The sequence below is a fragment of the Cnephaeus nilssonii genome, assembly GCF_951640355.1.
Source record: "Cnephaeus nilssonii genome assembly, chromosome: 12".
NCBI lineage: Eukaryota > Metazoa > Chordata > Mammalia > Chiroptera > Vespertilionidae > Cnephaeus > Cnephaeus nilssonii.
In genome coordinates, this window is record NC_137083.1 from 19,044,252 (window position 1) to 19,607,996 (window position 563,745).

General features: G+C 37.1%; 1 protein-coding gene across 6 annotated transcripts; it reads left to right on the forward strand.

The window, feature by feature from the left end:
* Nucleotides 1-6,946: 6,946 nt before the first annotated feature.
* Nucleotides 6,947-471,369, forward strand: DGKB (diacylglycerol kinase beta; the record flags this gene model as incomplete). 6 transcript variants are annotated; one of them, XM_079785454.1, is made up of 26 exons in its annotated part: nt 6,947-7,016; nt 51,975-52,051; nt 56,057-56,077; nt 67,653-67,806; nt 76,142-76,282; nt 87,607-87,656; nt 92,155-92,229; nt 96,147-96,266; nt 104,633-104,750; nt 107,156-107,244; nt 107,334-107,450; nt 114,762-114,860; nt 137,566-137,598; nt 140,887-140,919; nt 145,948-146,064; nt 155,972-156,045; nt 158,453-158,527; nt 171,258-171,343; nt 174,207-174,296; nt 175,468-175,628; nt 242,195-242,259; nt 332,617-332,707; nt 341,332-341,527; nt 442,642-442,762; nt 444,016-444,076; nt 471,262-471,369. In XM_079785454.1, 26 exons carry the CDS (start codon nt 6,947-6,949, stop codon nt 471,367-471,369), a joined length of 2,442 nt encoding a protein of 813 aa, XP_079641580.1. The 6 variants fall into 6 exon arrangements, with proteins under 6 accessions (XP_079641580.1, XP_079641578.1, XP_079641577.1 ...); XM_079785452.1 differs by lacking the exon at nt 140,887-140,919; XM_079785451.1 differs by lacking the exons at nt 137,566-137,598; nt 140,887-140,919 and having other exon boundaries at nt 114,762-114,897; nt 145,931-146,064.
* Between the last annotated feature and the right edge of the window lie 92,376 nt (nt 471,370-563,745).

A 563,745-nucleotide genomic window follows, 5' to 3' on the forward strand; every position in this document is an offset into this window, starting at 1 on the left:
AGATCTGACAAAGTCTCAGCCAGTCCAATGGGGAGTTCTGGAGCAAATTTGGATTATTTTGTACCAAAATGTCATGGCTTTTGTACGTTCATTATCTTAAGTCATTGCCCCCGACTGTGACCTTGGTTCAAAAGCTGATTGGATTCTGAAGGCTGTAAGAGGAGACCATGAGCTGTAACTGCAGTGTTTGCTGCTAAATATAAGTTCTTTCTGGAAAACAGAAATTAACGATACAGCTACATAGCTGCCACACGAGGCACATTTATGCCTTCCTGCATCTTCAAATATCATCTATATCAGACAACTCCCAATATCATACCTTTCTCTCTCTTTTTTTAGCCCTTGGCTTGTCTCATTAGCTACTAGTCCTTCCAGTTTAGATGTCTTCTCAGATTTAACACATCCCAAAACAAAAATGTTATTTTTTGTCTTATTCTCAAACGTGGTACTATTTCAGGATTTAGAATTCTCGAAACTCCACCTTCCTGTATTTCTATATTTCTGGATCTATTTTGTTTATTAGATTTCACATATGAGTGAGATCATGTGATATTTGTCTTTCTCTGACTGGCTTATTTTGCTTAGCATCTAGGAGTCATTCTTGGTCATTTCATCCTGCATACCATATATCCTATTTATCTTCAAATCCTGCCTCAAAAATATATCTTGAGTTTGGCCTCTTAACCTTTATTATTACTACCATTTCCCCAATTAAAGTCACTGCCAGCTGTCATCCAATACGGAAACAGCCTCCTCTTGGTCCTCCCACTTTCATTCTTGTCCTCCAATCCATCGATCAGAACAGACTCCTAAAATATAAGTATGGATCATGTTTATCTCCTGCTCAGAATACTTCCATGGCTTCATAACTTACTTACGATAAATTCTTAATACTATGTCCTCTAAGAATCTTCATGATGTAGCTTTTATCTGTTTTTCCAGTTTGATCTTGTGGCACTTTCCCTCTTGCTCACCAGATTCCAGTTACATTTGCCTTCTTTGGAGATCTTATATTTCTAGTTTCTTCTTTTTTCCCCCCCTCTCTCACTTATAAGCTTCTGCTCAGAATGTTTTTCTTCTCACTCTAGTTTACAGCTGTTACTCAACTTTCATCATTTAGTTTAAATAAAACATTCTCTATGGTTTATGCTCTGAATCTCCTAATATATATATATCAGTGTTCCTATTATACTCTCTCATAGGATTCCATTGCCTTTTTTTCCTTCCATATAACTTATCAGAGTTCACAATTGTTTATTTGTGTAGTTGGTTTATTTAATGTAAGATCTGCTTAAACAAGATCTAGGAGCTCAAAGACCATATCTGTTTTATGTATAACTATATCTCCAGCATCTGGCAGAGTGCCTAGCATGCCATTGGGTTTTAATTTAGACTTCTTTTCATGGATAAATGAACAAATAATTATAAATCAAGCGATAGCATCAATATCTCATTTAAGTTTCTCCTACTTTTCTTTCAGAAATTCTATGATTGGTATTTTGGCCTTCATCCTTTTTCACTCCTAAGATTTTTTCATTACTTAACTGTATATGTTGAGGTTCATTACCCTTGAGACTCAGTAAATTTTTTCAGTCCTCAAACTACCCTAAATTAATAGACATAGAGTCTTCAGTGTACCTTAATGTGTATTATCTTTATTCAGTGATTTTCAGCTATAACAGTGCTTACTTTTAATATTTTTTTAAAAAATCTACACTTAATATGACTAACAAACATTTCAACCCACCAGATTTATTTATTTAGACATCGTCTGTGGCTTCTTCACGAGGAGATTGATTTCCTTCCCTAATTATGGTGAATGTGCTTTAGCCAAGGTACAATAGGCCAAACAGCCTTCTCCAACTGCTCCAACATAAGTAGCACATCCAATGATGAGATGAGAATGCCAGAATCAGACTGCTTTCCAACAGTGGATCCTTTCTGCTGTTCATTTATGTGCCTAAAGAAAGCCCCTTTGGGAGCAATGGGGGGGTCTGTGAAGGTACCATAGGGAATCCAAGCTGAACATTGCCATTCTCTTTCTGACATTTACAAAGGGGCAGAGACTGTAGGAAATGCTATCATTGTTCCTGTCTCTTTCTGAGTCATAATGACTAGCTATACCTCTTGATTTAATATTACATATGTAGCATTTCTCTATACACAGACTTCTGATATGCCAGTTCAACTAGTTTAAAAGATTTGTCTGGGAAAACCTTCTCCATCTACCCTACTCATTATCTCTATCTCTGTCTATCTATCTATCTATCTATCTATCTATCTATCTATCTATCTATCTATCTATCATCTATCTATCTATCATCTGCTACATGTTGCATCACATGATGAGAGTTGGAACTCCCAGAATTGTGAGAAGCTAAAGACTTTTACTAGGAGTAGGATGAGAAAGACAGGTTGTATTCTAATCTTGTTGGTCTTAAAAATAAACGAAATTAAAATCCAAAGAGTCCTTTAGGGGTGACTTTTACTGTCTTAAAACCTTTTGTTAAGATGCAAATTGGATTAGATCAATTCAGAGAAGATGTTATTGATACTGAAAATGAAGACCTAAGTTGAAAAGATCATGCTAGAGAAAAGAAAGCTAAGTAATGTTGTTAGATATTGAAAAATATTTTCATATATAAAAAGATAGTTCTGCCTGGCCAGTGTGGGTCAGTGGTTGAGCTTCGACCTATGAACTGAGAGGTCACAGTTCTATTCCCTGTAAGGGCACATGCCTAGGTTTCGGCTTAATTCCCAGTAAGGGGTCTGGGGAGGTGAAGGAGTCAGCTGATTCTCTCTCATCATTGATGGTTCTATCTCTCCCACTCCCTCTCTGAAATCAATAAAAATATATATTTAAAAAATAAAAAATAGGTCTAATGCTCATGTGTAATTTGTTCTTTTTATAAATTGGTTAACTTACATCTTAATTATGGCATTCCTTGGGAATGATGTTTGTTTATATGGCGTTAGTTAGTAATATTTAGCAACAAAAAAAGAAAATACTTACAAACCATGTGAAATAAAGCCTTTTTGTTTGCAGCTATGAAAGTTTTGTATCCCTAAGTACATCTTCTTTTGTTTATGTTCATTTAGTTTAAGAAAAGGGGTGTGGCTTCTAAGGAAAGTGAAACCCATAGGGACTTCTGTCCCTATCCCCCTTTTTTTATGCACCATTTTCTCGTTCTCGATTTCAGAGGCTCCTTCTAACTCTCCTACCCAAATTTTTGTTTATGAAAAAAGCATATGTGAATTTATTCTAGAAATAGTTATTGACCAACTACTATATACCAACTATTTTTCTCAGCTAGCAATGAAGATTACAGACAAAAATCTGCCCTATTGAGACTTATATCTTAGCACACATGAGAGGATGGTGATGCAAAATATAATAAATATATTTAGATGATTATCAAGGGCAAACCAATAAATATTTTTAGTTGCTTTATCCTTTTTGTGGAATTCCATCAGGACTCAAAATCACTCATGCTGCCCATAATTCCTGTATGAGGAGACAAATATTAAATGCTACAAATAAATTAAATATTTGATAATCTTATATTCAAAACAAAAGCATAATGGAAAGATGATATAAATAAGTATTCATTTTTAAATTGACTGACCAGGTGAGACTTTGCTGAGAAACAGCATTCATGTAAAAATCTGAATTATTTAAATAATAAGTCATTTTAAATTTGAGTTTCTTATACTTAATTAACTGAAAAATGTAATAAATTCTAGAGTCTGTGGAAAGCTATAATTAACTAATTAATTATTTAATTAACTTATTGTTGGTGTTTTTTCAGACTTAGTTTATTATGACTGCTCCTGGACTTTAAGGAATAGGCCTTGTCAAGGAACAGAGGGAGCTGAGGCGGGCAGTTAGGAAACTATCACAACAATATAAGTGAGAAAGAAAGTAAATGAAGACATTGACATTTTTCCAAAGTGATCAGCCATCTGGCCTTTTTTATAGTACTTTCATTGTCCCTTACTACCTTCAGGATAAAGCCCATACCTCTTTATTTTACATTAATACCCCTTCAAGAACTAGCCTCTTGCTAGATTCTCTAATAGGTGCATCTGTGTTCAATAAAACTTTATTTACAAAATTGGTTGTTGGCCAAATTTCTGCAGTCAGCTGTTTGCCTTCCCCTGGTCTACTTTACGGAATGTGACCATTCTTACTAAATGGTGTTCTTTCTAAAAGTTACCTCAGTAGTACAATAAACTGCTCATTTTGCTGCCAACATGTCCACATTCCACGTAGGAAGTTGGCAGAAGAGGAAATGGTTAAAAGAGCACTCACCAGCTGTTACATCAAATAGATCCTCACCCAATATCTGCTTACATCTTAGTAGCCACTTCTCCATGCAATGAACCAGAGGAATGTAGTTGTATGAATTGATATATTTTCGTTCAATAAAATGAGGGTTCTGTTACCAAGGAAGCAAGAAAGACTGAATATTGGATGGGCTTCTAGAAGTTTCTGTAATAACTACCAGATTCCCATTAGTTTCCTCATTTGTCAGAATGGGAGAATTAGTGCCTCACAGAGTCAGTTCGTGAAGATTGAGTGATCTAACATGCAAATGCTGTTAGGATTGTGCTGTGTATACTGTAAAAATCTTGATAAAGCTGACATTGTTGACATTAGCATTATTTTTTATCTTTTATGTATTTCAATCTTTGTTGTATTCCTAATGCCTAGAATGTTTTCAAGCATACCAAGGAGCTGAATAAACATTTTGAATAAATAAACGAACAGTCATTATCATCAGTTTTTTGTGTTGTCTGAAGCAGAAACTGTTTTGGCCCATTTAATCACTTAATAAAATAATATCGCTTGCTTCCAGAAGTGACAAGATAGCTGGCGAGTTAGTCTCAGACAGGGACAAGTATCCCATTATTGCTGTAATTATGTAGGTTCAACTATTTTCGCTCTGTCCTTGAGTCATTCCACTCAACATTGAAAGCCCCATGAGGCAAAGTCTAATGTGCCAAATGTGACTGAATCATCTCTCTCTCTCTCTCTGGATGGAGAGAACAGGACAACTTGTTTTATAGTCCCACAAAACTGCATGTAACTAGACAGAAGCAAATAATTAGGATGAAATCAATGTGCAGGATGAAATCAGCAGGAAGAAACTAGGCAGAAGACACAAAGAAATGTCCATCACACGTTTCCATTCCGGTTAGTTCGCATGGCTTCCGCGAAGTCATGCTTGTGATGCAAGAGCACCCTCCGGGAGGAAAAAGAGATCTAGCACTTTGGCTTCTGTGAACACAGCTGTATCTTCATTTCTTTCCAATTAAATAGAAAACTATCACCTTGTAAAACTGAGTGCAGAAACCCTGAACAGATGAGACCTACGAGACCAATTTTCTACGGCAAAGATGCCAGGATATGACAGTGAGGTTCTGGGGTTGATAATGGAAAACAGTAAAGAGATGGAAAAAAAGGCTAGGAACTAAGGCCAAATAAAGGTGCCATGGCTTTAAAGAATGCCATCTGTAAAAATTTTCTTCTAATCATAAAATTGCATCAACTCTCTAAGTAATTGCTTTTAAAGACTTCATTTTCTACAACAACGGTACTGCCAGTCTGGTTGATTGATGAGCAGTTGATTATTGTCTCTGATAAAAAGTTGAAACCACATGGTCTTTCGCTTTGTTTTTATTGATGTAGCACTACATATAGCTCTGTGACAATCTAGGGATTTATTTTTAAGCATGAATCCCAATAGTATCATCTGTCATTATCAAGTCTGTCAGACATTTGGAATTTGCTTTGATTTGGTAAATTTCATTGGGATTAAAATATTTATAAAATTAAAATTATTTTTTTAGTGTTTTTTATTGATTTTAAAGAGAGAGGAAAAGAGAGGGAGAGAAAAACATCTATCAGGTACCTCCTTCTCTCCTACCACCTGGGCATGTGCTTTGACCAGGAATCTAACCAGTGACTTTGTGGTGCATGGGGCTATGCTCAACCAACTGAGCAACACTGGCCAGGGCAAAATTCTTCTATTTTATTGCTAGAAAAAAACTAATTTACATGATTCACCTAAACTGATTTGCATGATTGTGAATATTTGTGCTGCTACTGAGCGCCATTCCAAACCATTGTTGGAAATTTTATACACCAGTAAAGTGTATGTGCAGGGAACTATAGAGCTATGTAGCCTCTTTTAAGAACTTGGGTCTGGAATTTTTTACACTGTTTAGAAATTAAAAAATTTATAAATTCAGATTGATAAAAATTTCATCCTTGTCAACTCTTCAAATGTAGAGTTTATAAAGTTAAGCCAAAAAAACCTTTTCTGAATCTAAGACTTAATTTTTTTTTACATCTTATAGTTTTAATCATACTTATTTCTATGAGGTTGCATTGGGAAATGTATGTAAATGCCATTAAAGAGTAACTGAACCCGGCCGTGGTGGTTGAGCATCGACCTATGAACCAGGAGGTCACAGTTCCATTACTGGTCAGGCCCGGATTTTGGGCTTGATCCCCATGCAGGCAGCTGATCAATTATTCTCTCTCATCATTGATGTTTCCATCTCTCACTCCTCTCCTCTCTGAAATAAAGAAAAATATATTTAAAAAAAAAAGAATGAGTAAGCAATTAAAGATGGAATATTATGCAAAATAGAAAAACTTGAAAATACATTATTTAGGAACTAACAATCCTTAACATTCTATAACTTGTCAGTGTTTTCCTTTGTACAGTATTGCTAATCTCTTGATCTTTCTGTTTCTCTTTTTGCAGTGTTTTAATGCATTATTGAAACGACAAACACACCTACAGTGGTTTCCTGTTGACAGATCCCATATTTTGAAAGCTTGAGGTATTTTATCATGAAACATGCCTGGTGGAAAATTTGAAGCATAGGAATCTGCCAAACACCTGAATAAAGAATTCCTCACCTCATCACCACCATGACCAACCAGGAGAAGTGGGCCCACCTGAGCCCCTCAGAATTTTCTCAACTTCAGAAATATGCTGAGTGTAAGTATTCCTATTGGCAATATCATGTTATTTGGCATTTGTGCTGAAGAAGATATGATCGATTTATAGAAACAGATTACAGATTATAATCAGCATCAGGATACACGTAAGTGTGTCTTTTGTGTTTGCAAGTAGGTCAACTGGAGGCTACCTGTTAAGCATGAGACAAAGGAAAAGGTAAGCTTAAATCAAACATCAACTCTGGAAGAAAAGGAGCTAGGATGCTAGATACAAAGCTAAACTTAGAAACATTCCATCTGTAATAGAAGTAAAGCAAAGGATGTGACAGCCTGGGAGAGTGGAGACTGGCAAGGCTGGAACCAAGAAGAATGACAACAGGAAGAGCAGAAAGACAGTCATAATAAAGTAAAAGGAGAAAAAAAATGGTGCATACTTGAGTCAATAGGACCTGCCTCAGGGATCAGGAGGAAGGGTAAATGCAGGATTCCCCCCCCCTCCCCTATTTTTCAGCCTAATATTTCAAAAAGGACTGGGAGTTTGGAGTCAGAGATACTTTGTGGAGTTGGCTTTAGAGGTTGTAAAAAAAGAGGAGCTGTCAGGACCTTAGGATAACTTGTTTAGTATGTGTAATTATAGAAGAGATGGGCCATGGTAATTTGCTTCATAATGGGGTATTTCTAAATATTAAGTTTATTCATACATACACAAAGATTTTGTTTATAAGAAGTTTGTTTTTACCATAGATTTTCAGGAATATGTCTCTTTTATGAAATGAATCTCAGCTATATGTATGCATAGCAACTGGGTCAAAGTATTGAAGAAAAAAAAGGAAGCAAATAATACTTAGGAGGCACTAAAAGGTTTAGAAGATGATGAGTAGAGAAAAAATAATCCATAGAGAATATAATAAAATTGGTGAGAGTGAAGGAAATAACAAGGTTCTGAGAGAATAAAATGCAAGAAATGGAAAAAAGAATCAATAGCGCATAATAGTAAGAAAGGCACAAACTGATGCAGCTGGTGAGGCAAAAGCAGAGAGGATGTATGGCATGTAGGAGGTAAGTTTCAGGACCAACTTGAATATTATGAAGGAGAGGCAGAGAAAATGGTTAAATACAGAAGAGGGATTTAGAATCTATACTAATAAAAGGGTAATATGCTAATTAGACCAGACATCTTCCAGACATCTTCCGCTTGTCCTTCTGGACAGCGCCACTATGGCAGGGGCTGAGGCAGAAGTGGTTAGGCCAGCAGGAGAGCAGTTAGGGGCATCAGGCTGGCAGGCAAAGGTGGTTAGGGGCAATCAGGCAGGCAGACAGGCAAGCAGTTAGGAGCTAGCAGTCACGGATTGCGAGAGGGATGTCTGACTGCTGGTTAAGGCCCAATACCGCAGGGGTCCTGGATTGGAGAGGGTGCAGGCCAGGTGGAGGGGTATTTCCCCCCCCCCCTCGTGTGCATGAATTTCATGCACTGGGCCTCTAGTAATAAATAAGTGTGATGGTAACAGTGAATAATAACATGTATAAGGTACATATTATAAGTCAGGAGTATTGATAAACACTTCATACATCCTATCTGAAAAGTCCAACCTCACAGGTTTTCTAGAGCTTTCCTGACTTGAGGGTTGTAGTACTCTGGGTGAGGGTGTAAGAGTGCTGCTGGGTATTTGCCAGGAAGTCACAAATCCATAAGAACATGTACATTTTTTAGTCAATAATCTATAATAATAAAAGCATAATATGCTAATTAGACCAGGCAGCTGAATTACCTTCTGGACATCATTCCAGACATCCTTCTGGATGAAACTGTGGAGACAAGGGCCGAGGCAGAGGTGGTTAGGGGCGATCAGGCAGGCAGGTGAGCAGTTAGTGGAGATCAGGCAGGCAGGCAGGTGAGCGGTTAGGAGACAGTGGTCCCTGATTACGAGAGGGACCCACCACCCCCGTGCATGAATTTCGTGCACTGGGCCTCTAGTAATAAAAATAAAACTATCACATGGAAGGGGGCAGTGTCATAAAATGTTGACATCAGTATATGGTCCTCATACTCAAAAACTGTTTCTAGCTGCTGAAAGCACAGTTCATTCATTGATCACATAAAGAAAATTTGTCCAGGATGGCTACATTATTGTTTATATCCTTATACATAATAACTAGTAAATCAACTAAAGTGATTTACCTGTCCTTTCCAATTTCTATATGCTCTTTGCACTATATCAAAAAATCAAGTAAATATAGGGTGTCCCCAAAAATGTATACACACTTTAACAGCTGATAACTCACTTAGTTTTCACTCCTTTTCAGGTTTAACTGATTTTAAATAATGGGTGAAGCCAGACTAAGCTTTGCACAAAGAAAATTTATCGTAAAGTGCTACTAGACCTTTAAAATGGGGATACATAAAATATAAAGTTTATGGTACAAAATTGTGGGATCCCTTGTCACGTCCCGCGTGTTTCAGGGTTCCCGTTCAGGTCCGGTTTCTGGAGAAGGCCGCAATCAAAATGAAAAGAAGCTAGAAAAGAATCAATTTGGGTAAATGGGGGCCAGGCGGGAGCCCACCTCTAGTGGGAGGACTGCCACAGCTCTGGCTTTGCCATCCCTTTTATTGGGGTTCTGAATTACATCCACATCCTTTAGGCAGGAAATTACAACAAAAGACAATCAGCAAAAATTTTACATATGATTAACAGGTGAGAGTTTCTTTAACTACCAATGTCTCAACTAAACAATGAGTGACTAGCTCTGACCATTCAGAGCGATTAAGGTTGACCAAAGCATTCCGGATTCCCTTTTCACATTTAAGTTCCAATGTTTCAACTAAACTATGAGTGAATGGCTCTGACCATTCAGAGCTATTAAGGTTAACCAGCCTTCCGGATTCCCTTTTCACATTTAACTACAAAGTGTCAATGATCGGTTTCCGGCACAAAATAATTCTTGATGTTTTCAATTCCATTGCTTTGTGTTATCAGCAGTGCCTGGACTAGAAAGTTCATCCATTTGAAAACAGGCATTTACAAAAACAATTACTCATTTCTGTAGATTCTTTTAAATTTTGAAAATGAACTGTATATTAATAAACATTTACTTTATAATCATTCACAGTGTGTATGCGTTTTTTGGGGACACCCTGTATTACCACGTGTCTTCCTTAGGGGTAGTATTCTGTTTGATGTTGCAGGAAATGCAAATACAAAGTGATATGGACCCTTCCTTCAAGGAATGCTAACAACTAATGAAGGATTGAAGGCTAAAAACTAATGGACTCTTATTTCTAGGCAGAATATTGTAAGTGCCACAAACCAATCTTGGGGTTCTGTAGGGCTTAAGTGTTCGATTTAAATTGGGGAAAGGGAAATCTTCATGGAAGAAGAAGGGTTTGAGATGAATCTTGAACTATAGGTTTCAGTTAAATGAAGAAGGAAATGATATAAAGGGATATTCAGCATATATTTGAGGATGAGGGATGGTGGCCACATTTAGCCACACCACAGATTAAGGGAGTAAGTGGAATTAAGGTTGGAAAAATGACACAGAATCAAAATGCACACTGCTAAACTCGAGTTGGGCAGTAAGAATTAATTGTGGGGTTTTGAGGATAGGTCATACCAACAATACTGTGCTTCAGAAAGTTTAATCGGGCAACTATGAGAATGGTATGTGGTAATGGAAAGAGACTAGAATCAGGGCAGTAAGCTATTGGAATAGACTAAATAATGTGAATGAATGATGAATGATGACCAGAAAAGTTGAGAGTCAGATGGAAACTAACAGAGGAAGCTTAGGAAATAATAAAATATGAGAACTGAGAGCTAGAGATGGATGGGGGATTTTGGTAACATAATCCCCCAAGTAAAGAAAACAATTAATTTGATTTAGGTTTGTTGAATTTGGCTTGATTACTAAAATACATTTTCCAGTGTCTGGGTACTTACAGGAAAAAGGCTTTATAGGAAGCATTAACATAAAATAGGCAAATTATTGCCATACAGCTAAAATATCATTTATAATGACTACTAATCGGATATCTCAAATATCATTTATAATGACTGTTAATCGGATATCTCAAATTCCATTTGAATTGTTAAGCAGAATTTAATAAAGTCTCAAATATATCACAGGCTGCTACTTTTATTGGCTAGGGAATGTGGAAGTAGATTTAATTATATCATAAGAATGCTTGATTTAGTAATTGACTTTGTCAATGCCTAAGACAAGTAATAAAAATTGTCATAAATATAAAAGTTGTAACATATGGAGACAAAGATTAATGAGCACTCAATAAATTGGTAGTAAGAAGTAACATGGTAAATGTAAGGACATTATTAAAATGGATTGTATGAGAAGATAAATTAATGGGTTAACTGAATGAAACAAATAGTGCTGATTCCATGATTATTAGACTTGCTATTCTTTTTGAAATAACCAAGATAACATGAGAAATGTTAGATTTAATCCTCATGACAGCAATTTTCAATTGGTGTGTCCTGGCAGGCATACTGGCGTGCTGCAAGAATTTTTAAAACATGCAATACCTGATTATTTAGTCAGGGTCCCTGACCTCTTTTCCCTTCGATTGTCAAATTTTTAAAAATGATAACAACCAACATAACAATAGCTGTCTGGTGTGAATGAGTCAAAAGTATACCTATTTTTTTTGTCAGATTGGCAATAAATATATTTTTTGATATGCTACAGAATTTTAGTTATTAGTTTATGTGCACCAAGAGATGGAAAGGGTTGAAGATTGCTGCTCCATGAATTTTCCTATATAATTAAGAAGCAAAGACAATCATGATTAGAATGTGTCCTCATGTCATAAATTTCCATTGTCAAAATATAATAGGACACACACTTATCCTGAATATTAGAATAGTAGTATATTTTCCATGCTATTCAGTGCATGTGATCTGTTTATCAGCAGCATTTAAGAATCAGATTTTTCATGTTGCAATGCAATCCTGGCAAAGTGACATTTCTCCATACTCTATTATATATGTAAAAGTGGTACGTTGGATATGCTTTCTGGATGTTAATTTTTTTTGTACCTTTCAATAAGAAACGGTTTAGATGTATTAGATGATTAAATTAAAAAAAAAACAGGTTATTGATTTCAGTTTTAACTTGCAAAATACTATATGTGGTATATATCAAACAAGTATTTTATATGCTTTTGGGGAATGGGGTTGGGCTGAGGAAATCTAGGTCACATTGAGTAAATTCATGGAACACCTACCCCAGCAAAGCCAAATTATTTAAGTTTAACTTAGACATTTTCTCAAGTTATCTGATTTTGGATTCTCTACAATTGGCACAATATATCCCATCTGGGCTGCTATAACAAAGCACCATAGGCTGGGTGACTTATAAACAACAAAAATTTATATCTCATAGTTCTGGAGGCTGGAAGTTCAAGATCAGGGTGCCAGCATGGTTGGGTGCTAATAAGGACCCTCTTTTGGGTTGCAGAATGTCAACTTCCCTTTGTAACCTTACATGGTGGAAAGAGTAAGAGAGGTGCGGCAAGCTCTCCAGGAACTCTTAAAGGGCACTAACCCAATTAATTCATCCGAACTCTACCCTCATGACCTCTCTATTCCCAATTATCTCCCACAGACCCTTCACATTGAGGGTAGGGTTTTGCCATATTCATTTAACATATAATTAACATAGTCTATTATACCCTGCAACTATAACTGATTTCTCAACTGCTAGGATTTTCTCATGATTAATTGGGATAAATAGAGTGGTCGATATAGGCACATCATTCCTGGTTAGGAAGCTAGCACATCAGACAGCTTGGGTTCAAATCCTGGTCCTACCATAATTTAGATTTCTGACTTTGGGAAAGTTTCTTAACATCTCTGTGTCCCATTTTTCACACCTGTGAAATGGGGGGAAAACAACAAATAATTATCAAGCGTTGTATGTATTAAATTGAAGGCGTTAATATATGCCAACTAATAAGAACATTGCCTGGCAAGTTGTGAATGGTATAGCGTTATTATTTTAATGGAGAGGGAGTGAGTTTGAACACACGGCTGATGATCATGTAGAAAAGTGTCACGTTTTGGAGCATTGAGTCAGTGTCTTATTTTCTGCTACAAGACTAGATTCTTCCCACAAGGTAGAAGCTTCTGGTGCTATTGGCAGCCTCAGCTCTGTGTTGTCCCCACAAATGCTGCAGGCAGCTAATGTGAAGCCCGCTGTGGCTGCCTGCAGCATGCTGAGACCATACTCCTGTTTAGGGCTTCAGGCTGAGTCACTCCATGGGAAAGATTTCCATTGATATGTGGGAGAGGAGTATAATTTTCATCTCCACTCTGTATATAAAGTCATCCAAATTGTAGTTATAAGATAGCTCTCACTCCTGCCATGCAGAGAATTGAGCTTATCACATTATTAGTTTGTCAGCGCTTCCTGCTGTGTTTCATGGCACAGGGAAGGGTAAAGAAACGCCAGACTTCTTCATGGATAACACTGTTTCCTATGTGAAATCTACACGGTACTTTCAAGTGATCCATTATCTGCCCACATATTGTCACGTAGGATATGCTTTTTATTTGCTATATATAAAGCGTGTTGCATAGCCTGTAAATTTTTTTTTTTAAATACTGTGTTATTATGGAGGGAATACTTTCAAACATTCATAAATTTCATACTGTTTATAGCAGCTGGCATTATGTAGAGAGTTGCAAAATTATGATGGACTTGTTCTTTTCAATAAGGACTGATGATGTGCCTAATTTTGGACCTATTGTATATATATATATATTTTTTTCCCCACTGGAGAGAAGCATGCAGCCTGGCTTAGTGGAAAGAGCACAGGCTTTGTGAGCAAACTAATATTTGACAGTGTTGTACAGCAGCCCCGCCTTCTACTTCTTAGTGGTATGACCTTGAAAATGCTACATGAACTGCCTGGGCCTCAGCTTTCTCACTGGGAAGAGTAGATTCCCACCTCAAAGTGTTGTTGTAGGGCTTAATGAGACAATAATCATCTTCATAATAAATCCTGTACTTTTAGCACCATACTGTAAACAATATCCAAGAATTAATTAATTAATTACTCACAATAAACCTTAGAGGGAGGCAAACCTCTTCTAGGCAGGTCACCTGGCCCATTGCCATGGCAAGATAAGTTAGAACAAAGGTCAAAACAGTAGGAATTCATTTATGTTTCTTAATGAACATCAATATATTAAGAAATAGGTTATTAATCATTCTTCCAAATAGTGAAATCTGGGATTTGGGAATCAGGTTCTTACATCTCCATCAGCCGCAGCCATCACTCAAAGGGGTTTTTGCATACAAGGCAAAGCAAAGAAGCAAAGCTGCTAATTATGGTTTTGGCCCCAAAATGTCTTTCTGGTCTCTTGTCCTGGAAGATTGGACTTGATTATGTTTAACCTCAGTGATGCTCTGCCTAAAGTGGAAGCATATTCCTGCATTCTACCCACACTCATTCCTTTGGTGCTTGGAACTTCCCTCGCTCTTCCTTTATGAAAACATGGGAGGGGAAAGAGAGATGAGAAAAAAAAATCATGAAGCAGTTGTAATAAAAAATATGGTAAAGTTCTTTTCCATTTTAAGTAGCCTTATTCTCCCGACAAATTCCACCTTCTAGCATGATGATCTATTGTGTCTTTTGAGAGATGTTTTGTGCTTGATTCATACCAGATGGGATAAGGAGAGTGGAAGGTGAGAGACTTGACCACCTCCCATGTACGTATCTTCAATTTATTGTTAAGCATTTTTAGATCACTTGGTAGCCCTCTTTCTAATTTGTCTTGCAGGGATTAGCTTTTATTGTGACCCTTACCCTGTGATTCATTGGCTCTATTTTGGGAGGCCAAGCCACTTGCTGAAAAGTACTCTCTTTGTACAACTTACAAAAATAAACGGCACAGGGTTATTTGGCAAGGTAGCTGGGAGCACATTATTTGGTCAGATAAAACTGGGTTTGCGTGCTAGTGCTGTGGTGTACACCTTAGTTTCCTCATCTGTGTCCTAGGATGCAATGATGATTAAATGTGAAGACGCAGGTAAAGTGCCCAGGACTCAATATGTTATTGCTATGATGAGGAACATGAATGGTGGTGGCTGAGGTAGTTTAATAGCAAATGAGGACTTTTTCCCCTTTGATTTAGGCCTACCCATTTATACTACTTATTCGAAATGTGTTGCCTTTGCCCTGACACTTGGTCTGAAATTGGAATCTGCGACTCTATTTTAGGTAATATGTGTCTCTCATTTCCGACCCTGATTCTTCTGATTCACACTGATTAACTAAGCAGTTCCTGGCTCTGACCCAGATTTTATTTCTGGAATGTATGTTGGCTGCATAATCTCTTTCACCTCATCTCTGGCTGTGGTTCCCATTTGTTGTACCGCTTCAGACTGAATATCCCATTGGTGGTTTCTCTGGATCCATATGTCTTAAATTTTTCAACATCTAAATCTTACAACAGTAAAATAATAGTTATGAATGTCTAAATTTTCATTTTACAAAGACCCAATTTTCTTTTTATGTTGATCCTCACCCGAGGATATTTTCCCATTGCTTTTTTTAAAAATAAAGAGAATGGAAGGTAGAGAGAGAGACAGAGAGAGAGAAACATCAGTGTCGATTGGTTGCCTCCCACACACACCCAGACTAGGGCCAGGTATTGAGGTTGCAACCGGCTATCAAGGTATGTGCCCTTGACCGGAATCAAACCCAAAATTCTTCAGACTGCAGGCTGGCACTCTATCCACTGAGCCAAACTAGCTAGGGCAAAAGACCTAATTTTCAATGATTTTAGACATCTATTTTTTTCAACTCTTGAAACTTGACAAAAACAAACAAAACAGTTTCATTAAGATTTATGGTCAAACCAACTTTAAGTTAGGACTTCTATGAAGTATTAGTTAAGGTGAGCCAAATTAAGGCTATGGCTGAAACATTCATAAAACCTCAGTGGCTTAACAAAACAGACGCTTATTTCTTAATCATGTTACATTTCCAAATCTGAGTTGGTAAAAAGTTTATTTCACATTGTCCTCGATCAAGTCCCAGTCAAATGGAGCAGTCATCAAACTTTAAAAATTGGCAGATGCTGTGGCAGTGAGAATTGGGTGTTGGCTCTTCAGGCTTCTCCCGGCAATGAATGATATGCTTACATTTCTTTGGCCTTAGCGAGCCACATGACCACATCTAACTTTAATGGAGTGGAGAAATGCATTCCTTCTGTCAGCTCTGTGTCAGGGGAGAAATGAAACATTTGGTGAAAACTACTAATGTGGCCAAAAAACGACTAATGTGGCCAGTATCACACAAGTAAAATATAACCTGTCAGTTACCTTGGAACATTAGGCAAGTCATCACAGCCTCTTTAAGCTTCTGTTTCTTCAGCTATAAAATGAGGAAAAGACTCCCTCCCTGTTTATAAATAATAACTCTTGTTTCCATCACTAATATTGGTGTGATAAGTTATAACAAAAGTTCCCACTATATTCATACATATTACATTATTTTCTTAACTCAGTTATAGGTTAAAGGTTGTTATTCAGTGGATGTTCCCTTAGTTGCCCTTTCTTCCCCCCATTTTAGCTAGAAGTGCCCCCCCCGCACAAGTATGCATACTAAAGGACCTTAATTTTGCTCATTGATAATTACTTTGCTAACAATATTTAGTATATTTTACTCTTAGGTATTGATTGGCCCTGGGTAATATGGAAATGAATATCATAATGCTTTTAATCAAAGAACTTAGTCTAATGAGAGAGACAACAAATAAGGTGGTAAATGATGATAAAGCAATGAAATACATTCTCTGAATATAATATTTGCAAGACTATTTTTTACATTAAGGTATAATTGACATAACATTGTCTTATTTTTAGGTGTCCAACAATTTGATGTTTTGTGAAATGGTTAGCCTAATAAATTTAGTTACTATCCATTACTACATAGTTATTATATACATGTTTTTGTGATAAGAACTTTTATGGTATAATCTCTTAGGGAATTTCAAATATATACTATAGTATTGTTAACTATAGTCACCATGCTGTACTTTACATCCCCAAAACTTATTTATCTTATAACTGAATGATTGTACCTTTCAACCACCTTTATCCATTTCACCCTTCTTCCTATCCCCTCCCCATTGAACTTGGGCAACCACCAATCTGTTCTCTGTGTCTGTAAGATTTTTCTTTTAGATTCTATATTCAGGTGAGATTTTACAATATTTTTCTTTCTCTTAGTCCAGTGGTCGGCAAACTGCGGCTCTGTTGACTAATGAGTTTGCCGACCACTGTCTTAGTCTAATGTATTCAAGGTCTAATCAGGTTTCTACAAATAGCAGGATGTACTTCTTTCCCATGGCTAAATAATATATTATGAATAGGCTAAAAAGAAGGATTTTGTTTTTTCACATAGGAGAGGAAGACATGTTTATTATGGGTCAAATGGGGAAATAACTTGTGATAAAAGATTCTGAGCTTATGGCCAAATACTGATTTTTGTTTGCTTTAATTCAATTGTCTTAAGTTCATCTCTAATGTGTATCTTCTTAGTATATTAGCTTTTAACTTTAGCAAGTCATAAAACCTTCTAAACTTTAATTTTATGTACTGTGTAATTAAGAAAATAATAAGGCCTATCTCACAAGATTGTTGTAAGACTCAAATAAAATAATATGTGTGGAAATGCTTTGTAAACTGCAAACCACCATACAAAAGTTAATTATTGCTTTCATTATTATCCAGCTTTTGCTGCAGACTCGGGGTATTCCATATCTTGCCCATGATACCACCTTTACTCATGAAGGCGAAGATTGGAAGTTCTCATTCCAACCATCTAAAGTGGCCACCATCTAATCTTTCACTCAGATGTATCTTCTCAGTTGATATATGATTCTTGCCTCTTTAATTATTTCTAATTTTTTCCTGGTTCTCCATAAACTCTAACTGATCCTTCTTTAATGAATAAAAACCTCATGGATACTCAGCTATCTTGGGGAGACTGGTGGCTGGCAGAGCTTGGCACTTGGCCTTAATTGCTCCTAGCAAATCTTGTTAGAGTTTCAACTGGCTTTCTTTTCCTAAGGACAAGTAAAGGACACCTCCTTTGTGGTGTCCTTTCTACAAACTTTCTAGTATATCAGAAAATTGCTTCTATTTTAACTTCTCTTATCTACGTGGTCTAGGTCTTATCATCTATATCTTGGCATTTTCTAGCCTAATGGAGATTTGCTTTCTAAACTACTAATAGCACAGAGATACTGCCACTTTTCCAGATTCTCTTCTATAAGAAGGCTTTCTAATCTCATATTTGTATTTTAGAGTTTCATTTTTGTTGTATAACTATGACTTCTTCAATAAATAGTTCCAATTATCTTTCCTTGGAACTTACAAAATATCCTTCATGTGTCTATTTTTCTCCATAAACGATCCCCAACTTTCTTTATAAACATTGTATAATAAATAGGAATAAGTCATTAAATGGCAGGTTTCTTTACCCAGTATTATTTGCATGAAATTTCTCTGAGGGATCACCTTGATAATCACACATGATATAGCTTGGTCCTGTAGAAATAGCATCAGAATAGAAACAGCATTCTCAAAGCTTATGTTCTTTAGCAGGTCTACTGCAGAGTCCAAGATGTCCCCATGTTGTCATGGACTCTCAAAATGCTCTATACCTCTCTACTGTCACTTTAAATGCCAGTGTGGAAGCTTCTTGAACTTTCTATGGTATGTTTGCATTTAGGTGTGGCCATTCCGCAGGTCAAAAATCCTAGGTAATGCTTCTCTAACTGTCCCCATGCAATTTCTCCATATAGTCTTTCAAAGGGTGCCCAAGTACAGTCCATGTTTTACAAAGAATGTAATACTATGAGTTCCTGATCAAAGTCATACCTAGGGTACAGAGAATGGGGCAAAACATTTGTTCATTTTTCCTATGCCCTTTCTTCTCCTGTTTCCCTTTTGTTTGCTTTTTGTAGCTCTTTGCAGTGTCTTGGCTATATCCTGCCTGAGTTCAGCAAGGTCACAGCTGGCAAGACCATTATTTTGGAGTCCTGGGTAGTCAGATTCAGCTATTATTCATGGCTCCATCCCATGAGGGCAAAATGTAGCTCATTGCAGAGCCTGGGTCTATTTTAGAGTATTCAAAGTAGTGGATTTTTAAAGCAAGCCAAATGTTTGCATTCTGATATTTATTATCACTCAGAACATATCTGGGGTGGAAAATATAATATTTAACACTTATAAACAGCTTATGAGTTCATCAGAGGTCAGATTTTTCTAGGTACCTAGGCTTTACCTATATTGACATAGACCGTAAATAGATGCTTTGTATTATGATCTTAACTGACAAGGACTAGGTCTATTTAGTAACTTTAAAAATGGTAACTATAAATAAACTTAAGTAATAACAATATTTTGCTACTAATTTCCTTCTCCAAAATAAATTATTCATCTTCTTCTTTCTCTATTTCTTCTTCTTTTTTTTTTTTTTCTCTTCATCCTACTTCTCTCCAATTTTTCTCCCTCCAGCCCTCTATTTCCTGTATTGTCTGTGAGGGAAAATTTTTCCCCTTCATTCTTTTGGCTAGTCAAATAATTAAAATAACAAAAGTCATTAACAGGGAAAAAATCTAATTCAATACATGCATAGAGGGAATTTGCACAAATATATAAACATACTAAAATCCTTGGTGAATTCAACTGAATACTAGATTACATAATCCAACTGTATTTAACATTATAATTGAAAAAAATTCTAATTTATGAGATAAAACAAAAATCTTCCTAGAAATAGAACTTCATAATGAGAACTTCTAGGCTTTATTTTGTAGGTTTGTGCTTGTTAGAACAGCTGTGGAAGACTCTAACACTTGCATTTGTTATTTCGGAGTTTATACTTATCCCTTCATAAGTGTTACCAGGCCCTAATATTTCGGTCCGTCTGCCTGTGCTAACTTGCCAAAGGATGTGCACCAACAGGAGTTTGCAGTTTAGAAAAAAAAATGTTTAATATTGAATTGCCCAACCAATGTGCAAGAAGCTAGTGATCTAAAGACCTGAGTATCTGATGGTGTGGAGGTTACAGATTATATAGAGCAAAATCACAAGCCACTGTGGGTTAGGGGTTCAGGGTTGTGTTGGGAGTTGATTGGTTGGAGGTGAGGTAAGTCTAATAAATCATATCTTTAAGTCTTGAGGACAGCTCTGAGGTCTGTTCTAGCATCCCTCTGTCTGGTTTCATGGAAAAATTGCCAGGGGATCATTCTACCGTTGGGCTCAGGAGCTGAAATATAATTTAGGTCAAGATGTTATCTTGCACCTGCCAGAGGTCCAGATCTGTGACCATTAGTTAGGTCTGGGGTAATGTCTTCTGCTGCCTTGGGGATTGCTGATTATCCAGGGGCGAGGCTGGGTCTGTGAAGGGTGGAGAGAGGGAGAGGGGTGAGAATATGATTTCTAGATCTAGGATTCAAAGCTAAATTTAATCAAAGTCATAAAGACTCTCGGTTTCATAAGCCACTAGCTCCCTTGTTCATTGCTCTCAAAGACTGCCCCCATTCTGTAGCCCTTCACCTTTTTAATTCTTTACTCCCAAGGGGAGCAGAATTTGCCACTGCAAAATATGCCTTTTGGCATAAGGATCATCTTGAGGCTGGTTATTTTTAAAAAACTGTGCAGACACAGGAGAAACTCTGAAAACAGACTAAAGGTTTCCTTTTGTAGGAAACACATCTTTAAGGAAAATCTCCATGTAAGGATGTCTCCATCTCTGTACCAGAAAGAGGAGGATGACCAAATCTCTAGAATCTCTTAGCAATGGGAAAGGCCCCTAATAAGGACATCTGTGTAATAACCAGACCCTTGTTTACTGTGCGTTTCCTGGTAACCCCCCAGAACTAGGCTGCCCCAATTCCCCCCCCCCCCCGCCAGCATCTTTCCTTTGTCTTTATCTAGAAATGGTATTTAAGGTGGTGGCTTGGTCATTTTGCAGTTACTCAGTTTTCCTGAGCATCTCTTATGTATACAGGAAGTATACCAGATGGGGTGAAAGTAGATTTACAGTTGTGAGTACATGAAACCAATATATTTTTATTGATTTCAGAGAGAAAGGGAGAGAGAGAGAAAGATAGAAACACCAGTAATGAAAGGGAATCATTGTTCTGCTGCCTCCTGCACGGCCCTATGAGGGATTGAGCCCACAACCAAGGCATTGTCCTTGACCAGAATTGAACCCCAGACCTTTCAGTCCATAGGCCGACACTCTATCCATTGAGCCAAACCAGTTGGGGTGAGTTTATTCTTTTTTTAAAAAATTTATTCAGTTGAGATTTTGTTTCTTAAATACCTAACATTTTTTTCCTGTTATTTTAGTGATATTTCAAGAGTGTTCAACTCACCATTTTTTAAAAAGTGAGCCCAAAACCTGGGCATTTGCCCTGACTGGGAATCAAACCAGTGACCTCTTGGTTCATGGGTGGATGCTCAACCACAGAACCATACTGGCTGGGCCAGAGTTTATTTTTGTATTATTTATTAATTATTGTATTATGTTTCATATGAACTATGTTCCATATGAACAACTGTAGTCCTACTTTTGCCCTACCCTGTACATATTACTGACTTTCTGTTTGTTTTTCTGTGATAATCTATTTTTTATTATAGGGAGTCACAGCCAAAAAAACCTAGAAAAGTAGAGGGAAAATAGTTTTTTCTTTTTTACAACTCTTTCTCTCAACCTACAACTGTTTCTTAGAATTACTTATTCTATAAGAAATTGACTAAACATCTCCTCCATATTGTTCCATTTACCTGCCTGGCTTCTGCTCTCAACAATTTGGGAAAGCCATTAACAGTTTTCATGATCAATATTAATTGTTTATTTTATTTGAATTAATTGAATTAGATAACCAATTATTCCTTCCTAAAACACTCATGTCTCTTCTTTGCCGATCCATAATTTCCTCTTTCTTAGCCAATTTCTGGACTATTTGTCCCATCCTCCTTTGTAGATTCTTCTTCTAAAACTGTCCTCTAAATGTTGTCTGGATCCTGGATTATGTTCCCTTCTAAAACCCAACTTTCACTGTTCCAAGGTTTTAAATGCCTTGTATGTAACAATGACTTTCAAATGTATATTTCTAACTCAATCTTCTTCACTTCAGCTCTAAATATGCAGCTGTCTAGTTGACATCTTCAATTGGATGTCACATTGACATTTCACATGTAACAGATTCACATCTGAATTCTTGATTCCCTTCTCCATAAAAATAAAACATAATTCTGTTCCTTCCTTAGGTTATTACATTTTAAATTTGTGATATTACCATTTCATAACTTTGGAAGAAAGGTTAAGACTCAAACTTGATGCTTAACTTTTCCTCACTCTCAACATACTGTCAGCAAGCTAACTCTCCAAAATTATTTCTCCATTTCCTTTAATTTATGCTGCTTCCACCATGAACCCTGTCAACAGTGTTTTTCTCCTGGATTACCAAAGTATCCTTCTTCTTGGTCTTCCTGCACATCCCACTCCCCGCCCGCCCCCCCCCCCCCCACACACACACACACACACTGTTCCTCTTCAATATAGTCTCCACAGATAAGCTGGAGGAAATTTTGGAAAACATAAATGCAACTATGTCACTAACTTGCATAAAACCATGAAATTATATCCAATTGTAAAGTGGGATCCAGATTCCCTACCATTTTTTTCTAAGACATGTGTGTGTAGCCTTTGATGAACTATACTAAATTATCTGGTAGTACTTTCTTTTGCACACTATTTTTAGCCATACTAGTATTATCATATTCTGTTACCTTTTTTTTTGGATATATTTTGTTTTAGATTTTTCCCACAGGAAGCTGCCTTTTCATATTTTTAGATTTCAGTCTAAATGCTAACCCATCTATGAGGCATTTTCTGGTCACTTGAGTTCTTCCTTCCTGATATTATCTACCTCTATCCCCTTTGCATGTCCTGTATCACAATGAACATGGTTTGGATTTATGTCTTTGTTTTTTATTACTTTTATTATCTCTAGTTCCTGAAGGTGTTTACTTTCTTACAGATGCATATTCAACTTGTAAACATAGCATTTAACACAAAATGGGCACTCAGTAAATATGGATCTAATGAATCAATGAAATTTAAGAGAAATTGGGAAAATGGCTCTAGTCTGTTAGAGAAAGAGTCATGGTAGGGTATTCAAAGAGGCTTTGATAGGAAAATAAACTTTTCTAAACTTCAAGATTTCATTCTTTCTACTCATTGGTATGGACTTAGATGTGAAAAGACTTTTTAAAAAGTCTCTAAATAAGTAACTATAGGGCAGAGGTATAAACCTTTCTGGGATCTAGTTGAACAGGTTCACAAGAGAGGATAGATAGCTTAGCATACTTACTATAAATCTTGAGATGTTTCTAAAAAGTCTGGTCTGAGATTATAATTATGGAAGTTGGGTCAAAAAGTATGCAATGAACCTGCTGTAGAACTCCAGTTCTAAGCTGATTTAACTGCAGAGCCAAACTTTACTTCAGATTTTTCCAAATTCTAGTTCTAAGATAAATTTCTGATAATATTTAATTAACTTTGTTATAGTTTCTTGAATTAAACCCAATAGAAAAGTCATATAAAAGAAAGAACACTATTATGCATAGCCTTTCATATACAACACATTTCCAACTATCCATTCAATGACCACCTATAAGTTTATTAAGAACATTTACTTTCTTTTTGTACTTATCTTCGTTAAATTGAAATACTTTGAATTTTCAAAAGCTTATTTAATATAAGATTTTAGTTCATTGGAATCCATAAATGATAAAATAAAACACAATTTTTTGATTATATGTAAAGTTTAAAAACATTTTTTAAATGATTTGAAATGCCCAACCCATGGAAATCTTTGCAAGTGTTAAATTATCAGGCACTATAGAACTCCATTGCCAAGGTTGTGTTTTTTCAGGATTTTAGCACTTACTGAACTAGATTATAGAAGTAGTTAACTGTAAATTGAAATGAAGTATGGCATAAGCAATTTGAAAAGCAATTGAAGTGTCAGGGAGGAAGACTTTTTTCTTTACCCTTTTAGGTTCTTCTTGACTAATCATCAAATTAACATACCAGTAAAACAGATTGACAAGCGATAAAACAAATTTAACTTTGTATGTACAAGGGCTCAGTAAGAATATGGGGTCCACATGCAATCAGGCAATTGGATCTTACATGCCATTCAGAATTAAGAGAAGGATAGGAGTCTGGGACTTTAAAGGGGAGGAAGGTAATTCACATGAAGATGGAAAAACAAGGGTTTGGTAAACCAGTGTTTGCTATGCCATGCATTGACAAGGGTACACAGGACTTAGATCCCCAAACCCTGTTGACTCCCTCCTACCACATCTGGCACATATTCCTTCTAGATATCTCTGGTAGGAGTGCCTTTTCTGGAGCAGGCTCTTTGTGTAAGTTCTTTTAGGCAGGTAAGAGGGATGTTAAAAGCTCATCCTGAATCTTGTTTTTTAGGTATAATCCTCATGCCAAAGATATACTTTAAGGTGACAAAACCCTGCTCACCCACAAAGTACTATCTTCCAGTGTCATATAAAACAAGATTACCTAAAAATTATTATAGTAAAGGAGTAGGGTTTTCTAGATGTAAAATGTAAATAGAAATGGGTTTAGAAGGTTTTTTGTTGTTGATCTAGTCTTTATTGTTTATATAAAAGGTGACCAAGCATGCCTTAAGTATAGAGAATCATTGGATGATTGATGATTGAAGATGACTAGGTAATTTCTACAATGAGCTGGCATTAGGTATTGTATTTAAAGAGTTAAAAAAAAGACACCACACCTTTGGTGTAATGTCTACCTTTCTTTTGTCTACCTTCTCTTTTTTCATGTGTCTCTCTTATGCACAAGATCCCAAAACATAATATGGGGTGAGGAGGAAGGATGTTATAAAGACCTCTTTGTATATTTTGACTTATCTCCAACTTTTCAGAATTTATTACATTTATTGGTTATACCATTCATTTGACTCTTCATTTACTTTTATGACTTAACCTAGTGTGTTTAGTTCATATACTTCTATAACTCTTAAAAGTTATAAAACTCTTATGGCTAAGAACATGGACTTAGAATTAAAATGCCTAGGTTTGAATTTCAACTCTACCAAATTAATGCAACTTGGTGTGTGCAAGTTAGTTCATTTCTGGTCCTCAGTTTTCTCATCTGTAAAATGTGGGTAATTACAGTATATATGTCATAGGAACAAAATGCTAGTAATTGTTATTATGTCCACTTATTGTTACTGGTCAATAATACAATTGATTTATTTAAATGGAATACATATAATTTGAAGTTAGGGCCTCTATGTCCATTTATCCTCAAGTATGATACTTATAGATACTCTGTATGTATTATAAAAATGGAAGACATTGGGGAAAGTAAGTTGAATATGGAAAGTGAATGAATCCTTGGCATCTGGAAATGATGGGGCATAGAAACCAAGGAAAAGAGAAAGGTGGACAGAGTTGTAGCATAAGGGAAAGAGCAAATAGCTTAATGGTTAGATATAATCCGTTCTTTTAATGAATAATTAAATATTTGCTACTTTATATTCATTTTCAAATCGCAGAACTATGCCTATTTTTGTAGTGGGCACTTGTCTGACCTTTTGTCTCTTGCCTTTCTTAAAATACCATCCTCTCTAGTTTTCTCTTTCACTCAAACATTATCTCTAAGACATACATTTTGATCATACAGTAGTCCAAATATCGTTTCAACAAAATTGATGTCATTGACTTTATTCCCTTCTCACTTGCAAAATGGAAACTTCCATTTGATGACTAAAAGTTGGATTTAGAATCTTGATTCATAAAATAATTTGACCAGAGGCATTCGTCTCCCTTAGTTCTTTCCTTTCTCCAAAGAGCCATTGCCTCTGTATCTGTTTCTCTTATGTGAGAGCTAATTTATAATTCCTTCCTTCATGTCCTCTACATAGAGCCTCACCCAGCTTTGTGATATCGGCAAGATGACATGAGGCAGAGGAAAAGAGGAACCTGCAGGAGTCTAATGGGCCGTTTCTCCATGAGGCTGGGAAACATAGCAGGCCACCCTGCCTTCCTATTTATTGCTCTTCCTTTGTGTAGGCAGGTTGGAATTCTCATCATAGCCTGCTGGCTCAAGATTCTAGAACAGCATGCATTGGAGGGGGCAGAATTAAGTGTTTGAATTAATAAAGAATTGAAATCAGACCACCTCTGACTTAGCCATTTTATTTATATTTCTGGAAAATACCTTTCAACGACTTTCAATAGTCCCTTGTAGGAGGATTGTGACAATGGCCTAATTACCCTTGATATTTTTGAAACAAATGTATTTAGTAGTTAAGGGCCCCCCTTCAATGAGCCTACGGAGGTTTAAGGCTCTTAAGAATTCATGTTCTAATCTTCAGGAACATTGGTATTATCACAGTTCCCTAGCTGAAGTCACGATTTGTATATCCATGAGAATACCTGGAGTTTTTCCCAAGTGGTTTCTGAGTTGCTTCCTCTTATATTAGCACATAGTAGAAATTCATAATTAGACTTGGCGGATACATGAGATGCCTACTGATTTTTGTTGTTACCAGAAATGATTCTTGCTATCAGCATCATGCCATAATTTGTGTGCTGCTGCATGCACATGTACATATATATTATTATATTTCACTGGGAAATGATTAAAAATAGACTTTACTTTGCACCATATCATTATTGTCAATATCTATGGCAGGGATATGGGAGTAGACACTAAGTAGACCATTGGTTTTGACAATGCAATCTAAACATTGTGTCATTTGCACTTATTTTAGATGAAAACATACATTTCCTTGGTAAGAAGGAAAAATGTATGTTAATTAAAATGTATAACTGATTCAAATTCTAAAAATGGATAAATTATTGCAGAAACATAGATATTAGCTACCTCAAAAAAGAAAAATAATAAAAAACTCTGCAAATCAAAATCCATGTCTACTCAATTTCTTTTTATTGCTATTTATCCTCTCCTTAATCATTTTTATTGTGGTTAAGCCCTTAGAAGCTTTTATATTTTTATTTCTATTTGGTTGTTTAATTTTTCTTTCGCAATACAATATCTGACAAGATTTTATTCTTTTCAAACTAAAGCCACTTTTTGAACCTGGACTTTTGTAATTTAACTCATATTCTTTATAACTAGACATCTATTATGATTGACAAATTAAATCTTGCAACATTTATTGGATTATGAGATGCATTCTTAGTGGGACAAATAACTTTAAATACCCAAATGGCATTTAGTCACATTTGTGTGTGGCAGATGCAGCCATAAATCAATATCATCAGAAGTGAAGGTCAAGATCCCTGAGAGAGATTATAATCAAATTAATGTGAATTGAAGATGAACTTCTAAGATACTCTTAGCCCTAAGTTATTTCCTGAAATCTCAAAAACTGGAGCTGGCTCTGAACTTTAGCAGGGATTTGAAATGAGGAAGATAAAAAGACAAACATTATCAAAAGGAACATCTTACCCAAAGAAAACTATCAATAATCTGTGAACTTTTAGGTGTTTTGTGTGTCCCATCAGCATCATAGACCATAAGGTCAAACTTCTTACCAGAAGTTCATCCCCGAATGACATTTGTATAAATATGTTGGGAACCTAAAGGAAGTCGTTGGTAATGCCTGCATATGTTCGTTCAGTGTTTTTATTGTTGTTTTGTGTGCTTGTTTGTTTGTTTTTGCTATTTTAGTAAAAGCAATGGCAGAAAATGTAGCTATCTTCCCAAAATAATAATGGATATTTATCCATATGCAAAGCACTGTGCTATGTCCTTTGTTTAAACTGTCCCATTTAATCTTTGCATCACTTATGAGATAGATAGTATCATTTGATATATTTTAGACCAATAAAATCAAGACTTAGAGAGGTGCAGTCAGAAATGGAACTTGCTTGGGTCTGATTCCATAGTCCATGTTCTTTATTCACTTGCTATTCTAACAAGTGGCCATAATTCCTCTGCCTAACAACAACTGGAGACTAAAAACAACAATCAATGATTGTTTCAGTAACCTCCAACTATCAACATGGGTAAGAGCTCACAAAAAAATGGGGGCAAAATGACATTCTGATGAACAATAAATAGGGATGTAAAGATAATTCCTAATATGCACGCAGAGGGACTTTATGGCTATTCGCTCTCTATTTACAATAAAAGTATATTATAACAGCCTGCAACATAGGCCTATGATACTTAAAATCTGCATCAGATAGGCTGCATAAGTTTAACTTGAGATTATATTTTTATTCATTCCCTGATGCCCAATTAATCAGGTGCAGAAGATGGTCTTTCACAATATGTTCTCAACAATTTCCTTCCTTTTCATGATAGTTTGGATCTCCTCACCCCTTTTTGTGCTATCAATCATATAGGGAAACAACTAAGGAGAGGAAGAGGCAGCATGAGCCTGCCTGGTGAGTCGTTCTTTTGGTTGAAGTTCTTCATCCCCAAACACTAACTCCAGGATATTGGGTGTCCAACAGAACCAATCCTTGAGATTAGGATGGCTGGTAGAAGAAAACAAGACATGTCTCTCTCTGTTGGGATCTCAGCTTAGGCAGTGGGCTTGGCAAAGTGTGATACACCTACCTAAGCAAAAGAAAAAGCAATCTTGAGAAATGAGCAGCTGGAAAATGAGTGGCAGACATGGGACACCTACACCTCTTCTTTTGGCATGGCAAGGACATGTGAATTTCCTGTGGTAAAATGGATTCAATGAAAGGTGGCCAGGATTGAGGTATTTCTGCCAGTGATATACCCCAGAGGGAGGCCTGCTGGTTGGGGACCTTGCAGCAAGAACTCAACTAGCTTAAGGTGAGGAAGAGAGGAGGAGCAACAGGCACATTTCCAGTGTCAGAGGAATGTGCGATGAGGCCCTGAATGTAGATTTCATACCTGCACATGAGACTGCTGGCATTCAATGCCTGTCCCATGGTGAATGGTGGCAACCAGCAGCCCTAGTCAGATAGGCAGCTACAATCAAGAGGAAACAAGGAAACAGCAAAGCAACAATCAAGGAAAATAAAACATCCTCTTTCCTAAGTCCTTCATTTTCTGTTTATACCCCTCTGTATTCATTTGTGGTTCATATTTCATTCATAATGTTGTAGTTATAATAATGTATAAAATAGGAAAATAATTAAATATGAAAGAAAATATAATAAATACAAAGATTAGAGAAACTATAAAATACTGTAATTGACATGCCAGAAAAAGAGAGCAGAAGGAATCGATCATAAACAGTAATTATAATTAGAATAAGCCTGTCTGAGCAAAGTAGAGCTAAGTCAACTGACCAAATGGGTTAATTAAATAGAATTAATAAAAAAAACAAACACCTAGAATACTTTCATAATATTTTTAAATTTGAGTGATGAAGAGAACAGGCACTTAAGTAGGTAATCTTTAAAGTTAAGAAAATTTGTTCTAGCCCTGGCTGGTGTGGCTCAATTAGTTGGGCATAGTCCAGTGCACCGAGAGGCCTGCAGTCAGATTCCTGGTCAAGGCACATGCCCATTTGCGGGTTCTATCCCTGTGGGGCATGTGCAGGAGGTAGCGCATCAATGTTTTTTCCCCTTTCCCTTCCTCTCTTTCTAAAAAAAATATAATCAATTAATAAAATTTAAAAAATCAAATTTGTTCTAGTTTCAGAATTTAGCTGTTCAGAACCAATTTTCAGAAGAAAGTGAAGTTCGGTTGGTTAAATATGTAGTAGAAAATGACTCTAAAATGTCAAACCCATCTGCTTTCCCATTAATAAATGAGTATAACAGAGACCAGTACCCAAGCACTTATATAAGATTTTGTGATTTCAAAAATCACTTAGCTTTGTATTAATAAAAAATTCTACTTGAAGAAATTCTTACTGTAGAGAGTAATTTCAGTCACAATAACAGAAATCCTAATTCAAAGTGACTACAGTGCATAACTGTCTATATTTCCCCCCATGTCGTCTCTCTCTCATTGTTTACTTATGTGATAGCTTGATATTCCCCAAAGCAATCCTAGTTGGGGAAAGTTGGGGGAATATGTCTAATGGGTATACTAAAATGATAGTAGTTCCTCTGTTGCCTTTGAAGCAAACATTAAATGCTCCATTATGTACCATTGCTCACCTGCATTTCCCTTCCTTTTCTACTGAGACTTGCTAAAGGAAATAGTTGGAAGTAAGGAATGCAGAATGTTTTAGAAATTTAGACAGTGAAGGTCCTTGGACTAGTTCTGGTTATTAATAAAATCATCATATGCTTCTCAATTCTTTGAACACTAAACATGAATTGAAAAGGTTAGAGAACAGTTGACTTTTGCTGGGAATATCAGTTCTCAAGATTTCATGAGCTTGGTTTATTTATTTTTAGATCATATTTGGTACATCACTGTGTTGATTATTCTCTTTGGTTTGGATCAGGTGTCCTCAGAACCATACTTACCAGAGGGGAAAATTACAATTGAATGTGATTGTGGATTGGGAATGAAAAGGAACTGAAGATAGGGGAAGTACTTACTGATGCTGCAAAATTGCTAAGGTGCAATTTCACCAGGCTAAATTTAACCTGAGCGAGCATACAAGGCATTTTAGTTGTTGAAATCATATTGCTTTAAAAATGAGTTTTTAATACCAAGAATAATTCACATGTGGGAGCTGAGAGAAGAACTAATAGTGTCAAGGATTGAAAGGTTGAAATATGTGACAAGATAAATTCTAAAAAAATGTGAAACTGGGATCATTTATCTGGAACCGAGAGACCTGTAACTAAGACTGTTCTACAGATATTTTTAGTTTTCAGAATTTAGTAAGCTACTATTTCTACTTGTGAAATAATTTAGTTTTAGAGAATGATTACCTTAGAGGAATATAGTAGAATAAAAACTAGGAAATAAGGGGTGGAAAAAAATTTGAAGTGTTCAGAGAGTAAATTTTTTGTTCAATTATAGGAAGCAATACTGTATATACCAGGACAAAAGGGAAATATTTTATTTCACTTTAAAGTGAAAGAATATCCTGCTGCTATTTTAATGGAAATTAAAAATGTGAAACATAAGTGGTCCTGAAATTCAGGATAGTAAATAAAAGTGAAAACCATGACTCAAATAGATATTTATATATGCAGGTTCATAGCAGGATTATTCTAATAGAACGATAATCTCATACATCATAATTTGGTAAAATTTCAACAATGTTTTATAAAAAATATATTAAGACTGTTAAGTGAAGATTTTTAAATATTCAGGGAAATGCATAGAAACTAAAAATAACATTTTGCAAAATCTTTACAAATAGGAAAAGAGAAGCCAAATATATAGTATTAACCCTATTATCATAGAGCTGGCTAGGTTTTAATGGGTCTACCAATTTAAATACTATAGCCCCACATTTATACTTATTGGAGGGGACATTTGCAGAAAAATAATTGCATTTGTAAAATTAATGACAATAGAGAAAGGCAAAAAAGTATTATAGAATTGATTGCTCCTTTAAAATGATTGCAGTGATTGTGGTGGCAGTGACTTTGTAAGTTGAAAATTAAGTCAAGTCTAGAAATGATTAAAATGATCTTAATCATCTTTAATTTGTAATACAATGGCACACTCATGATTTAAAAGGACAATAATTTAGTGGCGAGATCCCAGACTTTGACTGTAATTGTAACATTAGATATAATACACGAATTTCTCATGGAGACAGTTAATATTATAGATATTTTTCATGTAAGATCGGATTATACATACACTTTTTGTAAAAACTGAGATGTCTGTACATCTCTCTGCTTCTTGGCAAGTAGTATGAATCATTTTCCTAAAAACTCTTAAGCACTAGGTACACAAAATATTTGAGTGATTTAAAAAGCATATAATCTTCCCTGATTTCTGAAAGCTGAATATCCTAATGAGGTTCAGAAACCCAGCAGAGAAGGCAAAGTAGGTCAATGGATCTAGGAAACAGAAAGAGGAAATGTAGCATTTGAGCATCACAAGTGAGAGGTGTTGGGAGAAAAGGTATGAATGTTTCCTTGGGTCAGTAGTGATGGAATGCCAGGTCCCAAAAAGGCAAGATGAGGAGAATAATCCCATTCTAAGAGTTTTCTTTTCTGAATTGAAGAAGTTTCATGTCACGTTTTTTATAGAATATATTTCCAATAGCCCTTTGCCAAATGAATCTCATTACTTTTCTTAATACTTGCCATAATATTTATGTAGAATAACTAATGTATCTTTTCCCTCTACGTATTCAAGAAAGCTTTTTTAGCTCTTGTTATCTATGTTTTAACTTTCCTCTTGCCTCTAAAATGTATATTATATCAAGTCTGGTTGGTATGTGCAGTCTTTTTCTTTTTTTTTTTTTTTAAAGAATTTCAATTGGTGATTTTGTATCACATGACTTGATGACTATGTGTATTTTCACAAACCTGCTTTTTTATTTCTCCTTAATTAGAATGTTAGTGCTGCTGCTGAAATAACTTTTTTCTTTAGATTTAATTTGTATATTCTTTTTATTTATTTAATTTGTTTTTAATTAATAGTGAGATGCATAAAAAATAAAACATGAAACATCAACATAGACATAATCACCATTTGTAATACTGCCAGATGTTCATGTTCTATAACACTGAAATTCTGATAGATTTCCATTTTGCAAAATTTGCATCAAAAATAAAAATAAGGTAGGGTACATTTGAATGTCATAAAACTTATTATTGATTATATTCATGATAGGTGAGAACTTGCATTTTGATTGGATGTTGATGTTAATTGAATCCTCCACTTACAAATTCAAAGGCTGATGACTGAACATATTTTCTGTTTTTTAAATTAATTTTTTTCAATTGCAGTTAAATTCATTAAAGTAGCAGGATGCAAAATAAATATCCAGAAACTGGTAGTATTTTTACACACCACTAATGAACTATCAGAAAGGGAATTGAAGAAAACAATCCCATTTACAATTGCATCAAAAAATAACTTGTATCTTCTTAATTGATAAAGAAATTTAGCTTACTGTTGAACTTATGTCTTATAGGATTTCTTTTTGAAAGATCAGTATTATATTCCCATGGGAAAAATTTCTCTAGTGGATTGAATTGAAAGTATTTAACTAGCAAAGGTAAGAAGGGATTAATGCTAATATTGTAGATATTGTGCCTTTTCCTTAAAGCCATTTGCAAAAAAGATGGGGCATAACTGTATTAAACAAACCAAAAGTCTTCTAATGTTATACTTAAAAACTAATTTTATAATTTGCTCAACAGATTTTGTTTGTTTGTTTGTTTGGGTGAGTATTTATCTTTGGCTTGAGTTCACCAGCCTATTTATATTGTAAGTACTAAGATTTCTCAAGCTACCAGTGTTTTTATTTATAGAAACATCAGAATAAAAGGTTGGTTTTGCCCAAAACATATAAAACCCTTCATTTAGTTCTACCTATTCTTGTCCAATTACTTGAGTTGAGACTTTCCTAGTACAAGTCCTTTGGGTGGTTCCAAGAAGTACAATTGAAACACTTTCTATGTGCCAACAACCTTCCATTCATTGCTTTATTTCATTTTCATTACATCTTTTGATACTGATACCATAATTATTGCAAATAATTCAGTAGAAACTCAGAGATGTTAAATAACCTGCAGAGATAAATAGCTAGCGAACAAGAGAACTAATCTTTAAACTCAGGATTGTTTGACCTAGGTTCAAACTTATCCTGTCTGAGGTTTCACCTAATCCTTCTGACGCCATTAGTTGAATGGAACAGTAAATTATTGAGACCCCATGCTAGAAACCTCTCTAGATACCCCTTCTCAACTACTGACCCAACTCTTCTAAATATCCAAGTATGTCCTTAACATTTTCTTTTTAATTATTTTGATTAGGTTAAGTTAAAACCCCAAACAATGGTAATGATCTGTCAAATCTCAGGTCTGTAACAACGAGGGACTCTTCCCATTCGTCTCATTCCTCATCTCTGGTTCTCTATTGGTAATTACTTTTATTAGTTTCTTATTTAACTTTGCAGTGTCTCTTTGCAAATGCAAGCAGAATTTTATATATATATATATATATATGTATATATATATATATGTATGTATGTATATATATATTTTATTAAATAAATATCTCTAAATACATTCTCTTGTACTCTGCGTTTTTACTTAAATTCTGGAACTTATTTCCATAGTAGTATCTAGAAACATTTCTCATTATTTCTTAACAACTATATAGTATTCTTTATTACCTAATGAAATTTCTTCTCTAATAGTCCTTTGCCATTCACTCCCAAAACTAAATTTATTTATTTTATTAATTGGGCAGTCCCCTTCTTTCAGTCTAGGCAGTTATCAAATTTATCTCATATTTACATATATTTATAGAGATAAAGTCATTTAAAATAGATAATTTCAAAGGCATAGCAGGATGATTAAAAGAAACTGGAGTTATTGAGAATCTAGAAGGTTAGTTGATTAGAAAATAGAATTATGTAATGATAGATTTTAGAGAGGAAAAAAAATCCCCAAATATAGGTTGGCCATTAGGATCAAAGAGACCTGGATTTGAAGTTTTCTTTGATACTTACTGGATCCACAAACATGGATAAGTTGTTTAGCATCACTGATCTTCATTTACTTCCTTTATAAAGTGGGGAAATTAACATGTACCTCAGAAGATCATTATTAGGATTAATTATAGGATTAATATAAATATGAAGAGTATGTGGCATAGAGTAGGCACAATAGCTATGTTCCCTTTCTTCTCTATATTGTATTGCTCAAATTAATATTGGAAGAATGTAAGTATTATCCAATTTCCATCTTCTTCACCTAATCTTGTGAATGGATGCCTTAAGATGAAAATGCCTATCTTGGCATTTGTCAATTTGTTTTTCTTTTGGACTATTATATAGTTTCTATCTTCCTGTTGGGTCTCATTCTCTTTCACTGCTAGGCTCCCAATGATTTTATAAGAAGCATTTTAAGTGATCAAGGCCACCCACTGTTTTTAATCAGAGCCGAAGAACTGCATGTAGCTGAAAAAGCATTAGATGGGTCTCTACATGACAAGGCTGAATGCTAATTGGATTTGGGGATTAGAGTGGAGTGAATAAGCCACAGTACTTCCTCATTTCTCATATTTGGTGACTGTTAAGACATTTTGCTGTGGGAAGGCAAAGCAAATGATAGGTCTGAAGCAAGGTAAATGACAGTCCAACTATCAGCCAGGATTCTGTCAAGGCTTCCTGCCTTTGTAATCAAACCTATTCCTTCTTGGAACAGCAATAACAACCCCACCCACCTAGTTGGCTATTTTAAGTAATACGGTATTGAAAACTGTCAGAATATTCTTTAGACAGTTCCAACTGGCAAACTGCCCTCTGATCTGTGATTCATTTTACTGTCCATTTTTTATTGCTTTGGAACATTTGACAAAGGAATTGCCAATAAGAAGACAGATGTGCTCATATTTCATTTCTGTGCTCATATTTCATGTTGTATGTTAAAGCTGAAAATAACTTCTGGTGAACCTTTTAGAAAAGCACATCAAAGACTTAATTTTCAAGAGGCACCAAATAGCTTTACTATTTATTTCAAATATATTTATGAATATTAGCAAAACAACACTGAATATGCTTCCTTAACTGCACTTCTGTTGTCTCTCTTCAGGACTGGCATGCACTTACTCGGCCCCACAGTGTTATTCTGTCACCCTCTTATTCTCATAACCACCCTAGGAAAGGTCTTGTTTTAAAACACACTGTTGGATTTCTTTTACTTATATTAATATTTAAGCTACCTGAGGTGTAAAGTTTTAAAAATCATATACTAGCATAGCATAGCCTAGTATAGCCTAGCCTAGCCTAGTATAGCATAGCATAGCAGTTTAAGGAATATACTAGTAGCAAGTGATATACAGAAATCCTCTAGATTAGTCAGCCCAATTGCTACTTTACTAATTTTCCCATGAGGCTTTGGGAAAATGGGTTCTCACTCAGTCTCTTTAGTTAAAATCACAAGGATAGGATGAGCTACATAGAAGAACACATATGGTAATTAAACGAGATAATGTATGAAGTTATCTGCAAAGTGCTTTAGACACATAGCAAAGCATTATTTTAAATGGTTTAAAATTTTTAATTTGCAATTTTCGTCATACCCAAGAGCCCTTTAGCCTATTTTAAGTCAATTCATTCCTATCTAACCAGCACCTAGCAACCACTGATTTGGTTTTTGTTATTACATAATGTTTTATGTCTTCAAGAATGTCATAAAAATGAAATGAGTAAGTGATTTTTTAAAAAAAGTTTGTTTTGTGGCTGTTTTCTATTTTCTAGCTCCTTTTACTTAGCATACTGCTTTTGAATGCATTGTTGTTGCATGTATCAGAAGTTTGAATTTCTAGACTGTTCAATAGGAGAAGAAAATGAAATAAAAAGCGTAGATATCAGAAATGTCACTATTTGCAGATGACATAATTGTCTATATTAAAAATCTCCAGGAATCTACAAAAATAAAAACCCTCTTTAGCCGAAACCGGTTTGGCTCAGTGGATAGAGCGTCAGCCTGCGGATTGAAGGGTCCCGGGTTTGATTCCGGTTAAGGGCATGTACCTTGGTTGCGAGCACATCCCCAGTGGGGGGTGTGCAGGAGGCAGCTGATCGATGTTTCTCTCTCATCGATGTTTCTAGCTCTCTATCCCTCTCCCTTCCTCTCTGTAAAAAATCAATAAAATATATTAAAAAACACCCTCTTTGAATTATTAATGGAGTATATAATGTTGTCAGGATATATAAATAAGCATCTCAATGTCAATTGCATTTATATCTATTAGCAGTGAACACATGGAAACTGAAATTTAAAACAGTATCACAACATAGAATTAACTTCCTTGCATTCCATGGCCCTTATTTACATCTAAGTTGGCCATATGCCCAGCTATAACATTAATGATAGAAGCAGAATCTCCATTGCAGAGTAGAAATGTACAAGTTAAAGGTGTAGTTAAGAAAAGTTGGAAAAAGGGTAGTGAAGTGAGTGTAGTTAAACAATATTCCCATACTCCATAGAGAACAGATAACTGACACTCTAAAATCAAAGAATCAGTAAATAAAGTTTTTAATGAAATATTTAGTTCTAAAATGTCAATCAGAAGAACTAAAACTAGCAATATAACCAGTATAATTTTTAATATCTATGTGTATGTTGGTGGAAGGTATATATATATAACATTTTTTCTTCTTCTATGTCAGGTAATATATATAGTTATTTTGATGAGAAATAAATGGCTACACACAACAGAAATGGCTAAAATTGTTAATTCTGAGGTTTGTGAAAGACTTTTACTTTTTAAAAATTTTAATTTCCTTTGGTATTGATTGGATATTTTAATAGTTATTTAAACCATATTACTCTTTTTTGTTGTTGTTAGTAATCCTCACCCGAGGATATTTTTTCCATTGATTTATTTTTAGAGAATGTGGAAGAAAGAAAGGAGTTCTTAAGAATAATTACTTATTCTTAAGTAATTATTCTCTGTGAGAGACATCCATTGATTGCCTCACGCACCCACCCGTATGTGCTAGGAATCAAACCCAAGACCCTTTGGTGCGCAGGCCAACGCTCTAACCACTGATCCACACACACCGTTCAGGGCTAACCATATTACTCATAAATGATGATTATAATTGCAGTACTTTCATAATTAAAAATTAAATAATGTTAATAGAGGGCAGCTATTTCTCTTAAAGATGACAAATCTTTCAAAATTTCCCTTTGTTAATTTAAGCATCTGGAATAAAAACAAAACCACGTTTTCTTTTTTCTATTAAGTAACTAATATTTTATTTAAAAGTTACAAAGATGGCCCTAGCCGGCTTGGCTCAGTGGATAGAGCGTCAGCCTCAGGACTGAAGAGTCCCAGGTTCGATTTCGGCCAAGGGCACAAGCCTGGGTTGCGGGCTCAATCCCCAGTCGGGGGCGTGCAGGAAGCAGCCAATCAATGATTCTCTCTCATCATTGATGTTTCTATCTCTTTCTCCTTCTCCCTTACTCTCTGAAATCAATAAAGAAATATATATAGCCGACACCAGTTTGGCTCAGTGGATAGAGCGTCGGCCTACGGACTGAAAGATCCCAGGTTCGATTCTGGTCAAGGGCATGTACCTTGGTTGCGGGCACATCTGTGCAGGAAGCAGCTGATTGATGTTTCTCTCACATCAATGTTTCTGACTCTCTATCTCTCTCCCTTCCTCTCTGTAAAAAGTCAATAAAATATATTTTTTAAAAAAGAAATATATATATATATATTAAAAAACAAAGATGAACTCATATATACATTTAAAATGCAGAGTCATCTGTATATGAATGAAGGGTAAAAGTCAGCTCATTCACCTTTCTTAGCTGAAGGCAAGCAAAGGAAACCAAGGCTCTCTTAGTTGACTGAATATTTTGTGCTTGTGAACGTTGCAGGCGACATCAACTTTTTTCTCCTTACTTTCTAAACACATCAGGCAACTTGAAGAATGGTTCCATCTGCAAAAAGTTATAGAGTTATTCATACTGGAAATGGATTCTTGATTTTTATACAATTCAATGAAATGAGATGTAATTAATAAGCAGCTAGCACACATTTAAAAATAGATTTTAATATGATCTTTATATGACATAAAAATGACAATTTTATGCCAAGTATTTAAGCGAGGTGCTACAGAAAACAACTAAGAGAATAAGTCATGGTTATTAGCTTAATGGAGCTTTCAGGATAGCATAAATAGAAAGTTTTACAACTGGAAAAGGCTGAGAAATTGATCAATTTATTATCTGTATCTACAGATATGAATCCAAGGAACACTTTGGCCCTCTGAATCCTGTGCTCTTTACATTTCAGAGCACATTTCTTCTGCAATCACTTTATCTTGATAATCTTTAAGAGCATGATGTTCAGTAATTATTACAGTGCTAGAAAAACAGAATTTACCAGGAATACCTGTGCCTCCTAATTTATTCATAGGGATATGAAATCTGAATTAGTGTGGCATTTTACTTTGGCATATGATTATTGTGGCTAGACTGTAAGTTGATTTACATTACATTTGAATTATGTTCAGATTCCATACACAATAATAGACACTTCCCACTTACAGGCTGTTATGACAAGCTAAATTGGTTCAAATATGCTAAAGAAAAAATTAGCATGATGTAAAAAAAAACATAAAAATGTATAAAATTTTGAACCCATTTATGCTGCCTTTAGGAGTTTATCCTAATAACAGAATCAAATATGTTCCAAACACACACACACACACACACACACACACACACACAATTATTATACATTTAATATTACTATAAATTTAGCAGTAGTTTAAGTCAAATGTAAGAGACTGGTAAATGAAATTATGGTTCAGCCACACAAGAACACACTATTGGACCAATATTAGTGATTGTAGGATATATCTTTATTAATGTAAAAAGAATTAAAATGTACTAAATGTAAAAGCAGCTTTAAAACGCCATGTAATCTTTAATCCCATTTTTATAATTTTAATCCCAGTTTTGTAAATATGTATTTCTAGACACATATTGAAAATATTCCAGAAGGATATCACTACAGTAATAATAGTAGTCATTTCCAAGTAGAGAAATTATCAATGATTTTATCTTTTTATTGTGTTTTCTGGTTTCCTTTTTAAAATAGGCATTCTTAACTATATAATCATAAAGAATGCAATGATCTTGCCTTTAAATATTAAAATTACATCCCTTAACAGCCCAGGGATACATGCTACTTAACATGATGTCACTGTAGATGGTGTGATCCCAGGCATGTAAAGCAATCTGTGATGGAAAGAAGGCTTGGGAAAGGGAAGAGAGAAATTGGAGAATTCTAAGACAATAACAAATTACTCCTGGAAAATCTCATAAATTTGGATAAATTTAATGTCAATTTTTCTTAGCTGGCCATCTGTCTTTAATTAATTTGGAATTTAATTAAAAATCATGTAATTTGAAGAAGACTATTGCATATGACTATATAGATTTTTTTAATTGAAGAAAAGGGTGATTGATATCCAGTTATAATCTGATTAGGACTCAAATAACATTTGCAAAGGGCCAGTTGTTAAAAAGTCTTCAATCAATAACCTCATTCAGAGTAACATTTAAGCAAAACCTATAACAAAAGGCAGTGATGATAATATATGGTCTTTGATATTTTCATTTACACTGCCTCTTCCCAGATTTTCTGTAATTTCAGATTTTAAGTGGAACAATTTACAGTCATCTATAATTTTACATGTGTTTGAATAATTTGCTTTAGGCAAAGCTCTTGCTAGGTATTAATCAGAAGTTTAATTTCTTGGAATTCTCTTAATTTAAATGGCTTTTCTCCAGACCAGCATTAACTTTGGAGGATAAACTTTCCCCAGTCTTTCTCCGGTCTTTCTATTACAAAACAACCTCCAGGTGATTTCTCCGTGGCTATTAAAACTTTTCTGCCCAATTATTCAGACAGACTTTTAATGCGTACTCCTCCCAGTTCTGTAGGTGAGAGCAAATAACACTAATGCAAGTAAGAGCCAAAAAACAAACAAGGCAGCTGGCTGTCACACATTCCAGTAATTCAAGCCAATTTACAAATGTCACACCATCAGAATAATGAGCTTATTGTCTGTTCCCCCCACCCCCCTTTGCAGTAGACACCACAAAAAAACTTGTGAGGCAATATGTGTTCATAAAAATGTAACTCTCTAATATTAGACATGTTTTTTATCATGATGTTTGACAGGTTGCAATATAAAAAATTTCTCACAGAGGTAGACCGATATAATCATTTCTATTTATGGTTTCTTTCCATTCCTGGTGATCTCATTTTTGTCCACTGCTAAAGCCCTCCCGTAATCCTTTCTAGAACTGGGCGGGGGGGGGGGGGGGGGGGGGAGGATAATTTGATTATATGTTTCTGTGCCCCTCATTGTGGATTACTTTACATTTTAAAAATTGTAAACCTGAGGATGGGACTCCTTGTTCTGAGCAGCTGCAATTGGGGACTGTACTGTTCAGGGTTATTTGGATGCTCTGATCTGCTTGATTAAATTTCATTGCTGTTGTTGTCTTACTCTCATGGTCTCTTGTGTTACTTCCTTTGTTCTTCAGTTACTTTGACTGAATTCACTGCCTATATACATTCTATTTCTGCATAGTAAGTATAGCATATCCATCTCTCTTTATCTGAATCTAGTCCATTATTAAAAACTAGAGGCCTAGCCGAAACCGGTTTGGCTCGGTGGGTAGAGCGTCGGCCTGCGGACTGAAAGGTCCTGGATTCGATTCCGGTCAAGGGCATGTACCTCGGTTGCGGGCACATCCCCAGTAGGGGGTGTGCAGGAGGCAGCTGATCAATGTTTCTGACTTTCTATCCCTCTCCCTTCCTCTCTGTAAAAAATCAATAAAATATATTTAAAAAAAAAACAAAAAACTGGAGGCCTGATGCACGAAGATTCGTACAAGAATGGGCCTTCCTTCCCCTGGCTGCTGGCACCACCTTCGCTTTGGCCGGAGCCTCCTTTCCACCTTCCTACACTGCCCAGAGGCCCAGAGTGCTGGGGTGGTGCAGAATGCCTGTGTCATTGCCATGGTGATGATGCAAGCATCCCGCCCCCCAGCCACTTGGCGCCTGTGTATGCAAATTAACCTGTAATCTTTGTTGGGTTAATTTGCATACTCACACCTGATTGGATGGTGGGCGTCACAACTGTATAGTCAATTTGCATATTTCTCTTTTATTAGTGTAGATGTGTTGAATATTGATTTTTTAAATAGTAAATAATCCTTTAACAGGGAAAATAATAATGCATTTCCAGCCTATGAATACACCCATCCAAATTTTCTCAAGTAATATTAAATACTGAAACACCTATAGAAAACTTAACAGAGACTTTTGCATAATACAAAGCACTAAAGCGCCAATTATTTAATAATTTAACATCTAATTATCTAGCACTTTATGAGCTTATTAGTGCACATGTGTGCAGTACTCAATGATACTGCTGTGTAGAGTATTAGATACAAATTACCTTTCTTTCTAAGCAGAAACTTGAAGTATGAATAATGTTAAATACATAATGAGTAAAAATAACCCTTAAACAAAACAAAAACAAAAAAGAGTCAAGGTAGTTAAAAAAAAAAAAAAAAATATATATATATATATATATATATATATATATATATATATTGATTTCAGAGAGGAAGGGAGAGTGAGAGAGAGCTAGAAACATCAGTGATAAGAGAGAATCATTGATAGGCTGCTTCTTGCATGACCCCTACTGGGGATCAAGCCCGCAACCAGGAGGGAATCAAACCGTGCCCTCCTGGTTCATAGGTCAACACCCAACCATTGAACCATGGTAGTGGCGGGAGCCAAGGTAGTTTTTACAAACAAACCCTTGTAGACTTCCTGATTAAAGTTTAGTGGTGAAAAGAGAGGTAGAAGATTAAGTGAAAGCTGTTACTTGCTGAAGGGGAATGATGAGCCGGAGGGAGCTGGTGAAGGGGTGGGAGAGGCAGGAAGTAATGCCTGTTAGGCTATGTCTAAGTACAAGGCATGTCTGAGTACCAGTGGGCAATTTTCTCCTGTGGGCTTTTCTGACGATGGGAACACATAGCTGTGAACTGTCCACTAATGCCATAGACAATAGTAGGAGACTTGAAACTCAAATTCCACATCTGTTTCCATTCACTTTGTTGGTGGCAATGTAATTGGTGATAGTGTGAGAATATGTGATACTCATATTTATGTCATCATCACATACACTTGCCAAATTATTTTTTTGTGCACGATCTAAAATTTATTTAAAGATTTGAATTAAGTTTTTATGCTTTCTCTTCTTCTAATCCGTAGAAGAATTAAGTTGAGCAAAGTCCTTGCTGTAATTCCTCACTATTTGTATATGAACTGTTCTCCAACTGTTCTCCACTGTCCATAGTAGGAACTCTGACCTCTCTACTAAGAATTATGGGAGTTTGGCAAAAAATGTATAGAGCATTGTCGTTTTTTCAAACTTTAAGGCAGGAGATCTGTTCTGTAGCCCAGTTGATAAATTTGAGTAACTTCTTGCTAGCAGGACCATTTATTTAATTCTTCATCAGAGCAAAGTATTCTACTAAGGTGTAAAAAAAAAATCCTCTTACTCGGAAATGCCAATAGTGTTTTTTTTTTTTTAATATTTGAAAGCAAATTATAGCAAAGTCTGTTGGAAGTTGTAGCAAATATTCCAATGTGATAATGGATAATGCAGATTGTAGGAGGTACCATTTAATAAAAAACACCACCATAGATTTCCCTTTGAGCACTGCATAACAGGGGCATTCATGGGAACTAAGCCCCAACATCCATACCCATAGTGTTTGTTCTCCAGTCTACTTTCTGCCCAATAATTTTTAAAAATATAAAAATTCATTGTCACATTATATAGGTAAAGTTCTCAGTTTAAAGATGCCAATTTTAGTTTAAAGGAAACTTGACCAAAACTTATTACTTACGACTGGGCAATTTGACGTGTCAGAAAAACATTTATTTTATGCACTGCAATGTTGCTTTCTCTCTCCTTTTTTCCCCAGTTTATCTGATAGTGGGATTAGAAATTTTCAAATGCCTCAATCTGAACTTTCTATTCCAAAGGCTCTACAGAAGTGGTTCTCAACCTATGGGGTTGCGACCCCACAGGTTGAGAACCACTAGCAGGGTCGCCAAGACCATCGGAAAACACAATTATTTACATTATGATTCATTAACAAAAGCAACATTACAGTTATGAAGTAGCAACGAAAATAATTTTATGGTTGGGGTCACCACAACATAAGGACCTGTATTAAAGGGTTGCGGCATTAGAAAGGTTGAGAACCACTGATCTAGGGTATCCTTATCATTGAGTCATAGAATGGTGTGGCTGGAAGAGTCCTTAGATATTGTTTCTTCTAATCTCCTCAGTATTAGAGGAAGCAAATGGAGGGGCCTTCTGCTACTATTCATAGAATTTATAATACTATCAATAGTATGACAGGACTATCCTATAGATCATCTAAGAGCCAGGTCAGGAAGCAAATCTCTCAACTACTTCTAATTCCATATACAGCTGTACCCCTTCTTTTCACATTGAAGCTTTTTCAGTCTCCAGAGGCATGGTAAAGATGAGTAGAGCCCTACCCTGTTTGGCTCAGTGAATAGAGCATCAACCCACAGACTAAAGGATCCTGGGTTTGATTCCGGTCAAAGGCATGTACCTCGGTTGCAGTCTCTCTCACACCAATGTTTCTCTGTCTCTCCCTCTCCCTTCCTTTCTCTGTAAAAATCAATGGAAAAATATCCTCGGAGAGGATTAACAACAAAAACAAAAAAGATGAGTAGATACATCAAACCACAAAATAAATATGGCACATTTCCTTGAGTTCTGTTTTGAATTTAAAACTTAGGGGACAATATTTGGGGGTTTTATGTTCTTTAAAGTTCATATATGAGCATATTACATGTAAAAAATATGTATGCCAACAAAATACATAGAATTTTGTTTTCCCATTTTGCCATATATTACGTTTTTTGGTCAATGTACAGAGGTGAGAATTTTATGGTCAATGACTAATAGTAAACTTTGGGTATTTTGTATTGTCTTAAAACAGGATGTTTTACACCATTGTTGTCAGAATGTCTAGTTTCTCATTAGGTGTTTTGCAACCCACATAAGAACTTTAAAAATAAATGAAATGAAGCTTTCATTTGCTGAACTAGTGTGGGTTTAAAATTTTTTAATAAGGTACAGATTCAAAATTATAACTCAGAGTTGCATTTCATTAAATATTTTGATTAAAATGCATTTAATGATTGTGCTTAATTCTATTAGCTATGAAAGTACATTTCCCATAACAAAAAATTAAAATTGATAATTAAAATATATATGCCAGATACTAACCCCAGCAGAAGCACAGAAAGATATTTTATTAGCGCTATTTACCAATAGCAATAAGGTAACCACAAATAGTGAATAGTAGTTAAGCAGCACTCACCAACTCAAAAATCTGAATATTGAGTTAAAAATGGGTTCATTCATTTGGAGATTCCACATGGTACTTGCGAAGAAACTATTTGAACAGTACTGCATGAAATAATCATTTCTTGAAATTATATGTATTTCAAATTCTAGCCTGTCTTTCTGGGGAAATAGAATAAATATAAATTGCTAAAATCTAGTAAATATCCTAAAATTACTTTTAAAAAATAAAAAAATACAGAGGATAAATGAGCAGTCTTAAAGCCAAAGGAACAAGAAAAAATATGTAACTTCAATCATAAAAGTTGGAAAGTGTCATCAAGGCTGAGAAAGTCTCCAGAATTATCTCACTGTGATTTTTCAACCTCTCCAAAATGAATCAAGTGAGTGCCTGCTGGGGATGTTACAGCCTCATCAGACGGCAAGGGAGGAGCAGAGGAGGTGAAGTGGGGACATGGGACTTCCATTATTTCTCCAGAGAAACACCCTTTTTACGCCACTAATAATGAGGGCTCCATATAGAGCTGAACTACTCGGGCTCTCTATTTTTTCAGTCCCTGGACAAGACAGAAGGCAGAAAAGATGGTCAGTAGCCAGAATTAAATACCGGTATGTCCAAGCGTAATTAGCCATTCAACAGAATAGAGAGGAAAAGGAAAAAAAAAAAACAACAACAACAACAGAAGACAATACTCATAGAAGTACTGTTAACTCACGGGAAACACACATAAAAAGCAAACTGAATTAAAAATCTCTCCTTGCCACATCCGTTTGTGGCAGGTACAGAGAAGGTGGGTGTTTGAGCAGAAGGCAAAAAGCTCTAAAAGTCTCAATAGCTGCCAGCAATTGTTCTCTCTCAAGCTGGAGAGGATGACTGGCAGAGCACACAGGCTTCCTGAATAGAGGTAATCATGGGAAACTCAAATGCAACCCCCTAGAAGTCATTAAAGCATCTTCTTGCTTTCTTCCTTCACTTCTCTGCCCTCTCACTCTATCACCCGTGGGTGAAGAAACCATAATCCAGGTTAATTTTAACTTTTTCCGTTGTCCATTCAGCTTTGTTATCTCCTGGAGAATTTTCAACAACACCTCTCAGTACTTTTCCTCAAATCATCCCCTCACGTCTTTTCTCAGCTGAGGGTTTTACTCCTCCTTCACCTACTGAAACAAAAGTCATCACAACAACAGAACCTGATATACACAAACTGGGCATCTACCTCCCTCCAGCATATGGACCCACATAGTACTATTCTGCTTTCCCGTTTAGGTGAACTGCCCATGCCCTCATGCTAAGCCAGGCCTTCTGCTGTGAATCAGATTGCCTTTTTTCTTACCCACTAAAAGTTAACCATTCTGTAGTTATCCCCTGCATCTTTAATTTCCCTTCTCCACTGGATCATTTCTATCAGCATGCTGTTTTCTTTGCTCTTCTCTTAAAAAAAAAATCTTAAGTTCCTTTTTTGCCATCCAGCTACTGCTCAATTTTTTTGCTTCTCTTGGAGCCACTCTTTCAAAATGAGTTGCCTATATTTGCTGCATTCATTTCTCCCATCTTCTTTTTCTCTTAATGCACACTGCTTGGGATTTTGTCTTAACGACTAAATTGAAATGGTTCTAAACAGGGACATGAATGACTTTCTCCTTGCTAAATCCAATGATGAGGTTCTGCTCCTCATCTTACTTGATATGATATGACACTTGGTTTCCATGACACATTGTTTGTGCTGGATTCCTTACTAATTTACTCAATACGCATTCCTTGTCTCCTTGCAGACCCCTCTTCTTTTCCTGACATCTGAACCTCTGAGTGCTCCAGGTCTTAGTCCTTGGCATCTTTTCTAAGATCACTCTCCATGTGATGTCATATAGTTCTGTGTGATATCACATATTTCTATCACACAGTTCTATGATATCACATGTAGAGTGAAGTTATAAATAACACTCAAATTTTGTTCTTTAGCCCAGATCCTCTCCTGATTCTACTCTTATGTATAATTGCTTTCTTCTTATTATTTTATTATTATTATTATTATTATTATTATTATTTCTTCAATATGTTTTTATTTGAGAGAGAGGAAGGGAAAGGAAGAGAGAGAAACATCAATGATGAAACAGAATCAGCTGCCTCCTACACGCCCCCAACTGGGGATTGAGCTGGCAACCTTGGCATGTGCCCTGACCTGGAATTGAACCTTTAACATTGGAATGTTTGGGGTTTTTTTAGGGTGTTTAAAACTCCAGGCTAGATTTTAGTTAGCACATAAACTGCTACAATGCGACTCTTGCTATTTTTAACGACATATTTATATTTCGTTTTCAATCTCTCTCTACTTCTATTGTAATTCTCCCACAAGTAGATATGAACTTCTGTCTCTTGGTGACTAGTTCTCCAAATATCTTATTCAGTAGTGCTGTAGGTGTTTCTTTTCAGCTGCTGACTACAATTTAAGTAGAACATCTGTTATATCACCTGGGGAACTGCATTAATAAGAATATCAATTTTCAGATCTTCTGGATTTCCAAATTACTATTTTTTACACTCATGACATGAAGTCAGGGTAAATAAATTTTTGAATAAAATGTTCTAATTAGCACTTTTCCCAAAATGCCCCTTGAGCAACAACCAAGAATATATACACACAAACACACACGGAGGAAAATGTAGCAGGGAAGAAATTGCTTATTAACTCTCAATTTTTTGTGCATCCTTTTAAGCATCAGAGCAGTGGGGCAGAGACTGGGAAGATATGGAACATCTGTAATAGTAACAACAATAAATGAACTTAGAAAAATAAGGAAAGCATATAAAATAATTATTGGTAGGTAGGTTTCAATCAGAATCTGATACACCTATGATACCAAGAGGAGGGGTTTATGCCTTCATCCAAAAACAACAGGAAACTTGAATGATGATCAGATGTTTGAAGTCATGTTTAGGATGAAACAAATGAACAGGAATTTGTTGGTCACCAGGCACTTTGCAAGACACAGTTGCATGATCCATATCATTATTCTATTTTTAAGTATTAGAAAACTGAGCCACAAAGAAGTTAAAAATATGCCCAAGGACATTGGGCCAAAAATTCTAGAGCCAGGACTCAAATCCAAATCTATCTGGCTTTAAATCTTTCTATTACTCCACGGGGCGTTTGTGATTAATCTGACAAGTGCATGCGGAGAGGCATTCAAATCACAAAGGAAGCTCATTCAAGATGCATCAGACACCTAAAAGGGCATGAGGTAAACTAAATGTGCTTCATTTTTCATGTAGCATTTTTTTTAGGACCCATTAGTTTGATGCTTCTATTTTCTAAACAGTGCCAAATGCACTTATTGATTTATTTTTATCTTAGAATTATGTAAAGGGAATTAAATTTTCTTTGAAAACCATGTTGAAAATTCAGAACATTTTCTAATTGTGAATTCCTAAAATGTACCAATTTCACTCTTCTGCCATTGTGTATTATGAGTCAGCCAAACATGAGAGGATTCACAGGGGAGCAACTCCTGCCCTAGAGCAGGTGCCAGGAAGACAAGCCATAAGAAAATCTATACTATGGGTCCCCATATACATTTCCTAAGTCCCAGCATATAAAAAGGTGTTTCCTGAACAAAACTACTCCCACTCTTAGGCTCTGTACCACTTTAGTACTCAGATGATACTGATGGTAATGGAAAAGACCATCTAAAATGACCCCATTCTCTCTGTTGTGGTTGTCAATATTAAACTACTTCCTGGTAAGACTGATATACTAGCCAAAGGGCAAACATTGGCATCCAGTATTCTTCTATGAGTCCTCTGCCCTATTAGCCAAGCCAAACATCAGTGCCTCTGGAATTAGCCCCGTGTTTCAGAACTGCCTCAAGTTGCGACCCTTCTTTGCTTTCTAGGAGATCAAATATTTGGTGCTGAGCATCTGTACTGATCCTTTGTCCCAAGTATTAAATTAGCTGTTTGAACCTGGCTGCCCTGCACTTCAATTGTCAATCTTCTTGGATGCCAGACCTTTGTTCTCTTGCAGATATGTATTAAGTGTGAATTGATCTCCCAGCTTACAGCTGCCTGGCTGGCTGTTTGCCCGGATTTCTCAGCCTTGCTCAGCCCAGAATCTGTCACTGTGCTCTTGTACTTGAGGCTCCAATATTAGCTGAAATATGACTGAGATTTTATCTTTCACTCACCTATTATCTATCCATCTAGGCGTCATTTCCTTAGTATCTATCTTGTTCCAGAGGGTAGGTCAGATTTAGTCTTGCATCTTTCCTCCTCTCCATTGCACCATTGTTGTTTTAAACAGACATGATTTAGAATTGACAGAGTAAAAAAAGATAGGAATGTATATAGTGATAGCTAATAGGAAGAATCCAGAAAAGCAGCTGAATTACAAAGTAAGTAAATGTGTACTCTCCTGTGAAGGTCGGTAGAACATAGCAGAAAGATTTTCACAGTGTAGGGGAATTTGGAAATCTAAGCAGATATGTAGACAGTTCATATACAGGGTTCTGTTTAAAGGTTATTGGGCCCAGGCAGGTTTTGTGGGACTCCCTGGTGTTCTATACCCAAACCCCCATCTATAGAATATTGATTGGGCAAGTCAAGACCTCGGTCTTGGAGAGATTAGGCTCCAGAAAATTTATTGCAACAGAAATAGAAGAACAAGACAGTGTTCCCATTTCTAAACTATATTGTGAGGTAGGTATTGGATTATGGGTACATTACAGGTGTCAAAATATTAAAAATGGAACTTGAGATTGGAAAAGAAGCAAGGTGAGTTGGTGCTGGTTCATCTGACTATGAATTAGAGCTCTTTAAATTGTCTCAGACCAAGGTCAGACTTGAGCCTTAGTTCATGGAAACAGCAGTCACAGATGTTGGCTCTTAATTTATTATTTTATTCCAGGTAGTTAACTCACTAAGAATATTCCAATGTAAATAACCAATAAAACACTAAAAAATGACATGAATAATTTGAAGAGTTGTTGTCTTCTCTAGGCATTTAAAAATGATTACTGGATGTGTGTGTTTTTTTACTCCTATAGAAATCTGAAAAGCCCATTTTCAGGCAGTACAGGAAGGCCTATGTATAAAAAAAAACAAATTTTTTTCTTCCCCTTTTATTTTATCATGGGGCTAAGGTATGGTTAAAATAAGCATAGTCTCTTGGGATATGTTATCCCAGAATTTATTCATCCGTATTTGTGTATATCTCTGTAGGTATCTACAGAATGGTCTACATCTATAAATAAGAGGAAGTAAAAGGTATTCTGCTAACTTAAGAGTATCCACAAAGAAGAATTTGGGAATCAGCTTCTTGTCTTTTTAATATACAACTTAGTCTCTGAAGTAGTGCAAGTTTCTGCTAAGGTATATGTTGAAACTATAACTGTAATTTGTTGTAGTGTAGGAATAGCTCTGATCAACCCCAATATGTATTATAATTCTATTGCTTCAGCTTTGTAATAAGTCTGAATACAAGTACAAAAATTAAAATGTGCAAATTCTTCCCCAGGGCAACCTATAATCTAGTAAGGAACTTGCTATAATGTATTAACTATGAGCATAGTATTGGAAGTGCTGGCAAAATATATACTGAAAAAAAAATATAGGAAGCTTTATAGGCTTCAAGCACGTGCGCGCGCGCACACACACACACACACACACACACACACACCAGAATATCTCAATAACAAAGAGAAAACAACCCAATTAAAAAATGGTCAAAAGAATTGAACAGACAATTCTTCAAAGAAGATATACAAATGGCCAACAAGTACATGAAAATATATTGTACATCATTTGTCATTAGCAAATTACTAATCAAACACAAATCAAAACCATTATATCCATTAGGGTGGCCATAATAAAAAAAGTAGAAAATAATGTATCCACAAAATTGTTGAGAAATTGAAATCCTCATGCATTGCCAGTAGGAATGTAAAATAATATAGTCCTGTGAAAATTTGTTGGCAGTTCCTCAAAATGTTAAACATTGAGTTAACCATATGACACAGCAATTTTCCTCTTAGGTATATACCCAAGAGAATTGAAACACATTGGCATGGAAATATGTATGCTTGAATGTTCAGTGCAGCACTATTCATAGTAGCCAAATTCTGGAAATAACTCATTTATAGCAGCTAATGAATGGATAAACAAAAAGTGGTATGTCCACAAAATGAAATATATATAAGTATGATTAAAGTCCTAAAATTTATTTTAAAAATTGGAAAAAGTTATTTAAAATACTTGTGGTAATGTATCTAAACTTTGTTTCATAATTTAATTAAAATAAGCTTTAGTGTTGAGCTTTATGTATGTTTAGAAAATTCTCTCTGAAAAGACCTGCAAAATGCTAAAATCTGTAGCTTGATTCTGAATGGATAACCAATAAAACACTAAAAAATGTGCTTAGCTACACATTTTATTTTTATTTTTTATTCACCAGGGTTATTATTTAGTTAATGTAGTAATATGTGAAAAATGCACTGTATAAATTATAAAGTTTAACAAATACCTATGTTTTCTTTTTTTAAAACTAACTTCATTCATTTAGATGTGATATTATCAAGATAAAGGAGAAAACATACTGCCTACTTATGTATTTGCTCATCAATTTATATAATACGTAGGCAGTGATGCCATTCTTGAGTGTTACACTTGGGCAAAACATTCTTTTTTGTTCCTTTGTTTACTTGTGATTTCCTTTTTCAATTAAATAGTCTTTCAGAAATGGTAAAGAACATTTCACATGTTACTTTAAGTTTTAATCTGTTGCTGCTTATATTTTAAGAGGTCTTTGTTTCTGGATTGGGTTTCATAACCACGGTAGGCATGTGTAAACCATGTTTGTGTTTTCTGTTTCTTACAGATTCTACAAAGAAACTAAAAGATGTTCTTGAAGAATTCCATGGTAATGGTGTACTTGCAAAGTATAATCCGGAAGGGGTAAAACTTCTTTTTTCTTTTAGTTTCATTTAAGTGCATGGAGGAGGAATATCTTAATGAATAGTTCTTAAAAATACATATGCTGCATACCATATACCATAACGTAAAAAAAGTGAAATTTATAATGAAATGTACACTGGGAGATACATTAAATGTTGTGCTTTCTTTTTAATACAAAAATATTTTGCAAGTGTAAGTAACATTTTTATCGTCTGTCCATGAAAGATGTAGGTAATCGACAATATAGTTTTTAGGTCCCTTTTCCTGGAAGTCAGGAAACAGTATTAGATAGAAGGGGACAGAAAGGGTGCCTGACTCTCTATGACCTAGACATTTAAACCCCAGATGAGCACTAGTGTAGGGCAGGGGATTACTCTTTTCAGGGAATTATTCCCTTGACTGGAGAAGGATTTTGTGATTGATATAACTAATCTAATACTTTAAAGAGCCAGCGGGGACAAAAAGAGGGGACTCCCTTCCCCCTATGTTGCTTTTACCTATAATCAGTCCCTGAAATTCTTTCCTTATAAAAACTTAATGTCCTGTTGATTGCTTTTGAACACCATGCTTGAATGAATTCCTTTCCCTCCCTAATTAATGGTTAGATAACCTTCCATTTAATGCCAGCTGAGAGGTGTTACATTTTAAATATTTGATCATCAGGACTGTGAATGCTTTTGCAGCTTCATCAAGTCATAGTAGCCTCTATGGCAGTTAAAACACACTCCCCTTTGCAAAGGACCCTTTTGCCTGAATGTGTTATCTAGCCATCTAGATGGATTTATTTTTGCTGATTAAAGTGTGGTTTGTCTTTTGTTATTGTCATTGTAGTTTTGAATGTTTAGCAGAGCAGAGCTCCTGGATGTCTTTCAACATTGTACTTCTCTGGGATTTTTATAGAACTTACATTTTAGTCAAAACCTAATGTCTAAATTCCAACCTTAAAACGTTCATGTTGTTTTATAATTTTCTATTGATTTCTAGTAATTAGCTATTTTCATGCCATATTTTGTGCTGTCTAAATCTTTTAAAACTCTTTAAGAGTTATTTTCTTTTGAAAAAAATAAAGTTGATATTTAGTGCCTACAAAGTATGGGGAAAATTAGGCAATTTAAAGCTATTCCCATTTTCCTATTATCAGAAAAGAAGCAGACATCTGACCTACATTTCCTCACATTTTATTTTCCAAGATGCTATAGAGAGAAAAGTGTTGCAGGTAAATTTGTCGAATTGAAGATCCCAAAGATCAAGAAAGCAAAGTGGGAAAGTTAAACATGTCAGCTTTACTACAAAACTATAAGACCCCAATATGTCATTAATATTGACATTACCAACTATACTTAAAAAACATGCATGTTATCTAATCTATATGCAGCTATGAAACTGCTTTTTATCCCTTAAGATAGCTGCTGGCTCTAAATTCAATTGAAATGTGATGTTCACATAGTAGCTTTTTTACTTCAGTGATTTCTTATTTAAAGGATTCTCAAGACTTAGTCTTACTGATATTATATATTTAATGAGGATTATCAGTCACTGTACACTGGATTTATTGAGGTAATTGCTAGATTCAGTATTAGACACACAAGTGATGTCAGCCTTTTCAATAATGCAACACCTCTCCATGATGCATTGATCTGTTCTTAAAATGTGTTATTAAAATAATGAACATTTGAAAAATAAAAAAGTTAGATCTCATTATGATCCAAAAGTAATTCTAATTTAAGAGTGGAACCACTTTCTAATGTTAATGCTAGTATGCGTTTTCCCTTCAGGAGAAAATTTCTTTTAAGTTTATATGACTTTGAAACACTAATACGTATTTCACAAAAGCCAATAGGAAATAATTAGGAATATTCAATGTTGAATAAAAAATATTTAAGGCCTTAAGGTTCTCTTCAGAACACGACTCAGTCCAGTTTAAAAAAAAGGTCATTCTAACCATATGAAAGAGTTCATGAAGAATGCATACTGTCAGTTCACATATTGCCTAGTCAAGTTGAACTCAGAATTGTTTGGCATAGATGAAACTTAATGGTCAATTATAGAAGAAAAATTATAAAAGTTATTAGTCTGCCATTAGTATAAATAACTAATCTTTTGTTTTCTAAAATGAACATAGTTACATCATCTACATAAAATGTATTTACAAAGAGAGAACTACATAAGTATTTCTAAAATTACTTCTTCCCTTAAAAATAATGCTGTTTATGTTAGAGTTATTATTTTTATTATTGTTCACTTATATTACTGAATTAATAAAAAGCATCATATCTAAAAACTTAATAATCCAATGAAAATATGATCTGTTTAAATCTATTTTAATATAGAAGATATAGTAAGTATAATATATGAATGATTTATTTGTTTTTAATTCCGATCTTTTAAAGATCATTTGATGATCATTCTTTGAAAAAAAATAAACAAAAGAATCATAAAACATAAAATCTAAACAATTGCTTTAAAGATTCTCTAAGCATAAGAAGTTTAAAAGGTTTTGAGACTTCCAAATATGATTATAGAATTTTTAAATAAAGAAACTTGTTTAAAGAAAAGTAAAATTAATTCCCCAGTTAACTAGCTAAGTTTAAGTTCATGACAATAATCATAATTAAAACCTAATTATCTAGAAACTCAATTTAAGACTGGTGCCCTTTACTCTTCACTACATTAATTAGGCTGTAAAACTTGAGAGATCAAAATAAGGGGAAGCAATACCATTTAATGTATGTGAAATAATAGTACATGGAATGGCATTTTGTATGTAATGATTATGGCATATTCTAGGGCACATAATTGTTACGAACTAGGGCCTATTGGTCTCCACATAATTTTATGTGAATAACATAATGTTAAGGGTATGATTACAACTAGTTTGTAGTAGCCATGCAATCTTAGAGAGAGTGTTCACAGTAAAACAGAGTCAGGGTATAAATTATTCAGAATCACCTGGAGGTGTCTTATAAGACACAGCTTTTTGCTAATTCCCTGAGTTCTCCCCTTAGTTTCTGTGTTCTGGGGGTGGGGTTAGAATTTGGCGTTGGGTGCATCCATCTATCTATCTATCTATCTATCTATCATCTATCTATCTATCTATCTATCTATCTATCTATCTATCTATCTATCATCTATCTATCTTTCTATCTATCTAAATTGGGCCTGGATTTCAAATTCCATTCCAAATTGTTCCATTGACATTTAATGGGAAGAGCCCTAGCCAGTTTGGCTCAGTGGATAGAGCATCGGCCTGTGGACTGAAGGGTCCCGGGTTCAATTCCAGTCAAGGGCACATGACCATGTTGTGGGCTCAATCCCTAGTAGGGGACATGCAGGAGGCAGCCAATCAATGATTCTCTCTCATCATTGATGTTTCTCTGTTTCTTTTTCTCTCTCTCTCCCTCTCCCTTTCTCTCTGAAATCAATAAAAATATATTAAAAAATAAAATGATGGGAAGACATGAAGTAGTGGCATATAAATGAAAAGTCATTTATCTTTAAAGACATGGAAAGAGGCTAGGCATGTTATTCTAATAGAAGGAAACATTAAGAGTAGGGAATTAAGTACTCATTAATATATCTTTACACATGCTGTTATTTTCATAATCTTCTCCAGAAGGTTTTAATTAGACTGTATGTGTTATTCATTGTATTTATCGCATGCCAATTGGAACTGCTTGCTTATTACATCAAAGCTTGATCCAGTTAGTGATTCTCAAACTTTCGCTTGCATCAGAATCACCTGGAGGTGTCTTATAAGACACAGATTTATGCCAGTTCCCCCAGCCTCCCCTTAGTTTCTGTGTTCCAGGGGTGGGGTTTAAAAATTGGTATTTCTGTCAGTTTCCCAGTTGACTCTGATGCTGCTGCTTTGAAAGCACATTTGGTGGCCCATGGATCTAGGGTATGTTTTAAGATCAATCTTTTTAAATTATCAGTGGTAATGAAATAATTAATATAAATGATCTTACATTAATACATGTATTCTTTCTTTCCCTGCATGCACAGAAACAAGACATTCTTAACCAAGTAAGACATTTTCTTTTCTATTCAAATCTATCTTTCTTTACTCTGGTATGAGCTATGAATTATGCATCCTTATCACTGAGCTATACTTATATAACCAATAATACTTATAGGATATACAAGTTTACCTATAATACTTAGAATGTTAAATTTACTGATATTTGTTCAAATCAAAGTCATGGAGGGACTGGTACATTAATTATGGAATCTGAAAGTCCTGTGTGTGGGCTTTAATTTTACAACATTTGAATTTAATTTTCTAATCTCATTGAATATAATCAGGCTCTGGTAGAATAATTTATTTATGAAAGCCTTAATTCATTTATTAATGGGAGGTTCAAAATTGTATTTAAATACGATAATGACTTTGCAAATTTGGTCGCTAGTACTGTTAGAATCTAAGAGGGAAATATAACTAAAATATTGAATTTTGCTCTTCTGGGGAAAAGAGTAATCTTCCTGTTACTCTCACCACTCTCTCCAAGTAAAATCCATTTTGAAAACAAGTTTTAGGTCCATAGTTTAGTTGGGTATAGAGAATCACAACACAATTTTTAGGTTCTCTAAATGGATTTTTCTATCACACTAGGAATATATGGTGTTGTCAAACACCAGAATATTGTCTCCTTGGACAGTATTAGATATGTACTGGCAACTTCTTATTCCCAAGGTTCCTTATGGTTTAAATGACACTATAATTTCATCCCAAACATATTACAGTCCAATTGATTACATCAGAATGCTCTTGCCTGACTTAGATAGAGGTCCTACATGTTACGGTCTCCTAGAATAAGGCACCACTGAAATGGCAACTCCTTGACTATGGTGCCTTTTACTAGCCTCTCTCAGAGGACTGCCCTCCCTGAACTCATCCCTGAACTTTGTGGAAACCTACAAGTTCCTCCAAAGACGGGCTCGATGGGCTTTATGGTAGTCAGAGGCAACTCCTCAGAGTAATTGGCTGCTTTCTGAAGCAGGCTTTAGCTATTATGCTGCATTCGTTGAACACCCCAGTCCACAAGCACACCTTTCTGCACAACTTGCACGCCCACTAGAAGCTGCATGAAAACTAGTGTCAGAGTTAGTTCTGCCTCTTATTGGCGTCAGCAGAGTGAGTTTCTCCCCCGACCCGCCTTGCTCAGGCTTTGCTCTGTGTACAGTTACTAAGGCAGATAATTCCAGTTGCAGAATAGAAAGAATAGGAGAAACTCAGGGTAGCCAAAGAGAAATACAGAATGAGGGCATGTGTATTTGTTGCTCTGTATGTGTTCTTTGTCTGTCAGTATCCTCGTGTAGGGTTTTCTCTTTATATTTCCTGTCAGTAGATGATCCTTGGCCCAAGGCTGAGTTATGTTTTCATAGCTCCCTGGGCTTCCCTTATCTTTGCACTTGCTATTGTGCACTATAGTTTTGTTACTATATTTACCCTTTACATTCAGACAAGTAAGTTGCTTCAATCCCTTAATATGTAATCTGGGAATTCAGAACCTACGTTTTGTACTGCTGCTGCCTACTGTAATATTTTAAATGTCTTTAACAAGGATATTGACACGGATACAATCATTAGCAGTGATATAAACACCCTTTTATTGTAAGCTATAACTGTCCTTCCAGAACCAAAACAACCTTTCCCATTAAAGAAAGCATCTGGAAAGTGTAACAGAAATTGTGGTTTTAGGAGTTCAACTGAACTGAGTTCAAATTCCACATCTGCCACATATTAGCAGGTCTTGAACAAGTTATTTAATCTCTCCTAGCTTCAGTGTGTTTACTTATAAAAAGAAGAGTGTCTGCCTTATTGATTTGTTAAAAGGGTTAAATTCTATGTGAGATAATTAGCTTCATGTCTGACATATAGCTGTTCCATTGATATTTAGAGGCAGTGGCTCTTGGTCACATTTTAGTGATCATTTGGATTTCATAAAAAAAGTTCTAGAGTATGTATGAAAGGTGAAAGTAAGAATATTTGAGATACACCCCCAACCAATCCTGTAACATTGATTTTTCTCAGTTTCATTTTTCTCATCTATGAAGTGAAAAAATATAACTTGATGCCTTTCCCCACTCTAATGTCTTTCTACTGTGAGGGAGGAGAGGAATACATGACATGTGATGCGCTTTGCCTTCCAAGCCAGACCACAATCCAGAATGCTGTCCTTGTAGGAGAGCTATTGTGTCTGTTGTGTTTGCTCCATGTACCACAACTGCAGAAATGCCAGGACAGTTAGCAAGGAATGGCAGTAATATGTTAAGGAATGTTTCTGTTTTTCTTTTCTATTGCTATCAACACAATTTCAGTCATCTTCCTCTTCTTATCAAAATTACAACTAGTTTTGAAAACACGCCAACAAATTCAATAATAAAACGCCTGCTAGAGTTCTGTATTAATCTGATTTTAACTATGCACTAGTCATTGTTGAAATATATAGTATCTTTCATTTCAATATGTGAACTTAGATTTTATATCTTGATATTCAGAATATTACGGTAACTTAGAATGAAATTATGCCCAATAATTTGAAAATATATTTACATAAAACTATGAGAATAATTTCTTATATAATATTATAATTAAACAAATTAATTTGAAGAGTTTATTACAGGTTTCTAATAATTGCACTGAGGATCAAATCTCAACATTTATAAAAAATACACTATCTTTTATCCATGGAAACATTTAGATTTTGAGAATGGATCATCTGCTACATTTTGTGCTAAATTGAAAGCTTAACTTAAATTTGACTGCTTCATGTGGCTAGATAATAAAAACCTGATCACAATTAATCTATTTCTCCCTTAAACTTCTATACTAAACATGCAGAAATTTAAAAATAAGTATTTAACATGCTACTAATAGCTTTCAATTGTTTTCTCTAATAATGAGTTATAAAAAAAAGCTTAAATAATTTTGAAAATAAATTAATAACTCTACATATAGTTTTAATAACAGCCTACATAGAAATGCGGAATTTTAGCACACTATGCATATTGTTATTTTGTAATATTTATTAAATAATTTATATAGGAGTTAAAATCCAGTTTAGAGAACAAAAGTGTTACTGGGATTTTCAAGTGATCTTTTTTTTTTGCATTTTTCCACGTAGAAGTACAACAAACACTATAGGTATTTGTCATACCTAAAGTTTATTTTTAGGTTTGTCTATTGTTTTTGTTTGTACATTTTCATCATCACAAATAGCTTTTTTGATTAGAAATAAAAAATATACTAGGGAAAATAAATATAGAGATTTGTGTAGAAAGAAGTCTTCAGGTTTTTAATAGGTAAAGAAAATTAAAATATTTAAGATCATGCTAACATTCCCATTTAGAAAAATACACACAAAAACAATGTGAATAGTAGATTTGAGTAGAAGAGTAGGCCAGATATGAATTATTAAAGCAGTACAATTAAGTGATGAAAACTGGGATAGCAGTAGTGATTATAATGGAGGCTGGAGCAGATTTAGAGCACATTTCTGATATGTGGTAAAAAATAATAGGTTATGCTTAGAATGTCAAAGGATATGAAAAGAGTTATAGTCATCTCAAGATTGTGTAAACAAGTAGATAATAATATCATTACTTTTATTTCTTTATTATTTTGTCTAAAGCTCTTATTTGTATATTTATCTCCCAATTATAGTTGACATACTATATCAGGTGTACAACATAGTGATTAGACATTTATATACCTTATGAAGTAATCATTACTTTTATTTTATATAATTTTCTATTCCGAAATGGTGATGGTTTAGTCAATGCATTTGATAGAGATAAACAAGTGGCAAAGTATCTTATATTATGTGTGAATATTGGAAAATCTGTCCATAAAATTGTCGTTTGGTCAACTATCACACAATGGACTTTGAAGTTAGGAATATTTATGTCCTTGGTACTAATAGTTTTTAGACCTTGGCGATTTATTTAACTTTCTGAGCCTCAGTTATATAGGAGTGATAATAGCATCTACTTACTGGGTGAGGACTAAAGTATAGTATACACATAACAAATTTAGCATAGTTCCTAGAACAGTGACATTTAGATATTGTTTCCATTATATGCAACAGACATTTTAATCAAATGTCTAATATCATCTTCTAATTATGGATAGTGGAGTGTATCCCAGACTATCTTACCTTATAAAACAGTAATATGCAAATTGACCGCACCTTCGCTACACCCAAGCCACGCCCACCAGCCAAAGCCACGCCCACCAGCCAATCAGGGCGAATATGCAAATTACCCAACAAAGATGGCGGCGGGGGCGGGGGCGGAGCGCGGCGGGGCGGGGCGGAGCGCGGCGCGGCGGGGCGGAGCGCGGCGGAGCGCGGCGAGGCGAGGGCGGAGCGTGGCAGGGGCGGAGCGCGGCGGGGCGGGGCGGAGCGCGGCGCGGCCGGCGGGGCCGGCGGAGCGCGGCGGGGGCCGGTGGAGCGCGGTGGAGCGCGGCGCGGCGCGGCGGGGGCGGAGCTCGGCGCGGCGGGGGCGGAGCGCGGCGGGGCCGGCGGGGGCGGAGCGCGGCATGGCGGGGGCGGAGCGCGGCGGAGCGCGGCGCGGCGGGGGCGGAGCGTGGCTGGGGCCATTGAGAGGCACGGATCTGCTGCCACTGAGGGGGGCTACCCTGCTGTTGAGAGGCGCAGGGGGCGCCCCCTGCGCCTCTCAACAGCAGGGTAGCCCCCCTCAGCGGCCGCAGACCATCAAAAGTGGGGGAGCTGGGTGCCTGTCTGCTCCGGCACCAGCGGACAGGCACCCAGATCCACCGCGAAAAGCGAAAGCGTGTATGGGACCCTACACGTGCATGATTCAATCATGCACTGGGCCTCTAGTAAAGATTATAAGGAGAGATGAAGCTCTAAGGAGGAGTTTGGCATGGAACAATAACCTATGAGAGATAAATGTACAGAAAGTGAGAAAAGCATTTGGAACAAAAAGAAGCTAGTGTGATTGCATCCCACATGCATGTATAATATTACGCTAGATGTTGTGTTTGGTCCTTTGGGAGAAACACAAATGGTCAAGATGATCTTTGCTATCAGAGAGGGCAAAACTAATTAATCTATTTTACAGATTGCTGGCAGAATGCTTCAACTCAGGGAATTCTTAAGCCTTTAAAATGATGAGTGGATTTCCTGTCCCCGTTGTAAAACCTCAGTCTCTCTCTCTTACACATTGGCTATTCCCTGGTCTTCAAATTCTTCTCAACTTGATGTTTCTCACACTACTAACCGTGGGAGATTTGGGCCTTGATAGATTAAAAAGAATAGAATCCATGGGATAGCATATATTTGAAATCATTTCAAAGTCTTGATTATTTTATCATTAGTTCTATTGATTTTGTTTTAATCTGCTTCAATATTAAATATAGAGCCATATACTATTACACTTTAAAATAACCATACTTGAGATTTGTTAAGTAAAAGAATATATTCCTGCTGTGAAGCATTTTTTTATATTTACTCTATCTTATAAATTATTTTCCCATCTAAATCAAATTTTTTCCTTGATAGACTGCCTAAAAAGAGACAGTTGAATGAAATTTTGTTATTTTTGCAATTGCAGTGTCCATACCTCAACTATATATATTATGAGGCTCTACAATGTAAAAGACATTATGTTGACCACTATGTGATACAAAGTTGTGTCAGATCTTGTAGTCCAGCAGGAAAGAAGATAAACTTGTAAATGTGCCTGCACACGTATCTGCATTCAGAGCACTCCATCTTGACATTTTCTTTAAAGGTGAATATACAAGTAAGCAATCGTTAAAAACTAACCTTATACATTCATAGTTGTTCAAGAAATTCTTATTGGGATTTAGTTTTTGAGGAGAAAACACCTTTAGAGCGTGTGTGTGTGTGTGTGTGTGTGTGTGTGTGTGTGTGTGTTTGTGTGTGTGTGTGCGCGCGCCCCACTAGCAGGTCACACCGGTCCTACTGACAACCCTGAACAGTAGCTGAGAGTGTCACACTGGGTTAAAATGGGTTCCAACTGAAGCACAGACTTAGTTGAATACAACTTAGTTGGATACAGACCCTTGATTACAAGTTATACAAAAAGCATGATTAAAAGCATTTGGCTCAGTGGATAGAGTGTCTGCCTGTGGACTGAAGGGTCCCAGGTTCGATTCCAGTCAAGGGCATGTACCTTGGTTGCGGGCACATCCCCAGTAGTGGGTGTGCAGGAGGCAGCTGATCGATGTTTCCCTCTCATCGATGTTTCTAACTCTCTATCCCTCTCCCTCTCTCTCTGTAAAAAATCAATAAAGTATATTTAAAAAACAAACAAACAAACATTCTGCTGAAATTTGTCTAATCCATTAGTTGCATTTTGAAATTACCCACTAAAATAACGGAATAGTGTTGTTTGTTATTATTGCTACTTGCAATCCTTTACTAAAAAATGCATTTCTAATTTTCTTTCTACTGAGTCTTAATAATTGTTAGTCTTAGGTAAAGCTACAATTCGTTGATGATGTGCCTCTGAGGTGATAAAAAAAGTTTTCATTTGCCAAAACTAATTTGAAAAAATTCCAGATGTCCACACTTTTCATTCTTTCTTTGTAAAGGAATTTCCTCCATGTCAGTTTCAGAGGACTATTAAGCCGCTCTCTGATATTTCCAGTAATGAATAACTCACTATAGTACAGATAAGCATAAGAAGTGAGACATTTAAAATGCACTTTTTTTTTTCCTGAAAGTATTTTAATATTAAAAATGTGAATTTGAAATCCCGGGAAGTTAGCCATGCTATATGTTAATTTATATATACTTTGGCTCAGTGGCCTTTACATAATTGTTTAAAATTGATTTTTAGAGAAGGAAGGGAGAGGGAGAGAGAGAAAAACATTGATGTGAGAGCAAAACATCGATTGACAGCCTCCTGCACGCCCCCTACAAGGGATCTTGCCAGCAACTTGGGCATGTGCCCTGACCTGGAATTGAACCAGCAACCTTTCTGAACATGGGAATATTCCCAATCCAATTGAACCTCACTGGCCAGGACTACATTCTTTTCATTTATTTAACATAATTAGTTAATTATGTAAAAAATTTTATACCATAATTGATGTTGAAATGGTGAAAGCAAACCTCTGGCTAAGCTAAGTTATTGCCTACCTTGTTTGATTAGAGATCTTTTTCCCAGTAGCTAACATACAGTGGTATACATAGTAGGCATTCAATCAACACATGTTGAAAATGAGTTAAAGAAATAAATGATTCATTTTTATCTTTTAAAGATCATTTATTAATTAACAGGATCATATGACTGTAATAACACTCCTTTGTATCAGACCAAAGTCCATATTCAATTTTCACATTTTCTAGCAAACTTGTATGTACAACTAATTAATAAGTATGTCAGATCATGTGATTTCCTGCTGCAAATGCTCTAGTAACTGTTCCTCTCCTTCTACCTCGAAGCCAGAAGATTGATATGTTTTTTTGTTAATATATTTTTATTGATTTCAGAGAGGAAGGGAGAGAGAAACATTGATTGGATGCCTCCTGCAACCCAGGCATGTGTCCTGCCGAGGAATGGAACCATGATCTTCTGTTTCATAGACCTCTGAGCCATGTTGGCTGTGCATGGTGGTCTGAGATCTTGCTTGATTAGGCTAGTTCACACACCACCAAAGATCATACTTTGTCCTTATCTCCTACTATTCTAGTGCCCCCTCATCCCTTATCCAGTCTCCTGCGCCTCCTCACTGTCCCTACCGAAATTCCTCTAAGCAGGAGCACTTTTATACCTTAGGGCATTTGCACTGCCTGTTTTGTCTATCTGGAATGTTCTTTCTTCAAATATGTGCAAAGCTCTCTCCCTCATCGCCTTTAAATCTTTATTCAAAGAACAACTTCTCATTTTCTGATCATCAGATTTAAAACTGTAAGTACTCCCCTCCCAAATATAGAAACCTTTGTCACCTATATTTTTTTTTAATAGCATACCGAATGCGGTACCATCAGACATGGTACCTTTAGCTGATTTATTTATTTTGTTATCCCATTCATTAGAAGATAAGCCTTTGATGGAAGAATTTTACATATTCCAGTAACATCATTAACCCGACACCTAGAGCAGAACCCAGTGAAAAGTGGGTGCACAGTTAACATTTGCTGAATATGAGAAACACTCCATCCTGAAACTGCCAAGAGAAATTAAAGTGATGAGAGAATGACCACATTTATTTTCATTCACTTTGAATCTGCTTGGATGAGTAGTGGTGTTCTTTCTTTAGTATTAACAGGGATTTAAAAACAAAGGACCCAGATGGTCAGATATAATAATGAAAGGCAGATAGAAATGTGTTTTAAATGCGTGCCAATTTGGCAGCAACATCTGAGCTGCTTCATCAGTCTGCATTCTTTACAGATTCTCTATATCATCTCCCTAAATAGTCTGTGGATGCTCCTTAGGGGAAAAAACAAAAAAGCCATTCAAAATGTTAAACATTCTTTGATGTGTGTGTTTCCGAGCTTACAGCCAATTCAATTACGTGTGTCCCAACTTTTTTTTTTTTTATTAGTGTTTCCATTGATATGCACTTATATGATCTCATTCTATTTAAAGGTCACAGTCTTAAAAAAACAAATTCAATCCTGCTATATGACAGCATTGAAATACACAATACCTAAATTTGGAAAGGTTGTGCTAAATCATAAGATAAAGAAAATGTACAGATTGAAGAGTATCTATCCACATACAGAAATGTTTGACATCTTGGATGACATAAAATTTTAGGAGATATTTGAAAATATTTTACTAATAAAGTAAAAAGAAGATGGGTGAACCAGGAAATACTGAAGCAGCTAATATTGTTTGCTTTGAAGAAGTTTTTGTTTTGCAACATTGGTAGTTGTATGTAATGACAGGAAATGTAAGAGGAAGGAAATTTGCCCCCTCCAACACTGTAAAGATTTTGAAGAAAGAAATTTACATCAGCAGTAAAACTTCAGAAATAAATAGGATGACATCGTCTCATAGAAATCATTTAAGAAATGAGGAAATTTATGTTCCATTATTATGTCTGTAATAGGCTTTTACTTTTTAAAGTAAGATAATCTGTTTTTAAATGCTTGCTTTCTGAAAGCAGTAATTTGCCAACACTATCTGATACGGAATAGTTTTGGTAAAATGTCTAAGATATAAATACTTGCAGGTTTGATGTGGGAAGCTATAGTGAATTTTCCAGTTTTGTTTTTTTTTAACAATAAAGAGGAGGGCAAATTAAGACAATAAAAAAATCCATCTTACTATAAACCAATGCTTCCTTTTATTTTTTTAATTTAATTTTTTACATACTATGTGCCCAGGGTGAATTAAATACCCTTGACATGAATTTATATGGATTTATTACATTTAGGCAACAACCCTGAATGGCTGATTTTATATGCAGAAAATTAAGGCTCATAGCTGTCAGAGAATAAAATTAAGGAGCTATTTTTTGCTTGCTGAGCAAGGCGGAGCTGCAACACTTGAGAAAGTTCAGAACGCTTTCCTAATACCTGAAAAAATAAAAAGACCTAAGAAGCAATGTATTGCTTACTAAGAGAGGTGTCATCCATGGCCCACCATCATCAGAGTTGATGCAGGTAGCCTAACTTCAAATCAACACACTACTGACCACAAAAGGCTTAGGATGCAGAAGGAAGAGCAACTGTAAACATCGTTGCTTCTAACCACCATGCCTAGGGATATGTTCCTCATACAAACTTACTTTAATTTTGAAATAAAATGAACTCTTGGTTTTCCATGGGTCTTCATACACGGTGAGGGTTACCGCTCATCCAGTGGGAAGTGGATTCATTCTCTTTCAATAGGCCTCCTCTCAGAATCCCTGTTAGTAAAAATAGGGGCCCCCACCCAAGAGAATGTATTTATACACAGTGGTCTGGCCATTGGCTTCATCTGTGAATTTTAAAATGTTGGACTCATTCATTATGGCAAATTGCTTTTTAAAAGTCCTTCTGTTACTTGAGCCTGTTCTTATATTTTTATATGATTCATAGTTTTTAGTTATGTGGTCAGTCTACTAGTGGAATTCACACAAATTTGTGGTGGGGGATTTATTAAAAATGGACAAAAATGAAGTCTTTTTCCTGCCACCAATATACATGTCTGAAGTGCCCTTTTGAGAATGAATAAGCAAAATAGACTAAACTAAACTACAAGTTCACATTCATGTCTTAGAACCATTAGTAAACAAAGTGAAGTTTTGGGCTTTTTTTTTCTTTTCTATTGGTTTGAGATTATATTAGGGACAAAAACATACATAGGATATATACTACATTTGCCATGATGTAATCGACAAAAATTTACTTTCTCTAATGATATCCCTGCATGTCACATGCCATGTTCCATTTTAGGTTTATTCAAACGAATATACTAATAAAATTGGTCATTCTCTTTGACCTTACCTTAATATTATTACATAGGAAAAATAGCCTTTTTTTCTAATCAAAATATCAGTTTATGGAATTACTTTTAGTCTCATCTTCCAGGAGTTGGGGTAAAATGATGAGCACCAGTCTGCCAAATTTTATTTTGCCCTATTTTTAGCTTCATTTCAGTTACATTAAACTTGAGTAATGAAAAAAGGCCCTTCCAGGGCTTCCCACGAGGCCTATAGTCCTTGCACTCTCTTGATCTGATAGACATGGCTTGCGTCCAGGTTCTTTGTAGGTCTCCTTGCCTTTCCAAATGGCCAACTGGACAGGACCCAGCACAGCTCCACTGCTCTTCTGTTCCATGTTGGCTACCTCTCTTTCAGAGGAAACATTCCTCCCTGTGCCCGCAGTCACGGGAGTGCTGGCTAAGCCTAATATAGTACCGTTTACTTGCCTTTGCCCTCAATTTCCCAGGCAGGAGTCAGACTTTGGCCCGCTGCCCTCTGCTTGGAGAAAGCCAGCTCTCTGGGTAGCTCCTGTAAAGTTCGCTTATTAATTTGATCATGGAAGGTGGCTTCCATCGCTATTCCCCAAGTGGGCCCAGAGCCTCCCAATGCAGTAATGATTGTGAATGTCTACTTTTTGATAGCCCTGCAGTGAGGAAGGGTGGGCAAGGACCTTGAACTAGGCTACTTTGAAAGTCTGCATAGGGAGTTTTAGAATTTCTCTTTGGAATTTTGTATCTAGCGGTTTTGGTGTTGTGGTGCAATTATAACGGTAACCACTTTTTCTAATTGTTGAAAACAATATTCACCATTAGAGGCATGACTAGGAGATGAGACATTCCTTTGAAGTACTCATGAATCTGCACTGGAACGTTCACTTCAGTGGCCTGATTTAATCATTGCAACAGCTCCGTGGAACTGGGACTATTAATCTTAATTTACAGAGCAGGGAACTAAGATTTAAAGTAGATTTTTAAGGTCATACAGAACCTGTGAATATGTCTGCTGGACAGCTCCCCCTTTTCCTGCTATACTGCTGCAGGTAAGACATATCCACTTAACCCCCATGTTAGCCAGGACTGCCCGACATAGTTCTGAAAGAAGGTCATCTCCATTACTAATAATATTGAACAAAGCATAACATCTTAACACTGGCTGAGTTAAATATATATATTTAATTTTTTTCAGACAATAGATTTTGAAGGTTTCAAGCTATTTATGAAGACATTCCTGGAGGCCGAGCTTCCCGATGAGTTCACAGCACACCTTTTCATGTCATTTAGCAACAGGTTTCCTCATGCCAGCCCCATGGTCAAAAGTAAGCCTGCTCTCCTTTCAGGTGGTAAGTCTAATTCTTTACTTGAAAAATGTATATACAGTCAAAAAAAAAAACAAACATCAAAATAAAACTTGAAGAGAGAAAATCAGTATCAGAGTTCTCTATAACAGAAGAGATGATTTGCTTAAAAATTACCTTCATTGTAGGATTTATACTCTCATACTGATATTGTGCACAATGTTTAAAATGTTTCCAAAATGATAATAACTGACCATTAGAGAAAATATACTTTGTCATTACCCATCTCTTATCACTCAGTGTCGTAACCGTGTATGTCTACGTAGTAATTTTAAGAGAATCTTTTTATCAAATATGGAAAAGTTCTCTTTTAAATGTTTTATACATAAATGAAGTCACAATCCAGTTGTATAGAAAGCATAATATTTAATATAAAATGGTGCAAATTACCAACATACTTTTACATTGTTATATTTGTAATTTCAGAGAAGAGTTGATTTTTCTCTTAGATACTTACTTAAATTTTTGACAACATAGAGATGATTAATTCTTTCATTATGTATAGCTCTTTAAAGATGTCTAATAAATTAATACCATTTGCTAATTACATCCTTCTCCATCCAGTCAGGAAAACCAAAATCTCACTGTGTAACTCTAGAGAATGTGAAGGAGGAAGTCGGTTAAACAGTGTTGAAGGGTTGAAAAAGCAAAGAGGCACACTGAGGTGATGCAGTGGTAGGACCAACGCTGCCCCGAGGTTGGAGTAATCAAATCCCAGGAGCGGGAAGAAAGGCCCCCTGAGCTGGGATGCAGTTTCCACTTCTGTGGAGAGGCTATGGCCTCGCTGGCTCAGGAGCTCAAGGAGGGGCCTGCAGCCCTGGATGTCAGACCCCTGAGGAGCGTCATGATGGTCTGTGCAGGTCTGTAGAGAGAGCTCACTGTGCCTTTCGTGGAGTGGGGATAAGCAGAGTCTAGAGCCCATTGCTATAGGAACCACACGCTGTGCGAGTGACATGCTGGAGCCATCTAACAGGAGGTGCAGGTAGACTAGCCGGAACTGCCCTTCTCTTTCCTGCTTTCTAATCTCTGTAGTGCGCCCTGTGAACCCAACTGGTTTCTCGCTGGCCATGGAGAAATGTGGTCTACTGCTGCTTTTCTCACACTCTTTGATTTCATGTCTCTTTTGGGTCCTTAAAATTATTATTGAGGGCTCCAAAGGACCTGTGTTATGTGGGTGATACCTTTTGCTGTTACCACATTAAAGAGGAGACACTTTAAAAATAACTATGAGTAGCCCATCACATGCTAATAAAAATTACATATTGTGATAAAAAGACTTAAACATATGGAGAAGTAGCATTGTTTTACATTGGTGCATTGCCTTTATCATTTGGCTTCCTAGCAGGGAGCTAAATACCAGTAACCATACTTGCGTCTCTGCTGCCATATCTATCTTATGCAGCCTCTTGGAAATACCACAGTATACTCATGAAAGAATGAGAGTGAAAGCAGCAAATGGTATCTCAGAATCATCATTGAAATTGTTTTGACTTTACAAATCCCCTGAAAGGGGCCCAGGGAATCCCAAGGGAGCCACTGGTCCAGAGAGTTCCAGCCCAAGCACCACAAAGTAGCATATGGACATGTGAGTAAAGAGGAGAAGTTTAATAATTGACACTCAGATAAATAAAAATTAAAGAAAACACTCTAATTAGGAAATAGGTGATTCAGCCATAAAGAAAACTTGGGCAACTCGACAAAGAGTCCACACTATTAAGCCTTATGTTGTGCTGGGTCCCCTTCTGTTAACGAAGTGATATATTTTTCCTGAGCAATTTTGGTCCAAGCTCTGTAAAAACAAGTATACTATACCTTCCATGTGATATATTATGATCCCTTTAAAATATATGAACATTAATCTTTATTCTAACCTTCAACTACCCATCAAATATTTTTAGTCCCTAAAATAATTCCCCTCCTATTACGAGTTGAGAGGACTCACAATGCTGTTTTTCTATGAATCAGTTCATTTGGTCTGTCCTTAAGGTATTGGACCAGAGCTTACAAGTGTTCCAGGTTGAACATTTTAATATGGGATAATTGCTTACTTTGATCTCGAAATTAATACTTCTAATTTCTCCATTTCATGCTTTATATGGATTTCACCTACCTTAGGCACAATACAATAATAATGTTTTCCTTATTTAATTTGTACGAAGCAACACTGTCCTTGGGTTTTGAGAAAGGAGAAGTGGGAACATGTTTAACGTTTTCTGTCTGAGTAACTGTCAGACAGGATAGAGGACATAAATTACTTAGGTCATGTTGCAGAAATTCAAATCTCAAAACCTCTTTTAAATAAAAATATCACGCAATAAGTATTACATAGAAGATGCCAAATTTACAAGGAATAGAAATCAAATCAGGTCTCAAAATGGAAAAAAAAGGAATACTAGCTTGTACTTCATTTGGGGCATCCACATATTCTGTAAGGATCTGCTTGAAAGGAATTGCAAGAGAGACTGTGTACCCCTCATGCAGCAAAAATAAACTAAACGGTGATTCCTTTTCAAAGCTTGGCCTCCCCCTTTTGAAACCTAAGAGTGCAGTGTTCTTTGTGGGATTGTTTTAAGCCCTATATAATTTTCGGACTTTGATATTTTTTTTCTGGGCAGTAAAGAATACCAGATAACCATAAAATTTTCAAGGCCTGGCTATCCTTGAATCTAAAACTGAAAAATAAATGTATTTTCATTTCTAGGACTTTGTTTTGCAATAATATATTATCTACCCAATATGTATTTGTGGTTAAAAACATCACAAATTATTTTTGAGATGAGAGGTGCTGTAATCTATTTTGTGTATGACCTTTTAGAGTTCTCCATATTTTATTACCAGTACTAGAGGCCCGGTGCAAGAAATTCGTGCACGGAGGGGGGGGGCGCCCTCAGCCCAGCCTGTACCCTCTCCAATCTGGGATTTCTCTCACAATCCAGGACTGCTGGCTCCAAACTGCTCGCCTGCCTGCCTTCCTGATTGCCCCTAAATTGCTTCTGCCTGCCAACCTGATCACCCCCTAACCACTCCCATGCCAGCCTGATTGATGTCTAACTGCTCCCCTGCCAGCCTGTTTGCCCCCAACTTCCCTCCTCTGCCGGCCTGGTCACCCCTAACTGCCATCCCCTGCAGGGTTGATTGCCTCCAACTGCCCTCCCTTGCAGGCCGGGTGCCTCCCAACTGCCCTCTCCTGCTGGCCATCTTGTGGTGGCCATCTTGTGTCCACATGGGGGCAGGATCTTTGACTACATGGGGGCAGCCATATTGTGTGTTGGATTGATGGTCAATCTGCATATTACTCTTTTATTAGATAGAAGGATAGAGGCCTAGTGCACAGGTGGGGGCCAGCTGATTTGCCCTGAAGGGTGTCCTGGATCAGGGTGAGGTTCCCTTGGGGCATGGAGCGGCCTGGGTGAGGGGCCTGTGGTGGTTTGCAGGCCAGCCACGCCCCTGGTGACCCAAGCAGAGGCCCTGGTATCTGGAATTTATTTACCTTCTACAATTGAAACTTTGTAGCCTGGAGCGGAGCCAAGCCTCCTGCTCGATCCGTGGCTGCCATTTGGATTTGTTTACCTTCTATAATTAAAACTTTGTATCCTTAAGTGGAGGCCTGGGCCTGCCAGAATGTGTGGAAAGCTTGGCTTCTTCTGTTGCCGGAGAAACCCAAGCCTCTCTTCTGGTAGCCATCTTGGCTGGGGTTAATTTGCATACTTGCCCTGATTGGCTGGTGGGCGTGGCTGGTGGGCGTGGCTGGTGGCGTGGCTTGTGTAGTGGAGTGATGGTTAATTTGTATATTACTCTTTTATTAGAGAGGATACCATCAGGAATATGATAGCTATTGCTGACTATATATCAACTGAACAATAAGGACTTTTCAATGAAAAGAAAAATTGAAAAAGGAAAACAATGTTGTTCTTATTAATGAACAATAATCAAGTATAGAAGATAGGGTAAAAATAAAAAAAATAGTTATTATAGAATGACATATCTTTAACTTAATTGCGAATGGGTATAAAGGTTGTGTGTGCAGTTGTGTTTTATTGAACTTTTAACACCTAATGATTCATCTGGCATTTTGTGTAGTGAGTGATTTATTTTCTTGGGGAACATCTTGTTGCAATGTGACTGCTTTTAATCACCTATTTAAATATAAGATGATTATTTCTACTGTCCCCATGTTGGACTTTTCATTTTTGAAGGCGTTCTTGGTGCACTCACTTTCCAACTTTGTCATAGTCTCTTCTGCTTCATTGTAAATGCCAGGTCTCTCATCCCTCACCTGTTGATTAGTCCAATGACCAGCTTCAGATCTTCATGTCATCCCTAAAATCTATCACTTGAACTATTCTCTTTATGGAATTGTTCAAGCATTTGGACACTTTGTTTTTCTGAAAGTGGCTTCTAAACCCTTAAATAGGAATCAGTATGATGATCTCATATTTCAGTTCCTACAACTTGAACCCTGACAATCACCAGAGAGAAATCTCATAAATTTTCTGATTGTTGCCACTACAGATTCTTACCCTCCTGTATTAACATGGCCTTAACATCTGTTTAGTTTTTAAAAACATCAGTTGTAAAATGGATTTATTCATGATATTTTTTGCTAGATCAATTAGGTTAAAGTTTTCTAAGCTTTTTAATTTTACTCAAATATTTCCCCTCATTCTCAACAGATGACATTTTTTTTATGTCATACAAAAAAAAAAGGCTCAATTATTCTCTACTCAACCCAGAACTATACTATATCCAGAAGATATTTAGGGTTGAGAATAATCTACATTAATAAAAGAGTAAAATGTAAATTGGCCGTACCTTCGCAATGCCCACCAGCCAATCAGGAGTGAGTATGCAAATTAACCCAACAAAGATGGCGGGTTAATTTGCATACACAGGCATGGAGCGGCCTGGGGCAGGGCGGAATGTAGGCGTTCTCTACCGCCTCAGCCGCTCCGGACCTCTGGGCAGCATGGGAAGGCAGAAAGGTGACTCTAGGCCTGAGCGAAGGCGGTGCCAGCAGCCAGGGGAAAGAAGGCCCATTCTTTCATGAATCTTCTTGCATCGGGCCTCTAGTACTAATAATAAAAAGTAAAGGTACTTTTTTCTTTGGTCCCCTCTCATTGTCCATTCCAGGTGGCAAAGGATACTTGATTTGTGCTGTTGAGCTACAATATCAATAGTGGAGTTTAGCCATAAAACCAGAGTATCACAACACCAAGTACTTCTTTTACGTAGAAAAGTAGAAACAATTTCTTTTTGTCCATAAGAAAGTTAATCAAATTAAGAACAGAAAATTGCCCAAAGAAAATGAGGTACTTGAACCTTGGGGAAAATTCTTTTGCTAAATGACTTTAGTGAATGTTCTTGCCAAAAGACACACTTCATTAATTGTGCTGAGAAGAAACTATTAGTCTTATCAGGACTGTCTTGAGGATATTAAAAATTGTGTATGTATTTCTGTGTGTACTTTTTTACCATCGGTGGCTTTATAGGTCTGTTGTGTATAGTAAGCTACTTCAGTTTCCATGATGCTAAAAAGGGCAAAGACCTGAAAAATACAGAGTGTACAGAGTCAAGGCTATGTGACTATGAGGTAGGGAGATTCTTGGCACAAAGCTGGCACTTAAAATGTATTTATACATTTATTAATGTTGATGTACTTTTACTGTTGATAATAATGATTCTATATAGTCTGTATAGCTTACATACCTACATAAAAATGCTGTAGAAATAGAAAAGAATTTATATTAGCTAATTAGCATTTATTAATATTGATCAGTGCATTTCTTATGCTCCTATAGTACCAAATTATTATTAGTAGTAAAAGTATTTATTCACAAATTATTTTACTCCAATAAATCTCCTATTGTGAAACCCTGAAAACCCTTCACATAACCAGAGAAAAACCCCACAACTTCAAGTACCCATTTATGATAAAATTGCTGTCAGTAAAGGAAAAGTTGCCCCATAATTTCCCCTTTAGTTATTAAGTTGTTTTGAATATATTGGACTGGATTATTCAGGTTGCTTCTATTATTCTTTCTGAATGTTTCACATTCTCTAATTGTTTATATTCAGTATTATGAAAGCTGATAATGGAATGCCATGTACCTTCATTTTTTAAGTATAAACAAATGATCATAAGGTGTTCTCAATAAGTGAAATGTATAATAAGTTTGGCATTCTTTCAAATGAATGTCACATGTTCTTTTTATGCTTTCTTGTTTTGTTCTGAGTTTTTGTATAAAAGGTTTAGATCAAGCTGATTAAATCATTTCAGTACCATAAGGGGAAGCTAAGAAGGGAGGATTAGCTCATCAGGCAGGATGAGTTAGGTCATGACTTAGCTGACCATAATTCAAGGACTCCGTTCTCCGAGGCTGGAAGTTATGGTTATGTCAACTGTCAGTGCCAAAATGTCTCTTATACTAGGTTGAAATTGCTTATTCCTGCAGCTGGAGAAGTTTTAGTTAATCAATTAGACATAGTAAGTAAGGTAATATTTTAAAAACTTAATATTGTCTTCAATTATTTGCCTTTTTTGGCTTATAAAATATCTGTGCTTGTTTGCATTAGGTATACAATGATACTTCTGTTAGGGAGTAAAATCAATTTACTAAGTGTACATATATATTTCAGTAACTATAAAGAAGTAGAATTAACGTGGAGCATAGATATGTTTCTGAAATAAGTAAGGCTTTGGTAAAGAAAATGAAGGAAAGATAAAGCAATGTTTTTCAAACTGTGGGTAGGGGGCACATTAGTGGATAATGAATTCAATTTAGAGGGTCTTTGGATAAAATTTTAAGTATGAAATGGAATACGAGAAAAGAGAATAGGATAATACAGAAAGGAAAATATTAGGCTAGTTGTGAAACCTACTAATTAATGAAGTGTGTGTGTGTGTATAAAAGGATCATCCTGGATTAATATGTAATTATTTTCTTCTTACTATTGGTATTGAACCAACAATAGTCTGTAAACCATTCATGTAGAAAAGGAGGATGGATTTGCTACCTATGCAACTCTGGGAAAATAGTTACTGTAAGCTTGTTTCTAATCTGTAAAATGGGAGTTATACAATCAACCTCACATGGTTAATGTGATAATTAAGTGAGATGACACATGGTAAAGCCCTCAGCATGGTTCCTGCCATATATTAATCACCCAATCAATGACACCTTTTATTAGTAATAGCATTGTAGATGATAAAAGTAATTTGTACATTTTAATAATGCGTTAAATTATATGCTGGTTATCTTGAGATGGCTGGAGTAGATGCTAGATATTGAGTCAAAGTCACACATCAAAGGAAATAGAACAGAGAGAGATGTGATTAGTTGGACCTGCACTAAGGGAGGCTGGCTTGTAGAACTATCTTTGGTGGGGATTATTCCTTCTATTCCAATAACTCCTGGTTGACTAGGAACACAGTAGCTCTTTAGCCCATTAGTCATCTCACCCAAACACCTATTATGTTGCCAAATGTACCTCAAAGGATAATTGGGGTTTACCTTTAGGTTTCCTCCCATACATGTGATCTGGTGTCAGCGGCTTCTGTGCAGGATGGAACTAACCATTTATGGGGAAGGAGTTTCAGTTTGATGATCACCAACCAGGTGATCTGCAATCATCATCTATTGTGAACAGGCATTATAGTTCTCCACCGTGGTCTTGGAATAGGCATGGTGGATGGGTTCCAGAAATTAAGTATGGGCCTTTAAAAATCAAACGGCAGTCATGTTATTGCCTCTCTAATGGACTATTTGTCATGTTTATCCAAATTTTTATGTTCCTTTTCTCTCTTATGGGCAGATTCCTCAATGGCAAAAAGGATGCCTTCTTCATAGTGCTGCCAAATATTTGCCATAAACACTTCTATGAATGAATGATTCCTGATTATAATAAATCATATTGTGATAGAACGACATTTTTTTCCTTCAGTTTTTTTTTTAAGCAAACACCCAATTTTATGTATCTTCCCAGCTGATTTATAGCTGTCACTGTCTAAAGCAGAGATCTGGAATAGGAAGTTTTTCCTGGTACTTTCAAATCTCACCCTAGAAAATAGGGTCCTGTCTTTAAAACCCTCCATTAGGCACCTAGTATGGTCCCTATCTCCCCAAATTCCAAGAAACTCCATTGTTTACAGCAGTCACAGAATATGTCTGGAGTTCCAGAGAGAATGGACATCTTATGCGTGGAAATGTATAGCTCTCTACATGCTCTATGCTCTAACTCCATATTTTCCTGGTTGCTTTTTTTTTGTTTCAGAGCACTGTGAATATTTTTAAGGATATAAAGACAAATATTTTTTTTTCAGGCCTGAGAATGAATAAAGGTGCCATCACCCCTCCTCGCGCTTCGCCTGCAAACACGTGTTCCCCAGAAGTAATCCATCTGAAGGACATTGTCTGTTACCTGTCTCTCCTGGAAAGAGGAAGACCTGAGGATAAACTCGAGTGTATGTGTTTCTCCATCAGTTTACTTGTCACAGTTGGGGTAGGGAAAGGGGCTGAATATGGATTAACTACAAATTGCAGAGATGGTGCTTATATAAATTTTTGTTAAATACAGTGATGTTGATGAATAATAAAAGTCCCTTTAATTGAAAATCAAAGTATATTGATAATTGATCAATTTCAGGTTATTTATCAAGTTTCATTTATTGCCGAGTTTTTCTTGATCTTGTTTGTCTATCAAATGACTTTTTTATTATTAATGTTGCTCATTTTGGTAACAAGATGATACTGGAAAGTGTCTACTGCGGTTGTTTTGAAAAAGAAAAGAACACATTTATTTCTAGTATATGAAGAGTTCTTCCTGTTAGGCAGTATGAGGGGTCATTCACAGCAGACAGGCAGCTAGAGCTTTCTCCCTTAGAGATCTTTCTGAAAAGCTTTAGCCCTAACACTTTCTTTGCTAGGAACGAATGATTTCTCAAATGCCAAACAGGAGAGCTTCATTCATGGAAGCTGACTCTGTATATTATTGACAATTAAACAATAGCTACTGTTTATTTCTTCTACAAAGTAGCAGGTAATTCAGATAGAGAATTTCTCTCTAATTGAAAGGAAATAATTGCTCTCTAATAAAATATAGTGTTTGAGCTCTCTCTGGTGGCAAATTCTACTCATTGCAATGCAAGAAAACATTTTTTAAACATTAACTCTAGGCCTAGGCGATCATTTATTTAGGAATCTATTATGTCCCCAAAGCCCTTGCTAAATATAGAGCTGGTGGTTTGTTCAGTAATCTAATTCTCTTGATTATATTGGATATTATTCAAAGGAATTAAACACTTTTGCTACTAAAATGGGAGTGAAGATAATGAATCCTAATTTTGACATTTCCAAAGCCAATGCAATATAGAACATTGTGATGTCTCAGAATTATGATTAAGAAGCACAGTATATGTAATCAAATTTAATAGTAAGTTATTGATGTTATTTCTCTTACTAATATTTAATTTACTATAATATGATTATTTGAGTCACATCTGCTTATGAATAAGCTATATTGCCATTATTCTTTAAATAAATGTTTATTATTCCTAAATGTTTAACATTTGCATTTCAAGATTTATTTGTATTCTTAAGAACTTACAGAAACCTCTCTTCTTCCAAAATAAATATTAATGTTCAGTGGATTTCTATTGAAGTTACAGCCAGAGAAAAAGTTTGCTCAGGTGTTATCAGGACCATGTTAGTGATAATTTTAAAAATACAAAGCCATTTCCCCCCACTTTCGAGACTGAATAAAGGCACCATCATGCCTCCCCAATATGGTCTTTGTGTTGCAGTTTAATTATTTTTAGGTCAACTGGAAGTCTTCGTAAAAAAAGACCAAGGTAGAATTCCTCTGAGCATGCTTTTAAGTTCTCAATTTGAGTCCATGAGTCAACAGTCTTTGTCCACAATTACAGACAGAAGTTGACCCACAAATCATTCAAAAACACTTGACGAATCACGTCAAACCTGACCTTCCACTTACCTCTCTTCAGTGTTATCAACCTCCTTCTCTCTGTTCTTTGTTTGTATTTTCCAGCCCCCTTTAAAGCTTACGCCAGATTTAGTTGTGTTGGCTATTTTTCTTAAACATTTTTTCAGACTCATAGGCAGAGTTGGTATGGCCTGGCACTATTATTGTGATTTTCGCCAGAATCTTCAAAGCTAAAGAATTGCAACCTCAGAAGCACATTAAGGTACACCCATGCGCTAGATCTCCTCTCTGCTTCCCTCTAATTTGGAAGACCTTAACCTGGTCCTTAATCACCTGGAGCCTGCATTTGTGTTTAAAGACCAATGCTTGGCCCTTTCCTACATCAATTAAGTCGGAACTCATTCTTCTCACCCACTGTCTTAGCAATGTGTAGTACCATACATTTTTAACCTTCTAGAATTCAAATTTATAATTTTCTAATAATCACGTATTCTTTTATAGTTAGAGAATTTTGGAGAAAAAATTTCAGGAAGACTTTAGAGAAATGCAATGGTTATTAATTTAATAGATACTTATTCCCCAAATAGTGATGACTTATTAAACACAATGTAAGGTAGAGCAAAGAAAAGAAAACAAATACTTAATATTGACACATAAATAGATATGATGAAGCACCTAAAGTAATTAACTTTTGCAGCTGAATGCTCAAATTTGGATTTTGATTTTCCTAATCCAAACGCACTTGATACTTACTGTCTGTGACCTGGACACATTTTAAAAAACCTCTTTATGCCTCCTTTTTGCAAACTGTAGAATTTGGATCATAATAATGTCTCTCGTGTTTGCTATAAGGATTACATGAACTAATATCGCCCTAGCCAGTGTGGTTTAGTTGGTTGGGCATCGTCTCTAGCACCAAAAGGTTGCCAGTTCCGTTCCCAGTTAAGGCTCATGCCTATGTTTCCAGCTCAGTTCCTTGTAGAGTGTGTGTGCAGGGGGCAGTCTATGGATGTTTCACTCTCACATTGATGTTTCTCTCTCCTTCTTTCTAAAAAAATCAATAATAAAAATCATCTTTAAATGAAAATTGCTCACATAAATTCCTTCACATTTTTTAGTTTACATAATTTTTTGTGAAGTGAAATAAAAGTAAGTTCACAATTTTTTTTTTCCCTAAACTATTTCACTTTCCCCCGAATTTACCTGTGGATTTTTGGCCTCCCATCCCATATAGACTGACCTCATAATCCATGATGTCAATCATTCTTTCATACTTAATTTCTGGCACCCATTATATTTGCTCACATGTTGGGGTGGCAGAGTTATCACATTATCTAAATATGATTCAATTGGATTCACCTCAACTGGTCTCCAGTGTTCCTCTGTTCATCAATTTTTTTTTTTAGTTAAAGGTTACTCTGGGGGCTTTGTTTTTTCAACTACCCGCCTATTTAATCATCTTCCCACATAAAAGGTTTAAATTCTTATAACTTCCTCTCGTGTTACCTGAAATCTGTCATCCTCTTTCTGTTCTGACTTGGGATTTATAAATGTCCTTTTATAGCTCCCTGCTGAACAACGCACAAACCTAAACCTTAACTTGGCATCCATAAACGGATTGGGCTGCACAATTTGACCCCAACCTACCTTGCCAGTCTTGCATTTGGCTTTGACTTGCTCACACATACACAAATGATATCCCAGTCACATGGACTTACTTTTCAGTCATCAGACAAACGCTGAACTTTTCCACCTTTTAATGTGCATTTGTTGGAGTGTTCATTCATTCCCAATGTATATCAGATCTAGGCCTTGCTCATATAATGAGTCCTCTTTCTATTTTCTAATTGGATTTATTGTGCTCTTTGTTTGTGCCCTTGAATTTTGTGGGACTTCCCACCTTAGTACCTACCACTTGCATGTGTGTGTTTGCATGTGTGTGCATGTGTTTCAACAGATAGATGCTCAGAAAATATAGTTTAATGGAATTGTATCTAAGTTAATGGGTGCTTGAGAAAAGTAATGTAAATATTTAAGGCATGAAATAATACTAAATTCATTTGTACTGTAACTTTTGAATACATGGTATTCATTTTTTGGTTAGTGTTTATACATTACTAGAGGCCCAGTGCACAGAATTTGTGCATGAGTAAGGTCCCTAGACCTGGCTGGTGATCAGAATCGATTGGGGCCTTCCAGCTGCTGGCCGGGGTCTTCCCTTCCCCGACTACCGGCTGAGGCTGGGGCCTTCCTTCCTTCTGCATCACCTCCTGGTGGTCAGTGCATGTCACAGCAAGCGATCGAACTCCCAAGGGGACACTTTGCATATTAGCCATATATGCAAAGTGTCCCCTTTGCATATATGGCTAATATGCAAAGTGTCCCCTTGGGAGACTAATTTATATTTAAATTTTAACTCAAATTTAAATATAAATTAGTTAACTAGAATGTAAGTTAGCTTACATTTACTGAAAAGATGTCACTAAAGAGAAACTAATAGAAAAAATACCAGAAATTCGATAAGTGATATGCAGATGATGAAGACTAACTTGCATGTTAGTATGTACTATGTGTATATTAATCTCAGAATCACTGACATTTAACATTGAGGAGACTGTTACGATCTTGTAGCCAACTTTTCGATAGTGTCAATGAAAAAAGCCCAGAGAGACTGGGCATTAATTATACCAACAGTTTATCTAGTTTAACTAAAACTCATGATTTCTAACCTAGATGTAAGTGCTCTTTTTATTCTGGAAAGATTTGTTTCATTGTTTTTATTATTGTTTCTCTTGTGATTACTCCATTACTTCAGATACTCCAAGCAGCTAATTTTTTTCACCTCTTCCCTTAAGGTTTAGAAAGCAGATCTTGAAATATATAAAATGGTAAAAAAAAAAAAAAAAAAAAGTAAGTGAATTAAAGAAATTTAAGTTTAAATCCTTTAAAAAATACATGCTTTCTAATATTTAATAACAAATTCCATGTTTGTATTTTCATATCAATAACAATGTAAAGTACAAAAAGCAGAGTATATTGAAATGATATTCAAGGAAAAACTAGGTTAAAACCTGCTTTCTTTCCTGGAAGAAGGAGAAATCTAGAGCTGAAGAATTGCCCTTATATGGCATAATATGTCTTTGCTCTGATCTTTAAACCAAATTCATATGTGAGCACATAATTGTTTCTATATTAAGTACAATTACATGAGCATAAAAATAGAAAAAAGTGGGTTAAAAAGTAACTTGTAATTTTGTAACAGGTGCCCACCTTTGGAAGCTATCACATTGACAGAATAATTTTAATATTGGGCTTAAACATTTTTGCACCTAAAAACCTATATCCTTATTATGTTAGTTTTAAAAATAAGATATATTTTTTCAATGATTCACTTGAGTCTGGGCCTAAATTTACTTTCAAATATTACAAAGGAATAATCTTATACTATTTGGTGGTAGGTATTAAATTTATCAATATTATTTTAAAAGGTAAAGGTTCTATATGATTATCAAACCAATTTTTATTTTCCATAGTTTTAATAATTGACTTTTCCCTTATCTAATAAGTTTCTCTATTTCTGTATAGCTAATTGATTCCCCAGTCCTTCACCATAAATTTTTGTTTTGGAAGTTGTTCATCTGTTCTTTAATCTTTTCATTGCTAGTTACCGCCTGCTTTATTTTACTTATTCAGTCCTTTGGAACCACTGTTTTTGGATGTTTAAACTCCATGACAGAACTTTGAATTATTATTTTTTCTGTATTTCCCTATTTTCCAACTTCTTTTCTCATGTCTTTCCTTCAACATCTCGGACATCTCCAGCTATGATGACTCTTCCCCCCATTTTTTCTAATATACTTTTAACTTCACAGAGAATCAATTTTGTTCTCAGCATAATTCTTATGTGCTCCTATTCTTATTCTGTGTATTAAAACTTTTCTCTTTTTTATATGTTTTTTTTTGCAAATTATTTTGTTTTGAAAGGGCTCCCTGGTGGTGGTGGGTAGGTAGATGGGTGGTTGAGGTTTGAGTCTGACTCATTGGAGATGAGGACAAGGACTTATGCTCTCTAATCCAATATATAGACTGTCACATAATTTCCCTGCCTTTGGAATAGTACCCCGAACATTAGAATTCCTAAGTACTCAGCATTCCTGTGGTTGGATTGCTTTGGAGCTCAAAGATCCAGTCTTCTGCTGGGACAGAGCTGTCACACCCTCAGATACAAGGTGTAGGGGTTAGTATTTGAGAGTCTAACTTCTTTTCATGAAGATTATCAATTACCTGTCCAACTCATTACCCTCTCTGTGCAAGTCTTTACCTCTTCTGCATTACCAGCTTAATGATTTCTAAGGCACTTTCCATGTATTTCACAGCATCTACAATTTGGTGGTTCTTTTCTCTTCTCGCATTTTTTGTGTGCGCTTGTAGATTTATGCCTCGTTAATCCCTAACTATAGTGGCACAGAAAGCCAAGTTTAACCTGTGTGTTCAATACTTCATATTTTGCATGACTCCACTACAATAAAGAAGACTTATTTCTGAGAATTAAAATCCTAAAATTTTTCTTTCTTATCCAGAAGCAAAGAAAACGTTTATCCTTGATTTTGACCTGGTGAGCTTTAGAGTATATGATACCTGGTGCTCAATATATGTATGCTATTTTCATTATTGCTATTATTATTAACTAAAACCAAAGTTCTCCAACTTCCTTCATGAATTAGAATTCCTAGACTGCATTAACTCCTATTAATGTGTTTAGAAATTAATTATGTAAAACATATTAGGGCTTCTCCTTCAGACAATAGTGAACTAAGTGTTTTCAGACTAAGTTTCCTGTTGGAAACAACTAGAAAATTTGGAGACAACTTTTTATTTATTTATGTTTGATCTGAAACTTTCAGGGAATTATCAAGACAAGTTGTGTTTGTGGGTCAAATTTCTGGGAGAGGGGAGACTGGTTTTTGCCACTGTTTTTAAATTATAAATTTTTACAATGACAACTGAGAGGCTAAGGGGCTGAGTATTTTTGGTAGTCTGGACTTGGGGGAAAAACTTGAATTCCAGATTCTTTTTATCAGGTATATGGTGGTTTCTAATTGTGGCTTAACATTTCATTTTCTTTATGATTGATGATATTGAGCAGTGTGTTATGATTGGCCATTCATACATCTTCCTTTTTGAAATATCTGCTCAATTTTTTGCCTCTTTCTCAATGAGGTTGTAGGTCATTTTATTACTCAGCTTTAGGATTTGTTCATATATTCTGGAAACAAGTTCTTTGTCAGTATATGTGCCCTGAAAACTTTTCAAGTCGGTGGCTGGCTTATTTTCTCATTTTTATTTTTATTTTTTGATGAACAGAGTTCTAATTTTCATAAAGTTTAATTTACCTATTATTTTCATTTGTCATTGATGATTCATGATGGATGATTAAGGTTGTGAAGGTATTTTCTAGAAGCTTTATATTTAGCTTTAATGTTAAAATTAGAGTTCATTGTTTTTAAAGTTTAAGGTTCTTTTGTAAATATACAGATATCTGTCTAGTTGTTCCATTGTCATTTTTTTTAACAAGAAAAAAACACACCTTTTTTTTAAATCTCATTGAACTGTTTTGATATTTTGTTCACCATATGTGTGTGGCTCTATATCTGGACTCTATTTTCTTCCATTATTTAATTTTTTTTCATCACCATTTATCCCCACTATACCCTCTTCCACTGACTCTCCCATTATTTTATTTGTCTCTCCTTTAGCTAGACTTCACTCTCTTGATTATCCTTGGTTTTTAGCAACTCTTAAGTCAGGTAATGTAAGTCTTCCAAATTCATTTTCCCTTTTTAAGGTTGTTTTAGGCGTTCTTAGTCTTTTTTAGTTGATATAAAGTTTAAAATCAGCATGTGAATTCCGGAAACAAAGTTGAAGTTGAACAAAGTTAGAGGATGTTTGTTTGCACATCAAGGCATTTTTAAAAATCTTCAGTAACTAAGACAGTGCGATATTGATGCAATGATAGACAAGTCAATGGAACAAAATAGGGAATCTGGAAATTGATCCAAACATACAGGGATACATTGATTATGACAATGTTGGCACTGCAGAGCAAGTAAAGATTAGATTTCCAGTAAGAGTACTTGCATAATTGAATTTCCATACTCTTCCTTTTTCTACTGCAACATATTACCACCAAAGTTTAATGGTTTAAGACAACAGAATTCAGTTTATTATCTCTCATTTTTGTGTCTGGAAAAAAAGCTTAATTGGGCAGTTCTGACTGTAAATCTCTCATGTAATTGCCACCAGACAGGCTAGAACTGGAACGATGGGAGTCTGGAATATCCTGATAAAATTCCAGCCTTTCTGGAAATGAAATGAATGGAAATTAGCTCAATATCGCTAGTAATCAGGGAAATGGAAATTGAAACCTCAGTGGTATACCACGCACTATACCTTCATCACAATGGCTTAGGTTAGAGTGGCAACACCCGGTGCTGTGAGGATATGGAGCTACCCAAACCCTTATTGACTGCTGTTTAGAATCTAGTTTGGTCAAATCACTTTTGAAATGTTTGGCAATATTACTAAAAGTAAATATTTGCAAATCCTAAGACCCAGGCAAATCTTTTACTGGTTTGTAACCAACTGGAAAATGTTCATCTAAGCACAAGCACCATTTAAAAAAAAATTTCTAGCAGAATTTTTTTGAAATAGCACTAGCCTTACTAGAAATAGCAAACTGGGACAACCTAAATATCTCTTAACCTTTTGCACTCGGATGTCGAGTGTGACTCGACACGGTTAGCATTAGAATAAAGGAATCGAGAAAAAAGCAAGTGAGTGCAAAGGGTTAAGTTTAGAATGAAAAAACTGTGATGCTTTTATACTTTGGATAAACAGGTAGAAAATAAAATGACGGAGTTAATGGTATACACAGCAATGCAGATAAACATCAGTAGCATTATATTCAGTGAGTGATGCTGAAATCAAAAAATGCAAATAAAAGTCCAAGATAGCGGTTAACTTTGTAAAGGGGAGGAGAAATAAAGATGAGGGAGCATGAGAGGATTTCTGCTGTGTTAATAATAATTCTATTCCTTGACTTGAATAATTAGTTACATTGGTGTATTCACTTAGATAATTTATTAAATGTTATATTTATCTATAAGCATAATACTTCAATAATGTGTCTATTTTTAAAATATATTTTTATTGATTTTATAGAGAAGAAGGGGAAAGGATAGAGAGATAGAAACATCAATGAGAGACTCATTGATTGGCTGCTTCTTGCATGCTCCCTTCTGGGGATTTAGCCCCCAACCCCAGAATGTGCCCTGACCAGAAATTGAACCTTGACCTCCTGGTTCATGGGCCAGCAGTCAAACAATGAGCCACAGCAGCTGGGCAATAGTAATGTGTTTATTTTTAAAACCAATTTTTAAGTCATAGTATCACAGAGGGAGCCAGAGAAACAGATTAGTTTTTAATTAAGTTTATCCTATCTAATAAAGGTGGAATATGCAAATAACCGTAACTCCATGACAAAGATGGAGGTGTCCACAGCCAATAATGAGGGAATATGCAAATTGACATGACAAGGCGTGGGGCGGAAGGTGGCTCCAGGCCGGAGCAAAGGCTGAAAGGCGGCTCCGGCCCAGCAAAAGTGGTGCCGGCAGCCAGGGGAAGGAAGGCCTATTTTTGCACAAATCTTTGTGCATCGGGCCTCTAGTGTTTAATAAAGCAAGTTACCGTTTTTTAAATGATACTGAGGAACACACTGTATCATTAGGAGAGGCAGGAAACTAGATTTGGATGCTACTTCTTTAGGAACAATGACCATATGAAGTAGAAACTGGACTGGGGGAAAATCCATTGCTGCCTCTTTGAGCTCAGGCAGTGCACATTTCAATGCCAGCAGCTCTGACCCATCCAGGACCCTCCCTGATGCTCTCTCCTCAGTCTCTGCTATTGTTGCTGCTGACCGCCATCACCAGAATAGATTTTGAGCAGCTCATTTTTCTTGGGTTACTAGCATCTAATTGATCATTTTGGCTTGTGCTTCTGATTGGTAGAGCTTAGGTCATGTGTAAAGTCTACCTTCAAATCAAGCTGGCGAAGAAAAGGTGTCTGGCATTTCAGCTGTGATGGTGCTTTGTAAAATGTGGCTTTCAGAACATAGCAAGAAGTTTCAGATGCTGCTAGAAATGAATGATGGTTACCAACACATTTATCCCATTTGTGTGTATGTCTTTGAGCTCATGTTTCCAACAAGGTTTACCAACAGGCATAGGGTTTCCATATATCTGAACTGTATGAACTAGTTTAGCAGTCATTTGCCAATAGTTTAGCAGAGTTACAAGTGTCTTTCACTTATAAAATATAGTTAGGCTTTTCTAAGTCCAGGACTTGTTCCTGGTAATTAACCCAGTCTCTGAGTGGTGTGTGAAATCTTGCCATTAACAAAGATATTTTTACCAATTTGTGCTGTACTAGAAAATCTTGAAATGCTTAGTAGCCTTGTGGTGATAGGTATTTTTCCCCCTGAATTTTATTCTCACTTATTGAGTATATGAGAGAGAACAATCATCATGGTTTGCACAAATGGCTAAAAGACATTTACGTCTCTTAGCCAGCTTACTATTTTCAATAATTCAATAGGTACACGTTTCTCTTGCATTTTAACATCTTTACAGACTGTTTGCATTTGACCATAAATAGAATATGATTGATTGGCAGCATTTTTTTTCCTTTTAGTGATCTGCAGACGAGTTTGCATCTGATAAATACTCATATCTTAGAATTTGTAAGACATAATAATGATTTTTAAATACAAAGATAAAAATTAGTTACAAATATATGATCAAGGTCATTGTGTAACTATGCTTCCTAGTGATCAGTGTCTTCATTTGATACTATAGACATCAAGATTCTACAGGAAATTATGCAAACCCAACACAAACCTTCACTTCCACTTGTCTATTTTTTCAGCTGTGTCATTTTCTTTGTTTATCTCAATACGGCACCTGCAGTCACTTCCGTGGTCTCCTGGTGGCGTGTGAATTATACAGGGGAATCCTGAGGCCAGTCACGGACTCTGCCATCCTGCTTTCCTGAGTTCACTACCTCGTAGCCAACACACCATCTCTTTACTTGACCAGTTCAAAGAGTTGCTACTCTACAAAACTATATCTCACATTTAAACACAACATTATAGCCATGATAATAATGTATTTTATCTCTTGTCATCCTCCATCAGAAAAATTTTCTGATTTTGCAACATTCCTTCCTTTCCCATATTGCTTGGGGATCAATCAAAATAATGGCTTATATTTGTGTAGTGACCTCTGGGTTTTGATAGGATTTGGGTGCATCATTTCCCAGCACATGTTTGTCTTATGACAGGGTGAGGATTCTTTTTTGCAGAGAGGAAAACAGGGTTTGAGAAGCCCATATAAGTTCACATAATAGTGGATGGTAGATCCCAAATTATAATTGATTTCCAGTCCTCTGAGTCAGTTATATCTTAATATCCAGACTCTGAATGTCTAAATTCCTTCTCTTATTTTTGAGTTTCCATTTAATGATCTTGTAATAAAGAATTTGAACGAACAATGGTATTGTCTAAATATATAACATTGATAGAATTTATATCTGATAGACAGTATTTTTAATTAACTAATTCATTTTCAATTTCAGTTGAGAAATGATCTCACTGACTAATTGCTTTGAATAAGGGAGGGATTTAGTATTCGTTTTCAACAGAAAATAATGTTTTGAAGAATATGCCTTATAATAACATTGATCTTACTTACCTATAATCTTATTTTTTTACATCTCTTTTATTTCTAGTTATGTTCCGCCTCTATGACACGGACGGGAATGGCTTCCTGGACAGCTCGGTAACATTTTTCTTCAAATATTCTGTGAAAATTTTAAAGTATTTGGTTCAGAAAAAATGCAATGAATAAATTTATAGCTATTATCACAGAAGACATGCTTAATATAATTTTCATGCACTTGGACAGTATATTTATCATGTGACATTTTGAAAGAGAGTGGTCTGAAAAAACTGTTGGGATCACAATTTATTGAATAATTTTACTACATAAATGTTGTGCACTGAAAAATTTAAAGAAAGACTAACTTATTTGAATAAAATAAAAGAAAGTTGAGGCCCATTGATTTAGAAAGAAAAAAGTGAGATTTGACACTAGTGAAAATATTGAGAATACAAGTAGAATTTAAAGGAATTATAAAGTCACTTTAATCACTTTATTATTTTCTTTTTATTTTATTTAAAATGTGTTTTTATTGATTTCAGAGAGGGAGAGAGATAGAAACATCAATGATAAGAGAGATCATTGATCAGCTGACTCATGCATGCCCCCTACTGGGGATGGAGCCCACAACCCAGGCTGGGAATGGAGCTGTGACCTCCTGGTTCATAGGTCAATGCTCAAGCAATGAGCTATACTGACCAGGCTATTTTCCAATTTTTTAAAAGTGTTCTTAATCATTTATGCTGTTGAAATAGCTAAATGTATTTATAAATTGCTTTGACCAACTTCCCTTTTTAAAATGTCTCATTCAATTTTAAATGCAACTTGCATACTTTATAGTTTAGATATAGAAAGCAATAGAAGAAAAATACCATCTATGTATGATTTAACTGAAAGAAATAATTAAATGTTTATTTTACACTTAATACATACAAATTATTAATAGTTTCCAAAAGAGAAGTTGGCTCAGTTCTACTGCACAAGTTAGGGACTCATCTGTATATCTATCTCAGGTTCCATCCAATAATATATTTTATATTTGCTAGTAACATATTTCCATATTGCATTATTTCCTGTTCTTTATTGTTGAAAGTATTATAAATGTCCCTAATCCCCATTGACCCCCTCCTCCCACCACGGCCCCTTCCGCCCCCTCCCCTAGCCTTCACCACACTATTGTCTGTGAACATGGGTTATGCAAATATGCATATAAGTTCTTGGGTTAATCTCTTCCTGCCATCTCCTCCCCCCTGACCCCGTGCACCCAGTCCCTCTTTCCCTCTGAGATTCATCAGTCTGTTTCATGCTTCCATGTCTCTGAACCTATTTTGTCCATTTATTTTGTTCATTAGATTCCACAGATAGATGAGAGCATGTGATATTTATCTTTCTCTGACTGGCTTATTTTGTTTAGCACAATATTCTCTAGGTCCCTCCATGGGTGCACAGGCACTTTGAAAAACAAATGATCTACACTAATAAAAGAGAAAGATGCAAATTGACCATACCTTCGTGATGCCCGCCAGCCAATCAGGAGTGAGTATGCAAATTAACCCAACAGAGATGGTGGGTTAATTTGCATATGCAGGACCCGAGCGGCCAGGGGCTGGACGCTTGCATCGTCGCTATGGTGACGACACAGGCATTCCTCACTGCCGCTCTGGGCCTCTGGGTAGCATGGGAAGGCAGAAAGGCGGCTCCGGGCCAGAGTAAAGGCAGAAAGGTGGTTTGGGCCTGAGCGAAGGCAGTGCCAGCAGCCAGGGGAAGGAAGGCCCATTCTTCCACAAATCTTCGTGCATCGGGTCTCTAGTTTGATATAATTAATACCAATTAAAATAGACAATATTTCAGATAATGAGGGTCTCTCATCATCAGGTGTCCTCCCTATGCCAGGGCTCAAACAGTCGTTTTTACACGCAAAGCAGTGAAGTTGGAGACATACTTCTGTAACACTCAGTAGGTCAATGGTACATTAGTTTCTCCTGAGAGCGATAAAGATATACAGTTCCACTCTAGGAAATGAACACAAATCTGAATTGATGTTATAACTGCAGGATATCTTATGTTTAAGTGTCTCTATATTTTCAAATGCTCCTACTGTTATGTGCCTAGTGATGTTCATTTTTCTATTTGGGAATATTAAGCTACATGATACATTTGCTCATTTTCTGGTGGCATTTCACAGCTAGGAGTTTAGATATTTTTTCTAGATATTTCAATATGCTTATTGTAGCACTTCTGACTACACTAATGCAAATTATATTTTTACTGCTGCTCTGTTTTATTTAATGTTTCTTTTTAATTAAATTATAAGAATGTTTCTTCACTAGGCTTTTAGCCATGGGTTGGCAGCTGATTTAAAAATTTAATCAAATACTTTTTTTGATCTCTGCCATTTTTTTTAACATATAGCAAATTACTAGCAACAATTGTGGCTATATTTACAATATTAAACAATGAGTTGGATGTAAATACATTTGTTATGATAAAGATAGTTGTTTTTTTTGTTTCTTTTGTAACTAAAAATCTGGTTTTAATTTCTATGGTTTTCTCCACAACATTTATTGTCCCGGTACATTTCCTTCAATATTAGCATGAAATTGCATCTTCTGATGTCATTTTTCTTAGAAATTTAAAGATGTAGCAGTTTATATATTGAAGGCAAAACAGAGGAAAATTGACACTTTGAAAAATGACCACTGTGTCTAAATAATACTAGTTAATGTTTATTGATCACTTGCAATATTTCAGACAAGATAAATGCATTTTATGTAATAGCATGTTTAATTTTTGTAGCAATTCTATAAACTAGGTAAGATTAGAATTACAACAATAATATTTTTACTGATTAAGAATCTGAGTCAAGTCGAAACCAGTTTGGCTCAGTGGATAGAGCGTCGGCCTTCGTACTGAAAGGTCCCAGGTTCGATTCTGGTCAAGGGCATGTACCTTGGTTGCGGGCACATCCTCAGTAGGGGGTGTGCAGGAGGCAGCTGATCGATGTTTCTCTCTCATCCATGTTTCTAACTCTTTATCCCTCTCCCTTCCTCTCTGTAAAAAATCAATAAAAATATATTAAAAAAAAAAAAAGAATCTGAGTCAAGCCCTAGCTGGTTTTGCTCAGTAGATAGATCATCAGCCTGAGGACCAAAGGGTCCCGGGTTCGATTCTGGTCGAGGGCAAATACCTTGTTTTCAGGCTTCTCCCCAGCCTGGGCCCTGGTTGGGGCTCATGCAAGAGGCAACCAATCCATGTGTTTCTATCACATCGATATTTCTCTCTGTCTTTCCCTCTCTCTTCCACTCTCTCCAAAAAACAATGGAAAAATATCCTCGGTGGAGGATTAAAAAAAACACACACCAAAAAACTGAGTCTAAGAGAGGTTAAGTGACTTAGCTAATGTCACAAACCTACATAATAGTCCACCAAAAATAGTTTCCATTCTTAAAAACATATCCAGCGATTTTAACCATTCCAAACCATTAAGGCATACATAAACAAAAAATATTGTAAGTGAAAGATAGTAACACACACAAAATTCTAGCCTCTAATTACAAGGGATGTGTGTTTTAAATTTTTTTATCTGTAGTAAATAAACACACTTATATTTGTATTGTTTCTGAGGCGACCTTTGTTACATAAATAGCATTTTCATGATTACATCTATTCTGGTGAGAGTATAGCTTTTATCAGAGGGATTCATGGCCCCCCAATGGAAAACCTCTCTACCATATTTCCGTCCTGATTCTATGAATACTAACTGCAACATTAGACCAAAAATTTCAGTAGAATGATCTTTGATTAATATACTTTAAGTATTATTCTTTTATACTTAATAGTTTAAATTGTCAGACTATGTAACACCACTTTTAATTATGTCATTGAATAAATTAAGAATTATTAGCATTATAATGTACCTTTAATCTTTTCTGGAGATGGGAAGAAATTAAAACATTAAACAAATGGGTATAAAATGTTTTAATTTATGTAGCAAAGCCATATGTATTTACTAGCAGTTCTTCAAAGAGTGGACATTTGAGAAGAATAAATGTGAAAATTCAAACTAAAATTCTATCCCCTCATAAAATAAACTCTACACATACTTAGCCTCCCAATCTTGACCCTGAAGACTCTTCTAATAGAGCAAATTATTCTAATAAATGGCTAGAACAGTCAGTATGCATTCTCAGTGTATCAGAATAAAAATAAACCTCTCCATTGCCCTCAGACACTTCCTTCCACACCTGCTTTCAAGCCAAAAGATCAGGTTACTCAGTGATTTAAAAGTCACATCTTGTGGAAATATGCATGCTCCTACTTTCATCAGATTCTCCTGTCCAAAGAGTTTTTCTGTTAATTTTTTTTTTAAGAAACTCTTTCTTTGTATAATTGTGCCCTCTCCTGGTTAAGATTTCTACACAAAGTACAAAATGAGTTTATATTTATGCTCTTGTTTTATGTATAATGAGACCTTTAAAATACTTATGTAGTTAATTATATGACTCTTAGTTTTTGAGGAACAGGTTGAACCAATAATTCCTCTGAGTCAAAGTTAAAGAATTTAGTAAGTCTTTGCATTGACTCCCTTTCTCTTTCTCCCTCTCTCTCTCTGCTCCAGGAACTAGAAAACATCATCAGCCAGATGATGCATGTGGCAGAGTACCTTGAATGGGACGTCACTGAACTTAATCCAGTAGGTATACGAATGATTTAACTGTTGGCTAAATTCTAAAGGTGCCTTTCTCTCTTTTTTTTGGAACCCTAATACATTACTGTCATTTGATTTTTCTTGATCACTCTAAGATATTATTTCTAACTAGAGGCCTGGTGCACGAAATTGTGCATGGGGAGGTCCCTCAGCCTGGCCTGCACCCTCTTGCAATCCGGGACTGCTGGCTCCTAACCCCTCGCCTGCCTGCCTCATTGCCCCTAACCCCTCTGCCTGCCTGCCTCATCGCCCCTAAACACTTACCTGTCTGCCTGATCGCCCCAATCACCTCTGCCTCAGCCCCCGCTACCACAGCTTCATGGAAGGTCATCTGGAAGGACGTCCGGAATGACGGCTGGAAGGTCGTTCGGCTATCTAGTCTAATTAGCATATTACACTTTTATTATTATAGATTAGTAGTCAAAGTGGATCCTGAACAAGGAGAGTATATGTTCTGAACCTCTTAACTTTTTTTCCTTGTGGAAATTAATGTGAATGGTGGTCTTACAGATGTGTAGATAAATAGAAGCTGCTGGCAGACACTGCCACTGTCATGCCATGCCACCAAACAGCTAGAATTGATATGTGGAAATTGGTAAAGTAGTTAAAGAGGATGAAGGTGATTAAGATGATGGCCCTGGCTGGTGTGGCTCAGTTGATAGGCGTCATCCTGTGCACCAGGGGGTAGCTGGTTTGATTCCCAGTCAGGGCACATGCCCGGGTTGCAGGCTCCATCCGCAGTAGGAGGCATACAGGAGGCAGCCTATCGTTGCTTCACTCTCACTTGGATGTTTCTCCCTCTCTCTCTCCTCTCCCTTCCTCTCTCTGTAAAAATCAATTAAAAATATTTTACAAAATTAAAAAAGAAGATGATGATGGTGATAGCTTACTGTGCACAGTGTATTGTACTATCTTTTATATATGTGTTATTTAATGCTTGCAACCCTCTGAAGTAGATACTACTATTTTATTCATTGCACAGATGAAGAAATTGAGATCCCAAAATGTTAGTTACTTGTACAAAGCTCTTCAGTCAGGGCTAGGATTTTAATCAAATCATTTAAAGAAATAGTATCTATCAATGCTTATAGCACATAAAAAACTTATTATTTTTAATAGGTTTATACCAAAGTTACAACATAATTCAAATTTATATTAAAACATACTTAAATAGAAACTGCCTTTAGCCAAAAGTAATATTTTGGGGAGAGTTAATAAGTGTTACTGATTTTTAGTTTATTTTTGAAACCAACTAAGTTAAGCAACATGTACATGATTCAAGCAAATACAAATCAATTGTATTTAAATGACTTATAGTTTATTTGAATCCAAAAGGCCTATTCTTCAAACACTGTTCACGTTTATGCAGGTAATAGCATGCTAATGGCATGAGGATAGGATGTGAGAGCTGTGATGGCATTTCCTTGCTTTGTAAACTCTTGCCAGTAAAGTACACCAAGGTCACGTGCAATGTCATGTACAAAGGAGAGCACCATTCTTGCTGGCACATGGCTTCTCAAGTGTTAACTCAACTGATTTTTTTCTTTTTTGGGGATGTGGAAATGCACATTCTCTGCACAGTGAATTCAGGTGCATAACAATGTAGTTTGTACATGGAAGACGAAAGCTTACGGTAACATGTATCTGATTCTAAGAATTCTGCTTGATTCATCTTAGTACTATTTGCACTGACACCAGGGACTTATACATTCTGTTGTCCTTTTGGTTTTGGTAATCTAACCCAACTTTCCCCATCCCACTTGCCTTAACACCTGTGAACATTATTTATCTATCCGTCAAGCCTCTTGTCCTCACTGGAGTGGTAAAGGGAAGGGGGGTCATTTTCTATCAGTTTTTAAAGCAGAATGGGCTCCACCACTTCCCAACAAAATATTTGTAGAGAGAGGCATGGATTTGAGAACAGGGGGGCCGGGCCAATCTAAGGAAGGAAACAGTTGGTGGCGAGGCACTCTAATTATGATAAATACCTACAGGAAGATATCGTTAATGAAGTATATAGCATTATTTGTCTTTTGTGGCACACCTAGATAACCTGTCATTTCTTTGGCTGGTATAAATAGTAGAAAGTCAAGGTCAAAGGCTTACCTGTGCCTTGTGTTTGCTGTCTCCGGAACTGCCTCATCCGCCCTGATGATTTATCAGCTCTCCCTGTTTTAAAGGTGTGTGCTCTTGCGCACATTGTCAGACCCCTGATAAGTGTGTGTATGTGAATAAAGAAAACTAAACATCTGAGGTCTATGGCAGGTAGTAGGAAAGACTGAGATCTTTGGAAGAAATGGGAAAAAAAAAAACACCCTAACCCCGCTTTTAACATTCCATGTATTAGGTAGAAAATGAAAGCATCAGGCATCTGAATCAAATACTCTGTATTTTAGTTCTCTTCTCATTTATTCATTTCTCCTAGTTCACCAGAGTGCCTTCTAGGGCAGGATATATATACACTGAGTGGCCAGATTATTATGATCTCTGAATGCATATTATGATCTCTGAACGCATATATATTAGAGGCCCTGTGCATGAATTCGTGCATGGGTGGGGTCCGCCCAGCATGGCCAGGGGGAGGGGACATGGGCGGTTGGCCAGCCTGCCTGCTGGTCGAACTCCTGCTCGAGGGGACAATTTGCATATTAGCCTTTTATTATATAGGATACACACTGAGTGGCCAGATTATTATGCGTTCAGAGATCATAATCTGGCCACTCAATATATATATTTTTCCCATTTATTTTTACAGAAACATTGCGGGGGGTCGGGGAACAGAGAGACAGCGAGAAACATTGATGTGAGAGACACATGGATTGGTTGCCTCCTGAATGTGCCCTGGGGATTGAACCTGCAACCCAGGTACATGCCCTTGACAGGGAATCAAGCACAGGCTGCCTCTCTACCCACTGAGCAGCACCAGCCAGAGTAGGGCAGGGCATGGTAACAAGATCTTATGCCATTTGCCAAATTCTGAATAATTTCTGCTGAGTTTCATTTTGAGAATAATGAAATAATTAGTTCACCATCATTTTATTCCAAAAAAAAAGTTTTTTTCCCCCAACACTTGTTAGTTTGTTCTGAAGGAAAAGAATCTGATTTTCACATACTTTCTGAGGGAAGACAACTAAGATGAGAAATACTTTGAGTACGCAGAGCCAGTGGAAATATTCGGTACATATAATTTCTGAAAATATAACACTAATGATGCCTATATTACGCTAAATATATTTGCTAGATGCTCTTTGAAGATACTTATATTAGCATATTTAATCCTTACAACAAACTTTGAATCTAATACTGTTATTACTGCTACACAACCAAGGGTATTACTAACACAGACTGTGGAGAACATTTTGGGACACTTTGTACCAGTCATCTTTAGAAAAAAAATCTAATAAAAAGGGACTTGATTGTTTAACTTCTTGACTCTATTAAGATCTGATAGGCAATTAAATGCAACTTCATTTCCCCACCTGTATCACTTAGCAAAGAATTCTTTCAGCTCTTTGCCATGAAGTTAATTTGTTCAGACATTATCTAGCATATATTTGAATTTAAAAAATAATTGAGAGAAAGCAATTTCATTTTTACTTTTAAATTAAAGATACCTTCTTGTTTTAGCTGTACCATTTGGTGATGACATATTAAAAAGTTGAGCAATTCTTTTTCAAAGTTGATCAGTGAAAGTAGTCAGGTTCTGGAAATCATAACAAAGCCACTATATTCTCAGTAATAGGATTAATATTGTACAACATAATTATAACCTAGATATTTATCTCAACTCTCCACTTAGCTGCTCGTCACAGTTATAACCAGTCCAATGTAGTTTTTTGTTGTATCATCTGAAATGTATTTTTTATTGATTTATTGTAAGGTTTTCCTCTCCTCTGCTTCAGATCCTTCATGAAATGATGGAAGAAATTGACTATGATCATGATGGGACCGTTTCTTTGGAGGAATGGATCCAAGGAGGAATGACCACAATCCCACTCCTTGTGCTCCTAGGCTTGGAAAACGTAAGCATTTTCAGAGAGTGGGTGCCTTGGTGCTAAGTCTTATACATTTTGGTAATGAATTGACCTGGCTATTTTTTAACCACTGAGCATGTAGTAGGTGCCTGGACCTTTCAATAAATATGCCTCAATGCAATTGAACAGCAACTCCTGTGTAGAATACTTGTCATAATGCTTAACTTCTCTCTTTTTCCTTGGTTTAAAGTGTAATCTAGTTTACAAACACTATTGACTATATCATTTTCAAGAAACCCCAAAATTACTGCATTCTGTGGTTCTTCATCCCATACCATATAGCTTCTCTCCTCCCCAGGAAGATAATCTACTTAGTTTATAAATAATACTTGGAGGAGATAATTATATATCAAGGTGGTTAAGAGGATACATGTGCACGTGCACGTGCACAAACACACATACACACACACTTTTTTTCTTACATATGAGCAGATCAGCCAGGTTTTTGTTCCAACCCTGTCAAAAGTTTTCTTATATCAGTGCCTCCAGTGGTAATGAAACACTGGTTTAGGGCCGTGTTTGGCAAACTGCGGCTCGAGAGCCACATGCGGCTCTTTGGCCCCTTGAGTGTGGCTCTTCCACAAAATACCACGGCCTGGGCGAGTCTATTTTGAAGAAGTGGTGTTAGAAGAAGTTTAAGTTTAAAAAATTTGGCTCTCGAAAGAAATTTCAATCGTTGTACTGTTGATAGTTGGCTCTGTTGACTAATGAGTTTGCCGACCACTGGTTTAGGGGAATAAAAATGATCAATAAATATGAACTAAGACTATTGGGAGAAAACAAAAAATTTGACAGAATGTTAACAGTTTAAGTTTTAGTATATAGTTGTCAAATGACTAGTCACGAAGTTCTAATAGTAATGGTTCCCTGGAGGGAATTGTTATAGTTTTAAAGCTAAAGTTTTGCTTATTCTAAACATTGATGAAAATTCTAGTATGAGCGAATGAGAGAAGATGAAGGAATGAGTAAGTCAACCATTTGGTAGTTGGGGGGTTGGATAAGAAAGTGCATAAATGAAGACTAAATCACCTATATTTTAAATACCAAGAAAGATTTTGAAATGATGTTTTTCTTTGAAAACCACTCTTTATAATTTGATTCAGAAATATATGTATTTGTGAAGTTGTGAAGATAGCGTGGTTAAATATAGTCCACAATCTATATGGATTTACCTCAAAATATTTTAAACAAATATACAATACCTCATCAGTTTCTAGTATAGCAGTAAATTTATTTGCAATAAATGTTCATCAGGATACTGGTGATACATAATTTACTTTATAATCATGTTATTAAATTGATACTTTTTATTTTTAGTCAAAAGACCTGTTTTGGGAGCTTAATAGGAAAAAAGCAATTTAGGGTTTCAAAGTTTAAGTAACAAAATGTGCTCAAAGCTGTATTCCCAGTTATGGCCACTGGAGGGCAGGGCTACATTATTTAAAATTTATGTTCAACCACCAAGATTAGATTTTCCCCTGTACTGAACAATTCTAAGAACATCATCCTTTCTCCTCTAGTTTTTTAAAAAAACAATAAGCCAACAACCCTTTAAATTTTTATTTAATAAAAATTCATAAGCCATGTAATTATGATTGCAAAATAGAGCATCTATTTGCTAGGAACTCCTTTTTAATCCCAAGGCATTGTGTTTTTACAAAGCAGGAATGACACAGTAAGGAGGGCTTTTTTTTTTTTTTTTTTTTTTTGTAATTGAGATTTATTTCCTTTTCTGCAGGCAGTTAATGTGTTATGTTATTACCTGTAGAGAATTTGATTCATGCTGTCATTTCCCTCTAGGCCATCCCTCTCCCTCCCCCGCCCCCATACACTTTTGCTTATCAAATTGGAACTCTAGAAGCTTTGGGTTGAACTCAGCCATTTAGTGTGGGGCCAGTCTTGTTATGTTGTCCTAGATATTCGTGTCTGTTGTCAATTATGAGTTCAGGGAGTAGGTTCTAATTGACATTGCGTGTTAAGTCCCACAGTGTATTTGAAAGTGACTGTGATGTACTAGCCAAATTACACAGATAAGAATATTGCCCTGGGAGAGTAATCCTCACTTCTAATATAAGGCAGAGCAGCTGTGATTTTATTGTCATTTATTTTTCTCCATTAACCAACTTTTAAAAGCTACTCTATTTTAAATCATAGCTGTGCCAGAAATGTAGTTTATCAGAACATGTCAGAACAAATGATTGAGAGTAAGAATCATTTCCTTTCTCTTAGAAGAAGTTCCTCAAACTTTATGATATTCCATATGAAGTGGTACAGTCTCTTAGATCTGCTGGGAAATAGAGTTTGCATGGCATACGTGATTCTGATTACAATAAAAATTTATACCTGAGACGTATTCTTTCTCTCAAAAATATCTCAATTTTGAATGAATTAAAAAAACAAACCACTGTATTTTGTAAGAAACTCTGCTCCAGTGTTTGGCAAACTTTATAAAGGGGCAGTTAGTTCATAATTTAGGCTTTGCAGGACTCAACTGTACAGTTCAGAGCAAAAGCAAGCACAGACACTCCATAAATGAAAGAGCATGACTGTGGTTCAGTGAACTCCTTTCAAAAACAGGTTGATGGCCAGTTTTGACCCAAGGGCCATAGTTTGATAACCCCTGATTTATTCTATCACTAATCTGTCATATTACAAACATAAAGATTTTCTTTTCTTTTAAATTTTAAAAATTTATCTTTATTGTTGAAAGTATTATAAATGCCCATCTTTTCCCTCCACCCCTCTCCTCCTTCCTCCCACCCCCTCCCCAGCTCTTCACTTCATTGGTGTCTGTGTCCATGGGTTATGCTTATAGGCATATAAGTTATTTGGTTAATCTCTTTCCACTCCACCGCCCACTTTCCCTCTGAGAATCGTCAGTCTGTCCCATGCGTCTATTCCTCTGGATCTATTTTGTTTGTAAGTTTATTTTGTTCAATACATTCCACATGTGAGTGAGATCATGTGATACTTGTCTTTCTCTGACTGGCTCATTTCGCTTAGCATAATACTCTCCAGGTCCCTCCATGTTGTCTCAAAGATTCGGAGCTCCTTCCTTTTTAAAGCTGCCTACTATTCCATAGTGTAAATGTATCACAGCTTTTTTATCCACTCATCTATGGATGGGCACTTGGGCTGTCTCCAGAGCTTAGCTGTTGTAAATAACACTGCTATGAACATAGGGGTACATATAGTCTTTCTGCTTGGGGTTTCAGGTTTCTTAGGATATATTCCTAGGAGTGGGATCACTGAGTCAAATGGCAGTTCCATTTTTAATTTTTGGAGGAAACTCTACACTGTTTGCCATAGGGGTTGTACCAGTCTGCAAACACAAAGATTTAAAATTTTGTTTTTAGTCACTTAGGAGAAAGAAATCTAGTTCTTTTTATTTATCTCAATTAGAAAACCCCAGCAAGCCATGAGAACTAATGAAGAAAGTGCACAGAAACAGTGATTTGAGACTGATTTGATGATGTTCACTGAGCCTGTCTTCAGGAAGTGTGATATGGAGAGAAGGAGTTGATTGTAACTCCAGTCAGAATTTTAAAACTTTTCCCTGCATTCCCTCTGCTCAGCCCTGATAGAGCTTATCATTTAGTCTAAAACAGAAGTTTCTTTCATATTTCTAGAAAAGTGAAGTAATTTAATAGTGCTTATTATTTAATGAGTTGGAATTAATTTGCAATGTTATTTCTTCTCTATGTTATACCTGCAGTCAGTTGAAATGGTACCTGGCTAGGTGTGGGAATAGGGGCATTTCTGCAGAGACATCGGTGGAATTTCTCCCGGAGGTCTTTTGAAACATGGTATCCTATCTAATAAAAGAGTAATATGCAAATTGACCATACCTCTGCTACACACACAAGCCATGCCCACCAGCCAATCAGGAGTGAGTATGCAAATTAACCCAACCAAGATGGCTGCAGCCACGGAGCGAGCAGGAGGCTTGGGTTTCCCCAGCAATGGAGGAAGCCAAGCTCCCACAGCCCTGGCCTCAGCTCAAGGCTACAAAGTTTCAATTATAGAAATAATCTTAATTATAGAAGATAAATAAATCCCAACAAAAATGGCAGCAACCACGGAGCAGGAGGCTTGAGTTGCCCCTGGCAATGGAGGAAGCCAAGCTCCTGCAGTCCTGGCCTCTGCTCAAGGCTACAAAGTTTCAATTATAGAAGATAAATAAATCCCAGATACCAGGGCCTCCACTTGGGTTGCTGGGGGGCGTGGTCAGCCTGCGAATCACCACATGCCCCTCCCCCAGGCCGCCCCACACCCCAAGGGAATCCCCACCCTGATCAGGGACACCCTTCAGGGCAAACCAGCTGGCCCCCATCCATGCACCAGGCCTCTATCCTCCTATCTAATAAAAGAGTAATATGAAATTGACCATCACTCCAACACACAAGATGGCTGCCCCCATGTGAACACAAGATGGCTGCCTAAACATGGCCAGCAGGGGAGGAAAGTTGGGAGGGACCAGGTCTGCAAGGAAGGGCAGTTGTGGGCGATCAGGCCAGCAGGGGAGGGCAGTTAGGGGTGACTAGGCCAGCAGAGGAGGGAAGTTGGGGGCAACCAGGCCTTCAGGGAAGGGCAGTTTGGGGGGACCCAAGCCTGCAGGGGAGAGCCGTTGGGGGGTACCAGGCCTGAAGGGGAAAGCAGTTAGGGGTGACCAGGCCTGCAGGAAAGGGCAGTTAGGGACAATCAGGCTGGCAGGGGACCAGTTAGGCATCAATCAGGCTGGCAGGGGAGTGGTTAGCGGGTGATCAGGCTGGCAGGCAGAAGCAGTTAGGGGCAATCAGGAAGGCAGGCAGGCGAGCAGTTGAGAGCAAGCAGTCCCAGATTGTGAGAGGGTGCAGGCTGGGCTGAGGAACACCCACCCTCCCCCGTGCACAAATTTCGTGCACCGGGCCTCTAATTATTTATAATAGTCCTAGTATAGTTGAATACTATATGTAAACTTGAATGTATGTATTCAGGGGAAAAAATGAAAACTTTAGACATTACTATTGATAATGAAATACATTTCAAAAGTTGCAAAGGGCATTTTTCCTTTGAAACCTCCGTTTGACTTCTAGGGGATTAAAAAGAGAGGAAGACCTGGTGCTTCTTGTGATCTTGCATCCTTTTCATCGAGCATGTCTCTGTCACAAACACTTCACTGAGCTGCTTCTTTATAAAGTTCAGTATTTTATAAATATTAGAAAGACATTTCTGTAAGAACAAGATTTTTATGAAATAAAGTATGATGAGCCTACAAACATCCTTCTGAACTCTTTTGGCTAAAACATTAGAATGTTACAAAGCTCAACCCAATAACATTGACCATATTTGCTGTTTATATAACACCAGGCTTCTGAGGAGCTAAATTGACTTCACAGGTATTGTATAATGAAAGCCCACACCATGGCCTGGGAGAGGAAAGTGGGTGCTTTCATTTTATTAGAGAGGAAGACAAGAAGGGTGAAATGGCTTAGCCACATTTTCAGTGGAGGCCAGGAATCGAGCCTTCCACATTTCCTCCCCTTTTCTTTCTTATAAAAGTAATTCTTTTCTATGACAATAAATATTTATTTGCAACAGAAGTACTAACAGGAACATGCTCAACTGGCTGATAGAATATAGCAAGGGACAGATTCTTCTCCTCCCCCACCAAGTTTATAATCTTAATAAGACAAACAAGACAAGACATGAAAATACAGAGAGTTGGAGTATAATTTGCACTGCTGAGAAGCAGTTGGCTCCTAGTTTCAATTTCTCCTCTTGAAGTCACATACATATTTCATCTTTTGCATATTTTGGCAATATATCCGGCTAAGAGCTATAAAGCTATTTAATTTGTTTTTTTGGTAAAGCGTTTTATGTCTGGGTAATGGATTTGTACATCACGTGCAGCCTGTAACATGGCTAAGTGTTCTGATTGACAGAACACCCACGCTCAGACTTGTTTATTTTTGATAAGGAAAATGCCAGCTAACTTAGTCCATATGTGCTCTTCAACAGAAGGAGGCTAATTCCCATGTAATGGACAATCATTTAAAAATAAAATGACAAGGATGATAAGAACAGCAATACATATGAAAATTGGATTTTTTCCTTTCTTCTTTTCACTTAAAATGTTTTTTAAACATGAAACCATTAGCTTTATCAATATGTTTTTGAAAAATTAACAACCTCATTACTTAAACTTTTCACATCAGGATGTTTTATTCTTAAAAATATAAACAGTTTGGAAAATATAGCAAAGTTAAACAGTTATAGAAAGCATTCTGTTCCTATGATAAACATACTAGAAATCTTATGACTCAAGCAAACCAGAGCTGGGTCCAGAAATTGCTACAAAGCCCGTTTCATATGTTTTGGAAGAAAATTAAAACACTTATGTTTCCTGAAGCCCCCTCCGTGACAACCTTCTGCATAAGTGCTTTTGTTGAGAGCTTGATTCTTCTTTGTCAGAACCATGAATCAGCATTGTCAAGAGCTGGGAGGGGTCTGAAATTTTAGCCTCCTTGCAAGTTCACCAGTAAGCTTGCCCGTTTCATTCTGGATGCTAACAGAGGACATGAAACTCCTGGGTCAGAGACTAAGGACGTGTTAGCTCACAGCGAAGCAAGCAGGGGCTTCTTGCCTGAGCCAGTCCTCTGGGCCCAAGAAGTGTCAGAAGGGTGACAGAGTCCGGCCCAAGTTAATTCCTGTGTAGACCATCAGAGCTTGGAACCACGTCTTAGGGAAACTAAGTTTTTTTTTATATTGTGCAGGAAATAAACCTGCTTAAACTTTGCTGAGATGGATGAGATGTTAATTTTATTTCAACCCACCCTCTGCTCTGGAGGGACACACAACTCCTTGTTTAAAGCTGTTTGCAAAGATAGTCTGGGAAAAAAAAGACAGTTCTTCTGCTTACAAAATGTACAGAAATTTAAGAGGCCCATGGAGCATCATCTCCCAGGAAGCAGTTCCACTAATGTTTCATATTCTGATGCAAATTTGACATTTCTGGTTCTAATCTGAGATCTAATTATTATGGATCTAATCTGGTTCAACCAATGTGGTGATGTGTCTCTTCACTGGAAATAAGAAAAAGTGGCTAGGAAACATTATTAATATTTTTTAATCAAGAGAAATAAGATGATCTGGACATGCTTATATTATCCCACTGCTAGAGAGTTAGTATGTGCCCCAGCACATAGTAGGTACTCAAAAATTTATTAGGTTAATGTATTTCTTAATATTTATTTACTACAACTTGGCCACTTAATGACCTGTAAAGGTTTTGATATAATACCAATAAATGATATCTAAAATTAGTTGAATTTAATACAGTTTGGTGGATGATACATAAAGACTAGATATTATGAGAAAATAATGTTAACAAAAGTAACGATGTGTAATAACTTTGCTTAGTACATTTAAACTTCTCATAGGAGTTCAGGACATTCATAAGCATCATCATTTCATTTTACTTTAATCTTGAACAGTCCAGATGTGATTAAATACCTATTAAGTGAAGTAGATTTTATGATATTATATAGTGTTTTACTTAGAAGAATAAATAATAATTGCAGTTGTTTTGCTAAAATGTGAATTAATATAAACTTAAGGTTTTATTGTGGCAAATAACTATAGTGATTATTGTAAATAAATACAGTAATACAGTTTTAATATTTTACTACCTTCCTATGAGATTACAATTATTTATATTTTATTTAAAAAAAGAGGAAACAGTGATTATGTAATTTAAGTCTTAAAAAGTTAAATTTAAAAAATTTACTCTTGGAGACATACAAAAATATACTAATATAAACTATAACATGTAGGGAATTCCTTAGAATAGCCTTAGACTAGCACAAATAACTGACCGTTAAGTGTTATTCCTTATCCCATCCTTCAGCCTTCTGACAAGATCTAACCACGGACATAAAATTTGCATATTCCAACTACTAAGCCAGTGTTAACATTTTCTTTCCAAGCTTTCATTTGTGAGGTTCTTTCACTCACTTCTCTTTCTTTATTCATTTATTTGTTTATGGGATTGTACTAAGGAGAAAGTATTCCGAGTCGAGGCAGACACATCCCTCCGTTTGGTAGGTCATCATGACAGTTTGGGACATGCTGTTGAACCGCTGACATTAGACAAAAACGTGTGGGTTGCTATAGCATCCGAGATTTGTTAGCAGGATCTCATTCCACTAGCGCACATGTGGTTTTCTAGACTCAGTGGCGACCTTGGAGAAAGTCAGGGATGAAATAACAGATTGTCTTCGAGTGCTTCAGTCCAGCTCTGAATTTTATTGGCAGTTACATATTCCACTGTTTATTTCATTAAGTGCAATCTGTTTCTCTTACGTCCCGGGCAGAACGTGAAAGATGATGGACAGCATGTGTGGAGACTCAAGCACTTTAACAAACCTGCCTACTGCAACCTCTGCCTGAACATGCTGATCGGGGTGGGCAAGCAGGGCCTCTGCTGCTCCTGTGAGTATGTGGTTCCACCTGGACGTCATCACCTCCAGCGAGGAAGGTGGAGATGCATGGAAGTGTCCCATTTGTAGATGGAGACCTAGGGAACGAGCCTGATCCTTCCTGGAACTATGATTTATACTTCCCTGCGGTGTACTTCTGGATGTTGAGGCCACTCTCCTTTTAACTTCCTTCAGTTTTAGAAAACCCTCACTTAGAAAAAAGCTAAGGACATTTTCCAGTTCATTAGCCATATACTTTCCCCTGTAGTTTAATTTACTCATTGTTTCCATTTCTACTGAGAATGACTATAAAAATTTCCATAAGTTTCTCTTATTTATATCTATTTCAGATCTATCCTTTTCATTTCTTTACCCTCTTTTTTCTTTCTAAGTTAGCCACCTTATTTCCATTGATTTCTCATAATGAGTCAGCTCCTTCAGGTCTTTTTAAAAAGCAGGTAAATTAATTGATTCACTTTGCATTCAAATTAAGAAATCACAAGAAATACAAACTAACCTTACAACGTAGGCACATTATTTTTAATGCTATTGTGAGGAAACTTCCTATGTGATTAATGGTTATTGGAACCCAAAGCCTTGCCAGCTCATGAGTTGTGGGTGTTATTTTCAGTTCAGTACATTTATTTTTTTCAGTTTTAATTGTATTCTATTAAGTGAGTCATGCCCAATAGAATTTTCTAATAGTTTACTTTAAAATTAATTTATAAGTCACTTAAGAGTTTTTAAATCTGCACCATGTATGTCTGAGAAACTTCTACATCCCCTGATGCCTCTGTTAAAACAGAGGGTATGCTGTGTCCTCCTCACCTAAGTGTGAAGTTGTCTTGGTCAGGTGATTTGTCCATCCACACCCTTTTCAGCTATGGAACTGTCAAGTTTATTAAACACATGCCGTTTTTGTGTGTTTATATTAAATCTAATCTCTTACTTGGCTTCCATACAATATGTCATTTTCAGGTATTATTTTTAGCAAGCAGTTTCTTTAATAGTATATTTGAGAATTTGAGACTTTCTCTCAGATGTATTATCTCACATTAAAAAACATGGTCCAGGGCCACGTTTTAGTGTTTTCTTATTTAAGGATTTTAATAAGTTACATGAAATTGTCAGGTGTTGACTCCAGCTTCTAAATGGTGGTTCCATTTGAAAGGCGTGTTTCACTAGAACATTCTCCATGTACAGGGGAAGTACTTTGTTTTAAAGTTCTAGTATTTTTAAGGAAAATTATTTTTCATGGTAGATTTTATTGATGGGAGCATAGGAAACACAATAACTTTCAAATAAGGTGAGAGATGTTAAGGTGAGAATTTTTGCTCACAAATTTTAAGTGATTAGTGTGGCAAATGCAGTACCTTTCATATTATTGTCCATATGGAAGACAAAAAGAGAAGAGAGTGTGCTTTCTTCCTCAGTGTTGCAAATGTGGATAAAATGGAAAAGTTTTCCTATATAAATATTATGTGGATTAGCCTTTTTTTTGTTTTAATTTTATGCAGTGGTTGTTTGTGTCTGTTTTGTTAATAGGGCTACATGGTTGTTTTTATTTAATTTTTATTCCATACATTTGTACATTTAGAACTCTTAGTTGTTCTTTTATTAAAAGAACATCTGTATATAGCCCTAAGTTATTTTCATAACCAAGCCAGGAAATAGTTTGAAGATGTCAATGAAATATATGTCTTGGTTTTATGTCACAATTTACATGTGTACATACACATAGATATGTTTTGATGTGTATTGATGCATATTTGCATATAAATATGCATTTTCTTTGCATTTGTGTATGTGTGTTTATAACATGCTGCCTCACAAAGGCTGTTCCTTCTGGACAAACAATGCCATGAGGATAAACGAGGAGGGATGGACTGTCTCTAAAGGCCTGGCTTGTATGATGAAATCTATTGTCTGGAAATAGACTAATCAGCCATTTAAGGTTCAGATAAATCGATAGATGAAATAGTATAAACTCATGGGCTTTTATTCCCATGACTGCCAGCTGCTCTCATGCCTATACTTCGTAAAATATAGATCTCTTTTTCTAGCAAATGACACCAAGACATTTGGCAGTCATCAATTTGTATTTAATATATATATATATATTTTGTCATCTGGAGGTTATTGTGAAAAATTTGAGGGAGTTCTGATTTCATTAAGCATTTCCTGCTATGCCATGATAGAGGAGTCTTGGTTTTTCACATGCATAATATTTCCTGTGCTAATTGGTCTTTTGTATTCCATGGTCAAAACAGTCCACTTGGACTTTTCCTTGATGTGGCTGATTGGATTGATTAGGGAGCAGTGGATATGAAATGAGATTCTGTTAATGTCATTCTTTCCCTATAAAACGGCAACCAGGACCAGGATGAGCTCTGAATCTGTGTCCATGTTTCTTTGCAGTTTGCAAGTACACAGTGCACGAGCGCTGTGTGGCCAGAGCGCCTCCTTCTTGCATCAAGACCTATGTGAAGTCCAAGAAGAACACTGATGTAAGTGTGTGGCAGGGCTGGCTTCCTGAGGGTGGTCTTTATGGTTAATGGAAGTCTCCTCTTACCATCACATTCTTGTTCTGTTCTAGGTCATGCACCATTATTGGGTTGAAGGCAACTGCCCAACCAAGTGTGATAAGTGCCATAAAACTGTCAAATGTTACCAGGGCCTGACAGGACTGCATTGTGTTTGGTGTCATATCACAGTGAGTAACACTGGACAACACATCCACTCACTAGAATCCACTCACTTTGAAGACTGTATCTCAACGCTCCAAGGGTCTGACCCTGGAAGAGCACCCTGAATACAGACTAAGCATTATTTCATCTGGCTCCCAAAGGGAAAAGGTTTGGAGTCAGATTTGTCCTCATAGAATCCAGAATTTTAGAGCTAGTGACAACCTCAGAAGTTAATACTATCAGACACTTTGCAAATTGTGCTCTGTGGAGCCACAGCCAGGTGTGGGCAATGAGCATGGGATCCTGATTGGATAGAGTTCATCTCCCCTCCCCTCCACAACCCTATTTTGGTAGACTTTTCTGTTTTACATATGTAAATTCATGTTAACCTCATAATCTCTGGATTTGAAAAGGGTAGAAGAGTGAACGGTGTGGTGCAAAGCTTAATTATATAGTAAAGATACTAAGGTCAAGGAAAGCTAAGCAAATTGACCTTGACCACATGACTAAGTAGAGAGGCAACTGGGTTCATATTTAGTTATTGATGCTTCTAAGAACTCACTTATCCCTTCTTTACAACATGCTGTTATGCTGTTCCCTTAGTTCAATCATAAAATGAAAGATAAGAGATGTACAGGTAAATTCATTTATGGTATTGACAATAGAAAAAGAAGAGGCAAATTGGTCTTTCCTGGAAAACTTTAGGACTTCACCTGGTTTACATGATTGTTAAAGCCAACTTCAAATAACTTCTGGAATAAATACAGTTGTTAGATGGTACCGCTAGTGTTTCATCTTTATTTTCTGGAAATTAATTAGAAGGCCATTTTCAAGAATAGCCATTTTTGACAACATAATAAAAAATTATTTATAGGACTGGGTGTATTTTTTTTCCAATTGGTTTTGTTTTGTTTTGTTTCTAGCTAGTGTTTGAGTTCTCTTGTTATAGGACAAATTGTTCTTGCTTTTGTGGGAATGAAACAGGTAGGAGCTCTCAGTTAAGCAAATGAGTTCCTCTGTAGTGTCCTTCTCCCCCTCCACCCCATTTAAATGTTTTATTCTTAAATACACACAGATACACATAGGTTAATGAGACAAACTGTGACTTGCTTTTCAAAAATAAAATTAAATACTTTTTAAAAGTGAACACATTGTTTTCAGATACTAAATTGTATTTACATTTGAAACCTCCTCAATTATGAAAAACAGTTTTATTTTTTGAAGTGTTTAATTATTATAATAGGGTGTCCAACAATGATTTAAATTACACATAAGAATTACTCAAACATGCTGAGTCCTCAGTTTTAAGAAAACCAAGATTTTATTTTTTTAAAAATTATGCATATTAAAAATGGTCATTTTTTTCTTATAACTCTGTGAAATATATAGATTTTATAGGAGCCTGCTCCTCATATTTTTCCTGTATACTGCATCTTTCACTAGTTACTTTTTTCCTAGTTACATTTTCAACAGAAACTGAAACTAGAGAATATCAGAATTTATTTCTTCTTTTTATTTCAAGTTATTTTCTCATTCTTCATAAATTTCAAATGTCTTGTCTTAAGTTTATTCCTTTTCTTTTCCTGAAAAAAAAGTGTTTTAAATGTGTACTCAGCTTGAACACTAAAAATATGCATTGCTACCTCTACTAATAGCAAAGCTTTAGAGCTTTCAGAATTTTTTTTATTTGACGCCTGTCTGCATTTAATCATTATGAAGTATATTATTCACCCTCTCCATTCTATGGGAATCATTCTCTGCAAAGTTCCCATTACTAGTGGTTCCCTACTGATACGGCATTTTGAAATTATTTTCGTTTTTTATTCCATTTTGTTTTTCTCATTTTATTTCTTTTGTGTTAACAGCTTCTTTCATCTATGACTCCAAAATCTACATTTCTAGCTCAATCATTTACCAGTTAGTCATTTATATTTGGTCTTGATCCTGGCCCTAACCTTGCAAGAAATTAGGCCCTTTTTTTTTTTTACAAGATGGAAGAGTTCTACTTCCGAATAAGCTTTACTTTTTAAAAATCTATGGATTTTTATGTTTAAATCAGTTCAGACAACAGGCCCTAACATCTTATTCTTAACTAAAGATCAATGTGTACATGAAGATAATTTTATTTGTTCACTATGGCAGAACACAGTCTAAACCAAGCATGTCAAACTCAAAGGCTAACGCGGGCCAAATAAACAAGGTTTAAATTTGTGTGTACCGCAAAAAAAGACAAAAGCTTCAATTTTCATAGAAACGTAGGTTTATTTTGATAGAGACATGCTGAATGCAAAGGGCTGAAATAAATGAGTAATCGTTAACATAAAATAATAGAACATTTTAATAAAAATTAATATTTTTTCTTGAACATTAACTTATCAGACACTGAATAATTGCACAAATTAATAAGTGTAACGCAAATAAACCTATTTTTTCTTGTTCTCCAAAAGCGAAATATTCCCTGTTGCTTACACCAAATAAATCAGTACAGGACTAATGACGTGGCAATTCAATTGGCTGCTAAAATATTCACTGCTGGTATTAGTGGAGAGAAATGGTGCACCTGTGCGTAAGGGAAATGAATGCAACACAATTATAGTAATCAGTCATTAGCGAACATTGTAGTTCGTTATTAATAATTATGTACAACAGGATATTGTAAAAATTAAGTTATGAATTTTTTATTACAACGTTTCTTACATACTGTTTTATTGGCTGGGCTGCAAAAATATTCATTGTGGGCTGCATGTGGACCACGGGCCGTGAGTTTGACATCCTTGGTCTAAACTATAAATATCTTTATATCTCTCAGTTCACTCAGGAAATAAGCCCACCACGAGCACTGTGGTTTAAGGCAGAATCAGAAAAAATGGCCGTCCTCTTACTAAGTTGTTTCCATCGTGAGGCTTCCGGCTCACCTCAAGCTTATTTGCTGTAAACCTTGGTCTCCAGGGTCCCATGGGTATTTGGGTTGTGAAACAAGAATCACACTAAAAAATAAGAGAGTTCTCATATATTCAGAAAAATATAAAACCTTATCAAAAGTAGCCTCTGAGTACTTTTGGATTTTTTATTTGAAGCAATTATAAGAACTAATTAATATATTGATTTTGTACCACGGTTAAACAGAATAATTTACTAAGACCATTTATATATTTAGTATAATTCATACTTTCTTCTTTAACCACGGTGTGAAAATTTTTAGTGTCAAGTTGATTTGCTCTTGACTGATGCTCACCTACTACTACCGATTGCCTTTAAACAAACTGAATCTTCTTTCTTATGTCTTCATACATCCCAGAAAGTGCTATTCATGTAGCAAAGAGCTAGCAGGAGTTGTGACATTGATGGAATATGGCACCATCGATGTGGAGCTTTAAGAAAGCCTATCTGAATGAAGTCCAGGAGGAATAGATTGCAGAGAGAAACAGAGAATGGAAGTTGACTTCATTTCAGGGTTTTCCAAATGCTATTACTTTCTTTTATATATTACCTTTGGAAATGGCTTGAGTTTTTGAAGTCAGACTGATCAGATTACTAAGATGGTCATTCTCCAACTAATAAGATAGTAGCTGTGTAATCTTGGGCCAGGTATATAAAGGTTTTGGGTCATTTCCTAATTTGTAAAATAGAGTTAATGATATCTATATTGTAGTATTGTTAATAATAATTCAATAAGTATATGTGTTTAGGACAGAACCTCATATATAGTAAGTGCTCAGTAATTGACAATTATTATCATAGTGAAACCTAGGTAAAATATTATGTAGGGTCACAAAACCCAACTCCTGGCTCTCAGAAGACACTGCATGAATATTACTCATGCCATTTCTCTGGAGGGATCTGTCTGTGGTTGCCCAGTCAAAGTTGGTACAGCAGTTCCAGTTCTGAAAACATCCAGAACCATGTGATCCCGATTCTCACCAAATCCTAGATGAAGCTGATAGCAACTATTCTAACTCTATCAGACATGGTATCATCATGCTTCTAGACATTGGAAATAGAGTTAGAAATCTATTTTATTCTTGTCTTTCACCTTTATCTCCTGTAGCAAACCCATCACTGAGACTTGAAATTTTCTCCTTAAAATATCTCTCTCTCTCTCTCAGATTACAGTTTTTGTCTCCATCGTTCACAGCCCAAGTGCAAGCTCTTAGCACCTCTTAACTAGATTAGATCTGAATCTCTTGGCTTATTTCCTTAACAGAAGGTACTTTTCCTATAATGCAGGCTGCTTATCACCTCCAGAATCATTTTCTGAAAATACTAGTTTATTATCATATGCCACCTTCAGCAACCTCTACTAGTTCTTTGATCATAAATGCAACCCTCACCTCCTTTCCTGACCTGCTTTTCAGTTCCTCAAATATCAGACCCTAACCTAAGGCATGTGGCGTATATACTGTTCACTTCTATGGTCCCCTTCGGTAGCTCTGCATATTGGTTGACAGTCCCTTGGGAAGGCCATGCTCCCCCGCTACCTGATATTGTGCTTACTCTAATCCCTTCAGTGTACCCACTTTAAATTTTTTACATCTCAAGAGCATATTAAATTCTATAACTTTCTTGAACATTTCCTTGACATACTATTTCTTTTTTTTTTTCTGAATACTGTCTGTACTTTTAATCCACACCAAAAGGAAAGGCTGAGATGCTCTCCAGTGGTTATATGTCTGCATGCTGACATTATCTACACTGCTGGACTACCATCTGATCCAGCTCGGGTCCAATATACACGTTATTTCCCTAATCACCCAAAGTTCTTGATGGAATGCTTAATTTAGAGGAGGCCCTCTCTAAGTTAAATGTAATGACTGATAATGCTACTCTTCTTACTGTTAATGTGTACTGTACATATATAACTTAAATTCAGATTTTAAAGCAATCTTGCAATATACAAATATACTTCAGCTATGCAAGTAAGTTGAGACAAATTTTTAAAGATATAAACCCATTTTAACACCTCCTTTAAGTACGTACCTCTGATTTCTTGATGTTACTCTATTTTGCCATCTTGTAGTTTTAAAGATAGGCTCTTTGAACTGAATTCTATCTTCAGCAAATCTAGCCAGTTAAGGAAATGAAAACAGAAAAATCCTGTTATAACAGGTCATGTGTGGTCAATGCCGGCAAGATGTTCAAAGGGCCCTGCCCCTCTGTCCTTCAGAGTCACTGGAAACTGCAGCCAAGATGAAAAATCAGTACTCTCTCACCGTGTGCACACAATAAATTTTATCTTGGATCCTGCTATCTATAAGAGCTTCTTAGAGTCTGCATTCTCAGTGTTAGAGAGGTTGTGCAGGTTCAGAAAGCGAAAGCTTTTTCTCTGGGAAACCCTGGTACTTAAGAGCCTGAAGACACATTGTCTGTCCTTGGTTTGGGTTCAGTTTTCACACTGATGGGCATGCTTGTTTCCTAGGACTACCATACCAAAATACTCCAAAATGCATGAGGTAGCCTCATTCTCTCATTGTTCTGGAGGCTAGAAATCCAATATCAGATGTCAGCTGGACCATGCTCCCTCTGAAGGCTGTAGGGTAGGACTCTTCCTTGTCTCTCTCTTCCTGGTTGTGGTGGTTGATGGCAATCCTTGTTATTCCTCAGTTTGCAGCTTCATCACCAAATCCCGAACTCTGTTGTCCCATGGCCTTCTTCCCTCCATGGCTGTCTCTCTGTGTCCAGATTTCTCTTTTTCCACAAGGATACCAGTCATTGGATTAGAGCTCAAACGAATCCAGTGTAACTTCATCTGAACTTGAACGCATTCATAGGTACCAGGAATGAGGATTTCAACATATCTAATCTGGGGGATCTAATTCAACCCATAACACTTGGTAATCCATTATCTCTAAATCCCAAATTCCAGGGCCATGATTTAGTCTAAGAAAACTGACTAAGTACAGTAAGTTAATAATACATTTAAGCCAGTCACTAATTTTATTTTGAAGAAAATATGCATTTTCCAAATCAGTGTTCATTTAATTAGCCCTGTTTTTTTCCTGTGGCTTCAACTGCTTCTTTATCTTCAACATCTCTTGCCTCTTGACAAAGATCAGCAGTTCCTGATTAGATTAGACCACTTTTTTTTATAAGGAGTTAACATGCTGCTGACAAGCAGAGCTGCTAATTATGGATGGATGTGTAAAGGTACTTTTATTTCAGATAATGCAGCCAGATGTGCTTGGCTACAGTACAAGTAGCCTTAACTCCAAGGCAGGGAGTTAGTATAGAAGACTTTTTAGGTTGAGGGACATAGAACTACCCGTTCCGTAGAGTTCTGTCATCACCCACAGTAAGTCAGCACTCTTTATACTCCTATCCTGGGTTGCTAAGTAACTGTTACAGAGGTAAGTTTATTGTGAAATTTAATTTAACCGTGACTTAAAAAGGGGAGCTTTTGATTCAAAACAGCAATAAGATGTACATCGTTTCTTTTTTGTTTGTTTTGAATAAGACATGTTATTTATTTTTAAGTCTTTTTTAACATATATAATTTTTAAATTATAATATTTCACATTAAATTGATATGGAATGGGACAGGAGAAGTCCCTAGATGCATTTAAATAAACAACTGTTACTTTAGCAAATCTGTACGATTCCAATAAAACCTACTGCCTCAATTTTTTAGCATAATCATTATTTAATGTACTATGTTATAACATTTCAATTTAAACGTATGACCAACATTGATTCAAGTATCTGTTTAGGTTTATATATGTTGAAAACTAAGTACCACATTGTATGATTATGCACTAGATTAATGTAGAGCTGATAAATACAGTATAAAGGTACATTTTTATAATGATAATCATCTTCTTATATTTATATCCTGCTCCTACTGAGATGAATCTCTGGTTACATTTACATATTGAATTACAAAGTTAAAACTAATGATGGGATCAATTATGCCCCATACTGAGCAGTGCACTTTCGAATGACTTTGAGAAAACAGGAGGGTCAAAAAAAAAAAAAAAAAGCATCCACAGTGCACAGTGGTTGCAAGATTATGCTAAGGAAGAACTTCAATGGACAATAATGTGTGTTTGTCAAAGAAATTGGGCTTTTTTTGGTATAAAACCTAAAGCACATTTTTAATATAAGCATTTCTGAGAATTAGGAAATATATTGGCTGTGTCATGAAAGTTGCTGCATGGTTTATTTAAGGTAGATATATATAAGGGCAAATGTAATATGCATCTGTTTATGATCCTGCTTGTTTGTTCTTATAATTCTTTTAATGTACCTATAAAGCATTTACTGTTTCTGAGTTGAAATATAATCTGACCTATGTTTGCTGTTGTCCTGCAAAATGTGAGCGTGTCCTCTCTCTCCTTTCCCAGCTGCATAATAAATGCGCTTCTCATCTAAAACCTGAATGTGACTGCGGACCTTTGAAGGACCATATTCTACCACCCACAACAATCTGTCCCGTGGTTCTGGTGAGTTTCCCTTCTCATCATGTTGCTCTAACTTGGGGTTCCTATGACTGACTCGGAGACCTTACCACTAAACGCTTCCAGAGCTAATTGTCCTTTGATCAAGGCAGAACTGTATGGATATAAAACACTTCATTGCTTCAGTGAAGATACCTTTCCCCACTGTATTTCCTTTCTCCTTCATGGCGCAGTAAACATTTTAGTGAGGTGTGTCTAACTGAAGCTGACTCAGCTTTTAACACTGAGTCATGCTGTACTTACCAGAAATTGTATAGGCAGAACTCCTCTACATTTTACATGGTTTATAGATCCAGCTTCCCAGAATAATGAATTTATTCTTAAGGACAATTTTGCTGGGGATGCACATTATATATCTGCAATGTGGAGGTCTCTCATCTGGGTCAGAGGCTACCTCGCATGAGGACACAGACATTGAAGAAAGCTGTGCATTGCCATTAGGAGTATTTTATTTTTTTATTGGTGGACAATACATTGAACTACCAGAAAAGTAACTACTTCATGCATTAAATTTGCAAGTGAAAAATGGATAAGGAAGACAAGGTAACTCTGGAAAGAACAAGCCTTCATAGAAAGAGAAGCAAATAGTCAATGATAATGTTCATAATACATTTCAAAATCCAAATTGTTTCTGAAGCGAAACAGTTATTTTACAAAACAAATTATTTTATATCCATATGCAGTTTTCATTTTCAAAAACCACATGAAAATTAAGTAGCTGCAACTTCAGTTGGATATAATAAAAATACAACTAAGAAACGTTAGACAAATACTTTTCTAAAGGTCAACTTAGAAATTAATCAAATTACTCAATTTGCACCCACTTATGATTCATTTTATAATTATCTCTAAAATACTGGTTGTATTTTAAATGGCCTTTAAAAAAATTACTAAAAACTCTTCATTTTCTCAAACTGCAAATATAAAGCAAAGGAAAATACCTCCACATTGCTGAGACTAGCAATAACTAATTCTAACTTTCCTTTCTTCATGTAAAATTTATTAGACATCCTGTAGTAAAAAAAGATTAATTAAAATTAATGAGAGCCGTGTAAAAATAGTTTTTATTTTAGATGAATGTAGGTGTTGTTTGCATACTTTTATAGTATTTTCTTAAAGAGAAAGGACTTGTAGAGTTTTTATATATTTTTGCTCTTTAAAAAAAGTGGAGTAATTTCACTAGTTTAGATGCATCTTGGTCTCAGAATTTAACTCGGAGAACTAATATATTATGTCTTCCTGTCATCCAGCTGCCTTTGTGAGTTCTATTGTGTGAGCCAGAGCAGGACTACTTCTTTGGCCCACGTAACACCAACTCCTGGTCACATAAAGTCAAACATGAGATAGATTCTTTCTGTTGCTCTGTCCTTTCTTTCTTTGAGAGAATTGAAGGTGAAGAACGTGTGTCATGTGAATATTCTTCTATCCATCTTGCAAACCCTTTTATTGCTGTTTGTTCACTTGATTCTGAAGATTTAGTTTTAGGCACTGAATCTTACTGCAGTTTTAATCATGATATGTACCTCATTATTTGCTGTTTTATCATTTTCTTGGCACTCTCTTCGCTGAAGTATTAGGCACTATTGACCATCTCATCCTTCAACTTCTACCTTTCACTGACTTTCACTTATACAACACTCCCCTGCTCCTTCTTCTGTTTCTCTGGATGCTTCATTTTAGTATCTTTTCAGGCTTTCATGACTCCAACCTGCCCTATATTGATGCATTTCTGTGCTCTGCCCTTGCATGTCACAAGCTTTCTACCCTTAACTTCTTCCCAGTGGGATCCTATTTATTTAATTTGTTTCATTGCCCACTTAATTTAGTTCATCCTCCTTTTCTGAATCTCAAACCTGCAACCTATAGGGCCCATGATGTTTTATGTGCCCAATGTATTATTTTTATTTAACATACTTGAAATAACTTATTTACTAAGCATATGTACTATACCACCTATTATACCAAACATTTATTTATTCATTCAACATGTATTTATTGAGTGTCTATTATGTGCCAAAAATATAGATAGAGGGAAATAGTAAAAGGTTAAATGAAGTATTTACCTTAATACAATTTTCATTCCAGTGGGGTGAAATTGGAAATAAACAATGCAATAAGTACATTATTTAGTACCTAGTTATATTAAAATACTGGTTGCATTTTAAATGTAAAGAAGAAAATTAAAGCAGGAGAAGGGGAGAAGGAAATGCTGGGGCTATGATTAAAAAAGGTGGTCAAGAAAGAGTTCAGAAAGGAGACAGCTGAGTGAAGAGTTGAGGAATATGAGGGGGTCTCCCATGTGACTCTGTGGGGAGAGAACTTCAGAGACAGAGAGCTCTCCAAGGAAGGACTTGGAAAGACACAGAGGTAAGAGAAACCTGAGATATCTGAAGGGCATCAGGGAGACTGGGGCCTGAGTGAGCAGGGGAAAAAATAGTAGAAGAGAAGGTCAAAGATGTCTTAAGATTTTCATCTTCTGTAGAGCAGTTTAGGACATGGTAAGATCATTGGTATTTACTCAAAATAAAGTTGGAAGCTATTAGAAGTTTTTGAGTTACATTAAAACGAATAACATACCTCTCTGTTGAGGAGGCAACAATGGAAAAAATGTATGACATTACAGTTTTCTCGGAGAGATAGGAACTGGGTCATGGCTGAGAGCAAATATGGTATAAGAGATGAAAAGTTTCAGAACTGGGAAGAAGGTACACAACATTCACCTAGGAAAATGGGAGCTTGATGTATCAAGGAAATATAACTGGTTGAGGGGAAGTAACTTGTTAATGATTATAAATTTAGAACAACATCAGTAAGCTTGGCTGAGTATATTTATGGTCATATTCAGTCACATGTCTCCATCCACATTCCAGTTCCAGGAGTAGAATAGGCATAGTGCAGCCTTAGAGAGACAGTGTTTCGTCAAATCTAATAAAAGGAGAGTGTAGTCGGGGAGTTGAGTGTATGCATGAGAGTGATTATAAGGACTGACCAAGAAATATAAGCTGGGAGATGAGGGAATGAGAGAAGAAGAGTGAGGTACAGTAATGGATATTAGGAATAATATATTGTGGACTACAGTTGAATCAAAGATTATTGTAATCAAGGTTGTTGGTGTCAGGTTATGAGAGTGGGTGAGGTAGCAATTGACATTATGAAGGTGTTATAGCTATCGGTAATGTTATATATGAATTAATTTAATCCTCACAGTGACATCATAAGATTAATCTTATGACTATTCTCATTTTACATATGAGGAAACTGAGACACAGAGGTTAAGTGAATTTCCCGTGTCACATGGCTATGCAGTAGCAATTCGGGATTGGAACCCAGGAAGTGCCACTCCAGAACTTGTGCACTGAGCTAATCATTCCCACCCTTTCTCTAAATTCCTAAAGGGACTTTCTTCTATTTGTCTCATCTCTGTGAATAGAACCTTAAAACCCCTACTTTCCCAAGCCAGAAACCTAAGGCTCATCATTAATGCTGCCTCATCTTGAATATCAAATTCATCATTAGGTGGCCCATATTAATGTTCTTAATCCTTTTCTTTCCTTCAGCCCAACCGTGACTCCTGAAAGGTCACCCTCACAAATTGCTCCCCAGGATTGTCCTAGTAGCATGCTTCCTAATTGCCTCCTTTCCATGGATTCTTCATTCTGCTTCCTGTACCCACTTTCAAAAATGCAACAAAATATTTTCCTGCTTAACTCTATTAATCTAAACATTTTCAGTGATTCCTTGTTTGAAATCCAAACTCTCCAGAATGGTAAACAAGGCTCGAACTAGAGCAAGCCACCCAATCCTCACATATAAGCTTATATACTAGATATCAAGAATAATTTGAACTACTTGTAATTCTCTAAGTATACCTCCTCTATAAAGCCTTTGGGATTTTGTACATGTTAATTAATCAGCCTACACTTTGCTTTAAAATTTCCCCACCTGATAAAGTAGAAATAAAAGTTTTCTTTCCTATCCTATATAATAAAGAGGTAATATGCAAATTGACTGTCACAAGATGGCGGCATTCACAGCAGGGACAGGGTTGGCTGCTCTGCACGCCTGCCTCCAGAGTGCCCTCAGCCCTGCCGGTGGCCTCGGGTCTTCCTGTACCCCCCACTGACTGACAGCTCGCCCAGGCTCCTCCAACGAGCTGCCCATCCCTCTCTTCCTCCCTCCCCCAAAGCTGAAGCCTGACTGTGGTGTCCAACAAATTGGAAATTATAACTCATGTCATTGAGAGTGTCTGCCATTCCTCAGCCAGGGCCAGCCGCTCCATGTGCCTGCCGCTGGAGTCCCCTCAGTCCCAACGGGGGTCTCGGGTCCTCCTGCACCCCCACTGACTGAGGCTCAGGCAAGCACGGCTGACCAAGGCGCAGGTAAGCCTCGGATGGCTGCTGATCAGCTGCCCAGGGCTGGCCCGAGGCTCAGGTAACCTGGGCCGGCTGAGGCTTGCGCTGCCAGCAGTGGCAGCAGCAGAGGTGTGATGAGGGCACCGCCTTGCCCTAATTGGCTGGCTAGCCTCCTGACCCTGAGGGCTCCCGGACTGTGAGAGGGCGAGGCTGGGCTGAGGGACCCCCCCTCCAGTGCATGAATTTTCATGTACCAGGTCTCTAGTCATGGAATAATTACATTGTCTATTAAACCCATTAACAGTTTAAATACTAATAAATTAGACAAATTAATAAAGTTGTTCTGTCCACAAAATTGCTTAATGTGCTCTTAACTGATGGCCTCTGAGGCTTTTCAATTTATAAACTCATTAATATTCCAGGAATGATTCATACCCCATCACTGCTGTAATTTGTAATCTTTTATTTAATGAACATTATTAGTACTCACAAATAATATAACTTGTTTTTTTATTTTTTAATAACAATTTCTTTCTTAAAAATTATTAGTTTGTCATGCTAATGTTTTCTAAGAAAAGCAGGTGAGGTTCAGACTCAGTTATTGCAAAGTGGCAATAAATATCATATCTGTTACATTCTAGAAAATATAAAATGAAGACTTAAGCTATCAAGTTTTGTTGAGGTGTTTTTGTTTTTGTTTTTTGTTTTTGCTTTGCTTTGACTCTGTGGTCAGGAATTGGTTGTTGAATGAGTGATATAAACTCACTATATACCCCTAATGCATAATTGAGGCATCTTAATGATATACTACCAGGTCAAGTAGTCTTGTGATATTTTAGGACATCTTTTCAGGTTTCAGGACACCATATTTTCAACATTTCTGTAACACCCTTCTCAGCCTTTCATTTTATCCCTATTACTTGTTATTAACTTTAGGTTAGTAATTCCATTGATGTGCATTCTCCTGTTAGGGAAATTATATAGGTAAGCATCTTTTCTGCACTGATGACATGCTTTTATAAGCATGCACTACAAATGGCTTCCACAGACAATTGCTCTTGATGGTGCCTATTGCCATAAAAATGGACTAAAACCAGCTACTCTGAAATTAAAATAAAAATGTAATCATCAGGGATTCCATACATCAGACATAACCACTGTTCTCTGGGGTTGCAGTTGGCATCTAGCATATTTTGAGGATACTATCATAAAACTACATTGCTTAAAATTTATGTAGTGTAGGAATTTTATCAAGATTTTTATGACTTTTTTATGTGTGCAGGTACTTATAATGCTTTCTTTGAAAAAAATTTCAGCAAAATTGATTACAACCACAGTTGGCTTACTGCGATGTGAAAGCGCACTCAGCACTGTTTACAAAGGTAGATTTCTTGAAGGTCTTCCCTCATCCCTCCTCCAAACAAATAAAAAGGGATTTCAATGTATTCGGTTAGGTTCTTAATAAGCCGCCTAATTTGTATAAAAGGCCATTAATCCTTACCAACTGATTACCAAAACAGACGTTCTTTGTTTCATGGAAATCATTAAAAAGGGCATTCTTCATTCTTTTTCTGGATCACAATCAGAAACCTCTGTTGTCTAAACCCAATCAAAGATCAATACCAAAACCTGCAATAATTCCATTGGGAACATGGCCTGACTAGCATGCCATCCACTCACTCTTTATGTTCTAAATTTTACCCCAACACAAGACAGATTTGGCTCAATTTGTGTTGGTCCCTTACAGATTTGCTTTCATTAAATTTGTACTCACCTTTATGTTATTAACCTAAATTAAAAGGTGTTTTTTTTAATCTCATGAAACATTCTATTGACAAAGAAGGATATATTGTTGGAGATCCTTCAATTACCTAATAAATCCCTGTTGGCTGTGTATCATGGTTTATTATCTTTTGGACCTATGAGTCTTATTACTGTCACATTTTATCCTCTATCTGTAGAAAGCATAGAGTTAAATTTATACCCACAGTAGACTATGGTGTTGGTATAAATATTATATACTTCTATGTATTAATCTATAACTTTATTACTATCCTATCCATAAATCTTCCTTTACTATAATGGTCTCGTTTAGTAATGTAAAATTATTTTTGATAGCCTCTAAATTTGTTAGGTCACAAAAATCAGTGAATAGGCTAGATAAAATCCCCTTGATTCTTAGACTTCTATAGAATGATGGTTTTATCTAATATCCTTGCCAAGTTATATATATTTTATGATCAGGCAAACTAAGGAGTATAGACATTTTTATAATGATCCTTCAGTTTGAAGAAAGCAGTCAGTTTCTTGTGTCTCTATTAAGAAAAGAGGATTTGAGATGTCTCATGATGAATAGCATTTTAAACTTTATATTTGAATAGTAACATGAACCAGATTATCATAAATGTCTTTTTGTTTGTTGTTTTCTTAATCCTCACCCAAGGATATTTTTTCCATTTATTTATAGAGAGACTGAAAGGGAGTGATGCAGGGACAGGAAGAGGGAAGGAGAGATAGAGAAACATCCATGTGAGAGAGTCACATTTATTGGTTGCCTCTTGCACACATCCCAACAGGGTCAGGGATCAAACCTGTAACTCAGGTACATACCCTTGACCAGGAGTCGAACCCAGGACACTTCAGTTCACAGGCCAGTGCTCTAATCACTTAGACACACCATCCAGGGTTAAATATAATTTTTATTATATTTACCTTATTGATTAATTTAGTTTTCTCTAGACATAAAAGGATTAGTGTACATTATTATTTAAAGCCTAAGTTCTTATTCTTTAAATAAGATGTTAATTACTTATTTTAAATTTTTTTCAATTACAGTTGACATTCAATATTATATTAGATTTATGTGTACTGTATAGTAGTTAGACATTTATATAACTTATGTAATGACCACCCCGGTAAATCTAGGATCCACCTCATACCATACAAAATTATCACAATATTCCCTATGCTGTACTTTAAGGGGTTAATTACTTAGTCATTTTTATAATTACTGTTAAGTATTTTTATTATAACTAAAAGTTATAAATACAATATAAAATGAGAAAACATTTAAAAATCTGTAACCAGTTATATAAGAATGATTATTTATATATAAATAGAACAACTGTTAAAGTTTTCCTCTTGATTTTTAGGTGTACATTTTTGACATTTTTGTAATTAAACTTAATATATCATGTGACTTCCTATCTTTACACTTAAACGTATATCATTGAATATTTATTTCTGTATACTACAGAACATCACAATTATTGGCTGCTTATTGTCTCATGTGAAAATATCATAATTTAGTTGAAATAGTATATCTAGCATGCTTCAATTATTTATTTTGTTATTATAAATAACATTTTGTGAACATCTTTATGAAGAGTGGCTACTCCTGGTTACTCTCTAATTAATATTGCAAAGCATCATTTTTCCTAAACTGTATTATTTTGTTCTACAGGTGAATCAGATGTCAGTTTAGTTCTTCCAGTACTGTAAACACATTTTCAAATCAGGAACATAGTGAATGGATTGCTTTCTAAAACCAAAAATTCATTTTAGAAAAAACTTTAAACATTTAAAAAATAACTTTAGGTAATTGTTTTATCTTACTTTTAAACATATAATATTAGAATATATAGTAAAAGTAATATTCATTGACAGGAAGTGATATGACATAAAACAAAGAATATGTTTATCATCATGTCCTTTGTACAGATAGTGGTGTGCATTTCCTAGAATATTTTCTTCTGTTATAATATCCTATTTTACTTAAAATTAATCTTTAAGATTGCCAACAAGATAAACAACAAAGCCCATTAGCTCAGACAAAGGAAAACAAAACTATTTGGAAAATATACATCTTAAACATATTCTTTAGATTTGATTCAAGTGGTTCCAGTTCTACTTCTCTTTTTCCTTCATTGTGACTGTAAACTTGGCCAAGTTGTGGTGTTGCTGAAGCAGCAGTCTCCGTATCTCTATGTATAACACCTTCAGAGAACCATATGTCTATATTCTCTTTTTCCCATCTTGCTTGCACTTCCACGATGATAAGAATTCTCCAGAAGTATGCATTGTAGTTATGGTGGTTGGGTCTTAAATAGCATAGAGTTTGTTAAATCTTTCCTTAGAACTTGTGTTTCACCAAGGCATTGCAACTCAGCAATGTGTAGTGTGTGTTTCTTTCTAATAGTCCAAGTATTGTGGGTTCTTTCTGTTTGGCCACTTATCTCTAAACAGCAACAAGTGACTAATTCAAAACAAAACATCATCCAGTGAAAGGAGTGAAGGAGATATTTGAATTCCCTGTGCTTCTGAGATTTGGATTTTGGATTGTCTGTAACCTTATTTCCTCTCCTAGTTACATATTTAGAAGTGTCAAGTCTGAGGGGAAGGTGTGAACAGTTGGATAAGGAGGAGACTTGCTGCACTGAACTTTAGTTTTCATTAACACCCTTTCAGCTGCTTCCCCATTCCTTGCCATTTACCTCTTTAACCTTTAACCACAGTTACTGAAGTCATCAATTTTCTTGAGATTCTTTATGTAATGTACCATGGGTTTGTGCCTTTGCAATTTTCTTTTTTGTCTAAAGAGTGGGACACAGCACATTGGCAGTGCTCAATAAATGTTTCATCAATGTCATTTCTTAATATTCATTTAATTAATATTCATTATAGATCAATTCATAATTGTCATCATAGTAATGTAGGCAAAAAGGAATGTCATTTTTTTATATTTTGGAAATCTAACTGAGACTCAATTTCATGGCATTGTTCATAAAGGATAGCAGCTTTTAAGTATTTTTCTTTTTAATGTGTAAAATTAAATTCTGTATGTTCCTTTTTTTCCCCAATCGTTTTTTGCTTTAAATTCTAATAAGGAACACCTTAAGCACTGGAGAGCTTTAATGTTTATAAAATGTGTAAACTAATTTTGGTTGCACACAGCATTCATGCACATATAGTTTAAAGGGGCATAGTATAAGAAATGGGAAAAGGACCCATCCACACTAAGTGTTGATTCTATCTTACGTTGTGAGACGAACCATTTATGTTGCTTTGTTTTAGTTAGATTCCTTTTATTGGTTTCTGAAGAACCCATCTTTATGTGCACCTATTATGTAGAATGCATATACTAATAAACAATCTATTCTAGAGAAAAAGTTAATCTATTATGGCTAATTCTATTTGTTTTTACCTAAATGAATATGGTAGATTTGTATTTTTAGGACTAAAATATTATTTTTAGTTAATTTTATAAAATATTCCTATACAGTTCTATGATATTATATGCCTAAAATATAGTTGTATTTAGAGCAAGTTATAATATATTTTAGGGAAACCAACTTTTACCTCTTTGGTTTTGTCCTGATTTATAGAATACCAGAAACCAAAAGCTGATATGACATAATGGGAAGTTAAATTACTTTAAAATCTCATGAAAATCTAAAATCTGTAGCCAAAGAATGACTATTGCCTTAAGAAGGACTAAAATATTCAAAATGTAAAATTGGTGACATAGATTCAAACAAAACAAAGAATATAATGTGTCTGATTCAAAAGTGAGGATATGGGTTTATGTTTTAATGAATTTAATTATCCTACAACTTATTACCAATAGTATTCAAGGCAGTTTATGTAAATATGCAGTAAGCCGTAATAGAAAACATACTGTTTTGCCAAAATTAAGTTAGACTTAGAAATTCATGTCACAGTAATCTACAAAGTTGATAGAGGTAGTTTGCAAATTTGTCCCTGAGTTTCTTAGAAGTCTTAGAAAAAGGAGGAAATAGAGGCATAAAAATAAACCATTCACTTAGAGAAAACACTTCTATTGTTACTGTTGTAATTGAGATCAGAGATTAATTTCTTCCATGTGAAATTGTGTTGGTAGGGAACTACACCTCAACAATAATGCTGAAATCGATGCCGTAGTGTTTGTTTCCTTTGGTTTTGCCTTTTGGCAACAACTATCAATGCAGACTGATGGCTTTTGGCCAAAGTGCATATTAGTATAAATAAGTCTGCCTGCTGCCAAAGTAAAATAGTAATAATTTTGCAACAAGACAAGAAATAAGCATAGTAGTTAAAAGTTAGGGGGGAGAGGGGGCGTCATGAATGAAGATTTATTGCATTGAGCAGAGGCAAAGGTTACTAGCAATTGTTTTACATAATCAAGAAATCTAAGGAAAGCATCTATTTGATAATATACTGACTTAAAAGGGAAAAACCAAAGGTCAAAAAAGATGTAGAAAAAAAAATAAATGCCTATGAGAAACTAAAATATCTCAGTATCTGCATAGGGGAAAAAAATCTACATTGAGGACAACTGAATCAGTAATTTTCAGGAGAGGATGAAGAAAATCCATAGTACAAAAAAGAATCAGATCAAAGTGGAAAGAGATCATACTATCCCTAAACAAAAATTAAAACTAAGTTATGAGGTCTACTTATACTGAAGAAAATCAAATTTAAGTTCAAAGAACGTACATTTCTTCAAATTTACAAATGACTTAATGTAATTTCCATGCAATATTTTTTGCTTGACACCATGATTCCAGTTTTCCAGGAAGAATAAATGTTACACAAATACATTATAATTCTGAGATAGAAAAGTAATAAGGAAAGACCTGTTTTAACAAATCTCAAGCATATGTTTATTCAAGTTACAGTGATCAAAATAATGCAATAGTGTCTCTAGAAGATATACAGAATTGATAGAAGGTCTACAGTTACCATATTAAACTCTATGTAATAATGTATATGATAAAGGATGCGTATCAAATCTGGCAGGGAATGGTAGGGATCATTGGTGTTGAGATTACTGTATAATCAGATGGAAACTAAAGTAATATAACTTCTACTTTATACCGATTCCAAAACAAATCATTCATGGGTTAAAGGTTTAATTTTTGCCTTGTAGAAGGCCCCTTTACCTTTTCCTGAAAAGGGAAAGATAAAATGTTGACAGATTTGAAAAATCAAAATTTATTTAAAAAATTGTAAATATCAAAACTTATAAATCCAGGTAAACATAGGCATAATAAAGAAAACCATTTTGTAAATTTAATACAAAAAATAAAAATTATTTTAAAATGTAAACCTTATAATCAAGAAATGCAAATTAAAATAATGAGATACACTTTTTCTATCCTTTTTAGAAAATATTTTTATTTTATTTTATTTATTTTTATTTTTATTTTTTAAATATATTTTATTGATTTTTTTTTTTTTTTACAGAGAGGAAGAGAGAGGGATAGAGAGTTAGAAACATCGATGAGAGAGAAACATCGATCAGCTGCCTCCTGTACACCCCCTACTGGGGATGTGCCCGCAACCAAGGTACATGCCCTTGACCGGAATCAAACCTGGGACCCTTGAGTCCGCAGGCCGACGCTCTATCCACTGAGCCAAACCGGTTTCGGCAGAAAATATTTTTAAATGATAATACTCAATGTTGTCAAAGATATGAAAAATTGGCCATTCTCATTAAATATTGGTTAGATTAAATTGCCACAAACTGGCATAAAAGCTCCCAAATACTTGAATCTATTTATGCCCTCTATAGGAAGATCAGCGTTAGGGCAGTCAAATATCCAGATCTAATTGCATTTCAGTGGAAATCAATGATTTATATCATTTCCATCTTTTAACTTAAATTTTAAGTGCAATAGAAATTTGAATCTTTTCATCACTAGATATTTAAGGATAAATTTCACCTTGCAAAGGTAACATGTGGTTTTAATGAAATGGTGGTGGTGATTATAAAATATTCATATACATGCTTCCTCTGTTTTACTAGATATAACTTGTCTATTCTCAATTTCACCTGGAACCAAAGCAACATAGATTCACATATATCTTTTGGCCCATACCTCCGAGATATTGCAGGTTTGGTCCCAGACCTCTGCAATAAAGCGAGTTACTGGTATACCTCCGAGTTATTGTGGTCTCGGTTCCTTATTATTGTAATAAAGCAAGTATCATAATAAAGTAAGGCACATTTTTTTTTTTTTTTTGCTGGTGGAGGGTCTTATCTTTCATTTGTGAAAAAACATAACACCTGTGAAGCACAATTAAGCAAAGCACAATAAATTGAGGTCTGCCTATACATCAACTTCATGTATACAGTATAAGCAATGATTTTTGATTCATTTTGTCTGTTCCTTAGTTACACCTACGTGTCCCCTTCATGTGGAATAGGATGGTTTAGTTCTGTTGAGACCTCCATGCCTACCCCTTGCTATCCAATTTGATGGTAAAATTTATCATTTCCAATTTGCTTGCTAATATTTATGGGAGCTTTAATCAATTCAGCTTATTTGTCAAAGAAAACCCAAATCCTGGAGGAATACAGTATACCACCTAGTGTTCTATTCATTATTACATTGATTTCATCCCAACCACAAAAAAATTTTTCAAATATTTTTATTTGGTTACCCCTTCACCAATATCCTTGAGTCTTCTACTGCCTATATTTCTCTTAATTTCTTTCCTTCTAGCATTTTCTGCTTCTTCAGAACTCATTTTCGTCCTTTCATGGCATTTATCATGACCTGTGATAATGCACTATTGACATGCTGACTTACAATGGAAAAACTCAAACACGCTGTGATCTAACATGCTTATATTTGGTAGAACTCATGATTCGCGTGCATCACTTGAACTTCTCATTTTCTATCCTTAGTTGTGTGTCTGCCCGAGAACCCATACCAGAGAAAGAGCTGTTTGTTCTCCGGTGTAATGCTATTTTCTATATTTGTATATGGATGTGATCTTTATCTGCCTGTTAATGTTATGCTCTCTGTATGGGATCTCATTCAGTTCTGTGACTACAACGACCACTTTGAAATATGTCCATTCTGTATGTTCTCCCTCGCCTCTCTAAATCCAAATATTCCGCTTCATGTGGTCAGTTTCCCCTCAGTTGTCCCAGGGAAGCCTCTGGTCCGTATAGGAGACATCGTTTCTTGTGCAACTGTTCCCTATGCTCGGTCGACAGCACCATCATCACTCCTGACACTCACACTAAAATGATTTAATCTTTATCTCTAGTATCTAATTCAATTTGACACGGAGTAGATGCTCAGCAATGTTTGCTGAATTAATGAATAACATTCAGTCAGCTCTTTTGAATGCCATCCGTTATCACTTTTTCCTGTGTTGAAAAGAAATACATCAGACAGTAACAAAAATAAAAATTACAGTGAACAAGTGACAGAAGCTTATTTTTAAAAATCATCAATATCCTATGATAATTGAATTTTATTGTTATAAGCTAATAAACTTCAGATTAAAGTAGATGATGATGAGGTAGCATTAGTGGATGTCCAGTTAGCATTGTGCTTAGTTTCTGGAGGGGCACTTGAAGTATTTTGTAGTCATTACTAAAATTTAAAAAACTAGTGATGGTTACAGTGTTGTAGTTATATAAAATATCCAATAGATGGTACTGTGAAATGCCTAATATTGCAAATAAAGTAGTAGAGAGCTGACAGGGAACGTTTCAGAATTCTGAGTAGGATCAAGGAATTTCCCTCTGGTTATCAAATTAAATTTAAATTTTATTTCTTAAAGTATAGCTTAAACGATACAGCAGTCCATGGAAAAATATCAAATTAACTCCTAGTGTAGTTCAGAACGTGAACATCAGTGTTTAGTTTTAAATGGAACTTTAACATTGTTCATATTCTATTAGTAGGAGTTTATTGCAGGGTTTGTTTTTTCTTGTGTGGTGATTACACTTAGTTTATATGGTACTTTAGTTAATGTTACTTGAGTCACAGCATTTTTAGTAAGCACCTGTAGCTGCTCATCTTTGTTACAAAATTCTACTGAAGCATTTATGCTAAAAATTAAGCCAACCTGTGTGAGATCATCTCCCTTATTACTTAGCAAGAGTGGGTCCATTATTTATTTCACTTTTTGGTTTCTACCAAGAGCAGTCCAATATCTGAATGAAAGTTTATACCATTCTGTAAATATAACACATATTCCAAACATATAAAAATATATTATGGAGTAAAAAATTTATTTTAAAAAAAGCAACAGTTTAAAAATTGGTTAGTTTGCTCTTAAATAGCATATTAAAAATTGCAATTTATACATGGCCTCATTTATCTTGGTGCTTACTTGAAATTTCCATGATAAAGTGGTACATGGATATTTGTAAGATTAATGTCAAATTGTAATTACCAGAAATAAGTTTTATAAAACCTATATACAAAGCTAAAATTGTCTAAGGAATTATCTGATACTGTTATGTCTGAAAATGTCTGAGTATCTTATTTGAAATATTTCATACACCTTTTTAAGTTTTTCTACTATTTATGATATTCTTAAAAATGCTGAGTATTCCTTTGTATTAGAGTTATTTATTGATTTAATATATAAATTTTATTGCATATGACAATATTGCAGGCACTAGAGAAACCAAGATAAATAGTTTTAAGGAAGAATGTTGCTGTATGAATCAGCAGCTTCTTGTGGGATATACATCGTATGTCCCTCAACTTCTTTCTACATTTATTATTCTTCCATGTTTTATATAATATGAATGTGTGGTATACTATTAATCCTCTTAAAAGAATATATTATTAGGTACATATTAATGTCTGCTTAAAGAAAATATGCTATTGAAATAACTTGAGCTACCTTAAGTCATTGAGACTTTTCTTTATTTAAAAAACAACAACAACAAAAATGATTAGTGCTTTGGTAAGTCTAGGCTTTTCAGACCATTATCTCCTGACTCATAGCAGAACACATATGTCAGATTTGCAATAGGAAGGTGTGGGATGAACAAGTAATTCCCTGGGTGCTTTGAGTTAAAAATGGTTTCTGCCCACCACTGTGTGATGATAACACTCTTTTGGATTCATCAGGAAATAACGGGGCCTCTAAAATCCTCTGCAGATTCTTTACATTTTGCATGCATTGTGTAGTATGTTCCTTTAAAACACAGTGACACACAATAATTCATTCACCCAGATTTTCAAGTATATTGGATGTGCATCATATTATATGGTCAAATTCCTACACGGGTCAAATGGGTTTAAATATAAACTGTGCATGGAGATCTCAAGTGATAGTCTCTTAATAAACATCAGATACTTTTTATTGCTGCCCTCCTTTATTTCAGTAACATATTAATTAATTCACACTGATTGAATAAATGTACATTGAGACTTGTTTCCTAATGAGGGCGCATTTAGAGGAAAGGTTTTGCATCATTCTGATATCCTGTGGGTAATTATATTCTAATTATATGGTCAGGGGAAAAGAGTCTATAACACAGTCCTGATATTGTTTGTTGGACCCAATTAATTACATGCACATAATGAAAGTTCATGAAAAGGTTGACTGGCGGTGACAGCAAAATTTTAAGTCAATTGAATCTTAGCCTAATGTGAGTACGGAATTGGACTTTAACCTGGTTAGAAAGTGCTTTGGTGTGAGATCAGTGGATATTGAGAGGGGCAAAGGATGAAAACAAATTTCACTTTCACTTATTTTTTTTTTTTTTAATTTAAGGTCTTTTCCAAGATTGATGAAAATGAAAATTTAGCAGCCTAATGATTTAATTCTAAATATTAATATCAACATTATTTCATTACCTACAGTGATTTTGGAAAGCAGCAGCACACTAAGGATACGACAATACATTTCTGGAATGGGTTCATGTACTTCTTGAGCGCTAGAATAGCCCTAACAGGAAGTATTATTGATTAATTTTATGAAATTAAAATTCAGGAGGTATTAATCTATTACACTAGGTTCTTTTTTTGGGTGATTTAAAAAAAAATTCAAACCACTGACTGCACTCAAACATTCACAAACACATTCAAATGTACATATGCATAACTCATACATAGACATCTATTAATAATCTCTTTGTAAACTATGAGTGCTAAAGACTAATTAAAAAATAAATAAGCCAGAAAGCATGTACATTTCACTTTGAAATGTGCTTTGAAGATGTTTGAATCTGATATTTAAGAAATTTGCTATACATCAAACATAAAACTGAAGCCATGTTCTAAACATCAGCTCCACCCTTCCCTTGCTCAATGCCATCGTTTTCTTTGCTCAGATTTTGGAAAGAGTCTTCAGGATTGAGAACAATGGAGGATTTTCTATTCCTTCTTTTCTCCGAAGCCTCCCTTCTCCCTTCTTCTCCATTGCTTTCTCCCTTCTATCTCTTCTCTCCCCTCCTGCATCATCCCTTCTTCCACTCTATTCTAATCACCTTAGCACAGATAGTTCATTTGAAAATATAAATCTGTTAGTTTCCATCTCCTCCTTAGCAATAAAAAATCGTTCCAGATGAAGAAAGTGCAATCAGTGTTTTCTGGCTGAGCTCTAAGCAGGAAGTGAAACGAAGGGGATCATTTTGGTTCTAAAGTTAGTAAGTTACCATTTTATTAAGAATTTAAATTTTCTAGACATCCCTTTAATCCTAAGGTTGGTATAGTTATGATACTCACTGTACATGCGAGGAAAGTGAAGTTTAGAGAGATTAAGAAATTTACCTAAAGTCACACAACATGCAAGTGGCTGAAGCAATAATCTGCTTTACCCCAAATCCCATGTTCTAAACCTATTTCTAATGTTTATGCCGCCATCCCCAACAATTGGGTAAAATACATTTAGGGGATCTAGACCATATTTCAAAAAAGAATGGAAAGAAAAACAATGGAGTAAAAGTGGATTAGAATAGAAGTGAAGAGAGAGGAGAATAGAATATATCAGAGAGTGGGGCATACCGGGTAAGTCTTCTTTGTGAGATTATTTACAACTGGGTGAATATACAAACACTCCTATCGTGGATCAGAGCTACAAAAAAAATATAAGAAGCCTTTTTCAACCATCTTGGCTTCTGATGATGTTAGGATAACATTTCTAATGGCTTAATTCCACTAGCTATTCAGTAGGTAAAACTATCAATAGTAACATTAGAGAGGATTTCAGTTATTCTGGCTGATTGTTTTTACATGTAGAAATCTATGTTTGAGATAATTTAAATATCTCTATAAAAATACAGTTTTAGACCTAACCGGTTTGGCTCAGTGGATAGAGTGTTGGCCTGTGGACTGAAGGGTCCCAGGTTCGATTCCAGTCAAGGGCATGTACCTTGGTTGCGGTCACATCCCCAGGAGGGGTGTGCAGGAGGCAGCTGATCGATGTTTCTCTCTCATCGATGTTTCTCTCTATCCCTCTCCCTTCCTCTCTGTAAAAAAAAAATAAAATAAAATCAATAAAATATATTTTTAAAAAATACAGTTTTAACATTTTCACTGAGAACATTTGCTGTCCCTAAAGTTTGCAAATGCCCATCGCTTTCCCTGAAGGCTCTGTGTGCTTCCTTCTGGACACATCCGTGCACATGTCCTGATGGAGCTCCTCGGGAGGGAGCCTCGCTCTCCCTTCTCTTCCACGTCTCCTGACCCCAACTCTGCAAATACGCATAAATCACCACATTCACAGAAGTAAGAATAGAATATTTTCCTGAGCGACTACAAGGGTAGTCAAGCCATCTCAGGCAAAAATCTTTTTACCATTAAATTTAAGCTGGTGCAAGCTTAAAAACTGGGCTCAAGTGAGATGTGCTTAGGCAAGGGCCCCTGGATAAGATTATAACATGTGTATTTTCTAAAATATTTAATTTTTGCTAGTTATGCTTGATTAGATATGTCAAAGTGCCACTGGAAAAGGAAAACATTTTATAATTTTTCTAATTGAGCTATATGCCATACACTGAAATAGTCATTGATTAAAGATGTTAATAAAGACAGTGACAGTGGTATTAAAATTGTTTTGCTTTCACTTGTTTATAAAATTTGTGTTGTGTGCATATGTGTGAGTGTACACACTTAAGGACTTGCAAAATCAGAAAAGGTTAAACAAACTATGAAGCTGGGATGTGGAAGTAAAATTCATAGAAATAAAAAACGTGTTTGGTTTCTATATCTCGCATTGTCATTGGTACATTTTATTATCATCTGTGAGAAAAGAACAGGTTGGCCCGAGGCTGAGGCAGTACACCATTGTAGGAAGGTGTTTGTTCTTTCCCCGAACCTGTTATTCTCCCTGTCTCTCTCTTCTTTGATGCCAGAGGTATCTGATTGTATGTAAGGAAAACAAACTATTGAAAAGTTTTTTTCAGCCTATTTAATTTACCACTGTACTGAGGTTATTCTGTTCAATTAATCCATATTGATATCAAGCTAATTCTTTCAGGCATAACAGAGAGACATTGTGGTTACTACATGCTTTGCTGTGTTCTCTACCTTTTTAAATTATTTACTTTCCAGATCACTTAAAAAATAGAGGCATGGGAATACAAATGAAATGATGGCACTGTTCAGGAGGGATCCTCACTAACAGACGTAAACATTTTTATTGTTATTGAACCTGCTGTTGTTTGAATTAAATACCATTAAAGCCTGGGACAAAAAAGCACTCTATTTAGATTCTGTCACTAACTTTATTTTCTTAGGTTAGTCATCTAATCTTTCTGATTCTCAGTTTCCTATTCTGGGAAATAGAGTAAATATCAGTTTAGTGGAAGAATTAAATAAAATAAAAAACCTGAAAGCAAATTTTTTAAAAATAGGAACATTCTTATATAGGTATGAGATATAATCCTGTTAATTTTACTTTAGTCTTGAAATAACTGATGACCCTTTTAATGTGAGTACTATTCTCTTATTATATTTTTAACTAAGTCAAAGCTTAATAATCTCTCCACCAAAGATTTTTCTTTGTCCTGTGACAATTTGGATTAAATTGTCAATTTAAAATGATTACATTTTAGAAAATATGAAGACAAGAGATATCTCAATACTTTAGAATAATAGGATTTTTAAAAATTCTTGGATATTAGGTTGAACTTAACAAGTGCCCTGAAGGCAAATGCATCTTTTAAACTAATTATCTGTACTGTGTATTCTATTTAACATTAAAATGATACTGATTAAATAAAATCAATCACATTCCTCTCTAGTCACACCTCACATTGATTAAATACAAACATACAGTTCCTGTATTAATTCTGATTAAAAATATATTACATTTAGAATTATACACTCATGATAATTTTTAAAAAACTAAAACATTTACTCTGCTCATCCTTGATATTTAAAAATCATATACAGAAGAATAAAAATGAAGTAATATAATATCTGAATTAGTTTTCTAACAAGTTGCTTCTTTTTCATTTACCTAGATATCATGGTTTTCTTATTATAACTCAGGGAGAAGAGAGTGGTGGGTGTGTTAATTTAATATATACCCATTGCTCATATATCTTAACTACTGGCCCGGTGCACAAAATTCATGCACAATATAAGGGAATTAATTAGAGAAAATATTTTAATATTACTATTTTCCCTTTCTCTATAACAGAAGTATCAGAGATGAAAGGAAATTAGTAAAATGTATATGAACACAGGCAGCTTCATGTCCCAGACCAGGGACGCAGGCAGGCAGTGTCACATCAGCGCTGGGCGGGGATGCATACAGGCAGCATGACGTCAGCGCTGGGCAGGCCTGCGTGTGCCTCGGCCGGTGGCCGCCTCCGCCGGGGCCGACCCCGGGCCAGGCAGTGCTGTGGGCCTGTGAGCGCCTCCACGGGTGGCCGCCTCCACCTGGGGCCGCCCCAGTCCGGGCCGAGCAGAGGCCCTCCTGGTGAAGGCAGTCCCTGCCCACCTGCTCCTGCCGTGCATGCCTCCTGCTGAGCTGTCGTGACATTAACGGCATGCCGGCTAATTTGCATATTCCTCTGTTATTATATAGGATTATAAGTGAGCTCAAATGGAGTTTCTTCACCCTTATTCTTGGAGTGCATTGCTAGTGTTGCTGTCAGACAGCGTCTGAGTGTTGCTAAAGAAACTTCTCAAAGCTGGTTGCTTTCTGTGTGACTTATTTTTGACTTCTAGCCCAGCTGAACCCTCAGTTTTGCTTGATCCTGTTACTCATCCTTAGCCAACTGCTTTCCCATTCCCAGAGAAGTAGTGACAAACTCTTTACTATTTCACTACTTTCTTCATCTCTCTCTCTCTCTCTCTCTCTCTCTCTCTCTCTCTCTCTCTCTTTCTAACAGCCTCATTTGCTCTCAGTAGATAACCCACATTCCCACTGCTCTGAGAAGGAAGAAGCCTGCTAACATGAATATCTATATGTAAATTACCAATTCTCTACACAAGTGCTAGGAAAGTGGCAACTAGGGTGCAATTTCATCCCATGGTGTATTTTGGGAGGGTGGTGATGCCTTAAAATGAGTTTTTTATTATCCAACATGGCATAGTCTTTGCTTTATCTTTAAAATGTCTTTCATAGTTTTTGGGGGGGAGGATTAGTGGTAGAGGTGGGTGGGAGGGTCTATTTGATACTCTTGCATTGCGCTTGGTTGTTATTCTGACAACCATAATCTTTTCCCTTGGCTTTTCCTTGCCTTGTTCTGTGCAGACATATGTATATTTAATATAAACTCTTCCCAAGGTGGCATGCATCTGTGACATGCCCTGAAGGTCATTTGATGGGTGTCTTAGTTTGGTTGCTTGAGAGTGTCCAGGGCTCTTCCTGGTCCATGGCATCGGATAGGTAAGGATTCACAGGCTAAGGCAATTAATATGGATTTGAAGGACAACAGACATTTATATATTGTAATAGAGATTGGAGTATGCATTCATGTCTTAAAAGTGTTTATTCAGATCTAAGCTTCAACCAAACGCTGAGAAAGGAGAGTAGCAGGCTGACAAGTTGAAACTAGTACAAATATTTTCCCCACCACCCATCGCCCGATGTGCATGTAGATGGACTTGGACTCATTAAGTCAAGAATATTACTCAAATCAAAAAGCTTTCAACGAAAGTTCTTTCAGTCCTTTTGAGAAATAACAACAGTCACTTCCACAGGGTTCTCTTGTTAATGGAATAGTTAAACCAAGTTTATCCTCCAGTTTATCCTTTTTTGTGTTCCTGGACACCTTAATTTTCTCTAGGATGGTCCTAGACCCTTTCGCCTTCTGTTCCACTTTGGGGTGCATTGGATTCTTCTAATCCATCCCTATACTGAGCAGCTCTGTAAGGCCTCATTTACATCAGAAACACCTATTTATTCTTTTGGTTCTTGCTGTGTCTCTGAAGTTCTATCTGGTAAGAGTATCAACTAATAACTGTGTGCTAAGATTTTTCAGACCTATTTTGGGGCTCTATTCAAAGTCCTCCTCACATAGCTTGTTGGTCCTGAGGAAGAAAATAGAATATACTCCCCACTCCCTCTTTTTTAGGGACACTTGGCTTTTAAAAAAATATATATTTTTTTATTGATTTCAGAGAGCGAGGGAGAGAGAGAGAGAATAGAAACATTTATGATGAGAAAGAATCTATCAGCTGCCTCCCTTACGCCCCACACTGGGTGGGGATTGAGCCAGCAACCTGGGCTTATGTCCTGACGGGGAATCAAACCATGACCTTCTGGTTCATAGACTGATGCTCAACTACTGAGTCATCCCAGCCAGGCAGAATGCCTAGCTTCTAATCCAACTCTCTTCCTCTCCCACCCTCACCACACACACTATTGGAAACCTTTATCTCATATTATGAGTGTCTATTCTTCCAATTTTGCTCTAAGTCCCACAGGACACAGACTTTTGGAATTCAATAACCATTGATCTGTTTCTTGCCAGAAGCAAACCTTTGCATTGTGATTCAGAAAAGGGATGGTGGTCATTGAAGGTACACTCTCATGAAAACTAGCTTCAGTGTATTCAACCTCATTAAAAAAATTACTCTCAAGTAAAATCTTGCTTATTTGATTGATTATACTTTTGTTTTTACTGATTAATATTTTTTCTTATTTCCAGAGAATCACAAAATCAAAACATCAGCATAAACTATATCTACATAGAAAAGACACTGAGTATTTTAGGAAGGAATGAGAATTGGAGTGGGAAATGGAAAAGGGGGCTGGGTAAACAGGCAACTTCAAAAATTGGTTGGGATTGTTTATAAAGGATAATGGAACCTGGAGACGAGTTCTCATTAAAAAATACATCAGTGTTGTTGCAGAGAAGTTGGAGAAGCTGGCCAATGATGTTGATCCGTCTACTTTGAGAGGATGAAATTCTATTTGGGACAAGTGATTCTACAAGCTGACTCTATTAGAGTATTCCTCATTTTGTGAAAATATATTTATTTAGTGAATGAATGTAAATTACGATAACAAACGTATTTCATGTTTATTAATGTTTTTCCACAGGAGAATAGTGGTATAAGAACCTCCATTGATATTTGTTTCCAGTTTTAATATGAATTTCTCTTTTTCAACAGAATCTGCCCACTTCAGGAGTTTCAGTCCCTGAGGTGCGTAAGCAAAAAAGGTTTTCACACTTGCAATTAGAGGTCTTTTTTACATCTTGTATTGTTAAAAAGAGCAATGTGGCTTGTGTCAGGGACCTATTAATATGAATGTGTATATTTTATTTTTTTTCTATCCTCAGGGATCTTTAGATTTTCATGATGGGATAGGCTTGAAGCATTTTCAATCTACATTTGTGACAAACATTAGATAAGCAAGTAGTTATGTGAAACAAAGTAGAGTATACCGAGAAAAAGAAAGGTCATGTTGCAAAGAATGTTGACCAAGGTATAAAAGTAGCATTATTCTTATTTGTCCAGTTAAAATGTAAATACCTTGCAGAAAACCTAATGCAAGTCCTCCGAGCCATTAAAATACCATTTCCAATGATAGCGTGTTGAGAAACTTGTTCATTTACAGTGCCCATCCCTTTATTTTTTAAATTATTTTATTTCATTTCATTTTTTTCACCACCATTAATCCCCTCAATGCCTTCTTCTCCCTGCCCCCTCCACTATGCTGCTGTCTCTGTCTTTGAGTTCTCTCTCTTATTTTTATTTTTTTTTTGCGGGGGATGGGTTAGGGTAGAGGGATTGATCAAAAGAAAAAAAAAGAAAAAAGAAGTGCCCCTCCCTTTAAAACAGTACACCTGCATGAATTATTTAGCATGTGACATCGCATTGAAAGTCATGCTAATAAAATATAGTCACAGAATAAATGACTTGTTTTGAAAATAAGTGCAGGCATTGCCACATTTATTTTCAGTGAAGTGCTAGCTTTGCCTTTGCATTAATGAAGCAAAGTTGCCACGTGTTCTGTGACAAAATCCTATTCAATTCTTACTTATCGCTAAAGGATATGCTTCAATGGTATTGTTTCCATACAATTACAATTTCCATCCACCTCTTAGGAAAATATTAGTTATAGCATATGCGTATAACATATTAGAGTATGGATTTATTTAGAAAATAACATAATTGTACAAAAAATGTAATAACCTCTCTCTACTCCTCCCTAAAAAGTGTAAATGTTCTCATTGAGACTTTAAAAAAATTCATTTTCTAACTAGAGATATCACTTGAAAATATACTTGGAGATATGCTTGAAATATGTTTCTGATCTACAAGAAATATTAAACTGCTTTAAGTTAAGTTAGTTGGTACCATTATGATAATTATTATTAAAGAGATATGTTAAACTACATACTCAAGTAGCAAAGGTATTAGAAAAATTTATCTTTCAGTCTAATTATTTAAGCATAAAATAATTAATTTTATCTGTTCAAGTCCTAGAGTTTGCTTTTGCCCCTATCATAGCCTATCAAGTGAACATAGGCACTGTATTTAAAGTTTTTTATTTATATTTGTAAATTTCCAAAGCCTCTCATTCAACCATATAATGTATATCATATAGTTTTTATAAATAAACCAGAATTGCTGTTTTCATAATAAGTTTTTAAAAAATTTGTTTTCTGCTATAAAGTTTTTTAAAAATCTTTACACATGGCTTTCTTTTTTCTTTTAACATATTTTGAGAGAGAGAGAGAGACTCTAATGTTGTACTATCATCATCAGGAACAATTGCTTATTGGTTAACTGAAAATGTGTTTAAAGTTTATACAGGAAGATATATACATACCTTTAACATTTTACTTACAATATGTAAATAAATTTTCATTGGCTACACTTTTGACAAGCTATGAGGGCATAGTCACTGTTTGGAAAATGGCGTGGTTTTTCTTGCATTTATCACAGTCTTCACACCCGTAAGTTTTAATTATCAATTAAAATTTGTATTAAATTTATTGGGGTGACATTAGTTAATAAAATTATACAGGTTTCAGGTGTACAATTCTATATACATCATCTGTATATTGTGTTGTGTGTTTATCACTCTAAGTCAAGTCTCCTTCCATCACCATTCATCCCCCCTTTACCCATTTCTATCTCCTTGTCCCCGCTCTCCCTCTAGCCATCACCATACTATTGTCTGTGTCATGAGTCTTTCTTTTCCAAAGTAAAACAAAAGCATTCCTATTTTTAAAGATTTTCATATATTAATGAAAGCAATTGTTTTCAATTTCTTTCACTTGTTTTAGAGTATAACAAAAAGTCAAGGATATTTGTGAATCACTTTGTAAAGGGGAAAAAAAGCCTTAATTTTGATTAGTAATTCTCTAAGCTTTTACAGTCATTGTGTCCAAACACAACTTGACTAATACACACACATGTACACACACACACACACACACACACACACACACACACACCCTCATGTTAGTTTGTCTTTTCAGAGCATACAAGTTATTTTTCATAGAACAACTCATTTTATATGCACAGTTCAATGGCTGGAGTGATAATTAAGTTACACAGTTACAATGACAAGATACATCTACTTGGAACTGGCATAAGCAGATTGGTTAATACACAGAAATTACATGTTGACCATTTAACTCAACTGATAGAAAGAGATGATGAATGTGCAGAGAGAAGAGATCTGGCCCCTTGCTTTAACCTTTGGCTTACTGTGGCTTCAATTAGTATAGTTTACAAAGGGAATGAGCGTGAGTGAACTTGAGGCACACACTTAGTTTTATAATGGCACTACCATTTGCCAGTAAGCAGCCCAAAATAAGTGATTTTGGCATCGGCCTTCACAGCACCCATTTTTAACTATTACGACCCAAGCCACATACCTGTTTTAAACTTACTGATGACATATAACACTACGTTTTATATTTGAAAAATGACTGCCATGTATTGACTGCCAATTTTGTGCCAGCACTTCACATTTTCTCAGTTTATCATCACTTGAAACTTTTCATTTTATAGGTGTGTTAAGTGGTGAGTTAGAGAAAGTAAATAACTTGCCCAAGGATTCAGAGCCTTTGCCATTTTTGAAATGAAATCGTTTCTCTGGGCAGAGACATGTTCAAATCCCACAGAAGGGTCACAATAATCAAAGGTACCGCTTGGCCGCTGTCAGTAAGTTGAAGATCATAACCCTTGAAAGTCCCAGTGACATGGTGACACTTGTGTTTCAGGGAGATTTTTATATTATGACTACCCAAGTGTCCCCGTGGGTTAACATTCTAGAGTTTCTGGGAAATCCTTGCGGCCCAGCTCTAGTGGCCGAATGGGCGGAGTCTCCATTCAGTCCAGTGGTGCAACAGCAGAGAAAGGAAGTTGCAGGATTCCTTTGAAGGTGGCTGTTGGCAGCCAAGCGGCCCCTCCCCTGCTCTGTGGCTTTGTAGCCATCGAGGTGCTTTGCTGCTGCCTGTCTCTCATGCTGAGATTGGACAAAGAGAAGAAAACCCTGTGCTCCAGGTAATCATCATGTGCTGCTTGCAGTTTGTGAATGATCGATCCCAGCAGGCTAAGGATTGTGGTAAACATCCCTTTTGTGAAAGCAGTTTTCGGCCATGAACAAATACGAAAAACATCTGAGAATCAGCATGATACAGAAAAAGATTTCTTTAGAGCACATATTTAAAGTGGGGTCTTTTTCTTTTTTTTAAATCTCATTTGTTTCATTGTTCTGTGTTTTCTGTGAATGGTCTTTGCAGCTTTTCTTCTGCGTGCATTATGGTGATTATTCTTTGGAGTTCTAATACAATAAATCCCCCAGTTACGATCTCTTGTGCTACTCGTAGAGTCCAAGGATCACAAAACATTGAATTCTGCATTTACAACGTCTACATAGCAAACACAAAGGGTTGATATTTGAAAATGCTGAAATATCAATAGCTGTGTTTTATATATAGTTATACGTTCTATATTCCTTTATATTTTTGGGGGGGTTAGAGTGGCTCTTTTCCGTGTTTGAATAATTTCTATTGATCACAGCAATAATTTTCCAACTCTTTTTATATCTGGGATAATTTATCTGGCACAACAAAATATGTCTTCATTATAACAAATTTATTTTGTTATTTAGGGCCCCAAAAACGGAAAACAAAATCCTGAAGGTGAAGTGATGAGCTCTGCCCCCAATTATCAGACAGCTATTTTATTCTGAATAGTGATGCACAATAATGTCCGTGAGTTCTTCCTGACAGTTTTTAATAACTACAACATTGGGAGTAACTCAGATATCCCAATGGAGCTCTGTTAGCCAGGGTTAATTAACCCTCAAAACAGACCAGTGAGATGTTTGTGGACAGCAGATTTTGAAACATGCCCCCTGCTTCCTGTCCCTCATATAAAACAGGACAGAAGTAAATATTTTCTCAGTGGAAATATGAAAAGTATCCAACTACCCTCCTGTTAGTTTATGCTGCTTAAATAAAATATACCGAATATCTCAGAGAGAGTTCTACAAAATTTGGAAATAAACATAAAACAAATGAGTATAATAAAAAGAAAGCCCTGGGGAAAATTAAATGGTTCTGAGTCTCTTCTGTTGTAAAATTTTCAACCTGATTAATTCCACAAATTCAATGCAGTAAGCATTTTTCCCCAAACAAAGAAACCACTTGGTCTTCTGAGTATGTATGTGTGTAAAAAATGTTTACCACTTTTGTATTGTCTAGTTGATACACTGAGGATTTTTAAACTTGTTATATACCTCTTTCTTGTAATTGTAGATCGCAAAAATTACATTTTATCAATTGAACATTTAATTTGGGGTTTTTTAAATTTGTTCATATACATTGTGGGGACAAAAGTAGGTTTACAGTTGTGAGTATCCGAAACAGAGTTTATTCTTGTATTATTTATTACTAGAGGCCTGGTGCATGAAATCTGTACATGGTGGGTGTGTGTTCCTCAGCCCGGCCTGCACTGTCTCCAATCCAGGATCCCTCGGGGGATGTCTGACTGCTGGTTTAGGCCCGATTGCCCCCAACTGCCCTCCCCTGCTGGCCTGATTGCCCCCAGCTGCCCTCCCTCCCCTGCAGGCCTGGTCACCCCCAACTGCCCTCCCTCCCCTGCAGGCCAGGTTGCCTCCAACTGCCCTCCCCTGCAGGCCCGGTCGTCCCCAACTGCCTTCCCCTGCAGGCCTGGTTGCTCCCAAATGCTCTCCCCTGCTGGCCTGGTCACCCCCAACTGCCCTCCTCTACAGGCCTGGTCGCCCCTAACTGCCCTCCCCTGCTGGCCTGATCGCCCACAACTGCCCTCCCCTGCCGGCCCGGTCACCCCTGACTGTCCTCCCCTGCAGGCCTGGTCGCCCCCAACTGCCCTTCCCTTCAGGCCTGGTTGCCCCCAACTGCCCTCCCCTGCAGGTCTGGTCACCCCTAACTGCCCACCCCTGCCGGCCATCTTGTGCAGCCATGTTGTGACCACATGGGGGCAGCCATCTTGTGCAAGAGCATGATGGTCGATTTGCATATTACCTCTTCATTATATAGAATTGCATTTTTTCTATGCAAACAACAATAAACCTGCTTTTGCCCCACCCTGTATTTTATAATTGTTACAATAAAACATCTGTTTAGTCTTAGTCACAGTTTACTCAGAGGGATGATGCCCTGGAGGGACATCAAGCCATTTAATCAACTGCTATGTGCTAGTTGGAGAAATTTCCTTAACTCTATGTATAGCCAAGGATAAAATAATACTAATAAATGGTATGATAGCTCTTTACAGACATACATGTCTTAACTTTCCAGAACTACATATATAAATAGAAAGGTCACAAATATCTACTTCCAATGAGATGAACCAACTCAAATTATATTTAATTCCCATAACCTAAGTACATGAGAAATTTAATGTTAATTAAATTATGGGAAAATGTAAGTTATAAAGGTATGCTAGAATATAAGATACTTAAATATATCTTTCACATTATAGATATTTATATAATATTTGTTATCACGTTTTATTAACCTGTATGTAAGAACCGGGGAAGAAGCTATTCCCATACTTACTCATAGTATTCCATTTTTGAACTTTTAACACAACCTGTAGATTTTCAAATATAAACATTGAGCTTAACTTATCTAAACTGACACTAATGTAACTATTGCATATATACTAGTATGTGTGTGTGCGCATATAGACACACATTTGTAAATATAACAAACACTTTGCATAATGGTAATATTGATGAGTGCTAAAGGCAGAACCACACTCGTTTTACATTATTCATAATACAGGCACAGTATTAGGACATTGTACATTTTCTATTAATTCTTACACACTCTGAAAAATAAAGTTCTCTAAGGTTGCATAATATTTAAGCAGCAGAAATGAGATTTACCTCAGGCTTTTTTAGTCCAATCCTCATCCTATAATTAACTCTTTCTATGCATTATACTCTTAACTATTTATAGACAAAATTGTAATTTGTAATCTTATAAAGCATGATCAATCTTTTAAAATGTCAATATTTTTGCCAGAAATTATGCTTATATATAAGTACATCATTTTCCAAAGAATTTGAATTTCAGGAATCTTATTGTAGCATACATTTTTAGCCACACAAAAATATATGTGTCTTTGTACCATGAAATTGCAAAGTAAATGATCTTTTCTGATTAGCATTTATTTTGATTCAAAAATTTTTCTAAGTCATCTGTCCCTGGTATATTTGAAAAGTTTTACCTTTAAGTCCACTTTAAGTTCAGTTACAGAACTGAAATAGTACTCTAAAAAATAAATACAGAAATAAGGAAATATATATCTGAATAAGTGATAAGAAAGTGGCATTCAATCATTTAGGCACACATGGAAAACATTATTAATTGATCAGGACAATTTTTTTTTTTTTTTTTACTGAGCTTAGACATGGCTGAAGAATCTTTCTCAATATCGTGCTTAAAGCACTTAATTTATTTTTGTTTTGACATTAAAATTCATGTATTTCTCCATTTACCCTGATTTTGGGCAGGTACTGATCTAGGCTCTATTGTAGAAAAGTGAAACACACAAAGTCCTTTCTCTCAGAAACTTTTATTAAGTAGAGGAAGACCAGCATTAAATGTATGAAATTGATAACATTTCAGGTTGTATTAAATGACACACACAAGGAGGCTAAAGGGAATAAGAACCATGTCTGATATTTGACCAGAAACCCGAAGTAATTGAGGAGCAAGTTCAACAAATTCACAAATAAGAGCTTTCCAGTTCTGTGCAAAGTGATTGCAAGAGCCCTGAATTAAGAGCATGATCTTGTGATCAAGGCACACTGAAGTGAGTGTAGCTGAGTAGAAGGGATGAGTGTGGCTGTTGTATAGAGAACTGATTGTATGGAGGCAAAGCTGAAATCAAATTGATCCATTTGGTTATGGTTACAATAGGCAAATAGCATAATGATGGCTTAACTCCTATAATGATGGAGGTGGTGACTTATTGTCTAGTTTGGAATTTATTTTGGGGGGGGCGCTAGACAGAAAATTTTAAAAATATATACTTTTGGACCCTTTGGGGATTGATATGGATTTTAGACACCCATGTGGACAGATAGAAAGGGCATTTGTGTGTAGGAGTTAAGGTTCAAGAAAGAAATCTGAACAGGAAAAAACAAATTTGGAAGTCTTCATGACAGAATTGAAATAGAAAGCCTTGGATTAAATGAAGCTAACCTAGGGAGTGAGTATAGATGAGGTTAAGTGTTAAGGACAGCCAAGCTGAAGGCGGAACCAGCAAAAGAGACTATGAGGGCACGGTGGGTGAAGTAAGAAGAAAGCTAAGAGAGAGATGACCTGGAAGCCCAGTGAGACAAGCTTTCAATAGGAAAGATGGTTAGTTCTGTCCATTGCTGCTTAAAGGTTGAGAAGATGAAGATTGATAAACAGGTGTGGCGATGAGAAGGTCATTTATAATTTCGCTATAAGCTGATTTGTAAATGATAGCATTTATTGGGATGAGTTGAAGAGAGAATAAGAGGAGAGGAAATAGAAAGAGGAACAGATAACTACAACACACTTTTTTATTATGGTGAACAAGGAGATTTGCTGGGATGGAATGTGATTTTTAAGTTTTATGCCATTCTTGATAGTAACGTCCTAGTAGCTTAAAAGTCTGTCATGAATTCATTTTCAATATTGCCTTTATTTATAAGCATTCTGTTTAGAGCTTATTACTGAATATTTAATTCATAATCCTATATTATGTACATCTTTATCATTGTTTATGAAAAAATTAGCCTTCATGTTTCTGAATAACTATTGATAGAGTCATAAGTGGGCCCATAGATATAATACAATTTGGTTTTCTTTCACATCCTTTCTTTAACTGATATTTTGATCATGCATCTCTCATATACCAGTATATTGAACCACTTGAAAGTAACTGCTTTTGTATTAGTCACTAGTAATTTGGGCCCAAATTTGTAGCCATGAAAAGCTGTATGTTGCCCCTTCTAGTAAAATGATTCAACATATTTTTTAAATAGATTCGTTGTTATTACAGGAAAGACAAGCAACAGTGAAAAAGGAAAAGGGTGGTTCCCAGCAGCCAAACAAAGCGACTGACAAGAACAAAATGCAAAGAGCCAACTCAGTCACTGTGGATGGACAAGGCCTGCAGGTATGATTTTTAAAGCATACATTTTAGTAGCTTTCATATTGGTTACTACTGTGCCCTTAGGGGGCATATGTTAAGGTGTCAGCGCATTTACTTAATGTGCAGAATAGCTCAGAAGATGTCTTCAGAAAAATCTTTATTCGTTTATCAACACATCAGTTTTATAGTTGATTAACAGAGTGACATTCTGGTCAGATTAATCATTTATGATGTTATGTCCATTTAAGTATGTTTCACACTCGGCTAAGCATGTCTCAACAGGAAAGGAAAATATACATTGTTTTTTAAACAGTTTATGCTAGGCACTATAGTAATATTTTATGTGTATTAAGTGAATTTGCTTTATAACATATGAGATAAATCATATGATAAATATTATAATTATTTACTACATTTGAAATGAGCACATTGGTGTTCAGAAGTAAAATTATATTCAGGGCCTCACAGTTAGTCATTGGTAAAGCTAAGTTTTGAATGAGGGTCATCTGAATTTATTATGTGTTTTACCTCTAAGGTACCCCATCTCATAGGCTACGACATCTTAACAGGTATATAAATGCTAAATTCCTGCCCACCTTTTTTTTCCATTTACTTTTGCAGATTTAAAAATAAAAATCATACATGTACTGGAATGATAACTTTTTTCCTCTCAGTTTCCTAAGATTTGAATAATCAGACCATACTTTACCCAGACTTTAAACTAAAATTAAATGTGTGTGCAGTGTTTTAGAAGCTTTACACTGACATGTCAGTATAAGTTGCGTTTTTTATTCAAAAATAACTATAAATATTCAATCATATTCCAACTAAATAAATCACATTAAAAACAATAGGTAATTAACATTTTGTGTCGATGAGTTTCATCCCACTAGCCAGACAATAACTTTTCACACTTTCTGTGGCATATAAAAATATCAGGGACAGTTGTCAATAAGCAAAGTATAGAATCAACCCTTACAAAACAGTGGCAAATAAATATAACTTAATGCAATCATCATTATAATATTTTGAATTTAAAAATATTAGTTCATAATTAGGTAAATAGACTGTTTCACATCAGTAGAATGGAGTAAAATATGATACACATAGGTATTAACAGAATTTTGGGGATAACATTTAAAAAGGTAAAATCCTAAAATTTTGGATAACAATTTCATGCAAAATAGTAAAATAATTAATTTTCATGTGGTAATCAATTTTAAAATAAAATGTTTGTTTATTTATCAGAAAAGGTAAATAGAGGTACAAGAAAATTACTTCTTGTGAGTTTTAAAAAATTATATCATTAAAAATATTGAGTTGCTTCCCAGTTTGCATATAACTCAGTGACAGAAGAGATCTACACTGCTTAAAGAAGACTATTAATCATAGTTAAGCACATTCATCTTACTTCTTCCCAGCTAACCAGCATAATGATCAGGATTATTATTTCTAATTAGAGGAAGTAATAGATCATGTATAACCTTAGGATGAGTCTCATTAATTAACCCGAGTCCTAGGGGACTTCAAATAGAGGTGGTTAGGCACTCTGTCTTTGTCATCACCCACACCATAAGTTTACTTTTAGTGCACATGATCAAGTTTAAGGGAAACTGCAACTTCTTAGCATGCAGGAGCTGTGAAGATACAGATGACTATCCCCATGTGAACCAATAAGTAGAAAACCAGAACAATTGTTTAAAGTGTATTAAACAAAAGTTACCTTGTCCCTAATTATTCTTTGAGAAAACTTTTCAAATAAAAGGATCACTTGAAGATCAAAAAAGTGTTTGTAATATTCTTACCACAAGACAAAGAGGGGTACTTTATACTGAAATACCTAAAAGTAAACCAGTGTTGTCCCCACCACAACTGCTTCTCCCTCTCCCTACTCTTTCTTATTTGCAGTATCTCCTTTTTATAACCAGCACAAGACTAAACTGCACACCTATGCACCATACACAACAATATGGTGTATGTATAAAAATTAATTCCCTTTCTTTGGTATGTGTGTGTGTGTGTGTGTGTGTGTGTGTGTGTGTGTGTGTATGTGTGTGTGTGTGTGTGTATTGTGTTTTTCCCACTTAGGGCTCAAGCCTGTTGATTCTTTTATAATTAGTTCTTCATTGTCACTTTAACTCCCTCACTATGTCCGGAATAATTTGAGTATTACAACAACTTTTAAAGTGAGTCTCTGTCTCCATACATATAATGTACTAGTTTATAAGTGATATGGGACAATGGAGAGAAAAAAGGTAAGAAGTGCCAGGACAGAGGGTTAGAGTTGTCTATAATTTTATGTAGGATGGCTAGATTAGAAGTGATACTTCAGGGATACCTCAAAAATGATTGACTCGTGCAATTGAAAAGATGGAGAAGATCTCCGTGAATAAGGTTTGGAGAGAAATTTCTGATGCTGTTAGACATCTAAATGAAGATGTCAAGTAGGCAGACAGATATGTGAATCTACAATTTAGGAGAGAAGACAGATATGAATTTGGAAATGAAAGGCATTTTGATGGAACTTAAAGCCATCATTTAAAATGAGGTCTCTAAGGGAGCAGTGGTTGACCTGGGATTTCAAATCAGCCTGATCCTAAAGCCACGTTCTTTAATATTTACTGTATGAAATTGCCTCTCTATGTGTGTGAATAAGATTTCCTCTGATTGGCTCTATTCTCTATAGAGAATAATCTAGTATGAAATGTTTCCTTGTGAAATGCCTTTCACACCTAATTTATAATTATACTTCAAGATTTTAAGTACCACACGTGCTATAAAATATTCCTTGAATACTTTTTCCTGTTATTAATATTTTCAAGATTATTTTGCATTACCCAATCCTATCTTTTCTTAAAAACTGTTTAGAGAAGCATCAGGTTCTGTAGAGATGCCTCAAGTCCAGTGGTAGGTGATGTGAGTTCAGGGCAGTTTTTTTTACACTTTAGACAGAGTAACTCACCTTTCATATGTTTTATATAATCTTCCATTTAAAATTATTTCAAGTGCTCTATAAATATTTACTTACAAGACCAAATAGTTTTAGGATAACCACTTTTTAATATATTCATATTTTTGTCTTCACCCTCTCATTCTACCAAAATCTTTAACAAAACAAATGTGATATTTTAGGATGGCAATAAATCAGTTTTCAAAATAACTGAGTTGTACATTTTATTTCAGAATTATTGAGCAAAAAAGAGAAAACACTCATGGACATAGAGAGTTTGTAGTAGAATTATGCTCCTGAAACCTGTATAATTTTGTTAACCAGTATCTCCCCAATATATTCAATTCAAAGAAAAAAAGTTAAACACATTAAACATAATTTTTGAAAGGAAAAATTGTTCGAATATAAAAATTAACTTTTTTTCATGTTAAAGCGTATATAAGATGTAGTTAGTTCTAAAAAGAATTGGTAAAGTTGAATATAAACTTGACATATTAGTGTTGTCTGATCCTGATTCCATTCAAGTTTCACTAGTTGTCTCAGTAATGGCTTTTATAACAAAAGAAGCTAGTCTAGAATCATGTTATTGTCTTGATTTTGAAGTTGTGTTATATTTATGTAAGAAAATGTTCTTGTTTGTTGGCAATCCTAAAGTAAGCAAAAGTGATGAAAAATCATTTTGGCAACATACTCTGTAATTGTTCATGAAAAAATGTTTCTACAGTGTTTGCATATTTTCTGTAAATTTGGAATTGTTTCAAAATATCCTACCTTATAATAGACAAATATGCAAATTGACCGCACCTTCGCTATGCCCAAACCACGCCCACAACCAAGCCATGCCCACCAACCAATCAGGACGAGTATGCAAATTACCCCAACAAAGATGGTGGCTAATTTGCATATCAAGACAGTGTAGAAAGAAGCCAAGAGATGCTGAAGGGAGCAAAGCTGTGGAGAAGCAAGCAAGCCGGGGGGGGGGGAGGAGAAGGGTGGAGCGGAGGCGGGGCCGGGGGAGAAGGAAGGAGAACGGGGTGGGCTGGCGGAGAAGGCGGGCCGGGGGACAAGGGAGGAGCGGAGGCCGGCGGGGTAGAGTGCAGCAGGAAACCCTATTGCAGGATTTTTCCTGCAACGGGAACGCTAGTAAAACATAAAAAGATTATTGTAAGATATTTCCATAAAACATAATTTATAGAAATCAGATATACTCACTTTCAGAAACTAAGAAAACTGTATTTCTTTAGTCTATTTAAATTCCTTTAAGTGTATAAGATTTGCATCACAATACAAATGAGCTCCCTTAGACTGAATTCTGAATTCTAGAAGTTAGTTCTTACCTGATTTAGACAGCTGTGGAAAACAAGATCTGGAATCCTATATAATAAAAGGCTAATATGCAAATCGACTGAGCAGTGGAATGACCAATCGCTATGACATGCACTGACCACCAGGGGGCAGACACTCAACGCAGGAGCTGCCCCATGGTGGTCAGTGCGCTCCCATGGGGGGACCGCCGCTCAGTCAGAAGCTGGGCTCACAGCTGGCAAGCGCAGCAGTGGTGGAGGGATCCTCTCCCGCCTCTGCAGCAGCACTAAGGACCCCTCAGACTGTGTGAGGGTACAGACTGGGCTGAGGGACTCCCTCCCCCCACCCCCTGCCAGTGCACAAATGTCATGCACCAGGCCTCTAATAAAATATATTGATTACACTAATTGAAATATCACATCTAATAATACCTACATTTCCCCATATCTAAGACTATTAAGTTACATTACAAAAGGATTAACTGAAAAATGCCAACATTTAATAATGAGAAAATAAAATAATGAGAATAAGATAACATGAAATATAGAGGGTTATTCATACACTCTGAAATCAAGTTTCTGTTGTTATTCACTCAGGGACTAGAAATAATTACAAATTTGATGAAGGATAAAGTTTCTCAGCCTGGTTCCATCTGTATGCAGGTCTTTTCCCCTTCGGATCTTGTTTTTTCATATCAATTACAGTTAGGTACTGCAGAATTTAACAGGGGAGGGAAAAGGAAGGAATAAACAAAATATAACAAAGGTTCAGACAAAATGATATTTTTCTCTCTATCATGTAAATGAAGTCCAGAAGTAGGACCTTTAGAAGCAGGGCTAATAAGGCAGCTCCACGTTTTCATCAGGTCTCCTTCTATCAATTCCAACCTCCTATGATGTCTTCAAGGTCACCTCATTATCAGTGATGGCTGCTGGTCCTTATGATAGCAAATTCTATGCTGGCATCCTGAGAAAGGTGACTAGAAGCTCTCACTCTTCCTTTTTAAAGCGCCTATATTGAGTTTCCATAGGACACTTTTGTACTAGTCATCTCGGGCTGCTATAACAAAATGCCAGAGACTGGGTGGCTTAAACAACAGACATTTATTTCTCACAGTTCTAGAGGCTGAAAAGTTAAAGGTCAAGGTGCTGGCAAGAAGCTGGAAAGTTAAAGGTCAAGGTGCTGGCATGTACATTCTGAGGCCTCTTCTCTTGGCTTATAGATCACAGCTGTGATTAGAGGGGGCAACCTTACAAAATTACCCTTTGCCCATCATTTTTTCATCAGGGATGAAGAGGTATATGAGAATTAAATAGCAATAGCAGGTACTCTACTACTAAGATACTGATTCTTATTTCAGGACTAGGGGCCCAGTGCACGAATTCATGCACCTTGAAAGGAACTGTGGGCTGTGAGGCTGTGGTAGGCACAGGGGCAGGTGTAGGCCCATCCTTCAAGCCCCCACCTGGCCTCTCCAGCCACGGCCCCCGGTCCCCTGTCCCCTGTCTGCTGGCAGCCCTGCTTCCACCGCCACTGCTCCCATGCTCTGACAGGGCCGGCCCCACTCACACCCGCTGATGACATGATGTGATTGGGGCTGGTGCCAGCAGCGGGTGTGTGCAGCGGCTACTGCCCCGATCGACCCTCAGGAGCAGGGGGAGGTGGAGAAGCCCTCAGCGGCGATTGGGGCCGGCAGCCACCGCTCACACCTGCTGACAGCGCCAAGCTATTGGATCCGGCGCCAGGCATTGGAAGTGGGTGCGAGCAGGGCCGACGCTGGCAGTGGGTGCAAGCGGCCTCTCTGGTGCTGGCAGTGGGTGTGAGCGAGGTCGGTGCTGGCAGCAGGTGCGAGCACCGGGAGGGACCATGGCACGCAGGAGCAAAGAATTTTCACTAACCACCAGAGGCTTGCCCCAATGACAGCGACCGGTGCCCTGCCTTGGTCTGGCACCCCTGCTCACCTGCTCCACCATCATGCCATGGCCGACGCTTGCCATGTTCTGTACACACCCCCGATGGTCAGCGCACGTCATAGCAACTGGTTGTTCGGTTGTTCGGTTCTGGTTGTCGCACCTTTCGGTTTATTTTCATATTAGCCTTTTATTATATAGGATTATTAATGAGCACAGTAGTTTATTTTTAACTTGTCAGAATTGAAAATGGCTCTACAATACTGTAGCTCTTTGGCTCTACAACCTAAGAACTCTGCTTTTGGTCTACTGGTACCTAACTTCACTCTGCTGGATTGGCGCTTTTTTATTGTCACAAAGTTTATAGAATTTAAAGCTTTCTGAATGAGCATTGAGAGAAATGCCATATCTGCCTGGAACCTTGACATTTCTAGTATCACACCATTAAATGATCCCTTAACACCAGTCTTAATGGTGCTGATATTTAATCACCTATCACTTCTTAAATACAGGTTACATTAGATCGGGTGTTTTATCTGCTAACATTATTATCAAAAGGGGACTATTCCACAGTGCCTGAGAACTTACAAATAAATATCTTAAGTTTGTGATGTTTTATCTTAATATAGTTTTATTTTGAAACCTAATTTCTTACAAGGGGATATATGAGGAAAGATTGTTATTGGTTTTATTATTCCTATATTTCCATTTTGGGTATTTGACTGTTGTATCTTGTTGAGTAGCATCATTCTTCCAAATCTTTTCTTTATCTAAATTATGAACTACTTGATCTACTTATCCATTTATCCACTCATAAAAATGAGATCAGTAATTTTTGTATTTTGAGGTTATCTACATATTGTGATTTATTCTAGTGGGATACTTATTTGATAAATAATAATGATTTACATATTTCATTTACATATTTCAATAAATAAACATTTTTGAAAGGTTTTCTAAAACATGTTTTCAAATACATTCCAAATATTCAACCCAGTGTGAATTTAATATCCTATATAATAAAACTCTAATATGCAAATCAACATAATAGCGGAACAACTGGTCACTATGACATGCACTGACCACCAGGGTGCAGACACTTAACGCAGGAGCTGCCCCCTGGTGGTTATTGCTCTCCCCCAGGGGGAGCCCTGCTCAGCCAGAAGCCAGGCTCACTGCTGGTGAGTGCAGGGGCGGTGGTAGGAGCCTCTCTCACCACCTCTGCAGCAGGGCTAAGAACATTTTTGGGGATGTCCGCCTGCCAGTTTAGGCTCAAGGGGTCCAGGACTGTGAGAGGGCGCAGACTGTGCTAAGGCCTCGCCCTCCCCCGCCTCCCCCCGGGGCAGGAATGTCGTGCACCAGGCCTCTAGTAGTCACATATAATGGTAGCTGAATGTGGAGTTTGTGGAGGATCACCCCAATGTGTATTTGGGTTTAGATGTAATGATTTGCTCAAAATTTGTTTCTTTACCTTGAGATTCTCACTTCCACTTAAAAATAAGGAGTGAGAATTCAGATTAAATGCAGAAATCAACTAAACCCCACATCTACTAGCATGCTACTTTGCCTGTGAAATGTTTAGGAGTGGTATCTGATTTTATAACAGGAGGAGAAATAAAGGTGTGTTCAGTTTTTCTTCATTTTGGCTTTTAGTTGGGGAAGAAAAGTATGTGTTACATTCTAGTAGCACCATGGCTTGACCTGCAGGCACTTCTATACGTTAATTGAATGAGCGCATTTACTAGTGGCTCAGGGAGACACACTGGAAAGTTACTGCAGATCCAGCTCATTCATCTCATCTTCCTACTGAATTAGAAACAAATCAGGAACAAAATCCCTTGTCCTCTTTTCAAAGGAAAATAAAACAGAAATCGAATAAATTGTAATGAAAACTAGTTTGATAACAGTAGAACAATTATGAATATCTTACACAACCTTCTCATACAGCTTATGTGAAGATTTTAACATTTTTACCTTGCCCGTGGTCATTAGAAAAAAAACCTCATTTCACTTACGAATGGGAGAGAAATGTGTTGGCAGAATTTTTCATCTTAGATTGTTTAATCCAACAGGAAGGAAGGACATGACATGGTTGTTTTTGTCATATTAAATGTTTAACCTTTTGCACTCGGATGTCGAGTGTGACTCGACACGGTTAGCATCAGTAGCAGCTCGTATGTCGAATTGTATTGAATGTATCAATAATTTGAAATATAAAAAAATCCAAATAAATAAGTTTGTATGAAAAGAAACTCCAGTTTTTTATTCTACTGCCGCGCTTTGTAAAATCTGGGGTATTTAAAAAATTAAATCCCGAGTAGAATAAAGGAATCGAGAAAAAAGCAAGCGAGTGCAAAGGGTTAAGGATACTTTCTAGGGTAGAAATAAAAACAAATTACACTTTGTATCTATTTTGAAAATGTAAATGATCTAAAATGTTCATCTTAATATTGAGAGGATTCCATTAGTTGTAAATGTTTATTATTAAAATGCTGTTTTGTCAAACTGTATTTAAATGGGACTTAGATTGGTAGGGGTAAAATATTTTTAATATTTTACTTCTTAACACTGAATTCATGTAAAATACAAGAGTTCTCCTTTACCATAGTATCAGCAATAATGTAACCCCCCACCAATAAAGTGCTATCACCTTACCTGTGTAAATTTCTCTTCGTGGGATATGTCACTACTAAATATGTTTGTCTGTCTGTTTATACTGTCTGTTTCTCCACTAGAACATAAAATCCAGTAGGACAGGCCCTTTTTCTGTTCCACCGAGAAATGAGAAGTGAAGGAAGCAGTGCAGGGCATACCGTAGGGACTCGGCCAATTTAATGGACTTCAGATTACCAAATAGTCCAGAATACCTGGACCTGTAGTCTCTAAGCAGGCAAACAATGCTCTGTGGAAACATTATGTGAAATGGAACTTTTAAACTGATAGGTGCCTCAAACCATCTTATTCACAAATGGCTGGGAAGATGGATTCCACACATGCCACAAAGTGCAGGTCTTCCATAAAACTATATACAATATGATTATTTTTTTATTCTAATACTAGAGGCCCAGTGCATGGATTCATGCACCAGTGGGGTCCCTCTGTCCTGGCCAGTGCCCTCTCACAATCCAGGACTGCCGTTTCGGCCTGATCCCTGCAGGCCAGGCCGAGGGATCCGTGCACCAGGCCTCTAGTATACATGTAAGATCTTTGGTCAATCTCTTCCCACCCTCCCCTCCCGCCTTCCCTCTGAGATTCACCAGTGTGTTCCATGTTTCCATGAATGTGAGTTGAGCATCTGCCCCCTGGTGGTCTGTGCGTATCATAGCTACCGGTTGAACGGTTGGCCAGTTGCTTAGGCTTTTATATATATATATATATATATATATATATATATATATATATATATATATATATATATATATATTTCCCCCAGTATACTCTACTGTATTCTGGCTGGTTTACTCACTGTCCCACAAATGGCACCTTTTGTTTTCATCTCATAGTTATTCACACTTATTCCCTTCTCAAAGATGCCTTTCTCTCTGTCTTATACCTACCCAGCTAGATCCTACTACTCTATGTGGAGTGAGCATTCCTGTTGATATGTATATATCAAAAACACAGTGATTAACTGAATAACGAAATAGATCCGTGTATCTAGGTATCCACATTTAAGAATGAAAGAGCCACATTTTTGAATTTGCTAATTGGTATTCCATGACGTAGAACTAACAGTAATTTGTCTATATAAAAACTTTTCTCCTAGATCACTCCTGTTCCTGGCACTCATCCACTTTTAGTTTTTGTAAACCCCAAAAGTGGTGGGAAGCAAGGAGAACGGTATGTTTTTTTTCAAGTCATATTTCTATGTCATATCTATGTAAATAGATTAATTGAAATTGTGGTGTACAGTATTTAAAAACATTATTTCTCATGGTTTACTAATTTTGATGTGAAACAAGTAATGCTAGAATCTATCTGTAGTATATTGGTATGACCTCTCCTTATTTTTACAATTGGAATTTTAAAATAATAATATCCTTTTATACACATTTTTATCATAGCCCAGATATCTGAATTTTCTCTACCATACCTATCACTCCTAGCCCTTGACAGTCAACAGGTGAATTCAGTAAGCCATTACCCAGTACTGAGGAGCACAGTTGATATCCAGCTTCTAGGCAAAGATTATAAAGATTTCCTGTGTGTGCATTTAGTAGAACATGATGCCACATTTCCCAAAGAAACACATACATTTAATATAAGTAAGGATGAGCTGCATTTTCAGGTATTTCAATAGTTGGGCTAACAATACAAAAATGTCATTTTTAATGGAATTAATGATTAATTCATAATATTTAATAAAAATTTGAAAATCACCTCATCGGGGAATAAATCTTATATCCTTCTAAAGAGTATAGGTATAGCCCTAACTGGTTTGGTTCAGTGGATAGAGCATTGGCCTGCGGACTCAAGGGTCCCAGGTTCAATTCCAGTCAAGGGCATGTACCTTGGTTGCGGGCACATCCCCAGTAGGGTGTGTGCAGGAGGCAGCTGATCGATGTTTCTAGCTCTCTCTCCCTCTCCCTTCCTCTCTATAAAAAATCAATGAAATATATTTTAAAAAAATAAAGAGTATAGGTATAAACAAATATGTGGTTGTATCTGCCTTAATAATTTCTATAAGTTTTTACTACTCTCAACCAAATAAGGAGTAATAAGATTAAAAACACTAACACAAACATCATGACAATAAAACAGAAATTACCTTTGAGGTTACCAAATAATGAAGTTCAAGTATTTCCATGAACCAAAATTTGTAAAGCAATTTCTTTCCTACTATTTAACTTCCAGCTGTATTTCAATGAAATGAAGAATATTCTTCACTTTTCAATCAACAAGATTTTATTTCTGTTTAGAAGTTTTTTCCTTTTATCAATATTCAGATTCATTTCAATGCCACATGATAAATGCTGAAATGAAAATGTTTCTACTAAAGGTGCTAGGAAAGTTCAGAGGTGAAATGACTATTTCTTAAAACTGAGAAGTCTTTCTAGAAGAACTAGCTTTTGAATTGGGTTTGATATGAGTAAATATTCGCCAGTGAAAGAAGAAAGATTTGTGAAATGGCGTTGGCATTTTTTAAGGAACCATGAGATAGTCAGTGAGGTTAAAATTTAAGGGGGAGGAGGGACAAAATGAGACATAAACTATTCCAAATGTAATAAAACATTTTATATTGTGAATAAATCCACTCTAACCTTTCATCTTGGAAATAACATAACTGTACTTAAATAGCAATATAGAAGTGGGCTAGCGAGGCATGACTTTTACAGAACAGGTGAAAGAGCGTGAAAGCCAGAGTTAAAGCATGAGATGGCTTAGCCCAGTCTGATAGACTAGAGGCCCAATGCATGAAATTCGTGCAAGAGTAGGCCTTCCTTCCGCCCCCCCCCCCCCCCCCCCCCCCCGCTGCCAGCACAGGCTTCCCTGTGGCACCCGGGATCAGGGCCAGTTAGGCTAGAGGGAGGGGCCACAGGCGATTGGCCAGCGGGGCCCACCCCCGATTGGGGTGGGGTGCTGATCTGGGGTCAGAAGCCAGGGGAGGGGCTGTGGAAGGTTGGCTGGCCAGCCCTGCCCCCTTTTGGGGTAGGGGGGGTTATCAGGGGTGGGGGCGACTGGGGGGAGGAGCTGTGGGCTGATCAGAGTGGTGGGGGCCCATTGGGGGCAGGGCCGGCCAGGGGTAGGGGCTACAGGAGGTTGGCCGGCTTGCCTTACCCCTTATTGGGGTGGGGAGTGCGATCAGGGGTGGGGCCAGCCAGGGGTAAAGGCCGAGGGGGGTGGTGGCCAGCCGCCCCACCCCCCCATCAGGGTGGGTGAGGCTGATCAGAGGCGGGGCCAGCTGGGGAGTGGGGCCATGGGAAGTTGGCCAGCCAGCCCCACCCCTCGATCAGGCTGGTTCGCTGGCTGCAGTTGGGCGTCACAGCAACTGCTTGTTCCGGCTGTTCTGGCATTCAGGTTGCTGGCTTTTTATATATATAGATTGCTTTATAATGACTACTTAGCTTCTTTTCCTAAAGGAACCACTAGTTTCTATTAAGCTTTGATAGTTTTAATAGTATTAATACAAAATTTATCAAGTGTATATAATTATAACCATATATATAAATATAATATAGAGAGGTGCTATTTATTTAAAATGTTGATGTACCACTAATTTTTTTCTTTCATATTTTCATCTGTATAGAATTTACAGAAAATTCCAATATCTACTAAATCCTCGTCAGGTTTACAGTCTTTCTGGAAATGGACCAATGCCAGGGTAAGTTCAAGGATAATGTCATAACCATTGACTTATTTAATAAATTAATTAAATAAGCCTTCCATACCTAAAAATAATGTTATTTGAATACAGCAGCTAGATCAGTATATCAAAAATGACAACCACATAAAATATCAATTACATAAGAGAAAGCAATGCAGCTGCTGTTTTTCAAAATAGCCTGCTTCAAACATATTTTCTTCCCTTCTAAATATTGTGAGGTAATATTAATACTAATGCTAATAATAATAATTTCACATACAAATGCATACACTCACACTAGGGTGCTTCAACTTCTAAACCATCTGTTTGAAAAACTATTCCCCTTGTAAAATACAGCATATAAATCTAAAGAGTAAAGAAAAGGCTAATTAACAAAGAAGCAAAATCATAATATGATTTTATTAACTGAGTACTTTCAAAATCGAATGAGTATCATCTCTTTTTAGATACTTTGTTGTTAATAGGTAAGATATAGTAACATAAAATCATTTTTACAGCAGAAATCATATACTTTTGATGTCACAAATATGCACTGAAATAAATTGTCCTTAATTTGGCCTCGTTAACTAATTAGTCATCTTCTTCCACTGACCTGTTTTCTCTCCTGCACCAGGAGAGCAAACATTAGACCAGATGAGTGGAGAGAAGCTCTGTATAACCTTACACAAGCTTCTTTTTTACAAACAGTATGATTAAAATACGCCTCCGAGGTTCTTCCCACAAACTAGAAATCAAATATTGAAATTGCACTATTTTAAGTGCTCAGAATAAAATGTATACTAATGTTTCTATGTTAACTAAATATCAGTGCAATGCAGTTATTAGCACACATCCCCATAATTACATTTATCTCTTTCTTGCACTCCCTGCTCCTGTCCAGGGCCCCTTTTCAAATGCCAGAGCAGTGAACTGTGGAAAGTACTTGCTTTAAAGGCAGCGTCACCACAAGCATTTAGTTCAGAACAATGCCATTGTCAAGTCCAGACTCCAGAGCCTAAGGATCATGATCAGATTATTGGGTAGGCGAGCCACACACAGGAAGTCCTTATCTAGATAACGACAAACACAAGTAAAGTCTTGATATTAACAATTATAAGCTCAGGCAGGATGGCTATTTTTCTACTTTATTAATAGTCTCTGAACTTAAAAGAAGTAGGTCTTATTCTGCAGAATTAAGAAATTGTGCAAACAAAAATTTAGTCATTCCAAGATCTCTGTCCCTCCACCTAGACTGCAGACATCCAGGATTTGCCCTGTGTTTCATAGTTGAATGCGATGCCTACAGACTCTGCTAATCACGAGCCTTATAACTTAAACTCTCCATGTCTTTATTATCTTTGTTGTAAGAGAAAAATAGTAGCTGCTTTATGGGATAGTTCTGAAGTTAAATTGGATGATGCCTATAAAATGTGATTATCATAATATGTCCTCAATTCATGTTATTTATTATCAATACTACTTATAGGAATTAATTAATTAATGACATGACCACTTTTTTAAGTATATGCATGTATATATTGATTTCTGAGAGGGAGGTAGAGATAGAAACATCAATAATGAGAGTGAATTATTGATCAGTTGCCTCCTACAGGCCCCCTACTGTGGATTGAGCCCACATCCCATGGATGTGCCCTGACTGGGAATTGAACCGTGACCTCCTGGTTTATAGGTTAAACACTGAGCAATACCGGCCTGGCAACATGACCACTTTTTAGCTCTATGTAAATATATTGCCACAACATTGCTTTTAGCTTTGATTTCTCATTTTATATTTTCCTTACTCTAAATATATACTACAGGTTGCCTTTCACTCTTTTAATTTTAGGCATCCTATTATCCTCCACTTTATTTTAATACTAGAGCCCGATGTAAGAAATTCATGCAAAAGTAGGCCTTCCTTTCCCCCGGCTGCCAGCATTGGCTTCCCCCTGGCACCCGGGACCCAGACTTCCCTCCGACACCTGGGACCTGGGCTTCCCTCTGGCCGCTGGCAGGCAACTGGGACCGGCTTCCCTCACAGCTCTGGCTTTGTGCAGAAGGTTGTCTGGAAGGACATCCGGAAGGATGTCTGGTCTAGTTAACATATTATGTTTTTATTATTATAGAATTATTATAGATTGAAAAAATTAAGGTAATATGTGTACTTATAAAAATCCATACTACAATAAATATTATTTAGAAAGTAACCTAGAGGCACTACCACTCCTTAGGAATTACCACTGTGAATTGTTTGTATGTATACTCACAGAACATTTTCGTAAAATGTAATGTATGTATGTAATATAGTCACATATAATATATTCATATATAATACATTCATATTACACATATATGTTGTAAAGATATATTTTTATATTATTTAAAATAGTTCTTCTTTTTAAATATTTTTATTATTTTCAGAAAGGAAGAGAGAGAGAGAAACATCAGTGATGAGAGAGAATCATTGATCAGCTGCCCCTGCACACTCCTTCACCAGGGATGAAGCCCACAACCTAGACATGTGCCTTGACCAGGAATCAAACCATGACCTCCTGATTCATAGGTTAATGCTCAATCACTGAGCCCCGGGTGGAATAGTTCTTTTATTATATTCAAAAGCTTATGATAAATATCAGTTACATTATTTTTAAAAGCTATACAATATTCTATAGTTTTGTTAGGCATTCTATTATTATTTTTAAGTATATTCTTTTTTTTATATTTTATTGATTTTTTACAGAGAGGAAGGGAAAGAGATAGTTAGAAACATCGATGAGAGAGAATCATCGATCAGCTGCCTCCTGCACGCCCCCTACTGGGGATGTGCCCACAACCAACGTATGTGCCCTTGACCGGAATCGAACCTGGGACCTTTCAGTCTGCAGGCTGACGCTCTATCCACTGAGCCAAACCAGCTTCGGCTAAGTATATTCTTGATTTCAGTGAGAAAGGGAGAGGGAGAGAGACATAGAAACACCAATGATGAAAGAGAATCAGCAATCGACTGCCTCCATTACTGGGAATCGAGTTGCAACTGGTACATTGTGCATGTGCCCCCACCAGGAATCGAACCATGATCTCCTGGTTCATAGGTCTACACACAACCATTGAGCCATGCCGACTAGGCTAAGCATTGTATTATTGGTAAACATTTAGAATGCCTATACTTTTAAATTACTGTAAACTGTGTTAAGTTAATATCTATCAAATTAGGTATGTTTTTTAAAAACCATATTCAAATATATTCATTGAATAGATTGATATAGGTAGAATTGTTCGTTTGACAATATTTTCATTTTTAATTATATAAATGTTCTGCCAAAGTGCTATACAAAAAGTATGTACTAAATTACAGTCCTAGCAACAATGTATAATGCTGATTTTCCACAACCTCCTTTAAATTGGCTATCTTTAGCAATTTCTATCTTTGTCCAATGTGACAGGCAGTTCAATGAAAATGAGCCAAAATAGGTAAACTGATAGTAGATGATTATTTCAGTATCCTTTAAGAATGATGATGTAGTAACCTATTCCTATAATTTAACTAGAAAGAATAATTGTTTACAGTGTAGTCCACACTAAAATAGAATATTTATGCAACAACTAAGTAAAATGGGTAAAGATAGCTTAACAATACCAGCAAGGGTAATATATTCAGCGTATATTTATTCAAATGACTACCAGATGCCCCTAACAAGTTTTAGCATTCTCAAAGCACATTGAGCAAAAGAGACTCTTTCTGCCCTCCTGTGTTTTGTTTTAGTAGAGGAAGGAAAATGAAACTAATAAAATATATATTATGTCAGTAGAGAAGGTGAACTTAGTGGGCACTGGCAGTGAGTATTCTGTGTTATTTTTTTAATAGGCCAAGCAGGGAAGAACTCCCTGAGTATAGACATGACAAAAAATATTAGATATAATATTTATGTGGGGGAGTTAGGGAAATGGAGGAGTAGCAAATATATATACTACTTCAATAAAGGAAAATATAATTACATTAGTAATACAGAGTAGGGCAAAAGTAGGTTTATAGTTGTTCATATGGAAAATAATATAATACAAAAATAAACTGTTTCATGTACTCACAACCGTAAACCTACTTTTGCCCCATCCTGTAGTCTGTGAATAGTACAATGTAATTTATTTGCATATACATTTTGTTTATGTCTTAAAACAGTCAAATGAAGGAGATGTTAATTTCATTTTAAAGCTAAAAACATGCTCAGAATGATTAAATAATTCTCCAAGGCTATTATTTAATGAATTAAAAACTAAGGAATGAATGAATCTAGAGAAAACAGCATGGGTTGAGTGGATTAAGAGGGTGAGATAGAGAGGTCAATTTTTCAATCCATTTAGCAATCAATTTACGGAGAGTAAGCTGGTCTGACAGTCACATGGGGTTTATGTTTGGGGTAGGATGCTGCTGAAGAACCAATGATGACAATTTTTAAAGAAAACAAGAATGAATAAGAGATGACACATCATCATGGAATAGAAGAACAATGGTGAGTCAAATGGACAGTTAGGCTTTCACCAGAAACAATGAGCTCTATAGTAAACTTTTCAGTCACTGGCATATTTTGAAGAGCTTTTGTAGGTTCAATGAAAAAAATATTTGAAAACTTAGGAGTTAGACAAATTGATGTAGAAATATAACTGGTTTAGGAAGAATTAGAAAATATGATTTTTCCCCCAGTAATTATTAACGGAGACTGATAAATTCATACTGAAATTTAACTTGCAAAAACTGATTTAGGAAAATTAGAAACAAAATTTTGTTCAATAATTATTAAAGAAATTAAGACAATTACATAAGATCTTTCTATTTAAAAAAATAAAAAAGGAAATCAAAGACTCACCAGAATAGTCTATATACAAGTGCTACTTATTTTACGGAACTTTCAAAATTCTACAAATGCTTCCAAAAGTAGAAAATGAAGGCATACGGTGCAATTTAGTTCATGAGGTATAATTTTGATAAAAATTAGAGATGGTATCAAGGACAAAAATAGTCTATTGTATTCATAAAATTATATGCAAATTTCTAAACAAATTATCAAACCAGTTCTAATTCCCTGTAAAATTATTAATAAACAATACCCAATTTAGTACATGAAAAAATAATGAGAATGCAGAAATATATAATTTTACTGATTAAATGGGATCATCCTTATCAATACTTCAAAATATGCAGAAAAAATTCACACTAATTTATAATAAAAGTTACAATAGCAAGAATAGAAGAAAGCTTTATTAACCTTATAAAATGAGTCATTCAGAGATGAAAAAGAAAATTCCTACAGCAAATATCACCCTAAACAGGGAAACCCTGGAAGTATCCCATTTAAATTCAGGAACAAGATATGGTGGTTACCTGTGAATATACCAATTCAACAATATATTGGTGCTCCAGACAGCATAATACAAGGATAGAAATAAAAATTATAAGAATTAGAGATCACTAATGGGACCATTGTTATTAGCATATGAAACTTGTTTACATAGAAATCCAAATGAATTTATAAACAAAGTATAGGCAATATACAAAACAGGAGTAATGTGTCTGTTTAAAAGATTAATATATAAAAGTCAAATATATTTGTATACACCAGCAACAAAAACATTAAAATTAATTTTAAAATACCATCTTGATACTTAGGCTGTTTCCAAATCTTAGCTCCTGTAAATTGCATTGCTATAAACATAGAGGTGTATATATTCTTTCTGATGGGTGTTTCTGAATTCTTGGGATATATTCCTAGAAGTGGGATAACTGGGTCAAATGGTAGTTCTGTTTTTAATTTTTTGAGGAAACTCCAAATTGTTTTCCTCGGAGGCTACACTAGTTTGCATTCCCTTTTCTCCACATCCTCGCCAACACTGGTTGTTTATTGATTTGTTGATAATAGCCATTCAGCAGATGAATGGATTAAAAAGCTGTGGTACATCTATACAATAGAATACTATCTATACTAATAAAAGGGTAATATGCTAATTAGATTAGATAGATGGACCTCCTTCTGGACATCCTACTGGACAAAGCTATGGTGGCAGGGGCTGAGGCAGAGGTGGTTAGGGGCAATCAGGCAGGCAGGGAAGAGCAGTTAGGGACAGTCAGGACAGCAGGGGAGAGCAGTTAGGGGCATCAGACAGGCAGGCAGAGGCAGTTAGGGGCAATCAGTCAGGCAGGCTGAGGTGGCCAGGGGCAATCAGGTCGGCAGAAGAGAGCAGTTAGGGCCAATCAGGCCGCAGGGAAGCAGTTAAAGGCATCAGGCAGGCAGGCAGAGGGGTTAGCATAATGCTCTCTAGGTCCATTTTTGCTGTTGCAGAGTAAATAACACCTAATAGTAAAAGTTCTTTCTATTAGGTGTTATTTATGCATGAGGTCAACCAAAGAACTCATGCATATATGTATAACCCATAGTCACAGTCAATAGGGTGGTGAAGGCTTGGGGGGGGGGGTGAGGGGACCTGGAGAGGGCAATGTGGGAAAAAGGGACATATGTAATACTTTCAACAATAAAGATTTATTTAAAAATATCATCATGAATTTTAAAACAACCAAGAATAAATCTAATAAAATATATGCAAGAGTTATTAGCAGAAAATTAAAACCTTTATTGAAAGTTATTAAAGAATATCTAAATAAATTGAACAACTCTATATTCATGGATAAGTGAATTTATATTATACAGGTCTTATTTCTCCCAAAATTGATCTATAGGCTTAATGTAAATTACAATAAAAATTATGATTAAAATTTTTATTTTATTTTAATGGATATGTTAACTTTAAAATGCATATAGAAATGCAGAGAAGGAATAATATCTTAGATTCTTCATGGTATGTGAGATATAGATATACTATAAAGCTATAGTAATTACAAGATTGTGTTACTAGTACAGTGAAGAATAATTGCATGAATAAAATAGAATATACAGTCCAAAGAGAAGTATGCTCATATACATAAATTTGACTTTAGACGGAGTTTGCCTGGTAGAAAGTTGAATTATCCACTAGCAAAAAGATGGATTAAAATTTGTACACAACAGCAATAAAGGAAGGAAGAAAGAGAAGAAAATTGTGAATAAGAGAGCAGAGGGTAGGGATAGAGGATAAAAGTATCCCTACCTGACACTACTACAATAGAATTTTATAAATTTTACAATATAATCCTCTCTAATAAAAGGGTAATATGCAAATTAACAATCACTCCGCTACACAAGCCACACCCACTAACCAAGCCACGCCCACCAGCCAATCAGGGCGAGTATGCAAATTAACCCAAGCCAAGATGGCTACTATTGGGTTTCCCCGGCAACAGAAGAAGCCAAGCTTTCCACACACTCTGGCGGGCCCAGGCCTCCACTCAAGGATACAAAGTTTCAATTATAGAAGGTAAACAAATCCATGGATCCAGCAGGAGGCTTGGCTCCGCTCCAGGCTACAAAGTTTCAATTGTAGAAGGTAAATAAATTCCAGATACAAGGGCCTCTGCTTGGGTTGCCAGGGGCATGGCCAGCCTGCAAACCACCACAGGCCCCTTGCCCAGGGAACCCCACCCTGATCCAGGACACCCTCAGGGCAAACCAGCTGGCCCCCACCCGTGCACCAGGCCTCTATCCTATCTAATAAAAGAGTAATATGCAGATTGACCATCAATCCAACACACAATATGGCTGCCCCCATGTGGTCAAAGATCCTGCCCCCATGTGGACACAAGATGGCCACCACAAGATGGCCAGCAGGGGAGGGCAGTTGGGAGGCACCAGGCCTTCAAGGGAGGGCAGTTGGAGGCAATCAACCCTGCAGGGGATGGCAGTTAGGGGTGACCAGGCTGGCAGAGGAGGGAAGTTGGGGGCAAACAGGCTGGCAGTGGGGCAGTTAAGCATCAACTAGGCTGGCAGTGGAGTGGTTAGGGGGTGATCAGGCTGGCAGGCAGAAGCGGTTAGGGGAAATCAGGAAGGCAGGCAGGTGATCAGTTGGGAGCCAGCAGTCCTGGATTGTGAGAGGGATGTCTGACTGCCCGTTTAAACGGGCAGTCAGACATCCCTCGAGGGGTCCCAGATTGGAGAGGGTGCAGGCTGGGCTGAGGGACACACCCCCCTCCGTGCACGAATTTCGTGCACTGGGCTTCTAGTATTTTATATAACAATGCAATATAATATATAAACTATTATACAGTTTTACGTGGTGGTGTGAGACAGGGATTATGGATATCATTGTATATATATCAATATGTGATAATAGACTGTAATTCCTTTCTCATACCACCACATAAAAGTCAAACATATTCCCAGCCAGTGTTGCTCAGTGGTTAAGTGTCGACCTATAAACCAGGAGGTCATGGTTCAATTCCATATCTAGCTTGCAGGTTCCATTCCCAGTAGGGAGCCTGCAGGAGGTAGCCCATCAGTGACTATCTCTCATCATTGATGTTTCTATCTCTCTCTTCTTCCTTCCTCTCTGAAATCAATAAAACTATATTAAAAAAAAAGTCAAACGAAAATTTTAATAGTATATGTGAATTTTCTTCTGACCATTGAGTCAGTAGTTTTCTTACACACAAAACAGACTAAAGTGCTAGCCACTTACTAAAGGTTGATACATTGGAATACATTAAAACTAAATCTTCTAAAATACTAAAGCAAAACAAATCTTTCAACTTTTAGAAGATATTTCCAAAAATTGGATCAAAATTAATAACAAAAGAATTTTTATAGATCAACAAGTGAAAATAGTAGAGAAAAGAGACAAACAATATGAGCAGGAATTTTACAAAGGAGGAGACATAGGGAATTGGGAAGTATCTTCTATTATAATAAAAGCATAACATGCTAATTAGCCTGGACAGCCGAATGACCTTCCGAACATCATTCCAAATGGTAGTTAGGGGTGATCAGGCAGGCAGGTGAGTGGTTAGGGGTGATTAGGCAGACAGGCAGAGTAGTTAGGGGCGATCAGGGAGGCAGGCAGGTGAGTAGTTAGGAGCCAGCGGTCCCAGATTGGGAGAGGAATGTCCGCCTGCCGGTTTAGGCCTGATCCTGGTATTGGGCCTAAACCAACAGTCAGACATCCCTTGACAGGTCCTGGATTGCAAGAGGGTACCAGCCAGGCTGAGTTCCACCACCCCTCCCCTCCCCTGTACATAAATTTCAGGCACCGGTCCTCTAGTAATATTATAAATGTTAGAGAATATAGGCTCTGTCTAATCTTTATGCTGCTAATGAACATATTCACTGGTACAACTTATTTTTGGAAACAAAAGTTGCATATATGTTAATTCTATTTGAAAGTAGCCACAGCCCATGACCAGTAGAAGGCATGTCCAATAATGCAGTTTTTATAATAATATAAAACTAACCACTTTTCAGAAAGCATATTCCAGAAATTGCATTTATCAGTAGAAATCAAATAATTTGAACTGCATGTGGAGAGATTTTCCACCTAATTAAATTTTATTAACAATGCTTAGTAGCTAAATCATAATGCAAACAATATGTTGTTTATGGCATGCGCATGATAACCCATACTTATGAATAGTGCTCATGTTTGTGAATGAGAAGGTGGGGTGCTATAGGAAATGAGCATAGAGCTATATGTAAATTATCAAAAATGTTCCACTCTTGGGGTGGGCAATTGGTGCTTATCCTCTCTAATAAAATGGTAATATGCAAATTAACCATCACTCCGCTACATAAGCCACGCCCACCAGCCAAGCCACGCCCACCAGCCAATCAGGGGGGGTATGCAAATTAACCCCAATCCAAGATGGCTACAGCCACAGAGAACAAGGTTTCCTAGGTAACAGAGGAAACCAAGCTTTCCGCCTGCCCTGGCCAGGCCTAAGCCTCCACTCAAGCTACAAAGTTTCAATTATAGAAGGTACACAAATTCAAACAAATGGCAGTAGAATGGAGCTTGAGAGAGCAGGCCAGGGTTGCCAGCGGCAACAGGGGAAGCAAAGCTTTCCGCACACCCTGGCCAGGCTCACCACCCGCTTAAGGCTACAAAGTTTCAATTGTAGAAGGTGAATTAACTGCCACAGAAATGGCTGCCGCCCCAGAAATGGCTGCCACCCCAGGCTACAAAGTTTCAACTGTAGAAGGAAAATAAATTCCAGATACCAGGGCCTCCCCTTGGGTTGCCAGGCGGTATGACCGGCCTGCAAACCACCACAGGCCCCTCGCTCAGGCCACCCCACACCCCAAGGGAACCCCCATCCTGATCCGGGACACCCTTCAGGGCAAACCAGCTGGCCCCCACCCCTGTACCAGGCCTCTATCCTATCTAATAAAAGAGTAATATACAGATTGATCATCACTGCAACACACAATACAGCTGCCCCCATGTGGTCAAAGATCCTGCCCCCATGTGGACACAAGATGGCCACCACAAGATGGCCAGCAGGAGAGGGCAGTTGGGAGGCACCCGGCCTGCAAGGGAGGGCAGTTGAGAGGGACCAGGCTTGCAAGGGAGGGCAGTTGGAGGTGATCAACCCTGCAGGAGAGGGCAGTTATGGGAGACCAGGCTGGCAGAGGAGGGAAGTTGGGGGCAAACAGGCTGGCAGTTAAGCATCAACCAGGCTGGCAGCGGAGTGGTTAGGGGGTGATCAGGCTGGCAGGCAGAAGCGGTTAGGGGCAATCAGGAAGGCAGGCAGGCAAGCAGTTGGGAGCCAGCAATCCTGGATTGTGAGAGGGCAGTCGGACATCCCTCCAGGAGTCCCAGATTGGAGAGGGTACAGGCTGGGCTGAAGGACAACCCCCCAACGTGCACGAATTTCATGCACCGGGCTTCTAGTATTATAATATAGGTATTTATATTATACATAATATAGGTGTTTATATTACACATAATACATATTATGTAATACAAGCAAACAAATTGGTCATAGACTGGAAGAAAATACTGCAACATATCTAACACAAGGTAAATATTCACAGTATAATAATAAGAAATACATGAAAATTTTATGTTCTAAATATTCATGGTTCTTATCAAATATTTAATTTTTATACATTTCTTTTTATGCATTATTTATATTACTGTAACAAAATGTTTTTATTGATGATAATTTAAGTGAAAATATTCCTCATAGTATGTAGAGTTTATAAGATAATGGATGAGAACCCAATGGAAAAGGGGCAAGACTTTGAAGATGAAGTTCACTGAAGAAGTCACATCTATTAAACCTACAAAAATATACTCAACCCATTATAAAGAGGGATGTGTGATTTTACAGTCTTTAGCATGATCCTCTCTTTTGCTATTATTAAAGAAATGTCACAAACTTGTTTATATGCCATGCTTCCTAGTTACAAGAAATGGACACTTACATCTATAATGGGAGCCATTTAGAGGGTCATATGAACTTTTCCTTTCTAGAAGAATAGCCTTCAAAACATTCACATTTTCATATAAATGTGCTTAAAAATAATGTTAGCTATAATACCTACTTTTTTTGTGACAGTGAAACACTAGAAAGAGGTAGTTTAAAAGAACATAAAGATGCTTTAAGTCATGGAATGTACTACCTACATAATATATTCTCTTATTATTAATCATGAGGCAACACTGTGTACTGACACAGAAAGATGTTTTGGAATTTTCTAAGTAAAAAAAAATGCACACAAATAAATTAACAAGACATATAGCATAATCCCATTTGTGTTAAAATGTGCATATAATTTATATGTGCATTTATATATAAGTAAATGTACATAAAATATTCTATTCTATTCTATTCTATTCTATTCTATTCTATTCTATTCTTACCAGTGGTTATCTCTGGGACAAGGGAAGTACAGAGATACATTCCAAATATTTATGTCCTGTTTCAATTCTCTTATTGCAGTAAAATGGCATATATGATTAAATAACTGGCTGCATTACTTGCCTTAATTAATTCCCCAAAAGCAGGTTGCATTAATGGCATGCTTCATGCAGTACCAGCAGAAGCAGTGGGCATTTATTTCAGCTGACCCAGCAATTAGGCTTGAGTGTTTCTGGAAGCCAAACATGGTGGGCCAGGTCAATATCATCCAAAGAATATATATGCATTCATATAAAAATATGCATAGCCCAAAGACACAGGCAATAATGTGGTGAATGCTTACAATGGGGGAGGATGGAGGGTGGCAAAAGGTGTGTGTGGGGGGGAGTGGAATGGGAGACATCTGTTAAAGAGTAAAAAATAAATAAATAAAAGGAGAAGCTTGCCTCCTATTTGCAGATTGTAAGTCAGAAGGAAACAGTGAAATAGTTGGCTAGAACCTCAAAAGCAGCCTGTTCAGTTTCTCCCAGTAATGGAGAACACAGAATCCTCTCAAAGACATACTCACTGGCAAAATAGTCACATTTATATAATTGTTCAAGAGAATTTTTGGTTCATAAGTATTATGGCATGAAATACTGTAGTATATGTCACTTTGGATTATGTAAACTGCAGATCACATCTGGGAGGTTTCTTAATAAAAACTGTCATTTCTAATTTTTTAACCTTTAGAGTTAACCAAAAAAGAATATATATTATAGAATCTAGCATATATAATTAAAATATATTTAAATTAAGACCTGTTAATACTTCTAGAATTGTATTCTAGATAATTTAATATTTTTTTCAATAAAATCATTGAGATTTTACAGTTTTCAAGAAATAAAAATACGTTTATTAGATGAAATTTTAAGAATACAAAAGTCCTACTTTTAAATATCAATCATGTGCAATGACATGCTTATCTTTCAGGTTGAACTTTTTCCGTGATGTTTCTGACTTCAGAGTGTTGGCCTGTGGTGGAGATGGAACTGTGGGGTGGATTTTGGACTGCATAGGTAATGAAGACCCATATTTAACGTGGCTGGGGTGAGAGTGGTAACCTTAAATTCTGTGTATTTTATTAATGCATTGATATGTTTGGATGCTGCTGAGATATAATTGACCATGTTGCATACTATTTACTGGTTTAATTTATTATACTATATTATAAAATTTTAATTGACAGAATAACTTACAAGTATATGGAAATACTCCCTTTCTAATCCATTTCTCGTGGAATTGACTAAACCTTCAGAGTTATTTTTAAAATGAGGTTCCAGTCGTTCCTTTGTCCTAGGCAGGGAGCCAAAGGGGATTTTAGCATTTGTGATCAAGTTTATGTCAAATAGATGTACTCATTTAGTGTAAGCATGAAAACTCAATACCTTACCCACTGTACACATTCCTCATCAATCATCAATATATATATATAAAGCCCTAATATGCAAATATTCCTCATCAATCATCAATATATATATATAAAGCCCTAATATGCAAATAGACCGAATGGATGAACAACCAAACAATTGGTTGCTATGACGTGCGCTGACCACCAGAGAGCATGCAGAACATGGCGGGCATTGGCCATGGAGTGATGGTGGAGCAGGTGAGCTGGGGGGCCAGACCAGGGTGGGGCACCAGTTGCTGTCATCAGGGCGAGTCTCTGGTGGTTAATGAAAATTCTTTGCTCCCATGCTGCGGTCCCGCTCGGTGCTCCCACCTACTGCAGATGCCTGCCTCACTTGCACCCACTGCTGGTGCCCAGCACCAGCCCCCGGCACCAGCCCCGATCATTCGGTGCCGTCAGCAGGTGCGAGTGGTGGCTGCCAGCCTGGATTGCCCCTCAAGGCTTCTCCAACTCCCCCTACTCCTGAGGGGCGATCAGGGCTGGCAGCCGCCTCTTGCACCCACTGCTGGTGATGGCCCCATTCGTACATGCAGCCAGGGGGACTCTATGGCTCGAAGAAGTTAAAGCATTGAGCAAAGTCTTTTAACTGTAAACTGACAACTGGGATTAGAACCCACACTTCAAATTTATTTTATACTAGAGGCCCGATGCACGAAATTCATGCAAGGGCCTTGACCCCGTCCCCCGCCTGCCGCTGCCGGGGACCTCGGCCTTGGCCTCCGCACACTGCGGCTTTGTCCAGAACGTTTGGAAGGATGTTCGGTCTAATTAGCATATTATGCTTTTATTATTATAGATTGCATCCCTCTTCAAATTTTAAAAGCTTGATTTTTATAAGCAAACAAATCAGATACATGATTGAGAAAAACTTGCTATATTCAGAAAAAATATGTATTTTGGATAGATGGTCAGCTGTCAGAACTGATTACTGCTCAGTAAAATAGATCATGAACTGGCCTTTATGGGAAGATAAATTTAATACAAATATTCACTTGTTATTTCTCATTTCAGTTACTGCATGGCCAATTCTTTTTTAAAAAATAGGTCCTTTCACAAAAAAAGGAAAGAATTGATTCAAATAAATGTAACTATATGTATGAATAGAATATTCTACCTTTTTATACATGTGGAAATACTTAAATTAAAAATGAATACAAGTTGTCAGTACACATTTGGTAAGCATCTAACAATTTTAATCTAGTAACAATGTAAAAAAAGCAGTAACTAGTATTAACATGTCATATTTAAAGAGAAAGCCAGGATTCAACAATTGTAAAAATTAAAGAGGTGCTCAAATAGTTTTTGAGAACTTGTAAGAATTTTAGAGTGAAAAGAGTAGGATATTTTTGGTTTGTTTTAACCCTCAAAATCTAAGCTTTAGCTATAAACTGTGGTACATCCCTAAATAATGTATTTCCTGCTGACTTGGAGTGGCTGAGAAGAGAGAAAAAGTAAAGTAATATGTGATTGTGAGATTCATTCAAAGCATATGATGATTCAGACAAATACATATGGACTTTCACTGGCAGAGATCTCAGGGTTTATGAAGCTCCTATGTTGTTTACTCTGGCACAAAGCAGCCCCCTGGGTGGGCACCACACGGGCATTGTTTGCACTTTACTAGCTTTTAGAATTCAATGTTTTCAAAATATTTTATGCGTTAAAGTAAAATGTACCTTGAATTGATGTTGCAAAAAGACTTTATATAGAAACCTATCCCTCTACTCTGGTGGCACCCCGTATGTATATGCCTACACTATATATGCATACCTGAGATTTTTTTTATTTTTAAGATTGAAGCCTTTTATTCAATACTATTTCACATTTGTTTTCAGTGTCCAGCATAGTGGTTACACATTCATATAATTTATGAAGTGATCACCTCAGTAAGTCTAGTACCCTCCTGGCACAATACACAGATGTTACAATATTATTGACTATATTTCCTAAGCTGTATTTTACATCCCCGAGTTTATTTATAACTACCAATTTGTACTTTTTAATCACTTAACCTTTTCCACCTCGTTCCCCAACCTCCTCCTATCTGGCGACCATCAGTTTGTTCTCTGTATCTGAGTCTGTTTCTGTTTAATTTGTTTATTTACTTTGTTCTTTATATTCCATATGTAAGTGAAATCATATGGCATTTGTTTTTAACTTATTTCAATGGAGTTAAACTCAACTTAAACCACAATTTTTGACTGGATTAGGATATTTACAAAGCTTTCCTCATGCATGAGACTTGAAAATTCCTGTCACTTGGTGAATAATGTTATTTTTGTGAGTTTTATAAATTGCTACAAATTCATAGAGATTAATCATAATTTATGACTGTATAAATCTATAAAATATAACTTTCTCTGCTTATAAGTACCTAGTGAAATGCTTTCATTTCATGCCAACCTATCTTTTTTACTGTTGTTCTATCTATGATCAAAACTTTAATTTGTTTTGCTTTTTCCATTCCACAGAAAAGGCTAATGTAGTCAAGCATCCCCCAGTTGCCATTCTGCCCCTTGGGACCGGTAATGATCTAGCAAGATGCCTGCGATGGGGAGGAGGTAAAACAGCTTTAACAACAATGAAAATCTTAGTAAAATAGAAATCGAGTACAGAACACACCCCCTTCCATATCCAGCATTTCTTTATTGCATGACAACTGCCATGTGATTTTACCAAATATAATTGCCGTCGATATATAGTATATGATTTTGAACAATAGTCTGGGGTAGAAAAACAAATAGTGGCCCGAGAGTTAGACTGTAAGTGTGGGGCTTTAGTGTGATACTATTTATAGACTTCAGTGGGCATGTAAACTTCCTGACCTCTGTGGTATAGGGGTTTCTAATGTAAGAAACAAGATAGGCATGAATTAACTCTAAAGTAATATTCAGATTTTTAATTTCTGAGTTGTGTGCTAAAGGGACAAACTAAGAAAAACATCTAAAGGCTAATGAATGACTTGTCCAGGAATGAACATATATTTTGAAACCCACTTTACAGCAGGCAGTGTGTTCTGTACTGGGATACAGGGTCAAGAATAGAAAATAAAGGCTGTATTCAAAAGGGTCTTAAATTCTAGTGGCACATCATGTCCTATGAAAACAGATAACCAGCATAATGAAAGGACTCATCCCCGCAATGACAAGATGACATAGGGAGAGTTGTAATGGAGGGATAATGACAGAACCATATAGACCTGGGAATGGACCTTTTAGGCAAAGGAACATTAAGTTCAAAGGACCAGAGAGGTAGGAAGCCACTTGACATATTTAAGGAACTCTAAGTGAAATAATATGTGTGGAACAGTGTGAATAAAGGGAGAATACTTCAAGGTGAAGTCTTAAAATGTTTTCAAGTGTCATTAATAGGCTATAATTAACTGATGATACCAAAGTAAACCAGATTTTGCTAAAGCAGCAAGAATTGAATACTAAGTTTAGCATCATAAACTCAGAGATGTTTGAAAAGTGTCTACTAAGACAGCATGAATCAGAAACCCATGGGGATCTTGTTAAAAATATAGTGACCTATACTCACCCCAAATATGCTGAATAGAAATCTCTGGGGATGGGACCTACGCAGATGGTTTTCTTTTTAAACAAACTCCCTAAGTTACTAATTTGCAACAAAATTTGAGAAGAATTGTATTTAGCTTAAGAACGAATCACACTCAAATGCATAAATATAGCTTTTGAATTTTTTCCCTCAATATAATGTTTTTTTAAATAGGTTATGAAGGTGAAAATCTGATGAAAATCCTAAAAGACATTGAAAACAGCACAGAAATCATGTTAGACAGGTGGATGTTTGAGGTCATACCTAATGACAAAGATGAAAAAGGAGACCCAGTGCCTTACAGTATCATCAATAACTACTTTTCCATTGGTGTGGTAAGTTTTCCACTAAATGCGATTTTTTACCAATCCTGGATAATCTCTGTCTGTAAACCTTACATTATGAAGATTTACTGATTATAAATAATTTATTTTATCTTAGTGTCAGCAAAACACCTCTTCTAATGGGTAATAATAAAGATTATGAATTTATTTAGAGTATCAGCAATAGATAAATGTTTCATGTGCTAAAGGAAAGAAACTATTATTTTGTAATTGGTTTAACCATTTGTGTTACTAAAGTGTAGGTTAGAATGGTTTATGATAAGGGTTTAGTTATAAGTTTTAGAGTAATTTAGTGAAAATATGAAAACAATTCATCAAATTGCATCCTATTTTCAGGTCTGCATTATAATACCATAACCTACTATAGACATTATGTTTCATTTATGGTTAGGTCTGAAATCTAAAAAAAAAATGTTTCTACTATTGTCAAGTGTTTAATAAGTCAAAAGATTAACTTTTTTATTTAATTACTTGAAAACCCTAGACTGAAAGTAAAATGTCATTTGGAATTTGAGTTATTAAAATTTTAATTCTTAAGGAATGTAACAGTGATTTCAAATCATTATGAATTCTAAAATGTATATTGTCTACAGCATTCCATTTCATTCAATATGTTATGCAATATTATCTTATGACATAGGCATGTGCATGAACACGTGTACACACATACACACTCCACTAGTAGACTATACAGAGCATTGCTTGAGTCTATGGAATTAAGAGTAAAGCCATTTGGGTAAGAGTTCTTTAGCAAATATATATATATATATATATATAATATTTTTATAGATTTCAAATATATATATATCCTACATAATAAAAAGGCAATATGCAAATTGCATCACTCCGCTACGCCCACGATTGGGCCAGCTGGAGGCACGGGGGGCGGGACTCAGGGTGGCCGATTGGCTGGCGGTAGGAGCGGGGGGCGGGGACTCGAGTCCCCGCCCCCCGCTCCTACCGCCAGCCTAAACAGCCAGGCCAACCCTGTGGAAGGACCCATGCAGCCGGCGGAAGATGCTGGTGGCGGAACTCGGGGTGGCCAATTGCGTGGCTGCCTGCACCAGTTTTCCGCCAGCAGCAGTTTTCCACTGGCCACCCGCCATCAGGGCGGGGCGCGGCGGAGCGGGGCGGGGCGGGGCGCGGCGGGGTGGAGCAAGGCGGGGCGGAGCAAGGCGGGGCGGAGCAAGGCGGGGCCGAGCAAGGCGGGGCGGAGCAAGGCGGGGCGGAGCAAGGCGGGGCAGTGGCGCACGGGTGCAGGTGTGGTGGCCCCAAGGCTGCGGCAGCGGCAGTGCACGCGGCTGAAGTGGCCGCTTGCAGGATTGAATCCTGCAAATGGGCTACTAGTATATATATAATATTTTTATAGATTTCAGAGAAGAAGGGAGAGTAAGAGATAGAAACATCAAAGATGAAAGAGAATCCCCTACTGGGGATCCAGCCAGCAACCTGGGCATGTGATCTGACCAGGATTTGAACCGAGACCTCGGTTGATACTTAACCACTGAGCAACACCAGCCAGGGCTTTAGCAAATATTTATATTCTGTGTATCATTCATTTATCTGTATCATAATGGGTTTTTTTCTCTCAGTTATAAATAATGATTATATATTTAAAAGCCTCAAATGATGATTAATAAAGGCTAAATATACAATCATTACTAATATCAGAAATGATTCTTAATACTTGTGAGGAAAATGTAATGCATCTTGATCCATAAAAGTCCTTCTACTTATATTTGATATTAATATAAAATTATTTTAACAGCTTTATATTTGATATCAATATTAACTTTTTTTAGCTTTTAAAAGTAATAAGGTTTACTGACTTTAAGTAAACTGTTTAATTATTTTAATAAGTCTATCAATTTTTAGAGCATTTTTATCATTAAAACAAGAATCTTTATGCTTATTTGCAGTAAATTCTGGTTCCTTTCCCTAGCTCCAAGCAGTAATCATTCTTTCTGCCTCTAAGATTTGCCTTACATGGATATTTTATATAGAAGAAATTATACAATACAGTCTTTTGCATCTGGCATCTTTCATGTCACGTTTTTGAGGTTTGCCAATATGAACTGCATGAATACTGTTTTCCTTTTTATTGCTGGGCAGTATCCCACTGTATGGATATTTCACATATGGCTTATACATTTACCAGTTGATGAACATGTAAAGTGTTTCCAGTCTTTGTATATTATGAATAATGCCATTCTTTTGAGTCCTTTTAGTGAATTTTTCGTTTTAGCTATAGTACTTTTGAACTCCAGAATTTCCATTTGATTATCCCTTTATAATTTTTATATCTTCAGGAAATATTTTATATTTGAAGTCATCTTTGTGGTGTTTTCATTGGTGTTTTTTTTTTTAATGTGGTTTACTTTAGTCCTTATGACATGTTTATAATAGCTGTTTTGAAGTCTTTGTCTGGTAAGCCCAATATATGAACACTATTAGAGAATTGGATAACATTTTGGCCCCATCAGTGACATTGTTTTTTTTCCAAGGTACATGTCACACTGCTATTCCTCTGCATGTCTGACAGGTTTTGCTGGAAACTAGATTTTATTTTAGATAAGATATTGTGCAACTGTGGAATTGGATCCTTCCATAGAGGTTCTAGTTGTTCCTGTGTTTCTTTAGTGACGTGCCTGCACTAATTATGTAGCAACTTTCTTCCTGTGGTGGATGGATAGGGATGCCTCCGTGTTTTGTGTGTTTTTATTATTGTTGTTTAATTTTGGTTTTTATTTTAATTCTGGCTTCCTAAAAATCACTCCTGTGTCAGCTGATTAACCAGAGTTTATGCTGGAAAATGTAGAGCCAGTAAGTGTTTATCCCTTTGCCATTGGATCTGTGTGTTCATTGGGAAGCACATAAAATCTTCAGGCACTTAATCATTTGATTCAGCTTTTAATATCCCCTGGCCCTTCTTTTGTCTCTTCTGTTAATATACAACGTCTCTCATTTAGCCAAATAAATGTCAATAACAAGGGCCCTCTTTGGTCCTTCATGAACATGAATGCAGCTACACCTGCATATGGTCTTTCAGACAGCCAGGGATTTGCGGAAATTTATCAAGGCCCATTAGGGCTGTCTCATTCTAAGATCTCCTGCTGAATTTCTGGCTAGTTGGCTGGTTAGTTGCTTGCCCTAATCAGTTTTTCAAACATAGCTGAGCTCTGACACTGGTCTTCTTGTTCATTTGATACAGAAATCTTTACTGTTCTAGATCACTCTTTGGGCCATGGAATTTTTCTTGCTTGCACTCCAAATTAAGTGAGCTTCACTGAGTAATTTGCTATATGCCTTTGGTTAATTTAGGAACTTCTGTTGTGGTGCTCAAAAGAGGATAATTTCTCCACCGCCACAAGAGATATTTGGCAATATTTGGACACACATTTGATTGTCATACTGAGAGGGGATTGCTTCGACAATTAATGGATAGAAACTGGGGGAGCTGCTATATAATCCGGGTTCATAGGAAAAGTCCCAAAAATACACAAGAGAGAATGTTACAGCTCAAAATGTCAAAAGTGCTGAGGTTAAGATTCTCTGACATCAATAAAGAGAAAAATTACAGTCCCTACAGTCCCCCAGAGTTGAGTCAGCTGGCTGCAGATGCTCGCCCACTCAGGAAGACACGTACGGGGCATGCACTGGGAGCCGGCCCTGGTGTGGGAGCGGGGTGAGGCACTCAAATCATTGGGGTCCTCTTGGGTCAGTTGAGGCAGAGTCCTAGTTGAGGCATGCCAAGCAGCTTGTGGATGGGCCTCCTGATGGACTCTGTGGAGGGGTCTGTGCAATGCACCTCCCTTCAGTGAGTTGCAGGCCTTTAGGGCTGAGCGTTCCGGCCTCTCCGACTAGCTCCCAGTCTCTCCTAACCCTTCAGCTGTATGAGCCCCACCTGCAGCATTCTGGCCAAGGCTAGAAATAGCCGCCTCTTAGGCAAGTCCTGCAAGGTTTGGGAAAGTGATCGCTCACTCAGGATACTCTCACCCTCTTAGGTTGCAGAAATGTCTGGCTGAGGGGGTCTCTCTGGGCACTGAGCTGTGCCACTTTGGGGAAGGGGTGCCCCATGCAAAGTGGAAGTGCTCTCTTACTCTCTTCAATGCATCTATGCTCAGATATTTTTTGTTGCTCCAGCCATATGTTGGGACTTCTCTACTGGACTCCGACTACCACAAAGGTACTCTCCTGGGTGAGTGGCTGTCAGAAGTCATGTCGTGTGGATGGGGATTAGGGCTGAAAACTCCTGTTTCATCATCTTGCTGACATCACTTTCCAAGAATATTTTTGATGGAAATAAATACACAGGCAATAAGTTTGAAGATATAACCACAGCCATGGAAAATATTTAAATAATTAAATATGTATGCCACTTGCATCTTTATGCCAATAAGCTTTATCATGTAGATGAAATGGAATATTTTTTTGTTTCAATATAAAATTTGCTCAAGAGAAAGGAGTAGCCGATCTAAGCTAGCAGTTCTCAAACGTAAGCCTGTATCACAATCACCTGAGGGCTTGTTCCAGTGCAGATTCATGATTCTCATCCCCAGGCTTTCTATTTCCATCATCTGAGGTGGGATCCAGCAATTTCATGTTCTAAAGAGCTCCCAGGTGATCCCAATATTGCTTTTCCGGGTCCACAGTTTTAGAACCACTGTTCTAAGCATATAACAAAAGAGAAAAAGTAAAATTGTGGTAAAAGAACTACTAAAACAGTTGCCATTTCAAATGATCTTTCTCAGCACAAGTAATTCTTATATTTACAAAAAAAAAAATCCCAGACTATAAATTAAATTGCAAAGTCCCATTCACTTTTTATCGCCAGTAAACCTCAATATGAATGCCTCATAAACATAACCTAAAAAAGAAAATACTCACGTGAATATAAATGAACTGCTGCAAACAATAAAATTAGCAAATGAGTTAAAATAATATATTTAAGTACTAAAACCTACTGACCAAGTAGAGTTTACTTCAAGAACATCAAAATGGGGCAATGTTAGCATAATTGTTTAATTTAAATGAAAACCAGGTTTTCTGTTTTTATGATTAAAATATGATAAACATATATACACCACTTAAAAAATCATTAGTTAATATCAGAATAATACTGGCATATGAGAGATATTCCAAATAAAATGAGGAATAATACAGCGATTTTTATGTCACCAACTTCAGTTAATACTTTTACAAAGTGAGGTAATTAAAAAAAGTTTAATAAGCCATATAAATATTGAAAAGATATATGATTACTATTTGAATGTGATATGATCACATATAAGGTAAACATGACATCAACTAAAAATAAAACTTAAGTCAACCTGCAGTGCCAAATATTAGATAGACATCCTACCAGGTGTTCACTTAGTGGCTGTCTGGGTTTTCAGATTGACTGTCACTGCATTGCTTGAGCCCAAGTAACCCTTATCCTATCTAATAAAAGAGTAATATGCAAATTGACCATCACTCCAACACACAAGATGGCTGCCCCCATGTGGTCAAAGATGGCTGCCCAAATGTGGACACAAGATGACCGCTACAAGATGGCCAGCAGGGGAGGGCAGTTGGGGGGGGACCAGTCCTGCAAGGGAGGGCAGTTGGGGGCAATCAAGCCTGCAGGGAGGGCACTTAGGAGTGACCAGGCTGGCAGAGAAGGGAAGTTGGGGGCAACCGGGCCTGCAGGGAAGGGCAGTTGGGGGGGACCCAGGCCTGCATGGGAGAGCATTTGGGGGGGGAACCAGGCCAGCAGGGGAGGGCAGTTGGGGGGGACCAGGCCTGCAGGGGAGGGCAGTTAGGAGTGACCCGGCTGGCAGGGGAGGGCAGTTAGGGTCAATCAGGCTGGCAGGGGAACAGTTAGCCATCAATCAGGCTAGCAGGGGAGTGGTTAGGGGTGATCAGGCTGGCAGGCAGAAGTGGCTAGGGGCAATCAGGAAGGCAGGCAGGTGATAAGTTGGGAGCCAGCAGTCCCGGATTGTGAAAGGGATGTCCGACTGCCCGTTTAGGCCCGATCTAAGATCGGGCCTAAATGGGCAATCAGACATCCCTGGAGGCGTCCTAGATTGGAGAGGGTGCCGGCGGGGCTGAGGTACACCACCCCCTGCTCCCCATTCACAAATTTCGTGCACTGGGCCTCTAGTTTTACTTAATAATGGCCCCAAAGTAAAACAGTAGTGATGAAGTCATAACAGTATATATGTATAGAAAAAACATAGTGTGTGGGTGTAGAGTTTGGTATTATACATGGTTTCAAGCATCCACTGGGGTTCTTGGAACATGTCCCTCATGGATAAGGGGGGACTACTGTACTGTGAAAGTGACTATTCATGTTGCATAGAGTCTTTATTTCACTGCTGGATGAGAAATCTTTTTTTCCCTACATTATTTGATATATTTTGCATAATGAATTCAGCTGTGCTGAGCTGCCTGTAAAAGACCATGGTATATCTTCTATTTCATATGTTGTTTTTTCCATTTGCTTCTTAAAACTCCACGTTCTCTTCAGCTGTCTCCCCTTTGGGGATTAGACTTTCTGTATTCTAAAGGTCTCAAGGCCCTCAGTATTATTTTCCAGATTTCTGGATTTGTTGATAGTAGTGACTTCCCAAATCCATAACAATACTGATCCTACCTGGTCATGTTTTTGTCCTAGTGGCTTTGAGCTAGAGAGTCAGTATCTGGATAAAATGCTGATTGGAAGCGCATACATTTGGGGACTCTACTAGAATCTATACTCCATGACAGCTCCCTGTTCAAAAGCATTCACTTTTTCTAACAGCACAGACAGGATGAGTGTTTACATACTCAATATGAAATGGTGTAGTTCAAATTAATGGCAGCTGCTCACACACAAGGAAAAATTATTGAAGTCCCTATAAACATTATTTTTTCCTTTCCTGTGACATATTCATGGCAGCAACATGTGCCATATTACAATCATGAGTGTATTGCATGCAATATCAGGGAGGGAGGACTGTTGCTATCCAGAGATATTCCTAGTGGAGGATTCAATTGAGCAGGTTCAGCAAAATATTCCTTTTATGGGCTATTTCCTAGGATTTATAAATGACAATGTTGACTAACGTCTCTTAACTTTTTCTTATGGTTTATGCTGTAGTTACATTAGTATAAAATTCCAAAATACTGAGTTATTAAGGTCATTTGATGCCCTCATGCTGATTAGTATTTTAGCTACAAAGGAGTGGCTTGTTAGTTGATTCCACAAATGCTTATTGTGTGCCTCCTCTAATTCCTGGTATAAGCATTATAGTAGATACAAAGATGACCACTGTGCCAAAAAGAAATGTGAATTCCAATATAGAGGAGGTAAAACATTACCACATGCATCTTCTCTTGAATGTAGTTGGAAGAGGTACAAATAAGTAATGATTCAGGGAATTAATTTATTTCCTTTTAAACTGTTAGCATATTTATCTTGTTATTGTAAAGTTGTTACAACAAGTTATTGTAAAGCATGTTATTGTAAAGAGTATGTAGCCCTATAAAAATAGATATAATGGATTTTTAGGTCATATGTCAGCAACTACCTTAGTGTTCTATAATTAGGCATTAGAGTATAAAAACAAAATACACAAACATCTATATTACCTTTCAATTTCATTTGTGGAAAAAAAAATTTAAAACTCTTTTTGAGGCAGATTGCAGTAACAATAATAGTATGACTTAGTGTTTCAAGCATAAAAAATGTTAAAATAATGAAAGATTTAAGCAAACCCATTTCTCACTAAGTCGAACAGTTATCCTTACAGCTGAGAATATGCATAATTATGCATAATTAACACCTATGAATTATCTTCTCCACCCCCTAGATCTTTGAGGCCCAATCTGAAAATCCCATGGATTAGATTCATGGAAATGCTCCCACCAACATGAATTATATTTGGCTTGCTGACATCGAAAGATATTCAGCCACAGAATAGTGCTCATGTAAGACCATCTTAGCCCAATTCTCTTTTCTCTCTATAGAGTATTGATTTTGTAGCAGCTGTTAATCATCCCAGTAAGTTCCAATTTGGACACTCTTCAACACAGAAGTCAGCACTGTGAGCAGAAACAAGTAAGGCAATAAGAATTTCAAAGGCTTCTGGAAAGGTCCTCCAGTTTTTGTAGAACATATCCAGAAACAAATTAGCATCACACGCTGTGTAAAAAGCGAAAGCCAATATGAAAATGAAAACCTTATTCACATGAGTACTTCTGAAATTGGACATAAGTCTTTGCTCACTGTAGAATTACTCTCCAAGTCTGGAAGAAATCTGACAAAGACAAGTGGACTTTTAGTGCACCATATATATTACCGCGCAAATGTCCTATCAAATAGATATTTGCATGGTTATGATTTAATAGCCTTCAGCCTTAGTCAGTCACTAAGAGCCTCTTATTCCACCAGTGTAGGAAAAATATGACTACTTAATTCTCATAACCATAAATTTCAAGTTGAGTAGTTACCAATAAGAATTCCTTCAGTCATCAGCCTTTTCTTACATATTCTTCTATGCCTTTACTGAAAATGCAAAGGAGATATCTTTTTTTTTAAGTTTATCTTTATTGTTGAAAGTCCTACAATTGTCCCTTTTGGATACCAGACTGATTAAGAATATAGAGGACCCCCCTGCCCCCGTCCCCTCGACCTTGAAGTAAACAAAATTGGACTCTCAACATGATCAAAATCTCATTTTCTTTGGTTTAATTACCTCATCTAACTATTTATTATAAATATGATATAATTTTAAATTATCACCGTTTTTTACTTAAGTGTATTTTGGCCAAATTCTATTGGTCTAAAGGCAATTCTGTTGTTACATTGACAACAATACTTTTTATGTGATTCTAAATGAGGGTCTGTGATTATATATTTGAGGAACTACAGCAGTTAATCACATGAAAACTATAATTTTCATCATAGAAAGACATTGTTTTAAAATGTATTTTTTTCTTACTTTATGACAAGAAGAAATTTCTAGTGACATTAATGCTGTACAGGTATAAAATGTTGGAAAGTCAACTTTATATTTTTTGTTGGAGGATACTCTTTCATAGGACATTTGCTCCTGAAATGGTTATCTCAAGAAAGATTTACATAATTTGAGTAAATGGTCAATCACAAAAAGACCACTAATCTCATATACTTGACAATTATCACAAATCAGTTTATTTTACTTACAAAATTTTATTAGAAATTTAATTCAAGTCATTTTCTTACAATTATATAGTATTTCTCTTTTATTAACTAAGTCACATTATACTCTTGAAAAATGAGTAAAATATTTTGTACTGAATGGTGAAAAATATATTCATTAAGCACCAAATAGAACTGAAAATTTTCAAAATATACCCAACATATAAAAACAAATGATGAATATTATAATTTTATTTCAGTGCCAAAACTGAAACCCCAACTAGAACAGTGTATCAGAAGGCTAAAACAAAATTTTGTTTATATTTTATTAGTAAGATTGCAAAAATTGCTCTTTCACTAAGCAACTGATTGCTATATTTTTAATTGTTTTTTTCTCAGCCAGATAAATGTTTAGTCTTTAAGAAATATTCAAACTTAAATATTTTTACAAGTTATTTTCCTGCACTTTCTTCATCACCCAAGAAACAATGCGTTTTGACTATTGACAAACAGTTCTATTCTCTAAAGAAGAGAAAAGGCTGTGAATCATGATATTTAAAATAAGTCTACAAAATACTTGGGGAAAGAAGAAAATGTATAAAACATCAATTATAATAAAGGAAATCTTTACTCCTAGGTAATTTAGAAGTCTAAAACAATTATTTTTGTTGCCACCACTTCATCCAATACCAGAACCAATACAAATTGGTTCTGCTATCTATTTACTCTCTCCCATACCACTTTTTTAAAAGTTTAAATTATTTATTGTTTAAACTATTACATATGTCTCCTTTTCCACCTATAGACCTCTCCCTGGCCGTTTCCACCCCCCACCGCATGCCCTCAGCCCCCTACTGTCTGTGACCATGGGTTATGCCCATATGCATGCATACAAGTCCTTTGGTTAATCTCTTACCCCTCCCCGCACCCTCCCACCACCCCTTCCTTTATCAGTTTATGTTGTTCATTATATTCCATAAATGAGTGAGATCATGTCACACGTATCTTTCTCCAACTGGCTTATTTTGCTTAGCATAATGCTTTCCAGGTCCATCCATAATGTTTCAAATGGTAAGAGTTCCTTCCTTTTTATAGCAGCGTAGTATTCCATTGTGTAGATGCAATTTTTAATCCACTCTTCTGCTGATGGGCATTTAGGCTGTTTCCAAATCTTAGCTATGGTGAATTGTGCTGCTATGAACATAGGGGTGCATATATCCTTTCTGATTGGTGTTTCTAGTTTCTGGGGATATATTCCTAGAAGTGGGATCACTGGGTCAAATGGAAGTTCCATTTTTAGTTTTTTGAGGAAACTCCATACTGTCTTCCATAGTGGCTGCACCAGTCTGCATTTCCACCAGCAGTGCACAGGGGTTCCTTTTTCTCCGCATCCTCGCTCGCACTTCTCTTTTTTCTTTTTTTGGGGGGTGTGTATTTATTTATTTATTTTAATTTCTTTATTGATTAAGGTATCACATATTTGTCCTCATCCCCCCATTCCTATCCCAAACCCCTCCTCACGTATGCCCCCACCCCCCTGTTGTCCGTGACCACTGGTTAGGCTTATATGCATGCATACAAGTCCTTTGGTTGATCTCTCCCCCTTACCCCCACCCTTGCCTACCTTCCCTCTGAGATTTGACAGTCTGATCGATGCTTCCCTGTCTCCAGGTCTGTTTTTGTTTATCAGTTTATGTTGTTCATTATTTCCCCTAGATGAGTGAGATCATGTGATACTATAAATACACTTATAAGAACTGAATATGAGACAAGCAATAATGGTTATGCTGAGAGGCAAATGAATCAGTCTGTAGTGAGTTTCTTTCTGGGCCAACGGTTCTTTTGAGTCCCAATTTCAATGTCAAACAGTTCCTTATGTGTACATACCATTTGTTGATTTGTTGATGATAGCCATTCTGACAGGTGTGAGATGGTACCTCATTGTCATTTTGATTTGCATCTCTCGGATGATTAGTGACTTTGAGCATGTTTTCATATGTCTCTTGGCCTTCTGTATGTCCTCTTTAGCAAAGTGTCTATTTAGGTCCTTTGCCTATTTTTTTTTATTGGATTGCTTATCTTCCTTTTGTCAAGTTGTATGAGTTCCCTGTAAATGTTGGAGATTAAACCCTTTTCGTAGATTACATTGGCAAATGTGTTCTCCCATGCAGGGGGCTCTCTTGTTGTTTTGTTGATGGTTTCTTTTGCTGTGTAGAAGCTTTTATAAAACTTTTCTGGCTATTTTCAACTTTGATGTCCAAACTTACAAGTCTAGCAGCAATATCTTTCTCAGTATTTTCTGCACTTAACCTTCACATGCTTCTTTTTTCCTTGAAATTCTTTTCTTACTTTCTTGGGCCACCTGAACCCCATACTCTCTCGAGTCTGATACTTCTCAGATTGTGTTTCGGGATCTGTGTCCGCTTTCATGGCCTCTAAGTTCCTCTGCCCTTTGATCACTGATGATCATCTGAATGGTGTTTCTGTTTTGCTCTTTTCTCTCCACATCTACCAGGGTTGTTTCATTTCTTCTCATGGGTTCAATTATTTCCTATGCAGATGACAGCATTTTCTATTTCACACATCCAGATTTCTTCTTGGATTTTCATAAACCAGTACAACTAACCAATGAATTCTGTTGATTCTCTCTCTCTCTAAATATTGTTCTAGCCCCTAACTAGTTTAGACTCTCACTACCTCTTATTGTCACTGTTACACTGTCTCCCCATTGCTCTCTTTGTTGCTCAGACCAATGCCCCATCTAGCCCACCATGCCTCTAGTGGCTACTATTGCACACAGATGAATTACACTCTCCTGATCTTGTACTGCTCCTATCTCCTCTTCAGCCTCTATTCCATTTTGGGAAGTGCCTGTAGTTTCCAAAATGTTTTTTGTTGATTCTGTTGGCTTTGCTGATGCCATCAACTCTGTCTGGATGGAACTGACCACCTTTGTCCCCCTCTTTTAATATCCCCTAGTATCCCCACACTTTCCTCATTTTCAATCAATTAGATGAGCTCCTGACTATATTTAGGTCATCATGTCAAGCCCTTGTTACATCAACATGTCTTTCCTGAGCTACCAGATTGGGTTTTCCACTCCTTTTCCACACATCTTTAGTTAACATTAATCACATTCCCATGTTGTTTTTTAGTCATCTGTTTCTTTTTCTTCTCATGGAATCTGAGCTCTTTGAGATCAGGAATGTAAGTTATTCAAGTATTCTTACTCTTTGCACATACATTAGCACACAGCAGTTCTGTGTCGATATTAAATGATCCGTTAGCTATGAATGAATACATGCTCCACTCTATTCCAAGCTACAGAACTCTTTGTTTCTTTATCTTGCTCATATTTAAGGACATTCTCATTGTTAGAGGAAAGCAAATAGTATAAAATCCCCATCATAATTTAAACAAATCTGTACATGTAGTTCAGTACATTATTCTTTTGAGTACTTCTTACAATTTTAGTTTATGGGATTGTTAAAAATCTGCCCAACGTGCACAAAGGAATTCATAACATGCAGCACATTTTCTATACATGTATTTCAAAGCTTGGGATCCTCTAAAAATGCTATACAATAAAGGAGAGAGGCTTTTGTCTGATTTGAATGATTTTAACAGAATTTTGATTTCCTTACAGTCATTTAATTTTGGGGACATGAACTTTCCTAATGTTCCATAGCTAATTTAATCTTACCTGGGCTTAGCTGTCATGCACTCTTAATGACTAAACTTGTAAAATGTATCACAGCTAAGGAATTTTTTTAGCATTAAAAAAAAAAAAAGCCCTATACTTTTGCTAAGAGCTATAACACTGCAAGTGACAGTGATAAATGAGAGTGTATTCCTGAAGATGTAATTAATCTGCAATGGGGTCAGAACAGCTCCTTAGGTAAATGAAACTGAATTAGCTGTGTAGTCTGTAATTAACTTACCACCATATTAGTCCAAGTGTAATATGATCATTATATATGTAAGGTATTATTTTCTCCGTAGGAAAGTTGTAATTTGCTAAGTAATGATTAACAATTCATGTTAATATTTTAGTCATATTATCATAATATAATTGTCATACATTTTATTGTATTACCCTCCACGTTTCTGTTTGAAAGGCAGAAGTGAATGTGTATTCTTTACAGTGAATGTACAGAAATGAATAACTGAATATAAAGTTTCATTTTATTGTGATTAGATTAGTTCTTGCTGGCACTGGTTGCAGCAGGTTTATTTTCAATCGCTATGATTGTGGAGGTGTATATAATAAATATTAATGCAAACCATTCAACCAACATTGAGTGTCTGTTAGTAAGAAAAACTGAAAGAAATACAACAAGGGATTTTTTTACCTTTCAAACGCATCACCAGATCATTCCATATTGAACACTGAATCTGTAATAAGTTCAGACATTCAGTGATCAATATAGATATTAGTTAACCAGTAAAGAGCTTATTATATGCTAACTCTGGTGCTTTTCTATAAGATTCAAGAGTATTTTAGGAAATCAAATGAGACTCAGCACAGAAATAAAATGTGCTTTGTTTAGAACTGTCTGGAATTCACCTGGCCAAAACCCCACATTGTATTCCAGTCAGCAACATGGTTCCGATACCTACATCTGCAATTCCTTTTACTCTAAAATAGTTTAATTCTATATATTCAATGGGAGACACTGACCCTTCATTTTTCACCCTGAGCCCTCTTTTGCAATTGAAAAGAATTTCTCTGTGCCACACACATTAGTCTAACTCTTTCTCAGCGCATCTTAATCTTTCAGAGGTTCCAGCAAAGAGAATGAAGGCCATAACTTGAATCGCATCCTTGCCCTGAGGCAGTTTAATAAATGGAAAGTTTTTAAGAGTAGGTATAACTTCACTTTTGTTCCTTACAAAAGTGGAGTTTTTAATCTACATTTGTTCTCTTCAGCTATCGGTTTTATCTTGTACCGTATGGGATGAAGAGACGCTTCCTCTTCCAGTCCTAATGAATTCTCTCTCTATTCTTTTATTCCTTATCACAAAGTCTCTAGTTCTTTTCTGTGCTCACCTCTTCCTTGTAATACCACCATTGGCAGCCAGCGCACATTGCTTACATTTAAAATCTATGTTCTCCTAAAGCTTAAGACATTTAAGCACGTGATCCACTTGTTTCGCCATGGTAAGCCATGGCCTATTAACTTCGGTCCTATTACTTCTGATAAGAGTTTCTTCACTGTGCACCATCTTGGGCCTAACTGCTAAGCCAATGTCCTATGTTTTCTTGTTGTTTTTTTAAATAATAACAACACTGTCCTAATCGGTTTGGCTCAGTGGATAGAGCCTCGACCTGTGGACTCAAGGGTCCCAGGTTCGATTCCCGTCAAGGGCATGTACCTTGGTTCACTGGCACATCCCCAATAGGGGGTGTGCAGGAGGCAGCTGATCGATGTTTCTCTCTCATCAGTGTTTCTAACTGTCTCTCCCTCTCCCTTCCTCTCTGCAGAAAATCAATAAAATATATTAAAAAAATAAATAATAACATTTTCTGGAATGTATCAACTTCTGTTACAGTGTGATAAAAAACACCACAAGTCTCTTTAGAAACAGTTTTATGTTTCATTCAAGCTCTGTGTCCAGCATGTGTTGCCAGGATTCTCTGATCCATGTCATCCTCATTCATAGAACCAGTTGGATGTTATTTTCTCGACTTGGAAAGTTGATGGCTGCTTTGGCAGCAGAAAAGAGATAGAGTGACTCACCCACTGACTCTTCAAGGCATTGGACTGATAGTGACATATATCAATTTGTTTCACTTTTTTTTTCTTTAATAAAGCAAATCATATGGCCAGTCCTAATTTCTGTCAGTCCCAGAAAGTGGAGAATTGAAATATAGTGGAAAATAGCCCTAATGACTATCTTAGCCTTGAGCATAGAGAAAAGTAGAAAAAGTAAACATTTTTTTTTTAATCTGACAGATAAAACTTTTAGCAGTAGCTTCAGGTGGAAATGATGGTTTTAGAAAGGATGAAATAGTAGCATGTATAAAGGAAATGGGAGAATTTTCAAAAGCCGAGTTAAAAAAAATATTTTGGCATTGACATGAAGAAGCATCTGACTGTAGAAATACAAGTGGGAGTGAATGAGAGGGAAAATTGACATTTGGTAGCAAGCCTAGAAACAGAGAAAGAGAAAGAACTGACTTATAGGGGGAAAACAGTGTGATGGGCCTGAAAAGCAAAAGTGAATTTCTGTAAAAGAAAACAACACTACTAAGGAATTTAACACCCTGTACTAGAAGCATTTTCCTGTCAAAAAACAGAATGTGAAGTTTTAATCACTATTCAGGCTCCAGTATTTTTGACTATCCATATAATCGATATAATAAATATGCCTGTTTTAATTTATATACTCTTTGAAATATAATAACCTGAATTCTTTTCCTTTAGACACCAAATTTTGACAAACATGTTAGTAATGTTAGCGACCCATGAGAATAAACATGTTATTGACATTTATATATACAAAAATGAGTGAATCTCTAAATATGTTAACATTTTTAAATTCCTGTTATTCAGGTTTTCCATTATTTTAATGATTCTGTATTTTAGAATTATTCATTTTGTTCTATATGGTAAACTAGCATTCCCGTTGCAGGAAAAATCCTGCAATAGGATTTCCTGCTGCACTCTACCCCGCCTCCGCTCCTCCCTTGTCGCCCGCCCCGCCTTCTCGGCCAGCCCGCCTGCTTTTCCCTTCGCCCCTGGCCCCGCCTCCGCTCCTCCCTTGTCCCCCGCCCCGCCTTCTCAGCCAGCCTTCTTGCTTTTCCCTTCTCCTCCCCCAGGCTTGCTTGCTTCTCCAAAGCTTTGCTCCCTTCTGCAGCTCTTGGGTTCTTTGACACTGTCTTGATATGCAAATTAGCCACCATCTTTGTTGGGGTAATTTGCATACTCGTCCTGATTGGTTGGTGGGCATGGCTTGGCTGTTGGGCGTGGCTTGGTGTAGCGAAGGTGCGGTCAATTTGCATATTTGTGTATTATTAGATTAGATACCTTCAAGTGTGATGAAATCCACTGCTATTCTATCAAACATTTACAAATTAAAAAAAAATCATAGAAAAGTTTCCAGCTTTATTAAGATACAATTGACATATAAGACTATAAGTTTAAGGTGTACAAAGTACACCTTAATTTGATACACTTTGATACACCTTGATTTGATACTCTATATATTGCAAAAAATAATCACCATAGCATTAGCTAATACCTGCATATGTCATATAATTACTATTTATTGTGGTGATATAATTTGAGATCTACACTTTTAGCAACTTTCAAGTATATAATGCACATTAACTATAAACACTATGCGCCATATTAGATCCCAATTTATTTGTCTTATCACTGGAAGTTTGCTCTCTTTGACAAATGTCTCCCCATTTTTCACACCAGCCCCTTGTAATGACTATTCTAGTCTCTGTTTATATAAGTTGAGTACTTTTAGATTCGACATATAAGTGATCCTTTATAATAAAAGCCTAGTATGCTAAGTGTCCGATTGTCTGGTCATCCATTCAACCAATCAAAGCATAATATGCTAATGATATGCTAAGGCCACTCAACTGCTCGCTATGATGTGCAATGACCACCAGGGGGCAGTTGACCAGTCGACCAGTTGCTATGACATGCATTAGGGGGTAGATGCTCTGACCAGTAGGTTAGATTGCTGCTGGGGTCCAGCTGATCGGGGCTGAGTTAGATGGGCCAGACATGCCCTGGAGCACTCCCACAGTCCCTCCCTTGCTGGCCAACCTCCTGCGTCCTTCCCGGGCTCTGATTGTGCACCAGTGGGGTCCCTCGGCCTGGCCTGCACTCACTCACAATCTGGGACCCCTCGGGGATGTTGGAGAGCTGGTTTTGGCCCAATCTGCAGGCCAAGCTGAAGGACCCCACTGGTGCACGAATTCGTGCACTGGGCCTCTAGTATCATATAATATTTTGTCTTTCTTTTACTTGTTTCAGTTAGCATTATACTATCAAGGTCCATCCATGTTGTTATAGACAGCAGGGTGTCCTTATTTCTCATGGCTTAGTAATATCCCTTGGTATACATACATACTGTATCTTCTTTATCCACTCATCCACAGATGAATATTTAGGTTGTTTCATATCTTACCTTTTAAAGCTGCAATGAATGTGGGACTGCAGATATCTCTTCAATAAGCAGATTTTGAATATATACTCAAAAGTGAGATTGCTTAATCCTATAGTAGTTCTTATTTTTAATTTCTTTAGGAATCTCCTTTTTATTTTCCATAGTGTCTGGAATATAAATAAAACAATTTATATTCCACCACCTAAACATTTACAAAGACAAAATCATTATATTGTGTAATTTTTATATGACTTTAGTCCATTAGTATTCTCCGTGATTGCATCTAATTCAGTTTTAAGGAAATAACTAGTGAGAAATCTTTCTTTTATTATAACCTGCCCTATTGCAAGGCTTTCTTCTGATGTTCTGCTGAAACTCCCTAAACATGTGTGATTTTTACATACATGATGATGTGTTATAACTGTAACTAAAAGAACAGTTTAATTTTTTTGGAGATAATTTGAAATGTTTTTATTAAAGACTGGATTATAGATAAGTAAAAATATATCCCAAAAGCAGTATAATATATTTATAATACACAAAAAGGCTTTAGTTAATATATTTATCTTTATCAAAATAAAATTATTTTTAATGCACATGATATCCTATAATTTAAAATTTTCCTTTCTGTTCTTTTGAAATCCCTGATGAATATGCAGAGGTCCAGAAAGAATTTGTGGTTCTTCCTCTCATATTTTTATAATAAATGAGTACCTTTTGAGCTAGCAGTGTCTTGAATTTAAATTCATGGCCATGCAATGAGCTATTATTTATTGAGAGTCTACTATGTGTGAGAGCTACTTTGTTCTGGCTGCTTTAAAAATATTATTTCATCTTATTATGTCCACATCAGTGTGACTGGTCATTACTATCCTTGTCTCATTCCACTGATGAGAAACTGAGGTTCATGGGGGTTAATTTTCCATGTTCATTTAACTCAGGGGTCCTCAAACTTTTTAAACAGGGGACCAGTTCACTGTCCCTCAGACCATTGGAGGGCCAGACTATAGTTTAAAAAAAAACTATGAACAAATTCCTATGCAAACTGCACATATCTTATTTTGAAGTAAAAAAACAAAACGGCAAAAACACCCGCATGTGGCCTGCGGGTCGTAGTTTGAGGATGCCTGATAACTGATGATGGGGAGGGTGCTATCAAAATGCAGGTTTTTGTTTTTTTCATACTTTGAGTTGGTCATCCAACTGCATTATAATTAGTTATAACATTATAAATATATTTTACATACTCTACCATTGATAAAATGGAAATTTGTCCAGCTTTGTGTATTTAGGAATTATTTGAATTTCTCACATTTTTAAGACAATAAGACATGACATAGATTAGTAATGTGTTTCAGCCCATAGTGTGAAACTGTACCAATAACTTTATATCTCAAAATTCATAAATAGTCCCAATGGATTTATTCACTTTTTGAACAGTCATTTAGCAAATTCAGCTATAAACACAACTCTCTAGGGTCTCCATAAACGTAGATTTGGGAGCAGTATGGCAGTAGAGATAAGGTATTTTCTTTGTGCACTAAAGTACCCGGAAGTCCTCTTGCCACAATGATCATTGAGCTGGTATTTCGCTGTGAGAAGGGAGGCATGGTTAACGTGGTTAACATCTTTGGAAGATATTCCCATGCAGAATATTTCAACAGAGAACCCTCACATTGTGTACTTGGTCCACTGGCAGGCAGGAATGTTGTATCCACATTTGAATGTCTAGATCATTTGCCTCTTCAAGGGAGAGGCAGCTACAAGTTGGTTCAGATGACCAGGCAAAATAGTGGAAAGGGGAATGCAAGATTGGTAAAATTATACAGAAAATATTTTTCTCCAGCATCACTTAAGCACAGGAACTAAATAGGAAAACAATGTATGCAAGTGTTTTCTGGATAAGAAAGGATGAAGAATGATGTGAACAAAGTTATGAAATGGAGAATCCAGGTAGGACAAACTATGTTGGAGAAGAGTGAGCACTGTGGCTCCACAGAGGTTCTTGTCTGGGAGAAGCAGATGATCCTGAGAGAGTTTGAGAACACCAGTTTGAAAAGTTTAAACTTAAGAAGTTTGGAGGTTAAGATGTAGTCTTCAAGGAACCATTGGAAGATTTTGGAAAAACAGTTGATCCTTTGAAAGGAATGGTGTTTTAGTAAGAATAATCTGACTGCAGCCAAGAAAAGGTATTTAAAAATGGAGGCAGGAGGTTGATAACAGCCTCAAAAGGTAGCACAGTTCCAGGGAATAAGATAGATGTAATGGAATAGGGTAGGATTGTTAGGAGGGTAATATTAGAAATTGAAATTTGCTAAGGACAGAACAATTAAGATAATTTGGTAATAGATTTGTGCTGAGGTTGACATGTCTACTCAAAAGGTTACGACTTCAGAAAATTTCTCTGACTTAACTGATGTCAAGTTGGAAATTGTGACTTACTGATGTCAAATTGGAAATTGAGGTCTGCAAGACAGAAGAGAGGGTATGGTGATGAAAATCGAGAGTAGGTTGATGCTGATGTAATTGCTAGGAAAACCCTTGAGAACGTAAAGAAAGTAGTCTATGACTGAGTTAGAGAATAAGTCATTTACGATCTTTGGGGAATTTGAAAATGTTTAGATTACATTGCTTCTGTCCAGCTCTCTACAAATATCAGCTTATTGTTTCTTAAAAAGCCTCTAAAACACAAATAATTACTTTAAATGTGTTATTCTGTACATGTATTTGTGGGGGCATCTCTGTGATATTTTATCTTTTTTACTTGTTTATCCTCTGTGGGGTCAGTTCATTCCTGCATTTGTCATGGCTAACAAGTGGCAGGATATATTGCTGATAGTACTGCTTTTCCATTTGAGCTCTAACACATTGCCAGATCTTTTCATCCAGGTTAGTAGCGATTTGGCGTCCTCACAGGTGAAGTGGCAGTATAACTCACCTACGTTTGTGAATGATTTTCATTTTTATAGTTACCATCATAGTATTACAGCTGACATTCATTCATTGAGCTGTTCTCTGCTCCCAGGAGTGAAGGAATCTCACAGGCCTTTGAACAGGACATCACTTTTCATATGAGAGTGTCAGGGAAAATTTCCTTCGTAAAAAAGGGAATAACACTTTAAATACAGTATTTCTCAAATTGTAAACCATCAGTCACTGGTGGATCTTTATAGTTTGTCAAATGTCAACAAACTGTCTGGTGACTTTAGATGAAACTACAATGAAGTAGTTTTGTTCCCATATATTGCACAAATTGAAAAATAAGATTAATTGCTATTTTCATAGATACTCTATGATACTATTAATAATCCTTGTCTTTTAAAGGTTCTATCTATGCTATAAAGACAATGTTTATCATTTGTCTCAAAACATGTACAGAAACAGGCTAAATTCCCTCTCAATATGTTCTAATTTTTCCATTTATTGCTTGTGTGTTTTAAATATGCATTAGGTATTGTTAATATCATGTTGAATTTTATCCACAATTTATTAGAAGTGAACCAAAGCCTTGAAATAAACCATTAGAATGTGAACAGAATGATAAAATCATGAACTTGTAACCCAATTTGTGAATCATGCTATACGTGCAGAAGGTTAAACTATATATTCTCAGAGTAGTGGATAAATAAGTATGATGGCTTTGTTCAAGCAGGAGAAACCAAATGATATGATAGGAATTATGAAGATAACAATCTTTTAAAATTAGATTTTATTGGATTGATGATTTTTTTTACCTTACCCTAGAGCTTTTTAGGTTAGATATCTCTGCCAATTTGGGGCATGAACTTTTGCTTAATTTTCAAAGGAAGTACAACAACCTCTCTGGTAAGCCAATTGAGTTATTTCAGAACTGTGCTGTTAATAAAATTGATTACTGTTATTTTTGCCAAGGGCAAGGAAGAGAGCAGCACTTCAAAGGCAACATTAAAGTTACATTTTCATAGTAAATATGTCTCACGGTCTCTGAGAATGTTATAACAACTACAAAGTTATAATAACTATTATACCCCCAAAATGATCTATGAGAATATTCCTTTATCAAATGACTAGAGGCCCAGTGCATGAAAATTCGTGCACTTGGGGGGGTTCCCTCAGCCTGGCCTCTGCCCTCTCGCGCAGTTCAGGAGCCCTCAGAGGATGTCTGACTGAGGGCTTAGGCCCGCTCCCCGCTGAGCGGGCTTAGTCTGGCCTCCCTCTGCAGGAGGCGACCAGGCGGGCCAATCAGGGGATGGCGCCTACTGGTGAGCAGCCAGCCCTGCCCCCCCCCCTCGTCTGCTGCCACTGCTGCTGGTGGCCTCCCTCTGCGGGAGGCGACAGGGTGGGAGGTGACTGGGTGGGCTGATAGGGGATGGCGCTGCCTGGTGAGTGTCTGGCCCTGCCCCCCATTGCCCCTTCGCCACCGCCCCCTGATCGCCGTCCCCTCCCTCTGCCAACTGGCACGCGCCATGGCTGGCCTGGTGCCTCCTGCTCGCCAGCCCCACCCCCACCAACCAGGAGTTCCACCATTCAGTTGATTTGCATATTACACTTTTATTATATAGGATACTGTTGATTCTGGCGTAATATCATTAGCTTACACCTTGGGGGAGCAAATACAAGGTCTGTGCATGCTAACAACTCTATCACTTAAGTAAAATCACTGATGTGATATATGTCCACAAATGGGTGGTCCGTAAATGAGGAAAACAGGCTTAAGCTTTTGCTCAGCTTATCACATAAAAAGTCCTGCTATAGGAGATGGTCAAAATTATTTTGCAATTTATTATGAAGAATTAAAAAGGCATATTGAAATCAGTAAAGAAATAGCCCGAATATTACACCCGGAAGTGGTTACCCCTGAAAGACTATCAACATACTATGACTATTTGGTTAATGTGTCTAACTAAATTAAGTATTGAAACAAATCAATCATATGAAGGTGAGCAAAGGACATGTACTAAATATAAACCTTCTTAATGTGCTGCTTGAGGAGCTGGATAGTAACTCTAGGATTATGTTTGGTTTTTTTTTTTTTTTTTTACTAAATTACTATGGCTGTCAAGAAAAATATGCATTGCATGAGTATTTGAAATGAAACATTTAAAAATTCTTGCAGAGAAAAGTTGTAAGTAACTTGCTGAAGGTTCATGTCTTAGCAATCTTTTTAAACCTGTTTTAGGATACAGAATTTACATACCAGAGAATTTTTCCATTATAAGGATACCATTCAATGATATTTAGTAAATTTATAAATTATGCAACCATTGTGTGGGGAAGCACGGGATTTGGTTGGAATGTCTGTCAGGAGGATTCTCTGAAAGGTGGGGGGCCTTGCTGAAGGCGGCAGCCCCTACCTTGACTTTTCCAAACAAGTCCGATACCCCGGGGTGTTTTGCTAGAATCTCTATGTTTAGTCTTTAAAGACCCGACCTGGTAGAAGCATATACTTCCTCAAGGATGCTTACCCTGCTGATCGTATCTAGAGGTTAATTTTAGTTCCAGCAGTCGTTCCAATAAAAGTCTAAGGAGGCAGGTGAACAGGGCTACTTGGCAGCCATAGCCAAGAAGTGCCTTATCCTCTCTTTCACAGAAACGTGTGTTAGAGTTATCATTCATCCGTCGCCCAGGGTCTGCTGGTCAGCCCCGGCACCATTGCACTAGAACAGTTTTAAAATATGTCTGTCACCTCAAAAGTTCCCTCATGCTCTTTACAGTCAGTCCCTGCCCCTACTTCCAACATCAGGCAGTCACCAAATCTCTTTCCCATCCTTTTCATTTCCTTGCCTAATGGCCCTCGCTAGTTACCAGGGAGCAGGTGTACTTTCCTTGTTCACAGTCTTAGGGAAAAAGCATTTAGTCTTTCAGGGACAAGCCTTTCTATGTATTTGCCCATATCGACATGTAGAGATAATTGCAAAACATTTGTGACAATATTTAGTAATGTGATTAAACAGACTAGAATCACTTTCTTTTTTTATTCCATATTGTGTAACAGCTTTTTATATATTTTGCTTTGGATTTAGATAATTTATACTATATATTTTCTTAAGTTACTATATAGAGAAAACAACCCAGATAAAATGAACTAAGAAACTTGGTTTGTACCCATTTGTGAAATGTTCTGCTCACTTCTTTATTTTATGAGAAATGTCATCCTATGCAAGAGCAATGAATTAGTATGGGGAAAGGAAGACAAAGGCGAGATTTAGTCTAATGGTAAATTACATAAATGATTCATGGTGAGATTGTTAAGAAGTCATTTTGAATCACCTTGCTATATCTTGTATGAACGAATATTTATCCTTAAGAACTTAATATAATGGATATCTTGATCTCATCTATGTTTCCTTGGAGCACCCAATATTGTATGCTAAACTCACTTAAAGTATCTTTTCATGTTTTATATATGCCATCTACTTTTCAACTTCCACCCCTCTGTAAAGGAATTCAAATTGTAGGCTATATTAGCTGAGAAGTGATCAATGGAGGAAGCAACTTGAGATGAGTTATTGTATATACCAAATGGCAAGCAATGTTAATTACTTACTAACTCCTTTCCTTGGGTTGACCAAAGGCATTATTCAACCCATGATCTTTGTTTATTACCTCCAATTTTTTATGCTTCATATAAACAGTGTATAGTAATTTATCTTAAAAATAAGAATGTAAAGGTTCACTTTTGGAAAAGCACTTGTAAATAAATTTTAGTTACTATGATAAAAAATATAGGCTTAATAAAATGGCATTTCTGTCTTAGAAGGAATATGGACATTTTTTATATAAGGTAGAAACCTTTAAAGAGATCTCAATCAAAGGAAATAGTTCAGTAATGATACATGAATTAGTCAATGCTGATCAAATAAATCTACTCCAGTCCATTTTGGATTTCACTTTATGAGTAGCTGCTCAGGTCAAAAGATTAACAAGTTCATAAGTGACTACTAATAGCGTTTCACTTGACTATGCATTTGTATCTAGCTAATTGTACAAGACAATATTTGAAAGTAATTCAGATTGCAATTTATTGTTGTGTAGAATTCCTTGGAGAAGGAACATAGCAGGCAAGACAATATAAATCAATGCTTAGTCAAAATAAATCAGGCAAAATACTTAAAGGTATACTGTGCTTCATGGAACTGGAAGAAAGTAGACAAACACTAAAACTGACTACATTAAGATTATGTTGAAAAATATAACAAAGATTTTGAAAGTAACCAAATTCAACTATGATAGTTTTATAATTTCTTTATGTGCTGTCAAATCACCCTTTTCCCATAGGTAAGGAATGTTTTTGCTCAAGGTTATCTTTCCGGGAGAATGATAATATTAACATTTCAGAGCTCCATGCCAACATTACATATAAACTCTTACTATAATTATTTTGTGATGGGATCAATATTATCTTTATTTCAGTGCTCATATTATTGGTGTTTTCACTCATGCTACCAGAGGAGAAATAGTTATTTAAATAGACTTCACAGATTATTAATTTTCAGCACCACTGATCAACAAAATAGTTGATCTTGACCTTTTATAACAAACATGTATAAACCATATTTCCTCCATTTTCTCCTGGTTCCCATCCTCACCAATCTAGAATTTCTGTATTTGTTTCTACACTCTCACTATATCAGATAAATTTTTAGGGGAGAATATTTAATTATTCCCTTTTCAAACTTACAGTAGTAGAAGCTTTGAAAATAATTTAAGTAAATGTCTTTAGTGTGTTTCAGTATCATTGTAGTTATCCAGATAGTTCTCATGCCACCTAGTAATTTCAGGAGAAAGATGGTGAGGTTGTGTGAATGACTCCAACTTGGTATGCACTAGTTAGCAATGAAGGTAAGCTATACTCTTGGTCTGGATTCAGCCACTAAATTCTAATGCAGTTGATCAATTTCTGAACTCCACCTCTTTGGACTTTTTAGTATTAATTCTATTTCTCAGTTACTCTGCCTCAGTTATTCACCCTATCACAGTTTTTTAAGAAGTATGCAGGGAAAATTACACAAGAATATGAAGAGATACAGTAGCACTTATGTGTTTTATAGGTGAACCATAGCAAATGGTGATTACATGTCTTGCAAAATACATGTCCTCATTAATTATTTTTGAATGAGTTGTATAATATTTTGGTTAATGTATTCAGGCTCTATTAATATAACATATTGATGATTTTTTTCCTATTATCCCTTTATAAAATGTGTATTACAATATACCACTCTGCAATTACTGTTCAGGAGAATCACAATACAAATACAATTTCTACCTTATACTTCATAATTATCCTCCAAGTTACCATGTAGTTCAGTGACTAATCACCATGTATCTTGTAAGCCTGCCGTTTAAAAGACAGAAATAATCAGATAATTAGCCTTTGATTACATAGTACTCACCCTGTTCTTAAATGTACTTAAATGGCCAGTAATTACCATGTAATTACAGAGCAATTATCATGGTGCATTCACACCACCATATGTAAGACACTGTCAGTGATTCCATCCCCTATGTTTAAGGATTTCTGACTCAGGCACAGAAAGGTCACTGCAGGCTGGATTGGGGAAAATCTGTGTGAGAGGAGAGCGTTTTGTAAAGGTGAGAGCAATGCAGTGAGAGGCCTGGCACAGGGAAGTGGTGGTGACTGCTTTGGATGATGGTTGGCATGGCTAATACAAAATATGTACAGAAAGCGAAAATGCAGAGTTTATACTGATTTTTTGAAGTTCATCAAGGCAAGTCATTTTCACCAACATATTTCTTTTCACTTTACCCAAAGTTGCTTTTCTCTTTCTCTCTCTCTCTCTCTTTTTTTTTGGCTAATAAGAAACCATTTTAAATTACATAGTGCAAGGTTCACAAACTAAAAATTTCCATCTCACTTCCACATAGCAAGAAGTTTTAAGTGCCAGCACCTGGCATCTCAGCAAAAGATCATACTTAGCACATTTTCTTTTTATTGAGTTGCTGCATGGCAGGAATTGATAATTTTCCGCTGAGAGTTTAAAGAAATGCTTCTTTAAAAATAGTTCTACATGGTTGTATTTTCCTACCAAAGTATGTAATTCATTTAATTCTATAATTTCTTATTTTTCACGTGTTTATTTTCATCACAATCAAATTTTATTAAAAGCAGCTAGCATTATCTGTGTTAACAGGGAAATTACATATCTTAACAATGAAATGTATAACACCTTATGGTAATATTGTCCTACACTTTCTTTGACACTTAAAATGATTTAGAAACATATAAAAGAATATAAGGAAAAATTTGGAGTTGAAATTGATTTTAACTTTAATTCTCTCAGTACCTTCTTTTGTGCCAAAATTTGCATAGTCACTAGTCCATTAGCAATTTACCTGTTTACTTTTCTAATTTTTAAATTTCGGCTTATCTGTGATGGAGATGCTAAAAGATAAGATAGCCACAAAACAGCAGAAAAAATTCCCTCCATTTAAGCCTTCAAGTATTTATTCAGGTTTTATTCTATTCCCAATGCTTTTCTGTATACACTGGGTGATGCAAAGCAAATGAGCTTCCTATGTTGAGATGAAATAAATCAACCCAGCAATCAATGCTAAGATATGCTAGCAAGTTCAAGGTAGTTCAAGACCATCTTGCCACATAAAAGCTGAGAACATTTAGAACAAGATAAAGGTCCTTGAAAACGAAATAAATGAATTAAATACAGGGCAGAGCAAAAGTAAGTTTACAGTTGTGAGTATGCGAATCTGTTTATTGAACAACTGTAACTATGTTTGCCTCACTTTGTGTATCATTACTGATAGGCTTTGTAAGTACGTAAGAGTAAGGTCTATAGCTCTTTAAGCAACCATACTTAACTTTATCCTATGATCTAAAAATAAAAGGAGGTTGGGAAAAATAGGTAAACTGTTAATTAAGTAAAAAATAGTATTTACTCAGAGGGCGTGTTTGTGTGCATTTACATCTGCCCAATTTTGGTTCACATGTATGAAGGTTTAAAATTTGTTCTTTTTTATGATGAATTAGTCCACATGAAAAAAGTTCAAAGCACTTGGATGAAAAATACATTGCTTACCATCCTACCATTTGCCTGAACTTTATTAGCAACTTGAGTCTTCAAACAGCAGCTCATTGTGGTACTCTTGAAAATCCTCACATTCATCACACATTACTTGATATCATTCAGTTTAGAAATGTTTTTAATTTAAAAGCTATTCCTTATAACAATGCTTCCCTCAAGTTTCTAATTTCTTTTTGTTTGACTCTTCCCATTGTTTGAGTTATAATCCTTTGGGAGTGATTTGGAAGTCAAAAGCAAAACTCACTTTACAGCTCTGGTTCACAAAAGGGGTACGTCTGGTAAATATCCTACAATTCACAGTACAGTCTTCCACCAAATTGCCCATCCCAAATTCCATAGTAATGAGTTTGGAAAACCCTACTTTAAAGGAATGAGCATACATTGACTTTAATAGTTTATAAGAAAATCATATGGAATTTTAGCAGAATGTTTGTTTTGCCTCAAATTTATTTAAAACGTACACAAATGAACCAAAAACTTATACAAGTAATTGTGTGTGAAAATAATCTATCTATCTATATAGAAGTCTAAGCAACTGAACGACCGGTTGACCAGTTGCTGTGATGTGCACTGACCACCAGGGGGCCGAAGCTCAATGCAGGAGCTGCCCCTGGTGGTCTGTGTGCTCCCACAGCCAACCTCCCATGGCCAGCCAACCTCCTGCAGTCCCTCCCCCCGGCCAGCCAGCCCCCCCAGCCCCTGAGTGGCCCCGATTGCCGGCCAGGCCAAGGGACCCCACCTATTCATGAATTCGTGCACCAGGCCTCTAGTATTACATGAGACATAAAATTAAAATTTAGGCTGCCTAACATTTTGGGGAGTGGATACATAATTTTCAGCATATATAAAAATCCACATTAGGTCATTATTTTTAATGACAACACTTTTAATATTTTCCCATTTTAATACTATTTTTCTTCAAATATTGTTCCTTTATTTCATAACTTAACTGTGGGCCTAATTGTTGTGATGCTATTAATACAGGTTAATGAGCCCTAGAAAATATGTTGAGATAGTAGTTAGATTATTAAGTAATAAAAAACACTAAAATATTTTTCTATTATACATATAATAACAATTTTACTCTGCCTACTAATTATTTCTTTTGAATTGTCAGTTTCTCTACATCCATAACAGCAGTTGGATCTTTACATCTTGCCTACTACCAGCAATGTTATGACTCTAATTTAAAGGTCACTAGACCAAGTCACTTCGTGACCTACCAAGGACATGTACCCAATCATTAGCTAAATGAGAGAGGATTCCTTGTTGGGCAGAATGATTTTTCCTCTGCTGCTTAATGGAGACAACTTGATAACACTTTTCAGGACATAGTATAAATGTAGCAAAAGAGTATAATTTCCAGAACACTCTTTCTTGTTTCCAAAAGAGTCTAACTTGTACCATTCAGAATGTCTTCTTTTTCATCTGGGACTATGGTCACATAGGCACCTTAGAGCTACCCTGGAGCAAATGAAGATGAACTTTGGATTATACATAAATAAGTTTTTAACTGGAATGGGAGAATGTTACCAAGATCAGGGCTACAGATGCACAGGAGGGGAAATACTTACCTATTTGTCTTAGAAATGGTTGTTCTATTTGTATTCGTGGCAGAGCCACCAAGCCAGACCTTATAATTAAAAATAACTTAGTAATACAAAATAGCAATAGTAAAGAAATTAACGTTTTACTATGGAAACCTTCAACCATACCATGAAATGGAGAGAAGGGTATAATGAAGGCGATTTAATTATCAAGCAGCTTGAATAATTATCAACATCTTGCCAATATTCATTTTACCAATAAATATTAAAGTATGTATCTCTAACTGCTAAATGCTTTTTATTTATTACCTAGAGGCCCTGAGCACGAATTTGTGCATGGGTGGGGTCCCTCAGCTTGCTGGTGATCGGGGCAGCTGACTGGGGAGAGGGACCGCATGAAGTTGGCTGGCCACAAGAGGTTGGCTGTGGGAGCGCACTGACCACCAGGGTGCAGCTCTTGTGTTGAGCGTCTGCCCCCTGGTGGTCAGTGCACATCATAGTGACCGGTTGACCAGTCTTTCAGTTGCTTAGGTTTTTATATATATAGATACAGCAACCATGCTTTCATCATATCAACAAAATTAACAACAATTCATTAATATTTTCACAATTTCAATAAGATACAGCACATTTAAATTCATTTAGAGTTTAATAGCCCTAGATAGTTTGGCTCAGTTGATAGAGCATCGGCCTGTGGAATGAAGGGTCCCAGGTTTGAATCTGATCAAGGTCACATGCCTCAGTTGCAGGCTACTCCCCAGCCTGGCCCTGGTAGGGGTGTGTGCAGGAGGCAAGCAATGAATGTGTCTCTCTCACATCCATATTTCTCTCAGTCTTTCTCTCTCTCTTTTGCTCTCTCTAAAAAAAAAATCAGTGGAAAAATATCCTCGGGTCAGGATTAAAAAAATAATAAATAAAATAGAGTTTCATAAATGAACTAGAAGCTCGGTGCACGAAATTCGTGCACAGCGGGGGGTTGTCCCTCAGCCCAGCCTGTACCCTCTCTAATCTGGGACTCCTGGAGGGATGTCCGACTGCCCGTTTAGGCCCGATCCCACTGGGATCGGGCCTAAACGGGCAGTCGGACATCCCTCTCACAATCCAGGACTGCTGGCTCCCAACTGCTTGCCTGCCTGCCTTCCTGATTGCCCCTAACCGCTTCTGCCTGCCAGCCTGATCACCCCCTAACCACTCTGCTGCCAGCCTGATTGATGCCTAACTGCCCCTCTGCCAGCCTGTTTGCCCCCAACTTCCCTCCTCTGCCAGCCTGGTCACCCCTAACTGCCCTCTCCTGCAGGGTTGATCACCTCCAACTGCCCTCCCTTGTAAGCCTGGTCCCTCTCAACTGCCCTCCCTTGCAAGCCTGGTCCCTCTCAACTGCCCTCCCTTGCAGGCTGGGTGCCTCCCAACTGCCCTCTCCTGCTGGCCATCTTGTAGTGGCCATCTTGTGTCCACATGGGGGCAGGATCTTTGACCACATGGGGGCAGCTATATTGTGTGTTGCAGTGATGACCAATCTGTATATTACTCTTTTATTAGATAGGATAGAGGCCTGGTACAGGGGTGGGGGCCAGCTGGTTTGCCCTGAAGGGTGTCCCGGATGAGGGTGGGGTTCCCTTGGGGTGTGGAGCGGCCTGAGCGAGGGGCCTGTGGTGGTTTGCAGGCCGGCCACGCCCCCTGGCAACCCAAGGGGAGGCCCTGGTATCTGGAATTTATTTTCCTTCTACAATTGAAACTTTGTAGCCTGGAGCAGAGCCAAGCCTGCTGCTCCCTCCGGGCGGCAGTCATCTCTGTGGCAGTAATTCACCTTCTACAATTGAAACTTTGTAGCCTTAAGCGGGTGAGCCTGGCCAGGGTGTGCGGGAAGCTTTGCTTCCCCTGTTGCCGCCAGCAACCCTGGCCTGCTCTCTCAAGCTCCATTCTGCCGCCATTTGTTTGAATTTGTTTACCTTCTATAATTGAAACTTTGTAGCTTGAGTGGAGGCTTAGGCCTGTAATGGCTATGGAAAGCTTGGCTTCCTCTGTTACCTAGGAAACCTTGCTCACTGTGGCTGTAGCCATCTTCAATTGGGGTTAATTTGCATACTCGCCCTGATTGGCTGGTGGGTGTGGCTTGGCTGGTGGGTGTGGCCTATGTAGCGGAGTGATGGTTAATTTGCATATTACCATTTTATTAGAGAGGATTCTTTTGAAAAAAGTAGGTAGGGTTTGGGGATACCATAAGTGACAAGGGATAGATAGTTCAGTAGCCTGGCTCAGATCTGAGGAAAGAGTGTTGCTTTTTCTACTCCTGCTTCCTGAATTCAATAAAGACTGGGAGCAACAACTTAAACTCAGAGAAAGGAACTATAACCAATTCACTGGCAATAAATGCTATTTTCCAGGAACATTTAATTTTTTGTAGTTTAAATTTAAACTGTTACAGTAACTTCTCAGAAACTTTTAGAATATGAAATATTACTTATGTTTTGGATATATAACACAATAAATATAAAATACAGAATTTATTTGATAGTTTATCAGCTCTCATTAAATTGATATTAAACAAACATATCTAAAGTAGCCATTTAAGGAGGTACAGAACAAGCATTTTAGTTTCTATGCCTGCATGCCTCCATCCAGAACTGGGGAAAACAGAAAGATAAGTGGTTAAATACTTATCATTATCACATACTTTAATAAAATAGTATGTCATTTACTTATTACAGCAACACAGTATAGAATATATTGGAGTCCTCATTAATAAGATGAGGAATCTAAAACAGAGAGAGGCTCAGTCACACAGCTAACAAGTAGTGGAACTGGGATTCCAACACTGAAGTGTCTTAACTCCAAAACTTAAGCACTTCCTATTACAATTCAACAGCAATTTGCTATCTTATGCTGTACTTATTTGCATAGATTTTTGTACGTAACAATTGTATGTGAATGTCTGTATTAGAAAAAGAAGCAATAAATAACAAGTTGCTTTTTCCTTAATCCTCAGCTGAGGACTTGCTTAGAAAGAAGAATGGGAAGAGAGAAAAAGAGAACATCAATTAGTTACCTGTCATATGCACTCCCACTGGGGATTGACCCCAAAACCCAGGCATGTGCCCTGATGGGGAATCGAACCAGCAACCTCTCAGTACACAGGAAGACATTCAAGCAACTCAACCACATTGGCTGGCAAATTAACTTTTAACCAGAAATAGAACAGCAAACTAAATTCAAAGCAAACAGAAGGAATCAAATCATAAATATTAGAACATAAATCAATGAAATAGAAAAGTAATAGAGAAAATCAACCAAGGATTTGTTCTTTGATAAGATGAAAATATGCTTAGACATAATAGTGAATGCATGACCCATAAATTAAAAATTGATAAATCGGACTCCAATAACATTTAAAATATCTACCATTTAGAAGATGTCATTAGGAAATGAAAAAATAAGCTAGAGTGGAGAAAAAAATCTGCAAATCATATATCTGGTAAATGACTTTTTTTAGATTATATAAAGAATTCTTAATAAAGAATACTAAGAAACAGCTGAATTTTAAAAATAGACAAATGACTGGAACCAAAATTTCACCAAAGAAAATACTTGTAAAATGTTAATAAAAACATGAAGAACACAACATTATTAATCATTGGGGAGGTGTAAATTAAAATTATGAGATAGCACCATGTTCCTACTAGGAATGCTATAATCACAAGCCAGATAATACTAAGTGATGGAGAGGATGTAAAAAACCTAGAAACCTCATTAATTTCTGGGAGGTAAAGTGAAATAGTCACTTTAGATAACATTTTGGTAGTTTCTTAAAAAGCTAATTCCACACCTAGAAATATACTCAAGAGAAATAAAAAATTTGTGTGCATGCAAATATTTGTATGTATATTATACTTCGGTAATGTTTAAAAAGCTAATAGAGGCTCATAATTTGTTCCTTTTCATGAAAAGACCCCGTATGTAGGTCATTGGAGCACAAGCAGCAGCATTACCTGGGAATCTGGTGGAAATGCAAATTCTCAGACCTCACCCCAGATCTACTGTATCAGAAATGCTGGGCCCAGCCAGCTTGGCATGGCTCAGTGGTTGAGTTCAACCTATGAATCAGGAGGTCACAGTTCGATTCCTGGCCAGGGCACATGCCTGGGTTGCGGGCTTGATCCCCAATGTGGAGCATGCAGGAGGCAGCTGATCAATAACTCTCTCTCATCATTGATGTTTCTATCTTGCTCTCCCTCTCCCTCTCCCTACCTCTCTGAAATCAATAAAAAATATTTTTTTTAAAAAGGAAAGAAATACTGGGCAAGTAGTTCAAAATAGCAATCTGTATTTTAATGAGTACTTCTAGTGGATTCTGGTACATGCTAAGATTTGTGAGCCAAACACCTTCAAATGTCTATAGTGGCATGGTTTTCATTTTAAGCAAAAGCTCATTTCTATTAAGTTCCCACAAGCCAAATACTTAAAAATATTTTTAAATCACAAATAGGCAAATATATAAATAGAAGTGTTACATATAAAATTCTAAAGTTCACATTTGTCTTGAAAAATCACAAAATGAGATAATATTCTTCTTGTCTTCTTTACGTGGCTGTACTGAGCTGGAGCAGCCTGAGGGTGACCCTGAGGAGACCATGGGCTCTTCAGTGTGCCTTTGTCCCACATAGATTTCTTCATTCATCTCACTGTCTTATAGGGTCCTCTGGATCTGATTTGCTTACTCTTTTTAAAAATTTTTATCTTTATTGTTAAAAGTATTACAGATGCCCCTCTTTTTCCCTCATTAACCTCTCCCTCCCCCCTCCCCCCCCCCCCCGCCCAGGCCTTCACAATATTGTCTGCCCATGAGTTATGCATATATGCATATAAGTTCTTTGTTTTATCTCTCCCCACCCTCCTACCCACCCACCCCTGCCTTCCCTCTGAGATTCTGAGATTCATCAGTCTTTTCCTTGCTTATATGTCTCTGGATCTATTTTATTCATCAGTTTATTCTAAGCAAAATAAGCCAGTCAGAAAAAGACAAGCAACACATGATCTCACTCATATGTGGAATCTAATGATTTGCTTATTCTTGATCTCCAATGTAACCCCAAACTATTTGAATGCAAATTGCAGGTTTTGGAAAGTACATTGAATTCTTCAAGTATGCAAGAAAGTATTTTAAAAATAGTATTATATAACAGTTCTGTGAAAGAGTGTGCACAGTTTGATTTTCTAGCCATATTTTAATTAGTTCAATGACTTTGTTCAAGTTATGTATTTATTTTTAATTTACTTTTCTTTTTCATGTGCTTGCAATTCCAACAATAGTTTAATCATTCCTGGAGTGATAGATTATCATGCTTACTTGTGTTGTGAAACAATTGTTTTCTTTTTATAAAAAATCTTAACTTGTCTGCTAGCAATTTGGAATGAGTAGTCTTACATCTCTGTAGTAAAAGTGTCATTTATTTAAAATCCAAGTAGCTTTAGGAAAAATTGCCAAGGGGATTCAAGTAATTTAGTGATAATGTTTTTATTTCTAGAATAGAAGGCATAGGGTTGAATATATTGGCCATATTGTAGCAATGCTGTGTGAATACTTTGGTATTAGACACTTGAAATGGGAAATTTATTGATTTATTTTCCTCTTTTTGATTCATTCAGTTTTGGATGAAAAGTTTAAATTCTTTTTAAACCAGTTGCTGTGCAAGTTAATAGTTAATGAAAAGATAGTTTAATACATTTTAATTATTAAACATGTTAGATTGTTTGAATCAATTTCTGATTTGTTCATGCTTATGGGGGGAAAGTATTTAGACTGTCTGTCAGGAACACCCAAGAAACAATCCATCTCACAACAAACAACTGCTTTCCTTACTCTGGGACCTTGAACATTGCCATCACTGATTACACTCTTTTTCTGACAAATAATCACAGAATCTGCTCTGATCAGTTTACCAAAGATCTTGAGCAATGTTTCTGCAATTGCTAATGGAATAGAAATAATAAAACCATACATTTATGTCACGATAAGTGTTTGCAATTTTACTTTTATTTCGTTTTAATATGTGTTAACTTACTTTTCTAATGCTCCAAACATGAGAATTGTTAGATAGCAAGTATTCATTATTGAGGGAATGTCCCAGTGCTGACTGGGGAATCATGAAGTCACTAACCACAGGATATTTATCTTTAAAATGGAAAATTAACAGTACCTTTCTTGTAAAGTTTGGTAAAAATTGAGACCATTAATTTCTTTTCTATATTTGATAGAGGGTAAGATTAAAAATACATGTTAGATTATATCTGTGATTCTGATGAGCATCTGCTTGACTAATAACAGAAATATTTAATAACTTGTTTGTTTTATAATTAGATTACCAATCCATAATATATTTTATATTCACATAATTAAATAAATATTAAGTTATAATCAGATGTTATGGAGTGCAAATAATAGTTGGAAGTACCTACATTTTTTTTAAATAAGTGCAGTGTTCTACTTGGATGTAGCTTTTAAGAAAATTAAGTTAATACTCTGCTTTTTAAAATTTACTCTAGGTGGGAATATGGCCCTCATATATGTTTTCATTTGTTGGTTGTGAACTAAAATTTTAAAATTTTGAAATACAACTTTTATTCATTTCTTTGTACATGAAGAGGCAATTACCTGCATTATAATTAAGAAAATTGAAATTTGCTCTAGCCAGTTTGGCTCAGTGGATGGTCGACCTGTGGACTGAAGGATCCCAGGTTTGATTCTGGTCAAGGACACATACCCATGTTTCGGGCTCAATCCCCAGTAAGGGACATGCAGGAGGCAGCCAATCAATGATTCTTTCTCATTATTGATGTTTCTATCTCTCTCTCCCTCTACCTTCCTCTCTGAAATCAAGAAAATTGAAGTTTGACTTATTATTTACATTATAACTTAGAAAGTTATAGAAAGAATTTCATTGGCCAGAACTGTGAGAGCCTTGTATTTTAAACAGTACTGCAAATATAATTAGTTCTCCAGTTAATTAGTATAGATTTCATTGGCATTTTATGCATGTTTAACATTTATCATATGTCTCGTGGATTTAAAAATTTTAATTTGCATTGAAAAGAAAGAGAACTTTAAAAAGAGATTCAGATTACTTTTCTTGTAATTAACTGCCTAGAAATATCTGAAGACCAAAAGCAACATTAGTAAATTTAGGTACAAAATAGCAGGTGGAACATTTTAACCACTAGCAACCAGAATAACATATTATCTACATGGAACATTTTTATATTTTGAAAACCATCCAAATGCTCATCATTTTAATTTCATTCTAGCACCCTTTCACTTAATAAAACATCATGCTAGGTCCTTGGAGTATATAAAGACAAGTAACAAATAGTTCTACCTGTAAATAGTCCTTGGAGTATATAAAGACAAGTAACAAATAGTTCTACCTGTAAATCATGTACTGTCTAGTAAAATATACAGCTTACTCTTGAACAATCCAAAGGTTAGGGGAGGCAAACCCTCCTGTGCATTAAAAAATCCATGTGTAACTTTTGACTCCTGAAAAATGTAACTACCAATAGCCCACTGTTGTCTAGAAGCCTTACTGATAACGTAGACAGTTGAGTAACAACTTTTGTATGTTATATGTATTAGATACTGTGTTCTTACAATAAAGTAAGCCGGAGAAAGCAAAGTGTTATTAAGAAAATCATTAGCAAGAGAAAATAAATTTACATTGTTTATGGGGAAAAATCTGCGTATAAGTGGACCTACCCAATTCAAACCCATGTTATTCAAGGGTCACCATTATTTAAATTGTATTTCGATATAAAATTTTGAAAACACTGAACATAAAAAATTGGCCTTCAGTCATAGTGCTTAAACGTCAGTATATGCAATGAAAAATATTATTTTAATAAAATTATTATTTGCATAATATAAATATAAGTAGTAATTAACTGAGTCTTGATAGCTCCCAGAATTGGACCAAGTTTGACTGTCTTTAAGTCAAATGAATAAACTCTCAAATATCCTCCCCTCATTGTGTTAACATATCTAATTCAGTTAAAATTTTTTGGTAAGAAAGTGGTAATTACACAACAAGTTTGCATTTGATAAAAACAGAACAAGCTGTTGACATAAATATAATTGCTTTAAATAGACACAACCATATATTATGTCCCATATGGATTTTTTTAAATAAAACTTTTTAGTTTTATTTTTAATTATATGTAATACCCCCAAATGTGGTCAAACCTACTTAATACATGTAGAAGATAGAATAATAAAGTATGGATTCTGTCTTAATCACTTTGCCCTATTAAATATTAAAGGGCTATTATTAATAATAGCACTTTTATAATGGATGTCATTTTCTACCTTGAATGAAAACCCCATCTCTTTTCATGTATTCATTGCTGAAGTGATATAGTCTTTTAAATTCTGAATCTTGTACCAAAGAAATTTTCTTTTGACTACATGTCATTTCTTCTTTGTATCTACCCTGGTTCTTGAATTGTAGTAAATGCTCAACAATTACTTGGTGAATGAATAAATTACCACATGATTGAATGAAGGAGGGAATGGAAAAGAGAATATGTGAATTGCCACAAAGCAGAATTTCTTTGTTTAGTTCAAATAAGTTGTTTCAGGTTTCGGTGTGTGAACTTTTGCTGTCAGGGAAATTTTGTATTGTGGTGTTTCAAAACTGATGATGTTATAATTTAGTTCTACAGTATATTAATAGATATCTTCTTAATTATATTTGGTAGGGAAAAAACGATGAAACTGAGTTTTTATGTTAATTATATATTAAGAGAACCATATTGTTCTATACTAGCTTCTTTGTTTTGGGAATGGCTTGAAGCCAGCCACTAATACCTAAGCTATCTTCTATATGAATAGTTTAAGGCAAATTAAAAATAAAAGGTAGTTTTCGGGATGAGATTTTAGAAAGAACTTTCAAGCTAGCCAAGGCAAATCTAATCCTATCTCATGTTCAAGTTAAACTGTAAGAGTTAGCCTATTTTTTAAAACATTTTAGTATCTTTCAAGGAAAACAGTTATGATAGAGAAAACTTTACTCTCTGAGTAGTCTTTGAGTATATGTCACTTATTAAAATCCTCCTTGGTATCAAAGCCAAACATTGTAAGAAAATGGGGATAAAATGGACTTCTGAAACACCAGTTTCTGTGACTATGTTTGATGTTCTGCAAACATGAGTATGTTGTTCAGGAAGTACTCATTCAGCCTTCAGTAAATGAAATGCACATATGGACTTTAAGTAAATTAAGGAAATGTAACAGAATTTAAATACCCACTTATAATGGGCTAGTTATTTTCTCCATGCTAGATTGAAATCCCAAGTTTTCATATCAGTAATTCTATAATAAATGCTGCCTTGAAAAATGGCATGTGATATTGCTACTCACATCTTAAACTGTAAAAGTTATGTAAATGAACTAGTTCAACTCTGTGAAGTGGCAGAAGCTCAGATAATAACAATAACTCTGGATTTGGGGCCAGGAGACCTAGGTTAAATGTATGACTCACTAAGTCACTTTGAACATATTAAATAGATTATCTAGGTCCCAAATTTACCCTCTAAATATTTTCATCCTTGAAAAGTTTACGGTCAACTTCTCTAATAAATACTCTTTCTAAAACCAATTTAATAGGAATTGTCCTTAGTCAAACTTATGAGTACGGTAAAAGATTCTGTGGCATCTTTCCCAATAGATCCACAGGGCATTTGCTGCAGTAATTCCACCTCATACTTCCCAGTAATTCAAGATCTACTTGTTCTTCTATCCCTAATAAAATGCTTTCCTTTTAATAGGAACCTTCAGGAGCTATAATAGTTTAATCTAATTAAGTGGCAATGATTTAAGACATTTTAGGCAAACTGACAAAATAGCAGGTAAGGGGTTCTTTAAGTGGATGTTCCATTTAAAGATGCTCACTTCTGTCTGGCTGGCTTGGCTCAATGGTTGAGCATGGACCGATGAACCAGAAGGTCATAGTTTGATTCCTGGTAAGGGCACATGTCAGGGTTGCAGGCTCTATCCCCAGTAGGGGGGCAGACAAGAGGCTATCGATGAATAATTCTCTCCAATCATTGATGTTTCTATCTCTCTCTTCCTCTTCCTTCCTCTTCCTGAAATCAATAAAAAATATTTAAAAAAAATAAAATGAAAATCCTCAAATCTTGTACTGACCATTTTATGTGCTCACTGGTCTAATCCTGATACTAAATTTTATTAGTTTATAAAACAATATATTTTTTATCACACAAGCAGAAGAGTCAAAGATGAATATTTAATAGAGCCACAATTTCAAGCCTAGTGTACAAAACAACCTTTGATCCTAGTGCATACTTTATTGACATTTGTCTTCTATTTTTATCGTACAGTATATATGAATAAACCCAAGAAACACTTTTCTCCTTTATTCATAACTATTTTATTAGAAATAATTTTTAATGTGCTGCCTGGTTTTCTTTTGAAGAGTCACTTAGGTAAAGACTAAAAAAAGGAGACATATGTACTACTATTTGTAATACCTTAAATAATAAAATATATTTAAAAAAGACTAAAAACTGAACACCAGGTTTTGTAGAATCATTACATTGTAGTTATTCTCAACAGCCAAAGGTGGCTTTAAGTTGTTGTTTTTTTAATTAATCTGTCAGTGCTAGATTATTGTTGACAAATCTGTGTATCTGTAAGTATGTACTATAAGCTTAGGATGGACAAGTGTTTGGACCTCCATGTCTGGGAACTCTGCCATCAATACCCACAGTTGATTCACATGTTTTTCTTGGCTCTTTCCCTCATGCCATCTGTGTGTTTGGCATTATGCCTGCTTGCAAGTTGGTCAGACCTGTGCCAACATAATGGAATGTCGATGGATGGAACATAGGATGCTGCAAAATGTAGCCTTTTAAAGAGGAAACCTGCTTCAGGGGGACACCACATTGGTTGAGCGTAAGACCTTCTGTGGATACCTGAGGAGAAAGGGTGAACAAAGACATGGAATCCACAAGACACTCCCAAATGGCAAGAAAAACAAGAATGCTGTGAAGCCTCTGCAAAGTACAAAATGAAAACATCCTCACATACCAAACAGCTTGACATACTTAACATTAAATCATACGTGGATTACTCGACAAAATTTTGATTAGTGAGAGACCAAGGTTTTTACATGGCATATTTAATATTTCAGGAGCATTCCTGTTAGTATGCTCCAGGGAGTTAAGTAGTTCACTAAAGTTGCAATATTCCTTGGAGAAAATATCAGAGCTTACATGCTACTCTTAAATTTTGAGGGCCAGGGGATGCTTAAGTTAAACTTTAAGAGTAAGCCTATTTCTTAGCATTTTAATATCTTTCAAGAAAAGTGGAATTATGATTTGTAGTTGTTATGAAAAGCACTGAAAAATATCTTGATCTTAATTTTTTTATGTCCGTGAGTGAGATTTACACAGTTGTTGAATTAAGCACACTAGGCTAGGTTATGCTGCAACAACAAACAAGCCTCCAGATCTGTATGGCTTAACACAGTAGAAGTTACATCTTGTCCATGGGTCAGACAGATGTCTTTAAAGTAACCCAGGCACCAGGCACTTGCAGCTAGTAACTCTGCCATATGGTAAGTAAAGTGTCACCTTAGCATCATCCAGCCTATAGGTGGAATGAGAAAGAGAGAAACGAAATGTATATATTGGACACATAACTGGTCATGGCTAGAAGAGACACCTATTCCTCCTATCTCCTATACCTCCGCTTCCCATCTAATGACCAGAGCTAGTCAGTGGTCCACCTGCTGGGAAACAGAGCATTGAACAGAGTGTCAGGGAGCAGCAACGGCCTCTGCTGTAGAAGAGAAAGTCCACAGTAAACTCTCTTGTCTTGTATGGAAAATTCAAGGGAGTATTGGTATCCTGTTTACCAACGGATAGAGTCTTGGATTGCCAGGGACCCTAGGGACTCTAGGTATGATCACCTCAGAAGTATGTATATGGCTTTCTAATTCTGGGTCCCGGGACCTGCACCACGTACAGTGCACCTTCATTTTGTGAATGGATAAATGAATGAATGAATGAATGAAAACAAATCTCCGATTTTACTTATCAGGTCAAAAGAGATTAAATGACTCTCAAAAATTCCCAGAGTTAGCTTAGATCTTCTGACTCTTGGTGCAGTTCTGTGCAATTTTAGGGTATACTGTCCACCTTTATTTTGTATAAATGATTTGAAGCTAAATAATTCAATTATTCCATTTAAGAAGTTGAAATAATGATTAGGAAGTAGTTTTTGACTGTAGGAGTGTACCATTTTGCCTCCCCCAAAAATGTCCTTTATGCGAAATTCTGGACTTGCTCTGAGCATGCTCTCTGGAGTAAGAACAAGATCTTTCATGTGGGTGAGTTTACATTTATTGGTTTGTAGGAGGCATGGAATTTTGTTCTTTTCTAATAAGAAGATTCTGCCAAAAGCTTTATTCTGAGTTACCAGGAAATGTGGTTAGTCATAGTGTTGTACACACTGTGAGCTAGAGAATATACATTTGATAATGCCATCAGTTCTGCTTTGTAGCACTTACACTTGAAAATATTAGGACAGACCTACAGAAATCTCTGGGCATATCTAATAGGGAAAAAATATTGCTCTGTCTTTAGAATCTACAATAAAGAAACCTGGAAATTAAATATATACACTGAAGATCAAGAGAGAGAGGACAGAGAATTTACACAAGGACATTGTGAAGAAGCAAATAACCTGGGTATTTGAGAGTCATTCACATTTATTCTGCCACTTTCTACTTCTGTATCTTGAGGAAAGTCTGCTAAAGTGTGTGTGTATGTGTGTGTGTGTGTGTTGTTGTTGTTGTTGTTTTGTTTTTTTCCTAGAGGAGAAAGAGTCTACTTTCATCCAAGTCTAAGGCAAATAATTATACACACATACGGTTAGGAGGCAATTTTATATTGATTTTTGGAGGCAAAATTGGATAACATGGACTAAACATTTTTAAGATCTTCACAAGGCAGCAAACTTGGGACAAGTAGAAAGTAGTTTTTGAGATGAGGGAAGATTTGGATGAGTTTGGGAACTATGGCTAGGTGATATTGAAACAAAATTTAAAAAATTAATTAGCCCTAGCTGGTTTGGCTCGGTGGATAGAGTGTCAGCCTGTGGACTGAAGGGTCCCAGGTTCGATTTCAGTCAAGGACACATGCCTGGATTGCGAGCTTGATCCCCAGTGCGGGGTATGCAGGAGGCAGCCAATCAGTGATTCTCTCTCATCATTGATTTTTCTATCTCTCCCTCTCCCTTCCTCTCTGAAATCAATGAAAAGATATTTTAAAAAAATTAATTACATGAAATGAGTAGGATATGAATGCAAGAAAATGGGGCATTTTGTCTGAGCTCTATGCCTTAACTGCATGCAGCATGGCGTAGAGGAAGAGCAATGGAGCAGCTGTACCATAACGTGAAAGTTCTGACCTCTAGCGAGTAACGTGTTGATTTTACTCTGTTATCATGAGGGATTGGAAAAGTTTTAACATGTCAGTGTTGATGATAAAATTAACTGATCACACTTTACCCAATTTGTTAGGTTGAGAGAAATAATTTAGTTTGCAGTGACATATTTGTTTTGAGGAGTCAGATCTTAAAAATGATCCACTAAATACCTACAAGTAAGAATCTGCAACGTAAAAATTAATCTCAAATCAACTGCACATTTTTGTGGGAATCGTGTCTTTTTCTATTTGATTTAAAGAAAAACAGCAGCCTGGCCGGTGTGTTCAGTGGTTGAGTGTCAGCCTCTGAACCAGGCAGTTTGATGCCAGGTCAGGGCACATGCCTGGGTTGCAGGCTTGATCCCCAGTGTTGGGCGTGCAGGAAGCAGTCAATTAGTGATTCTCTCTCATCATTGATGTTTACATCTCTCTCTCCCTCTTCCCTCCTCTCTGAAATCAATAAGAATATATTTTTTTTAAAAAAGAAAAAATATTTTTTGGTACATTTTTTGGTTTTATATACTGCAACTTATTAATGTATGTGATTATTTGCTTTAGAACATTCACTCACTTTAAAAACAGTAAATGGAAGAGTGTTTAAAATTTTGCAGTGCATTAGTAATCACACATCTCAAATAGATGAATGATGGACTGTGAATCACAAGGAAAAGCTATTGGGGGGAGGGGGGGAAGGCAACAAGTTCATTTCTAGATGCCTCTTAGCTGTAAACCTCTAGCACTCTTCATTTGTCAATACTGAACTTTAATGAGTCCGGATAAGAAGCTAGTCAATGGATATCCATTTAGCAAGTGATAATCTGAACTCCAGCTGATTGTCCTAGCAGCTGTGTGACTTCATTACCATTAGAAAGGCATGCAGCCAAGCCAGCTGGTACCCAAACAGGCTACTCAATACACAGAGCATATCTATTTGTTGGTTTACACATCAGAATTACACAAGGCTCCATGAAAAGTTTGGAGTATAAAATAGAATCTGCATAAAGATTTAATTTAAAGGGCTTCTCATCACTATGCCAACTACAGCTAGTTTGTTGTGTTTCTACTATGATATAGTATATTATGGTTGTTTTCGGTTCTTCCATAAATGCAGCCTACATACAAAATTTGCATTTAGATACCAAACATAACTGCACATCATAATTTCCCAGTTAAGAAAACATCTTTTTGGTTGTGTTTGTTTTAGTGCTTACAACAGTGCATTTTCATGTTTTTAAGGCAGCTTTAATAGAAAACAGTTTCCAGAACTTAAGAGCTAGTTTACCTTCCATCTGTCCTCTCCTTTTATCCCCAGAGCCTGTGGAGGTCAGGCCTGTGTTGACTCACCTCTGCACTTTTATAAAGGTTTCTACCTGGACTTGGCCCTCTAGTCTCTCACCACCATGTATTACTAGTAGAAAATTGTCTTGAATCTCATCCTTGTTGCATAAAGTAATATTTTATAGTATAGTTTCTCGCCATCTGCACCAGAAGCCACTGGAATACAGATTTTTGCCCTATTCCAGACCCGCTGAATAACTGCGTTCATCTTAATACTAACCCTTGAAAACCACTTTCACATAACAAGACCATTGGGCAGCTTTACCATCAGGTTGTAATCTAATTTTTGCCTTGAGTGTATCCCCAATCTGATAAAACGATTAACACTTTTATTTACATGAAGATGAGTCAAGCCTGATAGTGGGCTCAGTTGGTTGAGCATCGTCCCATGAACCAGGAGGTCATGACGGTTTGATTCCCAGTCAGGGCGCATGCCTGGGTTGCAGGCTTGATCCCCAGTAGGTGGTGTGTAGGAGGAGGCTGATTGATGATTTTCTCTCATCAATATTTCTGTCTTTCTCTGAAATCTATAAAAATATATTTTTAAAAAAGATGAGTCAAATATAGTTTATGATATAAATTTGAAACTGTGAAAATTCAGATTATGTACGTCATCCATGCAGTGTTATAGGAGAGAGAAAGCAGTTAAAAACCACAGTCTCACCCTGACTGGTTTGGCTCAGTGGATAGAGCGTCGGCCTGCGGACTGAAGGGTCCCAGCTTCGATTACAGTCAAGGGCATGTACCTTGGCTGCGGGCACATCCCCAGTTAGGGGGTGTGCAGGAGGCAGCTGATCAATGTTTCTCCCTCATCCGTGTTTCTAACTCTCTATTTCTCTTCCTTCCTCTCTGTAAAAAATCAATAAAATATATTAAAAACAACAACAACAAAATCAAACAAAAACACCACAATCTCCTTTTCAGGACAGTGTAATAAATAAGGGTTGATCAGTTACTGAAGAAGATAGTCACACAAATATGGAGTGAATTTTGGGAAAGAATTTTAAGAAGCTTGTCTTACCAAACATGTCGCTTTATAAGAACAATTAATATTAGGTAGCCTCAACAGTAGGTCTTATATAGATGTTGAAGTACATAAGTTTTGTTTTTTGAGAAATTGAGTAATAAAAAAGGTAGAGGTACAGGCATGCAGATGTTTCTAAAGCAAGGACTCACAACTACACACAGAGTGGGTAAAATTAGGTTTACAGTTGTGAGTACATGAAACAGTTTATTCTTGTATTATTATTTATTATTTATTATATTATTTTCCATACAACAACTGTAAACCTCCCTTTGTCCCACCTTGTATAGTCACTTACATAAATTAGGTCCTGGAGAGGCATAGTCACAGGAGGGGAAAAAGACAAAAACATAATTACTGGAGTGAAAGTAAAAAAGACAAAGAAGGGCAGAGCGAAGCTTTTCAAATGTTTTTTATAAGTAAAATGATTCTTGAAGGGAAGATTGGAAAGAATTCAAGCTGAGGGTTGTACTCTTAGGTGAAGGAGAAAGAAACTCTGAGAGAATACTGTGTGAGGTTTTTCAAAGATGGTAGGAATTGTGCTGAGTTTTTTTTTGTTTTGTTTTGTTTTGTTTAATGTTTTTTTTTATTGAGGTATTATATGTGTACATATCTTACCATTACCCCCCCCACCCCACACCCACACTTGCCCTCACCCCCCAGAGTTTTGCGTCCATTGTTTATGCTTATATGCATGCATACAAGTCCTTCGTTTGATTTCTTATCTCCCCCCCCCCCCGCCTAACTTTCCCCCTGTAATTTGAAAGTCTGTTTTTTGCTTTACTGTCTCTGTATCTATCTTTTTGTTCATCAGTTTATAATGTTCTTTATTATCCATAAATGAGTGAGATCATGTGGTATTTTTCTTTCATTGACTGGCTTATTTCACTTAGTATAATATTCTCCAATTCCATCCAGGTTGCTGCAAATGATGAGAATTCCTTCTTTTTTATGGCAGCATAGTATTCCATTGTGTAGATGTACCACAGTTTTCTGATCCAGTCATCTGCTAATGGGCACCTAGGCTGTTTCCAAATCTTAGCTATGGTGAATTGTGCTGCTATGAACATATGGGTGCATATATCCTTTCTGATTGGTGTTTCTAGTTTCTTCAGATATATTCCCAGGAGTGGGATTACTGGGTCAAATGGGAGTTCCATTTTCAGTTTTTTGAGGAAACTCCATACTGTTCTCCACAGTGGCTGCACCAGTCTGCATTCCCACCAGCAGTGCACGAGGGTTCCTTTTTCTCCGCATCCTTGCCAACACTTGTTGTTTGTTGATTTGTTGATGATAGCCATTCTGACAGGTGTGAGATGGTACCTCATTGTTGTTTTGATTTGCATCTCTCGGATAATAAGTGACTTTGAGCATGTTTTCATGTGTCTCTTGGCCTTTCTTCTGTCTTCTTTGAAAATATTCTGTTTAGGTCCGTTGCCCATTTTTTTATTGGATCATTTATCTTCCTTTTATTAAGTTGCATAAGCTGCCTGTAGATGATGGAGATTAAACCTTTATCAGTGCTAGCATTTGCAAATATGTTCTCCCATGCAGTGGGCTTTCTTGTTGTTTTGTTGATGGTTTCTTTTGCTGTAAAAAACTTTTTATTTTGATGTAGTCCCATTTGTTAATTTTCTCTTTAGCTTCCATTGCCCTAGGGGCAGTGTCAGTGAAGAAGTTCTTTTGGCATATGTCTGAGATTTTGTTGCCTGTGGATTCCTCTAGTATTTTTATGGTTTCCCGTCTTATGTTTAAGTCCTGTATCCATTTTGAGTTTATTTTTGTGTATGGTGTAAGTTGGTGATCTAGTTTCATTTTTTTGCATGTGTGTGTCCAATTTTCCCAACACCATTTATTGAAGAGACTGTCTTGATGTATGTGCTGAGTTTTGAATGGTTAGTGCAAATGGCAAGAGGGATTTTGCTGTTGGGATTCACTATGATGGGACATTTTAACTGGAATTATAAAACCCAGATAACCTAAATCTAATTTGTCAATTTAATATCAAAATTTGTGATCCTTACAATTCTGTCAACTCTATTTAAGGCCCCATTTTTTATAAATTACATTTTAGTACCAGAAAAATAACTATTATCAAAAGTATTTGAGAATTAAAAATGAATACTGAAATGAGAGTATAGGTGTGTTTGGCTTACTTAAGAGTTATCTATTTGCCCTGGCCAGATAGCTCAATTGGTTAGGGCACATACACAAATCAACCAATGAATGCAGAAGGAAGTAGAACAACAAATGAGTGTTTCTTTTTCTCTCCCCTCCTCTCTCTCTAAAATCAATCAATAAATATATATTGTTCATAAAAAAAGAGTTATCTATTGCTGTATAACAAAGTACTTCAAAATGTAATGACTTAAAACAACCGTTTTATTTTGCTCACGGTTTTGAAGGGCAGGAATTTGGAAAGTGATCAGTGGGTGATTTATCTCTGATTCAGTGACATTAGCTCTGGCAGCTGGGCCTGAAGGATCTAATTCCAAAATAGTTTCTTCACCCACATGTCTGGTACCTTAGTTCTACTTATCTTTTTTTTTTTTTCTCTCCAGGATGGGAAAGAAGCTCTCTCTATTCTCACAGCATGAAGGACTCAAATTAGTTGGGTTTCTTACATGGAGGCTGGGTCCCCCCAAAGCAAACATTTCAAATGCAAGCTTTCTAGGAGACCCAGGTGGAATTTTCCAGGCCTTGAATGTCATTTTCATTGCAGTCTTTTAGATTCAAGGAGATTGAAACACAGTGTCTTCCCCTGGGGTATGGCATGCATAATCAGATAAGGATAGTGTTTTTGACAGCCACTGTTGAGACAGCCTACAACATCCAAACTCTTGCTCCTCTCCCAGATTTATGGCCATCCCATATGCAAAATATCTTCACAATCTCTCAAGAGTCCCAACAGTCTTATCCCATTATGGCATCAGCTCAAAGTGCAGAACCTTATTTCAGTCAGGTCCAGGTATACCTAGTAGATGAGGTTTGTAAGTGTACTTCCTCAGGTACAGCTCCTTGAGCATGATTCATCTTGAGATAGAGACCTGAAAACTAAAGAGACAAGTCACCTGCCTCCCATGTACACACCAAACATAAATTGGCAAAGGATAACAGCAATAGACACTCCCTTTCAAAAAGCTGAGAAATCCAAAATACATAGCGGTCAGTGCTTCAGAGCAATTCTGAAATCCAGCAGAGCAGATATTGCCAGTTCCTTGTCTAGAGCTACCCAGTTCCTCTATCTGGAGATGATTCTCTGAGTTCTTAGTTCTGCTTATTGAATCCCTATTTACTTTCCAGGAAAAGAAAGATAGTGCATGTTTTCTGTTAAGCAGTTTTCTCAGCCTCCTACCTTCCCACAGTAGGCTGGGGCTTCAACATCTTTTCATTTTGAATTGTTTCTGTCCTTTTCAGCCCAACTAGAAGAGTTTCTTTAAAAACTGTGTGTGCTTGCTATGTGCCAAATTACAAATCCACTTAATTGGACAAAAGCCATCCCTATATATCTCTTTGGATAGACTTTTCTCTAACTTGGGTTGCCTTAGAAGCTGATGTGGGAATGTCCTTAAGATAGTTAAATACTCTATTAACTGAAAGAGTCTATAAAACATATACTTAAGAGCCTTCGAAGCCCTACTAGGTGGGATGTTAAGTATTTTTGAGTTTTTAATAAAGAATATTAGTTACAACCTCGTGGTCTTAAGCCATTGGTAGTGCCTGGATTTTATCTTCTCCGTGAAGTAAGTTCTTGAGAATTTTTTGATAGGATGGACTGAGGATGAGAAACAGTTTTATTTTCAAGCACATCAAGTCCTGGCTCATTAATATTCTCTCTAAGTTTTGCTTAAAAACTTAAGTTCCTTCCTTATTTCTCTCTGTCTCTCATTTTTTTATGAGTAGCTAAAAGATATAAGTGATACTTTTCAACATTTTGCCTAGAAATTTTTGAAAAATGTAGAATGGTATCATGAGTTCATTAGGTACCATTTATATCTTTCATGTAACAAGACGGAACAATGTAGTCCCCAAAACAACTCTTCCAGTCACCATGCTTACAATATCACCTTGTAGCTTAAGTTTAGGAGTAGTATATATCATTTATACTTTATTTTTATTATTGTTAATAATGATAGTGAAATTAAAAGGGTGGAAGTGAGATTTTACAAAGTGTAAAATGCATTACAAATGCAATTAGAGTTATTATTTATACTTTTATTATTTCAATTTAGGAAGGTTTTGATATCAACAGGAAAGCAAGGAACTTTTAGTAATGTTCATTATTTTATCCCAAGTCCTGACTTCAGTACCAAACATATATTATGGATTTAATGATACATTAATTAATAGAAAAAATGAGCACATTTTAAGTGCAGAGAAAGATCAAATAATTTCACTTGAAAGACTGGTCAATAAAAATATGAAAAAATTTTGAACATTTTTTTAATCCTCACCCGAGGATATTTTTTCATTGATTTTTAGGGAGAGTGAAAGAAAGAGGTAAAGTCAGAGAGAAATATCAATGTAAGAGAAACACATCACTTGATTGCCTCCTGCATGAACCCTGACCCAGGCCCGGGCCAGGGAGGAACCTGCAACCAAGGTACATGCCCTTGACCAGAATCAAACCCTGGATCCTTCAGTCCGCAGGCCAACACTCTGTCCACTGAGCCAAACTGGCAAGGGCTTTACGGACATTTTTATTTAAAAAAGGAAGCTTAAAGTAAATGATAATCTAGGTCAATAAAATTATGAAGGGCAAAGATGTTAGTTAAATTAAAAACAAGAATAAGGTTCACTGTTTGATTCCTAGAAATTTATATTGACTTACAGCAAATAAAAACTCAGGAATACTTAAGAATATTTTTATGGAGCACATACACTTGGAGAACAGACAGATGCATGAAATATTCAAAATCCACAACAAATTTATGAATAATACCTCCACAAGGGTAAGCTGTTGAGTTATACTCTTGATTCAACTTTCTAACCTTTGAGGTTAACCTTGGGAGAAGAAATTGTCCTCTTCTCATTGTCACTGCCAGAGAGAAAATTCTTGGGTGAGCCATGGGTCTGACTGCCTTTAAGCTTTTTGTTTTCAGTATGTGGAAAAATATATAAATATTCTATCCTATATCTTACTACACTAGGCCAACTGCTGCCATTCACTTTCCAGAGGCATTTCTTTATTGCTTGGTATTAAAGTTATATTAAGTGGTGTAAAGGGCATACATCAAGAATCAAGAGATACAGCTCTGCCCCCACTCATTAACTCATTACAAATCATTCCATATATAGTGTTTCTCTCATTTGCTTGCTTGTAAAAGGACTTTTCAAACAAGATGATCTATGAGAGTCTAAATCTATCATTTGATGATTACGTTTGTCTATCCCTAATTCGGGGATGGCTTCTTTTTCACTGTTGGTATTCAAAAAGACTTTGAATCACAAGATAGAAGAGTCACACCAAAATGGGTCCTTTGGAAGTGATATTGATAGTCAAAAATAATTATTTCTATATAGATTATGGTATATAATCTTTCAAATGTGCAAAACATACTGAAAAATGAAACCATATATATTTTTCAATGAAATAAAAACTAGTAAGTCTCTGCCTCAAACAACTTCTATAGGCCATCCCAGAATAAAGTAAGTTATAATTCTGCTCAAAAACCAGTAATATAACAGCACATAAGTTTAAGCATAAATATATTGAGGCATTATTTGCTACATGTTACCATTTCAGAAATCTGTGCAAAAGCTTTTTATTTATGTATTAATAATGTAAGCTCTTTTTACAATGAGGCCTATCTAAGAAATTCCATTTTCCTCCCTCTGTTCAAGAACTTGGGATGAGTACTCCAGTGTCAATCAGATCAAATTAAAACCTTTATCCCCATGTTTAAACACAATGTCTTTTCTTCCTCTTCTAGCTCCATTTCTAAGTGAGCCCTCCCTTTTCCTAGCAATTATTATTTATTATTTATTTCCCACATGGGAACAATTAGTAAATGTAAGGTAAGTAAACTAGCATATTACTGTATGAAGTAATTAGCAGTTCTGACGTTTTCATACTGTTTTAATGAATATTTTCTCATTGTACAGTCCGAATTAGTTGAGTCCTATTTGTACTTTCTGGCAAAAAGCTGACAAGTGCTTATGAATAAATTCTAAGTCTCACTGACAGAATAGTACACATTTTGAGCAAAAAGAGCAACAAAATTGGTGATTCCCTTAGAATACTTTCTATAGACCTATATTTATATGATTTATCTTAAAATAAGAAGAATGCCTGCATTTTCATTTGGAAGACTGTTTGACTCCTGGTCGAACATTTAGACAAGATACTTAAGTCTGAATCTCTGGACTTGAATAGCCTAAAAAAGTCCTTTTTTTTTTTAACTCCATGTCTTATTATTTATGCTGTTTCTTTTAAATTTGTATTGCTATGAGTTTATAATACTGTGTGTTAATTAAGTTGGTTATACTGTATCCTTAGGGGAGCAATTTTTGAAAACGGAGCATTTAAGTTTGTGAATATTTTTTAATGAGATTTAAATTAAGCAAGGTAAGCATCTTTAACAAAAGTGATTAAGGAGAATATGTAAGATGGCGAATTTGCTTCACTAAGGCAATGTTTATTTGCTTTAAATGATATTTTTAACAAATTAAGGTGGAGGGGATATAAATTACATACCTTTTGAAATGGGACATAGTCCTAAACTGGATTTAAACCATTCAGAGAGAATAAATCATGATCACTTCCTCATATATTTTAAAAGTATAAGAATGTAATCCATGCAAGTGGGATATAAAAATCTAAACTAAGTAAATACATATTAAATGTATGGTTTTATTAATAAATTTAAGTGCACAACAAAACTCTTATTGTGAGTTTCAGTAGTATTAGGATATCTGTTGTCCTTACTTAAGTGACACCGGGTGGTAGATGGCATTTCTTTCCGTGTTGGTGATATTGTATATATAAGATACCCAGCCATCTCTTGTAGCAGAGAGAGGCAATTGAACTGGATTTGAATATAAGCTGAAACCATACATTGGTTTTGCAGTATTGTACACCTCAGTTTGCTCAACTATATATAGAGCAATATCCAGTCTTCAGTTACTGTAAGTTACTGTTCTTCCAGGTAATCCAGCCAAGTTTCAATTCTTGACTACTAGCACCTGGTCATTTGACCGGATGTGTATTGAGGACTATGACACATTCATTACCTGCCCTATTTGAAGAACCCAGTAGCGTAAATTTGACAATGGAAGACATTCACTGTGCTGTGGAGAATGGAGTGCAGAATTTGGTGTCGTTTTCCCACAAGTATAATGCAGTGTCAGTATGGAGGGCTTGTGTTGAAAACTAAACATGCTCACTCTTCTTACCACTCTCTCACCTTATACATCTACAACTTGAAGTACCCTGACACATTTTTTAAAGATATATTCCTATTAGGTATATTGATTTTTTTGATATCTTACCAAAAAATGGGACTGCATAATTACCAACATAATTTTAGTAGTAATTAACTTACTATAATATCTTAAGGATAATCTCTTTTCTGTTTTCTGCAAAGATATTGCTTCTGCTGTTTTCAAGAACTTCAGAGTATGGTTCCTGATTCTTTATCACTGATGCATCCCCAGTAAGCTTCAAAGAAAATAAGACAGGGCAGAAGAGATTTATAAATATTACTAGAGGCCTGGTGTACAAAATTTGTGCACTGGGGGGTGGGGGGTGTCCCTTAGCTCAGCCTGCATCCTCTCCAATCTGGGACTCCTCAAGGGATGTCTCTCTCACAATCCAGGACTGCTAGCTCCCAACCGCTTGCCTGCTGCCAGCCTGATCACCCCCTAACCACTCCCCTGCCAGCCTGGTTGCCCCTAACTGCTCTCCCCAGCTGGCCTGGTCCCCCACCCCCAACTGTCCTCCCCTGTAGGCCTGGTCCTTTCCAACTGCCCTCCCCTGCCTGCCTGGTCACCCCTAACTGCCTTCCCCTGCCGGCTCATTGCCCATAGCTGCTCTCCCCTGCTGGCCTGGTTCCCCCCAACTGCCCTCCCCTGCAGGCCTGGTCCCCCCCCAACTGCCCTCCCCCACAGGCCTGGTTCCCCACAACTGCCCTCCCCTGCAAGCCTGGTCCCCACAACTGCCCTCCCCTGCAGGCCTCTTCCCCTGCAACTGCCCTCCCCTGCAGGCCTGGGTCCCTCCCAACTGTCCTCCCCTGCAGGCCTGGTTCCTCCCAACTGCCCTCCCCTGCTGGCCTGATTACCCACAACTGCCCTCCCCTGCTGGCCATCTTGTGTCCACATGGGGGTGGCCATCTTGTGTGTTGGAGTGATGGTCAATTTGCATATTACTCTTTTATTAGATAGGATGATTTTCCTAAGCACAGAACTAAGATTTAATTTTGCCAGCTTGGAACCCAACACAATGTTTGACACATAGTAGGTTCTCAATAAATATTTATTCAAGAAATGACTGAAGCCCAGCTGGCATGGTTCAGTGGTTAAGTGATGACCTGTGAACCAAGAGGTCACAGTTCAAGTCCTGGTCAAGGCACATACCCGGGTTGTGGACTCGTTCTCCAGTGTAGGGCATGCAGGAGGCAGCTGATCAATTATTCTTTCTCATCATTGATGTTTCTATCTCTCTCTCCCTCTCCCTTTTTGAAATCAATAAACAATATTAAAAAAATGACTTCGAAAGCTAGTTTGATAAAAAGTGGTCATTTTGAACAAAGCATTGTAATACATACCACTGCTCTATTCCTTTTTTGTTTTGTTTTGTTTTTTTGGCTCAAATTGCTCTGATCAGAGTAAAAGAATCTGAAAAGTCTCTATGTTTGCAAAGAAATAGCCACTTGTAATTAAGAAACCAATTCCCATCCATCTTACTGTCTTATCACCTTTTATATTTTTAACATGTCACTGAGGTTTATCTTTAAAACTCCAAGAGCAAATTGCTTCAGGCAGTGACTATAAGTTTGACCATATGGACATTATTCTGCAATCTACATTTGAAATTGAAAACCAAATCTCATGCTCATGTTTGATAAAACATGGACTATTTATTTCTTAAAGGTTAGGGGGAAATTCCTGCCTCGATAAAATTTTTAAAGTGCAAGTCAGTAGGTTAAATATTAATTTGAATGTCTACAATAATGGGGACCTCTGCTATTTAAGGAAGTCATTATTCCAATGTGTAGTCAACAAGCATATTGATTAGCATTAATTTACTACAAAAAGTCTCCAATCATTTTCAACATAAGTTTTTCCTCTTTAACAGTAGCCTGAAACTTGCCTTTTTTCTCTTTTTGTCAACTTAGCAACAAATTTTCAATTAATCATTTGCTGATTGCAGTGAATGGTCTGTCAATAATATGCAACTTACATTGCTAAAAGGGTTATACTGAGCTTTAGTGTTTTCTTTTTGTCTCGGGAATGCTTTATTTCCTTGAACAGATTTTGAATAGTTGTTTTAAGGTACTGTATGCCAGCTTTAAAGAGACACTACAGGCTGCTCCTAGGGTATTAATCAAGATATGCCCTAACTTTCTTTTGGCATTGTAATATTTGGACATCTGTTCTGACTCCTTATATGTGAAATAAAACTCATACCAGATAGTAGAATAAATGAAGGGTTTCATTATCTTAAATGTCATAACATTTGTTTGAATTATCAAGCATAGATTTTAAATGCTGAAATTGTCATCTTGGTTTTGTTTCATCTATTTTGCTGTCCTTTCAAACCACTTTAGCCTGAAAAAAAAATTCTTTCTTTTCTATTGCATTAATAATTTAAAGGAAATAATTTACAATTTTATGCAATAACAGTGAAATTGTTGTGCATGAGCTATATAGTCTGGTAATTTCTAAAAGTATAAATATTTTACTGAGAGAAACATACCCTTTTAAAGCACAAAAGGTTTCTTATTATAATGGCAGTGTATTTAGTGACAAATGGTGCAGTTTTTAAAAGCCATTTGTTGACCATTATTATAGCTCTCTTTGTATAAAGGTATTATAGATTCTTAGGTATTCGCTTATTAAATTCTTTTCCATTGTGTGTATCAGGAAGGATTTGTCTCTGATTGTATGGTGTCACTAATTAGTGACAACTACTTTTAAAGACTCATGCATCAATCTGAGATATAAAAAAATATATATATTTGGTCTTTTCATTTAAGTGACAAAAATAAATAACTTGATTGTGATAGAAATCAGTAATACTTTCAAATCTGACTTAAAGGACCCCTTAACACCTTTGCCTTTCTCAAGAGCTTTTTTTTTTTTTTTTAAACCAGTAGGATAGCTTTGTCATGAAGCCATATCACCCACATCCACTAGGCTTGCAAACACTGGTAGCACTACATAGTGATTTAGTGTCTGTATTTTCATTTCACATGAGAGCGAAAGAGTGGCATATAATTTGACATACATAAAATGATTTAACTAAACCATGGAAGCAAAGTAGTACTTTACAAATGTATAATTTTGAATATCATGGGCGCTTTCATCCTTTTATTCACTTTGCATATTTGATGTCAGACAGTCAGTGATGTTTTGCCTAGCAAAACATTTCAATCCAAGGTGGTACATAATATTTTATTTGTGAGAATAATTTATAGTGCTTGCAATTCGTAAGTGAAAACCACTTTTAATAAATGTCACTTATTTGAAAAGAGATATGACCTAAAGTTTAGATTAAATTTATACTCTTGGATTTGCAAAACTGAGTACTTTTTAAAAAAGCTTTTTTGGGTAGTGGGCTCCTCAAAACAAAACAAAAAAAAATCCATTAAAAGTATTAAATATAGATCATCTAAAGCTGTTGATACATTAGAGTTAGACATCTAAAATTTGGTCATTTTAGCCCAGCCAGGATGGCTCCATGGTTGAGCATTAACTTTTGAACCAGGAGGTGATGGTTCAATTCCCAGTCAGGGCATAAGTCTTGGTTGTGGCCATGCAGGAGGCAGCTTATCAATGATTCTCTATCATCATTCATTCATGTTTCTATCTCTCTCTCCTTCTCCCTTTCTCTCTGAAATCAATAAAAACATATTTTTAAAAAATAAATAAAATTTGGTCATTTTATAAAACTCTAACTAAATGAATATATTACATCTTTATATATAAAATCCTAATATGCTAAGTGTCTGATCTGTTGACCTATGGTCAACTGCTTGACCAATTGCTATGATGTGCACTGACCACCAGGGGGAAGACACTCTGATTGGTAGGTTAGCTTGCTGCTGTGGTCTGGCTGATTAGGACTGGGTGAGACGGGCCAGACACACCCTGGAGCCCTCCTGCGGTCCCTCCCCGGCTGGCTGGCCCCCATTGGCCCCAATCGGGACTGGGCAAGACAGCCCCAATTGGCCCTGATCACCAGCCAGGCCAAGGGACCCCACCCATGCATTAATTCATGCACCGGGCCTCTAGTTAATATATGAAATGGTAAATGAGCTAAAACTCTAAATTAATGTAATAGAAAAATATACTTTTTAAAGGAAAACTTCCATAAGACAACACACTTTAGTTATACAGCTGCTCTAAGCAAAGGGACTTTATAATTTTACTTGAAGAACATTTTCCTACATTTTAAATCTTCACAGCCCTTAAAAGCTTTAAACCAATCTGTTGGTGCCAAAATAATATGGAATTTTTGAGCAGCTATGTACCGATAATAGGTCTTACATTGGATTTGGCATTTGATTAAGATCACAGTTCTCTTTAATTGCTCTGATGTGTACATAGCCATGAAATGTATTTATGTGATGATTATTTTTTCTCTTCTTAGAGTGAATAGTAATAATTTTATATGGGAGAATTTTTTTTATGGTAAGTACTAAATCCTAGAAGACATTATACTATTCGTACCCTTGGATTAACAAGAGTTACTGTCTCTTTTTTTAAGGCTTCAAATAGCAATGGGAACATGAAACTCCATTTTTGACCCATAATTTTTTTAAATAAACATTATTGAAAATTTATATTTTCCTAATCATAGAACCTTTTTGCTAAAAACATTTATATAAAACTCTTTTATCAGAAATAGCAACACAGGCAAATATGTCTCTATAAGAGTGTGCATTGATTAACATTCAAAATAGATGTATTGACAATGGTTCATTCTACTAGTATATAACATTGAATAGTTTAACCTTTTGCAGAATTTGTCTGTGGTTATTATTATTCATTGCAACAAACAAACAGTATAATTAAAATATTTTTATTATTTCAACTCTTCAAGTTTAGCTATTTTATTTCAAGATATCATAAATATGTAATATGATTATGATTTTTCTTACTATTGAATGTGAAATATCAAAATGACTTAAATTTCTTGACATGTTACTTTTTGAGGTGACACATATCTTAATTGTACAGGTTCAATGATGACATGAGTTATTCAAAACAGTTTTGTGTTTGTGAAATTACTTTATAATGGCACTAGTGGCCTGGTGCACGAAATTCATGCACTGGGTGTCGGGGGGTGTTCCCTCAGCCCAGCCTGCCCCCTCTCACAGACTGGGAGCTCTAGGGGATGTCTAACTGACGGCTTAGGCCGGCTCCCCATGGGGACCGGGCCTAAGCTGCAGTCTGGCCTCCCTCTGTGCGAGGCGATGAGGCTGATCAGGGAAAGTCGCCAGCCCCATCACCCTGCTGCTGCAGCCACTGCCAACCACCACAGCCGCCAAGGTGTTTTCATCAACACAAATTCCAGTCCCTTCATCATGAAAAAATGACAACTTTCTTTAGGCATTTTCAAGATGTGTCTTTCATAGGATATGACATTTCTTTCTTTTTTTTTTACCCTCACCTGAGGATATGTTTCCATTGATTTTTAGAGAGTGTGGAAGAGAGAGGAAGAGACAGAGAAAAACATCAGTGTGAGAGGGACGCTTTGATTGGTTGCCTTCTGCATGAGCCCTGACCTGGGCCCCGGTCAGGGAGGAGCCTGCAACCTACGTACATTCCCTTGATCAGAATCGAACCCAGACCCTGCAGTCGGTAGGCCGAGGCTCTATCCACTAAACCAAACCGGTAGGGCAGGATATGACATTTCTTAGCCCCTCAGCAGTGGACCTTCATTTTTTTCCTCCAGGAGTGTGGTGGAGAAACCCTAGATCACCTTCTTGGATTCTTGTAACCCAAGTTACCAAGAACACTGCAAGTGGCGGCGTACAGGAGGCTTAGCCAATGAGCGGTCAAAAAAGGTGTTTACACTTGAACTGGTTTGGCTCAGTGGATAGAGCGTCGGCCTGCAGACTGAAGGGTCCCAGGTTTGATTCCTGTTAAGGGCATGTACCTTGGTTCAGGGCACATGCAGGAGGCAGCTAATCGATGTGTGCAGGAAGCAGCTAATCAATGTTTCTTTCTCATCGATGTGCAGGAGGGGAGTGTGCAGGAGGCAGCTAATCGATGTTTCTCTCTCATTGATGTTTCCAACTGTCTATCCCTCTCCCCTCTTCTCTGTAAAAAAATCTATAAAATATATTTTTTTTAAAAAGAAAAGAAAAGGTGTTTCCTCTGCAGCTCATGTGCAGAGGACCCCCTGTGTTGTGTCCACTGGTAATGGGGCTTGTCCCCGCCACCTGGGGGGGAAAGCCCCTGAGGCCAGCAGCCTGTCCTGCATTGTGGGCGCCGGGCCTGGGGGTGTGCGGAAACCCTGGGCTGCACGCACGGTTGCTGCGGGGTCTCCGCACACCCCCGAGGCCAGAAGCCAGCCCCGTATTGTGGGCGCTGGGCTATGGGGCATGCGACTCGGGCTGCGCAGTGGCCACTACCACCAGGGGCACACCCCCCAGACCAGCAACCCTCGTTGTGAGCACCGGGCTGGGGGACATGGACCCGTGCTGCCACTTGGTGCCGGCACACGCACAAGCGGCCACAGGGTGGGAACATCCACTTGGTGCCTGCGCCTGTAGGCCTGGAGTGGCCGAGGGTGTTCTGGGTCCCCCGCGGACCTACAGGCTAGAAGCAGCCTGGGTCCCGAGGATGTTTCCTGGAGCCAGGTGGCTCGGCGCCTGTGTATGCAAATTAACCCGCCATCTTTGTTGGGTTAATTTGCATATTCACTCCTGATTGGCTGGTGAGCGTAGCAGAGGTATGGTCAATTCACATGTTTCTCTTTTATTATATAGGATAGGAGATTAAAATATTTGTTAATTAGAAGCAGATGAATTGTGGGCATAGAAATATATCAAGTAGATCTAAATATTTGCAAATATCTGAATAGAGTCCTATAGATAAATAGGTTTTGAATGGTATGTGGTCAGAGATGGAAGGGCTTAATAGCTAAGCTCAAATTTGGAACTTGGATGGCACCAGTAATTATTGCATTTAAATGAGTAATGGTACTTAGGATGGATTATATTATTGTGTTGTATTATTATAAGGAAAACCATTTGGTGCACCCCTGTAGTAGTTTAGGTGAGATGTGATCAATTCTGGACTAAGGCAAGGACAATAGAAATGGAAAACAAGTAGATTGACAGAACTGGTTATTGACTATATGTAGGAAAAAAGGGAAAAATCAAAAATAACATGAATTCTGAACCCGAGGAGTTAGGATGCAAAAAACAGTTTTGAAGAAGAGGATCCCCTGATGCAAAAAACAGTTTTGAGAAGAGGATTCACTTTGGGGGAAAAGATGATGTTGAATTTGAATTTTCATCATATCGCATTCATGGCAATATAAAACTTGGGTTTGGAAGCATCAAACTGAATATGAAGAGAGCAGTCAGGCTGCAGATATTGAATTAGATTTTATCAGAAGAGTTTAAAACTTTAAAAGAGAATGTAACCAGCCCTGGCCTATGTGGCTCAGTTTGTTGAGCATCATCCTGTGCACCTAAGGGTCGAAGGATCCATTCTTGATCATGGCACATGCCAAGGTTTTGGGCTGAATCCCCAGTTGGGGATATGTGGGAGGCGGCTGGTTTCACTACCATCTGTCTCTCTCTCTTTCTCTCTCTCTCTTCCTCTCTCAAATCATTTTCTTTTAAAGGGAGAGTGTAAGCAAAGATAGGGCAAATTTAAGACTGAGTTTGGAGAAAATGATGGGCAATGCTGAATGTTCAGGGATGAAGAGAACAATCCTGTGAAAGGCTTTGTTGTTTAGTGATTTGGTGTCATTTTGTCATGCTGTAAACATTTTTTATATTTTAAAATATGTTTTTATTGACTTTTTTAGAGAGAGAGGAAGGGAGAGATAGATAGAAATATCCATGAGAGAGAAGTATCAACATCTATTGGCTTCCTCCTGCATGTCCCCTCCTGGGGATTGAGCCTGTAACCCAGGCATGTGCCCTGGCTAGGAATCGAACCAGTGACCTCTTGGTTCCTACATCGATGTTCAACTGCTTGAGCCACACCAGCTGGGTTCATGCTGTGTAATTATTAATAACTTTGATCTCTCATCAAAACTGTCAATGAGCCGAAACCGGTTTGGCTCAGTGGATAGAGCGTCGACCTGCGGACTGAAAGGTCCCGGGTTCGATTCCGGTCAAGGGCATGTACCTTGGTTGCGGGCACATCCCCAGTAGGGGGTGTGCAGGAGGCAGCTAATCAATGTTTCTCTCCCATTGATGTTTCTCACTCTCTATCCCTCTCCCTTCCTCTCTGTAAAAAATCAATAAAATATATATTTTTTTAAAAAACTGTCAATGAAATAGGCCCCAATATCACTCAACAAAGGTCTTTAAAGAAATATATGGCATTTTTTTAAATACTTTAAAAAATTGCTGGAAAGATAAGGAAAATCCAGGGATAAAACCAACAATTGTATCAAATTTTCATGAATGAAATTAAGGAAGAAAAACTAGAAAGTGTTTGTGTGTTTTTTTAAACTTATATGCAACTTGCTAGTGAAGAATGTTTTTCACTGTTATGTTTAAAAGATAATACATGTAAGTATTTTAAAAATCTCATAGCTTATAAAATCAGAAATCAGACACTTATAATAAATTTCCAGAGAAAAGTTTTACATTAGCATATCCAAGTATGATGAAAAGTAAATAATCATCACTGATATTGAATGGCCTCTATATTGCAGGTATTAGTTTGACTTATTTATGAAACTATTTACTTACTTATTTCTTACCATAACCTCAAACAGGGGGAACAGTTTTTGTAGGATCCTACTGCTAGCCAGTGACAGAGAAAGGATTCTAATAAGGACTATTTTATTCCATATTGCTAGTTTGTTCGATATTTTTCCCTATGAAAAATTAACTGGTTGTTTATTTAATCTATATCAAGTAAAATAAAAACTAACATTGGAAATACCAAAATGAAAATTACTCATCATCATACATAAAAATTATATAAATTTGTTCATATATTTAATTTAAAATTTGTTTCTAAATATTGATCATTGTTGGCTATTTTGAAAGGGAAGATAAGTTCTGGAAAGAAATTACTTTGTTCATATTATAGCAACATATCATATAAGTTTTTATTTGAGATTCTAATATTCTTCTTAATATTTTCTGGTTAACACAGTGTCCCCTAAAATTCTCTTTAACCATCCATCTATTCCATGATTGGCTTACTTATTTGAAAGTTATTGACACATAACATGACATAATTATAATCACATAAGTTCATGGATTCCATAAATAATTTTAAGGAGGTTTTTAGCCATTCAGCCTTTCAAAGACTTAGTCAATAACTGTAGTCAACTGACATATTTTACCATATTATTTGAGAGCAGCTATTATTCTTTGTGTATGTGTGTTTCTACTTTTTAAAAAATATATTTTTCATTGATTTCAGAGAGGAAGAGAGAGGAAGAGGTAGAGAGAGCTAGAAATGCCAATGATGAGAACAAATCATTGATTGGCTGCCTCCTGCAAGCCCCACACTGGAGATAGAGCCCACAACCTCAGCATGTGCCATGACCTTCTAGTTCATAGGTCAACGCTCAACCATTGAGCCATGCCAATCAGGCTGTGTATACTTTTCATAAATAATCTTTGAGTCAAAGGCAAGGCTCCTTAGGAAATGTTAAAGGACTAAAACTCAACTTCTTATTATAGAGACTATGTTTAAGAAACCATCAAATGTGCTATTTTTTAAAAATCTGAATGTGGTAACAGTTGTGTCCATTTAATCTTTGTGTGCACTTTTTAAAACTAGATTTTAAATTTCAACAACTTTAGGCAAAAAGCTTCACTGTGACCAAAGAAGACTTTGTCATCTCTGCTGAACTTCCTATTCATTTTTCTATTGCAGCAGGAGGCACAATATCAATCCACTTACCCAAACCAACACACCAGCAAGTCATTTCTGATCCATTCCTTTCCTATTAGCACTCAATCAGTGCCCAATCAATCATTAAGGCCAGTGTTTATCTGTTAACTACTTCATGAATAACTACCTTCTTCTCCATAAATACATACTACTACTGGTCTAATTCAGCAGTTATTTTATGTTTCTTCAATATTGAGCCCACCAAATAAATCATCGATACAGTATCCAAGTGACTGCTCCAAAATCAAATATGATGCCCTGTTTAAACCATTTCCATGATTTCTTATTTTTAGAATCTAGTATCACCTCCCTAACATGATTACAGGCCTTTTCTTTCCATTGTGTAGAGTTAGAAAAAAAAGGTGTATGAGAGCAGAATCTCAAGGAAGACCGTTACTGAAGAGACAGGTAGAGGAGGAGTAGCTAGCCAAGTAAAGTGAGATAGACTGAACTAGAAAGTAGGAGGAAAACAAGGAATTGTTCTGATTCAAGTCAAGGTGAGAGAACATTGGGAAAGAGGGAGAAAGGAGAAAAGGAATGAAGGAAAGAAGGAAGAAAGGAAAAGAAATTGGGTAAAAATTGCCAAGAGGTCAAGGATATAATTTATAATAGAGTGATGAGTTACACTACACACTGCATTGCGATAGTAGTGGAGGCAAAGTTAGAAATCATAGTCAATAATTTTAAGTAGTGAAGTAGAAAGGCCCACTGCAGTGTGTGAGGAAGACAAAGGAAGTGAAATTAGACATTCTAGTTAGGATCTTAAAGAAGTCTGGGTGAAAGGTAGAAAGTGCCAGAATTTGCAGGCACAGCAGGTTAAGGGATTTTTATTTACATTATTAATACCTAAGCAATTTCAATGTCAAGAATAAAGAGCCCATAGAGAGGGAGAGGATTAAGTACAGAAGAAGAAGGATATAAATTCTTGATGAATTGTGGTTCCTAAGAGATTGAGAAGGGATAAGATCCCAAGCACAGGTCCAGGGAATTGTTTTAGGATGGAGGAAGGACTTCTATTATAACAGAAGAGATGGTATGTTTAGAAACAGTAACATGTTTGTTTGATGACAGCAGTATGTTGGAAAGTTCCTTTGGTTAGTTTCGTGTGTGTGTGTGTGTGTGTGTGTGTGTGTGTGTGTGTGTGTGTGTATGTGTATGTGTGTGTGTGTGTGTCTAGCATATGAGGCCACCTACATATGTGTGAAAAGAGTGAGAATATCTAATATGCCCCATGATTGGTCAACTAAAATAGAGGGCTTGAGTTCACTACAGATTAATAAATGAAAATTATTGTCTTAATTTATATACAGGCAGAAAACCTAAATAGATCACAGAAAATACTATTGCCATATGTCATTTATTTTCCCTCTTTGATAAAAGACATAAGGAATTATACTATAATAAACTGCTATCTCTACATCTATGTCACCTCTGAACCTGTACCAAACTATTTTAATTATTCTAGTTTCATAACACATTTTCATATCTTGTTGAGCTGGAGACACCTTCCTTAATTATTTTACTCTTTTTAAAGATTTTGATGGTTATTTAGAAGTTTAATATTTTTAGATAAAATCAATATCATTTTTATCTTGTGTTTTTTTTAATATCATTTTTTATTCAACTTGCTTTCAGTAGCTGACCAAATCTTTTGGTATTTGGATTAGATATGACTTAATACATAAATTTTGGAAGTATTGGAATATTTTTAATAGCATGTCCTATCTTTTAAAAAGATGTATTTTCCTACTTAATTATGTTTTCTCATATGGTTCTTAGTAGGATCTAAAGTTCCATCACATTAGGAACACTATTCCATTTGCCATACAGAATAATCTCCAAATATCTTCACTACAATACTATAAACTGGTACCAGTATTCCCTTGTAAAGATAACAATGTTGTGACTCACAGTTTGCTCAAAGTCACTAGTCTTGGAAGTGAACTCTGTCTGAATTCATAGTTTGTTCACTTTAGGGTGTATAAGAGATGCTAATTTAATTTGTTTCCTAAAAATTGCAGTACATAGAGCCAGAATGAGCAAAATTTATATAAAAGAAAGCAACAACACTATTTTAGCTTTTTCTTATTTATTCTCTTTTTAAAAAATCCAAAATATGGCTGCTGGATTAGTTTACAGCGTTTGGCAGTTCTCTCTCAAGCCTCCTGGGATTATGCCAAAGGGACAGGCCCCCATGAGAATTTGGTCTGAATTCTTATCCAAATGAACACCTGCTGTCATTGTTCATTATCCATTCTGGAGTCAGCAATGCCAGCTCTCTTTTTGTGGTGGAACCCATTCAATACAAGGAAAAGGCATGCCAGTGTTCCTCAGTAGTCTTTCATTATCCCTCTATTTACTGCATGATCCATTGCCTAAGTATGTTGGAGGTAGAGCTAACATTAAGTTTATCTTGGCTATTTAATAGTCTGTTTTTAGGAGTTTCCTCAGTTATAGTCCAGTCTACTTAAATGGTCTTCTTTTGATACTCTTCCCCCCACCCCACCCTCCATCCCTGTTTATCTTCCTTTGAAAAGGAAGAGATTTGTTGTTGCAAAAATATATGCTTATAAAGCAAATTGTACTATACAATCTATTTTTAAAAGTCTGAGTTGGTTCTCTAAATTTGCAGAAACAAATAATTCAAACAGAAGTAAATTCAATGATGGTCTCCCTATGGATAACCAATATTGATCATTCATTCTTGGTACTTGATTCATATTCCTTTGCTTTTGTTTTATTGTTCTGCTGGATGTATCCTTTTAATTATGAGGTATTCTAAATTGATTTTTGGAACAGATTAGTGTTAAAGTCAAAATAAATGATTTAAAAAATTAATTAATGATTATGCTGCATCATATATCATAAATAGCCAAGCCAATATTTTTTCTATAATTTCTTACTATTGGACCAAGAAAAGTGAACTATCTTGATATTCCTGTTTCATAGCAAACCAGGAAGGTGACCATGTATACATAACGAAGTTGTATCTTAGAATATCAAAAATTAGAGGGTTATTTTGGTAACTTTCATTTGTACTCATCCATACCTTTGTATTCTTTTCACTTGTGGATTAAGTCAATTACTCAACTTTTAGGGGCTAAAGTGTACATAAAAAATTACATTTCTGTCAAGCTCTGTCTTGCAGGGAAAAGCAATGCTCTGCCATCTGCAGCGGGCATTGGTCCCTCTCTTGTTGTGCCTCATGCTTTGTTATGCATGAATAAGCACATTAGCCTTTTCATTTCATTCATTAGACTTTTAGTCCTTGATTAGTGTTTTCAGAATTCTCTCAAATACATAACTTCTTTATTTCCTTTGTGTTTGGTTTTTCTTTTTTATCTCCACTGTGAAACAGAATTAACAGTTAATCACAACAATAGCCCCGTTTCTATTGAGATGACTGGTAAATATATTAGTTTCTCATTGAAGTGATTAATCATGTGTATGAAGAATGGGAAAATATCTCCTTTGGAATAAGAGGGACTACTGTTAAAAGTCAGCAAGCATGGTTTGTACTTGAAAAGCTTGAATCACAGTAATCCACCAATCTCCCACACTCAGTGCAATTCTGTCTCATAGAAACTCTTGATTTTAAAAAATTTAAAAAAATAAACTCTGAATGGATTTCCTAAAAAGAAGAAACATCTACTTATTAGAATTCAGAATTCATGAATTTGGGGTCTTAGAGCCTAGTTACACTTGTCACCAATTCTCCAAAAAGAAAATTTTCTATTTGTTGTTTTTTCTTGAGCAAGATAAGATATATATGTCAAAAAGTTGCGTGTGGAACAAACAACTAATAATGACACATCCAAAACACTCTTAGCAAACTTTGAAGTCATGTAGTATATTTACCTTGACTAGATAGGCATCCTCATACTATCTCTTTGCCATAATTACTTTCAAAGGACTAAGAGCTTTTCTACCTCATCATTTCTCCACTTAGGCCATCCTTCCGGCTCTGGAATAACAGTATTTTCAACTAATTTTTAACATTTATGTTCATACGCTCTATCTTAAACATACTTTGAGCATGAGGCCAAAGCCAGTTATTAAAGGGGATATATAAATGAAATAGAAATCAATTCCTAGAAGTAAATATGACAAGTGACCAATGGTGAAATGGTGCCATAAATCATCAGTCTTGCACAGAAATGTGAATTACATATTTTTGCCTATTTTCACAACATCTTCTTGACAATGATATTAGTAAGAAGCAGTTAATTTAAAAATGTTACTCATGCCCTAGCCAGATTGGCTCAATGGATAGAGCATTGGCCCACAGACTGAAGAGTCCTAGGTTCGATTCCAGTCAAGGGCCGGGTGCACGCAGGAAGCAACCAAACCATGTGTCTCTGTCACATTGATGTTTCTCTCTCTGTATCTCTCCCGCTCCCTTCCACTATCTCTAAAAATCAATGGAAAAAATCCTCTGGTGAGGATTAACAAACAAAAAATCCAAAACAAAATATTATTCATTAACTTTTTTATCTTTATTTCCATAAGACAATAGGATCCTAAAATGTCCTGCTTTTCTTTTCTGTTTCTCTCCTTAGGATGCTTCCATTGCACACAGATTCCACATCATGAGAGAAAAACACCCAGAGAAATTCAACAGTAGGTAAGATACAAATGATAAAATTATAGTTATGGTTGCTGTTAATAAATTGTGTCATAAAATAGATCCCCATATGGTGTAAAATATTTCACATATAATAACTGAATAAGGCTTGGTGTGTAAATGAATTCAAACTTTCCCCTTAGGTTTTAATGTGGTTATAATGGAAAATGCAACGTGTTCATCTGTAGTCCATTGTCACATGCTAAAAAGAAAGATTTTGAGTATAAGGTGAAAATAATATTTTATTAAGATATACTGAAGTCTTTACATCGCTAATAGGAAGATTTGATCCTCCAAAATCCCAAAACATGGGCCTCTAATTTGATAATGCTGAGTAACTATATATTACATAAATATCATGGTGGGACTCTAATCCTTATATTATGTGTCCAATATTGGCCTCAACTAAGTGGAAAGTGAACCAGAGAAATATCAATGCTAATGAAGTACTTTACTATTCTTTTTTAAATCTTTATTGTTGAAATTATGTCCCCTATTTTCCCCCATTTACCCTTTCCAGTCCATGCCCTCCTGCAACCCCAGGCCTTTAAAAACTTTTCCATCAAGGAGAAAAGCTTTGATGACCAAAATTCGTGTTGCCACTATATAACATGTGACATTTTCCTCTCCAAAATGTAGACATTGACACTTTTTCTGATATTCAAGGACATAGGGAAAGCTTTGGCTTTGCATCTTCCCATTACTAGAAGGAAATATGGCTATCTCTACTCTCCCAGAAAAATGGGGCAGCGGGAGTGAATTATCTTTTGCTTCAGTTATACCCATTTGTACTGTTCATTTCATGAAGTTACAAATTCATAATCAGAACCACATATATTAATGTTCAGAGCCAAGGACTCTTTGGTCTCTGTATTTGGTTTGGTTGATACTGTGTCATGAATTTTAGAGACTACTTATTAGACAACTGCCTCTGAAAATCCTTCTATTTATTTTAATAATGTCACCAGTATATTGACATAATTTTCTTACATGTAGGTTCATAAAAATATCGTTAAAATGTCAAAATTAGTTTAAATTTTTTTATCTCTAGACTTCAGTATATTACTGTATATGAAAACCATCATAGTAATTAGTTTCATGATTAGTGAGATCCTTTCTGATTTTTTGTTAAATTTATCTATTTAAATGTTTTAGCAAAACATATAGAAACTTATTTCCGCCCTGGATGCTGGGGCTCAGTTGGTTAGAGCATTGTGCTGTATACCAAAATTTGCGGGTACTATTCATGGTCAGGGCACATGCCTAGGTTTTGGCTTCCATTCATGGTTAGGGTGTATGGGGAAGGCAGCCAATCGATGTTTCACTCTCACATCAATATTTCTCTCTCTCTCTCTTTCTCTCTCTATCAAATCAATAAAAGCATGTCCTCAGGTGAGGATTTTTTTAAAAAAAGCAACAACTTATTTCTAATAGCTATTTTATGTTTTGCCTTGAGTTCTTTCTTACACTACAAATCATAAATTATGGTTTGCTTTTTCTCTCCTAGCTCAGATAGCTATAAGTTTTGTTTCTAAGAAAATGTAAAAAGTACATATGTATGCATTTTTACATATTGTCTTTAGAAGGATTAACAGAAAACGTTTAAAGTAGTTGGGTGGAGATTGAAATTTTATTCTATGTTTTTGTGTACTGTTTAAATTTGTGCCATGCATATTATAAATTTAAGTAGAAAGTAATCTAATTACACATTTATACCTATAAGATTCATTTCTAGAACATTTTTATTTTATAAGATTTAATTTTATTTCACAAAATAGATGAAAATATAGTAGATTTTAGCATTTAATAATAAACCTTGAATATCCTCAAATTGAACGTATTTATTAATGTACATAAAACCATATAATCAAATCGACTTGCCTATGCTTATCCAATGCCATCCTATAAAGTGTTCATGTGTCAATATTCATACATTAAAATAGGTTTCAAGCAAAATAAATGATGTTTGGAAAATGCAGCATGCAGTGTACATCTTTAGGATTTTCACAATTTAATAGCCTATTAACAGCTTTAAGGAATACACATGGGAATAAAAGTTTAATGATGTTTAAGGCATTTTTGCATAAAACTTATTCAGCAGAGATAGAGACAAAAACAGAGAGATATGGGGGAGGGAGGAGGGCGAAAGTAGAATTAAAAGTATGGAGATGTGTATCAATATATTTATGTGATACCTAAAAATTTGACAGCAAATATATAAGAATGCCAATATTTATGATCTTTCCTCATGTCAGAGGCTAATGAATTTTGTTCCCTATAGTAATTTTCATTCTTCTTAATGATAAAAACATATTATTCACATGTGTCCACTTAATTTTTTATTATCAACTAGAGGCCCAGTGCATGATTGAATCATGCACGTGTAGGGTCCCCTACACGCTTTTGCTTTTGATCACGGGGAGCTGGGTGCCTGTCTGCTGGTGCACCAGGCCTTTCAGAAGCCTCCAGCGCAGCGGAGGCTTCTGAAAGGCCTGGTGTCTGAGCGGAAAGGCATCCAGCTGCCACGCTTTTGCTTTTGATCGCGGGGAGCTGGGTGCCTGTCTGCTGGTGTCTGAGTGGACAGGCATCCAGCTGCCACGCTTTCACTTTCGATCGCTGGTGCACCAGGCCTTTCAGAAGCCTCCAGCGTGGCGGAGGCTTCTGAAAGGCCTGGTGCTTGAGCAGAAAGGCATCCAGCTGCCACACTTTTGCTTTTGATCGCGGGGAGCGGGGTGCCTGAGCGGACAGGCACCCAGTTCCCACGCTTTTGATGGTCCGTGGCCGCTGAGGGGGGCTACCCTGCTGCTGAGAGGCGCAGGGGGTGGGACTCCCACCCCCTGCGCCTCTCAACTGCCGCTGAGGGGGGCTGCTGCGGACACCTGGCTACCCTGCCGTTGAGAGGCGCAGCTGGGTGTCCGCCCAGGTCCCCTCAGCGGCCGCGGATCTGGCCTCGATCTGGCCGTTGAGAGTCTCAGGGGGCGGGAGTCCCGCCCCCCTCAGTGGCAGCGGATCCGTGCCTCTCAATGGCCGGATAGGCCACCCCGAGTCCCGCCCCCCATCCTCCCACCACCCAATCATGGGCGTAGTGGAGTGATGGTAATTTACATTTTACTCTATTATTAGATAGGATTGCAATACTACTTTATGACATTTCTCACTGCCCAATATGTGGTTAGATGTCATTTCCAACCATATATTTGTACACTCTTATGTGCTTATAAAATGTAAATCTACATCTTTTTGCAACTTATTTGTAAATTTGACATACGGGCACATCTTGCTTATATAATTTAAAGGGAATATTTCTTTTGGAACACTAGTAACATAGAAAATGCCTTCTAGCTTGATGTAGGTCACATGTGTCTGTCTAATGTGTGTTCAAAGAATGCCAGGTAAATAGTAGGTGATCAATGTACTATTGGCTAACAATATTTTAAAATTACAATCAGCTCTAAAATTACATATATTTCCAAGTTAGTTAGGCATATGCCTTTTGATCTACACTTTTGTAGCTTGTCTTCACTTCGAATTAGAAGCATTAGGTAATTCCTAAACTGCCATGCATCATATTTTGGATATGAAAATTTCCTAAATTTCTACGATGAAGGCATGCCAGATATAGTACAGAGCAGTTTCTTTCTTACAAGGACAGACTTTCAGATTTCAACATTGAGACAGGTTCAGCCATAGCACTCTTTTATATTTTCAGGAATTTGCAAATGGACTTTTTTAAGTAGTACTCCTAATAATGGTGTTTCAGATCAGATCTCTTGTTACAATAAATCATATGCCATTAATATTATCCTCTAGCATGCTCACCTTGAAATTCATTTATATTTCAAAGAACATGATGTTTCTAACATTATCTTAAGGAAATTAATTACCAAAATATATAGTTCTGCTCTCTATGCTTCTTATGACAGAAATGGAAAGAACTGGGAAAGATAATGATTTTTCCGGTGCTTAAGAGAGTGCTGGTCGAGAGGTTTATATCGTATTCTTTTAAAAATTTCTATGTAAATCTACGGTATCGTTAAAAGGAAGTATGCTGTGTAACTTCCTAGACTTTAAGATACTCTTCAATCAAACTGAATTTAAATAAATGTTTACATTCTCTTAGACTCAAAACAAAATAATCATTAAAGAATTTATGCGTCTATTTAAAGCCATTTAGTACATAATATTGGTATTTAAATTATTTATATAATTTGACTATTACTACGTACCATTATATTTACATTATTATAATTCACATACATTACATCTCTCCTGGTTCTATTTAGCAGTTTAATTCCTGCTTTTGATAAATATATTCACAATTATGTACCCATTAAAATATGTATCCATTAAAATGATAAGTATAAAGGCTTATAATATTTTTGGGGAAATGCAAAACTTTTATTTCATAAGTAAAACATGCCACCTTGAAAAAGACTGACAAGTAATACACAAAATGGAACAAGCTATAGAAAAAGTATTGGTGGTCTAACAAAAAAGTTTTAATATTGTGGTCATAGCTTGTTTTCAAGGAACCAGTTCAAATTCTTTTTAAATTAAATTTATTGGGGTGACATTGGTTACTAGGATCATACAGATTTCAGGTGTGGACTTCTATGTTACAAGATCTGTGTATTGCACTGTGTGCCCACCACCCAAAGTCAAATCATCTTCTGTCACAATATATTAGGCTCCCTTCACCCTCCCCCTCCACCCCCTTCCCTCTGGCAGCCACCACACTGCTGTTTGTGTTCACGAGTTTTAATTTTCTATCCCACATACGAGTGAAATCATATGGTTCTTAGCTTGTTCTGCCTGATTTATTTCACTTAGCATAACATTCTCAAGGTCCATCCATATCGTCACAAATGGTAGTATTTCATCCTTTCTTATGTCTGAGTAGTATTCCATCGTGTGGATGTACCACTTCTTTATTCAATCCTCTATCAAATTCTTAATAACATTTGCCAGTAAACACTGATGGCCTGCATTACTCCACAAAGACGCTATTTCATTAATTCCACACTCTTTATTTTAAAATAGATGGTCTCTAACTCCCTGAATGAGACAAGATTTGTTTTCTTAGCCCCACTGCCACCCACCCCCACCCTGGTTCAGAGGTATGTACTTCCCTTCTGTACTAATTTCTGCTTTTTATTAAGAAGTACACAACTAGCCCTGGCCGGTTTGGCTCAGTAGATAGAGTGTTGGCCTGTGGACTCAAAGGTTCTGGGTTCCATTCTGGTCAAGGGCACATGCCCGGGTTGCGGACTTGGTCCCCAGTAGGGGGCGTGCAGGAGGCAGTCAATCAATGATTCCTTTTCATCATTTATGTTTCTCTCTCGCTCTTCCTTTCCCTTCCTCTCTGAAATCAATAAAAATATATTTAAAACAAAAGAAATACACAACTGAAAAACTGAAATACCTGTGTAAATTTAAGTGAGGCAATGCAACTCAATCAACATAGTGGTTTGGTGTCAGATATGTCAGAGGGTGTTGCCTCCCAAATAGGTAAAGAGAAGAAATAAAACTGACTAACATAGTAGACTGATCATTTGATAGTATTATATTAATAAGCCCTGATTTTTAAAAGAACCAATGCTTCCCAAATTACCCAAGGAATAAATAGCATACATGAATTTAGAAAGCGTGATATGCTTGCTTTAAAATTGTACTGATTCTGTGAATGATTCTTGATTTTCTGACAGTAGGCCGTGTGAGATCATGGAATGGGGCTCTTTCTGGGATTTTAGTATCTACATAGCACATGGAGCATATTTAACACTCAATGTATATTTGCTAAGTTTATCTCCTAAATTATTTATTATTGAGTGATTTGTCTTCTAATCAAGGTCCTAACATTTGGGTAAAATATTGATTATCTGCTATTCTTTTGGTTGACTATTTATTCTATAGACATTTAATAAGAGCCCCTTTTATATAATGGGCAACTAGCTAGAATAGAATCTTTGGAAACCTAAGGCATATGAAGAAAATTAATGTAAGCTTAGATAGTAATGGGTTCTGTAGAAAAATATAAACTAGAAGAAAAGGCTATGTTGAGGAAGTACATAGTGAAGGACATTTTATGGGCTCCCAAGTTAAAGTGACCATTGAGCTCTTAAAGATGTATGTTGGAGCTCTTAAAGATGTATGCTGAAGTAAGGATTGCTTTTATATTCTCTGAGTTAGCTGAAGAAGAAACTTTTATTTCTAGTTTCTGTTGGCAAGATACTTATTTTATTAGTATCATTCTATTTCTATGCAAATCTTCTCAATACTATTTTCCTCCTTGCTTTTGCCTTTCTATTCCTAGGATTTGTGTTTTTGCTTTACATGAATTTGCCTGTGTTTTATGCAAAGACTTTATACACACAAGTACACACACACACACACACACACACATGCACACACTCACTTCCTAGGATAGCAAATTAAGAAGCAAGATTTATGAGGTAACAATAGTTAATTCAGAGATTTCCACAGAATCACAACCGAAGAATCCAAGATAGAGGATTTTTCCATGGGGAAGAGTAAGAAACTGTAACAAAACAGTTTAAGGGGGGGAAAAAAGAACACTGCTACTTTTTACTACAGATTCTATGCCTACATGAAGACTTTCAGGAAATATTTGAGAGCAAATACATATGTATAATATCTATTATGTTACATATAAATTCATATAATTTTAACTAATTCATATAAAGAATCAACTTTAAAGGAAAAACCAGAGGTACACTTAGCCAGCAGTAAGAACTACTGTTTCCCAAAGCCCTCTCCCTAATTTACCAAGCATTTTCTGTTAACATTGAAGCTCTTGTTTCCTTTGTGTTCAAGCCTCTCCCTTGAGCAGCATTAGTCTCTCTCACTATAACAAGAACCAGTTGTGTTCTGGGGACTGAAGGGATCCACTAAACTAATTAGACAATGGACAGCTGACTTTGGGGAATGAGTCTGTGACATTGATCAATGTCAATGACAAACATTTTTTTCCCCTTTGATGTTCTGAGATAATCTATAGGCTAGAATTTGGAATCGATTAGCTTTTGGTTGTTATGTTTTTTTAGGATAAAGTTAGTGCCAGATAAGGTAGTTAATTTGATATGAAGTTTAAATACCCAATTTATCATAGCCAGATGCTTTAGACTTCACACTGTCAGTAATATAATAAACGTGTTTTTTGTTCTTCTAGAATAAAATCAATTGATTCTTGGTAGAAATTATCCCTGGGAATAATTTTGAGGACCCTGTTAATACCTCTTCTTTATAGGACATATCAAGTACCAATTTAGTCTATCTTGAATTTTTTCCAAAGGGGTTAATCACATCATTATAAGGTAATTTTACCTGGAAGTAATCCCCTGGCTTGGCTAATGGGAACTAATTAGATGCTCTCCATTGTTTCTTGCTCCACCCAAGCATTAGTTGCTAATGCCTTTCCTTTTGGAATACATGTTCTTTTAAGGCTATGTTGAGCATTCTTTTCTTACTGAGCATAAGTAATTCTAAAATATTAACCTTGAGTGGCTGATTTGCTTTTTTTTTTTTTAAGAACGGGTTTCCTCACAAATATTTTTCTTTAAAGAGAAAAAGTGGTATTCTCTCATAAGTAACATTTTTAAGATTGTATTTTATGTTTCTCCAGGTGCAGTGTTTTCACAACATAGAAAATTTGACTTAAGCAACCCTCATCCTCTCTATATGTATGCTAATACAAACCAGCTCTAAAATATGAAGAAAATATTTCCTTATTAGGTAAAGATTCTGAGGAGAGTTAGAAATTATAAAAATCTTGATTTATGTGAAATTTTTATTCTAATTTCTCAGAAATCTTCCCTTGCCACTTAAGGTTTAGATAGATAGATAGATAGATAGATAGATAGATAGATAGATAGATAATAGATAGATAAATAAATGCCAGAAATGCTATAACTTTATGGCTTTTAAAAAATATATTTTATTGATTTTTTTACAGAGAGGGAGAGGGATAGAGAGTTAGAAACATCTATGAGAGAGAAACATCAATCAGCTGCCTCCTGCACACTACCTACTGGGGATGTGCCCGCAACTGAGGTGCATGCCCTTGACTGGAATCGAACCTAGGACCCTTTAGTCCACAGGCCAATGCTCTATCCACTGAGCCAAACCTGTTAGGGCACTTTATGGCCTTTTTAAAATATTTTATTTGGTAAGCACTTATAAAACATCAAAATTTGCTAAGATTTGCCAAGATATCCCAGTTATAAACTTTTAGTCATCAAAAGGATAAGGGTTCAATTTCCTCCCCTTTCCAGGAACATTGTCCTCATATTGTCTAAAATGTCACTAACAGTGTCCTCCTGTTCCTTCAGTTCCAAAGCAAATGTCACATATTTTCTAGATTTTGGTATAACAGCACTCCATTCTGCATATCAAAATCTCTTCTGTATGCTATTACTACACAGCAAACTACTCGAAAGTGTTGCAGTATAGAACAGCCATTTTATTATGTGCATAGCTTCTGTGGGCCAGTGATTCAAACAGGGCAAAGCAGGATGGCTAGTCACTGCTTTCTCATGTCTGGGCCTTCAACTGGGAAGATTCAGTGGTCGGGAGAGATTTGACAGCTAAGGGAAGGACTCAGCTGGAGGCATGGTTACTCTCATGTCTGCTGTCTGATGCTGGTTGTTGGTTGAGACCTTCCTTGGAGCACTGTATTGGTCAAGATTCATTAGAGAAACTGAACCAGTTAGGTTCACATTGGAAAGGGTCATCTACTTTACTGAGTCCACCAAGTCAAATGCTGATATCATCCAAAAACACGCTCAAAGACATACCCAGAAATAATGTTAGTCTGAGCACCCTGTAGCTACTCTAGTTGACACATAAACCTAACCATCACAAGCAAGTGCCGGCGATTTCTCCATGTGGCCTGGGCTTTATCACTGTGGTGGCCTAGGATTACCAGACTTCTGACATGATGGCTGAGTCCTCCAAACGAGAGAACCCCAAGAAAACAGAAAGTATTTGGCCTTTTCTTGACTTAGTTGTGGTAGTGCCTGGTTTCATGTTCACTGTGCTTTTTGTGATGGAAGTGCTCAGAAGCTCTCTCAGATTCAAATGCAGAGGACATAGACAGCACTTTTCAAATGGAGGATTTCCAACAATGAATAATACCAAGTTTAAAGGGGATGATATGACAACATACAATTTTAAGAATGGCTACTATTTACTTAGGAACGACTCTTCCAAGCCATTAAGTTGTTTTTAATCACACGATGTGTGTGTTTATTTTTCATCTTCAAAGTACATCTACTCTGTAAGTATTGCTATTTTCATGGTATTGAGGTGGATCCCATCCATCTATCATTTCATGGTAGCAGAACCAAAGCTCATTCTTTTAAGTCACGTGTGTGTGTGTGTGTGTGTGTGTGTGTGTGTAGTCAGAAATAAGCCATGCCTTTAAAATATCTCCTTGTTTCTCTACGTCCTGCCCCTCTATTTTTATTCATAATCATTTTTAATTTTTTTTTAAATTTAAGTATAGTTGGCATCTGATAATAGTTAAATTAGTTTCAGGTGTATAATACAGTGATTTGACATTTTTATACCTTACAATATGTTCTAACCCTATTTAATCATCAGTCATGCTTACAATGTCCTCATATTACAAGAATACTCACATAGCGTTTATTCAGTAAAGAATTAAATATTTATATATTTTTATTAGTTTTACTAAAATAAAATAAAAAACCTTCCACAACTTTAACACAAATGCCCTTAACATCATTTCATATTTTCATTCCATTATTTTTAATGTGTGACACAAGAAATATTTATTACCCGTCTATCATATGAAAGTGCTTGGAAAAGAAGTAAAGTTAATAATTAAATATCCTCCCTGCCCTTGAAACGCCTGCAGGTGAGTGGGAAAGACAAACCAAAATTAAATGTGGTGAAGTCTATCACTGAAGTTAAGTGCAAAATTGAGTGCAAAGTGCTGCCAGGAGGATGTGTCTATATTTGACTGAGTTAAGGAGGAGAGAAGACATCCCCTACAAAGGTATACTTCTCATACCCTTGTCCACTGCTCACAGCCTCATCCCCCAAATGTATTCTCATACTCATGTCCACTGCTCACAGCGTCGTCCTCCAATGATATTCCTCTCATACCCTTGTCCACTGCTCACTGCTTCATCCCCCCAAAATATTCTTCTCCTACCCATGTCCAGTGTTCATATTTACTAGCCAGGAAATATTTTTATTGTTGAGAGTAGAAGGCAAGTTTGATAACCATACCAGCCTCTCAGAGTTTGTGGCTTATTTGGGAAAAGATACATGCAAATATACAGTTCTGTGAAATGAATGCAGGAATCAAAGTATCATACATCTGAGTGAAAATGAGAAAATTATTCTTCTGTGGTGGTGATGGAGTAGTGGTGTTTGGAAGGCTTTGTAGAAAACATATTTGGACATGGTTCTATTTGAATAGGGGCTTTAATATGATGTGCTGGAGTAAAGTAACATAAAACTTATTGTGCTGTGATGGGGAGGATAAAAAGTTCCAGATAGATAGATAAAAGTTTGAAATGTAAGATTCAAGGGGATTGGTTCATTTTACTCAGATCCCAAAGAACTTGGTAGTCCTATTGGAAGCTTGGACTTTATCCTTAAGGTATTATGAAACAATTATAGGGCTTTAAACAGAGACATAAGACTAAGGAAATTGATTTTTAGAAGAAAAAATTGGTTTACGGTTACCAAACTTGGTGACTGATATGGGTCTGAATATGGATGTGAAGGAAATAGTGAGTGAATGTGTGAATGAAGGCAGGACGGTGACGGTACTAACCAAGAGGTTTATGTAGGAAGAAGAGGTGGTGGGTATTAATTGGTTCTTTGCTTGTTGAATGTGAGGTATCTGGGGGATGTCCAGGTCAATTTCACAGACAATAAATTATTTACTGGCCTGGAATTAGGTGGGATGTCTTGGATGGAGATGAGGAATCATTACAATAAAGACGCCATTCTTGCTCCATCATCTTTTAGCTGGTAAAATCCAAAGTCATGAAAACTGAGTCATTTGACTGCATTTGATTATTTGAACTATGCTTGATATAGTAAATTGCAGTTATGACTTGAGGAGACTGACTTAAAATAGCTGGTGAATTATATTTTTAGAATTATACTAACGTGTAATTATTAATTACTAGTTTTGTCAGTCATTTACTTAAATTATTTTATTTATTTAAGCTATTTTGTCAGAAACATTTATTTATAATTTAGGCATAACTAAATTAAATTGTTTCGTTTTTAGGATAAGCAAATTAAAAGTATAACGTTATCATTATTCTCACAGAAAATCTCATGTTGTTGAATGCCTAGAATTCAGTTTAAAATCCAGATTCTTATATAAAAAAAGAAAGGAGCCAGGGCATGCATCCTTCTAACCAAAGCTTAAAAAAATTCTCTTAAGTACTGTACTATAAAAAAAAAAAAAAAAAGAAGAAGAAGAAAATAAAATAAAATAAGAATCCAGCCAGCAGAGGGCGCTGGCCCTCATTCACTCAGTCATTGCAGCAAACTTTATGAACAAGAAACAGTCCTTTCTTAATAAGCTCACTGGCAAAGTAATATTTTTGCTGAGTGCTGTGTTAAAGCCAAACTTAGATATTTATACCAGTAGTCCGTCCTTCTCTTGTGGAAGCATGCATCTCTTTTAGTGAAGTATAATTTGACTTGTATTTAAATGCCAGCCGGCAGACTTGAGAATCTGTTATAAAATATCAAAATCTGTCAATCTGTGGTAGAGGTCAAAGGCCATCTGTGTACCTTGGTCCTGCTAATTTGATTACATTTAATGAACAGGACCAGTTTTAAACTGATGAGCAAGGGACTTCACTTCAGTCAAACTAAAAGTCAAAGTGTTGATACTCTTTCTTAATTATAGCATTACTAGCTAAATAAATGCCAAAATTTCTTAAACAATTTTCTAATTGGAACTGAGGGCATTCCAAAAAGAAATTCTTATTTTAAAAAACGTTAGATAATTAAATTTAGGAACAGCATTATTTCAGTTTAATACATAGATTATTTTATTTATGAGTTTTTTCCCACATACCTCTTTGGTTTAGAAATATTTAATGGTATTACAAAAATATAATTTTATATGCAAGTAATACTATGTTTCTTTTAAAAGCATTCTAGCAAATCTTATATTTTACAATATTTTTACAAATTTTCTTGTATTCTTCTGTAGATAAGCAAATAAGGAAAACCTTGATTTTTAAAGCACATTTAAGCTCCTCAATGTTTAGAAATTATTGGCAACTGCATATTTTAGGTAGTTTTTTTTAATAATGCAATCTCTTTTACATACTCTTCACTAGTATACCAGGATTTCTTGTTACTATAACATACAACATACTTTTTTTAAAGCTTGTGTTCAATGAAATATATGCTATATCTGTGTAGTGTCTGAAATCTGTTTACATTTAAAAGATGATCTGAAACATATTTACTTCTTATGTTTTACGGAGAAGTTAATGCTGCCCTTCCTACTTTATGATCCAGCACAGTGAAAGTGTAGTAAACAGCTTAAAAACCTGTGGGAAGTTCATTTTAATGGGTCATAGTGTGAGAGGGCCCCGTCTCTTTTCTTCATTCTATGAAGCTTATAACAACCTTGTTTGCCAAGATGATTATTTAATAAAGTGACAAACTGCCCCACTGATGGGATACATTAATTTTGCCTCTAAAGTTGCCCCTTGTTGTCCATAAGAAGGTGATAATTAGGTTTCAGATTAGAACAAAATAATCATGTCACTTATGTAGATACTTAAAATAAATGTAATCCCTTATATAAAATTGGAACAATTAAAAGTTGTAAAATATTTTTCTCTGTGAACTTTTAGGCAAATACAGCTAATATATGATGTTAATTTTTAGCTAGCATGCCTCTCTGGAAAGTTACCAATTGGAAAAATAATATAAGAAGTGATTAACTTTTCAAGTAAAGCAATGGTATTAGGCTTTGTAGAACATCTACCTAATAAAATAGAACTCATTCATATCCTGATTTAATTTTTCTTCTGTACAATTTAATCTTTAAAAAGTCACATAGAATCATTTTGTGCATGTATATTAATGCTCTCAATTTCAAATGTTGTTGAGAGCTCGAATTATTAGATACTACAAGTGATTATATTTCAATTTTAGCATTACACAGAAATTAACTAGATAGCACATCTTAAGTGCTTAAATACTATATGATGTTTGAATTTTCAACAGTGAAAACACAATTTATTAAAACAAGACACTAAGAGACTTTAATACTCTTTCCCTGCCTTGGAGTTGATGGTAGCACGTTGTCTTAAAGTTCTAGAGCCCAATCCTCTCTAGCTTTAAATAACCAGAGGTAATTTCCTCTTCTCAAAGTTTGCAGAGTATTAAACACTTCCCTGAATCTATTTCCTGAACCAAGCTGGAGAGTGTTCAGTGCACATTCATTTAAAATACCTTTATGTTCGGACTCAATTACTTTTAATAGAGTGGAGAATGTTTGGTGTAGCTTTGAGTGCACAGCATGAAAGGGTGGGTTTTAGTTAGAAAACATAAAATTTGTTCCTGTGGATAGGTAATCTCTAGAGAAATATAGAAACCAGAAAACCTTATTGAAGACCATTAAATGTACTGCGAATGTCATGTACTTTTTTTTACACATGTTAAACACAGAGTTATGACATAAATGAAGTAATGGTAGGACACGGGCAAAATTTAAAAAAAAGATTTTTGTTGATTATATGCAAAAATGCTACATCAGTTTTTATTCATTCTGCAGTTATTTCTTTGAGGAGCTTTTATACAGCTGTGAAAACCTAGAGAGTTTTGTAGAAAACACTTTTGACAAATGTTCATAATTTCATACCAGTAAAATGCATTTTAATGTCATTCAGAATGTTCCACTTAAATAATAAAACTCACATTAACATTATTTTTGTGGTTTTTAAGTTCACTATCAGATGATGCAAGCAAGTTTTCCTGGTGCTTATTAAGAAACTAGACGCCCGGTGCACAAATTTTGTGTACTAGAGGGGGGGCATCCCTCAGCTTGGCCTGTGCCCTCTTGCAGTCCGGGACCCCTCAGGGGATGTCCGCCTGCTAGCTTAGGCCTGATCCCCCTGGGGATAGGACCTAAGCCAGCACGTAGGCATCCCTCTCCCAGTTCGGGGCTCTCGCAGTCCGGGACCCCTCGTTCCTTTCCGCCTGCCTGCAGCAGAGGCAGGAGAGGCTCCTGCCACCACCGCTGCACTCATCAGCCAGGAGCCCGGCTTCTGGCCAAGTGGCGCTCTCCCTGTGGAAGCACCCTGACCACCAGGGGGCAGCTCCTGCATTGAGCATCTGCCCCCTGGTGGTCAGTTCACATCATAGCGACCGTTCTGCTGTTCGGTCTATTTGCATATTAGGGTTTTATTATATAGGATATTGAAAATTCTAAGTAGAATTTATATTTTTAAATTATTGCTCAGTGTTTAGAGTATCTGCCTGAGCATTGAAAGTTCATGGGTTCCATTCCCATTCAAGGTCATGTACCTGGGTTGCAGATTAGACCTTTGGCCCCAATCAGGGCATGTGTGGGAGGCAACCAATGTATGTGTCTCTCTCACATCGATGTATCTCTCTCTATCTCTTTCACTCTCTCCCTCCCTATTCCTTTCTCAGTTCCACTCTCTGAAAAATCAATGCAAAAATATCCTCAGGTGAGGATTAGCAACAACAAAATACACTGATGATTGGAAGTTTGGACCTGATATTGAGGTCTGTAGATAACCCAGACGTGAGAAATGTCATGATGTCATATAAAATGAACGAACCTTCCTTTCTGTCTATGACATAATTCTAATTCTGCTTCTGCTTTTTACCAGCTCTGAAATCTTGGGTAAATTATTTAGAATTTAGGATTCTTCATGGCATTAACTGTGACAACAGACTAGCAAGTCCTTATTCTCAGGATTGTTATCAGGTTGAGTTCAATTGAATGATGCCCATAATGTAGCTAATGTAATACCATTTCATTTCCTGCATCCCCATCAGAATTTACTATTAAAACTATCATCTGACTCAAGTGCATGAGGAATATTGATGTCATAATGTGGGGATCCAATAATTATATGGAATTTAGGAAGGCAGGTCAAAAATATTAGTAAGTGATTGTGGAAAATGCACTTGGAAGTTTTTTAATAATTTACTATTTAAGAGGCAATATGCATCTAATAACTGCATATGTAATAGAAAAATTGTGTTATAGAGTAAAAAGAGTACAGACTTTGGATTAAAAAGCCATATGATAGCCTGGCTGGTGTGGCTTAGTGGTTAAGCGTCAACCTATGAACCAGAAGTTCATGGTTCAATTCCAGGTCAGGGCAAATGCCTGGGTTGCAGGCTTGATCCCCAGTCTGGGGTGTGCAGGAGACAGCCAATCAATGATTCTCTCTCATCATTGATGTTTCAATCTCCCTCTCCCTTTCTCTCTGAGATGAATAAATACATATATATTTAAAAGCCATCTTATCTAATAAAAGAGTAATATGCAAATTGACCATCACTCCAACACACAAGATGGCTGCCCCCATGTGGTCAAAGATGACTGCCCCCATGTGGACATAAGATGGCCCACCACAAGATGGCCAGCAGGGGAGGGCAGTTGGGAGGGACCAGGCCTGCAAGGGAGGACAGTTGGGGGCAATCAAGCCTGCAGGGATGGACAGTTAGGCATGACCAGGCCAGCAGAGGAGGGCAGTTGGGGGTGACCAGGCCTGCAGGGAAGGGCAGTTGGGGAGGACCCAGGCCTTCAGGGGAGAGCAGTTGGGGGGACCAGGCCTGCAGGGGAGGGCAGTTAGGGGCAAACAGGCTGTTAGGGGAGCAGTTAAGCATCAATCAGGCTGGCAGGGCAGTGGTTAGGGGGTGATCAGGCTGGCAGGCAGAAGCAGTTAGGGGCAATCAGGAAGGTAGGCAGGTGAGCAGTTGGGAGCCAGCAGTCCTGGATGGTGAGAGGGATGTCTGACTGCCCGTTTAGGCCCGATCCCAGTAGGATCGGGCCTAAACGGGCAGTCGGACATCCATAGAGGGGTCCCATATTGGAGAAGGTGCAGGCTGGGCTGAGGGACACATACCCCTGTGCATAAATTTCATGCACCGGGCCTCTAGTATTATATATAATTGCTTTTGTGGAAATGACCTCTTCTGTAAATTGAAATGATTTGGGTAAGACAACTCACAAGGTTATTGTGGCTATCAAGTGCAATAATATTTTGTAAAAACACAGAATACAGAAAAATTGGTTCAAAATGGTTTTCCAGTCAAAGTTGTGGTCCTGAAGAAAATACAGGCTTGATAGAGACTCACAGGGATGCCATAGAATTAAGTGGTCTCTTTAAAAGGGAGAGCATTTTCACATTATACTCACCTCCCAACAGGCAGAGCAAGATATGCATGCTTCCCAGTGTTACATAACAATATAGGCCGCGGCACGGAAAACTATGGCACACATGGCAATTCCAGCCCTCTGCCTGCAAGTTTTGTTGGAACCCAGCCAAGTTCAATGGTTTTCCTGCTGTCTATGGCTGCCTTTTAACCACAAGGGCAGAGTGGAATTGTGAGCTAGCCCATGTGATCTGCTTTGCCTAAAGTATTTACTATCTGACCTTTACAGAAAAAGTTTACCTCTCCTCCCCCACAACAGATGGAAAAACTGGAACTATGAGAAAGAGTGTTCAAAAAAGTGTGGATAGATTTGAGAGCACATGAAATGGTGGAAACCTCGGATTCTGAAATAGAAGGTCCTATGCAAGAGAGACACTTGAAAAATACAGAGGATGAGGAATTTAAGTGAACTCCTAATCTTCATAATGTGTGAATTTTAAGCAATTGTGGAGAAACAGATTCTCCGCAAAATGTAGTTCGTTCTAGTTCAGTGGTCAGCAAACTCATTAGTCAACAGAGCCAAATATCAACAGTACAACAATTGAAAGTTCTTTTGAGAGCCAAATTTTTTAAACTTAAACTTCTTCTAATGCCACTTCTTCAAAATAGACTCGCCCAGGCCATGGTATTTTGTGGAAGAGCCACACTCAAGGGGCCAAAGAGCTGCATGTGGCTCGCGAGTCGTGGTTTGCCGACCACTGTTCTAGTTCAAATCCATATGCGCTGCTCAGAGAGTGAACTAAGACATTACGTGAAATAGAGACTTTGGAGTAGACTGTAATAAATCTATGTCAGCTTTCCTTATCTGTTTGGTGGGACAAGCAAGACCTAGCAGAGCCATATTATGTGATCTTTGAAATGGCTAGAGTGGTGACAAGCACACATTCTGGAACCTTACAGCCTAAATCCAATTCCAGGCTCTTTTGCTTACCAACTGGGTGACCCTCGGCCAGCAGATTGATCCCCTCCGTTCCTGAGTTTCCTCCTCTGTCAAAAAGCACAGCAATAGTTCCTACCCTATAGAGTTAATACACGTAAAACTCAACGTGGCCTGAGTAGTAATCACTCTATGTGTAAACCCTTGCCACTACCATTTCCATGCACATGCATAGATTAGCTATTTCATTTAGATATACTGTCAATGTTTTTCAATGCATAGTGTGAATTCGGTCAGTCTCATTTAATCCCCCCCCCTTTTTTGTCCTTTTACGGCACTGATTTAAATTTACCTTCATGTAAATATATCTGTTTAGACTAATGGAATCTTATCTGATAATTTCAGGCAAGAAATTGTGTTATAAAATGACTTGCAAACAATAGTTATCCAAATGTAAGATGCTATATTTGGGGCCTTGACAGATGAAATGAAACGTTAGTGCTTTCATATGAGAGGACAAACTTTGAATTCTAAGGTCATAGGTTTTTTGCTTAATTTCAAAATAAATATTGTTTTAAAATATATAGTTGAATAGTTTGGAACCATATGAGAATAAATTTGTTAACAGTTCATAGGTAATTACCTTGTTGTTTTTGTGTTCTAAGATTTTTTGCCCTCATTGTTATTGTTTAAATAATAAAATACACGTGCACAGTGACTTACAGTTTAAAATTTGCTTTCGTATGCATTTCTGTATTTTATTTGATCTTGAGATGTTTAAGCACAGAGATGTATGCCATGCGTGCTCTTTTATTTTTGGCAGGAAATATTGCAAGCATATTGATGGTGATAATTAATATTTTCTAAACAGTCGAAAAACAGGTGTACCTTTCCAAATAAATCCAAAATAAAATTTCAAAACAAACTTGTTCAGTGACTACAAAAAGCATTCAAAAAATAAAGTAGGAATTGTCTTGAAAGGTTTTAGATTAAGAATATTGTTAGAAATAGTATCATAGTATTATATTTTTAAAGATAAGAATCTTCCTTTATTCATCTTTGTATCTTCGTTGTTTATCGAGCGCCTACCAAACAGTAGGGCATTTTATATACTTTAAAGTATATATATTTTCAACTAATTTTGTTCTTTTTAATGGCGATCTTTCTGTTTGTATCTAGAAGTTTGTGGGATAGGGTTTAATGGTAAGGGTAGCTAAGTTAATCTTCCATTATTCTCTAAAAGTTACTAGTCTTGGCAATAACCACCTTACTACTAACTGGCAAAAGAATGCCTTTCTCTAATTTCTCTGGTTGATCTCATCTTGCTTTGAGTCACCCTTCTCCCTGATGTAAGAAGCACTTGGTTTTATCAAAATACTTCCCTTTTCTGAGTCAAAACTTTTTCTCTTTCATGTAACTACCCGGTTTTCCCTCCCCTGTCTTTCTCTAGGCACTGGCTTTTTCCTTCCTTTCCCCCTTCACAGAGCAATTTTGGGCATAAAGGGCATGTTACATGTCCTGTGAACACAGAGAAGACTCTGTCTCTGCTGTCCATTAGGCAACACCTGTCTCTATCAAGTGTAGCAGGAGGCCGGAGGTCACGGGGCATCTTCCGCTGGTATCCACCACTTCCGGCATGTGCCCGATCCCTGGTTTTGAGGAATGTGGAGAGTGTAATTACCTACATTCTCAATGTCCCACACTCCCCGTCTACTTTTCCTCAACCCGTGCCTCCTCCGATTTCATCGTCTTAGCACTTGTGATTCCACATTGTGGAGAGAATCTCATCATCTTAAGGTTCCTTTTATTTCACCAAAATAAAATCTATGTGACGCTGCCACATCCGCCTGACTGAACACCATGCTGCTTCAGCCATTGCTGCTCCGCTGCCCCCATGCCAGGTAGGGCGCGGAATTGTGAAAACACCCTTGTTCTTCCCAGTCACCGGTAGGCTACTCCTGGGCTTCTTCGTTTGCCTTGCCCTACGTGGATATTTTACTTTTGCACTCAAAGGGGCTGACCTAAAGAATAAGGGGCCAACACATGTCTAACCTCTTGTCTTTTTATTTCCAACATGTTGGTCCTCATCTTGCCACCCACCAACTGCAGGGCCATGCCCTTTCGATTTGACATAAAGCCCCCACTGCACGTCAGCACCTTAGTCTTCTGGTACCTGCCACTGGATCTGTAAATCCCTGCTGTGGAAATAAAGAACGGCCTTTGTCTTTCAGCAAGGCCTGACTTTAGCAAGAGTTAAAAATGTGTGTCTTCAGCTTATTACCCGGATAAAGCCATCCTAAAGAAGCTATGCATGTTGTTGGCAAAATTAGCACAGGAGTCAGAAGCATTCAGGATTTCAGTATTAACCAGCATACCAATGCATGGATTTAATATTTCAAAAAATAGTTTCTGTTATATCTATTTTACATAATGATACAATGTGTTCTTGTCATATTTTTGTGTTTTTTTTTTACTCCCTGGAACAGTTTGTCAAAAATATCACAAGATCCGAATTAGTTGTTGTCATCTATAAAATAATCTATAATGAACTTTAAAAATCACAACTCCGCTAATTTAAAAGCAATTCACTCCATTGTTTACTTTGCACACTATAGTAAGTTCATACACTATCCAATTAGATAGTTTCATTGAACATTCTCCCATGTGAGTTTGGCACAAAACCCAAATCAGAATAACTAACTGGGTTGGCTAAACATTTTGATCCAAGAGTCACGCGCAAATTAAATGTTAATCCTCTAACTCTTTTGAAGCTGGTATTTCCCTAATCTGTCATGAAAGAAAAGCTTGCAAGAATATGTTGTTACCTTAAGGGAATGCCAATGTTTGAGGAGAGGTCAAATGCCACTAGAAGATATCTTGTCTTATGGTTTTTTTAATGGTAAAATGTGTCAGCAAGGCTCAAGAAAGTGGATGTAGATATTACAGGCAATTGAAAGTAGTAGGTGGTTATTGTAGCTGGAACGCCTCCCGGAGCAGATGGTTTTTTAGGAGTTTTTGAAGGAGAAGAGCAAGGTGGCCTGCCTGGCGTATATTAATTGAGTGCCTGTTCCAAGTGTAGGGGGTGGTTGGAAGAATGTGTGATGTCTTGAGTGGGCGAATGATACAAACAGTCATAACTTCAAAATAACCTGGAATTTATATCCCAGAAAGCTTACAGACGATTCACAAAGACACAATTTCGTCGGTAAGGAATCAGTAAAATGCAAAGTTATACAAATAGAAAGTTAACACCATGCAAAATAGAACTTAGCCAACATGGTTCATATTTTCACTTTTAACACTTTGCTATTGCTCGTAAACAAAAAATAATAATTTCCTAATTAGGAGAAATCATACTAAAGCTACCTTTGAATCTGTGTTTTGCAAGAAGTGATTTTGTTAAGCACTTGAAGATATTATTAGCCTCTAATATTTTCTATATATATATATTTGGCAGGCATAGATTCTGTGAGAAATGACATGGTTTAACTTATTATGTGATCATTATATTCAGTTTTTAATTCATAAGGACTCCTGAATCTATCCCCATCCATCCATTTCTTAGAGCTATAAATAACATTACCTCATGCTCACACTGATGATAATTCTCCTAATTGAATTCCTTTCTCAGTCTTCCCAATTCTTTAAGTACATCTATATGTTGCTTTTGGATTTATTTTTCTTAAAAATTAATTTTGTTAATTCACTTTATAGTGTCATGTGTAAGATCACAGAATCAGGAAACAGACTTCCCACCTTTGAATACCAGTCCTGCCACTTTCTAGTTGTGACCTTGGGCAACTTATCTTCTAAGTTGCTTAGCTCTCCAAATATAAAATACTTGGAAAATAAAATTACCTAGGTTAGGAGAAATCATACTATTATGTTAGTAACCTGTGATGAAAATTCGCTATTATTTCCAAAATATTTTCAACAATACTGTGTACATTGCAGATATACTATAGTGTTTGATAAAGGTCATGATCATGCTGCAAAAACTTGACATCTCCTCATTGCATAACAGAAAGGTCAGAATTCTTGGTCAGGCATTCAAGGTCTTCTCCACCATCTGCCTCCCACTTTCAAGTTTTACCCAACCTTGTTTCCAGAGGCAAGCATTCTACTCAGTCAGTATTCCATCTCTTTTGTCCTTTCTTGCCTTCATCTTTTAACCTCTTGCTTTCCTCAAACGAGGATGCTGATCAACATTTCACTACCACACTCATCTCCACTGCCAAGTTATATATTCGATCATGCGCAACTCCTTTAATTCCACCTTCCGCACAATCTTTTCTTTTTTTCACCCTCCTCCTACATACCTTCCCTTTTAAATTCCTACAACACTAATAGCCTAAGCCACTTGCATAACAACATTATGTTTTTAAAAGTCTGTAACCTTCATAAAATATCTCCAACTAAATTGCTCAATTCTTAGAAAGTATGTTACCAGCAGTCCACATATGTCTTTGCACACAAAAGGAGCTTAATAAGTATATGGTTCATGAGCAGATAAGTGAGTGCATGCATAAACTGGTGTGTTCAACAAAGGGATTTATTTAAAGATATTGAAGGGTCTAGAGTTCTTGACATTTCATTGTCACTCTGTCAGGTTTTAGGTAAGTTTCACGTTAGCCAAGAGCCCTCTAAAAATCAGATAAATAGTCTATAATTCTGAACGGAAGCATAGACTTGATGCTTCCCGAGATGGCCAAAATTAAAGATATGTTCTACTATGCATAGGAGCTTATAAACAGCTGATGAGTTGTAATTGCCCAATAACCAGTGGTTGTGCTATGACAAAGATGGCTGGCTGTGGAGCTAGCCATTGTGTGGTTAATTAGCATAGGTCTCTTGGTATATGAAAGAAGGGTTCTCCATTGTTCAAGTCTGAGATCTGGACGGGTTGGTAGTTGTACCTTTCGTACCCAGTGACTGAAAAGATATAAAATGATACAAAGTAACATAAATATACCAGTGCTTTAAAATAAGATAATTTTATGGTCTATTTGAGAAAACAATGCCTTTAAAACTTATCATGGTATGTAAATACAAAATAATATTTTGTTGTCTTCCTACCTATGTGAATTTATAGACCCATCGCAATATATTGATTACCCTATTCAGGATCCACATTTTGGAAGGCATTGGAATAGAGCATGACATTAATGAGGTCACATTTATGAGCTGGTTTTAATGAGCTTCTATGTTTCCATGGGTAAAACACTTACCCAGAACCCTGGACTAGGTACTTTAGACACAAATTGAGCAAATGGTGAGCTGGATATGAAAAAAATTCGGAGAGCTCTCAGAATATATGGCACAGAATGGATGTTTTATTATATTTTGTTGAATATACACTGAGTGGCCAGATAATTATGATCTCTGAACACATAATAATCTGGCCACTCTGTGTATATTCGGACCCCACCCATGCATGAATTCATGCACCGGGCCTCTATACCGGTGCATGAACTCATGCATGGGTGGGGTCCGGCCAGCCTGGCCAGTGGGAGGGGACATGGGCGGTTGGCCGGCCTGCCTGCTGGTCGAACTCCTGGTTGAGGGGACAATTTGCATATTAGCCTTTTGTTATATAGGATATACACTGAGTGGCCAGATTATTATGTGTTCAGATATCATAATAATCTGGCCACTCAGTGTATATTATTCAAGATTTGATTATGAACTATTTTTTAAATTGTTATTCATAGTAACACTCTGTTTCTGGCTGTATTCCATGTGTAAAGTACAGTGTAGAGTCTGTAAAAGCTAACAAGGTAAGTTTCTGTTGAAGAAAATTAAACCTGTTTATCCTTTTCTACCACTCTTTAGGAGTTAATAGATTAATTGATAAAAAATTAAGTAAACCAATTTACCGAAGTTCTCAGGAAGGTTTCATAAGGATCTTAAAAGAGGATTTAAGGATGTGCAAATAACTATCCTAGAAAAGAACACATTGTGTTTGAAAAAAACATCAGTTAAGTAGCTGCTTTTCAAAGCACAAAAAGTTTGCATGGCTCTTGGGTCTACTATTAACAGGATTTTCGCCATGCCTTTTAGAGTACAAATTGACTTCAAAGGGAATTCTTTCATGAAGTATGGGGAGACCCTATACACTGACTAGAGAGGCAATTGCTAGAAGTGTTTGAAGAGCATGTTGATTGTTATATGTATAAAAGAGAGAATAAAATGCCAAGGAAGTCAATGAAACATGGCTTTTCGTCGTGTTACAAAGTACAGTGATTGAAATTTAACTTGGAAGTAAAAAAATGCCTCGGAACAATGCAGTATGGACATCCTTTTCTGGTAGGACTTTGACTCGAGGAAAATCCTGCAGCAGAAATAGTGGTTTCACAGAATACCGTACCAAAAGACTTGTTTTTGGAAACATCATAGTTGTAGAAAAAATAAAGAGCATTCTAATAAAAAAGAACATGAAACTTGTGGTAGTGTTAATCTATTTTTGATAATATGGACACTTTAGTATATAATGTTTTCTTTATGACCCTTGCAAACAGTTTCTACCTGTTAAGATTAGAACTGGTTCAATTAATCTTATAATTACTGATAATTAAAAACCAAAGTTCATGTTATGCATTTTAGCTTCATTTTGGGCTCCATTGTTAATACCTTTTCTCGATTATCTTCCTTTTGTTAGTTCTACTTATTTAATGGCATTTCTAAATTTTCTGTGTCCTAGCAAAACATTTAAAACTAATTTGGAAAAATGAAAAGAAATACAGTTGACAAATTAAGACTAACGACTTTTACAAACTTTGTGGTATATTTCTATTTGGATTTTTTCTCAGTATTCGTCAAATTATGCTTGGTAATGATTGCTGGTTTTACTTTTCACATAATAAAGCAAAGGAAAATGGGCAATCTGAAAAGGTAGATTCAAAATAGTGGAAATGAAGAAGATAAGGGGACCCGAGGCTTTATTCCTTTATTTCCCTCCAGTGTTTGTCATTGTAGAAGATGTGTGTCATATACTTTAAGATACACATGATAAGGAGCCACAAAGAAAAGGAAGCAGCAAGAATTTAAAAAAAACAAAACAACAAAACAAAAAAACAACAAGCTAGGGAAAAGGTTAGTTCAAATTTTTATAGCTGTTTTCTCTGAAATGTAAAAATATTTAAAGAGTTGATTTGACTTTAAATGGAGTTGTGAGTAAAAGTGGGCCTTTTTCCCAACTTGCTTTTCCATTAAAAGTCTCTGCACAATAGTCATCTGCTAAAATTTGCCCTCAGAAATGTTTCATGTGCACGTTTAATCAATTTTTGGTGTTAATTTGGCCATAATATATTGAAATGCTCATTTATCTTTGAACAATTCCGTACAAATAACCCTCTTGTGAAAATTCAATGTACCTTGTACGATGGTATGAACTTAAGGAATCTTTCAGGGATTGACACTTTGAACAACAGTTGGTGGTTGATTTTATTTTCTATGATATTGTTGTAGGCAGCGGGAATGGCACCAGGTATCTGTCTGGTGGGATCAGACCAATCCTGGGTTCAGCAACCTTGGTACTTGAGTTCTGGCTGAGAAAAGAATTCAGAGCCAAGACCCAAACTCGCTAGAGAAGATTTATTTGAGCAAGCAAAGGGAAAGTACACTCAATTTCGAGCAGGCCACTCAAACAGCAGCCCTGGGGAGTGGGCTAGGATTCCTTTTAAACCCTCGGAGGGGAATGAACTGCTTTTTTCTTCAAACTAGCCTATCGGGGCCTGTCCTGTCGCCTTCTGTCCTTGCATGGGCGTTAGATGGGGCTTTCTTCCAGTGCCCCCCTCCGTGTTCTCCCCTTGGGTGGGGCTCTACCACATGACTAACCACATGCCAGAGGAGCAAAGGTCAGGAGAATCCCATCTGCATAACCAGAGGCATTCTAGGGTGGACAGAGGTCCTAGGGGCAAGGCCTTGAATGGAATATCTCAATATCTGCTCTACTAGTGCTTTCTCATTATGAGGTGTCCAGGGTGTTCCGCCCTGGTGACCTTCTGTACCTGGCCCAACATCCTTGCTCTGCTCATGTCTGACCAAGTGCCTAAAACAATATTAAATTTTTAATATTTAAATTCTTAGGATATGTGGTTCTGTATATCAACCTTTCAAGTAAAAAAATTAAATATATTTTTATTGATTTCAGAGAGGAAGGAAGAGGGAGAGGGAGATAGAAACATCAATGATGAGAGTCATTGATAGGCTGCCTCCTGCATGCCTCCTACTGGGAGTCAAGCCTGCAACCTGGGCATGTGCCCTGACCTGGAATTGAACTCTCACCTTCTGGTTCATAGGTCAACATTCAACCACTGAGCCGTATTAGTACACAGCTGAAAACTGTGTTAGTGAAGTGGAAGATGGAGCAATACGTGAAGAAAGGATAGTTTAAAATGAGGGGAAAAGAAATGTTAAGGAGAGAAACAGTGATTGCATTATGTAAATAAATAATAATAAAAAGAAGGTGCAAGAGCTAACAATGCAAATGACAGTACATAAAAAAATTGTTATGAATTAAAAAGGAACATAAATTCTGAATTCAGGAATTGTAATAAATCCTATGCTGGATAACAACACAAAAATAAATAAACCAACAAAACTTCCAAATTCATCTTTGTAAAACTACAGAGTATCGAAAAGAGAAGAGAAGACAAGAAAGAAGGTCCCAGTATTCTAGGAATGAAAGACAAAGTTTAACTATTAAAACGCAAACAAACAAACAAACAAACAAACAAAACCAACTCTAACAAACCTGACAGGTAATGATGAAAACGGGAAGGTTTTTTGTTTGTTTTGTTTTGTTTATTCGGGAATGATATTAAAATGCTCACAATCATCATTTTTGTAGAACACTGTACTGGAAGTTATCACCAAATTAGTAATTCAAAAACATGAAATGTAATGAAATAAACTAAATTAAAATTCATAATGATTGGGAAGGAAGTAACCAGATTGCATTTATATGTCATTACCATGATTACATGGAAAACACTAAATAGTCTACATTGAAATTATTAGAAATAATATGAGCCATCTGATATTTAATATGTAGTTATAAAATATAATTGAAAAGACAAAGTAGATCCTATTTACAAATATGTCAGAAAATACAAATTACATTGGAATGTATCTAACAAAGTTGTACAAGACCTTCAAGGACAAAAATAATGCATTTACAGAAAACATTAAAGTAAAATTAAATAAGTGGAGAGCAAAATCCTATTTATAAGAAGACTAAGTATCATAAATATATCAGTACTCCTCAATTTTTAATTCCATTCATAATTTTAAAATAGTACTTTTTTAAAGGAAGTAGAGAAGCTTATCTTTAAAATGCATGGTCTGGATGGCAAATGTTTAGTCATAATCAAGAGAAAGTAGGAGAGTGTACCTTAACAAATATCAATATTATAATGACATGATAACCTGGTATGTGGTATTAATGCAAGTACAGGAAAATACCATTATTAAAATTGTATTTTGAGCCCTGGCTGGTGTGACTTGATGGTTAGAGTGCACTGAAGGGTCATGGGTTTGATTCACCCATCAAGGGCACATAACTGGATTGCTTGTTCTCCCCCCGTCCCAGGTTGGAAGCACATGCGAGAGGCAACCCTTAGACCCTTTGATGTCTGCCTTTCTCTGTCTCTTCTTCCCTCCTCCCCTCTGTCCCTCCCTCCTTTCTGTTCTTTCTGATATGCAATGGAAAAAATCAGGTGAGAATTAACAACAAAAAAACCTTGTATTGTGAGATTAGTTATTCATTTAGAAAAATAAATTAAATTGGATCTCTATTTTATACCATGCACATACACAAAATAATTCTTACTGCTACAGCACTGAAGATGTAAATGTAATATAATTTTAAAACATTTATTAAAGTTTTAAAAGTATAATTTTATAAAAATTGGAATTTTCTGTACACCACGCAGCAAAACAAAACATAAACTGCCTTCAGGGAGAAGAAAAGTGTAATGTTTATAATTGACAAAGAATTATTATTTAGAATATGTAAAGGACTTCTGTGATATAAAGAGGAAAATGAGTCATTTTCTATTAAAATGGGCAAAAGATATTCCAAAAGGAAAAAAGGGATGCTCAATAAACACAAGAAAAGCTAGTCCACTGGTTTCAAATAGGAAAAAGCAAATTTTAAAAAGCTATCATTCCAAATTTATCAGAAAAATTAAGAGTTTGACAATAACAAGTGTTGGCATGCATTGGGCCAGTCATGTATATCATAATAGAAACATTTTGAAAGTAACTTAACAATGGTCTAAACTTAATAATGTGCATATGCTAAGACCCAGCACTTTTATTCCTAGGTATGTATTTTAGAGAAATTGTCACATGTGTATATCATGATACCTGTATAAACTCTTTGCATTGTTTATACTTGCAAAATAAATTGGAATCAACCTACAATGCCATCAACAATGGATCAATAGCCCTAACCAGTTTGGCTCAGTGGATAGAGCATCGGCCTGCGGACTCAAGTGTCCCAGGTTTGATTCCGGTCAAGGGCATGTACCTTGGTTGCTGGCATATACCCAGTAGGGCGTGTGCAGGAAGCAGCTGATTGATGTTTCTCTCTCATCGATGTTTCTAACTCTCTATCCCTTTCCCTTCCTGTCTGTAAAAAAAAAAATCAATAAAATATATTTAAAAAAAACAAACACAAAAAACCCCACAATGGATCAATAAATAAGCTATAGTAGCAAATTCAATCAATGGAATGTCACTCAGCAGCAATAATGAAGGAATTTGAGTTAAATCTGTTAACCTGAATATAACTCACAAACCTAAATGTTATATTTTAAAAGAGCAAAGTACAGAATACATGTCTCTATTAGCATTTTATAAAGTGTTAAAACTTGCAAAATTTTTATGTTTAAAAGATATATACATTTATATAGAAAGCATAAATAAATGGAAATGATAAATGTCAAACTGAAGAAAGCAGTTATCTAAGTGATGATTGCATAGTGAATGAAGAGGATGTCATGGGAAATGCACTTAAATTGTATTTCTTCAATATGTGAATGGAACAGAGGTCATTTAATATTTATTTTATTTTATTGATTTTTAGAGAGAGAGAGAGGAAGCAAGAGGGAGAGAGAGATAGAAACATTAATGAAAGAGAAACATTGATTGGCTGCCTTCTGCATGACCCCTACTGGGGTTTGAGCCCACAACCCAGGCATGTGCCCTGACTGGGAATTGAACCAGCAACCTCTTGGTGCATGGATGCATCTCCACCATTGAGCCACATGAGCCAAACTGGAACTGAGGTCTTTTCTTGTATTTTTTAATTCATCTTTGCATATCTAAAATCTTTTGTGCCTGGCTGAAGTGGCTCAGCTGGTTGAGCATCATCCTGTGCACCAAAGCATTGGCAGTTCAGGTTCAATTCCTGTTTAAGGGACATATTGAGTTGTAGGTTTTATCCCAGTCAGTGCACCTATGGAAGTAACCCATCAACTTTTCTCTCTCACCGTGATGTTTTCCTCTCTCTCTTTCTCTCCTCCCTTCCTCACTCTCTAAAATCAATAAAAATATATATTTTAAAAGTAAAATATATATTAAAATCTTTTAATATTATTTAAAAAGAAATAAACCCTGGCAGTTGTTGCTTAGTGGTTAAAACATCAGCTGGGGCACCAAGGGTTTCGGGTTCAATTTCTGGTCAAGGGCACATACCTTAGTGCTGTGACCTGCACAGCAGGATTCAGGATCTGAAGGAGGGGCCAACGCCCAAATGAAAATGCTATACAAGAAATATGAATTTAGAAGGCATTGGGGGTCAAGGGGTGTCTCTTTCGTGAAGAGCACACTGACTCTGGCCAGTCCGCTTTTTATTTACTTGAATACACATTTTCCCTTTAGCAATGCATACAGGTATATCAAAGGTAAAGTTTGGTAAACAGTAAAAGGATTATCAGGTTAGGGAATTGCCTTGAACTGCCACTGTCTCAACACTTGGTGCTTAGCATCAGCCCTGCTAATGCCCAAGGTTCATCGGCCTTCTGCGTTCCTTGGTGTACTGGCAGTATTGGCAAGCGGTGGCTTCCCACACCTGGGTTGCAGGTTCTTCCCAGCCCCAGCCGGGGTATGTGCAGGAGGCAACCAGTTGATGTTTTTCTCTCATATCAGTGTTTACCTATCTCTCCCCATCCCTCTCTCCTTTACACTCCCTGAAAATCAATAGAAAAACTATCCTTGGTTGAGGACTAACAAAAGCAACAACAACAAAAAAGAAATGAAAATATTATATTCCTTTTATATTGAAACTAGAAGCCTGGTGCACGAAATTTATGCATGGAGGGGATGAAGGGGGAGGGTGGGGCCTCATCCCGGCCTGCACCCTCTCACAATCCAGGACCACTGGCTCCTAACCACTCTGCCTGCCTGGTCGCCCCTAACCACTCTGCCTAATCACCCCTAACTGCCTCTGCCTGCCTGCCTGATCGCCTCTAACCACTCTGTCTGCCTGTCTGATTGCTCCTAACCACTCTGCCTGCCTGCCTGATTTCCCCTAACTGTTCGCCTGCCTGCCTGCCTGATTGCCCCTAACTGCACACCTGCCTGCCTGATCACCCCTAACCACTCTGCCTGCCTGCCTGCCTCATCGCCTCTAACCACTCTGCCTGCCTGCCTGATTGCTCCTTACTGCTCTCCTGCTTGCCTGATCACTCCTAACTGTTCTCCTGCCTGCCTGATCACCCCTAACCGCTTCTGCCTCAGCCCCCGCTGCCACAGCTTCATCTGGAAGGACATCTGGAATGAAGTCTGGAAGGTCGTTCGGCTGTCTGGTCTAATTAGCATATTACACTTTTATTATTATAGATTCTTCTTAGACAAACATTTAAAAATGTCATAAAAAGTCTCATTTTCTTCTAATTTGACAATACATTCACTTATATAAGAAATGAGTGTGAAGAAAAAATGTAAAGAGGCAGTTTGGATGTAAGTATTTGTAATAAAAGCAAACCTTCTTTAAGAAAACTACAACCCTTTCATGTTTGTTTGTTTTCCTTAAACACACTTTAATTAGAGATGTTTTATCTGGCTATTTCCAATGGAATATAAGGCACTCTTGCCTTGGAATGATCATGGCTTAAAATTTTAATAATAATAAGGCTTTCCACATTATTATAGTACTTGAAATGTTAAAGTAATCTTAGAAATTGTTAAAGGTTAGAGAGTATATTCAGTCACTATATTTTTCTTATTCCTTGAATTCTAAAATATGGAAGTGTTAACCTTTCAAAAGGTATGGAGAAGATAATTAGGTGGTATGTAATCGTCTGTTTCTTTAAGAAATATATTGCTGAACGGGAACCTATTCTTGCTGCCAACACTTACTAACATTGTGAGAAGGACATTTTGCTTCACAATGTCAGCTCTAATTTGAGACAAAATAATGTATCTAACTATACTGTCATCTATAATTCATGGCCACTCATAAGTGTAGTTCATTGAAATCTCACCCATGCTCCAACCTCCGTCACTCCAGGAAGCAAGATTTCATTGTACTTTTCTCTCTGTTTTTACCTAAATTATTATGTTAACTATATAGAGGGTTTGGGCAGTAAATTGTTCTGAAACACATAATGAAAGTCTAGCTTGACAATATCCCTTTAATAAGAGAGTCGGCATTTACTTTCTTTTTAGAACATGAGTATATAAAAATAACAAATGTTTTTTCATGTTTTCTTTACCAAGACCTCTTTCAAATGGCACGTGTTTTCTATTCTGACAGTTGTTTTTTTAATGACTGGTTTTGCTCTCTTGACCTACTAATGTGACTCCATCAGCCTCACTAAGAAGCAGTGACAGCACACAACCTGCTAACAAGGCTGAGGGCTGAGCTCCGTTTCCTTCATCCTGGCTATTCTCCTGTTACACTGACATTGGATCAGCACTTTGTCAAGCTGGTATTAATTTGTCCTAGTATCCCTGAGTTTCTGTTTGATTTAGGTAGATACTTGTCGGGAGGGAAAATCTTGTGTGGAAACCTTGAAAATTCCTAAACTTCAGACTTGATAATAAGGCGTTTTATTTACGCACTATGATGTATTACTGGTTTTTGTCATTTTTGTAATCTTTCAACAAATTTTTTAAATAATTTCATCTTTCCTATACTGATGGGGAAATACTAATTTTGGGTGTTATAGAGTAAGTGGGGAATTGATTTTTTTAAATATCATGGCAAGTTATTGAAAATATTTTTTGAATTCTCTGGAAATTACCTTAAAGAGAGTTCTCTGTCTTCAAAGGCTCTCTTTAAAGATGCAAATTAATACAATTATCTTAGTCGAAAACATTTAGGAGGTATGCAATCAAAGCAGTAAATCAGAAAAATAAAACTGGCCGTTGCAATAGCATTTGGTAAGTTAATACTTTGTAACGAGAAACTTTAAGGAATATATTTAGCATAATTTTAAGAGTGGAGCATATTTTCTATAGAATCAGTACTGCTCTTTAGCTTAGACTAATTTTATTTTTCTAACCCAGTAGCCAATAAACTAATAAATAAATGAGTAGGAAACCCAAAATAAATATGAAAGCATGAATAGTTTTATAATTATTAAAGTCATTTTATGAAAATTCTGCATTACTGAATAATGAAAAAATTGAATCTCTATTATCATGGAATTGGTCACCAAGTTAGTCAAATATGGCTTAATTTTTAATTACAATCACTTTTTCTGGGTCTGTAATAAGGATTTCTTTTTTTTTTTCTGTTGTCATTGTTCCAGCTTATTTATATATATTTGCAAATGAAATGCATCTCCATAAATCATTAAGCCTTGGTTCCCAGAATAATGTTTTGTGAATTAAATATAAAATTTATGGTTTGCTGAGGTTGCAACTCTTACTGCAAAAACATATAAATAAGCAAAAAGGAAACCAAAAAACAGAGAAAGGAAAGCCCAAATGCCAACTGCGTTAAGTTCATTAAGAATGTGAAAATAGTTGTCTTAATTAGTAAATACTATGAAAACTTTTTCACAATGACATAGTTCTTAACAGTTCAGTTACATCATTTTATTGAGGTTCATTAAACTATTTTCAAGTATGAGGCTAACTTTTGGAGGGTTTCAGTATTTTTAATAATATAAAACTGTATAATACTGCAAATTCTTTCATTAAAACAAAGACCCCAGGCTCTTGGAATTTGAGCTAAGGCTAGACTATCTTGAATGAATTTTATCACAGAAATAAGTATAGCTCTGGCAGGTGTGGCTCAGTTGATTGGTTGTGGTCCTGTGCACCTTACCTGGCAGGCTTGCAGGAATTTCCCCAAAATAAATTTTTATATGTACTCTAGAACCCATCAGAAAGTATAATGGGTGAATTGAAGACCAGACTCTTTAAGATATATCTTTCAGGTGACTACAAGGACCAAAGACATCCCCAAACATTTATAATTTAGTATTGTGTTACCAATAATACAAAATGTTTTGTGTCCTCCCTCAAAATGGAATTTTTTCTTTTCAAGATAACTGCCTTGGTAGACATTCAATGAAAGCTTCTGACTAAAGGGCTCAATTTCCTTTTCTCTCAGATCTTTCCTTAAGCTGAATCAGTAACTGTGAAGATCAGAGGAGGGGTTAGCAATGTAATAAACAAATAGGTGCACACATTCACACAAACATCTAATTCTGTCTTAACAAGCATTCTCTAAATCAAAAAAATTCTCAACCCTCCTGCCCTAGCATTCCCAACTCACCAACATGGTCGAAAATGTACTTAATTTCATTTAAGAGGAATAATGAAGAAAATTAATGGTACGACTCTGTAAAGTGATGCAGGGATACAAAAGACAGGTAAGGAGGAGGAGGAGGAGGAGGAGGAGGGGGAGGAGGGGAAGGGGAAGGGGAAGGGGAAGGGGAAGGGGAAGGGGAAGGGGAAGGGGAAGGGGAAGGGGAAGAAGGGAGGCTAAGAAAACCACCAGAAAAACATTTCCATGAGCAGAAAGTAATCACAACTGTCTTATCATGACCCACCCTTTTCCCCAGGTGCCCCCCAAAACCTAAGTGCAAGAGATTAAAGAAAAAGTTCAATACCTCAGAATGTAGGAGACAAAGATAAAACCTAAACCAAAAGAGAAAGACTGGCCCTAGCTGGTTGGGCTCAGTGGATAAAGCGTAGCCTGCGGACCAAAGGGTCCCAGGTTCCATTCCAGTCAAGGGCACGTACCTTGGTTGCAGGCTCCTCCCATTCGAGGCCCTGACTGGGATGCATGCAGGAGTCAAACAAAGGATGTGTTTCTCTCACATCAATGTTTCTCTCTGTCTTTCCCTCTCTCTTCCACTCTCCCTAAAAAAAAAAAAAAAAATCAATGGAAAAATATCCTCCCATGAGGATTAACAACAATGTCAACAGAGAGAGAGAGAGAGAGAGAGAGAGAGAGAGAGAGAGAGAGAGAGAATAAAAGAGATGTGGAGGAGAAATATAAAACAACTAGGGGCCCGGTGCACAAATTCATGTACCTTCAAAGGAACTGTGGGCCGCGAGGCTGCAGTGGGCACAGGGGCAGGTCTCGGTCCATCCTCAGCCCCTACCCACCGTGGCCCTGGTCCCCTGTCTGCTGGCAGCCCCGCTCCCACCGCCGCTGCACCCACACGCTGACGGTGCTGGCCCGGCTCGCACCTGCTGATGGTGCGGAGCGATATGGGGCTGGTGCCAGCTGCGGGTGCTGTCAGTGAGTGTGAGCAGTGGCTGCCAGCCCTGATCACCCCTCAGGAGCAGGGGGAGATGGAACCCTCAGGGGCGATCTGGGCTGGCAGCCGCCACTCGAACCCACTGATGGCTCTGAGCGATCGGGACTGGTGCCGGGTAGCCAGCAGCGGGTGCAAGCAGCGGCTCTGGCACCAGCAGTGGGTGCAAGCAGAACTGGCGCTGGCAGCAGGTGTGAGTGCGGGGTGGGACCGTGGCCTGTGGGAGCAAAGAATTTTCAGTAACCACCAGAGGCTCGCCCCAATGACAGCGACTGGCTTGGTCTGGTGCCCCCGCTCACCTGCTCCACCATCCCATAGCCACAGCTGACGCCCACCATGTTCCATGCTCTGCCATCTGCTGCTGATGCCCGCCATGTTCCACATGCACCCCCTGGTGGTCAGCGCACATCATAGCAACCAGTTGTTCATGTGTTTGGTTGTTCTGCCGTTCTGTCTATTTGCATATTAGCCTTTTATTATATAGGATGACAGCCAAATCAGAGCAGTACAAAAAGGCACTGGGAAAGAGTAAAGCATGCAGAGAACAGAACTGATTAAGTAAGCAAAGCAATTGAAATGAAATAAAAGTGGAACAACAAGTTTACAGAGACAAATTATATGTGTGAGGCAGAAAAAGTTATATAGCATAGAGCTTAGAATAGTGCATAATAGCATTAAGTATTGACTATTATTGATGATTTCCAGTTGAACAAATGAATCATCCTATACAAATTGATGTTTTGGAAGAAGACAATTGCACAAATACAAAATAGTAATAATAATATACATATATATTTAAAGAAATCTTTCCAGAAATGAATTAGACTTGAATTTATAGTTTTATAAGACCAAATATGTTCAAAGACAGATTGCAATGAAATGACCAACAGAAAAACATTTCATACTACATTAAGTGGATTTGAAATGTAGAAAAAAATAGTCTCTAGAGTATAAAGCAATAAAGGTAAAATATATTTAATAATATATAAAATGCAATTATTATCATTAATTATTTTAGTTTATCTTAAAGTTTTACTTGAAATCATAAGCAAATCAGTAAAGTTTTTATAGAGAGACTTCAAGAACATTCAGATAAAATGCTTTTGAGAAACCAGAACTCTAAGCCCCTTTGTCTTATGCAGATGCACTTAATCTTTATTTGAGAAGAATTGTATCTAGGACATCAAGTTCACATAAATATGCATAATAGCATAATTTACAAGGACAGCTTTGACATTAGAAACAACAAAGTGGTCATACATTTATATTACCATTGGTTTACCATTTGTCTGAACATTATGGTCAATTTTAATTTTCACATTGGAGAAATGTGAATTACTCAAACTGAACAATCAAGTAGAAATGAAATATTGTACAATTGCATTAAAGAGGAAACAAATACAAGTTAATTGAAATTTGAACATATTAATTTAGAAAAATAAAGTAAAAATATAGAAAACAAGGAAATGGCTTAAATCTTTTAAGTTGAAAAAACTCTTAAATGATACATTTTAGTGATGTAAAAAAATAGTATTTCAGAATTTGTATTCTTACATCTGCAGATAGACTTGTTTTACATCACTTAAAAAATAACAGTTACATTTTCACTTATTAAACAGTACACCAATGATGAAGTAAATGGATATCTATCTATATAATAGAGGATTATGCAAATTAGCTGGGATGCCCTAATGTCATGACTGAACAGCAGGGACCTGAGGCTGCTTGGTGCCTGGCGGGGGCGAGGGACCTCAGGCTGCACCCCCCTACCCCGTGGGGCTTGACGGGGAACCGCAGGCTGTGACCCCTTGCCTGGTGGGGCTTGATGGGGGACCTCAGCCATGCCCCCCACCCGGCGGGGCTTGATGGGAACCTCAGGCTGCACCCCTAGCCCCAAGGGGCTTGATGGGGACCTCAGGTCATGCCCCTCGCCTGGCAGAGCTTGACAGGGGACCTCAGGCCATGCCCCCCACCGCAGCGCCAGGCCTGGGGACCTGAGACTGTGCCCCCACCCAGCGCTGGGCTGGGGGACCTGAAGCTGTGCTCCCCACCCAACTCTGGGCTGGGGGACCTGAGGCTGCACACCCGACCCAGAAGGGCTTGACAGGGGTGGGGCCGGCCGGGTCTGGGTCTCACCCAATGGGGGTGGGGCCGGCCATGTCTGGGTCTCCTGTGTTTTTGAAGTGCATGTTGGTGGTGGGCAGGGACTTGACTCTAGGTCCTGCGGTGTGCCCCAGACTCTGACAGGAGGGAGATTTTCATATACTTTTAACTAATTTTCTTTAATCTCTGACACTTCTATTTTAAAGGGCAAATAGCAATATTAAAATATTTCCTCTAATTAATTCCCTTTTAATGTGCATGAATTTCGTGCACTGGGCCACTAGTAGGGTTATAACTGTCATTAGTAAATGTAAATAAAGTTAAACTCGAGGCTCTATAATAGCTTTCATGAGAATCTATAACTGGTTTGATAGTTTATCTTTACTCATAATTTTAGCAAGATAAGTCGAATACTTCATTATCAAGAAATTACTTAAGCCCTAGCTGGTTTGACTCAGTGTATAGAGCATTGGCCTGCAGACTAAAGGGTACCTGGTTCGATTCCAGTCAAGGGCATGTACCTTGGTTGCAGGCTCCTCCCTGGCCCAGGCTCTGGTCTGGGGTGTGCAGGAGGCAACCAATTGATGTGTATCTCTCACATCCATGTTTCTCTCTGTCTTTCTCTCTCTCTTCCACTCTCTCTGAAAATCAATGGAAAAATATCCTCCCATGAGGATTAAAAAAAAAAAAAAAAGGAATCATTTAAATCTGAGGCAGGGCTGAGGGAACATGGGGTAAGATTAAAGATCTTTTAGTCCAGTTACTTTGCAAAGACATTATTTCCCTCTCTGCTCTGTTAACTATATGATGCAATGCTTTCTTTCTTTTATTGTTTCATTACAGTTGACATTCAATTTTGTTAATTTCAGGTATATAGCATAGTGGTTATACATTCATATAACTTATGAAGTGATCCCCCCAATAAGTCTAGTACCCCTGTAGCACCATATATAATTACTACAATATTATTGACTACTAGAGGCCCGATGCACGAAATTTGTGCAAGAGGCTCAGCCCTCACAACTGAGGCTGCTTGCCTCGGCCCTCGCAGCCCTGGCTTCATCTGGAAGGTCATCTGGAAAGACATCTGGAAGGATGTCTGGAAGGTCTTTCCTCTGTCTGGTCTAATTAGCATATTATGCTTTTATTATTATAGATTATAGAAGATATCCCCTTTGCTGTAATCCATATCCCTGTAGCTATTTTGTAACTGGTCATTTGTACTTCTTAATCCCTTCACCATTTTCACCACCACCACCTAACCTCCTCCCATTGGCCAACTACCAGTTTGTTCTCTGTATCTACGAATCAGTTTCTATTTTGTTTGTTCATTTATTTTGTGTGTGTGTTTTTTAGGATTCCACATATAAGTAAAATTATGTGGTATTTGTCTTTCTCTGTAATATTTCATTCTTTTTTATGGCTAATTAATAGTCCATTGTATATATGTACCAAATTTTCTTCATCCAGTCATCTATTGATGGATATTTAGGTTGTTTCGTTATCTCAGCTATTATAAATAATGGTGAAATGAACAAAGAGATGCATATATCTTTTTGATTTACTGTTTTGGTTTTCTTCAGATAAATTCCCAGAAGAGAGATCACTGGGTCATAAGGCAGTTCCATTTTTAATTTTTTGAGGAATATCTATACAGTTTTCTATAATAGTTGCACCAATTTGTAATTCCAATAACCAGTAAACGAGGGTTCCCTTTTCTCCACATCCTTGACAATGCTTGTTTTTTGTTGACTTATTTATGATAGACATTCTCACAGGTTAAATCTCATTGTGGTTTTAATTTGCATTTCTCTGATTAATTACTAAGATCAATGTCAAAAATGTGCTGCCTATGTTTTCTTCTAGGAGTTTTGGGTCTTATATTTAAGTCTTTCATCCACTGTGAGTTTTAATAAGTTATTTAAGTTCTCCATCCTTTAGTACGAACAAGGAAAATAAAACCTATTTCTTAGAATTGTTCTGAAGAGAGCAGAGACTTAGGAAATGGACAGAATGTGACTTGCAGAAACCTGGAGGAGGAGTATATGTGAGGAGAGAGGAGAACTGGCATGAAGACCCAGGAACAAATCCAGGCTTAGTGTATTCAAGACAAGGAGACAATATGGTAGGAGCAGAATTAGCAGAAGGAAAAATAAGGATCAGACAGAGGCCCAGGCCACATGTGGCCTCATAATCAGACAGTGATGAGGATTAGGTTTTACTGAGTGTTGGGGTTTGGCAAGTTGTATAGGGACAACTGATTTCTGTGTGGAAGGCTGACTTGCAAATAAGGACTTACATGCAAGACTGGTTAGTAGTTGTTGCCCAGGTTCAGGCAGGGAATGACGCTGTTTGGACTAAGGGAATGGTGCTGAGTGAAGGGATGGGATGTGGAAGTGAAATGAGTAATAAATTTAAAATTTGGGCCTGAGCAACGAAAAGAGTAGAGATACTATTTTTAAAGAGGAGACTATTATAGGAAAGGCACATTAATGAAGAGGGGATCAAGAGTTTTATTTTTCTACACATTTCCATGTACCAAAATCCAAGATTGAAGCAGTTATAAATGTGAAATGGATGTCAGTGGTTTTAATATAATCATCATTGTGTGAAATGTCAATGATTTCACTTAACTTCTTTTTTTTTTTTAATTCTCCTTTCTGAATTTTAGTCAAACTTTATATGGAATCACAGTCTCGTGAATTTAAAGAAGCAAAGCAATTGCTAAGCCTTTCAAAATATTTCCAAATCAATTTTATGAACTACTAAGGAGCAATTACACAGTTATATAAAAAATTTATGCATAACTAGGTTCATTAGCTTTTATATACTAATTATGGGCCAGATGATATTTGAACACCAATTTGCTAAAGACTAAAAGTATACTGGTAAGAGTTATGAAGCCATTTAAAACTTACTAAATGTCAGATAATTTTATTAGTTTTTGTGTAATTAATATTCCATTGCTTATTCCAAAAGGTAAACATCATTATTCTTTTTGACAATTATTTTAAAGATAAGCAATTTTTTTTAATCTTACATTTCTGACTGGAATACTAAGGTACGTAGTAAGTTTAAAGGCTAGCTTCTATGATGGTAAATATAGTCTTACTTAAAAAAACACACACCTGGAGTTATTCTATTATTTTATTTAATGTCTAGTTATCTGGCTATCTTGTCGTCTATTAATTGGGTCAGCTTTACTGTTCCTTTTGTAAGAACATTTAGTTACCAAATCATAATGGTGTTCTCCTAGAGTAGTAAGTTAGGAATGGCATGATTATGAAACATAGCTTTATCCTCAGAATAAAATTTGAGTCCCAGCATTGCCAATGATTAGCTATGTAATATTTTATCAGTCTTTTCATTTTTAATCCTCGCCAGAGAGTATTTTTCCATTGATTTTTTTAGAGAGAGGGAAAGACAGAAAAAAAAAAAAAAAACATCCATTGGTTGCCTCCTGCACGAGCCCCGACCAGGGTCCAGGCTGGGGAGGAGCTTGCAACTGAGGTGTATGCCCTTGACCAGAATCAAACCCAGGACCCTTTGGTCCACAGGCTGACACTCTATCCACTGAGCCAAACTGACTAGGGACATTTTTTTTTTTTAGGGCCTAATTTTTCCATCAAAATAAGCATTGACCTCATAGTTATTTGGGAAATTTAATGAGATAATACAAATAAATACACTATACCAGAGATATAGAAAGTAGTTAAATAAAGTACTTTATAAATGGTACTTGCTATTAGTAATTCTTGTATTGCTATTACTAAATTATTATTTTTTATTATATTTTATAGAATATGTTATATCTATAACCTTTTTTTTTTTTTAATCCTCACCCGAGGATATTTTTTCCATTGATTTTCAGATAGAGTATAAGGGACTGGAGGGAAGTAAGAAAGAGAGAGAAACATCAATGTGAGAGAGACACATGGATTAGTTGCCTCATACACATGGATTGGTTGGCTCTTACCATTGAGTTAAACCAGCCAGGGCATATCTATAACACTTTTAATGATCAATACTCACGCACGAACACCACATAATTAAGCATCTAAAATATCTTAATGGGGGGAACTATTTAGCAGTTACAATTTAAAATACCCTGTGAGAGAAAGAGAATCTAAAGACTAAACCATCAAATAAAATACAACAAAGGCATTTTCTTTTTCAGAGGGTTCTTTGATATTTGAAATAAATAAAGTCTGAGAGGTCTTTATGTTCCCTGGTTGTGCTGTATGTGCAGAACTGGAAAAATTGGATGATATTTTACCTGAATAAAATAAATTTTCATGGATTTCAAGCCTTTCTGATTCTAAAGATATCACCCAAACAACTTATGTATTTCTTAAGTCTCTTACTTTCTTTAAGATAATAGCAGATTGTGCACAATTTTTGCGACAGCAATTTTCAGCAATAACAACATACTCACACACAACAAGGAACAAACTTCAGAAATATAAAGATGAGTTCATTCCCATTAAGAGAATTGGCCCTTCTCGATTTCTCTGGATGCCAGTAAACAAGTTCTGAAATATAGTGATACTTTAGTTGACACCAGATTAATCATATTTAGAAACAATTGAAAGACACTGAATTTAATTTTATTTTTTCCTTTTACGTTAATGGAACTGAAGAATATAATATGATTCAGCAAATTGATAAAGGAGGTCAGTTTTCACAAGTGCATTTTTAAAAATAGGTAAACACAATATATCAATATTTTATATATGCATTCTATAAATATGCCTATTATTTTCCTAGGAGGCTGTAATAGCTTTTTTTGGATGCTAAGGAGTACTTGAAGTGAATTTTATGGTCCAGTTATAAACTCCTAAAAGAAGAGTTTATAATTGGAAACATGGTGAGACGTTAAATATCAGCACTGAATTAGGAACTTTTGAGTTCCATATTTGTTTGAAAATAGTAACAGCAGTTAGAGTTTCTCCCAGAGGTGTATTTTCTTTAGCTACATGTCTAAATATGTCTAATTACAGGATTGCTCTTTGTGCCTATTCAATGTTGATACTAAATATTGTTTTCCACTACTACCATATTCTTATTTTAGAGCTTGTAAAATGTATTTGACTCAATAAAGTATCTGTGGAAATTGTCTTTTTAGATTGAGTGCAATGTTTTTCATTGACAAAGGTTGAGAGGCAAAATGTTCCCTTTTTTGACTCAAGATATTTCAATAGTTTATTTTAGAATAAATATTATCTACTTTCTATCCTTGACTGGGAAAAAATGAATAATAACAACTGGTAATTTACTATGCAGTTTACCGAGTACTTTAAAAATAATTTTGTTTAAGCCTGAGCACAATTCTGTGAGATATGTTCCCTTTATCGTTATCACGATCTATCTTTTTATCTACCTGACTTCCTTTGCTAAATGACAGATTCAAGACTTTACTATTTAAAATCTTTTGAACATCAAAGTCTTTATTCTTTAGAGTTGCATGAATTTTTCCAAAATTCTCTCGGACTTTTCAATGACTGAACAAATGAATGCTACGAATTTATGTTGAAAATTAAATGAGTATATATTTGTAACGTATGAGCAATTTGTTTATTTTTCATCACCTAGATAAAATTTTACTTAATATTTGAATTAAAATAGCATCTTAGCCATGTATAATTATAATTTAAATTTGAAGTTTAAGGTAAATGAAACTGAATGATAGTCAATGCTTTTATGAATTTATGGGTAAACTGAGGCTTTTGGGTGTATGTCATGATTGGGGAAGAAGATGAAGGACAGTACAGTGGCTTTCACATTCAAATCTATGGTGATGATTCATTTTCCAGTTCAGAAGTATAGAGGGGGGAGGGAAACAGATTCTGAAAGCTATATTGAGATAAATGGGATTTGTATCAATATAAATCCCATTTATAAGAACATCCAAACCTGTAGAAAATTTTCACAAAAATTTATTTGAGCTAGACAAAGGATACTCCTGGAAGCAAGATCTCTCTTTACTGAAAAATGCTTTCTAGATTGACAGTGCATTTTTGGAATTAAGGAGGTGAAGGAAGATGACTAAGTGAAGGAGGGAGAAAGAAAGGCGGGGAGTGGACTACAGGGCAGTTAACAAGATTATGTGCCCCCTTGAGTGTGGTTATGCCTCCCAGAGGTCTGACAAAGAGGATTATCCTGCATTTCCAAGGTATGTTAGCCTAGAGGCACAAGAACAATGGACAAAGATAAACATTTTACTATAGAAGTTATGTGCATGGGCCATGACAGCCACCATGACCTGTCCATTTATGAATTTATGATAAGATCACTGTGTGAGGTTACTTTCCATAGAACCCTTTTTTCAGCTGCAGGATAGCAACCCCAAAAGTTAGTTCACTGATTTTGTAGTAACCAGAGTGACCTTTTACCCTGATTTTCTATAATTTTCTAGAAGTTTTATTGGCAAGTGAATTGAAAAAAAAATCTGAAAACCTCTTGCAGATTTTTTTTAAAGAATGAAGATCATTGAGAAAAGGATTTCTCACACAATCAAAATATAGTTTTCAGCCATATCACAATGAAAATATTGCCAGCTAAGTGTATCTTTAATATAGATTAATAATATTTAATTTCCCCCATGAATTTATTTTTAGAGGCTTCATTTTCATTTAGCGGCTTTATGCATCAAATAAAAGCAAAGCCATATTTGTAAGCCACCTGAGTATCAACTGACTTAGTTAATCATTGATTTGATGCATAAAGCCAAACCAGTTTTAATATTCAATAGAAAATACAAATTCCAAAAAGGAATATATATGTTTACATGTAACCACTTTATATATATAAATGCTTATTGTAAATGTTTACTTCTAGACAAATATGTTTTAACTTTTACATTTATTCTCTACCGATACTCTATTATAGGTATTTTTTTAAAACATAGTTCATATCAAAACATCTCAAAATGACTAGCTAGCTGCCTTATTCAGCATATTTAAATTTTATGGAGTTGTTAAAAAATTACGTGCACGAGATATAGGATTTTAATGGATAAGTTACACAGGGAATAATGTCAAATGACTCAGCTTGTCAGAATGTTAAGTGCCCTTCACACATCCCTCAGGCTGGAGAGTGTCATTTCACACCACTGCCAACCTATTTAGAATTAAGTCAAGGAATGTGCAGAGCTTTTATCCCCATTCACATCAAGATTTACAAGAAACATTTCTGATAATATTATACTATACAGATGCTTAAGGTTACATCAAAGTATCTTACATTATACACACACACACACACACACACACACACACACACACACACAGATATATATGTTTATACCTATATAGCTGTATATATGTATATTGTTAATAGAAATAAGAAAATTGGTGTTGAAAGACACTTGTAAATAATATAGGGAAATTATTTAATTACACAAGTTAAGAAACTAAGGTCTGGATTCATTAAATTACTTATTTAAGTTACTCATCTTTGTTACTGGCAAAGGCAAGGGCAAACCCTGGACCTGACTTCTAGGGAAGAGATTTTTCAACCTTCCCATCGCCAGAACAATTTGGGTCTCACATAGTCATTCAATGGCCCCCTACATATCATGGGCTTCTTTTCATCTCTCTCATTTAAAAAAAATCTCTCTTATTTTTAATTGTTACCTCTGACCTGTCCTCTCCCATTCTCTTCCAATAAGTTTTCACTTTCCAAGCTCTACATATTAGTCGCTAATTCATCTTATTGATGTAAGAAATGCCCTAACCTGTAGATAATTTTTATGAGTTTATTTGAGTTTATTTAAGCCAAACAGGGAACCCACCTGAAAGCAAGATCTCAACAGACTGGAAAAAATAATGTTTCCCAGAATGACAGTTTGCGGTGGTGGTGGTGGTGGTGGTGGTGGTGGTGGTGTGTATGTGTGTGTTTCATGCATTTGGGGATTAAGGAGATAAGGTAAGGAAGGTGGGGATTGGATTAGAGGACACAACACAAGATTATGTGCTCTCTTGGGGCTGGTTCTGCTTCTGAGGGGTCTGAAGAAAGGGCGTTTCAAAGGTGTCTTAAGGTAGATGCACAGAAACAATAGACATGATTTTCTTAAGGCAGAGAGTGACTAAAGAAGTTATGTGCCTGGGGCTTGACCGTCCACTTTAGCCTGCCCAGTTAGGAATTTATGATCAGATTACCCTGTGATGTTACTTTCAGTTAGATTTATGACAGCCCCTTTTCATCTACAATGTATTTCATGATGTTATTGCTACATATTGAAACTTCCCAACCTTTACTATAATCTATTTACTTTCTTTTTCTTGAATTACCTGTGAAAGATTGTCACCGTGTAAACGTAAAATATGTACAATCTATGAAAAACAGTATGAATACTTTTGAAAATAAACAGTAGAATTTTTTAAAATATTGAATTAAAAGGCTTAATGTAGATTTAGCCTTTAAGTTCTAAGAGTAAGTCTTTACTATTAATGTTTTCAAATCTCTCCAAACAAATTCTACTTTCATTTGCTTCACTCATACCCTTTTAGTTAATACCCTTTATTGACCTTCTTCTTTGTAGCCAAACTACTGAAGATTTTTTTTTTTATATTTTCTATTTTCACTACTCAAGTCTGATACAATCTTGTCTACACATCGATGATTCTTGCTATGGGTACCAGTAATCTTTATCTCACTTCTTTTAAGCACATCTTACATAAATGCCCTGCAAGATTCCTTAATAGCTGAATACTTCTTAAAATGATTTTTTCCCCCAAGTAGCTTCTATAATACCATATATCTGGCCACTCTTTCTCTATCCCCCCCCCCTTCAGCATTATTCTTCTTTATCTGGAATAGCTTAAGATTCATTAAAACATCCTTTTACTGTAAACTTTTTTGATCCCCTATGTAAATCCTAAATTTTCATAACTCTTCTCAAATCCAGGCTAATTTATCCAACTACCTCATTGACATCGCCTCTTTCATATTTTGAAGGTATTACAAGGTCAGGACATGCAAAACTGGATTTATTATTTTCCTTTTCAAACTTGATGCTGTTCCAACATTTCCCATCTCATGAATGGCAACATTCTCCATCTCATTGTGCAAGATACTGTCTCTAAACCACCTCACTGGCTCTTTCCTTCTCAGTCATTTTCCTCCTGTGTCTAGTCCTGTACTGAGGATTTAAATGACTTGTTGTTGTTATTTTATTTTTTTAAATCTTTATTGTTGAAAGTATTATGCATGTGTCCCCCCCTACCCCCCCATTGACCTCTTCCATCCTGTCCCACCCCCCGACCCCAGCCTCAGGCCTTCACCACCCTGTTGTCTGTGTCCATGGACTTACTGTTTTTTAATTCTCATAACCACATGAGTTAGATATTATCCCACATTGTACTCTCTATATCCAATCCATTACTATGTCCTTTCAGTTTTGTCTCTAAGTAGCTCCTAGAATCATCACCTCATTCCATTGCTCCCAGCTCCTTCCTGATCTATGCTCCTGGAATCTCTCCACTTGCATTTCTCAAAAAGCTTCACAGTTCTCTTCACCGACTTTTGCTCACTTTCAGCCTGTGGCCAGAGTGATGGTTTTCAAACAGACCTCTTATCATTTCACCTATATGACTACCTCCTTAAATCTCCTTAAGAATGCCTTTCAAACCCTGTGGGATCTGTCACCCCCCTGGTTCTCCAGCCTCACTGAGTTACCTATCTTTCCTCTTTTTTTCTTTTTTTTTTTTTTTTTTTGCCATGTGTCTTCTACTCTTCCTGCAGATTTCAGTTCAATTGTGCTTTAGTAGGAAAGCCTGACCAAACTTCCTTGTAGAAGTCAATGCCTCTGTTGCATGCTTTCCCATGTGTCTTCCCTGTGTAGCATTATTCTAGTTGCCATTTCAAATCTATTTGTGAGATTATTCTAATAATGTCTCTTTCCCCAATACGGTTTGCTATATAAGTCTGTGTTTTGTGTTTGTCTTTTTTTTTTTTTAATATATTTTATTGATTTTTTACAGAGAGGAAGAGAGAGGGATAGAGAGTTAGAAACATCGATGAGAGAGAAACATCAATCAGCTGCCTCTTGCACACCCCCTACTGGGGATGTGCCCGCAACCAAGGTACATGCCCTTGACCGGAATCGAACCTGGGACCCTGGAGTCCGCAGGCCGACGCTCTATCCACTGAGCCAAACCGGTTTCGGCTGTGTTTGTCTTTTCTGAGAGTTTTGTCACCAGAAGTTGAATGGTATCTGCTTGATAGGAGAAAGTCATCATATATTTTTGAATAAATGAATGTTTATAGACTTCTGGTCTTTCTGTTTACTCATACGTACACATCATTACACATGCATACACATCATATTCTCACTCATGACTTATACACATGAATACCTGCTCTTGCACATACTCCCCATACATACATATAAACTGTTTGTGATAATCAAACACATACATTGTTACCATCTGATTTTCTTTTTACATCAATATGACCTGACTATTTTTACTAAATAATTTTATTATTTTTTTCTATACCAGTGCTTAAATGGCTACATATTATTCCACTATATTTAATGTGACAAGATGAGTTAAATCAGTGCCCTCTTTACTGTTAGAGATATACCTTGGTTAACATTTTTTTATATTAAGCTTTGCTTATATATATAATTCATGTCAGAGGCAAATAAGGAGGTAGAGGAGAATGATGAGATACTAGCAGTTTTTATTTGAAAAGCAATTATCATTTGTCAGAAAATGTGCTAAATCTACAAGTATACAACCACTCTGTAAAATGGTTATTATGATCCTCATTATACAGAAAGGTAAGCTAAGATTCATAGCACAAAATAAATTACTGAGATTATAACAAGCAAGTAGCAGACCAACAATTTTATTTATTTAGCTTTTTTAATATTTATTTTTTATTGATTTCAGAGAGGAAGGGAGAGGGAGAAAAAGATAAAAAACATCAATGATCAGAGAGAAATATTGACTGGCTGCCTCCTTCAAACCCCACACTGGGGATTGAGCCCGCAACCTGGGGATATGCCCCAACCGGGAATCCAACCGTGACTTCCTGGTTCATAGGTTAACGCTCAAATACAGCCATGCCGGCCAGGCAAGGCCAACAATTTTAGTGCTAGACTGTCTGACTATGATAAAACTTGTTAATAATAGACTATACTTGTTTTAAATTTATTAATGTTTATTATCAAATGCCCTCTTGGGATTTTATATTAATCTATACTTCTGTACTTCCATATCTATGCTAAAATCATCACTATCATTATTATCATCATTATTGTTAGTAAGAAAAATGTTTTGCCAACTAAAGATATAGAAACTCATATTAATATGTTACTATATGTTTGAACATAGGTTTTAGTAGATTTGTATTTTCCTGTGAGTTGTCTAGTTTTAATCATTTTTTACTAGTATAATTTTTTAATATAATTTAGTCATTAGAGCTCTTTCCATATTAAGGACATTAACTGTGAACATTATATATTAATTTTTTTCCAATTTTTGTCAGTTTTATTTTAATATTTAATGGGCATGTTTGTGTACTTTTCATGTTGTAGTCATTTTTACTTTTGTATAACCAAATAATTCAGGGCCTTAAGCTTTTACATACTTGAGATTTGAATTTTTAAAACATTTTAATGATGAGTAAAGGTTAAATAATTCTTGAAAGAAATGTGCTTGGAAATATAAATTATAAATATGGTTTATTATATAAGTGAATGCCGATGAAATCTATTTTAAATGTGTCTTGCTGAATAAAAATGTCTTAGAGATAGGAATAGCAAAAGGTTTGGAAATAGAATGAATGTATACATGATATGAATTTGGAGCAAAATGAATAGAAAGTTACCCAGAACCAGACTTTATAAAAATATATAGCTATATTATAAATTTTAAAATATGTTAAAAGCTTCTGCTGAAAGGTTATTTTTTAAAGGGTATATATATATTATTGATGTAAACAAGTTTGGTGTGATAAATAGGTCAGAAAAATGGATGGAAGAATAAGAAATTTGCATTAGGATAGTGATTTTGTTAATTGTGGTATCACTGTACTTTGTTAAAATCTAATGATTATTGTTATAATGGACACAAAAAAAAGAAATTAAAAAAAAATCAGTGAGCCCTAGTCAGTTTGCTTAGTGGATAGGGCATTGGCCTGCAAACCTATGGGTTTGATTCTGGTCAAGGGCATATTCCTCGATTTCAGGGTCCTCCCCAGCCTGGACTTGGTCAGGGCACGTGCAGGAGGCAACCAAACCGATGTGTTTTTCTCACATTGATACTTCTCTCTGTCTTTCCCTCTCTCTTCTACTCTCTGTAAAAATCAATGAAAAAATATCCTCAGGTGAGGATTAAAAAACACAATCAGTGAACTAGAAGAATAGGATTATAAAATGTTAGAAATGGCAATTGTTTCATGAATCTGAAAGGTTATTGGATGGATCTCCCAAAGGTATTTTGCCCTCACCTCAATATAATAAATTATTCAAGCATTTCCTGTTTACCCACAAGCTTAGTAGCATAAATAATGTGGTCAATTTCACTCTAATATACCCTGTGAAAATGAATGCTTTGTCCTATAGTCCTTCATATCCCCCGTTGTAAGTAAGCCATACTGGGCACATAGTAGTACATAAATATATAATTGTTTGCTTATTGATTTTAAAATGTTCTTTGTTGCTGTACCTCCTCAACTAAAGATTAACACCCGTGATAATAACCCTGTCCCTGAATGCTTCGACACCTGGAGCGTGTGTAATGCCAAGCTCTCGGACGTCCCAATCACGGTTACTTTGACTGTTATGCCTTCAGGTTCCAAAACTTCATCTGAGTAACTGATCACTAGAGTCTGGGACACGGATAGGCTTCCTTCGTCAAGAACCACCATAGTTTTTCTTCACAACTGTATTTGCTAAAGTGTGTTCTGACTTCTTCAATAGCGTATGTAGTTCCTGGGACTTGTGAACTATTAGACAAATTAAAAAGGTCCGGTGACTATTGCAAGTCCCGATTTGAAGTGTCTTTGTTCTGCCAGATTCCATGACTCATATAGAATTGAGTAGGTTCAATAACAATCCTTATCAAAGGATATTTGAAAAGAGCAAGTCCGCGTGGTGGTTAGATAGATGGCAAAGCAGTCGTATGTAAATAGTTCCGAGGTCTTCACATGCGAAGTTGACTTCCTTATTGAAACCTAATGGATACTATGGGACACTCATTAGCATTCTCTAAGAGTTCTCCAAAAGGAGTGTCATTGGAGTTTATGTGAATTGGCAGAAAGCAGCATAAATTGATTTGATCACTAAAAGGCCTTGCATCTGGGGCTTTTTTTTTTTTAAGTGGGAAATGGTTCCCCAATGAAAACATATATCATAAGAGAATGAGAGGAAGAGAAGATAAAGAAAATTGAATGTTCGTCACTGATCAATTATTCAGAATCAATTATGGTTTGCTAGGGAATGCATGCTGTGCCAAAGCCAAACCAAACTGAAGTAAGCATGAGAATTAATTACTTTCATGCTTGCATGAGGCTAGAGGAAGGAGGAGGTGGTATCAACTGGCAGAAACTTACTGCTCTCTAGGAGCTGCAAATAATGATGACACAATGAGAGACCTTATTCCAGAATGTCAGGCATTTTGTTATTAAGGGAGGGATTCTGAATTCAGTTTATGAGAAGGGTATGTGAATTTATATAATTTTTTCCTAAAACCATTTACTGTATTAGGGTACTCCAGAGAAAAAAAGAACCAATAGAATGGATGTATATAATATATATGTAAAAAGATCTGTATCATAAAATACATATTATATAAATATATATAAAACATTATATATATACTAGAGGCCTAGTGCATGAAATTCATGCACGGGTGGGGTGTCCCTCAGCTTGGCCTGCAACCTCTCCAATCCAGGACTACTTGGGGGATGTCCGACCGCCGGTCATTCGGGCCTAAACTGGCAGTCGGACATCCCTCTCATAATCTGGGACCACTGGCTCCTAACTGCTCACATGCCTGCCTGATCGCCCCTAACCACCTCTGCCTGCTGGCCTGATCCCCCTAACTGCTCTCCCATCTTGGCCTGATCGCCCCTAACTGCCTCTGCCTCACCCTGCCACCATGGCTTTGTCCAGAAGGTCATCTGGAAGGTCATCTGGTAGATGTCTCGTCTAATTAGCATATTACCCTTTTATTAGTATAGATATCCATTATATGTGATATAAATAAATATATATACATACATATACACTGAGTGGCCAGTTTATTATGATCTCTGAACGCATAATAATCTGGCCACTCAGCGTATTTGTATCTCAAATGGGTACCAAAAGTATTCTAGACTTTTGCTGGAGATCAACCACCTATTTGCCCTGAGCTTTCTATCAGCCAGTGCAAAGGGGAAAACTGATCAGGTACACGATTTATAGTATCTTTGATATCAAATAAATGAGGTACTCAAGAGAAGTACACTGAGTGGCCAGATTGTTATACGTTCAGAGATCATAATAATCTGGCCACTCAGTGTACACATATATGTACAGATATATATGTGTGTGTACACACACACACACACACACACACATATATATATATACACACACGTATATACATATATTTATTTGGAGAGATAAGAGATTTATTTTAAGGAATTGAGGGCCGGCACAACTGAAATTCACAGGGCAAGCTGGCAGACTACAGCTATTGTTGCAGTTATGAGTTCGAGGGCTGGAAACTCAAGGCTGGACTTCTGTGTTTTAATCTGGAGAGCAAATTCCTTCCTCTACAAGGACGGAATTTGTGTCTTTTTTTAAGACCTTCAACTGATTGGATGAGGGCCCCCCCCCCCCCCACTTTATGGAGGACTACCTGCTTTATTCAGAGTTGACTGATTTACATGTTAATCACATCTAAAAATTACCATCAGAGCAGCATGTAGGGTGACGTTTGAGTAGGCATCATAGCCAACTTGCCTCACAAAATTAACCATCGCATTTACCTTACCTACTTATGGCCTAGGTCTGTGCTGTGGATAACTGTATCACACACTGTCATAGTCAGAAATTTCACATTCTCACAACTATATTGCAAGTCAAGCAGGTATCAAATTTAACTCCAATGACACAAATGAGGAGACAGAATGATTAAAAACATATAAATGTTAAATTGTAGATGAAGTCCATGTCAAGTATCATAAAGAATTTTATTAGTGGTCAGTAAGAAAAAAACTATGTTAGTAAGAAAATATATACTTGGAGTTGGAGTTAAAATTAGCCATTATTTGAGGTTGGTAGCAGTGTCATGTCATCTTTGTCATTAAATTACAATTATCCTATGAATTTGAAAGTATAAGTAACTTCAACTTGAAATATTTTCACTTCAAAGAAGTAGGTAAAGTATACCAATTTTGATGGTAAGAATGATACTGTCTCTTTTTTTCTCTTTTGAAAAATAAACATTAAAACCATGCAAGGAATGAGATATTACTACTTCTCTTATGTAATGTATATCTAGATAGAAAATGAGAATTAAAGAGATAGCCATCGTTATCATTCTTGCCAAAGAATCTGAAGTGCTCCTTCCACTGAGAGAGACTTAAAGTCTTTTTCCCATAACTTAGAAGGGCAGCGGTTCATATTAGTTAAATACTGTGTAAGTGTGTGTGTGTGTGTGTGTGTGTGTGTGTGTGTGTGTGTGTACATACGTATGTATACATTATTGTGTTGTGTGTATTTTTTTCTTGACATAGATTTTCCCCCAGTGGAATTACTGTTCATTCACAGGTGACATACAAAAGAGAGTTAAAAATCCTCTCAGATTTAAAAGGTACCCCCTGGTAAGGTATTATTTCCCTTTCACTGCCATTGAGAGGAATTCGTTTGAGCTAAGAAACATTGAAGAGTCTCTCTCATTTTTAGAGAGTGATTTGGTTAACTCTTCTGCTAGAAAGGCACTGTTATATCTATCATGTGAAACATTTAAAAACCAACCTAATAAAAGAGATTATGTTTGGAGTTAATGAAGCACTGATTCCCCTAACACAGTTGAGTAAAGGAAAGAAAGATCTTTTGCCAATAAAAATCTCATCAGGTGATGGCCTTGACAGAACATCCCACTACTCCTGTCAGCCAGAGCTGTCATAAACCGCTGATGAGACAATGACAATAATTAACACTGTGCTAATGGGATATGGAGCCTCACAGTTATTCTTTCAGCTACAGTGAACTGAATGAAAGCCAAACAGTGCACATGGCTTAACATCATCACATGTTTCTCTTTTATTTACTCTGGTTATGTTGGCTGTCTCGTGTTAAAAATGACAGATATGCTTTTGGAGGCTCGTGGGATGGTAGATAAGGAAACTAGATGCCGGAAATCCCACAACTATGTTCACATTACCGTTAATAATTGACAGTGAAGATACTGGCTTAATCTGGACTTTGGTTAGATCAGACTGTGGCCGTTTGGAAGACATTTTTGATTATGAGAATAACTATAGGCGAGAACATTCTTTGAGCCCCAAATTAAAATAATCAGAGGTAATTAATTTATTAGCAATGTTGTCACTGGCGGAATCAGGCTATGAAGTCATGAGATTTGCTGGCTGCTACTGCTATAAGCAGCCATTTTGGTGGTAATTTTTGCATGTAAAAGACATCACATCTACCATAGGGCAGTGAATTGCGCCAGGAAGCTGATAGCATACCTTGGCACATAGGTTCCCTGAAACTCTCCTTCTGCTATAAATCTCTAGACTCATCACTAGAGTCTAATCTCCTTCTTCTCTACTTCATTGTCAAGTGCATATCTAAGAGGTCTCTCCCTCTTGGCATTGCTACTTTTCAATAAGATATTTATGGAACACATGAATACTTCCTTAAGTTACATTTCAGTTTAATAAATTTCATCTTACACAAGGGACAAGCATGGTACGTCTAGACAGAATTTTTTTTTTTCATTTTAGCTTCCCTGCTTGAACTCCAATCAAAGGAAATAGCTGTATTACATAAAATGAATTCACTTGTGGAAATGGAAATTATTTGATCTCTATTAAATACTGGAAATTTAAAAAAAAAAAGTTTGAATGTACTCTGAAAAGTGAGATTATTTTTACCCTCCTGAATGACAAATCTTTCTGAACAGGCTTTCCAGCAATTAGTCTTGCTCTCATGCTATTTCTACACTGGCAAGATGAAGTCTGTTACTTGCCAGATCTCCAGAGAATATGGTGCTTTCTGTACAGGCACCAGCATTTGTCCAAATGCCAGAGTATATGCTTGTACTTGGCCAGTGTAGAAACAGCAGAAGACGCCTGAAATATTCTAATTTTGATTGAATTATTTGGGTGATTTCTCTAAGGAATCACTGCTTAACCTCTCTAAGAGTTACAAATTGTTAAACATAATGCAAGTAAATGTGTGGGTTATTTTGATTATTTACTAAATATGCATTGTTTGATATTCCTTCCAGTCAGAAGAAAGTAAAATCATCGTCCCCACTATAAGGGAGACCATAAAGGGTATTTTCATCTTAGAATTTGCAATTTAATTGAAGAGATTTATATGGCACTTCAAAACGGATTCTTAGAAAACTATTTTTATACATGCTTTAGTGTACAAATGTTTTTTGATAGTCTGTTAAATACTTATGTAAAACTTCCCTTAAAATACTTTGAAAAGAAATTCTATTTTTCTTGCCAGAATTCATGGTGGTTTTCATTATAATCCAATTTTTTTTTTTGTTAATATTGTCTTCATGTATCTCTCCTATCAAAAGGGGAAAAATCTGGCAGTTTTTAAAAAAATTCATTTTATTAGATTCAAAGGCTTCAGAATAGTCTGTTCCCTGTTCTGTCTCTTTATTAGAACTTCAAGAGAAAGGCCTTTTCAAAGAACACCCTGTTGAAGTACACTTTTTTTTTTTTCCATTCTAGAAACATAATGTAGATGTCATCCCATAGTCTGACTCAATTAAAGCATGATCAGCTCTAAGTTTTCTTTTTCCTGGGCCAAAATTAAACCTCACTTTTTTTTTAATGGAAGTAAATATATAGGATAATCACTATACATGGTAATCAATTTACTTTTTCTTTCAAACCTTAGTGCTTAGTTATAAAATTAGTTAAATATTGTAAGGTGGTTCAATATGAATTCAGAATGTCATCTTTCTTTCTATTATGGAATTTTTTTTCAGAATTTAAGGTATTAATCTTATATTGATAATAAAATATAATTATTCTGAATTTAATATCAGCTAAATTAAATACTTCTGTCTCATAGTATTTAAGTTTATGGCACTAAAGAGAGGTATAGATAATAACTGAAGAACTGAATACTCAGGTATGGGTGGTAATTTTACTGTGACTGGTCATTCTGCCGTTGGGCCAAAACCGGCTCTCTGACATCCCCCCAGGGGTCCCAGATTGTGAGAGGGCGCAGGTCAGGCCAAGGGACCCCACAGGTGCACGATTGGGGCCAGAAAGGAACACGGGAGGGCTCCAGGGCCTATCTGGCCCATCTCATTCAGTCCCGATTGGTCAGATCTCAGCAGCAAGCGAACCTACCGATCAGAGCGTCTGCCTCCTGGTGGTCAGTGCACATCATTGTCTTTAGCTTTGCAGTCTGATTCACCACTTCCGTCACTACTATTGACCTGCATCATCACCATGGTGTAATGGGCCCTTCTTTGCTGTGTAGCTCTTTTCATTATATACTTTCACATTTGTTTGGCTATGTTTTATTAAATGTAGCTTCTTGTATGTATCTTAGCTTTCATATGATAAAAGGGGCTTGTTGCCCAGCCAGTGTTGCTCAGTGTTTGAGCATCGACCCATGAACCAGGTCACCATTCAATTCCTGGTCAGGACACATGCCCGGGTTGCGGGCTTGATCACCAGTAGGGGTGTGCAGGAAGCAGCCCAATCAATGATTCTCTCTCATCACTGATGTTTCTCTCTCCCCCTCTCCTCTCCTCTCTGTGAAACCAATAAAAATAGATTTTTTTTAAAAGGGGGATTGTTCTTACCAGCTAAACATAATTTATTATTTGGCTGCTTCCTTATATAAAATGTAATCTTTGGGTCTTCCCTTCTCTTAGATACATTATTGTTCCTGGGTGCCCTAAAATTAGACTTTGTGTTCCAGGAATTGTGACCCTTCTTTTGTGTCTATATTCTTTCAAGATGATTAGGAGGGCAAGAAGTCTGATTTCAGATAGCCAGAATTTTATTGCAATGGCCGAACACAGTACTGATATAAACATTGGATTCACTTCAAAGAATGCTTTATACATTGAAGAAAATGTGACATAGGCACCATAAATGCTCACCTACTGCAGCTACCTAAATATCTACTTTGATCTCATCCTCTTGAATGATTTTGATCAATGATAATGACTGGTTGAAAGATTAAAGATGGGAAAAATAAAGGAATGCCAAGTTCTATAGTACCCATTGTAAAACATTATGCTAAACCACATTTACCAATAAGTAAATAGTCTCCTATGACCCGAGGCCTTTAAAATGTCCTTGTGAATACAGAACGAGTAATTAGGAAAATAGAAAGAAATACCTTATCATGGGCATCAGTAAAATTGCTGTATGGTACTAAAGGAATAATTCATTCAGGTGGCTGAGCAGCTGACAGTCAATGCTTTGCACACTAATTCCTATGATGACTTCAGAAAATTCACACTGTCATTTTGAAAATAAATAGTGAGGCACAGCTACAAACACTTTCATGGGGGAAAAAACTAACTGGCATGTGTGAAGGCAAAATCTTCAACTCTGTTTTTATTATCATTTTGTTCTTTGCAAATGAAAAAATCATCACGAGCAGGAAAGGACTTGGCAGTAATTTATCTCTGGTGGGTTAGAATGAGGGAGTAGCCAGAGTAGTGGTTAGAAACACATCATGGGAATGGAACCAGAGTGAACAGTGGCTGACATTTATTACCTGGACTCATCTATGAAGTAATGTGAGCTCAGCCTCTAACTCTTCCTCTATGATAGGAAAACTGAGGAACAAAAGTGAAGCAAAGTACTGGTCTGCGGAAGACCGTGATTTTGAAAGTCATTAGGTTTTCGAGTTGGTTGTCAGTGGTGGGCCCAGTCTGACGGCAGAGAAGAAGGCCAACGGGCCACTAGAGCACAACTTGAGCAAATCATCTTGAGATAAAATATGTCTACAAATTCTACACATCGGGAATGCTACGCACATTTACATCTGGTGAACGCGAGGAAAGGTATGGTGAAACTAAAAAGAAATTTGGAATCAAGAGATACAAGTCTATGAGTTTTCTCTGAAACTTATAAAACATCGAATCTGAATAAACTAACTTCCGTATGCCTCATTTTCTCACAATAGAACCTGAAGATACACTCATAGAATAGCTCTGACGACTGGCGAAAGGAAAGGGAAAAGACAACAATGCACTGGTAACTCTAGGCCCACAAAGAGTTTGCATGTTAAAATTAGGCCAACCACTATGGTTAAACAGTCTAAGGGCAGCAAACATCCACAGCTCAGTGCACTGACAGTTCCTAGCCGCTATTTAGTTCTGTACCAATAAAAATGACATTTACAATGCCAGATCTTTGTATACTGCAGCAAAACCATCCTATATAATAAAAGCCTAATATGCTAAGTGTCCGGTCGTCCAGTTGGCCATTCAACCAATCAAAACATAATATGCTAATGATATGCTAAGCTGGCCACTCAACTACTCACTATGATGCACACTGACCACCAGGGGGCAGATGCTCAACCCAGGAGCTGCCCCCTGGTGGCCAGTGCACTCCCACAGGGGGAGCGCCACTCAGCCAGAAGCTGGGCTCACGGTTGGCGAGCACAGCAGCAGTGGTAGGAGCTTCTCCCACTTCTGCAGCAGCACTAAGTATGTCCGATTGCTGGTTTATGCCTGCTCCCAGGCCTAAGCTGTCAGTCGGACATCCCCCGAGGGCTCCCGGACTGTAAGAGGGCACAGGCTGGGCTGAGGGACCCCACCCCCACGAGTGCAAAAATTTCATGCACTGGGCCTCTAGTTAATGATAATAATGCAGTCTTCTATCATCAAGAAAGTTTAAATCATGTCATGTCTATCTATGTAAAGATTGCAAGAAAACATATCTCGTATAGATATTTCCATGCCCCAGTCTGTGTGAGTAAGTTAAAGAACTATCTCAGAAAATTTGAAAACTTCCTTTTCCAGAATACAAGGTGGAGCAAAAGTAAGGTTATGCAATTGTTCATATGGAAAATAATACAATAATTAATAAATAATACAAGAGTAAACTCTGTGTTTCATGTACTCATAGCTATAACCCTACCTTTCCCCCACCTTGCATTTTATCCCCTCAATATTTCCACATGACATAATTTTTGAAATAAGGCATGTAAGTTCATTAGTAGGTGACCTTTCCACCCATTTTAGAGTTGGGAATTCTCTCTCCTCTGAATCAGTCAGATGTGAAGAATAGGATGACATATTCTGGGTCTGTTATTCAGTGAAAAATCTGTATGTTTTCCTTCTGGCCCTGGTCTTTAGAGTTTCATTACTCTAGCCACTTAGTAGATATTTGCATAGCAAGGCAGCTTTAGCTATGGGAGAACTGGGTATGGATTGAAGCATATTGTCATCCTGTAGTATGAAATACAACTAGAGCACTCCACAACGCAGTGCTTATTGCATTTTTTAAATAAAATACTGATTCTTTTTAAATATGTTATCTGCTTTGAGCTACATGTCATCCAAGGTTGTTGAATATTATGCTATGTAAAGAAGCCCCATCAAGAAATGAAAGTTCATTGCCGGCTGGTGTGGTTCTGTGGTTGAGTGTCCACCTATGAACCAGGACGTCACGGTTAGATTCCCAGTCAGGGGATATGCCCGGATTGCGGGCTCGATCCACAATGTAGGGTGGGCAGGAGGCAGCTGATCAATGATTCTTTCTTAGCATTGATGTTTCTATCTCTCCCTCTTCTTTCCTCTCTGAAATCAATAAAAAATAAATAATAAAAAAAGAAGAAACAAAAGTTCATAATAGCATTTGGTCCATAGCCACAAAGAGCTGGGGTTCCTCCTGCTTTGGTTTGAGCTTGAATATCATCTTGGCATTAAATCCCAATACGTCAGTTTTAACTAATAATGCCTACAAATCCATAATTGATGGGATTCTTATGATAAGCCATCATGCTTTATTTTTCTAGAAAATAATCATTTCATAATTTAGATAAGTGGTCTAAAATGTCCATTCTTTGTAAGGTTTTGATCATTTAATCACCATGCAAAGCTACACGGTGTCCCTTGTTTCCTATAAGATAGACTGTGTTTTCACTTTGCCACTAATTGTTGTTTTCAGAATAAATAAATCTTCAGTAAAATTTAAAATAATATTTGGGAATTCTCAGTTAACAGTTTATCAACAAACTAGACTTTGAGACTTGGCATTTATATACAGTTACTGACTATATTTAAAATATATTACTTCCTAACTTACTCTTTCATAAAAATAAGAAAATAGCATTTTCCCAGACATGTAAGGTTGACCTGCTCTGCCATTCTCCAGTGACATGGTCACATAATTGCAGTCCAGAGGAGCAAACTTCAGTTCACATACTGATGACTCACACTGTGGAAAACTTACATTGAAGGCAGTTCTTCAAATGCATATTTTATAACCAAGAAATTTTATGTTATTGAAGTGATATATGGCGTAGCCTGCATTGCTTATGCTGAAGTCATACCGTTCTTTCTTGGAGAAACTAGGAATTCAATAGGTTATGCATATGAGTTCAAGGATTTTACTTATGTTAACTGCTATTTTATTATGAGGGCAGTCTAGAAGGGGTCAATGGGGAAAACAAGGGAACATATGTAATACTTTCAACAATACAGATTTTAAAATAAATAAAAACAGGCAATCATTTAAAAAATATTTTATTATCAATTAAATAATGTATGTTTTTGTTTCTTTTAGATAAATTAATGTAAATGATAAATTAATTGAACATAAAAATGACTTCAGTAGATTCCAGATTTGGAAATATTGCATATTTGGTATTTGTGTATATTTGTACGTATGGTAGGATATTATTTAGACATGGTGATTCTCTAAAATGTTTTCACTTATCTGAATTTCAGAATGCTAAAATTATTTTTTAAATCTCATTACTATATATTATTTGAATGGAAATAATTTCTAATAAGCTATTTTAATATTTTTACCTAGATCTTTATGTATAAAATGGATTTTTTTGTTTTCTTACATTTATTACCAAAATAATGTAAATATATTTTTACCTACTGAAAATAAAAAGCATAGTAATAAAACTAAAAAGAAATATTTTGTGCCAAAATTTACTTTGAACGACAGATTATTTTAAGAATTTTTCTGATGTGTGAGCAAGGAAAAGAGCAAAAGTTGGGATGACAGTAAGAGAGAATAGTGAAAAATATTTTATCATTATAGTCATTACCATAAATCAAAGACACTGTAAAATTTGCCTTTATGTTTGGAAGAACAAGCTTTTTATTGACTGTCTTTCATAATTAATAGCATTTACTCTTTAAATCAAATTAGTCCACTTTTCCTATTAAAGCCTTACTGTAGGATCATTTTTTAAAGTGCAAAATGACCTTGACAAAAATGAGGGATCGATAATATGTTGATTAGGAGTCTATTTGCTCTAATAGCAAACGTTTCCTCCTTGTTAGTTCCTGTGGCAACACTTTCAGAGGTCGTAGTTCATTACTATCTCCTGGCAGTGGTATTTTCTACATGCAGAAAAAGTTGACTCTACTGAGCAAAACACTGATGGATTGACTTAGTCATATATATAGATTTTTCTTAATACTTCTTTAATCAGCTCATTTTGGGATTCAAGATTGTGTTACAGGATATCCATCAATTGGGCAGGAAGAAGAGAACAATATGCTGTTGAAACTAGCATCCTCAGAATTTCTGGAGCTAGATTGAATCAATGAGGGGCATGGGAGCCATGTTTTATTGCAGAAAAAAGAAAAGCTTAATGTGATTGAGGTTTCAGAAAATCAAAATATGAGCATTGATGGGGAAATGGTCAGCAATGAGAAGGTATACATATTACAGCAAGTTATATGGATGTTAATGGCTCAATGTGTTGATAAATGAAGCTAGAGAGTGTTGTACATAAGCCCCTGGAATCCTTGCAGAATATAAGAAAATTTTCTATAAATGTGGTCATATATATTACAAAGGAGTCTTCTTTCTACAGTAGTCTTAGCAAAGGAAAACAAATGTTTAAGCAGCAGCACAGCCAATAAACAGAAGCCATTAATGATATATTCTTTATCAATAATATATGTGGACTAGATGGTCTAAGATAAATCTAGTCAAAGAAAAAAAAAAAAGTTTGCTTTGGCTAGCCAAGGGGAATAAAGGACAAATGAGGTGCAATTAAGCAGGGAACAATTTAGTATAATTCTAATAGCAAAGTCTTTAATGATGCTTTGGTACAGATGAATTTGATTTAGAAATATCTCCCAAGTTAAGTTGTGGAAACCCATCTCTTCAGTCACTTAAATTTGGACAGGGCAAAGTTATTATGCTGAATGAGAAAATTGGAACCTTGGAAAGGGACTAAATGACCTAATTGATCTTCTTTCCCATCACTGATTTCTAGATACTACTATGAATTAAATTAAAAAGGGTCAATTTTTTTCTATTTAAGATAAAAAGAACTGAACTGAACTTATAAGTACTTACTTTTTTATTTATTTAGCATACATCTGTGTCTACAGTCTCTTTTCTCTTTTTGCCTGTCATCTCACTCATATTGTTCTTGGTTATATGCTCTAAAGTAGTGTTCGCCATCTTCGTATTAAAAATCAGTTCTAAACTAAATAATAGACACAGAGTTTTTTGTCCTGACTTAGAAACAAGTATTTCATTGGAAACTATAAAAACATTATCCTTGGCTGCTCCATAAACAACTGGTGGGCCAATAAGATAGTGGAATAAATGGTAAAGGGAAGAAGATAAAGGCCTAAAGATGTTGTATCAGCTAAATAAGCATTGTAGAGCTTTTATAATCTTTAGAAATTAATGCAATACCCTATGAAAGGGTAGGGGCGGGGGAGGAGCAAACTATCTGGAGAGACCAAATAGTAAATATTTAGATTTGCAGACCAAGATGCAAAATTAAGGATATTATGTAAATTATAATAAGAAAACAAATGAACACATGTTTATACATTTTATTGATTACATTAAATATATAATATGAATTGAGTGCTTAGTTTTGTAATACAAGTTTACTAATAAGAAGAATGGATTTGTTTTGAGAGAGTTGTCATTTTCCTGAATTGGTGTTCCTTATCATTAAATGAGTTGTAAATGTGCAGCATCTATATAAACAGGCATGTTTGGCCCTGTAAGCCATTGTTTGCCTATCATTTTCCTAACATACTATGACCTAGGATAGAGCTCTTTTATTTTTTTAATACATTTTTATTAATTTCAGAGAATAAGAGAGAGGGAGAGATAGATAGAAACATCAAGGATGAGAGAGAATAATTGCTTGGCTGCCTCCTACACACAAGCAGGAGATGAGACCACAATCTGGGCATATGCCCTGATCAGGAATCAAACTGTGACCTCCTGGTTAATAAGTCAATGCTCAACCACTGAACAACACTGGCCAGGCCAGAGCTATTTTTGTAGAAGTTTTATCTCCAGTGTGGGAGAATATTAGGATAGTTATTTCATTGTATAGAATAGTTTCTCTAGTCCATTAAATGTGACTGATCAAATCCCCTTGAATGCTTGTTTTATTGATTGTAATTCTGTATCAGATCCACTTTGCCCAAAGGATTTGGAACTTTCACTAGGATTTGAGCAAAATCATTTGTTTGCCACCACTCTCCACTCCTCGAGTGTAGACAACAGCACCAAATCTGCTTTACTCACAACTTCACTCTGACAATGCTTCTCAATGCCCTGGTGACACCTGAGGGAGCCATTGATAATGGTCTAAGCTTCTACAGAAAAAAAGAAATAGTGTTCATTTGTATTTATACTAGATGCCCAGTGCATGAAATTCGTGCAGAGGGGGGGAGGAGTGCATGTGTCCCTCAGCCCAGCATGCACCCTCTCCAATCTGGGACACCTCGAGGGATGTCCGACTGCCTGTTTAGGCCCGGTCCCACTGGGATTGAGCCTAAACGGGCAGTCGGACATCCCTCTTACAATCCAGGACTGCTGGCTTCCAACTGTTTGCCTGCCTGCCTGCCTGCCTGATTGCCCCTAACCGCTTCTGCCTGCCAGCTTGATCACCCCTTAACCACTCCCCTGCCATCCTGATAGACACCTAACTGCCCTCCCATGCTGGCCTGGTCACCCCCAACTGCCCTCCCCTGCTGGCTTGGTCACCCCCAACTGCCCTCTCCTGCAGGCCTGGTCCCCTTCAACTGCCCTCCCCTACAGGCCTGGTCACCCCTAACTGCCCTGCCCTGCAGGCCTGGTCCCCCACAACTGCCTGCCCATACAGGCCTGGTCCCCTCCAACTGCCCTCCCCTGCAGGCTCGGTCCTCTCTAACTGCCCTCCCCTGCAGGCCTGATCACCAACAACTGCCCTCCCCTGCCGGCCTGATCACCCACAACTGCCCTCCCCTGCCGGCCATCTTGTGGTGGCCATCTTGTGTCCACATGGGGGCAGCCATCTTGTGTGTTGGAGTGATGGTCAATTTGCATATTACTCTTTTATTAGATAGGATACATTCATTTACTCATTAATTTTTTTATACATTCATCCAAAAATCATATTTTAAAGGCATGCTATGTTCCATTCATGGGTAATAATTAGGATATAGAAATATGTGATGAATGTTTTTCTTAGAGAGATGATGACATCATGATCTAAACTGGATAGCAAAGTAAACTAGACTCTTGCTAACTGCTTTTAGCAATATTATCTAGTACTGACAATTCACAGGTAAAGGCTAAATCTTATTGTTGTAAAAGGTTTTGAGTGGCAAAATCAACTCTATTGATATAACAGTATTCTCGATATAAATTAGTGTTTTTCAGAATGAAGCAAATAAAAAACAGAAATTTTGCTTACATTAAAATTTCCAAATCAGACAATATCAAATGTACAGGATAAAAGTTTCTTGACAAATGAGAAATGATCACGTACTATTTGTTGTCCTCTTAGGCTATTCAAAAAATATTCTTTTGGGAAATTCATGAATTTAAATTGCAAATGTTCAAAGAATTATTGCTCTTACGTAAATTTTCAAATAATTTAAGTAAAACTTTATTTTAACAAAGATATTCAAGTATAATCAAAGATGAAAATCAATTCAGTTTTATAAATAAATTCAATTATTTCTGTGTGATTCTCAAGTTTATGATTAACAGAGTCTAACAATAGTATTTGTTACTCATCCAATGTTATGAGAATATAGGTAGCATTTTGCAATCATTACTAAAGAATTAGAAATATGAATTTCAAGTGTCCATATATCATATTTGAAAGACAAAAACAAAAATAATTGACTGGCTACCTCATTCACGCCCCACACTGGGGATCGAGCCCACCACCTGGGCCTGTGCCCTGACCGGGAATTGAACAGTGACCTCCTGATTCATAGGTAGATGCTCAACCACTGAGCCATGCAGGCCGGGCCTGTTATATTACCTTTTTAAGTTAACTTCTCCTATTCTACCTAGAACCTCACCCCTCAGGTAGGATGAAGAATATGAAAAATCTGGGGTAGAGATAGTTGGCTTGGCTTGCAAGTGCCAAGGTCTGACTCATAGACATACTCCAAATGCAGCAAAATAAAATTATGCACTTACACATAATTAATTTTAATTGAATTCTTAAAAATGAATTAATGTGATATTTTTACTAAATTTATTATTTTAATAAAAAATACCTTTTATGAGCAAGTAGAGATAATAAATTGTCAAAATGAGTACTGGATTTATGTTGATTTTTCTTGAATTTAATTTTTCCCAGTGGAAAATATTCTGAAGAATTTAAATGTTCTCTAACTTAATATCTAATTTTTTGAAGCTGAAATAAACTTTCCAGAAATTGAAGAGTTATGTCATTAAAGAAGGACACAGCAAAAAATCTTTCCACAGAACAAGTCATTTTACCTACTCTAAATCAATATCCGTCAATTAAATCATGTTCTTTCTTGTTAGTATATTTTGCATACAGATTCCATCTTCTAAATTCTGTTGTGGTACTTTACTCAATTCTATTCATCCTTTTCAAGTCTGATGTGATAATTTTACTTAAATAAAAGTGTGAAAAAAATCTCTGAACGAGCCTGGCTGGTGTTGCTCAGTGGTTGAGTGTCGACCTATGAGCCAGGAGGTGACAGTTTAATTCCCAGTCAGGGCACATACCCACACTGAGGTTTCTATCTCCAGTATGAGGCATGCAGGAGGCATCATTGATGTTTCTATCTCTTCGTCTCCCTGCCTCTCTGAAATCAGTTAAGATATATATTTTTTTCAATATCTGAATGAAAGATAGACCAAGTTATAATAGACACCTGTGACTCTTGGATGCATGAAAAATAACCCCAAATTTCTTCCAGTTGTCGCCATTTTGTTGAAGAAATGTCTTATGCACTATAAATATCTAAATTTTGAAGTTTCAAATGATCACAATTCATCTCTTTCTTTGTGGTTTTTATCAGGAAATCAATACAATGACATAAGAATTAAGAGTATAAAATAGTTCAAAGATAAATAATTCCTTCATTATAATTTCCTCATATTAAGCCAGGAAACATGGCGCTTAAAAGAGAATATCTGTTCATCAGTTGAAAAGGCAAGTGAAAACTAATTCCTTCAAGGAATTATCTTTTCCCAAGATTCTCTTCCAGATTCTCAAGAACTTTATCATCAAGTTATGCTAGCAAATTATTATACTAAAATTAATAAGAGTATGAGAGGTTTCCACCTGCTGACATGGAGACAGGGAGGCATTTTGGTTTGTAGCAGCAGAGGAGACTGGCTTTTACTGCTTGGAATCACACCTGTATTTAAATAGAAATATCAGAGAACGATTAGTAGGAATAAAGAAAGATTCTGTAGCATGTAGCTTTATGAAGATCATACTTTATTCAGAAACGGGTAATGGCATTTCCTATCTTGAAAAAGTGGTGATGTATGCCTCCTGACACTTAAATTACGGCTTGTACCCCCATTTAGGGTTTGTAGGCCACTTGCCAACCAGCAAAACTTTGAGTTAGAATGCCCGCTCACTATGTTTGGAAGTGTTTCACTATTAAGGGGGTTGAGTGGGATGCCCTCATCCTTTAACTTTAACAAGGGCCGCTGATGGATGTGGTCCATTTAAATGTACAACAGAGAGCTGAACTAGATAACGAACTTATTATTCCTCTCAGAGGATTACAGGTTGGTCCCGAAGGAGTGCAGTAAGCCAGAGCAAATCCATATCTACTGGCTAAACAATAGCCAGAAGGCTGACTAGAGATATTGATTTACTTTCTAGGCCATTTAGGCCTTAATGGCAGAGAGAAGCTGAAGTGCTGTTTACTTTTCTGCCAGAATCGACCAAACAACCAGTCCATTTTTTACAGGTTTTTGATTGATTTCGCTTAGAGGAATTAGAGGTGATTTATTTTTAAGCTGAAAGCAACTCGTAAATATCTTCAACTGCACAGGTTCCCTGAGAGGAAATGTTAAGTGGAAATACTTATTGAGAAAGACTTCGTTGCAAATCAATGGGAATAAGTATCATGCCTCACTCGAGCAGTCAGATGTCAGACACCTTTCCAGGGCCCGTCAGCACTATAATCTCACCCCTTCAGCTCCTCTCCTTTTGAAAGCTCTCAAGTTCACCAAGCTTGAATAAATTTAATCGCCTGACTGAACGTCAGCCAGATGCACCCTGCTGACTTTCGAAGGGTCTTAGATGGGACAACATAATGGTGTGCAAGGCTCATATGGAGCATTTTCGATGTTTGATGGGTGAAAACAGTAATTTATCACACAAGTGGCAATTTTCCATGAATCCTCAATCCCATACAGAGAAACTGTGGAACTCCAACAAAGGCATGAAACAGACACAAAAAAAACGGCTCACCCCCAATGCTACCACGTTAGTCTGACTTTTAAAAAGACATCAACTCTTAAAAAATAGTGATAATATTGAAAGATATGTTTCAATAATAACAACAACAAAAATGACTTGTGGTTTAGTGTTCAAGCGGTAAGGTGTGAGGAGGCTGTAATGAAAGGGCAGTTAGTGTGTTAAATGACCTTTCCAAGAGTGCTCGCTTCATGTTTAGAGCAAGTTAACAAAGGGGTAAAGGATAGCACTTGAAATTCTGTATAAAAGCTCTCTGTTCTGTGTTGGCAAGAGAGGGAGAAGGGAGCTCAAGAAGCTTCTGATTTCATCTTTGTGCTCTTTTCTCAGTTGTCATCGCCACATCCACGTCTTGTAAAATTTCTGAAATGGTGTTGTGTAAGAATGTGGTCAATGTTCTTTTTTCTCTTCACTTTACTGAAAGAATTTTTTTTAAATGTAATATCAATTATAATCAATGTTTAACCTTTGCATTCATCAAGCCTCCTTATTCTTAAAATTTTGAAAGATATACAGTCATATTTCTTTTCTAGTATTTCTCTTCCTGACAATAAAACCACAGTTAAGTATTGTAGAAAATTTCAATAATATATCAAATTTTAAATAGTAAAATGATCACCCATAAAGCCTTCAGCCTACAATAAGCACTGTTTTCTTTGTAGTATTTTTTTCTTTTCGTTTTTTTATTTTTATTTTTGCTCAGGTATTTATGTTAATTTGTTTAATATTTTTTAAAAAATCAGAACTGCATATCACTTCCCTTAACATTCCAGGAGCATTTTACATAATCCTCGAAAGAGAATCTTCCTTCAAATTGTGGTACCACTGGTTCCTAGTAGAGGGAGCTTAAACGTGACACTTCTCCAACTGCCAATACTAACCTGTAAAATGGGAATAATACTTTAAAGTACCTCGCTGAAGTGATTTTTTTGAGAGGACAAAATGTAAAGAAGGAAAAAATAGCAATGATGATCGGTCATTTGAGTTTGTAGTTGAGAACCGTTTGCATGAGTCTTCAATGTATTTTACTTTCACGGTATAAAATTTAGCTCCCTGACTCCTTCTGTTATGTCTACTAATTGTCCTTAGAGGAACCAAAGAATAAAGGGTCCTATTTGATAGGCCTTTTAAAACTAATAAATGAAAAATTAATGTTAATCATCTTTTCTTGTTTACTTCCCCCCTCTTTTGTCCTTTACTTTTCCCGTCAAAATATTTGCTCATTTAAAAGAGGCCACGCCTCCTGGGGGAGAAGCTGTACAAGTATGTGTGATAAGCTTGAGAGACCATGTTTGCTGGAGGTCACCAGAGGGACAGCGAGCTACAGCTTTGTGTAATTACCATAGACCAAGGGCAGAGGTAATTTATGGGCTGACAATTTCCACTTTGTTTCTCACTTATCTCTTGCTTTTCACTAAAAATGTGCAACTATTTCAGCAACTGGCACATGGCTATGTCATGGTTCTTGTGGCAAAAAAAACAACAACAATGACCTATCACCACAGATCTATCTTGATGAATGAGGTTACTTAATTAGAAGGGGGTAATTCTTGATACAAAGTCACGTGTTGGGGCAAAAGTCACAATCAGCCTATATTCCCTGAGTATAGAGGTGTGAGACAACTCATTTTTCCTTTCATCCTGGGAATTTAAATGGAGACACTTGTTCGGAACAAGTATGAAGCTCAAAGAAGTTTTTTCTTTTCTTTTCTTTTTTTTTTTTTTTTTAAATCATTTCTGAGTGAAATAGATCAGTGAAGAAAACAACAGCTGTTACCATGGAGCTGAACTGGGTTTGAAAATGCTAGCTTAAAACAGTGATACAAGTGCAGTACCGCGTCATGACATTCGAAGCTTCCAGGCCCGAAGAGCGAATGCAGAGCAGAGCTTCCCACATGCCATGTGGGACTGTCGCTTTGAAATAAATTAATAGTTCCCATATTCAAACAAGTTCAGATTAAGTCCTGCAACCCTCACTCTTGGAGATTCACATTTAACATTACATGATAAGGCTCTCTGAACTTATTTCCTTCAGTTTGAATGAAGACAAGCTCCAATAATCTTAGCAGCAACCGAAACTTTGTCCTCAACAAAAGTCACGCGTTCGTGTTGTGAAATATTGTTTATACTCATTGCGATAGGGTGTACCAAAAATGTATACACACACTTTGAATAATTGTAAAGGCAATATTTATCAAAATGCATTTCATTTTCAAAGTTGAGCTATCAGCTGTTAAAGTGTGTATACATTTTTGGGAGGTTACCTATATTTAAAATTAGGATAGTTATTAGACACGCTACTAGATCTTATTATTTAATACTTGCATTAATATAGCAGACATTTATTTTTACATTTTGATAATTGTACTTCAATAAAATTCATTTCCTCTTGAAACCCTATCCATTTATTTTTACCTATTAAAATAGCATTATTCTGAGAAGACATCTATGACTGTCACACAAATAGTGGTTCAAAAACTGTTGCTATAAATAAGCTCATTTAACTCTGTCCAACCTAATCATCTCCAGACTTCTTTATTTAGGAATCCTTTCCTTTATCCCACTGACGATCATGCAAGGAATAAGTCATCCAGGGAACACTGTGTAGAATATTCTGGCTTTACCTTCGCTTTTCTGATCTGCTGCATTGTCCCTATTACTCTGTTTAAAACCAGCGGCCTCAACAGGAAGGATCCCCATGCCCAGAGTTCACAGGCTTCTTCACCCCAGACTTCTCAGAACCATTCATATCTTTGTCCACAGTGAACCTCAAGGATGGTGATATGATGTGTCCTTCCCCCAGTTCTTTTGGCCATGGGATCTTTTTCTCTTTCAGATCAGAACTTAGGAGCTTGCATTTAGCATGGACACATATGAGTGAAATATTGTGTCAAGTGGTTAATGGGAAACTTTGAGCTATTATGTAAGTGCAGGTGAAAATCATAGTTTCATTGAGAGGAGAAAAAATAAATCAGGGAATATAGCAAAGCTTCTACTGCTGAGATAGAAGACACTTTCCTTTAGAGAAAAGTGATTGGTTGTCGCCAACCACCTATTCAGGCCTGAGGAGTTCTCATTTGCCAGAGGTTTTCTCAAGGTTAGTACTATTGACATTTAAGGCCAGATAGTTCTTTATAATGGGCAGCTGTCCTGTGCATGATATTTGCCAGCACTTGTCTTAAAGACTGTCTGTTAATTTTAGGTCTAGAAAAAAGGAGAAGTGCTCTCTAAGAAATGTTATTTCATGTATTTGATGTACATTTAAGTAATCCTTAAACCATATTAATATTCAGAATTGGCATTGTCTCTTATCTAAAAGTTTGTTTACATAGATTAATGAATCAGTTTGGCCTATTCATCACAGATTTGTTAACATTTCGGTATCTTTTGCCTGAAATTAAAGTGGAAATGACTAAGTGGGTTGTTACAGAAATGGTAGGCAGTGCATGCCTCATCTTTAAAAGCCTCTCAGCCCTTGATTAATGAGGACCAAAGACAGCCACAAAGTGTAGTCAATCTTGGTTCTTCTAAACAAACTATATGCGTTATTAAAACACCAGCATGAATACCAATTAAAATGCCCTGTATCAACAGGCTATGGTAAATGACACCATTCCATAGCCAGGGTCCCCTTCTTTCTTAGATTTTGAATTCCAGATTTAATTCAGGGTGATAATGGATTCAGCTAAAAGACCACATGTCCCAGATTCTTACGGTTTCACTTCCAACATGGCTGTGTAAGTTACGGCCTATGAAACAGATACAAAAGTGGTGTGTGAGACATTCAGAAAAAATGCTTTAAAAAATTGACTCAGGAAAGAGCCTGCTTTGCTCACCTTTGCTTCTTCATTCTGCTGGCCTTGCACATTAGTATGAGGGCTGGAGCCCTTTTGAGCTATGAGCGTAGAAACCACCCATTGAGGTTGGCAGAGCAGAGTATGGATCCCTGGTGACACTGAGAAACCATCACACAGGACTGCATCCCTCCTGATGGCTTCTCAATGACACAAGCATAAACTCCTATCTTCTTTTGGCTAAGGTGGTTTTGGGTTTCACGGTATGTGCTGTAAAATCGAATGACAATTGATCAGATTAGTCATATGTTTCAAAAAAATACTCATAATACTCATTTGATGATCATATGAAACCCTGACTTCCTAAGTACTGCTTCAGCAACTGGCATACCTCAAATAAATAATCAAGACATCAGTCCCAAAGGGAAAAAGTGGGAGACAAGCAATGACACCCTGTGTTCTCCTCAGATGTTCCCTGAGAGTGAGTGAAGCCAATATAAGTAGACACTCTTACTGGGGGGGCGGGTGGGAGTGGGGGGGAATGTTCCTGTTGAATCTTGTTTGTACCACAGATTTTGCTTTTCAGTCCACTCTAAAAGAAAAGGGGAAGGAAGTTCTTGCTCAGAACTATAAAAATATTACCAAAACGCCAATCAGAAAAAGGAAGGAGATTATTCAGTTTCTTGCCAGACCAGCACATTGTCCTAAAGGTTCCCTTTGGGCTCTTCCTCACCCTGTTTTCCACGGTCACTGCCCATGTGGCTACTGCACAGTCCACCCAGCTGAGAGTCACCACCACTGGCCATTCACAGACTCAGAGACGTCCCAGCCAAGTCTTCAGGTTAATGCCCAGCACCTTCTGTTAGTCCTTCTTGATCTATAGCTACAGGGGAAAGTTCCTCACAATAAAAAACTCATACATAAGCTTTTGGATTCGTTATATTGTAAACACTCCACTGAAATTTTTGTTTTCCTGAGCGGTGCTATTCTTTTAATACTGCCTAGAAAGCCACTTCAGAGGGAAAATCCCAAGCCCCTGGCTGTGAACAATTCTGCACAGAGCCATGGGGAGCGCGGTACCATGCCCACCCCAACCCTACTCTCCGGGGAGCTGGGAACTGGAACTGGCAAGAACCCCTGGAAGATTGCAGGGATCCAGGAGAAAGACCCAGCCAATGCAATATACATGGTTACTGGGCCAGCCGGCCTGGCTCAGTGGTTGAACATCAGATCTATGAATCAGGGGGTCACAATTTGACTTCCTGTCAGGCCATATGTTGCGATCCCCAGTGTGGGGTGTGCTGAAGGCAGCCGATCAATGATTCTTTTTCATCATTAATGTTTCTCTCTCTCTCTCCCTCTCCCTTGCCCTCTGAAATCAATGAAAATATTTTTTAAAAAAGATGCAGGGTTACTGATGGGAGACAGGAGGCTGTGTTGGATAGGTAACGTGGAGTCCTGGCTCGGTGTATTGTTTTGCTATACACTATTTTAATACACATCTTCTGGGGCTGCATTTGTTACCAAGTTTTTAAGTACATATTGCCAGTTTTTACTAAAATGAACAAAGTGATTTCATACCTGTCCTAGAAAAATAAGAATGTCCACTTGGAAGTTTAAAATAGAAGACAAAAGCATGGCCTTCGAGAAAAAGTCTGTACTTTAACTCATAAAGCAAATCAAAAAAGTTTAACAAGACTACCATCAATGCGATTTTTCATTTTAAATTAAATCATGGGAATAAAACAATTTTTTTCTTTCTCTCTTAAGAGCTTAGTACATTATAATAGATATGGCATTGAGTGATTGCCAAATTAATGAAACCATTGTTGGAGTTCTCTACAAGTTTAGAGATAGATTTGTAAAAGGTACATTTGGCTGGCTGGCTACTCGGCCCTGCTTCTATCTCTTTTAGTTTTCAAACAGCCCAATCTGGAAACAATTCTGCACAATGGATCAGAAGATAAACCCATTGGGACAGACCTCAGAATATCATGACACAGACAAAGCAGGGTTCTCATGGTTTAGATCCCCTATCCTATAACCTGGGTGCTGTAATATCATTACTCGAGTCTGCAAAGCTTATGCTTCCTAAATATCAGCTTAAGTTACAAAGGCCAGGAAGGAGCCCCAGAGTCTCCCCGTCTGCAAACTGTCTCTTCCAGTTTGGTCATTTACAGAGAGCCCACTTGTGCTTCAAGGGACATGACAATTCGAATGTTTTGTCATTCTCTCACCCATCTGATTGCCTGGAAATATTAGAGTACTTCTTACTCACCTTAGAAAATTATTTAGCACCAAAGTGTTCATAAAATGGCTTTATATAGGTTTAGGGTTTAAATTTAAGCAACATGGGTGCTTCTGAAGGAACAGGGTAAGTGGGTGGGGGTCCAGGTTTTATAAAGCTTTTATAATTCTCTCCCCTAAAGTTTAGAACATTATAACAATGGTTTCATTAATGTGTGAATCATTCAATGTCATCTCTGCTATAAAGTACCAGACTTTTAATGGGTTTAGGGGAGAGAGGAAAATTATTCTATGATTTAATTTCAAATGAAAAATTGCATAGTTAGTAACTTTGTTAATTTTTTTTTGAATGGGGTTTGGTAAAATTTTCATCTCATGTAAGGTTATTTTTGTGATGAGAGTATGCATGTTTTCATAGTCTTTGTGACAGGAATGATTGAAAATATTACATGATGGATTAGGTTACTGATGAAATTAAGGAGAGCTGTGAGAAATATAGAAGGTTACTATGGCAGCTTACCGCTCTTGTCTTGGAAGAGGCCTTTCTCCCGCCTCTGATTTCAGCCACAGTTACCTTGGATGTTCTGTGCCCACTTAGACCAGCTTCTGCACGTGCAGGCTGGGGGTTCTCCAGCTACCTGTGATGGAGCCTTGCTCTTCCAGTCTCTTGTATGTTGGATCTCTGATTACATGTGTACAGCTGGTATCCTTATTGGTAGAAAACTAAAATGAAATAATTCTTGAAACAACGTTGAGCCAAGATATCAAACCAGGTCTCTGTGCGGTCTGGTCTGGTTCAAATACTAAGATCCTCATGTTGAAGCTGGAAATATAGTCATTTATATAACAAACTAGAGGCCTGATACACGAAGATTCATGCAAGAATGGGCCTTCCTTCCCCTGGCTGCCAGAGCCACCTTTTCGCTCAGGCCCAGAGCCACATTTCCTCCTTCCCACACTGCCCAGAGGCCTGGAGTGGCTAGGGCGGTATGGCTGGGGGAGTGCGGAATGCCTGCGTTGTTGCCATGGCGTCACGCCCCGCCCCTGGCCACTCAGCGCCTGCATATGCAAATTAACCTTCCATCTTTGTTGGGTTAATTTGCATACTCACTACTGATTGGCAGGTGGGTGTCGTGAAGGTATGGTCAATTTACATCTTACTCTTTTATTAGTGTAGATGTTTACAGAGAATGTACAAAATGTGAGGCATGTTGTTGGCACTGGGGATATAGCCATGAAACAAAATCATTGTCCTCGAGGAACTTATAGTCTTGGGGGGAGACAATTGACAAGTAAAACATCAATATAGCAGAAGGCAGGAAGTTCTACAGAAGAAATGTAAAACATGGAAGGTCAGACAAAGGTGGCATTTGAACAGAGACCCAAAAATTCTAGGCAGAAAGAATGGCAAATATAAAGTGGAGAGAGGTCTGTTCTTGGCCTGATCAAAAACTCAGCAATGAAACAAACTTGAACTAATAATTCTCTCTGTCTCATTTTTGTATTTTGTAAATTAAGGTAATATCAGTAGCAAATTCATTGTGAGGATTGAATATGTCATTTATGTAAGGTGCCTAGTATATGTTCAATAAGTGTTAGCTCATTATTATCACTCACTCAGTTTCATGTATTCTACTCTCAAAGAAAATGTCAGAGAAGGTTTTGGATTCAGCATATTGCATATTTAGATGAATATTAAAACTGTTACAATGCATGGAAGACTCTTCCTCAGCCTTCCCTTATAATACCAATGGTCTGGTTTTGTTATTCTTGCCTTGGTGTGTGGCAAGAGGAGGAGGAGGTTTTTAAAAACCTGTGTAGTCACAAAGGAAAGTATGGGATGCTTTATAACTAGAAGAACTGATTTAGTTTTGGTCATCCAGGTCTAAAGGTGAATAAGGACTTTCTAGGGGAAGAATGAAAAAAATAAACTTCTAGGCAGAGGGAATATATCATGTAAAGTTTCTAAGGCAATACATGGGCCATTTGTCCCCTCTTGAGAGGACACTTAGCAATGTCTGGAGACGTTTTTGTTGCCACACTGGACAAGTGCTATTGGCATATGAAAAGTAGAGACCAGAGATGCTTCTAATCATCCGACGATGCTCAGGACAATCCCCTATAACATTTTGTTTTTAATATAATAAGGCATACAATTATGAAAGTGCATTTCTTTCTAGAGGAAATCTTTGAAGAAAAACTTAAGGTCAAATCTCATATTTAGCCTTTACTAGTATCTATTTTTAATAACAATTCTTTATTTTAAAATATACTTAATAACAATATCAGATATTATAAAATCTCTTTGAAATCCATATTATTTGTGGAATTGTGAATAGATAAGGGGTTGGCTTCAGGCATAATAATTTGCATTATGGAACAAACATCGGTCAATTTTTTGCTCTGTAATAAGATAAATGAAAGAAAACTAGTAAAGGTGAAAATATATTGTAGGATATATATGGATATATATCCATATCTCCACACACATCTCTCTAACAGTAAATTAGGTGCTAATAAGTCAAATGCTAATGTGTTTGGGGATATAGCAATGTAAATTTGCCAGAGGCAGGAGTATGGACTGAGGATTAAAAATCCACTCATAAAATGTAATCAACTCTAATTTTGTGAATTCTTGTTAGAATGGCATAAGGGTACACAACTACACCTTGACATACCATGTTCTCAAATATATATTAAATGATAAAACATGTCTGTCTTATCTATTTTAGGTGAAAACTATTTTATTTCACATGGGTTTCATGTAAATATATGAAAAGCTTGAAAATTATATCTGTAATTTAATATAATAAATGCTGGTACCAAATAGCTTTGAATAAAAATATAATTTGCATTCAAAATCTGTCTTTTATGATGCATACCACCTAGGATTTTTGTTAACCATAGTTCTGGGCACTCTGAATAGTTTTCAAGAAGAGTGTAAAACTCCTGAAACTTTAGGCATCATCCTTTACCTGTGCATTATGTGTGTAGTTCAGGAAAGATGGTTCGTGACTCTCATAAAATTCTCAATGTAACCCTGGCACACAGAAAATTCAGAACCACTCTCTAAGTATCTGCCTCATGTAATTCACAAATCTGTTTACAGACTAATTGCCTCTAGCATATAGATTTCTTTTTAGTCTGCTTTCTAAATTTATTTTTACAAGACCTAGAGAGAAGACTTTTTGCACTGCGCTAAGATTTCTGCATATATTGTAGTATGTGGAGAATGATGAAGCCAAGTTAAGCTGGGATGCTGGGGAATTCGGGTTGAGTCAAGTATTTATAGAAATCTCTCATGTCATCTTTACTTGTGATTCCAGGACCTTGTTTTTGTATTATTTGCAAATGGTTAAAAATATAATAATTAATTATTATGGAGATAGGTAGGGTCTATGTTTTACACTACCATGTAGAAAAGAGTCAATATTTTGTCAAGTCCTCAACCTTGAATCCTTTTATTGTGATGCAGAATTTAATTATACTGTAGGTTCTGGGTGGTCCCTTGTCCTGATTCATACTGTGGATATCATCCCAATAATGATTTGGTGAAGTACGAAGTTAAGTATTAGGATGATATGATGATAGATACAAAAGTCTTAGAAGACATAGTCATATTGATTGATTCTCAGAAGACTTGAGTCTAATCTCATGTCCGGCACAAATTCTACACAATTTTGACTCGGCTGCCTTGTCTGCTGAAAAAAAAAAAAAGAATAAGAAAAATTCTACAGTACTTTTCTGCTTGAAAAGTGGGATTCCACAATTAAAATTTTTTTAATTGTTGTTAGTCCTCACCTGAGGATATTTTTCCGTTGATTTATTAGAGAGAGGGGAAGAGAGAGGGAAAGACAGAGAAACATCAATATGAGAGAGAGACATCGATTGGTTGCCTCCTGCATGTGGTCCAACCAGGGCCAGGGATCGAGCCTGCAACCTAGATATATGGCTTTGACTGGAATCGAACCCAGGACTCTTCAGTCTGCAGGCTGTTGCTCTATCCACTGAGCCACATCAGCTAGGGCCACAATTAAAAATTTTATTGCCATCAGTTATTCTCCAAATATTGAGTACTTATAAATCAAAGGCACAATGTAGGTGATTAAAATGGCAGGAAGAGCCCCTGCCCTCAAGATGTTGACTGTCTAGGAGGAAACCATAGCAGATCAGAATATTTCAAGTGCTGAATTTCCAAAGAAAGGTTATAGCCAGTGGTATTAGGACTACCAAATGTATTCATTTTTGTCACACATTTGCAGATGGTGACCTTCTATATGATAATCTTGGTGCATTTCTTTAGAAAACTCTGTTTTTCTGAAGTCTGTTGCTCCACAACTTTTGGTTCTTGAGATTTATGTTCCTGTGCAGTCTGGGTCTGAGTTTCATTAGCACCTGATTTACCACGAGGGCAGATGGTTATTGGAAATAAAAAGTCAGCCATTTCCTATGATTAAATCTCTCATGGGCTGCATCTCCCTCTTAGCTATTTCCTTACTATTGCATATGATTCATTCCCAAGCAGAACAGTGATTATTATGTGATTGTTAAATCTAAAGTGGAAAGGAAAGTAGATTATTAGAAAAAGTCTAGTAGCTTATTAATATATATTATGTGCTACAATGAAATGATTTTACCAAAGTATTAGCAAGATGATAGATTTATGGATGATGAGAGAAAATTACTCTATTGTGGTGATTGAATATAACAAAAAAAATTTAGAATTTTTCTTTCTTTTTCTTTTTTTTCTTGCCTTGCTTTAAGAGGTTATTGTTTAAAACAATAATCCTCCCCCACCCCAAATACCTCCTTATTCTGGTCACTTTCCAGTACTTCTGGGCAATATTATGTGAGTCTAGTAGACAAGGGAACTCTAGGATTGTTCATTGCTGTCTCTATATTTTTTGAGCTCAGAGGAAAGCAAGACTGTTTCCAACAGAAATATTTCACTAGTTTTATCTGATTGGAAATAATTGAGTTATTCTTTCACTTGATATTTTTCTTTTACGCAAACCATAAAAGAGAATGAGAAATGTCATAGCCCGTTCAGATTTTTGAACACTCTTTCTTTATATTATACTGATTAATAAAGTTGCCCACATAGTAGAGTCAGCCTGTGTACAATAGAAACTTGTTGATTTATTTGGCTATTACTGTAGTTAATTGCCCTATCATATTCCTTTTCTTCTATGTCAAAGTCTAATTGTTCAATTGAAAGACAGAGACCACCACAATGACCAGAGTTCTTTGCTTTCTAATTCATTTCCATTATTAAGTTTATTTAGGTTACTTAGTTTCAACTCTGAGGGTTTGAATACGCAAGGAGTTTTAACAATGAAATTCAAACCCTGCTCTGCTGATCTTTTAGGAACATCTATTGCTGCCATTTCCTGATGCGCGTGCACCAAATTATTGCATCAAAAAGATAAAACACACACACAAAGAAAGACAATTCTTTATAAGCACTGCTACTAACAGCATTCATCACAGGACAGATTTGCTGTGCAGCTAAATATCTGGCCCTAATCTACCAACATGATATTGCAATGAGCTAACAATTTCTCTATTCTGGGTCTTTTGCCTATTCTCAATTGTTTTGAATAACAGAAGACTTTGTGCTTCCAGTCACCTGTGCCATAAATGGCTTCCTTTCTAGTAATTACAACCTCTCATGAAATATTTTTATTTTCCTTTCTTCCCTAATTAACATAGCACTTTCACAATGTTAGTGTGAGTATTTGAGGAATTATTATTTTTTCCTACTATAATGTAGGGCAGAGATTATCGGCGGAGCTTATAGAATTTTTGCTGACTTTTGTATATGTTGTGCTTATCACAGTGTGACAAATATCATAAATATTCTGTGTGTTTTATCCATTTACCCATAGGACATCAAAACCAAAAGTTAATAGCTGAAAATAACCGCAATTTATTATTTCTCATATTTTTGTGTACTGGCTGGACAGCTCTTCAGCTACAGGAAGCTTGTGGATGAGGTGTGGGCTGGGCTCAGCTAGGATACTGGATCTTCCTCTTCATGCCATCTCCATTCTGGACTTCATTACAATATGGAGGTCCAGGACCATGCCCCAAGAGTGGGAAAGTGGCATTTACAAGCCCCTTGAGGCCTAGACTCTGGAACTTGTACAACATCACCTCTGCCACATGCTGTTGGCCAACCCGGGTCACCAAGGCTAGTCCAGATTTATGGGGTGGAGAAAGAAATTTACCTCTGGAAGGAAGAATTGCCATAGTTGCACTACATCGGGCCATGCATATAGGATTGGGGAAAATCTGTGCCCATTAAACAGTCTACCCTTGTAATCAATAATACTTTAATTAATTATGAATAAAACTAGAGGCCAGGTGCACAAATTCGATTAGGCCAGCGATTAGGGCCAATAGGGCTGTCCGGGGGAAGGGACTGTGGGAGGTTGGCTGGCCGCAGGAGGTTGGCTCTGGTAGCGCACTGACCACCAGGGGGCAGCTCCTGCAATGAGCATCTCCCCCTGGTGGTCAGTGTGTGTCGGTAGCTTGGGCTTTTATATATATAGATTATTCTTTAATTGTAGAGAATAGGTACTATAATCTTATATTTAGAGAAATAATGACTCTGCACAACATGAGAGCAGAAACTGATGAATTTTCAGCAACTAGAATGCAGCCTGACACATAAGAGGGTTCAATCAATATTTGTGAATGAATAGGAGAAAGAAAGACATCTCTTTCTTTGGTCTTTCTCTTTCATATTGCCTTTTGTTTTCATCTTTCTCAAATGATTAAGTTCTAAATGGTTAGGGAAATAGCTGAATGGGAGATAGAGTTCTTGCTCACATATGTGATTCTATGAATCCATAATAATGAATTCTGGCAAGATTAAACGACACAAAAACATATTATGTAAGTAGGAATAATCTTATGAGTATTTTATGAAAATTTGACCACTCACTGAAAAAAAACCCTGGGAGATTTTGTTTTTGTATTGATAAATAAAAAAATGAGAATGATTTATTCTCTCCAATCTCTATAATCTGTTCAGAATAGGAAACATCTATAAGTCATTAACCTAAATAAGTGACTATAAACTTTGAATAATATTCAGGATGTGGTGACTTTGATACTGTAGCTAGGTTTAGATTGTAGTATTATTTTGTGGACAAGCAGATCACTTTGTTCTTTCACAATGAAAAATACAGATGACTTATTTAATTTCTGGAAACCAATGAAACATGTTGCTAACTATTTTAACATAGAAAAAAAAGTGGTGGTTTGTTGATGGTGATGCAAATTGAAAATAGTTTTATCTTACAAAAGTCTTTCCAACTGGAATTCATCTCCATGTATTATCTGCTTATATGGGCATAATTTCAAACAAGAGAAAATAGCATATGAGCTAGGCGTATTGTAAAAATAAAGCAGTAATAATACTGGAGAGGAAATATTTCTTTTACCATCCATCTTTGAATTATCTTCCATGTACTTGAATGCACCAGCACAATGAATAACCCCAAATGATAATGCCTGCATCTGTCAATTAGTTTATACACAAGTCAGCCTGAATATTTTATATAAATTACAGCATCTTGGCTGGAAACAAAAACAGATCATGATATTCCAGGGAGTCATCTGCGTCCCTCAAGATATATATCAGTGACAAAAAATGCAATCTAAATAATAATGGATTTACTGATTCATGTGTTAGACTATATAATTCTTCAATTTGATTAAAATATCAATATTTTCAATATAACTCAAGTAGTCTGATTCCCATCCTTATCATTTTTATACAAGATAATGAATGTGTTAGTAAAGCCACTCCTCTATAGCATTGGAAAAAGGAGAATTGCCCCATTTTTTAGTTCTAGTGTGAGAGAAGTTTTAAGGTGAACAGCATTTTGAAAATGCAAAGTTTTGCTTCTTGTTACAGAAGTGGAAAAGGATTGCTGATATGTGAAGAAAAACAAAAGGTAAAACACTTAAGTAATTTTCAGAGAATAGAAACAAATTTTAGTAAAACCTTTTTTTTTAAGTTGTGAAGCATGGTTGTGTTCACAGAATATAGGTAAGGGAAAGGATGTGTGAAGGAACTAGAGAGAGATCAATTTTTCCTTTATTTTTACAAGTTTTATAAAATATAGCATCTAAAATTGGTTAGGAGACATAGCCAGGTATAATTTGTTTTAATGGCACATAATTATAGATTTAAAATTATTCTATGGCACTAAAGATAGTAATTGGAAAATTAATTGACACTTTCAGTGCGAAAAGTAAATGTTTTTCAAAAATATTTGTGTGATATATTTTTTTTAATATGTTGAACTTAGGTTGTATTTTGAAAATGCTTTGTCTAGTGATTTCAGATGTCATTCATATTTTAATATGCAAAGCAAATGTCATTAAACAGGGTTATTTATATTGTTGACTCCCCATATTTGCTGAACAGAGTTACCAGTCAATTTATATTTTAGTTGTAAGCAGTTGTCCATGAGTCAGGACAGAAAATCAGGATTTTTCTTTAGCATTAAATCTAGTCTGAAACTGCTGCATTTAATTAACTTCCCTGAAATTAAATAGCTGCTCCTTATATATCTATTGAACTATATTAGCATTAAAAAAAAAGTTTACATTCTTATACTTGGTGTTTAAATAGTTGATTAGCATAGTAAATTCAGTAAAAGCAAATAAACAGGACAGGAAGGAAGGAAGGAAGGAAGGAAGGAAGGAAGGAAGGAAGGGAGGGAGGGAGGGAGGGAGGGAGGGAGGGAGGGAGGGAGGGAGGGAGGGAGGGAGGGAGGGAGGGAGGGAAGAAATTCAATTGGTAAGTAATAGAGAGGGAATATGGCAAGCAATTCTTTTACTGTCTAGCTCAACATATTAAATCTGTGTTATTCATCTAGTTGTCCCTGCTGTCTACAAAGCCTATTTTGGATTTCCAGCAAGCCTTCTAGTGGTCAGTATCTTGAGTATGTAGTCATAGTCCAATCTATCCTCATTTTGGTAAATGCAAAAACATAATTGTATTATGGCACCCCAAATGATCAAGCTCTTCATTCACTTGTTTAAGTTTACCAAATAATAGAAATTATGTACCACTTATTTCAAAGGAAAGGAGGGGGTGTGATTTACTGGGGAACTTATATGCATGTATGTATAGCCCCTGGACACAGACTATAGAGTGGTGAAGGCTTGGGAGGGGCGGGTGTGGGGTCAATGGGAAAAAACAAACAAACTATAATACTGTCAACAATAAAGATAAATTTAAAAGAAAAATAGAGGGAAGCTGGTGGTGTTTCCTTTTCAGGGATCAAGATAAACAATTTCATAATTCAAGACATCATATTCATAATATCAAAATCCATGGAAAGTCAATTTAACTCCCAGAATGCTTGGTAACTATGCAAGTAGAGAAAAGGAATGAGGTTAGGTTGAGAAACTGTTACCTAGAGTCCTTGGAAACCATGACCAAGTTTCTTCTTTAGGAAATCCTGCTACTCAGCTTATTATGTACAGTCTTAGACCATGTGATACTGGGAGTGTGACTTGTAACTTCTAAATCTCATTGAGTTTACCTGTGGCCATGCTCAGTAACAATAGCAATAAGTTACTATCACAAACTTGATGTAATCTTCCTGGTAGTTTTCTTAGGGAAACTTTAATTATTATAAATTATTTAAATAGTAAATATCTAAGTATTATTGAAAGCTATTGAGTTCTAAACAGGCTTGGACATTGTTTAGCTCTTTTGTAGGTTTAGTTTTGCATTTGTGGTCACTAGCAATTTATTACTGCTCTTTGGGTGCTTAGTATGTATATTTTTCTTTAGCATCGACACTGCAATGTGGCTTCACTACTGCTTTTGTCCTTTCCATTTTAACTCTCCTAATTATTTCTAGTGTGCACTAACAAGCAGAGAAAAGAAACATTTAGGAAAAATAATTCATTATTATTATGCTAAAAAGTTTTTATAGGCAAAAAATTACTCATACAGCCACATATTCTTTTACTTTTTAAAAGAGAATTGGAAAATAATTGAAAAGATGTACTAAAATATTTGACTTCGGGAGCATCCTTTTCATATACTTACATAGGAGAAACTTTCTTTGCACTTGTAAAAGTAATTCAGGTTAAAAATTATATTTTTAGAATATCCATCTTTTTTCACAAACTAAGACAGAGTATTATGTGATTCTGTCTGAAGTTTCTATGGCTTGTTTCATTGCCTCCTGGGACTTAACAAGCATATCTTATGAATGAGCATTAGATACAGGCATTTTTATATGTCATTAAAAAATTATATCTTATTGTTTGGAGACATGAAAAATGTGTGTTCTTTTTGGTGTGAATATAAAATGTCCCCACTATAGTAATTACAGCCATGTTTCTTTCTTACGAAATAATATTAACATAATTCTCTTGCTATGAGAGGACTATAAATAGCTATTTTAAAATAAAACATGGGTTTGAGGGTTTCAGTAAAATGTAGTTCTTTTAAAAAACATAATGATACAGAATTTGGGTTACTTCTACATCTAGAATGTTCATAGGGATAGTAATGTCATAAAATTGTAGTTTTCAATTTCTACAAGCAAATACATAATTTTTATATACTTAAATGCTTTATGCTATAATTTTTATAAATTGTAGTAAAACTTCCCATTTATTCTGATACTCAAACTTTGAACAATCTTTTTCATAACCATTTATTGGACAATTTGTAGTTACCAATCAAAAGAAAATATTGAATTGCTGATTGCATTTGAGTTAGGTGTGGGGCTTAGTTCTGTAACAATGCCTATTACTGCCCAGCCGGCATTGCTCAGTGGTTGAGCATCGACCTATGAACTAGGAGGTCATGATTCGATTCCCGGTCAGGACACATGCCCAGGTTGTGGGCTCGATCCCCAGTGTGGGGTGTGCAGGAGGCCGCCGATCAATGACTCTCTCTCATCATTGATGTCTCTGTCTCTCTCCCGCTCCTTTCTTCTCTGAAAGCAATAAAAATAGATATTTTTTAAAAATTCCTATTACTGTAGTCCATACACATGGCATTTAGTTTACAGGAGACTTCAAGAGGAGATCAAAATGTAAAGGACAAGTGCCCCACCTTCACTCCTGTACTAACCTCTGGGTGTTGCTAGGCCAAGGCCCCGCTTCCCTGCCAACATCCCGAGACCCTGAGATCCTGCTTCTTTGAGCTACAGATTTCAGGCTCAGCTCATCCGCTGGTGGAATCAGATCCCACCCAGGCCTTCCATTTGATTTGTGGTACGTTTTTCAAAGTAATACCTCACTACGTTTAGGGATACATGAGTAACCCTATAATTAAGGTTTAGTGTAATGTCTCTTGGCAATGAAAAGTAAATGAAACTGAGTGGATCCTATGACATAAATCAGTGATGGGCAACCTTTTGAGCTTGGTGTGTCAAACTTCGCCAAAAAACTGAGCATAACTCGGGTAGTGTGTCACTTTGAGGAAAAAACATTATTTCACAAATGTTTCATCCTTAGGAGCAGCAAATGTTTCATCCTCGGCATGCGGCCGCCTCAGCGGCAGCGTGTCATCAGAAATGGCTATGCGTGTCAGTGCTGACACGCGTGTCATAGGTTCGCCATCACTGACATAAATGTACCACTTTTAACACCCTAGTGACTTTCAACCTTTTTCATGTCATTGCACACATAAACTAATTACTAAAAATCTGCAGCACACAAAAATACATTTTTTGCCGATCTGACAAAAAATAGGTATAATTTTGATTCATTTATGCTGGACAGCTATTGCTGTGTTGGCTGTTGTCCTTTGTTTATTAGATTATCTAAGGAAAAGAGTTCAATGCTGCCCACTAAATAGTCAGGTATTGCCTATTTTAAAAATTCTTATGGCACACCTGTTGAAAATCGCCGACTTACCCCATTAACTCAACAGTGCCACCTCTCTCATCACCAACATTGTTAGCTAAGTTTAAAACTCTGGCTATGTTTCTAGAATATTCCATCAAATTGTCAGACTGAATTTTATTATTAAAATAAAGTTCTTGAAATGTTAGAAACATTTTTCTCCATGAGAAAATGATTTTTAAAACCAGATTTGAAATGGCGGTTGAGATGCTTTCATAATAGGGCAGACGTGAAAGAAAGCTAATGAAAAAAGGTAAGGACCATAGCCAGGCAGGGGTCCTCAAACTTTTTAAACAGGGGGCCAGTTCACTGTCCCTTAGACCGTTGGAGGGCCGGACTATAGTTTAAAAAAAAAACTATGAACAAATTCCTATGCACACTGCACATATCTTATTTTGAAGTAAAAAAACAAAACAGCAAAAACACCCGCATGTGGCCCGCGGGCTGTAGTTTGAGGACACCTGGAGAGCGTCGGCCTGCAAAATTTAGGGTCACAGGTTTAATTCCGGTCAAGGGCACATATCTGGGTTGCAGGCTCGATCCCCAGTGTGGGGTGTGCAGGAGGCAGCTGATCAATGAGTCTCTCTCATCATTGATGTTTCTATCTCTCTCTCCCTTCATCTCTGAAACCAATAAGATTATATATTTTTTAAAAAGATGAGTTTTTTTTGAAACAACGTCTTTAATGAGTAAAAAAAAAAAATCATTTAAATCCATTGTAACTAATCTACTAGGACATTATTTTTTTTTGCTTTTGAAACAAAATATAGGCCTTCCTATAGTGCCACTATACACATAAATTAATAGAAGTAACACACCTATGAGAAAGTTGACCTTTAAGAGTAATTTCACTGAAATAAAGATTTCTGTGTTTATGACTTTTGAGCTTTGTACTGTAAGATAAATGAGGAAATTTCACCCATTAGAAATGAGCTTCATAATTAATTAGGTTCTTTGGTACTTTTTTGGGGAAATGCACTACCAAGTCACGTTTTGTTTGTTTTGTTTTATATTTGCTGGGTTAAAATTACTTGGCAGACAAAAGCCAAAACAAAACAAACAAGCAAGCAAAACCCCATGCAAACCAGGAAGAAAAATTCCAAGAAAAATACTTTGCTAGAAATTAAATTACTTATTTGAAAGTTTAGAACTTGGAGAACTACTCAATATTAGCTAACTTTCATTATGACAAGAATGATTTTTTATTTGAGCAAGAAGTTCCAATAGTTCCTTTATTCCCCTGTTTAAGAAAATGCCTGGCAAATTTGAGTTATTTTATTCATTTTTATCTGAACTTCTGGTAGGCAAGCACTGTAAATGTTAGCCGGAAACCTATAGACTTAAAATTAAATTAATTGAAATAGGTTTTAATATATTGATGATTTAAATTATAATAGTATAAATAACTCTTTTTGGTAAGATGTTTCTCATCATGATCGCAAACACAAATTCTGTCTATGAATGCTTTAAATAAGACTTTGGTTTGAATATTGCACAGTGGGTTAAATGTCCAGTTTTCTTATTTTTAAAGTCCAAAACTATATGTTTTCTCTAACAAATTTGAGTTTGAATTATTTCTATCATTTTCTAATGTGAGCTGTAAAAATAAATAGCATACATGCTTAAATGTGGTGGGATTTTGTTGCACTTCTACAACCCAAAGACCAGTTGGGTTGAAAAAAAATAAAATTTAACAGCTTTTAATTTGTCATGTGGAATCTGATTCTATGTGCTTTTTATTACCTCCATATATTTATCTAAGTGAAGCATAAAATGGTTGTAATAATGGAGAATTTAAAGCAGCTTTTGCACATGAGCAGTAATGCTAACTCATATGGTGAATAAAAACTGAATGTAAATTCTCAGAATGTCTGTTTTCTTGTGTTTACTAAGGTGTATCTTGGTTAGCTGATATAAGCTCTTCATCATCCCAAATAAGCTATAAGGAACTTTGATGGACAGAATGGAAAACAAATAAGGAGTGATTATTTATATGCTATCAGAAGCTTCATGTATTTATATTTAATTTTCAAACTGCAATTCAATATACATTAGGTCATGGAACCTGTCAAAATATAAGCTCACAGCCCTTTCGTTGGGTAATGCTCTGCAATTCCACGTGGTTCCAGAGATAACCTAAGTATATGGAAGAAATCAGTCTAATTTAAAATCACCAGTTCCTGTTGATTCCATTTCATTTATTTCTCTTGATATGAGCCCCTCTTCTCTATTTCCCTTGCAACTTGGTTTAGGCCTTTAATTATATTACACGTGTACTATTCCAACAACCACTTTTCTGTTCGCAATGCCAGCATTTCAACATTCCAGCCTACTCATTCATTTCTGCTAGACTTATTTGCCCACATAACAAAGCTGGCCATGTGACTCTACTGCTAATAAACTTCTGTGAGCATCCTGTTAATCAATAATTTCAAGTCCAGCCCTAGCTGGTTTGGCTCAGTGGATAGAGCATCTGCCTGCGGACTGAAAGGTCCCAGGTTCGATTCCAGTCAAGGGCACTTGCCCAGGTTGTGGGCTCTATCCCCAGTGGGAGGCATGCAGGAGGCAGCCTATCAATGATTCTCTCTCATCATTGATATTTCTATCTCCCTCTCCCTTCCTCTCTGAAATCAATAAAATTATATTTAAAATATTTTTTCAAGTTTAAACCCCTTAACTTGGCCTACATGTTTCTGAAGCAAACCCTTGTTAGCTTGCAGTCAGCATTCTCTGAAGTTACATTGCACTCCTAAAAATGCTCAGAACCTGTTGCATCTTCCCCCTGTTGGCCTTCTTTTACTTGGCTATCAAAATGTCACCTTCTCTTCTAAAACTCTGGACTCCCTGAGGTAAAAGTAGCTGATTTATTGAAGTGTTTTCTCACAATATGTTGCTCATATTTCACATGGAGATTAAATTTTAAATTATCTTACATACCCATAATCTTACAACATTCTGAACTCCTTGTAGACTAAGATAATTGCATTTATATTTGTATCTATAACACTAGACACAGTAGCATATGGAGGTGAATGTTCTCACTAAACATTTGTTAAATGGATGAATGTATGAATAAATGAATCCAGAAAGGTCTGGGCAAAACTGCCATATAAAAAAAAATGTTGGTAGAAAACTTACTGACTGTAGAAAACAGTTCTAAACAATCAGGAAACGTCTGCTAATTATTATTCTAGGGTTGTCATGAGGCCACCTCATACAGAACAGTATTTTCCTCTCAATATTCTGAGTGATATAATTTTCATCAGAATTATGGCTCATTAGGAAAATATTTTTAGTTTTACATAACTTTAGCCAGTGTACAAATTTGTAGACATACAACTATAAAGTAGGTATTTGCATTAATTTTCATATAAATTTGCATGTGGGTCCAGGCACGTAGATCTTGGTGTTAAATGTTTATCCCAGTTCTATCTAACTACCAGCATCTATTTTTATGTACTCAGATATATGAAATGAGGCCATAAACCACCCCCCAAAAAAAAAAAATGTTCTCTAGAAAAGAATAAGGATTCATAGTGTTAAAATCCACTGAAACCTATATTGGTCTTCATTATTGGTCTGAATATGTGATTAATACAAGAAGAGCTAATGAAAATTTTTATTAAATTAATAAAACCTTGTATGAGGCTAAATATTGAATACTACATCTAGATGGATGAGATTACTTTTATAATTTGTGATGTCATATCAGAGAACTATATTCAATATAGCATAATAATAAGCACTGTGTTAGGTTTTATGTAATTTTCCATAAGTAAAATATGATTTAATTAAGTAGTAAGGTCCTTGCCAAAGGTATTTATAATTGTTGAAATGTTTTACATGCTAATGTGAAAGGCACATAGCAATATTTATGCCAAAAAGAACAATTTAATGGGAGGGGCATACTTAAATATTATAACATAATTTATTTCTTTTTGTTTTTATGTGTGAAAGCATGGATCTCATTTTACCTATTTTCTTCTAATATCCATACCTCATTAGGATATGTATGATTAAAAACTGCATTTTGTCATGAGATTAAATTTTTGAATCCAATACTTGGTAACATAAAAATCTAGTCAACTTTTGTAAAATTATATTAAATGATCATAAATTGAACTAACTGTCACAAAAAAATAAAGATATGCTCAGTGGGTCATGGGAGAAAATACATTTTGAATATCTTACTTCCATATTAATTACTGAAATATTTTAAACTATATTTACTTTGAAACTTTGTTATATTGATAAAATGTTGTATCTTTAGCTCTTCTATGCTATATCATAATTTCCCACTATCTACACTAATAAAAGAGAAACATGCAAATTGACCGTACCTCCAATATACCCACAAGCCACGCCCACCAGCCAATCAGTAGCAAGTATGAAAATTAACCCAACCAAGATGGCAGCAGCCACAGAACTGGAGCAAGCAGGAGGCTTGGGTTGCCCCTGGTGATGGAGGAAGCCAAGCTTCCTACCCTCCCTGGCCTGCCTTGGCCTCCACTCAAGGCTACAAAGTTTCAATTATAGAAGATAAGTAAATTCCATATACTTCCAGCCAGCCCTGGCCTCCACTTGGGTCACCAGGGGGCGTGGCTGGCCTGCAAACCACCACAGGCCCCTCGCCCAGGCCTCCCCACGCCCCAAGGGAACCTGCACCCTGATCCAGGACACCTTTCAGGGCAAACCAGCTGGCCCCTACCCCTGCACCAGGCATCTAGCCTATCTAATAAAAGAGTAATATACAAATTGACCATCACTCCAACACGCAAGATGGCTGCCCCCATGTGGTCAAAGATACCTGCCCCCATGTGGACACAAGATGGCCGCCACAATATGGCCAGCAGGGGAGGCAGTTGGGAGGGACCAGACCTGCAAGGGAGGGCAGTTGTGGGCGATCAGGCCAAAAGGGGAGGGCAGTTGGGAGGGACCATGCCTGCAAGGGAGGGTAGTTGGGGGCAATCAAGCCTGCAGGGGAGGGAAGTTAGGGTTGACCAGACCAGCAGAGGAGGGAAGTTGGGGGCGACCGAGCCTGCAGGGAAGGGAAGTTGGGGGGGACCCAGACCTGCAGGGAAGAGCAGTTGGGGGGTACCAGGCCTGCAAGGGAGGGCAGTTAGGGGTGACCAGGCCAACAGAGGAGGGAGTTGGGGGCGAACGGGCCTGCAGGAAAAGGCAGCTAGGGGGTCCCAGGTCTATAGGGGAGGGCAGTTGGAGGGGACCAGGCCTGAAGGGGAGGGCAGTTTGGGGGACCCGGGCCTGCAGGGAGGGCAGTTGGGAGGGAGACCAGACCAGTAGGGGTGAGCAGTTAAAGGGGTGAGACTTGGCAGGGGAGGGCAGTTAGGCCTGCAGGGGAGGGCACTTAGGGGCAATCGGGCTGGCAGGGGAGCAGTTAGGCATCAATCAGGCTGGCAGGGGAGTGGTTAGGTGGTGATCAGGCTGGCAGGCAGAAGCGGTTAGGGGCAATCAGGAAGGCAGGCAGGCGAGCAGTTGGGAACCAGCAGTCCTGGATTGTGAGAGGGATGTCCCAGATTGGAGAGGGTGCAGGCTGGGCTGAGGGACACCCCCCCCCCCCTGTGCACGAATTTTGTGCACCGGGCCTCTAGTTGTTCATATAAAAGAGGACACTATATTAATGAAATAATGAATGGTTATTCCCCTAATACTAAATTTTATCATTATGGATAACTATCATTTTAATATGCTATCTAATTATGTCAATTTTTGAATACATAGCCATCTAGAAAAATCTAACATTTTTACTTAGTTTCTTTTTTTCCCCATGAAAAGCCAAGACATTTTTCTCTTTATGAGTGGCTGGTCTAAGATGAAGTCATTCATGAAAAAGCTAAGAATAATAAGCACTAAAATCATATTTTAAAATCTGAGCAACTAATATATAGAAAAGTCAAAGATATACTTGAATCTGTCAGATCAATACATTCCTGTAATTCCCTCAGGGACAATCATACAATTTGACACCAACATTTAAGCTCTGAAAATTATGTGGCCATCTATTACCGCATGGATGATTCATGTCCTCAACCTTTTCTAACACTTATGACACAAGACAGGGCTACCTCATTTAAAAATTCCTTTCTGTTATTCATAATTGCCCAAATGGCTTGTTCTTTTCTTTTTCAGAATGAAGAACAAATTTTGGTATTTTGAGTTTGGAACCTCTGAAACTTTCTCAGCAACCTGCAAGAAGCTACATGAATCTGTAGAAATAGAAGTAAGAAAAATGAATTCTCTTATAATACTATGAAATGGCTTGAGTTTGGTTATTAGTATGTTTTTTGGTAGTCCATGGAAGGAGCTAAGTTTTGAGCAATCCATATAGCTTTATCCATGATTCTAAAATTTCATTTCTGTCAGTCATTGGGAATCTAGTACTATCTGAAATATTAGTATAAAGTTAAGTTCGAGTATGAGTTATTTTCATACAGTATAAAAGTAGAGTTGGAACACAACTTTAGAAACCAATGGAGAAGTTACTGGGCATAGTGTGGATACAAAAAAAAAAGTAAGGTGAAAGAAGGTACTTGAACAGAAAAGTTGAAAGATACATAAAACACACACTTATTATTTTCAGGTCTCAGTATCTTATAACCTTTAAAACACAGTTCATGAAAATTGTACTTACTTTCATGAATGCAGGTTAAAAAGTATACTTTTCCATTCCATTCATTAACTAGATTTTCTCAGTTCCTGGGGTTACCATTTCCCCATTACATTTATAGCAAGTGGAAAAGCCAAGACAGAGAGCAAAGAAGCAAGAAAAGATATATTTGAAAAAGATTTGTAGCAAATAGGTCTACGAAAATATATAGACACTAGAAGTAAAAGTTTTGGAGATGGGTTATAATAGAAATTGACTTAGTTTTATTGAGAGATTTTAGGGATTAAAGAAAAAGGAATAGCTAACTTTTGATAAGTGTTGAAGACAAACCATAGGAAGAGAACTATGAACCAAGAACATTTAATGATTAGCTGATATGAATTGAGAAATATGAATTAAAAAATAAATGCATAACTTGTCTTCTGAGACCTAAATCATTAGTGGCACATAGTCATGTAATAAGTTTGGTAAACAAACATAGGTATGGACCACATAGAATCATAATGGCCAGCTTGGTTCCTTATTATCCTACCTTTCTAATTTACTGTTAAAGGAAAGAACAGCAAATTTCAGGTATTATTTCAGAATGTAACTTTTTTGCCCTTTAATTTTATTATGTTGATGAATAAAGTGAAGTATGAGGAGAATTGGTGGTCACAAAATGGAAAATGTCCTTCATGACTGAATTAAATGATAGCCCTGGAAGGAATATAATCACAAGAGGTGAAGGGTTTAGGGCAGGCCCAACATCAACCTTCTGTGATTACTGTTCATAAAGATATATATGTGTATAATTATTTATATATTTATAGTGTTATATATTTAAACTCTTGTATATGTGCATATGCACATATATTTATTTAAAATACCTAAAGCTCTCTTCCCCTCCTGAAATGTTATTTTTAAAAATCCATTATTTCGTGGATATTGAACATGTATTGCCCTCAGAATGTTCAAATAAAATCTGAGGAAGAAGGCAAAAATGGCAAAATGTTATAAGTTTGGCTTCTGGTTGAATGTAGGGTACATGCTCTATCTTTCCTTGCCTTATCTTACCACTGAACACAGATTGAAAAATAAATGGTATAGGAGAGATACTCCTTGTTTATGTATAGGAAAACTCAAGTTGTCAGTCTTTCCAACTTAATTTATATGTTCAATACAATCCCAATCAACACCCCAGCATTATTTTGTAATATTGACAACTGATTCTAAAGTTTATATGGAGAGTTAAAGACTTAGGACAAATTGAAAAAAGAACAGAACTGGAGACTGACACTACCTAACTTCAAGACTTTGTGTAAAGCTACAGTACTCAAAACAGCGTGATATTGGTGAAGGAATAGACCAATAAATCAATGGAACAGGCTAGAGATCCCAGAAACAGACCTCCATAAATACTAATTTTTATTTATTTTTTTATTGATTAAGGTATTACATATGTGTCCTTATCGCCCCATTGCCCCCACATACCTCCACTCATGCCCTTACCCCCCTGTTGTCTGTGTCCATTGGTTAGGCTTATATGCATGCATACAAGTCCTTTGGTTGATCTTTCCCCCTTACCCCCATCCTCCCCTACCTTCCCTCTGACCTTCACTCTTAACAAAAATTTACTCAAAATGGATCAAAAGTCCTATAAAATGCAAACTTATAAGACTTTTAGAAGATAATGCAGGAAAAAAATACCTAGATGGCCTTGGATGTGGTGATGCCTTTTTAGATACACTCCAAAGATACGAGGAAACAATCAATGAGCTGAACTTTATTGTAATTTAAAACTCTGCTCTGTGAAAGACAATGTCAAGAAAATGAGGAAGCAAGCCACCAATGGAGAGAAAATATTTGCAAAGGACATATCTGATCCAAAATGTACAAAGAACTCTTAAAACTCAACATTAAGAAAATAAACAATCCCATTGAAAAATGGGATGCATACAAGTCCTTTGGTTGATCTCTCCCTCTTACCCCCACCCTCCCCTACCTTCCCTCTGAGGTTTGACGGTCTGTTTGATGCTTCTCTGTCTCTGGATCTATTTTTGTTCATCAGTTTATGTTGTTCATTATATTCCATAAATGAGTGAGATCATGTGATATTTATCTTTCTCTCTTTCTTACAAAACTAAATATACTCTTACCATACAATCCACCAATTATACTTTATTAAAGTTGAAAACCAAAAGGATTTGAAAATTTATGTCCATGCAAAAACCTGTACATGGATATTTATAACAGCTTAATTAATAATTACCAAAACTTGGAAGCAAACAAGGGGTTCTTCAGTAGTTGAATGGATGAATATATTCACACAATTATGTATTTATGTGTCACAAAATAAAAAATGTTCAAGGAAAAGGTTGCATCATATAGCAAAATATATTTAATGAAAATCTATGTGGAAAACATTGACATCTTATAGAATAACTATTTAGAATGTTCCCCCCAAAAATATGGGCACTAGAACTAAATTATTTATCTTAGGCTGTGTTCTTTACATGCCCTCCATGTCTGACTTACCATCTCTGCATTTACTGGCTTGTTCTGGAAACCACTATAGTAACATTTATAAATCAGAACCAGAGCCGTGCACTTTCCATTCTATTGTTGCAAATCTTAAAATACTTTTATAATTTTATGTATTCATCTTAATTCTAAAATTGGGGGTGTGTGTATGTGTGTGTGTGTGTTTGTGTATATGGATGGTAATATAAAATCTGCTTCTCTACTTTTTAATGAATCCAGTCTATCATATTAGTAGAATATTCCTTTCTACCCTCAAGGTTGCTTCATAATTAAATATAACAAAAACAGCAATTTGGAAATTTGATTCTGTTTCCTGTTGCTTCCTATTTGGCCTAAAATTATGCCAACTATGGTTTGAAAATATATACCAGAGAATAAAACCACTCCAGTACAAGAGTGCCTCATGTAATGGGTATATATATTTTATAAGCAGCCTCTTCAAAACACATTTACTGCATGACCCTTCATTTCACATTTCTCTTTTATACAGAAAGTTTTTCCCCAAAGGGTTGAATATTTAGAATAATATGAATATCATGAGATATAAGTTTATAATGATACTAGTGGCCCAGTGCATGAAATTCGTGCACGGGAGGGTGGGGGTCCCACAGCCCGGCCTGCACCCTCTCACAATCTGGGACCCCTCGGGGGATGTCCGACTGCCCACAGGGATCGGGCCTAAACCGGCAGTCAGACATCTCCCTTGCAGTCTGGGATGCTGGCTCCTAACTGCTCACCTGTCTGCCTGTCTGATCACCCCTAACCACTTCCCTGCCTGGCTGATTGTCCCTAACCACCTCTGCCTGCCTGCCTGATCACCCCTAACCCCTCTGCCTGCCTGGCTGATTGTCCCTAACCACCTCTGCCTGCCTGCCTGATTGTCCCTAAACCCCTCTGCCTGCCTGCCTGATTGTCCCTAAACACCTCTGCCTGCCTGCCTGATCACCCCTAACCCCTCTGCCTGCCTGCCTGATTGCCCCTAACCACCTCTGCCTGCCTGCCTGATCACCCCTAACCACTCTGCCTGCCTGCCTGATTGTCCCTAACCACCTCTGCCTGCCTGCCTGATCACCCCTAACCACCTCTGCCTGCCTGATCGCCCCTAACTGCTTCTGCCTTGGCCCCGCCACCGCAGCTTTGTCCAGAAAGACGTCTGGAAGGTTGTTCGGCTGTCTGGTCTAATTAGCATATTAGGCTTTTATTATTATAGATAGCTAAGTTTTATCTATTATTAATTAAACCTCATGCTTGGTGCTAAGCAATGCAAACACATTACAGGCAGTCCTCGGGTTACATTGGACTCCACATATGCAATTTCATGGTTACGTCGCCATCTCCCATTTATTTATTAAAAAAAAAAAAAAAAACAAGTTCCGTCATTTCGATGTATGTATATATGTGCTTTATGTTTTTTATTATTTACTGTATTTACCACAAGTAAAGGTCAGGAATTGTTATCTTTCTTTTAATTTTTTTTTTACTGTTTCACTTAATTACTTGGCACCTTCTCTAGAATTTGCTTCTAGCCCTGCTGTGTATGTGCTCTATGTGAGTGACGTAGGTGCTTATGTAGGTGGGTTCTGACTTACGGCGAAAATCGCGTTATGTCACGCCTTAGGAATGGATCTCTGACGTAACCTGAGGACCTACTGTATTTGACTTAGTCTGCCTCAAAATCCTATGAATTAAAGAGATTTTATGTTTCCATTGCAGAATTGAACAGATAAACATTTTCTTTAATAATTTAAGAGAAATAAGAATTGTGTTGCTGCCAAAAGTTTTAAATCTAATGAAACAAATAAATTGTAGATTTTATACATTTGTGTGTATATGTGTATAAACTGATAATGTATAATGCATATGGTGAGAGAGATATTAACAAAGTTGAAATTTTTAATTTTTAGGATATCAGTTATCTTCTAACTTTGTTACAAAAGATAAATGAAAAATTAGAAGTTTTAAAATTTCAATATAATATATTAAAAGCAAAGTTTATATTAAATGATTTGGGAAAGGTACCTAGGGGTCTTATGTTTTATTAAGCAAAATATGAATAATTTTTATCTGACCTCAGCATAAAATTAGACTCACTATGAAAAAATTTATTTACAGTTTATCATTAATTTTATCTTATCAAATTTATTATCCACATTTATAGCTCTCCAGTGTTACTCACATGTTTTGGATTTTCCTATCAAATTAACTGAATCTAAAACACTAAATTCACATATAAAAGCTTTCCCTTAACACCTTTGTATAGTATGGTGCAGGGTATATTAGTAAACCAGGATTCAAATGCATTGGAAAAAAATAATTTTTAAACCATCTTCTTTTCTTTTAGGTAAATTTCTATGGAACAAGATCTTCCCTTTAAAACCGAAAAGAGTAGACAATGGCATCCCAGCTTTGCACTTTGCAAATAGCTCCCATAGTACTATATGCTAACGACCTTTTTTCTACATAATAAAAATATTCAGGATTTATTGACTAACCAAGCCTGTTAGCTTTTAAGCTTTTACTTTCTTTTCCTCTGTAGCTACCTTTTTAAAAATCATGAATCTTCGAAACGGATGAAAATATTATCTGACACAGTATTATAACTTGTTTATATTTCATAGCTCTCACCTCAGCTTTTATTTCCATGCACTCCGCTGGTGTGCACCAGACAATTCCTGGTCTCCATCAGAATGAGCACTGAAAGTTTCCTGACTAACGAACATAATGTTAAAGCAAACAGAGGAAGGTAGTCTGGGGTCAAGAACTAGTGGAAACAAATCATTAATAAATAGCAATTTATGTAAGTACGCTGTCCTCCTCTCATAGGAACCTCAGTGTTCTTCATAAGTCCTTTATTGGGACTCCATGATTTTTTTTTTAACTTTGTTAAAGAGCTACTTACTCTGTTTCCTTAAAACTACATGTGACCAGACGCTGAAGATTGAAAACAAATAGTATACACTGATATTTTTCCATTGTCACATGTAGCTTCCCCGGTTCATTATTTTAAGCCTATTTGCCAATGTGCTTTCCTTGTAGGCATAAGAACAAAGGAAGACTTCTTCACTAATTCTGAAAGTAACTTGTCACAGTGGGGTTCTAAGGCCTAGTCCCATAATTGTCTTAGTGTCCTACCTGCTGTGTTCAATATTGAGTGAAAATGGAAGCCAGGCCCCAACTTCAGTTTATTTCTCCATTCTTCTGTTATTTAAGTGATTTTAGTCGGTTTGGGGGGAAACCAGACCTTTATAAATTAACAGCAGGGAAATACCAAAGGTGTCAGATTGCATATTTATCATCTTTTTCGTGTAACACTTAAATATGTATTAAGAAGTGACTGACATAAATTAGGCAGATTTCAGAAGCCACAGGCCATGGCTTGTAGGGGACCCCCTTCTGCTTGACATTTCATCCTTGTCAAAGATCAAATTATTTTAATTTAGGCTGCAAATTATAAGGAATGAAGACTTCTTTGTGGGAATTCCCTGTGGTAATCTGACTTTTGTTGTTACTGCTGCTTGTCAGTGTGCAAAAGATATAATATGCATGCAAATAAGGTTAAAAAATATGTACTATCTAATTATCCAGCCAGTACATTCCACTTGAAGACAGTGGGAGGCCTGACACACAGTATGTGTTTGATTCATTGAGGCCTGCAGGGTATTTACACAAGATTACTTTTAATTATGAAATTAATATCTGTTTATCTAGAATATATAGCAGTAAGTGAATATACACATGAGTAGAATTCTTTAGTAAAAAGAAATCATCTTAATTTAATACATGAAAAGGGAGAAAAAAAATCACTTGTTTCTGGGGTGGGGGGGCGGGGGGGAAGGAGGAGAAGACATCATCCAGACCTTGGTTTCACCCTCATTGAAGCAATTTGAATGAAAACTTGGCACCTTCTCTAGAATTTGCTTCTAGCCCTGCCAAGTAGGCTCAAGATGTGGTGCTTTATTTCACAGTGTTTACATTTTAGTGACTAAGATGCAGTATGAGGTTCAGTGTGATGAGGCAGAAGTGGAAAAGGGTAAAGATGTTCTATTTGTTTCCTTTTTGTTTTTTATCATGTTGACATAGCATTAGCTCCTCTAGGTTCAGACATCATGATTGCCACGAGAAAGAAAATGATGATTCCTCTCAATGTCTTTTTCCTGGACTATGACATGATACATAAAACAATCGCACTGCAGATACCCTTCAAGTTCTGAAATACATATTCCCAACAAAGTTTTTTGTAAACCACACTTATGTATTTACATCTCTCTTCTCAGATTGACTTATAATTGAACATGGGAGAACAATGTCTGGGTTTTATTTGTATTTAAATAAAACTACCACTACCACTTTAGAAATGAGTGACTCCAAAAATACAGTGTAGCCTGTCACTCTCTACATATGTCCATCGGTGGAAATGAAGAGAGAATTCAAAATATTTTAAAGTTTACCACTGTGTCTGTTAGCAAGTTTTGTATTTTTCAGACAAACAGAAAAAAACCTGCCCAATTAATGTTTTTTATTTTTTAATTCGTTGTTACAGCAGCTATAAAGTGGTGATGGGTTGGCGATTACATTTACCGCTACTCTTGGCCTTTCCCTCACTCAGCCTGCCTAGTCCTCCATATTCATTTGGACAACTACGTGTTTCATCGCCTTTAACGCTGTATTTGGAACTTGATCTAGAAAAGAAAAACAAAAAACCATCATTGGCCATTCTAATGTAATTCAGAGCTCTTGCAAATTCTGTTCTGAACTTTTCTTTTTTCAAACGTCTCTTCTTATTCACTTTCTCTTAATAGTGCCTTGAAGTGTGTTCTAAATAGGAGGCAATCATTAAAATGTCCACCTAAAATTTGACCAGACTTCCCAGAATCAAGCTTTTTGTAACACATTGGAAATGTATAACTTGTTATACATGCAGATGCTAATGCATCTCTTTCCCAAAGGTTTTCTGTAAACAAAAGACACTGATGATTCAATTTGATCATTTTAAAAGAGTCTGTATAACAGGTTAATGTTATTGTCTGTTTTATATTCTATATTGACATTTAGGGTAAATATTGAAGTGTTCTTGAAAAGCTTATTTAGAAACTAGAGGCCCAGTACATGATTGAATCATGCACGTGTAGGGTCCCCTACACGCTTTCGCTTTTTCGCTTTTCGCGGTGGAGCTGGGTGCCTGTCTGCTGGTGCCGGAACAGACAGGCACCCAGCTCCCCCACTTTTGATGGTCCACGGCCGCTGAGGGGGCTACCCTGCTGTTGAGAGGCACAGGGGGTGGGATTCCCGCCCCCTGCGCCTCTCAACGGTCACTGAGGGGGGCTGCCGCAGACACCTGGCTACCCTGCCGTTGAGAGACGCAGCTGGGTGTCCGCAGCAGGCCCCCTCAGCGGTGGCGGATCTGGCCGTTGAGAGGCACAGGGGGCGGGAGTCCCGCCCCCTGCGCCTCTCAACAGCAGGGTAGCCCCCCTCAGTGGCAGCGGATCCGTGCCTCTCAATGGCCGGATAGGCCACCCCGAGTCCTGCCCCCCAGCCTCCCGCCGCCCAATCGTGGGTGTAGCGGAGTGATGGTAATTTACATGTTACTCTATTATTAGATAGGATGACAAGATTATGGATTTTAAAGTTCTTATTAAGAGATAAAGAAATACAGAAGGAGAAATCAAGGAAAGAAAGACAAACTATCTTTCTGTTCTTTTCTTTTGACTGATCAGTGTGATGGAGTTCAGATAGATTTAATAAACATCTCTCTGGAAGGAATTGCCATCTTGAATATACCCAGCATGCATGGAGGATCCAACCTTTGGGGAGAGTCTAAGAAAAGACGAAGCCATCGCCGGATAGAGAAGAAAGGGTCTGACAAAAGGACCACACTCACAGATGCCAAAGAGTTGAAGTTTGCAAGTCAAGGTAAGTTTTCCCACACTGTTTGTTAAATGTATTTTAATCTGTTTTCAGAGGCTACATCAAAATGAAAGAATATCTCATCCCACTATCGTCTATATATTTATAAGTTGTGTTTTTTTAAATCAGATATGCATGTGTGATTAAATTATATCATAATAGATTCTACAATCATGTGTATACTGGCTGAATTTTTTTTTTTTACTCCTTTATTCTCTTTTGGGTATATAACGTCCTACAGACAATAAATACATCTGGATATTTAGAGTATAATAATATAGCGTATATTGTACACATAATCTGGAATGTGATTGTCTTGCTCAGGGTGTTCCAGTTGCTCTAACAAGGGCTAGTTAAAACTTTCCTAAGGTTGTGCTGCAAGAATTTTTATTTGTGGCTTTGCTCAGTCAGGCTGTGACATTGAAGTATCTTATATTAAGCTGTTGTTCTAAGTACCATATATAATTGCATGTTTAAATATCCCACAATAAATTTCAATTATCTGCTGCTATTATTTCAGAAATTTAATAACAACAATTAGGAAACCTGGGGCACAGGGGGCAAAGGATGAACAAAATAGAATAGTTGTGGATGAGAATTTTCCACGACATTGTAATATATATCACATTGGGGCTTGACAACCAACTCCTGTTGATAGATTTTATAAGCAAAGATAAATTGGTAGCATTCTAATAAGTTATCATGTCCAAATAATTTATGGGTATTATCCATACTATTTCATTACCTTTTAGAATCTACCTAATTCTATTAATGACATTCAGATGTCTAAGAAAACACACTGGCTCAGGCCAGTGCAAAGACAAAATGTGAAGTTGTTATAGGCTTATTATGAACCCAATAAAATAACGTGTATATTTTTTAATAAAATCAATGTGAGGAGGGTTGTTAGGCTTGATGGTGATAGGACGTGGCTTTTAACCCTTTGCACTCGCTTGCTTTTTTCTCGATTCCTTTATTCTAATGCTAACCGTGTCGAGTCACACTCAACATCCGCGTGCAAAAGGTTAATGTCTTCAGGTGTCTGATTCAAGTTTCAGTAGCAGGCAGTGACTTCTGTTATGTGGAATTTGGTGACTATGAGAGTGACAAAGATTGATGGAGAAAGCATTAGGTATCCTCTTGAAAGAAGTGCTTATTACAACCTGCCAATGACAGAGGTTTTGATGCCCCTTAGATGTGTAGGTAATCCTAAAGAGGTACATCTTGAAAAGTAGTGCAATTTATTTATTTATTTTGATTTCAAATTACATTTAACTTTCAATATTATTTTGTATTGATTTCAGGTGTACAGCCTAGTAGTTAAGACAATCATATACTTTACAAAGTGTTCTCCCCTATATTTTCACTACCCTCCTGGCATCCTATGCATTTAATCACAATATTATTGACTCTATTCCCTATGCTGTATTTTATGTCCCCATGACTACCAATTTGTACTTCTTAATCCCTTCACCTCTTTCACCCAGTCCCCCAGCCCCCTCTCCTCTGGCAACAACAAGTCTACTCTTTGCCTCTATGAGTCTGTTTCAATTTTGTTTATTCATTCATTATTTTCTTTTGATTCCACATATAAGTGAAATCATATGGTATTTGTCTTTTTCTCTTTTTCAAAAGTAGTGTAACCTATATAATAAAAGCTTAAGTGACCATTACAGCAGAACGACCTGTCGCTATGATGCACACTGACCACCAGGGGGCAGGCACTCAATGCAGGAGCTGCCTCCTGGTGGTCAGTGTGCTCCCACAAGGGGGAGCGCTGCTCAGCTAGAAGCTGGGCTCACAGCTGGCGAGTGCAGCAGTAGTGGTGGGAGCCTCTCCTGCCTCCATGGCAGTGCTAAGGAGCATCGAGCCAAGTGGTAAGGAGCAGCAAGCAGGCGGGTGGTAAGGAGTGAGAGCTCCCAGAATGCGAGAGGGTGCAGGCCGGGCTGAGGAACACACACACCCCTCCCGCCTCACTGCACAAATTTCATGCACCGGGCCTCTAGTTTAATATAAGTAAGTTTATACCAAATTAATTAAAGTGCTTTATACTCAAAATGAAAAAAACTATATGAAAACATGGGGAAATTTTAAAGGAGAAATACATAGACAAAATGAGCAGTTTGGGACTCTATAAATTTAAAGCTGAATGGAATTATATATAACTAGAGGCCCAGTGCACGAAATCCGTGCACTTGGGGGCGGGGGGGGGGGGGGGCGGGTGTCCCTCAGTCCGGATTGTGAGAGGGCACAGGCCAAGCCAAGGGACCCCACAGGTGCACGGTCAGGGCAGGGGAGGGACATGGGAGGTTGGCCAGCAGGGTAGGGACCACAGGAGGGCTCCAGGGCATGTCCAGCCCGTCTCGCTCAGTCCCAATTGGCCAGACCCCAGCAGCAAGCTAACCTACCAGTCAGAGGTCTGCCCCTTGGTGGTCAGTGTACATCATAGTGAGCAGTTGAGCGGCTTTAGCATATCATTAGCATATTATGCTCTGATTGGTTGAATGGCCAAACAGATGACTGGACACTTAGCATATTAGGCTTTTATTATATCCTATATAATAATAGAGGAATATGCAAATTAGCCGGGGTGCCATAACATCACGACTGAACAGCAGGGACCTGAGGCTGCATGGTGCCTGGCTGGGGCAAGGGACCTCAGGCCATGCCCCCCACCTGGCAGGGCTTGACAGGGAACTCAGGCCTTGCCCTGCGCCCGGCGGGGCTTGACAGGGGAACTCAGGCTGTGCCCCCCACCCTAGCTCCAGGCTGAGAGACCTCATGCTGCGCCACCCCCCGCCCCAGCGCTGGGCCAAGGGACCTCAGGCTGCTCCCCCTGCCTGGTGGGGCTTGACAGGGACTTCATGCTGTGCCCCCCCGCCCCAGTGCCAGGCCGGGGGACCTCAGGCTGCCCCCCACCCCTGTTCCAGGCCAGGGGACCTCAGGCCAAGACCCCCCCCCCACCTCAGGCACCAGGCCGGGGGACCTGAGGCTGCACCCCAACCCGGTGTGGCTTGACAGGGTACCTGAGATTGCGCCCCCAACTCAGAGGGACTTGATGGGGGTGGGGCCTGCCGGGTCTGGGTCTCACCCAATGGGGGTGGGACCACCTGGGTCTGGGTCTCCTGTGTTTTCAAAGCGCATGCGGGTAATGGGTTGTGACTTGACTCTGGGTCCTGCAGCACACCCCAGACTCTGACAGGAGGGAGATTTTCATATACATTTTACTAATTTTTTTTCATCTCGGACACTTCTATTATAGAGAAAGGGCAAATAGCAATATTAAAATATTTCCTCTAATTAATTCCCATTTAATATCGTGAACTGGGCCACTAGTAGGATTATAAACATCTAAGATTTAATGTGGTTAATATTGCATTTATATTTAAATAGTACTTCAGTAAATTTCTAAGAAAGTTAACAAAAAATTTCTAAATATTAAAATTAGTTCAAGGACCATACTAAGATCAAACATAAAAAGCTCTGCTCTCTCCCTAGGGAAGCAATGATTAGATATACATTACATAGTAATATAGTTCATGCAATCAAAAAGAGTTTTATGTATATTATATATACATATAATAATTTTCAGGTTTATTTTTATAGTTGGTCACTACATACCAATACTTACCATGTCCTTTGCATGTAGATATTACAGTTAAATATCTGAATTGATTCTCAATGCTCAACTGCCAACTATGTTCACCCATTGAGCTGTTAAAACTCTTAAGACTCTAGGGTATGTTTTACCAAGGCAAGTGAGTACACCCTCTATGGAGCTACTGCAGAAATGCCATTTACTGGCCTCACTCTTCTTCTGTGTATGCTTTTCTCAATCATACACATTTGGAATAAAGCAAAGAGATATCAGCCAGAACTATCCTCATGGACTATCAGTGCTCATAACTATAGGAATCTCTTCCCATTTTACCTTCTTGCTGTGTGAAACAATTGGGACCAAATTTTCATAAATGTGGGAAAGGAGAAAGTGGAAATCTAAAGGGTTTATGACTTAGGGATACTTATTCTCAGTACAAAATGGAGAAAAACAGTAGAAATTAGAGTTTTTGAAGATCATTGTGTGAACAATAACAGAAGAATGTTTGTAACTAAATTGGCTCAATTTTTTTGTTCCCCCTCTTACTGAACTATGCTTATAGGGTTTAGTTTTATTTCAAGATAAGTGTAATTTCATTGATAAAAATGACCTTATCAGCTAAATATAAAAAGTAGATTAGTATATGTTAATTACTTTTTCCTTTTAATTAAATTTCCCAAGAAAATATTTTATTTTGATATATTTTACAACAGAATAGTGGAAAATATCTCCTCTTTTTAAGTATCTTCAAGCTTTGAAGTTTTAATTTTAAATTTATTTTGTTAATTATTAAATGTTATACTTGATAGTGAGGAGTGAAATTTAATACTTAAAACATCTGTATGAATCCCTTTCCTAAATGGTATATTATTCAATCATTTTGTTTTCAATTTCACAAAAACAACAATGATATTAATGTGAAGGTCAATGAGCATTTTAAATCTAAATGTATTTTCAAATATACACAAAATGATTGCAAATATAGAGGTTAGAATGAAATGTGGAAAATATAATTCTAGTCCAACATATTTCTTTAACCCAGATTCAAATTAATGTATTTTACTATATTAGTAAGAAAGTGAAAAATTGAATAGTGTAACTTCTTTATCAGGAGCATTTTCTCAAAATATTAACTAATAATTTTTCTGATATGCTTCCATAAAATACTAAAGTTTAAGAAATGTTTACTATATTGAAATGGATTCTTGTTTCCACAAATCTTCAAAAGCTTTTGCTGATGTGGGTGGGTGGAGTTGGGGAATCATGCATAACTAAGATTTTTTTTAATAAAGGTAAATTATTTTATTTAGTAGAAAGATATATATTAAGAAAAAAGTTTACAAGTTTTCTTTTTAATTAAAAAACGTGTCATAACCAGTGATCCCACTTCTAGGAATATATCCTAAGAAGCCCAAAACACCGATCAGAAAGAATATATGCACCCCTATGTTTATAGCACCTCTATTAACAGTAGCTAAGAACTGAAAACAGCCCAAATGCCCACCGGTAAATGAGTGGGTAAAAGAGCTGTGGTACATTTACACTATGGAATACTATCCTATATAATAAAAGCCTAATATGCTAAGTGTTCGATTGTCTGGTCGGCCATTCAACCAATCAAAGTGTAATATGCTAATGACATGCTAAGGCTGCTCAACTGATTGCTATGATGTGCACTGACCACCAGGGGGCAGACACTCTGACTGGTAGGTTACCTTGCTGCTGGGGTCCAGCCAAATGGGACTGAGCGAGACAGGCTGGACACGCCCTGGAGCCCTTCCGCTTTCCCTCCTCAGCTGGCCAACTTCTGGTGTCTCTCCCCAGCCCCGATTGTGCACCGATGGGGTCCCTCGGCCTGGCCTGCACCCTCTCGCAATCCAGGCTGAGGGCCCCCCCTCCCGAGTGCATGAATTTTGTGCACCAGACCTCTAGTGTAGCTATAAAAAAAAAGAATTATCTGTTACCCTTTGAGACAGCATAGAGGGACCTGGAGAATATTATGCTAAGCGAAATAAACCAGTTAGATTAAGAGAAGCATCACATGATCTCATTCATATGTGGAAACTAAAGAACAAGATAAACTGATGAACAAAATAGATCCAGAGACATGGAAGCATGGAACAGACTGTCCAATCTCAGAGGAAAGGTGGGGGTGGGTGGTTGGGTGGGTGGGAAGAGATGAACCAATGAATTTATATGAATATGCATAACCCATGGACACAGACAATAGTGTGTTGAAGGCCTAGGGAAAAGGGTGCAGATTAGAAGGGGTCCATGGGGGGAAAAAGAAACATTTGTAATACTTTCAAAAATAAAGATTCAATTTTAAAAAGTGTCATAGACCAAAGGTACAGGATTAAGTTTTGAGCATTAAATTCTTATATATATTATGCTGTACATGATCAGGAAGTCCGGCACAATATTTGCTTGCAATATTTGAGGATATTCACAGTGTAAGATTAGAGTATCTTCAGTTAAGAAATTCACTGGTTGGAAATTTTGGCGTTGATTTCATTCAAGTTGATGAAAATTATAAGGAATTCACTTAATTGCATTGTTGTTCCAGAAAAATATTCTATAACAGTTGGATGCAATTCTGAATCAGATTCACACTCACACTCATCTAATTCAGTGAACATTTCCTTAGTGGGTTTGTCTTTTATTGTTTTTCTCTCTTTTCTTTCTTCTTTGAAATATAAATGAGTGTATAATATATAGACAGCAGATCTTCAAGCAAAGCTGTAAGGTAGGCCGGGTACATCTCCAGTGCTCTTAGCCTTAAGAGTCCATCATCCCCATTTGTATCAATTGCTGAGTTCATCTTCGCTGCCCCCTCTTCTGAATTAATTCTAAGCACCAGCAAGATGTCTAATAAATTTATGCACATTAATGTATAAATGACTGATTGCACGAAAGGAGAGATATTTGCATTTTAAAGGAAATAAAGGCCTTCAGCTAAACCATTATTTTTCAAACTGAGTTATAACTCCAATTCTTCAGAGGTGCCCTAAAATTCTTCAGCGGTTCCAATTCATTATCGCCATATTTTGGAACAATAAAAACTATAATAAAAACACCCTAAAGTGTGTTCTATATAATAATTTTCTTCATATTAATGACTTTCAAACCTTTAAATTGTGTTACCAGACAAAAAAACAACTTCCTCTTCTCCTGCTTCTCTTCTTCCTCTTCTTCTCCATCAATTAATAGTAGGTAGATTCAAGAAATAGATGTGTGTGTATACACACACACACACACACACACACACACACACACACACACATATATATATATATATGTAGATGTTCATATGTATATACATATACAGATGTAAATTAGTAATCAGTAACAATCACATTAACTGGAGGGAGAATCTGTAGCTCTACAATGGTCATCTAAAAATATATATTTGCATATTAAATGAGGATAATTATACAAATGGGTATATTACCACCATAGCACTTGTTAATTAAATGGAATTAAAAGGCCTACAAGCTCAGGTACTTTTGTTTGACATAGTCAACCAACAGCATAACAATCAATGGGCATGCAAACAGGTGACAATGCTAATATTTTAAAAGAAAATGGTCCCTCCTGTTTGGAAAATTTTTGCTTATAAAGAAATTGCACTAGTAAGCTCACTCCCCAAAATAATAGTCTTGTACTAGTTTGTATATCAAGTGCATTTTATCACAGATTTGTGATATAAACATGTTCACCACTGCAAATAAAGAGCCAGCAAAGAAACTGAAACACATTTCAGCTAAGTATGCAGAATGAAATAAATTTGACTAATTGAAACTTCAAGTGAACATCTGAACCAGAGAGCAAGTAACATCATATCATACACTTGTACTGAAAAAGTTAAAAACAAAACAAAAAACACAGTATTAAAAAGACATTTTGGAAGTATTTTTTAACTGAACAGTGAGGGTCTCTCAGGTAATGTGAGCACTTTTTAGTTATTCAAATGGTTTCAATTCTGAAGATAATAAGCCCAACTATTCCACTATCCAGCGCTGAAATCAGAATGATACAAGATAGCCACGTGAGATGTAAAAAATGTGTACCATTTACAATTACTTATCTGTCAGTGTCAGGACATTCCCACCACTACACACCCTAAACAAAAAAAAGAGGTCAATGAAAAATAGGATGCCTGTGACATTGCAGCTGTCTTCTTCAAAATAACTTCATTGTTTTCATAGATTTACTGCATTTAAAGTGGTAGCAATTTAAACATTTAAAATGCATTTTTACAAATAACATGCTAAGTTTCTCTTTTATTTACTGGTTTCTAAAAAATTGCTCCTTTTTTTAAAAAAAGAGGTTGATTGCTTTGAAAAACTTGAAAACCACTGAGCAAAAGTAATTATATTTAAGCCATAGTTTCAAACATTTGCCAGAAGCTAAAGAGAGGTACTTTCGGGAGCAGCTGGATTTCCTGCTTAAATCCTCATTAACTGGGTGACTATCTACCCCCCCTATGGATACAGCTAGCCAGGTATATTATTAAAACTAATTAATATACGATGTCTCTATGAAACTTTCAATAATTTAATTCCCATTTACCAATGTTAATTCTCTTATTTGGATGGAATTTCCCAAAGTGTAGCATGCATTCAACTGATAGAAAATGGAGATGGTTTAAGCAGTAACAGATGAATATTTTAAAGTTTAATAGTTTACTATTACAGGTGTTTTCTCTTCATAGTAAGGGATATGTTTTTTAAAAAGTATAATTGTAATATAAATTTAATTTTAACAATAAATTTATTTAAGTAAAAACCAAAACTAAGCAGTAATACTGGAGGTACATGGACATGAAAAAATTGAAGGTAGAACAAACAATACTAAAGTGTGGAAAATTGCACCAGGCAAATACTTCAGCTTCTACCACTTTATATAGTTTGCATAGCCCCAATTTTGAATTCTTAGTATAAACAATATTTTTATTCTTCATTATCTTGTGTAAAATGTACTATGTACCAGTTTCCCAAGAATAAGCTCTTCCATGAACTTTACACTGTACACGTCCCCACCCTAGCTTATTTTTTGTCTGTGCACTGGGCTAGAGAAGACTAAAACCCTGATTCCTCCTAGGATTAGCTGTCAAGAAATCTCTCTACATCAAATGACTTTATTAATATATTTTTGAAACCTCTGAAGAAGTAGGGGGAAAGAGGTCAGTTTAAAACAAATTGATCAAAGAGAATAAATGAGTTGATGTCTATGAACGCTTGGCAAAACTTGAATTTCTTTTGCCTCTGCAGATAAATGAGGTTATTGGCTCTGATGTCTTCACCTTTAAAATGGGGATGATGAGTTCTGGAGGAGCAGAGATTAATGTGTGGGTGCTGTATGTCGTATTGTCTGGATAATTGCACAAGGAGCATTTAAATAGCTAGACCCCAACACTTTCAATACCTTGTAAAAGTTATACTTATCTGAAATTTTATGGTAATGGGCTTTTGTCATCCATTATCAATTTTTCTATACATTTCTATGGGTTATTTAGGGTAATTTACATGGCAGTGTTTTAAGTTATCTAAATATAACTGCAACATTTTAGAACTGTAGATGATGTGTTTGGCATTCAAACACCAGCAAGCAGAATAATTTCCAAACATTTAAAGTCAGTGATTAAATCAATTAAGTTTAGAAACAAGAAAAGGATTTCATGCTGCATTATTTTGGTTGGATATTAAAATTGTTGAAAAAAGATCATGGCATTTGAGATGTTGCATTTCACAAAAATATATGGACATACTAATACATGATAATTGGTTGAAAAGAGATAGACCCAAACATTTGCTAGCTAGTAGCCTTTAAGGAGATATCTCAAAATGAGTTCCTAATTGTATGTTTTTAAACAACCTCCCTTGAAGTTTTCCAGCAGTAGGTAACACATACAATAGCGTGAACTTAATAAAAGCTATCAAAATATAAAAATGTGTTCCCAATTAAAGATTGCATCATTAACCCGGATGTCTTAATGTTGTGACTTTTTTAAAATAAAAGTCATGCTTTCAAAGTTTATAAACAGTAATAAAACAAAATTAGAGAATATAAGACATATTTCCTGTGTATAAAATTAGAACTATATTTCAAAATATAAGACCATGTATTCTTATCTTTGGCCTAGCTATCCTATAAAAGCATTTATATTATGAAGAAGCATTTATGAAATTTATTTGTCATGACACTATAAAAACTTCATAGAAACTGCTAGCCTCCTAGAAATTTGGAAAGGAGAAACCATAAATTGAATAAATTAGTATTTTAGGAACAATTAAAACACTAAATGATCTTTGGGATATTTTTATATTCCTTCTGGAGCTATATAAAGTACCTTTTTGTAGCTAGCATTATTTCTCCTTTTTCCCATGTTCAGTTGTCAAATTTTCAAAATCTGATATGCAGTAAAATTCCCAAAACAAATCTGACATGCAGAATAATGGTAGAAAACTTATAGTAAAATTTGCAAGGCCACACAATTATTTTGGATGTAATATAACATATAAGTATTCATTTAAACAAGAAAATAGTATTCTCTAATATTATAAATGAGATTGTTGCTATTAAGGGCATATATATATCCTACCTAATAAAATAGTAATATGCAAATTGACCGCACATTCGCTACACCCAAACCACGCCCACCATCCAAAGCCACACCCACCAGCCAATCAGGGTGAGTATGCAAATTACCCAACAAAGATAGCGGTTAATTTGCATACACTGAGGGAGGGAGGAGTGAAGACTGAAGACAACTTAGAAGGAAGATGGAGGAAAAGCGGAAAGCAAGATGGCTGCCAGAGGGAAAGTCCGGGTGGGGCGGGGCAGGGCGGAGTGGGGCGGAGCGGGGCGGAGCGGGGCTGGTGGCAGTGGCGCACGGGTGCAGGAGCGGTGGCCACAACAGCGGCGGCAGCGGCAGCTTGCAGGATTTTTCCTGCAAATGGGCTACTAGTATATATATATACTTTGATTTTAATTGTAACATCCGAGAAGGATGAAAAATAGGAATGCTTTAACAGGTCATTTTCTCTATAATGTTGATGTCCACTATCAGTGATAAAATAACCATCTTATTTGTTTCTGTGACATAGTATCCAACCCTGAGTCTGTTGAAAATAATGGTAGGTCATCTACCCAGACCAAGACTGCATTATAATTTTAAGTAAATTTAACTAATGCAGTGGTAAAAATATAAAATGCATTTTTAAGTTAAATAAATATTGGCTGATTATACAAGCTTCAACTAATTAAATAACACCCATAAAGCATGCTATCAAATAGATGTCACATAAAGTTTCCAAATATGAGACTATGCATAGACGTTTCCTAAATATAAAACCCTATCATAATCTTGCCATTTGAGGGTAATGTTTTGAAGATCCTATAAGAGATGTGTTCCAGGGAACTTAAAATAATTTGTTCTATTGAAACCAAAGTGTGGTGGGATTGAGTTCGAGTTCATTGTCTCGAAAAATGAAAGAATGGATCTGCAGACAAAAATGATTAGCAGGAGCAAAGTTTATTGATAATAAAAGGCGCAGCTGGGGTTTCAGGAGCAGGCCCGTGTCCATGTTACCTCCGGGCGTCTAGTATCCAAGCTAAGTCAAATCTGTTAGTCCATGTGTGGAGGCCCACATGTGAGCTCAGGGATGTGTTCTCCTGCCACAGGAACATCAGGAACCCATTGCACACTAGAGAGAGAAAAGAATAAGGAGAGGGAGCACGCTCTTTTTATCTGGGAGGAGGTGGGATAGATACAGCCTTGCTAGTTCATGATTGGTCCTTTCAAAGAATTTTGCCTCAGCCACATTCTTGGGATTGGTTTATATGCCATTTGCCTTGTGATTGGTTATTTGCAAGTTTCCTGTCTTAGCAACATCCATATATTTTATGGATTGCCTTAGGAGCTTCTGCCTACCTGAGTTGCCAGGTTCTCCTTCCTCTTCTCATGGTCCCGCCCTTGTCTACCTAGCTTTCTTCTGTCCCCTCACTATAATCAGGACATATGACAAAAAGTTAGGGAGGATTTAAAAAAATAGTAAACATTAAAGAACTATGAAAAAGACATGAAATCAACTACATACGTTGTTAAACATAGGTCATGGTTTTATTTTTATTTTTTTCTGTTGGTATTAAAAGCTGTTTTCCTTTCCTCAGATAGGAAATAATACAAAAGAAACAGTATAATCTCATTGAGAATTAAACTTCAATTGTACCATCTTGAGGAATGACATTTAGAGATTTCAAGTCCTACCAGGAGAGACATTATTCTATCTCTATTTTTAAGGTGTTTTTTGTTTTTGTTCTCTGCTGGTTACCTTGATGCAAGCAATGGAACCACTAGAATCTGGCATCTGGTTCTCTTTGCACACACTTATCTAACTACCAGAGAGTGACAGGGGGTCCAGTACAGAGCAAAGAGACCTGTTTATTGAAAGAGTCAAATCCCACAATCTACTAAATTATCTTTGAGCTGTATGAATTTGAGTTAACCAAGGCAACTAAAGACTGGAGTTCCATATATATATATGCTAATAAAAGGGTAATATGCTAATTAGACCAGACATCTTCTGGGCAACCTTTTAAACGTCCTTCTGGACAAAGCCATGGTGGTGGGCAGAGGCAGTTAGGGGGATCAGGCCAGCAGGGGAGAGCAGTTAGGGGCATCAGGCAGGCAGGCAGAGTGGTTAGGGGTGATCAGGCAGGCAGGCAGGTGAGCAGTTAGGAGCCAGCGGTCCCGGATTGCAAGAGGGATGTCTGGCAGTCGGACATCTCCCAAGGGGTCCCAGATTGGAGAGGGTGCAGGCTGGGCTGAGGGACCTGCCCATGCACAAATATATATATATATATATATATATATATATATATATATATATATATATATATAGAGAGAGAGAGAGAGAGAGAGAGAGAGAGAGAGAGAGCGCTAGTTAACAAATAAATGGTAGCTTCTTGGACAGTATCCAGCCAACTCTGTTTTTAAAGTTCATCATTTCCTCCACATTGAATGATTATTTCCCTGGCTTAATAAAAAACATTTTTATTGATCTTCCTTTGATAAACTGTGGATTTGCAAACTCAGGGAATTTTTTGTTTTGTTTTGTTTTAGGTAGTGTCTATTGGCTGTTGTAAAGTACAACTGTTAATCAGAATAAGCTAGCGATTGAGGCCTGAATGTTATAAGGTGACAGTCACTTGAAATAAGACTGAAAATCTCCATGGATAAACATGACTAATTTAAATAAGCCCTGGGGAGCTTTTTTGAGAAAGTTCAAATGCCTGATGAATGCCACACTGTTATTCTAATTATCCAGTAATATGGGACAAAATAGCAATCTCCTTCATCCTTTTATTTACAAAGCTGCTCCAATTATCATTATATTTTACCTGTTCAAGCTCTGAAAGATTGTTCCTCATGGAGAAACTCATTAAAAGAGAATAATTATATTATATTTCACAGATTCGCAGAAAGAAAATGTGTCTTTGAACAACTTCATTTCCCTGAACAGTTGTTCATTTTAGGGTGGAAGACAGGTCTATTAAGTACCTTCTACACTTTTTAAACATGTCAAATCAAACCATTAATACCGAAACTAGTAATTTGATTCTAATTAAATGAAAGAATCAGCTGCTATTTGTAGAATTTAATTTTGGTGAATGAAACAAACATAACAATATTTTCAAAATATATTGAATAACCAAGTAAGAATTTTTTATGCATAATGATTTAAATTCATGTCTCTTCTGATAGTTAAAGCCATTAGCATACTGACATCTTTCCCTATTGATGCTTGAGAAAATGTACTCTATCCAAAAAATTACATAAAGCACATTTTCTTACTGAGTGTGGCATTCACAGTTTCAGAGTATCTTGTTAGAAAAATAAGAGAAAATCAACCAATATCAAAGAACATTTCAGTTTTATATTTACTGTAAGAAAGGTTCATGGTGTTTGCAATTAAATGTATTTTCAACATTTAAAAAGTCATGTGCTTTAAAACGTGACTTTGAAGAAAACAGGTCCAAGACACGTCACTGTATATTTGAACAGTTGGTATTGTGTAATAAGCTATCCATGGTCACATGCAAGTAATACCTTATGCCTTGTGAGTAATTGAGCAATAATGAAATAATGTACTAATCACTGATGGTTTTGCCAAGCTTTCTATACTTGACGATAAGAAATTTCGTCCCTAAGAGTCCTTATGTTGTTGTCTTTTCTTACATCACCCTGGCCGGCTCGCTAAGCCTGGAGTAACAGGACATCTAGTGAACCTAGTGGAAAGCAAGGAGTCTACACATCTTTTACCCAGTATAAAATTATGAAAGATGTCCTGGCCAGAGTGCCTCAGTTGGTTGGAGTGTCATTTCATACAACAAAATGTTGTGGGTTCGATTCCTGGTCAGGGCACATGCCTATGTTGCAGATTTGATCCCTGGTGGGGGCACGTACAGGAAGGCAACCGAATAATCTCTCTCTCTCTCTCTATCTCTCTCAAATAAGCATGTCCTCTGGTGAGGATTAACAAAAATTATGGAAGATGCTATTTGATTTTTAAAAGGCAGTAATTACATCAAATTTAAATAGGAATTTTAAATGTGTCTAGGATTTAAAGAACTCTAAGAGATAAAAAGAGAATTAATCTGCATTTCTCATTTTAAAAGTACCTAACTGTGCTATTCTGAGTTGGAGGTTTTGTACATTTTTGTAGTTAGGCATTATTTTTAAATTCTTCCTGAATATATTGTCTGTTCTTTTTATTAATGAAATCTATTTCTTTAAAGGGATTCTTTACAGTATTTGTTTTAATTGTTTTATGATGGGCTATTTTGGATTTCCATTGCTTTTTCTTTTGTTTTCATTTTGCTGTTTGATTTCTGAATATTTTATATGTTACCGTTTCAAATATTAACTTTTTATTCAAATTTCATGCAGAAGTTAGTAATTAACAAGGAACTATAACAGTGTTTTTATCCTGAGGGAGTGAATGTGCTGGTTACAGCAGATAATGAAATTGAGCTTCCCTTGCTAGTCAAGGAGAATATTCAGTTATCTAAAAATTATAAACAAACAAAAATGAAATAAATGCATTAGTCTAGCCATTAAGTTGATTTCAACTTTTAAAAAAGTTTGGCATTTTAAACCTCTCTAGTAGACTTTAATAAATCAGGGTATGTCTAGCATGTAAGACAAACACCTTGGCCATGTATATGTAGGGGCAGTTTGTGTCTGAGTCTGTGTGCACATATTTTGACTACATTGGAGGGATGCAGGTGGCAAAATACTGCATGGAAGAAAAGCAGCCCTTGAACACATATTAATTTGAAATTCCCAGTCAGAATACCAGGAAAGCAAAGCTTTGCTTTAGCAGGAAGGAAGGGTATTTTTAATAGCAGAAGAGAGTGTAAGAAAAAAACAAAGTGTTCTCTAAACTAAAAAACATTATCCCAAGGGAAAAAGATGGAAATAGGTAAAGAAAGAATGAAATTCCTCCCTTCTGTCTTCCTTTTTCTTTACTACATGCCATCCTTTGAGAATACTGCCTTCTTCAAATTTCATCACTCTTCCTCCTCCAGATGAGAAGACCCTGCCACATTAGCTGATAGTTTTTCCATTGATGTTTAGACAGAGTGGAACGAGGGTGGGGGGGTAGGGGGGAGGGGGAGGTTGAGAGAGAGAGAGAGAGAGAGAGATCAGTTGGTTGCTTCTTGCCCCGACTTGGCCAGGGATTGAGCCTGCAACTGAGATACTTGCCCTTGACCAAAATCAAACCTGTGACCCTTCAGTCTGTGGGCCAATGCTCTAACCACTGAATGAAACTGGCTAGGGCTACCTGTTAGCTTTTTAACTGTTGTTTAATCTATGTGGTATTGTAACTAATTTTATATCCTCACCTTATCATTCAACATCATAAAGATGTTTATGCCTCAGTATTATTTTCTGTGTGGCTATAAGATTTGGCAAAGATACATGTGACTAAAAGAAAATTTGACTCTCCTTTTGAATATATATTTTTATACAATTAAATACTATAATAATATTCAAAATATATAAGAAAAAAGTTTAAGTCCTTTAATTTAATAATTATTATTAAATAAATCTATTATAAGTTCATAAGTATAGAAATGATTTATATCTAAACATACAGGTTGGGGCAAACGTAGGTTTACAGTTATGAGTACATGAAACACAGAGTCTACTTGTATTATTATTTATTAATTATTACATTATTTTCCACACAAACAACTGTAAACCAACTTTTGCTGCCCACTGTATTTATTGCATAATGAGAAATTATGTAAATGTCCAAATTTAGGGGAATTATTGGCTTAATTATGACATAGCCATTAAAAATTATGGGTTGAAGTATTGTTTTGCTTTACTTACATTAATGATTTTATTTATGTATTTATTATGTATTGAGAAATAATATATAACACTGTATAAGTTTGAAGTGTGTACATGTTTTTTAATATGATATATAGCAATACAATTGAATTTTAATAATATCTGAGAATGTTTATGATGTGGAATAAACAGGAAGAAAGCCTGTGATAAAATTACTTAAGTAGAATTATTATTATATTTTTGTATATACATGATATGAGGTATTTAAAAAGTGATTATCTCAAAAAATGAGATAATAGATCATGCTTTACATTTTTTTAACTGAAATTTGTCAAAATTAGTTTATATTACACTTCAAATTAGGAAAATGTGTTATTTCAAAACCTTTTATTTAAAGAAATTCTTTCTGATATTTTTCCTTAATGCCTAAGCCAGTAGAATCATTAGATAAATTTATTGATGCATATGAGCTGAAAATAAGGAAATTTACATATAATTTATGGATGTCAACATGGGAATATTTGAGTGATTTAGAACAAAGATATCATTTTACATAAAATTTTGAGTAAAATATTATGATTAAAGAAAAGAAAACCAAAGTCATTAATGCAATATGACCTTCAGGGAAGAGCACAGTGGCTATAGTTTGTTACCAATGTATTAGTGAAACAAATTACTTGCTTTAAATCTTTTAACATTACTGTTATATAACTACTGATATTGAATTTTCCTCCACAGATTAGCTGACTTATAAGTTGGCATTCGGTACTGTACATAGTAAACATTTGTATTTTATTTGTGCACATATGGGTACATTTCTTTAATTCCAAGAAAGTTCCAGCTGTTCTTTTTTTACATGTATATGTAGCAGCCAACTGCTCCTCATTCATTTAGAACATCCTCTGGTCTTTAACCTTTTACTGTTATTTCACTATTCAATTAATATGCCGTCATACATTAGAAATATGTTTAAACTAGAATTAAATGTCTTGGATGGAAACTTATAACACCACATCCTTTTCTATGGAAGACTTTAATTAATTAAAGTCTGAAAATATTAAATGACAATAAGCATTTTTATATTATTAAAATTCTCCTGTTTTATATATTAGAGATATAGTTTATATATTATATAGATAGATATAGTTTATATATTATATATATAGATACAGTTAATAGGTTTTAAGTATTCGATTCTTACTATAACTCTAACATAGAATTAAGCATATTACTTAACTCTTTATCCATTTTCCACAATACTAGTGTTATTGTACTAATACTATGGACCAGGAAATGTTGTAGATTTAATAGAAAGAAAGTGAAAAATAAATTAACCCAGTAGTTACAATAAAATCTGGACAGTGCTATGACAGGAAAGTACTGTTGATATAGAAATACATACTAAGAGTACCAAATCTTGTTGAAGATATTACAGAAGTTAAAAAGTACATGATATTAAGCTGAGACTTGAAGAATGAGAATGAGTAAAGTATGCAAAGAGGGAGAGAAATAGTCATATTATTCCAGGTTTCTGGTAGAATAGCAGGGCACATTTGAAGAGTCAAAGGCATCTCAGTATAAAATCACAGTGGAATTGACTCTTTAAGTGCCTCATTACTTGGCTTTTGTTTATCTTCTATCGAACTGTAAACACCATGAGGTCAGGAAACATCTATTTTGCTTCCTCCTATATTCCCAAGATTAAGCTGGGTTCCTGGCACACAGTAGTAGCCAAATGATTATTTGGAAAATAATGGGGGAGGACCGGAAAAACATGAGGCTGAAGACAAACTTTGTGCCCATCACAGAGATATCTGAATGCTGATCTTCATAAAAATCGACCTTTTACAGTTGAGGATACTGATTCAGCTTTTAAAACAGTGCTAAAACTCAAAAAGCGGGTATTTAGGAAAATGAGAGTAACAATTCACTTCTATGCAAAGCCAATGTGGTTTCCAAAATACATGTTGACTGTAGAAAGGAACAGCATAGGCCTAGATCAGAAGCATGGAGCCAAAGATCAGGGAACATTTCCCTTCAGTTCTCTACTCTGTCAACCGAGCTATCCCCAAATTCTGAAAAACGTTCACATCACTTGCTGAAGCCCTGAATATGAAGATAAAATAGTCATTAAGTAGCTAATACCCTGCCTGTGTCGATTTTATTGATATTAATAATATCTGAGCATGTTTATGATGTGGAGTTGCAGGAATAAAGAACAATTAGTGTTTGCCCTGGCCGGGTGGCTCAATTGGTTGGAACATCATCCCACACACCAAAACCTTCCAGGTGTGACTCCCGTGTCTAGAAACATACCCAGTTGCTGATTTAACCTCAGGTCAGGGCGTGTACAGGAGGCCATGGATTGATATTTCTCTTTCACATAGATATTCTCTCTCTCTCCTCCTACCTCTCCCTCTAAAAATCAATAAACATATCCTTGGTTAAGGATAAAAAATACCACCACCACCACACACATACGCAAACAAACAAAACAATCAGTGTTTAAAACCCCAGCCTAGTTCTTGCAACATTAACAGCTATTTCTTATAAATTAAATGTAGCATCGTTAATTCCTCTGTTTTCCCCCTAATTACCAAAACTAATAAACATTAATAATATCAATTTCTTAGTAAATATCATAAGCTTTAAATAGGACTACGATGTCATAAATGGACAAGTATTTGCTTTATCAAGAAGTTGGAAATTCTAAAAAATTTTCATAAAAATTAATGTAAGACTAAAATAAGTATTTTATTTTTCAGCTTAAAAGTTTAAAAAAAAATATACATACCAAATGACATTTATGCACTGTAAGCCCCACTACTGCACACTGACCTGACAATGAACATTTGCCAGGGGAGATGTCTGGGAACTGAGCTTTGGCTAGCAATTGAAGAGCAAGCAATCTACTTGGTTGGGTTCTAATGTAATTTTTTAAAAAGGGGAAAGGAAATAAAACAAAAAACTAAACCAGCAATTTCTTTTTCTGAAGCTCATTTCATTACCTGGCCTTCTGAGGCAGAAAAGTGGATGTAAGTGAATACCATGAGGCTTAGCACAAAGTGGAACTGTGGAATGTTGTGTATGATGACAAGAAAATCTGGGAATATGGCAGAAATCAACATGCTCTTAATGGTACAATAAGACAACATCACACTATAAAAGTGAGCTGTCTTACATTAACTGAGTGTAATGATGCTAAATGTAGAACACTGACAGCCTAGGCAGGTCTCAAAAAAATAAATAAAAATAAAAAGATAATTCGTCTGAAAGGTAATCATTTTAACTGGAAGGAAATACATAAACCTTACCTTTAACATGGAGAATTGCAGGTTAATTTGTTATTTCTAAAAAAAAAAAAAAAATTATGATCTCCTTCTTTGCTTGCGATGCATGTGAGTACGAAGTGTTGTGTTGTTGATGTTAGTTCTACAGGAGGAAGCCGTGTAGACCAACAGATAGATAACATAAAAAATAGAAAGGAGCCCGGCTGCTGTGAGTCGGTGGTTGAACATCAACCTATGAACCAGGAGGTCATGGTTCGATTCCCGGTCAAGGCACATGCTCAGGTTGCGGGCTTAATCCCCAGTGAGGGGCATGCAGAAGGCAGCCAATCAATGATTCTTTCTCATCATTGATGTTTCCACCTCTCTCCACTCCCTTCCTCTCTGAAAGCAATCCTATCTAATAAAAGAGTAATATGCAGATTGACCATCACTCCAACACACAAGATTGCTGCCCCCATGTGGACACAAGATGGCCACCACAAGATGGCCAGCAGGGGAGGGCAGTTGGGAGGGACCAGGCCTGCAAGGGAGGGCAGTTGTGGGCGATCAAGCCTGCAGGGGAGGGCAGTTAGGGGGGACTAGGCCGGCAGAGGAGGAAAGTTGGGGGTGACCGGGCCTGCAGGGAAGGGCAGTTAGGGGTGACCAGGCCTGCAGGGGACGGCAGTTAGGGGTGACCGGGCCTGCAGGGAAGGATAGTTGGGGGGGACCCAGGTCTGCAGTGGAGAGCATTGGGGGGGACCAGGCCTGCAGTGGAGAGCAGTTGGGGGGGACCAGGCCTACAGGGGAGGGCAGTTAGGGGCAAACAGGCTGGCAGGGGAGCAGTTAGGCATCGATCAGGCTGGCAGGGGAGTGGTTAGGGGGTGATCAGGCTGGCAGGCAGAAGCGGTTAGGGGCAATCAGGAAGGCAGGCAGGTGTGCAATTGGGAGCCAGCAGTCCTGGATTGGAGAGGGTGCAGGCTGGGCTGAGGGACACCTCCCCCCACCCCGCCCCCATGCATGAATTTTGTGCACCGGGCCTCTAGTAAAAATATATTTAAAAAAAAATAGAAGAGAGTGAAGAAGCCCATTTTCTAATTGATAATCCAGGGTTTCATTAAAGCAGTAGATTATCTGACTATGTGATAGCTTCCCCCTCTAATCATGATAGGTTTTTCCATCCTCAGTGACTTTCATGGTGGCAAAAGGTGCATGAAAATCTCAGGCCAGGTGCATGAGCATTCTGCAGCAAGCACGAGGTCGCCTGCACAGTGAAGGCTCCTGGGCCACACTGCTCTTCACAACTGAAGAAGTGACTGAGTGTTTACCTGCAGCCAGTGCTCCAGTGTAAGTGGCAATTGACCTTGGGAATTTCTGTCCCTGTTCTGGCTGACTTTCTTTGATGCTTGTGAGTTAGTAGAGAGTGCCACCCTGATGCCGTGGCTGTATCTGAACTTAACACAAGCACAGTGCAGCTGGAGCAAGACCAGGTTTGGTCTGAGCAAAGAAACATCAAAGAGCAAAGAAGGAAAAATTAAGTGTGAAAGTAAACCAGTGTTCATATAGTAGGTATGGCAGGTAAGTTATTTTATTTAATGAAGTAGAAATAGACACCGTGTCAGAAAAATCATTAATCAGTAAGAAAACATAGTCTCTCAATTCAGGGCTAATATTCATGTATTATTCTAGAAGGGTGAATATGCTTTTATGTAAAACATTCTTCCTAAAATAAAAGGCTAAACTTAAACCAAAAAAAAAATAATAATAATAATAGTCATAATGACCAAAACAAATTTTCTTAAAGAACATAGGGAATTCCTAAAAAAAATAAAATAAAAATAAATGCAAGATTGTCATTACATTATATTAAATTACAAATAAACTTTGTAATTAAAAAAAAAAAACACCTACAACTTTGCCATCACTACCTAAAGGAGGGCATTTCCTTTCCTTGTTTACTAATGTCTTCTGAAGAAGTACTGTCCGTAGGTGTTTAAGAAAAAAAGTATTTTTAAAATTGGCACTGGATGTATATGAAAATCGGTCAGAAATCATTTCAGATAGCTGAAGTAAATAAACACTCTTATTGCCTAGCGGCATAGTTATAATAACCAATTTATATAATTAGATCGTAGGCTTCTTCTATCATCCCTAGTACATAATCTTTAGAATTTGTACAAAGTTCCTTCTGAAATAATTTTTCTTTGCCAGTGATTCATTCAGTGCAGAGAATAAAGGCCAAAAGTATACCTAAAATTATACCAAATATTTTACATTAAGTAAAAGATTTAAAAAAGACATATAAGAAAACTTACAATTTCATCATATAGTGCATTCTAATATGAAGGAAATAAACAAGGTGATGTAGAATAATCGGTGAGTGATTTTCAGTTTAGAATGAATGGCCAAGGAATGGGTTTCTGAGAAAGCTAAGATTACTATGAGGTTGAAGAATAAGGAAACAGCCCTGGCTGGTATGCTCAGTGGTTAGAGTGTGCCCAAGGACCTGAAGGGTGGCAAGTCTGAGCGCCTGTCAAGGGTTAGGGTTTGGGTTACTTTTCTCCCTCGAAACTGTATATTGTGGCCAGCCTAGAACTATTATATAAAACAAGCCTTTACTTTTCCTATCTGCTGCTACCTACCTTCCTCCAGTATTCCACGTTCACAGCCAACCCTCCACTATCATTGCATAGATATGAAATAGAATTAGGAAAATTAGTTAGTATTATAGAAAAATAACTTAGAGAGAGAGAGGATTGGAGACAGCAATACTTCTTTACTGAGAAGGTAGAATAGGCTAGCGTTAAGAGAGTATTGAAAATAAAATATCCCAGAAAACCTCATCCAGAAACAAAAAACAAACAAACTGAAATTGCAGGTCTCGTAGCCCAGAATTCAGAACTCCTAAAAAGTGGAGATATTAAGAATCGGAAGCTTGGGAGTCTAATAAACAGAATAATGCCTTTTCTACCTAGGATGTCCACATCCTAATCTTTGGAACCTGTGAATGCGTTATTAGGTAGCAAGGGAGAATTAAGCATGGAAATAACATTAAAGTTGCTGATCACCTGACTTAGAGATTATCCTCTGTTACCTGGGTGGGCCCAATGTAATCCCAAGGGTCCTTGAAATTGGAAGAGGGAGGTAGAAGAGGAAAAACCAGAGAGACGGTAGCCTGAAAAAGACTCAACCCAACATTGCTGGCTTTGAAGGGGGCCAGGAGCCAAGCTATGCAGATGGTGTCTCGAAACTGGAAAAGGCAAGAGAGTGGGTTCTCCCCCAGAGCCGAGCCTCCCAAGAGCAGCACAGCCTGCCAACGCTTTGATGTCAGCTCAATGAGACCCATTTTGGACCTTCGCCCTCTAGAACTGAATGATTTTAAAAAATTGCGTTGTAAGTCACTAAGGTTGCACTAATTTGTTTCAGCAATGGGAAGCAACGAAAGGGGAGCAGAGTAGGAAACCCACACTATACAGAGTCAGACGGGCACGTTGTAAAGATGCGGCAAGAACAGCATAAGGACTTTGAAATGTATTCAGAGTGCCTAGGAAGGCATGGGTGGTTTCAAACGGAAGGGTTTGAAAAAGTAAACTCCGTCTGCTCTGTGGAGGATGGGTTGTAGGCCTGCCCGGAGGATATCACCTAGTACAAGCATGCAGACAGAAAAGAGAAGGGAGCCCAGGAAGAGATGAGGAATCGATATAGAACAAAATACCGGAAGGCCAAGCCATATGTTACCATTAGCTATTTTGGGTGGTAACATGACAGATGATGTATGTGTTTTCTTTTTTTCCGTTCTGTTTTACAAGTTTCCTTATTGGGCACATTTTACATGGCAATTAAAAAAAATACCAATAAATGGCATACCCTATGTACCCTATGGAGAATAAATCAACTACCGATATAAAATATTATTTCCTATCCTATAAAAAAAGAAGACAATGAGTGACTCAAAATGTAAAGAAACAGAAACCATGGGAAGATGACACAGTTTTGCCTTCATCTTGGCAGGTACAAATATAAGTTAGGCACTAAGATATTTATAGCGTGCACCTGCAAACTCAGGTAAACTGTTTTTCTTGACATAATTTCTGAGGTTTTTTTTTATGTAAGAGAATTTATAAAAGAAGCTTTACTTCCAGATTATTCAATAATTGCCATTTTGCTAAGCATAATGTATTATTAAACCAATAACGTGCGTATTCAGTAAAACGGAGATATCTAATCAAAGTTTAATGACAATTATTTTAAACATATACTCAAAGGACATTTCAATAGATGTCTACAGAAGTTGTGTTTCGTTTCTTTCTCTCATCCTAAGATTACTTTGCACACAGTCATTTGAGTTTTCCCAGACTTTGATTTGGCCATACAGACAAAGCCCAGAACATGGGTTGACTCGTTTTGACCAGGCATTTTGTATCATGTAGAGATGGCTTAAGGTGAAACCCGTAGCAATCAAAGCTCTGTGCATTTATGGTGCTCTTTCTTTAATAAAGTGGTGGCCACCGTCAAAACCAGACCCCCAGACAGACGTGATTCCACAGGCGGAAGCCTCTCGTTGCATGATTTGAGTCGGACGGCGGGTACGCAGAGGCATTCTCGGAGTGCAGAGGGTTTCTGTGTTCTTTCTGGGATGGCAGCGCAATCCAGCCTTAAGTCAGACCACCCAGGGTCTGAGTTAGAATGAGCCATTTAATAAAATGCACTCTCACCTGCTGGCTCAAAGACTGATACTCCCAAAGAGGGGATGGTGTAGATCGGTCTGAAAATTGGTTTCCTATTCAGGGGTTCCCACTGCTGCACTATCCCTTTTATTTTGTGGCAATTTATTTTTTAAAAATAACCAGGTTTGTCCTCTAGTCAATCCGGATATTAGAATATGAACAAATAAACTTCAGCTGATACAGAATGGGGGTATTGCTATGACTCTTCTCACAGCTTTAATGCCCTGAAAATATTGTCAGAAAGACAGCCCCACCACATCCAGGAGAAAAGATCATGTAAATGAATTATGTCATATCCACCATAGATAAGGACTCTTGATTTAAACCTTATAATTTGTATCTTTTCAAAACACATTTACAATTATGTCTTTAAAACCAAAAATATTAGAACAAAATGACTTCCCACAAACAGAACAAATAAGTTGTAATTCCCGCTGCTTTCCATGGCACTGATACGTGTAACATTCAAACTTCAAAAGAGAGCATTTGTCCCTCAGAGAGTCTGCTCATTTGCAAAGAAATTGAAAAGAAGGTAGATAGTATATGCTAACAATTTCTAGAAGTTACTGTATCTGAAACTCCAGAGATGAGCTCTTGACTCTCTATACTGATGTTTGCATTGCTGTCTCAATGACATTATGGTCTACTGCTTGGAGAAGCAAAATGTTTAGGATGACAAGATATTTGTTGTCTACTTACTAGGTTTGTGATTTTCTCTAGTAATGGCAAGATTTTTCGTTTACATTGAATAGTTTGCCAGGATGTATTCCTGATATTTCCTATTTAAAAATCTATATAAAGTTTCTGAGAATAAAATTTGGAAATGGGGGTTTGTGTTGAGTCCCATGAAAGTTGATTGCACTGAAAATTTTTCTTATCAAAACAATTAGGTCCTTAAAACTACAGATTCCTGCCCTGGCTGGTTTGGCTCAGTGGATAGAGTGCCGGCCTGTGGACTGAAGGGTCCCGGGTTCAATTCCAGTCAAGGGCATGTACCTTGGTTGTAGGCACATCCCCAGTAGGGGCCGTGCAGGAGGCAGCTGATCGATGTTTCTCATTGATGTTTTTAACTCTCTATCCCTCTCCCTTCCTCTCTATAAAAAAAAATCAATAAAATATATTTTAAAAACCTACAGATTCCTTATAAGTCTGATTGGAGAATTCACTCTGAGGAGGACTGAAGATTCCTGAACAAAACCAAATTTAGAAATGCAGAGGAAAGGGACATAATCTGAGAAGACATTTTAGGACCCATTTCCCTTTAAGTTTGTGGTGACTTGAAACATAAATGAAATGTTTTCTATATCTGGGACAGCAATAAAGCACTTTCTTAAGTTTACAAGTTAAGAAATTGCTTAATGTTTATAAACTCTATGCCTAACAATGAACAGCATTTGTCTGCTTTTAGGTAGCATAACATTTTGGTACTTTCTACTTAATAGATAAGGCGTGCCCCAGTCGGTCTATTATTTGTGATCATTTTGCTTGACCATGAAGTCACAGTCCATCCAAGTGCCTATTAGTCTAATACTATTTTAGTCCACAGTAGCAAGCAGTTACTCTACCTTACTCCTGAAAATTATGTTGCCTGATACTATCTGTAGCAAACTCTACTGTTCTTCACAAAGACTTTCAATGATAGGAGAAAGGGTTACATTTTCTCTTTTAACCTGTTAACCTGCAGTGTGGCATGAGACTCTTTGCCCAATAGCATGTGAGCAGAAATAGTTGGCATCTCCTTTAAGCCGGTATGTAGTTGGTGTGTTCCTTTTTCCCCTTTCACAGCAACTAGTGATGTTTCAGATAGATGGGAGGAAAGAGGCAGCCAACTTACAACTTATTCTGGACATGTAGCATGAATGAAAAATGAAACTTTATGTCTGTAAGCCACCTAAATGTTGCCTTCTTTGTGAAATAAGATAACCTAGCCATTCTTGACCATAGTTTATAGGAAGGAGTTAAGTCTAAGAAGTCATCTTTATACTAGATGTTCAAATTACAAAAGGCTGACGAATTAACTTTTAATCAGTCAGTCTCCGGAATTCAAGATTATGTCTTTCACAGAGAGGGATAAGAGATACAATTTTTACTCTTCTGTTTTCCAAAACTCTTTCTTGGAATGCGATGCTTTGAAAATCAGAGGTGCTTGGAATAAGGCCTCTGCTTTGCATCCAGAGCCAATGTTGGGCTTTGAGGTCAGGCTAGGGACTCCCTTTCCTGCCTGTGAGGATGACACAGGAGGAGGTAGTTCTGAAACTTCCATGCTGACGGTTCCATGTTGGTGGAGATGTATGCCAAATTTATGGAAGTGCGACATATGCTTGAATGGGGATATACCATTTGATTTTGTACATTTCTTTTGTGTCCATTACTGAGTTTATATTTCAGGTTGACCACCTTAGAGTAACAAACATAAAGGACAGAAAAAAAAACACACATCTGTGCTTTTCTTGATAATAATTGTATTAGAGTTGCCAAGTCCTACTTGTCTTTCATCAAGGCATTTGCTTAGAAGACACTAAAGACATGCTTCTCTAACCACACTGTCCTATCGAATTGCAACAGCATTTCAGTGTGGTGTGTAATATAAATGCATATTTATACAGATATATTATTTGTGTTCACAAACTCCCTATGTTTGTGATTTTTTTTTCCAAATATACTCACTTCAGATTTTAAGCATTTTACTTATATTGCAAATCTTCAATGCATTTCTTCAGTTAGTCAAGGATCATTGTATTTGTCTTATGACTAATGTTCCTCTTCCACCACTAAAAAATAACTCTAAAAATTAGGTGGCTTTTTTAAAAGCATGAGTCTCGGTTGCAACATTGCAAAACAATTTCCAAAATATCTGCAATAAATATTGAATTTCCTATTAAACTCATCAGTTGCCTTCGAATCTATCATCATTTCAAAAGCCAGATTCTATAATAAACAATGTGTCTTGGGGAAATTAGGATAAATCTGTTCTTAGATTCTGAAAAAAAACTATGCCAAAGAACAGCATGCTACAAACAATATTCCAAAACTCTGTTGCTGCCACATTCTTCTATATCAGTGTATGTGCTAAGGCCTCCGTGTTGGCTGAGGCCCAGCCCATGTGGGTGCTATCGCAAGCCTTGCATTCAGGAGCAACAGTGCATATGGGTGTGGGCTGTTCTTTCTGGTAGCAGAACCAGACTGACCCACCACAACACATCGAGAAGCCTCCTGTCTGGATACGTCTGTCTATGGGGAGATTCCAGCTGGTCTATTTGCTATACATTGCCTGTTCTCATGTAAACAATGAAAACATTGAGGGAAATGCCCATGGAGTCTGCCTAGCAAGCAATGGCTGACTTGGCTACTCTACAAGGACAAAATGATGGAGGCAAAAGAGAGTAGGAAGAAGGGTGTGAATAAGGTGGGTGGCTGCAAGGGAAACAGGAAAGCAGGAAAAAAAGTTGCAAGGGAGAAAATAGGAGTGGGTAATAGCTAAAAGTGCAAGGGGTGCTTTATTTCTAAGAATATATAATTGGTCAGAAGTAAATGGCAGCAATTATCAATTAGGCCTAACTACTAAAATATATCCTTGCAATCAGTGCAAGGATATTATTTTAGTAGTTAGGCCTAATTAGGAATTGCTGTTATTTACTTTTCAAATTAGGAATTTGAATTCAGTATATGAACTCAGCGTACGAAATGAACGATAGGCATGGCACTAAAAAGGAGTACGAAATAAATAGATCATCATATCTTTTCCTCTACGGTCCTAGCAGTCTAGGGCCAAAACAGTAAAAACTCAAAGACAGGCCTCATTTACAAAATGTCCAGAATTCCAACACCCTCAAATTCTCCCCAGCCAGTTCAGGAAGTTTAAGGGAAGATTTTTATATGCTCTCAAACATCATTTTTTTTTTTTTTGGCTCCAACAAACATGGTCTTCATGGCTCTATGTCTTCTATTTCTTATCCTAATAATATAAGAATTATAAGAATCTTAAGAAAACTTCTTGCAAAGAAACCTATTATTCCTGAAGTAGCATAGCCTGAGCTGTCTCGGCCATTTCCTTCCCATTGCATGCTCCAGAGTATCCTAATTGGACCAATGTGGATATGGGGCAATGCCACGGGATAAAATGATATGTAAAATCATCACCTTTCAGATATACTACACAGCAGCTTCTGTGAAGCCTGGATGCCCTTCTATGAAATTAAAATTATTAAGATGCCTTCAGACCTAAGTTTATTAATGAAATATTAAACAACATTTTGACCCCAACTTCTAGAAGATTCTATGTCAGGGCCCATGTGTTCAGAAATCTCTGAGCCAATCTCACGACTACACCTCCTAGCTTTAAAAGATGCTTCACTTAAAAACTTTAAATGAAATCTGGCAGTTGTCAATTCATTCCTGTTGAACATTAATACCACATTAACCATGGGCACTCACCACGTGTTAACAGTGACTCCATTTCTTTTCCCATTATGTAAGGCATGCGACAGAGGTAGGTAAAGGAATGAGTATGAATTCAGCACATGTTAATTGTGCATGTAGTGAATTCCAACCATGGTGACAGGGATTTAGAATGACTGAAGTTTCCATTAAAAATTCTGGATGTAGGGAAAAGTGACATTACCAACCCTACTTCTTTGAGTTAAAACTGACTTTAACGGAAGATAAATGCTAAAATGTAGAACTCAACAAAACTGTAAAACATCTTAAAATGACACATGAGAGAGGAGCCAATATAACTTTAAAACTGATTGATTCCTTTTTTTTATTTTGTTACATATTTGCTCACTCAAAAGCTCATTATTATTCTAAGCCACATTGGAATTTTAGACTCTGCAGGTTCTGGGTAATACATCCCATTGTAGTAAAAAATGAGCAAATCTGTTTTTTTAATGGACAAATGTAATATATTTTAAATCATAGTTACATAATTTTAATGCTGTAAGAGATGGTAGAGATCACATGGTCCTACTTTTCCCTACCTCCACACATATATAAAAAACAACAACACATTTTTGTTAGTGTCCAGATGTGTATGTATCACTTTATATGTGAAGATTGACCGGTGGGGAAAGTAATATATATCTGTAAGTAGCTAATATGTTGGTTGCAGGTAAAGAAAATTTTATGCCAATGGTGCCATTTTGCTTATTGAAGCATTTTTCAGACATTGTCTTTGGTTCTTGGCACATATTTTATAATTAGAATAATAACTAAAATGTTATGATATCATATACTTATGTATTTATAACTGCAGTTATTGAAACACAGTCTGGAATCGCAAACATTTAATGTTCAGTTAAATCATAAATATTTCCTAACTACAAAGATCTGAAAAAAAATGTTTTAAAACATACTTAAAGGACTACAAAAATGAGAATTTAGGGCAATGAAACAGATCAGTGACTAAGTCCATTGTAAGCAAGCTTTTCATTATATGAACATTTACCCAATTCCAAGCTTTTCATTATATGAACATTTACCCAATTCCCAAATCAGACATCTTCCCCCTTATTTTTGAAGACTGTAAGAGATTCTGAAATCCAATTCCAAATCTTGGTTGCTCTCATATCCTCTCATACAAGACATTAGTGCTCACATAATACTTTCTCATTATTCTTTCACTTTTCAAAGTCTAGATGTCTCCCCCCACCCCCTGTCCCCTGCCCTCCCCACCTTCATCTCTCAAATCAATAAAAATTGTCTAAAGAAAAAAAGACAGGCCTGGCTGGAGTGTCTCAGTGGTTGAGCATAGACTTATGAACCAGGAGGTCAGGGTTTGATTCCTGGTCAGGGCACATGCCCAAGTTGCGGGCTCAATCCCTTTTGTGGGGAGTGCAGAAGGCAGCTGATCAATGATTCTCTCTCATCATTGATGTTTCTATCTCTTTCTCCCTCTCCCTTCTTCTCTTAAATTATATATATACACACACTAGAGGCCCGGTGCATGAAATTCATGCACTGGCTGGGGGAGGGGGGTTCCCTTAGCCCATATTGCGAGAGGGCACAGGCCAGGCCGAGGGACCCACTGGCGCATGATCGGGGCCAGGGAGGGATGCGAGATGTTGGCCAGCCAGGGTTCTGCTGGACCCCAGCAGCAAGCTAACCTACCGGTCAGAGCATCTGCCCCCCTGGTTGTCAGTGCACATCATAGCAAGCGGTTGAGTGGCCTTAGCATACCATTAGCATATCATGCCTTGATTTGTTGAATGACCGACTGGACATCCAGACACTTAGCATATTAGACTTTTATTATATAGGATATGTATGTGTGTGTGTATATAGGATATGTGTGTATATATATATATATATATATATATATATATATATATATATATTTTTTTTTTTTTTTTAAGAAACTGGGCAAATTTAACCCTTTGCACTCGCTAACCCTCGCTAACCCTTTGCTACCGATGCTAACCATGTCGAGTCACACTCGACATCCGAATGCAAAAGGTTAAGAAACAATAAAGCTTCACAGGTTAGCATGGTGATAATATGAACTTTATGTAGGAACCTCCTGCATATGGTGCCCAAATCCAAAGAAAGAATGTAAAGCAAGGGACTATGACATTGTTTGGGGAGCTATTGAGCAAGCAGGCAGTCAGTGACCACATAGGTAATTACCTTCTACCACAAATCCTGGAGTGAAGATAAAAGTCACGCTACTCTCATATTAACCTAAGCCCACTTCCAAAGTACATTGCTCAAGCCCATCAAAACGGGATATGGCTGCTCAAGTCTAGGGCATTCTTCCATAAAACATTAAAGTACAACTATATTGCTAACATGCCGGTTGGTGTTTCTCGGCACCTAGAAGGGTTCAGGAATCTGGAGAAGGCACTGCAGCGTAAATTAATAAAGAGACTAGAAATATAATATAAATTTGTAATCCATGGGGGAGCCAGAGGAGTTTAGCTATAGGAACCAAGTTCTTCAAATCTCCGGACCCCTCCCTCTTTATTAACACAAATTGTCCTAAGGTAAGACAGATGTACATATCAAAGGTTAAGGTTTAGTATACAGCAGGCATTGTTAGATTGGGGGAACTGCCTTTGGCCAGCAGGAGGCAATAACATGTAGATTAAAATGCCCTCAACTGTCTGGCAACAGGCAATAATATATGCAAATCCTTAGGTGTGGGAAAATGCCCTTAGCTACTCCAACAGCAGGTAATGTGTATTCAGCCCTGTTGAATCCTGTTCCATCAACCTTTTGATGAAACTTCTTGCATTTATGACATGCTGGAATTAGTTTCCAGCACTAACACCCTGAACAGAGATGGTGGTATCATGATCTTTCAATAACTAAAATTGGCAAGAGCATAAGAATGTCTCTTTTGCTTGCTTTATCTTCATTAGCAAAATGTTGGGATTTTGTTCTAACTAAGAAGCATAATATTGTTAGATTCTGGAAAATCATAGTTTGCCTTCACCTCCACTATCACCACCACCAGCACTGCCACCAACAACCACCTCACCACCCTGAAATTCCCTAAGCACCAGCACACACACAAAAGGATACTAGTGGAACCAATTTATTGGGAGCTATTTTCTTTTTTCCCTTAAAAGTCCCAACTGAAGCATTTGTGTTTGGGGCCTTTAAGCCAAGAATATCTTGTCTGCAGTGCTCTCTTTCAAAGCAAGCAGGCCCTGTACTCTGCCATTATTTTAGGATGGTAATGTTTTCCCTTTAAACGATGCTTCCCTTGCCCATCAAAGGCACCATTGTCTGCCTGGGATCCTCAATTCGGTTGCTTTTAGCCCCTGATAAATTAGTAATGGAACAGAATAGGAGGCTTTGCGGCTTCTGCACCCTGTTATTAAATTGTGGTTTGGTGCTAAAATGTATATACACCGCAGCCTCTGTAATGGCAGGTAACTGTGTGACTAATTGGACCAGACTCAATAGAATCACAGAGCTACAAGGATCTTCAAATTCTTTGGTTTGGCCATCTTGTGATGACTTCCTTTTTCAAAGAAGACTAAAGTCTTAGAAATTAAAAGGCTTGCACAAGAACATAAAAACAGAAAGCAATATAGCTTGGACCATGGCATATTCTGTTTCACATATTATCTCTCTTTGAATCAACCTTTTGATGTCTATTAAATATTAAAGAAAATGAATTTAAATTTGGCCACAGACTATTTTGAACAAAGGTCTGAGTCTCATAAAATATTTTTAAATAATTCGTAGCAGCTTTAAAAAAAATTGATCAGTCATCAATTCCTAAATTATTGCTTACTTGTAAGAGAGCCTGTGTTCCTACAGGACTCTATTCTTTTCAAAACTTGTTTCTATAAGCATTTCCCTTTAAAGTGTGTACCCAGAATATATCAGTTAACATATTATCATTTCTATAAGGTAATTAAGGAAGATATTATCTCTGATATGCTTAATTCTAATCTGAACCCCAGTAGCTATATGTTTAAACTCTCTCTGCTTTTTAAAATCACTCATATTTTACTTAGTTGCCCATATGCTTCATACCTCCTGTTAATCACTGAAAGCTTTTGAAAGTAAAGAAACTTCTTAAGCATCTTTCAAGAGCCCACAACTTCTAACACATGGTTTCCCAGAAACAGGCCTTTAATATGTCTATTTAGTAAATGAAGAAAATGAATTTCTCTTTGACAGGTAAGAAAATGTACATATAAAAATATTTTCTCTGGGTCATATAGGAAATCAGTAGAAGACATAGGACTGAAATATTGTGTTCATTTTAGTCCCCTATTTATTTAACACTAGAAGCCTGGTGCATGAAATTCGTGCACAGCGGGGGGTTGTCCCTCAGCCCAGCCTGTACCCTCTCCAATCTGGGATTCCTGGAGGGATATCCGACATCCCTCTCACAATCCAGGACTACTGGCTCCCAACTGCTTGCCTGCCTGCCTTCCTGATTGCCCCTAACCGCTTCTGCCTGCCAGCCTGATCACCCCCTAACCACTCCCCTGCCAGCCTGGTTGATGCTTAACTGCTCCCCTGCCAGCCTGTTTGCCCCCAACTTCCCTCCTCTGCCAGCCTGGTCACCCCTAACTGCCCTCTCCTGCAGGGTTGATCACCTCCAACTGCCCTCCCTTGCAAGCCTGGTCCCTCTCAACTGCCCTCCCTTGCAGGCCGGGTGCCTCCCAACTGCCCTCTCCTGCTGGCCATCTTGTAGTTGCCATCTTGTGTCCACATGGGGGCAGGATCTTTGACCACATGGGGGCAGCTATATTGTGTTGCAGTGATGATCAATCTGTATATTACTCTTTTATTAGATAGGATTGTACTAGGTGGGCAAGGACTCAGAATACCTCTGCTACCAACAACCCCCTTCAGAGAGGAGCAAATGTGCCACAGCCCTTCCTGAACTGGCAGTGTTTTGTGACCTCAGTACCCCTGTCTGCCTCAGCCAGAGCTGATTGGTTGAGGGGATGGGTGGCACCCCACCCAAATTACATGTGATAGAACATAGGCTGACCAGTGACTGAGAGGCCAAAAGGCATGATGTACAGAGGGTGGGAGAAGCTCTGTACAGTTGCCACCTATTTGAAGAAGTTCCAGAAAGTCTTATCTATGTAATTAAATTTAAGATTTATTTTGGATTCAACTCATGTTATTTCTCTGGAGTGAAAACAGAATTCCCCTCACAAATAAAATAAAGAAGACAAATGGAGAACATCTGAATAGGAACTTTCTAAATCCATGAACTTCTATCCAGAGCTGGTTGTTGGCAGCCTTGCACTGTTTCCTCCAACCTACCTAACACTTTAACCTGGATGCTCCTGTACTGCCAGAATATGACGTTGCATTTTTGAGAGGATATTTTTGTTTTTTGTGAGACTCAGAGGTAGAGTTGGAGAAATGGTGAATTCAAAGAAAGCCCTAAAAAAATATAGTCTTCAGAGATATACTCTATGGCCCTCAGGTGCGAAATGTGTGCTAGTTAGATTATCACCTCTCTAATTCAGGACCAAATAAACCAGTGAAGTGGATTGTTGGAGAGTGGGCCAGCCATTGGTGATTTTAAAATACGTCCAGGAATTCTTTGATATTGCTCTCATTTAGAGGTGGAGCCCAATTTCCTTCCTGAAGAGGGTGTGATGGACTCAGTGGCTCACTTTTAATGGATAAAATAAAGTGCAAATGGAGGGATGCGATTACAGAGAGTCTATACTAATAAAAGGGTAATATGCTAATTAGACTGGACATCCTTCCAGCCGTCCTTCTGGACAAAACCACAGTGGTGGGAGCCAAGGCAGAGGTGGTTAGGGTTGACCAGGCCAGCAGGGGAGGGTAGTTAGGGGCGACTAGGCTGGCAGAGGAGGGTGACCATGCAGGCAGGTGGAGTGGTTAGGGGTGATCAGGCAGGCAGGCAGGTGAGCAGTTAGGAGCCAGCAGTCCTGGATTGTGAGAGGGATGTCCAATGGCCCTGCGGGATTGGGCCTAAACCGACCATCAGACATCCCCAGAGGGGTCCTGGAATGGAGAGGGTGCAGGCCGGGCTGAGGAACCCCTGCCCTCATGCATGAATTTCGTGCACCAGGCCTCTAGTAGGTCATAAAGGCCTTGCAATGTCCTCTTTCCCCTCTGATCCCTCACTCTCTTGAGGGTACTCAAGTAGCCCTATGTTGAGATCTACAGAGCAAGAAACTAAGGCCTTTGCTAACACCAGTGAGAAGCTGAGGACTCCAGCCAATAGCCATGTGAGTGAGCCATCACAAAAGCCCTTCAGATAAGCCTTCAGATGCTTAGTGACAACTTAGCTGCTACCTCCTGAGAGATTCTAAACCAGATTCACCCTGTTAAGGCACTACCAAATTCCTCACCTACCAAAACTATGATATCATATATAGTATGTTTGCTGTTTTAAGCTGCTGAATTTAAAGATAGTTTCTAACCCATAATAGATCACTAATGCACTACCTTACATCCTACAGTGACACTGTCAAAGTGTAAGTTACTTCCCAATGTTCTAATATTCAAATTATTTTTCATAACCCCTTTCTTATCAGAATTGAAACATAAAATAATATTCTCAAAATGTTCTAAATATATTATGCTTTGTAGGGGTTAAATGGATTAAATTATGTAACTAACAAAGATTAACAAACATACTTTTCTTAAAGGAGAATCAAAATTAACTTTCTTCAAAACTGATTAGTAATCCTAGGAATCCCCAAATGTACTGCATCCTCTAACATATTTCTTTCATTCATTTTTGAAATTTTACTAGTTTCAATTTTAAATTTTATAAGAAATGAAATAGAAGGAGAATTTGTGTCTTACATTGTTATTCTGAGAATTTTTTGTGCTGAATTCTAAATGAATAACCTTGCATATGTTTGAAGTATCTGAGTATTTATGTACATATATATGGATACTGAAATGCATATGTTGTTTTTCATTCCATTTTTGTTTTATTTATTTATTGCTGTTGTAGTTTAATTTCTACCCAAAAGCAGCTGCCTGTGGGTGGTGGGTGAATTTACTTCTTGTTTCCCAGAATCTTTATAAAATGTCTTTAAAGCACTTTATAATCTGGTGATGCAAGGTAAGTATTTGGAGAGAGAGAGAGAGAGAGAGAGAGAGAGAGAGAGAGAGAGAGAGAGAGTGTGTGTGTGTGTGTGTGTGTGTGTGTGTGTGTGTTATTTTAATGTTTAAGATATATGTTTAAAATTGACAAGTCAGTTCTATTAAGTGGTTAGATCAATGATCTAGAAGCTAACAGACTTGCCTTATCTCCAAAACAAATATAAAAATCAGGTGATACATGGCTGGCAACCCTGATTATTTTCCCCCCAGACTGAGTAGTACCAATATTCCCATATACCTTGTGAGTCACTTTCGGATGTTTAGATACTTGTCCTGTTGTAGCCTAGTTAGTAGAATGGTTCTGAAATAGTTTGATGAAAGTGAATCACAAAGTGTCAGCCCAGAGAGTCACACTATTTATCCTATATTCTGTTTATCTGTCGTATAACAAATCACATAAAACATAGTGGCTTAAAACCGCTGTGCAAACAATGATTGCAACTCATGGTTCTGTGGGTCAGTATTTGGTGAGTAGTTCTTCTGTTCTGTGTGGCATGACTGGGGTCACTTGGTGGTGTTCAGCTTGGCACCTTCAAATGGAGGGCTGGAAGGCTGGTTTGGTCTGGATCCATCCACTTCTCTGTGTAGATCCATGAGACAGGAAGCTGCTAGTCTCTCCTAAGGGCTGGCTCAGAAATTGGCACATTATCACTTCTGCCATTATCTTCTGGTTAAGAAGAACTTTCTAAGATTTGATAGGAAAAGCATCAAAGCATTTGTGGCATCTTTAATTTGGCACCCTGGAAGACACACACTTATACACAAATATGTATTTTATATCACAGGCATCTCTAGAGGGAAACTAAGTCATTTATCATCTATATTTCAAATGAAATTGTGTCAAAAATATAAGGTAATATTCATATAACAAGTAAATTAAAACAAAATAATTGGTTATACTGAAGTCCATCATCTTGCTTGGTATTAATTTTAATGCCAGTGATGATCAAGATCAAGGAAATTGATTAGACAATGATTATTTTAAATTACTAGGTTTTATTAAAATAAGCAACATTGTCCATTTAGTTAAACCAATATATATTTCTTTGTGTATTGAAAAGCAACTGAACCATTAAAATAATCAGAAAGTAAAAATATAGAAGGATATAAATTGATACAGTGAAACATTGTCATTTTATGTTGAGCTTTGTTGGATAAATAATAGTGGATATATTTTGGTACATTGGTATTTAGAGTCTCAATAGAAATACTTAAAAGGTCATACACACAAAAGCTTCTTTACCTGTAGCAGCAAATGACATCATCTCTATCCTTTATAGCTACAAACATTTTTCAAAGACGGCAATTTATGGATGCTCTTCTAAGAATTAGTCGATATATTAGCTTTCTTCAAAATATACAGCTGCAGCAGTAAGCCACATATATTTTATTGGGCCTTGATAATTTTCTCTGAGTTCTAGGAGCTATGGATTTTTAAGATATTTGGCTGAAACTCAAAATCATTTTAAAAAATAGAAAAGCATTTCATTCTTCAAAAATGCTAAAAATATATGATGCAAAATGCCATAGTTTGGCTGTAATAGCAAAATTCTTAGAATCAATCAGTCAAAAATAACTGTGTTATTTAGGCGCAATTTGAAGGCATACAAACTAAAAACAGTATTTTAAAACCATCTATAAGAGCTTGATGGCTTCTCTATACACAAGTAGCTATTTGCCTTTTAAAAATAACAATTGACTGAGCACAGAGAATAGATCACTATAGAAAAGGTTGCCTTTTATGTAGTACTAACATATACTTAATAGCATTTACCTATTTAGTCTGGACTAAGGGCAAGAGGGTACTTCAACAACAACCCAAACTGCCCTATTTTACCACCATTTCGATGTCTTCTCACAATAAAAGCAAGAAGCAAACTAAAATTCACATAAATACCATAAACTGGGAGATGGTTCTATGTAATTTTATTTTGCCTGAATGAAAATTGTATTTGGGGAAAAAGGACAAAAGTACTTACCCCAATCATTTATTTATTTTTTAGTAATTTATTAATTCAGAATAAAATTATAAAGAGCCTACTATTCTCAACCCTACAATAAAGAAAAATAGCTATAGCTCCTGTCTTTAACATACTGAGAATCTAAGGGGAAAGATAGACATAAAGACACTTGGAAAAACAAACTCTCTGGTACAAGGAAGGGGTACCTCCGTCTTGAAAAAGTGGAGAGAGATTTTTTTAAAAGAAGTGCAAAAAGGACATTTGGAGATTAGCTTGGCCCAAAAAGGATGTAGAAGGCATAATAAAAGGAAAAGAATATGAAAATGTCAGGAGATTAGAAAAAATATATTAGTTAGAGCCATTAGCATGGTATTGTGGAGGGTAGCAGAGGAGTGTGGAGGTTGAAGTGATCATCTGAACTGATCTTACTAAAAAAAAAAAAAATTGAAAAGAGAATGCAGCAGAAAGGTTAGCATTCTAAACATAGAGAAATACTCCTGAAGCCAAAAGTTTTTACTAATCATTAGGACCAGACAAGTAAGTACAAACCAGATCACAAAGCCCACAGTATGAAAACTTAAAAAAAAAAAAAATCAGTGCTTAGTAGAGTGTCTTTGAAGGTGTTTTTTGTTTTTTTTTAAATCTAACTTGATCAGATTCAATTTTAAAATGATCTCTGTCCGACTTTGAAAAAAATGAATTGGAAACAGGAAGATCAATAGGCTGTTGCAGAAATCTAAGCAGAGGGTAAAAACTGAAAAATGAAGCCTTTCCCAGTTTTCACTGTCTCCTCAAAGTCTAGGTCCTGCCCAGCCTCCATCACAATGCTAATGTCACGTGTTTTTGGTTTGTTACAGCCGAACCTTACTTGTGGTAAAGTTTTGGTGTTAAGCTACTTATTGCTGTATGGAAAAACCATTCCAAACTTGACTGGCTTAAAACAACAATGAGCATTCTCTCTCATGATTCTGTGCATGTACTGGGCTCAGCATGGCAGTTTGCTGCTCCTAGCCATGTCAGCTGGGACTGTGAGCATCTGGGTGCACAAACGGACTGACACACCCAAGGCGGCTCACTCACAGGGACATGTGGACAGTGTGGCCTATCTTTCCATGTCGTCTCAGACTCTAGTTCTCCACATGACCTCTCTAAAACGTCGCTCCAGGAGAATAGCCATAATTCTTACACGGTGACTCGGGGTTCCAAAAAGTGCCAAAGCAGTACTACTTGGCCTTCTTAAGGTTTAAGTCCTACTCATTGATGTTCTCTATCACTCATAAAAGTTGAGCCTATACTCTTGAGTGAGATCTTTAATTATGATCAGGACTTAGGAGCATCCCCTTAGGATCTCTGCCTAGAAACAAAGCAACAGGGCATTTCAGGATCCTCTCAATCAGGTGACTGAGGTCCCTAGAAGCAGGTGTTTTCCTTTTCCTTTGGGTTTCTTTTGTGTTAATTAATTAATTAATTTATTTATTTACTTACTTATTTATTGTTAATCCTCACTCATAGGATATTATCTCATTGATTTTTAGAGAGAGTGGAAGAGAGAGGAAAAGACAGAGAGAGAAACATCGATGTGAGAGAGACACACATCGATTGGTTGCCTCCTGCAGGAGCCCTGATCAGGGCCTGAAACCAAGGTACGTGCCCTTGACCGGAATATAACCTGGGACCCTTTGATGCGCAGGCTGATGCCCTATCCACTGAGCCAAACCAGCTCAGGCTATCTTTGGGTTTATTTAATATAGAAATCAAGGACAGCCCGAGAGTGTGTGGTATTGGCTGTTTCAGAGAAATTTCTTTTCTTTTTTTTCCTGTTATAAAGGATTTATTTGTAAAACCCAGTTCTTTTTTCCCCCAATCTTTAATTTCTTTATTGATTAAGGTATTACATATGTGTCCTCATCCCCCCTATTAGACCCCCAACCCCCACCACACTCATGCCCTCACCCCCCTGTTGTCTGTGTCCATTGGTTGGGCTTATATGCATGCATATAAGTCATTTGGTTGATCTCTCCTCCTTACCCCCACCCTCCCCTACCTTCCCTCTAGAAATTTCTTACAAAATGTGTATGAACTAAAAAATTGGATTTTTTTTATGGCTTCCTCCTTCACCTGGATGTAAGATAGGATATCACACAATAAAGAACATAATAGTCATAACACTATCTGTTTTGTAGGGTGGAAAACTCACTCACAGTTTACTCAGGTATGTAGAAAACATTTAAGTTTATTTTATCAATAATTAATTGAGTCTAATTTACCACCATCTGCTGAATAGCAGGGGAGAAAAACAAAGTATAGTCTTATCTATTTTAAAATGTGCTTGTTAAGACAGTTAATGAATCTCTTGACATAATGCTCAGTCATTCTAACATAATTCATGCAGCTCCTCAGAGTTCTTGGGTGATGGGAGGAGTATGGCCTAAACCATCTCATGATGGGAAGGGAAATTTTGAGTTGTTGAATCAAAATATAATGTTTATTTTCACCCATAATTTAGCACATCAAGTTAATCACTGAAAAAGCAAATGTATCCACCTAACTTTAGATGTTCTTGAACAGATACGTACAAAACTTTTATCCCTCATCCTTCACCACAGGGTATATGGTATTTAAAGTTTACAGATGGAAAATGTTATATTTGCCCTGGAATGATTCATGCCAGCACTTAGGTATTTATGCATACAAATGTGGAAGGACTATCCACATGTTATTAAAACTATTCCTTGAAAAGCAACAAATCCAACCTAAGCACTGGTTGTTTTATTTCTATGATACCAAAATATTTATATTTGACTTTTTTGCTGAAATGACAAATTTCTGCCACTGCAATGTTTGTCTATATTATTTTGGCAAACATAGAAGAAGACAGGGGAAACAATTGCCTGTATAATTTCAGGCAGTTAAAACATGACTAAGAGCATCAAGCAATTGGCCAGTTCATTTAGTTAATTTTCTTAAAGCCTACATTTATAAATACAGCCATTCTGAAGAGGCTTTGCCATTTATTGGCTAATTTGACCAAGTAAGCCACTACCAACATTCAGTGAGTAAGGTCTCGGGCTTATTTTTGAAAATGGTTTTCTTGACTTTCTGATTGCATTAAGTATCTAATTGACAATATTACCCTTTCTACTGTGTAGACAAAATCTTAATGAGCAATAAATTATCTCTTTTTGTGGGCTTAAAGCAAGTTTTAATCATAACCTTACCCGAGTTGAATGTTAACATTTTAGTTAGTAGCAAGGTTCACTAAAAATGAAATGTTACTGTAATTCCATGGTATTAAGTAGCCACACTTAGGCCAAAGATTTGCTAAAATTAACTAAAATGGCCTAGTTACCTGACCTTTAATAAACTGAAGTCTCACTCTTAATTATATTGGTTGAGTATTCCTAACCTAACTGATGTCATAAGAACTATAAGCTAGGGAAGCTGCCTTATTTTTTTCATTATGACAATGCCTATAGGATTAATGCTGACAAATGTCTAAGAATTCTTAAATAAACTTGAATATCAACACAAAGCCTCATCTAGCACTGAGCCCATTGGCTTTTGTTTCTGGGTGACCATCAGCAGTGTTTAATTTTAAACTTGCTAACACAAAACAGTAACTGGAGAGCAATTTGTTTCACTTGTTTTCTTAGTCAAATTATGATGGAAAACTGTTCACCTGGGAAAATCCAAATTCAGATCATAAACATAATGCTGCTTATAGGGAGTACTAATGATACACTTTATGAATTTTAATTTCTGTTTGGAAGTCAGCAAGTGTGCATTCTATAAATGTAAACCATCTGTTGGCACCTCCTAAAAGACTAGATTTAAGTCCATCCCAACATGAATTATTTATTTTGATGGATTTCTTTCCTAAGCAAATTTAAGGTGTGTGTGTGTGTGTGTGTGTGTGTGTGTGTGTGTGTGTGTACGTTTTAATCTGTTTTTAATCTGCAATAAAGTTTTGAAGTCAGGGCGTGCATAATTAAAAACGTAGAAGACAGAAGAGCTTAACAATTTGAAGTATGTTTATTTTACATAATAAGATGCTTGTAAAATTAAGAAATGCCATTTAACATTAGATCAAAGGTGAAAAGAGAAATGAGTGGAAATGCAATAAAAAAAGTTCTGTAATTTAATTTCAATGACAATATGAGAAATTTTCCTATTACTTAGGAAAAAAGAGGAATCCATATATAGCCACTGGCAATCCCTTATAGCCCATAATTATAAGACAACTCCAATGAACATTTTAAATATACTCACTTCCACTAGATGAACATCTACTATATTTTGAAATGCAAAAATTCTCATTGAAGTTAATTTAATAGACCTTGTTACATTGCCAGTATTGCATTTTGTAAAGAATAATTCTTATGGGTAAATACATAAAATAGCCCTTATATGTCAAATATTATTGGACATAGTTATACTTTTCTGTTTTAAGTTTGTGTTTAACTCCTGTCTTTCTACAAAAAAAATAAATCATCATGTAGAATAGAGACAGTCAATGCATATTAGTGAATCCAGGTAAAAAAAGAGACAGGTGTCAGAGGGATTTTTTTAAACCACGTTCAACAGGGAATTGTGTAGAGTTTTTTTAAATAAATGTTATGCGATAGGTTAGTTGCATTAAACCTAATGAACATGTTTCATAGACAAATACATCAGACATGTGCATTGCGAATTAGAGCAGGACATGAACCAGGCTTTAAGAGTAAAAATTATATTGGTTTAAAATAAATGTCTCCCAATAGTAATTTAGTAATTTTAAAACTGCAGATTTTCATGAGACATTTTTTTTTAAGGAGCAGGCCCTGTTTGAGGCAACACACTTACCCTAGAGCTATGGATTTTTTTTTCCTTACAAAGTCATTATTCCATTTTGTAACATGGGCAAATTAAATCAACTGTGAAAAGTTTGTTCCTCTTTGCACCAAAGACCAAGTTCCTGCTGTACATAGACTTGATTGTGTGTATGGGTATTTCCATAACACTTGTTGCCATTGGAGAGCCATAGCCGCAGTTGCCATCTCTGGGTTGTTCCCTCCCATCCCTTTCACCCTCCAGCAATTTTTGTTCTCTTCCATTCAGGCCAATTTGAACTGATTAAATGTTCTTGGATGATGCAAGGAAGCTATAGGACAGAGTGACAGAGAATGTCCTGTTGTATTTCACCCTAATTTCAGCTGTCTGTAAATTTTATCTGTAGTCTTTGAAAATGTATCTTTAGTTATTCCTCTAGGCAGCTAATCCAAAATGTATTTGTAATAGTCAGACTATTATTCATTCTTGACTGTGCAAAAAAAATCTTAATGCACCAACAGAAAGAATCTGTATTTCATTTCTCATCCAAAGTACTTTCCCCAAGCACAATTCTTCCTACTCCTAACACACACAAAGTCTTCTTATTCTGGGTGCCCATTAAAAACGAAGTGACTAGCCCATTAAAAGCTAATATATTGAACAAATGGTATCACAAAATCCTATTGGTTTACAAAAAAAAAGTGAATGGTGAACAGAATTTATATTTAGCCTTTTCACGCTTAAAAGAAAGATTTTTACTATTATGTATGTCTACTTTTACTCAACATAGCCCCTTGGTTCGTTTGTTTATCCTACTCAGAGATACTTCCAAATAAAGAATTTCATTATTTTGTATTGACCTCATGTGAAAATCTGATTACTAAGTTAATTAAAAAATATCATATCTGTGTTTTTGTTCAATGCGGAAATCCTGAGTACAGTTAGGGCTCATATTCCTTACAGCCTAGACCGAATGAGTCATTCTCATTATTTAATTAGAAGAGGTACATATAGAGAAATCAGGTAGAAGCTGTTTGCTCCTGACCCCTGGTCACCCTTCACTCACTCTTTTTTCTTAATGTTTGTCACGAAAACACATATTACCTTCAAGGTATATTTTATATCAGTTTACTCTTTTTTTTATCTCTACTATGAATATCCTAATGAGACCATCATTCTCTCCCAAATGACCTACTGCAATAACCTGCAATTTGTCTCCCAACATCCACTTTGACCATATTCTAGCCACTATCACCACAAAAAAATAGAGTAATCTTTTAAAATACATATAGCAGATCACTTCATTTTCCCACTTAAAAATTTTTTTAATCCTCACTTGACAATATTTTTCCATTGATTTTTTAGAGAGAGGGAAAAACAGAGAGAAACATCGATGTGACAGAAACACATCGATTGGTTACCTCTTGCACACACCCCAACCAGGGCCTGGGCGGGGAAGAACCTGCAATTGAGGTATGTCATGCCCTTGACTGTAATCAAACCTGGGACCCTTCAGTCCACAGGTCTATGTTCTATCCACTGAGCCAAACTGGCTAGGACTAAAATAATTTTTTATAAAATACAAACATTATGCCTGGGCGGCGTGGCTCACTGGTTGAGCATTGACCTATGAGCCCGGAGATCACAATTGGATTCCTGGTCAGGGCACATGCCCAGGTTGCGAGCCATCCCCGGTAGGGGGCGTGCAGGAGCCAGCCAGCCAATGATTCTCTCTCATCTTTGATGTTTCTATCTCTCTCTTCCCCTCTGTTCCTCTCTGAAATCAATAATAGCATATAAAAATGTTGCACTTCAAATATCCATAATTTGGAAAATTTAAAACATCAAAACGTAATTAAGAAAATATTTAAATGGAGTTAAATATAAAATATAGATGAACTCTAAGAATGTCAGCTCAAGTGCTATTTAATGGGAAAATTATATAGCTATAATATAAGTACAGAAATGAAGGAAGGTTGAAAATTAATGAGTTAAGAAATTAACTCAGAAAATTAGGAAAATAGAGAAAATGCAAAAAAATATAAAAGGGAAATAATGTAAAAGGTAACAGTAAAATGGATTTAATAGAAAATAAAAACCCAGTAGATACGCAATTAGAACAAACTAATTCTTTGAAAGTCTAATGAAAAGGACAAAACTCTGCTAAGATATAAAAAGAATGATTACTACGGAATGAGGGGAATCATAAGAGAACATTCTGATAAAGATGCTGGAATAAGAGCATTTCTGGAATATTGAGCTGTTCCACAAGCCTCTGAAAGGTCAAGAGAAGAGGGCCTACAATGCATGTGCCACATGTCCCACACATAGTAAGACCTGGGTGGTCTCTGCTGGCACAGGCTCAATGGGGTTGGACTACATGGTCTAAGCTTGAAGGCAGTTTACAGGTGAGTGAATGGAGGTGAGGAAGTATTAAAAAAAGTGCAATTAATTGCTAAAAGCTTAGCTGTGAAAGGAAGAGGAGACAAAAAAGCTGGAAGGACAGTACAGTAAAGATGAAAGGCTTTTTTCACAACTTCAGGAATCATGGGGAGAGAGACGTAATTGATGGGAGTAGGTACCCATAGTATTTGTTTGTGTGTGTGCAAGTATTTGGCAAGGGCATTCCTTGTGTTAGTCTTGCTTTGCGCTCTTACCTGCAACAGCATAAAGGTCTCCCAGTAACTTCTATATGCGCTTTCTGTTTTAGAGTTCTCTAAAAATTTTTCAAGAAGTCTTGATACTTTTTTCTTTCTTCCCATTTAATTAGGGTCCAAGGGAGACACTTTGAGTAGAGTGAAATGTCTTTAATTGAATTCTGTGGCGTGGTCTTTATCATCATAAGAGTATACACATATTGGCTCTGCTGATTGCATTATGTGTAGTAGCAATAGGAGGGTGATTAATATTAAAATATTTTAATCATTAAAACACTTCTAATTAATTTATTTAATTTTTTCCAAAGCTTAATATGGGGATGTTTTCATTTTCCTTGCAACGTTTACATCTATCTCTCAATAAGGCTTTTCAAGTTTGTTGATTGCTAATAATTCTTGGCCAGGCAAAGGGGAAACAGCTTTAAGAGAAGGCTTCATTTAATAGGGTTGATAGCACACTTAGACTTCATCACATTGATCTCCACATTTGTCTGTTGTTTTGTTTGTAACACTCTTTCCTGCCATATCTCATTCTTTGCTTTAAAAAAAATCTGAGAATTATTCATGTTAGGTTAATGCAATAAAATTGAATGTGGGACTTCCTCCAGCTTCTATTGGCTGCCTTACCAAGTAGAAGAGAGAAGCCCTATCATTTACCATACTCAGTGCTAAGGAACATTGTTTACGCCAGGGAGATCAGTGATATCTCTGAATACCCAGGAAAAGAAGAATTCTTCAAGAGGTCTTACGGGTTTGAGATAGGGTTAAAAAAAGAGGAGGACGCAGTTGAGTTTTATTTTTAATTTCTTATTTATTTTTAGGATAAGCTTGATAACGTGCTCTTGTATTTGCCCTGGAAAAAAGCCATGGAAGCAAAGAAAGAAACACAAATTTTGACATTTAGAAAAAGTTTTTAAATATCTAAAAGTAGCTTAAAATACTAATAATTGAAATATATGTACTATTGAGAGAGAGAATATAGAGAAGCACAGGAGTGTGAAGAAGGCCTCTTAAAAAGAACCTGAAATCTCTTCTGGGACTCAACGTGACAGTGTAAGGCAAGCATCATGTTTTTGGTTCATATCATGGTTCTGCCCCTTGTTAGTTCCATAGCCTCAGAAAAGTTATTCCTTCTCTCTGTATTTCAGATATCGCATCTATAAAATGCAGTTGTAGTTGAGATTGTTCTTTTCCTTCTCCTCCTCCTCCTCCTTCTCCTTCTTCATGAGTTTACATAAATGAAAGTGAAAGGCACATGTTATTGAGTCTAAATAGCTTATTGGTAGGGAAGTGTTTAATAGTTATACTGGCTAGTCCATAATTCAAGAACGTTTTACTCATAATCCTCATGAGTTTAGCAGCCACATTTTGTTTTCTGAATATAAAATATCTTTTTTTTTTCATGTGATACTATTAAATTGATCATAATTTATATGGGACGAGCATTAGCATTTAAACCCGAGGCACATATCCGTACACTGTGTGTTTGAGAGACCAGTGGGCTGTGGAAACAGCCTAACACAAGGAGGTGTCCACTTCAGAAGCTGACTAATTTACCCAAGTGCATCTTTTCTTGGAGAGGGAGGGCAGGGGAAGAAGGAAAGGCAGAAAGAAGAGAGTGAGAGAAGTTGCGTCATGAGTACCAGTGTGAGATTGCATCCACAAAGTAGGTACATATTTCTGAGAGAAGAACAAAGGAGAGGGGAGTCACTTAAATTTCCAACTTCAAGCAGAAAAATATTTTATTGACGTATTTTAAAATTTCATCCTCATAACAGTATTCAAAACTCTAATCCCGCAGGAGACAAAAAAAAAAAAAAATTGGTTGCCAGAGAGACTTCAGACCTAAGAACATTAAGGACAGAGAAACAGGGAGCTGTAGCTATTTCAGTGGTTAATAATCAATTATTAAGAATAGGTGGTAGTAAGAGCCCTCAAGGAAATGTTGGAAAAATCCAGTGCTGAATGCTTGGGGCTGCACAGCTGGAGACCCAGGGGAGGAAACAGACCCAGAACTCAGCTCAGGGAACTAATCTCTGTGCTATTCCCAGTGACTTAGCTAAAAAATAATAGAACCCAGAACTTGATTTCAAAAGCTCCTGGTTACACTCTTTAGAATTATAATTTGTTGTACGGGTTTTAGTGAATTATATGCCATTCTTACCATGAGGATGGATGTAGGCATTTTGAACACAATCTGACAGGTACTTTGGCACATTGGTTGGGATTGTGGCTGCAGAGCCTAAATTATCAGCTTCTGAATTCGGGCCCCTCCCTTTTCTAACTGTGTGATATTAAACAGGGTACTTAATATTTCCATTCCTCAGTCTCCTCACCCATAAAATGGGATTAATTTTTAAATGCATAGCATAAAATGATTGTCAAGATTATATGTGAAGCACTTAGAGCATCAGCTGGCAAATAATCACCACCCAGTAAATATTAGCCATTATACTTAGGTTTAAATTTTAATCATACACTGATATACAAAAATTCAGGCAGTGTGATATATAGATCCCTGGGCTTGATTGTAGCCTTCATAAACATTGCAGACAAACCAGCTAATTGTCCCTAAAGAAGTCTTTTTCTGTAGAAAGCCAATTTATAACCAGAATGTCAGTTCTTACTTGCCGTGAGATATAATTGTCAAGTAAATCTGCTTTCACGTTGATCTAACCAGCACATTTTCTTCATGAAGACATGTTAAATGGAGGGTAAAATTATTATTATTTTTGTTGGTAAACTTGTCCCTGAGTCAAAATAGCTGGAGGTGCTTGTTTCTGTGATTTCATTAGTCTTGCCATGAAAACCACAGTGTTTGTTAGAAGCCACTTGGACAGGCTCCTCACCCTTTGGCCAGCACCTACCTCTAGGATTTCCCTTTTCCTTTTCTTACCTGGCTAACTCAACTCCCCCTTTTTTTTTTTTTTTTTCAGTCGGTGGGTCTTTTTCCCAACAGGGTGTAATGTAATTAAGCATGTCATGATTTCTATGTTTCTGTTTACTCAGTTCTCTATGAGATCTCCATGAATCTTATTCCTCCATCCATTCAAAAATCACTCTGTATATGTCTCTCTCTCCACAAATGAGATACAGAAAGTAAAAGTAATAAGAGTTGTGGTGTAATAAGAGTGTGATATTGCCCTAGCTGGTCTGGCTCAGTGGTAGAGCCTCGGCCTGCAGACTGAAGGGTCCAAGGTTCAATTCCGCTCAAGGGCACATGCCCAGGTTGCAGGCTCAATACCCAGTAAGGGGCGTGCAGGAGGCAGCAAATCAATGATTCTCATCATTGATGTTTCTCTCCCTCTCCCTTCTTCTCTGAAATCAATAAAAATATATTTAAAAAAAAGCACAGTGGCTAATATTTAGTGAAATTGTGCTGGAAGGAATTATAAAAATAATGAATTTTTATAAAACCATTAACAAAAACAATGATGGTGGGCAACTTCATTTTTACTCCCCTCTCCTCTAACTTTTAAACCTTCTTTTTATAATTCAAAGCCTGGGTCAAGTTCTATCTTCTCTTTATGTCTTCTGTGATCTTTCTCATTTTCCCAGACATAATTCTCTTTTGTAAATAAACCTTCCCCCACACACACAACACACATTATACACATTTTCTCCCTCTCTCTCTCTCTCTCTCTCTCTCTCTCTCTCTCTCACTCACACACACACACACATACACAGAAAAACAACAACAAAAATTCCCATATTACCTTTATGAAATTTAGATTCAGTAGTCTTTATTCATTCATTTAATAAATAAATTTAGGAGATTTGAACAATATCAAATAGCAAAGATGAAACAAAATTCGGGTATCATGAATCCATGTTTAGTTTCAAATTATAACAAGGGCTATAAAAATAAAAAGAGTGAGAATCATTTTGAAGGAAGAATTATCAATATTGTAGGCTAATTTAAGGAAGAGGCTACAGTCAAAGGTGATTGTAGAATCAACTTTATTGAGAGAATAGTGGTAATATTAAGAAGAGAGGTTTTATCAGATAAAGCATGCTAAGGAAATAATCCAACTTGAATATTTTATCTTTGAATAAAATACTTGAAAAGCAGTGTGCTTTGATATCCCAATGCTTCAAAAGACATTCCTTGATACATTTGTTTTGGAAAGGGAAATGTCTTACTGGGGTCTAAAAGTGCAGTTCCTCTATTTCGAATAGTCTCAGATGGACCAAATGTTGGTGGTTTCAGCATATGACCTTGACTTTTAAAGATAAAAATTAGGATATTTGAGTTAGTTAGTTAATATTGAAAGCTAATATATTAGCATCCATCTGGTTCTGGGAATTTTAAAATGTCTCAGCACTGCTTTTTTTCCCACCACCAATTTTTATCACTTATTCACCTTTGATTTGCCTGACTCTTAAGGAAACTAGAAGTTCAGTGCCATTCGCACCAGCAACAGGCTTCCAGACTTGGGAGTCACATTTCCTCAACACTTTAAGTGCCAGTGCTGTTTCCCACGCTTTAGTAGGCACTGGGTATAATTTCAGAAACATTATTATATAAACTTAGAGCATTAAGCAAATTTTTCTTTGTCTTTCCTTTTCCATTTTATTTTTTCTTTCTTTTTTTTTTGTCTCATAAAATGTAAATCTTCTAAAAATAGGCTTAGTGCTCTTGCCTTGGGCCCTTCTCATTTTTTTACATTGCATGTCTATAAAATATTTTTAAAATAAAAGATTATTTGCCTAGCCAGCATGGCTCAGTGGTTGAGCATCGACCTATGAACCAGGAGGTCACGGTTCAATTCCTGGTCAGGGCACATGCCCAGGTTGCAGGCTCAAACCCCAGTAGGAGGCAGCCGATCAGTGATTCTCTCTCATCACTGATGTTTCTATTTTTCTCTCCCTCTCCCTTCCTCTCTGAAGTAAATATATATATATATATATATATATATATATATATATATATATTAATATTTTATTAATTTTTTACAGAGAGGAAGGGAGAGGGAGAAAGAGTTAGAAACATGGATGAGAAACATCGATCAGCTGCCTCCTGCACACCCCTTACTGGGGACGTGCCCGCAACCAAGGTACATGCCCTTGACCAGAATCGAACCTGGGACCTTTCAGTCCGAAGGCCGATGCTCTATCCACTGAGCCAAACTGGTTAGGACAATAAAAATATATTTTAAAAAGTAAATAAAATAAATGATTATTCTGTTAACTGTAATTCTCTCCCATTTTCATACCCTCTTCCAATTTCTAATCTTCATACTGCCCACATCTCTTAAGGAATGTGCATATGCTTCTTATTTGCATGAACTCCAAATTATTTGCAGTATCTCAGGGATACCCAGAAAACTTCATATATTAAGCTCCCATATATTTGGATTTTCTTCTTGCATATTTACTGCTGCTGACACTCCTATTGAATTTGGAAGCACTAACATCGTCTTCAGTTATTATCGACTTGGAGGTTATAAAGGATATAGTTGAATTTAAGAACTCTATCCTCTCTCTGAGGTCACTAATTAAATGTGATTACTTACCTTATGAAAAACTAGAGTCACAAAAAGGACAGCATAACTTTTTCTCCCTTCAGGTTGTAATAGAATTCATGAACGGCCGTCAGGATTTGCTCAAAGTATTTCCACGATGTAAGAAGTTGCTTTGAAAGGCCTGGGTAGCATTACTTGGATGAGTCCTGACCTAGATTCCTAAGAGAAGCAGGCCTCAATGCTCTCCGCTCCCTCTCAGACAAACAGACATCTGATCCTCGAGCACAGAAAGCTGTCACGATTTGTGACCTTCACTGTGAGTGATATAAGCAAAGCCAAAGCAGACAGAATTACCTCTTACCTCAAGGGAAGTCACTCTCGAGGTCACTTTCAGGACAATGCGAGGACAGGTGCCCTCCTGCTTCTTTGCCCTGGTAGGCCTTTTGGTTGGCTGATTTATCCGTCCGAGCGTATGCCCTGCTCCTGTAATTCAAAGACAACTCATCCGACACTGGATGAGATCAAGACTGGAAGCCACCGGAGACTGGCTTCTGTGAAGGAAAATTATGTCAGCCCGCAGGCAGGTCAGGGACTGAGGGCATCGAATGAAATCGGCTTAGGTTTTTTGAATTTAGGGTCATCATCTGGGTAATAAATATGGATTAAAAATGTTGATTTGCTTCCCATTAGCCTGGTTATATAGATGTGTTGAAATATATGAATTACTGCAGGTCAGTAACCTAATGCAATTTTCCCTATTATCCCAAGTAGTTATTTTATATTCATTGCTTCTAAAAATAATTTATTGCAAGGAGTTTTGTTTATGCTTTATTATTTAACCTTTAATGTGCAGTGGTTTTGTAAGTGTAAAATTGTTCATTTGTTTTTCATATTTTCCACTGAAGTTGGCAGATTATATCTTTAGGATTCTACTCTTTTCTGTTCTTAGGTATACATACATGTTCCCATGATGTATTTAAACAATCCCTAAAATTCAGGCAAATCACTTTTATTCATTCATTTTACTTTGCTTTCCTACTCTTCGGTAAAAGGCAACTAGTCAAAACAAAACATTTTCAGATTTCATTAAAATTTTAAAAGCCTTTTGTCAGCTTATTTCTTAATCACAAATTTAAGACATGTATAAGTGCTATAGGATATTACTTATATCATTTTTCAAAAGCCATGTGAGTTGGGTTTAGTAACATAACAACCACATATTTAATTTTATTACATTAGTATTATGTAGGATCCTTCTTCACATGATCAAAGTATGCAGAATTTTGATAACCTTTATAGAATTATGAATCTCCATAGAAGAAAATGCTAAAGTAAAAATATTAGATAGGAGAAATCACGTGTTTGAACTACTAAATGAAAAGCTACCAATTGTTTTTATTATATTATATTTTACACTAGAGGCCCGGTGCATGAAATTTGTGCACAGGGCGGGGTGTGTCCCTCAGCCCAGACTGTACCCTCTCCAATCTGGGATCCCTCTCACAATCCAGGACTGCTGGCTCCCAACTGCTTGCCTGCCTGCCTTCCTGATTGCCCCTACCCTCTTCTGCCTGCCAGCCTGATCACCCCCTAACCACTCCCCTGCCAGCCTGATTGATGCCTAACTGCTCCCCTGCCAGCCTGTTTGCCCCTAACTGCCCTCCCCTGCAGGCCTGGTCCCCCCCAACTGCCCTCCCCTGCAGGCCTCGTCACCCCTAACTGCCATCCCCTGAAGGCCTGGTCACCCCTAACTGCCCTCCCCTGCAGGCTTGATCACCCACAACTGCCCTCCCTTGCAGGCCTGGTCCCTCCCAACTGCCCTCCCCTGCTGGCCATCTTGTGGCGGCCATCTTGTGTCCACATGGGGGCAGCCATCTTGTGTGTTGGAGTGATGGTCAATTTGCATATTACTCTTTTATTAGATAGGATTGTTTTATAATATTGTCGTAATTGTATATTATACTTTTATACTGTATACATTATGTATAGGAGTTATTTATATTATAATTTTTAATAATAATAATAATAATGAGCATTTACTTTAACTAGATTCCCATGCATTTAATTAATGTTCTGCAAGACTTAGTCTATGTTAGAACAGTTAAGTCACTTGGGAACATTTCCTGGTGGTGCCTGAGGTCTAACCACTGGTAGGCATTTATGACTGAGAGTAAAGAAAAAAGAGGACACACGTGCCCTAGCTGGTTTGGCTCAATGGATAGAGCATTGGTCTGAAGACCAAAGGGTTCCAGGTTCGATTCCGGTCAACTTCACGTACCTTGGTTGCAGGCTCCTCCCCGGCCTGGACCCTGGTCAGGGCACTTGCCGGAGGCAACCAATCTATTTGTTTCTTTCACATTAGTGTTCCTCTCTGTCTTTCCCGCTCTCTCTTCCACTCTTTCTGAAAGATCAATGGAAAAATATCCTCCAGTGAGGATTAACAACAACCACAACAAAAGGAGGACAAAGGTCACATGGACATTAGGTCCATATCTATGACCATAACAACTGAAAGAGACATAGAAAGACCCTCCCACAAAGGTGTGTGAAGTGGCTAACTCCGATTCTGCAGATTCAATAAGAAGCACATGTACAAACTTTCAGAGACCCCTGTGGCTTATTAAAAATGTTCTAATAGTACCTTCCGTTGATCCTTTTAAACTGTAACCATTTACTGAAGAAGTCACTGAGCTCATTAAGAGCTGACTACTCAGTGACTGGAAGACAGTAATGAAGAACAAGATACATCAGGAAGGCAGCTTCTGGCTGGGAGCTTTTCTCTCTTCGTTGCTATGAGTAAATAGGAGGTCCACATGGCAGGAGCTAGGTCCTTTCCCCCAGGATCTTCCTTTGAGGAGGGAACAAAAGGTAAGGGGGCCCTTTCTGACATTGCTGGTTGAGGAGACTGAAAGAGGGAGATAGTTTATTTTTCCTTCTGAGTCGTTTTATGCCACAGTGACAACTCTGAAAATGACAAGGAAGCATGAATGTAGGTTTCTTAGGAAAATCCTGGATGTCCTGGGCCAAAATAAAATCATTCTGCCATTTATCACTTAAAGATAGCTTAAGCACTCCAAAGATAATAAATTTTAAAATAATTAAGCAATCATTTCAACATGATTACTTGTTGGGTTCTTTCTTTAGAAATTCTGGTTTTTTAATAGGGGATGTAACTTTGGATTTGTACATGAAACGTCCCCATTTTTATTTATTTTTTTAAATTTAAATTCTTTATTATGTAATATATTACATAAGTCTTTTTTTTTTCCCCTATTGACCTCTCTCCAGCCACCCCCAACCCCCAGCACATGCCCTTACCCCCCACCCCCGTCATCTGTGTCCATTGGTTATGCTCACATGCATGCATACAAGTCCTTGGTTGATCTCCCCCCCACCCCCGCCTTCCTTCATAGGTTGGACAATCTGTTCGATGCTTCTATGATTCTGGTTCTATTTTTGTTCATCAGTTTATGTTATTCATTATATTCCACAAATGAGTGAGATCATGTGATATTTCTCTTTCTCTGACTGCCTTATTTTGCTTAGCATAATGCTCTCCAGTTCCATCCATGCTGTTACAAATGGTAAGAATTCCTTCTTTTTTACAGCAGCGTAGTATTCCATTGTGTAGATGGACCACAGTTTTTTAATCCACTCATCTGCTGGTGGGCACTTAGGCTGTTTCCAAATCTTAGCTATGGTAAATTGTGCTGCTATGAACATTGGGGTGCATATATCCTTTCTGATTGGTGTTTCTGTTTTCTTGGGATATATTCCTAGAAGTGGGATCACTGGGTCAAATTGGAGTTCCATTTTTAGTTTTTTGAGGAAACTCCATACTGTTCTCCACAGTGGCTGCACCAGTCTGCATTCCCACCAGCAGTGCATGAGGGTTCCTTTTTCTCCGCATCCTCTCCAGCACTTGTCATTTGTTGATTTGTTGATGATAGCCATTCTGACAGGTGTGAGATGGTACCTCATTGTTGTTTTGATTTGCATCTCTCGGATGATTACTGACTTTGAGCATGTTTTCATAAGACTCTTGGCCTTCCTTTATGTCCTCTTTCAAAAAGTGTCTCTTTAGGTCCTTTGCCCATTTTTTTATTGGATTATCTTTCTTTTGTTACATTGTATGAGTTCCTAACATGATTACTTCTTGATTATTTTGGGTACAATGCTAATGGCTTGTGGAAATTCTTTGTTTTTTTTCACAAGTATTTCATAGTAACCAAATAAATTTTCCTTTCAATGGACACAGGTTTTGGAGGATAGCTTTGTTATTCTTTCACAACTATGGGACAGAGGATGTTAAAATAACCTAACAAGGAGAGTTCATAATAAAATCTCTTTAGCAGAAACATGTTTTCTGGTTAATGGCACTATATTGTCAATATATCGTTAGTGAGGGAGAATATAGGACAAAGGTGACCTCTGCTGAGGTATCTTCTACATTTCTTTACTTTTTCCTTCCCATTAATGTTTTAACCCTTTGCATTCGCTTGCTTTTTTTCTCGATTCCTTTATTCTAATGCTAACTGTGTGGAGTCACACTCGACATCCGAGTGCAAAAGGTTAAATTAACTTTATGTATGGTGGCTGGTAAGGTTACAGGATCAAATTATTTTTTCATTTTATCTACTTGTCAATATTTACACCCAAAATGTGTTTCTGTAGTGTCTGTAAATATTACTATGTCAAAATACATATATCTCTATACTCCAATCCCATATGAATCCCCAAACCAACTCATCTTCAATCCCCAAAAAATCAGACCAGCTAGAGAGATGGTCTCATCACCAATGACCCCAACTCAGCCTTATTTTGGGAATCATAACCTATCTTAATAGGTTCAAGTACATTTAATGACAGAATTAGTGCAGCTTTAAATCTGAGAAGTTCCTTAGGCTTCCAAAAGTATGGAATAGTTTTTTGTTATTCAGATAAAAATCCCTGCCCTGCGTGTCAATTTCAACTTAACCAAGCCTAAATAGTACAGGACTTTATCATGATTTTGATTGCTTCTTTTATTGTGCTTATCAAAATTTAAGGAGTTTTCCTTTTTCATGATTAATGGGCCTTACATTTTAATGAATCACATTGCAGTTGCCTTTGGTTTATATTTTTTATAGTTATGAAGACATTGCAAAACTTAACAAGTGCGTAAGGAAAGTAGCAATTATTCCTAATAATGTACAAATTATCTTATGTAAATACTAGAGGCCCAGTGGATGAAATTTGTGCAGGGGGGTGGGGGGGTTCAGCCCCGCCTGCACCCTCTCGCAATCTGGGACTGCTGGCTCCTAACCGCTAACCGCTAGCCTGCTTGCCTGCCTGATCGTCCCTAACCACTCTGCCTGCCAGCCTGATCACCCCTAACTGCCTCTGCTTGCCTGCCCGATTGCCCCTAACCACCTCTGCTTGCCTGCCTGATTGCCCCTAACCGCCTCTGCCTCAGCCCCCACACCCAGGACCCAGGCTTCCCTCCTCTGGCTGGCCACAGGCACATGGGACCCCAGACAGCTTCACCTGGAACCTGGCTTTGTCAAGAAGGACATCCGGAATGACGTCCAGAAGACGTCCTGTCTATCTGGTCTAATTAGCATATTACCCTTTTATTAGTATAGATATGAATATTTCGCAAAGAAACAAGTATAAGCATATTCTGAATGCATAAGCTTATACAAGTGTCCTGCTTTTGATTCTTAGAATTGGTTATATGCACATTTCGGGTTGTCGTTGTTTTTTGCTGAAAATAACCTAGGAATTACACTTGGGGCCCAACCTAGCATATTGAATCAGATATTTAGAAATAATATAGCTTGAGGAAACCAAATTAATAATACAGAATAGAAGTTTTCATTCTGGAGTGAATGGAAGGAATTCAAAGAACCCATGAGCCCTATTGTATAGAAAGCAGATTTTTTTGTATTCTACGTAGTGGACCTTAATTACAAGTAGAGACTTAATGGATTTGAAAACACAAAAATAATTTAAAATCACACTTAGGGCAATTTATATATATAAAAGGCTAATATGCTAAGTGTCTCTCCCTCTCTCCAGTCTCTATGACACACACTGACCACCAGGGGGCAGACATTTAACGCAGAAGCTGCTGAGCTGCAGTGACTTGGCAGCAGTGGTTCTGGGGTGACGCACCCTGAAAGCAGAGAGGAGGGAGCCCGATTCCTCACGGGGCTGCGCAATTCAACCTTTGACCATGGGTTATGCTGGAGCACTGTCGGCCCTGAATCTGGTTTACTGCACACTTGCATTTGCGTTCCACACCCTGTACCACAGCAACTTTGAAGATTGCCCTCTCACACTCCGGCACCCCTCGGGGGATGTCGGAGGACTGTTTCGGCCCAATCCCCACAGGCCAGGCAGAGGGATCCCACCTGCCGGAGGGACCCACTCACTCCACAGACACCTTGGAGCCACGGCGCTACCCCAGGTGCAGCCAGCCAGGGAGGGACAGGGGGAGGTTGGCTCCAGGGCATTTCTGGCCCGTCTCCCCCAGTCCCGCCTTGCTGGCCACCTTCTAATTAATTTCCTTTCAATGTCACTAGTGCTTATATAATCCAAGAGTCCAAATCCTATTTTACCCTTTCCTCACACAGGATGTCTGAGACAGCTATATATTACGAAGATTCTTCTGGCCCACACCAAGCTGGGTGGTTGTCAGGTAAATGTAGATTCTAGTCTAGGCTCACAGACTCATTGACCTTTTGACCTTAGCACATCATTTAACATAGTTACTCTTTTTTTTCTTTAATGCGTAAAATGATGATGCTAATTATCTACCTAGAAAGAGCATGGGACATAATGAATGAGTAAACACATAATAAAATTATGAAGTGCTATATAAATGTAAGGAATTACTGTGACTGTGTTGCTTGAGATTTTTGGTATTAAAAGGTACGGTCTACAGAAAATTGCACAAGGCAGTCAAACAGTAGTGAGCTGTTTTAGGAAACACTTTTTAAATTCCACTTTCGCTCAAATTTTCAAATTTATCATACCTTGGAGCCTTAAACTTTGCCGAATACATTTTAACATTTTTTAAAAACTTTTCAAAATCAGCACTAATGTTCCTAGAGCTATAAAAACATGATGTTCCAACTGCACTTTTTTATAAGCTTTGTACCCTTTTCTTGGTTTTATTGCCAAAACAACGCATGGAAACAAAAGATGCAGAAAAGATATGAAAGGAAGTAACGACTGCGGAGCAGTTATCCTGTAGATGAATAATAGACAAGTACATAAACAGATGCAAGCCTAACACGGATGCAAAATGAATGAGAGGAAACAAACAGCAAAAGCAGTTACAAAGTTAGGCATTGGGAGTGGGCATTCATCTCCCTTGGAAGATGCTCTATTGCTGACATTACAAAATCTCTCTTCACTGTAATATAATCATTGCTTTCTGTCTCTCTCTCCTTTTGACAGTTAAAAAACAAGAAATTAAAAAATGTTGAGACCTTAAGCAAAGCCTGCTAACTTTTATAAGCTGTACTCCTATGATACTTCAAAGGCATCTGAAAATTGGTTACCATGTGTACATACATAAACTATGTAGCATATCAACTAATACTCTCTTCAAATAGTGCAAAACTGCTACTTGGATTATGTTCTTACTAGGAACTACCTGAATTGGTTAAAACTGAATTCACCTCTTCTTTATTTAATTTTTCATAAGTCTGTACAATTCTGATTTTATTCTGAGTAACATGTTTATCATTTACTGAACATCATGTGCAGTTAACATAGATTTTCTCTTTTACATCTACTATAAGATCTTTGACTAGTTTAATAGTTTGAGTTGTTAAAGTCCTTATAATACCTGAATTTAGACTATAACTGTTAATATAAGTTTTTCAAGCTTTACAATAAAAGATACAGGTGCAACACAATTTAAAATCTTTTAAGTAGGAATAAAGAGATCAAAGCGAGCAGTTAAAACGGTAGAGTTGAGAATAAGGAAAAATTCCGTAAACTTGCACCATAATGTGATGAATCTAATTCCAAAAATCCTGAGTGATATTATTGTGAAGTTAAATGACTTTGGGTGCTTCTGTACAGCCACATCTGGGAGATTCACAGGTGTGGGCACACCTTCCTCATCTTATTGTATCTCAATTGGGTTTGGCAGGTGGGGACAGTGGTCTAATCTGGCTTAAAATCAGTAGGATTGGCACAGGTCTTGTGATGCACTGGCACTTCTGGGCCAGTAGCAAAGATGCCAAGAATATTGCTTGCCACCAGCCTGATCCAGGGAAATTGGACTAAGAAGCTAGGGGAGGACCCACTACCCCACAGACATCCAGCATAGAGAATACTGCCTGAAACTTCCCTGCCGAGAAATTTCATCTCTACTTCTCTGTTCCCCACAGAAGATAAAATCTTTAACCCTCTGTCCTGTACTATTTTGAGAATGAGTATTTGCTATAAGCATTAATGAGTTTCGTTCTTATTAAATCAGAAGATACACTTTTTTTTAAAAAAAAGGATATTTTAGTAGAGTCAACTATTTAGCCCTGGGATTAGTGGAAAGCAAGGCAAAAAATAACTGTTTATTACTTCTTACTTTTTATAAAAGGAAGTTCATGGGTTTAAGAAAAACATGTTACTTTCACAAACTTCTGACAGATCTTTATTGTATGGTTCTATATTGAGAGACTACAACCAACTTAATAGATATGTTCAAAATGTGTTAATATTGCCCTGGCCAGTGTGGCTCAGTTAGTTGAAGCATTGTCTGCACCAGAAGGTCTCAGGTTTGACTCTTGGTCAATGTTTCCTTCTCTTCTCTTTTCTTCTCCTCCTCCTCCTCCTCCTCCTCCTCCTCCTCCTCCTCCTCCTCCTCCTCCTCCTCCTCCTTCTTCTTCTTCTTCTTCTTCTTCTCTCTCTCTCTCTCTCTCTCTCTCTCTCTCTCTCTCTCTCTCTCTCTCTCTCTCTCTCTCTCTCTCTCCTCCCCCATTCCTCCCGCTCTGAAATCAATATTTTTAAAGGAAAAGAAAAAAGAATAGGACCTCACATAGAAACTGCTAAAAAAATATTTTTTAAAAATGTGTTAACATGAAAATGACTCTGGTTTCAGTTACAAATATAGTAATAAAAATGCTTTCAATAATTATAAATTGTACTGGGGACTACAGAATTATTGATTATGTTTTATGTTCAAATTAATATTGAATGAATAACATTCACTGACCACTGCAAAGATTATAATATATAGGTGAAAAGAAAAAAACTTATTTTTATATCATCTTAAGTAGGTAAACTTAAAATGATAATTTTTAATATTTGTTGCCAAATTAGTGATGCATATCTTCATATCTCAGATTATTGCATAATTTATTCCTCCACAGAAATAATTTTGTTGCTATCAGACTCGTTTTAAAACATCTTGGCTTTGTTGTTGTTTTTTTAATCCTCAGCTGAGGATATTTTTCCATTGATTTTTAGAGAGAGTGGAAAGGAGGGGGAGAGACACAAAGACAGAAAAACATTGATGTGACACATCAATTGCTTGCCTTCGACATGCACCCATACCAGGGCAGGGGATCGAGACTGCCCTTGATGGAAATCGAACCTGGGACCCTTTAGTCCGTGGGCCAATGCTCTATCCACTGAGCCAAACTGGCTAGGGCTTGGATAAGTTACATAAATGTTCTATGAATTAATATTCAAATGGCATTAAAATTATCTTGAATAATTGTCAAGTATTAGAAAAAATAAAATATATATAATTATTACACTTACTAAAGTCAATATTTTCTCATACTAGTGGCTATTTGGTGGCTCCATTGGCACATTAATGGGTTGAACATACTACATTAAAGAATAAATGCCTCATTTATTAGCAATTTCACAACCAGCCACTTGAAGGGTGTGGGGGAGGCAATACATAAACCAGAAAGTAATAAAAAAATTTTAGGAAGGGAGGGAGGGAGGGAAGAAGGAGGGAGAAGGAATGTATGCATAAATTGAGCATACCATTCATAGCTATGTTGTTCATTTCCGTGGAATCCATTTCCATTTTATTTTATATTTATACATAAGTAATATATATGCATATACTGTATAGGTATTTATAGGTATATATAACAGAGTGACTGGTTATTATGAGTGACTAATATAGAAAAGCATTAGGCAAATGTAATGCTGAGCTGCAGACTATTACCTGTGGCTTTAAAATGAACTTTGTTTACAAGAAAAGTATAAATGGAAAAAAATCTCTGAAAGATGTTTCTCATACTCTAAACTGAGTACTAGGTTTAGTAAGTGCTCCAGACTGGTTTATTGGTCTTCTACCACACTGCCAAAAATTTAAGAAAAATTTTGAGCAAATATTACAATAAGACTAATGAAAGAAAAAAATTAAAAGAGGCCAAAGGGGGGGAAAAAGGACTTAATATTAAATTCTGAATATATATATATTATTTAATTGCTGTTTTCTTCAGTGTCATTATGATAAATTCTACGTTTTGGAAGAAATTATTTGTTGAAAGGATTGCTGGTTCTTCTTGGCTTTGCTAATATTTTCCCAAAGTTTTGGCAGAAATAATAATTATATTATTTCTCTTTTTCTTTAATTGAATTGGATACTCCCTTCAGTTTTCCTAGGAAAACTGTTCAGGCTTATTTGAGAAGTGATAATTTGATTTTTCTGTTGATAATTACTTCTTCTAGTGCTTGGTTCAAGTCAAACAATTATAATTCATCTTAAATGATGAACATGAAGTATTATTGGTTTTTTCAAATTATAATTTGAAAAGTCTACAGCTGCAAAATACGTACACCACTCTTTAAATTATATCTTTAAATCAGGATTAAAACTTTTTTACAAAAATTACCAAATAAGTGAATAAACTCATTTTTAAATGTCATTTCAAAACCTAGCCTGAATTAGTAGTATCATAAATTGTGTGTGTGTGTTGTACGCAGTGTGTGACCATATAGTATATGCAAGAGGTAAACACTGCAGAAATGGGGTTTGCTATTCATGCATATCATTTACATCGCCACAAAATTTTATAGCTTCACATAACAGCCACATTAGCTACAGGAAGCTAAACATTAATATATCGTCTTTTAAGTATGCAGGATAGATTAGCTTTTTAGAGGAGAAATTGAAGCAGAGTTAAAGAAAATTAGTTGACATTTTCAAATACACTTAACTCTTTAGTTGTTCTTTAATTCACATGTTTTCTGATTACACTTTTAACAATTATTATATATAGTATGCTGCAATGATTTATGGTTATAAAATTACATGAGCCAGTATTATTTTCCAAAATAATGACCATAAATTGGCATTCAAATTCACTGATGCTGATGAAATCCTGATAAAATTGATATAAAATAAGGTCCCAATTCTGATTTCTGAAGCCCTTCTCCGTTGTACAGAATAACAGTTTAGTTTCTTAATATCAAATTCTCTTGCCTGTTCCAAGTAAAACAGATGGTTAAGATAATTATAATGGAAATGGCATGCTGAGAAAACTGTGGAGAGACCATTCCATTCTTTTTTCTTTCCTGTTTCCTCTTTCTAAATGCAGTAGATAAAGGTATGGGACAATGAGCAAAATATGCAAGTCAAAAAAAGTGAGTTCTCCCTTTGACTCTGTGGAGATGGCCTCAGATCAAGTCAGTTGACCTCTGTGGGTCTCAGTTTCCTTTTCTGTAAAATGAAGAGGAGGGACTTGTTTGCCTTGGTGGCCCACCAGTACCCCAGTAGAACCTCAGCATCCACCTGGGAAAAGCTTCCTGGAGGAAAAGTCAGTTTGAGCGGGAGGAAAGAGGGTTCCTTCAAAATCAAAGTTACTTTTTTGTTGACCAAAAGAATTTTTATGCAAAAAGCATTTCAAATGAGTTTAAAACAGAGAGCAGAAATGAATCTGAAATGCCTAACGTATGCTTTTTCAGCACTTTCTAGTAATTATGACAATTTAGGTGGTTATGTAAATTACACAATTCTTGTAAAATGACATAATTATGAAATGTTGGGGCAGAAACAGAAAAGGATTACTTTGCTTTAAAGTGAATACTGCAATGATATAAGATTGGTAATACACCCACTCTATCACCTTTTCTAAATCCCTTGGGATTTTACTGTTGTTAATGGAAAAGTATCAATAAGAAGTAAACTATTCAAGGGCATAGATTGCATAAAAACTGTTTAGGATCATATATTATGAGTATTATTTGGACTGATTTTTATTGTTTGAATTCAGATGATTAAATCTATGTTTGCATAAACAATCAATTCACATGATACTATTTTTTAAAATATTATCTTTATTCCTAGCAATTAATTTGGCATTTGGAGCACTTAAGTCACTGAAAAAAATATTTTTAATAAATATTTCACTTAATATTGTGTGGTTCATGTTTTCCAGAAGAGGGATATTGTATTGAGGAGATATTGCTAAGGTAGGGACAAGAACTTTAAGAACCAAAACAATGTATATGTGTATTTGCAAATTTCATAAATCACACTTACTTTTGATGAATAGTATATGAAATTCTTTTTCCTTGTATTTTTATTTTTAATGTATTTTTATTGATTTCAGAGAGGAAAGGTAGAGAGAGATAGAAACATCAATGATGAGAGAGGATCATTGAACATCTGCCTCCTGCATTGATCTGCTGCCTCCTGCACGACCCTTAATGGGGATTCAGCCCGCAACCTGGGCATGTACCCAGACCAGAAATCGAACCGTGACTTTCTGGTTCAGAGGTCCATGCTCAACCACTGAGCCACACCAGCCATGCTTCTTTTTCCTTTTAAATTTGTAGTTAATGCCTAATCCATCATTAGCCAATCAGTTAGCATGACAAGGGCGTACGTAAAGGTATTTGTGAGGTGCGGGAGAGGTTCTTGTTTTCTTTAATGTTTATGTAGTGTGTTGAATTTCCAGTTCCATCACAAGACGCCGGACTTTTTCTTCACATTGGACAGTTTCATCCCAAGGAGAGACAGAAGGACAAACTCTTAGTAAGATGATTGCTACTTGCCTAGCAAGGAGTATCATAAAGATGCCACGCTTTCCAGAATTTTGAGTTTCTTGTGTTGAACCCAAATTAGGTGCACTTCTCAATCTAAGGTTCACAGTTCAAATTGCCCTTGCCAGTGCTTTGCTCATTTGGGTTGAGTTGTGAAGTGGGGAGTTAAAAGAGCCTTATTTTCAGTTTCCTTTCCCTTTCTGGGGGTATAAGTGGGCAGAACATGGAGAGGGGTGGGCACTTTCCTCTCCGCCTACCTGTGGATGTGCCCCACCCACTCTCCCTACTCTAGTTCCAAATTCTTGACATTTAGATCATTTTCCTCTGGGACTATCTGCCCTTCTCCCTCACCTCTGCATAGCTTATATTTCATATTCTTAGATCATCATCATCATCATCTTTAAGTGATTTATACAGGTGTATAGAGTATTCATTTTAATAGATACAAATGCATTCCTACTTTATTACAGCAGGAAATTAGTCACAGTCCCTCTGACTAAGAGAATAGTCACTACTGAGCTGTAGGGACCTTTGATGGGGGAGGACTTTCTCTAATCACACCCTCTCACAGCTAAGAAAACAGAAGGAGCAAGTAAGAGCTTTTATCTCACTAAGTTTGCCACTCAGAGCAATGAAAAACGAGGCCTGAGGCTCAAAGGGACATCAAAAAGAAAATTCTGAGACTCCAGGGGAAAGAAAAAAGGGCATTGGCATGAATTCTGGCTTTACAAAATAGCAACTAGGAACATCCTCCCTTGGCTAAGCTAGGAATTACAAAGAAAAAGAAAGACAGAGAGACTTTTACACTTCTTTTCACTCAGCCCCTTCAGAGGGTCCCACTTGTCCTTAGCTAACCAGACTAGTGTGGAGAATTGTTTGAAAAAAAGATCATGTCCCCACTACTTCCTTTCCATGTGCCTTTTCTTTTTTTTTCTTTGCCTGCACATAGCTTAAGGCAAGCCTCTTTTTACACATAAGTTTGCATTGTCTTAGGCCTTCATGTGTTCCCCTCTGTCTTCCAACTGTAGCCAAGACACCTCGAGAAACGATTTCTCCTTTTTGCAGCCATACACCCAAAATATCAAGCATGGATAACAAGCGTGAGTGGTCTTTGTGCAACAGAGACAAAAAAAAATGCTATTTTAAAGTGGCCAGCAGATTATTCCTGTGGCTCTGGATGTGGTCTAGATCTTAAAAATGTTGGAGCTTGGAAACTGGCATCCGAGGGCTTGTAAAGAATGTTTGCTTCTAAGGTGGAGCCTGGAATGTGTCCTTAAAGCAGGCGCACTCAATCATTCTGGGAGTTGTCCTTTAGTGAGCACTTTTTAGTCTTACAAGTACCTCTTCCTGGCTTTGAGATAAACTTTGAACTCATCAGATCATCAGACAACTTACCCTAAATATTAACTGTTCTAATTAGTTATGTATTTGGAGTGCTTCCTTGGCAGGACTATGCCCTTGAAGAAGTTAGTTTCTTGCTTTTCAAATTAGAATTTTGAGGAGGTTCGCTCTTGGTTCATGTTGCGTGCCCGTTAGGGTAAAACTGGATCACACAGATGTTGCGAAGAAGCATTTGATCTGCTTTAAAGATGCCCTTGCTTTTGTCTCCATGGTCTGGATCACTCTAAAACAATGGGATATGAGTTTTCTCTGGAAGAAAATGCATGATCTCACTGCCAGTCATCCCAAATTCAAGTAAAAAATAAGTCAACCCTGGATACCCAATGAGGATTAAATTGTTGTTGTTTTCTTTTTCTCTCAAACTTTCTCTGGACCTTGAAGGGAAGGAATTTTGAGCAGTCATTTGTCTACAGAAGACACGTGGTTTCAGAAACACCAAAGCATTGAAGGACTAAGGATGAAGAGTATTGGCATTGGATTCTAGAGGAGGGACACCTTATATCCACTTTAACTTGTTATTTTTCTTCATTTATTTCCATTCTCTTAAACATTTAATTTTGTCATGTGGGAGGGGAATTAAAGGAAAAGCAGAAGGATGCAGGAGTACACAATCTGAGCAGGGGGTCCTGAGCTGGCTGGGGTGGGTCAGTAGAAGAATCTGGTCTGCGGGCGATAAGCACCGGGCAGATTTGTGTGCCATGAAAGCATCCCTAGGAATTCTCAGAAGTCCTAACAGAAAACTTCAATAAAACTCATCAACTTCTCTCAGATCCGTAGGTTGGGGCGTAGGCCAAATTCAACATTGTAAGACATACTTGATAAGTTTGGGATATTTGAATAATATTGTTGATATGCTGCCAACACCATGTTTTCCTTAGAAATGTCAAAATTGGACATCAACTAGACTTTTCTCTTTGAAAATTATGAACATAATTATCTTTAATTACGATCACCATATAGTGAAACTTCAGGCATTCGGAGGGAATATAAGACAGTAATTTGTTCTAAGCAGTGTTTTCCCTGGATAGAAGAAAATTACCTTCCATTCCATACCAAGACACTATCTATATACATATGTACAGAAATCCACACACAAACACTTAAAATTTAATTTTACAATAAGCCCGACTATTTTTTACAGTTCTTTCATGAATTGCTGATATAGTCAGTTCTTCAATGTGTTAATAGATTACTTTAATATTGAATAGTTTTAAAGGATATTATGAAAAAATACAGCATTACCTGAATAGTCATTTAAAAGTAGATTTTTGCTTTATCCAATTTGTCAACTAAAAATGAACAACAGACTCCACACTTAACCTCCAGGAGGATTATAGTAATAACCAGAGGCCCGATGCACGAAATTCGTGCAAGAGTAGGCCTTCACACCACGGCTGCCTCGATCCCTCCCTCATACTGCAGCTGGCTGCCTGGATCCCTCCCTTGCAGCTGCAGCGGCTGCTTCAATCCCCCGGCTGCAGCCCTGGCTTTGTCCCAGAAGGATGTCCGGAAGGACGTCTGTTCTAATTAGCATATTATACTTTTATTATTATAGATAAAGATACAAATAATTACATAGCAATTATTTAACTGCTGTGAAGAAATTTATAATAGACCTAGATATCCGGGATATAACTCATCTGGTAGTAGAAGGAAAAAGATTGCACTGAGGTATTTGAACTTAGAAGAATATAGGAAGAGGGTAGTTTTCCAGCGAGATAAAATAGCATGTGTGAGAAAAAGGAAAGTAAACCGCAAAGAGAATAAAAAGAGATAAAACTCATGAGGGTAATCTGCTGATCTAGCAAGTTTAATATAAAATGTAACATTTTTAAATACTTTTGAACCTGTGTTGCTTTAATAAAATGTGGCCAAGTTGTTAATGTTACAGTCATTTTCTGGTTATGCCATTTTTTCACTGGACATAGTTTAGTTATTGCTCCATCTTATCTTGATGTCATTAATTTCTAATCCTTTTTCTTAATTTATGAAGGATTTTTGACTTTACAGATTACCTCACATAATAATTCTCCTATAATGACTTTTCATCAGAACAGCTTTTGAAAATACATACATTTTTTTCAGACAAGACTTCTTTTTCTCCCAGTGAAACGACTTTTTCCCAAAAAATACACTAAGTGTCTAGACCATAAGAAGTATTATATTGACATTACTGTTTTAAGCAAAAATGCATTCACCAATTTATGGGAAGTCACATTTTCTAATAAAATAAGTCATATGAAATAAATTTGAATAGTGTGAATTTGCCAAGTGAGGGATTAAAGAGGAGTACTTTTTTTTATAGCACTTTAATCTAATCCTTCTGTTTCCAAGCAGTCTTGTGTTAAGCATTTGTTATGTCCTGGCTCTTGGTCTATTACTTTATTTTTAAAAATATTTTAGTGCAGTTTTATGTTTACAACAAAAGTGAGGAGAAGATACAGAAATGTTCCGTGTCCCCTGTGGCCAACACACATGCAGAACCTCTGCCATTATCAATATCCCCCACCAGATTGGTACATCCTATATAAGTGATGAACTTACACTGACACATCATAATTACCCAAAGTCCATAGTTTACATTGTTTTTTTTTAAATATATATTTTATTGATTTCAGAGAAGAAGGGAGAGTGAGATAGAAACATCAATGATGAGAGAGAATCATTGATTGGCTGCCTCCTGCATGCCCCCCTTTCCCCCTACTGGGGATCGAGCCCACAACCTGGGCATGTCCCCTTGACCGGAATCAAATCTGGGACTCTTCAGTCCACAGGCTGACACTCTATCCACTAAGCCAAACCATCTAGGGCTACATTAAGTTTTGTCTTGGTATTGTGTATTCTATGTGTTTCAACAAATGTATAGTGACATGTGTCCTCCCTTATAGCACCATACAACGAATTTTCATGGCCCCCAAAATACTCTGTGCTCCACCTATTCATCCCCCCCTTCCCTCTAACCCTTCTCCTCTCACAAAACCATTGTCTCCACTTTCAGTATGATGTTGACAAGGAGTGGTGAGAAGACATCCTTGCCTTGTACCTGATATTAGTGGGAAAGTTTTGGGTTTCTCACCATTAAGTATGATATTAGCTATAGGTTTTTGAACATAGCCTTCATCAAGGGTGTGAAAATTGCCCTCTATTCCTAGTTTACTGAGAATTTTTATCAAGAGTAGGTGTTGAATTTTATTATGTTATTTTTCTGCATCTATTAATATGATCATGTGATATATTTATTTGTATGTTGATGTGATGGAGTGTATTAGTTGATTTTCGGATGTTAAACCAGTATTGCATAAGTTAGATAAATCCCACTTGGTCATGGTGTATAATTCTTTCCATAGGTGTGTGTGTGTTTTTTTAATTCAATTTGCTAATACTTTGTTGAGGATTTGTTCACCAGAGTTTATGAGAGATAGCGGTCCATAGTTGTTTTTTTTTTAATGTCTTTGTCTAGTTTGGGTATTAGAGTAATCCTGGTCTCATCGAATGAGTTAGGAAGTATTCCCTCTGCTTTTATCCTTTGAAAGAAATTGTAGAGAATTGGTATAACTTCTCTCTTAAATGTTTGGTAGAATTTAGTGTTCTGTTTTTCAAGAATTGGTTTATTTCATCAAATGTGTAGGCACAGAGTTCTTGACAGTATTCTTTTATTATTCTTTCAATTTATATGCCACCTGCAGTGATGTACACTCTTTCATTTACTCATATTAGTAATGTGTAACTTCTCTCTTTTTCCCTTTGTTAGCCTGACTAGAGGTTTATTGATTTTATTGATCTTTTCAAAGAACCAGCTTTTGGTTTCGTTGATTTTTCTCTATTTGATTTGCTGTTTTTAATTTCATTGATTTCTGCTCTAATTCTTATTATTTTTTTTCTTCTACTTACTTTGATTTAACTTGCTCTTCTTTTCCTAGTTGGTTAAGGTGGAAACTTATATTATTGATTTTTAGATCTTTCTTTTGTAATTCATGCTTTTGTTGCTGTAAATTTCTATCTAAACAACTGTTGCTGAATTCCACAAATTATAAGTTGTGATTTCCTTTCAATTTAGTTTTTCTTAGTCCCACGTGTTATTTAGAAGTGTAGTGTTTAATCTTCGTGTATTTTAGAATATTTCACTTGTATTTCTGTTATTGATTTTTAGTTTAATTCCATTGTGACCTGAGAGCAGAAATTACATTATTAAGATTTTTTAAGCTGTGTTTTATTGCACCAAATTTTCATCTTGGTGAATATTGCATGTAAGCTTGAGGAAAATATGGAGTATCCTATTGTTCAATGAAGTCCTCTAGAGATGCCATTTATGTCTAGTTGATTAATGGAATTGTTCAGTTTAACTATATTCTTACTGAATTTCTGCTCACTGGATCTGCTCACTTCTGAGAGAGAGATATTAAAGTTTTCAACTATGATAGTGGATTCATCTATTTCTGCATGCAGTTTCCATCAGTGTTTGCCTTGTGTAGTTTGATGCTCTGTTGTTATATGCATACACATTACAATTTGTTAAGTCTTCCTGGGAAATTGATCCCTTTATCATTGTGTAATGCACTTTATCCCTGAAAACTTTTCTTGCTTTCAAGCCTACTCTGATATTAATATAGCTACTCTTTCTTTTGATTAGTGTTTGCATAGTGTATTTTTCTCTATCCATTTACTAGTAATCTAAATGTGTCTGCATATTTAAAGTGGATTTCTTGTAGACAACATATGGTTACATTGTGGTTTTTTATTCACTCTGACACTCTTTTATTATTTGTTTAATTCTCATCTGAGGATATTTCCATTGATTTTTAGAGAGAGTGGAAGAGAGAGGGAAAGACAGAGAGAAATGTCAATGTGAGAGAAACACATTGATTGGTTGCCTCATGCATGAGTCCCGACCAGACCCTGGGCTGGGGAGGAGCCTGGAACCGAGGTACATGCCCTTGATCAGGAATTGAACCCGGAACCTTTCACAGGCTGATACTCTATCCACTGAGCCAAACCAGCTAGTGTTCTTTGTGTTTTAATTAGTGCATTTAGATCCTTGACATTTAAAGTGATTATTGATATTTAGGTTAACATCTACCATATTCATTACTGTTTTCTACTTGCTCTTATTCTTTGTTCCTATTCTTTTAATCTTTATTGTTGAAAGTATTACATATGTCCCCCTCCCCTGCTCCATTGGCCCCTTCTAACCCACCCCAGGCCTTCACCACACTATTGTCTGTCTCCATAGGTTATGCATATATGCATGCAAGCTCCTTGGTTGATCTATGTTCCTATTTTTGTCTTCTACTCTTTTTGCCTTTTGTGGTTTTAATTGAGCATTTTACATTTTTTTCGTTTTCTCTCCTTTCTTAGCATATTAGTTATACTTCTTTGTAAATGTAATATTTAGTTGTTGCTAAAAATCTACTGCCAAATGACTCACAGGTAGTGTAACTGTGTGTATATGATATATTCTTAAGCATACATAATTAAATACAGTATTCCTATTATTATTTTGAATAAACTATTATCTGTTAGGTCAAGTAAGAATTAGAAAACTAAAAGTGTGCTTTCCCTTTCACTTATTCCTTCCTCAATGGTTTTCCTTTATGTAGTTCTGAGTTTCTGACATATTATTTTCCTTCTCTATAAATACTTTTTAAAAAACATTTCTTGCAAGGCAGTTGTATTGGCAACAAATTCTTTCCATTTTTTATTTGTCCAAATAAGTCCTTAGTTCCCCTTCACTTTTAAATGGTAAGTTTTCAGGGTACAAAATTCTAGGTTTGTGGGTTTCTTCTCTCAACACTTTAAATGTTGTATCCAGTATCTTTTTGCTAGCATGGCTTCTGAGAAAAAGTTGGATGTAATACTTATCTTAGTTACTCTATAGGTAAAATGTTCTTTTCTTCTGCCTTCTTTCACATTTTTCCTTTGCTTTGATTTTCTGTAATCTGAAAATACCTGGGTACATTGTTTTTGGCATTTATTCTTCTCAATGTTCTCTGAGGTTCCTGGATTTGTGGTTTGGTATCTAATATTAATTTAGTTAAATTCTCAGTCATTATTTTAAATATTTCATCTGTTCCTTTCTTTCTTGTCCTATCAACATGACCCTATAGATGTTTTTGGACAACTTGGTGTCTTTTCCAAATAGAGTCTTTGTTTTTTAAAAAAAAAAACAATGATGAGGTAGAACTCCCTATCACAACAGACCGGCCCCTTCAGAAGGTTCCAATGGGAAGTGGCCTCTATGTGAGAGTATGTCCAGCAGCAACTTAGGCTTTGTCCTTCAGTGTTATCAACTTCTATTTCCTTCAAATTGAGGAAATAATCAATAGCATGCATTGCAGCTGTTTCTATTATGTGTCTATAAGGCAAACAGCATCAGTTGTAAAATTAAAATAAATTACAAAGAATCCTGTCTTCACTGGAATTAATGAGCCACAAAAGTTAATGACATAATAACCTTTGTCTTCAAAGCCAGAAATTCTCTATGATGCTGAAATCGAGTTCTCTGGGCCTAAAGCATGAGGGGTTAAACCACTCTGTACAGTAGCTAGTTCAGCATAAACACTGGCTTAATAAATGCTTAATTGATCATATTTTTGGCAGGCACAACCTAACAACAACAAATGACCTTTGCTAAACTGTTTTATTTCATATTTTCCAGTGGCACACATAGTCATCCAGAATTCTGAAGACAGATGTGACTTTGTGTGCAAGAGATGAAAGAGAGCAGATCAAACTTTAACAGAACTTCAAGTTTTAAGTGTCTTATTATTTTTCCTGCTGCTTTTTCCTTTTGTTTTAATGGAATGATAGATAAGTGTAACATAGATATATGTGAAATGTATATATAATTATATACCCTTGTCCCATACTTTTAGTATTTGCACATTTTCCTTTTTTCATATATTTCAGTGTAAAGGATAAGATCAATAAACAAGATCACTTATTCTTTTCCTCTTCTGTACCTCCTTCTTTCTCTCCCTCCCTTCTTGTATAATTTTATCAAGATAGAACCCAATGAGCCTTAGTAATTCCATATTGGAAATGGAAATTTAGTTGATTCTTATTTCCTGGTAATTGACCTTAGACAATGCTTTTTGGTTTCATTTATTATGGTTTATTCTTTTAATTGCATTGGCTAGTTTTGTCGGGCTATTTGCTCATAGATTTCTCTATAACTTTCACATTTGGGAGTGTTTTGAAACTCAAACACTTAGCCACTATAATTGTTTGAGTGAAAATTTAACAAAAAACGAACTTTCTAAAATGTTAATCTAGTTTCATTGTCCAGTGTAATGGATCAGAGGATGGGGTAACTATATAGATCTCAGACTCTCCAAACTGAGATTTTTCTAGAGAGAAGTTCATCAGATTATGAAAGAAGCACAGTAGGTTCCAAAGTAAAATGGATTGAGACTTTGGCAACCTGCAGTCTAACTCTGGAATTCTCAATAACTAGCTATAGGTCCATAGATAGTTACATAACCTTTTTTTACCTCAACTTTCTTATCTATAAAATGAAAAAAATTGTAACACATGACCTATTAGCTATAATTCTAAATAAGTATTAAAAACAGCAGAAACTCCTTATCTAAAAAAGTGATCATATACTTTGGTACCAATACCATATTATATTTTTTCATATATGATTAATTTCATGTAGCATTTCATGTAGTAAAACAACTTATACTGAATATTGATATTTGCTAATTATCTGGACAATTTGGACAAGATAGATTTGGTGAACTATGTGATTCTGGTTGACATGTGCATATATCATAATTATGAAAACATTTCCTTTATAAAGTCTCTTTAAAATCTTTCTTCAAGTAATAGTCATGAGGCTAAAATTTAACACAGAAACTACAGAATGCCAGTAAAAATAGTTAAATGTATAATTTCCTTAATTTAAAAAATAGATACTAAAAACCATCTTTTATTTTTATCATTCACATTTTAAACATAAATAACATGCATGCTTTGAAAAGTCTTAAAGTCAGAAAGAGAGAAAATATCTATTTTGCTATGTAATCCTCTTAACATGTACATGCCAGATGGTGTTTCATATCAGGTCAGAAATGATGAAGGAATCTGGCTTTCAATCTAAGAATCTGGGGAAAAATGAGTAACTAGGGTTACATATTTGTAATAGTATTTTTCTCTGAAATGCAACCATTTGTAATAATTTTGATATGTTTCTGTCTGTGGATGTGGATTTATTTTTCTTATTTCATTTCTCTTATACCTTATTGGAATTCTGAAAGCTTATTTATGATGTGATTAGACATTTTCTCAATCTTTGGAACCCTATAGCCAGGTAATAATTTGACATTCAGATATTTCAAACTGCAACTTAGTAACGAGTCTAGGAACTAAAAAATCAATGACTTATAGGGAGGGAAAAATAAATTAAAATTCTATTAACTATGAAGAAGAAGAATCTTTTTTTAATTCATTTTACAGACACTAATTATAAGATTGAGTAGCCTGAATTCATCTGCTAATATAAAACATAAATTCCCTTTATATACCAATAGCACATTTCATATACATAAACCTGGCTGACTATATAGAATAAATTTTGGCCTTTGTATTTTAGAAAAGCAAAAAAATGATACTCTTACTTAGTCCACTCATTTTTACTGTCTTTATTTCTATCGATTCCTCCTTTTAGATTACACAATAGTCTATGTCATTAGCTAATCTGATCCAAACTAATTCATCACAATATACTGTTCACTGTTTTTTTTAAGTTTTTAAAAATATTTTTTTTATTGATTTTAAAGGGGAAGGGAGAGGGAGAGAGAGATAGATACATCAATGATGAGAAAGAATCATTGATTGGCTGCTTCCTGCACATCCCACACTGCATATGCCCTGGCCAGGAATTGAACCTTGACCTTCTGGTTCATAAGTCAATGCTCAACCACTGAGCGATGCCAGCCAGGCTCAATGTGTTTTTAATGTCTATATACAATATTTGTTGGGTTCTGTGGCCCTGACTGCATCTAATCTATAAAATAGAGTATAACCCTTTAAGTAATATATGTGCTATTCAATATTGTACTGGATGTTTCTGCTAGGACAATTAAAAAAGAAAAATAAATAAAAATCACTCAAATTGGAAAGGAGGTAAAAATCTCTCTATTCTCATATAGCCTGATCTTGTATATAGAAATCTTAAGGAATCCCTTAAATTAGTATTAGAACTGATCAATGCATTCATCATGCTTGTCAAATGAAAGATTAACATATAAAAATTAATTTTAGGACCACATTGATGGGTTGCCTCCTGCACGTGCCCCGACCAACCGAGGTACATGCCCTTGACTGGAATCAAACTCGGGACTCTTCCGCCTGGGTCTGTAGGCTGACGTTCTATCTACTGAGCCAAACCAGCTAGGGCTAGAAATGAATCTTGATTATTCAATTCAGTGCTGGATTTTTATATATGGCATCAATAACATGAGCCACAAGTATCTATACTAATAAAAGGGTAACATGCTAATTAGACCGGATATACTGGACATCCTTCCAGACAAAGCTACAGTGGCTGGGGCTGAGGCAGAGGCAGTTAGGGGTGATGAGGCTGGCAGGAGAGAGAGGTTGGGGGCAATGAGGCCAGCAGGGGAGAGTGGGTAGGGGCGATCAGGCAGGCAGGCAAAGGGGTTAGGGGTGATCAGGCAGGCAGGCAGAGGCAGAGGTGATCAGGTAGGCAGGCAGAGGCAGTTAGGGGCGATCAGGCAGGCAGGCAGCTGAGCGGTTAGGAGCCAGGGCTCCCATAATGTGAGAGGGATGTCCGACTGGGTGGGATCGGGCCTAAACCAGCAGTCGGACATCCTCCGAGGGGTCCTGGATTGGATAGGGTGCAGGCCGGACCGAGAGGACCCCCCACCCCCTCGTAGTGCATGAATTTTGTGCACCAGGCCTCTAGTATTATATAATGCCATTCATATTAAATATCCAGAATAGGTAAATTTATAGGTATGGGAAGTAGATGAGTAGTTGCTATGAAGATAGTAGGAGTGGGGTATTAGAGGATTGAGGACTAATGAGAGCACAATACCTAAAGGATATCGGGTATCTTATAGAGGGAAAGAAAATGTTCTGAAATTTACTGTGGTAATGGTGCACATGTCTATGATTATACTGAAAAACCCTGAGTTATATACTTTAAATGGGTGAATTATATGGCATATGAATCATATTTTTATAAAGCTGTAAAAAATATCTTTGTCCCGGGAATGGTGGGTTAGCTGCTTCCTCATACATTAAAATATAATATTTTAGTCTAGAAAGTCCATAAATGGACAAAAGTATGATTAGCTTTCCCTTATCTTCCTTCAAACCATCTCTTATTCATTATGGGCAAGAGCCACTTCCAAAGCAGATGAGGTCTTAATTCCCATTAGCATTTGGCCTTTGGTCAATTCACAGCATAAAAAAAGAGCTTTTGTTGGCAAGGTCTTCAGACCACCAACAAATTCACCTATGAAGTGGAGCAAATACCATTGTGGTTTTTATTATTTTTTTTATTAGAGTGATATTTTTATTTAACTATTAAGTGCCTTTGCAAGATGGTTTTACATTGAGCCACATAGAGTAATCTTGATCAAGATTTCTAATTCTGTTTTAAACCATGCCCTTGTAAATACAACTTCAAGTGTCATGGCCAAGTTAGGCTACAGCTCAAACTTATTATCTATTTGGAAAAGATTTCAAATTCCTTCTCCATTTCCTCTGAATAAACCAGTACATTTCTTTTTCTGTTCTCTATTTTGAACACATTAATATTAGAATACCTCATATTATTGAGCAAATAATTTTTTTTTGCTCAAATTCTTTTTGAAGACTGCAGTGTCATGAACACAAAGCTATGTCTGTTGGGTGTATCTGTGTTTACATGAATCTATCCTACTAAATAAAACTTAGTTTATTTCAAAGCCAAAAGGAATTTAACATTTAAATAAAAGTCCTAATAGGAAACAGATTAAACACTCAAGTTAGGGTAACTTGAGAAGCATTTATTTACAAAAGGAGTTATTACAAAAGTAGGGGCAGGATGTGGGGGGAGGGCTATACAATGGACTTGTCCTATCTCATGAGTGAAGGGAGGAAAAGGAAAGTGGAATAAAGAGAGAGGGGTGGAGATTCAGCAGCCTTGAGATGAGCATAAGTTGCTGTCAAAGGCCATAACCATTTTTTATTCTATAGTTTGGGTTCGTAATAATATTTTAAACCAAATTAATTACTCATGACAGCAATACACTAGTGTGGCTTTAATAAGTCAAAAAAAATAAATAAAAAGAAAACCAAAACAAAATTTGGGCATGGCTGATATTTAAATAATATTCACCCATATTTTATCTTTTTCATTTTTTCTTTAATCTTCAAATGGGGATATTTTCCCACTGAATTTTAGGGAGAGTGGAAGACAGAGGTAAAGACATTGGGAAATATCGATGTGAGAAAACACATTGATTGGTTGCCTCCTGCAAGAGCCTCAACCAGGGCCCGGGCTGGGAGGAGCCTGCAACCGAGTTACGTGACCTTGACCGGAATCAAACCCAGGACCCTTTGGTCCGCAGGCTGACACTCTATCCATTGAGCCAAACTGGGTAGGGCTACCTGTTAAATTTATTTTTAAACCCATTCCTTACTTCTAGTCTGACCAATTTTAAAAGATATATATAAATTGGCTCTTTTTTATTATTTTTCATCATAGTGTATTTTTCTTTTCTCTCATAGATTTTATTATAATTTGTAATTTTGTATCTTAATTTTTGCTTTAAATTTGTTATCCTCATTAGCCAGTAAACCCCAAGAAGGTGAGAATGGTATCAACTTGCTCAACCCTTTAAAGTCCTAGTGACACCTGGTAAGGGCTTGGTAACTATTTGTTAGTGAATCTGCAAACCAATGTGCTTAAAGAAATAGTATACAGACCATATGTACACAGTGGGACACATATAGAAGGACATAAACTTTACATCATATAGACAAATATGTGTGAAAATGTGTGACTTTTGTGAATAAGGTGCATGCCTTTTGAGTCTTTTCATATACATATGATTTCAGTGAACAAAGAAGTAACATTGTCGCCCTAGCTGGTTTGGATCAGTGGATAGAGCATCGGCCTGGGGACTGAAGGGTCCCAGGTTTGATTTCCGGTCAAGGGTACATGCCCGGGTTGCGGGCTCGATCCCCAGTAGGGGGCGTGCAGGAGGCAGCCAGTCAATGATTCCCTCTCATCATTGATGTTTCTATCTCTCTCTCCCTCTCCTCTTCCTCTCGGAAATCAATAAAAATATATTTTTAAAAAAAGAAGTAACTTTGTCATAATCTTATTAAATGAGAACTCAAATCCTAAATCATAATGGTTGCTTGCAAATTCTAGCTTCACAATTAAGTAGGCCAGTTAACTCTGTGTCTCAGTGTCTTCATCTTTAAAATGGAAATAATACCAGTAGCCATCTTATGTGACTGCTGAGGATTAGAGATAAAACACCTGTATACCCACTGCACTTATTGAAAGTTGAAAGTAATAATATGAAAATGGGCACTGTTTTTGTGTACGGTGTCCAGAAATTTGTTAATGTGGCTACATTGAGACACAGATTATGCTTCCATCACAGTAATTTTATTACAGTGGTGACAATGAGACCTGTAACATTTTTTGCTAGGAAAAAAAAATTTAAAAAAAGAAAGTTGAAAGTATTAGTGATTATTACTTTGTTATTACTGTCTTTATTTTTATTCTGCGCTCATCTGCATGCATAGACTGTTCTGAAATTTGAGAGAAAGGGTAGGTGCATATAAGAGGTGGGAGAGGGAGAATGACTAATATCTGTGCTTATTGTTGGGCCCTGCACTTTTTGAGGTGCTTTTAATATAGTTTTCCTGTTTTAGCCTTGAGAAAAATGAGGCTGAAAAACTAATTTTCTCCCAGGTTTGTCATTAACCATCTTGTCACACATGCATAGCTATAGCAGATTCCTTTCTTATGGAATTGTTTATATTTGCCCTAACTTGCAATATTCTTCTTGTTTTCCATGATTCAAAAAATTCAGCTCACTGTTCTCTCAGTCACCAAGCAAATGTTCACATTTTCAAGACTCCACTCAAATGCTACCATTGCCTCATGTTTTGTCTTATCATTTGCATTTATGATGAGGGTAGATCAACTCCTCCATGTTACCATGAACTCCTTCAATTCTCCTAGCGACATCCTGGCACACAGCTAGTGCTAATTAAGTGTTGAGTGTGAGGAGGAGCAAAGGGTGGGGAGAAGGAGGGAGACAAATGGAAGTCTAGACAGTACTGTGTGTCTAAAACCTGTGAAACAGTCAACATTTCCTCTCAGCTCAGTGCCATCTTTCCTTAGTTTTTACTGATTTGAAGTTAGTTTAGGTGAGGACAAAGAAGCGGTTAATGCACTTAATCTTCTCTTGGTATTTTCAAAATTGTCTGCCTTCCTGTAGGTAGTATCAGGCACTACATTTGAAACTTTATTATGTTTTGTTATAATTATGTGATAGAGGAGAACATGATAGAGACAAAAAGGCAACTTTTTTAGAAAAACAATTCTAACTATAAACATAAAATGTTTGTTGCAGAAAAGGGGAAAATATGGAAAATTAAAGTAACTGTAATGAGAGTATGTATGTATCCCATGACCTTGAAATAACTGCCATGTAACATTGCCATATATTTTCTTCCTATACTTTTTATTTTGTTTGTGTTGAAATGTACAAGCAAAACATATGGGTTTTTCAAAAATTATTTTCAAAACATTAAATCATAATGAATTTCTTTGAAAACAAGAATTTGAAATGACACCTGGAATTTGAGTTTATAAATGAATGAAGAGTATGACATAGTCAAGAAAGTGAAAGGCTGTGTTTACTGTTGGGAATGAAGAAAAGAGTAGCATCAGACAGAGCTGGAGAGGTGAGCAGGGATGAGATAATGAAGCCGTGTAGATCCTGTGAAGGATTTGGAGTATTCTCACAGGGATAATCAGAAACACTGCGTGCGTTTAAACAGGGAAGGATGTGATCAGATCTGCATTTGAGAGAGACTGAATAGATGTGGGAAGACCGTTAGGAAGCTATTTCCAGGTCTGTTGGACTGGTAGTGGTATCAGAGATGAACAAAAGATGTTTTGTTGAAAGAGGACAATGGTGAAGGTGTCCATTGTAAGAGAACAGAGCATCTGTCGAGGTTGTCTTTTAAGGAGAGAATCCTGATTCTCTTTAATAAAAAATCTTTACTTTTTTATTAGTGAAATTTAAATGGCAAGGATCCAATGGAGTGGAAGAGGGCATGAAACGTCAAGAAAATGTGAGGCTATAAAGCAGGAGGAGATGGGCTTGCTTTATAAGATAAAGAGCCCTCCAATCTATTGTACTGGGCAGCAGAAGCAAGGGGAAAAGGACTGGTGCTGGTTTGTGTAGCTTCCCAGACGGTGGAATGCTGAAGTGGGTGACTTCTCGTTTCTCTAGTTTCTCTGCGACAGGTGGCATTGTCATATGTTGAGGGTAAGAGAGATGAGAAGAAAGGGAAGTGATCTGTGAAGCTTCATGTTATGGAGACTAGTGGATGGAGATCTCCACTATCCTCACCTACAATGATTGATTCTGAAAATCAGATGTATGTTGAGACTGCGGATCAAGCCAATTCACACTGGAACTGTTTTACGATTCTTAAAACACATTAAAAATTAGTGATTTTCCTGGCAATGAAATTTATAGACAGAATTTAAACTGAAGAGTTAGCCTTCTCCAGATTATGCACAGGGGTATGGATCTAATTGGCAAGGACAAAGCAACCATCTTGCTAGAGTGCTATCTGCTACTCTATCTCATAGAATTGGCTGGCTGCCCTGGGGCTTGAAAAGAATTCCTGTTTGCCTTTGTACTGAGTAAAAGAGCCAGGCATTTGCCCCCAGTAACGGAGGCATTGCTGTTTCTTGTTTGGCCATTGCATCACCAGATGTATCATATAAATACTCTAATGGATAGTGGTGGACTAGCAATGTAGGAGATAATCTGATGCAGGCAGATGCTAGCAGTCAAGATTATTCAAGCTGTATTGAAATTTCCTTTGCACCTGGCACTGGAGGTGTTAGCCATGCCAGTTCAATCCCCCCAACACAGATGTTCTTGTTGTACCACTTTGTCTGTATAACATTTAGGTTTCTGTTTAGCTTTGCCATAGTACACATAAATACTGTAATCCAAAGATCACCCATTTATTAGTGCACCTGCATCTTCAACCAGATTTCTTTCATTCTCTTCGATGAATGCTCAACATTTCTCTAAAAACGACACAGTTACAGGGTGAATAACCTTTTGTGTCTGCCAGATAGCTTAACAAAATGATGATGATGATAATAAAAAAATAACAATGCCAGATTTAAAAAATACTGTTACTGATACATGGAGATAACCTGAACTATGTTGAGCAAAATATATTTTATTAACTTCTGTTCTGAGCTTTTCTTTATTTTTTATTAGTGAAGAAGATGGATTATATAAGTAGATTATTTTTCGCAAAGCTATATTCTCCAAATAGGATTTTGGTAGAGCTTACCTCTTAAGGAGCAGATTTTCTTGTGTGTGAACCTCTGAAACCCCATTTTAAATTAATAGGAGTGGAGCTCTGTGCAGCTGTAGACTGGGTATGACCTCCTGCATCTGGGATAAAAAAGCCTGGGGAGGGAGGCAAGATCATTACTCTAGAGAATAGCCTTGTGTAGTGGCTGTGTCCTACTGAAGTGGGGAAAGGGCATCAAAATGTTTCCATCTTGTTTTTATAGTTGCAGGCAGTGCCTGTATCTTTCCAAATACTAATTTTGAAATACATCTCTCTATGAAAAGGAATTTTAGTGCTACTTAATTTTGGTTTGGGGGAGATAGAACTGCCTTTCATTATTCATTTGAAACAAATAAATGTTTAAACATGAGCCACATTTTAAAAATTGATGAGCGGTGATGGTTTGTAAAGTTCTTTTTTTCTCATCAGTAGTAATAGTTTCCCAGGTTTAAACTCAATGTCCTGCTTATTTCCCACTCTGCATCTACCCACAATTATATTCTGTTGGCGATTTATACATGCATCCCATAGAGAAAAGAGAAACAGTGTGCGCCATTATATCAATATTACTCCCGTAATTTAGTAATTCATTGTGTGGAATTAGAGACTACCATGAAGCCAGCTAATTAAGGGAAGAATGGAATCCAAAAGGAAGAATGAACAAGCAAAGAGGATAAATGAAGAAATATCCAGGAGGCTGTGAATGTCCTTTTGTTGATTTCTGACAACTCTTCCAGCACTAAGAAAGGGGTGAACAAACAGTAGCAGTGTGTTCAGTGAATAGTTAGAGAGGAAAGCTAACTGCAGAGGCTACCTAGTATGTACTCCTTATATTCTGAAATTAAAAACATAAAGCAAGAACACAGAAAAATAAAGAAACCAAGAAAAGGCAGTTTCTTTAAATAACCTAAAATTAATACAACTATTTTCTCTTTGGATTCTGTTATTCAATAAATAAACAAATACAAGTATAGGTATATACCCAGACATGAAGAAACCCTAGTCCATAGCTTTGAAGAAAGAGAGAGGGAGGACGTGTACAATTGCTGGCATCCAGGCAAATGGATGGGAGCTATTGAAGTAGAACTTGAACCCTCATTAACCGTTCCTGCCTCCTACTTCAAAGGTGAGGAGTAAATAGAATTTACTTTATTCTAGACTAGTCTTTGTTCTTTTTGAGTTTTTAAGGCTTCTAATACTGCACTCCTGCCACAGCTCAAGAATCCAACGTACCGGTACCCACTATTTCACTTCTCATCCTTAGAATACTTTCTAGTTCAACAGAATGCTTCTTTGTTTGTTTTGTTTTCTGTTTTTTATTGATCTCAGAGAGAGGAAAGGAGAGGGAAGCATCAATAATATGATAAAATCATTGATTGGCTGCCTCCTGTGAGCCCCCTACTGGGGATCAAGCCAGCAACCTGGGCATGTGCCCTGACTGGTAGTCTGCTAGTAACTGCGACCTCCTGGTTCATGGGTCCATGCTCAACCCCCACGCCACACCAACCAGGCAGAACGTTTTTATTGTTTATTATATTGGCAGCAACTATTGAGTTCCTGCCCTGTACTAATTACTATGATGTGTTGAATATATTCTCTCACTAGGCATTTGTATTTCATTTTATAGAGGAAGGGACAGGTGCTTGCAAAGGTTACTTTTGCAAGGTCACACAATTGATAACTTAAGGAGCAACTATCTGGACCCAGACTCCGATTATAAACCTGTACATTTTATTGCAACAAAAGTTTGCCGAGAGTATCATGGAGTAAAAGAGAAATTTACAAACAAAATTTAAGGATCGATTGTGTGGATAAGTCATATTTATGTTTTTGGGGTTGTTAATTTTTAAAGGTCTATTTTACTTTTCTTGGAGGATATAGTATTAGAGCCATTTATTTCTCCTCTTCTGTTCTACATTTACTCTCTCACTGTTACAGACTTTAAACTGAAGAGTTAGCCTTCAGAATATTTGCTAGTTTTCATGCCCTACTGCCCAAGTACAGTAAAGAATGGGACGAAAAAGGTTGCCCTCTCAGGATAAAAAGCATAGTTTTACTTGGACACATGCATCCGTCAGGAATTTTAGTTGCAAACAACAGGATCCAACCTCCTGGTATAAGGAAAAAAGTAGTTTGTTTAATGATATTAGTTGCCTTAGCATCTCTCCAAAGGATAAAGAATCAGGCTTAAAGTCCATCAAGGCAGGGATCACGCAAAGTCCTTCACCTGACTTTTCCACAGGGAACTTGACTGCCATTGCTTCTGTGCATGAGAACAGAACCTACTATAGGGAAACTGGATACCGGGTGCTACCCCTGGAACCTCTGACACTACGTCTCCGGAGAATAGAATGTCTTCATGCTGTCCTGGCAAGAACTATCTCTGTCTGTCACCCCCTTTTTCAAGCCACTGCTTTCCAAACTGAAGTCTCACATTGGTGCACCTGATTGGGGAAGCCTAGTCCTATGCTGTCGGATCACCCTCTGATAGGTCACACACGGGTGGATCATATTCTGATAGATCACATGCTGACCCCACGGCGGGCCGGGGGAGGGAGCGCTGCCTTCTGTAAAGGCAGAATTTATATTCCTGAAACATAGGGGGGTAACCAAACATACTGGGCTGCAAGAAAACATGACATGTGTCTTTAACACCCAATAAGATAAACAATATAATTTTTTTAAAAAAGGTTAACTGAAAGTTATTTTCGACACTTTGTTTGTAAATTTCTCTTTTACTCCATGATACTCTCGGCATAGTACTAAGTACTATGATGTGTTGAATATATTCTCTCACTAGGCATTTGTATTTCGTTTTATAGAGGAAGAGACAGGTAGCCTCCATTAGAGTATCATGGAGTAAAAGAGAAATTTACAAACAAAATTAGCCTCCATTTCATATTTTTACCCTAACACTTGTTTTCTATATCATATTTATCTTTCTCTTAATTAGAATATTGGCTAGTAACTGATATAGGTTGTATTTTATTACTATTGCCTTTTATAATAAAATTTATTTACTTATCGGAGATCCAGATCACTCACCTATAAGAGTAGTTGAAACATTAAATGAATGTTATCCAATATAAAGTTTCCTTGTATCTTAGAGTTTGCTTAACTTTAATATCTATTATATTATTTGATCTTCACAATAATCCAAAGAATAAAGCAAAATGTTACATTATTTCCGCTTTATAGATAAAGAAACTAGATTTCATAGGGGTCATGTGGTTTCTCAACACCAAAAATCTGATTATGTTGTCCACAATAAAATATTTCAATGGTGGGGGGAGGTGAAACAGCCCTTCAGATAAGTCCAAACTCTTTCATGTTTTATAAAATTATATATTCATGCACTTGATTAGTTTTTTGAGCCTACTCTGCCCTTTCCTTACACCCTGCAAATCCATACTACTGCCATATTGAACAACTCCTAAGTCAGTGTAAGCATCAGGATTTATCCCATTTTTTGTTGTGCTTTTGCGCATACTATTTCTCTGCCTGAAACCACCATGGCTACCTGTTCATCTGGCTGAGACAGATTCCTCAGGTTGTTGCTGACACATGACATACTTTGAGAAAATTTTCTATAAGGTTGGTTAATTTCCCTTCCTACAAATGACCTAGTACCTTCTATTTACCCCAGTTATAACTGCTACCCCTTTTTTTTTTTCAATTGGTGCATTAATATTTGCCTCTGTTGATTCCACACACCACCTCCTCTCTTTATTGGACTGGAATTCCTCTGAGGACACATGTCTTTCTAATTTATCTCAGTAATAGGAACTCTTTAAGAACTTGAGAGCCTATAGTTAGGATACATTTTTTTTTTCTTTTGAACATGTGCATTAGTAAATTATCACCTGGTTAGTATTACATATCAGAAATGATCTATTCAAAGTCTGTAGATTTTCTTGTTTACATTTATCCATCCATTGATCTGCCTGTATCTCTATAATAAAATATGGTATGAGTCAAATTGTTCTGTGGACCAGATTCAGCCCTCTGGCCAACAATTTGTGACTTTTCCTCTCCGGAGTGATGATATGAGATGTTCCAAAGAAAGTGAAGCTTATAGGGGTAAGGTCAGAAAAAGAAGAGTTTCTGCAGGGGTGGAAGAGTCCTGAAGAGGTGGTAAGACTCTCAGATGGAAGAAGAGCTGGTAGCAGCCCCAGGGCAAATCTTTTTTAAACATATATTTTTATTGATTTCAGAGAGGAAGGGAGAGAGAGACAGAAACATCAATGATGAGAAATTATCATTGATTGGCTGCTTCCTGCACACTCCCCAGTGGGGATCGAGTGTGCAACCCCAGCATGTTCCCTGACCTGGAATCAAACCGTGACCTCCTGGTTCATAGGTTGACACTCAACCACTGAGCCACACTGGCCAGGCCACAGGACAAATCTTGACAAGTTTCCTCATTCCCACAAGTGCAGGGCATCAGAATGCAAGCTTATATAACAAGAATAACAGTAGCAATGACACACTAAGAATGAGAGGCTGTTTTCAAATTTTCCTGGGTCTTATACAATCTTTAGAAAGGAAGTCAGCCTGTAAAATAGTTGAGATCTAATTTGCTGATAAGTTGGAGTATTGGGAACATGGAGGCAGAATAAAGTTGATTAACAGGAGATAAAAATACTTTTTGAACACCTAATGATTTGGGCTGGTACACACCACATGCACATGCGCGCGCACACACGGCTTATTCAAATGCTTGAAGTTTCTCTAAATAAAAGCACATCCCCTTATTTTAAAGAATTGCATGAAAACTGAGGTAAAGAACAGAGTACATTCATAGTAATATTTTTTTTCTCCTTGAGTTAATCCACTTGAGCATAAGTTTCATTCCCATACCCATGACCTGCATTCAATATTCTTTCTTGTGTGGAAAATAATTATTGTTGTGTTGTTAAATAGGGGTCTTGGCTGTTTCACAGTGTTCCCAAACACTCTAACTTCTTTTCAGCCAGTTGACTAAGAACTTGAATCTCTTAGTTCTCATGGGCAAAGAGCCGATGAAGATTTTTTGTGAGATAATTTAGGTAATATGAACTCCTCACCAAACCATAAACCCTATGTTTTCTCAGCAGTCTTCTATTTCTCAATTTAAAGAGGAGGAAGGGAGCAGTGATCTCATGGAATGGATTGAAGGATGGTTAGTGACTTAACCAGAGAGCTTAGGCTAATCATTTTCTCATTCATATTTATCTAGGTCCGTGGTCGGCAAACTGCAGCTCGCGAGCCACATGCGGCTCTTTGGCCCCTTGAATGTGGCCCTTCCACAAAATACCACGGCCTAGGCGAGTCTATTTTGAAGAAGTGGCGTTAGAAGAAGTTTAAGTTTAAAAAATTTGGCTCTCAAAAGAAATTTCAATCGTTGTACTGTTGATATTTGGCTCTGTTGACTAATGAGTTTGCCAACCACTGATCTAGGTAGACACATATGTAAACACACTTAGAAGGTTGGGTTCACCAAGGATACTTATAGAAATGTGTAGAAGACATAGACTATATCAGAACAACTAAAGCTCTGAGTCATCTCAGAGTTTAACATGCATGCGTATATTAGACCACAGCATACAAGTGTCCATGTGTTAAAATTCCATCTACTATTGCAGAGCATATTGACTTTTCTAAACAAAGTACTGTCCTCATTTTAAAGTATGTGGCTTAATATATGTCAACAACTTCTAGAAATGTTCATTATTAAAAAACACACACATTAATGGTTAATGTTTAAGTACAATGACAGTAACTCATTTTCCTGCTATTTAGAAGTATGCATGTCAATGAGCACCATTCCCCCACTCATGTGATGACACTGGGAAGCTCAGTTAAAATGAAAGGATCATACATATCCTGCTGATCCCTGGGAAGGAGGGAACAGGAATGACACTTAAATGCCTGTTGTTGGTGTTATTTTATCAGGAGTTACCGATTATCTAAATATTTCAGATTGCCCAGTGAAACATTAAGTTTTTCTTTGGCCCACCACCATAGTCATAATATATGCCTCATATAAATAGAAATGATGATGGATGAAGCATTTTGAGCTTATGTTTTCAACTAAATAAACCTAGTGGTGTTTTCTAGGCCCCGTGTATCTGATTGTACAGTATGTGCTGTGTAAAATTTGAGGAGAAGCCATTCGCTTCACTTAGATGTGAATAGTGACCCAAGAGTTACGTGTTACGCATACAACCTGGACCACGTCATGCTTTGGCCTGCAGACTCAGGGGCCTTGAGGAAAAGAAGCTTTTCTTGTCGTTGTATCCTAGTTGACTAACCTCTATGTCAGTGCTTTTATGCTAAATATTCTGGCTTGTAAATAGGAACCTTCTGTAAACATGGGTGAAAATTTGCTGCCTTTGGAATATATTCATTATTCAAATAGAGAAGTACAATGAGGCAAAATCAAGATATATATCCATCCATTTCTAAGGGCTCTTGTTGATTTTATAGTTTACTATTTGTTTCTTACTCTAATTTATTATTGGCTAATCCATTATCATCGTCAGGGAAAATGTTATGATTGTCTTGTATATTTTCTTTAACATGGGTACAGAAAAACGTTAGAGTATAGGAAGAATAAAAGTTGATTCCTCCCCCTCTCCCCCCCCCCCACCGGCTACTATTCTTTCTGATACGGGCCCCCAAGCAGAGATTATTCGCACATCTGTTGATTTTTTTTCATGGTGCACACATTTGCACCTTTTTTTTAATGTTGACTGAATCACTTAATTGTAGAGGAGTGTTCATTTTAATGTAAATCTTACAGTATTACATGAGTGAATGTATGAAAATAGCTTGGAACAGTTTAAATTGGGCAGAATTCGGCTTTGATCGTAATGTGCCTCTTCAGCATTAAAATAAACTTGCAACATATGCTGAAAAACATGTGTAATAAGTAAGTGCCTCTTGCATGGTGACTTATCTGGAAAAAGTAAATCATCATTTAATAGAACTTAAAATTTATAAAATACTTCTAACAACTAACAATGTTATGATATGATTAGCATTTTACAATAACACAGAGCACCTGGCTATTTCTGATTTAAAGAAAAAGCTTTTAAATTTTAAAAATGCTATCAGACTTTAATCACTTTTGGAAACATTTGAAAACAAAGCATTTAGCAGACAGCTATCTTATATTGCTACATACTTCAAACTTGTGTATGCTATTTAAAAGATATAAATGAATGTGGCAAATTGATTTCAATCCTTAGATCACTCAGTTAAAATAACGAAGTTACCAATATTCTTAAATCATTATGAGATTGAGCAGAATTAATTATGACAAAGGAGTTTCCAACAAACAAAATGACTCAACAATGGCATTTGCCTTTGAAAACCACCTTGGTGAAGGCAATATTGTTTAATGACAATTATCTATGAATCTTTCCATCAGTGTCCTTGTAAGGCAGGGAGGAATGGTGCTATTGTGAGCATAAAACTCTAGACACTCGCTGTATAACTGTGGACACAAAATTTATCTTGTCTGACTTCTTATCCCCATCTGTAAAGTTGTATCATGAAAGAACACTTTGGGATGTCAGTATAAAAAATAAAAATAAAAATAAAAAAATTTTAAAAAGCCATCTAACAATGGCTTAAGCATAGCCAGAAAAATATAAAAATATTCTTATATAAAAGATAATCTATCAATGTTTACTTTGTCATTTTTGTTGTTAATCCTCACCCAAAGATATTTTCCCCATTGATTATTAGAGAAAGTAGAAGGGAGGGAAGGAGACAGAGAGAAAGGAACCTCCATGTGAGAGAGACACATCGATTGGTTGCCGCCCACATGCACCCTGAACATGACCGGACCATGGCCGGGGATCAAGCCTGCAATCAAGGTCTATGCCCTTGACTGGAATCAAACCTGTGATCCTTCAGTCTGAGGGCCAACCTTCTAACCACTGAGCCAACCTGGCAAGGGCCAATGCTCACTTTTAATGAAAGGAATACCTTTGTCACTTCAAGAAGTTTCCTCTGAAATCATGAGCCTTCCCCCCTCTCCCCCAGCTCTTACTCATTGTAAACAAATTCAAAGGTGAGTCTCTCTTTCTTTCTAAGACAGTTACATAAGGCTATCAGGAATACTTCAAGTGTACTTAATATAGTTCACTATTACTAATTCAACGTGTACCTATTGATTATCTGTTCTGTGCCAGGTAGTGCATTTGGGAATCTAAAAACAAAACAACAAACGTCAAAGCAACACGACATATGTTTCTTACCCACAAACATTGTACATTGATTTGAAAGTGATATTCATATCTATAGGTAAGATTTCTCCAAGCTATCCACTATGTGGACTTCAAGCGCGCTCTGTGAATGAGCACATATCGGTACATCCTACACCAAACTCCCCATGTTCTCTGCCTCTTCACCTGTTTTTCCCTCTATTTTCCTTATCTTGGTGGCATTGCCATCGGCTTTTTTCCCACGTCTGACCCTGGGCATCATTGTGCCTTCTAACACTCCCCACCTCCCAGGTCATGATACCATCCGTTCTGCCTCCTAAACAACTCTTCCTTTTATGCACACGGTCACCGCATTACTTTACCTCCTTGTCATTTCTCACTAGATTATTTCTGTGCTTCTCTAATTGATCACCCTCCTTCTAAACTCATTTCCTTACAATCCATCTTCCACACGACTCGATAAATGTTCTTTTTAAAATGCAATCTAATCACTTCTCTACTTAAGCTTAGAAATCTTAACTGCCCCTCCCACCACAACCTCACTGCCCCATCCTGTCAACTACAGGGAAAATCCAAACTCCTAAGCAAGCTTTAGAAGGCCCTTTATGACTGAGTCCTCATTACCTAATTTGCCTTCAATATCATCAGTTACAGAAAGACTTTCCCTAAATTCTTCCCACCCCAAGTCCCTCCCGCCCCAACCATCATTCATAGAATTAAACACTTTCCATTTTTGGCAATGTATATTTTGAATAGATGTCTATTGTAGCACTAATTATACTACATCACTTTTTATTAATCCTCACCAGAGGATATGTTTAGAAAAGAGGAAAGGTGAGAGAGAGAGAGAGAGAGAGAGAGAGAGAGAGAGAGAGAGAGAGATTTTTTCACTACTGTTTCCAAAATCATTAAGTAATAACCTAGTAAACTAATTGTATTAATTTAACAGCATAATAAAAAAAAACAAAAAACCTCCTTGCAGTGTGCTGCCACCAGCCCTGGTTCTAGTTCAGTTTTGTTTCTCTTACCAACTCCATCCCTCTGAACTTCCGGTTCTACTACACCTTGGACCTAGGACACCTGGGCATCTTCTCTTCATCGCGTTTCCTTGTGGAAAGAAGACCTATCCGGGTCTTATTTCTGTCTTTAGCTTCACAAGGAGCCCAATCCTGTCTCAAGAAGCCTACAGAGTGCTGCCCTACGAGTCCCCTTGAATTCCACAGGAGAAATGCTCTTTGCTTCTCCCTGTGGAAACTGAGGTTTGTGGGACGGACATAAATGCTGTGGGTGATAAAATCCCGGATCTCTGACTCCAGAGATTCATGTCTTCTCCCAGCCTCCCCAAAACTGAGGAGGCTGACCCGTTAGCTTTCAATAAAGATAGAATCTCAGATGCTTCACTTCTTAACAACAACGCAAATGTCCATTAAGTCAAACTCTTCTCACCTAGGGTCTCCCTAGACCCCTGCTTTCTGATTCTTCCTCACTATTCTCATTTTCTGGCTTCAGATTCCTTTTCTTTTTATTGATGACCCATGCAAAACAGGCTTTTTTTTTTTTTTTTTTACTTGCAACTCAAATTAGCATTTTTTTATAAATCTGTTTAGTCCCAAATGCTTGTTACAACCCTATGTCGAGGAAAAAGGAAAGAACTGATGTTGAGTACAACTCTGAGACTGTTCTAGAAAAATTTAATTATATGACCTATACCCACACATGTCAAGCCCAAAGGTATGAATTTATCAGTGTTTCTCAAATAACAGTTGTATAGCTGAGTTGGACATGTCCAAGTCTATTTAGGGACCAAAATGACTCCTTCAACTCATTTTCCTTGGGCATATTGGTCTATTTCACATCTGATGACCTTAGTTAGGTGGCCTATATCAGAGAGAATATGTGATTTCATTTGCTCAATGGAGGGATGTATACCTGTGAACTTGTCTAACAGAAACCACTGGTAGGTATTCTTTGAAATGTGTTATCTTCGTTAAACCACTGCTATTGGAGAAACAAACCTTCCTAACAATATTTTTCCAAAGAAATTGATAGTCATTCTGCATTTTCACCTAAGAGAGAAAAATTAATAAGAAGGCTCTGCACAGGAACTTTAAACTGTCTGGTAAAAGTGGCGATCAGTCCAAACACATTAAAATTCTATTTTCCTTTACAACTGTTTGCTGCAGATGACCCCCACTGATCTTAAGTATATTTCTGTATCTGTAACTGAATAGAGGTTTTCCGTACAGCATGTTCTAATGGCACTCTGGCCTTTAGCCAACAAGGCACTGAATAAGGCTATTTTTAAAATACAGAAACTGGGAACAGCTGCAGCAATCAAATTTGATAAAAACAGAGAGGAACTTTGCTTTTTTTTTTACGGTTTGTCCAAGTTTAGACTTCTTTCATAGAACTGCTTTTGTTCTGTTGTATGAAGGGCTACAAGACCAATACAGTGAAGCCCTTTTAAACAAATAAATTTTAAAAGAATACTGCTAAATAGAATAATTTTTCTTTGTACCAGGAGTATCAATGTGAAAGTATTATTAAACTAGTTTTGAAAAGGATACATCTCTTCTAAGAGGAGGTAGGAGAAGAATGAGCGATATTCGTAAAGTTTGTACTATAAAAGAGGTTTTGGCTTCCCCAACCCCCCAAAGCAACTTCTTGAAAGGGAAGATAAATGCTTGGTTTCTCGGTGTTGGAAATCTGAAAGTTTGCATTGAACTTCTCGTGTTCACCAGGGTTGTTAGGGACGAAGGCGCTTTGAATGTCCCATTCCTACTTTGCACATTACTGTCATTCATGAATGTTTCTGTATTTCCTAAAAGCTGGATTAATATCAGGGCAGTTCTTTTATAAAGATAAAATGACATGCTTTTTTAAAATGTAAAGGAAAACTTTCACAGAGACCTTTTGTGCTTATCTGAATCCCTCAACATGTCTATATACAAGGGCTTATTCTTTATTTTTAAAAAAGCCCAAGCTCTTTGGAAACTTGTCAGTACATGATTAATAAGCATCATGAGGTGAATAGATACTGAAAATCTCCTCTACAGCCTTAGGTTGCAAGTTCTCTCCTCTAAGTGATTTCATGTGTTGAATGGGTTTGTCTGCTAACTTTGTAATCGGCATGACAAAGGATATTGTATTTCTTATAAGTATTTACAAATGGGATTAATTTAAAATCCCATCCAAATAAACCTACTTATGTCAACATTAATTCAATTTAGTAATCCAAAATGAAATATAATTCTTTTTCTGTAGCCATAAAGTCATAAAATAAAATTATCTTACTGCAAAAAAAAAAAAAAATGGCAAAAAAGGCAGGGGACACGCAAAATAGAAGCATCCAGGTGTATATTAAGCTGTACTAACTTGTTAGCATTAGCCTATTTGGTATGACGGTCCATCTGTCTACAATGTATTATTAGCTGGAAAAAAAATGGAAAAACACATTAAGCAGAGTCTTCCCCACCTTGAATAATTTTTTCCTTGAGGCATTGATGATCCATTCACTAACCGCTCAGCTTTTAACGGTGAAGCAATAATGATATTGTGTCCTTGGTGCTTGAGACAATAACAATTCCTGTCTCAGTTCTGTTCTCCTGTCCTGTTTTCTGTTCATGGGGGTCTTCATTCCTTCGTTATGGCAAACTCCTTAAACACACACACTGTTCTAACCGGAAGCTGGCATTCCTGTTGTGCAAAAGCCTTGAACTCGGCAGGTTTTCAGGGGTTCTCTGGCAAGACACCAGATTTCAGGATATAATCCTAGATTTTACTGATACCAAAAAGTTCTAAATGAAGGTTACTGGGGATTTAATTCTATGTAGTTATGTCGCCTCTTTTCTGAAGACACACTGCCGGGGCAGTGAGACTGACTTTTCACCAGCAGTGTGCTTTTATGCAAGAGGTCTGAAAGCACAGTGACCCGAATATAGAATGTCTCCATCTCTTGCTAGGAACACAATATTTATGTTACCGGGGCAAACGGGATATAAAAACCAGATCTGTTATATAAGGAGATTTTTAGTGTAAATCACTATTCTTTATGATTATGTTGTCCTTACTTTAATTTTTAGCATTATGTTAATAAGTGAGTTTGAATTCATTACCATGAGTTTAAATCCACTACAAAAAGCAATGTTATTGTTTTTTTCACAAGTGTTTTTCATATTTCATTGAAACCAAAATAAGGAGACAGTAAAATGTGTCATTATATAACAAAATATAGTTTTTAATACTGTATTTTAAACTGATTTTCACAGTGTTTCTGGAAATTGAATGGGAAGACTACATAGTCATATATAAAGTAACATGGCACTGCTCCCTAATAAACTGCTCAATTTAATTTAGGTGTGTGTTTGTTTTTTATTGTTGAAACTGCTTAATTCTTAGGAGAACAAGGGTAGCTGATCTCCCTGGGGACTTCACCCCCTTAGCAGGCATCAGTGTTGGGGTGCAGCGTGCCCTTTCAGCAGCGATTCAGGATTTGCTGACATGGCCATCGTTCATGAGCACTTGCTGTGTTTCGTAACTGTGCTGATGTGAGGAGACAAGGGAAGTAGTTTGGTTTTTGGAAGAGGACAGGAATGGCTTGATTTGTGAAAACATCCCTACACACACTAATAGCTCATTCACACAGAAAACAAGCCTCAGCCTTCAGTCCTGCCACAAAGCGTAACGAGAACAAACTGGCTCAAGCACCCACAAGTGGCAGCGTTCAGATTCACTGCTGGCATGTGCTCGGAAACTCCACTGGCCTTTACCTTCATCCACACTGCCAGTTGCAGCAGTGGGTTGCTGTGGGGGTCTTTAAGCTGGTTCTCGCTGAGCCTTGTGAATGAAATGCTCATGTTCCTTGGGTTGTGTGTTCCCAGGGTGAAGACCGCCTTCCAAGCACACGGTAACAGTGATTTGAAGGCCCTGAATCACTTTGGTCACCAACGAGGGAGGTTGTTGACAATATGCCATACTGTGATTTCTGGTCTTTATGTTTTTTTGGATTCATTTAGGGAAGTTCAGAATTTTTAGAATGAACTAGCTGGTTGTTTTCATAAACCAGATGGCTTTAAAGGAGATGATCACATCCATTCTTTAAAAGTTATTTTTAAAGGCAGGCATGTGATTCTGATATATATATATATATATATATATATATATATATATATATATATATATTCTGTGTATGTACCTTAACCCCTTATCTTTAGATTTCAACAGGAAATGGGATATTTCACACTGCTACATTTTCCAAATAACTCTAGTTAATCCATTTTTGTACCAGACCATTTGGGATGGAAATTTTTCCAAAAAGTATTTTGCTTTTCATAGTCGTCTTATAGAGATTCTCCAGAATATAATTCATACATGATCTCAGTAGACATTGTAAAAGAGAGTTTTATACTGTATTTTAATTTGATGACATCTGAAACTATTTAGTGGTAGGATAATTAGTGCTGTCATTTCAAGGTGTTATATATATACATTTCTTTGTAGTGTTCTTTTCTCTTTCATCACTGATAACATTTAATTGGGTAGTTCTTGCTATTGTCTGTATATACAGTTGGAAACCAGATTTTTCAACTATATGTGAAGACTTGGATAAGTAACATAGTTTTCTCATCAATAAAAAGAGGAGATTAATACCAGCTTTAAATGATTGTAATGAGTCTTAAATGGAAAAATGCCTGTAAATCTCTCTCTCTCTCTCTCTCTCTCTCTCTCTCTCTCTCTCTCTATATATATATATATATATATATATATATACCCTTCCCATTTTTTTGAGATACCTATAATTGCATAATATGTTACTAAAGGTATTAAGAGTCTGTATTAATGTTAGCATACATGTACTGTGAAACACAGATTCCATATTAATAAAATTTTGCTTTAGCTCTCTCTACTCACTTCCTTTTCTAATTTATGGAAGTCCAGGAAAACAGCTATTGATGCTTGTGGGGAATCCTCTAAATCAAGAGCAATAAATGGACATGTTGAGGAAGAATCCTAGAAGCATTCACTGTGGTGGATGGATTTCGTATATACCTTGGCTTCTTAAAAGTTTATTCTAGATCCTTAAGCATGTTTCCAAGGTCGCTAGATAAATGAAACTTCACTGGAAGACATACAGTCTACACACACTCAAAGGTACAGCTCCATAGCTAGCTCGGTCTCACGCTGCCAAGTAAGGACTCACTAGATGAATTGCTAGGTAATTAGCAATTTATAGTGATTACAAAGTGTCCCTGCTGAGTCAAAGAGTGGACTCCAGGACACGGCCTCCCACAGTGTTGTGGCATGTTGCTGGACACCAGGCACAAAGGAGTATGTCCTGCCCTGCCCCCCACCTCTCACTTCAGTGCACACTACTAGTATATTCCATGAAATGCTGAAATGCTTCCGCCCACAGTCAGGCTGTATTTGTAATGCATCCTCTTCTGTTCCCTCACATATGGCAGTCTGAACCAATTACATAATGAGACATATTAACAGGGCATAACTGTCAAAACAATGAGGTTAAGCTCTGAATAAATACTACCCGCTTATTAGCTGTGCTGCTCCTGTGCTCTTGAATCTATCCCTTACGCCTGACTTTGAAATTTTTACATTCATATCTCTGATCACCTGTGTAACAAAGTAATGCAGCACTAACAACATTCAAGAAAGACTTACATTGTCAAAGGCAAATTCAACTCTAAGGTAGGGTTTCTTAGCATTTTTGTGCTAAAGTCCTTTTTGGCAAATCTGGCAAAATCTACAGACACTTCTGGAGCAATATTTTAAAATTCATAAAAATATATACAGACTAACAGTTTTACAGGCTGAAAAACCAATTGTATGGAAATGCTGTTAAAATTTTGATTTAGTAATATATGAGCTTCTTTATTAATAAATTAACTTAAAAATTCAACAGAGCATCAATAAGTGTTAAGGTTTAAAAGTAATAATTCGTATAAATAGCATTTGGAAACACTACCACAACTACAGCAAGAATTTTCAAACCGTGCAATACCTGACTTCTTAGTCAGGGGCACTTACTCCTTTCCCTTAGATTGTCAGAGTAAGAAAATGACAATAGCCAACACAACAATAGCCTGTTGGTGTAGATGCCCTGTCTTGAACTATAAATATGTAGGTCCTATAACAGAGTTGCATCTTATTGGTCATGTCACATAATAAGGTTGTGTCTGATTGGTTAATTCTTGGTACCAGAAATCCTTATATACTAGTATAGGCACCTGAGTTTGTGTGTGTGTGTGTGTGTGTGTGTGTGTGTGTGTGTGTGTGTTTGTTTTTTTTAAAGTCACTTTGGAGCAAAAAAAAAAAGGTAGATAATTACTATTTTTCTTTTTTTTGTAAGTCAATATAAATAATACCTATTTTTTTTGTCAAATCAGCAAATATATATATTTTTTGTGTGCTGCAGAATTTTAGTAATTAGTTTATATGTGCCATGAGATGAAAAAGGTTGAAAATCGCTGTGATAAAGAAATGTCTGTGATAACTGTCAGTGAGAAAAACACGGGTGTTTTTACTACAACTATGGTTTCTTCCCTAAATTTGTACTTGAAAGAAGTGCTTATCTTTAATTACATGTTGGTATGAATAAAATTTTGTTTTCCTGCCAACGTGGCTCAGTGGTTGAGCATGGACCTATGGACCAGGGGATCACTTGTTAGATTACCGGTCAGGGTACATGTCCAGGTTGCAAGCTCAATTCCCAGTATGGTGCGGGCAATGATTCTCTCTCATGACTGATGTTTTTATTTCTCTCTCCTTCTCCCTTCCTCTTTAAAATCAATAAACCTATAATTTAAAAAATTGTGTTTTCCTGCATTAAGAGTCTCTGACCCTGTGTTAAGACTCTTGCTCTAACATGATCCAACTTGGGTTATTTCCTTAAGTTTCTTCCTTCTGAATCACTTATTCTAGACATTCTTATTTTAAATATGAAAATATCAAATTTGGCAGATTCTCTTGCCTCTGTTACACCCATGGAGCCATTGGGAAAGACATGTGAACTCTTTCAGAAATACACTATTTTCCCTGAACAAAAGCAGTGTCTTCCGTGGGGTAGAAATATTCTGAATATCAAGATGTTGGATTTCTTAATATTCGGTAGTTAACTCACAGATGCAGCTGACTCTCACCTGGATGTTCAGGTCTGGAGGCAACTTCTGCCTTCCTACCTAGGACTCTCCTCCTCACACTCAAGAGAGCTATCCAGGATGCAGTGACTGAGCTGAATATTAAATGTGAAGCTGCTCTAATTTCTTTTGTCACAAAGTTTATGGAAACTTGGGTATTTCATAATTAATAACAAACTGATAGTGAGAAACCTCACGGCACATGCGTGTGGTGAGAAGACTCCATGGTTGAGAACAGCTATTCTATGCAGAGATACATACACTGAGGAATTTGGACTTTCGGGCCACCTTTAATGCCACTTAATAGTTGTAGTGGCAGTACTAAAGTGAAAACCTCATTGACTTGGAAGAGTTCATGTTTCTCTTGAGCAGCGTTTGGCACTTTTTATCTAGAGATCCAGGTAATCAATGTTTCAGGCTTTGCAGGGCCATCTGGTCTCTGTTGCAACGACTCTGCTTTGTAGAGTGAAAGCAAACATAGACAACACCTAAGTGAATGAGTGTAGCTGTGTTCCTGTAGTGAACCCCTTTCACGTCCCGCATGGTTCTGGGTTCAGGTTCAGGGTTTTGGCTCTGGAGGAGGCCACACACAAATGAAAGAGACTAGAAAATATTAATTTGGAAATATTGGGGGCCAGGTGGGAGCCCATCTCAAGGGGAAGGACTCCACCCCACTCTGGCCTTGCTATCCCTTTTATTAAGACTATGGGATACACCCATAGCCTTTAGGCAAGCAATTCCAGTAATAGCCAATCAGCAAGGATTTTACACCTCTCTGCTAGTGAGGACAATGGGCGGCTTCCAACATGTTCCAATAAAAGCGAACTTATGAACATTGATTTTTGAGTTTTATATAATCCTCAGATGTCACAATATATTAATCTTTAAATTTTTTTCCCACTCTGTAAACATGCAAAAACCATTTTTAGCTCACAAGCCATATAGAAATAGGCGTTGAGCCAGATTTTATTCATAGGCTATCGTTTGCTACTCCTACTGTTAAATATGAAATCAATAGCCAGGTAGCAAACCAATTAAGTAGGTTCATCTGGTTGGTTATGACAACCCAAGGGGTCTTGCACTTAAAACAAATTTTAACTAGAATGTGAAGTGACAAGTCTTTTATATTTTTAGATGTTACCACATATAGGAACAGTTCAGAGTTATATAAGACAGAAACTATCTTAGTCTGAAATCAATCAGGACCCCGATCTCAAAGACTTTGTGTAAGAGGCATCAGTCGTACACAGACATTGCAGACTGTTGTATCAAATAATGTGAGTGTGCTATGGGAGCAAATTTGTGCAGCACAAATTTAGAGTTTCTTTTTTATTTTATTTTTGTGTACACCTAATTAAAAGGAATATGGTATTAATTTACCTTTACCAGAGTTTGTAAATTTTCCAGTATTTCTACACAGTTTTTTGTGTTAGCAAGAACATGAAAGTTTGAAAGCATCCATATGAAACACATTTGCTTGTTTCTCTTCAAATAGAACTTTAGCTATGACCAGCTATTACATTATTAACTTATATAATCATCATACCCTCCCAATCTAAATCCATAAGAAAAAGCTTTATTAGTGATAATTAATGGTAGAAATTAGTATCAGGGCTTTTTTTTTTTTTTTCTGGGAGAAAAACGAAGACAAATTAAAAGAAGGGAAAAAATGAGAAGGAGAGTGGTAGACAGTAGCAATATGGCATGGGTATAGAAAATCCCTGTGATTCATGGAAATGTTAGGGCTCACAGATTAACTCTGTTGTGAGAAAGTGTTTCAGTTCTTGTAGAATAGTTCCTATTAACCAGATCATTACAAAAATTGGTATAAAATTTCACCTGTTTATGAACCAGGCAGTGTAAAATGTATAATACTAAATATGAACTTCAATCTTGTTGTGGTAGTGGTTGTTTTATAAATATCACCAGACACACATCTGGGGTTTTAGTGCTTGCCACAGTGTAGTTTTCTGGTTGACATATCTAAGAAATGTGTATAACACCCAGGCAATAGAGCCAAGCACATTTTAGTGCAGGCTACAGCTGAAAGAATATGTTTCCATTCCTTGTCCATCTGTTCTTGGCAACATAAATTTAAACTAGAAACAGAGTAAGTTTCATGAAAAATAAGTCTAACTAGGGTTTAGAACAGCAAGGTGAATGTCCTAAATTATTATGACTTGTTAACATTTGACTTTGTGGCTGGAAGGTTGTTTTTATTTAGAGAATGAAAACATGCTGCAGCTATAGCTTAAAGTTTGAAAATATAGTTGTTGTTTTGTATCAGTTCACTTAAAAAATACTTTGTCACACTCTCTGTTTCAAAGGTTATTATTACATTTGCCAGTGATCATGAGCCTAACAAACTTAGGGATTTCAAAGTGTTATTTGCCACACACTTGAACTGTACTGAAAATGTATCATCTACATCTCTGAACTGCATGCTCAAATTGATTTATTAGCAGAGAATAAAGGTTTTCCATATAAAATGGAGTCCACATGAAACATATTTGCTTGTTTTTCTTCAAATAGAACTTTAGCTATGACCAGCTGTTACATGATTACTTTATATAATCATCATACCTCCCAATCTGACACAACCCCCAGCATTGTCTGCTACTAAAACAATATTAAACTACTTACATTTGAAAACTCATGAGAATCTATATCTATAAAAGCCTAAGCGATGGGCCAACCGACCGGTAGCTATGACAGAGACTGACCACCAAGGGGCAGACGCTCAATGCACAGGCATGGAAACATGGAACAGACTAATGAATTGCAGAGTGAAGAGGGGAGGGTGGGAAGAGATTAATCAAAGCTCTTATATGCATACTAGAGGCCCAGTGCACAGATTCATGCACCAGTGGGGTCCCTCAGCCTGGCCTGCAGGGATCAGGCCGAAACCAGCTCTCCAACATCCCCCAAGGGATCCCAGGTTGCTAATCCGTGCACTGGGCATCTAGTATTAAAATAAAAGGACCATATATATGCACCTAGAGTTTCACCTCCAAATCAAAGGTTCAAGCATTCTTTGCTCAATAGGAAAGCTGATAGGTTATGTATCAGAACTAGGTTCTACATGATTCTACTGAAGTGAGTGCACTTTTTGTTTTCTGGCTGAGTAAAAAGTGCCTCCCACCTGGCCAGTGTGGCTCAGTAGTTGAGCATGGACCTATGAACCAGGAAGTCACAGTTCGATTCCTGGTCAGGGCACATGCCCTGGTTGTGGGCTTGATCCCCAGTTGGGGGCATGTAGGAGGCAGGCAATCAATGATTCTCTCTCATCATTGATGTTTCTATCTCTCCCTCTCCCTTCCTCTCTGAAAACTATAAAAATATATGTATATTTTTAAAGCCCCCCCCCAACCTCTCTTCCTATGTAAGAAACATTTCTGTAATTTTTAAAGTCTTTTTGATATGGCTGATTTATCAAATATAACATAGTGGTTATGCAACAAAATGTAGTTGGGTTTGAACTTTGGCTCTGTCACTTCCTAGGTATGTGGATATGAATAAATTAGTTCTCTAATTTTCAGTTTCTCTGTCTAAAAATGAGAATAATCATATTTGCCTTAAAGTGGTTTTCAGGCAGAGTAAATGAGATGATATATATAGAGAGATTAGTTCAGTGTTTACTTTGTAAACAACAAGCAATGCCTATTACTATTGGATTCTCTCTGCTGTCCTCTGTTTAAAAAAAATGATTGCACTGTGCTAATTATCTAGTCTACTTCCACAGCATATTCCTATCATCAGGAAATCATTGCAAGAAATTAATGTTGTTCTTGAACTTCTGCACAGAGTTACCTATGACTCTGGACAAGTCTCTCAGTGATTTAGAGACTCAGTCTTCTTTTGTCTAAAATGAGAACTGTAATTGCATGATCTCTTAGGTCTTTTGTTGGAGTAAGTTAACAAAATCATATTTGACAGCATATCCTCATACTTTATTTATAGTGCTGAAATGTGTGCTTGCTGCCAAATGTCTGATGTGGGATGTATAATGTTCCACATATACATGTGGAATAACATTAAGTTTGTTGATGTTAAAAACTACTGGTATATTTTTTGGCATTATTTGGCTCGCGATCCCTTCTTCCCATTTTGTTTTAGAATAAGCTGACAGCAAATCTTTTCGCACAGCACCTCAAGGTTTAGTTAAACTGAGAATTTCTTAAATAGGCCATCTTTTCATTACTTTCAGTATCCAAGACAGAGAAGCTTTCTTTGTGAAGTAGCTTTTATTTTCCAACTCCATATCTAATGTCATTACATTGTACACACATGCCTATGCACTGTGACTTACAAGGCTTCTGTTTCCTTTCAGATCTGAGTGATCAGCTGTTGGAGGTGGTTGGCTTGGAAGGAGCCATGGAGATGGGGCAAATATACACAGGACTAAAAAGTGCTGGGAGGCGGCTGGCTCAGTGCTCCTCTGTGGTCATCAGGTAGTTCTATCTCTATAATTGAAAATGGGGGTTGACATAGCATAACTACAAACTAATTAAAAGTATGCAGGACTCTGATAACAACATTTGTCTTATTTGTATCTCAAGTTATCAATGGTTAATACTGATATATTTCGAAATAATGAAAATTGCTTAGCTATTACTTATCAGGTTCATTTGGATTCAATAATCTTTTGTTGAGACCATGGGTGCAATTCTAACATACAAATTTTATCCCTTCCAATCTGGGTTATGCTCAGTTTAGTGTATTGAAGGCTCAGTTTAGTTTACTGAAGCATCGAGGTATCTGCTGGGCAAATTACCCAATGAAAACACTGTTGAAGCATTATTAATTTAAATTCTTTCATGGACTAAAGTGCAGCAATTTTTATACACAATTAAATAATTAATTATTGTGAGTGAATAAGATTTTATATATGTATTAAATTTGAACCTTGTCAAGAAACTTTTTTCCCAAAAATTTTTACCTATTGGAAAAAAGGTATGTTTGATACTAAGGTAAAAGCATGGATTACATCACAGAAATAAGTGGCGTTCTTTACATGAAAGTGTTGATACTGGAAAGTCTGAGATGACAAACACTTTTATTCCAGGTTTTCAATGAAAACAAGAAACTTCTTCTGGCTGAAGGAATTCTGATTTTGCCATTAACCTTTTGCACTCGGATGTTGGGTGTGACTCGACACGGTTAGCATTAGAATAAAGGAATTGAGAAAAAAGCAAGCAAGTGCAAAGGGTTAAATATATACCCTACTTTTGTTATTTGCATCAGAGTTTTTGTTTATATCACCACACTTACCAGAAAGCACAACATCCCTATCAAGGAACCTTTCAGATATCTATATATATAAAAGGCTAATATGCAAAGTGTCCCCTTGGGAGTTCGACCAGGAGACCAGGAGTTTGTTCACTCAATATGACATGTGCTGACCACCAGGGGGCGGCATGGAATGAAGGAAGACCCGGCCAGCAGCCAGCAACCAGGGAAGGAAGGCCCCAGCTGGCCCTGATCACCGACCATGCCTAGGGACGCTACCTGTGCACGAATTTCATGCACTGAGCCTCTAGTTCATTAATAAGCAAGAGTTTAAGTCCCTTTTAAAATAGATAACTTTAGAGCCCAGCTGTTACTCTATTTGCATTTCCTGGTCTCATTATCTTATGTCTTACATATGTAGTCTGTTAGGTAAAGTATTTCAGTGATATACTTAAAAGGAAATCTTTTCTTCCAGGACTAGCAAGTCTTTGCCAATGCAGATCGATGGGGAACCATGGATGCAGACCCCATGCACAGTGAGTAGAGTAGTTGAAATTCTAGTCCTTTCATTTCTACTTACTAGGTATCATATCCGCCTATAACTAACTAATCACATATGTCTACAACTAAATAATCAAAATATCTAAGAGGTACCATTTATTTTCTTAGTTATGTGGTAAAGCAATTGTGTTCAGATTTTAAGCATTATATGCCCTTGACAGTGATTTAGCTTTGGAATGTTTGTGTTAGCCTAGGTATAACCTTTAAACCCCACAGATCAGTTATACACTCTGAGACTAAACAGAATTGATAAGCTTTCTTGTACCTTTCTTATACTTACTTCAGAATAGCTTATGAGGAAATGATATATGAGACCTTCAGACAAAAGTCTGTTCTTTTGCCTCCATTTGGGGATTTGAGGGCTTCCTTCTCTATAGAAAAACTCCCCCTATACTTTTTTCCATAATGAGATGTTAGTTAAGTCAGACATTTATACCCCCCAAAATTTCTATTTTCATCTGAATAGTGAACATTTTGTTACATTTCAAAAATATGCTAGGCACTGCTGTTGGCACTAAGAATGGAAACATAATCATGATCAATTACAGAACATTGAAATAATGAAATGGAATAGACCATGATCAATAATTTAATTGTCTTCAAGGAACTTACTTCTGATAATATGAGATTGAATAAATGTAAATAGACATATAACATAACTTTAGATTACAAGGTTATGAAAAAACAAGGCAAAATAATGAAGAGGAACTGGGTAAAGTATGGAGAATACTACTTTATGGGAGGCTTCTTTGAAAGAAGAGTCGAAGCTCAGTGTGTTAAAGAAACAGTAAGGAGGATGGTATGACCAAAGCTTCTAGAAGTAGGGGGAAAGTGGTGAGAGGTAAAGTAAAAGATGGACAGGGGTCAGGTCAGGTAGAAAAATGATAGTAAAGAGTTAGCATCTGATTGTAAGTATAATAGGAAAGCTATTGAGGCTTTGAGCATCATCTGATTGATATGTTTAAAGTTCACCTTGGCTGCTACGTGGAGAATAGATTGTTCTGACTTGCAGCTGGGAGACAGGATCTATCAAAGTGGTCTGGGGCTGGGCAAGGATAGTGGCAGGGAAGTGGATGGATTTGAGCTACCTTCTGGAACTGAAGCAGAAAGGATTTGCTAATGAGTTCCCTTGGGGTGAGGGATAAGGGATGAGAGAAAGAAATGAATCGATGTTCACTCTTACCTTAAGATTGGGTGCGACACTGTTTAGAGAGTGATAGGGGAGGTCTTAATATTAAATTAGTATTAGCATTTTGCTAAGTGCTGGTAGTGCATGTTTTTTTTAATGGAGGTATAATTGACATAGTACATTATATTAGTATTTAATAAATATTTACACAAACTCTAAATAATGGTTAGCACCACTTTTCAGATGGAGAAAACTGATGCTTTGGAAGGTTAAATAACCTACTCAAGGTCAGATATGAAGCAGATATGGAACTCAAATCCAGGTTTCTTTTGATTAAAGCCCATTCTCTTAACCACTAGTTTAAACAATTTCAGCTACAGATTCCAAACAGCACAACTTAGCATAAAAGAGGGAAGTTTTAATCATACCTATCTAGTGGTTTTACTCAGAAATTATTGACTCAGTCTTTGTTTACAGCACATACATATGACTCTTTGTTTATTCCTAATATATTCCTTTTAGCTACTTGAACCCCAAGTCTGTGATATACATTAGTTCTGCAATAACGGTGTAAAACAAACATGTGAAAAATTACTCTAGACTGGCTACTTCTTATGCCTTTTACTATCATGGGACCAAACAACCTTTTAAATTTTTCCTGCTCCTGCCCTGGCTGTCAGTGTGGCTCAGTTGGTTGGAGCTTAGTCCCATATGCCAGAAGGTAACAGGTTCAATTCCCAGTCAGGGCACAGCCTAGGTTGTAGGTTCCATCCCTGGTCTGGGCATATGGAGGCAACCAATCGATGTATCCCTCACATTCATGTTTCTCTCTCTCTCTCTCTCTCTCTCTCTCTCTCTCTCTCTCTCTCTCGATGTATCTCTCACATTCATGTTTCTCTCCCTCTCTTTATCTCTCTCTCTCTCTCTCTCTCTCTCTCTCTCTCTCTCTCTCCCCCTCCCTCCCTCCCTTCCCTCCCTCCCTCCCTTCCCTCCCTCCCTTCCCTCCCTCCCTTCCTCCTCTGAATTTCCTGTTCTTCTCCCTTTACCAGCATATATACACTTAGATCTTGTCTGTTATTGTTCATTTCCCAATGACATTTTTAAGTTTACATTTGTACTCATTTGGAGGTTAAAGGTGTTGTTGCTGTTGCTAGTGGTAGTGTGGTGGTGGTGGTGGTGATGGTAGTGATGGTTAGGATTATGGCCTTGAAGTAACAGTGCTCATGATTGTGATGATGGAAATTGTGGTGAAACTTTGGTTATGGTGATGATGGCAGTTGTGAGGATCATGATGGTGGTGGTGGTGATGGTGGCAATGAGGTGGTCATGAAGAGCTAAGAAGATGCTGTCAGTGACAACAGTGATGGTAGTTGCAATGCTCGTGGTGATGGTGTTGTAATACAGGATGGTAGTGGTGGTGGTAATAGCATTATTCTTGTCTTGCATAAAAGGTCACTTTTCATCAGCCTGAGTAACAAGAGAATAAAATTGCCCAAGACCAAACCAGAGAGGGTCAGACCTGCATTACCACCATTTGTCCACCATCCAGAACTGAAATATCATTGCTGACATGTACACATAAGGAACTGTTTGACATTGAAATTGGGACTCAAAAGAACTGTTGGCCCAGAAAGAAACTCACTACAGACTGATTCATTTGCCTCTCAGCATAACCATTATTGCTTGTCTCATTTTCAGTTCTTATAAGTATATTTCTAGTATCACATGATCTCACTCATCTAGGGGAAATAATGAACAACATAAACTGATGAACAAAAACAGACCCGGAGACAGGGAAGCATCAATCAGACTGTCAAACCTCAGAGGGAAGGTAGGGGAGGGTGGGGGTAAGGGTGGGAGATCAACCAAGGACTTGTATGCATGCATATAAGCCTAACCAGTGGTCACGGACAACAGGGGGGTGGGGGCATGCGTGGGGAGGGGTTTGGGATGGGAATGGAGGGATGAGGACAAATATGTGATACCTTAATCAATAAAGAAATTTAAAAAAAAAAAGACAATAAAAACAAATACCTTCCATTAGTACTCTGTATTATTTTGGACTCTTCTCGGGGAGAGGGGGAATTTAGTTTTTGTGCTGTTTTAAATCATGAAGGATCAATAGCAATAACAATATATAACAATTATTAAGTTTTTAATTTGTTCCATGTACAGTTTTAGACACTTTGCATGTATTGACACACTGAATGCTCATAAAACTTATGATTGGTTTCATTTTATGGATAAAGCAACTGAGGCACACAAAGGTGAAATAGTTTGCCTTGTTCCACGCAGATAATAAATGGCAAAGTAGAGACTGAAACACAGGTGGCCTGGCTCCACTGAAACACTCTCATTCCTAACAATAACCACATCAATCTTTCCCTATCTCATCTTTCACTTTTTTCCAGTATTTACATGTGATAGGTGCCCGGTAAAGTTTTGTTAAGTGAGAATGACCACACTAAACCTCAAGTTCAGTATAACCGAAATGGACTCATCACCTCCTCCCCCCACACCATCTACTGACTTCTTATAACGTTCCCAAACTCCTGCTACTCCCCACTCAACCTAAAGAGGCCCCAGTCCATCTTTAGGACACAGTCCCTCCAGTGTGACCTTTGGTAAACCACCTACTGCTTTGCTCCAGCTTTTAAAAGTCTATGTCTATTAAAATCTAATTAATGTTTTAGAATAACTTTAGCTTACTTCACACGAGTACTTGTAATACATTTGTTGTTTCCTTTCAATTAGTAATTGGACATTCATTTTGCCTATTAATTATCATGATCTATACAATTGTTGAATTAATAATACATTTTATATAACATGTTTAATTTTCTCTCCTTGCAAATACTTTTATTCACATAAAACATTTATTACAGCCTACAGAGGGCCAAGAAGTATACTAGACTATGGCTTATTATTGTTATTTCACATTCTGGCATACTCTACTTTTCCTAGAACCACATGGAGTTCTGAACTTTAAATTTCACTTCAACTGATGAGAATGTTTAGCATTCGTAACATTGGCATGGTTTAAATAGAAAGTGTTCTTTGCTTCGATTCAATAAGACAGTATTTTTCTTATAGAACATAAGAATTGGTAGAATGTTAAAATTCTTTGCCGAATTTAAATATCCATAAGCTGATCTTCAATTTATGCAGAAATTGCTCTAGATATAATTTTAGAGCACAGCAGAAATTCCATTTTTCTTTAAGTGGAGTATGTAAAATGGAAAGACGGGTGATAAATCGGTCTTGATTGATTATCAATTAATACCTTAAAAAAATCTAAGTATCATAAGTTTTGAAAATTGATGGCAGTGATGTTTGTACAGCAATGTGAATGTACTTTATTTATGCCATTGATCTGTGTGCTTGAATATAGTTAAAATAGAAAATTTTATGTTACTCATATTTTACCACAGTAAAAAAGTAATTTAAAAAATTTGAGGTAGTATTTACTTACAAATTTCATAAATCCTGAGTTCAAATATCAGGAAAAGCAAAAACCAAAGAACTTAAAATTAACTCTTCAAACATATACTTTGTGCTTTTTTAATCTTTATTGTTGAAAGTATTATATATGTCTCCTCCTTTTCCCCATTGACCCCTTTTGGCCTGCCCCAGCCCCCACCCCAGACCTTTACCACACTATTGTCTATGACCCTGGATTATGCATACAAGTTCTTTGGTTGGTCTCATTCCACCCACCCACCCACCCACCTCCATCTTCCCTCTGAGATTTGATAGTCTGTTCCATGCTTCTATGTCTCTAGATCTATTTCATTCATTAGATTCCACAAATGAGTGAGATCATGTGATAGTTGTCTTTATCTGACTGATTTATTTTGCTTAGCATAATTTTTATGATCTTTTAAATTATCTTACACTAAAGTAGTCAAGAAATGTATTAAGTATTCCGGTGTTTATAGTTTTCTAGTACTTACTGAGTTAACAGAGAATCAATGTTGGCCATTTGATTCTAGAAGACTTCATTCTGAAATAATGCAAGAGCCTTTCTTTAGGCTGGGCTCCAGAGCCTAACTATTTTCCCCTCTCTCTTCTTCCTTCACAATCCTTTCTCCTGGGCACATCAAACATACTGACTCTGTTGTCAATATGTTTCTCTCATGGCAGGGGACGAAAGAGCAGCGTTGGGAGGAGCAGGGGACAGTAAGCTATAAGAGGTCATAAACAAGGTCAGATTATATTAGCAAATGCATAGGCAGCCCCTTCACTTCCAGTATTTACATGTGATAGGTGCCCGGCAAAGTTTTGTTAAGTGAGAATGACCACACTAAACCTCAAGTTCAGTATAACCGAAATGGACTCATCACCTCCTCCCCCAACACCATCTACTGACTTCTTATAACATTCCCAAACTCCTGCTCCTCCCTTTTGAATTAGCTACCATTATGTATCCAATGTTCCCTAAGCTAAAAACCTGAGAGTCATTATACTTCTCCATATCCTCACATTCAATGACCATGCCTACCTAGTGATATGACATATGTCTGAAATCTTTTCCTTTTTTTCATCCCAAATACCACTATTCTCGGTTTTATTTCTCCCTCATTCCCATTTTACTTCTTTCTCATTCCTAACAATAACCACATCAATCTTTCCCTATCTCAATTTTTTAATCTAGATTCATCTTTCACTTTTCTGCCAGAATGATCACATAAAATACTAATTGCACCATGACACTCTTCTACTGAAAATCATTTTACTTTTTTCAATCTGATAAAATATAATTCAAAACACCAATATAATTCCTGTTTCTCCAATATCATCTCTTACTTCTTTTTCATTTCGTCATGCACTTTCCTCTTCTCCAAATAAACTTTTTTTTCTTTAGTTGAGTAACATAACTTTTCTTTTGAAAATTATTTCATGCTGCCCTCCCTCCATAACTGAACATCATTTTCTCCACTCATTTCTGACCTCCATTAGTCCAATAGTTCAGCCTCGGTACTTCATAGCCGTATCAAATAGCTAACTATATTACACATAACTTGACATCAAGGCAACTTCTGTAAAGCATATACATGAGCTTTGCCTTTTTTTATACCTTCCTTTGTATAATACCTCTCAGGACCCTGAATCCATTTGCCCACTCTTAGTTTCCAACATTAAATACCTTCAACATGCAACTGTGGTCTGACCTGGTACTGAGCCAATCCCTGCCAAGCCTGTCTTGCTGCCTTACACTTGATCCCTGGTATTTCAATGGAAGATACTTGATCGTTTCGTGCCCTGAGAGTACCTGTCTCCTGCTATACCCATTTCCACTGTGTGGACCATTCTCTAACGTGTTATTTTCTAACTTGAATGCCAGGTTACTTCCTTGGCACTAACATCCTCTGGACTCAGACACTGGCTCCTTGCCTCACCCTTGCTTGTACCCTCTCCTGTGAAGACTGGATCTTTTTCTCATTGCCCTAAGACAGTGGTTGGCAAACTGCGGCTCGCGAGCCACATGCGGCTCTTTGGCCCCTTGAGTATGGCTCTTCCACAAAATACCACGGCCTGGGCAAGTCTATTTTGAAGAAGTGGCGTTAGAAGAAGTTTAAGTTTAAAAAATTTGGCTCTCAAAAGAAATTTCAATCGTTGTACTGTTGATATTCGGCTCTGTTGACTAATGAGTTTGCCGACCACTGCCCTAAGAAACTGCCATTATCTAGAGTTAACTTCATTTTGACAATTGTTTTTGCAGAGAGAGTATTTCCAGCACAACTTTGAAATGCAAATTCTTTCTGAAGAGAAATAGTGTTCAATAGTCCTATTGAATGTTGATTTATGCGTTTGTTGTTATTGTATTTTAAGTAATCATAAATTTAAAGTGTAAGTTAATATTTAATCATTTGCTAATTACAAATTAATCTCATGCCATTGACACAGAAAATGAAAAAAAATTATAAATTTAAATATTTTCAGTCCCAGACATGTAGTATTATTCTAAATGAAGGCTGATTGAATTTTCAAGACATTTGTATGTCCTGGAGATGTTTGGAGGAAACCATGGTAACAATGTCTAATGTTTATTGAGTGTTTACCATGTACCAGTTTCTGTACTGTGTATTCATGTTCATTATTTATTTAATCCTCACAACCAGCCCTAAGAGGTCATTGGAGTTATTATAACCCCCACATCATAAATTTTAAAAAATAAATAACTAAAAACTGAAGCCAGGTAAATGTAGCAACTTGGCAAGGCCACCCAGAGGTAGAGCAGGCCAGGGGGCTCTAATGCCTTTCTCTTAATTATAATGCTTTACTGCCTCATCCAGTCACTCCTCAGGGCTTCTATTTTACCTCTAATGTTAGTAATTAATTACAACTTTTGTAACATAATTCAGTTTTTAAGCGTATTTATATATTTTTCTCTTTTTTTTTGGAGGTATAGACATGTCAAAAAGGGAAAAGTTGATTGATTTCTATAGCAAGGTATTATAAGGGAGCAACTTTTTTAGTTTTTATTTTCAATTACCTTTTACATTAAATATTATACTGAATTAGTTTCAGATGTACAGTGTAGTGGTTGGAAAATCATATACTCTCCAGTACCCACCTGGCCCCATACATAATTATTACAATATTAGTAATTATATTCCCTATGCTATAATTTACATCTCTGTGACAATTCTGCTAGCTACCAATTTATACCTATTAATTCCTTCACCATTTTCATCCAGTCCCCAAACCCCCCTCCCTTCTGTCAACTGTCTGTCTGTTCTCTTATTTATAAGTCTGTTTCTTTTTTTGTTTGTTTTGCTTTGTGTTTTAGATTCCACACATAAGTAGAATCATATGGTATTTGTCTTTCTCTGCCTGACATATTTCACTTAGCATAATACCCTCTAGTTCCATCCCTGCTGTCACAAAAAGTAAAGTTCCATTCTTTTTAATGGCCAAGTAGTGTTCCTTGTAGTACAGCATTTTTGCCCACTCATCTATTGATGAGCACTTGGGTTGCTTCCATATCTTGGGAGTGCATATATGTTTTCAAATTAGTGTTTTAGGTTTCATTAGATATATTCCGGATGTGGGAATGCTGGGTCATAAGGCACTTCCATTCTTTAATTTTTTGAGGAACCTCCATACTGTTTTCCATAGTGGCTGCACCAATCTGCATTTCCACCAACAGTGCACGAGGGTTCCCTTTCCTCCTCATCCTTGTCAACACTTGTTGTTTATTGATTTATTGATGATAGTAAGTCTGACAGGTGTGAAGTAGTATATCATTGTGGTTTTGATTTGCATTTCTCTGATGATTAGTGATGATCAGAAGATATGAATAGACACTTCTCCAAAAAAGATATACAGGTGGCCAAAAGACATATATTTTTCTCTTTAATACATTATTTTTTGCTTCCCAGTATAGTCAAAGTCATCCATCACACTATTGACAGAATTATTTATGAATAACACAACTATGATTATCTTACTCCCTGATGTCAAAATTCATTTCTTTTAAATCCTCACCAGAAGATATTTTTCCCTTGGTTTTTAGAGAGAGTGGAAGAGAGAGGGAAAGACAGAGAGAAATATTGATGTGAGAAAAACATATCAATTGGTTGCCTCCTGCACGAGCCCCAACCAGGGCTTGGGCCGGGGAGGAGCATGTAACCAAGGTAAGTGCACTTGACTGGAATTGAACCCAGGACCCTTCAGATGACTATCCACTGAGCCAAACTGGCTAGGGCTCAAAACTCATTTCACACAGAAGAAAGCTCAGAATCCTTGTCATGGCATGAAATTATTCCCCCAAGGCTGGCATCAGCCTGCCATGGTACATAGAGACCACTTTCCCGAGGCTTTCTACTCACACTGCTTCATCTTGTGCCTAAATGTGCCTTCCCCTATTTCGTGGTGCAGATATAGACTCATTCTTCTGGCCTTGAAGCCAGCTAACAGAAAAGCTGTGGTTTCTTTCAGCAATTTTCTAAGGTGAATGGTTTGCAATTTTGTCATCAAATGTTACCTGTAGTTTATTTTCATATACTTTTTTTTTCTTTTACTCAGATTGCCTGGATTAATTATTATATCTTGTTGGGATGGATATATATATATATATATCCACACTAGAGGCCCAAAATTCGTGCACGGGGCTGGGTGATGTCCCTTAGCCCAGCCTTCCAGCCTGCACCCTCTCCAATCCGGGACTGCTGGCTCCTAACTGCTTGACTGCCTGATTGCCCCTAACCACTCTGCATGCCAGCCTAATAGCCCCCTAACTGCTCCCTTGTTAGCCTGATTGATGCCTAACTGCTCCCCTGCCGGCATGATCGTCCCCAACTGCCCTCCCCTGCCGGCCAGAATGCCTCCAACTGCCCTCCCCTGCCGGCCTGATCACCTCCAACTGCTCTCTCCTGCCAGCCCGATTGTCCCCAACTGCCTTCCCCTGCTGGCCCGATTGCCCCCAACTGCCCTCCCCTGCCGGCCCGATCACCCCCAACTGTCTTCCTCTGAGGGGACTGGGGGACTCCGGCTGGATGAGGCAGGGCTTAGGGGACTGGGGGACTCCGGCTAGATGAAGTGCATGGTGTTTGCCGCCCCCCGGCAGGGCTGAGCAGACTGGGCGCCGCCATCTTGTGGCTGTGGGCCCTGCCATCTTGTGAGGGCATGATGGTCACTTAGCATATTCCCTCTTTATTAGATAGGATATTTTGTAAGTGACTTCAAAATCTTTCTGGAAGACTATAGGATATAAATACATCTATACTAAAAATAAAATCAAATCCCTTCCTTCAATGCTAAGCTTAGCAGCAATTTCCTCATGAAGCCTTTTTAACTCCCCATCTGTCTGAAATATTTGCCTGGTCCTTTGTACTCCTGTGGCTCTCTGTTGATATTGTATTAATGGCATCCCAGTGCATGGCCCTATGTTTTGGCTATGCATGTATGCATCCAGCTCTTCTGACTTAATTGTAAGCATCTTAAGAGTCATCCTTAATTCCCCTTCATACCTCACATAGTATCTTATATAATGTGGTTTCTGATGAGAAATCCACAGTCATTTGAATCTTTGCTCCACAATATTTAATGCATCACTTTTCTCAGGCTGCTTTCAAGATTTTTTCTTTGTCTTTAGTTTTCAGTCATTTGATTTTGATGAGTCTGGACATGAATTTCTTTGAGCTTATTTTGTTTTAGTTTCTCTGAGCTTTGTGAATATGTCTTGCCAAATTGTGAAGTTTTCATACATTATTTCTTCAACTATTTATTTAAGCATCACACTCATTCTCCATTCCTTTTAAAACCCTGATGATATTTTAGATGCTTTGAGTATTATCTCATAGATCTCTGAGTCTTTGTTAACTTTCCCCTCTTTTTTCTTTCTATTGTTCAAATTGGATAATATCTTCATCTATATTCAAGTTCACTGACTTTTTCCTCTCTCATCTCCATTCTGTTCTTGAGCTCATCCAGTCCTTTTTAAAATATATATATATCTATCTATATATATATATATATATATATATATATATATAGATAGATAGATATATATATATATAGATATATATATATGTATCTATATATCTATATCTATATCTATATCTATATCTATATCTATATCTATATCTATATCCATCTCTCTCTCTATAGAGAGAGAGATGGATATAGATATAGATATATATTGACTTTAGATAGTAAAGGAGAGGGAGAGAGAGATATAAACATCAGTGATTAGAGAGAATCATTCATCGGCTGCTTCATGCACACTCCACACAGGGGATTGAGCCCACAATTCAGGCATGTGCCCTGACCTCCTGGTTCACAGATCAATGCTCAACCACTGAGCCACGCAGGCCAGGCCAGTCCTTTTTTTAAATTTTCGTCATTGTATTTTTTAGTTGTAAAATATTTAATTGGTTCCATTTTTAAATCCTCTATTCCTCAGCCAATAGTATCTATCTTTTCTTTCAAGAGGGTCTGCCATTACTTCTTGGAGCTTAGTTATAGTTGCTGTTATAAAATCCTTGTCTGATAATTTCAACACTAGCATCATCTCAGGGGTCACATCATTGACTATCTTTCCCCTTAGGAGTGTTTGAGATTTTCCTGGATCGGCACATGTTGAGACATTTTTTATTATATCCTGAATATATTAAATATCACACTTACTCTGGGTGTTTTTTCAATTCTTATAGGGAATGTTGATTTCTTCTTGTTGTTCTTTCAGCAGGTAATTGACCCAGTTGGGTTCAGATCACAAATCTGATCTGCATCCTGTGAGTTGTGGTTCTAATATCAGTTCAGTTTTCAAAGTCTTTGCAATGTTTATCAGATTTATCTTACATATACATGATCCATAGACCTGTCTGGAACCTGGGTTGTGGGCTACCCCCTAATTCAGTTCTCTAAATTTTTAGTATGCTTCTCAAGGTCAAACCTATGCATATCAGGCTCAGGGATATACTGAGGAGATCATATACAACTTTAGAGATAGCTTTCTTATGTCTCCCTTTGCTCCAGAATCTCCTGGAAGTATTTTTGTGTGTATTTTGTTGTTGTTGTTGTTGTTTGTTTATTTGTTTGCCTCCCAGGGCTTTCATATTGCACTTCTGGCTAGAAATCTAAGGCCTTAGTTTCCCTGTACTTCCTGATATAGCACCTGCCTCCAGGGCCATCTAGAAAGCGGGTAGAGAGAGAAACATTGTCAGGCATTCACCCATGCTTTTGGGACCACAGGTGCACTGATCAGAGAGCAAGGCTTTCCTTCATTGTAATTGGAGGCACCCACTACTAAGGACTTGCCAGGGGACTCTGATGGGAGAGATTGGTAGGCTAAATAGGACAAGATATTTTCCAACTCTCTCTGACCTATGGGGCCGTAATTTTCTACCCCTTGAAACAGAAAGACCAGGCTTTTGTAGAACTCTCTGTACTTGATGTACAGTTCCAGGTTTGGGGCTGCATTTAAGTCAGGCTAGGAAATACGATAGGGGAGAAAACTATGAAATGCATCACTGGTTCACTGGTACTTCATACCCTGGTTTCCTTCCCCACTCTGCCTCCATCCCTTACTTTTCGGCACCCTCTAGTAGCTGCTCCACGTGTAGCGTTTATAGTTGCTTTCAGTAGGAGGGACCAGGTGGAGTGCACTTACTTCTTTTTAACCAGAACTGAAAACATCACCACTCTCCTTAGTTTTGTTGTGTGTGGCTATTTTGAGATCTGCCTGAATTGTCCCCATTGAGTTGGCATATTATTAGCCAGAATTGCTTATCTGCCAACTTTGAGACTTCACTGTATAGTCCACATTTTCATATCTCTTACAAAAATCCTATATAATAAAAGGGTAATATGCAAATTGACCCTAAGGGCAGAACAACCAGAACGACTGGTCGCTATGATGTGAACTTACCACCAGGGGGCAGATGCTCAATGCAGGAGCTGCCCCTAGGGGTCAGTGCGTTCCCAAAGGGGGAGCTCTGCTCAGCCATAAGCCCGGCTGATGGCTGCGAGTGCAGCAGCAGTGGCGGGAGCCTCTCCCGCCTCCTCAGCAGCACTAAGGATGTCCTACTTATGGCTTAGGCCCACTCCTTGCAGTTGGACATCCCCCGAGGGCTCCCAGGCTGCCAGAGGGATGTCTGACTGCCCACTTAGGCCTGATTCCCTGGGTAGTGGGCCTAAGCCAGCAGGTGTACATTCCCCAAGGGGTCTCATACTGAGAGAGCGTGCAGGCTGGGCTGAGTCTCCCCCTCTCCCCCCGCCCCCGAGTGCATGAATTTTCATGCGCTGGGCCTCTAGTACTAAATAAGTCTAAGAAATACCCTAAACCTTGAATCTTACATCTTATACATTTTGAGATAACTTCTTTAAATTTTTTCCCCCATTCTTGTGTCCTTCATTTAAGCAGTTGAGACAACATTTACCTTTTTGTCTGAATGAAAATAATTAACCAAAAAAGCATAGCTTTTCTACTCACCTATGAAGATAGCGTTAAGTTTCAGATATTTCTCTAGACCAGTAATGACATGGATGACTACATGAGTTTGTTTTTTGGATTACTTTGTCTATAAGCAAACATGTTTTAAGACTTTGCAAGTGAGTTACATAATCATAGGGGAGGCTTTTAGACTGTGGCAGTGACTTTAGATGAATGTCCAAGGTCGTGAGGCAAAAAGTTATAAGACTTTAACTGTTCCTAACTTGTTTTTCTACTCCCAAACATGCTATCTCTCCATTAAGCTTGTTTTCTTACAGATAAATGTTCAGAGGGGGAAATACAATGACTGCAGCTTTCTGTGATGCACAGTATTGGGTACAGGAGCAAAAATGCACAACAAGTAGCCAGGCCAATGAGACCTCTTGGCACTTTAGCAGATCTAGCCAGAGCACACCCAGCATAGGGCACTTACAGTTGAGAAACAAAATAAACTGAGATTGTTTTAATGCCCCTTTCAACCCACTTGTAGAGTTAACTACCATGAAAATCCTTTCTACTCAGGAATATCATTTAAATGAACATGTTAGAAACTGCAGTGGTGTCAGGTGGATTTTCCCCCCATAGGATATATGTTTATATCTCTCTTGCTTACTAAAGATACGACACGATTTTAAAGGGAAATTGTGAAGAGAACTATGTTTTCTGACAAGAAGCTACCAAAACCTAAACATAAAGAGTACATGGGAAGATTTATGGGGAGATGGGGTAAATTTGAGAAGTAAGAAAATAGTTGGAATTTGCTTATCTATATGGCAGGTGGGTATTCCTATACCTATTACCTAAATTAACTGATCACAGACCTGGGAATTGAAAACAAATTAGAAATTATACAGCCTTACAACTATTTTATTATAAAATCTCAACCAATTTATTAAAACTTCCATATATCAGCTTTTTGTGAAATAGCCAACTTTTTTAGCACTTTTGCAAACATTCAATATAGACTGAAGTTTAAAATATTTTTCACTCCATAAAAGCCATGTTTTATGGCATTTTCATAAAGAGGGAGGGAAAAACAGCTTAGGAAAATTACTATGCTAAGTAAATAGCAGTGCTGTGAAAGTTATCTGCAGGTTTATTTATCTCTTGAATTTCCCAAGATCCTTTCATTAAATCGATTACCTTTAAATAGTTTGAAATAATATTGAATGCACTTGGCTGATTTCCTCGAAATTGGTCTTGTTTTGAGAATTTGATGCGAATATTATTTTCTCATTAGAAGTTACACAGCTATTGTAACTTGGCACTTGCTACCTTTGTAGACATACCATTTTTAAGTAATCTTAAGGCGTACCAATGTTCCAGCAAAGGAACATTTGTATTTTTAGTGATGAAAGACAAAGAGTAACCAAAAAATTATCAGTTGGAAAATGCTTTGTGTAGATAATAAATATTTTCCTGATGTGTGTAGAAATTGCATTTTGCCTACTATTTAAATAAAGAATAAGGATAAATCTTAAGGAAGGAAATATTATCATTTGATATTCAATGAGTCTTATCTTGATATTTGAGGAATAGAAAATTAACTAACAGTCTTTTGCCATCTTGACACATATTTGAATAAGCAGACTGCTGTTCTGATGGGTATATTTCTTAAGGTGTGAGTGGTAGTGAGGCTCCAAATGCAGTTAAATAAAACATAAACTAGAAGCATCCTTTTACCTACGACTTTATTGGTAAATGCTGTGCATAAATTTGCATTTCTAAAGCCGTTTTTTTTTTTTTTTAAGACTGGCACTTTAGTGTTTAGTTGGACGTTATTTTGTGTGTTCCCCAGTTACTTATGCATTAATTAGTTTTGTTTACCTGTGCATAATTTTTCCTAATTTCATAACAGTTGTTGTTTTGTAATTGACAATGCAATTTACTGCATGTGTGCTTTCTGGCCCCCAAACAAGTATGTTAAAGTATAAAGCACCAATCTCTTTCATTTCAGACTGTTGAAAACGGGATTGGTTGTGACTAATTTCCAATTAATTTGCACTGGTTGTGGGGAACAAAACAATTGCACCTACTAATTAAAATTTAAAATATTCCGAAGTGTCATCTTTAGGTGTCTGTGGAATATATAATTTCCATTTTGGTTCATTGCTGGATCTGTAACACCCGTGAGCTTGACAGCTCTATTAATTTAAAGGCTCAGTAATACCTATTAGTACAAAACATGAAAAAAAATACCATTAATCATTTATTTTAATTCTGCAGCTCTGTCATTTTCTCAGTATGTTTTAAAATTATGATGACACCATAATGTGCACAAATCGACCTGGATGATGGGGAAACGGATCACACTACTTAGGAGAGACACTGAAGTACATTATTAGAGCTTAATTAATGCCAAACTGATTAAATTTGATTGCATTTTGCACACAAAAAATGTTCTTAAAATCTTTTAACATATTATATTAAAAAGAGTTAATCCAAACTTGTTATGTTTGCAGACAGACTTACCTTTTTATCATTCTTTTCTTTAATACATTCTATTTAAATACTGCGAATTCAATCTAAATTGTTCTTTTATCCATTTTGAAAATCAAAATAATTTAGTCATTAGTTTTAATTTAGAAAAGTTTGTCTCATGTCAGCTAAAATATAATAGTGTGTCTCATCTTAGTATTCTTTGATAGGAACTCCTAACCCAAACTGAACACAATGTCCAAAAATTCAAAAGGGCAAAATTTGAAATGAAAAATATACCAAGTATGTAATATTTTATGCATTTATATTGATTTGATCCAGGACTGTCACACATTCTAAATGTGGGAAAATTGTATGCACTTAACATAATTGTGTCATTAGCTTTCAAAAAGAGCAATTTAAATAATATTTATACCTAGTTCAAAAAGGAATATATCCCTCCAGAATGGGCGCTCTCCTAGTCTGTGGGCACCATCAGGCTAATAGTAGATTCAATGTCTTTCCTTCCAGAGCAGTTAGAGGTCTCTCGTCTGGGATGAAAACTCTAGAATCACAAGACCTGAGCCTGACTCTCCTCCCACATTTGCCTTGTGGTCATACTTTATCTAGTTTGTCATTTCATCTGATTTTGTGTATTAAAATGAGAAAATATGGCCAACACATTCTAAGCTTTTCCTCAAAGAGCAACAACCTGTGTTGTTGAAAGGTTTAAAGAATAAGCATTCTTATCCACCAGCAGAGAACAGGGTTCAGTGTTTTCATTGAGAGATTCCCAGGATGAGTTACCAACTTCAAATAAAAATTTGAATTAAAAAACTAATAAAAATACACTGAATAGAATTTAATCATTCATTGTTTTTTTATTTCCTTGAATATCCAGAACAAATTTACACATATTTCATTTGAGGAGACAAAAAGTTTGAAGAATTTTACATATTACATTGTTTTATCCACATGATAGTTCCATGGGGTGAACAAAATAGATATCTTTCGACATGATTTTCAAGTCAATAGGTAAAAATTAAGAATAGAATACAACTGTGTTATCCAAGTTAAGTCAAGAATACCAGATTCATTTCTTCATTTCTTCAAGAAATACTTACTGAATTCCTGCTCGATAAAGGTGCTGACATTTAGCCCTACAGTGCTAAATGGAAACAAAGCAAAAACAGACATGCCCTCTGAACTTGGTGAAGTTATACATTCCTCGGAGTCACACAAATATAAAATTCCAGTAATGATATAAGTTCTGTGAGCACAATGTTCATGGTACTGAGACACTGTGGCACTGTGATAATATGGTGCTGTGGTACCATGAAAGGGTATAATACAGAAAATTGACCACCTCAAAGGAGGTCTAAGAAGACTTTCAAAGGAACTCAAAATAGACCTAAGAACCCAAGGGAGGGAAGACTGTCCTATGCAAAGGGAACGGGAATGGCATGAGGTGGGGAGGAGCTTGGTGTGCGCAAGGCTCTGAAAGCTGATGTGATAGATTCGGACCAGAAGGACAGGAGGTGTGGGGGAAGGCAGGTGACTCAGTGGGAATCAGAGCTGCAGGACCTAGAAGCTCATGGGAAGGATTTTTAGCTTTGGTTTAAGAGGCATATGGAACTAAAGAGAGTTTAAGCAGGAGGGAGGGTGATGTGGTCAGATTTGCATGATGATAAGATCATTCCTGGTGGGGAATGGATTTAACCATTTAGGAGACTTCTTTTTTTTTTTTTCTTTTAGAACCCATCACTTTTACCATTTAGTATATTTTTAAAATGTATTTCCACTGAATGATCACTTTAATGAATAAATATAATGTACAGTCAATGATTTGATGTGAAGTAGACTAAATTTCCCTAGCTGGCAATAATGATCTGAAATTCAAATGAGTTGAAGGTTTATGATTTGTATCAATTTGCTCAGGCTTTAGAGGAGTAGTAGTAGTAGAAAGACAAAACACACACACACACAAGAGATACGGAAAATATTTGAGGGATAAAATTGCTAGATTGTTTATGGGAGGTAAGGAGGAGGTGCCAAGGATGATCCAGATTTCTAACTTGAACAATTGAATAAGTGATGGAACAATTCTTTGGAAGAGGAGAATCTGGGTAATATGTAGGTTATTTTTTTCTCTATTCTCATTTAACTCAACTAAATTATGTTCCATGATCAATGTCCTAGGCATATTGTGACGAAAGTCAATCATTAGTACAGCATGTGATGGCAGTTTTTTATGGATAGCCTGTAAAATGTTTACTGGATTACCATTAAATAGTTTAACATTGATAGAATATATTTCAGATCAGTGATATGATGTTTCAAATAGCGGAGGGTATAGCCAAGTCTAGCAATTGGCTCATTAAGGAACTTCCTTTTCATAATATGTCAGTATGTGCTTATTGGTCTCCATTGCTTTTAAAAACCCATTCTTTCTGTGAGTTAGTAAATGTCCCAGATGGGTCTATTTTCTCCTCTTTTATTTGGGTAGAGGTGGAACCAGGCATGTGGCTGGAATGCTACCAGGTGCTTCTGGCCTCCTCAGAGAGAAGGCAGATGGCCATAATAAGCCATCTCCCAATGTCACCCAAGGAATCCTGAAAGCCTGGTTGTCTCAGCTAGGAGAGGGTGAGCAAAATGTGCTCTCCACTGGACTAAACATAATTCCACTAAAAATAGTAGGGAACATGCATAGTCTCATTTGGTACTTGCAGTAGTCCTATAAAGTAGGTGCATTTTTATCTTCCTTTAGGAAATAGAGACCGAGGCTCAAAAATGTGAGCTACTTTGTCCAATGGCCAAGCTGGCACTCAAACCCTTGCCTCAACTCTCAAGTTCATGATCTTAACCCCATAAAGCAAAAAATATCTGTAATATCATTCAGTAAGAAAAGTAGAATAGCAAATAGTAGATACTGTGAATATTCTCCAGTTATAGTCAAGGATGAAAATTTCTTTGTGGTATGTTTTGTTGTGTTTTTTTTGTGTGTGTGTGTGTGTGTGTGTGTTTGTTTGTTTGTTTGTTTTGTTTTGCTTTTGGAAAGGCCCTAGGAAAAGAAAAACAATGACTGGGTTAAAGTTGTGGGTTACATTTCTCTGCAGAGACACGGGCATTATAAAATGGTAGTTTTTAAAAAAAATGTTGACCTTCCCTGGCAACCAACTTACAACCATAAAATATTTTGGAAGGGAGAACCAAATTTTTACCTTTAAAAATATTTCAAATCCAGGTATGACTACTAGTATTTCCCCTGCAATGTGGCCAAATAGCCCTTCGATTTTAGGGAAAAGTTTCTCTTTTCTCATTATGATTCATATTTAAAATTTCTGTGAATTTCACCAGCAAGTAAACCTCTCAAACCCATATTTTAAAGATTTATCATAAATTCTTCTCAATGATTTCTCTGGATTTGATGTTAGATCAAAGTCTATAACATTAAATTTGGAAATGACTATCATTTCAGAAAATAATGGCTGGAATCATAAAGAAGCTGGCACAGAAATTTTAGAAAATTGTTATGTTTCATTGCTTTGCTTTTTGGCAGTTATGGACTTGAAAAATTTAGCATGCTCTTTATTCCTACTGTCATATGGCTCAGCTACACGCATGAATTCAAAATGGTTTCCATTATTGGAAGGAGATAATCTTATTCCAGAATCAAGCTAGGTAACTGTTAATGTTCCAGATAATTGCTAAATTATCTCTCCCACAGATATTTTATGGCATTTATTTTGCTCTGAAAACCCCATTCATTTTTAAGGTAGCTGAATAAATCCAGTGATAATGAACTCTTAAAGAGATGAAGCAGGGGAAAAAATATTGGCTAGATACAGGGAGAATATTTAAAAAGAAAAATGCTACCTGCTGAGATGCTTTCAAAGAACTATGATATTATTAAGCCCACCCTGGTGTAAAGCAATAAAGAGATTATGCATTTAAGCCAAATTTGATCAGTTGATGCATTTATTATCAAAACTGGGAAAGCTAGTATATATTCCAATTCAGAATTTTCACCGAATGAATTCTGAATGGTGGCACTCAGCACTGCAAATGAAATTACTTGCACTTTCATCCATTTTTTTAGCTACTGACCCATTAGGTTGTAATTTTAAATTAACATTTATTGCTTCCACCATATGCCTAATAATTTTAGATGTAATTTTCAGTATTTGACTGTAATTATATCAGGGATCAGCAAGTTATGTCCTTTGGGCCAAATCTGAACAGCTGCCTGTTTGTGTATAACCAAAGAGTTAAGTTTTGTGTTGTGTGTTTTTTTTACAGTTTAAGTGATGGAAAAAATCAAAATAAGAATGTTAAAATTCAAATTGTAGATGCCATCCATAGTTGAACTAGAGCACAGCCACACCCAGTCATTTATATGTAGTCTATGGATACTTCATGCCACAGGGGCCAACTTGAGTAGTTACAGAGACCCTATAGCCCAGAAAGCCCAGATAGTTACCATTTAGCCCTTTACAGAAAATGCTTGGCAACCTCTGAATTACATGAGCAGCTACTTAACCATCCTGTAATACATGGCTCTCAGATGTAATGATTCCTATATTTAGAAATGGTGTAAAAAATTCAGTAACTCAATCACTTTTATGCAAAACATTGTGGCAAACTGAGGCATGTCTAGCCTGTACACATGCAATTGGATGGTTTCAGCCTCATGAATAGCCACACTGAGGACTGATTTGCAAAGTTTATATGCTGGTGCTTCCTTCCGGCTTTTCTCCCACCTCTCTGGCTCCTGGTGCTTAGATTCCTTCATAGGACATCATTCCCCTGCTCCCCGCTAAAATATCAGTGTTTCCTCAACTTCATAGTCTAACCTCTGAGAGTTGGATTAGCCACACTGTCCGGTAATCTCTTCTCAGTGGATATCATTATAAGCTCATAACACACCTAAATCTACCTCAAGACTTGTTCTCCCTCCTGAACGAACACCAGACCTAGGCTGAACAGCTCCTTCACCGACACTGAGTCAGTCACTCTCAACACTGCCTTCACCAACTTCCTGGCTCCTACCCCTGCCGAGAATGCATCTCTTTCTAGTAAGATTATCAACACACACATCACCAATAAAGCTGAAAGCGTGAAAATCATACTAGAACTGTTTCATTTTCTGATATTCCACACAGCCCATCAACTGGTACCATGTCCTGTAAATCAGGCCTCCCTGGGAACTCTCCACTCTGCCACTGCCATAGCTGAAGTTCACTGCAGGCTTTTCTGGGTTTTATTAACCTTCCACCTGCTCTCCTGCCTCTGGTATGACACCTAGCCCCTAATCTATGCTTCCAGAGTGATGTCACTAAACATCAGGTTTAATTCTGCCCTGTCCTCCCACCAGGATCTAAATGTCATGCTTTCTTTGTGCTCCCATTGCACCCTGAGAAAATCTCTGTAGCATATTGTAGTGTTCATTGCACGTTATTGTCATTGGCCCAAGCTGTCTTCCAAAGTGGCTGTGTGCATCATTCGGCATTTCCACCAGCGGTGTATGGGACTGTTGCTCTACAGCCTCCCCAGCCGTTGGTGTTGTCAGTGTGGCCCTGTGGTCTTGGAAGCTCTTTCTTAGCTCGCTCATTTGTTTTGCTGGAGAACACCCTCAGACGTGCTTTAAAGGGCATGGAAAAGATAAACTCTCTAGATCCTTTTCTGACTGAAAATGTCTTCATTGTACCCTTGCATCTAATCAATACACCGACTAAGTATAGAAGTCTGGGATAAAATTAACTTTGCCTCTGGGGTTTGAAGGTGTTTCTCCATATTCTTTTAGCTCTAATGTTTTTGAGAAGCCTGGTGCCATGCTGATTTTTATTTTTTTTTTCTGTAAATGACCTGTTTTTCCTTTCCGAGGGCATCTAGAATCTTCTTTGTATCCCTGTGCTTTGAAAATTCACAATAACGTGTGATTTGAGCTGGGCCAGACAGAAGTTTGATTGGCAGAAAAGAGGGGGACTGTTCTACAGGGCAGTAACTGGCACAGAGGTGGGAAACGGGGGGCGCTTGGGAGATCGGCGTCAGCTGTCACGGCCTTTTCTGGAACTTACCAACTTGTGCTGTGTAATGGCAGGTTACAGAACCTGTGTACGCTTTGTCTTATATTGAAAATTAAGGATGTTGACACCTACCTCCCAGAGTTGCTGAGAGAATAAAATTAGATGAAATAAACATTTAAAAATGGGAAAATTATTATTTTGGAAGCAGGGAGAACCCCCTGAAGAGAGAATAGCTCCGCCCTCTATTTTAATCTTATCAGAATGCTTTGCTAGGCCCTTAGGTGGGTAGAGGTAGTCTCTAGGGACTGGACATTGAGCTGGGTGTTCTGATAACCTGAGGGAGAGACACACTACCCTTAACAATAGAGGGTGGTGGGAATATTCAATGCTGGGAAACAGGGAGCTAGGAAAGAAAATGCCAGTGATTAACCAGGGAACTCCTATGCGTATATGCATAGCCCATGGACACAGACAGTAGTGTGGTTAAGGCTTGGGAGGGGTGGGTGCAAGGTAGAGGGGGTCAATGAGGAAAAGAACACCCAAAACAAAGGGGACATCTGTTAATACTTTCAGCAATAAAGATTCATTTTTTAAAAAGAAAAAGAAAATCAGTTGAGCCAAACCTGCCTGGAGTATGAATCAGGGAAGGCCCACCTCTCTTCCCTTGATTTTATTTGATCTAAAGAAGGTCTTTGGAGACCACCTAAATGCCTAATGGGAATTGACACTGTCTGGTGCCAGACATAAATCTTCTCTTCAATCTATTTCATGAAATAACTAGAGGCCCGGTGCATGAAAATTCATGCACTGGAGGGGAGGTCCCTCAGCCCAGCCTGCCCCCTCTCACAGTCTGGGAGCCCTCAGGGGTGGGAGGTGACCCGGCGATCAGGGGAAGGCAACACCTCATCACACCTCTGCTGCTGCCACTGCTGGCAGTGCAAGCCTCGGCTGGCCCTGGTTATTTGAGCCTCGGGTGGCCCTGGGCGGCTGGGCAGCCGTCATCCGAGGCTTGCCTGCACCTTGGGCCAGCCCTGGGGGCTGGGGGGCTGAGTAGACTGGGGACTACGGAGGCAGGCGCGCAGAGTGGCCGGACCCACCTGGGGGTGGGCCTGGCCGTGCTGTGCACCTGCCGCCTTGGCGGGGCCGAAGGGACTGGGTGCTGCCATCTTGTGGCTGTGAGCACCACCATCTTTGAGGGTGGAGCAGTCAATTAGCATATTCCCTCTTTATTAGATAGGATACTTCAATTCTACATTCTGGTAATAATATTTTTATAGGAGTAGACTTTTGCTGAGAGCCACTTAAAGAAATGGCTGAAACAGGTAACATCTAGATAACATGTGTAAAACACTTACTAGTAGCATAATGGTCAACCCACAGTAAGAGCCAAAGTTTGTTAATTTTTATTCATATTACTAGAGGCCCAGTGCATGAAGATTCATGCACTCGGGGGCGTCCCTCAGCCCAGCCACCCTCTCACAATCCGGGACCCCTCGGGTAGGGTCCCTAGGCCTGGCCTGAGATCAGGGCCTATCGGGTCTTTCCTTCCCCAGGCTGCAGGCAGCTGGCCCCACCCCCGCCGCTGCCACTGCTTGCCATCTGTGCAGCACTGCCTCCCTTCCCCTGCCACCGGTGGCCTCCCTCTGCAGGCGACAGGCTGGGGTGCAATGGCTTGGCTGGCTTGGGCCTCCCTCTTTCTTTGCTGGGGGGTGGGGCCAGCCATGCAAGGGGCTGTCTGCCTACCTGATCACCCCTAACCACTGGTCTGCCTACCTGATCACCCCTAACCCCTCTGCCTGCCGGCTTGATTGCCCCTAACCGCTTATTTGGGGGCAGGGCCAGCACTGACTTCCAGTTGGTCAGCCTCTGGTTGTTACTGGTCGTTACAACCCAGGGTTTTTATATATATTAGGGTTATTATTATTAACTTTATAATTATAAGGTGGAACTATTAAAGTATGCAACCCTGACAATGTAATAGAAACAGGAAAACTGCCTTGATCTGGTTTATACGTGTGCATCTTTATTTCATATTGACTAATTATAAAACTAAAACTGAAATCAAATGTTTGCATGTTTACAGTTTTTGATGTGCTCATCTTAATTAGACATAAGAAGATGGAATTAGAAAGAGTTGTGGGACAGAAGTGACTCTCTTCTGCCACGGTTGCTTTCCAAGGAAGTGGGTGACATGTAGAAATGGAGAATTGTTTTTATATGTGGACACCATTCTATTACTGACAATATTTGCCTTGAATTTTTTCAGCAATGCTTTTCTACCTTCATGCAGCCATTCAGCTTCTAGGAGCCCCGTCACCGTTGCTTATGCTTGCCTGCAGTTCTCTCATTTATAATCCCAGATTCTCTTCCAAACTCAGTAATCAAAATCAAGTTGCAAAATGCCTTGCTCATAGCTGGTGCCCAATAAATAGCTGATGTTTGAGGAACAACTAAGAAGTAACTACCTGAATCTTAAAAGAAGGAAGTGCTCAAAGGTAGCCTGATGATCGGTTCAAGTCTTCAGATTGCTGAAAATACATTCTGAAGTCTTTGGAATCTGCTCCTTACTCGTTGCTTTTCTAGTAGATGGCACATTCTCAAAAAACAAAACAAAACAAAACAAAAAAACAAAAAACAACAAGAGTATGGCATATATACAAAACAGGCACCTGAGTCCTTCTTCCAGCCTGCTGAGGCTCCCTTAACCAGGTTTACCCCCAACCTGAAGCTACACTTAAGTCCCTACAGTTTTCTGAAGCCTACACCTGGAGCTTCTGTGATTGCCACAGCAACAGTTCACCTGGACTGGAATGATTCTCATCCTTAGTGGAGTGGCTTTTGTTTCTGCCCAAATAGAAAAGATATGTAATTTTACAATGAAATAGCATATGCAAAGAACCTGGATACATAATACAGATTTCATGGATGCTAGTTTCCTCCATGTTATCTCCCCCAACTAAGAGGAAAGCAACCAATTGTTTGTCATTTCCATAAACAACAGACAAAAAAGGTGGACATTTAATTTTTACAGAAATAAAAAGAAAGATTTTAAAGAAAGAGTTGTGCACTTTGACCATAGGATTGCTGCAACAACAAAGAGGACAGGTTATAGATAATTTTAAAAATAGGACTGGCGCCCTCCTGCTTGGAACCTGAAGACTAGAACTCCCTATTCATCAGTAACATGGACTAAGTGTCCCATTGTGTCAAGAGTACTGAATGAGATACTGTGCTATTTTTGAACACCATGTGATTCCTTAAAAAAAAAAAAAAAAAAAAAAAAGGATTGCCGATGTAAAGATAGCCATAATCAAACAAAATTCAAATTCCTAAAAACCAAACAAAACCTTGCACATAATAATTTGTGGTATTTTGGCTATGCTTTGACAACGATGGTATATTTCTTCCATTGATAGTAATGATCTTGTTTCTAACATGTCCTAATACCATTGTATCCTCCAAAGGATTTAGGACAGCAACTGTGAATCAGAAGGTATACCTTCTTACTTTAACTGCTAATGTTCTATTGGAAGCGAAGGTTATTATAGAAGTAATATGTGACAACTTCTTCCCAAGGAACTTATCTAAAAATATGATATTTTTGTGTAAAAAGATTCATGTTCAAGTTTAACATTAAGAAATTGTGCCTTTCTGCTTAGCCTCCTATTTCAGCATCTATATCATTATTGCTGTGCTTGTTAAATTTCTCTTTCCTACTTGACTGTAACTTCTTGGGGGCAGAGAATATGTATTGTGTATTTTTTTTTAAGTCTCTGAAGCATAGTAGGGGCTCAAACAATTTTGTGAAATGAGTAAATGAATAAATGATGTAGTATTAGATACTGTATAAAGCTAAGATTCAGAGGACTTTAAAATCAATAGCATGCCCCGCCAATGTCGCTCAGTGGTTGGGCATCGATCCATGAACCAAGAGGTCCCTGGTTCAATTCCCTATCAGGGCACATGCCAGGGTTGCGAACTTGATCCCCAGTAGGGGGTGTGCAGTAGGCAGCCGATTGATGTTTCTTCTATCGATGTTTCTATCTCTTTCTCCCTCTCCCTTCTTCTCGCTCAAAAAAATACAAATAAAAACATATTTTAAATTAAATAAAATCAATAGCATATGGTAATCCAAAGCTGAATTATTAAGAGAAAATCTGATAGAGATCTCTTTGAACCTACATATATAAGTGCACTCTTATATTTTAACTATATGGTTATCAACTTCCCAGTTCATAAGATAAAAATGAAGTAAAATTGTATATCCAGAGAGTTAGGGGCTGGTTTATCCTGGTGGCCTTTAACAGGTGCAATTTATTTTTACAGTGAAGAGAAGAACACTGAATCTTCCCAGAATAACCTGATTCCAACAGAGTTAAATAAAGTTGTTCATTTTTCCAGGGTTTTGACATATTTCTGTCTTTGGAGACTGTGAAGTAAATCTCTATTTCCCAAAAGCCCCTGTACTGATTTTAATGATCCTGTCCACGTGACATACATTTTTTTTTTATTTCATCGCTATTAGTGAATGACAAGTGAAGGATATTCATTTTAACTTGAAAATGTCAGGTATGCACTTTAAGAGATATATTTTTGCAGCTTTTAATGAGGTGGTGTTTCTTTTTGAAAGAAATACTCATCTCTGATGTGGGTGCTGTGCAGGTGACAACTGATATTTAATAAGCGATGGTTCTTGTATTAGTCACAGTTCTCTAAAGAAAATGTCTCAGATTGCTTTTGAAAAACTCTTAGCATCACTAGCCCAAAGGCAAGATGTGACCTTTTTATTACATAATGATAATCATTTATTATCTTCCAATGTATCTTAAAGTCACAGACAAAATGCCACTTTGATAATTGCTTTCAATTAGCTTTGAGCATAGCGTATATTCACAAAATGTCTTCTCTAATTTAGACTTGAATTAGAGAAAATTGCAGACATAATCTACTTTAAGCTTGTCTCATTTAAGGTGATTCGTAGTTTTATATCAAAGAAATCAAAACGAGTAGCTTTAGAACAGTCTCTCAAAGTGTTTTAAGCAGGCTTTTCAATATTTGATTTTATTCTATTACCAATTAATTAACAAATTAGAAAAGTAGTTCATCATTCCTGACCTTTTATGCATGTTAGCTTGTGACTTTCAGTTCTAATGATTGTTTTGAAATTAAGCCTTGCAGTTCGTGTTTAAAGAGAGAAACAATCTGATTAGTAAGATAAATAAAGCTTGCCTTGATACCAAGTGCCTCTTGATGTTTGACTATAGCTGGGATTCCGAACACTATAATCATGCATCCTTTTCTGCCTTAAATAAATGATACGTAGCTAGTGGTTAATAAATTATACTAGATAATCATGTAACCTAAACAAGGAATTTGGGATTATTATTATAAGCGAGGTTAGAAGTAACATGATAATTAAAAGGAAATCTCAGTTAATTTTAATGTGTTTTTTTTTTTTTTTGTACCTTGAGCATTGGAATACGGTTCAAATGCTTAGTTTTATCTCTCTTAAAAATAGTGTTTTAAATAATAGAAACTCAGAAACTACATTTTTATACTTGTGCTCTTTTAGTAATTAGTTTCAGATTCTCGGAGATTGGTATGCTATCTGGAGATTACTCTCTTTCTTTCTTTTCTTTTTCCTAGATAAAAATTACACACAAGAACCAAGCCCCAATGCTGATGGGCCCACCTCCAAAAACTGGGCTGTTCTGCTCCCTCGTCCAAAGAACAAGAAACCGAAGCAAGGAATAATCCCTGTGTCGCTTCATTCTTAGATATCTAATTATCATAATTGGGCCATGGAAAACTTATGCTGGAAATCTTTGAATCCTTTCAAGTCTCCTACTCATTCAAAATCATGGAATTGGTTTAACGGTTTTTGTTACTGAGTTCATGTAAAAACTCATCTATTAGAAAATTTGTCTCAGTTTTTATGGGCATCCTTGCATGAAGAAAGCAGAAGTTTACGTGAAGTGATACTGCAAATTTTTGTTGCATGCATTCCCATAGGTTTTTATGTCTACCATCCATTCCTCCCCAAGTTCTATTTCCTAACCTGTGATAAAAAAAACAACAACAAAAAAAACGTTTAAACATAAAAAAGGAAATATCATGGAAAATGTGACTCTCAGTGTGATTTCAGTTATCAATAAGCACTGATCAGTAAGGCTACACTGATCAAAGTTGCAGATTGCTCTAGTTTTTCCCTTGTAGAATCGGTGTACCAATAGTCTTTGACCTATGACTTGAGGAGAAACTTTTCTTGAAGGATTTTATTAAATAGTGGTATATGATACCTTGCTTTATCTATTTTTTCTTTAACTTCTTAATGCTTCTGAGTGGAATTTAAAATGTCAGGCATAAAATTTTCTTGTGCTGAAAAAGAGAAAGTGGTTTTTTATTTTGTTTAGTTTTGTTTTTGATTCCAGAAATAAGTGAAAACATGTTACTTGGCAGTAAAGTGTGGTAATATGATAAGCCTTATTCCTTTCTGCATGTGAATCTAGGAGATTATTCATAACCACATCAGTAACCAAATAGGTGTTTTAAACTATGTGCCTAACAAGCTGTGTTTCCCACCAAAGATTCACAAAACGATGCCTGAGAGAAATGTTTTAATAATTAATTGTGGAGAAAATTTATGGTTTTTATGATTAATTTTGTGATGACTAAAACTTTGGAATAGAATGAATTACCCATTAATTATAATTAAAATTCTCACCGTTCAGAGACAGTGGGCCATACAACATAATCAAAGCTCAATATTATTAACTTAACAGAAGTTATATACAAAAAGCTGATTTCTTGCTTTTTTTGGTCCTTTGTAAGTATAAGTGTCTGTAATTTTTCATGGATCAGTTAAGTCCACTTGAGAAAGTATATGGTTGTATCAGTTTCTTTCTAATATAAATTGATACTTGTAATAATATTGAGCTCACTGAAGAAAAACATGCATGCAATTAGCCTCCTCACCTACTCCACTGCCATCTCTATGACATTTTAAATGTGTGTTTGGAAATAACGGTCTAGATTGTTGTTTAATATACTCATGGTATTGGATTTTCTGAGTGTCTAAGGAAATTCTGGAATAGTACTTTCTTAGTGTTTCATTTAACCTATGATATAAAGTGAAATGCTATTCTGAGCAGTTCAGTGTTGTTCATTCATATTGACCTGCGTCTCATCTTTGCATGTTTTATGTTTTCAAACATGCCATAAGGAAAACAAGTGCTCGAAATGCATGATTTATTAGTTTCTCTCACCACTCTGCATTAAAGTACTAATGATTTATCAGTTCTGTTTTTTTATTGATTCATTCATCTTTGCATAAAAAAATAGCATTTAGTGATTCTGTTGAACACAATCCTGTGCATGGATTTATGGATTTCAAGTAAAATTGCTATAATTTTAGTTCTTCGGTTTGAAAACTCATGTGAATGCTGTTGTATGAAATAGCTAGTCTCAAGCAATGTATTGTAGTGGAAGATTATGTATAAAACATATTCTTTTTTGTGTTCCAGGAACATTAGGTGGTAAATATCAATCAACAATAAGTTTAATTGCTTTGAAAATAAAAGCTTTTGAATAAAATTAATACATAATTTAGCATTCCCAGGAAAATTATTATTACAATTGCAAATGTAGCACAGCAATCCCTTTCCCTAGTGCATATATTTTTAAATTGTATTTGGCAGAACAGTAAATTACACCAAAAGAAATTTCAAAACAGTGAAAAATGCATTACTGATATAATGTTACATAACACACACATTTTGTGTGTAGAATCTACGGTTGCAGGTAATAAATATTTTCACATAAACTGACAAAATTGTGTACAATGGTCAGGCAAGCTTTGTGTCAAATACATATTCTGAAGCCACAAATTATTTTATGTTCAGCACAACATGCAATTATTTCCTGGCCACGTTTTAGAGTATATAGTTTGAAGGCAGCAACACTTTGTGAATCATTCTTAACAATCTGTGCAGTAGAAAAGACAGTGGGATGAGACAAATCAAACAACCGGCCCCTAAGACTTCAATAATTGAAATAATGGGAGGCAGATTTACTTCAGTGTAGCTACACAACTATAATTACTGTTACTAGTAGTTCCATTTTCAGTCAATGGGAATCACTGGTATCAATAATAGATATTCAAGTAGCGATCAAATTTTACATTTCGAAACTCATTTTCTAAAGATACTCATTTGCTTGCCCCTCAAGTACACTACTCCTGGGCTTTGGGGAGCAGTTTATAAAAGCCCACTTTGATGGTTTTAAAATATTCTTCCCGTTTTTATGATAGCTTCAAGGGCAGAATATTTACTTAAAGAAAATTTCTAAACTGAAAGTTCTATGGTAGATTAAAATATTGAATAATGGATGTTAGCTTTACAAGATACAATTTTTTCTTATGTGTGTGTGGGTGACTGAGTTGTTGGGTCAACCTCTTTAAATACAGTAGACATAGTGGTATGAAGTTTTACATGGATGAAGCTCTTAAGTAAACCCTGAGTTTATAAGGGTTGAAGGAAAAGGGAAGAAGAGATATGCACTTTGCGAAACATTGCCATACAGTTAGCTGATAAACAGAGAAAGATATTTCAAAATAAACCTGAACAGCCATGCTTCTAATAGGAATGAGGTCTCTATGTAGAGCCAGAAATTTTAAAGGATGTATTTTTCTACTTAGATATATATATATATATCATGTGTATTTGATTCAAAAAGTGCATGTCAGCTTATTATGGAGGAAGAAGATTTATGGTAGGAAGAGAAAAAATAACATTTAAAAAATTTTATTTTTTCAACAGGTTTATCGTGATTATAACCAGAATAAAGCAAAAGGCTCAGATGTTTAGGGACCCCTACTATAGGCAGAAATTGAAATCCAATGAGAATTAATAAATCCTGTTTATGGTTCTGTATCTTGTTATTTTTCCCATTTCTTTAGAGGGATGGGAAGCAATTGCAATTTTCAAGAAAGAATCTGTTTGGAATCTTGGACTATATTGTACTTGAATGAGACAAAACTTGTAAATGGCTCCATTCATTTTTTGTGTCAAAGTTAGTTCTGCTGTTTATTACTTACAAAAAGAAAAATGTAATTTTCATGGTACATATAGCCCCAAATACTTATTCAAATCCAGTACATATATTCTAAATTTAAAAAGATTGAGCCCTTATATGTTGAAATGTAAAGTTTAAATAAACAAAGCAAACAGAAACCTGCAAAAGAGCTTTTATTTTGTGAAAGGCAGCAATCACTTCTTAAATCCCCCAGTTAAATTGCATTCTATTTAAATAAACTTTGGATAAACTCACATTGGAAGGATTCTGTACATCCTTACTGTGTTTAAGAACATGCTACTCATTTAATTACAGTATCTTATTTTCTCAGAAAGTGTTATATATAGTATTCTGTTTTTGAAATAAAAATGTTAACTGCTCAGATAAGTGTCATTCCTTACTGCCATTTTGGTCAGATTTTGTCCACATATGAACTCTTCAAGCATTTAAAGAATATCCACCAGGCCAGCCAGCAACCCTGCTTTTTGTTGGGGAGGAAGGAATAGGAGTATTTGGGGACTGAATTCTGTGTTGTTAAGAGCTAGATCATTCTGCTTTGTGGTACTTTGGCCCAAGTTGCTGCTATGAACATTATCCTAGCAATTTCAGAGATTCCAGGATGGGGACTGCATGACTAGGTCAGAGCGTCTGTGAGGGCTTAACTAAAATTTTCTGGATTAAACCAATTTCTAATTTTATTTTGTGTAACAGACCTCAACAAATATCTCATGGGCACTGACTAGGTACAAGATATTTTACGAAGAGGCTACAGCAATTAAAGAATTTTTTCAAGTGAGGTATCTCTTTTCTAAAAGTCTTTCTAAGTAGAAGAGTTAAGTAAAAGAATGGCCATATTACATGATGGAGTAAGGCAAGAATCAAGGTAAGCAAAATGTGATACATATTCAAATGATCAAAGATGGGAGGAATCCATAAATGCCTCCAAAAATGACAAATCTTCAAATGGCTTTTCAGGGTAGCTAGAATTTTACATGGAGAAGTAGAATGAAGGAATTCCTGAATAAAAGAAGGTGAGGACTTGGAGGGAGAAATCAAGTCCTGGATATTTCATTGCCTCATCTCGTACAAAGGTTAGACAATTTATAAGTTAGATATTTGGGTGGTGGTTCTTAGAATCATTAGGAAAAAAGGCAAGAAAAGAGAAGGAGAGAGGGGCAGAGAAAAGATGTAATGAGGAAGGGAGGGCAGAAAGGAGGGAGAGAGGAATAAGGCAAACACCAAACTTAGGATTGACTGTAAGAATTAATTTCTCATTCTGGAAGAGAGAAAAGAATAAACTATTCACAGGTGTTCTTGGAATTTCATTAACTAATTTTTAATTACAGTTTACTTTCAATAATACTTTTACTTTAGTTTCAGGTATACAGCATATTTTGTTTTTAGATTCCACATATAAATGAAATCATATGGTATTTGTCTCTGACTGACTTATTTCACTGAGTATAATACCTTCTAGGTCCATCCATGCTGTCACAAATGAATTTTTTAAATTGGTGGAATATTAATCAGTCATAAAAAGAATGAAGTCTTCTAATTTCCTCATTATATTGTTCTCTGTGTTTTTCCCTCCACCCCACCCACCACACCTCAAACTGGAATCAACGTTATCCATATTTCATTGTCAGCACTCAAATTCTGCACTGAATATACAGTACACACTACCTCTGGCATCCATTCTGACCCATCTCTCTTTAGAGAACCTCAGGACCTATAGCACTGATTGGTGCTCATGGCTGTCAGATCCTAAAGCCTGTTGTAATAATCACTACTTTTGACGGTCCTCCAGCTACCCAGCCACAGGGCCTGCAGAGAACCCTCCTTGTTCCTACTACACCATCCAGGTCCGGCAGACCCTAGAGGAGAACTACTGGGAGTAGAGGTAGTGTCTACCAGCCGTTACACCTCATGGCTCTCACACACTGGCACCTACCCTCCTAACCTCCGGCCAGACACCAGTAGAGGGGTTAGTAGACCCCACCCTGCCAGCATACACTCCCCCAGTGTTGCCCTCTCAGGGGCCATGGTCAAAACCGCAGCATCTATGGACTTCATGGATCTTAGTCTATAAAAAAGAAGGGGAGGGGCTGGAAAAGCAGGTGTGTGTGGGCAATAATGAGAGGCATTCCATAGCTTGTTGCTTGTGGTATAAGCACAGGTGGTGTAAGCACAGGCGGTGTAAGCACAGGCAACAAGGTATGGAAAGGAGGCTGCAGGGGACAGAGAAGGCCCATGGAGCAGTAGGCAATTAAGGCATCTCCTACTTTCCACTCTCCCTGTGAATTACCATTCCATTTAAGTGAAAAACCAGCAAAACCTGCTCCATCACAGTCATTAACAATGTTAATTTTATTAATAAAAGCAGGAACCAATGCTTATAGGGTGCTTGCTCTGTTTCATACACAACTCTATACATAAATGAACTAACTCATTTGAGTTCAATAATTGTCAAGGCCGTGCTCAATTCACTCACTATAAAACTGAGGCACAGAGATGTTTAAAACTTAACTCCAGGCTACGGTCGGTCCAGCACAGGGGCTACCTGCCCGAAGGGACTGGGGGTAGTGGACATGTGTACACATGTCTTCTATTCTCTGAGGAATGCTGGTGAGATGGTAGGTAGAATAACGCCTGCCCCCCAAAAGCTGTACCCACTAAACTTTGACACCTGTAAGTAGTTTGTGTTACCTGGCAGCAAGGAATTAAGACTGCAGGTAGATTAAGGATGCTAATCAGCGGGCTTTAAAGTAAGCGAGTACCTGGAGTATGCAGGTGGGCCCAATGTCATCTCAAGGGTCTTTAAAAGGGAGGAGGGAGGCGGAGTCAGAGGGAGTTCGGAAGTGCTTTGCTGCTGCCTCTGAAGATGGCGGAAGGGAGGCCACAGGCCTCAGACTCGGGGCCTCCAGATATTGCCGAAAGGTAAGGGAACATTGTCTCAGCAGGAACACACCATTTTGGCTTTAGCCCACTGAGACCCACTGTGGAATCCTGACCCATGGCACTATTAGAAATTTCTGTTGTTTTAAGTGACTAAATGTGTGATGATTTGTTCAGGAAGCAATAGGAAGCTAATATAGGTAGGTAGGAAGGTCGGATATCCACCTTCAGACCTGTGGCTGCACTTGGATGCCTTTTAAAATAGAGCAAAAGGCCCTAGCCAGTTTGGCTCAGTGGATGGAGCATTAGCCTGCAGACCAAAGGGTTGCAGGCTCCTCCTCCCTGGCCCAGGCCCTGGTTGGGCTCCCAGGAGGCAACCAATCAATATGTTTCTCTCACATCACTATCTCTCGGTCTTTTCCTGTCTCTTCTACTCTCTCTAAAAATCAATGGAAAATATCCTCGGGTGAGGATTTAAAAATAGAGCAAAAGTTCTCTCTTTAAACCTTAATGCATTTGAATTGCTTAATCTTCATTAAAAAGCAAGTGGATTCCTCAAATCCAGTATACATATTCTCACCCTCATGATGATAAATTGATAAACTAGTTCATTAGTTTTTGATTGATATCACTTTAAGAAGGAAAAAATAAAAGCGTTTGTTGTGATAAAACCTATTTCACGGAGACAGTGATCTCCATAACATTTTTCAAGTGATATATTTAATCCTGGTTTTAGTTATTTGGAAATTTGAAAAATAATAATGCTTGCTTTCCTTTCTTGAAACACTTTCTATTTTTGTCTGTATGGATAAGAAAATAATAAAGAATGACAGTGCAGGAGAGGTTTTGAATACGCCTCTTAAGTTAATTTTATTTATATCTCCCCACAGTTTTCCCGAACATTCGCTTTATAAGTTTAGCTGAGCTGGAGCAATGGCTGAACAGAGGAAGCTAATGATGCGGCCCCTACCTGCTGGGTCAGAGCCCTGGCTTGCCTTTGGGTTGCTATCCCAATTTGAAGTTCTTGAACCAGAGTGTGCTTTGCAAATGCTAATGGATTTAAACCGGTTTATGTTTCAATTACTAGGTGTTTGGAAGGGAAAATCAAAGTACTTTGGAGATACTTTAGAGTGTAAAGACTTTTTGGTTTATAGATCAGAATTTCCCGAGTCCAAGGAAGGTTGCCAGTCGCATGAAAACTGAGCATGCCTATCTATAACTTGAGTCCTTTTCCTATTCTAGAGCCTTCACGCTTGTAACCGAGTTTATGTGGCTACCAGAGGCTCCATTGTCTTTCAAACACATGGGAGAAATTAATAGATTCAGTGGTTTGTTTAGTACAGTTTAGTGACAAAGATTCTCTCCTCAACTTCACTCTCAGTCTCCTCTGAACTGTTTATCAAATAAGCCTTAATTTTGGACTTCATGTTTCTCTGCAATGTTACATTTTTAGCAAGAATCCTGCTCAATCAGTTTAGCCAGAATCCTCCACTCTGCATATCTGATCACCCTTGGTATCTAATCTGACTTCTCACCTTCCACCACCTCCCAGGTGATGTCTGATTCCCCAGTCCTACCTTCAGCAAGAATCCCCTCTTGCCCCTATGGTTCCCTCTTAGTAATTTTTCACCCACTGACCTCTCTCCTGCTCTTGAGCTGTATTTAAGTTGAGCCCAACCTTTCTCCCGCACTGCAAAATTCCACTGTAGTGGTCCCTATAAGGTATCACAATTCCCTCCTTGAATAAAGCCTTCCTTATGATGCCATTTACTACTTTTTATTTAATGTTAGTTTTTGGTGGTGTGTTTGGTTTTTTTAACAAGGGTAACCCACTGGGTAAACACCCTAAGTGGTGATTAGATGATGGTGAGAACTATGTTTGGACTAGCTAACTCACACCTACCTGGTGTATAGAGGTCTGTGACCATTAGGGGCTTAATCACAAGAAACAACAGCCTGTAATTATTGGAATCGAGAGTCTAGGTCAATGGTCGGCAAACTCATTAGTCAACAGAGCGGCAAACGGTGGCTCGAGAGCCGCATGTGGCTCACAAACCGCAGTTTGCCGACCGCTGACCCAGGGCAAACCACGTGCTGCTTCATGAGAAAGTTACTGATATGCCATTTCTTCCGCTCTTCAAGAGAAGTGGCAAACTAAGATTTTTGTATGAAGTCTTTTAATTTTAAAGTACTGTGTCTAACAGACAAGCAAGAGCACTTCTGTAAATTTCATCCAGCCAACGGGTCCAAAGTTCCCACCATCTTTTCATTTAGAAACTTTTTTCCTCTGTAAAAGACAGTCTGACAATGATAAAGTGCACTACGGCCTTATCATCCTCCATTTCCCTGGTTAGAAGTAATAGTTATTGTGAACTATTTCAACTGAGATTGAGTGTGCCAAAACACTGAAGAGACAAAAATGTTGTTTATCTCTTATTGATTAACAAATTTAGTACATGTTTGTTCAGTGCTTAGGAGCTCAGAAAACATCCATGAATAAAACAAAGTCCATTGTCCTCAGGTGGGTTATATTCTAGCTGATGTCATCATTAAACCATCTCTGTAAGCCATTTAAAAGGGCAATATCCGAAACTTACAATTCAAAACATTCATGAGGCTATTCTGTACTTGGGAAGCTTACAGTCAAGTCTTTTTACAGCAGAAGAAATCACTTTCATATTACAGTATTAGGTCTGGAATTTTTTTCATTCTTTGCTCTCTACTTAATTTTCTTTATCAAATTTCATTGACTCTTACTCAGAACTTTTACTACCACGTACTAAAAGGAAATGAATAAAAAGTCAATGTGGTAGGTGGTTTATTTATATTATACTAGAGGCCCAGTGCACAAAATCTGTGCACGGGTAGGGTCCCTAGGCCTGGCCAGCGATCAGGGCCAATCTCTGGGGTGACCAGTGGGGTGATCAGGGGGCCCCCACTGGCACCTGCCTTGGCTGGCCTGGGGCCTGCGGACTTTTGGCACCTCCTGCATTGAGCGTCTGCCCCCTGGTGGTCAGTGCACATCATAGCGACCGGTCGTTCCACCTTTTGGTCGATTTGCGTATGAGGCTTTTATTATATAGGATGTTGACGCCTTCTGTAATATTGGAGCTGAGAATAATCTCAGCGCCGCAGAGCTAAATACGAGGGATTGCATATAGGCTTACCTCTCTACAAAGTACTTTTTGCTACCCACTGCAGGTGTGCCTCTTAAAGGGGGTAGGTAACAGTCAGAATATCTTCTTGGATCCCCATATTTATCTAAGATTTGGGGAAAAAAATAAACTTTATGTAAGACCCAACACAAATCCATATATATGTCTAAAATGACTCAAACATTAAAGTGAAACCTCAGATTTGCCATAGCTTACAAAATATTTGCCCAAGCTCCCAGGTTTATGCAATCAGAAAATTGGAAGATGCTTTGGGGAAAGCATTGCCCCATACTCCAATCTTTACCAACAGCCTGGATCGCATTTCTAAGTTGCAGACCTGTGTCTAACTGCCCTCTGGTATCTACTTGCATCACGGGTTCAATGTGCCTGAAACTCCACTCAACCACATTCTCACATAACAACCTGCTTTCCTGTCTGTTATCTGCTTTTCATGTAATGAGGCATGACATGTAATGAGTCTTTTATAGAAAATGGGTCACCACCTCTTTTCTATTCAATTTATTTCATTTATTTTCATTCATCTTCTACTTCTGTCCCCACTGCTATTCTCTAATATTTGTTTTTTCTCTCTCACTTGACCTTTTCCAATAATAACTTCACTGATCTGTCAGCTCTCAGTTTGTGCTGATTTCAGTTGGGCCTACCTCATGATGTAAGAAATTTTTCTAAAATGCAAATATATTACTAATATACTATTAATATATTAATACATTCTGAAAAATGATTAAAAACTGAATAAGGGAAAATATTAAATTTTCATGTAAATGTGAATGGCTCCAAAACTTTTGTGATAATGCCATTACTCTCTTGCATTAAAATTGAGCTATTTTGAGTGAGAGAAGAAAGGACAAGAATAATAGAAATACACATCAACAATATCTTATCCAAACCATAGTCCAGCATCAAGTTAGCTGTGTGGTGATGCTGCATGGGCCTTATCCACCACATCAGTAGAGAAAGGTATTGAATGATATTGACCTTGAAAACTTACAGAACAACTCAGAATACTTCAAGGAATTCAAGGCCACAGCCCTCCTATTTCCTTAACCCTCTAATATCTTTGGAATCTTCAAAAATACATGGCTTTTTATATCACATTGTTTAGAGGAGAACTTGTTCATTCAAAGGTTGTTCATTTTATCCAGTCATTAAACACAGTTTGATGTAAGGAATAAGGGATAAAATAGGAGTTAAAGCACTTAGCATTTTAAAGCTCTGCAGATGGGCTAAGAAATATTTTCAAAATATGTATACATATTTGTAATTTTGTCTGTGCTCTCTAGTAATTACATGCTGTGAATACTATTTTCACATCCATGAAGAATTAGTTGGATTTTGGCTTGTGATATTTTAGATTACTTTAACATATGTAGTTCTAATATCTGACATTTCTTTTAAAGGTGTTATATCATAGATATGTTTTCTTCTTGTTCTCAGTATGTGTATTCTATTTTTTAGACATGTTTTAGAGAGAAATACAATTTTTGTCTAATTTATTCACATCACACATGACACATCACATACAATCTGGCAAAATAAACTTTTTGAAGGATAGAAGAGTAATATATAGCCTGTATTAATTTTAAGGCATTAAACTATACATTATTAAAAGGAATTTAAAATATTATTTAAACTGATCATTCAATTGTTAATTTATATTTTTTATTTTCATATAAGAAAACACAAAGGCAAAGTAGAGGTTCCTTATTCATGTTGCTGAAGCATGGTGACCCTTAGTTAAAAATGTTTTCCTGCTTAATAAATGCACCAATTACAGTTTCTAATTGATCCTTTGATTTCAAATACCTTTTATATTTGCTGTCAAACACATAATACTAGCTTTCTAGAGAGTGAAATTATAAGTTCAAATTTGTGAATTCTTAGGTCTTTGATCATATGTTGATTTTATTCTCCTAGTTTATAAGTTCTTAACTAAACCTCCCTGTCAAATTTAGAGAAGTATCAATAAATTTGAAAATAGACAATAATAGCAATGCTCCTTCCTAGAGCTCAATCTTTCATTTGTTTCTTATTCATGTGGTTTATAATATACTTTTCTTGAAAAGCATAATAACCTCTGATTTTGTAACTATTTTTAAAATATTGGAATTTCCCTTTCATTTTAAAGCTATTATAAATTTGACTTTTTCAAATGTAAACATTTAATTACCATATCCCATTTTAATTTTTAAATTATGTACTTCTTTTTTATATCTTGGAAATGTACTTCTTTTTTATATCTTGGAAATGTATCTTTCAAATATCTGAAGTTGACCCTCATTCTCTGGTATCTTTATATGGACAAAAGTATTATTTATTTTCTATCATATTTTTAATTTCTCTAAATTAGTCCAGTAACACTTTGAATAAATATTTATTAGAGCTTTAAAGAACTCCTCATTAAATATATATTTTTAAAAGTTATGCTGGCATAGCTTAAGCACTTTGTCCACATTCTTACAGTCAATTAGAATTAGACCACCCACATACTCCACCACCATGCCTTCTCCATAAGTAGTTTAAATTGGTAAAAATTTTAAAACGTATATATGTATGTGTATATCTATAAAAGAATTATCATCAAATCTGAATTATCCAATAAAAAGCATATGTACGATAGAATAGTTATTTCCACAATATTTGGTTTTAGAGAACATTGTTTAATTTTAGAGGCAATTTCCATAATTGTGTTCTATTAGGCAAATATTAAAATTAGTTTACTTCTCCTAAAGAAATAATGCCTGATGATAATAGAGGTAATTGAGGAGTGGGGTTGACAGGAGTTAGCAAGTTTTTTAGAATTGTAATAATACATGTCTTGAGTAAAATGCAAAACTTCAAATCATGTAGGTAATTGAAAGTTTAAATTGAAATATTTAAAAATAACAAGAAACCTAATCATGCACACACACATTAACTATTGAAATAGTATTTGTTATTTTAAAAAGTTTAGGCTCTCAGATTCCTTCAAGGTTTTTTGGTTTAGAAACCTTGGTTAAGAAACAGTATAGCCAGGTATAATGTTATCTAGCCACAGTGATCTGAAAAAGTGGCTAAATTTGTATTACAATTTGATTTTAGATAGAAAGAATGATATGTTTCTCCCTTTATTTTAATAAAAAAACAAGTTTACTTATTTTAAAACTAGAGGCCCAGTGCATGAAAACGTGCACAGGTGGGGTCCAGCCGGCCGCCCCGATGGGGGCCAGTCAGGGTCAGGTCAGCCAGGGAGAGGGGCCGTGGGAGATCAGCTGGCTTGCCGCCGATTGGGGGGCAATCGGGGGTGGAGCTGGTGGGGGGAGAGTCCGCGGGCGGTTGTGGGGCCCCGATTGGGCTGGTTAGCCACCACAGGGCGAGTCATAGTGACCGGTCATTCCAGCATTCCAGCATTCGGGTTGCTTGGCTTTAATATATATAGATGGATTTGAGCAATTTTTAGCAATAATACTGAGCTCCTTAGGTCACTTAAAGAGTAAACTATCTCATATGTTTTGAGTATGCTCACTCACTTCTAGCTTTTCTCTACCAACTTCACATGGAATGTAAATTATGGTAAAAAGCCATCACAAGACTTTTTTTTCAGCCTGTGATTTTGCAAGGAAATGACAAAAAGATATACATTCTCTATTACATCATTACTTATGCTCTATATGGTCCTACTCGTTTCTTCTGCTCTCAGTGTCTGGACTACTTGCTGGTGTGCTCTCAGTGGACTAACAGTCTTATGGCAGATGGGGAAGAAAATGGGTATGTGTTTAATCTTTGACCTTCTCCATCAACTCATGATTCAAATATAGTCACATATTTATTTTTACAATTGATTGCTCATGATTTCACAGTTCCTGTTGGCACAGAAACCAACTGGATATCTTCTGATGCAGCAATCAATCACCAGGACACTGTAGTATGAGAAGGAGCAGAATGTGGGGGGAAGGCACAGAAAGAGACCAAAATTAATCTCTTTTTGTGTGTTCTGAAGTATATACAGCTTTAAAATTTTTTTAATTATAGTTTACATTCAATATTTTGTATTATTTTTAGGTTTACAGCACAGTGGTTAGACAATCATAGACTTTACAAAGCGTCCTCTCTGATATTTCCAGAACCCATCTGGCAGCAAAAATCTTGACACATACAGCTGTGCCATTGTATGATGTGGCCATGAGGTGACATCATTGAAATTTGTCAACAAGCTGGTGGTGATGCCTATGCCGGTTCAGACTCTTGTGGGTGCTGTGGTGGTAACCACACCCCAAACATGGGTTCTAACGTTATATTTCTCTTCACACACACTGTTTTGTCATTTTCTCCCAAAATAATATAACAGTATGCTGCATTTGGGATGGGTTTTCTCCTTCAGGTGAATGCTGTGCTCACAACAACCTTCCTTCATTACTGCTTAGACCTATGTCTTAAGTCTAAACACCAGCTTAGACTCTACTTTCTCTCAATGGTATTTTATTTTTAGGAACCAGGTTTCCTTTCCCTGTCAGCAGATCTTCATAAAAACATCTCTTCTACCCTGGTCCCTTTGCCTTTAAATCTCAAGGGTTGAGGTTTCTGTGTAATCTCCCACTCTTCTGCCAGTTGCATTATTCTAATTACCTGTGACCAGTGAGGAAGAGCAACAACCTCAGGAAATAAGTCTTGAGGAAGTCACAGGAGGTACTGTTGCAGGTTTTCTGCCCTTCTCGGCATCTCCCCTACACATTCCATAATGTGTCTATTTGCTGCAGCCTTTCTTGGAGAATGCACATGTACATACATCCTGCCTGATCAAGTACCTTTTGAACCAGTAGATATACACTGCACTGACCTTGGTCAAAGTGAAAATTCAGCAAAGCTTCGCTTCCTTCAATGTTTCTCATCTTCTTCCAGGGTTTCCTTGCCAATGCCAATTATAAATGGTTGCATTCTACCAAAAATGCCTAATGTCTTCCACTGAAACAGATCTTATTGTCTTGGGATCAAGAAATGGATAATGATTAAACAAAATATTTGTAACTAGATTGTTTTATAGTTATAGATTTAGTTTTTACCAAGTGCTTTCTTTGAGCACTTAGGTAGCAGGAAGCTCACTAGGTTTCTGGTCAACCTGACCCAATTCCAAAATCCTGAGAAAAAGAAAATAATGAGAGAAGGAAAAGCGGTAACAATAAAAGTGCTATGCTGAATGAGAAAAGAAGTAAAAGGTGAACTTATGCTCTAGTTATTATTATTTTTGGATTCTACCACTTGGAAACTGAAATGAATGATGTGGTATTTATATTTAAAGGGAGTTTGCCATGAACTTGAGATGTATAAATAATGAATACTAATTTTTTAGAAAAGTATGCATAGTGAAACAAAAAGGAAAATCCTAGGGAAAAAGGTATTATGACTTCATCCTTTTTACAAAGTAAATCTGTCAGTTACATAGCAAATAAAGCAAATGGAGTGGATGTCAATGAAAGGGTTCACTACTGAATTCAATAGAAGGAATCGTCATCTATGACCGTTCCCTTCCATGAAAAAGGAGGCTGCCCAGATCCTTGGGATTCAAGCTCATGGTGTCTGAAGTGCAATCCAGGAGTAGAAATCAATATAAATAAAGAAAAGAGAAACTCTGGAATACTGCAAGAAAATTCCTAAAAATAAGAATATTTGCATATCATAAAGGAGATTGACATGCATTAAATGAAAGAGATAATTCAAGAGTTCAAATTTTCTATAACTCCAATTTGGATTGGAATAGATGGACTGTAATTCATGGTGGTTTACACAAACAGTGTTTGGTTCTCTTCTCTTTTTTTGTCAGTAGCATTCTCAAATTTATATGTATATATACATATGCATATACACTGAGTGGCCAGATTATTATGATCTCTGAATGCATAATAATCTGGCCACTCAAAATATATATATATATATATATATATATATATATATATATATATATATGAGGCCCGGTGCATGAATTCGTGCATGGGTGGGTCTGGCCAGCATGGCCAGGGGGAGGGGACATGGGCAGTTGACCGGCTTGCCTGCTGGTCAAACTCCTGGTCGAGGGGACAATTTGCATATTAGCCTTTTATTATATAGGTTATACACTGAGTGGCCAGGTTATTATGCATTCAGAGATCATAATAATCTGGCCACTCAGTGTATATTTATTTACTTATATATTTAATAATTTATACACACTCATAGATTTCCAAATTTCCTGTATTTATTTACTGATCTGGTAGTAGTATATTTCATTCTACAAACACATATTAACTTACACTGAAATACGACTGGCTATTTATCAAACATTCATCAGTTCTAAGAAAAAATATTTTCAGATTCTTGGCAGCGTTCTACAATTTGGTTTAACATCAGATCAGAAAGATCATTTTTGTTTTCCTTGTGAAATTTTTTTAGACATTTGTTAATGACCTGATTTACTTTTTCCATCAGAAATATAACTATTCTTTGGGAAGTAATTCAGAATAAAAAGTCACCAGGTGTGAATTTTGGTAACTCAGTATTAAAGTGAGCAAATACCACAATCTGCATTTGATTTCTATCCTTTTCCTGTTATTTACCAAGTGTCTCTTTTTATGCCATAACTTACTTAGAGCGATCTAGGCCATTAGGTTCTAGAAAGCTCCAAATCACATTTATTTCATTTGTTCATGTTTCCCTCGTATAACCAAAATATGAGATCAGTCCACTTGCCCTCTAATTTTAAAGAAAAGTCTTCTTATAATGGGTATGCCAAGTCTAAGCTTTCTTTTGTCAGGTGGTAGAAGAATAAATCAAATTCCAATATGAATTGATTGTGGAGTATTGGAATAAATGCTCATTTATTATTCAACCCTATCTCTCCTTAACTGGCTCAAGTAGTGACAGGCAGCACGGGCCCATTGATTGTTCAGGTACACACTAGTATTCTGGCAACCACGAAGGGATGTAAGTGAGGGACCCCTCTGGGGTGAGTACCAGGGATTCCACTTGCTGCCTGGACTGGGGGTTCCCGGAGCTGAGGCCTGGGTTCTTATTTGCAGCGCTGCCAGGAATTTTCCTTTTTTGAGTCCCAGCCGCAGCCTCAGCAATCCCCGTCGTCTCATCTGAGACCTAAGTTGAATCAAGGATTTTTGTATGATGGGAGGAGGAATCAAGCATGTGTGTATGGCATGAGAAGCATGTGCTGCTTTCTATCTGGGCTTCTTTATAAGGAACCATGTACTGTGTATGGCGTGGGAGGCATTTGACTGCCTCTCCTATGGGAGAGCCTGATCAGCTCCGGATGGCAAGAGACCTCCAGTGGTCCTTGGCCTGGTCTCCAATCCCTTAGTCTGATCCATTCTGGGATGTGAGACATTGCTCTGCTTCGGTGTTTTTTTCTTTTTTATATGCAGGGCATTCTGTGGTGTCTGTGGCTGGACAGACAAGGAGCTTGGTGTGAAGCTCTTGTCTGGAATCTGTGTGCACCTGTAAATATTGTATGTAAGGGTGTGTCTGTTGACTGTTGTTTGTGTCTCTTTGTTGTTTGGTTTACTTTATTTAAAGATGAGCACATCCCACTGTGCTGGGGGCCCAGCTGCTTGTGGCAGGCTGAACCTGTGGCAGGGATTGCAGGAACTTCCCAGCAGCTGCCAAGCATTCTCAATGTTGGGTACCCTTCCTGGTCTTCCTCTCAAGGCATCAGCCACTGGAAACTCTTTGCTAGTAAAGTTCTTGTCTGCCTGTAATGTACCTTTGGTTGCTGATGTTCTTTGCTTGCTTTCTATCTTTTGGAGACTTAGTTTGCTCTTCACCGATTTATGAACACAGATAATCCTCTGTCTGTGCTGTATGAGTTTTATACCACTCAGAACCAAAGGTCATTTGCTGTGCCGGGTTAGTGTGAGATAAGATTCTAAAGATAATTTCCCAGTCTCTCCTTTTGAGAGTACTCATTTATTTACCGTAGGATTTGTTGTTGTTGTTTCTGTTTTTAAGATCTCTTATATGCAAGATTTCATATTGTTGCAGTCTACTCAGAAAAGTATGGGAAATAAAATCTTCTAAATCCCCAAATCTTTATCCTGGAGGACCCGATCTGCAGAAGTTCCCTCCAGCGGGCTGCAGAAATAGCAGCGGGGGCCACTCCCATTTTTGTAAGGAAAAAGCAAAGAAAATAGTACTTTCACATTAGAGCCACTGAAGGTTGGTGAGTTATATCTGTTTCAGAATTTGTCAAGAAAATGCCTTGGGGGCCGCGGGCCCCTGGATCCGGGTGGGCCTGGCCCCGGGTCCGGGCGAGGCCGCGGGCCCCTGGATCCGGGTGAGCCTGGGCCCCGGGTCCGGGTGAGGCCGCGGGCCCCTGGATCCGGGTGGGCCTGGGCCCCGGGTCCGGGTGAGGCCGCGGGCCCCTGGATCCGGGTGGGCCTGGCCCCGGGTCCGGGTGGGGCCGCGGGCCCCTGGATCCGGGTGGGCCTGGCCCCGGGTCCGGGGGGGGCCGCGGGCCCCTGGATCCGGGTGGGCCTGACCCCGGGTCCAGGGGGGCCGCGGGCCCCTGGATCCGGGTGAGCCTGGCCCCGGGTCCGGGTGAGGCCGTGGGCCCCTGGATCCGGGTGAGCCTGGCCCCGGGTCCGGGTGAGGCCGTGGGCCCCTGGATCCGGGTGAGCCTGGCCCCGGGTCCGGGTGAGGCCGTGGGCCCCTGGATCCGGGTGAGCCTGGCCCCGGGTCCGGGTGAGGCCGTGGACCCCTGGATCCGGGTGAATCAGTGCCCCTGGGTCCGGCCGAGACCAAACCAGAGGGAGTCGGACCTGCATTACCACCATTTGTCCACCATCCAGAGCTGAGGGGTCAGTGCCGACATGTACTCATAGGGAACTGGTGGACATTGATATTGGGTCTCAAAAGAACTGTTGGTCCAGAAAGAAACTCACTACAGACTGATTCATTTGCCTGTCAGCATAACTATTATTGCTCGTCGCACATTCAATTCTTATAAGTATATCTCTAGTGACACATGATTTCGCTCATCTAGGGGAAATGATGAACAACATAGACTGATGAACAAGAACAGAACCAGAAACAAGGAGGCATCGATCGGACTATCGGGCCTCAGAGGGAGGATAGGGGAGGGTGGGGGGAGGGGGGAGAGATCAACCAAAGGTCTTGTGTGCATGCATATGAGCCTAACCAATGCTTAAGTTCAACAGAGGGTTGGGGCATCCAAGGGGAGGGGTGTGGGATGGGAATGGGGGGATGAGGACAAATATGTGACACCTTAATCAATAAAGAAATTAAAAAAAAAAAAAAGAAAAAAAGAAAATGCCTTGGGTAATAATAATTGGCTTTAAAATCTCAAAATTGTTTAGATAAAATAAGTATATTAAAATGAAGGGTTTATGATAAAGCTTTTCAATGATAATTATATATGCCTAAACATAGTTAATCTGAGTTTGTCTACTTTTGGCTTCTTAATACAGAGAATCTAGAGAATAGATTTGAATCTGTTAATGAATATGTCTTGTATTTTATCTGAAATATATCTTTTAAAATGTGAGTGTATTGCTAATCTGAAAGTATTAAGTACTTACTTGCCACCTAAAATTTAAAGTTTCTAAAAAGTTAAAAATTCTAACTAATTGGAAAGAAAGAGATTAAACCCTTATCGGTGATAACATTGGCAAATATGTTCTATGGTTTTGGTAATAGAAGGCATGAGGTATGGAGATGCATTTTTTTAAGGGAAAAGGAAAGTAAATTGTTCTAAAGCTAAATGAATAAGATTTGTGAAAATTATAGAAGGATTGTGAAGAGAAATCTTAAAAGGAAATTATAGCTAATCTGAGTAATTTATTTAGATAAATGAATCTAAAGTATATTTAGAGAGAGTGAAAGGAAGGGAGGGGAAGAGAGAGAGAGAGAAACATTGATGTGAGAGTGACACATTTATTGGTTGCCTCCCACAGTCGCCCCTACCAGGCTTAGGATGGAACCTGCAGCCCTGGTCGGTGTCTTTGATCTGGAATTGAACCTGCAATCCTCAGGTGCTTGGGTGGATGCTCTGACCACTAAGCTACACTGGTCAGGGCTACATGAAATGTCTTTTCTTGTTCAGTTCCATAAATGTTTTGGCTGCCACATCTCCCTAGTTGACATTGATAACTCTATTATTAAAGGGAGAAAGACATATCTCAAACACCTGGAATAAGGCAAGCACTGTCATAGGTATTTCATATATTATTCACTTTGATTCTCATAAGAATCCTCTAAGGGATGTATTAACCCACCCACCCCCATTGTCTAAGCTTGGACACTCAATTCAAAGCCAGTGATTTGACTAAAACTCCTTAGCAATATGAGAGCTAAATTTGAACTTGGCTGCATTAGAAGTCCATACATTTTCGAGTCTATAAGGTAACTTCAAAATCCAAAAGATCATGCAACTTTAAAAATAAAAAAATAAAAGGGACTGTTTTACTTACTCTTCTGGTAGAAACACAAGTTTTGTTTAATTCACACACAATTTAACCCCAATATGTCATGTGACATCAGTGAACAACAGACTTGAGAATCATTTTCTAACCATTGTTCCCAACTCTGCTGGACTATACATTATGAGGCAGGAGTTAGGGCTTTAGAGTTTCTGGCTGCTATACATTTGCATGATTTTGTATTCCCTTTCTCTCAATCAAATGCCAGATGCAAACACTACACTACACTACACACACACACACACACACACACACACACACACACACACTTCCTTCTCCGGAGGGTAGAGCTTTCCTTCTATGATAAGTAAAAATCACACCTCACTATGCAACATGGCCAGATCTCCTACCAAGTCCCTTTTAAGGACACTTCCTCAGTCCTTTTGTTAAGACCTGCTCATATGAGTCCTAACTTTCAAACACTGAGAATCAATTTAAGAAAAAATTTCTTCAGTTTTCACATGAGTAAGCCGATTAATTCCTTCATTTAGCAATATGTGTCAGGTGATATGCTAAGCACTTTGCACAGACTATATTATCTAACTATATTAACTATATTAACAGTTCTACTAACTGTATGCAATAGATGCTGGCCGTCATCCCTATTTCAAATGGGTAAACTCAGAGGTAAAGTAAAATACACCAAGAAATAGAGTTAGGATAGCATCCAGGATTACAACCAGTAGGACTCCATCCCCAGTAAGGATCTTTCCACGTTCTACCTTATAATGCTTACATTGGCTAAGCATACCCGTGAGCTAGCCCAATGTGAGCCTAGGATCATCACCTTGAAGAATCCCCACAAGAAACGGAATATTTTCTGCCTTCCATGTTCCTCAACTTTTCCCTACAAGAAAACAAGGAAGCAGGTACTCAAAGCTGTGTGCATCAAAAATAGGAACCTGTGATATGATTGGATCATTTCCTTAGACTGTTAGGTCAAGATAGTGTTACCCTCCCGCATCTCTCCAAGCAATAACAGATACTCCATTATGTGAGAAGAGCTGTTGCCATTTTTATTCTCATTGATTAAACCCGCTCTCCTTTGAAACCATGGTGTTTATGTAAAAACAAAAGGAATAAATATCTCCACAAACTTTACACCCTCAAATTTACTATACATACCGTCAGAAACCTTCCAGCTGATGACATAAAAACCTTTTAAAATTTTACTTATGATGCATGTTGTTTGGGAAATTGGGACTTGTTCCGTTAGCACTCAGATGGCTGTAAGGAAGACAGCTGCTGGGGAGACTTGGCAGGTGTACAAGTGAAGTTAGAAGCGCACATGTTTATTCCTCAGAGGCTGCCTACACCTACTGATCTTTGCCAAAAGATAACAGTTCCGAGTTTTAGAGGCAATTGTCTTTCCTTTTTTGTCCCAGAGACTCACCAAAATTCAGTAAGTTTATTTTAGTGAACACCTCCTTACTACACTCAGCATCCTTGCCTAAGCAGTATTCCTTAAAATAAAACAAGCAGGAGCCGTTACAGCAGCCAGAATGATCAGGAGCCCATTTCTTTCCCAATGAGCTCATTACCATTAATTTCTCCTGTCCTTGGAGAATATTCAGAAAAGCAAGTTCGTCAGGAGAGTGAAAGAAATGAAAAAAAAAAAAGTTGGTAAAAAGACCTCTCCCCTTCAAAAGTGCATCATCCTAAGTGAGGCAGTCTCATAGGACACCGACTCCCTGGCACAGGCTCTGAGTAATGTTTGAGAGGATTAGGTGCGCATGATTCTGGGAGCAAACATGAATGTTTTCACACTGGTACCAAACAGAAGCTCACTGTTTGTAGAAACACCTCAGTAAATACACAGAACCCAACAGATTCCATTCTCAAGAAACCTAAGACTTTCCCTCCTTGGAAATCTGAAGACTCTGTAATTGGAGAGAATGTAGTAATAGAACCAAAAGGTTAGAAAATAAGTGATGACATGTAAGGACTTGTCCTCTGTGGCCAAATTCTCTGATTGTCCGCACCATGCCCTCCGGAGGAAGGCTCTATAGTCCACATGATGGGACTCGTGGCTGGAGGGCTTTGGGTGGGAAGAGTAAGGTGAATAAAGGATTTCATTTCTTTGGTACCTCCTCACACTTCCCTTTTGAACCCCAGCTCCTCCACTTACTAACAGTTTGACACTGGACTTCTAAATTCTTAGTACCCTTGGTTTTGTTAAACCTATAAAATGAGAATCATAATAGTTATTACATTATAAGAAATAAAATATTAAATGTAAAGAGTTGAGGACAATACCTGGCACAGAGTAAGATCCAACCAGTAATTTGCAAAAACAGCCATCTCACCCTTAGGAAGAAGGGGAATCCAAGTGAGAAGCTTGACTCCTAGGTTATGGAAGAGGTGAAACATTCTCATTAATTAGAGAACTTTGTAAAATACCCACTGATGAAGGCTACATATAAATCCCACTTGCTGCCATCTCCTTTTGCGATATCATGTGACGATAAAATGTATATAGTGTATCTCAATTTATTTTAACACATATTTATTGAATTTCCACAATCCTGAAGGCTGGAATGTTTTCAGAAGGGAACATCGTACATCTCTTAGTGATTAAAAATTGGAATATGGGCACTGTTGATGCTTTCAAGCTTTTTGTTAGGGAAAAATGGATGTTAGAAGGAAAATAATGAGAAATTAGAAATTGTATATATAATTAGAAAAAAATAAAAGTTGATGGCTGGAGTAAAAATTCACAGGAAAAGAAAGACACAGAAGAAAGAAGAAAACAGTAACTAGTATAGAAATAACCGAAAAGATTGTCAGGAACACAAATTTTAGCATGAGGTTCTTACACACAAATACCTAGGAAGTGAGAAATAAGATAAACATGAAATGTTACCGTAAGTCACTATGTATGCCCACATCAGTGTCACAAGGCTTCCCCTCTCGCTAAGAAGGTTTATTGACCATGCAGATTTCCTCTTCTGTGAATTTTATAGTCATCATCATTAAAATATTACAGGCAATCTGATTGTTAGTTCTTTTCTATGGATCTGTAGACATTATTTTTACATATCCTGAAAAGTAATCTTCTGTCAGTTATATGTGTTACAGATGAATGAATCTTACTTCATTTGTATTCTAGAGGAGTCCCAGTAGCATCTGACAAACTCATTTGCCAGGCTGAATTTAAGTAAAAAAATACATGCGGACCCTAAAAGAGGGCACTCGCTGTTTTAACTAGTTTTATCTCTTGTTGGCCAAAGGGTACAAACTTCTAGTTATAAGATCAGTAAATTCTAGGGATCTAATGTACAGAATGGTGATTATAATTCATAATACTGTATTATGTACTTTAATATCTATAAAATTAACATGTGATAAAGTAATATAAACAGAGAATGCGGTGGTTAATTCATTTAAACATAGTCAATCAGTTAATGAGTTACCTTGAGAAATACTGAGATCCCAAGCACAGAAGGCATTGGAGCCAAATATGAGTTGGACTCAAGTGCAAACGCAATTGTTTCACAGCAGTCTGAGTTTGAAACAAAGTCTAAGGTGGTTGTATTTCCAAGAACCTGTTTAATGCATTTCATCCTTTGAAAACATGGCTTCTTTCTAATCAAAGAAAACTAATGTCTCATTCACAAGTAGGTCTGGATTGCTGTATATGATCCCTAGTCTAAATTGGAGGTCAGAACACTATGGCTCATGGGTAAAAACCAGGTAGCTGCCTGTTTTTGTAAATAAATTTACGTTGGAACACAGACATGCTCATTAATTTAGGTATTGTGTATGGCTGTTCGCACACTACAAAAGCAAATTTAAGTACTTGTGGAAGGGTGTGTGCCCTCAGATCTAAAATACTTACTAATGGGCTCCTTACAGAAAAAAAGTTGCTGAGTGCTGATTGATGACCACCTGCTATTCAAGTTGAAGGGGACATTATTGGGTTAAATGTTGGGCTAGGTTATTTTTAACTTTATATGATTTTGTATTTTTATTGTTCAATGTTGAGCAAATTGTTTTACTAATTTTGTTCATATTTGTTAACAAGAACAAAACTAACTCCCTGAGAGTAATGAAATTTAGCCTGATCAATCATATTAAATTAATCATGTGGCTTTTTTTCTCCAACCTTAAAATTACATTATATATCTACAAAGTACTTGGTTTCACCATTGTTTCTGCTCAAAAAAATATATATTAATTGATTATAACACAGTTGAACTGTTAATTCTATAGCAACTGAACCTATATGATGAGGTAATGATTGATGGATATTTAATGTTAAATTAATGAGAATTATGCAACCATTACTACTCTTGGAGTGCCAGAAATAGATGTTTTATTATTATGTGAGTTGAGAGATTCTGTCTTCTCTCCATTTTACTCTTACACTGACCTGGCCAAGCTTCCTGAAGAATTGAAGCTGAGTTTTTCAAAGAAGGCAGCAGTGTGTTGATTCTCATTCAGGCACACTCATGTACCTCCTCGTGGACAAGAACTTTGATTAGCACAGGCTAAGAGATTAAGTGCAGAGGGCCTCTCTACTTGCTACAATATGAACATGCTTAATCACTCCAAGTTCTTCATAAATTAACTACTAATACAGATTAACTTCTCTGTAAACTCCATAATGTTCATTGTATTCACTGCTAGATCCCCAGTACCTGACACAGAGATGGCCTTCAATTAATGTCTGTTGAATGAATTTTTTTTTAAAGAAATAAGCACTATTCTCGAGACTGCTTACTCCACCATATACAAAAGCCATCTTTAATATTAATTCCTATTTATTTCAATTACAGTTTTTCTTTTGCAATTTAAGCAGAGAAAGAGAAGAACCAAGTCTGTAATAGAATACATATAAAATAGAAATTTATCTCCATTGTTAACTCAAAGTGCAGATGCTCAAGAATAAAAATGTTATCATGACTAGGCATCAATGACCTATTGCTGTTGCTAGGACTTTCAGTGCTATGTTGAATAAACATATTGAGAGTGGTCATTGCCTTGTTTCTTAGAGGAAAAGGTTTCATCTTTCTACCATTGAGTATGATGTTAGCCACAGCCTTGTCATATATAGTCTTTAATAAATTTACGTTGGAACACAGACATGCTCATTAATTTAGGTATTGTGTATGGCTGTTTGCACACTACAAAAGCAAATTTAAGTACTTGTGGAAGAGTGTGTGCCCTCAGTTCTAAAATACTTACCATTGGGCTCCTTACAGAAAAACAGTTGCTGAGTTACGTTCCCTCTATTCCCTATTTGTTAAGAGTTTTTATCATGAAAGAATGCCAGATTTTGTAAAGTGCTTCTTCTGTATCTATTTAGATCATTATATATGCTTTTTAGCCTTCATTTTATTAATATGGCATATCATACTGATTGATTTGTGGCTGTTGACCCATGCTGGCATCCCTGGAATAAATCCCACTTGGTTGAGGTGTATGATCCTTTTGATGTATTGTTGGATTCAGTTTAATATTTTGTTGAGGATTTTTGCATCTATATTCATCAAATATATTATCCTGTAGTTTTCCTTTCTTGTAGTGTCCTTTTCTGGTTACCTCAACACTTTAATGTCTCAAAAGACCAATACATATTTTTAATTGCTTAGAGTTTCTATTATGGGTCATGAATTCAGGTACAGCTTGAATGAGCAGTTCTGGCTTGAGGTTTCTCATGATATTAAGTCAGATGTTGGTCAAAACTGGTCATCTGAATTCTGGACTGGAGCTGAATTGTTTCATTCCAAGGTGACTCACTTACATGGGGGCATGATGATGTTGCCTGTTGTCAAGAGGCCTCAACTCCCCACACGAACCTTTCACAGGGCTCCTTGAGCGTACTCATATTATGGCAACTGGCTTCTCCTAGAAGAGATATAAGAGAGCTAGGGCCAGGTATCCTTTATCTGGCCAATCCTTGATTGACGCCACATACTGTTTATTAAACATGGGTCACAAGTCCAGCTAACATTCAAGGGCAGGAAATTAGGCTCCTCCTTGTAAAGAAAAGAATGTCAATGAATTTGCAGAAATATTTTTAAATCAACAAATATACATAGGAGATTATGATTTTTCTGTTTTTTACTTAAATGACTATTTATTTTAGTCCACTAGCTGGTAAATTCACTAAAACATAATTAGATTTCATTCATCCCTTCCTTCCTTCCTTCCTTCCTTCCTTCCTTCCTTCCTTCCTTCCGTCTCCTCCTCTTAATCCGCCTCCTTTTCCTTAAAAAATCTCTTTTGCTCAATTGGCCATCTCAGTTGTCTGCTTTGAAATCTAGTAGATTTCAAAGATGCCTTAATATTTCATATAGTCCAAATATTTCTGCCAAGGTCATCTACCAAAATGTAGAACTCAGTCTAAGTTTTCCAAGTGACAGAGTCACTCACAGTATTTTCAGTTCTTCTGAAATAACCCATCCATGACAGCAGCTTTACTTTTATTCCAAGTTTTGTGATCATGAGCATAAGATTCAGGGGAGAGAGTTTCTAGTGAATACAAGAAGGGTAATGGATGGGGGGAATTTATGAAAACTTCAAGTGACAAGGTCATAGAGAGATCTTTCTCACCCACATACTTTAAGTCTGGATGCATGATGTGGTAAAAGAAATTGAATTGGTAACTAGATAATGCACTATAGACCTTTCAAACAGCAGGAGCAAAAGTCATTTTTTTCTTTTATTTCTTATTTATTTTAATTAATAATGTATGATGGTGATCTCAGCAGTTAGCACAGCGAGTTCCAGTTCTCTCATTTTCCTTCTGCAGGACAGAGATGGGACGGTGCTGTCAATACAGGTTGTGGCATTTGTTATGTAATAAAATCCAAAATCGTATACAGTGTGGCTAGCTTCTTGAACCTCTCTGTTACAATAAGACACATTTTTATCTTATGCAAAGAGATGATGCCATGTCATATTTTTTGAGATAAGGGGGTAAAATTATATAGTGGGCAGAACAGATATTGAGAAAGTCATTCTCTTTATGTAACAAAACAGAGCAAAGAAAATATGTTACTTCAGAAGTTCAGAGAATATCATAGCCTAGCTATTTAAAGAAGTATATAATACAGCCATTCTTTATTATTACAATATGTATTATTAACACATTTTATACTTGATTTCTTATAAACGTGATTTGAAAGCTAAAATGTTTAACCAAGATCAGCTGCACTTTCCACCTGAATTTTAGTGCACATGGATCAAAGACTGGTTTCAAGAGAACTTTCTTTGACAGTGAAGATCAGAAACTTCAAAAATAATGCTAATAGAATAAGAAATAACAAAAAGGTGTTATCCAGGAATGTCTATGTGTAGTGTACATCCAGACAGCTGAGTCATTTCCCCATAGTTTAGTTATAAAGTAGATATTATCATCCCAATGTGCATTGGAAACATTTTTAAGTGGAATGTTTAAGAATTCCAATTGCTGAAAAGCAACATGATTGTCTGTATTTATTCTATGCAATTTATAAAAATAGGATGGCCTGTAAGCATGAAAGCCATGCAAACTTTGTGTTACAGCATAATACATCCTCATGGTAGATGGTTTAATGTAATAATTTTGTGATTTATGTAAAGTAAATTACCACAGATAATTGATTTTTAGACTCATTCTCCTTTTTAGGGACCTAGGTTTTAAGAGGATTGTAAAGAAAATGCACAGGTTCACTCAAATGTTCCTAAAGAATGAAAGAATTGTAGTCCCTTTGAGCAGAGGGCTAGAACAAACTATTGATAGGAAAGTATCACTGGGTTTAATTTTAAGCATTTTCCAGAAGGCAGATTTTAGATAGTGTAAAAATTCTGTGGAAGAAAATAATACCGGAATTAAATGATAATTTAGTCACCCAGAAAAACATTCTAGCATAAAAACAATTTTCAATTTTTAGATAATTTCTAAAACACCAGAATCTAAATGCCATTACTTTTTCCCTACTCAGTCACTTTTCTAACATAGAACAATGAAAACCCTAAAAATAGATGATACAATAAAGACCAGAGAAGCCCTACCTGAGTTTTGTCAGACTAAGTAAGAGCTGAGTCCATCGCTAACCGAAAACATTGTTTTTCATTTGTTTTTCACAAAGAAAACAGGGCCAGATAATAAAACTGAAAGCTTGTCTTGATGAGAGTAAGTTTCTAATTAAAAATTTTTCATGATTTGGCAGAATATGGAAGCTCGCTAGGACCTACTGATGTAGCTGACAGCAAAGTGCGCAGGAAATAGTTCTGCTATAAAGTTTTGTACCATTTAAAGTAGAGCGGAGAACAGAGATGCTGTTTGATATGGCAATTCAAGAAGTGTGCAGGGTCAAAGTCAACATGAAAGCCTCTTTCTTTCATCTAAAAGGCAGGTCAGACCATACTATTCCTCCCCCCCTCCCTTTTTTTTTTTTTTTTCTGAGTAGGAGAAGAGGATAGAAGAGAGCAAATAAAAAAATTCAAAGTAAAGATACAGGCAGACAAAGAGAGAGGACCTTATACTCTCCAAGGCTAAAAACCAGGAGAATGTTTAGCAGTGAAGGAGTGGATGGTATCACTAATGCAATAGTGTCCAGAGCAGCTGGAACCAGAGAAATGCAGGTAACAGGTCTGAGCACTTGAAGAAATATACTGCTATGGAACACTGGCACTACATGTGATTGGGTCAAACATACGAAACTAGGGAGAAATACAAGAGGGATTCTGGTAAGACCATCATGTTTACATAGACTCCTCCCTCAGCCGTTGATTTCACCACAGAAAGAGATGGAAGGAATGAAAGGTGTGTGTTTGTCTTTATTTTATGCTGTTTCTTGAGGGGGGTCAATAGTTTTGTCTTTCTAGAATCCACTGAGAAGACATTTAACCTCTGAGACAGCAATTATCCTTCATTTAGGTTAAATATATATAACTTACGTGTGTAGAAAGTGGAGAGACATATACAGATGCTACTAGGCTCACATAGGTGGTGGCCCTGAAAGGCAGCACTTATTCTTCCCTGAGCCTAGAAGGGATGAGGGTTTTGTGGGCTAGTGTAGTTCCTTCATTGGTGATATACAGCTCCTGTTTGTTCTCAGCAGGCCTGAGGGGAGGTAGAGGCATGATGCCCATGAAACCTAGCTCCTAAACGGGAGCCCTTGACAAGAACAGAAATGTTTCTCTATGGTGATACCTGCTCTGAGAGAGAGTCAGCTCTGAGCCTCTCAGAGGCACCATTGCATGAGAGCAATAGTAAGAGAGGGTGTTCAGTGTTGCGTATTGCAAGGAGAGACCGCATGATGGGGTTTACCATGGTTTAAGGACCAAACCCTCCTGTGTTTCAAGCACCTTGTAAACTTCAAAGATTCTGCGGTAGAGCAACAGAGAGATCCAAACCTCTCATGGTTGGGAATATCAGTCAACCTTAACTTGAAGTTAAATCATAATAATATGGTACTTCATGCTCCTGGCCAGTTTGGCTCAGTGGATAGAGCATCGGCCTGCATATCAAAGGATCCCGGGTTTGATTCTTGTCAAGGGCATGTATCTTGGTTGCAGGCTCCTCCCCTGCCTGGGTCCTGGTCAGGGTATGTGCAGGAGGCAACCAATCAATGTGTTTCTCTCACATGGATGTTTCTTTCCCTCCATCATCTACTCTCTCTGAAAAGATCAATGGAAAAATATCCTCAGGTGAGGATTAAAAAAAAACAGCAATTAAAAACTATATATATAAATTATGCTTAATATACTGTAAAAAGCTTTCTGAGGATGGCATGGGTTTTATTTGTACATGAAAACAACCTCAAAACTTTGGAGACTTCAAGTAGAGAAATCAACTGAGTTTTTTCTTCTAAAGATAAAAAAGTATATATATATATATATATATATATATATATATATATATATATATATGTGTGTGTGTATATATACATATCTTACCTTATAATAGAGAAACATGCAAATTGACCGCACCTCCGCTATGCCCCCGATTGGGCCAGCAGAGGCTGAGGGCGGGACTCCGGGTGGCCTGTCAACTGTTGATAAAATTAAGATGGCGGTGCCCAGTGGCCGTGCCCATGCCGCCGCTCCCCGGGGTGCCTGGGGCGATCAGCACCCCGGGGGGGCATGGCCGGGCCCATGCCGCCGCTCCCCGGGGTGCCTGGGGCGATCGGCACCCCGGGGGGGCGTGGCCGGGCCCATGGCGCCGCTCCCCGGGGTGCCTGGGGCGATCATGCCGCCACTCCCCGGGGTGCCTGGGGCGATCGGCACCCCGGGGGGGCGTGGCCGGGCCCATGCCGCCGCTCCCCGGGGTGCCTGGGGCGATTGGCACCCCGGGGGGGCGTGGCCGGGCCCATGCCGCAGCTCCCCGGGGTGCCTGGGGCGATCGGCACGGGGGGGGGGGGGGGGGCGTGACCGGGCTGGGAGGTGCTGGGGACCCCATGCTACCATCCCCTCCCAGAAGCAGCCCCCGGTGTCAGGCTGGGAGGTGTCTGTCCCCCACACCGCCATCCCCTCCCAGAGGCAGCCCGGGGTGTCCAGCTGGGAGGCGCCCGTGACCCCACGCCGCCAACCCCTCCCAGAGGCAGCCCGGGGTGTCCAGCTGGGAGGCATCCGCGACCCCACACTGCCAATCGCTCCCAGAGGCCGCACGGGGTGTCTGTATGGCAGGCGCCCGAGCTCCCACGCCGCCAACCCCTCCCAGAGGCAGCCCTGGGTGTCTGGATGGGAGGCATCCGCGCCCCCACGCCGCCAACCCCTCCCAGAGGCAGCCCGGGGTGTCTGGATAGGAGGCGCCCAGGACCCCACGCCGCCATCCCCTCCCAGAGGCAGCCCGGGGTGTCTGGATAGGAGGCTCCCAGGACCCCACACTGCCATCCCCTCCCAGAGGCAGCCCGGGGTGTCTGGATAGGAGGCGCCCGTGAACCCACACCGCCAACCCCTCCCAGAGGCAGCCCGGGGTGTCTGGATAGGAGGCGCCCAGGACCCCACACTGCCATCCCCTCCCAGAGGCAGCCCGGGGTGTCTGGATAGGAGGCGCCCGTGAACCCACACTGCCATCCCCTCCCAGAGGCAGCCCGGGGTGTTTGGCTGGGAGGCCCCCGTGACCCCACGCCGCCAACCCCTCCCAGAGGCAGCCCGGGGTGTCTGGATGGGAGGCATCTGCGCCCCCACGCCGCCAACCCCTCCCAGAGGCAGCCCGGGGTGTCTGGATAGGAGGCGCCCAGGACCCCACACTGCCATCCCCTCCCAGAGGCAGCCCGGGGTGTCTGGATAGGAGGCGCCCGTGAACCCACACTGCCATCCCCTCCCAGAGGCAGCCCGGGGTGTCTGGCTGGGAGGCCCCCGTGACCCCACGCCGCCAACCCCTCCCAGAGGCAGCCCGGGGTGTCTGGATGGGAGGCATCTGCGCCCCCACGCCGCCAACCCCTCCCAGAGGCAGCCCGGGGTGTCTGGATGGGAGGCATCCGCGCCCCCACGCCGCCATCCCCTCCCAGAGGCAGCCCGGGGTGTCTGGATAGGAGGCGCCCAGGACCCCACACTGCCATCCCCTCCCAGAGGCAGCCCGGGGTGTCTGGATAGGAGGCGCCCAGGACCCCACGCCGCCAACCCCTCCCAGAGGCAGCCCGGGGTGTCTGGATAGGAGGCGCCCAGGACCCCACACTGCCATCCCCTCCCAGAGGCAGCCCGGGGTGTCTGGCTGGGAGGCCCCCGTGAACCCACACCGCCAACCCCTCCCAGAGGCAGCCCGGGGTGTCCAGCTGGGAGGCGCCCGTGAACCCACACCGCCAACCCCTCCCAGAGGCAGCCCGGGGTGTCAGGCTGGGAGGTGTCTGTCCCCCACACCGCCATCCCCTCCCAGAGGCCGCACGGGGTGTCTGTATGGCAGGCGCCCGAGCTCCCACGCCGCCAACCCCTCCCAGAGGCAGCCCGGGGTGTCTGGATGGGAGGCATCCGTGCCCCCACGCCGCCATCCCCTCCCAGAGGCAGCCCGGGGTGTCTGGATAGGAGGCGCCCAGGACCCCACACTGCCATCCCCTCCCAGAGGCAGCCCGGGGTGTCCGGCTGGGATGCACCCGCGACCCCACGCCGCCAACCCCTCCCAGAGGCAGCCCGGGGTGTCTAGATTGGAGGTGCCCGCGACCCCACACTGCCATCCCCTCCCAGAGGCAGCCCGGGGTGTCTGGATAGGAGGCGCCCAGGACCCCAAGCCGCCATCCCCTCCCAGAGGCAGCCCGGGGTGTCTGGATAGGAGGCGCCCAGGACCCCACGCCGCCAACCCCTCCCAGAGGCAGCCCGGGGTGTCCGGCTGGGAGGCCCCCGTGACCCCACGCCGCCAACCCCTCCCAGAGGCAGCCCGGGGTGTCCGGCTGGGAGGCGCCCGTGACCCCACGCCGCCAACCCCCAGAGGCAGCCTGGGGTGTCTGGATGGGAGGCGCCCTCAACCCCACGCTGCCATCCCCTCCCAGAGGCAGCCTGGGGTGTCTGGATGGGAGGCACCCTCAACCCCACGCTGCTATCCCCTCCGAGAGGCGGCCGGGGGTGTCTGGATGGGAGGCGCCCGAGACCCCATGCCGCCAACCCCTCCCAGAGGCAGCCCTAGGTGTCTGGCTGGGAGGCACCCGCGCCCCCAGGAAGCGAGTCAAGTACTGATGATTCTACCAAAGGAAAAGTTTAGAGAAAGAGAGGATAGAAAAGGAATAGAAGGAGAAAAGTAAGAAAGGACAAAAGATGAAACATCAAGAAAAAGAAAGAGAAGAAAAAAAGGAAGAAACAACCACAGGATATCACCTTTCCAAGTCTCATGAAATTCCTGTTTAAGGAGTTTATTTTATGACTCTTTTAGTTTGGGTTTACATTTTTACTGTTTTGTCAAGACCACAGCAGGTACACTGTCCAATATGTTTTTTTAAAATAAATTTTATTGATTTTTTTACAGAGAGGAAGGGAAAAGGATAGAGGCTAGAAACATCTATGAGAGAGAAACATCGATCAGCTGCCTCCTGCAGTATGTGCCCCCAACCAAGGTACATGCCCTTGACTGGAATCGAACCCGGGACCCTGAGTCTGCAGGCCAACACTCCATCCACTGAGCCAAACCAGTTAGAGCTGTCCAATATGTTAAAGAAAAAACCCTATCTAATAAAGAGAGAATATGCAGGGGAGGGCATTTGGGGGTGACCGGGCTGTCAGGGGAGACCAGTTGGAGATGATCTGGCTGGCAGGGGAGCAGTTAGGCGTCGATCAGGCTGGCAGGGGAGTGGTTAGGGCAGTGATGGCGAACCTATGACACGCGTGTCAGCACTGACACGCGTAGCCATTTCTGATGACACGCGGCAGCATGCCGAGGATGAAACATTTGCTGCTCCTGAGGATGAAACATTTGCGACTAGAGTCTTGGAGTTAGTTTTTTCCTCAAAGTGACACACTACCCGAGTTATGCTCAGCTTTTTGGCGAAGTTTGACACACCAAGCTCAAAAGGTTGCCCATCACTGGGTTAGGGGATGATCAGGCTGGCAGGCAGAAGTGGTTAAGGGCAATCAGGCAGGCAGGCGAGCAGTTGGGAGCCAGCAGTCCCAGATTGTGAAAGGGATGTCTGACTGCCTCTTTAGGCCCGATCCCTGTCGGGCCTAAAGAGGCAGTCAGACATCCCCCGAGGGGTCCCAGATTGGAGACTGTGCAGGTTGGGCTGAGGGACACCCTCCCCCAGTGCACGAATTTCGTGCACCGGGCCTCTAGTCCTATATAATAAAAGCCCAGTGACCATAATGGCAGAATGACCAGAATGACTGCTTGACCAGTCACTATGAGATGCTCTGACCACCTCTTGGTCCCATTCCCCAGCAGGCAGGCTCCTATCACCGATGGAAAACAGGGACCGGGGTGGGTGGTGGGGGATGTGGGTGGTTCCAGGCCAAGGCCCCCACCCCACCGGTCACCCCACACACAGAGGGTGACTGGTGGTGAGGGTGGGGCTGGTTAGTTAGCAGGGGGCGGGAAAAGCCAACCTCTCAGTCCCTCCACCAGCCGTCAGGCTCCCATCGCCAGATGGGGAACAGAAAATCGAGCAGCAGGGGGCGGGGCCGGATGCCGGCATCCAGGAATATGGCCCCGATCACAGGCTAGGCCTGGGGACTGTACCCAATTTTGTGCACCGGGCCTCTAGTATGAGAGAGAGAAAGACAGAGTATGTATGTAATTATACAATTATATTCAGATACATACATATATGCAATAACCATAATGAAAATCAAAAGAATTCAGGATTGTGATTACATGGAGAAGGTGGGAAGGAGATGCATCTGAGAAAATCCTTATAAAAACTATCGGTTGTCTCTTCAGATATAGTAAAACCCATGATAAAACTTACAAGTAGTAGTCAAACAGGCAATCATAACCTAGATCAGTAAACTGGAAAAAGTAAAAGTATAGGACTCTATAGCAGAATAAAAGGAAAAAGCATGGCATGGATCTCATCACTCCCAGTGATGATTAATTTTACCTGTCAACTTGACGAGGCTAAGGTATATCCAGGTACTGATAAAACATTATGCCTGCGTGCATCTGTGAGAGTGTACTTGAATCAATAGATTGAGTAAGTAAGATTTACCTTCACCAATGTGGATGGGCTTCATCCAATCCATTGAGAATAGAACAAAAAGGCAGAGGAGGAGAAAGTTACCTTCTATAGTCACTCATGAGCCACGTTCTTCCCAACTTGTGGCTTTACCATTTTCTGGGTCCTCCTAGTGGTTTTCTGTTCAACCAGAAGACCAGGGAAGAGAAGGGCTGTGTGTATATTTTTTTATGGGGTAGGTATGAAAGTGGCAGATATAACTTTTGCCTACATTTGACTGGGCAGAACTCATGAACTTGGCTGGATCTAACTGCAAAAGAAACTGGGAAATATAGTCAGCTTTTGTAAGTCCAGCTGAAACAGAAAACTATTTGGAGAGAAGCTAAGCAGTTTCTGCATTCAAGACCACTGCATAAAATAATTTCAGATAGTGTGGAAATCGGCCTAGTGGGAATGTGTTATGATTGTTGGGCCACACTGAGTGTAAATCAAAAAATTTTGAATTAATAATGTCAATGTATTAATAAAAAATCTATAGCAAAAACTCCTTGACTCAGTTGGGTTATTTTCTGCATAGTTACTCTGCAGCTTAGTGTAGACCCAGAAAAGAGAGATGGTAGGGTTCACCCAGCCCTACTATTTTCCTAAGTGAGTAATATAGAGGGAGAGTTAAGCAACTAACTGAAAATATTTTCAAAAGAGAAATGCTATTTATGGTCCAGAGAAACAAGGCTGATCTGGGAAATGATCTAGGAAGCAGATGAATATTGAGATGGGTATTGGAGTTAGCACATAGGAATCTCAGCGAAGTCGGGTATATGCAGCCATAAAAATGTTTGATAGAAAAGATATAAAAATAAAGTTGTTTATCTCAGGAAGAATTGCTTTAAATCTCTATTTTAAAAGGTTTTGGTGATAACAGGGCATATGTATATTATCATAAAAATGGCAGTAATAGAATGGATAAAAAGGTCATTAAAAAGGAGAAATCTGAAAGGCCAGAGGGCAGAATTTGTACATATCAAAGTAATAAAGAAAATGACATGACTAGGGAACAAAAATGTTAGCTGTAAATTCTAGCCATCAGTGAATGAGCTTCTTGGAGGGGAAAAAAAAAGATTGTTAGATGACAGCCTGAATGAGAAGAATAAGGTAATTTATCCACAGAAATGAATCTAAAAAATATGGTTTGAAGTAAATGGATTGTAAGAAATCATGTTAAGTAAGAAATTCTAAGTAATATATCTATACACAGTGATGAGTGAGAAATGAAACAACCTTAAGTTAAGAAAAGGAAAAGTTACTCCTTTAGATACCTGGGTTTCATTTAGGGGAAGGATGAGAGAATATTCCAAGAACAGGTAAAATACTGGGGATTTTCCTGATAACAGAGTATGTGATCTAGCAGTTACTGTGGGAGGGTTTGTGAGGGAGGGTGTGTAGATGCTATGGTCAGATTAATAGACGTCTACAGTCATATGGATATGGGGCTAGAATTATAATGAGTAACCTGGAAGATCCAACATCTTGTGTGAATGGGGTTATTAGAGATAGAAAGTATGGTACAATTATAGGATTGTACAGAAGTAATACTCTTAGTATTCTTCTGGCTTCTTCTAAGCTGCTCCTAGCATAAGGAGAGAACACAGAGGAAAGTTTTTAAAATAAGACAATGTGAGAATATTTAAAGGGTAGAATATAGAGTTATTGGTGATTGGTTGTAAGAGGTAAGAAGAACAAAAAAAGTATGACTTTCTTATTTCTGATTTAAACAATGGAATGGCTATTGGTATAATCATCAAATATAGGGAACATTGCCTAAGGAGCATAGATATTATGGTCTGTTTTTGTTTTTGAAGGAGGAAAGGATAAATTAGTCACTCAAATGTGGGTGGAGATGTTGAGTTAAATATCTGCAAAGAAGTTTGGGAGAGATGCGTGGGCTATAGATATAGAAGAACATCATCACTTATGATTTAGGTGGAAGGGGAAGGCAAAAATGATGGAAGAAGCAGCCAGAGAAATAAAAGACTTGTGTTATAGGAGTCATACTGCAAGAAGGAGAGATAAACAGTAGGGTGAAAAGATGATGACAGCTAAATAGGAAAAAAGATTCAAAAGTGTCAGTTAGTTTGTATGACATGAAACATAAGTATTTCCTACTTCGGCAATTATGTAGAAGTTTCTGGAATAAAACCCTACTAGATTTTTTTTTCCTGAAAGTCATTCTATTATACTCAGGTATACCTTAATTTCACTACTGTGTGCATAATCTATTTTTGAAATATTGGGGTTTTTTATCTTCTTTTACCCATTTTTTTCTTTATTGATTAAGGTATTACAAATGTTTCCTAATCCCTCAATTGCCCCCCCCACTCCCCCACTCATGCCCTCACCCCCCTGGTGTCTGTGTCCATTGGTTAGGCTTATGTGCATGTATACAAGTCCTTTGTTTGATCTCTCCCCCTTACCCCCACCCTCCCCTACCTTCCCTCTGAGGTTTGACAGTCTGATTGATGCTTCTCTGTCTCTGGATCTGTTTTTGTTCATCAGTTTATGTTGGTCATTATATTCCACAAATGAGTGAGATCATGTGATATTTATCTTTCTCTGACTAGTTTATTTTGCTTAGCATAATGCTCTCCAGTTCCGTCCATGCTGTTGCAAATGGTAAGAATTCCCCTTTTTTACCGCAGCATAGTATTCCATTGTGTAGATGTACCACAGCTTTTTAATCCACTCATCTGATGATGGGTACTTAGGCTGTTTCCAAATCTTAGCTATGATAAATTGTGCTACTATGAACATAGGGGTGCATATTGTTTGTATCAGTACAGCAAATTAAATAACAGTACTATTATATAGTATGTTTAAGTATACTACCTTAAAAACTAATATATCAACCTCTGCAAATGGCATTTGTAGTATAGATACTAGTTCAAATATTTGGAGTATATTCTAAATACTCACTCATCATTTATAAACTATAATAATATACCACAGATGGTCATCATGTAGCTTCTATTATAAAATGTAGTATCTTTGAAAAATGAGTATAAAACTTTCTGGGTTAGTAATATAAATTTTCATTTCCTAATAAAACACAATCATTGTAATATAGTAAACACACCTTAAGTGATTATATTTTTTTCAAAAACTAGAACAAAAGTACCACTCAAAGTAAAGAAAATAGAACTTATTAACCCGAAGGAATTTGGCTTTAAACTACTACTGATTCAATCAGGCCATCATGTACTGGTTAACAATAATCAGAATTTACCAAAGAGAAGTTGAAGCAATAGGAAATTCTCTGACAATTTAGGAAATCTCTCTCTCTCAAGTCTGCCAGCTTTATAAACACTACTTTTCCAAACAAAAATTACAGCACAAATTCATGTTCATTATTTGTTCAGTACTGTAAGACTTCTGGACACAGCACATTCAAAATGTGTTTTACAATGAAGAACTTGATGCCAAGTACATCTACTTTTTGCCTTTTCTCCCTATAATATATTTATCCCACTGCTGAAATGCAGTGTGGCAATCTGCTTGTGTGTGTCACAGGGAATCCCAGATACTAGCTCTCAATTAAGACTGTACATCCCTGGCCAGTGTGGCTCAGTTAGTTGAGCGTCATCCCATGCACTGAGAGGTTGCAAGTTTGATTCCCAGTCAGGGCACATGCCAGGGTTTTGTGCTCAATACCCTGTGAGGGGCATGCAGGAGGCAGCTGAGGTTTCTCTCTCTCTTTTTTTTTTTCCTCTCTCTTAAAAAGAAAAGAAAAGAAAATCAGACTGTCCAGGTTTTTTTCAATTCCAGTACCACAAAAATCTGCATCATTATACTTTATATACAAACATGCATACATTATCATACAGTATTGGGAGGTCAGTGAGGCAATGTAAGAAATCAAAATTTACACTGGTCAGCCATATGAGAATTTGTAAAGTTTCCTTGAGTTGCTTATTGGTTCAACAAATTTAGCTGCAATATAGATCTGTGTTGTATAGCTGAGTAGCACACTTCCTCAGACTTAGTAACCAAAGTCGAAGTCAAAAAAAATTTTTTAAACCCGTCACCTTTTTAAAGGGGGCAATCCTTTACATTTATCTTACAGAGCTAATTACTTTTAAAAATTATAAAAATAAGACCAAAGGGAATATTTTTACTAGTAGAGCTGATTAAAGATTCCTCTGGATGATATCATGCAATCCTAATTAATTAAATCAGATTTTGTGTGTGTTTTTAAATTATGATTCCAAGGGACCATAATATAATAGTTAAGATGAACATTGCAACAATACTGCTTGGCTTTGAATCCTGGCTCTGCCAATATCTATAGGACTTTGATGGAGCTACTTAGCATCTCTGTGCCTCTGTTTCTTCACCTGTAAAATGGGGATGATAGTAATATCTTTCACATATTGTTCAGTAAGGATTAAATTAGTCTGTGAAGAATTTAGACAGAGCCTGGCATGAATTAAGCTCTGTCTAAATATTAACTGGAATAAACATTAGCTAGAAGAAAATCTTTTTCTCTAATTTTCGAAATGACAACTTTTAAACTTTGGCAATTAATTTATTGAGCAGAGTTCCACCATGGTCTATTGCAAAACTTCTGGCAAAGAAATTTCAGAGCATACAAGTAGAATCTGGGGAACATAACTCACACATTTACTGAACACGTGTTTATTAAGTTACCTACTACGTGTCTGGTAGCTCCTACTATCTAATGTAGAAAAATTGAACAAGTCTATCCTCAAAGACTGGTCCAGTGGTCGGCAAACTCATTAGTGAACAGAGCCAAATATCAACAGTACAACGATTGAAATTTCTTTTGAGAGCCAAATTTTTTAAAGTTAAACTTCTTCTAACGCCACTTCTTCAAAATACACTCGCCCAGGCCGTGGTATTTTGTGGAAGAGCCACACTCAAGGGGCCAAAGAGCCGCATGTGGCTTGCGAGCCGTAGTTTGCCGACCACGGGACTGGTCTATCATATTTGCACACATGTAAGAAGATAGATTGCATTAAAAACTGATGGATGGGTGCTAGGATGCATATATGCTACATGGACCACAGAGAGAGAGAGAGAGAGCGGAGGGCAAAGAACAGAAGGGTCCACTCAGTGAAGGCAGGCCAAGCTCATAGATTGAGGCAGAACTGAATACTCCTTGAAGCCTGACTGAAATCCCCACCCTATTTCAGTAATTAACATCTCACTTATCAAGGATAAACATGCCTGCCTTTTTAAATGAAATTTGTAATGAAACTTCATCTTAACCTCTCTCTCATGATTTTCGCTGGAGACACGGGGTTCACACCAGCTTTGGATGCCTTACTCTCCTTTAATTCTAACAAAAGTCACAGATGAATACAGCACGTAAGTGATTTTTGTATGGTCAAGCCCGTCATTTCCCCCTTCTGACATTTCTTCGCAGATAAAATGCCACAAGCATCATTCTCACAGATAAAACGATGAGGAGGAAAAGCTACAGAAATACTTGAATGCAAAAATGTATATCAAAGGCACAATCAGATCAATGAATTATGTAATTGAAGCGTACATGGAACCGGAGACAGTTGAAATAGCAATTAGCTTTTTCTGTAGTTTAGCCTCATGTGCAAATCCACAGTGTCATCAGGTTAGGCTTGGCGGTGACGGCCCACTCACTCCGAGGACATGTGGCAGAGAGAAGCCAGTCTGCTCGAAGAGTAGATGGATCCCAATCTCTTACTCATCTCATGGCAGAAAGTCTTTTGAATTGTAGTGCTGCCAACATATAAAGTAGCAGCAGCTGAAGTGACGTATAATTATCTGCAGGCACTTTGTCCGCAAGAAATATTAATATCCCGAAGAACATCAGAGGAAACAGGGCAGCTTAGAGTTAGAAGGGGCACACCTGGATTTATTAATCTACCCCTCACCCCCAGAAGTTAAAAGAGAAAGGACCCAAACATTGGAAAGATAAACTGCCCTGAACAAAATCACACAGCTATCTGGTACTAAAATCAAGGCTAGATTCCGGATTTGTTGGATTCTCATCATTTTTTTATTTCTATTACATCAGGAAACCTTCCTGAGAATTCTAAGTCAACTGTAGTAGAGCCTTTATATTGTGGTAAAGTATTTTCTGAGAACTTCTAAAATTCAAGAATACAGCTCTAAGCACATATTTTGTTCTCTCAAATGCAATAAAAGTATAACTGAAAAATGCCAATGACACCTTCAGTCTTTTAATGCATCTATCATACGGGACTATGGTTATTTATGCAGCCATTACGATAAATGCCTCCAAAAGCACATTTCCTTCTAACGTTACATGTTTCATTCTACAAGTTAATTGCTTTTTCAGATTTTACTAAAGTTTTATCTTTCACAATAAGAACAAATTTTGGACTATTTAGAACATTTGCTGAATCAGATTCACAAATCACTTTTTCTTGTCTTCACATAGAACTCATGGTGGGTTGACAACTTCAAATTTCCAAGCCAACATATAATTTGACAATCCATTTTTAATTTATCCAAAGTGTAATTTCTGGATAAAAACGTTAATACTTTTAATGACTACCACTAGCAGCTGGATTTCTTTCCAAAGTCATTTTTTTTTTTTTTAATAAAGAAACATCGCTTTTGTGGCACTTTGCTTGGATTTTATCTGCTATAAATGTGAGCCAGAACACAAAGCCACCATGAAATGTGAATGCTCTGCGGTCATCTCCCTCGCTGAAGCCCATTCCTACCCACGAGCACTGTGCTGTGAGTTGCTCAGTATCACAACTAGCAAAATTCCATATTGCTATGTAATGTAGGTATGTAATGTAACATGTCTCAGAAATCATCGAAGGCCGTGTGTTAAATCTGTCACATTAAGAGTATCCTGTAACCTTACTATTTCCATCTTCTATCCTGCACCTCAGAATCTCACAGGTGGAAACTGAATTAGTATTATTTGATGACAGTGTGTGTTTCTGCGGACCTTTTCTAACCTGTATACATGCACAATAGACATCTCAAGGCCTGCAAAGTGTTCTAAAATCAAGCGTAGCACATTACATAACAAAACCCTTACTTCTGCCTCCTGCATCTAAGGAACTTTTAGCTGTTAGAGTCTCTGAAGAAACACTTCAGTGATGTATTCAAAGTCTTTTTTGAATGATGCAACAAAATCTCAGCTAAATTCATTCCCCCAAAAAAGAGATCTTATTCCTATGATCACCTCCAACAATTTTTCTTTTGCAATTTTTCCCTCTGTTGTTAGGGCTTTGATCCTTTTCTAAAACAGGCTCTTTTTTTATCTCTAAGTTACAGGTCTTCTCTCCAAATTCTTACACAATTGTCCCAGATTCATGCTGATCTTCAAGGTTCTTTCTTCTCCTTCTCACTGGTTAGTAGTGATGTCTTTGTACTGAAAATATTTCTCTTTCCAGCAGGCTAGTCCTCCCATGCTATATCAATACAATTTAATCTATAACTGTATTGGTGTTTTGAACTTTGGGTAATTTATAAATTTGGTAGTATGTGGATTAGATCATGCAAAATAGCTTTTCTTCGTGGTCATAAGTTATATGTAATCTTTTTAATTGTGTGGGTCTCAAACTAATCCCTAAGAAAAAAAATGTGAGCTTACAAACCAATTGTAGTAAAAAATAATTGTTTCTTACAACTTCATCCAGTCTATATTTGCTCTAATGTTTCAGATATGTTCAAAAACGAACTCAAATTTAGAAGGTGTAAATAAACAGTATCACCCTGTACTTTCACAGGGTGGTGCCCTTTTATCTGTGTTCCACCAAGATAGCTGTGTCACCTCTTGATGTTTATTCTAATGAAACTAAAAGCTTCCTTATAATTTCATAATCTTTCAAAAGGCAGAATTCTAAAGTCTTGAGTTCCATGAGAAAGAGTGACAGCAATTTTAAAAGAAGAATTGTTTTTAAATCTCATTAGAAAAAAAATGATTGACATCATATAACCCAAAACTGTGAAAAAATATATGTATTATAGTTTGAAGTAAGAGTGGGAGGTCTATTTTTAAAAAAGTATGTTTGATTTAAGATTGAAATGTGTTATAATTAACATGTATTTCCTTGGTTATTCTTCAAAAATGGCATGTGATCTAAATTAGGCTAAGCAGATTATTTTCTGGGGCATTTGCTGAAGTTTTCAAAAGCCAAGCTGGTGTTTTGCAGATGGTATTATATTATCCTGGAATTGTTGTGGAATATCTCTAGAAAAGGATTGTTGCTTAAAAATTAAAAAAAAGAAAACTATAAGAAAATGGAGTTTAGAAATGGTAGGGAGAGTTCTTGTTTTAGCATGCCTACTCACTCCTAGACATTCCATTTTTGAAAGTCAAGGTATTTCATCTATTGCTTATCAAAAATATACAGACGATTAAGATTTTATTTTGTGGAATATCAGCAACAGGAAAGAGAAGGAACAAGATGCCTAAATAAAAATTAAGCTCATAAATTCAGATCTAATTTGAGAAATAAAAGAATTCAAGAATTATATTTTCATAGTCATTTGAGAAGTTACTGGAGGAAAGACTCAATGTATAAATAAAAAAGAGTTACAATATCATTGCCAATGTAAAAATTTACTAGAGTGAAATCATAGAATAAATAGATGAAGAATAAATTGTTACTATTGAAGGTAAAGTCAAAGACATTTATAGAGTAAAGGGCAAGAAAAAAATTATAGGTGTCAAGTTGAAAGACCTAATATTTTCAGAAACTCCAGCATCTTATCACCAGAGGATGGCAAGAGGAAAAATACAAAGGAAGAAATTTTTTAATGGAAGAAAGAAAAGGATTGAGAGCGAAAGACTAAATAGCATTTCATGGGCTGAAGAAAGACTTAAATCTCAACATAAAATGAAATATCAAAGACAAAATTGGAATATAGGAAATATATGTTTATGTATTTATATACATACTTACTGTTAAGGTTAAAAAAGCATAAAAATAAGAAGGAAGTTCTAAAGTCTTTTTAAAAATGAATAGCATGTACTACCTTCAAAAAATGAAAATAAAATTGATATCAGCCTTCTCATTAAAACTGGGAAGTCAAGTAAAAATGAAAAAGAATATTTAAGCATATCATATTCACACTGTGGAAACCAAGGACAAACAGAAAATCTTGAAAGAATGGGGGTAAGGGGGAGAGATCAACCAAAGGACTTTTATGCATACATATAAGCCTAACCAATGGACACAGACACCAGGGGGGTGAGGGCATGAGTGGGGGGGTGGGGGGGCAATGGGGGGATACCTTAATCAATACCTTAATAAAGGGGGGGGAATCTTGAAAGAAGACAGAAAGGAAAAATATTGCTTACCTATACAGGTACATGGCATGAATTACATTAGATTTGTATTCAGAAACCATTCTAGCAAGAAAAGAATGTTGAGCCCTGACCGTTTGCTCAGTGGTTAAAGCATTAGCCGGCACGGACCATAGGGTTGCAGGTTTGATTTCCAATTAAGGGCATGTACATCGGTTGTGAGTTTGCTCCCCATCCCCAGGGTGGACACATGCAGGAGGCAACCAGTCCATGTGTCAGACACATTGATGTTACTCTCTCTCTCTCTCTCTCTTTCTCTCTCTCTCTCTCTCTCTCTCTCTCTCTCTCTCTCTCTCTCTCTCTCATTCTCTTTCTCTCTCTTCCACCCCCTCCACCCTCCCTTTCACTCTCTCTAAAGATCAATGGAAAAATATCCTCTGGTAAGGATTTTTTTTTAAAAAAGTGAGTCTGGATGAGTTTGAGTTTCAGCCACACCTTCATCTGGGTTTTGATTGAGCGCCTGGCAGATCTCTGCTTCCTTGGCCCTGAAACACTGTGGAGATTAATCTCCACCATTAATAGGTTTTCAGCTGAGCTTTTTAACCTTCAAACCCTGGAGATCTAAAATATAACATATGTCTTGATTCAGAGATCATCATGACTTTGAAGCAGTCCCTCTAGCAGAACTTTAAGTACCACAAAGCCATAGACTTTCACTCTACCTTGACAGTGTTTCCAGCACAGTCCCAGGTTCCCACACCACCGCACAGTCAGCAAATATCCCAAAATGTAAGCTGGCCAGGCATTTGGAATCCTTCAAGTATCAATTCATAACTTAAGACTACGGTTGTTAAAAACTTTGCTGGTTTCCCTTTCCTCTGTGGGAATGAGCCGCCCCAAGATGGGCCTCAGTGTGGTCTGAGGATTACTCTGAGCTAAAGGCAATTTTAGCTTCAGGCTCAAGAGAAACTTCTGCCCCTCCTTTTAAACTACCTGAAAGAACTTCAATCAGGGCCTTGCCCATAAGAGATTATCAGAGAGAAATTCTTTTGATCTATCTATAGAGCAGGAAAACCTCTTTACTAAATATCTGCTCTTCTTATCCTGCAATGACCTTCTGATGCGCCCGCCGCCCCCCCTGCCCCCCGCAAGTCACCTTGCTCATCCCTAGCTCACGATGTTTTATGTACCTCAAGCCCCCTTTCTATCTCTGAGCCTCTCATGTATGTGAGGTTCTTGTGTGCACAAGATTAAATTTGATTTTCTTTTGTTTTCAATGTGGAATTTACTTTTTAATCTTATAATTTTCAACTACAACAATAAATAATTCAGGAGAATATTTTTTATGCCCTCTTTCAGTGACACTCTCTAATGTGTCATGACCTAGCCATAATTTTCTTTGAGTGGTTAATATTTAGTTACTAATTTTTGATGATCTGAAAATACCATATTGATTGCACACTAATGTTTAATCAGCATTCCTAAGTAGAATGCTTCTTTTTATTTTCTATAAGATGGTGTATCTGTAATTAAAGAGTCAGCTATACTGAAAATCATTGAACCTTGCTTTCTCCAGTATTACTGCATAATTATTGATTGTCAGACTACTTTTAATTCTCTCTTGTTAATATAGAAAAATATTTTTAAAAATACTTATGTAAAAATTCCAGAAATCTATTGCATTATATTCATTACCTTTTATTTCTAATTCTACTCAATATTTTTATATCGGTGCTTATCAAAAAAACACATGGAGATTGTATAGCAAATTTGTAGCCTTTAAGTGATGTAATTAATGGCTAGCACATTTAAATACAGAATGGGTTGAGATATTATAGTAGCTTCATCTCTACTGTCCTTTTTTTAGTTTTCTTTGCCAAAGTGTACCATCAATAAATCTAATCTTGCAGAAATTTGTTGGGCACATATCTTAATGAAAGCAATCATTAAATAACCATTGAAGATATTTTGTGATTTTTTTTCTTAAAGGAGAGTATTGACTATCAGCCCCAAATCATATGGGTGTATCAGGAAAATTACATGCTTTCTCAAAGAATAAATGAACCTGAATGACTAACAATCCATTTGGGGAAACTCAGGATATTTACTCTTTTTAGATATCTTTGCTCTGGCTCATTGATTCATGAACTTGAATAGACTTAAAATAGAAATAGGGACACATTAAGCTTTTCTGAGTTGGTTATTCCACATACCCTTAACCTTAATTATATTGGTTTGCCCTTCTCCTGTGGTTATTAAATCTTATAGTATGCAAAACTATTCCTGGTGCTATTGACGAATATGTCAAACCTTGTGTTCATCAAAACTGACCTAAGTGTACTGCACCTTGGCATGGGCAGTCAGATCTAAACCTTGAGGTCAGTTTCATGAAAATTTGTGGAAGTCAAAGGACAAGGGCAGGAGCATATAAATCTCAAATGGAGAGAAAAATCGCTTTGTGTGTCCTCGCTGTTTGAATCCAGCTCTTGTGATCACAAGAAGTAGAAATTTATTCAAGTAGTCCAAGAGAAATGGAATTTATTATAAACTAGAGGCCCGGTGCACGAAATTCGTGCACGGAGGGGGGTTGTCCCTCAGCCCAGCCTGTACCCTCTCCAATATGGGACCCCTAGTCGGACATCCCTCTCACAATCCAGGACTGCTGACTCCCAACTGCTTGCCTGCCTGCCTTCCTGATTGCCCCTAACCGCTTCTGCCTGCCAGCCTATCACCCCCTAACCACTCTGCTGCCAGCCTATTTGCCCCCAACTTCCCTCCTCTGCCGGCCTGGTCACCCCTAACTGCCCTCTCCTGCAGGGTTGATCACCTCCAACTTCCCTCCCTTGCAGGCCGGGTGCCTCCCAACTGCCTTCTCCTGCTGGCCATCTTGTGGTGGCCATCTTGTGTCCACATGGGGGCAGGATCTTTGACCACATGGGGGCAGCTATATTGTGTGTTGCAGTGATGATCAATCTACATATTACTCTTTTATTAGATAGGTAGAGGCCTGGTACAGGGGTGGGGGCCAGCTGGTTTGCCCTGAAGGGTGTCCCAGATCAGGTGGGGGTTCCCTTGGGGTGTGAGGCGGCCTGAGCGAGGGGCCTGTGGTGGTTTGCAGGCCGGCCATGCCCCCTGTCAACCCAAGGGGAGGCCCTGGTATCTGGAATTTATTTTCCTTCTACAATTGAAACTTTGTAGCCTGGAGCGGAGCCAAGCCTGGGGCTCCCTCCCGAGGCCGGCAGCCATTTGTGTTGGGGTTATAATTGAAACTTTGTTGCCTTAAGCGGGTGGGCCTGGCCAGGTTGTGCGGAAAGCTTTGCTTCCCCTGTTGCCGGCAGCAACCCTGGCCTGCTCTCTCAAGCTCCATTCTGCTGCCACTTGTTTGAATTTGTTTACCTTCTATAATTGAAACTTTGTAGCTTGAGTGGAGGCTTAGGCCTGGCAAGGGTAGGCAGAAAGCTTGGCTTCCTCTGTTACCTAGGAAACCTTGCTTTCTGTGGCTGTAGCCATCTTGGTTTGGGTTAATTTGCATACTCGCTCTGATTGGATGGTGGGCGTGGCTTGTGGGTGTGTTGGAGGTATGGTCAATTTGCATATTTGTCTATTATTAGATAGGATAGTTTATATCCATCCAAGTTCTATTAGGACAAAGAAGTAACATCAATTTGAATAGGAAATTTTTAGTATAAAAATTATTAAATTATGATAGGAGATCAATCATAAGGATGTGAAGAGAACTCTACAGGTTACTCAAGGTTGAGGGAAAGTATGCAATGAAAGACGAGGTTAGAAGGTGGATTCCAAGGTGGGCTTTAGACCTTGTTAGGAAAGGTGTGGTTGCAGCCCCCAATAATTCTGCTTGGTTACTTAGGTCAGAGCTAGTCTACAGTGGCCAGCTAAGCAGGAACTAAGGTTGCAGCTAGCCCAGGTCCTAAGCGAGAATGTACATGGCTGGGGCTTTCACTGGAGAATTGGAGCTTATGGTGTACATGTAAAGAGGGCCCATGGAAACAAACCTTACAGGTGCTCAAACAAACGGGGCAGGTGTATATAGGGTCAGAGTATGACTGCAAGTCCTGGAATGCTCAGTGTTCATAGGGATGGCTGTAGGAGCACACAGAGTGTGGAGGTGGCATTCTAGGAGAGAGGACCATGGTCACAAGGTCACTGAGAGATTGTATGTTCTGGGGCACAAGTGGGACAGAGAGCCAATGGATGACCCTACACACCCAACACTGAATGTACAGCAGAAGCACAAGATCAAATGTAGCACCCCAGAATCGGAGATACTTGCTAAAATATTTACAGGTTAAAAGATATATTGATTGGGATTTGCTTCAGTATAACCTGGGGGCTGAAGGGAAAGTAAGTGGGACTATGGTGAAACAAGTTGGGACACGTGTTGATCATTGTTGAAGTGAATATTAGAAACACAATGATTTATGATATTACTCTTGACTTTGGTATAAGTTTGGAATTTTCTTGGTTAAAAAAGAATCAATTTCTTTCCAAACAAAATTATAATTAATTGACTTGGAATTACCTGGTAATAAACTTCAAAATTTCTGCTTTCCTAGGTGTGTGTATTTATAATCACTTCCTCATAACTTGGAGAAGCATGGCTAGATTTCCTTTTCTTATACCAATATAAGACTAACTAGATGGTTCAGTGTTCCAATTTCCATATTTTTACCTTGTCATTTAATATTTTATTCAACAAACATTTATTTAGCAATGGCTATGCATTAGGCACCCTTCTGGGTATTAGGATAGGATGCTCAACAAAAACAAGTTTCTCGTCTCCTGAAACTTATATAATAGAAATGGAGATACCACAAAGAAGATGAATACATTAAACATACCTATACAATAGTAATACTAAAAAGAAAAGGGAATTGAAAAAATTAAAGGGATATGAAATAATGAAGGAAAAAGAGTTGAATTTTTTGTAAGATGGCCAGGGAAGGTCGAAGGGACACAGTTGCTTTTGAATTAAGACCTTAGGAAAATAAGAGCATTACCATAAGCATACTTGGAAAATTCTAGGTAGAGGGAAAAACAAACACAGAGGCCCACTGTTGGGAAAGAATGACAGGTATGTTTAAAGAACAAGGTGAAGGATTGGGATAGGAGGTCAGAGAGCCAAGGTGAGAAGAGGAGGTACAGAGCAGGATGAGCCTTTTCAGGCATAGTACAGATTTTGGCTTCTTTACTAAATGAGATGGGTTGCCATTGAGAGGTTCTGAGCAGAGAAGTGTCATGTTCCAACAAGTGTTAATAGGATCGCTCTGGTTACAATGTTGGTAACAGACAACAAGTGCCTAAAGGAAGAGAAGGAAAATGAGTTAAGAGGCTATTACTGTATTGGAGGTAGGAAGTGAATGGTTGCTTTAGACTAGGATGGTGGCACTGGTGGTGTTGAGAAACAATCAAATTATGCATTTTTAAAATAATAAATTTTAAAATTTATTAAAATAATTTGTTGTGAAAAATTTTGCTTTTAGATGAATTTGGGGAGTGAGTAAAAGTCAGGAATTTATATTTGGGGCATGGAATGGGAAGACTGTGGGAGGAACTGATGTAGGATTAGGTAAAGGGCAGGTACCTCAGGGGCTTAGTTTTAAGCTTAAGACATCCAATAAGCATCTCAAATTTTCATTAAAATTTGAGATGCTTATTGGAATTCTAAGCAAAAATGTCAAGCAGGTCAGAGAGAGAGACTGAGATCTGGAAATTTCAGGGATAGTGATATATACATCTGACAGATTGTCAGAAAGACAAATAAATAGACAAATGGAAAGATTATAAAGCCATGAGACATGATGAGATCCCCTATTTAGAGGCCAGTGAGATGAGAAGAAAAGTAAATGAGATGAGGCCATCAGAGAGTTGGTGAGAAAAACTAGCCCACAGTGATATCCTGGAATCCCAGAGAAGAAAGGGTTTCAAAGAAGAACAATCTACACTAACAGATGCTAATAAATCACCTAAGATGAGGGGCAGATGTGAAAAAGATGATCCAATATAGTTGAGGGAGCTTGAGAAAGTTCTGAGAGTTTCTGTTTTCTTTGTGGAATAGAGAGCAAAGTCATCAGCTGAGAGTGAGGATGGAGACAGAGGTGTTAGATTTTGACTATAAATTTCCAATTATGATGGCTTTCACATTGTAGGTACTCAATGTGTGTTGATTATGTATCTGACAAAAAAAGAGAGAGTCAATGTGAGTTAGAGGCCCCATTCTAGTCCCTACTATGATAACTAAGTCATTTATTTTCTCCATTCTTTAAGGTTTCATTTTCTCCTTAGTAAATTTAGGGTAATAATAGCTACTTAGTGGAGAGAAAAAGAGTGATAGGATTTATGGTAAAGTAATTAGAAAAAGATGAGTCTTGAGTACCTTTGTGTCTAATACAATTTATGTATTGATACATTTATATTAATATTTCATTTTATTCAACTTATTTCTGGAAGCTACCTAGCTCTAAGACAGCACTATATCTAACCCTGCACTTTAGTAAGGATTGAATTAAAAAGTGTAGGGGGCAGAGCTTAAATTTGCTAAAAAACTATACAAATGCCAAGTATTATTACCTTGAGGGGTTTAAGAGGAAGTAAGAAAAGTAAAAAGATACATTTTGAATTAAGACCTTAGGAAAATCTTATTTCCAGTCATATTTGTGTTGGAATTTGCCAGGTGTCCTCAAACAGAGAATGATTAACAAGTCAATGAACAAGAAGTTAAATTTCCACTTAGGTGAGATAGAGAAAAGACTCTGTGATCATAAAAATGGAGAAAGACTTTAAAAAGACTTTATTTTTGCAGTCAAGGTCTAATCTTTCTGTTTTGTAACTTTACTGTTTAAATATGCTTCCCTCTGAGATTGAAGGACCAACTAAAAAAGTTCTAAAAGAATCCTTTAAGTTGTAAATCAGTTATTTTTGGAATATTGGGTAGCATTCAACATTAAGACTTTTTTCTATTTGGTAATAAGAGATATGGTGAAAAAGAGTTAACTACTAATACTAACACTTCAAAAAGTGACATCTTTTTCACTTTGCATAGACAGTAACCCATGTTGGTGAACTCTGTGGATTTTATCATATTATGGTTCACATGTTGTTTACCAAAGTGGAGAAATAAATATAGGCTAGATGGTTATTTAAAACATGTGACTTTAGTTTTGTAATTTCTAAATATATTTACTCTATTATTTAAAAGGGAATATTTATTTCAAGTTTGACCTCCCATAAAATGTACTTCTTAAAAATCCCTAAGGAGAGATTAAAGGTTATCATAATATCTATTTTGGTAATTCAATTAAGGTTAAAAGAGATGCTGTCCACTGTTTCATAAACTTTTCAAGTAAGAGCCAAGAGACCTTTTAAAATATCTCGTCATCAGCCCTCCTCAGCCCTCACTCCACCCCACAAGTTCAAGAAAGATCAATGTAGAAAACAAGAAATGAGGACCTTGGGGTCACATTCATGTACAAATAATAACTAATAAGCAAATCACTTAGTAATACAGCATGACTTTTCTAAAATAAATAATATTTATTAACCCTATTTTTGAGCCAGTGTGTTTTCTTAATTAGCTTAGTGACTACTTGACCTATCAATCACTTCTGTTATTGATGTTGGGGCTTATATTTGCTTGTCAATGTGCTTTCCTTTCATCTTCAGAAGCAATCTGGTGATTTCTCACTGCCTAGAGAGCTTTTTAAACTGCAAGGATAAAAAAATAAAAATAAATAAAATGCAAGGGTAACATAAAACACATTTTACCTCCACTTTAAAAAGCAAAACTCAGGGAAAGAAACAATATCACAAGAATTCCTCAGAAATTAAAAAAGAAAATGAAAAAAATCTGAGTTATCTCTTTCTAGAAGTAGAGGTGGCTCTAAAAATAGAGATTGATAGAAATCATATTTATGGTGCTCCAAATCCAGTGTTAAAATTAAAGCTTTTTTAATTTATAAAAGAAAACCTGTCACAAGGGCAATATTGTCCAGAAAATGTTTTAACAAACAAGTACAAATCTTATAGGCATTGATGTTAAACATATAAAAATATCTAGTCATCCATTAGATAATTTTCACACATGTAACTTTAAGGCCTGTGTCAAGTGAATGGAAATTCTTACTGTTCTCTGGAAGGGAAATATTCATACAGAAATTGCTTGAGAGAAGTCATAAAGTTTTCCTTTTTGGTGCAGGTTCAGTTTTCAGAATTATATTGCTATACCTTATTTAGAGATAGTGACTCTGTCACCATTTTGTAATAGATAAATATCTAAGTTTAATTTATATCCTTATCAATATTGCTTTTTTATATTGACTGCATTACACACTAGTTTTATGATTTTAAGTAAATGGTTATTCTAATAGTTATTTTTATTTTGCCCTTTAATTGGTTTAATAGCCAGGTCTTAGCATATAATACTAATTTAATACAAAATATCAACCTATGAGAGATTCTTAACCTTCTTTTGTGTCACGGTCCTTTTTGGTAGACAATTAAGTTTTCAGAATGATATTTTAAAATGCACAAAATAAAACATATAGTCTTATAAATATAACCAATTATGTCAAAATGCAGTTATTTAATGGTGTGACTCTAATAACACATTAAATAACAGGATCTAGCAATATGTAAAATAACTATCAAAGCAGCAGTGAACATTAACAATAGTCTGTGATGTTACCAACAACTGTAATGTGATTTTAAAATGTCTCTGGTTTCTTCTTGTGATTAAATTATTGGTAGTGCTACCACTACTGTTGCCTACATTCCCAATGAAAGGAAATGCTGGAGGAAGGGGTGCAAGGTGGAGGGGTCAAAAGGAGGGGAGGAGGGGGCATCTGTAATAGTTTAGACAATAAAGATAGCTTTTAGAAGAAGAAAATACTAAATTCCAGTTGGAGCCTTATGAAAATAAAGATTTTTTTTCTCTCCTACAAGTTCACACAGACTTTGAAATCTATGAGATTGTTCAATGTGATTCCAATTGCTCAAATTATACAGAGCCCAAAGAGAATGAAGGTTGAAAGAAGTGAGGGATAGTGCACTTAGGGTCATTTGTTCATCCATTTATTCAATTTTTAAAATAATACTTACCTACCAGGCATTGAACTAGTCACCAGGGACACAGTAGTGAGCATAAAAGTTGAAGTTGTGATACCCTCGTGATATTTACAGAATAATGGAGAGTCATACAAATTAGTTTTCAAAAAATTAATAATAACTGCTGCAAACGATTTAAGGGCATGGTACTACTCTAATATATAATGTGAACATTGATTTAGGGTGGAAATAAAAGGAGCATTTTCTGAGAAAACAATGGCAGAGAAGCTTTAGTTCACAGTTGAGACTGAAAGGAAGTCAAGGTTGCCCCGATGGTTTCTAAGGGAGCCCTTATTTTGTTCTGGAATTATAAAAATAGCTAATACCTAAGTCATTCAATTCATGACCATTTATTTTTGAATGTTTAATTTTATATAGTATTGAAAAAGTAATTTCATTTCAGCTAACCTTAAATCACAATGAGAGCCAGGAGATTAAGAGAGAGTGGAGAAGGGGAGAGGGTGTGAAGAGGTGAAAGGAGAAAGAGAGGAAGAGAGAGATCAGTATTACTAATCTAATTAGTAAAAATATAATAGGATAACACAGTTCCCACAGAAAAGTGTAAGGGCGTTTTGGATAACTCAGAACATAGATGAGATTCTAGAATGTATAGCAGCTACAAATTAGAAAAGCTTTACAAAAGAACACTTACATTATCATCCAGGCTCTAACTGCAGACAGAAAGCAATGTGTTTAATTCCCCTCTCTCACCAACTGTGGGAACTTTAATAATCTGCTCTTCTCTTTCAGCAGCCATTTTATCTTCTTTAAATAGGTGAATATCTATTGGGCACAGGTCTTGAGAATATTAAATGAGATAATATATGGCATGTACCTTTCTTAGCTACTGGCAAGGTAGTAGGTGATCAATAAATGGTAGCTGTATAAATGCTATTGACAAGGTAATGATGGTGGTGATGATGATGAATGATGACAATGAACACAACATGATGGGGTTGAATTTATTCACTGTGCTGGGCTGTGGGGAGCTAAGAAACATAGATCCTGACTTCAACAGGTTTATCATCTAGTAGTTAATACAGGGCATATTTTTTACTTGGAAAGCTGCATTAACTGGCAAAAATGTAAGTCATCTTAGCCTTCTACTCTAAAGGCCAAAAACTCAGTACATTCTATTTTAGCTGAAGTATGTCTTAATGTTGATACTTTTATTTTCCAAACACAGAACTACAGGAAACCATTTTTTCAAAAGTAATTTTAGACTCTCATCACCAAAATAAACTACACATTAATAATATACAATAATAAAAAACACATTAATTGTTGCTTTTCATAATGCATGTACACTAATCTTTAGGGGGGCCGATAAGTTTGTGGTTGGATACAATATCAGGCTGATTCTTTATAGAGAATAAAGGGGGTAAAGACAGCCACATTCACTGTAGATGATCTATGCTCCAGATCAATAACCGAAACCTCTCATAACGCAAGAATACTAAGCAATTCTATTTCATAAAAGGTTGTGGAAAGTGACCACACTCTGCATTTCCTGGCTTTGTGGTAGTTTGGGGCTTTCAGTGGCTCCATCAACATAAAGAAAATGAGAGTCTAGTGATCTTCACCTTCATAGCCCTGCAAAAATACATGGAAAAACTAACAATCAGGAGGAAGCAGACAGATCTATATGGTAGTTCAAGTTTCAGACCAAGTCCATCTCCACATACACTTTCACATTTCAAAGTGCTTTAAACTTCTAAGTGTTATGTGGGCCAAACTATTAACACTTGGAACGGATTTCTTCTCTCAAAATGAATGATACTGCATTGTCTTTGAGCCGAGGGGATGTCCTTTTCAGTTCAGTTTGTTAAACTAATTTCACTGAGTTCATTATTTCCTGGGTGATCATCATGTGATATTATTAAACTAGTTTTCTTATTGTGGAAAATTAAGTTCAGAATTAAGAACTTTATCACATTCTCAGCTTTAAACTTTTGAAAGAATGAGATTGACGTAGTCAGAATTGTCTCATTCTTCTTTTTTTTCAGCTTTATGTGGATATAATTGACAAACTATTGTATATTTAGTGCACAACATGGTGATTTGCTATTTATATACATTGTGAAAAGATTCCCACCAACAAATTAACACATCACCTCACATAGTTAACTTTCTTTTCAATGTAGGAGAAGCCTTAAGTTTTTAGCAAATTTCAGTTATACAATAAAGTGTCATCAACTATAATCACCATATTATATATTAGATCCTCATGTCTAATTCATCTGAAAAGTTTTTACGAGACTCTCCCTATTTCCCTACACCCCCTTACCTGGCAATCATCATTCTACTCTCTGTTTCTATAAGTGTGACTTTTTTAAAAAACTTTCCACATATAAGTGATACCATACAATATTGTCTTTCTCTGGCTGGCTTTTTTACTTAGCATAATAACCGCACTTTCATTCATATTGTTGCAAATGGTAGGCTTTCCTTCTTTGTTATTTATTTAATTTTTTCTTTCCTTCTTTTTTTAAAGGCTGGATAATATTTCACATGTTCTTTATCCATTCATCTGTGGACAGACACTTGGATTGTTTCTATATCTTGCCCGAAATAAACATGGGAGTACAAACATTTCTTTAAGCTAGTGATTGCAATTTCTGTGGATATGTATACAGAAGTGGGATTGCTGGATCATATAATAGTTCTTATTTTTAATATCTTGAGGAACCTCTGTACTGTTTTCTATAGTGGCTGTACTAGTTTACATCCCCACCAACAGTGTACCAGGGTTCCCTTTTTCCCCATATCTTCTCTAACATGTTTGTTAATTTATTGATGAAGCCATTATGACAGGTGTGAGGTGATATCTCATTGTGGTTTTGATTGGCATTTCCCTGATGATTAGTGATGTAGACCACCTTTTCATGTACCTGTTGACCCTTTTCATATCTTCTTCTGACAAAGTTCTATTCAGGCCCTTTGTCCATTTTTGTAATTGAGTTGTTTGTTTTTTTGACATTGACTATCATTTTTTTTACATTGACTATCACAGTTTCAATTGCTGTACAGAAAGCTTTTAATTTGTTATAGTACCACTTGTTTATTTTAGCTTTGGGTTGTATTTGATTTAGGTGTCAAATTCAGAAAATCATTTCCAGACCAACATCGAGGAGCTTATCTGCAGTTTTCTTCTAGGAGTTTTACAATTTTAGGCTTTATGTTCAAGTCTTTAGTCAAACATTTTGAGTTGATTTTTGTGTTTGCGGTAAGATAAAGATCCAGTTTTATTCTTTCCCATTTGGCTATCTAGTTTTCCCAACATTATTTGCTGAAGAGATTATCCTTTCCCCATTGTATATTCTGGGTTCTTTTGTGGAAAATCAATTGGCCATATATGCGTGGAATTCTTTCTGGGCCCTATATTCTGTTCTATTGATTAGCTGTCTGTTTTGTGAGAAGAGCATCCAATTTTGATTACTGTATCTTTGAATATACTTTGAAATCAGAAAGTCTGATGCCTCCTGCTTTTTCTTCTTTTTTAAGATTGCTTTGATGGAGTCAAGACTCCATCAAAAATTTATTAGACCTAATAAATGAATTCGGCAATGTAGCAGGATACAAAATTAACACCAAGAAATCCATGGCATTTTTATACACCAATAGTGAACTTACAGAAAGAGAGACTGAAAAAGCAATCCCATTTATCATCGCACCAAAAAAATTAAGATACCTAGAAATAAACTTAACTAAGGAGGTAAAAGATCTACACTCGGAAAACTACAGGACACTGAAAAAAAGAGATAGAGGCAGACATAAACAGATGGAAGAACATACTGTGTTCATGGATTGGTAGAATCAACATCATCAAAATGTCCATACTACCCAAAGCAATCTATAGATTCAATGCACTCCCCATTAAAATACCAATGGCATATTTCACAGACCTAGAATGAACTTTCCAAAAATTCATCTGGAATAAAAAAAGACCCCGAATAGCTGCAGCAATCCTGAGAAAGAAGAACAAAGTAGGTGGGATCTCAATACCAGATATCAAGCTGTATTACAAAGCCACTGTTCTCAAAACTGCCTGTTACTGGCACAAGAACATGACATATAGACCAATGGAATAGAATAGAGAACCCAGAAATCGACCCAAACCACTATACTCAATTAATATTTGACAAAGGAGGCATGATCATACAATGGAGTCAAGATAGTCTCTTCAATAAATGGTGTTGGGAAAATTGGACAGATACATGCAAAAAAATGAGACTAGACCACCAACTTAATCATCTGAGAGATGCAAATCAAAACAACAATGAGGTACCATCTGACACCTGTCAGAATGGCTATCATCAACAAATCAACAAATGACAAGTGCTGGTGAGGATGTGGAAAAAAAGGAACCCTTGTGCACTGCTGGTGAGAATGCAGGCTGGTGCAGCCACTGTGGAGAACAGTATGGAGTTTCCTCGAAAAACTAAAAATGGAACTCCCATTTGACCCTGTGATCCCACTTCTAGGAATATATCACAAGAAACTAGAAATACCAATCAGAAAGTATATATGTACCCCTATGGTCATAGCAGCACAATTCACCATAGTTAAGATTTAGAAACAGCCTAAGTGCCTATCAGCAGATGAGTGATTAACAAACTGTGGTACATCTACACAATTAAATACTACACTGCGGTAAAAAAGAAGGAATTCTTACCATTTGCAACAGCATGGATGGAACTGGAGAGCATTATGCTAAGTGAAATAAGCCAGTCAGAGAAAGATAAATATCACATGATCTCACTCATTTATGGACTATAATGAACAACATAAACTGATGAACAAAAACAGATCCAGAGACAGAGAAGCATCAATCAGACCATCAAACCTCAGAGGGAAGGTAGGGGAGGGTGGGGGTAAGGGGGGGAGATCAACCAAAGGACTTGTATGCATGCATACGTATAAGCATAACCAATAAACACAGACAACAGGGGGGTGAGGGCATGAGTGGGGGGGTAGGGGGGGCAATGGGGGGATAAGGACACATATGTTATACCTTAATAAAGAAATTAAAAAGAAAGATTGCTTTGACTGTTTGGAATCTTCAGTGGTTCTGCACAATGTCTGATCATTCTTAATGTCCTAATGCTCTAAGATTCGGATTAAACTAAAAGAGCTACCAGGGTGGCATAATAGAACACACACAAATACCCAGTGACCAAAAATGTATACACACACTTTGAGTCATTATAAAGGCAGTATTTAATAAAATGCATTTGATTTTCAAAATTGAGATATCACCTGTTAAGGTGTGTATACATTTCTTGGGACATCCTGTATATTTATGTATTAGAAGTTGATGTTTGAAAATTAGTAAGTCATTAAAAGAGTAAAATATATAATGTTTAAAATTAAATGATAATATATTGATTTTTTTTATTACAAACCAATATAAGATAACTAGTATTTGATTTTTGTTTTACGGATATAATGGCTAAAACGGCAAAAGAAATTCTGGAATATCCCAGGCTTTACAAAAATAATATAACTGAATGAAACGCCAGCATACTGCATAGAACTGCAAAGTATAACCATTTCAGGGGACTTGAAATGAGAATACAATACTTAATAATTCTTTGTCTGGGGTGTGGGGGGCGCTTACTAACAACATATCCATCTAGGCATAAAAATGGAAAGAAAGTTCTCCTTTTGAACTCTTTTATTTGCTCTCTGGATAAAATAGAGATATATTCTCTCTAAGTTCCCAAGAAAGGTCGAGCTACATTATTATCCTGACTCAAGAGCAGCATATTAGCATTGTTACTAATGTGAAAAGCACAAGAGATTTCAATCATTATTGATCAAACTTGACCAGTGGCAAAAACTTTGAGGCCTACATAACCAAGGTAATACATATGCCTTTTATTTCTTGGTACTACTTGTTAGTATAATCACACACACACACACACACACACACACACACACACACACACACATTTAGATAATGTATTACCAAGTAAACCTTAGAATCTACTGAAATTTAATATGACCCTAGCTGAACTTTATTTATGACCTTTGGTCTATACCAGACATAAGCCATAAAAAAACATTGTTTCAATCTGTTTTAATTTTACTTCATGATTCTGTCTCAGAAAGGTTTAAAACATGTTTAAGTGCCTGATGCACATAACCCTATATAATTTTGATTAACGTGTTGGCAGTTTTACAAAATGTTTGTTTTTAATTACCAAAAGGAACCAATCCATATTAAAAATTAAATGGTTGCAGTTTTTTAAAACTCTGGCTGCTTATTAAGCTAGAGTTAGCCATAAAAACATTTTTGGCTTCCCTACAACAGAAGAAAGATTTATCTAAGCTACACTATTAAAAAATCCATTTAGGCTGTCGACAAGTATGTCAAATATCAACCGAATATGATTTAAAGATGCAAGGCCACGAAAAAGAAATATTCTTTGGACTGTTGTAGGATCTATATGGCCTCAAAGAATCAGAGGAGAGTGATAGGTTGGCACAAGAACAAGAGAAAGATAGTGCCTGGGGCTGTGGAGTTTGAGTGTTAGTCAAGACTTTCTCCAAGTGCCTGTTATCTGGGTCAGCCCGGCTCTGACATCCATATTCCCAACTCTGTTTCAGCTGTGTGTGCATTCCTGTTCAGGTTCTATGCCAGGTCACCTTTACAATTATGGTTTTATTAGTCTCACTGTAAGTATATTTTGTATTGTAATTCCATTTCTCTTCCCCCTGACCCCAAGACACTTTCCTTCTGTCAAATACACAGGTATTGATCATTTGCCACAATTTCTAATGGATAACAAGCGATAAGCATTCGATGCATGTCCATAGGGAGCTCACAGCCTAGTAATTATCTGGTAAAACTACTAAGAAAAAGCTAGACCATGAATAAGTTTTTACAATGTCAGATTTTTAACATTTTCATTCCTAAATTCCTTTAAATACATTACTTAAATCCTCACAGTCTCTCTTTTCATAGGTCAAAATTATTAGTCCTCATTCAGACATAAGTAACAATGCCTTGATTTTCAACCCCAATGCCATAGCCATTAAATAAAAGGTTGTATAATAACAAACATAAATGTGTTATCTTAGAAATTATATTCTTTGAGTTCCTAGTGAAATCAATACTACTTACTCCATTTTCTGTTATACTCTAGTACCTTTTTAAGGGATCAAACGTACATTTGGCAGTAATCCCACACCAAAACAAAGAGGTAAGAGGTAAACTCAAAAGAAAAATCAAGAACTATATGTGTGTGTGTATGTGTGTGTGTGTGTATGTATATATATATATATATATATATATATATATATATATATATCACTGCAAATTTAGTTTACCAAATTCCCTTTGTGAAATCGACATGTTTTCTTAATAACGGTGTCCAGTACTTTCTTCCCTAATGTAATACAAGTTGTAATATGCTCAGTATGCTGAATTATACTCACAGTACCCTTCATATTGGGTGAATAAACACCTCTTGGTATAGCTGTCAAGGTCATGACAATGGTGTCTTACTTCACAGTGAAATACTTCAGCAATGAGAGCTACTCTATATATCTTGCTACCTTGTTCCAGAGTTGGCTGGAGATTCAAGTCAAGTCAGTCCAAAACATAGGATTTTGAACCCAGAGACGTGGAAAAGGGAAGTTTAGAGGCTTGAATCATATTAATGGCAATACTTTGTAGAGCACCTCATGGCTGGCTATGGCTGAGGCCGCTGAAGCTTCCATAATCACAAAACTTTTTAAGTATCAATTGCTCACCTCTTCTAGGAAGTCAAAGATAGACGTATTACCTGATCCTTCCAATACGTTGTCTTTCATGTTTTGGTTAACAAGAAATAATAACTTTGAGCCCTGGCCGGGTGGCTTAGTTGATTGGAGCAAAAGCCTGCACACCAAAAGGTGGCAGGTTTGATTCCTGCTCAGGGCACATACTCAGGTTGTGGGTTTGATCACTACTGAGAGTATTTGTGGGAGGCAATTGACTGGTGTTTCTCTCTCTCATACATCTTTCTTTCTTTCTCTCTTTCTTTCTTTCTTTCTTTCTTTCTTTCTTTCTTTCTTTCTTTCTTTTCTCCTTCTTCGCTCTCTCTCCCTCTCTCTCTAAAAATCAATTCAAAAAATATAATTACTTTGAGGATATAATAAAATAGTAAACTTTTCAAAGAACTAAAAGTGATCTCAGTTATTTCATTCAACATTGCCTTTAAAGGTGAGGAATTGAAGCCGAGAGGAAATAAGAACTTTGCCCAAATTTATGGGGGGAAAAAGTATTTTAAATTAACATATCCTCAATACAATGTGATGACTTAAGTTGCTAGAAATAGCATTTGAAAATGGCATTTGGTCATATGTTTTAATTTTCAATGATATAGACTTTGTTGAAAATTTGCCATATTATTTCTGAAGTTCATCAGGTATAACTCCTTATGTCTGATGTTGACGATATGCCCAAGATAGCAAGTCAAATAAGATAAAGCACATTATAAATGATATTATCTCATACTAGAGGCCTAGTGCACAAAATTTGTGCATGGGTGGGAAGGGTGGTCCCTCAGCCGGGCCTGCGCCCTCTAGCAGTCTGGGAGCCCTCAGGGGATGTCCAACTGACGGCTCATCCTTAGCGCTGCTGTGCTGCTGCGTTCGCCAGCTGTGAGCCCAGCTTCTGACTGAGTGGCGCTCCCGCTGTGGGAGGTGCACTGACCAACAGGAGTTAGCTCCTGCATTAAGCCTCTGCCCCCTGGTGGTCAGTGCATGTCATAGCAATCAGTCATTCTGCTGTTCGGTCAATTTGCATATTAGCCTTTTATTATATAGGAAGATAAAAGGAAAATATATTTATGTTATGTTATGTTATGTTATGTTATGTTATGTTATGTTATGTTATGTTATGTTATGGCATAAAATGTCTCTGATAAAAGGAGTTGTCAGAGGTTTAAGGAGTTGGGGGAGTAGTTTACAAAGAAACTTTTCTTTGTATTTTCTTTTGTAAATTTTGAATATATGCACATATTATCAACTCTTAAAAGCAATAAAATTCTTCAAAAAATAAGTGTGTGAATATAGCTAAGAAAATTGTAGGAAAATGACAAGAATAATGGGAGGAGACTTGTGTTATAAAATGTTAAAAGCTATAAAGCGACTGTAATTAAAGCAGTGTATTATCATAAGATAAATTGATAACTAGCTAGGTGGAATGGGAAAAGGATCGAGAAATAAATCCAGATAGAGGTGGGGATTTAATATATAATTTTCAAAAGAGGATTGAAAACATTTACTATCCCATGTTGGGACAATTTACTATTAGTTTGGGGAAAAAAACACACACCATAACAAAAGAAAATGCCAAGTGATTTAATACATGAGTAGCAACAACAGGTAAATGATAAAAGTAGAAGAAAATATTTGATGAAACTTTTATTACCTTGGATGTGTGAAACAGCTTCCTTTGAATAACACAAAATTCAGAAATCATAAAATTTATTGATAAAAATTAAGAAAACTTTATTATAAAATATGCCAGGAATAAATTTATTTAAAAAGCAGATAAAAACTAAATAACATAGGAGAAATACTAAAGATACAAGCAGAGCTTATTGAAATAAAAACAGAGGTGCAATGGAGGCTCAACAAAGAACAATAAAAGTTTATTCTATGGGAAAAAACTAATGAAATACACATTCTTCCAATAAGGAAGATTTTAAAAGAATAAATAAAAAAAGATGACTAAGAAAGAAAAAAACAATTTAGAAACAGGACATAACCAGGGATATCATGAAGAATGAAAATAATAAACACAAGGGAGTTCCATTAATAATATTAAAAATATACAAGTCTATCAATAAATAAATAAAATGGGATATTTTGTAAGCTATTAAATATTAAAAATAATGAGATAGAATCATTTATGTTGATCTGGAATAATGTCAGTGATATAAAATTATCAAACTCAAAATATATTGAATAATGCCAGTTAATGAGAGGGATAAGAAAACAGTGGTGGGGGTTGGAAATTATGGTAGAAATGAAATAGTTAACAGTGATTGTCTTTAAGGCTTGGAGTTAGAAGAAGAATGTAGGGAATTTTTGCTTTTCAATTGATAAATTTTTCTAAAATTTGGAAGGTGGATAGTTGTTCACCTTAAGTAATGATACATTAAAACATGGAAAAACAAACATAATAATTAGTGGCTTCTCAAATAAGTGAGAGGTATGCTTGCTGATTCTGAAAAATATGCATAAGTATTCAAGCATGGCTTGCTTAAGTTTTGGAAAAAATGCACACATCGGCAGGGGGGAGTTATTGAAATATCATCATCTTCTAATATTTTTCTGTATTGTGAATATGAAAAAAAAATAATGCTGGGCATTTTGACTATTGGCTACTGAGGCAAATGCCAAAACCAAAAGCAGCCAGGAAGGAAATGATTTTCCAAAACCTCCTAAAGTAGAAAAATAAATTAGAAATGTGTGCATGTGTGTGTGTGTGTGTGTGTGTGTGTGTGTGTGTGTGTGTGATTATATAAGCAAATGCTTACATGTCTACATCAATTTTATACAAAAATAATATGTAATATATAAATAAAATTTGATTAATCTATATATAAATTCTTATCTGACAGAGTCATTTAAAAAGATAATGGGAAAGAGCACTGTATGGGTTACCTTGTCACAAAAGATTGCCGTAAGAATCCAGAAGAATGTAAATACAGAGTGTCCAGGTTGGAGAATATAGAAAAATATTAGTGTTGGGTATATTATGACATATTTCTGCATTACTAGAACTTTCTCAAGGAAATAATTGCCAATTGTGTCAAGTAGGTGATTTCTATGTAGGGAAACCAAGGCAGGCAGGCAGACAGGCAGGCAGGCAGGCAGGCAGGCAGGCAGGCATGCACACTGTGTGTCATGGCCTAGTCTCCAGCAAAGCTAGAGGGATGCATGGGACTAAACCAACCATTCTTCCCAAGCCCCAGCAGTTCCCTCCTCCTTGCTTAACCCACCTCAATTAAGTGACACACCCACATCAACCAATATCCAAGGAATAATCTGATTGTGGTAGGAACCCCATTCAGATGCTGTTTGCTCCTAATGTTTCTTATACTAAATTCATCTTTTTTACATTGACCTGATTTACCTGCAGGCTTCATGATTCCATTTGAAAATGCTTCCTTACAATTCATCTTCTATTGGTAGTTTTGTTTTTATTCTTTTCGTGGTCTTCCATCTACTAAATTTATAATGCAAACATTGTTACTATATTAGTAGGGTATTTGCATTTTATAAAAATGGGGTATCTCTCTATTAATAACTGTCACCATTATCAGACTAGAGTTGGTCCCAGGTAAAAGCTAAATAGAAAATCAGAGACACAATAGTCTCCAGGAAATTGTCTACCTTGCTTATGGGGCCTAGAGTTCATCTTTATCCTGCCACTAATGTGCAATTGAATTAGGTAATGCAAACTTCTCCTGGTTGTTTACTCATATTTCTCTCTGAAGAGTCAGATATATAAACTCAGTTAAAAATGCAGGAGGTTGGAAGGTAACCATAGATTTTAAACCCACAGCTACAGTAATTTATTCGCCCAGGAAAGATATACTAGTTAGGTTGCTGTTATAAATTGAAAACTCTGAGGGACAGGAACCATCTGAACCTGAATAACTCTGAAACCAAGTAATAACTTTACAAATAGGAATTTCAGATGAAAAAGACATGTATCAGAGAGGCATAAGATGAAATAGATATTCTGAATACAATACAAAATTTTACATGCGGAGATAAATGCTGAGGTGACATACTACGTAAATCATTGATTCTGATATTTGTTTTCTCTCCTTGGCGCTGCTTCTTTTCCCTCCCCTGGGGTTTCAGTATCTCCCTAGGTTCTGTTGCTCCTCTCTTTCACTCTTCTTCCTGTCTATAAACTTACTGAGGTGAGTCATTTATTCACAGGCTACTCTCAAATACTATATATCGAATCCCAACCACTCTCTTACACTTCCTACAAATTGTAAAGATTCCTGGGGGTCCAGAACTGGAAGAAACAGAAAAGGCCATGTAGCCTTCAGTCATTCTGTACACAGATCCCTTCTGCCCCATCCTAAACAAGTGGTGGTTGGTTTGGAGAGTAGGGGCAGGGAGAAAGAAGTCTGAGTGCTTAAGTTGGTTAATTGGGACCCTCATCCATCAATACATAGTGTTTCTATGTTTTCTATTTTTTTCTCCAGGACTGTTGGATTCTCAAAGAGAAATCTCTTAAGGCTTTATGGCTGGTGTTCTGGGAGCAAGGTTGGAGATAAAGCCTCATGTGCTGACTGTAACTTGACCTTGCTTTCCATTCATTCCTCTCTCCAGCTCCCCATTGGACTGGGTGACCCTCAGCCCTGAACTTCTCTAGCACAGTTTCTTTAGAGTAAACTCCCAATCCTACTGATTATGGAGGCATTGAAGGGATGCAGGGCTGTGAGAGAGTTGGAAATCTGGGATGGGGAGGAGGCAGCTACACATTTTTTGTGCAGACTTTAAACCAATATTCCTATCTTCACTCCCATGCCTCACATCTTAACTTCCTTATTAACTTCAAGTGCTGAGTCTCCCCCAGATTTTACAGTTTGGAATTTGTATTGGTGGATTTCTTATCTGTGCCATCTTCAGCAACGCCTTAACACTTAGCCTCCTCCCCTGATCTAGTGAATTACCTCCGCTCCTGCTTCCCACCCTCCAAACGTAGGCTAAGAATTCTAGCCCATCAATTTCTCTTCTCCAGTTTCCTCTCAACCTTGTTGGTTTATACCTTTTTAAATTCCTTTATTGGCATATCAGCAGGATTCTCAAGAGACAAAAATAAGCAATGAGACAAATGGATGTGGGGGTCAAAGTTTTGGGAATATTTGTGTTTACATTGAGAAAGCATGTAACGTGCATGCTCTTTAAACTTGATATATTGCCTAATTCTTCATTTTTCTTTCCTAAAAAGAATGATAACACTAAGACAACTTTTTAAAAAAAGCAAGAAAGAAGACTGAGAAAGGTTGAGATAAGTTTTATTTTTAAAGTGATATGGCAACTCAGCAGGTCTATAGATATCACTTAGAAAAACTAAAACTTTGATTTTTATTACAGAACGGAAATAATCCTGAACTGAAATGCCACAGTATGTCATAATCTTGGGCCTTCATCTGCAATCACTGTGATTTAGATCAAAATGGACAAACTAGAGACCATGTGTCAATTGCCTGTTTTTGTAAGTAAAGTTTTATTGGAACACAGACACTTCCATTCACTCCCTTATTGTCTGTGGCTGCTACAAACACTGTTAGTTACACTGGAATGGCGGAGTTACAAAAACATTTACTATCTGGCCTTTTACATCAAATGTTTACTGACACCTGCATTAGATGGCAAAGCTGCAGAGATATAAGAGTTAGTGGCTATTTTGTTCAAAATAAATAAGTGGAGAGTCATATGTGGAGAGTAGCAAACATTTCATCTTTACTTCTGAATTAAGTGAAAAAGTTTATTAAATTATGTTGCCTCTTAAGTATAAAAGGCAAGTAAAAACAATGCCTTATATACAGGTTATATTTGAAACATATTAAAGTCAAAATCCATTATAACAAAACTTGTTATGTCATTCATCTAGTTACATAAAGAATCAGAGTATCTGTCAACCTGATTATATTCATTCACTTTAATCATTGTGGACACAACACTATGCAGGGAATAAAGGACCCCTCAATTGGAGTCGTCTTGCTATTAATATACTCTATGGCTTTGGGCAAGTCACAATCCCTCTAGATTTAAGTTTCCTTGTCCATAGAGACAGGTGATTAAATTGCATGGTCTTGCATGGACTGTGATTCTATAAGGTTGTGAAAATAGTGCAGTTAACAGTTTGGCCCCTTGCACATGCTATTATTAGGCTGTCCTGCTGGTTTTAATATTTAGAAGAACAGTGTCAAGCACTAAAATGAGGAATACTGAAGCTGTGGCTATGTTGTGATTTCTCTACTTCTCTACTTTATTTGGGTTGCCTTAGGAAAATCATTTATGCAATTCCACGCTCCAGTTTCCTTTTTACTAAAGCAGCAATAATAGCATTTGTATCTTAGTATATCAAAATATACTCTTTTTGGGGGTAGAGGGGTGGAACTATTTGGAAACACTTGGGATCAAAGAGGTATATAAATATAAAAGTTTTGGTTTTAGATTAAGTTGAGGTTATTATAATATTTCAAAAAATACCTAATCTTGCCCTTTAAAATATTGCATATAGAATGCAAATTAAATGCTAAATTTTGCATAGTCCTTGCTCATGTGTGAAAAAATTAGATATTCTGCATCGTAGACAACTCTTCTGAAATAATGTCACCATGTAATATCACTGTTAGCTTTCCCAGCTGAGAAATGCCGTTTTCATGAATAGTGATAAGAAAGGAATTTGAATGGAATTTTACATTCTCATGCCTTGTTACATAAAATTGTCACTCAGGACTATAAATTTTATCCCTTTTATACCAAATATAAACTATCCATTTTGAATGTGTAGCATAGGTTTAGATGCATTTCTTCCTATTTAATTTTTAAATGTCAGGTAAACAATGTTAGGTAAAGAGAACTCCAGATATGATTAGTAAGTATTAAATACATTTAATCAAAGCCATGATTTCCTTCCTATTAATATATAATATTAAAAACCTTACTATTTATGCACTATATAGCAATTGGGAATGTTTGCCTTCGTAATCTAACTTAGAGTATAAGTTTTACATAATAAGAATTTTAAAAGGTCTGGACCTTTCAATAATATGGTAAAAATTACTTATTTTCAAACATTCTTTCTTAGTGTTTGATGACTTATATTAGTAATTATAATACTCAAATTTTATCTTGATATTTATTAGAAAAGATGATTTTTACATTAAATGAGCTTAACTGTGGGAGACAGTATATTAATGAAAAATACTCTAAATAAACATAGTAGTCAGTAGTTTTTTTTAAAAAAAAAAATCCACTTATCTTTGTCTAATAAAGGGGTTGGCAAAAGTAGGTTTGCAGTTGTGAGTTAAAAAAAAAAACACAGAGTTTATTCTTGCATCACTATATATTTTGTATTATATATTTTTCCATATGAACAACTGTAAACCTACCTTTGCCAAAGCCTGTATAATGGTCAACAAATGTAGTGCTGTTCTTGAAGACCCTGCCATTGCTTCCTGAGTTGAAATGGATTATTTGTTATAAGGTGTCTATAAAGTGAACTGCTCTTTGTCTGGAGGAGTGCATGCTAACATAGCCAACCTTAGGAAGAAAGGTCTAATGAAAGCGAAAGATCTGGGAGTGCAAAAGCAACTGTTTTACCAAAATGGATTTCTTTTTATACTATTTTTGTCCTTCAGAATTTCCTTACTTTTATCACTGTTCCATCAAAACAGATTGATCATGTATAATGATTTACAGTCACAATTTAGGGCCATATTTCTGGTCTTGCTTTTATATTAATGGTACATTTTACCCATATCCTATCATACCAAGCTTTCACTTCATTTATAAACATTTTTCAGGTTGTCTATAGCTTTCGCTTTAAGTTCAGGTGAAGCTCAATCTGGTTAACTTTTACAGTAGTTTTTTGTGTTTTTGTTTTTTTCTTGTTGTTGTTTTCTTTTTATGTCTAGCCTTAAAAGTGTTTGGTTTTCTATCTGAATTTCTACTTTGACTTTTTACATAGCATTTCTCTGCTGATCATTCTGTCCATGGCAGCCACCACAACATTCTTATCTTAAGTAATGAACAAGATCTGGGGTAGTTGAGATGCACTTCTACCTACTGATGAAATTGAAACTGGTCACTAGAATCCTTTTGTTCACAAAGCCAACTCTATCTGACTCCTCAGATATTCTTCATCATACACCAGCCTATAAATTAATGGTAATGTGTTACCTAGCACACTCTCAGCAACAAAACTAAACATGCCACTGAATTTAGGCTAAGGGATTCCTGTGAAGTTGATATGAGATCATTTAAGATCTTCTAGGTCATTATGATGAGGGTTCTTCTCTCTAGGTGAGATGGAAGGCTATTAGGAAGTTTCAGGGAGTGGAGTTATGATTTCACATTTTAAAAGGATTACTCTTGCTTTCACATTGGGAATGGTTGTAGGGGAATCATGACATAAGCAAAAAGAGTGTCTTAGTCCTTTCAAGCTGCTCTAACAAAATAGCAGAGACTGGGTCCTGGCTGAGTCACTCCGTTGGTTAGAGCATCACCCCGATATGTCAAGATTTTGGGTTCAATCCCTGGTCAGGGCACACGCAAGAACCAGCCAATGAATGCATAAGTAAGTGGAACAATAAATCACTCTCTCTCTCTGTCTCTGTCTCTGTCTCTCTCTCTCTCCCCAAAATAAATTGTTTTTAAAAAATAACATAGACTGCTTATAAACAGAAAAAATGTATTGCTCAGAGTTCTGGAATCTGGAAGGCTAAGTGAGGGTGCCCGCATAGTCAGGCTCCTGTGACTGGTTTTAGGTTGCAAACTGCTTGCTTCTTGTTGTATCATCACCTGGTAGAAGGGGCTTTGGGTCTCTTAGGCTCTCTTTATAAGAGCATTAATCCCATTTATAAGGGCTCCACCCTCATCACCTAAGCACCTCACAAAGACCTCACCTCCTAATGGCATCACACTGGGCATACATTTACATACATGACTTCTATCATTCTTATCTTGACATAACTTCTTAAAAATTGAATTATTAGTTTCTGTGTGTGCTTTAAAGTTTTTGATACATGTCACTAAAGTCCTTACTCAAAAATTTTCAACCAATTCAATTCGCCATCTCTTTTATTTTTTGTCAAATCTCATTAATAGAAAAAACAGTTGTCATATTGATTTTATTTTTATTTAATCTATATTTATTTTGGTATAAGGCATGAGATTGGGAACTATTGATGGTATGCTTTTCTAAATGATTAGTCAATTATCTCAATACCAAGTATATGATTATATTTTCTTCTACTACAAGTACTACTTCAATAAATTGAGTTACTATATATGTTAGGTTGTATTTCTAGATTTTCTCTTACACTCCAATTATCGGCTTATTAATTTGTATGTTCATATGATGATGTATTAATTAATAATATAAAATGCATTTTAAATTTTACCTCAAATGCTCTTTTTCACACAAAAAATTTGGACATATTCTTATAAGAAAAATCTAATTGGGATATTGAGTGGAATTGTGCTACATTTATAGATTTACTTGGAATGGATCGACATCCTTGCAATATTGAGTATTCACATCTGTTATCTCTCCATTTATGCAAACTAGTTATATAAAAAGATACTAATTTTCTATAGATTTTATATACAAGTTCCGTCCATTTTTTAAGGTTTATTACTGCATATTTTATTTTTTACTTTTATTAGGAGGGGGATATTCTCAAAGTATTTTTTATTAAATGCAAGATTATTATTGATATAGACCAATTTATTTTGTTTATGCATTTTGTATTTATACATTGGTTTTAAACAGTTTCAGTTGATTCTCTTCGATCTCCCAATAAATAACCATATCCTATAAATAATTTTTGCACATTCTTCAGTCTCCCATTTCTATAAACAACTACCTGACTCTCTCCACTCTATCAAGCAATCAAAAAGTTTATACTGAAGTGGAGACCAGAGGACATATCCCATGTGACCTTAAAGGGTTATCTGATGTATCTTCTCTCAGGGCCAAATGTCTAGCATCTGTGATAAATGACTTTTAAGGGAATTAAAGAAATTATGCAACTCTCATTTGAAGTACATATTCTTTATCATACATCCAACTTTCTGCTAATGGTACTGAGTGGGCTTTTATTTTTTCCTTATTCTTTAAAGGGTAATAAGTTCCTTGAGGACATAAGAAGATATACAGAAAGGTATATTCATATGGAAAGAAAAGCAGAGAAATCAGTACCTACTGGTGCCCTGCATATACTAGATCGGCATAGTGTCTGGGATGCAGTCAGTTCTGAATAAACTTAAAATAAAAGCCACTTCATAAAGACCTAGAAAATAATAATTAAATCTTTGTAAATTGACTTTGACTATGAACTCTGAAATTAAAAGGAACTTTTTCTAACATTATCATCTTCCAGGAGCAAAGGAGAAAAGTCACTATGTGAAAGAATGTCACTGATTTAAAAAAGCAAATAAAATCTCTGCTATCAGTGTAAAGGGACAGCATAATACCATCACCTCTTGCTCAGTCCACATCTTCAAGAATAACAATGAACAGAGTTTAAAACTAGAAAATTACAACTGATGACATATGAATTGCTGCTCCAACTCTAGAAGGTTTTTTGTTTGTTTGTTTTTGCATTTGTCCTTAAGTTTTAGGAGGAAAAAACCCTATTAATTGTTTCCTCTTTAGGCCTGTTTCTCGAAGTGGGAAGGATTAATGTCTGTGCTGGGATAATTGGACTTTGAATATGGCCCATAACATATTTAACTCATTTTCTTTCTTGAAGCAACATAAGCTACCACTGCTTCCATTGTCATAGGAAATGTAAACAAGTGACTAGTCCTTCAATCTAAAAAATAAAGCAGCTTGAACTAAAAGATAGTTAAGAAGAGTAAAGTTAAATATGATCTTCATGTTTTATTGTAGACTAGTCCTTTAGACAATTAATGCTTAGGCTTGGAGATCATAAATTTATTTTGAAATGTCAATTTAAGACAGGGAAAAATGTTCAAGGCAATGATACTGTCCCACTTTAAAGTTCTTGTGAGTCTACTTAAATGGTTATAATAACACATGCTGTAGAAATTTTCTATATTTATTTTAAAATTACTGCTATGTGCATATGTATTATTCTTGGTAGGATGGGCATCTTCATATCTAGGGCATCCCACTGTGATGACTGATTATGTTCCAGCTGGTCTTTCTCTACTTAGGAATGAAATTTTTTACTGGCGTAAATTTAATCAGACAATCTTGTTAAATGTGGCACTGGTCCCAATTCGATGAAAGTTTTGAAAAGGGAAAGTAAAGGAATAAAGACAAAAGCAACAGCCTTTAATATCATGAACCTCTCCAATATGAGTTCTAAAATAAGATGGTCTTTGATTTATATTCTGAATTCATCACTTACTGGCTCTATGATTTTCAAAGTGCTGTGGAACCCCTCTAATTCTTGGTTTTCTGTAAGTTGGAGAATAATATTAATAGCAATATTTTAGGCTTACAATGAGTGTGAAAAAGGATACTGTATGCATGCATTTAGCCAAGTGTCTCACATGGGAAGTGGGCAATAAATATTTCCTTCTATTGTTGCTGTTTTCCAACCCTAATCCTAATGGTAACCTCAACCCTGTCCCTAAAACTAAAGCTCACCCTAACCCTTATCCTAAACTAAAGCTAACAATAATTCTAATCTAAAAAATATTTTCCAACCAGGGTCAAAGAATGATTTGTAAGCCACCCCTATCAAGATCACTGAGGCACTTACTAAAGCACAAATTCTTGGTCTCTCTCAGCACCAACTGTTTCAATTTCTCTAGGGTTGAAGCCAAGAAACCTATATATCTCACAAGAACTTTAGGTGATGTTTATACACACTGAAAATTTCAAAACATTCCTTAAATACTTAAATTTCATTTTTTAAAAGGCTACTTTCTTATCATCTAGCAGTTCAGTCAGTCTTCTCTCGATCATTTTATCATATCAATATCCTCAAAATGAATGCACACTGCTGGGTTTGTATTTAAAGTGCCCATGCCCTCTCCCACCCAACTTAGCTCAGGCCCCTTCAACACTGCCTCCAGCTTCCTTGGAATCTTCTTTATCTCTTTTCTCCCTTGAGCATTACCAGTTGGACCTTTCTAAAGCTCATTGGACACTCTTGTTTTCAATTTTTTTTAAGTTTTTAATCATTCTCTCCATAATAATAAATTCTAAGTTCCTGAACATAGAAACCAAAGTCTCCAAAAATAGGCCCCTAACTCTTTTTAGCCTTATCTCCATTCTGTCCCTGACACAGTAAACTCCACGGAAAGAGCAAAATTCACCATTTCAAATAACTAGTTCTGCCCTGCTTCCATGTCCTTCCTTTAGTCAACAAGTGACTTTACATTTCTTCCACGATCCAGTTTGAAGGCCACTTCCTCCCAAGAGCTTTTCCTAATCTCTCCAGCTGGAAGAGATTACCTTCTTAAAGCCCTTAGTCACACTTTTACAACACTTAGATTTTTCTTTTTGTATTATGACCCCTACTAGGTTTTTCATTTCCTACAAAATACCATCTCATCTTCATCCCTTATAGTGCTTGGCATAAAATCTGGACTCAAGATTATTATTTTATAGTAACCCCTATATGAATAAATGATAGTAACATGTAAGTTGCAATAATGATTTTTAGAGACATTCAGCATATGAACTATTTCTCTTTTGGCCCTTGTAATTGCTCTTGGAATGTAAAGGTGTTCTTAGTTTATGGAATGTATTTGGATCTTAGAAACCATCCCATCCAACATTAGCACTACAGTTGGACAATCTGAGAATCACAATGACTTGCCCAACTCATACTGTTAAGGATGACATAGGTCCAGAAGTATGCTGGACTAATTCTCTGTCCAAATGATTTATACATTTATTTCATTATGAATTAAGTGTGTTTATTTCTCACATTTGGATAAGCATCCTATATAATAAAAAGGTAATATGCAAATAGACCAAACAGCAGAACAACTGATCAACCAATCAAAGTGTAATATGCTAATGATATGCTAAGGCTGCTCAACTGCTCACTATGATGTGCACTGACCATCAGGGGGCAGATGCTCCACCCAGTAGGTTAGCTTGCTACTGGCGTCCGGCTGATTGGGACTGAGCGAGATGGGCTGGACATGCCCTGGAGCCCTCCCACGGTCCCTCCCTGGCCCGATCGTACACCAGTGGGGTCCCTCAGCCTGGCCTGTGCCCTCTCACAATCCAGGACCCCTCGGGGGATGTTGAAGAGCCGGTTTCAGCCCGATCCCACAGGCCACTCCCCTTGGGAGGGCGCCAGATGGAGGGCTCATGGCTGGTGAGTGCTGCTGCGGCAGTGCAAGCCTCTCCTGATCGGGGACTGATTGGGCGCCAGTCTGCGGCAGGCACAGTGAGGCCTGGGTGAGCGGAAGCGACAGGTAGGAGCTGCAGGCAGCACTGGACTGCAGGTTTTGGCCCAGTCCCTGCAGGCCACCCAGAGGGACCCCACCTATGCACGAATTCGTGCACTGGGCCTCTAGTATTGCATAAACTTATATAACTGTATTCTATTGCTTCAACACTCCTGTATAATTAACAACCATATAGTTCTGCTGGCATACAACAAGAAACATTGTTCTTCATGCTTAGGAGACCGTCTTTGTGCTTCAGCTGAACTATGTTGAGTACTGCTTTGGGCCAGCTGGGCTTAGCAACACAGTTGGATTCAGGTTTTCTTCATGTGTTTTCTTTCTGGGGCCAAACTAATAGGGGCAGCAGCTACCTGGGGAGTTTTTTTTGTTGTTTATTTTCTCTTGGTATGTCACTGGACCTCAAGAAATAGATTGACTGTCACACTATCATTTCTGCTCACATTCTATTGGCCAAGCCCTATATCAATGCTTCTAATAGGGGGACTTCAAAGTCACATGGTGAAGTGCATACATGTGTAAAAAGAATGTAAAGAATTGAAAACAGCGATCTACCTACAATATGTGACTTTATAATTAGTTTTTATTATGTTTACATTTATATTTGACTAGAGGCTTGGTGCACAAAATTCGTGCACGGGGGAGAGGAGGATGGTCCCTCAGCCTGGCCTGCACCCTCTTGCATTCCGGGACCCCTCGGGGGATGTCTGATTGTAGGATTGGGCCTAAACTGGCAGTCAGACATCCCTCTCATAATCCGGGACTACTGGCTCCTAACTGCTCACCTGCCTGCCTGCCTGCCTGATCGCCCCTAACCACTCTGTCTACCTACATCATCACCCCTAACTGCTCACCTGCCTGCCTGCCAGCCCCTAACCACTCTGCCTGCCTGCCTGCCTGATTGCCCCTAACCACTCTGCATGCCTGCCTGATCGCCCTAACTGCTTGCCTGCCTGCCTGATCACCCCTAACTGCCTCTGCCTTAGCCCCTGCCACCGTGGCTTTGTCTGAAGGACGTCTGGAATGACTTCCAGAAGGTCGTTCAGCTGTCTGATCTATTTAGCATATTACGCTTTTATTATTATAGATATTTGAAATAAGAACATATGTCAGAATAGTTAATTTATAAAGATATAATTATAGATATTTCTTATAACAAGTGCAACTTGTAAGAAAATAAGTGTACATTAACCAATGTATAATTTTAGTTTCTATATCGTCATTATAAAACTGAAAAAATATATACTCAATTTTGTCTTCAGATTTAACAAAATGTTTATGAGTGATCTATGCTAATTACTTTTTATTACTCATGTTCTACTAGTGTAAGAAATTACAATAATTTCACCCATGCTAGTAATTTAAATGCACAAAACTATGTTTCAAAATATTAAAGGATTTGGATTTTGTTTTCCATTTGGACCACACAGGAGAATGAAAATGTATAACATTTAATCTGCTGTAATAAAATTTGTAAGAAAATTGCATAACATCTGAACTTTTAACAATGTCAATGGTTGACTCTGATGCCTGTTGCCCAAAATCAGTTTCTGAAAAAAGCTCCTTATGAAAACTTCCTGGAACATATGTATTTAAATTGACTTCATGTGAAAATGGCATTATTCAGCAGAATATTCAATGTTTATTAATTTTACCAAATCTTTGCCTCTCTCAGTGTTTGCCAGGAACTGCCATAGTCTGTGCAAAATATAAGAACACTGTGTTAGGCTATATTATGCAATCTTATTTCAAAAAGTTCACTACTGCCCTAGGCATTTTGGCTCAGTGGATAGAGCGACAGCCTGCAGATTGAAGGGTCTGGGGTTCGATTCTGATCAAGAGCACATGCCGGGGTTGCAGGCTCCGTCCCCAGTGAGGGTGTGCAGGAGGAGGCAGCCAATCAATGATTCCCTCTCATCATTGATGTTTCTGTCTCTCTCTCCCTCTCCCTTCTTCTCTGAAATAAAAAAAAAAAAGTTCACTACTCACCATGATTCTTAATAAAATCTATAACTATACATTTAGCTCTACTTGTTGTTAATAACACTAGAAGGGTCAAATCCTTAAATTCCTTTCAATCCCTTCATATACAAGATGGAACAATTTTAGGAAGTTCAAATAAAAAGCAAAATTTAGAGTTTAACTATTTCTTTGTTTTTCTTTCTTTCTTGAAAATGAATATGCAGCTAGTAACTGTTGTAAAAAGGTCATATAAGAGCTCAGGTATGAAAATTCAAAATAAAGAGTATGTTAAAGTGTATTATTATAGTAAATTGAATGATTCACTCTTGAATTATCTCTGTTATTTTATATCTATTTGTATTGGCTATCAAAATCTTTAGCCCACTTTGTGACTTTTTCTTTTATCACATGCAGCCTAATAACCGCTGGTTCTCTCTTTTTTCCAGAAGTTCTGAAGCCGGTGACCCATGAAGTGTGTTATTTGCTGCAGTTTCCATGGGTGGGGTACAGGTAAGAGAGATCCAATAGAGAAATGGGCCGCCAAAACTATCATTATATCATTCAAGAAGAAATACAAATAGTCATTTTGATTTTCTGCTGTCTCTATTAAGAGGGGTGGGAAGGTTGGAAGAATGTTCTAATTTAAAATGATTTGCAATGAAAATAAATTGTTCATATAATTACTCAATGTTTTATTGATTGATTTTAACTAGGGTTCAGGTCTATATCATACAAGAGCTATGTGCAAATTACTCCGAAACTATTGTCAACTTTGGTGATATTAGTGCTTTAAAAAAATCTTTGGCTTTCCTTAGAATTATTCATTCCTATTTATAAGGAAAAGTATATGAATTTAACATCTTACAGAATGAGGAATGGTACTGCATCAGTTTCCAGGTCCCCTCTGATAATAGGATATTATAGTAATAAAGGATTGTACTTAGTCATTATTTTTATATACCAGTATTCATAATGATGAAAATACAGAGTAAATTCATGACAGTCTTAACTATAGAGCATGGGTCAGGATATTTATTGAGATGTTAATTTATGTTTTGTTTTCATTGCTATGAAAGAATTAGAAAAACAAGAGCTACTTACTTTGCCATCTCTATCTCACTCCCTTCCTCAGTCCAAAAAGTAGTCAGAATTTATATTCGTTTTGTTACCTACAGATAAAATCTCTTCCTAGATTTTGTTTTTATAAAAGCCTCAGTTTATTGAGGGGTTATGCTGGAGGCTGAAGAGAAAGGCAGAGGAATGCAGGAAGATGGCAGGGGTGCAGAAGCCTTGAAGTAGAGAGAGGAGATTGTCTTAAGTAGGGAGGGGATGAAGGGCTGGCTGGACCCATGATTAACAGGAATCCATGCTTTAGTCTTCACTGAACCCCCAAGAGTAAGAAAGAACCTGGGGGAGGATGGTGGAGTTCATGGCTCTTCTAGGAAGGCTGATCTACCAGGACTTGACAAAGATCCCTTTGACTGGCACTACCTATCTTCAAGAAGATTGGCTTAGGGTTATTGAGCATATCATCAGCGTCATACTTGGCTGAAGAACTGAGGCTTTCTCCCGTTTTCCAGCCATCCTGTAAAACTTCTGGCTTCCTGTGTGGTCCTAGAGAGGCAGATGAATGTTGCCAAAATGACTGAAGTTGAATTTCTTAATCAGCCAAGCAAGAAGAGGCTTGGAGTTAGATTCAGTTGAATTTGATGACAGGAAAGATAATGTGACATTTCTTGCTTGTGTGTTTAGGAACAGACAATTATAATGGCAGCAAGTATTGAGCAATAAAAATTCTTCTGCAAATGAACTATGAACAGAATATTGAACAATTAAGTTAGAATTATTTTCTTCTATAAACATCTTTGGATGTGTAGTTCAAATTATGTGTGTCAAATGTACGTATATGTTGCAATACAGTGAAAATAGTGTGATAGTGTGTTAGAATGCATCATTGTAGATAAAAATTCTCAGAATTTTTCAATGCACAAAAAAATTTAAAGCTCTCAAATTTGCTTTTATAAACAAAAAGTGTAAAACCTAAATTCAAAAAAAAGTACAGCATTCTTTACCACTTACTTCTGTACATCACTACGCATTCCAGAGATTTGCCTCTATAAAGCTTAGTTATTTCAAGAGACAGCCCAGTGAACTTGCCACCGTTTATGACATAGTGGTGGGAAAACATTGTACTGTGTGCTAAGTATCCTGACTCGAGTCCCAATTTCTGACTTTCTCCATTCTGTGCACTGGGTTAAATTGCTAAACTTCTTAGTTTCTCAATGGCATCATTTATAAACTTTAAAGGTTGTAATAAGAGATTCCAAAGTTTCAGCCAACTTGCATTCTCTATTATAATAATAACTAGAGGCCCGGTGCACAAAATTCATGCAGCTGGGGGAAGGGGTCCCTCAGCCCGGCCTGCGTCCTCTCACAATCCAGGACCCCTCGGGGGATGTCGGGCCTAAACTAGCAGTCGGACATCCCTCTCACAATCCAGGATGCTGCATGCACCAGTGACCATACTTTTCATACAGGTGAAAGGCATCTTGCTGTTGTATGGGCAGCTACATTTTTTTGCCCTGACTATAAAAAGTAGTACATAACGTGATCCTTCTGAGGCAGTAGTACCATTTTCCCCATCTTATGGGTGGAAAACTGAAGCAGAGAGAAGTTAAGTAATTGGCTTTGTCACACAGTTGTAAGTGTCAGAATCAGGGCTGACCACAAAATGTGCAAGCCAGAGTCTATGCATGTCATCGCTGCATCATCCTGTTGTTTCAGTGTTAGAGTAGCCTTGCCAAGTTTTAATTTTTAAATCTGAGAGACTGTTCCCAATATAGAGGGTAGGGTAGGTTCCCTAGGCCTGGCTGGTGATCAGGGCCGATCTGTGGGGCTACCAGCAGGTGGGGTGATTGGGGGGCCCTCAGTGGCACCCGCCTTGGCTGGTGACCTGGCACTGCCCACTGGCCAGCCCTGATGCCCCTCTCCCCTCCACCCCCCACTGCCACCGCCAGCCGCCTCCCTCTCAGGGGGTGGGGGGCAGATGCTCAATGCAGGAGCTGCCCCCAACGGGGGGAAGCTCCTACATTGAGCGTCTGCCCCCTGGTGGTCAGTGTGTGTCATAGCAACTAGTCGTTCCACTGTTTAGTTGATTTGCATATTAGGGTTTATTATGTAGGATTTTCCAAATACTTTATTTCCCTGGGCTTTAGCCAAATATCCTATGAACTGCCATCTTTATTGTCATTCATGTACTTAGATGACAGAGGAGTCACTATAATGATTTCCTGTTTTTATCGTCTTCAGAGTCCATTTGAATTACACAACAAAGTAAGTTCAATACTACTACATTAAACTTACACCAATATTTGAACAAAGGCAACGTTAACTACCTTGTTTTATTCACAAGATGCTCTCCCAATGGTTTGTTTCAAAGAAAATCCACAAAGACACCCTTATATTAAAATTATTCAATAAGAATATGCTGCCAGCATTGATGCCAACTACAAAGGATGAGATCTGAAAGTGTTTCACACAATGGCAATGTCTTTGAAATAAACATCATCCTTTAGTCTATATATTGTATTCAATTCACTAAACACAGGGAATGTATGTTTGTCTTATTTGTGATTTTCTTAAAGAAGATCCTTTTTTTAGAGACATCTGTTAGACATGTGCTCACTGCTAACCAGAGACCCAGAATATCAAAGTGCCAGCATGCTTTTGAATTTAAAGATCTGGAATGTTTGCTGGAAATCAGTTCAATAACTGTATAATTACAGCGTGCATAGAAATGTTTTGTACAATAGCCTTCATCAATAGGAATTGTTTGCAATATTTTAATGGGACTAAATCAAAGGCATTCATTTGGAGTTGGAATACTTGGACTTCTCAGGATTTGAGGGCAGGAATAAAAGAGAAAGGTAGTAATTCCATTTTATATTTAAGAAAACTGAAGCAGGAATATCATTAACTGACTTCCACAAAGTCATGAAGTAGTAATGTTAAGTCTAGAACATAGAGAATCTGAAGCCAGTTATCTTTCATTCCCTGAAAATAGGTAAAATCAGATAAATTAATTATCTCAGTAAAATATCTCTCTGTGTTTTGTACTTACTTAAGGGCAAGAATATTTAGCCAATAAAGAAAGTTCATGCCCAACTTCTCAAGAAATAATACAAAATAACAGACACAAAATAGATACTACCATGGGGGTGGGGATGTAGCCTGTCTTATGAAATATCTATGAAATTTTTACATCTAACCACCAAAGAAATCATATATTTGGTTTTCTTAGCCACATAAAATAAGCTAAGCAGTCAAACTGTAGGAAAATCTTATATGAACAAATATGTCATACATATTTTTCTCTCGCCCTCTATATTTAAAATTTTTTATATTTATACGTATGCATACACCCTAAAGTAACAATGTTTTTAAATTCTCAACTCTTTCCTTTATAGAACCCCAAATTAAGACCATTTATAGAACTTCAGTTGGAAAGCAAATATTTTGTAATATTATATAACCCAGCTACTGATAATATTAGCAGCCACTTACTAAGTTCCATACGTTGTATTCACTTTACCAAACAGAACATGCAAGTCCCCCTTCTTTGTTATTCTTCCATTAGAGATAAGCTGCTTCATTAAACTAGGAACTTTTTGTGAACAAAACCAACCATTAGAATAGGTATAGATTCCATGTCCTTTATTCTCAAAAGTGTGGGGGAATAGAAGGGAATACGTGAGGGCGAAAAACTTTTGGGGGCTAAGAAATTTTTCCCTATGCCTTTAGTTCTTAGGGTGAAGTTATTCAAATAACATACAGCACATTTACAGGAGAAAATCAAACTTTAATAGGTAAACACGGGGAATTCACATAAGCATGAACATTCCAAAGACAGTGAGGCAAAATGAGGTGCATTTGTCATCCTGAATCAAGAAGGGGGAGGTAGGCAATTCATAAGCAGATGACTCCCCTATATGTGGTGTTCCCATTATGTCCCTCCTGACAGCCACACCTACCAACCCTGCCTTTGTTATTGTTTTTGTGTTCTTATCTGGCAAAATAAAGGGCTATTAGCTTTATGTTGACCCTTAAATAGGTATTTTTGGTTTCTTTTTTTTTTTTAATCATTTCAAAATCTGAGGAGCTACTCAAGAACTATCAAATCTTGGCAGCGGGGATGGGGGGGAGCAGTTGATTACAGTGTTGTCCTGATACACCAAGGTTGTGGGTCAATCTCTGGTCAGGCACAAGCAAGAATCAACCAATGAATGAATAAATAAGTGTAACAATGAATCAATGTTTCCCTCTCTCTCCTCTCCTTTCCTTCCCTTTCTCTCTAAAAATCAATAAATTAAAAAAAACACACACATCAAATCTCTATAAAGGACATTCCCTGGTATTTTAACACATTGTGGACCAGTAGTTTTATTGCTAGCTTTACCCAGTGGCCAGATGAGTTTCTATTGAATGAGTACAAAAAACATTTTACATAAATGTCAAAGGCATACCTTAAAATTAAATACCATTGCATTTTGAAGTTATTTATTACATGTTCTTACAAGCTAATATCTTTTGAAATTATGATACTTTGTAAAACACTGTGTAATATTTAAACAGGGGAATTCTCGTGATCCATCCACCATATTTAAGTGAGAAACAATGAAACAATTTCCCCATTTTCCTAGGTGGGCTCACAAGGCTATAGATAGATGCCTGTTAGACTTAGGGCAGCACAGAAGAAAAACAAAAATGGAGATGGGGAAAGGGAGGGGGTGGGGCCCTCCAACTATGACTTCAGATAATATTAATTGATACCATTTTCTACTGTCCTTATTACAACCTTTTCTTAGGGAAGAACATCTTTTATGTCCACAGTAGAGGCCCGGTGCACAAAAATTCATGCACTGGGTGTGGGGGGGGCATCCCTCAGCCCAGCCTGCCCCCTCTCACAGTCTGGGAGCCCTCAGGTGATGTCCTACTGACGGGGAGGGGGCCTAAGCTGCAGTCTGGCCTCCCTCTGCGGGAGGCAACCAGGCTGATCAGGGGAAGGTGCCACCCCATCACCCTGCTGCTGCTGCTGCTGCCACTGCCGGCTGCCACAGCTGCCAAGGTGTTTTCATCAACACAGAGTCCAGTCCCTTCACCATGAAAAAAATGACAACTTTCTTTAGGCATTTTCAAGGTGTCTCTTTCATAGGATATGACATTTCTTTCTTTTTTTATCCTCACCTGAGGATATTTTTCCATTGATTTTTAGAGAGCGTGGAAAAGAGAGGGAAAGACAGAGAGAAACATCAATGTGAGAGGGACACTTTGATTGGTTGCCTCCTGCATGAGCCCTGACCTGGTCCCCGGCCAGGGAGGAGCCTGCAACCTAGGTACATGCCCTTGATCAGAATCGAACCCGGACCCTGCAGTCCGCAGGCCGAGGCTCTATCCACTGAGCCAAACCGGCTTGGGCAAGATATGACATTTCTTAGCCCCTCCAGCAGCAGACTTTCATTTTTTCCTCCAGGAGTGAGGTGGACAAACCCTAGATCACCTTCTTGGATTCTTATTACCCAAGTTACCAAGAACACTGCAAGTGGCATACCGGGAGCTTAGCCAATGAGCGGTCAGAAAAGGTGTTTGCTCTGCAGCTCACGGGCAGAGGTGGGACTGCTGGCAGGCCCGTTCTCTCCGGGCCGGCGTCATCCATGGTTTGCCTCACAGTGCACACAGTCCCCTCCCACCCACCTGCGTGCGCAGCCTCCTCCTGAGTGGTCATGACGTTACAGCATCCCGGACAATTTGCATATTACCTCTTTATATATATACATGCATACAGATGGTAATATTGAATCAGTATAATTAGCAGGCCTAGTAATAAACTGCTTCAAATTGCTGTTTTGATTTTGCTCTAATAATTTTCAAAGGTATTTCACAACCTATAATCCATAGAGTTTTACTATTACAAAATGATCTACCTGCGGGAAAATATGTTAGATGATAAAATATTATTGGAAAGTTTAGTGTACCCTCTCAGCAACCCTCCCATGATCCCCATTCTAGGAGGCACTAAACCACCTCCACCTCGACTTAATTGTTAGGAAACATGAGCACATGAAAGCCTCTGATAAGGGCCAACAGTTCTTCTTTTTGTTTTGTTTTAAATTGATTTGATTGTGTTCGGTTCAACTCAGCATTTCTCAAACTTTCAAGCCCGCCCTGGTAACTTTTTCTAGTTCTTTTCCAGGATAACACCTCTTAGTATTCCAAGATATGTCCTTCCCTCAAGACTAACTTTAGGAAACTGTTGTTGTTGTTTTTTATTGTTATGCAACCACCGTTGTTCAGACTACACATCAGAATGTGCTTCAAATCAGACTTGAGCGATTAGCAATTGTTCATAGCAGTGGAGTCAAATGCAGTGAGGTTTTTGGCTGTCCCTCTGCTCACTGGCTGGCTGACTTTGGGTGAAGGTGAATCCTTCCCCTTTCTTGAGTATCAGTTTCCCCATACTAGTACTGCTGTTGCAGTGCTGTTCTAAAGATCCAAATCAGAGCATACAGGCTGAGTAAGGGCCCGGGGCACAGCTTAGCACAGAACACTCAATACAACAAACAAAACTTTTCTTGTTTACATATATGCCCCTGTTTTTTTTTTGTTTTTTTTTCTCAGCCGTTCCTCCCCTCTACATGTTACAAGTAAACAGTTAAATATTTTTAAAAATCTAAATTTTTTTTTCCATTCAAGTTTTTATAAATTCGGAGGAAATGATCTGTTTTACTCATCTTGGGATCGTGGGCTACCTGCGATGTCCGTGGCTACTGAAAGATAACTTTCCGTGAGTCTAACTGCAAAGCAGATCAATTTTTAGAGCAAATGTCCTTGAAAATGTATCTTTAATTTCTATTTAATTTGAACAGATGCGCTTGCAGTCCTCATTCATGCAAAACTCCCATCGGCATCACTTGGTTCCAAACTAAATTAGGTAATGTAAAGGATAAAAAGCAGGACCACTGAACAGACACAGGAATGCTGTGCTCATGTTGTAGCTCCACGGCTTAGAAAGCTGGGAGAAGAGAATTCAGTGGAGGAACCAAAGAATTGATCAAAACGGTTGAAAGGCGAGACCTCAAAGGAAAGCATCAATGAAAAAGTGGAACTTTAGGATAGTCTGAGACAGGATTTATTGAAAAGAGTAATAGGTTCCATCTTGCCATGAACATACACCTCTAGTTAACGGTATTCATTCTATGTGTAATTGGTGAATGCTTGGTTGGAGCCAAGTTCAGTTCTAGGTAGGCTTGTAAATTAAATAATGAATAAGACCACCAGGATCCACCCTACATTCCTAGAGCTTATGTTTTATGGTGGGGTAAGAGGAAGAAGAAAGGGTCAGGAAATGATAAACACACACACACAAAAAAAACAACAACAACAACAAAAAAAAAACAACACAAAACACAGGGGCATATATGTAAACAAGAAAAGTTTAAACAAGTTAAAACCTATTGCGGACAAAAGGGGCCACATGCTGACCTGACAAGCTCAGGGAAGGCCTGCATGGTGGTCTTGCAAACTCAGAGACCTAAAGTAACCACAAAGGATGGTCTGAAATTAAACTTGAACTAAACGCAGTTATGGTGGGTAGTTACATCCTAGGCTGGTATCTTCACTGACAAGGTCAACCTTTACCTTAACTGAGCCTATCTGTCTTTTTGCATCTATAATAACATACCCTTGAAATGTCTGGGTAACTTGTAACTTCCCTTTTTCTGGACCCCTTGGGGCACAACCTAAGATGCCTGGGTGCCAGGACAGATACCACAAATTCCTTCATTGTCATCATGTTAATTGTTCCTGCACCCACCTAAGTACGTGTCTATCATTTTGCTTTTTATCCAGTCCCAGGGGTTTCCCTGCTTTGCTTTCTCCCGCCTCTCTGGTCTATCACCAATGGATTTCATGTAACCCACCGACGTCCCTTCCTTTGATTGCAATGTATAAATATAGATGTAACCTGCCATTCTCCTGAGCATTAGCCCAATCCAGTGGTCGGCAAACTCATTAGTCAACAGAGCCAAATATCAACAGTACAAAGATTGAAATTTCTTTTGAGAGCCAAATTTTTTAAACTTAAACTTCTTTTAATGCCACTTCTTCAAAATAGACTCGCCCAGGCTGTGGTATTTTGTGGAAGAGCCACACTCAAGAGGCCAAAGAGCAGCATGTGGCTCGAGAGCCGCGGTTTGCCAACCACTGTCCCAATCCATTGAGATTCTACTTCCCGGCAATTGTCGACAGATTGGCTCAAATAAACTCACAAAAATTCTTTATAAGTTTGAATGTTTTTATGTTAACACTATGATGAAAATAAAACCAATTAATATGCTAGAGAGAGAGTTAGGGGATGGCCACAGAAGGCCTTTCTAACGGGGTGTTTTGCTGTGATTATGTCTCTACTTGTAGTTTATGCTTTTCACTTTGTGGGGGGGGTACTGTGTTATTTGTGTACTCCTAACATAACACATGCCTGGTACATTGTGATGATGAATGAGGAATTAATAATTTAATATGCGAAAATAATTTAAACTTCAACATAAGGAATTTAGTTTAGTTATTACTAAACACATGGCAATCCTGAAGTGTTAAATCCCTAAACGGCATGTTAACTTAAAGTTCTGCATTTCCTTTGTGTCTTAGTCTGCTTTGGCTGTCATAACAAAACATCACAGGCTGGGCGACTTACACAACTGAAATGGATTCGTTTGGAAGATTGGAAATTCAAGATCAGGGTGCCAGCAAGGCCATGTCTGGTGAGAGCTCTCTTCCCACCCTGGCTTTTCACTGTGTGTTCACATGGCATTCATGATGGAGAGAGAGAGGAGAAGGAGACAGAGAGACAGAGGAGGGGTGGGTGGGGGGAAGATACCTCCATCTCCTTCTCCTCCTCCTCCTCCTCCTCCTCTTCCTCCTTCTCCTCCTCCTTTTTCTTGTAAGGCCACAAAACCTATCATGAGAGCCCCACCCTCAGGACCCTAATTTAACCCTAATGACCTCCCAAAGGTGTCATCTCTCAATACCATCACATTGGGGAGTAGGGCTTCAACATATGAATTTGGCAGGTGGGAGGGGATGGTGGAGGGCACAAACAATCAGTTTATAACACCTTGTTTATAGCAGCTTTAAATGTAGGGTACATTAACTAATTCCTTCAATGGTTATCACTCAGCTAGGTGATGGGAATACAACCATTGATACAGTCTCTGTTCTCCTGAAGCCTTCGGTTGAATTGTGGGATGCATTTGGCATAAATTAGAATGGCAAATTTGGGCAATCTGTGATGGGCATTTAAAAAATTCTTATAGTCAGTCTCTAAGATGGACTTACTGATCCCAGCCTCCTTGTATTCACATCTTTCTTTATCACATTATATTAGTCTTTGGGAACAATAGTATACGGTGGAATTGATGGTTTGCCACTTCCGGGGTTAGGTTATAAGAGACTGTGGCCTCCATCCTGGGCTCTGTCCCTTTTGGATTACATGCCCTGGAAAGCCCTGTGGAGAAATCCATACAGTAAAAAGTGCAGCACTATGGCCAGTGGTCACAAGGAGCTGAGAGAGCCAACCACCACAGGAGTGAGCTCCGAGGCAGATTTCCCAGCTCTGGATGACTGCAGCTCTAGCTTTGCAGCTTGATTGAAACCTCTAGATCAGTGATGGGCAACCTTTTGAGCTTGGTGTGTCAAACTTCGCCAAAAAACTGAGCATAACTCGGGTAGTGTGTCACTTTGAGGAAAAAACTAACTCCAAGACTCTAGTCGCAAATGTTTCATCCTCAGGAGCAGCAAATGTTTCATCCTCGGCATGTGGCCGCGTGTCATCAGAAATGGCTACGCGTGTCAGTGCTGACACACGTGTCATAGGTTCGCCATCACTGCTAGAGCAAGCATGTCAAACTCAAAGGCTAACACGGCCAAATAACCAATGTTTAAGTCAATGTGGGCCGCAAAAAAACAAAAGCTTCAATTCTGATAGAAACATAGGTTTATTTCGATAGAGACATGCTGAATACAAAGGGCTGAAATATATGAGTAACCGTTAACATAAAATAATAGAACGTTTTAATAAACATTAATATTTTTTCTTGAACATTAACTTATCAGACACTGAATAACTGCACAAATTAATAAGTATAACACAAATAAACCTATTTTTCTTGTTCTCCAAAAGCAAAATATTTCCTGTGGCGCACACCAAACAAGTCTTCCAAGACAAATGTCGTGGCAATCAGCTGCTGAAATATTCGCTGCTGGTATTAGTGGAGGAAAATGGTGTGCCTGAGTGTAAGGTGCGTAAGGGAAATGAATGCAACACGATTATAGTAATCAGGCATTAGTGAACGTTGTAGTTTGTTGTTAATAATTATGTATAACAGGATATTACAAAAATTAAGTTACGGAATTTTTATTAAAATGTTTCTTATATACCGTTATATTGGCTGGACTGCAAGTTTGACATGCTTGCTCTAGACCCTGAACTAAAAACACCTAAGTTGCTCCTAGATTCTCTCACTCTCTCTTTTTTAATCCTTACTTTTCCGTTGATTTTTAGAGAGAGAGTGGAAGGGAGGAAAGAGAGGGAGAGAGGGAAAGAGAAACATGAACAAATGAGAGACACATCACTTGGTTGCCTCCTGCACGAACCCCAACCTGTGGGAGATGAAACCCCCAACTTAGGTATATGCCCTTGACCAGGAATCTAACCCACGCTCCTTCGGTCTGTAGGCCAACACACTAACCACTGAGAAAAAACGGCCAGGGTGCTCCTAGATTCTTGATTGACTGAAACAGTGAGATAATAAATGTGGAATGATTTAAGCTGTTCCATTACATTGTTCACTGCAGATAGCTTGAGAAACAATGATCTAGAGCATTCTTGATCTATGGTCAGATATTGAAGGCTTAATTAAGAATTGATAAGCTCTTATTAAGTATGGCTCCATGTGGTAGAAAATAAGAAGTGTAGTTAAGGCATTGATAACAAAGTAGATGAGCTATTGATGCCTCTTCCTGCTGTCAGATGAAGTTATCCAGAATCTAAGCACTGATATCTCCCATGACATCATGAATGATATTTATAATGAATGTCATGGCCTTTTCCTCTATTTTAACTGATAATGCTTATTATTTTAAGAATTCTGAGTAGATTTCAGTAGGAGTGGGTGTGAGAATATGGGTGTACAAACAGGAAAGAACATATTTGTTTTAACTCTAAATGCTAAGATTATTTTGGGTCTCAACCCTACACATATCTGAAGCAATGGAGTTATTCCTGAATGCCTTCCTTTGTCAGGAGTGTGAGATACAATGCTTTCATAACCAATGTTAAAACTCATTCATAAATAATTTATTTTCTGGTCAGACTATGTTGCTCCCAAATATATTTGACAAACCAATGATCATTAATATTATTTGATACAATAGAAACGGAGTGATTTTAATTTAGAATACAAAAGTGAACCAAGGATGAAAACCTGAGTTTTATTTAGGATGTGTCATGCAGATACAAAGATTTGCAGCTTTCTTTGATGTGCTCACATGAAATGCTTGTAGTCAAATGGTTATTTTTAAAGTTGAGAAGAAATTCGGGACAAAAGGAACATTTTAAATATAAAAGGGACCTCAGGAAGATCACAAAGAAGTGAAATCACTATTACAAAGTTCAAAGACATATTTTTCTTCAAATACCAAGAAACTGACTTAAGTAGCTTTGGTGACCCTCATTCAGGGAAGACTCTCTAGCTCTTATGGAAGTGATGGATGTGAGGCCATTTTTTTTTTTTTGCCCCCTTTTCAGAAACTGCTGCTTTGGACCATTATTCTATTTTACTTTCTTGAGACTAATTCATTGTTGGGCATTCTCATCAAACACCGTTTTCTCTTCTCCTTGAATGGCTATGTTCAACTTTTTTTTTTCTTTTTAGCTTTATTAACTTATTTTTTTAAAATAAATTTATTGGGGTGACATTGGTTAATAAGATTATATAAGTTTATGTGGATTTATATGATGCATGGTCAGTCTATCACATTGTGTGCCTGCTACCCAAAGTCAAATCATCTTCTGTCACCATATATTTGGCTCTCCCTTTACTGCCTCCCACCGAATTCCCTCTGGTAACTTTTTGAACTCAGTAGGGAGATCTTAACTGCAAGATAAATTGCATGGTCAAGAAATCAAGCTGATATTGTAAACTTCCTTTAAAAGGTAGCAGAAAGTCACATTCTAACCACAGCACTGACAATCCTGGGTATTAAAAATTATTTTTCCAATTTGATGCTATAAAAATGTTCTTTATTTTTTTAATGTATATCTTGACTTCTAGTGCAGTTAAGAATTTTTTTTTTTTTTTTTTTATCACACGTTTGCATTTCCTCTACTTGGGGATTTGTGGGTATTCCCCAGCTGACAATGGCAGGCTTGAAAGTGGGAGCCAACACCCGCATAGTGTCCGTTTCCTTGTTATCCTTACCTTTTTCTTAAGCTCTATCCTCCTCTCAAATCTCTGCTTCCCTCCCCAAAGGGAACTCAAGGAAACCATTAATTATTCCTTACCATTCTGGCAGGCCTCTAACTTCTCCTTTGGAATTATATTCACCTGTTCATTTCCTTTACCCATTTGGCTATTTAATAGTCTACCTTTTCCCTATCTATTTGAGGTAGTTCAGCGCAAACTAGGCTATTAGCAATATGCTTTATATAGTATTTATTAAAAATATAGGCTATAAAAGTTACTTCTTTACTTAATAATTAATCCAATTTGAATGAATTTTATTAAATTTTAATCATATTAACTATTTAAACAAATAATACTATTTTAACTTTAGGTTTCTTCCTTTTTTCGCAGCTTTTAGAAATTTGATGTTTAACACGTGCATTTTTAATATAATGTTTCAATATAAGTTAACTGCAGAAAAGCCACTAATGAATTTTATTTTACTTGATTACATAACAGCAAAGGAACTATAAAGAGTTAAATAGCTTTGCCCTAGCTGGTTTGGCTCAGTGGACAGAGTGTTGGCCTGTGGACCAAAGGGTCCTGGGTTCAATTCTGGTCAAGGGCACATGCCCGGGTTGCCGACTCGATCTCCAATAGGGGGCCTACAGGAGGCAGCCAATCAATGATTCTCTCTCCTCATTGATGTTCCTATCTCTCTCCTTCTCCCTTCCTCTCTGAAATCAATAAAAAATATATATTTAAAAAAAAGAGTTAAATAGCTTTATATGCAAGGTTAAAACTTTCCAAACTCAGAAATGATTTTTTTTTTTTGGAGGGTGGGGGAGGCTTTCTCTCAAGAGCTCTTATTTCAAAACCCAAATGGGATTTCAAAATACAAGTAAATAAATGTCAAAGCCTCTTGGCCTCTGCTCTGCCATTCTATGCCTGAAATCCTGCCAAAATGAAATTTTCCACTCAAGATGGACTGGCATTTGCTAAGCTGCTTTTATAGGGACTCACTTTCAAAAGTAGTGGAAACTTTGTACAACTTCTGATGTGCCTCTGAGTGGACAGCCTCTTCTGTAGACGTTTTTTTCACATTGGCAACATTTTCTGGAAAAGGAACTTTCAGCCCATCCAATGTCTTCAGCCTCTAGGTCTATTGGTTTTCCCAGTGCCAAGCCTAGAAGATAAGCAACAACTAAACTAAAAGTTAGCGTCTCCTTAAGTATCACGGTACAAACAGGACAAAAAGAGGACAGACAGAAGAGAAAGGGGGAGAGAGAGAAGGGCTTGGTCCAACAGTTCACTTGGTAGAAGAGGGCGCATTTGTCTCAGAATTTCACGCTGTTTGAACAAAACTGAGCTGTAGTGAGGCTGGCTGTCTGGTAATTCATATAACATAATGTTCTATTACTGTTAAGATCACATAGTTAAAGGCTGAGTGGATCCAAAGGGGAATATGGAGCCCCTGCAATAGGTAGTAAATGGGGGTTTGGTGCACTGCTGCGGGTTGCCGGTTGGTGGGGAGGAGGAGTGCTCTGAGAGGCCTGTGTGTGTGTGTGTGTGTGTGTGTGTGTGTGTGTTTGGGAAATGGAAACTAAAACTGTCAGCCAGCGAACCTGCACTATTCCTCAAAGCTTTGAAAAGTTAACAAGGACCCGTGGGGTAAATCGAAGGTAGAACTGAAAACTACAACACATTAAATGAGAAAAGTAGAAATCCATCTACTGTTTGCACTTCCCAAAGCCTGAATCAGAAGTTAACTAGTTTGTGCTTAAGGCTTGCGCCCCGCTCTCCTTAATTCTCTTCCTTTCTCCTGTCGCAGCTTTTCTCATACGCAGTGCACCCTGGAATTATCCCCCTTTTGTGAGCCTTCCTTTCATTTCGATTTTTTCTTCCCCTTCTTGTTGCTCCCAGACCTAAGGCTCCTTTTCCTCCTCTTCTAGCATTTGTCCTGGGACAGGACGGAGAAAAGGTTGCAAGTCAGAAAAAAAAAGTTTCGTGGTTTGAGAAACTTGGGCCTTTGTTGGGTCACTTCCCCTGCCCGCCACTCCCCCAACCACGTGACCTGGAGAGGCCGGAATTTTGTGAATGGAGCTGAGAGGGGGCCGCAGGGGCGGGGGGAGGCTCCGCCTCCTTCCTTAAAGTGGCCAATCTCTTGGCGGAGCGCTGCGGGGTCAGCAATCAACAACAATGGGGTGGGAACAACGGCGTGTAATTGGCTGAGGCGAGGACCCCAGGGTGGGGGGAGCGCTGGCTAAGCCTAGGCTCCGCCCCTTCCCGGTTACCCTGGATACCTGTCAGGCTCCAGCTGCAGAGAAGGTCTTTGGAAACTGTTGCTCAGATTACAGAGGCTGGGTTATCCCCGGAGTGCTGGGCGGCGGGACACCCCTGGCTATTGGCTCTCCGCCTGATTGCACCCTCAGAAAGCACCCAGGAGCCTCACTATCCCAGCCTCCAGGTCCGGGCTGCACCCCGAAGCCCTCCCTGGCTGGGGTTAAAGTGCAGTTCCCGCTCAAAATGCTTGTAGTAGGTGCGCCTTAGCACCGGCTGCTCTGATTGACTAGTTTCAGACTGCGCTTACGTCCTTGCTGTCCACAATTATTTCTCCAGTAACACGTTTTTCTGAAACTTACTAAGAAAAAAAAATTAACATTAACCTCTCCTGGTTGCTGTGGAGTCTTTCTTGTGTGCTCACACTCCATTTTAATGCGTCTCCATCCCGTTCCATTTAAGGAAGGAAACTTCCGAATAGAGATTGAGAACTGAAGCAACAGCTGCCGGAAGCGTCCTTCGGTCTCTAGCTCGGATCCTTTGGTCTCTAGCTCTGGTCGCCAGAAGGGATCACACGTTGAGTTTCAGCGCTTCTGAGTCCCCGGTCCCGTCCCCGCGGCCTCCCCTGCCCTGTTGGGCCGCGGCTCCTGAAAGTGATTCTGCAGCTCCCAGCCCCACGGGACGGTC